Source organism: Megalopta genalis, chromosome 1 (assembly GCF_051020955.1).
Source record: "Megalopta genalis isolate 19385.01 chromosome 1, iyMegGena1_principal, whole genome shotgun sequence".
In the NCBI taxonomy this organism is placed as follows: Eukaryota; Metazoa; Arthropoda; class Insecta; order Hymenoptera; family Halictidae; genus Megalopta; species Megalopta genalis.
The window spans coordinates 41,259,167-41,767,377 of NC_135013.1; the positions used below are offsets into that span (position 1 = coordinate 41,259,167).

General features: G+C 33.9%; 12 protein-coding genes, 3 long non-coding RNA genes and 2 other non-coding genes across 53 annotated transcripts; 7 read left to right on the forward strand and 10 right to left on the reverse strand.

Moving 5' to 3' along the window:
- Positions 1–1,426: 1,426 nt before the first annotated feature.
- LOC117218700 (cysteine-rich venom protein kaouthin-2) lies at positions 1,427–235,907 on the reverse strand. 7 transcript variants are annotated; one of them, XM_076527918.1, is made up of 9 exons: positions 235,761–235,907; positions 235,033–235,094; positions 170,672–170,728; positions 130,603–130,670; positions 64,834–64,931; positions 48,919–49,055; positions 31,821–31,966; positions 22,493–22,699; positions 1,427–7,661 (listed from the first exon to the last, which is right to left on the reverse strand). In XM_076527918.1, the coding sequence occupies exons 5-9, from the start codon at positions 64,913–64,915 to the stop codon at positions 7,406–7,408; spliced, it is 828 nt and encodes a 275-aa protein (XP_076384033.1). In that variant the 5' UTR covers positions 64,916–64,931; positions 130,603–130,670; positions 170,672–170,728; positions 235,033–235,094; positions 235,761–235,907; the 3' UTR covers positions 1,427–7,405. The 7 variants fall into 7 exon arrangements, with proteins under 7 accessions (XP_076384033.1, XP_076384028.1, XP_076384035.1 ...); XM_076527913.1 differs by having other exon boundaries at positions 170,668–170,728; XM_076527920.1 differs by lacking the exon at positions 235,033–235,094.
- LOC143259877 (uncharacterized) lies at positions 133,058–135,787 on the reverse strand. Its single transcript, XM_076524005.1, has 2 exons — positions 133,654–135,787; positions 133,058–133,575 (listed from the first exon to the last, which is right to left on the reverse strand). The coding sequence occupies exons 1-2, from the start codon at positions 135,785–135,787 to the stop codon at positions 133,058–133,060; spliced, it is 2,652 nt and encodes an 883-aa protein (XP_076380120.1).
- Positions 235,908–254,411: 18,504 nt separating the features above from the next.
- Positions 254,412–254,484, forward strand: TRNAT-UGU (transfer RNA threonine (anticodon UGU)). The gene has a single exon. It is a non-coding gene; the product is annotated as a tRNA-Thr (tRNA).
- A 12,762-nt stretch (positions 254,485–267,246) lies between these two features.
- Positions 267,247–267,319, forward strand: TRNAT-UGU (transfer RNA threonine (anticodon UGU)). The gene has a single exon. It is a non-coding gene; the product is annotated as a tRNA-Thr (tRNA).
- A 16,564-nt stretch (positions 267,320–283,883) lies between these two features.
- Dnaaf6 (Dynein axonemal assembly factor 6) lies at positions 283,884–294,449 on the reverse strand. Its single transcript, XM_033467288.2, has 4 exons — positions 294,133–294,449; positions 292,694–292,896; positions 285,378–285,505; positions 283,884–285,236 (listed from the first exon to the last, which is right to left on the reverse strand). The coding sequence occupies exons 1-4, from the start codon at positions 294,245–294,247 to the stop codon at positions 285,107–285,109; spliced, it is 576 nt and encodes a 191-aa protein (XP_033323179.2). The 5' UTR covers positions 294,248–294,449; the 3' UTR covers positions 283,884–285,106.
- A 58-nt stretch (positions 294,450–294,507) lies between these two features.
- Positions 294,508–297,447, forward strand: LysRS (Lysyl-tRNA synthetase). 3 transcript variants are annotated; one of them, XM_033467285.2, is made up of 9 exons: positions 294,541–294,620; positions 294,900–295,016; positions 295,095–295,239; positions 295,325–295,774; positions 295,857–296,102; positions 296,188–296,607; positions 296,696–296,889; positions 297,001–297,163; positions 297,237–297,447. In XM_033467285.2, exons 2-9 carry the CDS (start codon positions 294,910–294,912, stop codon positions 297,345–297,347), a joined length of 1,836 nt encoding a protein of 611 aa, XP_033323176.2. In that variant the 5' UTR covers positions 294,541–294,620; positions 294,900–294,909; the 3' UTR covers positions 297,348–297,447. The 3 variants fall into 3 exon arrangements, with proteins under 3 accessions (XP_033323178.2, XP_033323176.2, XP_033323177.2); XM_033467287.2 differs by lacking the exon at positions 294,900–295,016 and having other exon boundaries at positions 294,508–294,620; XM_033467286.2 differs by lacking the exon at positions 294,541–294,620 and having other exon boundaries at positions 294,762–295,016.
- A 163-nt stretch (positions 297,448–297,610) lies between these two features.
- LOC117218671 (deubiquitinase OTUD6B) lies at positions 297,611–299,446 on the reverse strand. Its single transcript, XM_033467218.2, has 4 exons — positions 299,222–299,446; positions 298,621–299,032; positions 298,335–298,554; positions 297,611–298,258 (listed from the first exon to the last, which is right to left on the reverse strand). The coding sequence occupies exons 1-4, from the start codon at positions 299,289–299,291 to the stop codon at positions 298,073–298,075; spliced, it is 888 nt and encodes a 295-aa protein (XP_033323109.1). The 5' UTR covers positions 299,292–299,446; the 3' UTR covers positions 297,611–298,072.
- A 1,357-nt stretch (positions 299,447–300,803) lies between these two features.
- MED15 (mediator complex subunit 15) lies at positions 300,804–308,186 on the forward strand. The gene is made up of 12 exons (XM_033467188.2): positions 300,804–301,009; positions 301,195–301,282; positions 301,454–301,505; positions 301,592–301,786; positions 305,786–306,045; positions 306,406–306,564; positions 306,637–306,755; positions 306,844–306,926; positions 307,005–307,166; positions 307,251–307,536; positions 307,614–307,716; positions 307,792–308,186. Exons 1-12 carry the CDS (start codon positions 300,948–300,950, stop codon positions 308,119–308,121), a joined length of 1,899 nt encoding a protein of 632 aa, XP_033323079.1. The 5' UTR covers positions 300,804–300,947; the 3' UTR covers positions 308,122–308,186.
- Positions 301,985–303,524, reverse strand: LOC117218644 (uncharacterized). Its single transcript, XR_013035617.1, has 2 exons — positions 303,143–303,524; positions 301,985–303,013 (listed from the first exon to the last, which is right to left on the reverse strand). It is a non-coding gene; the product is annotated as an uncharacterized LOC117218644 (long non-coding RNA).
- A 127-nt stretch (positions 308,187–308,313) lies between the features above and the next one.
- LOC117218641 (uncharacterized) lies at positions 308,314–350,690 on the reverse strand. Of its 2 annotated transcripts, XM_033467185.2 has the most exons (9): positions 349,703–350,690; positions 347,927–349,075; positions 312,575–313,061; positions 311,668–312,149; positions 311,051–311,244; positions 310,406–310,716; positions 310,250–310,324; positions 309,689–309,868; positions 308,314–309,579 (listed from the first exon to the last, which is right to left on the reverse strand). In XM_033467185.2, the coding sequence occupies exons 2-9, from the start codon at positions 348,865–348,867 to the stop codon at positions 309,538–309,540; spliced, it is 2,712 nt and encodes a 903-aa protein (XP_033323076.2). In that variant the 5' UTR covers positions 348,868–349,075; positions 349,703–350,690; the 3' UTR covers positions 308,314–309,537. The 2 variants fall into 2 exon arrangements, with proteins under 2 accessions (XP_033323076.2, XP_033323077.2); XM_033467186.2 differs by lacking the exons at positions 347,927–349,075; positions 349,703–350,690 and adding an exon at positions 327,210–329,376.
- LOC117218645 (uncharacterized) lies at positions 322,422–325,346 on the forward strand. Its single transcript, XR_004489805.2, has 2 exons — positions 322,422–324,469; positions 324,629–325,346. It is a non-coding gene; the product is annotated as an uncharacterized LOC117218645 (long non-coding RNA).
- A 965-nt stretch (positions 350,691–351,655) lies between the features above and the next one.
- On the reverse strand, positions 351,656–413,850 carry LOC117218764 (uncharacterized). 4 transcript variants are annotated; one of them, XR_013035641.1, is made up of 4 exons: positions 409,233–413,850; positions 374,361–374,521; positions 374,140–374,258; positions 359,588–359,726 (listed from the first exon to the last, which is right to left on the reverse strand). XR_013035641.1 is itself a non-coding variant. In XM_033467386.2 (2 exons), the coding sequence occupies exons 1-2, from the start codon at positions 412,595–412,597 to the stop codon at positions 359,414–359,416; spliced, it is 3,678 nt and encodes a 1,225-aa protein (XP_033323277.2). In that variant the 5' UTR covers positions 412,598–413,849; the 3' UTR covers positions 351,656–359,413. The 4 variants fall into 4 exon arrangements, 1 of the variants encoding a protein (XP_033323277.2); XR_013035643.1 differs by lacking the exon at positions 374,140–374,258 and having other exon boundaries at positions 359,587–359,726; XR_013035640.1 differs by lacking the exon at positions 359,588–359,726 and having other exon boundaries at positions 372,966–374,258.
- A 67-nt stretch (positions 413,851–413,917) lies between these two features.
- Positions 413,918–416,242, forward strand: LOC143261554 (uncharacterized). Its single transcript, XR_013035646.1, has 2 exons — positions 413,918–414,034; positions 415,619–416,242. It is a non-coding gene; the product is annotated as an uncharacterized LOC143261554 (long non-coding RNA).
- Positions 416,243–423,010: 6,768 nt separating this feature from the next.
- LOC117218763 (uncharacterized) lies at positions 423,011–437,885 on the reverse strand. Of its 21 annotated transcripts, none has more exons than XR_013035696.1 (7): positions 437,303–437,835; positions 436,048–436,177; positions 435,766–435,980; positions 433,876–434,685; positions 433,640–433,753; positions 430,775–430,880; positions 430,326–430,690 (listed from the first exon to the last, which is right to left on the reverse strand). XR_013035696.1 is itself a non-coding variant. In XM_076527935.1 (5 exons), the coding sequence occupies exons 3-5, from the start codon at positions 435,887–435,889 to the stop codon at positions 433,702–433,704; spliced, it is 261 nt and encodes an 86-aa protein (XP_076384050.1). In that variant the 5' UTR covers positions 435,890–435,980; positions 436,048–436,177; positions 437,303–437,885; the 3' UTR covers positions 430,326–433,701. The 21 variants fall into 21 exon arrangements, 3 of the variants coding, with proteins under 3 accessions (XP_076384050.1, XP_076384049.1, XP_076384051.1); XR_013035681.1 differs by having other exon boundaries at positions 430,326–430,522; positions 430,596–430,690; positions 430,775–433,753; XR_013035727.1 differs by lacking the exons at positions 430,326–430,690; positions 430,775–430,880 and adding an exon at positions 423,011–424,798 and having other exon boundaries at positions 433,869–433,953; positions 435,766–435,963; positions 437,303–437,846.
- A 5,032-nt stretch (positions 437,886–442,917) lies between these two features.
- Positions 442,918–458,044, forward strand: LOC117218682 (G-protein coupled receptor Mth2). Of its 2 annotated transcripts, XM_033467230.2 has the most exons (7): positions 442,918–443,305; positions 445,195–446,027; positions 449,810–450,051; positions 451,468–451,634; positions 451,714–451,947; positions 453,844–454,104; positions 455,173–458,044. In XM_033467230.2, the coding sequence occupies exons 2-7, from the start codon at positions 445,914–445,916 to the stop codon at positions 455,658–455,660; spliced, it is 1,506 nt and encodes a 501-aa protein (XP_033323121.2). In that variant the 5' UTR covers positions 442,918–443,305; positions 445,195–445,913; the 3' UTR covers positions 455,661–458,044. The 2 variants fall into 2 exon arrangements, with proteins under 2 accessions (XP_033323121.2, XP_033323122.2); XM_033467231.2 differs by lacking the exon at positions 442,918–443,305 and having other exon boundaries at positions 445,081–446,027.
- Positions 458,045–458,105: 61 nt separating this feature from the next.
- LOC117218684 (inositol polyphosphate 5-phosphatase K) lies at positions 458,106–461,547 on the reverse strand. The gene is made up of 9 exons (XM_033467233.2): positions 461,231–461,547; positions 460,859–460,975; positions 460,713–460,790; positions 460,448–460,595; positions 460,205–460,380; positions 459,900–460,127; positions 459,676–459,829; positions 459,410–459,599; positions 458,106–459,337 (listed from the first exon to the last, which is right to left on the reverse strand). The coding sequence occupies exons 1-9, from the start codon at positions 461,254–461,256 to the stop codon at positions 459,174–459,176; spliced, it is 1,281 nt and encodes a 426-aa protein (XP_033323124.2). The 5' UTR covers positions 461,257–461,547; the 3' UTR covers positions 458,106–459,173.
- LOC117218683 (uncharacterized) lies at positions 461,398–493,828 on the reverse strand. 4 transcript variants are annotated; one of them, XR_013035766.1, is made up of 9 exons: positions 493,411–493,828; positions 492,102–492,613; positions 484,624–484,857; positions 476,170–476,327; positions 474,009–474,409; positions 472,156–472,233; positions 464,980–465,350; positions 462,846–462,894; positions 461,411–461,535 (listed from the first exon to the last, which is right to left on the reverse strand). XR_013035766.1 is itself a non-coding variant. In XM_033467232.1 (7 exons), exons 2-7 carry the CDS (start codon positions 492,471–492,473, stop codon positions 465,208–465,210), a joined length of 1,386 nt encoding a protein of 461 aa, XP_033323123.1. In that variant the 5' UTR covers positions 492,474–492,613; positions 493,411–493,828; the 3' UTR covers positions 464,815–465,207. The 4 variants fall into 4 exon arrangements, 1 of the variants encoding a protein (XP_033323123.1); XR_004489820.2 differs by lacking the exon at positions 462,846–462,894 and having other exon boundaries at positions 461,398–461,535; XR_013035755.1 differs by lacking the exon at positions 462,846–462,894 and having other exon boundaries at positions 461,469–461,601.
- Positions 493,829–508,211: the final 14,383 nt, after the last annotated feature.

The following is a 508,211-nucleotide window of genomic DNA, read 5'->3' on the forward strand; positions in this document are numbered from 1 at the left end:
CCCGTAAAATTCCGTTTAATCCTTCCAACCTTTTCCTTTCCCGTATAAATAGCTGCGAACCATTAAGCACGTCACAAAGATTGCAGCTCCGGTATTAATTCCCAGCCGAACCTTCCATAACAGTAAATCTGATTTATTGATAAAGTTGCGCTTTCATGTGTGCCCTAATGTCTCGGTTCACCTACTCTTCCTCCGCGATAAGTTATTGTACCATAGGTACTAAACGAAATGTGAATTGTTTCAGAATACTTAACAGGTTTCGTACTCCGAATGAATCGATCTCTGGATATTTATGTTTTTACACTCGTAATTATACCATTTTACCTTTGCTTTTCCTTTTTCGAAATTTTTCCTTTCTGCAAATCAAATTCACCCTTTTGCGACCAAATTCATACCGATAGTTATTTAAACGATTTGTTTCAACTTTCAAATTTAATATCAATTTGTACGCTTATTTGCAACATAATACAAATTTTTTTTGCAAATAATTAATCTGCGGTAATTATTTATAGAACTGCGTTTAATTTTTTAAAATTTGATACGAATTTTATTATGAATAATTTTATTACAAATAAGTAATAAATTTGAAGTGCAAACAAATTGAAGTACAAAATCTGACTGCCAACAAACTGTCAAAAATGAACTTTTTGGAAGGTTTATCAGCTCTGATTATACAGGGTATTCCATAATTATATTAACATCTAGAAAGGGGTGATTTCTGAGATCATTTGAAGTAACTTTTTCCTCAGAAAAAATTCAGCTTTGTTTATAAGTTATTATCGAAACCTTTCCAGGTGTTAACATAATTATGGAACATCCTGTATATGTACAAATGGATTGTATATACAGAGTGCATGATTTGAACGAGTGTAAGATTCTACACTTAATATAAATTCAACAGGATACTAAAATATGTTGTTTTAACTAACCTGAACGATTTTAGTAGTTATAATTTCGTATTATACATATATAAGAACACGTCTTTTTCCCTAATTATTATACGATTTCTTATTTAAAACCAAGTAAAAAATAATCCTAGACTAGTTCTCAAGCCATCGAAAAAATATGTATTTCTTTCCCTCGACTCTGAGTGTATTTTTCACAAATTAAATATAAATAAATTCAATTAAATATTCAAACAATTAATGCAAATGCAAAGCCTAAATAATATGACATCGTTTAGAAATGATAACGACAAATCTCTCTGCTGAAGTAATAAATAATAATATTTAATACTAAAGTATTCAAATAGAATTATAACGAGAATATTACGCTAAAAAAAGAAAGTTTTCTAAAAATAACTTAACACGTGTTTAAAATTCGAACTGTTAAAGCGAAATTATTGTTACCTCCTAGAGAAACAAAATGAATATTTGAACACAAAAGGGCGAGCTATCAATCATACCGCACACATTGAAAACAATGATTAGTATTTACAGAATCTTTATTTCGGTAAGTGAACAAAGTACGACAGCTTACAACGTTTCACTTGAAGTTGCGCAACTTCACATTACATAGTTACGTGTAACATTAACCTCTTAGCTAGTACTTAACACGATTAAGTGTGTTCTATTATCCACAGGTTTACGTCTCGTCTTGCATATATTGTTCTGACTTAACAGCATCCGTTATATGTGTACCTTACGTGCTACTCTATTACACTGTACACGGTGAACAAGGTAAGTTGGTTAGCACTATTACATTCCCATATTTTGTGATAAACTGATCAAAGTTTTCTTGCCTATCAATGATACGAGTTTCAAAGATCTGCAAAGTTAAATAAGTCGCGAACCATCGTGCAATATCAAGAATTTAGAAACAAATTTCAAGAACACCAAATTATAAAGGATTTTACTGTGTTGAAAATAGTTAAACTATTTTTCTGAATTTTTTAAATAACAATCTTAGCTATTATTTTGCTTGTTATTTAGCAAACATTGAGGTAAATTCGTTTAACATCGTTAACAAACAGCTGCGTGTAAATTATAGTGTAAAAGCAACCGTTGACACATTATTATGATTTAATACTAGTTTATCGTTCATTATGAGAAAAGGTTCTTGCAAGTTGGAATTTAATGTGAAAATTAATTATCACTGCTCGAGGGTGACACGTATCATTTTATTTCCACTGCGAAAAATGATATAACACTCGTGTATATCAATATATAAGTCTAATACGATAATATAATATCAGTCGTTGAATTGACATAATTGCACAAATTACTAATGCAAAGTATTTATTCACAAAAATGTTCTTCCATCGCATCGTTCGATTAAGTAATAAAATGTTTTCCATCAATCTCATGCAACAATGGAAGTGTTGAATTTCCAACAAGTTTTGTTAGGTATCGTAAATAAAGAACATATACAAGATTGATATAAACAATAACAAAAATTATGTTTGGAATTGACTTAGAAGACAATATACGACGTTTCAGAAATGAGAAAAAAATTATAATGAACTGTAAATTATAATATCTATGATAGAAACAATTTCGATTGATTCACTGTGTGTGTAGTGATGAAAATAATATAATAAAAGTGTTCGCGTTACACTGTCCACCCTGTATAGTGCACACACCCTGTTCTCGCTCGTGATTCGACATCATCTCTATCCTTCCATTTCCATAATATGACTCTTAAAAGCCGAAAACTACTTGTTATTCCATTCACACTTTACACCGGCCACTGATTCGTGTCTCACATTTGCTCACACGGGTTACGATTACGAGTCGAAAACACCATAAAATGCGATGAAAAATATTACCTCTGAAACGCGTTGAATAGTAAATGAACCCTACGAGGATACAGAATACATTTCTGGGATTCGACGATATATTAATTACGATTTCGCGCTAGACGACGTTACAAACAATGTTTCGTTCGATAAACTCTATTTACTCGATCTCGCCGAGCACTTACGAATGCACTGACCAACTCCTGGAATTATTGTTCTCGTTTGCCAGTCCTTTTGACACCTTCTATTCCGTACAAATTCTAATGAACATTTTCAATTAACAGCGACTATTCTGCAGAAATAATAGTCCGCGTAATTAATAATTTGATAACATAAGTAATGCCGAAAAGAAGATGCTTGATACATTCTATAAATTCTCCGATTCTATGTACACACATTTGTTCAATATTTTATAAATTGCAAATTACTTTAGGCAGATAAATTAGCACGAATTGTTCAACAGCTATTAACAAGAAATACATTGCTTTTCAAATTAATGTATTTGCAACTTAATGGAGAGAAATGAAATTTCATTAAATTGTAACACAAAGCAATGACAGTGTAAGATTGCTTGCGTAAAATTAGGTGGATTTTATGTGTTTCAAGTAACAAATAAAATATCGTTTTCAATAGATTCAATTCTGCAAGATATTTTATATAATAAAAGAAACATATAAAAAATATATAATGAAATACAAGTGCTGTAATAGTGGCTATTTCATAGACAAAATAATGTTTGTTCGACAGCAAAACTATAATATAAAATAATAGCGTGAAGAATACAAATTTTATACTTTATTACAGCATTGCAAAATTTCCTATTTTTCAAAAACGCTCCGTTCAGATATGTAATACGTTCCGCGTGTATTCCTATTCTTCATCCTTTTACGATTTCTTAAATGTTCTCTCGTCATAGAAAACGAATTACTCTCCCTGCGCTCGCATTCAATATGCATGCATTCGTATGCACTCAAATAGTGACATCGCGGGGAAATCGTTCAGCGTCGTGACTTTTGTGCATACACTGACTATTGTAGAACTTACATCACTAGACACGTTTTAGATAGAGCTTCCTCTTTACGTTTATACAGTTTAGTCCCAAGTTTAGGCAACACGCGATACCGCCAATAAAATCTTTCATTTAAGATGATTTGTCTAAAAAATTCGAAAATCTGTCTTATTTCAACGTCGAATTATTCAAACACAATATCATTCAGAAGGAACAAAAAGATTTGTACATTTTGCATATTTGTGTACAGAATCATTAGCGTGAAATAGAACATTGATACATAAAGAATTCGCCTCAGAAATAAAAATAATTTTATTTTTAAAAATAAGATTCAACTATGAGAAGTGTCATTGAAATCAGAAACTGGTAAACAAAAGAACATAAGACGAGCACAACAAACAGAGTTCATTGCTCATCTTTGTAATAAAAATAATTTGTATTTATAAAAAGAAGGTTCAAGCAGAGCAAAAGTGTAACAAAAATCAGAAAATTGCTAAAACAAATTCAACAGTATAGAAGGAGTAAAACAAAATTTAAAAACAAGTGCAATATAAGAATCGATATTTGTCATAAATTGGATAAATTAATGAACAACCAATGGAGTTAATATCAATTTTTCAGAGGAAATAAAAATCATGGAAAGCTTAACGAAGATAATATCGATAATTCGATAATATCGAATGGAATCGTATTCGTTAACACTTATTTTTTATCCGTCATCCGAATAAAATGTTGCTCAACCCTGATTCGTTGGAAAAGAATTTTTATTGACGGTTCACGAGCGTCCAGAATGAAACGGTGATGAAATACAGCACCCAGAAACACTCCGTCTACATAGTACCTTCTCTTACTCATATGTATGTACACACTGCATGCACAGTTACATAGACACCCTTATCGTTTATAAATATCAAAAGGATTCGCCCAATATTTTCGAAGCGATGCTTCGTTACATTTTCCGAGCTCCTCGTGCAACCGCGGCGTTTTCTTTTTAACCACCGGGAACAGAGGTCGAAAGGCGAACCGCGAGAATGTTCGCAAAAAATAGAATCAATTTTCGGGGCGACGTTGTTGAAAACGATTACTGAGCAAAGGGAAATCGTCTTCCAGCCACTTGGTCGACCGCAATTACGCTGCGAGCATTTACACGAACTCGTACCTTCATATGGCGACGTTTAAGACCACGGAAATTCTCTTATGAGATTAGAATGTTTCATTGGGTACCGCCTGTGCCGAAATTCGATGGAAAATTATATTCCAAGTATTGGTTGCTGAAGGTTGCGATCGATTGAAAACTGTAGTCGTAAGCGCATACACTGACTTACGAAAGTGCTTGAACATTGATCGTAGAAAAGTTTTACGGATATGTGTTATACAAATTTCGTGAAAATATTATTGGTAATGCAGTTAGTAGACTGAATTGTATGAAAAATCAAAATTTTCTGTATCAATTGTAAGAAGAGAACAATGGATCACTTGTTTTTGTTAATAACTTAATTCCTTTAATTCCGATTAATTTAAATTCTTTTAATATTTTTAGCGTTTTGAATTTTACTTAAGCAGCTTTGTTACAAATACGTGAAAATCGTAATCAAGTAATTAGATTCGACTGCCACAATTATACGAGTAAGAATTATAAAGTATTTTTACTATAAGGATACGCTTCACGAACGGTACAAAAGTATTTAAACACTTTCGCAAATCTTTTTCTTGCTTTCCGTTAATTAATAGGCCATTTTTATGTACGAAACTCAAAACCGGAAGTTGCTTTGTTTTAACACCTTCAGCTTTTAAGGAGTCTAACTTAAAAGGAAATAAAATTGTCAAATATCAACATTTCTTTGCTTTATTGGGGAAATTTGTACGAATTTTAGCAAATTTATTGGACGTGTGCTTGAGTTGATTTTGACTTACCCTATACAATGGAACAAAACACTCGCGTACGATATATTCATAGAACTTCTTTAAGTGTTCCAATACTTTCGTGAATCAGTATACATTGCTGACAATTCAAACCAGTCATTATTTGCAAAATAATACAACTTACCAATTTTAATGACCTTAATGTATATTACAAATAATTTCCATTTCCGCGAACAAATTGTAACGATCTTGTACTTGTTATACTCGAGCTGCTTGATTCTGTCATTGATAAATTAAATTGATGTACTGAAACGGAAATCATTCATGACCGGGATGAATTAATAAACAAAAAGATTATAGAATTTTGCAATGAGATTATGCAGGTAATGCTTATGTATGCATCATCGTAAACAATGGAAGTAAACAAGTATTATAGATTACTTTAAACATTAACATTTACAACATATTCCGCAATCATTAGGACCGCCGAGACTAATCATGATATCTTTTAAAAAACTGTTCGTTGTACTTTCACTTTAATTCTGGTGAGGTCGTAATTTACCAAAAATTGTTGTATCACTGTATACCAGGAGGATACAGTTAAAAATTTGGAGGATACATTAAAATTGATAAAGTTTGTAATCGCTAATGAAAATATAAGTATTTGCTCACGACACAGTAAGATAAATATATGGTACACAAAAGAATCAAAAAGTACATGAAACACTCTGATTTCTTAATTAACGGATTTGGAAATGAACAGCATTGGAAATGTTCGACAATGATCGATCATTCTAGATGTAAAATCAAATGCATCTTTCTCACTTTTACTTATCTTTCATAAATTCTTATTCGCATAAAACACTTTGCTATTTATTATACCATATCTACATTTCATCTGCTTAGAAACATTTATAAAAAGATGTTACGTGTACCAGTATGAAATCAGCTACGGCCTCCGTAAGCTTAAGAAATCCCATCAAAGTGATTCTAAATCTTCTTCCTGAGATCTGCGCGAGACAGTATCTCATAAACTAACGAATCCGCGCAATTACTACGAACGCGTAACTTAATATCCCAAAGAACAAAGCCAAGTGAAACAAAGCCAAACTGTAATACTATTAGCTCGGTGGATATGAAATGTCGGATTTTCATTACGCGTAAATATTTGTCTCCTTGCTAACGTTGTCGTTTATGACGTAATCTCTTTCACAGTCTTATCGTGTATTCTCAGAGACGTCTCTTGTCAAAAAGAATTTCTTCAAAATTCTGTATTTCTGCCATTTAATTTGAGCTTCGTACGAGTACGAATTCGGCGTATATTCGTGTAGTTTTTTTTGTAAGCCGAGTTTATCCACTGAAAAGACCAGAACTTCTTTAGAAAAATGGCATTTAATACATTAAACCGAAGCAAATGAGTCATACGCTGATGAACTAAATATCTTCCGAAAAGAGATACGAAGTTTCATTCATATCAAAATCCGACATTTCATATGCATCAACCTAATAATAACATGCACAACCTAATAACAATAAATGTCTACATCGCAACGGCGTCTACCAGAGATAAAGACGTTTCCCTTTGTTCATCGATGGACCTACGAGATACGCGCTACGATAGGATAACGATCGGCGAGAACCAAGAAGTTTATTTCCACCGTGTCCGGCGCGATGTAATCTTTAAAAATGACTTCGTACCTTCGAGACACGCCGATGGTCTGCCGTGTACAGATCCCACGTAGTTGGTGACAGATCAACGAAGAGACCGCGGAACCGTCGACACTTATGGTCGTTCACTACCCGTGATGATAGTAGATCTTGTCCTGGCAGTTGCAGGTGGCGCCGCAGAACTTCCGTCGTTCCTGACCCTCTTTCGTTTTCGTATCACAGACCCAGGAACGAAACGTCCTGACCAGTTCGGCGCAGTTCGACCAATAATCGGTATGGTAGCAGGCGTTCGTGCAGAGCTGGTTGCGTGAGCAATGGTCCTTGCACATGCTGCACGGCTTTCCGGCCACGTACGGATGACCCATGCCACCCATGTAATTGCCGCTGCAAAAATTCGTTTACGATTCAGTGGCTTGGAAGCGATGCGCAGCCTGCCATGTATACGAGGGTCAGGCGATACGTATAAGTTACCCACCTACCCCCATGTAAAATACGATTAACCTCTTAGTTAAGCAGCATATATGAATAGCAACAGCTAGGTACAGTTACTCTTATTAATTTTCGGACAGAACGCTATTTCATTATACAGTAATTTCTCCCTAATTCGCGCTCAGATTGCGCACGAAAATTGACAATTTTGGAACAGGAGATACGATTGTTTGAGTCTCGCGGCTCATTTTTATAGTTACCGATTGTCAACAGCTATAAAAACGAGACGCAAGGCTCGAATAATCGTATCTCATCGCGAATTAGGGAGAGAATGTATGTATTCTACTTTATGTGAGGTGCGCGATGTATCACGTCACTTATTGTGCGAAACGATTTGTCATTTCTTACCGATTGAAAATACACAAATAATTCTTTTCGAGTTTGAAAATTGTCATATTTTCATGTCTCATTAATTGACCGCGGATGTTAATGCAAATGGATACGTTTATAGGAAAGAGATAAATTTATGGGACTTGGACAGAAATTTGTTTTATCAATGGAGGATTCTAAAAATATAATTTCTTCTTTGCGTATTATGCATATTGCATATTTTCTACATGTATCTGTCTTATTTCTGCATATTTCGTATATATTCGAGCAACTAAATTCTAATAGCTTGGGGAATATGGTTAGAGGCGGCAATGTTTTACGCAAGAAATGTGCATGCTACCAAAGAAGTAACCATCTTCCACATTGTTTTATTTAGATAATTACGATTAACAGCACCATTAATTCTATACGAGGTAATTAAGTTTACATTTATTTCTAGCTTGTCGAAACCTTGTGGAGTGCATTAAAGAAAAGATCAATTATAGTTAGATAACAGATAAAATTCATGGTATAGACTACAATTTAATATGGACGCGTCACATTTTTGGAATTTGTTAGAATGATTTCTTTCTTGTGGTCCATAAATTATTACTGCAACCGCGAAACCTAATAATAGCTGCGATTTCTTACTAATTTCTTATTTCTGTTGTCTGAAAGCCATAAACAATGTTATGATCTGCATAAGATCAGACTTTCTAATAACAAGCCTCATGGGTTTAGCAAGAGTAGAAATCAATAATGACGTTATGTCATTACTTGACAGAAATGATACGCGCAGTTACGATGATAAATAAGATATATTTCATTTTGTTACCTGTTAATAAGTAAATTTTCAAGTCATAATGAACTTTGTCCCATTTCTAGAAGGAATCGACCAGATACATCGAGTCCCGCCATCGTGATCACAATGCAATAGTATTAATTAACCGATATTCTTAGATCGCAGCGTCTGAATGCTTCGTTATTACACAGAGTCGACTAAATTAGTGCAAGCAGTAAAAGCTTGTCCCAGCCGGTACGGTATCTTCTGGCCAGCATAATGCCTCGCAATCAGAACAATGCGGCTCGTTACAAGGGCAACAAAAGCTACAGCTGATTCGTTGGTAACTATTCATTTAAGCAGAACTTGTTCCTAAATCCCTTACTAACAACCCCGTATTTATCTACTTCCGTTCGTTCTCAGCCGGGGCAATCTTCGCCCAATCTTCGAGACAAATAGATAAAAACGGCTCGGCCAACTTTCGCCGATCCTTACGGCCTGCCATTTTGACCATTTTTTTCTTCGGCCGTGTGGCCACGGTGCCTGGGAACGGTCTTAAGCCAATTTTCAAACGGAGCCGCGGCTGCAATTAATTTACATTTAGAGTATTTCCGGTAGAATCCACCATTGCGGCTGCAATCATCGCGCGGTGTTTTGAATTCAAATGGCCGCGGTCGTGTCCGTGAAATTAATTACGAGATCGCGCCCCCATCGCACGGAGGAAAAAATATATCTGCACACCGCCACGTGACGTGGTTTATTTATTACTCTCGGAGGAGGTGCAGCGATACGAATTAAGAAAATTAAACGGCCCGTGGTGGACAGAAGTCGTTCGAGACGGTGCTTGGATTATTTAACAGGTCATCCACCGACGATGATTTCATAATTTTTCAGAGCCTACAAATATCAACCCCAAAAGCTTCTGTTATATCGAAGTAATTTAGGTAATAAAACCGAAACTAGAATGTTATGACTCTATTATGATGATTCGGTTCGTTCGAATCTATTACAATGAAAATGAATTTTTAAATCTAATAGCTAACAATTAGTATCACCCAACGTATGTATTAAGAACTCTTCTTTAATGAATTGTTTGATGGAAATTGCAACTTCAGCCATCCCCATTAACGTGAACTAATCATTTCGATTGCGATTGTCTTATAGAAAAAGATTTTTCACCCTTAGCACTCAAAAGATTTTTCTGATTTTTTTTTATTTGATCAACAAAGTTGAATTGAAATAAAAATCATTATTTTTATAAGAATTAATAAATAAAAAGAATTCATTTTTGTTTATGCATCTTACATGCCTTTCTTACGGTACGAAAAACGAATAATAATTGAATATTATCGAATATGTAGTATCGTTATATCGGTGACAATCTCAAAAATTCCATAAAATTGAAGTATTTTATTTAATTGAATTAAATTTGCAAAGTAAAGTTGTATGACATTAATAGTCATTAATTACGTTTAGAACCCGATAGCTTTTGTGTTAATTAAATTAAAATTGCAATGCAAAATTGTATGACATGAATTACTTTTTCATCAATCTTACGTTTTGCGAATCTTAATAAACATTATGAAATTATCATAGATTTACGTAAAAGTGAATCTCCAAATCTGAGTCAACAAGACTAAGAGAATATTCTCAAGAGTTATTTCTTCATTTTTCTTGATCAATGCATTTCTTTTTGTGCTAGAATGTAATAAAAGCGGTGATTTTTGCGTAACGAGGCCAGGCTCCAATGAATAAAAATTCTGAATGAACGTCGCCACTGTTTGCATGTTAAATTAAAACGCGAATTTCATTGTTCCTGTGACACGAATTACTCTGTACAGAAATTATTTTGTGAACGGAATATTATTTAAATATGACAAGGAAACAATTGCAAGCTGTTCCATTTTTGCAGAATTTTTCGGTCGTTTTTATTTATGACAGGTTTTAAATGTTCTTACGAATTATTCATTGTTGTCGTAATTCATAAGTTATGGCTAAACAAACAGATATTTCGATGCAATTTACGAGTTGTATATTTTCCTACTTGGACGGTTTATTTAGAGTAACTATTTACTATTAATTTAATCTTGTACTCAATTTATTACACAAAAGCTACATATAATTTTATTTGTATTTAGATATTATATTTATTATATTGAAATATTTCTGGCAGACCGAAAAATACTAAAGAAATTGATTCTTCTTCGACATTGCCAAATTAGCACGTAAAACTGCCTATTAGCAAGTTTTAAAGTTGCCATCTAATATCGAAACCGCTATTTTTCATCTTCGTAAGGCAAGAACCAAGATATATACAATACAGTATACGGTTTCTATGAAAACCATTTCCATACTAACAGCAGTTCTCGTTGCTCGAAGCTGTGGGCAACTTTTTAATCGGAAAACTTCTTAATAAAGGTACAATTAAATCATCAATGGGCGGCAAGCCTTAGTTAAAGTAATACAAGTTCCTGGTAGCTTTCTGATTGGAAAAATGAAAGAAAGACTTTACATTGTCGAACTTCTGAAAGCGTCTTACAGAGATTAAACTAGCTTAAAATTTTGTTTGATTATTTTGGAAAATCCAAATGCGTTTTTAGATTCAAACACATAACACCAATGTATTATATAACTTTTATGTACACTACGTGTGTACATTGTTGGATAGTATTGAATTTCATGTACAAAATAGATAAAATGGTCACTTATACAATATATTGAATTTTTCTTTTATCATTGTGGCTCGTCTATAATTAATTATATAGTAGCATAAAAGCGTCAAAAAATTAATATCTACTTCAAAAAATTTTGCTATTTCTTACAGAAATAATGGTAACATGATTACAGTAAGCTATAAGTATTTTTATTAACTATAGTTACATTTAAATGCAGATATTATAGGTACATTAAACTTAGCTCTGTAATTAATTACATGACATAGCTCTGATTGTAACTAATTAAATGACTTAGAACTGATTATAATTAATTAAATGGCATAGCTCCGATTGCAATTGATTAATGACTTAGCTCTGATTACAATTAATTATACGTTGTTGTATTTGGATCGTCTCAGATTAAACTGTTTGCGTGTAAAACCTATTTAGGTAATGGCGATTTCAGATATCATAGATTCAGATAACTGAAGTTCTATAATATAAACAGAAAACAATTATCAGTTCTACTATAATCGCAAAACAATTTTTTTCATTATCGATAATAAATAGACTACAAATTTTACTCACTTATCGTAATAATAGGTTGGTGAAAAATTTAAGATTATCTCGATATTGTTAACATCTTACAAAAATTATTAAACAAAGAAAAAAATTTCTGTCTTGTTCCTGTTTGTTGCAATTTAAGAAGAAAGTTTTTATTTTGCATGAGGATCCGCAGTCTAATAATAAATAACTTTAATGTAAATAAATAGAGCTACATGTAATGTGATATCAGAATACAATTTGCTGCTGAAGTTTGAGAATCAATTTTTATTAAGATCTACGAACTGAATCAAACTTTGTTAGAGTCTATGAAATGTAAAGTAGTTACAAAAATCATTGTTGTGTCAATGATGTTGCTTTTTCTCTGTTTGTACATTGATAAATAATATTCTAATTTATTTCAAAGCAACTCACCAATTTATTTGATTATTATAAATCAAATTATTCTTATAATATATATATATTATTATATATTTAATAATATTGTATTATAATATAATATTTATATTATAAGATATATATTATAATTATATTATAATATTATATTATAAGATATATATTATAATTATATTATAATATTATAATATTATATTAAATATATTATTATAAAAAAGACAAAAGAAAATTGAGAAAATTTAATCGACAAACCAAACTAAGTGGGCAGAAAAGAAATAAAGTTTCAAAAGTAGGAGAAAAATAGTTACTAAAAATAAATGCGTTTAACTGAAACACATTATACGTCTATATGCACGAAGAATATATTGAAATGAAACGTAATATGTATATGTCGATATGAAAGAGAAGTGTTCCAGGCAGTAGCTTAAGTAGTACCATGTTATTCGTAAAAACCGTGGATGATGAAGAGGACTATCGGGGAGCAAGATTTCAAAGGAACAACGGAATAACGGTTTTATGAAGCGTTGAAAGAATATTGATGGTTTTAAAAATAAAATCTCGATAAAAAGGAACTGCGAAGGGAAGAAAATTTGAATGCGAAGAGAAGAGGCGTAATTAAAATCGCTCTGTATGTGTGTATGTGTGTGTGCGCGCGCGCGCGCGTGTGTGTGTGTGTGTGTGCGAGGGAGGATGAGAATGTTGTAATGAAATTGTGAGGATGAAACGATGATAAAGCATGCAAGTATGAACACGTTTTACAGTGCGAACAAATGGCAAAATCGTCGGCAAATATCTACATTTGGTTACTCATGTATATGTGTCAAAATTTATTCACAAAAAATGAAATTTAACAAAACAATTAACGAATTTTGAAGGATGTTAACAAGTTTTACAAAACCTTAAAAATTTGAATTAAAATAACTGACAAAAATACGAAATTAATGATAAATAAACTGCTCATAAAATTGACAATAATGAACTTCAAGAAATTAGAATGGAAACAAACTGACTCGTTGTCAGTGCTTCGTATATCATCTAGAATAACTGATTCTCATGATCGTTCTTGCAAATTTATTATTAAACAAATATCAATGTCATTAAAATCACTTGAAATTCATATGTTAAATCAGCCAGAATGTTTTACTTTCAAAATTGGTCCTAAATAAGAATTGATACTTATTAAAAATTCTATAAAATTAAGTATGGCTGTTAGTTGAAAAAAAACTAAAATTCTGAAACTATAACAAGTAATATATCTTAATATGTACTGGATATTTTGTTCCGTTTTTGAGATGTTACTTTGATTGAATGAATAAAACATTAGACCTTTATACAAAAAAGATCTGTTTTCAATAAATATATAAACAGTGCAAATGTCTTGATTAATATCTTATATATACATTATATAGAATTTTAGTAAATTCTATTATATAAATGTTGATATTGCTTTAATTTTATTACTGCTTTTCCGATAGGTATAAAACGTGCATTAAAAACAAATTCAGAATAGAAATTAATAATTTCATTATACATAAGAATTATGTATTTATTCCTAACAATTGTCGTTAAACATTTTTTTACAAAAATATGTATCTGATATCGTGATAGGCAAGACCGTTAAATTACACGTCATGTAAAAGATATCTCGTTGGCAAAAATATTTCTATAAATCGTGCTACCAAAAAAATTTGTTCACGAAATTGATCACACTAAAAAATTTCAGTGATATAGATCACCAATATCATTTAATACGGTATAGAGAAATAGAGTTAAACAAAAATAAGGTAAGCGAACAGCGATAAATTGGTGGAGCAAGTTGCTGGGATATCAGATTGGAAACACTGGATCTCCCAGTATGGATTTAATACTCGATCCGAGGGTGGACGATCGCCGGTCTCGTAAAATCGTATAGTCGGCGCCATGAATCGCGGCACTCGTACGTCAAATGTATTTCGTGGGGAATTTTCAGGCGTTACGCGATCTTCTCCCGTGTACTTCCGGGGTCAATGTTGATATATCGCGAGCCTTAATCGCGTGAGAGAGTTCGCAAAGTTTGCAGAAGTTCTTATGAGATAAAAATAAAAGGCCGAAATGTCTTTAGGCTTTTGGACTTGACTGATAATATTCCACCACAGTATTATCACTCGCTTGTTCTGACATCACTCTCTCAGGAGTATTCTTGTCTTTTTTCAGCAAATTTCGTGAACTTCATAAGCGTATAGCATATGTATACACGCACAAAAGTTAAACACTCCTTAAAATGTGATAAATTTTCTAAATCTCGACTATATAGCTTGAATTCTCTTTAACGTTAGAGGAATGAGAAAATTTAAAACATGCGTTTTGTAGATCTTGGTAACTTATATGAATGCCAAAAATTTCATCGAAATTATGAAGTCTAGGAAGTGACTTTTTGTAAAATGAATATGTAACATAATATATTATAACATAGTATATGAATTGTACTATATATATGTATATATATTATATCATAAAACAATATACTTATTATACTATATGTTATACTATAATTAATGAATATAATAAATTATATTATAATATGTAGAGCATAATTAGTATACCATATTATAATATTATAATAATACTATACTATATTATAAACATAATATATTATAATATAGTATATATTAGAATATATCAATAAAATACCATATTATAATATTATAATAATACTATACTATATTATAAACATAATATACTATAATATAGTATATATTAGAATATATTATTAGTATTCTATATTAAGCATGAATTATTAAATATTTCCATTATTTGTATATGCGTTAGAAATGCTGAAAACTAGATTACATACTTGAAGTACACTTTTGGATAGATACATGTTGACATCATCATTGAAACCTATTTTCTAATACTCTATAATTATAACAGTTCGATTATACTTCGAATTCTATGATCCCCATTAGAACATCTTATCTCATCACTAGACTGCGGATCCTTTATGTATTTATGCCATGTGCGGATTTTTTTAACGCAAGACGCCATATAAATTAAGAAGGTCTAACAGCATTTTTATTACATTTTAACAACCAGCAATTTTTTAATCGACGAACGAAATTCGTCTTCGTTTCTAATTTTTGTAAAATGACGTATGAAAATGAGAACTTGCAGAAAGATCTGCGATCTTCTCGTCACAGTATTATTTAAAATGAATAGTACTTTGGATTCGAGAACTTCGAAGGACTGTCGGAACAACAAATTTGTTCATTACATGAAACATAAAGAATTGTATTTGGCAACAAAGAGCGAGTTTCCAGACCGCTGTGGAATGTTAAAAACTGAAATGCCCGGACCAGGGGCGTTTTGTTTCTAGTTTTTAATAACGTGGGCGGAGTAAGCTGTAATAGGAGCATGGCCCCGAATAGGGACATCTACCTTACGCGCATCTAATATTTCCTGAGCACGATACCGTCGGGAAAAAAGACGGACGAAGGGAGTTTAAATTACGCGACCGCTTCCTCCTCTCTCTCTCTCTCTCTCTTTCGCTCGCTCTCTTTGCCGCGAGTTGAGTGTCGCCATAAATTTGTTTCTCCGCCACAATTTTCCGGATTATGCTTCTCCTGCGGCCTTCCGGCTCGGCCACGCGGATCCCGTGATTCGTGTAACAAACTTTTCGATTGCAATGATCCGCTTGTACATACAGTTCCGTTCACCGTAGAAAGGAACTTTTCAAGCGAGTGTACACCCGGCTGGCAATAATCACGTCGTTACTTCGAATGAACGGCTTAACGGTGTCCGGCCGGGAGAAATTGCGAGAGACACTTCGCCGGGAAGTGTGTCAAAGCGTCAATCAAAATTGATTGTGATCGTCCGAGCAGTTACTTTCTCAAGCAATCAACACTTATTATTAGACAGCAAATTTTATCCATTTATAGGAAAAATTGTCAGGCGAGATACGGAACAATGAAAATGATTGAAGAATTCCAAAACACTAATATACCATTTTCAATTTACTGAGTTTATTAATAGACAGGATGCATTTCTATTCTTCTTCTGTTTCCTATAATCGAGATAGAGAATGTTTCGTCTGCATAAAGATCCGCTGTCTATTGTCAAGCTGAAGATTGACGGCAGTGCATTGTTCCATAAACACTACGGTGGCTCTTATTTTCGACTTTTGAATTTTTGCGACATCTTCTAGAATGATTTCAAATAATAAAAAAGAAATCTGCGCAAAATTTGAGCTCTATTCGATTGCAGGAAAAAGTAACTCCGAGCCCTTAAACGTTAAATATAATTCACTAAGTGTTCATTAAATCGATATTGTCCATTATCTTTGACAAACGGAAACAAAACAAAATTTTAACCCCTTGCACTCGAATGGTGGTTCTGAGGCACCGCCTAAAAATTGTTATATAAAGTTTGAAAATAATTTTTACACTATCAAATCTGTTTATATCTGAAGTTTAACTATTGTATGAGTTATAAGACTCAATTTCATATGCATCCATTGCGCTAACAATAAGTCATGTAAAATGGAAATACTGTAGGTCACTGCAAAGGATTAATAAGCAATTTATTGTCTCTGCAATGAATATGTTATCATAATATTTTTATAAAAAAATATCGTTATAATAGTTCACAGAAATTTCACAGAAAAAACAGACCATTTCAAGAAAGATGTTTAATTTCTATGTATATAATAATCTGTTAGGATCAAAAATAGTACTAATAAGGAGGTAAAAACACACTTTACTTCTTCAAATTAAGAAATAAAATATTTATATTCTGGTAAATAAGAGCTCAAAAATTGTGTTAATTGTTAGATATTAATGCTAAATGCACACAAAATGAGTATTTCGATAACTTCGAATAAATATTAGGTTGACAAGAAAATAATTTCGGTTTGCACCAATAGATAGCGTAATGTTTGCACTGTCATTCTTTTGTTATGGTTATAATTGTTTTGTCTTCAGCTTTGGTAGTTGACATGTCTAGGTTACTATAGAAATAGATTCCGTGTAGTTTTGTTTACAACTGATAGTTTGCTGTCAATTTTAACATGGAGTGCAAAAATGAACATTTTCGACACATTTTACTTTTTTATTTTCATAAAGGCAAAAAAGCGGCCGAGGCTCACGAAAAGATATATGAAGATTATGGCGTCGATTGCTTAACAGAACGCACGTTTCGGAATTGCTTTAAAAAATTTCGTTCTGAAGATTTTTTACTTAAAGATGACTAACGTTCTGGTCGACCTTCTGAAGTTGATGATGACAAAATCAAAACCATGATTGAATCGAATCGTCATATAACTGTATGAGAGATTGCGAAAAGGTTAAATGTATCGCACACAACAATTGAATATTACATAAGATGTCTTGGACTTATTAAGAAGCTCGACGTTTGGATTCTGCATGAATTGAAAGAAATTTACTTAACACAACGAATCAGTATATGCGATACGTATTTTATCAATCGATTTTAGCAATCGACTCTTTTTGAAACGAATTATCACTGGTGATGAAAAATGGATCGATTACAATAACATTAATCGAAAAATGTCATGGCTCAAGCGTGATGAACCAGCATAAACCATATTGAAAACTGAATTGCATCAGAAAAAGATCATGCTGTCAATTTGGTGGGACTATAAAGGTGTTGTGTATTTTGAACTGCTTCCAAGCAATCAAACGATCAACTCAGATGTTCACTGCCAACAACTTAAGAAATTTGAGGAAGCAATGAAAGTGAAAAGTCCAGGATATATACAGGGTGTCCCAGGTTTTAATGTTCAAACTTTGTTAGTGTATTCTATGGCACAAAGTAAGAAAAAAATGTTATGTAAACATAAGTCATATAGAGCTTTATTAAGAAGTTATAACAAAAATTCAGAATAGGAATAGTAATCAACTTGCTGTTACTGCGAGCATTGGCTTGAATAGATCAGCACATGCCATGTGTTTATGTAAGCTGTGTTTATTAATACATTTCGAAATGTATTAATTTTTATTTATTTTTTTTTAGCCCCGATCTTGCACCATCGGATTATCACTTTTTAAATGGTAAAAATTTCAATAAAAACGATAGCCTCAAATCGCACTTGATTAAGTTTTTTAGTGATAAGGATCAGAAATTTTATGTGCACGGAATCATGAAGTTATCAGAAAGATGGCGAAAGATCATCGAACAGAATGGAAAATATTTGACTAATTAAAGTTCATTTCTTGCATAGAAAAAATTTAGTTTTATTTCACGTTGAAATACCGAAATTACTTCCCTGACAATCCAATATATTGGCATTCGTAGGTCCTTTGATTCTTCTGTCATCTTATACTGCTTCCACCCAATTTTATCAATCGAGTATAAGAAATGCATAATTTGTACACTCTGTAGAACACTGATTCGACAGAGTTGATACATTTTACTTTATATTGCTTGATCAGACTTTAAATTGTATAATTTCTGTTGTTTTCTCAGGTAAGGTTATTAAACCAACAAAATTTTACAAAGACATTGATTATACATACATAATTATATATTGACTTATTATATTATAATTGTCAACAATTTATTTGTATTTAATTAGTAAGACGATTCATATACAATTATATTTATTGTATAAATCAGTAAATATTTAATCTAGCACTGTAATTAATCTTTCTATTATCTGACCGCTTATATTCTTTTAATTAGTTCAGATAAACGAAGTTCCTATTTAATCTCGTTGGATCATCGTTGCATCATAGCAAAAATCGCCAGAAATGTGAATAAACGCATGTGACTTTTACAAATTAATATAAACGAACCGCCTTTAAGACTCAATAAGACTAAACAAAAATTATGTTCAAAGTTAAAAACACAAGATTGTGTTATGTTACAACCTCGTATTTATTTTAATTACCACTTTGACTGCCATATCACACACATACGAGTAACGGAATTATTTGCTCAGATTTGCAAATTAATTTGCACGCTAACCTATTATATTTTCCGAATTTTATTGGAACTTGCAAAACGTAAGTATGACGAAAATGTAATTCATATCATTCAGCTGAACTTTACAGTTTTAATTTGGCATGATGGTTGAAGTATCGATTAGTAAGGATAACATTTTTAAAATGTTCCGTATTCGGTTAATTTTCTCTCGCACGATATTTGCCAATTATCCATAATTTCGCGCACGTCTAACATTTGAAGACATCCACTGCGTTCGTGTTGAAAGTGAGCCAAATTAAACGAGCGTTCGCGGCGTCCGTAAACAAAATAAAACCAGTCGGGCCCCGTCTAGATGTTTCTAAAATAACTAAACCACGGAAACCACGGAAAATAACAGAAATTCCGAAATGAGAGTGCAGGATACATGCGTGGTAGCAACGAAGGGAACGCGGACATGGTGCACCAACTCATAGACGAGTGTATTATTGCCGTCCTACATTGTATTGCGCTTGCTTTACTGGTCCGCTTTGTGCAATCTGTTTGTTCCCTGACAAGTGGTCTTTTCACGGTTTGCTGTTGCATTACACCCTTTATCATTGGAACAAATGTTTCGAAAATCACGCAACTTTTTTATCATCTGGAACCAGCGGGAACGAATGGTTCCTACAATAAAGCAGGTAACATACCTTTCAAGATCTAGTGCACGCGTGATTTTTTGGTCAAAACAAGCTTAAAATATTAAACGATGCAGTAAAATCGAGAATAAAGTGTAGGCGAAGATATTTTGTGCTAATAACGGACTTATCCTAATCGGACTGCAGATCTTCTGCGTTTAATATAAGATTTATATACTATAGTATAATTACTTATTATAATGTAATAAAATTTAATACAACTACATATATGTGTATGTGTGATATAAAAAAAAATATTATTATATTATATACATTAATTATATATAATATAATATAATAATATTTTTTTATATTATAATAGTATTATATATAATTATACATTATAATATTATATTATATTATATATATATTAATTATATATAATATTATATACAATTAATGTATATAATATAATAATTTTTTTTTTATATCACACATACACATATATGTAGTTGTATTAAATACATATATATATATATATATATATATATATATATATATATATATATGTAATAATTATATGTATTATAAAAAATATGTCTAAATAATATATATTTATATTGTTTGTATAATTAGTTTTGTATGTATAGTTGTGTAAAATTGTATTACATTATAGTATATGGATTAGTCTTGTACATTTACATTTGCTTAAAAATTACACGAGATAGGGTCACTAAACTTAGAATACATCTCGCAAGGAATCTGTTCAAATCTGTTGAACAAAGGAATAATCGAATTGATACAATCCCCAGCCACCCATCATTCTCTCCTCGTACACAAAGCCACATTTGAATCTATGGCCGCGAATTCCGAAGCAAAAATCCGAAAAGCATTCTAAAACGTCAAGGATGGGAAAAGTGCTCGGCGGGAGATTAAAGCTGCACGGAATACCAGATCCCGCTGCCAGAACGCTGCCGACCGTTCAAAGCATGCTGAGCATTCACCGTTGTATCTTTCAATAGCGGGGTAATCTTATAAAAGCTCGCATCGCGATTGTTATTCTCCCAGCGAGCTACTTCCCCCCCCCCCTCCCATCGTCCAGAAGATCTCGCTTAACCGTCATAAAATGAGGTTCCCGCCGTGGGAAAACAAACTGCGATATAACGATGCGAAGCGAACAACGAGATAGAGACTGGTTCTTGTTCTGTAGATGCTAACCTGTCCAGCGAATGAACACGTTCGACCCACGTACGCTAAACTTTAGTATTCACGGGTCTTTGTTTACTATGTTTACCGTTACTATATTTTTGCGCAATATGCTCTAGCCATGGTAACTGGATTTTCGTCATTCAACCATTTCCATTCGGAGAATTTTCTCAGATATAAAGTATTTATTCGCGAATTAGTGCTAACGATTCGAAGAAAATTTAAAGTGATATGACGTTGGATTTAAATAGAATTTAATAGATAGATCAATAGATCATAATCAAGGTTGAATTAATATAAATTATATGGTTAAGTGTGATCATCTAAATATGATTATGTAAGTATGATCATCCAAATGAGATCACTTAAATAAGGTGATATAAATATGATCATCTAAATATAATCATCTACATATGATCATCTATACATGATTATCTCTAAACGTCATCATCGAAATATTATTATCTAAATATGATCATCCAAATATGGTCACCTAAACATGATTATCTAAATATAATGAACTTAATATGGTCAGCTGAATATAATTATTTAAGTTAAATAATCCAAATGAGATCATCTAAATATGATCATCAAAACAGGATTATTTAAACATGATCATCTAAACATGATCATCCAATATGGTCACCTAAATATGATCATCAACTTTACACTGCTGTGAAAGATACCGTAGTGTAAGGGATTTCTATTATACAGGGTGTCCCAGGTTTTAATGTTCAAACTTTGTCAGTATATTCTATGGCACAAAGTAGGAAAAAAATGTTACGTAAACATAGGTCATATAGAGCTTTATTAAGAAGTTATAACAAAAATTCGTTCAATGAAATGAAAGAGAATAGAAACGAAATTCGCACGGTCATAAATTCGATCTTCGATCGATGTCAATCATGTATTGTCAACAACGGTAGACATTTCGAAATGTATTAATAAGCACAGCTTACATAAACACACGGCATGTGCTGATCTATTCAAGCCAATGCTCGCAGTAACAGCAAGTTGATTACTATTACTATTCTGAATTTCTGTTATAACTTCTTAATAAAGCTCTGTATGACCTATGTTTACATAACTTTTTTTTCTTACTTTGTGCCAGAGAATACACTGACAAAGTTTGAACATTAAAACCTGGGACACCCTGTATAAACAGCAACGTGGAAAGACCCTAAGAGATATCAATGTTTTATTTCAATTCGCTGTTGTCACATGTTCATTCATTGGACAGGTGAACTTTCGGAAGATCGTGATATTGTTTTCTGGTGTACTCACGCTGGTGCATAGTTGCAGACGTACATGTAGAAGTCCTTGCCGAGCGGACCCTTGCCACCTGTGCAATGGCTGACTCCACAACCGACCAGATGCGTCGAAGCCCACACGATTTGGGTATAATGGCCTACTGCGTGAAAATCGTTCCCTTGATCGTCACCGTAATTGTAGTCTTTGTACTCCATGAACCACATTCTGATGGGGAAGTTCCTGGAAATTCAACGCATCGATTGAATTACTATACTGCTTTATTCGACATATGTATAGACGGTTTATTTTATCCTGCACATAAAAATATCTTCTGTTATTTTTGCTGATATAAAAAAGTTTGTCTGAATAACTCTATTTAATTCAGAGCTATGAATATTCTGATTCATGTTTCTTTTTCTCTCGATGCCATTTTGTTCAAGTATTGAAAGTCATCATTAGTTTCTGCACATGCACCCCTATTTTCTGAAGGTCGTAGTATCAGTGATCATTGAATTTGTAATAAAATAACCTCGGAGCTGCGTTATAAACAATATTGATGGTTAATGAGGAAGAAATAGCGATGATCTTCTCTTCAATACTGGAAAAAATGCCCTTGAGAGAAAAAAGGCATGGATCACAATATTCTTAGCATTCAACTAAACGAAGTTGTCCCGACACATTTTTCCATAGCAACAAAAATAACGAAGATATTTTAATGTGCAAGATAAAATAAACACCTTATATAGAGGCTGGACAAAACAGAACCAATTGCTTTCTTTTTTAAAGGACTAATAACGTTTTCGTAAGAGAACAAAATTATCTATCGAAAAAATCTGTTGTTACATACACTGAGTCTCATTCAATTTTGGAAGACCTTTTAAAACAAATTAACTTTGTTAAAAGCCGATCAATTGACTTCTATCTTTTCGAGGTGTTCAAGAAACTAGTTTACTAGGCAATATTTGCAAACTTCTATTTAAAAATTGCATTTGTTTGGAGTGGAAAAATTAACAATCTCGAGTTTTTTAACTTTTTTAACCGAGCCTGAAACGAAAATTTAACGTAGCATTCAAGTCAAGAACTCACTCAGTGTCAGCCAATACAATCATAATATTCTGTCGATAACTCCAATTTCAACGAAACCATAGTCGATCGCCATGAAAATATCAGTTTCAAAATATATTGAACGTTTAATGTGCAATTATTGCATTTCACTGTATCATTATTTCCGTGTGGCTCTTATAACATGATTTCGGTACAGGGGATAATACCATCAGCATGATAATTGAACGACACAGCATTCACGAAATCTATGTTTTTGTTCATTAAACGCTTCACATATTTTGTCAGTTTCGTGACAATATGGTATTATTCGTGAAGTACTGCTTTCCGATACAAATCCTATTGAAACTTGTACACGGATTTTATGAATACTTGCAGCCATCCTCCGTTTCACGTAGATTCGTTTTAAGTAGAGACTGGAAGTATGAAAGACAAAATACTGAAAACAAAAGTAGGTATAAAAAAAAATTATGACATTTCAGAAAATGAAAGTAAATTTTATTCGGTGTCACTATCGGTACTATAATTCAAAACAATCAATCTTTTCTTTTTAATTAGCATAAACTCATTATCTTCGTTGCTTGAAATATTTGGAAGCTCGACTTTATTTTCATCGTCAAAGAAAACCTTTTCGCATGTTTTATTCTCAATATTTTATTTTACAATACCATGTTTTCATAAATTTGCTGATATTCGTTGCAACATTTCATTAAATTTTGTTTAATGTTTGGATCAATATCTGTGATGGCACTGTCGCATTTTCTTGGCTAATTCGAAAACATTACAAAGATTTACTGGCTGTGTAAATTCAGATCACGTAAATTGATATCGCGTATAACAAATACCGAGTAGATAGTGTACTACTATAATTAGACTGCAGTTTTAGCATTTGGAGTAAAACTGAGTAGTTACAACTTAAATGTTGCAATTATTATTTTTCATCTATTAACCTTTAAGTGATGCCCACTGTTTTAATGTTGCTAGTGGTAACGTGACGTCAAATTGATTTCGTATCAATAATAGTGACTTAACGTCAATACTAGTATTAAAATTATCTACTCTACAGCTAAAACTATTAATTGAAAATAGGTCCTTCTATTCCATTTCTATTGCTTGAAAATGATGCAGGCAATTTCTGTCCTGCATAAAAATCCGCTGTCTATTTATAATTTTCCGTGTAAAAAATAGACTCGTGTAAATTGAGGGACGGATGTGCCCGCAGAATTTTATGTTCAGTGAAATAAATGAAATGAATCTTTTCAATCTTGAATTATTTTCCTTCTTTATTCTACGAAATATGCAATCTCGAAGAGATAATTTGTAAACGCTTAAAGTACTTTTTGAGGAGAATGTAGGCTGGTCTAATCTTTTCCATGTGCAATTCTTTTTCCAGCTATCCTATAAAGTGCACAATTTCAGGAATTGAATCGCTTTATGAAAAATAAAAATTTGTATCTTTTGGGAATACCGTGGAATTCAGATTTGAACCTCCTACTTTCGTTCTCATCTATTCTACAAAATGTGTAAGCTCGAAGATCTAATAATTTCGAATTTGAGACAAACTTTCCTGAAATGCGGACAATTTATGGGGAGTCGTAAACCTGCTCTTGTGGAAAATATCAGACTCTCAGGGGAGCTCGACCTAGACTCGAAGTGTTAAATAATCCAGCAGATATGTGGGCGAGTATTGTTGAGCCTTGCAGCGAAGGAGAATAAATTCTGATGATGCTTACGGTGAAATCGAACTTCTTGGCAACAAAGTTGATATTCGAATCATGTAATATTTAGTAGCTACATTGAATTGGAAACTACCTTTGTTCGTAACGCTGAATAATTTTCAAGTTTGTTAATTGATCATTATACAATAAGTGGATGCCAATTGGTACAGCATTCATGTGGTACATTATTGATGTATAATAGGGAAACAGATGATGCAACTGCATTTTTATACCTTACGTCTACTGCGTTATCATAAATCATTTTCTTTGAAAGTGTTTTGATTAAATTGTTCTTCAACTGCTATTAAAAAATTAATTATAATTGAATTTTCAGATGATTTTGAAATTTTATCATAAATTTATTTATTTTTATTTATTTCCTTATTGGTATTTAGTATTCTATACTTCAGTATAATATCACAGAACAATTGAATAAATATTTTTTAATATTTTGAGTTTAATATTTTAATATGAGACATGAAGTATCTGTGTGTAATAGTAACTTTAACGCATGCGTTGCAAGTTAATATTATAATAGTAACAAAAACGTTGTTAAAATAATAGTAACAACAAATACGTGATTTTTATTATATTTAGCCTCCTAATTGGAAATGTAAAAATTTACGAATTTAATGTTCATGTCCTTATTCATTTTACAACCGAGCTATTCGAGGTTCCATCGATCAAAATACAGCTAACTGAAACAAATTTGCATGAAATATGCCTCTGTGCGATTCAAATCGCAATATTGCACGTAGATTGATAGGCGCTGTTATATGATGGACGGGAAACTGATTGTGTTATGATACTGATAACGCTACATACTGATAACATGAAAAATGCATAATTCCAAAAAGCTACAATAATTTAATCTGTATTATCTGAGCATTGCTCATGCTTCCGATTAATTTTCTTATGGAGTAATAAAAATAATCAACCTCAATAGATTTAATATCAAAATATGAAATTTGAGGTTGTAGCTTCTTCAATATAATTTAGTAAATATTAATAAGTAATATATTAATTTTTCATTAATGTCAATGAATTAATGTTGTATATTAATGATTCTGCAACGTCAAGAGAGTAGTCATTTTCTTTTTGTATTTAAAGAAAATATGTAATCAACCCATTAAATCTTATGCTTATAATTATAATGGTTAAATTTTTCTCCTCATTTTACTACTAAATCGTGTCGATTTCTTTGTTCTCTAATTTGACAACTTGTTCTTCTTTCCATAATATACTAACACAAAATTTATAGTTACTAGACTGCATATTTTATGCATCTATAAGAAAAATGAATAGTCTAATGCAAAAAAGAAAAGATATTTAAAGAATGTATAAACACTACTATATTTCTATCAACTCATTAAAATTATTAATATAAAAAATGAATGTATACGTAACTATTATATCTTGCAATGAATGCAGACAGTTTTATATTGTATAAAAATCCGCAGTCTAATCATTACTTTATTGTTTAATTGTATCCGTTTCATGTAACAATACATTACTCTTTCCACAAAGTAATAAAATATGTAGCAAGAAAGAAACGTTAACTTAATAATTTAACAAAATTAATTTGTTTCTCTTTATACGAAATACAAAAGCATGGAATGTTTAATGTACAATTAATGTACATAAATGTTGTAATAAAACATAAATTTTCATAAACAAGTTTGCAAGAACTGACATAAAATGAAGCACCAATTCGATCGCAGTGCTAGAAATTCTTTTATGTTTTAAATAAAGTGAGAACAATATATGAGTGTTTCTGAAATTGTTTAACAGTTCTACTATTATACCATGTTATATGCTATAGATAGATAAAATTTATGGTGTAATAATTTCCTGGCAACAATCCAAGCTCTATTCTCTTTTTAGTATTGCAATTTGCATGTAACAAAATTGTCTGTAGCATTGTTGCAATATATTGAATTAGCAAATTGGTATTATTTAAGGTTTATCGGTTTTGGAGAGATCGATGTCCAAACAATCGTTCGGGAAACGAAAGGATCGCGTAGTACGCGTTAAAAACGGAACGCGGTTGCTTTTACAGCTCCATCGGCATTGTTTTCGCCGCAAGAAGACATGAAAGTGACATCCGCGACAATTGTTCAATGATCATCAACAGGTGGCTCCCAAAGGAGAGCAACGTACCTGAAAGCAACTTATCGTTACGCAGAAATAGAACAATAGGCCAGAATTCTGACTTCAGGTCAGACAGAACTTTCCGTGTCTGAACAATGCCAGTTTTTTCTACTTGTCTAGGGAAACAACCGACACACAAACACGGATATTGATGAAACATCTAAAAAGATATCTAATTATAGGAAAAATATTTGCCAAGCAGTGAAAACAATGTTATAGCTGAGTTGTTTTAATAAGTGATTAAATGTTAATTTGTGTATACAGTCCAGCAGTATTAATTTATTTTACTTCGCAATGATAATTATTGAATACATTCTTTTCTTCCGTTTCATGCAATAGAAACAGAGAGAAGTCATTTATTTATTGAAGATTGATTAATAACGCCTTTAACGAGGCCGATTAAAAATGTCAGAGATCATGTTCTATTACTTAATGATTATTCCTAACAACGTCGAAATTAAGTCAAGAGTGTCCAGGGTAGTAAAATGTACTTTAAAGAAGAAATTCTAAAATTAATACAAAATTTTCTTTAACGTGGAGATCGGAGTAAAATAGAAACTATAAGATTAAATTGAAAATCTTCTATAACAATTTATCACTTTCATATCTTCACTACATTTTTACTCGCAGAGTGACTCCTAATTATTCAGTATACACAATAGCATCCAACTCTTAAGGAATGAAATGAAATTTTATTTAGTTAAATAGTATATTTAGCGATCTAAATAACATAATACCTAATGCTCTGAAAATAACAACTTAACAACATCATAAAATTAATTTAATAAATAAAATTAATTAAATTAATTAATTAATTTAATAAATAAAATTTTAGACAATAAATGCTAAAAAGATTTTAGTATATATTATTGTATCCAATATCAGTATTATCAACATATTGCTGCACATTAAAATTATTTATGAAAGAATAAAATTCTATTCCACTTTAGTCTCTTGCAATCTACTAATTTTACTAATTCTGGCTATCAGTTGTATTTGATATTTAATTCACTGATATGACCGATATTAAAATTTTCTTTTAAAAATGTAAATTCACAGTCTAAGAAATCTAGAAGTCTCTTCACGCAGTCTATTCATCACCTGCGGATGTCGCTGGTGCAGCAGGGAGCTATACGGAGTCGAAGAACCCGTAACATTCAATAACACAATTACTGGAAATGTCTGGAATGTTTAATATGAGAATATTTCCAGTGAACTTGTTTTGCAAATAACTGCGGCGCCGGGGAGAGATACGAAAAATTCGATTAATTGAAACATGATGCGGGATCAATTCGACAGAGATTCAGTTCCCGTCGGCATTCTCCGGTAGCAGGTAACCGGAATGCTACGGTACGAGGAAGCAGAATACCGTAGCCGAGCGAAGCACTGGAAAACAATCATCTCCGGCGAACGATGGGAACGGGGAGGGGGGGATGAATGTAATGCACGTGTATCGATACAAATAAGATCCCCGACACGAATTCAAATGTAACTTGATTATCGGACTGTGGTACAGGGTTATCCAAAAGTACCATTAGGATGTCATGTTTGTTTCTAGTTACTTTCTACTTCTTTCTAACCTACAATGATAGACAATGTTAACGACGGAGTCCTATACGATTGAAAAGCGTGTTAAAGTTATTGAAATATATTTTCAAAATCAGTGTCCGGTAAAAAATTTCGTTAAAGAATTTTATGAAACTGGATCTGTTCATGATAAAACAAAGTCTGGCAGACCAAAAACAGCTCGTTCGAATGAAAACATTGCTGCCGTTCGTGAAAGTGCTGTTAATGAGCCATCAACATCAATTCCACGTCGTTCTCAAGAATTAAACATCTCTTGTGGCAGTTTGTGACGAAATTTGCATGAAGATATGCATTTGCATGCTTATAAAATTCAATTTATACAAGAATTGAAAGAACATGATCATTTGCAATACAGAAATTTCGCTGATTGGTTGTTAGAACATCGTTCAATCGATGCATTGATTTCACACAACATCAACTTCAGCAATAAAGCTCATTTCACATTGGATGGACACGTCAATAAAACACTTCATCTAAAAAAGGTTATTGTTTCGTATGGATTTTGGTCGAAAAAGGTCGAAAGGTCAAAAGTTTCTTTTTCAAAAACGAGAATGCAGATGCAGTTACAGTGAATGATGTACGTTATATTGAAATGATTATTGATTATTTATGGCTGAAATTAAATGGAATCGACATAAGAAATGTTTATTTTCAATAAGACGGAGCTACGCCACATACAAAGTGTGAAAACGTCACTTTATTGCGATCGAAATTCAATGGTTGATTAATTTCAAGAAATGGTGATGTGAATTATCCAACTGGATCGTGTGATTTGACCCCATTGGACTTGTTTCTTCGGGGTTATATGAAAAGCAAAGTTTATACCAACAAACCAACAACAATTTATGACCTTCAAAATAACATTAGAAATGAAACTCGTGTATTAAGCGAACAAATATGCTAAAACGTCATCGAAAATTTTGATATTCGAATTGATGTTTGTAAACGTGGTCGTGGTAAATAATTGTCATAGATGACACTTGATAATTAAATTTAAACAAAAACAATAAATTCATAATAGTTTGTTTTTTATTTAAAAAAAGCTTCATACAGTCTATTTTGAATAACCCTGTATGAAGAAGAGCATCGGAGCGAATGCATCGTTCGCTCTGGGAGTTCGTTCGTATAGTTCGTGATCGATACTGGTCGATCTTAAGTTTTAAGCTATCACGGTTGCACAGTTGGTATGCGATAAGGGAGAAAATGCAGGAAGTATAATGTAGTAAGTATTCATGAACAAGAAAAGTTGGTCGATTTCATCTTCAATTTCATTTTTATTTCAGGAGAATCCAAATGTTTTGCATAGTTTAATGTATTTGAAATATTTATATTTAGATCTTGACGCTTTCTACGTCACAAATGGATGTTAGTATAAAATTGATTACATGATGGAGTGAAAAATTATAGGAATAGAAAATGCAGGAAATTTAATACAATAGTATGAACAAGACAACTTGGTCAATTGCATTTGCAATTTCATTTTCATTTCAGAAGGATCCAAATTTTTGCAGAGTTCAATGCACTTGACTTATTCAAATTTAGATCTTGTTGTTTTAGATTGATTTAGAATGGGGAATTATAGACAGTGAAGGATGCATTAAATATAACGCAGAGTTATGAACAACAAAATTTGGTTATCTTGGTTGCATTATATCATTATATTTGAAATGTTCATATCTGGATCTTGATGCCTTCTTGTATGACAAATGAAAGCAGTGCAAAATTGTTTATATACTAAAATAAGAAATTATAGGAACTGTTTTTTTACAATTTTATATAAAAGAATGTGAAATTATTTTCTTAAAACAAGAGACTAGACCAAAGGTTGTATTGTTTCCATTTCTCACGGATTTCCAATAATTCACATAAATTATCAATCTGTTCATAAATGCTTACGATCTTAAGCAGAAAACTATAATAAATCATATAAATATAATTCCGCGTGATAAGTACTACAAATATAAATGTTCAACTTCGTAAATCAACACGTGATCGACGTCGTTCAGCATGGATTACACGGCATTTGCGTAAATCAGGAGAATAAATAAAAGAATTTTATTTTACACATTTGTTTAATCAAGAATTGGAGTTTCAAATATAATACTGATGATATTATTCGTTGAATTATTACGGAATTTTGTCAATAATTAACTAGACAGCAATTTCGTTCTTGTGAATTAATATAATTAGAGGAGTATATTCCCATAAGTATAAAACCTAATATTTACATAATAATATTTTACTTAATTTTTATTTTATTTAGTATTTTTTTATTTTATCTTCGTAAGTCGGTTTTTGCAATACGTATATGTCAAAAATGTTACAAAAACTTCTACATACGTAATAAGTAGATCACGAATCTTTATGCAAAATAAAAAATGTAATTAATTATAGAAGGCAGAAGTTATTCATTAATCATTAATCATTCCTAAATTCTTCTAATGTCTTCATTTTTTCGTATTGATCGTAATCAATTTTAGTATAAATCCATTAACATAAAACATAAAAATTAGTTATATCAATTACAACAAACGAAAGTTAAACAAAAATGTGTATTTCTTCTTTTAATAATTTCAATAAATTGGGAAGAATGTTTTTACATTCTTCGATTCTTCTAATGTCATCATTTTTTGTTATTTAATATAAAATCAATTTTAGCATAAATGCATAAAAACCGTAGTCTAGTAATACGTACATCGTTTCGAAACTTAAGTGTATTGTGTCATTCAGAGCGAAGGTACATATGTACATATGTGTTTTGTATATGGAACGATTAAGGCAAATTGGATGCATTATGAATTTCGAAACGGGCGACGGATAAATTAATTTTCTCATTTACTCACCAGAGTGTTCGTCGTGTCGTAATGAAGATGTTCTGTCCACTCCCGCCTAAACCATCTAAATATAGACCTGTCGCGTTATCATGAACCAAACCGAGACATTGATTGGCCCATCTCTGCGCTGCTTTGCCCAATCCAGAGTGCCATTTCTGAAACCACAATTATGTTCGAATTAGTTCACTTACCGTAATCACATAACACGATAATTGTGAATACGATTGGACTCTACCGAAAGCTGGAAATGTTCGCGAAAGGATAACGGTAGTTGCGTTAATATTATCATTTGTCAAAAGTTTCAAATGTTAAGGAAAACTAGTAATATTATGAATTGTTTATAAAATTGTGAAAATATGAAAAGCAAACAATCGATTTATTTTCAATATGTTAATCTATTTATTTATTCTATGTTATGCATCGATTTATGCACGTTTATTTGTAAATACAATTGTCATAATTTTATATATACATGTACATATGTGTATGAAGAAATAATTTAATCATAATTGCAGCTATATTTTCTTAAACGTTATGCGTTTGCATTATTTTCCACACAATTTTTCTCATAAAAATGTATAACTTCCTATGACTCGAAGTAATATTGTATTTCATCGAAACAAATTAAAATTTTCATATAATCATGTCTAACTTTTAATGCAAAAGTACTAATGTATCAGCAACCATAAATGCAATTAAAAAGTGCTACAGTGTTGTTTAACCTCTCAGAATTTACTCGAGATTTGAATAGAATCTAAGTATCGATGTTATTAATTTATGTCAAATCAGAACAATAATCTAATTTTCTATTATACCAATTTAAACATCGAAGTATACGTGAACATGCAATAAACATGAATTTACTTCTTCTTTTAAAAAATAGTGGAAACATGAACAAAAATCGTAGAGTCATCTTTAAGAGTTTCGCAAAAGTCTCAAGGTATAATTGTTAAGTAGTTAATCATTTCTTCAAAGAGAGAGAGAGAGAGATCGATCAATAATTTCGGTGATTCTAAAATAGTAGGAAACTAGAAATTCTAGAAGAGTAGAAATCAAATCGTCTCTGACGGTGTGTTGGTCGAAGCGTTAAATCAAATAGAGTTTTCTATGATTATTTTTTGTTCAGCTTCGCTTAAATCGGCATAGCTCGGCTCTGTCGATAGAATATACGTTTTTTGTCAGAATTATCTTTTTTTCATTTACTATTGTCCGTCTGTCGTATCCTTTTTATACTGGCAGATTCAATTTAGGAGTTTCAAACTAGAAAATTCCTGCTGCGTGAAATAAAACGGCAGATATATATTCTTCGCACAAATCGAAGAATAGATTGTTTACTACTGAGAACGCTGTTCGAGAAATATTCTATTGTATATTAATTAATTCAGCCGAAATCCCGTCGATCGTTCACAATTAATATAACGTACATACAATTAGATGGTTCCGCATATTATTTAATATTATTTAATAACACAAATATTTGAATACATAAAATAATACTCCGTAAAGTTTTAAAAATAAGTTGCATGTAAATATCGATTCGATTTTATTAAATTTAGTATTAGATCTGTTAGTATACATTATATATTGTGCTACAGCTTGAAGCACTGTAAAATAAATGATCTGGAACTATTTATTTGAATCGGTCCAGTACAACTAATGTTAATTTAAAGATAAATAGTCCATTCATAAAAATTTGTTGCATCTTAAAAATTTTGATAGATACGAAACAGTTCATAAAATGTTACAAACGGCAGTGTAAAATTTATTTAATTCGTGTTACACTCTTTAAAAGTCATTCACAATTAATGAATTAATCGTTTCCGAATCTTGAAGAGACTCCTAAAAATAAAATTGATAACTAAACTACAGATTTTTATGCAAAATTAAAATTGTCTGCGCCACTTGTAAGCTACAGAAGATGCATAGACGCATTACGTTTGTTAACAATTGTAATAAATAGAGCATGATCCAAAAATCTTTCTAAATTCTTTAAATATTTTTATTCTTTTCTATTCGATCATGTATGCGATCATTTTTATCATAAATGGAGAAAATCCGCAGTCCATCAGCAAATAAATGAAAAATAGACATTTACAGTTTTTCGAGTATTGAAACGTAACTAAAAGAAACAACATTTCAATGCATTCTTATTTCTTGACAGTTAATCAATGAAACGTATCAATAATCGATTGCAGGCACAGAATCCTCGCAAGCGCTTTCAACAACCTCGGCGAACGTAATCACATCAGTTGATTAACGACGGGAAAGAATTGTTTAAAACGTGTTCGAAAAGAAGACTGAATTCGTCGAAGCGGGAAACGGGCTCTTAACTGGATGCAATTAGTCTAATTGTCTCGAGGTCGTTTAACTGAAATAATTACATCGTATTGCGAGCAGAACGCGTTAACGGAAACACCGGTGCGATTAATAATCCGCGGAGAAATCTAATTCTGCTGCGAAATAGTCCACTTAGTCGGTATTAAGCAGAAATTTCGGACAGAAGTTCCATTAAAGTCGACTTCGTCCGTCGTCACGAATATTACTCGCAATTTCACTTTCATCGTTATGATCGTCTATAGGAGGGGCGGGGAACAAAGGGGTGGAAGCAATGGAAAGGCGCGAGTAAAGGTACAAACGAAGTAGAAACGACTGAAAAAGAAAGAAAAACAGACGGTAAAAGGTTGAGACGTGAAAAGGAAGCCGGAAAAATCAGCAAGAAAGTTTTGAATTTAAACTCTTAGCTGAGGAAACTTTTTCTCTTTAAAATATACAAAATATCATCGCTTAAGTGCGAACGGAATTTTCGGATATCTTGTGGACGAGACGAAACGAAAATTACATTTCGCGAAACTTTCGGCGTTTCGTATAATATCAAGTTATTTTCGTGATCTTTTCGAAGTAGGAAGTGTAGAACTTGATTTCTTTAACATCGTTTTCATTGCCTTTGAACCATAACCTGGCCATAATTTGGTGTTTAAAAATCAATAACAAACTGAATTATTCAAGAAATTCTTGCCACTTATACTTTCTAAAATTATATTAGAATTAATTACATTTTCTAAAAAGATCATGAACGGAAAAATTTGCTTAAGGAAATCTGAATTCATGAATTACGAACACGATGCCGAATTACAAAAATAATGATTATTAGAGAAATTCTTGTCACTTTCGTTTTCTAATAATATATTAGATTTTAATTATATTTCCGAAAAGATCACAAACAAACGTACTCGGCTAATGAAATCTGTTTTTTTTTTAGATATAGTAGAAACGGTGAAGAATTGGCATGTTTCATGCATTATGGACGGCACTGTTCAGTTACAATCACTCAGAAAAAATGATGCAACAGTGAGGCACGGTATTTCAAACTTTTCATTGGCTTTTTCTCGGCGAGCCCGGGGATATTTATCCTCGAAGACGAAGGTGAAGGCGACGGTTTGACATAAACGTTATTTACACAATGTCGCACAGCAGAAAATACAAATTTAACCAGCTTCGATAGCGGAGGCGGCAAGTTGCATTTTAAACGGTCTCATAAAAATGTATTCACGTATCGCCGAGTGCACACAGAATCCATCCATTAAATTCATCCCCTGTGGAGACCTACTCTCGCGTCGAAATTTCGTAACCCCCGAAAAGCGGAGGGTGAAATTATACTGGCGCCAAATATTCAGGCGGGTACCTTCGAAAGGTGCAACATCCGCGACGACAAAAATTTCAACGAGACCTGGAAATATTTTGGAAAGTGGTGCAACCGACACGTGCTATTTACGCGGAAGTGCGGTGCACATTTCGGTCAACTTGTTCAAACAGATTCTGAAATACATTAATGTATTCCTTTTTTAAAAACAGGAAAATCGTTATATTGGATACGTTTTTTCAATGTGTAAGGTAGTTGGATAATGTAATATTTCATTGATCACAAAAATGAGGAGATTATTATTTTATTATCAATAATAAAGTTATAAATAAATGACAAACTAAAACTTTAACTAGCACGATGATTTTCACAGAAGTGACTAGTATAATGGGATCATGATAAACGCCACATAAAAAATACAAAATATATGCTAATCTACTTTTAAAAATCGGTGCATATATTTTCTTCTCAGCTTGTGTATGAAATAATAAAAACATGAAGAAATGAACTTTTACGATGAACTAAATGGGAATACAATGTTAGGGTCATTCAGGATTAAAGGTTAATACTACAATTTATTACAGTATTAATTTCCATTAATTATAGTATTCAATATAATTTATTACAGTAATAATTTACATTAATTATAATATTAATTATGATTTATTCATGCAATAATTTCCAATAATTGTAGTATTAGTTTAATTTATTACAGTATTAATTTACATTAACATAGTATTAGACATAATTTATTAATACTATAATGATACTAATAATTAACATTAACTTGTCAGATTTTAACACTAAGTAATATGTTATTATTGATTGTGCAACGGTAAAAGTGTTCAATAATACACATTATGGAAAGAAATGAATGTTTCCATTATTTTAACGAATATTTTGTTTGGCTATAAAGGATTAGTTTATTTTTCTGTAGAATTTCTGACCTCGCTCATATTTCATTGTATAAACGGAAGAATTTTCTTATTCTATGGAAACATCTTTCTACACATTCATAATACAATGCGAAAGTCATATATTTTATTGTACAAATAGAAGGATCCTCTTATTCAACAGAAATCTGTGCACATTTCAATGCGCTCATCATACAAAACCAAAATTATGTCCAAAAAATGAAGAGCGAGAATCCCTCGAGGGTTGACTTTATGTTTTTAGCGTGTATTTCCGCCGAAAAAGGAAGTTCTTCGTTTTGTAGCGCAACATACAGTACAATCTCGCAAAGTTTCATCAAAATTGGTCTCGGGTTGGGAGTTTTCCATGTGTGTGTAATACTGAAAGGCTCGCGTAGTGCAAAAGGATCCAACGCAGATTTACTCGAAAATGATGACAAACGTACAAAAATGTTTTTATTTACACTTGATGCATAAAAATGAGTCTTTTATGTATTTCCACTGTGTGAGTTTTGTTGGATTTTCTAGTCAATTAAATGATCTTTTGACTTCTTCTATCACTTTACTAATCAAGTATATGTACAGTCATAAATAGACTACAGACTTTTATGAGAAAAATTAATAAGAGAAATATAGAATAATCGGGTCATCACAAAAATTTAAGGATACTGTTACATTATTTTCAATTTATAAAAACTATTAAAAGGTATCATACATTTTTATTTTCCTTCAGTTTTATACAATTATTACAGATAATTTTATCTTGCATAAAATTTCGAAGTCCTGTCAAATATCACTATTTTTAGTATAACAATCTGCTGGCATTAAAATGTGTCAAATGTCTATAATTAATTGTAATTTTAAATTGATCCTTCCGTTCTTATTATTTAACATCGGTTCGTTGAACAGGCTCGTTCAAAAAAAGGAATTACTGAAATACTAAAACTTAGTAAAATAATAAAGCATCTATTTTTGTTCATATCTCTGTACCAAAGCGTTAATTCGCAAACTTTGCATACCAACATATGAGCCGTTTATTTTGAAAGTGGCATAAGTCACTTTTTTTTTTTTAAATGAAAAGATACCATTCAATTGTAATTAGTGTTACCATTAACTCGATTTTTTTGAAAAAGTGACTTATGCCACTTTCAAAATAAACGGCTCATATCTTCTTTTCTTCTGGCCCCTAATTTAAGCTCTCGCAGTTCGGCGGAAAAATTCCGGGATACGTAAAAGGAGTAATATATTTGGATTCTGAAATTCTATCATGTTATCATTTTGAAGCAAATCAAAATTTCTCTAAATACAGCAGATCAAAAATTGGATTTTTGCCACAGGATCCAGCTTCCTCGTCCACTGTGCAATGAAACAAATTAAAATTTGGTAGAAATATTTTGAACTAACGTTGCCATTCTCCTTACTTCTCGCGTCAGTAACCCAATATTTACAGCTTCCGTTTCAATTTCATGTTCGATGAAAACATGTTCCATATTAATTTCCACGTGCGTTCTAAAAATTCAGGTGAAAAATTCGTCGAACACGAAATATCAATTTATTGGGGATCGCAAAACATTTTGGTAATCGACGCGAGGGTTAAACTGGTTTTCAACTTGAATTTCATACTGTCCGGAAATTCTCCACGTGTAACGGCAGTCGAATAAATTTACCACAATAGTTTCACCGATAACGAGCACCTGCATATCCGTCAGTTAGTTTGAATCGTATCCGCGGAATGCTGGCTGCCACTGCCAGATTCCGCGGAACATTGCTGCGGATAACAAACTCCTACGCATTTTTGCCGTTTAATTTTAATTAAAGCCAGATTTGTCGGGCACGCGGCAATAAGAAAAGTTTTTCGAGTTGTCGGATTCAATGCGCATTACTCTGTTGGACGGCGACCGAAAAATCAAATTATGTTGTTTTTACGGGTTGCCATAACCAGATTTGTATTCATGCTTTCCTGGCTTTTCCTGGCGACTCTGGAGTCGCGTGTAGCAACTGACACATTGGTCGCTGGAGAGCTGGTTTATTTGTTTGAAGTAGAGTTTCAAAATGCAGAAATTAGGAAACATATTGCAGAAGAATATGAGAATGGAAGATGACGAAGGAAAATGAGTCGTATAACAGTTTCTAAATGAATTGCTACTCACGATTATATTATTTTGCTTTCTATTAACTCGTATTAATTAATTCATTGTTATAAGAGAGTACATAATTATTGGGAGTTTGCAATTTATAATTACAAAGTTCATGATAAATTGTTCAATGGTAAGAATAATTTCAATCATATACCACTACAGAAGATGAGCTAACAATTTCATTTGAGATTATTATGCAGAAAAAAAGTTTTAATATTCCTCTTTAACATAACAATTAAACATTCTATTAGCAGATTCTATCAACAGTTAAATTTTTCAAAATTCTGTCTGTAACATTATAACAATGGGTAAATGTAAAACTATGTTTTGCAGACTGCCTGACACAATCTCCATTATTGTATGTCCGATTACGTTCAAAGAAAAAAATATCTTTCATAAAATATCCTATAATGATGAATCTCGGCTTAAAAAATTAATCCCATACCTTTTTCAATATTGTATTATATTAGCTACATAATGTTGAAACGGTAGAAACATTTATTAATTTGATGAAGCAAGGTTTAATGAATAAGCCACATGATGGACAATTTTCCAGTTTACAGAACAGATGACACACAATTTGTATGGGTTCTGCAGAATTTTTCTATAATTGCAATATAATTATAATTGTACTATAATTAGATTGTGTACTTACATGAAAAGTAAAAATTGTCTTTATTAATTGCATGATACTGGATTTACGTAGACATATATTTATTTCCTTAATATTTCTAATGAGTTGGAAATATTGCAATCTTTAAATTTTTCAAATGGTTTTATTGTTTACATTTGATTTACTCATTCTTGTCATAAATGCATAAAATCCGTAAACTATTTACAAGAAGACTGCGGATTTTATGTATTTGTGTCAGAAATGAGTAGATCAAATGTAAAAATATTGTTCAACTGCCATTTGAAATAGTACAATAATTAAAGAATTTAAAAGCATTATAGTATCATCTTTAATCTACCGAAATTATTTAAAAAAAGCAGTGATATTTATTACTTTAAATAGATGCAACAAATTTGGATCTTGCATAAAAATCTACACTCTACTTATAAATATTAAAATATCTAATCCCTTATGAAGAGTAAAATATGCTGAACTTATAAAGATGTAAATCAAATGTCATCGAACTATATTTAATTAACAGACACTGACACCATACATTCCAAACGCAATTACCAAAATGAATAATCCGTCCACATTCAACTATCTTCTTTCTCTCGCATCACAAACTATATTCTCACCAAATGTTCTATCGCACTTATTAATCTATGCGAGTCGTTGTAATTACTCATGTAAATATAAATTTTAATAATCTAGAACATAAGTCTTTATGTATAATTGTTATGATTGTAAACCATGTTACGACTGCGCTAAAATAAATAAGCTTATGATAATATTAATTTAAAAGATATTCTAAAATCTCAAAATGGTGAAGAAATATTTTAATTTCCTTTCCCAGAATAAATAAAAAACAGATGGAGAACTCCACTGAAAAAGAACGCCATAAAGAAAATTTGCCAGTCAGAAATTCTATTGTCCAAGCGTGCAATGAACGTATGGAAAAGCCTCGGCACTCCGGAAGCATGAGTGAGTCGATTAGAGCTACCAATGGATCGAGCGAAATACGATTATTGTTGCACTTAGCGAGAGCCTCTAAGTCGGGATCGCTAGCCCCGAGCGGAACGATTGGATGGGGTTCGAAACGGATCGTTGGTCGTTTGAGCGAGTGAAAATATTTGTAACGCGGGGACACCTAATGACGGTGTCCTCTTCAGCAGGCAAATTTCCTCTCAGCGAAGCAATGAGCCGCACACGGCCCGGCTCGTCACCCTAAAAAACAAACCGACCAGTTGCTTTTGTCGCACCAGCTAACGAACCGCAGGAAAGATACAAAGGAAATACAGTTCTACTGAGTTAACACTTTATTTGATAACGTCACTGTCCCGAGAACATCATTCCGGCGCGGTTTAATTGGAAATTCCGTGCCGACTAGCATCCCTATCTCGTCTCTTCGGTGTTTCTCGTTTTCTTCGCCCTTTCAACTTCGCCCTTTCGATTTTTACAGAGGTCCTGCCGAGGAAATGAAAACTACAGTGGACTTCCGTATAACGCGATAACGCGTTAGTTCAATGAATTTAGTAGCTATTCGAAAGAAGGCCCTATGTGCCAAAACCTTGTTTTGAGATACGGTAGAATTCCATTTATATATAAGCCGAGCGAGAGACAATCACCTGCGGATATTCGTGTAATTTACATACAAGCCGACTTTATTCGTTCAAAAGACCAGAACTTCTTTAAAAAAAAGAATGTTTCGAAGAGAAAGGTATGAAGTATTTCCTAATCATTTAAATATCCGACATTTCATATAGAGACCACAATACCTATGATAAGATTTTTGGGGTAAATGCAGAGCTTTATAAAATAATAATGTTCAGTATAATATATTATACATGAAAATGTAGACAGGAAATCGATCATGTAAAGGACATCTTTACATCAAAAAATATAAAGATCGAAACATAACTAATGTCATGCCACGACACGTGAAATCACGTGAAATTGTAGAAAAAATAATAACGTGAAATCCGTACGTACGTGTACGTCCATAAAAACACGTTGCGCCGATTACCTTCCATCAACCCATTAGAAAATTTCTTATGGTAAAAATAAGATAATATCAATGGTAAACTGCAGATCTTTATGCAATATAAAAATTGTCCGCATCGGTTTTAAGCAGCAAAAGTTAAACTCATTCCTGCGCGCTTGATCACTTTTATACAATCAAACCAATATAACAGTGTTCTGAACATTCTCTTATGACTTCATCATTTTGATGAAACAGATTGATACATGAATTTTATATTAATAATTATTAATATGCTCGTGATTCGACAGTTAACAAATGTGCAAATACCATGAATGCACAAAGATCCGCTGTCTAGCAATCGTTAACGTAAACAGGAATGTCTATGTTTGCAGCATTGTAGATATCGATATTCTTCTGATACAATATAATTATTTTTACTATTTTTCATTTTTACTGAATTACGATTTACTATAGTTTTTATAAATTGTTAGCAAAATTGTACTCGTCCGCCGTCGCTCGATGTTTACACTATTCATCGTTTTCATTTTACTACATCAAATATCTTTAATTGCACTGCGAAGTTTTTATCATAAATAATATTTTGTATCATATATTATGCCATGATTACATATGTGCCCATAATTATGAAAGTGGTCTAAGTCATATATTTCTTGTTTCGAGATATTTAATGAATCGCATTTGAATAAATTAAAAAATATTTTTACATTATGCGACATTTTAATTTATAATTTTATTAGTCTTAATTAATGGAAATTTATTATAGATATGAAATTTTGTGTGAATTTCATAGGAAAATGTTTTTAAAGCTTGAATTGACTTAGACCATTTTCCAAATTAACTGAATGTCCTATAATTGACTTAAAGTAATAAAAAAATTGTGATTTTTATTTGAGCCGTTTATTTTGAAAGTGGTGTAAGTCCAATGTCATCGGAAGAAATTGTAAGTGGCGTTGCGTGGGGTATTTAGACAATACAAGCTCAGATTCGGCATTTTGAATTTCTTTAAAAAAAAGAACTTATACCACTTTCAAAATAAACGGTCCATTTGAAACAACAACTTTAACGAAATAATTCATAAACATTTATTGATCATTTTTAAAAAGTAATCCATTTTTATCATAATTTCGAGTTTTTAAGATTTTTAAAATGTTCCTGAAAAACTGGAGGGATGTATGGTAGTAAACACATAAGTTCTTTATGTTTTTCTTCCGTTACTGGTCTAGTGGTGTTGTATAATGGAAGTAATTCAATATTTTCGTATATTTTTGGTCTTCCTCTTTTAGGTGAAAGATCCAAAACTTGGAATTCAGAATCATCTAAAGAAGCCTTATAAAACATTTTATAAGGTTCATTTTTCAAGAATCTCATGCATTGAATTTTTAGCCAGGAGACAGATTCGCCCGCGGTATTTTTTACTCTCCTTGTTATTGATTTTTCAAGTGATTTCGTTGAAATAAAATCCGGCTGCGACATTCGTTTGATCGAAAATGTATTTCTTTTTCTACAATTTTCGACCAATTCATAGTAATGTTGACTTAGACCACTTTCATAATTAACACTAAATGAATTCCGTATAACGTTGTAATTACAACTACTATCTAAAGGTTCATTTTTGACGATATCGTAAAAAATTACATTGAATAAATTTAGTTTAAAATCATGTCGTGCGAAATAAGTGATAAATTCATTTTTTTTTTAATTTTGACTTAGGCCACTTTCATAATTCTGGGCGCATATATTATAGGTAAATATTTCACCGACAAATGATTCCGATAAAGCATTCCCTCGGATAAACAATTATATATTACGAAAGAAAGATTCTGTCAAAATTCAGTTTATTTATCATAGAAAAGTAAGAGAAAAGAAACGTAAAAGATCGAAATGCGTCAGCAAGATTAATCCATAGAAGAAACAATCGAGGCAGAGAATTCTGATAAATTTACGGCCATGTACCTCCGAAAGCGTACATATGTCGTCTGATAAATGGTTGAAGAAATGAGGTGCATATGAAAGGAGAAACTCGGAAATTTGGGCGAATGGAAGCTGGAGATGGAGAGCCGGAATTCGGAACGTGTGTGATAGAAGTTGGATGAGGGATGTACGTAGTTGCGATGTATTAGATCACGTAGAGCTAAGAATAGGAACATGATGCGAGGGTTTTATACATTAAGTAACACAAGTGAAGGATCCATCTTCGAGACGTGTGAAGCCATCCGAATTCGGCGGGGAGTAATGCGATCGCAGTCCCGCAAAGTAATGGATATAGAGCATACAACTTTTGGATATAAGTGAGTTGCACACGACTGCACCACTCGAGGGACATGTGAACAGTATTGCGAGCATCATACTGGGAAACATGGTCAAATAATGTTGGAAATGTTGTGAATAATGGAGTTATAATACTGTTACGTTCGCGACGTGTTCGCCGTGCGCGCGCCTCTTCGGACTGCCAGCGATTCACTATGGAAATAAAATGTAAGATATTAAAATTCAAATAGGCAATTAGTAGACAGCGGATCTTTATGCAAAATAATAATTGTCTATCTTAATTGCAATAAATAGAAGTCGAATGAAAATATAATTCCTCTGTAAATAAATTTAGTAAGCATATAAGCGGAAAATAATATAACAGTATTCTTAAAATCTACAACCATTTTCATTGTTCTGTGTTTCATCTGTTAATAATAATGATTAGTGTGGTTGTAGCTCTCGAACGTTAATGTCGATAATAAGATCGATATCAGATTACTTGTAGGTGGTTTGGTACAGTTTTAATGACAAAAGAATTGAAATACAATTGGAATCAATATTTATATATTCTGTGACAAAACAGGACACAGTGAAATAAAAAACGTGAATATCAGGATAAACATATAGCAAACAATAAATATACTCACAGTTATAAATAGAATCTACTTATACTTATAATAAAAATATCATCTTGTCTGATACTAAAAGATCGCCATTGTTAATGTAACACTGACTAATCTTCAATTTTTATAGAATTCCAATAATCATTATTATGTTTTTTGTATTATGTAAAATACATTGTTACCCTTCTTGTAATTTTTTAACGCAGTTTCGAAAAAATTTGTTATCTTTTATAAATATAAATTCATCTTGTCCACAAACATGTTTATTATATTGTTATAGGACATATGTAGGTCAAATTTGTTTTTTTGACATGGGATGAGCTAATTTTTTATTCACATTCTGATATAGCCTTTCAAGACGAATACAATGACTTATAAATGATAATCATCCAGGTTCACAACATATGAACTATAATGAATAACAAATTCTTCCAAGACACGTTGTTGTTAATATGTTCCTTTCATTATTACTATTATAGGTCATAGAACATAAACGTAAACACATTGAATCACATTGTACTGGTATCTCTATCTACGGATCCTTCGACTAAATTGCGACTGTGCATTAACATTTGGTTTTAAAAAATGCGTTGTACAAATACAGATAAAGTAAATGTGATTTTCATTTATATGGCAAATGTCGTAAAGTTAGAGGGGAAGCAGTGCGTATCTATGGTGAAAGATTTCCTGATTGTATCAGATCTTCATTACCAATGTTGTCACATATCGTAAAAAAGTTTCAAGAAACGGAAAGTGTGATAAACAAAACACCCAATCGAGTTAAATGAGACTATTCGTCTTGAAAAGCTCTATTAGAATGGAATAAAAAGTTAGGTCATCCTATTTAAAAACAAACATGTTTGACTTTGGTATGTCCTCTACGTCTCCATCTATAAAAGAATTATTCACATCATTTAATGTGTCCCTCGAAATCAAACAACATTCGTCTGACACTTTCTTTTCTATTGTCAAAAACATGCGAGTTATTCGGGTGTATCGTTTCAAATGCACCACCCTGTATGCACGTTTTCTTATATTATACATATAAACAGACGCTATAAATGCATAAAGAACCGCCGTCCACTGATTACGTTAGCCAAGAATTATTCGAGAAAATGCGGAACCCTCGGTTTCTGTCTAAAACAGATGACGCCGAAGATACTGAGCAGAACTTCCATTGCATTACCGAAACTGAGCCATAAAATCGAGAGGTGAAGGACATTGTTTATAGAGAAAGTAGTTCCGGAACCCTGATTATGTAAACTGCAGTTCGTGCGTAAAGTTTAATGCAGCTTTTACTGGGATAAACATGATCCGAAAGTAATTTCCATTCTCGCGATAAAACTCACCGGCTGCTCGGTTCTTTTTGTCGAAAGGCTCCTTGAAATCGTGCAACTAATAGCACTCTTTGCACGGACTCATTCTAAACACGCTGAGGTCGTTAATGGAGATTGGGAATACTTTCTCGAGATTAATATTGGTGGAGTAACAAATAAAAGAATACAGTGTACCCCGGGAGCAAAACGTTTACTGGAACGATCGAGCATTGCATGTAATTAAAGTGAAGACTAGTCGATTATAGTACGATTTTATAAACAGCAAATTATTAAGTTAGTGCAAAAGTAATCATAAATGATTTCGCTTCGTCTTTTCCTCGCGTGAATAATTTTGTGCTTAGAAATTTTAATTCATATTATTAATCAGTAATTTATTAATAATTAATTAATTAGTAATCTATAGACTGCGGGATTTTATAAGAAATCAGAATTGTTTGAGTTAGTTGTAAGAACTGTAAATTCGATGAAATTGCCTTTCTTTTAGTTAGTTAAAAATGAAGTAACTATACATATACTTAAATGTTTTCACAAATTTGTATTTTATCTATTTATTTTTGTCAGGAATGCACAAAATCCGAAGCCTAGTAATTATTATAATATGGATTTCTTGTTAAAAAATTGTCTAAGTTAGTTATAAGGAACACAAGTTAGATGAATGTTATGTAGTAATACCTTAAAATTCTTCTAATGTGTTTACAAATTTGTATTGGACACATTCATTTTTGTCAAAAATAAATAAAATCCGCAACCTGGTAATTAATTTATCTTAAAATAATATTTCTAAAATTGTTCAGTTTGGCTGATTTTTAGTGTTTCAAATTTGCTGTTTAAAATCGGCCATTATATATATATATAAATAAAATCCTTGTTGAAGATTATATTAGGTTTGTACAAATATATATATTTGTACAAACCTAATATAATCTTCAACAAGGATTTTATGAAATTCCTCACTTGTCAATCTGTTCACTTTTTTAATTTGTTTATTGTAATCGTAACTGTACGAAGTATCGTTTTAATGATTTTTAAGATGATTCCCTAAAGAAATTTGTGAAATGAGATATTTGTATGAAAATCCGTACTTGTCAATTATTTGTATCGATTTCATCATTGTTGCGAAGTACCAATAATGATAGGCATGCTTTATTCAAACTTATTCATTTATCAAACAAATAAAACGTTAACGTTACGATGCTTTAGAAATGTATAAATAGATGACGTAATGCGATTGCGGATGACTAATTAGCGATGCACAGAGCGAATTGCAAGTACTGCATTCACGTTTTGAGTCATTAATAAATCCTGTACAAACGTGATGCATTTAGATTACAATGTCCTGCTCGGCCCAGATTAATGCCAATAATGGATACGCGTAGAAGTCCTTTGTGTATATAGAGGACTTTGACTTTTTGATACAGCAATCTTTTAAATAGATTTGTCCTTTGGTCGGTTATTAAAGCGTACGCGTCAATTCACTCTTCTATCCAGTTGAAATTTACGCTATTTGATTTTATTCAGTACTTTGAATCGTTCTGCAATGAACTTCTTTTTGAAGAAATATCACGATTGAACTGCGGAATTTATATGTACACCTATGGCGAAAATGTCTAAATAAAATGCAAAACCGCGAAATCATCGGAAAAGAACTCAAAATATATAATGTTACATTACTTGCAATTTATTAAAAGTATTATAAATAGAAATATATTTTTATTTAAATACTGTTTTGTACAATTCTTTCAGAAAATTTTTAGAGTGCACAAAGATCCGGAATCCAGTGATAATATTTTGAGTTACCCAACTAATATTATTGATCAGACAATTATCAAAATTTACCAAAATTACCAACAATGATCAAATAAGTCAAATCGATCAACTCCACAAAACAAAAAATAGAGAGAAACGCTAGAACAAAATAATAAAGTTAAAAAAAAATTAAAATATAAAGTCTCATAAACCTGCTACTGTTACTGTCGTAGCTTTAATTTGCCGACAAATATTACAATATATGTGTTCAAAAACAAATTGTCTAACATACACATATGATATATACGTAATAATAAATCCACTATTATTATATGATCAAACAAATTTTTGTTATTTCCTAGTGTTAAGTCCAGCATTAAAGAAATTTATTTTAAGTATGAAAATTCAAGATGCAATCAAGTACGTTAACAGTAAAAAAAAATTTAAATCTTAGTTTCTAATATTTTAAAACCTTCAAAATCGTAATATGTTGTTAAAATCATAACAACACATTCTGCACCAAAAACATGATAACATTTTAAGTGAACTATCAATTCAATTTTCGATCAACTCCCAAATAAATAAATTCTTCCGACGTTTTCAGAATTTTATATTTCGGCTCCTCGTTTCTGGCATAAAGGTATAAAATCTGTAGTTTAATAATCACTTACCGCAGCACGTCTGCTTATCTAAACTAAGCACGATCGTTTAGTTAATCATTCACCAACAATTCCATCCCGTCGAAAAATACCTCGCGCCGCGGTACATTCGACGGAATAAAAATCTCCCGTGAAAACCGATCACGTTAAATGCAGTCGAACGTAATTTCCATAGAAAGTAAGTCCAAGACCAAAGAGTCTGGATCCGACGGAGACGATTCCATCTGGAGGAGTGCTCGAAAATTACCGACGGTATCTGCGTCCCGGGATTTCGTTGAGGAATCCAGTAAAGTCCATGGGACTTCAAAGCGAGTGAAAAAGGTTCGAGTAAAGGTTGAACCGGCGCGGTCCACGAACGATCCCGCATCATCCACCTTTCAGGGTTATGAACCCGTGACACATTCACGGCACGCGAACCGATCGGAGGACTATTTTCTCAACACGGAAGGTCATGTTCGATTTTTTCGCGATCGTAACATGGATCGACGAACCTCGACCCCAGAATACGATTTCTCGGTGACATTGAATCTCTGCGAGAATCAGTCAAAAGTTATCCGCACTGTGTAGAATTTGTTTGAACAATTTGCTTGTCATGTCGGTCGTATGGTGACACGATTTTTGAATCGTAGGGTGACCGATCCAACAGGGTTGGGCATATTTTATTCGAAACGCTAGTCGAATAAAATTTCATTTGCAAAATTTATTCGAAGGATACATTCGAAATGATATTCGAATAGAATTTTATTCAATGAAAAATTGTATTCGTTATTAAGAATTGTTATCATTTTCTTTTCACGTCAAGGTCATCCGAAGATCATACCATAATAGGTCGTTGAATTCGTGTTGACACTCAGCTCCAATAATAGAAAATAGAAAATATACCATGCAATTTAAAAAAAATGAACATGACCTCGATTTTTTGAAATAAAACGTTTTCTCTCAAACGTTATACATTGCAATCTATTGCAGATTAACTTTCGTTAGGAACATTTTTTTGTCAGACGGTCGGAAGTGCTTGAAACATCGCGACGAAAATTACGTGGAACGCCCTGCATAAGTGGAATTATCGTAAAGACACAGTAACCAGGGCTAACAACAACATTGTTTGAAATGCTATTTTAAATAATAAATATTATTATTAAATGTGCCCAGATCTGGCTACAAGAGGGATCATTAAACACTTACCATCTCAAGCATGTTGGCGGCAGGCGGTTCGACAATTGTGCGAAAGTAATTGTGGGTATCGACGATCTTCTGGCGGATCTTGTTGGTACTCGTACTGATTAGGTGGATAGGCACCAGGTCGCCGTAGATCCGCGGCGCTGAAAGCAAAGGCAAACGTTCCTCTGAACAACGTCTCGATAACCGATATTCGTTGTCAATAAAAGCCCTTCTCTCTCTACGCGTTGCTCCATTTTCTTCCCTTTCTTGTCGGGACAAGTGGCCGCTTTAAACGAGAATATCGACTGCGCCGCTACGTCCAAACGGGCAATAACATTCTATTTTCATACCCTTTACCCTCCCCATCGTCTCGGAGATCAAAAGGAGGGAGAAGAGAAGAGAAAGGGAGGGAGAGAGGGAGAGAGAGAGAGAGAGTCAGAGAGCCAGAGGGAATCCTAAGCTCGAACACTCCGTCGGGAAAATGTGTTTTCCTTAATCTCGTATGCGGAAGCGTTTCGGGTCACGGAGATTCCGTTTCTTTCGATGCCACGAATGAAAGGGAATGCGTAAAACCGAGATGCTCCAACTGGCCCCATTACGAGATTTCCCGGGGAAATTATCTTTTTACTTGCATTTTTCTCCCGTGCGTGTACAGAGAGATCGGAATATAAATTGCTGAGCATAAGATGTGGTACTGATCCTGTTGCCAGATGTACTCGACTGTACAAATTAAGCTTCTGTTGTTTATAATTGTATATTTGAGCCGCTCGTTTGCCGGATCAGTTAACTCCGTGAAATGAAAAACAGAATTCCATGGTAAAATAGTACTTGCAAAATTCTCTTTGATCCTTAACCGCGGACATGCAAATTTGTGGCAACTACTCGCTAAAATATATTGTTTATAATATGAATATAATATGAATTTTTACATATAAATTAAATATAACGTGTATTGCACATGTTGGGTGTGACAAGGAGAGGGAAAGGTGCTGAAATTAATGACTTCTAAGAAGAAAAATAAATGTTTACGTAGGTCCTGCATCTTGTAATTAAAAAACACAATTTTTACTTTGCGCTAAGATCCACAGTCTACTTGTCACAAATGAAGAAAATTGGAATGTACGACCGAATATGCTTCTTTCTTCATAAGGAAAAGAATGAGATAATTTGTCAATTATTTGAGAAAAGATTAAAGGGGGGATTGAATTCCCCAAGCGTTCTAGACATCTTTTTTTATCGAACCATATTGTCATCCTCATCGTTCGAAGTATTAAAAAATATTGTGATGTTACCATAATTTTTTTAAATATCAATATCATGTTTTTGTTCAAATGTTTCTTGCAGAAATTAATTTTACGGACTGCCCCAAATACACCAATATTTATATTCTTGCTGTAATACATAAATATTTAAATACGATCAATTGTCTCAATTTAATTTCAATTTTATTTCATTATTAAAAACTCCATCGGAGACTCAACTTTATTGCTTTTCATGCACCGAACACTTGCATAATTATACCTATACCTTTGCAAAGAAAAAGTTGAAAACATTGAATTGAATATACACTCCATAAATACATTCTTGTCAAATTGCATTTCTCCGAAATAAGTATGAAAGTTTATGTATCTAATTCATTAATTTTTCATAAATTTTCCATGCATCATAGAAGTAGTATTTTTCTATAGAGACCGGATATTGTTGCTAATGTTCGACTATTTTCCTGAATAAAATTTTTGATATATACATCGTCCATAAATAATATGAATTAATTTGTATACAGATCGCATAAGATCTGACGTCCGACTGTCTTGACATTTCATTTCCCGGACTCAGCACAGTCTTCGTACTTTGCATACTATGCTATGGTAATCTACCAGCAATCTCTATTAGGGGTTTGAACCATTGTTAGCGAATTCTCAGTGGCCGCAAATTGAACATCTAATCGCAATGTCTTAACGGAGAATTTACCACCCACCGAGCTCACAAAGCAGCTTCGATTGCTTAAGCATTTGCTAAGTGATCTTAGTTTTAAGTCATTCTTTAAAAAAAAACTCTAACTGCAAGATGTTCCCTTAAATGTAACCGACTATCAATAACAAAATTACAAATATTGAAAACATTGAAACTCCAAATAAGTTTTAAAGTTACGTGAGAAATGCTAAAGTAATTGTAAGGTTGTAGCCAATATCTCTATAATTAACGAGGTTATAGTTACTACAGCAAATTTATAAATTTATTTATAAATTCTAATAAGAAAATTCACAATCGGGTATTGTAATATTTATTACTTAAGTGAGAAACATTCCTGTTGCATCAATTTGATTAAAATTAATAAGTATAGTAGTAGGTATAGTAGTTTGTAATGCTTCCATATTTGGTCATAATTTTAATTATACAATGTTGTACGAATTAAAGGAAGAAGTAAATTTGTTATTCGAAATAATGCGAGTTGATTTTAAGAAGAGTAATATTCAGTTGAAAATAATCTTGAAACCAGTATTTGGTTCCTATAATTAATCTCTATCAATTATTTACTGGAACAATTATATCAAATATTTACTAAAATATAGATACTTTAAAATTTGAAATGTTTGAAATGTGTACTTTAAAAATATGGAGGTTAAAAGATTTCTCCTACAATTCCACAAGAACAAGCATCAGGAATCGAGTTTCACGGAATACATAATGCCACGGAATACGTCTCGAAAGTTACAAATGTGCCAGAGACGTAAATAAAAACTAAACTGGACCCTTAAAAAATCAATATTGCCGAAAAGAATGAATAATGTCATCGATATTTCTACCGAATGGGGGTAGAAATTTATCGCGGAACCTGTGCCAGCGACTTGTTGCGAAATTACAGCAGAACGAGTTTACTACATGTCGGATATAACTCGAGAAATTTAATAATTTTTAGCGCCGGTCTGTAAAGTTTTTAAACAGCATAAATAACAAACGAACAATCTGTTGAAAAGCTCGCAGTACACCGAGTTCCGAGCCCTTCAGATTCCGGAGCTGAATCTTGTATTCTTAAGTACATACGTGTATGTACGTACGCGTTAGGAAACTTTTGGGATCTCGACCTGAATCCGACAGGGATCCTCGGTTCTAGACTCGATAGTTTTGGGTACCCGCATATCCCGATGATCTAGATTTCTTATGTGAAGTCACCTGTTTGCTTTCAAATCTTCTCTCAGCTCTCGTCTCCTTCCTCTCGTCCTCAATCTCCATTACTCTCTACATTTTTAGTTTCTGCTCCTGCAACTCTTGATCCACTACTCCACATGCTCCACAGGTCAAAAGAGAGAGAGTAGTATACAGACTTTTGTTCGCTTTTTATAAACAGTCGTTTACACGTTGCACGGGAGAAGATTTTTCTGCAATTTTGTCCCAGGAATTTATGCTTTCGTGACAGGAACGAGTGGGTCGAATAAGAAACAATAGGACGATTTTAAATTTAAAGAAATCGAAATTACTGCTCTATTCAAAATTAGAATCAATAACGAAACTGTCTTTTTAAATGAAATTTATTTGGAGATTGAATTTAGATTTTCATAACACATTTTATATTTGTACTTTAATGAAGTATAAACTGTATATTGGCGCATGAATTGATTAAATTGTGAAATTACTAGAACTTAATTTTGATTTTATGTCACTTGTAAATCATTTAATAAGCTGTATAGATATAACTATATTTTAATTATTTAAATTAAATATTAATTTAATTTTTATAGATTAACTATACATAGTTAAATTTTGATTAAGAACGATAATTCTATTCCAATACAACTTTATCAAACCTTGTTCTGAGTTAAACGCAAGTATTCTTTGATATTTTATTGTGTGTGTGTGTGTGTGATGCCTGCTTTTAAAATTAAATGTTCTTCAAACCATTTCATTTTAGAGATAGGTAAAAATTTTTAACATCAAACAATCAAAGCGAATGAAAATATTATGAGATATATAATTGTTATTATTACAAATAGTTAATTATGAATAAAATTAATTGCTAAAAAATAACGTCGGTCGTAATTCTATGAAATAGCATACAAAGGCATAAAAGAAGTTTTGTTTATCAGAGAAAATACAGGCAAATGGTATTTTAAGATGTTTTACACGTGAGAACAATTTTACATTTAAGGTAAGAACCACTAACAAATAATTCAAACAAAATGCTAAATTGAAGATCTTATTCAAGAACGTTAAAATTAAGATACTAGGTTCTGAAGTCACTTTCGTGGAAGACTCGTAATGTTGGAATGCTATTGCATGGAAACGCCAGTTTTGAAGATATGAAAATGAAAGGGAGGTACTTTGAAGTTCGTATATATGTAATAAGAGATTGCTGGATTCGTGCATATGTCGAACAAGAAGAGCGAGCAGAGACGTAGAAGTCTGCTGCGACTTTAGAAGAGTTTGCAACAGGTAGTGAATTAATTATTATTTTCAATGCATTCAAAATTTTAAGATCGTTGTGAAATTACAATTTATTGAAGACATTTTTATTTATAATCTACATTCGTTGTTTTTGATTACACGCTGTCGCATTCATCTCATTATAATGATCAATACATATAACGTATAATACTTAAATAATATTAGTATCAATATTTAACTGGAGATTAACAAGAGAACTGATCATGACTATCTATCATTTTTGTTTAGAAAATTATAACATGAAATATTCCACTCGAATTTTGGAATTATAGTAGAAAAAGAAGAGTAAATGTTGCGTTTAGTGTTTAGTATTTCCTTGACCTTGAAATCTGTTGTCAAGGTTACCATCCTGAACAACTAACGTACTTATAGATATATAACTGTTTTTGCAAATATTTCGGGAACAGAGACCAAGCGACGATCTGTAGAGAAAAGTTGTTCAGAATGATAACCGTGACACAACATGTTTGATAGCCGAGGTCATCCAAGTTGCCTCCCCCAAACGCAACATTCACGAAAAGAAAGTCTAAAGTTTGTTTATTAAAAACATAAATTGACTAAGACTTCTTATTACAATATTCTTTTGACGAATGAAAATTTTTTCTCCGATCATTTCCCTGTACGTTTACAATTATTGTATTTGACGCTCGGCTGATTAAATTATCTGAAACTTGCATATTATATAAAATATAATTTGCAAATATTATTTCTCAAATGTGCAATTGTAAATATGTTTCTGAAAACAAATTACTAATGCAGTGTCCGCAATGATTATATCTAGCAATAAATAGTATAAATTGAGATCATTTCAGAGCATGATCTGTCACCTCTTAATAACTGAAGAATTTATTTTTTGTAACTTGCAAAATTGATTCAACTAAAATCACATTTTATACTTGTTGTTTACATTTGAAAAAAAATCTGATTATAACGCCTTACTCATACAAATATAGCAACAAAAAGATACTCAATAATATCTTTGAATATTCTTTGTACACCATTGACGATTTAAAATATCTGAAACAGTCTGTTAATCAATATCTTAACACAATGGAACCTCGACCTCACGCTCAATTGTGATACATCAGTGTCGCGAAACCCCAACCAAAATTCTTACGAAATGATAATCCAATTTCGCCTAATGGAACTGCAATTTCCGCGACACCGAAAAAACCACGGAGGACGTGCACGCGTCTATTTATAACCAGCGAGAATTCGATGTAAACCAGGCCTCATAATTTCCTACGAATTTTTTTGCCCGTGAACCCCGACGGATTCGCAGAGAAGTTCGCCCGTACATTCGCCGAAAAATGTTCCTACGTTGTCCGGAAAAAAAGAGGATCTGTCGTTCATTTCGCTCGGCGACGAATTTCTCGACGCGTCGCACCTCGTCGGCGCGGCACTCGACGAATTCGTTGTGGAACGAGAAATTCGCGATTCATATTTACTTAAACGCGGGGTTAGCTAACTACGAACATCGCGGCGATAAAGTAAATTCGCAGCGAGTTCGCGATACACAACTGAGATTCTGTTACATTCGCGGCATGTAACGAATCCTTCTGAAATCAACATGAATCTTTACTGCTGAGGCGTACGCAATACCTGAAGCATTAGGATATGTGTGTATGTACCAACACCAACAACCTTCGAAATATTCCACTGACAGTCTACTAAAACTTTGTGGGTATAATAAAGTCTTTAATACATACAAATAAATCATTAAAATTCTCACAAAGTCGAATTTAATTAATTGAATCGAAACTAGAAAGTTGAAATTTATCACAGTGGATCAGTATTCGAATATACAGGGTTCCTGAGGTCAACTGAAGTAACTTTTTCATCAGCGAGAATGCAATACGCGGCTTTGTTTAGGAGTTATTAACAAAAAACAGTGATAACCTTGACATAACCATGATATAACTGTGAAATAATCGTAACGTAACCCGCAGATACGGTTAAGTATGGTGCAAATAAAAGGCAAACATATTTTATCGCCAGTGCTATTTTTAAATAATATTAACATTAAACCTACCGAACTCCAAAAGTATCTGACGTGTGTTGTTTTACAAAAATGTCAAGACCGAATTTATTGAAACCTTTCGGCATTTTCATTACAGTATGTGCTCGAAATGAGAAATTTATTCAATCGTTTCGTAATAGTCTTTACAATTTTAACAATTTTAAAACAAACAATATGAAGCCAGTCATTTTGGCCGGCACAGCACGTTCAGTGTTAATAACGATTACACTGCGGATCTGTATGCAAAATACTGGTGGTGGCATCGATTGTAAGAGACGGGTGCCAAATACAAATTTAATTTTTCCTTTAATTTAATTTTAACGAGCCTACAATATTACATCGACATTCTTCGTTTATTTTAATTTGCCCACTAATTTACTTAATTACTCGTTTTCATCGCAAATGCATCAAATCCGCAGTCCAATAATATGTAATCATAATAACCCAATCTTTATTCACATTCGCGCATGCTTCACTTCATGGTGCTCACGAAAATCTCCGCATTAGTTTAAGGGAACTGTCCTTGTTAGTAGAAGATAAACGTAGCCGAGCAATGAGTAATTCCTGAAACTTTGTTTCGATCCCTAAGCAGGATCAACCATTTGACCCCAACTTGAGAGCGGAGCTATTCACTTTAGCTCGAAGCGGAGCCGAGACGGTTCAAATGTTAAATTAGGGTTAGGGATTGTTCGCGCCGAGATTTTATCAAGATACAAGTGGATAACATCTGATCCCAGGAATTCGTAGGGTCCGCCAATAAATTAGGGTCGCAAGTAATTTACAGGGAGATCAAGTTATCGTTGCTTACGCCCGACCGCTTAACCACTGGTTGATAATGCAGATGCGTTGATTCGTAGATGGTTTGAACAACAGATAATTTCTGGTTTCCGGCAAACCGCTGTAACCAGCTCTCTGGAATCAAATTGCTGTTTACACCCTATAAAACTGTTCCATAGAATTCGGACGGCGAAATCATCAACGATGAAGCTCGATCTTTTATGGAAATTGCGGAGCTGCGTTTCTAGTGCAAAGATAAGAACTCCATTTTATTATACCATTTTGTATACGCTGATTGGATGTAATATATTCGTAAATGCATTTTTTAGTTTTCCAGGTTTTTCTTAGACAGTCGAATTAACCAGTCAGCTGTTTTTGACGAATATACTCGTCGTAACAGAAGATGTTGCCATTCCCTCGTGACGAGCACACTCGTCGAAAACAGATTGCTGATTAAGAAGTACTATCAATTGTAAAAAATAGTCCCCCTAAAAATAGTTCCCCCTAACACTGTTTCTACCGATCTTTTGTATGCACCTATTTTTATCAAATTGTTCTTGTAATCTTTATAGAAGTTGAACTTCGAAATTAATTGAAAATTAAAATTTTATAAGATGTCAGTAAAAATAATGTCAATAATCCCAATGCGACGAGTGTAATACATCGATACTCTTAAACTTTTTAAATTCTTTTACTGTTTTAAATTACACTTAGACATTTTTATCATTAAATGCAACAGTCATTAGTATATAAATCATCACGGTTTTAATATAAATGAAATTAATATAACACGAAAACACATAGTATATCTATTTTCTACAAGTTTAATTACAGTCAATCTTTCTTGGAAAGATGTGAAATCAGTATGCAATACAACGGATCGTTGTATGATTAATAATTAATAATTTCGTTGATAAAACGAGACAATTTTTCTTTTTAGTATGTTTTCATTTACACTCATTCTTAGATTTAAACGACGCAGAATCAAATTTCGTTTCGATTTAGAAGAAACGATTAAGAAACGATCAAAAATTATGTCACGTACGGAAATAATTTTATTAATCAAATTTGTTCACATTTGAAGAACTGTTAAAAGAATAGCTGTTGCATCAGTCACAAAATTCAATGCATTAGGTCACATCAAATGGAAATACAGTGGGTAGGAAAAACTATATTAAATTCTGCGTTAATTTGGCTTCGAATGCAAAGGGTTAACATTCGTACTCGATAGATTATGTATGAAATATTCACTACGAGTTCGACTCGTTGTTACAGTACAAAGGTGTTAACAATATTTGAATCAATAAAATACCATCGGGAAAATATATATTATTGGAAAATGGATAAATTTTGACCCGAGGTACGTACGAGGGTTAATGGCTGTCAGAACAGACTCGTTGCAAGTGCTCACCCGTTACCTGACGTCTCTATTATAGTAGTTTAGTAAACGAGAAATGGTTGGTCGAAGAGGTTTAAGCAACACGCGGTGATCGAATTTCTCGCTGCAAAAGGCGTTGCTTCGAACACTTTCGGGGCCACCGCACCCCACCGATTTCAAACCAATACAGAGTTCGAAAGAACTGTGGGAAACTGTTCAACAACAAGTTTCCGAAACTTGTCCATTGTTGGGTCGAATGTGCTGCGAAGGGACGCGACCATGCACGAAAATAAATACAGCGAATAATGCAGCAAGCAATAAACATAATCTCTGCTGTTTTATTCATTACTTTTCAAGAAGTTACGCAGCTGTTTCTAGTTTCTGTTGGCGACTCATTTCTCCGAAACGGTTAATATGCAAGTTGTTCTTGAAAGATTTAATCGTGACATTTATAACACGAGAACTTTTCCAACAGTGACATAGTTCATATTAATTATAGAATAATTGTATTTATTAAATATTGCACACACACACACACACATACACACACACACACACATGTGATAATAATTTTTGTCTTATGAAAAAAACAATGTACCTACAGCGTTTCATACTTTAACGACATCGAGTCTTTTTTAACATATTTGCTCTATCCACAATTATTAACACTTGAGCATATATAATTTTACGATCATTTATAATTTTATTTAATAATTTCTTTCGACATACCTTTTGAGGTACTTCTAAGCACGTTAGTTTGTCTATAGGCTTCAATGAAACATGTGAAAACTTTAATTAATTATCAGGAACTAGTCAAATAATCGTACTTATGCTTATGCTTATGGAAAAACGTTTCTAAGTTATGTTATATGTTATAATAATTTTGGAGTACCCAAGTAATAGTAAACTAGTAGTAAACAATGCATGCAAAATGATAATTTGCAATATGAAGAATTACAAAATAGAATAGTATATATTCTGGATTATTGATTCTGAAATCATCTTATACGAATAACAGCTGTTTAAATCGCATTCCGTATAAAGTACCGCCAGCAACGCTTCAAAACCACTTTCATGAATACATATGTTAGCTATGTGAAGCATCAGTCGAGGCATAAAATTCTACATCATTCGCCAAAGGTGGAAACAAATCAGCTAAACTGGAATAGTGTAAATGTAGCATTGCAAGAGATATATTTGCGATAAGTTTTTGACGTCGTTGAAAACACGTTTAGCCGCATAAATTCGGCTCGCTATCACAGATTATGGAATTTTCGAAGTTCCCCGCGCAGAAGTTCGGGCATTGTTTACAGGAACTTTATATCAGAGTACTTTTTCTCGGTACCAAAATTAAAGGCGATGAAGTTTAGGGACTCAGTAGCAGCTGCGCGTAATGAATGTTTCTGCAAGCGAAGAAACCTATTCCAGCGTTCTTGTCGTTTTCGCTTAAAAAGACAAAAACCATTACACTTTTTCATGTTCGTAGGAAATCGGATTGGTTGAATATATAAACACTGTTACGAATCTGCAGTTTTCGATACTTTCATGAGTGATTTAGGACATCTAATTTACACCTGGGACTACCAAATCAGTCAAAATGACAGGTCTCTGACTTTTTCATTACAAGTTCTAATATTACAGAAATGTTTCTATGTGATATTTTGAGATTTTTTTCCTCCGATTAAATATTATATGACAATCTACTGAGAATTTATATTCAAAATTTGTTGCCACCAAAATAGGCCCCATTTAAGGCAATAGACACACAGTCACACAGTGTAAAAAGATTAATTAATTAATTAATTAATTAATAATAATAACAGGCCTAATTAATTAGGCCTGTTTTGGATGTTATAACGATTTATAAATTGTATTAGTAATTATATTAGTTATATAATAATAAAATAAATAATATATAATATAACTAACATATTATACTTTAGAGTACTTAGTAATTTGTAGGCATGCTGAAAATTGTATCGTATTCGGGTGATGTTGTTATGACATGTTAACGTTCAAAGTTCATGAAAATTGCAGTTTTTCATTTCAATCTATCTTGTCATTGTTATAAATTATAAAATAATATGCATTAGTCGCGTTTAAAACTCGGTAATTCTATTATTAAACATCTATAATATACGAAAGAATTTACCACTAATAGCTTCACATTATTTTCCGGAGTATACAACTAGCTTTAATATAGAAAATTTTGGTTAGTCTATTTCAACCAGAGCAGAGCAAAAAAATTTAATTTGGATAACTGATAAAAGATAAAGATTAACGAATAGAATTTTATTCGACACTGTCCAGTTGGATCAAAATTTATCTAGATAAAAATTGAATTAGTTTGACTCGACACTGTTGAATTAAATATTCAATCGAATAAAAATTTATCCGAATAAAATTGTATTCGAATAAGAATTCGTTCAAACGAGATTCTATTCGAATAAAAATTTATTCGTACAGGAATTCATACGGAAAATAATTGATTTGAATAAAACTGATAGAATATGAAGCGTTTATTCATAGGTTATCAATTTATTTCTCCCATATTACCTTTTATAATTTTTTTTATTTGAATAAAGAATCATTCAAATAAAGAATTATTCGAATAAATAGATAGATAGATAGATAGAGAGAGAGAGAGAGAGAGAGAGAGAGAGAGAGAATAATTGACGAAAAATAATGAATTATTCGAATAAAATATTTGACTACAAGGAATTCATTAAAATAATTATCTCAAATAAATATTTATTCGAAACAATCAGAATAATGCCCAACTCTAATTACAACAGGAAGTAAATATTAGACTGCAGAGTTTATATGCATTTACGATAAAATTGAGGTAGTGAAATTTAAAATAGTGATAAGAGACTGAAACAATTTGAGAATGTCAATATATTTTCGATCTATTATAATTATCGAAGCAAGAAACAACTTCCAATCAGGTTTCTATTTTTTGCTGTTTACGCATACAATTTTCAGTTTGCATAAAAGTCCGCAGTCGAATAATTGTGTATGAAAGACAATATCGGCCAGATGGTTTCGAAATACAAAAACAGGATTATATTTCAAAGCAGGAATTTTAATTGCTTCCGAAGATCGGTGCCAGTGTGGTATGTTACGAACGATGTTGAAATAAACGTACGTGACAACAAATAGTCATTATCTACAAAATGAAAACGCTGCGAGAAACAATGGTACCGCAACGAGCGCGTAAATAAACCATTTCTATCTCGCACAATCACCGACAACGATGACGATTAAATTTTTCCTGATAAATCGTTGTATGGAATGGTAATTACTTTATGTACCTATAAATACTATCGTGATCGTATCAAAAATGTTTTATAGATACACTATACTGTAACTTTAGGTGCAATTTTTTAGCTATTGGGTATTTTAAAATTTCACTTTTTGTAATTTCATTACTAGTAATTCTTAGCTATTCTAATAATATATATCTAAATAATCTAATAATATAATGATAATAATAATTGTATTTTGTATAATAACTATAAAATATTATGATTCACATAATGTTTCTAAACAAACGAAATATTAATAATTTTTATTATTAAGTTGTATTAAACTGTACCTGGTTTAAACAAAAAGTGCATGTTTCAGTTTCTAAATTTAACTTTTTTTTGTCTGCGAAGGTTTTATACCATTTTTAATGCGCCACATTAACTATAAACATCCATAAATCATAAACACATATCGGACAAATATGTATTTCACAAAAATATTTCTTTCACTTTGTACACTATATTTTGTATACGTGGAAATTGTTTACGAAGCCTTCGATTTGATCATTTCCGGAGTATCGAGTTTCTATAAAAAAAATTGTTTCCGTGTTTTTTGTTTAGCAACAACTACGTAGTTTTCATTTTAACATTCTTGTTTTCCAACACCTACAATAATTTATCTTCATCAAGATCATACGAAAAACTATTTCAAGCCAGCATTTGAATAAATAAAGTCTTTGATCTTGCATTAGAAGGTAAAATGAGAGTATCAAGGCCTGCCCACAATACCTGCCCACAATACAGTCCTTAATACATGCTGTGCACGTGTACTTAACAGCGTTCTATTCAACTACATATACTTGTTTAGCATTACATTAATTTAATAAAACGCCATACTTCGTATATGGTTACCCTGGAATCGATTTCATATTAATGAAACGAGTAACCCATTACTAACACGCAAAATAAAAAACGCTTAACATAATAGTTTTCATATTCAACGCGAAACATAGCTCTGGCACTTATTAGAAGACTTATGAAAATACATCGATATATAAATATATAGTTTTACTGAGTAATCGATAAAAAAAAATAGGTGGAATTTAATGTGCTTGATATGTTTAACATGTGTTTTATCAAACACATGAAATTTCATCTGTTTTATTTTATCTATTACTTAGTAAAACCATAAATTTATATATCTATGTATGTTCATAAATGTTCTAATATGTGTCGGAGCTATGTTTCGCATTGATTATGAAAACTATTGCGTTAAGCATTTTTTGTTTCGCGTTTTATATATTGTGTTCACGTATTCAGCTACTAAGCACTAAATGAGTCTGACATATACTGCTTTATAATAACAACAAAATTGTATTTACAGTAAATTACAAACGCTCAGATCGTATACGAAATTTGACAATTTGGGTAGAGGAGATACGATTATTCGAGCATTATGGCTCGTTTTTATAGTTACCGATTGTCAACAACTATAATAACGAACCGCAAGGTTATTTTAATCGTATCTCCACCTTCTAAATTGTTCATTTTTGTGCACAATCTCAACACCAATTAGGCAGAATTTACTATACTCCGATTTCATGCAATTTTTATTATACGTGTCTTGATAAAGAAGTTCATTAACACTCGGACGACTCGGGTCCATTTGCAGATTTAATGAAAGGATGTAACGACAGTGTATTATCCTATGTGTAGGATTATATTCTGATACAATCTAAAGCATAAATATGCTTATTGTAGTGTTTGACAATTGATTCAAATTTTCATATGTGTCATTACGGTTTATAGGAAAGCTAACGTGTCTAGACGGAGTACCTTAAAAAATACGTTGGACACAAGTAATAAGTAAAATAATAAATGACCGTAATCATGCTCGGTTATATTTTTGTCAAAAAAGTTAGATGTTCGAATGTTAAAACATTTCTCATGAAATCATTTTTATGGTTTCAATAATCATAAAAGGAAAAGTTAATAACAACTTTCATTCGTTCGATGGTCACAATGTTAAATTAACCAGGAAGCAGAAAGATAACTAACTTCTGTTTTAAAAATTATAACACACGACTTTATTGTTAAATGAACTAACAAACAATAAATATAACTAAATTGTATTTTAGAAATTACGACTTTATTGTTAAATGATCTACTAAACGATAAAAATAACTAACTTCTTTCTTAAAAATTATAACACGCGACTTTATTGCTGAATAAACTAGCAAACATTAAAAATAACAAATTTTTACTTGAAAATTTACAGCACACGACTTTATAATATTTCGTGTGATTTCTGATGCGTGTTAATGAATTGATATTGATTTAATCTTCTTGGAATTGAACGTACTAATTTCGACTTTAGCATATCAGAACTTGAATCTTACGGCTGTGTCGGCTACTTCGTTCGCACAAAGAAGTGTCGGCAGTGGACAATCTCATTGATTTCTAAAACAGTACGCATTCGACCAGCAAGTTCACGCGAACGTTAGCTTGCAGCATTGCTAAATTTATTACCTCTGCACTTTCAGCGAGATTTCCCGCGTCTCATCACTTCTTCGTTTGCTATTTATCTTTCTCATTTTTCACTGTTCTCGTTTTCTCTCCCCGGAATTCTCACACAAACTTTTGCGAACGATCCGTCATCGGTCTTGAACGCTTCACGGTGTTCTATACATATGGATACACATGCACGCGCACGATACTCTTGCTATGTATTTATTGGTCTATAAGCTGAGCGAAACGAATCTGCTTCGATCATGCGCACCTCGCGCTGAATTTTTACGCAGAGAACGGATGTTTTGTTTTATTCAGCAATTTCTATCGGAGATTGAATGGATTATATGGAACTTTTAAGGGAACTTTCAAGTTCTCTTTAAGACGTGGAACTTCTTTCGGAGGCGTTCTCACATTTTAACTTCTGGAGGGATCGGATAAAGAGAAGTTCTCGAAAGTAAAGGTTTTAGCTCGGATAAGAACCTGTATTAGAAGATGCAGAAATAAAAATTTGTCCATGGCAAGAACAGATATTTTGTTCATTAATATTAAAAAAGCTTTTGTTCATGGAAGTTGTACTATTATTAATCCGTTAACCGGGCATGAGAAAATATTACGTCATACCACGAAGACAACTCTAACGAGCACGACGATCTTTTTCGTCATGAGGAATTTTAAAAGTAATATTTGTTACATTTTATGTCGTTCTCACCAATTAGAACCTTGAAAACCCATGGAAACCTAGCGTGACCGTATAGTACCACTTCGAGTTTGCACATCACTTCAATGTTTTTTATATGTTGTAGATTTTCGTGACATAGTTTTCATTAATATATTCTGGCACCCAGAGTTTACTACGTATAAAAAACGTCGGAATGGTGTTTGAAACTGAACTGAACAAATTCGAAGTGTTACGATATGGTCCCGCTAGATTTCCATGGGTAACAAATAATTTGACAAAATATTAGATGAATATATAAATGTATAAATCAAATATTTCCAATGTACAAAGACTTAAAACAAAGTGAAATCATTATTTTGTTATATTTTGTAAAAATGTCATGTATAATGTATATAAATATATACAATAGTAATAATATAATATAAATAATATATAATATATATTGTATATATATATTGTAATAATTATTTTATTTTGTATTAATTCTTTGTACATTGGAAATATTTCATTCATATATGTTCTAAATCTATCACAAAATATTTTGTCAAAATGAATAATTAACGAGTGAAAAACAATTATATTTTATCATTTTAGAAAATTGCGAGTCAATTCAATATCTAATGCAAAGTTCACTATCAAACGGTGCCATATAATTGTTGCTCACGTAAACTAAGATCTGAATCTAGAAACAGCATAATTGAGAACATAAAGAGTTTAAAGATGTCCGATACTGTCACGTAAATCGATTACTCGAGTCCAGCAGAAGAACGTACAAATAAATGTATCGACTACTTAATTAATCTGCGTAGCTACTGTAAAGCCCCTTGAAAAAAGGGGGAAAGAAAATGGGAGCCGCGAGTAATTAAAACAAATGATACTTTACAGGGTTTGCTGCGATGCGTCTTCCTTGGCACGGCCGCCGGCAGCGCCAATGCTATCAGCACGATAATCCACAGCCACCTCATAATTCCCGATTACGACCTGCAACACGCCAACGAACATGTTATTCCATAAAGAACGCCATAAGAAAATTTAAAAGTTTGAGAGAGCCGTGAAATCTTCGTCTAATCAAACATCACCTTCGAATGTGATACATCTATGTACAGTGACTCGCATTAATATTCGGACACGATATTATTAAAAAAATTATTGCTCCTTTTTATTGTTTATGATAGTATTAGTGAATCAATTGTTTTCTCATATAATAAAGCACTTCTTAAAGTAAGTAGAAACATAAATTTTGTTAATTTATTGCACATGTTCTTTTGTATAATAAGCGATAAACAAGATTGTGACAAAATTTAACGTCGCAAAAATATTCGGACAGTGAATGAATTACATTAATTTTATATAAAATAAGAATCTTTTTAATCATGTTATAATAATATTAATATTTTGTCGGCTGACCCTTTTATTTTATTACTTCATGCAATCGCTTGGGCATGTTACAGATGATTTTATTTAAATATTCCGGCGAAATCCATTTCCATTGGTCTAACAAACGTTGCCTTAACGTTGTTGTCCTTGTAGGGGTTGTATCAATTTTGCAGTCTAATTGATCCCATGAATTTTCAATCGAATTTAAATCAGGCAATTGAGGAGGAGAATGCACAGTACTTTTGGACAATTGTATGATAAATATTCCTGTACAATTCTGGCCTTGTGTTTACGATCATTGTCCTGATAAAACTTAAAACTGTTACGTATACCCATATTTATGGCACTTGTAATTAAATATTTTTTTAAATGTCTAAATACTTCATTTTGTCCATAACACCATCGATAAAAACTAGATCACCTACACCTACAGACGAGATACAACCCCACACTATTCCACTCCCATCACCGTGTTTCACTGTCGGTCTTAAATTTAAAATGTTTAATTCTGTATTTACTTTACGCCACATTATTTTTCGACTGTCGAATCCGTAAAGATTATATTTGCTTTCATCCGAAAATATTACATCATTCCACCACGAGTTGTCTTTATAAAAATATTAATTCCTTTGTTAATTTTGTAGCACTTTGTCCAGAATTTTTCTTATTATCTTGCGTTGGTCGCGAGAGTCTAATAATTTTGGACGACCTTTCTGAGGGATTAAATCGATTTAATCCTCACGAATGTACCGACGTGTAATATCTGCCACACTACTCGTGCTTATATTTGATAATTTGACTATAACTCTGTATGATTTTCCCTTTTCCTTGTGATAAATAACCAATTGTCGAATTTCAAAAGACGTATTTCTTCCTTTTCGTCCCATTTTCACAAGTAAAGCGTCTGATATTACCAATAATTTCTGTGGTACCGAATTCTCGCAACGAATTTTTATTTGTTTATAAAATTTGTTCATAAACAAGGGGTTGCAAGGGGTTTTATTGATAGGGTTGTAATTTGCAAGGGGTTGTATTTGATTTTTGAAAAAAAGGTGAATATGACCAGTAAAAGGATGATTTAATTTTAAAAAATGTTGAATATAACCTGCAAAAGGAAGAATTTCATTTTCTTAGAATTGGATACACAAAAGGATGATCTTTAAGTGCATAAACTGTAAAAAAGAGATTTATTCTATGATGAACTACAAAATTTACAATCTACAAAAGAAGAGAACATCTAAAGCCTCCCAGATTAGTACCGATAACAGAGGTCTCGCTGTAACCCAAACTCTTTCAAACTCTTCAACGTTCCACATTTCATACCCTAATCTCTGTCACAAACGCATAAACCCAGCAATCCCTGCACAATCCACTAAAACCGTCCTCGTATTTGTATTTTTCTTTTAAAAAGAATTAGTTCCTCTTTGTAACAACTCTTGCCGCAGGAACGCGGCCCGCCAGAAATGTCGCGTCGTTTAAATATGGTAACCCGACGTTCGTCACTGGTCGAAACACAAATACAACAACGGGAAAAAAAGCGAGCAGCGAAAAAAAAGAAACGCAGGAATAACTCGATCAGAACGACTTCGCGAGCGAAACAATCCCATTCGTTTAACAGATCGACGAGCGTCAAATGAATCGCAATCACGCGCCGCAAAAGCTCAATTTGTTCCGTTATTATTTAACAGGAAAAACGTGGGCGTCCTCATTTCGACGAGCAAATCCGGTCGAGACATTTCGAGCCCGATTTAAATTCAAAACACAGAGCGAGCGATCGGTGTTTCGACGCGGCGCGACGCGACGGCACCGTGTCCCGAACGATATTTCCCGTGTCCAACAAGATGCGAGATTCTCGCGAGAACGAGAGAGATAGCAGGGAGTTTCACGTTTCGGCCCGTGATGTCGAGCCCCGGGAAAATTTTTTATCCACGGTGAAATCGGTGTACCGAGAGTCCATTTGGAGCTTTTGTTATCGGCCGGGTCAACGCGCAGAGTCTACAGTATCTGGCTCTGGCGACTACCCCTAAAATGTTTGCGTATGGGCCTGCGGGGGATCCATGACCTCATAAACAAGATCTCCAGGTTTTTTTAAAAAGGGAACGGAATGCCAAGAAGGAATCTGTTCGCTTTAGCATTAACACTGCGGTTACTTGTTTTAGGCCAACTTGTCGAACGATTTTTCCAGTCCCATCGTTTCTACGGTAGTTTGTGCAATGTTCGGAGCTGGATAAAATGATATTTTAAATGGCAAATAGCGGACAGATGTTTCATTTTAGATCATGCATGTATTTTTGAAAATTAAATATCTTATTTGCTCGAAAGAATTTACTTTTAAAAATAAAATACTTTAGTCGTCGTAGAAACTGTTTAAGATAATAATTGAAATAGTATTTTATTTACAGTAAAGATATGTGTGTCATAGTTCGGGATATTTTATTTATTCAAATCATTATCATAAAATATTCTTATTTTACTAAATCGTAGTGTAAAATATAATTATTCTGGTAATCTGAAACGAACGAAGCACTTTTCCTCTGCATTATAAACATATATTCAATATAGTTCTTCAATGAATACTACTGAAAACAATACATTTCATTTGCAAAAGTTATCATTTCTTACACTGTCTCGTTTTACGTTGTGTTAATTATTTTCACAATTTATTTTCAGATTCAGATATGTGGGAACTATTCCATTTTATTTATGTAGTTAGTAAAATCAAAAATAATTCATTTTACGTTTTACATTATCGAAACAAAATATTTATTTCATGCTTCAACTGTGGATTCTGAAAATAAGCTGTTTATCTATGAAAAGCCAAAAACTTTAATGTGGAAGTATCGTTTAATATAAAATTATTGTTATGAATTGTACAAGTATGATAGCAAAGTTATTAATATTTATTAATAGTTAGTTATTAATATTTATAAAAAATATTAATAAGAGAACAATTGCTCTTGAAGTTTTGGCAAGTATTAAATAATATTCTGTGTGACATTATGAGAATATTATAAGAAATTTAGGTAACATGGCAAAGTATTAGTGTTAATATTATAATAGGGATTGCAAACAATTCCACGACGTTTAGAAATGATTGAATTCATCCTCAAATAATCGTTAATGAAAAGAATTTGAAGAAGATAGCGATTGTACCTATCAAAAGATACTATCCATCGATATTAACAATATTTATTTGGTAGTTATTTGTGGAAAACAAAATTTTTTTCGAAATACATCATTTATATAATTTTGTTTCCATAAAATATCTATAAGTATGAACTGATTTTTGTCTCGTTTTGCCATAAATCAAGTTTGATATCACGAAGCAAAACGAATATCTGCGATCAATAATGTTAATATTAACAGTATTTATTACGTAACAAAGAAAATTCATATTTACTTTTTTAATTTAACTAACTTAAGTTCTTAACTCTTATTTATATATTGGATGACTTTAATAAAAGACATTTAATCAATTCCAATAAATAACGATAGAATCTTAATTAAAGAACACAGGCAGTTACCAACATATTATTTCCAATAAATTGCTTTTCTTGTACTCGACATTAAGGAGTCCCTGCTTGATACAATATATTCTAGTGTTGTAAAAAGTTTTCTAAGCGAGATACGTATCCCGAAAAAAGGTGAAGCGACTCTCAGAACGTAGGAAAGAGAAAAATGAAAGTGGGACTCCGACCTACGAAGTGCACTCGAGCGTCACTAGTCTCCAATGTAAAAGCTGCCGCTTTTTTAAACATTTTCTGTCCGATATCGTACCACAAACGGAAATGGAGATTTCATCCAGAAAAAAAGAGAAAAATTCAAGATTTATTCAAGCATCAATTTACTGGACAAATCATCGCGACAATTTCACAGAATCAACATAAAACATCCACCGTTCCTAAAATCTGTAGATTCGGAAATTTGTTCGAAATCGTTCACAAAAATCGAAGCAGAGTAAAAATGTTGTATATCTTAAGTTTAATTTTTACAACAGTGACATGAAATTTATTTTATAAATTTTGAACGATCGTAATATTTCCAAATAAGTCCAATTCTGTATCAACTGCTGATTAAATAATGATTGATGAATATGACGTATTACTGATTTTATTAGAAATATCTAGTAATTGTAAAACTGAAAAATATATAAATAAGTCATACTAATAATTTCAGTTTCGGTATAAGGTCAATATACATTTTTTTTAAAAATATAGAATCATCGTAAAAATGTAAGATGTAATGTAAAATGTAAAATGTAAAATGTAAAATATAAAATTTCAATTTTTCAATCGATATATGATACAAAAATTTCATTAAAATACTGATGAAAAATTACATCCGAGTTTGATACATTCTCGAAACTCAATATTTAATAGCATAGTCACTTTAATTGTTAATTGTACAAACAGCACCGCATGCGAGTATTTTTAATCAACTTTTATACAACCATCAAGTCGCGCATTTCATTTCCTTTTACTGAAGCAAATACAGAAATAAACATATAAAACCGCGATAAAAAGGATTCGAAAATGCATAAAAGTAAAAAAGAGATACGAAAACGTTATTTTGATCAAATTAAAAAGAAATACGAAAACGAGAATGTTCATAAATATTGTCACGATAACACTGAGATTCATCAGGAGTATATTTTGAAATCAAACGACGGTTTTACACGATGTAAGATCATGTAACGTAGACTAATATTGCCTTTACATTCTTCCACGGCGAAAATCAAAGCATTCTACCGTGGCAAAATGGAGGGTTCGATGCGGCATAGTATCCAAAAGGGACGGTACAAGAGCAGCATAAATAATAATTTATCTTCCGTCGCATCTATACGTCGAGAGGGTGGAAGAGGAAAACGGGATGGGTTGTTCAATAGAGAGAGCTATCTGAAAGAGCGTGGAAGGTTCACCGCGGGAGTATTCGATTTTTATCGAGAAAGCGATCGAGCAATTACATCGAGATCCCTCCGTCTTTCCCTCGGATCGCTTCTTTAGCGCCGCCGTCGCCCGTAGGTCTCCTATATTTTCATTTCCTGCTCTTTTCTGGCAGACTGCTTTACTTTTCGTCTCAGACATTCCGTTTTCCCGCACGTACGGCCCGCCTATCTGAAACGGATACGAGCACGCGACGTCGCGTCGCGTCGTTTCGTCGCGAAAAGAGTGGAGATAAGAAGCCCCGGTAAGAGGCTTTCTTTAATGAATACTTCGCCACTCACGAAAATATAAGCTCACTTACACGAAATGGTTCGTCGCGAGCGCTGCCCGTGAATAAGGCACCGAAAACTTTAATCTAATTTAGATAACTGAGAATTCACTGCTGTTATTAAATACTATTATTAAATACGAATTGCAATGTTACTTTCGCGTCCCTATAACCCAGTTGATATAACGAACACGAATCCGAAATTCGTTTTCCTCCATCGTTCTGAGCTTCTGAAAACTGTCCAATTTTTAACTGTTGGGTTTTTATTGAATGACGTAATTATAATAACAGTGTAAACTGTATTTTAACAATCTGATCGCACACCAAACGTTGAAAACCAGAACGAACGGAATAACGAAACGATAAGTAACAACTGAAATTCGTGCGCTCGAAATATAGTTATGGATATTATATGATAGCAGATTGCCAAATGCCTTTATATTTGCAGCATCAATATTCAGAATTTGTTTCGGTTCGTTGAATTCATTCAGTGAAAAGTAGAGTAATTGATATTTATGAAACGTTTTTGTGCCGATTTTTATGAAGATTATTTCAGAAATTATTAAAGCTAGAAAGACAATGTAATTATTAAAAGTATATTTTTCAATCGAGCAGTTCAAGCACATGAAGCTTATTCGAAGTATTAAAACTATACATATACAAAGCACTCATAGATTGAAATTTCATTTATGGATCATAAAGAAGTTATATTTTTAAGTTAAATTAATTACAGTTGAATATTTGTTGCTCTTACTGCAAGATATAGTTTTGCAGTGCACATATTAAAGTCTGTACAACATTATGAAAATTTATATTTCGCTTTTATTATTATTATCGTACTTGTATTATCCAAACATTTGTAATGTTGTTTGTATTAATGTTCCTTACGTTTCGTCCACTACTAATTACACTTTGCCATTATATTAAAATAATTCAAGAACATTTATTAGACATACGAGGTTATCTATTATTTGCAATTCACTAAAATTATTTAATACGGATATTTGACTCTTTGATATAATTCTTATTTTCCATAAGAATCCACATTCTACTTACTCCACTACCATAAACTCTGTAAGTGATACGTTCATCTATGTCACACACACACACACACACACACACACACACACACACACACACACACACACACACACACACACACACACACACACACACACACACACAGAAATATTTATTTTATTATGTTTCATTCAATCATGCATAGAAGTTGTCTATTACATTACTATATGTTTTTCTCTGATATTCTGGACCAATTGAAGATGGTATTTGCACTGCGTCGAAAATTATGCGATGATCGTATGGACGTTGTGTGTGAAGATGTTAGTTAATTAGATGTCTCTGTTGAATTTTGTACACCTTTTACAAAAAAAAAAAAATGTAGCATACAATAAATTATATATTATATTATATTCACCTGTTAGATTCTTTTAATATTTTGTAAAAGAAAATACAAGATGTAGCATACAATAAATACAATTTCTCTGTTAAATTCTTTGAATATTGTATAAAAGTAATATGATGAATAGAATAAAATACGATAGCTGCAAACGCTTTGAAATGCAGCATTGGTAACTTCATTTACTTTTAGGGAACTGCGAAACTGAGTGTGTGCGAGCGTGAAGGGTGTGAAGGCGTTTGCTCCTTTGAAAAGAAGCAGTGCGGAGGAAGTCGCGCGAGGGAAAACTGACCTGTGAGGTACAGTCAAAGAGAATCATATTTTGCGAGCACGTTTCATTCTTTTCTTATTTAGAGCCTTCCGGGTTAAACGTATTACCAACAATTTCATAATTGAAATTGTTCCACGAATTCCTCTGTTTTTAGTGACCCTGAAATAACGTTTGTTGTCGATTCATTAGTGCGCTAATTCCATGTTTTTTCATAAACTCTATTATTATCGTAAGAAATAAAAAACTTTGTTATATTTTTAAGCTATTGCAATTTTAGTTACATGTATTACCAGAAATGTAATTTTCGAGGAGAGAGAGGAAATTATATTATTGGCGCTTACATTGTTTCCCACAAACACGCCTAATTACACGCCGTGTAATTTAAATATTTTCAGAATTTCGATATATATATATTATTATATTATTATATATATATATATATATATATATATATATTAATTGACTACTAATGAATAAATTATGCATTATGGAGATATCTTTTAAAACTGACTTTGTTCCGCTTTTTCTATCGAAACCGACCACTGTGCACCGTCTGAAATTTTCGACATAAGAAATACCTTTTATATATATATATATATATATATATATATATGCATAATTTATTCATTAGTAGTCAATTAATCACGTGGCTTATTATTTATTATGATCTTTTTTACCATTTGTTCATTTTGGACACGACTACATGGCTTCAAAGTAGCTCATCTTGAAATCATCCTGTTATATCATCGTTTATAATTATTTTGTTCTTTGAAAATAAATAATTTTTGCAGAATTTAATATACTTAGTATGTACTTAAATTATGTCACAGGACACTTTTTTATCTCTCACATGTTTTGAGTTATGTTCAATTGAATATGTTGAATTTTCATTTTATTCTTTAATTATGAGTTCGATGGAGTTCAGTGTGCGCTGTGATCGCATTTTGAAGAGCAATGCCTTACATCAATAACACAGTAAAAATTGGCTGCTATTAGCTGCTATTGGAGAAATCATCTACTAATAATGCCAAAATGGTACATGCCAGGAAGCATACCGTGATACCTATGGGCTACCGAGTTACGCGAGATGTTTTGAATAGGTTGAGTTAAGTATCAATGTTTCAACTGTTCGCACTCTGTTGAAACTAATGAAAATAATTATAAATTATCTTTTTTGGATTATAAGCAGACTTTTGCTGGCATCCGATCCGTTCATATAAAATATGAGGAAAAGAACGATCAAGAAATCGAAACCATTTCTCAAAGAAACGATCGAACTACTGGTTTCTGAACAATGTTCGTAACATGAAAATGGAAAGGATGCTCAATTGAATTGAATTGGATTGAAAACAAAAATTGTATTTTTAAAAAATTTGTTTGTAAATAATTAAAACACTGTAGTTTGTTTTCGTTATCCTATCCCAACAGAAACCCAAATATATGTACTAGTAATATAAAACGAAAAAGTAAGGCATAAATATATAATTTTAGTTGTTATATGTTTTTTCCGCTTTTTGTATGGAAGCCGACCACTCTGCGCCGCATTAATGAGCACAGTAATTGGACACGCGTATCCTAGCGCAGTCATTAAAATTGTTATTAGTAGACATTCGATAGCTTTACTGTTAACGTTCCTGAAACACGGAAATGTGCCACGATCATTTTCACAGCAGATTCTGCCGAAGTGTGGGCGCCGAAGGTTATCGAATCCATTAGAAGAGAAGACAGACTAATCGATGGCAGCTCGTATTCATAATCAGCTCGTTTTCCACGCGGGTTGGCGAGGTGTCCGCGCGCGAGGAACGGCTGCCGTTGGAAAATTCGATTTGCCTGGTCGCCAGAGCCGTGCTCTCCCGATTACGCTTAACACAATCTGTCTTCGTTTGTGCCATTCGCCTTTGATACTATTTCGCAGCCATTGACGACGACGCTGCCATTGCGGCGGCGGACATACCCGGGCCGCGTTCGAGAAATAATGAAATTTGCTGGTGAAGCGGAGAATTGTGATTAATGAGACATGAGCTGGTCCGTGAAAACCCGGGACGGCCAGCAGGCGCACGCACGCACGCAATTTTCTGCGCCAACGCGCTCGGTCAACTCGGATTCCATCGCTACGCGAGATTCTTCGGTTCACGGACACGTCTGTTTAACCTTTTCTGCCAGGTCCCTACTTTTCCGCGTTGTTGAGTACTCGATGTGCACTTGCACTTCGAAAGTATAGAGCGATCTGACGAATGAACGAACACCCTCCAACGCGTACAGTGGTCTGGCGAAGCAGCGATCCTTGGCCAATATTATTTTAGCATTATTTCAAGGTTTAAGGATAGAGTGCAGTAAGTCGTTGAATTCGACTCGACACCAGCCAAAATATTATCGAGTCAAAAATATGTATTGTTGTCTTAAAAATCGAGGTGACTAACAGTTTTTATAAAAAGAACTTTCTTCCGCAAGCTTTTATGTTTTAACTTGTAGAAGAGTGAATACTGATCCACTTTTGTTGGAAACATTTTTCTGGCGGATCATCGGAAATGTCTGAAAAATTATGGTTTGTTTCGGAACTGAATGCGAGCGTTGAGTGACGAGCTCGCTTACGTTTGACTGATTACCCAGGCGTCGAAATTCACCTCCAGCTTTATTTTTCAAACACCGTAGAGCCGCGGAATGCGAGCAGATGCACTTGAGTACCTTCGATAACAATTGAATCAGCTTTATATTTATACATACTATAATATTTTTTTTCGTCTTGAAACAAACAAAATATACTGACAAAGATAGGCGCTTTGATTTAAATCTGGGACATCTGGTCTATTTCAAAATTGTAACTAAGATAGTATATGGAAGATAGTACAAAAGGTAATTTATATAGAATGTTATCATTATACTATTTTACTCGTTTCTCTTATTATTTCGCAAGGCATCAACCTGTACTCATTTGTACGTATTAAAACACGTAATGTACAAAGAAATATAAATACATAAAACATCAAAAATTAATGTACGAACCATCACTAACAAATCTACATAATAAAGCTCGTTTATAATTTGCTGAGAAGTATGTTGAATAATGGAAGAAATTTTATATCAGATAAATCTGATGATTATATTTACTTCTTTTTTGATTATACTTCTTTATTGCATCTCCGTTCCACTAGGATAATAATTATTCTGTAACCTATTTACTGAAATTCGGAACTGTCAAGAAATTAGCATCAAAAGTGTGAATAACATGTCTGACGTATATAAACCAGAGTTAGAAATACAAAAAATGATGAAGGAGGTATTTAAGAAGCACAATTACAGCATACGCTATACATACCGCGAGTCTTGCGAATATCGATTCGGTATTTCTTCAGACAAGAATAGAACATCTATCTACTTAACCCTGGAACGACACCCAAGGGTTGCCAGCGACACCATGAAATTTTAATCTTGTCTACAGACGAAGACTTATTTATCATGCATTTCAATGTAACTTCACAAACTTCCTATCTTCGCTGTCTTAACAGAAATCCCAACCGTGCGATTATAATTTCTCAAGAGGTCCAAAGAAGAATGAAAATATAATTAGAAAATGTGAAAAAGCATTACAAAGAATTACAGCCGTCCTGGCGTTAAAATATTTCCAAAGTTTTTGAAATCTGAGGAAAAAGTACATGATGAATATTTCTCCGAGCACTATGCATCATACTAAAAGCGCATCAAAATCAACATGTCACTCCCTGACAGGGTCCCGAGGTCGAAAACCCTTTATTCAAAACCATGTCACTTTCATAAATCTGTCGGACACGAAATGGCGCCGGGTTATCTGTCTTTGACTGTTGAAAAGCAAGCAGTCGTTGGCGAACTAATAAAGCGAAGACAATAAACGATGATTATTATATAGTAATTGTTCTTGCTGATGCTAAATGTGCTAGATGTATAAATAATTTATGAAAGTCTAAATACGTATGTCCCGTTTTAAAAATTAGAAACGAAGATTTTGAACATTTTATGATACAATTTTTAAACAACCATAAATTGAGAGAAATTTAAAATCCAATTTAATGGTAGATTTTGAGAAAATGGTTTTTACGTTTGTTTAACTAATTACACAGAGAGGTTAAATATGTAAAGTTTTGAAATTTACTATACTCGGTTTGCAACTAGTTAATGCATACTGCAATTTACCAACTTAATTTTTACGGGTCCTATCGCTGTCATGATAACAAATATTATGTACTTTTATATTTAATATTTTAATCAATTTTATAATTAAACATAACACAACTATCACAAAATATGTAAAACCATCGCTTCTCGATTTCAAATAATTAAAATTCGATAGACGTGTGTCGACTTTTTTTGTGATCATCCAAGTATCGTCTATTTATTTCCACATTTTACTGTTGTAATTTCAAGTCACAGATTTGCTACAAATTATTTTCATCGAATCATTCTGAATAAATGAAAAAATTTTTTATTTTATGATTTTACTGCTATTATGATTGCAATAATGGTGGAAAGTACATTTCCTTTTAGTATACACCCATACAAATTATTTATACTACGGCAAAACTTCAAGCTTTAAATCGGAATTATTAGCAAGTTTAAAATAGAGAAATTATTGAAACACAAAAATGCCATAGTATGCAACTGATTCAAGTAGTCATGGATGCAAAGAGTTAATACATTCGAAAAACTGCCAAGAACTTAATTAACATTAAAATCATGATAATAAATATAACAACAAACCCTTTGGTTAATTACATCCTCGATCAAACCTCCGCCAAGTATTACCTTTAGAGCGACAGTAACGTGATCACAAACTGTAGGCATCCCGTTGTTAAATGTCGCAAACATAAACGTTTGAATGGTTCCTGAGGCGACTCTATGCAAAGCGAAAACAGCCATGGGGCTCCCATTCCCCCAAAAACATCAACTGAGATCCCAGCCCGATCAGTCAATACACGGCTTCGATGTTGTGCTTTACCAGTTCCAGACTGCTTATTCAGCTAACGAAACTCCCATGTTCTTGTGAGTGTTCACCGTGAAATAGGAGGTGCGGGCGTTGTAGCTGAGGGATTGGAATTCCGGCAAATGTTCGTCGCTGAAGGTAGGGCAGATGTATCGGTTGCGGCCAATGCTTTGCTTCCGCCCATCCGTATTACCATTCATATTTTCTTATTTTAGAGTTGGCTAATAGTAAAAAAACGACAACAAACTAGTAAATGGATTTGCGGTTACAAAAAGGAACACCGCATGTCAATGATTTCACTTTCGAGATAGTACAGTAATATCTCCTTAAATTGCGCTCAGATTGCGCACAAAAATCGACAATTTGGAAAGAAGAGATACGAATATTTGAGCCTTGCGTCTCGTTAATATAGTTGTTGACAATCGGCAACTATAAAAACGAGCTGCACGGCTCGAATTATCGTATCTCCTCTTCCCAAATTGTCCATATTTGTGCGCAATCTGAGCGCGAATTAGGGAGAAACATTACTGTGTATAGATATTGAAAGTATAATATTTGGAGAACGCTTCGTACTTATAAAACCAAGATTTTCAACCACCACAAACTAAAATATAGTAAAGCGAAATTTTTTAAAAATTATGCTACATTCTAATCACTTACATCCTTCCTTGTTAGAAAATGATACGTGTAACATAAAATCTTTGAGGTGGCCAGAAATGGTACCAAACCTGGTCAGATCTAGTGTACAAATGACTACAAACGGTGAAAAATGGGTATTTTACTACCTTTGTATACTGTAACAATTCTTTGATGATTTATAACACAACGAAAGGTATTAGATAATCTATTAGAACTAGCACATTTCTTATGTGATGCAAGACTTTACGAATATTTGTGTCAAAATTCGTATACGGTCGAGGACAAATGGACACCCTTTAGAAGGGTATATTTAAAATTGGACTAAAATGAGGGTATATTTTAAAATTAAAGTGTATATTTAAAATTGGACTAAATGACTATAATTTTGTTTGCAATGACTAAAATGCTTTTTTAATTCTGCTATTACTTGGAATGGCAAAAAAATAAAAAACTCTCGTTTTTTAACTGCTGAGTCTGCATTTTGTAGATCTTTCATCGAAATTAGTTGACGTTATGTGTTACAAACAATTAATGATCGCGAAGATCATATTTTTGTTTCCTTTTTTTACACTTTCGACCAATAACTGTCACAATCTGCAGATTTTAAATCTTTCATCCCTTGCATCTTGACTCTGCGTTAACCAAACTCGATGAAACATACGAAACGCAGTATTTAAATTTTCGTAATGAGCTCAGATAAAAAAGTTGAAAAACATGGGTTTTTTACTCGTTTTCTCATTCCAAGTAATAGCAAAATTTAAAAAAAAACTATATTATAGCCATTGTGTAATTGATTGGTCCTTCTGTCATGCAAGAAAAAATTCGAGTCGTTTAGTCTAGTAATAAAGAGGTTATACCATTTTAAAGAGTGTCCACATATATTTGTATCAGACTGTAGATCCATGACGTGGCCACGAACGGTATATCTACTCTTCTGTTACGCATTCAGACTCGATACCCGAGCAAGTGGTTCATGAGTCGGTATCTTGTCACAATTTCAGGCCCGAGTGATCAGAGGCAGGTAAGAACCCGCTTGAAAACGGCACGGATGGCTCGCGTACGCGAATATCCGTTCTATGTTTTAAACCACTTTGCATGCAGCCGTCCCGTTCGATTCGCGAAAGGTCAAATTCCGCCTCGGGCCGAATAAAAAGCGGAAGACATAAAAGCGTCTGCACGGTCGACGGGGCAGGAGCGCGGAGACGAAAAATATCTTTGACGTTCGATTCCGAGGCAGCTCCCCGACCAGCGAACTTTATTGCGACGAGGATTTCATATATGCATGGAGGACCCAGCCGAAGGAAACCGTCAGCCTGAAATTGGACGGCGCGGGCGTTTACTTGTCGAACGAACAAAAGCGCCTTTGTTCCCACCTCGATCTCCCACCACCCCCTTCTTTGTCTCGTGAACTTTTTACATAGCCGATGCAACGTCGCGTCCCGCCCTGTCGGTCACTCGTAATTGCACGCGGATGAATTTAGACCGCAGATGCGAGGGGACTTGCCACTTCCTAGATGGGGACGGTTTTGTCGGGACCACGGTGAATAGGAAATATCGTACAAAAGTAACAAGAATGGAACGTTTTCTGGTTAAGTCAACACAACCATTCTGCGAGGAATAAGAAAAGCAAACGAGAACGGCCGGCGCAGCCAAAGGAGAAAAGCAATTAGAAGTAACTAGATTGGTAGGGAAATGCATCGAGAATGTGTACGATTTCTGCGCACAGTTTGATGGAGACGCGAGAGGTAGTTCTTGGGAGATCGTTGATTGTTCCCGGTGACAAAATGTCCTTGTTGAAGGAGCAAAATCTCGTTAATATTTTTGAGACTAATGAAGGAAGGAGAATTTTGTTTTAGTCGTGGAAGTGTACTTTCATTTCGTTTAAAAATATGCACTGGAATGTGTTCTCCCTGTGAACGTTGTGAGATCGAGATTAATATCGAACGCTACAATAATTATGCTGATGCAAGGGAAGGGTTGAAAGTACCCGTCTGTGTCGACACAGTGTTTTAAACTTTGTGAAAGACATGTGGACATTCTGTAGCAGCAGATAATCAACAGGATTTTATTTATTTCAAATAAGTAATTTTGTAAGAAAGTGTTGTTTTATTCTCAGTTTCGTAAGATTATTATGTAAGAGTTTTGTTATAATGTTACTGGATTTACAGCGGTGTGCATGATTACAGGTTCGAAGTAACTTTTACATAGCAGAAAAAAATCAAGGAATTTAACTATCTCTTGAGTCACATATCGAATAAATAAAATATAGAATAAAATTGTATTGATACTATTTTATTGATACTAAATTTTACAATAAGCATTTATGTATACTTTAATTGAATAATAATGTACGAACACGAAACAGTTACGAAAAAGGAAATCAAATATATAAATCTAATACGCGGAACAACAAGTTCAATTTCCATAAAATCTGCAGCGGATTTCGCAGCCACGTCTAACTTATTTCCGAATAGATCATAAATACTGCAATACTTCCAGGAATAAAGAAACCATTTGTTTCATCCTTTTAAAATTTATTTCAAGGATACTCGAATAATAACTATTTGAAATAAACCGAGGTACGCGTAAAAGCAATATTGACGTTGGAATGCAAATTCTTAATGCGAGATCATTGTACATCGTGATATGCAAAAAGTTACCGGTGCAGCGAGCAATAACTCAGACGAAAATTAATTTCGCCGCGCGTTCCGAACGTCGAGGCGCGGCGCGGCGTCGCGCACCGTTCCCTTTTTCCCCATAAAATAAATGCACACACATCCAGCCGCGTTTCACTTTGATGCCTTCATATCCGTGGATTATTTACCCGCATCTATCCAATTAGAGGAACGAGGCAACGATGAATTACACGGGGTTACCGGTGAAAATTGTCGGGATCAGACGGAACGCGGAAACAGCGATATTATTCATAAACTCGTGACGATGCTTACTGCGAACTCGGTTAAACCGCGACGATTTTAAAGTGAAAAGTATACGACAGCCTCGTCAATCTGTGCTTAAACCAGCTCCAAATCTGACAGAAAATTTCGAGTCATAGAACATGACAATTATAAATACGTTTTTGACACTTTGTCTGCCGAACGAAGAACCTTAAAAATATTGTAAAGTTAAAGCTCTTTGTTTAATCAGATTAAAATTTAAAATTTAAATGGTGTAACATCAATTATTACTACTTCAACATTTTATGCGGAACATATTTGCGGATCCTAAACAAATTAGGAAGGCAATGAGTGGACTAGAATTATAGTGGCGTAGGAGATATTTTCAAAAATTTTGACTTATATATTGCAGTATATTGTATATGCCAAAATGATAAAATGACAAGTGAAATAAATTTTGAAGTTACTATGAATTAACATAATCCTAAATTATCTTAACAATAAATCTGGTGAGTAAACAATACATATGTTAATAAATAATAACAAATATGGATAATATATACAGTATATATAGTTTACAATAAATGTTAATTATTATTTAGTAATGGCTTTTCCTTATGCTAAATATACAATAAGAATTTACGAAGGTCTAAATACACACATACCGTTGAAAAAATTGGAAACGAAGATTTCCAACATTTTATAGTTGTTGGTTTTTAAATTGTGGGAAATTTAAATTCTAATTAATAGTAGATTTTGAGAGACTGTTCTCTACGTTTGTTTAACTAAACACACAAATATATTAGAAATCTATGAAACATTTACAGCATCAATTGTTACTTCATAAAAACACAATACACCTGCGGATAGGTAAGGTTATATTGTCTCGTATTGCAAGCGCAGCGCATCTGCACACGGAAAGAAGAAACTTTTATCCCTTGAAGTCCTTCTGACCAAGTAAAAATAGTCATCTTGGACATGTTTTACTAGAAAGTTTGCCAAAGTTTGGTCAAGTTTTTCTCTCATTTGGAACGTGGTGAAACATGCTGTACTACGCCCAGAAAATGCATTCGCATACGTGGAAGAAAAATACACGAGGAGTACGTATAAATACAGAAGATAGTTTTTCTACTTACATCGCTCTTATTTCATAGTCTGTTTAAATTTGAAATCATAGCAAAGTCTCTTCTATGTTTCGAAACATTGGAAAACACTGATATGAGCTTTTACAGTGATTTAGATGCGAGTAATTTTCTGTTTATTGCAAAAATTAATCGAGTGATGTTAGCTGAAGTATGTAATCCAATAATCGATGTACACAATGTAATATGAGTATTATTATTTCCCTGGGATTTTATACATTTATCGCAAAAATTAATGGATGAAATATAACAGGATACTGAAAAGATTGAAAGAAATTAAGAATGTTGCTGTATTAATTTCAACTTATTAAAATTATTTAAGAAAGAACAAAAATTCTGCTTGGCTGCAATGACCTGCAATTAATGCATATATTTTTTATTTTGTATAAAGATTCGCAGTCTAATTATAATAAATTGGATAATATAAAGTATGTTGTATAAAATCTGCAGTCTAATAATCAACTAATGGTGAAAACAGAGTAATCAAAATAAATTAATGAACAAGCTGGCAGATGTTTGGTGAATGTTTTATAAGACGCTCGATACTTTGCTTTATGCTCCGACGACGACGTCGAACATGGTTTATACGGTTGAAGCTGCGGTTATGTGCTGCAGCGCTAGTAGTTAAAACAGAATAAGGTCGGCCAGGTCTGATCAAACCACATCTTCGTTACTGGGGTTGCCAACGTATCCAGTTAATGACATAGTACGGCTACGGTATAAGAATAGATATGACACCTTGTGGTTTTCGCGACATGGGATTGACGTCGTTACCTATTCGATATTTTATGATTTACTGCCGAGTATTCTGTTCTCAAACAACGTTTTATTAGGAAACTATTCGCCGAAGTAGAATCGAATAATAAAGTGACTGTATGAGTGCATACGGTCGTGAAATAAACATTTTCAAAATATTTTCAAAATTCTCCCTAATATGACCCTCAGCTTGTACACAAGAATGGACAATTTAGGAAGAGGAGATACAATTATTCGAGCCTTGCGGCTCGTTTTTATAGTTCGGTAATTATAAATCTATATATCTATATATAATAAAAATATAAAAAGTAATCGGTAATTATAAAAACGAGCTGCATGGCTCGAATAATCGTATCTCCCCCCAAATTGTTCGTTTATGTGTACAAGTTGAGGATCGATTAAGGAGAATTTACTGTATTCGTGTTTGAAAAGTTGCTCGGTGTTATTTTATAGAAAAATTTTAGTTTCATTTTGTGAAAATAAGACAAAAACAAAAATTTACCTTGTTCAGTATAATCTCTTATCTGTGACTTTAATATAAAAATTATAAAAAGAAAATAAAAATAAGAAAATAAAAACAATAAAAATTATTAAACCTATAAACCTATGTCAATTCTTCAGTTCCTATTGCTTCACTTGACACCGAATATACTGAATACTAAAACTGCATTTCTTTAAAAGAATGACAAGACTGAATTCATTGAAATCTTTCCTCATTTTTATTACAATGTACGCTCGAATTAACAAATGTATTCAATCATTTCCAATGAAAGAACCTTTACAATTCCAGCAATTTAAAAATGTAAGATATGAAATCAGTCATTCGCGCAACATATTTTGAACCGAAATTGTATAAGTATTGTTTCAAAAACCAACGTCTCTTCACTGAAATAACTGTGTAATTAATTTTTCTACCTAAAATAAAGAATTTTCTCTCGATAAGCATTACAAAGAATCCGGTTGAAAGAAGTTTCTGATCCTTGTCCTCGGCAAGAAATAGTTCAGTAAAGCGTTCCCCGAAGTAGTTCTCCATAGTATTTCGTTGTCATTGATAAAAACCGTTCGCTATAGGTAGACGCCGCTGTAATTTCGTCGTTGTTTTTATCAACTTCCATTAGACCGGTCGTATCGCGGGCGTTATTTCCATCGATGCTTAAATCGCCGTACCAAAGAGGAGGCAGCGCTTTGCCGGAAGTTCTTCCGACAGTCCTATCCGGAAAAATATTAAAGTGGATATTTAATTACGCTATTGTGCTCGATTCGTCGGCGCGGCCCGGAGAGTCGACTTTGTGGCCGGCTTACTGTCAAAGGCTCGCGTAATTAAGAGAATCGCGAGTTCACCGGCAAAGCCCCGTCGGTAGCTCGAAAATTCTCCGATCGAACGGCACCAATGGGATCTCTGATTGCTCCTGTCCGCGCGAACGTGTGTGGCTTCGGCAAATTACAGAATCCGTGTGTAATGCGAAACGGAGATCTGTTTCGCGGAACGCAACCGCGACATTCTCGATCAGGTTGAATATCGGCGCGACTGCAGGCAGCTTCATTTACGGAATGGAATGAAAATATTTACCAGACTCGCGCGTTCAGCTTCGCTGCACGGAAATTCTACGCGAAAATATTTATCGCTTCGCGAATACTGCGCGACGATCAATGGTTTCGCCGTCCTCGCTATTATGAGTTTTTGTTATTGATTATTTATTACACTGCCGGGTGTTAACATGGGTCAGCTTTAATAACAGCGCTTGCCGCACAACGAACCTTGCAATTGCGGAAGCTTTGGTTTTGTTTTCACGCAATATTTTAACCCAGAGTACGATATTATTCGAATTGTTTCGATTAAATGTTTATCTATTATAATAATCCGAGTGAATACCTTTTGGTCGAATATTTTATTCGACTAATGGTTACTTATTATTCGTCCTAAATTATTCTGTTTATGCGAACAAAGAATTATTCGAGAAGCAGTCAGCAATTACTCGCATTATATTATTCGAATAATTTTGCAATTTCTATTCGAATAACTTATTCGAATAAATAAATAAAATAATTCTTTATTCGAATAAATAGACTGAATAATTCCTTATTCGAATAAATAAATAAAATAATTCTCTATTCGAATAAATAGACTGAGTAATTCCTTATTCGAATAAATAAATAAAATAATTCTTTATTCGAATAAATAGACTGAATAATTCCTTATTCGAATAAATAGGTAGAATAATATAAGATATTCGAATAATAACTGTTCGCATAATTCTTTATTCCTTTATCCAAATATGTCGAATGATATCAAGAATAAAGGAATAAATAATTTTTACAGCTAGATTAAATAAAAGATGGAGCTATTATTAAAGTCATCGAAATTAAGTATATAATATTTCATTATAAATAGCCCATTGTAACATGTTCATAAGTATTTATATTAATGACAAATTTAATTGACAGAGAAATGATTGTAAACATGAAAATCGGTACAGAAATACCGGAACAAAATATAATAATATTTATATTATTATACAATATAATAATCAAATGTGTATGAATAATTAATATCTCCAACAAACAGTATACCAATTAAAATGGAAAAAAAACAGTATAATAATCAAATATGTATAAATAATTAATATTCAACAAGCAATACAATAATCAAAGGTGCTTTGGTACATGAACGACACAAATTGTTGATCTCAATTTTCTCGAAAAATGAACTATATTAAATGCTTTACTAACTTCCGTATTTAACATATTTTTCTATTCAGTTGCACTACCACAATACCACTTGAAATCCACAAATTACAATAAAAAAAAGTTCCTCGCGATCATGTTATCGAAACGCTTTATGGTTCGTCATATTGGCAGAACTCTCTTTCTCTTTCTCTCTCTCTCTCTCTCTCTCTCTCTCTCTCTCTCTCTCTCTCTCTCTCTCTCTTTTAAGAGATTGCAGAAATCCTTTCTGCAATTTGCGTTAAGCTGTTGCAAGGGTTATATAATCATCCTTCACGAAATTCAATATTACGAAGCTGTTTTCTGCTGACTTTCACTAAGATTGTTGAGCACTCGATGTTCGAAGATATAGCTTTAACGAATGTTACGTACTAATGCTACCGTTGTAGCGATTGCACTATCTCTAGTGGCGGGACCAATTCAATGACATACTCATTAATATTAATATCTAGCAATTCCCTAGCGTAATGCTATAGTATCAAACAGGTATCGAAATAACGCGTTATTGGTGTTGGTAAATGCTTTCGATATCATTTGGTGTATGTATATATGTATAACATCGTCACAATGGTATTTCGAGGTATTGTGCTAAACACTTTTACTGTCATTGCAAAATCATTAAAATCAATTCAAGAAATTGTTGGTAATCGAGACACATAAGAGAGAAATTTCTTTCATCAACTAAAACATTTCTCGTGATGCAACAAAACCAAAATATTATTATTATAAGTAAATAAATATAAATAATATAAACTTATAAACGTTATAAATTTCCTCAATATACATGATTTTTCATATTTTAGAAAGTACATGATGTAAATGTGTAAAAATCCGCAGTTTAGGCATGCTATCACGAGTGATCGAATATTAAATGACAATGATAAGAGTATATGTATACTCCGAGACAAAAGTTAGTCCGCTTTAAAATTAACGCAATTTTTATTTATTTAAAATTCGTTTCTAATAAATAATATGAGACTCGATAGCTATGAGTAAGAATTTGAATTTATTTATCGCATGAATGTTTTCCTTAGGAATGAAATTATTGTCAGAAGGATTGTTTGATCGATAATTGCGATTAGATGTGTCACTGGTCCGAATCTCTGACAAAATGTTATAATCGAGTATGTCACTGTCTTGGTCTGTTGACCGACGGAATGTCGTGACCAACCCTTTGAATCTGCTGACAGAGTGTCGTGACTAATCCTCTGAATCGAAATTTAAATCAGTGCGATCTGTTATGAGAATAATGATAATACTATATAGATGCGATATATTCTTTCATATAATTTGAAGGAAACGTAATAAAGTGTTCAATTATCTCTAGATATTGAGGAAATTGTTCGACAACTTTTGTTATCTCATTGTTCAATAATATCAATAAATGTTCGAACACTTTCTTGCACTTCTGAACACTAGAACAACCAAGCCAGACAAGATTTTGTTCTACGATTTCTACTATAGAAATGTTTCTAAGGGAAATTTTTAGATAAACTTCCTTATTCGAGCACATATTATACTTAAGACTGCGGATCTTCATGCAAAATAAAACTGGTCTAATTGAATTATAAGAAACAGAAATTAAAGAGAAGTGTATTTCCTCTTTTAATAATTTTGATAAGATGTAGAGAAGATAGCAAAGTTCTGAAATTTATCGAATGTGTTTATACTTTGGTATTTCCTCTACTCATTTTTACTCGAAATGTATAAAATTCGCAATCGAATTACAATAGAAAACGTTTGTTTCTTTCTAGTCGTTATTATAAGTGTCAATATCTTTTTGCAATTCTCAAAACAAGTAGTATCAATATTACTAGTATCAATATCATTTTGCAATTTTCACATATTGGTGAACAATACATTATTTGATATATTTTAAAATAACATAAAAAGTTAACTTAAATTAACTTTAAAAGCATTCATCATTATCTTAATATTGTTTTTAAAGTATCGTCAACTTATCCGTTCTATTTCTGTAAGAAACATTCTAATTTAGATATCACACTCGCGATTCCTTCAAATCATTTTTGCCACGTATAGTGCACCTGCAATTATAATCGCCATAAATACGTGACGCTGATGATGTTAGCGATCGTGTCAACGCATTCTCAACTGAGCGAACTTTATAAATATATTCACAAAATGGAATTTATGCACAATGGAATTTTTATTATCATAACTCTAATAAATTTCATTTAAACGGTTTCAATGTTTGTTACATGGTGTTATAAGATTGTCAACTCGTCACGGGATAAACATAGCAATTCTGGATACGAGAAATGATACAACAAATAAAATAACAACATGTCATGGTCGTTGCGATGGTCAGCCCAGTTTTTGTTTGAAATAAATAAACTATACCGTAGAATTCGATTTTGGTAACGCATTATTTTTATCCACTATTGTCATTTGGTTATTTATTCGCATTGTTCAGAAGTTTTTATTTGATAGCGCAGATTTTATTTTATTCATTTAAAAAAATGTAGTATCAACCGTTGTCGGTTATACGCACAGTATGATGCATCGTGGATCAATCATATACGGAGAGAATTAGAAATGGGCGTTTTTTATCATCTATCAGTGCAATACAGTCGAATTAATTTTTGTTTCGTAATTAATGGACATATATCGAGCTATTTATATTTAAACGCATCGGACTAATTATGATTTTTGGTCGCACATTACACTTTTATTCCCTGATGGTTGTAAATATGAAAAGTTCTCCCTGATAAATATTTAATACCAACGTAAAACCTTTAATAGACAATCATTATAGAAATTATGCAATTAATAATGTATATTTATCATGCAGTCAAATACTGTTTCGTACCATTATTTTCATAATTATTCTAAGTTTGCACCGATTCTACATCAAAGAATAAATTGTATTCATTCAAGGTTCCGTTTTTTCGAGAAATCTGCGGTTGAAAGATAACACTACAGAATAGGAATCAAGTGGCACGTCTGACCCTGACACGCCGATTTTACCTCTCGTCATACTGCAGCCCACGCGGACTTGACGCATCTTCCGGTTTTCTCGAAAACAAGCCCTTAAATGAAAAAATGTTATCCTTTTTCTTCGACTTGTTTCTTGACGTAGAATCAGCCCATAACGAATTCTACCACCAATTACACGACACCCTGTACAAAACCTAAATTCGCAGTAACATGTGCAACAATTAGTACATGACTTTCTTTTGCCCGTAGTAATTCACAGAAAATGTCAAGGTTATGTCAAGTGTTCGATTAATATACTTTTCATATTTTAAAATAAATAATTGTTAATGGAAAACTATTCAAGAGTCGTTTCTTCGAAAGAAATAATGTAAGAAAAGTAAAGGAAAGTGTAACTAAAGCTTGTCACCTTTACCCTACCGAGGAGAAAGGGGGAAAGTAGAAGCATAACGATCGCGAAGCGAACGGGAACTGGGAGAGGAACAATGAAAGAGACCGAGACACTCGTTGACGGTTTCCCTTTGCCGGTGTTTCGGGGTCCGAAACCGGGCCACCTAAACTTTTTCCAATGCGCGTTCATTCGAGTAAAATATCGGCGGAATAACGTCCCTGGCAGCAAATGGCCATTAATTCGTAGGGAGAGAGGTTGCTACCGACCAGTCCGAGGAACTTCTCCTGTTTTCCGATACCGGCCTCTGGTAACGCGGTCATCGTCTCTTTCTCCTCTCTATCGACTCCGTAGCTCTCTCTGCCAACGGTTCCACGGTGTCCACTCTATACGAACACCGAACTTCTGTCCACCGAAGTCGATCGAACGAATACCCTGACCGCTATGAATATGGAAGGGGCGAAATATCGTCGGGACTCGAATGGCCCTGGATTCGAACGCTTTACACGGCACGCCGCCGACATCAAACCCCGCTATCCTTCCTACAAATGTATTAATCTTTCAAGGCACGGATCCCTGACGATGACTTGTTTGCTGACTAGAGGCAAAAATTGAATTCGCAAACTGTCCGGTTGGAGCGCGGTCCACACTGGCTCGCGAAACTATTCGAAAAAGCTTTTCAAAACGGAACAACGCTTTTTACGACATTCATATACTATATGTCATTCATATGTCATTCATGTACTATTACGTTTGTATTTCCTCGCTTTTATGTTTCAAGCTGTAGGATTCCTTTTGAAACGGCGGGACTAGTGTGCTAGACAATGCGCAAAAAAATTTTTGCAAAAGTTTCAGTTAGTTGCAATGGCACAAAAAATTACTTTCTTCAATTTTATATTATTCGAACGTTTTGTTCCGTTTGTCATTCCAATCAGTTGCAAAATCTTTTTATACCAATAAACTCCTACGTCTATAAAAAAGTTCACGTCATTTCGTGCGATTTTCTTAGTTTTTAAACTAGTTGTTAAAATAGCAGTTTTCGATTTCAACTGTAAGACGTTATAACAAATTATATTGTCGGATGTCATATCTTCGTATGTTGACTATATGATAAAAATATCTCGTTCATTTACAAATACATTTGTATTTCGTCGCTTTTATATTTATATTAATTCTATTAATATTATATTATATATCATACTATTGTAACTAATCTACTGTATGATATTATTAATTTATATTAGTATGTTATTAACAATACCTTCACATTTGTCATAAATGCACAAAAACCACAGTTAACTTATAAATACAAAACACTGTACAATAGTTACAATAGTATGAGACAAAAGAATTAGTTTTATCATTTCTGCCATCGAACAATTGAATTGTTATTATAGTAATTAATATTATATCAATTGTATTAGTATTATAATTATTATAATATCACACACTGACAGTCGCTTTCGTTTGATAAAAAATACAGACACACACACATATCTGAATGTCTACAAGTATTTATTTACACATACACAATACTGAAAATCCATAATTCATAAATGTTTTAAAAAGATGAAATCGTGAAATTGAAAGCTTCTAAATGTCCATAATTAATAAATACATAAAGTCCAACAATATAAAGATGCGAGAAATATTCGATGAAATCGTTATTTAATTTTTAACTGAATAGCCTTTTCAGTAAACGCAACAATTCTTCCACTTAACTATACTTTCCGAATATATTGGTAAAGAGGTGGAATTGTATTGTAGCGTACTACGTGTACCAACATGTGTTTTGTTGTTGCGTAATTCATAGAAATGTCGGTTTCGGTATTCCTGCAGCTTCGAAAACGTCGAGCATAGTTTGTACTAGACAGGATTAATAAACTTCACGTTGCGATGGAGAATCAGCAGGTGCAATGGAATGGCAAATGTACAGAACTGTTCAGAATTACTAGATTCCATGCGTTGCGAAACGGGGAAATTAGATTTCCAACAAAAATATAGTAAAAATGGAAGTTTGGTATAGATTGAAGTACTGAAGACCAACTTTAATTTAGAGGTCGTTGACTAGCGGTGAATCGATTTTAGCATGAATTAGATCAGTGAACCTATAAAATTTACGATTCGAGTGACGACAAATTATTTGCAATCTTGGAACTTGAAAAATGTCTTTCATTAAGTGTTTCGTTAACATAAGACCTGCATTTTCAAAAACTGTAAGAAATCTGCAGATTTTTAAAATCTTTCAACGCCTGTAACTTGACTCTGGGTTAACCGATTTCGATCGAATTGTCAGCATGCCTATACATATTACCGAAATCTAGAAAATGCATTTTTTAAATTTTCATTGCAGCTCAGATGAAGAAGTTAGAAAACAAGAGTTTTCTTATTTTTCTGTCATTTCAAGTAATAGTAGAATTTAAAAGAAAAAAGCATTTTGGTTATTGTCTAGTTCCCCTATTATCTAAAAAAAATTGAAGTCATTTAGTCAAGTTTGAAAGAAGTTATTGCGTGTTAAATGGAACCGTACTCGTTAAACATTTAGAAGTCACACTAATGATGTAACAGTTATACTAAATCACTGTTTTCATATTTAGGGCTCCATAAAATTTTTATTCGAAAAGTATATGTTTCTATCCAATACTTGTTGTTTTTTTTTTTAAATAATTCTTCCACAAAAACGCGCATTTGCATTAAAATATGCATATATACGCATTTTTGGCAATAAAAATGTTGAAAAATTTAACATTACCATATTGCCTGCAAATTTTAAAAATGTATACTGATCAAAAATGAATCAACGTTCACTGCACACAGTTGGCTGAAGCAAATGCTCGTAAAGCATGACTGAACTTTTAGACCTAAAGTCTTCCTCTATCGTAATTATAATCTTTAAAGCTTGCATTACTGTATAAACATTTATGGGACTATAATGATGAAACGACAAAGGCACTATGCAATTTCATGTCACGTTTTAAATGCAAGTCGCAAAAGTTTTGCCAAAATTTCGACGAAGTTTTACGAGCACGTACCATTTCAGATAAACGTGACGTCGGTATTTAATATCCACTGAAATATCCACTGAGAAAACTGGGTATATAGTAAATAAACTGCGGACGCGAACACGCAAATTTATAATTTTAGAGATCAATCAATTGTAAATACGATGAACTGAAGTAAATTAAAAATAAAGGGGAAGCATACTTTTTATTGCTGTGCTTCATCTATTAATAAACCAGGTATTTCATCATTAATTACTGACATACCATTGGAATTTAGAATAAAATATTACTTGTTAACATATTTTGAAATTCGACGTAAATTTTAATTCTCTAGATTGCACGGTCAGAAAACTTTTTATGCATCAAACGAAATAAATGCTTAAGATTTATTACAATATAATTTATTCTTTTGGCATAATTTTCAAGGGATCCCTTTTAGACACCTTAGTTATTCTATAAACCTTATATAAAACACATACAATTTTTAATTAGTTATTACAAACTAATTAGATAAATAAGAACAAATAAGAACGTTTATACTCTCGGTCTAAATGATATCTAATGAAATATAAAATATTCGCACTCCGCTTAAATAGTCGTTCTAATTATTAGTACACTATGAACTTTCATTTGATCTTTGTTAGGTACTTATTACAAAATATTCCTTCAATAACTTCCCATCAAAAGACATTGTTTTATGAACTACTATTTTTTAGAAACAGAAATATGATTTTGAACTGACAATATACAAAAAACATAATATACAACGCATTAATAATTAAGTAGATTAAAATCATATTGGCGTAAGTCATATTTTCGAAAATTTTGACTCGTGTCTTAAAATGTTATCTATAGATGCATGGCGAAATGTTAGAAAGACGAGTGAATTAAATAAGGAAGTTACTATAAATTAACTTAACTCTAAATTATCTTAATAACAAATTTGGTCAGTAAACAATACACATGTTAACAAACAATAACACTCCTTGTTTCTCACAGTGAGGAAAATGTGACTGACATTACTATGGAAGCCTATCCTATTGGTAATATTTCATTATCGATACACTGCTGTTACATTACGATCAAATTACTATAGAGAATTAGCTTTAATACGAATAATAGGACACCGAAGGGAAACAACGGCGAACGAAAACGGTTTTTCTCCTATCAAGTCAAAGCGCCGTATTTCATTTCGGATTACAATGCTTAAGAGAACTAAAATGAGAAACGCAGACTCCGTTTCGTAGTTCGGGCCCGGCACATAAATCTTTCGGAAGAAACACGACTGCGTGTTCGTTCGTTCCAAAAAGCCGTGGAGCTGCGAACAACCAGTCAGCGAACATTTTATGTTTCTTCCCGACAATAATTTCATAAAGTGTGCCGACCACGAAGTCGACAGAGCAAAACCGTTCCGAAATTATACGAACACACGTCGTGGATTCTGTTCTTAATTTTTCTGACCTATATGTCTACGATGCTGAACCATATTTCGTCTTTTCATGGCCCACAAAGGAGATGCGCGCCGAATTAAGTGCGCACGATGTAAACGCTTGTGTCTTGTGCGGCTCAACGTTTATACAAATTCGTCCACGTTTCGGTCAGTTTGCGTTTCGATAATGCAGAAGTGAACTTAAAGATATACTAACTTCGAAAGTGGATAATCACATTGCAACATAGTCTGTATAATTTACATGTTGTTATCGATAGCTGTTCTTGATCAAAAATTTGGATCATTAAGATTGCAAGTATAATATTATATTAAATACTAATTATATAATATATAAAATACTGATTATATATATATAATGATTATTTAGTAAGTTTTCGAAAATTAATGATCAAGAACTAATGTGGTACAATGTTATCCAAAAATTTCGTTAGAGATTGTTTAAGGGAAATTGTTAATTTAATTTATTAAGTATTCGATGCAACCAAAATATTTTATAGTATTTTATTTCATTGTTTGTGCGATATAAAGTATTTAAGAAATTATGTTTTTATGATGAAATAAATATAAGCGGAAAAATTGATTTTTGTTTGTGTTAATTAAAAAGGATATAATGTATAATATTAGTACATTGATATAAATATTGTATAGTGCTTAATATTGTATTAGTACTTCGATATAGATTACTATTAGATTACTATTTTGGTATGGAACAAAATGGAACATATTGTTTAAAATATTCGACGTCTACATTTTCTTTCCATTTCGATTTCCCTCGCGAAGATACGTGCATATTTTATTTTTATTTTTAACTTAAACAGAAAACCTATTCTTTAATTGCATAGCACAAATCCATCTTTGCAAGGCATGGTAAATAACCTGCGCATGTAGTAAATTAATATTAAGAAGTAAATACCACGTACAGATTAAATCCGTTATAATGGATTAAAATCACTTTAAAAGATGAAATTATGCACATTTGCGGAACGAATGAAAATTACTTTATAAATTCAACGTATTCCAAAGGAAACAACCCATAAAAGTGAGAATCCTCTTTTGTTCTTTCTACATTAAAAAATACAGCAGCTTTGCTTTTCAGTAAATTGTACGTTTATAAAATTACGTAATATGTCAAAATGATAGTTAGCATAGACAAAATGTTAGTTTATATAATACTTATATAATATATATAATATATAAGTAATATATATAACTTATATAATACTTATATAAACTAACATTTTGCCTATGCTAATTACCATTATATATATTTATTACCAGTTTACCATTATATATATCATTTTGACATATTACGTAATTTTATAAACGTACAATCTACTGAATATATATGTATGTATGTATAATAATATAACAAGTATCAACCAGAAAAAAGGATGAAAACATTAAGATAATTTATAGCCTTTAAAAATACAGTAGTAATCATCATTAATGAAATGAACAATTTGGTGTTCGAGTATTTGCGGACCAGTTCACGTATGCACTTAAGTGAGCGACCACAAATCATTAAGAAGGGCAGACTGTTAGCTTTATCGATCACTATAGCAAACAAACTTTATGATATAGTGCACCGAATCACCCTCGTGTATGATCTGTATTGCACGTAATCTATCGCTATAGCAACAATGGCACAATTCGGAGGCGTTGATCTAGTTCTCTGTGAGAAGTTATTTAACGGAGCAACTTTCGGCCATAAATTTGACTACAACTTTTGGTTTCTTGGTCGGAATGTAACTGTCGGCCTCGAAGTTTCGATGGCAACTATTGGTTTCTTGGTTTAATCGCAACCAACTGTGATGTGAATAATTGTTCCACGTGAAACTTAGCTCGGAAATTATCCTACTCGGGATCGATCCGTGGGTCGTGAGAAATTAGGGATTTCGCTGTGTCACAAGCTGTATCAATTACTACAATCAAAAATATACGAAAATATAATATACAAAACTGATAAATATGATATACAATATTTGCATCTAAAACATTTTTTGACACAATTCTGAATATATTCGTGATATCAATTTTAAATACTCATGTATAAATATTGAATAGATTGCATGTGAGTATAACGTTACTATGAATGATGCAGTATAATTAATTCTGTTCCTTTTTGATGTATAATAATGATTAAAAGTTGTTGAAACTCGAGACAATTTTTCTAGTAATAAGAGCAGAAATAAACATAGTGATATAAAAATTAGTTGTAATCGCATCATTTTCATTTTTATAGTAGTTCTAGTTTTACATGTACTTATTAATGAGCCTATGCGTTCAAGTACATCAAATATTTCGTACAAAAATGTAGTGAAAGAAACAAAAATTAAATTAACCTGTGGTATCCATCTCTTAAGCGTCTAGTTATGTGATAATAGTTCATTTCGAATCACTACAGAATATATGATGTTCCAACTCTAAGTTATAGTTGTGTCATCGAGGTAGTATTATGGCACTTATGTATGTAAATATCAATAATGATAATGTTAGACTCTTTACGAAGAAAATAAAATTAGGATTTGTCAGTAATTACAAGACCTTTATAAGAAAATAAATATAATTTGAACACAGATGAATGTACAGAAGTGAGAAGCTGAGAGAGAGTAACAGAAAAATAGAATGAACAGAAAGGATATATATAGGAGAGTGAGTACAATACTAAAATGAGTAACAGAAAAAGTGGCATAAATAGTAGAACCAGTAACAGGAAAGTAAAATGAGTAAAAGAAAAAGTAGAATAAATAGTTGAACCAGTAACAGGAAAGAAGAATGATTAAAATAGAAAGTGGAATAAATATTAGAAATAGTAACAGGAAAATAGAATAAGTAACAGAAAAATGGAATAAATAGTGGAACATAACACAGACAAAATAGAATGAATACTAAAATAAGTGAGACGAAAGGTAAAATGAATAATACAATGAGTGACAGAGAAAGCGCAGTGGATGGTAGAATGAACAATAAAAACAATAGAACGAATAGCAGAGCAAGTATCAGAAAAGTAGAAACTATAGGATGACTAACAGAAAAGTGGAATAAATAGTCGAACGTAAAAGAAAAAAAGGAGAAAAAGTAGAAAAATAAGAGGACCACTAACGGGAAAGTAGAGCGAATAGAACGGATAACAGAAAATGTAAATAGAAAGAATGGTAGAACCATTAACAGAAATAATGGAAAGGAATCCACAGAGAAGTTCTAAAGTAAATAAAACGGGATAAAGGTGAACATTTCCATATTTCGAATTCGATTCTTTTACAGTGACTTAGATTCGACCCTCTTCTATACGGACGCAAATTCGATTTTACGAACCGCTGCACAAAGGGAAACCATTAATATCCAAAAAATTTCTCTTCGTGCATAACCTGCTGCCGGTTTGCGAGTAATTTATGGGCAATATTATGGGGCAGAATATTAAATGTATTCCATTCGTGTCTGTGAAAAAAGTTTGCGGGACACTTTCGTGAGCTTCGTTCCGCATAAATAACGTCGAAAAGTAAACGAAGTACGTGTCACGGTCTTTTGCATTCGATCGACACCTTTTGAAAGTTAATGATCAGCCGCGTTCCCGATTCCCTGCATTGTTATACCAGGTTAAGGGACTCCTCTGCTTGACAGTTTTGTCTCATTTCAGGCAGCACCGGTGCCTCGGAATAGCAAAGCCTGCATCGGCAATCAATTGCATCCGTCCACTGTGCAAAGGGTGTGTCTCGAAATAAGTGATTCACACTATTTCCACATATCAGGTGCAAAAATGGCGATTCGCGTCACTGCATACGATTCGTCTACCATATAAATCGAAAAATATTATTGCATAAGAAAACCATGATCCTTAGCATTAATTCACCGCTGACTAAGAAGTAGCCAAGTTAAAGCTAAATTTTGATTTTTTCATAACTAGACTGCGAATGATACGCAGTTATTGTAGAGTTATTTTTATTAATGTAACTAGAATAAGTAAATAAGGTAAGGCAATCGAGATTGTTATTTATGCGTGCCAAAATTACATGCGTGAAATTGAGATTTATTTTCATGTTTTAATTTTATATTTAATATTATTAATAAAAATATTAATGTCATCAACAGAATTTAAGAATGTCAACGTATTAAATTGATTCTGTTTCTTGAAATTGATGGAAACAATTTTATTTTGCATAAAGATCTGCAGTCTATTCATAACTTCTAGTACAACTTTTATCTTTTTATTTCGAAATGATATAATCATTCGGTTAAAGTATCGTTTGCATGTAAATTAGAGACTGGTATAAGTGCCATAGAATTTCGATAGACTCATAATAATAAGAAATAATAATACCTTGTTTACTAATTTCTTTCACAACTATGCCCATTGGAGCTAATTTATTAAATTTACTAGATGGAGGAACGATTTCGTATTTATTGCAGAAGAGCCTTTAAACAAAATAAAAATTGCCTACATTAATCGCAACAAATATCAGAAATTTATTACTTTGTTGAACAATTTTAGTAAATTGGTAATAATGTAATGAATTTTTCAACTCGTTTTAGGTACCGTAAAAATTGTACGGACCGATTTTTGTCGTAAATGCATAAAATCTGTTTTATGAGCAGTTACATTTCAGAATTTGTTCGAGCGTAAAATTACATTCTGTCAAGTACTTGTTAATATTATTAAAAAGCGCATCGCTTGAATCGTAACTTTTTAAAATTTGATTGGAGAATATTTTAAATTCATAAATGCAAAACGTTTTAAACGAAACGTGGTTTCTAAAAAAAAAGTTGTTCGCAATACCAGAAATATATTTCTGTCAATTTTTACGTGAATAAAAACAGGCAGACTGCGATTTGAAAGGATTGGATGGTATTTGACAAGGTCAGTTTTTTTCATTTCCAACTTTTCGTAAAACCGCAGTCATTTTAACTGAAACATATGATGCTTGGCATTTGAACCGTTCTGTTTTCATTCCACATGGACTATGAATCATAGAATAAAAATTTTGTAATAAACACTATAGATAAATCTATTACAAATTGCTACTTAAAATCTCCTGTAAATCGATTCATTAATACTAAGTTTATATTTTTTATTAGTTAAAATTGCTTGAATTATTTGAATTGCTATGCAATAACAATGTATCTACAAGGCAAATACAATGCAGTTCATTCAATTGCATTCAATTGCTGATTTTTCCCATTTTTCACCAATATATGGAAATGATAAATATGTAAGTGGACCAAAAATGCATTCTAACGTCACAAATTTCTTCAGATGCATTAACAAATTAAGATAACACATGTCTTATATATGTCTTATATATTATCCATCCCCATAAAATGGCTTCGGTCATACAAGTTGCAACAAAAGAAATGCATACAATAAACAAATCATAAAATCGTGTAAAATAGTGATATAAAACGACATTAATCATAAATGAATAATCATTTTAAAAATGTCAAACTTCTTGAAACATATTATTAAACAATAGAGATATCAAACTAGTAATAAAAACTTAAAAGAAATTTATTTTTGTAACTTTTCAACTTAATTTTATAAGGCATTCGAATACTTATTTGACGTGAAAAATCGATGTCTTTTTCATTTTTTTAATTATGTAGGCAACGTTTTATACTAAATCGAAAGTTTTTGATATTTTTAAATTTATATATATTATACTTTAATATACCGTAAAATATTTTTCCCATCAATGTATATTTATTTAAATAACTTAAGTCAAACATATTAGTGTTCGAATACTTTTATGTATTAGTATAGGTACACTACATAAAATGTTACAACAGAAAGCCAAGGAAAAAGAAAACTACTTCACATAATTGATTATTTACATATTTTAGAAGAAATCATATAAAATTTTAGGAAACAGAACGCACCAAAAATGAGTGATGATTTTCACTCTCCTTGGCAGTTCTAGCGTAAAAATCAAGCGAACCAATCGTGGCGAGAAGTGACGAAGACCAGGTCAAGCGGTTGCGTGTGTCGAAAGTTTGCACGGCGTTCAATTTTCGCGTTCATCACAAAACACCGAAGCGCTGTCCACCACCTCCCTCTAACAGCGTTTTCGGAGTGTAATAAAAGGAAGAGCCGTATGTACACCAAGTACCCAAAACATTGTGATAGCTGACCGATTGTAAAAGCTCTCTCTCTTTCTCTCTCTCTCTCTTTCTCTCTCTCTCTCTTTCTCTCTCTCTCTTTCTCTCTCTCTTTCTCTCTCTCTCTCTCTCTCTCTCTCTCTCTCTCTCATATCGGCCACTTGCTAGACAACTTTTTGCCGTGTTCGTCACTCGCGGATAAATAGAGTAAAACTAACATTTACGAAACTGTTATCACCGAAACCAGGTAGTCAAAACTTACCATCTACACTTTAGAGTGACTCAAATATCCGTTTGAGTTCCAAGCAGCGCAATCGCGCTGTTTAAATTTTGTATAGAAAAGACCCAAGATATTTAAACGCTATGGAGAACTGACGGTGCACTCACAGACTGTCGAAGCACAGTAAATTTTCCCTAATTGACGCTAAGATTATTGTTTTTATTTGTTTTTTATAATTTTTATGTTAGAGTCACAAATAAAATTATACTGAACAAGGTCAACTTTTGTTTTTGTTTTATTTTCGTAAGGTGAAACTAATCTAACTAACTAAAATATCGCTTTGCGATGTACGCGCGCCATCGCAGCAAAATTGACCGCGCTACAATAAATTCTCCCGAATTTACGCTCAGATTGTACACAAAAATGGACAATTTGTGAACAGGAGACACTATTATTCGAGCCTTGTGGCTCGTTTTTATATAGTTACCAATTAGATAAGATACTATTAGATAGATATTAGAGATAGATACCATTTTTTATAGTTGTCAACAATTATAAAAACGAGATGCAAGGCTCGTATAATCGTATCTCCTATTCCCAAATTGTCCATTTTTGTGTACAATCTGAGCATCAATTAGGGAGAATTTATTGTAGTACGCTCAATTTTACTGCGATGACGCGCGTACATCGTAAAGTGATATTTTAATGTAAATAATACAACTAACGCATTCTGCATTTCATTGTTATTGTCTGAATAATTTTTATTAAACAAAACTTGAAATATTTATAAACTAGTAGTGCGCATATTGAGACCAAGCGCTATCCTACTACAGGATACTAAATAATACAACTAACACATTCTGCATTTCATTGTTATCGACTGAATAATTTTTATTGAACAAAACTTGAAATATGTAGAAACTAGCAGTGCACATATTGAGACCAAGCGCTATCCTACTACAGGATACTAAATAATACAACTAACACATTCTGCATTTCATTGTTATCGACTGAATAATTTTTATTGAACAAAACTTGAAATATGTAGAAACTAGCAGTGCACATATTGAGACCAAGCGCTATCCTACTACAGGATACTAAATAATACAACTAACACATTCTGCATCTCATTGTTATCGTCTGAATAATTTTTATTGAACAAAACTTGAAATATGTAGAAACTAGCAGTGCGCATATTGAGACCAAGCGCTACAGGGTGGTTCTATGTAACCTCAAATCTCAAATCATCACTTTCACAATTTTAAAGAGAAGAAATGCGAATAAAAAATTTTGTTGAAGCAGACATCTCTAATGCAAGCTTTCAAACGTGTTAACATGATATTACCCTTGTTGCAGTCTCCGATCGACTACAATATTTTCAAAACAATTGACATCCGTGTCAAGAGGTTCGATTCGTCTGGAACTCGAGCCGCACTTCAACGAACGCGACGCGACGAGACCAAGAAACGAGTTGGTCGTTGGTATGTATGTACTTCCAGAAAGTTAATATTTTCCGAACTGTCGTCGGCGCTCGATAGTAATACCTAAGACGGTGCTGCGCGAATACGAGGTACACCAGTTCCCCTCTACCCCTTTGTTTCACCTTCGCCTTTTCCTCCGCCCACACTTCCGTCCCCGGTTACCGCGTTAGGGAAGCGTAATACCTCATCCCCTTTACGTTACTGCGGCGAACCCACGGGATTTTGGTGTTGTATATGGGGCTTAGGGGAGCCTCCTTCAACGGCGGTTCCACGTGCGTGCTGCTCGGGGAACATCATTTAAGCGACTGCATCTCTGCTCGCAGATGGAACTTCCCCTATCCTCTTTCCTCCTCTTTAAGTTCGCAGCATTTTGCTATAGACTATAGACGAAACGCGATCTAATAAGTCGAGATAGACCGAAAACTCGCGAGTCACATCCGAATTTATGCGGGTGCCGCCGTCTCCGCACTTCCCTCGCCCCTATCCAGAGATCGTCGGGTTTAAATCTTCCCCCGGTTCCGCTTGTTTGCCCGCGTTTTAAGCCGTTAATGCAGGTCTTCCGGTAAACAAAGGCGTGCCGTAAATAGATCTCCCGCATTTTTCTTGTTAACGAACGTCTAATGGAAATCTGTAAACGTCAAATCTGTTTTCTTGTGCTTGAACTTGATTTTCAGCCAGGTTTTTCAGAGTTTTGTCATTGCAGACAGTCGGAAATTAAACATTAGAAGATTGTGAACAACGTAATTGCATGTAATAGATTAATTTTATTTTTTGCTTGTTGAGAAAATGAATTTTTCTGGTCCGTTGCGCAGATTGTTTTTGATTTCTATAATACTTCACTGTATTAATGTTATCTATACAAAACGAAGGTTCCATTTTCTCTGTATTATCGTTAGAAAACAAAGATTTTATCTTGTCTGTATTATTGTTACTCGTTCTTCTTGACATTTGAACAAAAATTTTCCTGTAATTAATAACTTCGCAGTAGTAAAAAGTTTGACACACTTATTCATTAATGTTCATCTTTCGAAACGAACGTATCAATTTTTTAATTTTCTTTGCAAATTATCTGAGGCATAATGATAGCGTGTCATATTCTTTCTTCAAGTTGTTAATGTTTCGCTATAATTTCGCGAAATACAGTAATTTCTCCCAGAAATGTTTGGAGGTCGGAATTGAAACCGACAGATTTGCGAATACTAAGTATTACTACTAAGTATAGTAGGAATAATATAGTAGTATAGTAGTAGTAATACTAAATCGCGATTCTTCAGGCCTCGCGGCTCGATTTTATAGAAACTCGGGACAGTCGGCAAAAAAGGAAGCGGCCAGCATGTCGGCGTACATTGATATGAATACATAACAAAAAGGCTACATGTCACGATTTGAAGGCAATTCGGAGGCCATATAACACGATTCGAAGGCAATTCGAAGGCTACACGACACAATTCGAAAACAATTCGGAGGTCACATGACACGATTCTAAGGCAATTCGGAGGTCATATGCCGCGATTCAACGATCACGTACCTAGTACATCGAATAATCGTATCTCCTCTTCCAAGATTGTCCATTTTTGTGCGCAATCTGATCGCGAATTAGGGAGAAATTACAGTACCTACCACGTAGCTTGTAGCTCTGCGGTTTTCTCACCTGACTCACACCCAAATATCGACACCGTTAGCATCGACGTAGCAATAAATTACATAAGCGTAGGACTGTACAGCGAAATTCACAGCAACCCGAAATATGGCATTTTCGGGAAAAATTACTGTATAAACACATTCTCTAGAGATGCTAGAAATTTTAACATCTCGGAAAATATTGCAGAATTTTCTTACGATTGAATCCACCATGGATTTGAAGATTGAAGCGTTCCCTTTACAAGTACCTTTCAAATCTTCATATACGGTTCTCTTTCGGTCGTTTTATTCTGCTTCGAATGAAAAGCGAATTTCCAACTTTACAATAATGTGGTGTACGTCACGAGGATTTTGCACGACCGTGCCTCATTTCTGTTCCATGAAACGGGAAAAAAGTCGTACGTCGAATTTTAGGAGTCCATTGTGTGAGGGAAGCCATAATCTTCCATTTCATGGTAAACTCGGTCGGAGAAAAAATTTCTCATTGTATTTAGAATTATTTTAATCCGTAGAATTTTCGAGGAAAATCCGTTATATCATGCGGAAATATTTTAGAAAATAATGAACAATGGTGTGCGAATATAGAAGCGCCAAGCTATGAAACGAATCCAGTTTCATTATTGTAATAGTAATATTAATAATAGTTTATGTATCGATAATTTTTTGAAAATCGTATAATAATTAGTTCCCTCGTGTTCTCAGTTAGGTTTAATTAAGAAAACAGATTTCTGTACTTTGTGTGAGCTTTCAAGATCAGATCCTTTTGCTATCCTTTCGCTAATTATACTGAAGTATTTGGGATGTAAAATGATTCACAGAATTTTGTTATCATTGTAGCAGCTAAATTTTGTTGTGGTAAAGATGGATATCATTTAATAATTCAGTGCAACGTAAGTAAATCTCGCGTTACAATATTTAATTTCGCCTTTTTCTTTGTAAAGTTCGCTTTCCTGGTCGCGAAATTTGCATACAACGTGCTGTCGCGACGAAAATCCAAAGGACGAAAGTCGCGTCACGTATTTCCAGCACCTGGTGTAGCCGCATTTTTTAATTTTCATTGAACACGTAACTGCCACCTCATCATCACGCATTACTAATGTTTTAATGAAATGCGAACTTTATGAGAAATGGTTTCATTGATGTAGAATTAGAAATTGTTGGGTCTTGTTTAGTAACTGTAATTCAGACTGGTATATAACATTCATTTTCAAGATGCAAAAAGAAATGAAACAATAAATAGAGATTAATATTTAATTTCGGATCAATAATCAACATTTTTTTCTAATATGAAAATTAATTTCATTCGTCTGAATCTTAGTTCGTATTTTATGCATACAGTATTTTCGATAAAGTAGCTATTAAAATAAATGCTGAAAGAATGATACAAGTACTTGGATAAACTGTTAATATAAAAATAAATGTGCCTGTCTACTTAGCGGATAATAATTTTATATATATATATATATACAATTATTATCCGCTAAGTAGACAGGCACATTTATTTTTATATTAACAGTTTATCCAAGTACTTGTATCATTACTTAGTACTCATTAGTACTTGTATCATATATATATAATTATGGTACTTCCAGGAAATGAGAGGTTCCTGAAGTTATTCGAAGTAACTTTGCAACATATACATATATGTATATATTATACCGATTATATTTAGCTGTATATTTACCAGACTGTGACAAACAAGATTCCATTTGATACTATACTTTTGACAAACATCGAGATGTATCGTTGCAAATTAATGATTGCGTATACAGATTCGTTGCTTAATAATTTCGGTATTAATAACTTCGAAAAATTGTAAAAACGAATGAGTTTCCAAGAAAACATTGAAGGTTTCATCTCATTTATAGCTGAAAACTTTCAGAAATTTTTAACGTATAAAATATGGTAATCTATTCATTGCACATGTTTTAATGTGAAGGCTGTGACCATAAATAACAGTACATGCTACGAAGCTTTCTAACTTATTAATAGCAACGTACGATCAGAGAGAAGTTTTCTGATAAACTTTGCATTACTTTCTAGCTACTAGGAGTAATTTTATCAGTGTTGCCATGAAGAACGAACTTTTTCCTCGTGAGCATTATATTGTGTTAAAGCTATCGATAATGGACGACAGTTTCTTCCAAAACAAATTTATTCTAAGAACAAATTATGTATAATACGATAACGTCAAAAGACAAATCTCCTTAGTATTAATTTTAAAACACAAGTCTAATTAGTTATGATTATTGTACCGAATTACACTCTGAGCATAGCATCTCGTACAGTTATGCATAAATAAACTGGATTAATATATTATAAGAAGTATTTTTTATTATACTGTTAAAAAATATATTAGTTAATGGAATTAATATGGTCCAAGGAGTATTTTTATTACACTATTAATAAATAAATTAAATTAATATATACCTTGCAGTATTTTTGATTATAATATATTAATAAATTCACTAATTAATAAATAAATTAGAGGAATATATTTCAAGCAGCATTCTTTATGTATTAATAAATGCACTAACTAGTAAATAAATCAAAGTATCATATTCCACGTAGTATTTTTTATTTTCGTTCAAATGGTTTTTAATAATTCTTCAAAGGCACTCGTTGCATCGTCCAATTCAAACAATACAATCGGAAAATAATGAAACGGTAATTTTGAATTTACCATTTGATATGAAAGAATAAATACGAACAACGAATCGAAACGTGGACAGCAGAAGCGTCCTTAATAACATCCTTATTTCACATATTCATTAACATATATTAACATATATTTATTAATTTAAATAATGTTTATATTTAATTAGCCAAAGTCACTCATTCAGTTTGCACAATTTAATGAATATAAAAACTCGCGGAATTTCGTGTTTCAAAACTATCTATTTTAACACAAGAATGTTGAATGCAATCGATAACTCGAGGCATGCAAAGAAAACTCAACCTCGCAGTGATTTGAGTCGCATGTACGAGCACACCGAATCACAGTAAATAAGCCACAGGAATTGAAACAGAAAATAAAACTTCAAATAAATAATCACTATTTCGTTTTTCCATAATTTTAATACGTTTGACCCATACAATTAACATTCTGATAACTTACCTAGAACGATCTATTTCACTTTCCACAAGTTTGACAAAAAATTGAAATACTTTTTGCGGTATTTTAAGAACTTCCGTCTTTTATGTGTTTAATTTGATGAAATATATATTAATTGAATTTAAATAAAAACATTTAATATACTCGATAAATATACAGTTAATTCTGCTTGAGAATAAACTGAAGGCACAGTAATTGGCTAACACACAGTAACTGGCACCGCTAACTTTATATCACAGTTTGTCCCGACTATGGTACACGGTGTAAACCAAATCGGACAAAATATTTACGTAAACGGAACGACGATCGGCCGCGACAAACCGGAGTTGAAATATTTCCATCGGGATATTTTCATTTAACGTCGGCAAATGTTCTCGCAAGCTTTGAAACGATTTCACCGCGGGTCGGGCCGGCTCGGACCGGGCGGTATTTAATTCGACCCAGAGCTTTGTGAGCCCCGTCGATCGCAAAATTTCCATGCAAACGGAAAGGAACGAGCACGATAGTTTAAACGGCCGGCTCAAATGCAAATGCATTTTTGCCCGATCGGACTGGCTAAACGGAAGTGTCTTCGCACGGACCACAATTTTCAGCAGTCAAAGCGTGAACGAGTCACGGAGCGGTTTTATCGGTACACCTGAAATTATGATCGGCCAGCCGGATCGATTTATGAACCTGCGTAGAATCAAATCCGGCTTGCATCCGTATGTATCGCAGCCATTTGACACGACTGCGAATTTTTGTGCGAAACTATATTCTCCGGATATACAGCGACCGGCGAAAGTATTTGAACTCTCTTTCAAGTGGAATATCTTTTTGAAAAGTTGACCAAACTGAAATTTGTGACCTGAATTTTTGTGAGATATTAGAGCGTCTAGTTCACTACACAACGACTAAAAGAAATTTTTGCAAAAGTTGCAATTGATAAGAGCGACAAAGAAAGATAAAGAAATTATGTTTTATAAAATGTGTTTTAGTACACAAAATACAGAAATTGTATTTTCTAACATGTATTTTACTACAAGATATACAAAAATTGTGTTTTATAAAATGCATTTTAATACTAAAAATAGAAAAATTGTTTTATGTAATGTGTTTTGGTACACAAAACACAAAAGCTGTGTTTTATAAAATTTATATTAGTACCAAAAATATAAAAATTATGTTTCATAAAATCTGTTTTAATACCAAAAATTTTTAAATTGTTTCTATAGAATGTATTTTAATATAAAAAATATAAAAATTGTGTTTTATAAATCCAAACATGACAAGGACATCTTATGCACATCCTACATACCTTAATAAAAAAAATTTAGAAATCGTGTATAAAATGTCTTTTAATACAGAAGAATGCAAAAATTGTGCTTTTTCTCAAAAACATTGATTTACATGCATATTAACAATTTCGTCGACAAAAAATAAACAATTAAAGACTGCGAAAGAAAACGGTTAAGAACACAATCTTTTAATTTTTTTGTCATTCTATGGTGATATATTTTGATATATAAGAATTGATTTTATTTATTTGGATTAAATGGTTATGTCCGCAGTGATGTTCCCTAGTCTTTCCAAAGATAATATAAGTAAGATCATTTAACTGCGGATTTTTCTGCGAAATAAAAATATTCTGCATCAATTGCAAGAGATAGGTGGCAGATATAAATTAAATTATTTCTTTATTAATTTTAATTGATTGAAAAATAATGTACCTATACTCTTCAATTATCCTCATTTGTCCATCGCCTTAAATTGCTCCATAAAATCCGCAGTCTAATGATCATTCCTAAGTCAGCGTTCGGAAGTTTCATCGATCTTCTCGCAAACACATTTCGAGTTGGCGCATCTCCGCTGATAAAGCGCCTTTGAGTGCAACGGGTTAAACCGCAAATAGCGGAAACTTTTCGTTTCGAGATTATGAGGAGACGTGGTGTAACATTACTAGAACTCACGACGAATCTGCAGCCTGATTGGATATCAGCGTGCGGTCTCGGACGTTGCTATTTCAACTGATTGCAGACGGTGGCACAGTGATACTGAGAAAAAGTGATCAAAGAAAAACTGCTTCTCTGTGACTGATCCTGAACATGGCAGAACTGTGCCGCATGCAATAGTTAACCTGGCCATAAAAGTTCTTTATTGCTGCAATCAGTGTTGCAAGAATCTTTCATAAAATGTTTATATCACGTGCGATATATTGAAATTCTTCGCGAAGAAAATTAGTTTCTACTTCGTATGGAACTAAGGAAGTTTGTTTTTGAAAGACCATCATATATTCGTGAAATGAAATAGACGAGATAGTTTATTTCAACTATTTTAATACAAAGTTATATATACTAAGTTTAATACAACTATTGAAATTGCAATTTCCGTACTGTCATTTCTGTGTAAATTATTAAAAAAATATTTCGGTGTCTAAGAAACTTTTTGTTAGGTGTGCATGCTACACATTGTCACAAACTTGTTATTTATTTTGGAATAATCTGTGTATATTCTGGTCATAAAAATAATCTATGGCACACTTAATATTTCACACTTTATTTTACTGTTTCATGCAATTTAATTAATTGAAGTTGAAAAATGAGGTTGAATTGCGAAAATATAGTCAGAATTGTATGTTTAAAAGAAGTGATAGTTAATAAGCTATCATACTTTTCCTAGCAGAAAAATTAGGCTTTCGATTCGTCTGTTTAATAAGAAAACAATAAATAGTGCTGCATTTTACTGTATAATATTAAACATATTTTATTATAAATAATATATAGTGCTGCATATTTCTTGTATAATTCTGCACACATTTTGTTACAAATAACAAATAGTGCTAGATATCACTGCACAATGGTGCACATATTTTATTACAAATAATAAATATTATATTTTATTAGCATATATTTTATTGGTGTGTATCTTTTACGTGCAAACATACGATACGCCCGGACACTTAGGAACGATAGCGTATCTCGTTTCACTTGCATACAACCATTAAATAATTCGCGTTCCACGCAGAGAAGTATGTTCGCCTCTTGCTATTTACAAAACTGTTACAGGAAAAATCATGTATTTATCAACGATCGTAAATAGCTGCCGTGACGGAAGTCTGTTAAAAATATCGGAGCTTCCAGCGCAGCGGGAGTAAAAGGAAGAGAATGGCGAGGGTGGAGGCAAGTTTATCTTCTGAAACATGCACGACGAAATGTATGCTGCAGGATATTTATGGATTGTCGAAATCCTATTCTTCGCGAGGATTTGTTTTGATTTATTCCATTTTTGGTATCAGTTGCCCCTTTGGAGTTCATAAACGCTTTAGAAACTGTGAACACGTTTTGTTTGCTTTGACGGAATGATTGCGAAAAAACCTCCAAACTCTATCACCTTGATTTCCTGCTGTGCTCAAAATAAAATAACTATCAAACATTAAATTTCTCTTCCGTTCGATTCGTTTGTTTTATTACGATTTGATCGAACTAATATACATATGCAAAACACATGATCAGAGTTTGGCATATTTTATCCGAATAATGAATAACGAATAAAATTTCATTTTCATTATTCGAATAAAACTTCATTCGAATTAAAATTTTGTTCGAAAAATTTATTTGAAATGTTTTTCGTATAACGCCCAATTCTGTCTGATAATAATATGCGAAAGGACACATATTCAAATATTAATCCTCGAATTTTCAGATTTACTTATTCGATTTTTCGAAACGCGTTATCGAAGATATTTCTTGTACACCTATTGATCTTTCTGTTATCCCTAGCGTAACAGTAATTTATTTAATTGAGTAATTGTAATTGTAATATTTTAATTAAGCAAATTGATTAATTAGATGACAATTTATACACGCTGGGTCAACATGACCGGGCAAACGCAGTCCGAAGGTTAAATTCCGAGAATTCTGTTTCGCACATTGTTGTTTTATTCAATCTATAATGGCTTCAACATTAATAGGGTTTGAAAGACAACCAATCAATCCGAAATTACTATGTTAGCTAAAGCATATCAAATTGTATGACATCTGTTAAATCAGGATATTAGGTCGTTAATAATCCATGCTGCTGATTGTTGTGACGTGGAATAATTACATTCTATTACCACTCGGATGACGAGGTCCATTCGGGCTCCGGGTATGAATACTATTATTTGATTCTCTAGTTTTTGACAATTACACACGTTTTATTAAGTTTTGTTAAAAATAATACTAATAAAAACTATTTTGTTGCTATTAATTTTATTTTTATTATTTTTCACATGTATTGGATTGGCAACTAAGTAATTGCCGATTTCAGTTATAGATGTCTCTCACTCCCATTTTTATGATATCCGTAAATGTTATATTATAAAATTATTATTATTATTGTTATTATTATGTTATTTTTTATTATCCGTGAATGTTAGCAACTGGACAAATTTAATGCAGCGGTCAAGGAAAAGCGACCAGAATTGGTCAATCGTAAAGGTGTCATTTTCTATCAGGACAATGCTAGGCCGCACACGTCTTTGTCCACTCGGCAAAAATTGATGGATATTGGTTGGGAATTGATGTTACAGCCACCATATAGCCCTGATCTCGCGCCATCGGATTACCACTTATTTCGATCCCTGGACAACTCCCTTCGTGGTAAAAGTTTTAATGATGATGACGCTGTAAAATCTCACTTAACTCAGTTTTTGGCCGAAAAGGATCAGACTTTCTACGAGCGTGGAATTTTCAAGTTGTCAGAGAGATGGCAAAAGGTCATCGAACAAAATGGAAAATACATTACAGATTACAAACTTCATTCCAAGTAAAAAAAAATTTTTTATATTATATAAAAAAATATTTTGCGATATCAATTTACAGTAGATAGTTTTATCCTTGAAACCGAAATGTGTACAGACCAACAAAGTTTTATCGAAAATGAATTTGAATTTGAATTTGTTGGACATCCAATTATTTATAGGTATTTGTAACTAGAAGAAGATACGCTTTCGAGATAAGATCGCTCCTACGCAATGCAGGGATTTATGTAGAAGGGAAATTTATGAAGTTGCCGTTTTCCAACGAATCAGAAAATGAATCATTGTGAACGAATGAGCTAGCAGATAATACCCGACAGAAAAAAAGGGAGCATGAAAGTTGCTGCTCCATCGACGAGTCCGTAATTCATCCTCCGATTTATCAAAATTACCTTGTACCTCGACCGTCGTTCTTAAGGTCGTTACCATGGCTTTACATACTTTTTCTCATTTTTCAACTTCCCATAAAGAGTAAGTTTCAATAGAAATTCCAATTACATACTGTGCTCGAACAATGTACGTACAGGAATTGTTACAGAAACCGAGAAAGTTAAACGTTAAAGTGAATTTAATTAGCAAAGTAATATTTGGCAATTATATCATGTTAATAATTTTTCCAATATCATGGAATAAAAGATAAATAATCAATATTATGGTGTACAAAATTCATAACCGATATCACGATATAAGATGATATAAAAAATGTTTCAACAACGTCATACTATTTAATCATCTTTTGCAATTTTCAATTGTTTAACATAATTTACCACACTAATAAGTTCGTATAATTTTCTTTGATAAGAGAATGGAAGTATTTATGGAATTTATCAGCTCGTTATTATTTTCTATAAACATCGTCAATTTTCCTACTGAACCTTTTCGATTAGTATCTCAGCTTTGACGACTTTAAAAAGTTGAATCTCGCTTTGCATTTTCTTTGCTGTTTTGAATCTTCGAAATCTACTCTCTATGTATATCGTAGATGTCAATACAATACAATATTATAAATAAATTAGGTGCTGTAAAATTGTATAATTGTAAATAATACTATAAATATATTTGTACCATGTATAGTAATAGTGAAAGATTGACAATGCTGCAGACAACTAAAATGAAAGGCTTCGTATATACTTTATAACTGTATTATATGTATATAATATGGTAAGGGAAATAAACATTTTCCTCAAAATGGTGTTTTAACTTCTTTTTAACAGCATACCTAACATGGTTTTATGACAAATATGAAACTATACATCAAACTCACAAGGAGTGGTGCCGTGACACTCGCTTTTTGATGAGATTTTGCACAGTAGTAGAACTCGTAAAATTAAATCTAATGATACCGATTTTGGATGCAGACGGCTTATAGCTTTTGAAATATTTAATGTTAAAGTTGTTAATATCAAAGCCAGAAAGATCACTGGTTTAGAAGATATTTTAATTTTAATAATACATATTGTTAGCGCTGACCCATCTAAAGTTGACGTTCAAAAATACGAGCTTCAGTCTGAAAGCAAAGATTTACTCTTGTCTCTAAAAAAAAAAGACACTAAAATTCAAATATCTTCTAAACCATATATAATACCTTTTAAACCTTTTCGCAACAAATGCCTTGGTATTTTTATGAACAGAATGACGGGCTGATTCGACTGATATAATAAAAAATATATGATTCCATTAAAAAAAAATAAAGTTAGCCTTCGTATGTCGTCGACACGTTCACCTAGATAAATCTTACCCTGTATAATTTTGATACATGATGTGCATTAGTACCTTTTAAAAAAAATTCGACAAATCAGAAGATCGCGAACAAGTTAAGCGATTACCACGAGCTTGAAGAAAACATTTTCTCGCAGAGGTAGTAAGTGCTCGAAGACGATAGCGTTCGCCGCGCCACTAAATTCCTGTGTTCAACCAATCTTTGAACAATTACGAAACAGGTTTAAAAGCTGAGCAGCTACACGTATTTTCTGAAGCATGCGGGTATCGCATTCCGCCATGTCGGCGTTCCGTCGCGATCGCGCGATAAACAAATTCAAAATACCAAACGCGGCGAGATAACTGAAGCAAGCCGGTAAAGTTCGTTTAATGTAAGAGACAGAAGCGCGGAAGTCGGGGCTGCTACGTTCTTCCGGGCATTCTTCGACAAAGCGAACCGCGCGCGACATCTCAGAACGAAGGACATTCCTCGGGGGCAACACCAGCACAAAGGATCTTGAAATTCATAGGAATCTTCTCCTCTTACGTTTCCGACGATCCGCGTCGTTAATTAAATTAACAAATTCCATTGGATGCTGTTTTTCCCCGTCCGCGTTTCGCGAACCCCGCGGTCCTCAGCGGATATCATCATACTTTCTCCTCTCGCGCGGCGCACTATAAGCTAACCAGCTACTCTAATGAAACATCAACAATTCAATGTTTCTAGAATGGAGATCTTGGTGTCATCAAATAATGGCTTGGTGTTCTGGTAAATGTACGCGGTAATTTATTATACCGCACACGCCTCTATTCGTTCATGCGCCTTTTTGTATTTTCCCTTTTCTCCTTTTACCATCTTTACAGTAGTCTATTTGTACAGCTGATATTACTAATTGAAAATTTCTACTCAAATTTCTATGAAAAATCCATTGTAATTTAAATTTTCATGAAAAATTGATTACAACTTAAAATTTCTATTTAAAACATAATTGAAAATTCATTACGTCGATTCTTTCAATTAATACAGAGAATTTTCATTTTGCATGAAGATCTGCAGTCTAGCATTCTATAGAAAAGTATGGTAATATACAGGGTGTCATGTAACTGGTGATACAACCGGATGAATGCTGATTATACGTTAAAAAAATAAGTCGGAGAAAAAGAATAACAGTTTTTCACTTAAAACTCTTAATATTGTAGCGGCGTGCCACTGTACTTGTTCGTTTGCGTACAACCTAGCGGTTTCAATCCTTGTCTGAATCACAAAAACGAAGATTTTTATTATCCTACATAAAATTCTATCGTCGATGAACTAACAAGATTACGAAGAAAGTGAAAACTCGAAAAAATATGACGATTTCAAGAAACAATTACGATTTTTAAAACTAATCCACTAATTTATGCAAAAAAAACTTAGAACTTAATATTTTTATGAATGTTCTTAACTCATCGACGATGGTTAAGTATCAGCTAACCGAAGAATAGTCGGCGAAGTCAATTGATACAGTTTTTTTTTCTCTATCGTGTACGCAAACTCTGAAAACATGGTTTCGAGGAAAACGCGTTTAAAGCTTTCGGTACAAATAAGTTACAGTTATTGGAAACTAGCTTCGAATTTCACTATGACGGTTTATAGATTTATGCAAAAAAAGAAAAATCGTAAATTTTAAGTTTGTAATCCAGTTTCGACTGTTAACGAAGGTCGCTGTCGGGTCGACAGCGTCGCGCGTGCTCGCGAAACCATTATCAAGAGAGACAGACTGGAGGGAGACCGTTTTTCCCCGTTGCTTTGCATCGCGTACCCGTTGCGATCTGCCATTCAACTGGGTACCACTATTTGCCGAATTGTTCGGTGAATACGTGTGCGGCCTCGGCTGCAACCTGATTGGGTGCATGTGCAATTCCATCAACCACTAGCGGAGCCGAAGACGCGACCGAATCCAGTCTCGTTCCCCGATGCGAATCCTACTGGATGCTTCTCCTCAACCGAGACGACGAACAGGAAATATCGCTACGCGACGAACTTCGCTAAGAAATTAGCCACTTCTAGCGGCGGAAACATGCTCACGCGCAAACTTACGGAAGATGCTTATGCGAGTATGTAGCCGTAACAATGCGGCGCGTTAATAAGACGATACGGAGGTTAGTATCGCGATACTACTTGCTTCATCTGTTCTGTTGTAGCGCTTATACTGATTTGCGGCAGTTTTAGACATTTTCGATCTTATATCGAGCCGGAGTCGACATTGAATTTTCATTTCACTGACAAGAGGAGGGCACCGTGGTTTATCACCGATTTTATTCGAGGAAATAATATTTAGGAAAGTATACTGCGGATCTTCATCTTCGAATCTCATTTTCGAATATTCTTTTGTAACAATTAAAGTATAAGAACGAATGCTTGTTGTTCTTTTAATAAAAATTTCTTTTGATAAAGTTCGAATGAAAATAGCGTCGGCGTATGTAATAAAATTGATATTATACTCTATGGTATTGTACACTTCAATTTCAATTTTAGACGAAGTTTAGAGTCATCTATATACAGTATGATCTGTTTTATCCGTACTTCATTCTTAAAAATAAAATACGAACAAAATTATATGATTAAGTTTATATGATCGAATTTAAATAATTAAGTTTTTACGATCAAAATATGATTAAGTTTATACGATTAGGTTCAAAATTAACAAGTTAGTCCATACCTAAGAATATGTACGATCATTACTTATTACCATAAAAAAGAGTTTTCAATCACCTCTAATGTTTGAAAATTTTTCAATATAAACCTGAATCGATAAACATGCACGCTCTAGCTGCGAAAAAGAAATTTAAGCAAGCAACGACGCCAATTGGCAAACATTCGTGACTCGACAACACCAAATGGCGTCATCCGTAACCGAAACTGTTGACCCGGATGCACACGCATCGGGGTGAAAATTACCCCACACGTTTTTATAACACTGTCGCATGAAAATGGATATTGTCAAGCTTATCCACTTTTCGATGCCCCCGAATGATTGCCTAACACATATTGACAATACGTATCAGTCACATATTTTAATATTTTCATCGTATGTAACGAGTGTTTTGTTGTTTAAAATGAAATAATAAATATACTTCATTCTAGCATTGCTGTACGTTTAATATTTCATTGTTCAGCAGATCCACTAACATAAACATCAAAAATATATTTTATATTACATAAAATATTCGATGACTCATTCCCTTTTTCCGTTTTTGTAAAACATTTTTCATCGACAAGATCGTCAATATGAATTGTTATAATGTAAATAACATCCACCAATCGTTTATTGTGTTAGGTCGACGCACGAAAAATGTCAGATTTTGTTTATTCATAAAAATTACTTCTACCAGTTTCGTTAGTCTTTTATTTGTTCTATAATCTTTTTAATAGTAAGGCTATCTGTAATTTTTTCGTATAATTTTCTTATATGAATACAAATTCTACAGCAATGCTGCAGAAACCAATGCTGCAACCATAAACAGAGCCTTTGACAACAGTAGTGTGAACGAAAGGAAAGTGTGGCGTTGCTTTGCAAAGTTCCGTTTCGGAGATTTTTCTTTGAAAAATCAGCCGCGCGCTAGACCGGAAACGGTTGTGGATAATGACGTCTTGAAAGAACATGAGGAGAATGATCCGCGTCAAACATCGAAGGATTTTGCTTTGCGTATGGATATCTGTTAATTCATTTTAATTTTTAATTGTCAAACACTAGCGTTTGCGCTCAGTTTTACTTTTAATACGAACACTCTTTATTCTCTGTTGACAGTACAACAGCTATGCATTCAGAGATGTGAATAATTATAAAAAAAAAACTGATTTTTACATTTTTAGTGATATTTAAATAAAAACTTAGAATAGAAATATATATGTTTTCTTTTGGTTTTTGATTAAATATAAGTAAAAATGTAAAAGTTACTTTGATTCTATAATTATGCATACCAATCTAGATGGCCTCCTTTAGCTGAGACATACTATATATACAAAAAAAACTTAACCAAACATTGTATTTGTATATTTCTACTTTGAGTTTATAATTATGCACATCACTGTATTCTGTGTCTGTGTCTATGAATAACGCGACAAACAAACAAATAATCACTTAAATGGCAGGACAATAGATAACGCAAGCATACAAAAGGCATGATTTACATTTGTTTCTAACAATATTAATCGACAGCCAAAAGATGGCTAAATGGACACAAAAGTTCTTATTATTGTTAGAAAAGATCCATGATATACACATCATGATATACATATAATTATATATATTATCCTTTCACAATAAACTAAAGTATAATTACACTGTAGGTACGAGAGTAATTCCTATCAAAAGTGAAAAACAGTCCTGAATGTTTTCGTTTCTAGAAAATGAGATTCAACATGTGAGGTGATTGTCGTCCTGATCCCAGTTAACCGCTTGCACTATAGCGAGTCAGACTCGTGATGAAGATATCGCACATAATCCACTAACTAAAAACGTTGTTCATTTCCTCTAGATCGAAGCAAAATTTCATTCTTCTCTTATCAAACTCTAGGAATGAAAATAAATGAACACGTACAAGAAACCAAAATAGTATCGTTCTGTTAGGGAAATGGTTGAGAACGAACAACTGCTAAACAACTTAGGTATGAAAGAAATCGTAATCAAAGGGTTAATGTTGAAGAGAATAATTGAATTGAACAAAAATCATATTATTGATCAGCTTGAACGAAAATGATATAGAAGTCAAACTTTTCGCTTGAATTTAATGTCAGTTCTAACCCATAACAATTTGGGAAACCTAGCACGTTCGTCTTTACCTATTTTTAACATTTCCTCGCACACGATCTACTAGATACAAATGTTATTCGTCTCATTTAAATCAAAATGATTCTTCTGTAATGAAAATTTAAGAATTGGTTCAGAACGATGAACTGTCAATCGTCGCAGTTGCGAAAGAAATCATATTGCAAGGTTTTAACCCTTTGCATTCGAGGTCTTTTTCTTTCGAGCGAACCATCAACTCGAGATTGAATTTCCTACAGATAATTAAAAATGCTTTTATACACAAATTAACATATAAAATTACATAAAATATTAAAATATAATTCTATGTATCTCTTTATATATCAAGGAAGGGAATTTGTTAAACATTAAGCTTTATATCGTTGCTTTCTATGATATTTTATAAAACAGTCTCCAAGATAAATCCTCGGCTTGTCGGGATAAGTATCGCATAAATACGTGGTTTGGTGTCGTTCGCCAGGCTTATTCCGTTGAGAGCAATCCTTGCAATCCTTCCTCACTCCTGTTAGCATAACATGTAGTTTTCCCAATCAATCGGACTTCATCAAAATTGCAGGTTGCAGTAGAAACTCGATGTCGTGTCTGACGAAAATCTCCTCTCAATTGGTCAACCAAAGCTTTTGCATACCGCAAATGAGTAAGTAGCCGTTCGTTTCTCTGCTTCTTCATTGATTTATAAAGGATATAAGAATCGATAGAACAGATCTCTAAACCCTAAAAAATAGCTTTCGCCACATTCACTCTCTATTACCCTGATTTTTGTGCGTGTGCGTGTGCGTGCGTGCGTCTCTCTCTGCCTCTCTCTCTCTCCCTCTCTCTCTATCTCCCTCTCTCTCTCCCTCTCTCTCCCTCTCTCCCTCTCTCCCTCTCTCCCTCTCTCCCTCTCCCTATCTCTCTCTCTCTCTCTCTCTCTCTCTCTCTCTCTCTCTCTCTGTGTGTGTGTGTGTGTGTGTGTGTGTGTGTGTGAACTAACTAACATATTGTAATGATATTGGACTTATATGAATTGGCTGAAATCGAGAAATTTGCAAAAAAATCAATATTTTATTGTTTATAATTTTGTTATGGTTTGTTTTATAATTTTGTTTTGTTGTAATCGCTATCTATGCGAACTCTTTCTCTAGTCGCCTTGTTGCTTGGACGATATCACTATCACTGCTATCAAAACGATAGACTAACTGTAGAAGAAAACCTTCTACAGTTAGAGTCTTTCTAACATATCTGTATAAACGTCTACCTGGAGCTCATCTTCACTACTACTTGTGTCATGAGACTCATTCGTGTTTGAACGTTTTGCCATTGTTCTAATAAAAAATATGAATAAATACATAGGTTGAAAATTTCTAATTGTTATTACTAACTCACAAGATGATATTTACCAAAAAAACTTTTACCAAACAATTTATTTACCAAGAGAAGAATCACTTTTCCGATTTTCTCACTCGTTAGATCTATCTATACCGCTCGACGCTTCAAACCAGACTGAGTTCAGCTTTGAAAATCTTTTCCTCCAGATTTTATGATTATAAATCTCACTATACAGTGCGTGCTATGTTCGCATACCGATCTTTCTTCTACAATCTTGCCTTATCGCTCTTTTCAAGTGGCGTTTTTGAAGTGCTCGGACCGTCGTGAGCACGCCTCTCACATTCTCGTTAAAACCCGCTGATATTTCTTGTATATATCTTAGTAATTTTACTATATTTTTATTTGATTTCTTGTGCCATTTCAAGAGAAAACTTCAGGGAAACATGCATGTCTCAAAAAGTTGCGCTGAAATAACTCAATTCCTCGTAATCACTAATAAACTTTAATGTTCCACGAAAGGGGACATCCGAGTGATATGCTAGAATTACGATGTCCCACGAGAGGGGACAGCGAAGTGCAAAGGGTTAAAGTTATTTTTTCCTTAGCGAAAATGCACCAATGAGAGTTGATATTTATACATATATTATTGGCGACCGAGCCAATAAGTGGTCAAGGCACAGTTCTGTTGATTGACTCGGCCGCCTAGCGCTAGGCGAGCTCGTCTCTCATTGGTCACTGTATTTCGTTAATAACCCGTAAACGAAGCCGCGGATTGCATTTTCGCTACAGAAAAAGTTACTTCAAATGACCTCATTTTCCGCTTGTACAATAATTTTGAGACACCCTGTATACAAAGCCATAATCAGCATCGAAAAATCAAACTCAGCCTTACTTGAATTAATTTCATTACCACATTCCATGCTTATAGAGCTCAAAAACTTTGAGAATAATATTCCTATTGCTACGATTGTCAAGTCCGAACCGCAATCACGGACTAATTTGAGATAAACGTTCGACTCTCCATAAGATTATACACAAAGAACTTAGAATTGCACCTTATGATGCGATAGTGTCAGACCATGCTTCGGGTCCCAAAGAAACCAAATCCAAATAAACATCGTCGCCGTTCGAGTCACCGAACCAAGCCAAGTGGTGTGACTGAGATTCACCGCTAGAGTGCAAAAGATGAATAGAAGGTCAATGGAAAAAAACAATGGTTGTGTCAGAAACGAGTCGAAATCGTCACTCAGCCGTTGTAAAATGTTACCGAACACGGGATCGAAGTTGTCTACGAACTGCAGTAACCGGAACGACAGTAAACAGTTGTAGATAGAGTTATACTCGATGATGGGATCCGGGTGGGAACATCTTCGGCGAGGTTCCAACGGCGGTATCGATTGCGGAACTCAGCCGAACTACTTAAAAGTTTCCCTGCGGTACTCTTTTACGCGACTCGACTCGTTTACAGTTACACCGAGAGACCCCCGCGGCCCCTTTCACACAATCGCGCGCCCGGTAAGTTACAGACTGTAACTCGACCAGTGCCGAATCTTTTTTTCCCCGAGGCGTATTCGTGGACACGGATTACGATCCGCCTCGAATTCTTTTCTCGTTAGCCGGGACTTAAGCTCCCTTAAATCCGGGCGCGCCGAGTCCGCGTAATAAAACACTAATGAAACGGCAATTAAACGGCGTCTCGGACTCGATGAAAAGACGCGAAATGGAACGCCGCGGCCTCCGCTTTGGTAATTGCTGGCTCGTCGCGTTAATTAGCTCGCGGAACCGAATATGTCCGACGAAACAGATCAAATGCGACCACTTTAACGAAAGATCAACACTCCTTTAATAGTCACTGAAGATCATGGGGACCGTTCGCGGACGGTTAAGACTGTTTGGATAGTTTTCAAGAAGCATGAAAGACTTTCCAGGACTTTCGCGAACAATGGTGGAAAACTGCCGACGCAAGACAGGGGATGACAGAAACGAGCGTATTTAACTCCTTAACGACCTTGCCGTGCATGTCACGGGTACACTACATTAACAAAGACCAGCTTTGAATCGTAAAATCTTTATTAGAGAAACGATATTTCGTTTTCTGGGCATGAGCGGGAGCTTCTATCGCGATGCGATCGAAATACATCAATTTTCTTTTGACAATCGGGTGAGAACGAGTTTAAACATTCATTTACAGTTCTGGAATGATATCGAACTATAGAGAAGCCTACGTAAGTATGTAGAAATATGTATAACTAGGTATAACTATACAATACTACATAAAACTATATACAAGTGTGCAGAACTATATACAGTTATAGTAGAACTCAATATATTTATGTAAAAGTATGTACAACTATATAGAACTGTACAGAACAACATAGAATTATGTGCAGCTATATAGAACTATACAGAACTTTTCTTTTCTCTTTTTTAATTTAATTTATTTAATGTCGTATTTGCTTAATAGCAATTAGCGACCACTTGTGGGGTAACATTTGTAGGGTTACATGTAGTGTAATATATACAATGGTTTTGCATTACATTTTTTACATTATTTTCTTAATCTAAGCTTCTTAAGTTACTATATAATTTCGCTAAACGATTTGGTTTCTTCTAAGTATGACGTAACATTTGCTGTTTGTTTGTAGTTGTCCAGACATTCTTTGATGATATTGGGCATTTTTACCTTTTTTCTGATATTGTTCTATACAGGACATTCTATTAGGATGTGCTTAACAGTAAGCTCATTGTTACAGTTGTTACAAAATGATTTATCTGTTTTAGACGGGTTCTGTGTACTGATGTACACAAAACTATGTAAATGAAATTATGTAAAATTATATGAAAGTATATAAAACTATGTTCAACTATATATGAGCCATTTATTTTGAAAGTGCCATAAGTCAATTTACCGTAATGAAAAGTGGTGATTTTTTTAATGTTTATACGAAATCATTTATACCGAGAAAAATATCAGTATCCTGAGATAACAAATACAAGTAAATCTTCTCGAAAGTTAGCATCCATATTTTTAAACGTGTTAAAACGCAAACCCTTAAATATATCGACTTAAAAACAAAGTGACTTATGCCACTTTCAAAATAAACGGATCATATGTGAAAGTATATAGTAAAAGTAAAAAGTATATATTTTAAAAGTAAAGTATATATTATAAAAGTAAAGTACATATTATAAGTATACAATATAAAAGTAAAAAGTGTATAAAACTATGTTCAACTGTGTAGAACTATATATTAACTATGTATACCATACGACTAGATTTACCTAGATGAAAATATTTGTGCATTTATGGGATGAACGCGTTCTACTACCATCTGCTTCGATAACAATCTTGAAATATTTAATCGAAACGAACAGTTTATTTACTACGTTGGAAATCTAATAACTGTTGAAGTTTTCCTTGTCGTTTTCTTTTATTTTTATGGTATATTACTCGACATCTTTGGAAATACTAGATTAATTCCATAAGTCGTGCAGCTTTGAACGGTAACTCCAGTATCGTTTTTCATGACATTCTCAAATCTATACGTCAACCTTTTGATACCATTTTCAAAACATTTTTCGAGTTTCGAATGGAAAAACTTCTATCCGAGTTCGTGCTTTTAATCCTTCGCTATGAAATGTTGTTGGTCACTCAATCTCGGTTTATTGGAAAGGTAAAACCTTCCATTTTGGAATTCGGGGAACCTGGTTCGGCACTTTCTTGCGCTCGAAACACGTTCTTCTTGTACATTGTAAATTGTTATTTAACAGTGTTTCGTTGTTTGATTATTATTACTTCTTTAAACTTGTACAATGTACGACGCACAAAACAGGATTTTGTTGGCATTCATTCTTTGAAAGACATTCGGACAAATTTTTACAAGAATACGGCTTAAACAAAATTCGGACATTTGGATGCATGAAGTATAATAACGATCCAATAGAAAATATTTTTCTGTTTAAAAACTTGATACTTCTGGAAATCTGCAGAAGATTAACGACACAGCTTTGCCTTCAGAGCTACGTTGCATGTGTTTAGAATTAAAAAATCAAGCAGTTTTGTACTCCTAATGAAATTGCGCAGTATTTGAACCTAATTGCAGAAAGAAAGTTATGATAAAAGATTGAAATTTATACCAAACGTCTTCGTTTTATTTTTGTAAAAATAACTATTGAAGTTTTTGAGTCATTTTGCATCTACATCATAAAGTGGTTTCTAGAAAAACGCGACTCTAGAAAAACAAGATTCTATGCTGAAAAAATTCTTTAATTAATTCGGGGATATAATTTTTCAGATGATTTGTTAGATATGTTCTCGTTCTATTCAATGCCTTTGCTACGCTTAAATTTATCATTGTGGAAGTTTTGAAAATATTCTCCCATAGTATTTATTTGTGCTACGTATTCAATCGAAGATAGAACTAACAATAAGCCACCACATGGTAAACTACTTTTGATTGCAAATTATCTTTACTAACTGAATATGCAAAACAAATTATATACATCCATTTAAAAAACTAAGTTGATCTTCATAACTCCGAATGAACAAAAAATAAAAAAATAATAATTTATGTGCAGCTTGTAGCTAACTTAAAACTGTACACCTTGCTGAAAAATTTCATATGTTACACACAAGGTGTCATGCACACTAGAAAATTAAAACGGCCGTCACGGTTAAATTACTTACTATTTCGGGTCCGAAAAATTAGTAAATATTCTTCAGACGTTCTAAAGTAAAGGTGAACAGCGTTTTTCTTAAAAATATCACTGTTACATAGTAAAAAAAATCCGGGAAGTTCTCGCTTCGTGATTTGTTCAATACTTCGAATGCGGTTCGAGTCCGTCCCGACCATCTGTCAAAGCCTCGTGCTGCGGGCTCTCGAACTTCGCGCCGTTACCTCTCATTGGTCAGTGTTTTCCGTTAATAACTTGTAAACAAAGCCGCAGATCGCATTTTCGCAAAGGGAAAAGTGACTTCAAATGATCTCAGCTACCCCTCATTTTCGGCTGTTAAAATAATTGTGGAACACCCTGTATATTTCTACGATATATGAAAATGGTATTTACAATGACGGGAATCCTCGCGTTGGGGAGGACATAACCGTTAGGAAGTTTTTCAACTATTTTTGCTCCTTCATATTAAATCTACTCACTGTGGTTAAAAATGAACTGTTACCAAATGTTTGTTACGATTGAATTTATGAAATTTGAAACAATAGAAAGAATATCTATTATTCCCAATCACTAATCTATGTATCTATTATTCCCAACTCACTAAAATTATTAGATAAAGAGGGAAATATTAATCTGGCTCTCGTTTGTTGCAATTGGCAAAGAGAATATTTACATTTTGCATGAAGATGTTTATAGCGACAACGAAACATCTATTTATGCAAGTAACGGATACCAAGGAGAACATCAATATTTTCAACAATATCGCTTGAACAATTTCGCATGGCAAACCTTCGCTGATCCATGCTGCAGTTCTGAAACTCGGGTTTCATCTTGAAATTGCATCCCATTTCGACACAATACCTCAACCGCAAGTTCCAGGAACGCGGAACTTTAACAGGAAATAGAATTCTTCAAACCTTTTTCAATATCAATCACTACTTGCCCCAATTCAATCGACGGCATTTCAACTATTCCTCGCTTTTCTATATTGATCAACGAAATGTTCAAGTAGGTCTTGATATACATCAATATACATCAAATCTGCATATATAACGATTCAATCACGAAATTCGTATAAGCTCCGGCGCAAGTTGCATGCAAAACATACAGCGGAAACATTGCATTATGGAAACTATGCAAACTCTCTCTCCCCTAGAGACTAGAAAAATTTGCTACCGAAATATGTTTCAAATATAAACATGGAAATGCGTCCAATTTAAAAATTAAAATGCTTAACTTTTGTACGGCGGATATTTTTGAGCATTTACAGCAGCCACGGCTAGATTTGTATATTACTGAAACCTCTTTGTGAGACGAAAATTAATCCATTTATTACTTTAAATAGTAATAGTTAATAATTACATATGACCGCCACAAAATTAGAATTTAGATGGAATGTTTCTAACTCCGGGTCCAAATGGACCCGACACCCGCCATGTATATCGGAGAGTTAATATTAATATTATTTTTCTAAATTATTTAGTAATTTCGCGAAGTTCAATATTTTCGACGCTGTAAGTAAAAATCACATAATTTTCACAAAGCATACAATTATTTTACATTTCGTTGCTTTCATCTTCAGTTACAGCTTTATTATGTTAACTTAAATAACTCAATTAACCACGGACTACTTATTAAAGTAGTTCTCGCATATTATTATCACAATATTCGTCCAAGTGAACTTATTGGGTATTATTTCAGAGAATTTAGCTTCCTTCGTTACATCGTCAGTGACTACATTATTGCTGCTTTTACTTACGCGAGATAATTTATGCGAATAGCCTTGTCATATTCCTTCTGTTTACTCATTGTTCCAAATACTTCATAATATTAATTCCCAATTCATCAATTACTTCTCAACAAGAAGAACAATGAAAATTACATTTCGTATCGCACCCTTAATTTTCAAAATAAATTGAAAAACATCCTCTAAAATTGATACATTAATGAAGTATGTATTAGAAATCGTATTGAGAAACAATGTATCTTGTCTTATCTAAAAGAACAGATTATGTTTACTCAGAATAAAAAAGAACTGCGAAGATCGCGTTTTCCGTGGATAGATCGTCTGTTTTGCTTTAACTAATTGAAAATAGAGATGAACCATGCATTACTAAATTGTTATAATTTCATTTCATTGTATTTTACGTGGAATTTCTGTGTAATAAAGTGTTCTACTCTGTTGATTCTATAGTTACGAAACAAGGATAAATTAGTTTTCTTCTGTTTTTCCCTCTTTTTACTGAATAAAATTTATCCCGTTTTAGAACAATATCGTTTTCCGGTACAACCTCGATTGTGACATACTTCATTCATTATTACATTAGCGACAATGAGAAAACTTCGTTCGTTATAATTATGTTACAGAAAATCCATAAACAAGTATTTCATTCGCCTTTTCCGATTGCAAACTTAAACTGGATTGTTTTTGCATCCAATACCTCATTTACCGACTATAGAAATGCAAAATTTATGTTCAACGGCGTAACTATTTAAAACCAACAATTGTTGGACAATATGTAAAATCGTCTGATGAAGGATTTCTATTTTTCTTGTGAAACGCTGTTTCATCTCGGCCTCGCTGTAAGTCAAGTAACGGGTATCGGGCGTGCCCGAAACTCTTGTGTCCGATGCGAGTCACGCTCACTATTCTGCATCGCGATTAGGCTACGAACAACGGGGTACACAGAAGGTCCGTCTTGTCACCGGAGTGCAGCGAAACAACGGGCGGTCGGTGTTGAACTATGAAACACCTCTGTCGGTCCGCGCCCTTTGGCGCAAGGAATTCACTTGGAATGGATAAAATCTCTTATAAAATCCCGCTCGGCGTGTCCCAAGGCATGCATACATGTATGAAAGTGGTTGCCCCTCGGCCAACAGGCGTACTCGCGAACATCAGAATGTGAGCACAGCGTCGGGCTGTGAGATACCGCTTCAAATTGCTCGCGCGCCGCATCTCAAACGAGCCTGCGGCTCCGTGAATCTCCGGGGAATAAACGTTTTCGTTTCCTTCATTTGTGCGAAAATATATCCAGCCGCTACTGGATCCCGGGCTCTCGGCCCGTAGCGAACAACCGCTCCTACGTGAACAATTTTTGCCCGAATTTTTCATGGCCCCGTCGCCGAGAACGACCCTCCATCTTCTTACCGCGCGGACATCACCGCCACCGCCGCCGCCACCGCGACGGTAGTTGTATTGTTTCGCGCAGAATGAAGTCGCAGAAATGCCTCGGACAAACCCTTCGGGTATATAAAAGTTTCCAAGGAAGATACGTGGAACGTTCGATGCCGGAAAGTTTCGAGAGCGGACGCGCGGAACGTTCGCCGCTCTGCTTCACGAACTACCGAGTCCTTTCAACTTACGGTAATAAAACACGATGTAATAGTTTTCATAATTTCTCGAACTTACTTTGCGGCTCTTGCCGTTCATTTTCTTCTGGTGTTAACTGTGTCTAGAGTTAGAAACAATTTGATTTTCTGAGAACAGTTTGTAGTTGGACAGTAATGGACAGATGTACAGTGCTGTACAAAATTACAGACTCGAAGTAACTTGTACATTGTTACTGATATCTAAACGAACACCAAGAAAAAAACTATATTTTCTAATCTCTAACTACCTTCCTATTTTCTATTATTTTTTATATAGAAATGTACAAATATGGTGTATTAAATTTTTGTTGAAATACCACCACTGTATATATGGATACCATTTAAAATGGAATAACTTTTCTGAAGTTGAACGAAACGATTTGAATTTTTCTGAGGTGCCAGAAGGGCTAGTTTGTCACTTAATGCATAACGAATTTTTTTGCAAACATTTCAATTGGGTGGAATGATAAAAAAAATAAAAAAATCACGTTTCTCAACTTTTTGATCTTGATTTTTTATTATTGTTTGTTATTCCATCCGATTACTACTTTTACAAAAATTTTGTTACACATTATCTGGCAAACAAGTTCTAATATCTCAAAAAAATTCATCAGGTTGGATACAATTTTAAAAATGTTACTGGTTTCAAAAGGTGTCGACATTTATTTTTTTGTCCACGACTGTATATATATTTAGTCACTTAGGGATTTATTTTCATTTTTAATCCAGCTCTTTTATCTTATAATTTACCACAAAACAGAAGAGAATTTTAAACCGTGACAGTGCTTTCAGAATGACTTTATGTTATTACTATAAAAATACGTTTCAAGTATTTGAAACTGTATCATGTTCTCAATTGCAAGTGTAATGTAATTCTAATTGCAATCACATTTTCATTTCATTCACCGTGAAAACGAGATAATAATATATACAATTAATATAAATATTGATAGTGAATATACTATATGGACGAGTATACTCGTTAAATGTTTATTATACATAATTGAGATAACAGAGCCATATTTATCAGTTTGTTTTATCTCGCGTTACCTTTCTAATAAATATGAAAACGCGTTGCACAATATTAACAATTATTAAATGAAACATTTGTCGAGTACATAATTTCCTCGTAACTATAATAACTGTTTCCGTTATTTCCTTTCAATGTTAAATGCACTCTCTATATTAATGAATTGCATTTTTAGCTATTTCGTCACAGTAACTTATTAACAAATTAAACAATGTCCTAAAAAGAAACGTATTTGATAAAGTCTATTTCAGTGAATAATATGAAAGCTTGAAGGTTCATTTAAGACTCACATTATTTTAGAAATTAAAGGTAAGATTGTCATGGAATGAAAAGTAGAACGTACATTTGGAGCATGCAGTAATTAAATGCATTTAATTAACGCGAATTCGCATGTCATAATTTGAAAAGTAAAATATTTCCAGAAGATTTTATCCACTTTCAGCATTGTAATCCTATGTGACGTTTTAAACAAAAAAAAACTGCCCAGTTGTCCTCCACGAGTTAAATCTTTTTAAAACGCAGTCGAAATTCTTGTTTCAGCGAAAACTCTTTTGTTCGTAAATGCACGTTGTACTCGATTTATATTCAAATGAGGATATTTATTAAAGTACAAAATTTTCATCAGCGTGGTACCTATTAAACCAACAGTCTTTCGATCATTTTATTAAATTTTAATGAAAATAGCTGCCATATAAGCACGCCTGTTTCAAAGCACCCGATATTATTCTCAAGAATCCAATATTGAATTTCTACGTGGAAAAAATATATTAAAGCCTTTGCCAGTAATCATAATTGATTGAAGATTCTTTTTAATATTGCATTACGTAATTTCTTATCTAAACTTTCAATAATAAATATATTATATGATTAAATTGAAATTACCGGTTTCAATTGTGATTTGACTATCGATCTGTGTATCTATTTATGACGTATACAAATTTTTAAAATACAGAAAACGTGTACATTCTTGAAAGTTAATAATATCGATATTTTATTGTTACTACATGGGAACTGTCCGCGAATGAAAGAATTTTTTCCTCATGTCAGTTTCCAAAAATTTAAGTAATTTACATAAATATCTGCAGACTGATTATGTTAATAATTTTTAATTTAATATTTCTCCATCCAGAAATGATCTTATATCGTTAACAAATATAGATTGTTTTTAATGAATTAGTGGCAGTAACAAATTTATTAAATTTAAGGCGACATGTATGTTACGAAGATTCATAAGATTTTTATTTTATTTTTAAGATTTATTTGTATAAAATTATGTATCTTATATAATATCTTATAATATTACATTAAAATTTTTACTCTTTATACGTACATACCTCTTTACATACATAACCTTCTAGTTGACAATAGAAATATTTTATTTGAAAAATAGAAATAGGAATCGGGATATTAGTATAAGATACATAGAGTTTAAGAAACATAAATCTTGAGTCTACTAACAAGTACATGTAGTCGAGAAAGAAAAATTGATTTTTTAATACCAATGAACATTTAATCAATCAAGATATGTACCATTTACCTGATCTTATTTTGATCAATGTGCAATAAAACAATGTACAATCTTGCGAAAAAGTCGCGATAATATACAACTAATCGAACATTGGAAAGATCATTTGCCAATAATAATTTTACATTAAACGACTTAATTTCGTCTACTAAACCCTTCACCAACGAGAAACGGCCTTAATATCTCGCCGAAATCATTTATAAAGCTCTCTCAGTATACGTACAATGAAAACACATTTTATTGGAATATCTTGTGTATACTCGTAATTCTTCATAATTAGATTACGGATCTTTATGTAAATTCTTACTTTCATACGTTATATTCCAAAAATCGAACTTAAAGGAAAGCTTCCTTCGTCAACTAAACAATTACCGATTATAAGAAGAGAATGAAAATGCTACTAGACCGTGTTAATACATACATTTTCATGCAGTTTAAAAATCTTTAAAAATCTCTTAAAAATCTATTTTTAATCGAAATTCACTCCCATGTAAAACCGCGCTTGTTAGACAATTGTGCACAACTCCGTTTAATGAACAAAGGAGAAGCATTTAAAGCGTTACGGTTATTTTGCAATTAAATCGAGCATTATTGCATCTCCGTTCCATCCTCGGATCAAAGCAGAGTCACTTTGGAACGTGACGCGTGCTATCTTTCCGTTGCAGGCGGATCATTGTCGAAATGTAATACCGCTGAAAACGGCCGCTGTAAACATTGCGTTTCTTGCGTCCGAGCACGGTGCTCCGCATAATCATAAAACCTTTCATCGTTTCGCCGTTGTTTCCAGACAATCCTACGCGCGGCCCATTATTCTCGCACGCGAGGGATAATTCAAATATGCAATCGCCATTGCCCCCGGATACACGGATGAATTCAAAAGCGTTTCCCAGATAGAATCCGTCGCGACGGTGCGGAACGCTCACAGGTAGCTTTAATCTCCGGAGTGCGATGCCGCGGGATCACGATTCTCGTTATTGACGAGTAAACAACGAAAAATAAACGGTTTCCGCTGCCACATAAAATATTCGCAATTAACCAGTTGCCGAGGATTCGCAAGCACCGTGCCAGGCAGACGAAAGTAACATTCTGAATAATTTTAAATTTATTGTAGCTGCCATTACAAATGGACATTACCCCTGGCAAAAACTATAGAATACCTTTCGAAACGCTATAACTTTTTTAAAACTTGGCTAAACGACTTGTATTTTGTTTTAACGTTAAGGGGACTGGTTTACCGTGCGATCGCTGAAATACATTTTTTAATTTTGCTGTAGTAGTAGAAATTCAAATTGTTACTATCGACCTCGGCTCCCATATTCAACCCCGTTTAACCATTATTTGGACTGCCAATTACTGCCAGTTATTGTTACAGTGAATATTGGATATTTCCAAATTAGTAAGTGCAAATTTTACGTTGATATATTGAGAACTTTTGATGTTCATCTCAATAATAAATTTATCTGCTAGAAACGTTTATTAAATAATATAAAAATTTTTAAAATGTTGTTATAGATACCGTAAAAATAAAGATTCCATTCTTAACGGAGAGATCAATTTCATTGAGTTTGATGTTTACTTGATGAAACTTGATTTTACAAATAGTGAAGTTTGAAATAATTGCATTAACGTATATTGATGACGGCATGTTTAAAGATCCGTGGGACCGCACTGACCACCATGATCCAGTTAAGAGTTAAGAATGTACGCAGAAGACACAAGACGGAACTTACCGGTAAATTGTCAAACGCAACCGATTCGTTTCCTGTTGCTCTCGCGCCGGAAATTCGCAGGTTTGATCCTGAAACAGAAATGGACAGGTGAAAGGTCAGTAAAAGATTCACCTGATCCGAAACTAGTTTCACGCATGCGGTTGTTACGAGACAGTGTACGATGCAGTACGTTCCATTTGTGAACGAACGACAATTGAAGTAAGAGTTACTATGAAATAAATCCTTGTTCGCTTAGGAATATAATTTCATAACCAGTTATTTTGATAAAGAAAGAACTTTTCATCTAATTTTCAATTGAGAAGTACTACAATAAATATATTACGTGTGCTTAAATTGCTCACTCCACAAATTTGACTGAAAAGCCTGTAATAGCTATACACAGACAAGAATAAAATGTATGTATATATATATATATATATATATATATATATATATATATATATTGCTTAAAAATAAACACAAATCATTTTCTAAGTTTTTTGTGATTCTTGACAAATACTTTATGAAACATCATCTTTATATATTTTATATGTTTATAATAAGAGGCAAACATCTTTTGAGTACACAAAATACACTAAACACAAAAAGGTAATTACAAAACTTGTCAAATATAAAGAATAAAAATGAACATGTGTCTGCTCTTTTTTAGGAGACACAACTAAAGACTAAAGATATCGTTTCAAACAACCTCAATTTTTGTATAATTTATATAATTATTTATATATTAGGTGAAAAGAAAAAATAACATAACAACTCCTCTCACAAGAATATTATTAAATTTATATTTATCTAATATACATATATAATAGTATTCTTCATTTTAAATAGATATATGCCCGAATAATTCTTTCAGCAATCACATTAATGATTTTGAGACAGTATTCTATAATTCTCATATAATTATAATAATATTATAATATTTATATATTAAATTGCTATTTTAATAAAATGTTATCTCATTACTCAATATTCGCTCCTCTGCAAGCGGATGCGAACAAAAGTTTGTCAGCACACACCGTGCTTCTCAGGTGTGTAACAAATTGTCATGCGACGTTAATTAAATCTTGAGAATGTCGGGGAACTAATTACGGTAAACGGCATTAATTGCTTTGTGCGCGTCTAGCTGGCGTCCACGAGCAAGTATGTAAACAGCTGTATTATGTATTGACATCGGTGCAGGATTCGACAGACACGAGTTCCCGACTCGAACTTGCTGTAATTAATTAGTGGAGTAATTATAACGCGTAATGAAGCCGCGCGAACGAATTCGGATACGCGACACGCGCGGAATTGGCCGCCCGTGATTCTGATACTAATGCGAATGACGATCATGCCACCGAAACGACCCTTGAGTAATAGTTCTCTCTGGTGTTTATAAATGTAGTCAAAATCTTTAAATTAGATATATTTTTTTACATTAAATTCGAATTCATATTATTTGTAATCGAGATTTATAAATTTCCAAGTCGTATCTTTCTTCGTTTTACCAAATATATGTGCATTTTCACGTTACATGAAAGCGCAGATACAGACTATAATAAGGTAGATGTTTCCATTGTTCCTGCAACGATTTAAGCAGCAACTTCTCCGTTACAAATGTATTTCTGTTGAGGACTCATCAGATGGATGACGGAGATCCTCTGAATATTGCACTTGGTGCCGACTACCTCGAAGGACCACCCACTGTAGTGGGACTATTTGTAACGCGCAACCTAACCGTTACGCGATCTCACTATGTCTGTACTTTCTAAGAATGTTCTGTCTATACTTCTGAGGCTGTTCTGTCTATCTGCTGAGAATGTTCTGTCTGTCTGTACTCTCTGTCTGTTCTGTCTATCGCTCTAAGACTGTTCTGTCTGTCTGTACTCTCTGTATGTTCTGAAGTTGTTCTGTCTATCGCTCTAAGACTGTTCTGTCTGTCTGAAGTTGTATTCTGTGCTCTAGAGGACCGGAGTCATGTCTCATATCACCTCGGTCCTCCCTACTTCTCTTAACCTAGGGTGGGCGGCAAGGAATTACGGTCCAATCACTGCAATCCCAAATCCAGGAGACTGCCCCAAAACGGTGGGCCGGGAGTTAGGAGGGAGAGTGACAAAATAACTCCTGCGAGACATCCCGCGCTGATGGGCCTACGTGCCCGAACAATGCCAGACCCAACCGTCATTGACTGGACCGTAATCAAGGACCAGGAGACGTTATGCCGATGCCACATGTGCCCGGGAACGGCCCGGGACAGACCCATACCGTCCGGGTACCCAAGCACATGGCCCCTGCCATAAATCAGGGCCCCTTGGCCCTAACATACCGCCCACCTTGAACATGCATCGCATGTTCAACTATGTCTATATTTGATAACCCATATAAGTGTAAGCTTATGATATGATTACAATCTACGTATTCTGTGCGAATATTACAATATTTACAATGATCGAGATTTACACTATACATAGTTGCGCTACACCTCGTGTGACATTTCTAAGTGATCTAACGGTATTATACACAATTTTGTCACGGGTCGTTTAATTGTTCCGGTTGAGGTTCTGACTGTTGCAACACGAATCACTCCATCTGTACCAGGGTGTACCTGAACGATTCTTCCCATGCTCCACTGTAACGGGGGTAGATTGTCCTCCTTGATGATGACCAAGGAATCCACGGCTAATTTCGACGTGGTGGAATGCTGCCATTTGTGTCGTTGCTGCAACTGTTGTATACATTCCCGCTGCCACCTTTGCCAGAAATGCTGGACCATTTGCTGGATTAGCTGGTATCTGTTAAGTCGAGTGACCTTGATATCTCGTAGGTCATGAGATGGCAGTGTTGTAAGGGCAGTACCAATTAAAAAATGCCCAGGAGTCAAAGGGTTTAGGTCTGTGGGATCTGAGGATAATGGTGAAAGTGGACGTGAATTTAAACAGGATTCTATTTGCGTCAGTAACGTATATAGCTCTTCGAACGTGAGCCTCTGATCTCCTATAACGCGTGTGAGGTGGTATTTAGTAGGCGGATTGCTCGTGTGTACCTTCTACAATGCGCGACATATGCCCTAACGTCTCATATTCTGACATGAATTCTGTATACTGCTGTCTTTTGGTCGTAGTCTATGGGTGCGTTGGATAGTCTTCCGCCCACCCTGAGTAGTCCGCCATTGTCCAGAAATACATTTAGGGACCGTAGCGCACTGGAATTTGGAAGTGCTTGTTGCGTTTGTACTAATCTGATCTCTGTCGAAAATGCCTCCTTTTGCGCAAGTAATTCCAAACGTGTTCTCGCTGCATTGATTTCTATTGTTTGGGGTTAGTTCCTCTATGTCCCGAAACCTCTCTAATTGAGATTGCAGGTCATTGAGTGTGGCTAAACAACACATATTGTTTTGTGGGAATTTCTTATCTGCCCAGGTAGGAGTGCCTCCCAAAACCCAACCGAGTTGGGTCCTTTGCAAGAGCAGGTTGGGAGTTGATTTGTGTTGACCGACACATAGCAATGTCCAAAATAGACCTGCTCCAATGAGCATATCTATTGGCCGTTGTAAATGGAATTCTGGATCGGCTAGCTCTATGTGACTTGGAATTTCTATTTTTTCTCTATGTATCTGAAAATTGGGCATGTCTGACGTGATGGTTTCTATGGATAGGCATTGTACCGTGTGTTGAGATTTATTATATCGCGAATGAATTGTTAATGTTGCTCTACCTTCTATGGAATTTACTGCCCTTCCTAATCCTGTCACTGTTGAACTGATTGCAGTCGGTTTGATGCCGAGTCGTTGGCAAAATGCCGTGGTTATAAAATTTGCTTGAGATCCCGAATCTAATAATACCCTGCATTTATGTGACTGACCACCCTTGTCCTTGACATAAACTATTGCTGTCGATAATACGGCATGCCCTATTGTATTTGCTACGTTAGCTGTGAGTACTGGGGGTTCTCGCGAATCTGATTCTCCTGTATCCGCGTAGCCTTCTTCTGCGCGTTTGAATTCGGGATTATGTAATAAGGAATGATGCTTCCTTCCACACTGTTTGCAATGACTCCGTGTACACGCCCGTACCCGATGTCCCGATGACAAACAATTGAAGCACAGCCGGGCTTCTTGCACTATCTTTGTTTTTGTATTTAAATCGCTGTTCTTAAATTTCTCACAGTTATATATCGCGTGATTGGCCTTACATGCGGGGCACCCGGCTGAGTTAACTACATGCGAAGCTATGTAGTTGTAACGAGGGGTATTGTTTGTTCCTCGAGGTCGCTGGTCGACCCTGGGTGCAGCTACCTGAACACTGACCGCGATATTTGCTAAATATTTGGAACGTTCTTCTATAAACGCAGAGAATTGACCAAATGTAGGCATTTCCGAATGAGATATTATTCTCCTTTCCCATTCTCTCATGGACACTTGACCTAACTTTCTGGACAATAATGGAACTAACATGGTATCCCAAGTTTCAACCGATTCACCCAAAGACATTAACGCTATTCTATGATTTGTAGCTTCGTCCAGAAATTCCCGCAATGTGATGTCTGATTCCCTTTGAATGGATTTTAAATCAAGTAATGAATTTACATGGTGCCGCTTGAGACTTGTAGAGTCTTCATATCGCGACTTGAGTAATTCCCATGCATGTCTGTAATTTGTTCCGGACACGCCTAACGCTTGAATCACACGAGCCGCTACCCCCTTGAGTGAGGTGTTTAAATAATGGAACCGTTGTATGTCTGTTAATGAATTATTCTCGTGAATCACTGATGTAAATGTGTCTTTAAATTTCACCCAATCACTGTAATTGCCATCAAAGGAAGGCAGTTGCAGTGTCGGTAATCTAATGTTTATTGCGGTATCTGCAGTCTGCGCGGATATCGGGCTGTTCGTGGTTATCCTACTCTGTTCCGGAGTGGCACGGGCAATGACTATTTCAACTTGATCTATCAGATCAAAATACGCCGTCTCGAATTCTTCGCGCTCGATCGCGTGCGCTGCTTCGGCGTCCGTTCCAGCTACGAGTATTTCGATTCTCGTTTGAATTCTATTAAAATTGTCAAGGAGACATACATTTGCTTCTAACCGTTTCTTAAGAGAGCCCACCGAAGTCGTGGTCGCGAATTTGCAAATAAATGTCTTAAACCGCGTGAGTGCAGCCTTGACCGTTCCGCGCTCGATCATCAACGGTTTGAGATCTTCCGCCATAGTGATTTACTGACGCAAATGGGACTATAAAGGTACTTATCACTTGGGCTGGGATACTTGGTACTGCTGTCGATGCCTGTTGGCTGCACTGGGATGCTGTGTTGTTCTGCAATGATGTTGAGCTGCTGCGTGATTGTCCTGCTGTGGTGCTGGACTTCTGTGGTGTTGCACTGCTCTGAAGCTATATGCACTGCCTTCTCTGGATGCTGTAGCCTCCGGAAGAAACTTCTCGTCACTGAGCTCCTGAGATTCCTGATTGAAGCCCGGTGTTGGTGTTCTCGTGATACACTGTGCTGCGTGGCTGTAGCCTCTGATGATCTTTCACTTCGTCTGTGCGTTCTTAGATCCGGCTCGAAGGACCAAATGTTGCGTGGCTGTAGCCTCCGATGATCTGTCACTTCGTCTGTGCGTTCTTGTATCCGGCTCGAAGGACCAAATGTTGCGTGGCTGTAGCCTCCGATGATCTGTCACTTCGTCTGTGCGTTCTTGTATCCGGCTCGAAGGACCAAATGTTGAGGACTCATCAGATGGATGACGGAGATCCTCTGAATATTGCACTTGGTGCCGACTACCTCGAAGGACCACCCACTGTAGTGGGACTATTTGTAACGCGCAACCTAACCGTTACGCGATCTCACTATGTCTGTACTTTCTAAGAATGTTCTGTCTATACTTCTGAGGCTGTTCTGTCTATCTGCTGAGAATGTTCTGTCTGTCTGTACTCTCTGTCTGTTCTGTCTATCGCTCTAAGACTGTTCTGTCTGTCTGTACTCTCTGTATGTTCTGAAGTTGTTCTGTCTATCGCTCTAAGACTGTTCTGTCTGTCTGAAGTTGTATTCTGTGCTCTAGAGGACCGGAGTCATGTCTCATATCACCTCGGTCCTCCCTACTTCTCTTAACCTAGGGTGGGCGGCAAGGAATTACGGTCCAATCACTGCAATCCCAAATCCAGGAGACTGCCCCAAAACGGTGGGCCGGGAGTTAGGAGGGAGAGTGACAAAATAACTCCTGCGAGACATCCCGCGCTGATGGGCCTACGTGCCCGAACAATGCCAGACCCAACCGTCATTGACTGGACCGTAATCAAGGACCAGGAGACGTTATGCCGATGCCACATGTGCCCGGGAACGGCCCGGGACAGACCCATACCGTCCGGGTACCCAAGCACATGGCCCCTGCCATAAATCAGGGCCCCTTGGCCCTAACAATTTCAAACTCGGTTTCATTGTTTTAAATGTCAGCAACAATGTTCTCTCCTTGTAGCTATCTGGTGGAAACTATCTAAAACACAACACCGCTTAAAGTTATTTGTGCTTTAAACATTCGGGAGATAAAATGTTAAGGCTTATGTGCTATTCTTATTTGCAAAGTCTAAATGCTTACAACAAATAATCTCAAGACTACAACTTGAACAGCATAAAAGCGATTCCCAGGAGAATTGTTTATTATACCATTTCCTTCTATGCTAATCTATTCTAATTTCCAAATTTTATAAAAAAATCGCAAAATATAAGAATGTTGAAAAAGTACTTAATGTCGTACAATTTTATTAATTAATTATTAGTCAATCCAGTAAGATACTTTAATTTCATGAAGTTTTCGAGATTGTTTGCTTGACAGCCAAAGTATTAATTCAATTATCACACATATACGTCAGTATTTTAGAATGAACAATTTTTGAAAAATATATTAATTTTTCCCAAAAATTGCAAATTCGTTGTTGACTTATGTCTAAAGATTGTTGAGAATTCTTTAAAAAATTGTCCAAAAATGGCAGCAATTTCTATCATAATTAAAAAAATTATTTTATTTCATATAATGTAACAACTTCTATTAATAGGCTTCGGACAAGTAAAATGTTAACATAAATTTGAAATCAATTAATCTAAGCTTTTATTAAAAATGTACCATAATTTAAAATTTCCAGTTAAATTGCTACTAAAAATATAGTTAAATTTAAATTTCTATTAAAAATCTATCAGATTTAAAATTTATAGATTTTTTATTAAAAATGTACTAAAATTTAAATATCTACCAAAAATCTATTATAATTAAAAATTTCTAATTAAATTTCCATCAATAATGTACTAAAATTTGTATTTCTATTAAAAATCTATTATAATTCAAATTTAGAATAAGAATTCATTTTTCATTATTACTAAAACAAATAAATTACTAGCAAAAAGAATTAATAAAATAAAGAAGTTGACATCAAATAAACTATCTAAATAAGCAAATAAATGTTCCCATCATTGTTATTCCACAAGTGGAATCACAATGTCATAAATTCTGTCATAAATCTATATTCTGGCTATAAATTTATTGCCGAAGGGTTGGCATTTTATTAGAAGAATCTTTATCGGCTCCGCCAGCAGGAAAAAAAAGACGATGAGAAGTTAGGGTAGTGGGTTATCGTGGCTCGAGCGACGTCCGAAGTGCCCGGCTCTTCAGTTTCCTAACATTGACGAGGGTTGTTTGCATTCTCCGTTCTCGAGTTTCAATAAGAATTATACGGTTGTTAATCTCTGAAACTTACGAGCGCATATTTTGGCCAGTTTATCAACCGGCCGAGAAACAAGAGCGCGGAAAATATGAACGAACCAATCTGCAGCTTAATTAGAAAGCATTAATATGGATAAACTCGGCGGTTCGCTCCCACGGATTTGCATATTGGCCAGTTGCCGATGAAGACACCCTCGGATTTCGAGCCGTTTTCCCTTCCTTTTCGACGAGCCCCGGATTTGCCTTAAGACCCCGCGGATTATGGACCAGGAACCCGGGATTTCTGGATACACATATTGCCTGCCAATGAGAACATTGAGGTGCAAAGACGACCGTTTCGTCGCCAAAATCGTTGTCGATCGGAGGTACCATTGGATTTCGATTATTGTGAACTGATCACAGCTTTCGGGCAGAAGGGGACCGGATTGTCGGTCCTTTTGATCAACGGGACCAGCTAACCGTGAAAGATTCCTTATTGTGGCCTTCCATCTTGATTACCGAATCCTCATAATACCAGGATTACTCTAATATAGGTTGTTCCAAAAGTATGTCTCGCAATCATTTGCTGAACTTTGACGAATCTGACTCGTGATGGAGATTTATAGTAACGACTTGCAACGCACTGTTCTATTACGGATCTATCAGTTTCTTAATTTCATTACTTTTTTTCTTTGTCTTGAGTTTAAGGATCACATCAGCAGCTGTCTCATTAGTGACAGATTTGATTTATTCGAATTGTTTCGAATAAATATTTATCTAACTTAATTATTCGAATAAATTCTTTTTAATCGAATATTTCATTCGAATAACAATTATTCATTATTCGTAACAAATTATTCTATCTAATTATTCGAACCATTCTTCATTTATTATTCGAATAAATTATTCGAGGAGAGATCGAAAAATATTCGAATAAGAATACGAATAATCGTTGACCATTCTTTTTTAAATGATTATTTAAAATATATATATAATAAGGCATCCAAACATTTTTGGGAATGAACATATATTTGTACATATACATAAATGAAAAATTATTCTCTGTGGTAAACTTTCATACAGGTTTTTTATATAACTTTGATCCGCAGTCTGGTCGTAGTACAAGATATTGTCATTTCTTAATGACGAATATACTCGTCAAAAACAGCTAACTGGTTGAAAAGGATATAGGACTTTGATTTTTCCATTCAATTATATGTTTTATAGAAGCGTTGCATCCGAACAAAATCTGAAGAAAATCAAACAATTACTATATAAACCGCGGATCTTCATGCAAAATAAAAATTATCTTCGACAATTGCAACAAAAAGGAGCCACATAGAAATTTATTTCTTTTATTAAATGAGTTGAGAATAAAACATAGACGTCCTTAAGTTCTTTTAATATTTCTATCGTTTTCAATTTTAATTACCCATTTTTGCCCTAAATGCATCAAATCCGCACTCTAAATAATTACAGTTATTTATACACTTTTAAAAGAGATTGTAACAGTTAACCGGTGAAACGTTTTTAGCGTGTCGCAGTTCATGCACTCGTTTTTCTCATAAATGAATAAAATCCACAGTTTATTAATAACGCATCGTTTCCTACTGCATACGAATACATTTTTCAAATTTTCAAGTTATTGTAATGTATTCTGACATCTCTTACGTAAAATGTACAATACAAGCTTGAATCCGTAACATTTCTGACCCGTTTCTGTATGACAATTTATTTCCTTCGCCAATGCCTCGAATAATGTCGTATTCTTTTTATAAATGTCGTAATGAACGTCGTCCTGATTAATTTATAGCTGAACCTGATTGAAAGATGCATTTTCAACGGAATCTCAACTCCAGCCAATTTCTCTCAAAGCCGCCTAGTACAATGATTCAAAGGGGATCAGAATTATACTTATTAAAGCTCGCGCAGCCACTGCGAACACCTGAGACAGCAGCCATGCCGATATCTCAAGAAAATCGATTGTTCCAGATTCTCTCGATCGGCCGATACTACCTTCAGGTGCAGTTCCACTCACATCCAGGTGACGTCTAATTGATCTCAAGGGAACGAAGCCGGAACGTAGACGCATCTAGGCTACGATCTACGTAGCCAATTAACTAGCAGTCGTCGAACTTCCCCTGCTGTAAATACGTACAAATGGCCTGCAGTGATTGAACGTCAAATTCATAGTGAACGAGCAGTCAGAATTTCTCTACACCTCCGTGGCTCATCAGCTACTGGCGACAATTTCAACAATTGGAATAGCCGTCGGAATATTCTGCTTGACGTATCAGATGAGAATGGAAAACTGACGTGCTTTACGGCGATAGGAAACGTTCGACATTCGATCGCGAGTCCTGCCGTTAAACCGACTTCAATTTTCCGACCACGTATTTTTATACGGTCTATTCACATTCGTTGACAAACGCCGCGGTGTTTAGGAATTTTTATCAATAAACTGCCAAAACTCACGATTTCTTTTTTATTTATTTATTTATTGCTGTATCGACTTAAGCGTGAAACTTCAAGTAAACCGGTTAAAATAACGATGACTTTCGACAACATTTTTGTAACGTAACACGTTGATGAAACTTGTTGCCATTTTTCAGACATATTCATTGACGTTTCAAGATACATAAACTTTCTTTCCGTTACATTTTGTCGACGTTTACTGAAATAAGAAATCTTGTTTTCCATAAAAAGATTCTTCTATTGAATTTCTAACATTATTGACAGTTGTGAATATACAGATTGTACCAAATATGATACGCTAACATTAGATACAATGTAAATTAATTTCTCCCAGAAATGTTTGGTAGTCGGAATCGAAACCGGCAGCTATGAGAATACTAAGTCGCAATTCTTGGAGCCTTGCGGTTCGTTTTTATAGAAACTTGGGACAGTCGGTAAAAGAAGGCAGCGGTCAGCAGCATGTCGGTGTGCATTAATATGTATTCATATTAATATGAATACATATTAATATGAATTAATATGAATTAATATGAATACATATTAATATGAATTAATATGAATTAATATGAATTAATATGAATACATATTAATATGAATTAATATGAATACATATTAATGCTAGTCTAAACACGATGACTTAACCTTTTTCTTTCTAATTTTTTGCCACGATTTGAAGGCAATCGGACGCCACATGTCACGATTCGACGGTTACGTAACTAATACAATTTCTCCCTAATTTGCGCTCAGATTGCGCACAAAAATGGACAATTTGGGAAGAGGAGATACAATTATTCAAGCCTTGCAGCTGGTTTTTATAGTTGTTGACAAACCACGTAGCTTGTAGCTCTGCGATTTTTCTTACTTGACTCCGACGACACTTAGCATCGACGTAGTAATAAATTACATAGACGTAGGACTAGCGCAGGGAAATTCACAGTAACCCGGAATTTGGCATTTCCGGGAAAAATTACTGTATTCGTAGAAACAAACAAATATAGGAATAAAAGTGACTATTTTGTGATCTCACATAATTTTTATTCCAGTCATGAAGTGTCACGATGAAATGAATGAACCATTAATCAAACACCAAAACTTTATATACATTGTATATACGATTAATTTCCATCGCGACTACGACATATATAATTATTGTTATGTTTTACTAGGTTAAATAACGTACAAACTGTAGTTCAATCTTGATTAAGGATTTTGCTATAATAATTATATACGCCAATAATGAATTTAACTTATCCTGTTGTTCCAGCACTTTTACTAGGTTAAATATCGTACAAACTGTAGTTCAACCTGGATTAAGGATTTTACTATAATAATTATATACGCCAATAATGAATTTAACTTATTCTGTTGTTCCAACACTGTTTAAGTATATCGAATTTAGAACCGATCGGTATTATGACCAGTATAACACGAATATAACTGTACTGTAATCTATGCCTAATTCAGTCATAATTCAACGCTAAACGAAACTTAAATTAACCCTAATATCTGCCATAAATTCAGCTCAATCGTATTATATGCAGAACCATTGCAAATATGGCCTAACATAACTCATGTCCAATTCAATTCGAATATTCGTCTGATATATTTGAAATGATATTTCCTCTTTTGACAATGATCGATAGACTGCAGACATTTATGCAAAATAGAAATTGTTTGCACTTATATTCCAAAAGATTGGAGTACACTTGGAAGTTTCATTTCTTCTTTAAAAATTTTAATAAGTCGCGTGAAAAATGGAACGTTGTGATTGATTCTTAAATGATATATTCTTCAGCGATTAGACTTGGATTCATAATACCACTGCTAAAGTCTGAGTTTCATCCACATTCAGACTTGTTTGCATTAACATCATCTGCAATTAAAAATTATATAATATTCCCAACATTTCCCAAATGTGTGTATCATATTAATGTAATAAATTCTCTTTAATGTGAAATTCGAAGGATGTACCTTCACTTTAAAAAATTATATTAAAATAAACGTACTTTCTTCTGCTTGTATGTAATAATTTATAATTTTTCATCTCTACTGTCAAGGTTATGTCAATTTGTTAAAATTTGTCAAAAATTAAATAGAGCATACCAGGTGAACCGTCACTAGCGCAATTGTATAAACGATATTCAACAAAATAATTCATAAGCGTTGAAAATTTATTTTATACGTAGACGATGTTAATATTTAAACATTGAAAATTTTATATATAGTCATAATACAAATACTATTCATGTTAAATGTTATATATAATGTATATATAACATGTAATATGTAATATGTAATATATATATATAACATTTAACATGAATGATATTTGTATTATGACTATATATAAAATTTTCAATGTTTAAATATTAACATCGTCTACATAGAAAATAAATTTATATATAATATATATATGTATGTAAATGTATGTAAATATATATATATATATATATATATATATATATATATGTAAACCTTTATGCAAATACTCACGAATTAAACAATATTTCGCATTATAAAAAGGAAATAAGAATGCTATTGCACCCTGGTTAATTAATACCTTCTGTTGCATTTTAAAAATCTGCACCTGCCGTAAAAGCATACAGTTCCGCAACTTAATTATTACAAGTAATCTGTTCTAAATTACGCAAACTAGAATTATTCAGAAAGTTCACTATAACAAAAATTCCACCACGTTCCAACTGCAGCAAAAACTCTATTAACATTTCCCAACGCACAGATGTAATTATCAGTATCAAAGTTCTCAAAAATACGAGTAACATAAAAAACCACGTTTCAGGTGCAATTTCTCTCGACGATAACTGTTTCGAATGATCGAAACAAAATTTCTTTTCTTGATAACTACTATGAGTAGACTGAGAATTTTTGTGCGAAATAAAAATATTCCATCTGAATTTTAACAAACAAAGGTGACATAAAAATCTATCTCCCATTTTATCTCTAATGTGGGGTAGTGAAGCTGTTTACTATGGGGTGATCAATTGCTGTACCTTCGCTTTGTTCCCGGATATTATTAACTCCATATTTATCGAATAAAACATAATAAAATTTTATATTAAAAAATAAACAAAGTAAAAGAATACAAAAATGTAACATGTCTTATTCAATAAATATAACCCCACAATAACCGGTTCCACTACACTATTCACTGTTTTACATTTCACTTATTCATGTTTACTATATTATAACTTTAATGTAGAATCAGAAGAGAATTCCTTCTTTTTAATGGTTTAATTTATTAATGACTTAAACAAGATGTTTTATTTAGCTAATACAGGGTTGTTACGTGTGCATATGTTCGATATTACAGTAAATTCTCCCTAATTGACCCTCAGTTTGTATACAAAAATGGACAATTTGGGAGGAGGAGATACGATTATACGAGCCTTGTAGTTCGTTTTTATAGTTATTGACAATCGCTAACCATAAAATAAATAAAATAATATATAAAATATAATAATAAAAATAAAATGATCGTATCTCCTCTTCTCCCAACTTGTCTATTTTTATGTACAAGAAAAGGGTCAATTAGGGAGAATTTACTGTACTCACTACTGGTTTAGGAAAATTATAAATTATTCTTAGTCCTTCTATATCTATATACTGTATATCTTATTACATAAGAAGAAACTAATGCAAAGCGTAAAGTAGTACTTGTTATAGTTTACAAGCATCACCCTTAAGATAACAAATAAACGAGCTGTCGTTACTCATTTTTCCCACCTAGATTTTTCGTTATTTTCGTTCCCGGCAAAATTCCGATGGAAATCCAATTTTTATAATGCAAGCTATCCGACGATACAACCTCGAATGATACCGAATTCAGTGGAGATCGGTGTTCCATTCCAGTCGGGCATTGCGAAAGTTAAAGAAACTGCAGGTTGGTAACGGGCTCGGTTATCGGCGGACATTGGACCATCAAAAACATTGTGCCACGCTTTAATGTTACATTCGCCTCGATTGCAGCTGATAAAAGAGCACGATACCGGCGCCGGCTAAGAAACAGCGCGGTGCGGAGGGTCGGACCGGCAGCGATTGGTTCCGGCTTGGAATCGATATGACACCGAGGGCTGCTTTCGAATTGATCGGAAGAGCCGGTCCGACGAAGACAAGCGAACCGATAACGACAAATCGACGAGCCTGGAGATAACAACGCTCGGTCGGAGGATCTCGATGGGCTCGCCTAATGATTGGCCCTGGTGGCTTCCCTTCCGTTCCACCCCGAACCAGCTGCATCTTATTCAGCCTGCATCTCATTCGCCAAGGTGCAACGAAGAAACAGGAAAAAATCTCGAGCGCGCGCCCAAGATCGCGGCCGGTCAATCGAATTGGCTCACTTCTGGCACTTTGTACAATCACGCGGCAACGAGCCCGTCCCTTTTGCATCTGGCCAGTCTATCCCCATCGGTGGCGCTCCTTTGTGCTAAAGAGGAATTTTTGATTGACAAATGCGGCAAAGTGAACTAGCGATGGCAAGATGGCGAATTGGTTTTACCAGCTCCGAGCACCGACTCGCTCACGTCACCCACTCAAAGTGACTGGCAAGTGGACGGCGGTTTACCGAGCTTCGATTTTAATATACGAGCTCCGAGCGATTTATAGGCGTTGCTTTTGTGTGTTAGAAGTCGAATAGAATTAACGAAGTGAGTATATACTTTCCGATGCGGATTTTTATGCGAAATAAAAATGTTCTGCGAGACTGTTGCAAAACAGACGAGCCAATTAGGAACGATTTCCTTTCTTTGATCATTTTATTAGAACGAAAGTAACCTATTGATACTCTCTAATACTTACAATCTTTTTATTTTTTAAAATTACGCTTACTTATTTTTGTCACGCATTTATGTCAAATGCATAAAATTAATATATTAGCACATTTTTTCAATCATTCTCAGATGTCTCAACTGTCCCGAATATTTTACCGTTGTTCACTCATTTGTTATTTAAAACTAAAGTTCTCTTATATTAGATTGTAGAAAAATGCAAATAAGCGAAACATACCACTATATAAAAATCTATATACAAATACTGTATTATATACTACAGATACTCTATTATATTGCGCATACAATAATTGCAATCGATTAATTCGTATCATAAAATTGCATACTCTTTAATATGGTCTCTTGTAAATGCGCAATATTCTGAATGATTTTATACAATTATTTCATAAAGATTTCATATTTTATGATTGTTTAAAACTAAAGTAACTGCTGTGAAATAATCGAAATTCTGCATTTTTCTGAGATAATACAAAATTCACCGATGTCTGTAGATTTTTGCGACCGACTGTACGTGAAGCACTATATATATACACGGTAGCTCCATAATTTTCGAGATAGAAACAATTAAAGTTATGGACACACTAGGTGTAGTGCGGACGTAAATGGAAATTAACGAGGATGCGTTAGCAAAGTGAAATGGTGTGTGACTGATAAAGCGAAGGTCCAGAATTTCGATTCCCGTTGACCTCGATTACTTTTTTTATTTCACAATGTTGCTACGGTTACGTTGCGTGCACGATGTTCGATGGTGATTGTCGAACATAAAGCAACGATACGAAATTTAGACAGCATGAACAAACGTTTATTTGTTGGCGGAAAGAGCACGTTGATTTACATCGTGAAATATTTCAGAATAGTGCAGAAACAACTTAATAATTTAGGTTTGGAATCGAAAAAAGATGAATGAAATGCTTATTTATTGACTTCATATGACATAATTAAAGCGAACGAAGTTTCCTAATATAATGATCGAATGTTTATATGTAATGTAATATTTTATAATATAATATAACATAATATAAGTTTATAATATAATAATCAAGTTTATAATATACAATAAAATTTTGTTATACATCACAATAAGTTTATAATGTAATAATCAAATGTTTTTTATTACTTGACTATAAATTACAATTAAAATGCAGTCATTTGAAATAGTCACTGCCGTTAAATATCAGAAAATGCATAAACAGATTTACGTTGTTTTAGCGATAATCGGATATGCTTGTTGAGGAATGAAGTAAAATTGTGTAAAAATGTTTGTGACATTTTTTGATGCAACATCAACCGATGCACTTAAATTGTTTTCCAACTGTTTTATTTTTATATTCAATATAGCTTCTACTTTACGTACAATTTCTTTTTCTTCTATTTCTTTCCTATTTATCAGTTCTAATCGATCGTTTTTTGCCTTTATTGAGATTCATATTAAAAACCTTCTATCACAATATGCACACCAAATAAATAAAATATGCTTTAATAACACGATTATGGTAGTACGCGTTATTTGTTCCAATGACAATGCGAAAGAAATGCAGTATGATGCGCCTGACGCAACACTGTTCGGCAAACATCGAAAATTTACAATCAAACCGTGAACGCATATTCTAGAATTTCATATACAAGGTATCTCAAAATTATTATACAAGCGAAAAATGAGGGGTTCCTGTGGTCATTTGAAGTAGCTTTTTCCTTAACGAAATTGCAATTCGCGGCTTCGTTTACAACTTATTAACGAAAAACAGTGACCAATGAGAGACGAGATCAGCTGGCGCGTAGCGGCCTAGCCAACGAGCGGTCGAAGCCCAGTTTCACTCATAGGCTCAGCCGCCTCACACCAACTAATCTCGCCTTTCATTGGTCACTGTTTTTCGTTAATAACTCGTAAACGAAGCCGCGGTTTACATTTTCGCTAAGGAAAAAGTTACTTCAAATCACCTTAGAAATCCCTCATTTCCCACTTGTAGAATGATTTTGGGACATCCTGTATTTAGACATAATTGTATTCGAAGAATACAATTCTGCAAAAACAGTTTAACACTAAACCAGCCGACCTGTAATGATGATTAGCGTGCATTGACTCATAAGAGTGAAAAGATAGAATTCACTTGGATTTTGTAAAGTTTTACTTATGAGACTTGTTTCAATAATATAATTTATTCAATCATTTTCCACAAAGAAGTCTCCAAAGTTTGTAGTATCGTAAAATAAAAAATCGGTCAGTTTGACCGTGGTAGGTTTAGTGTTAATTCGAATTCAGATGTTTTTGCACTCATTGCATAAATTTCGAAAGCATGGTTACTTATTTCAGTATTCTTGAATAAACCAGCGCTTGGGAAAGAGAAATCTCCATCTTCTTCTCACCAGTTACGCTCTGCTTCACATTGCCAATGCAATTTCAATAGCTTCAATTTACCACAGCTTTGATAGCTTGTATCTCGCAATAATCGAGTATCATTGTTAATGGTAACCCGGTCTTTTACGAATCAATAAAGGCCTTTCACAAATCTGGCTAGAATATTTAACTGTAATATTAAAGCTAAATATAAAAGCTGTAACAAAAATAACAAATCTGAGATCTTTAAAGTCATCGAAGTAAGTAGAGTCTCTAAAATAAAAATTGAAAAAATAATCTTAAGAGATATTCGTGTGAACTCTTTTATAAGTTGTAAGGAATCTGAATCTGGCGAATGATTGACTCATTGATTCGAATAAAGAATCATTTCTGAGAAGTAATGGAATAATTCAACTGTAATATTTTTGTTGACATTTCTTTAAACGAAATATTATTACAATTTTATCAAGTAGGGTCTTATACTATAATTTTTTTTTAAACATCTGATAAATAATGGAATTAAAGAGAATTACATTACAATATTGATGCTATAAAATAGAATATTAGTACATTTTCTTTTTCTTCTAAACAATGATTACAATCGAAGAACTTCTAATTGCTATAAGTGTGAAGAAAATGGTGCTGCAAGGGAATAAATCGCTTTTTCCAATTCAGTTTCAATAATTTTTCATCTTAAAATACTGACGTATTTGTGTAATAATTAAAATGAGTATTCGGCGTCACATTTAATCCAAGTAAAAATCGAAATTTCAAATTTTAAATTCCGATTTTGAATGACTACAGGGACAAAAGACGTTAAAAATATATCAAAGAAATAAACATCGAAGGAAATGATATAATGAACAAAATATGAATACAATTTTATCCGCGCCTTATGAACCAGAATTAAAGAAAATACGCGTAAAATGTACTTTCGCAATGGGTCAAATAGACCCGGCAACCGTGCGCGCTGTTCAAGTACCCGCAGTAGCCCGAGGGTTGATGATCGATAATGAAAATCAAACCTTGGGAACCTTCTAGCAGCCTGTGAAATCACGTGAAACCGAAACGGATCGTTTATTAAATTCTACATCGGCAATCTGCGCGGCTCGGCGGTAACACTGCAAATCCATTTAACAATTAACTCTGTCTAATTGCCTCGCCTTGTTTCCACGAGCGATTTGTCTATATCCAGCGCGACGAACATCGAACCGTAAACGAGAAAAAATAGTGAACAATCATCGGGACCGGGCAAATAAAACGAAGCTGGCAAAAGCGTGTCAATCAATCACGCCTCTGTTTAAGTTACTTTTTTCCCCTTTACCAGCCGATCCCGGAGCGAAAATCGTGCGCTCTGTCAGCCGCATTTCAATATCGGCCGAGCATGAAACGTTCCTCTTAAGCGGTTGCAATCTTATAAATCATCAGAATGCATCACCATTCGCCGTCCACCCACACGTTCTACTTGCTACCGTCGTCGACGGATTCCGTTCTCCTTGTTACTTTCGAGGAAATATGGTTATCGAACGTCGAACGGCACATGAACATGCCGAGTGTTTCCGAATGGATATCGTTGTCCGCGAATGTCTCGCGAAATATATGATCGAGAAACAAAAATTCAATTATCGATTTCGCTGGTTTCTTCACTTAAATCGAAATTTCTTAAATCCTGAAGTAGTAGATAAATTTTACGACCAGATTTGAAATCAGCGTGTCAAAATCTACTGGAAATGATGAATAATGTGTCATTTAAAAAATCCAACTATACATGGTATTGGATACGTCACGATTTTGTTGAAATTATTGCAAGTTTAATTGATATAGATGCGTGGGATTTTCGAGATTTCTGTTATAATATTTTGAGCTCGTTGAAATGATTAGAAAATAAATAAATCTCTATACAGTTCCAGTATCTAGGAGTCAATGCATACAAATTTTATTGTGTATAAACGTATTTTTTACTTAATTGAAAGAAAAGAACATGTGAAAATACTAAGGATAATAACCACGATGTCAATTAATGCAACGAACATAGACACAATTAGTAGAAGTATATAATAACAATTAATATGAATATATATTAATTAGACTGCAGATTTTATGAATTTATAGAAAAAGTGGGTGAGTGGAAACAGAAACAGTGAAGAGATTAAATGAAACTAATCATAATTTATTAAAATTGTTGAAGGAAAAAAATTATACTAGACTCATCTGTTTTGAAATCAACGCAGACAATTTGTATTTCACAAAAATATCCGTAGTCTAACAATATGATCACGAACACACACTGATGTTCCCTTCGATGTAACAAAAATCACCTAAAAGTCTAGTTTCATTCCAGCTATCATTCAATAAAAGTGCAAACTGACCAATTCACCTCTCGAAGTCGCTAATTATATCGACGAAACCGAACGCGTTTCCATGTCTCAGGAAGTATGCTGCATGATGGAATGAAACACTATGCTTTTGTCGGTTTCTGCGAGCGGAATCAAGCACGGTGGGATAAGCGTCTAAATTGGACCGATGTACCTGAGACTGGTCAATAAATCGAACACGCCCGCGTGCTTTCCGCGCGCGGTTTATTAAAAATAATGACCCCATGAGAAATTGGTACTTTGCATCAACTCGACCGAATCAGAAATCACGGTCTGCCGAGGCTCGAGAGACGCTCCGAGAACTGCCAATCAGTCCCAAACTGATTTTTATGGAAGTTACCAGGTTTTGCGATGCGACCGATATCGAGGCGGGACATTTATTGATTTTCGTTACGATCTCGTGGCTTTGGAACGGTGCACTGGAGAATTGCAGAAAGAGATGCAATCTCGATTCGTATTTTTAAAAGCCGGAATTGTTAACTTTATGTTGCCTGTGTAATTTCCTTATTTCATTTAGATGGATAATTAGACAATTACTATTTATGTCAGGCCGTACTGCCGTCGAAAACTAAAAATTCCATTAGTGGAATTGTTTGTAAATATAAATATATAAATTATGTAATATAAACATAAATATAATATAATTTATATATTAAATATAAATGTAATATAATATAATATATTTTATATATTATATAAATATAAATTTAATATAATATAATTATATTTATAATCATTTCGACTAAAGGAACTTTTAGTTACCATATGATGGCAGTACATCCTGACATGAATAGTAATTATTTTACTTGTTAGATTGTGTACGTATACAATATTATATGAGCTTATGTTCGTCACTAAAAAGTGTTTTGAATTCTCGTGTTACGAATGGAGGACATTTTTGATAAAAAAATGATTGAGTATACCGAAAATCCTTTACAATTTTATTCATCAATTTTCGTCAACGTATTCTTTAAGTTGCTCTTAATTAACACGACATTAAATTCAAACTAAACCTACCGAACATTCAAAGTAACTAATTTGCATTGCATTGTAAGATAGAAAATACTGAATTTATTTAGACATTTCATTCTTTTTATTACAACGTATAGCGCAACTATGATATTCTTTGAATTATGTTGTATCAAGGAGTCTTTAGAGTATTAACAATTATAAAATATAGATTAACGATTATCTAAAGAATCGGCTATTTTGACTGGCGCAGTTTTATTCCTTCATTGATAATACCCAGAAAAGAATTTTGTAGAACATCTACGTATACTTTTATTAATAACACTCCACAATCCAACAATGAAATTTGCGCGAACGTTGGACCAATCTAATTTAACTCACCGTGAAAGCGATTTGTTCGAATGCTTTTCCGACTTTCAGAATTTCGTCAGAGGGATCAAAGTGCAGTTAGATGATCAGGATCTCGTAGAAAAACTCTGCGGGACAAGCATAATCATACCAATCAATCAGATTGCCTCTTTGTACAATCAAGACACGCTCGGGTCTTGCCTGTCGCCCTGCACCCCCTTTTGGTATCTCTTTCCCTTTCCATCTGCACGAAGATCGGAGAATCTTGTTGAAGGTTCCGAGATCCGAGTTCTCGACTGTCGGATCGCAGTGGGCGACGCACAATGATCAAATTTGCCAAAAAGTTGGTTGTTCCCTATTGTTCCCAGCATGATGCAATTTTTTAAAGCAAATAACTTAAAATGATATGCAGAAAAAATTGGCTGCACTTTCCCGCTCACTTCAAAATATTTATAATTAATAGAAAGTCTTGCGACTGATATTCTTAATAGTGATAAATAATAATGAAGAAGTATATTTCTTATTTCTTAAGTATATTTCTTTCTCTCTCTTGAAGAAGTATATTTTTATCTAACTTCTATTTTTCTTACAGTTGACATAGAAACATTTTATTTTGCATAAAGAATTTGTTCACATTGCCGCAGCCATTTTGTTTGGCCAAATCGACGGAAATAATTTTTGCCCTCGCTTAATAAATTTTAATATGACCTTACACATGAGTTATTAAAAATAATTTTGTTTTGTACTTAATTTGTTTTCTTATATTATAAATAACCTTAGAAAGCGAAAAAATATGCGTCCGAATTTTGTAAAATTTAAGATCGTGAATTCACGCGGGCGTTAAACTGCTTCATTCACTATTAAGGAACAACAATCTTTGTTCTCTAGTTTGCGTCAATCAAAAAGTAATTAACCCCCTTTTCGAAACGTTCGCAGTCCACCTTGTTACGCGGAGTTTTAAAATCAAAACTTCCTAAGTGAATTTGTCAGACACAGAAATTACGTAAAAATGTACTGATTATTTCAGTGATTTAAATAAGTCAAAATTGCTAGAACAGTTTTGTTGCTTCAAAGTTTGCTATTTTACGTATTCATTTTTATCGTAAATGCATAAAATACGCAATCTATAAATAACGCAAGATACTTTTACACCCCGTACAACTTTTAAATTATGCGTCTAATTAAAAAGTGTTAAATACGAATGTTGTAGAGTTTTAAGGGAAAGGTTGGCAATGACGTATTCACCTTTTTTTTAAATAATGTAGTTTTCGAAATATCAAGGTCAACTTTCTATTTTTTAAATGAATGAGTACATCATATGACTCACCCTGTATATTTCATTATGTTATAAAATGCATATTAGGTATAATCCACAGTGCATTAAACAGAAACAGGATAGACTAGACATAGTGCATGAAACTGCATAAAATAACTGCTTTCTATAGACTTATGTCTAAATGCTAAATCTCTCTCTCTCTCTCTCTCTCTCTCTCTCTCTCTCTCTCTCTCTCTCTCTCTCTCTCTCTCTCTATGGAGTAATATCGTTGCATTCCAACAATATACATGCAAATATTCAAACAAGGCTAACACATCGTATAAAGGCGCGATTTAAACATGTTTAACAATTAAAAAGGACTTAACGAGATGATAATATCTTTTCTTTTTCAGTGATAACTCAATGTGGTAGACAGATCTCGTAAACAATAATCGCGGAGATTGTTCGCGCTTCTGTTTCAAATCGCTTCCGTCCCGCGATCCATTTCATTTGTTTGATCGTTTGAGCGCTGAACGTGACGCGCGCAGCCGGCACAAACACATGGCGCGAGCGTTGTTAAAAAATTAGAAACAGGCCGAACCGTAGCGAGCCTGTCGGAATCAAACGATTTTTACAAAATTTCGGATAAATCGATTCTTCTCGATTCATCCGTGCTCTTTTTTTTCTAACGCAAAACTCATGGCGGTGAGCCAGAGTGCTCGCTTGACAATCGTTACGAAGAAATAAAGGTACAATCACGTTCATAGATAGTGGCAGGCTTACGATATTTAATCGTGGATGTTTGTCGCCTGCTAAAACACGTAGAACATATTGCTAATAAATAAGTAGTATCGGAGATCTTGTGACAAAGTGAGAACTTCTCGCTTCCTGTTTGATGAAGGAAAATTTTTCAAAATAAGAGAAAATATTTCAAAAGTTAATGTATAATTAAGGCTATAACAGAAATAAAATATGGAATGTATTTCTCGTTTGCACAGTTTCAATAAATTGAAAGTAATGCAACAATTTCCTTGAATTCTTCTATGACGTATTTCTCTTACATACTTTTGCCACAAATGCATTGTAGCCGGATAATTAGATTGCTGACCTTTATGTAAATCGTTATTTTCGCAGGTCACTGTTCAGAAACTAGAATTACCACTAATTACCATGCCAGTCCAAATTACCTATTTTATTCTCAAATGACTGAGAATAGAATAAAAATAAAATTATTATAATAAAAATGGTGAAGAGTTTAAATAAATTCAGTTTTTTTAGTCTTCTAATGTTACGAATCTGACTTGTGATGGAGATTTCTAGTACTGAACTGTTGAGTATGAATATTATTCCGTTCATTCAAGTCAAAATAAAATTCTGTTCTCTAGTTATCAATATTTAAGCATTCAGATATACGTACATTATATTTCTTCTAGGAAATGAATACAATCGAAAGAGTTGTGAAGAAATTGGTACGATAAAGGATTAATCAACTAAAAGACGATTTACTTATCGTAAAAATAAAATAAAAATTCTATTAGGCGCTGTTAATTTGTACGTTTCCATTTTAAAAATCTGCACTAGCCATAAATGCATTAAAACTCACAGTCTATTCATAATCCATAAATAAATGAATAAATAAGCAAATAAAAATATCACATATAAATAAATAAGCATTTTGGAGAAAGACCAAAACTTCCGCGCACATCTAACACCTAGAAACATGAAGCATAAAATCGTATTCCCACGGAACTATAACTGACCCAATTGAATACAGACAAATTCCACCACCGCGAAATCGCGTAAAATGAATGAAGAGTAATACCAGGGCGTTGCCGGGCGTTCTACCTGCGATTGGTCTCTCGATTGAATTCGACTGGTGTTGAGCGCAATCCCGCACGTTACGTTCCAATTAAAAATCGTTGAAAATAATTTGGTAGCCGACCGTCGTCCCAATTAGAAACGGTCGAAAATTATTTCGAAATAATCGGGGAATCGCGCCACCCGTCCCTCTCTCACGCCTGTCCCCCTATCCCTGAATTTATCGGGACCGTCTAACGAAAAGGATCAAGAACATTTAATTACTAGGCCGCCGCGCCGGCTCGACGTTTCGCCGTGGTCGAGGCTGGCCGTGAGAGCAGGACGGAAAGAAACGAGGGAAGTGTTATTAAAATCTTCATCGTCCAGCTACATCGATAGAATTTCATTAACGAGTTTCAAAGCAGACACCGCCAAGTGGATTAATTCCGGCGGGCGCCGGAAACTTTCACCGTCCCTCGCAGTGATATTAAAGATAGAGAGAGAGAGAGAGAGAGAGAGAGAGAGAGAGAGAAGCAAGAGATGGAGTGAAAGAAAAAACGAGGGAGATGAAAAGATAAATATGAGAGAGAGAGAGAGAGAGAGAAGCAAGAGATAGAATGAAGAAAAAAAGAGGAAGAGGAAAGATAAATAAAAGAAAGAGAGAGAAGCAAGAGAGGAAGAGAAAAAGATAAATAAGAGAAAGAGAGGGAAAGAGAAAAACACTCACAATGTCGCATCTTAGTATTATTTTTATTATTATTTTAACATTGTTATATTGTCGCGATTTATCATTAGACTGCGAATTTTATGCATTTATGGCAAAATTGAGCAATAGCAAGTTGAATTAGTAAAAATGTTGAAAGAATCTTTAAATATCAATGAATTATTGTTAATCTATTAGAATTATTAAAGAAAGAAAGAAAGAATGTTCTATTTAACTTCTATTCTTTGTAAACGATCCAGACTATTTTGCATTTAAATCCGCATCCTATTGATCGTTATTGTTATTGATCGCGTTACTTGTATATTCAACATAAGTACACCCCCGTTCATAAGTTTTCGGACACTTACTTATTTGCGAATATGTCAAATATATTACAAATATGGTTTATTTTATGAAATAATTATGTTGCCCCACAAACTTAATGTTATTCTTGGACGGTATGAGCAATATTTATTAGCAAACGATAATGTTTTAATTTTTAAAGCCAATCAGCGTAACTGGGCTTCGATCGCTCATTAGCTCGGCCGCCTAGCGCTAGGCGAGTTCGCCTCTCATTGGTCAATGTTTTTTAATAACTTATTTTATTTTTAATAACTTATAAACAAAACTGCGGATTGCATTTTCGCTAAGGAAAAAGTTACTTCAAATGACCTCAGGAATCACCCCTTTCCCTGTGTTAACACAATTATGGAACACCCTGCTTACGTGTAGTACTTATGAATCACAAAATACGTATAAATAAAAGTAAATATCAAAACGAAAACTAGATTATATCATTTTCTTCTTCTTCAGCGTTCTGTAATAGAAATCGGTTGTCCGAACAATTCGATTATCCGAACAGTAGGTTCATGTCTTGCATCCGATAATCAAAGTTCTACCGTCTTCCATCTTGCACGTGTAGAATAAATTTAAAAAATGGGAGAACTTAGGACCAATATCAGTTTTGTAAACTTCTCCGATTGGGACAAGAACCATTACATTTTGGGAAACTCTCCCATTCTTTTATGGCAACATAACATCGCGTGAGAGAGAAAGTGAGAAACAGAGTGAGATAAGGCAAAGGGCGAGAGAAAAGGAGAGATAAAGAGTGAGTGAAGGAGAAGGGCGGGAGGTAAGGGAAACAGAAGAAGGAGCAAGTGCGGCGGACGGATCGATGTGAATACAAATTGACGTTTCGATGCAAATTCCGGTTTGATATTATTATAATGAGCTCCCGAGGTGCTGGCGGCTCTTTTGCTAGCCGCGTTGGGACGAAGCAAATAATAATAATAATAATGGAAATAAAGCACGGCTCGGACGATAATGACTTTGAAGCCGCAAAGAATATCGTGTCGCGAACACTGCGAAAACTCGACCAGGATGGAAAAAAGCGTGGAAGAACGAAAAGAGGAGAGACGAATCCGACGCGACGGTCTAACACTGCTTTAATTGTCATTATTCACATTCAGATAGCTGCAACTCGACGCTGTGAAACAACGGACGTTGCGAGGAAAGAACGAGAACAGGTCGCGGGTTGATGATCTCGATGTTACGCGGATAGCTTTGTTTCTATTTCTTCTCTTTTTTTTATGGGGAAAGACAGGCGCCATGCATTTCCATGCAGTTCCAGCATGCTGTAATAGCGTTTGATACAGATTTTTTCGTAACTGCGATCGTTTGAAAGGGAGCGAGCAACCTTTGATGTTGAGAAGGAGGAATGTATTTAATCTCGATCACAATTTTTATCATTTTTTTTTAGATTTTTGGAAAAGAACTGTAACTCATATTTGTATCACATATCAGAATTGTTTATATTTTTCGCCTATATTTAAAGAGTAGTTGAATGTTTTATGCTGCTTTAATACAGCCTAACACATTGAAAGTGCTTCCACGGTTGTCACGATTCCAGTCGTTCTTCTGATCTGAACTGAACAAATAAAATTTTACTATTCAATATGAACGTGGCTATGTTCAGAACCAGGATTGTGCGGAAATATTGAAAATTACAAATAATTTGGCAACACATTAATGTTCAATTCATTTTTAAAGAGAATAGAAAAAAATCGATAATCGAACTCAAGTGGTTTAAAAGAGAATGATCATAGCAAAATGCTGTGTATCGAACTATATATTTTGTAAGAGATAAATCGTTATTAAATATACTTGTAGAAAAATAGTGTGTCTTAAGGATACGTTCATTTGATGTTTTCGCGGATTTTTCTTTCAAATGTTTGGATATTTTAATGAATCCTTTCTCAATGTAATTTGGAATTATACATGTAGAATTGTGTATTATTGTATGCGAAATGTACCGACATTTTAGACTTGATAACTAAGTTGCTGATTTCTATGCTACATAAAACTGTTTCACATGAATTGCAAGAATAAGGGATTTCAGCTTTTAATAAAAGGTTCTGAAATTTTTCTGATGTTTTCAATATTTCATTTTGTACTTAATCCATGCTCTATTGGCAACTATGTTGAAGTTGCTATTGCGAAAACAGTTGTATTCCATTTTTAAAATGTTTTTGATCAATCTGTGTTTAGATTTCTTAACAATTAATCATTGATGATCATCATAGTAATCATAGTAATCATCACAGATTATTACGAGTATAAAAATATACCTATAAAATATTTCTTCAGGATTAATAAATCATATAAATAATCTAACTATCTTCTTAGTAGACTCGTTTGTTCACTCTCGTTCCTTAATTTAATTCTTAAGAAAGAAAACTATTCAATGATTTTCTAATATATTTTCCAATATAAACTTCTAGAAAATTTGAGTTTCTAACGCAACAGTAAAACATTTGAGACATTCAGAGCTATTAGAAAAATAGTTTTAATAAATTCTACATTTGCAAACCATAATCATAGTATTGTAAATTAATTGGACAAGTATAAAAATTAAAATTGCACGTGAAAAAGATGAAATCAATGCAGAAGATTTTATCTAACATATCAGTTTAAGTATATAATTGTATAATCGATGTATGCATATTAATTATGCATATTATTCAGTGTTAACATGTTTTACAGTTTCTTTGCATGTTAGTAAAAAGGAAATAAGTTAAGTTGGACATGAAAAGATTAATGTAAAAAGTAGTTGTAACAGGAAGTCATCCTAGGCCGAAAGGCAGTAAATATAGTAAAACAGTAACAATAATACAACAGTTAAACAATATTTCAGTAGGCACTAATATCGATCAACGTTGATGATGCTATTCTTAAGCGATAGTATACTCAAGAGAGACCGCTTCTATGTTCCCGTAATGTTATGAAGTAGCACTCAAATCAATATTACTTAAGGAATGAAACGAATCGCACAGACTTCGAGAAGACAGTAGCAGAGAAACTGGTCAACCAATAACATCGCCGATAGTTCGACTAGTCCTCCACTCGAAACAATCAATAGACCAATATGGTTAACCGGGCAGTAAAGTTAATCGAATCGGTCAAGGTGCTAATATCCCGTTACCGAAACTACAAGGTGAGTTATCACGCCATTGACAATACGCGATGAAAATTTTAATTGTAGCAAAACCTCTATCGTATTAACGCGTAGCATATGGTGACAATCCAATGACAGAGATTTCATGATATAAGTAAACTTATTTTCGAATATTTGAGCCGTCTATTTTGAAAGTGATATAAGTCACTTTGTTTTTAAGTCGATATATTTAAGGGTTTGCGTTTTAACACGTTTAAAAATATGGATGCTAACTTTCGAGAAGATTTACTTGTATTTGTTATCTCAGGATACTGATATTTTTCTCAGTATAAATAATTTCGTATAAACATTAAAAATCACCACTTCTCATTACGGTAAAGTGACTTATGCTACTATCAAAATAAACGGCTCATTTGTACCATAACTTTAATAATATTAAACGTATAGAGTATGCACAATTTTTGTACCATTTTGTCGGATATATAAAGGCGTGTCATTTATACCTATGTATGTTTCGAGGGCATGAATCTTTTGTTATTTATCGAAATTATATCGTGTCCATTTTGATATTGCACGTTTAGTGTGTTATTATAATAAAGTTTACATTATTACTATAATCACGCTAATTAATACAAAAAAATAATACATTTCATTTGATTTATGCCCATTTTCCAACATTTCCGATTTTAGAACAATCGTTATTTTATGTTACATGTCGTTCAGATCTAGAGTTACAAACAGTACATGATGTGATGAAAAATAACATTCGTGCCAAGAAAACCAAATGTGTGACGTCGAAATACGCCACGTTGATAAACTGTGTTGGGTTTGCGCAGTAAATGAAAATTCTCGGTCGTAGATCATTGTTTGAAAATTTTATTAAAACATATGTTTGTTAGAACAATGAATATATGTATTTTTAATCGTAAGTTCACGTTAAGTAATTCGTTCATTTATATATTTTAGTGAAAAACGTTTCACGTTATAATGAACTGTTGCAAAGTTCAATAAATTTTTAAAATACTGTTACAAATTCTAGTAAATTCTATGAAAATTTACTTGCTATTAACACTTTAATTACCGGCAGTTTTTAAGAGATCTTTTAAAATTGAAGCTCAACAGTTAAGAATTTGTTTAACAATTGTTCAAAAATTATAATAACCTCATCTATGATCCGTAAAATTATTTAGATTATTATCATGTAACAAAATGTATCGCAATTATTATGTAAAAGAAGATTATCGAACTTATTATGGACAATTGAGCCATTCAAAAAACCTAATAAAAAGCTTCCGGTAAATAAAGTATTAACTGTGTTTAATTTGAAGTTTGTGTTATCTGTGACTTTTGCATGTTATAAGTAGACTGCGGGTTTTCCGCATTTATAATGAACTGATAAAAAGAAAAAGAAAATGCTAAAAATATAAGGAGAATGTAAAAATAATATCCCATTCTTGCTAACTTATCCAAATTATTAACAAAAGAAGTATATCTCTATTTCATTGCCTTTCCTAGAAATTAAGTAACAACTATCTTATTTTGCATTAAGATCCGTAGTCTAGTTAACCTTTACACAACACAGTATTTCTACATTAACAATTTGATCGACATATCTGTCATTGCATTATTCCCACAATTTTTTTATCAAATCTGTAAATCAATTTTTACTACAATTTGCTGAAGTAAACCAAAGTTCGTTAAAATTTATGAGCTTTATTAAGAGTAAGGAGATTAACAAAGTAATTACTACAATAAAACCTGCGTTTTTAAATCTTACATTATGAAATAAGTTGTTTTAATTTAGTGCGATTTTGACTACCATTGTTATAGTAGTAAACCGGGTACGTCACTGACTTCGCCGAGAAAGAAGCACAAGATACGAGGAAAAATTTCACGAAAATAGGTCGGGGCATATTACAAAAATTATAAAGATTAGGGACAAGCAAACAAGCAAAGAATTTTTGATAAAAGTGGCGCATGGAAATAAAGATGCTGCAACGGAGAACGCAAGATATTTATTTAGCAGGAAGGTAAACGGTCCCGTTTAATGAGCTCAGCAGTGGTAAAGATAAGAATAATTAGCGAATATTATATTTAGCATTCTACACATTTTTTACAGTTATTAAAGCAAAGTAGTCTGACTATTACTTTTTCGAGTTTAACATTGTTTTTCTGCTACTTTCGAATATTTTACAACGCACATTCGCACTACACGATTTCGAGAAACATAATTGTTGTGTTGCATTAAGAATTACCTGCGCTATCGTTTTCTTTTACTTGTTCATTTTTTATTGTTATTTACTGCCAAAGAGCGCACCAAAAATAAAAACCTGGTATCCATTGGACGAGGTTTGAAAACAATAAATTATTTAAAATAACACAGTGATATGTGTGTGTGTGTTCCGAACAATATTTTACATTCAAGCGTAATTTGTTTCGTTTATTGAAAGTTATACCATTCAGCTCGGACAAAAGACTTTATCCTCACGTAAAACATTAGTTTGATCCAATTTTATTAAGTTCATTTATATTTTAGCTTTTGTATAAAAAAGATATGAAATTCTTCTAATTCATGAATTCAATTACTTAAATTCAGTTCATTATCAGTTCATTCAGTTCATTAAAGTTAGGGGACGAATATCATCTTTACTTCTCCGGGGATATCTTCCGATAATATAGCAAGCTTATTATCAGACCATTAAAATCATTCTTGCGTTTGGTGAATAATCTCTATTGTCCTCTTTCAATATCAATCTTAAATGTATGAAAGACTTATTGTATTATTGTAAATACGTACCGATGATAATTGTATTTCCATGTGTTTATCCTGACATCCACGTTTTAATTACATTGTATTTCGTTTTATGCTAGAATATATTAATATCGTTTTCAAACATATTTAAATTCTCTTATCATTGAAACTGTTTCAAGCCTCCCATAATTATTCTAACATCGATCTTACGAATGGGGCCTGTAACGGGCCTAACGTAATTTCGAACCTATCATATAAATATAAATTATTCCTCCCGCCTGTTTCTTTGCTGTTCGTTCGTCGCGCATTGCTTTATAATAGTGTAATGCTCGATCTCTAACCACACTAGACATTATCTATTCGAATCTCAGTATCTTACGTTTTACTTGCATAATGAATTGGTAGCAGTCCGAACAAACACGCACGAGCCGAACCCATCGCAAATATAACACAGGAGATTTATATTAACGGGCATCTTTTATAATTAACTTATACATTTTATCGTTATACTTTTCATCGTTAAGGTAACATTTAAATATGAATATTTACACGAGGGGTTGACAATGTAAATAAACAACGTTCATTGGAACAAACAATGCGTATAATTAAAAGTACCATAAGGATCAGTGTTAACTATTTTATAATTATTAAGAACGTAAATATTGTCCGAAATGATTAAACGAATTAATGCTGTGCATACACGAACTATGACGAAAGTAAATCGGAATTTTCGTAAATGTATGCATGTATTGCGTGTAATAAATACACAAACCATCGCATCGAATGCTCAGTGTTACAATGGACAGACGGCCGTGTCTGACAAATGACTGGCTAAATTTGTCTTTCTGCTCAGTCTTCGTTACGACACCGAGTTAGCAGTTTTCTTTCTTGCGACCGACAATGTATAATGTGCAAATATTATCTTAATGAATGCATGGAAAATGCTCATCCATCACTCCCTATGAAACCCCGTTCCACACATGCTTTAACTATCTCGGTCGACAGATACTCGAAAACTTGACTCCAGAGACACGAGAAAGACCGATCAATAAGGTCCTCGATGGTTTCGGTCGGACGTTTAATATACTAAACGGCTTTTGCTTACCTTTTATTGAAACAAACTTCCAGCAAACGTAGTTGTTTTGTTCATTGGCAAAGATAGAGTATACGTGTAAGTTTATAAGTTACAGGAAAACCTAACGTAGAAAAATTAACTATGTTATAAATCTTAATGCAAAATAAAAATTAATTCTTCATTAATTGCAAGATTCAGGGACTACGTAGACATCGATTTCATTTCTTAATCATTTTAATGAGTTGGTAGTAATACAATAGTATTTGTCTAACAGAAGCGATTATTTAAATGCGTCTGCTATTTTGATTTGAACTACTTACCTTTGTCATTGTTACGTTCGCGATGATTTCAGTCCGAACTGCTACCAAATTATTATGGAAGTAGAATATAAGATATCGAGATTCGAATAGATAATAAGTAGTATGCATATACAGGGTGTCCAATAATTATGTTAACACCCGGAAATTGGGGATTCCTGAGTTCCTGAGGTCATTTGGAGTAACTTTTTCCTTAGCGAAAATGCAATCCGCGGCATTGTTTATAAGTTATTAACGAAAAGCAGTGACCAGAGAGGCGAGATCAGCTAGCGCAAGGCAGTCGAGCCAATGAGCAGAACTGGGCTTCGACCGCTCGTTGACTTAGCCGCCTTGGGTCGGTCACCTTGCGAGAGCTCACCTCTCATTGGTCACTGTTTTTTCATTAATAATTCGTAAACGAAGCCGCGGATTGCATTTTTGCTAAGGAAAAAGTTACTTCAAATGATCTCAGAAATCGCCCCTGTCCGAGTTAATTATGGGACACCCTGTAGATTATAGGTCGAGCCTTAATATTCTAAAGCGATGCAGGACGAACGAACAGCAAAGAACAATGAAATAATATGAACTGCAATGACGATAGAACTAATTTAAGACGTGTCAAGTCGTTCGTTTCAATTATAATTAATTATGTGTCACATCGTCGTAATGAGTAATTAGTTGATGGACGCAGAGATTCAAATGCGTTAGTAAGCTTCGAATAAAATTATTTCATATCTGTAATAATCTTGACGGTATCAATGTCTAAATATTCGTTGATCAATTTCAATGACAGATATTTGCAGAATAATTAATTTATCATCAAACGCATGATTTCAGAATCGGCGAATGTGTGAAAGCGTTCAATGGATTTTGCGATTCTATCATAGATAGAAATAAATAGAAAGCGATATAAATTTGAATGCAACAGTGGCATTCTTAAAGTACTAATATAATATTGATATTAATATTTCATTCATTCATATTACGATATTCGAAATTATGTTTACGCTATTGTTTGTTAAAGAACACCTAGCGAACTGCTGTTATGATTACTATAACATATATAGCATAATCGAAAGAGCAACGTCACTTTTAAGATAAAATGTGTATTATTCAATCACTTCGTACAACATCATAAAAAGAAGAAATATTTCTTTATTCTTTTATTCGAGTAAAAGTTCGAAAAATTTTAACCAACGATTTAAAAATGTTATTTCACAACGACAGATTTATACAAAACTAAATAACAAGCATTTTTTTTAAATTTATTTTGTTTCAGAAAATTTCAGTTAGAGAGCTTTTAAATTTTATTTTATTTTAGGAAGTTTTATTCATTAATTCAGAAAACTTGTTATCTCTTTTAAATTTATTTCATAAATTTAAAAAATTTCAATTATTTTCTAAAATTCTATTTACAAATTTGATAAGCTTCAGTCATTTTTTAAGATTCGTTTTATAAATCCAGGAAATTGCAGTTATCTTCTAAAATTCTATTTATAAATTTAGAGAGCTCCAGTTATTTTTTAAAAATCATTTTATGAATTCAGAACATTTCAATCATTTTTGAAATTCATTTTATAACTTTAGACAGCTTCTGTCATTTTTCAACATTCATTTCTTCGAAGTTAATAACTTGTATCATTATAAAATCCCAATTCGTCATTAACGCGCGTTTGCGAATATAATAACGTTAATGAAATGGAAAACATCAACGTCAAATATTGTATTTAACGTCAAGCAAACAAATCGTCGGAGATTTTCTGTTTCATTTCCACCTATCGTATACGAGTATAAAATGTCAGATAGTAGGAATTTTCAGAAAATCATGCATCCTTTGTAGCATCGGTTTCTACTCGAGCTCTTTGCTTATATCACAGAAGATATTCTCGAGAAAACAGGTCTGGCCTGAGAAATCTCTTGGCAGTCTCCTTTGTAGCGTGCAGATTATTAATTAAATTAGCCGCCTTTCTGAATTAACTTTCCAGTGCGTGTTTGAGGAAACAATTTTGGGATGAACTGCGGAAGGTCGACAGCGAATCTGGGTTACCAGAACGCCTAAACGCATAATAATTAAATGTGACCTAAAATATTAAACGTAGTCAAGCCACTGAACAACATCATAGATACAATTTATGTTAATAACAACCATTCTTTGTCCGTTGATCACAAAATAAAAATTTTCGAAGTCGTAACGAACAGAAATTTAAAAAAAAAAAGTAAGTCGTTTCTTTTAATAATTTTGCTAAGTTAAAAATAGTGTAACAATATCATTACATTTTTCTTATGTCTTCACAATTTTATGTGTCAGCTACTCATTTTTGCCATAAATTCTTAAAATCTGCAATCTACTAAACATGGTCGACCGTCGACTATAAAAGATTTATCAGTAAGGAAATTCCAATAAAAAACATTACTAGCTGCGTTGATATTAATTTTCTATTGTTCAAAGGTTGAACTACAGGATCCTATACAGGGAAAGTCATTTAATCCTTTCATATTAACTTTTCTTGTACGCTACATATTGCATAAAAAAATGTTTCGAACAAAAGTTATTTGGTATAAAGAGGAGCATACACGCATACAATTTATTTTTTTGCAACTTTCCTTTGTTATCAAACTGTGGAAGCCGCCTCGAACTTTTTAACTATAATATGCAACATGTAACCGTGTCATTCGAAAGTATATCGAATACAGAATAAAAAGTTATTTATTAATTAATTATAAAATAAAATTAAAAATTAACGAAAATATATCTCAATGAATATTAATTTCTGAACCCTTGGACCTTAATAATCTTTTATTCTGACTCTAATAAACTTTCGCGAATAACGTGTTCAAATGTTGTACATTATAATTAAAAACCTGAAGGTTTGCCACATATTTTGATAAAAGCGAAAAATAGCAAGAAATTAATTGTTGAAACATCTTTTTATAGAGGACATCTTCTTCGTTAGAAGAAAAATTAAAGCGATCATAATGGTCATAAAAAAGGGTAGTAATTCTTCTACCGGTGCAATTAAGAATCGTAATTACTCCCCTCATTTTTCATCTTCACCAGGACAATTGTAATTGTTATTAACCAGGGCAGAACTAATATTGTTAAACATTGCGGATTAAACGGTCACGCTAGCAGAGATAATACATACATAACAAGATGAAAGTACGGTCACTCAAATGGCCTCGAAACTACGTTGGAGATAAAACAGAGAGATTACAGCTTTACATAAACGATTTAACACCTCGAACAGAAAAGTACATCATTTCCCGCAAGAAGTAATTAGTTCTCAAGCAAAAAAGAAAAAGAAGAAGCTTTTCTTTACCAGGAAAGGAACACAGATTCTTGAAAAGTAGATAACAACGATACTGATTACATTTTCTGTAGTCACCTAACTCCAAGAGGCTGAATTAGGTGCTCAGAATGATAAAAAAATAAGTTTGAGCTCTTGGTATATGTCCCCGAAAGTGAAAACAATGACAAACTTTGCTTGTGCTTCGTCGCATCTTATCTTGAAACATTTATGACGCAATCGATATTATAAAAAAACTGATTTTATAAAACTAATGTTATTGGCATAATATTGTTTTATATTAAATTACTTTCTTCAGTGTTGGAAAACATGATTGATCAGTAGATTGCAGATTTTATACATTTATGAGAAAAATGAGTAATTTAAATGCAAAAGAGTAAGGACAATTTAAAGAATTTACAAACTCTGTTATGTTCTTATCAACTCGTTAATATTATTAAAAATAAATGAATGTGTATGTAGCTGCTGTGTCTTGCAACTAATGCAGTTTTTATTTCGCATAAAAATCTGCACTCTACTTATCAGATTTATATTGCATGTAACGTTACATTGCACGCTGTGCTCAAAACAATATCATCTAATGAGAATTAAGAGATTAAGTTATGTAGTTGTGTTATCCGAAATTTTTAAGAACTCTCGTTGAGTATAGTTTACAATAGTAATTCATTGAAATTTTGTCTGTTCTTCCAATTGAAAAATATTGGGTTGTTTCAAAAGTAATTTCGGTTTTTTGTAAGGTATCTATTTGACAAACCGTAATTATTTTTGCAGCAACCCAATAAATGGGATAAAACGAATAGTATAAATAACACTATCATCTAACTTTTTTGAACTAAAGAATTATGTTGTATCAAAAATAATTCTTGTTTTTATTTGGCAACGAAGCAGAATATTTAATAATTAACATTCGTCGAGTTCACGTTCTTTAAATTCTTACTTCACAAATGCTATTCTATCTTATCACTGTTATCACTAGACTGCATATCTTTACACAAATTCTTCTTCAATTCTTCAATTTTTTACAAAAATTAAAATTAAAGAAAAGTTTCCTTCGTGAACTAAAAAATTACTCGTTAAAATAAAACTCCATGAAAATAAAATTAAAATGCAATTAGGCCTTGTTAATTTATGCGTTTTCTTGCATTTGAAAGATCTAATCATTCAATAATTTTTTCATTCCTGCCGCGTAAATTATTTATGCGACATCACAATATGTAAAACTCGATCTACTCCTGCTGTGGCAAAGAATTTTTCTCTCAGCCCTTTTTTCAGCTAAATGGATTATCCAAATCCATCGGCAGCACTTCCACATCGTTTGTGGCTTATAGTCTAAATTGGAAAAAGTTACTATAAACTTCTGTACGGTGGACCATCTCCATTCGAAGAACTCGCTGGAATTGCGTGGGAATTGTGTATTCATAGACGTAATTCTGAAGTAATAAAGTTTTCCGATAAAACTGCAAGCGAATTTACATTCGATTTCTTCTCTTCATAGGGAGACTGCGGATTTTCGCATTTATGACAACAATGATCAGAGGAAACCCAAGACCATAGAAACATTCGATAAATCTGAATGTATTGTTATATTATTTTCAACATATTGAAAATATAATAAATATCTATTTCGCTCCAGTTTGTTGCAATTTAGGTAAATTGTTTTCATTTTACATAAAGATCGAAATTTAGTTTGGTGGTTTTTTTCGCAGTATGGCTTTTTCCTTGTTTAATTATTTGACAAAATTTGTCGTAAACTGTTCAATAGCGTTGACTGTTAACGAATAATGTTAATTATACGCTTTGCTAATCTCTACGCGGCCATTTTGTGAAACACACTGTGCAAAAACACTATAATATTTTTATTATCCACAATTTCCTAGAATTTTATTATCCACAATTTCCTAGTATTTTTATTATCCACAAGTAGCCAGTATGACAAAAAAAATAATAATCACTAGATGAATAAATATGTAAAATATGTAAAATATGTAAAATACAAGAAAACGTTTACATTAACCAAGAATCATCTAATTGTCGAAAGAATTTTTTTCTTTGCTACATTTATTATGTTACGGACAATAAATGGAAAGTTACATAAAAATTTACAGTCCGATAATTACACTGGATTCAATTCTTTTTCGAGGGAAGTAACTGCTCTCGTGACTTCAAATCAAACGCGACGTAACTTCAATAGCGAACTCAAAGTTCGAAACTTTGATTACGCTCGGTCAGGTTTTTTAACAATCTAAGTTACTGTTGAAGTATAGCGAAGTTCAAAGACTAAAGATTTTAAAGGACTTCTACACAATACATACGTGGAAATGAACGGGATAAAATCTCTAGTGGAAGAGAAATGTATCTGAACGCAGTGATTCTATAAAAGTCAGCAGTGTAATTACATTGATGAAAGCATGATCACTAATAAATCAATATTTTAAGTTCATTGTTACATACATGCAATACGATTTTGAATTCCAAAATAACGAATTTACATTGGATCTTATTTTTATTGCAATTATTTAACACTTTGACTGCCGCGTCGGTCATACACATGGTAGTAAAATCTTATTTTCAACTACTTTCTATAATTCATTTTTATTATAATATTATTTTGCTAAGATATTCAGAATACAGAAGAGTTAAAATACCACTCACAATGATCAATTTTAACTCTCTAATTTCAGTTCCATTAATCAAATTACATACTTAGATTTTGTGGGAGTTTCTAGCATCGATTTTCGGCAGTTAACGTGTTACAAAAACAAAGTAGAACTTAATTTGCAAAAGGGCAAATTTATTCATGAAAGAGAAAATTTAGTTTTCAAAAGGATGTATTTAATTTGGAAGAAAGTGAATTTAATTTGAAAAAAGAAAATGAATTTAATTTGGAAGAAAGTGAATTTAATTTGAAAAAAGATAAATTTAATTTGAAAGAAAGTGAATTTAATTTAAATAAAGATGATGAATTTCATTTGAGAATAAGTGAAATTGTTTTGAAAAATGAATGAATGATATGAAATATGAATTTGATGTGAAAATAGGAGAATATGATTTGAAAAAGGGTGAATATAATTTATAAAAGGATGAATTTACAGCGCACAACCTGCATCATAAACACAAAGTAAAATCCTTAACGCCAGGTGCGGTACGTCATGGTATCATGTAACTTTTCCTGTGAGAGTTGTGGAAAATACTTTAACGACTGTATGTATAGTTCAAGGAAAGTAGTAACACGTTCTAGGTCACGAAAATATTAACAACTAACCATGAAAGTATGCTATCAAGTTTTATTCTTTTCATTATAAGTTTATGCGATTTACGATACGGTGAGTTATACGAGGTGACCGGGCGAGCAGTCAATAAACCTACACTGGTATGGTGCTCATACATAGAAGAGAGGACGTTGGGTCACACGTGACTCACGTGTTAACTGTATTTTATGTTGCAGTTTAGGCTGTCCGGTTGTGCTGCTTGATGGGGCTCAACAGGCTTGTAAAACTGTACAGAATGTTGTACATATTTGCGGCGGAGGCAATAGTAAATATTGAGTTGGCCCGTAACATCGTTTGCTATGATGCTATCTGGTAGCTATTATCAACGCAGATACTTCTGTTAACACACTGATGACCGGCTTATGTTTAACTATTTAGTTTAACTATTACGCAAATATATAACTATTACTAAAAAATGTCACAACATAGAAATATTTTATTTAATCAAACATTACAACTTAACTTTTCAATATGAAATTTATTTAATCAGATTAATAAAATTTGATTTATGAATTCTTTCAAACATGTTTTTCAAAATACTATTGACAAATAATACTATTCAAAATACTATAATTGTCAAGCATTCTGCGGTCAAATTATAACAATTTTGATATCCTGGGTCCAAATAGATCCGAGCCATGTCGTTCGAGAGTTAGTAGAAAACAGGAGGTGGCATCTGCACTTAATGGCAAAAATTAAGAAACATATTACACAGATGCAGATTCATGGGTGTATTGTGTCAACGAAAATAATTTTATTTTCTTATAATTTAATTTTTAATTTTTATTTTATTTTCTTATTTTTCTTATCTTTTTTATTTATTTTATTTATCGTATATTACATAAAACAATATTGCAATATAAACAATGTAATGTATATTTTTCACTTAAGAGAAGACAGATATTTGTTAAAATATCAAAACTCAAATATTAACGGTATGCAAAATTTCTTAATCTTTGTCGAGATAAATGTGCACACTTAATACAGCATTAGATACTTTGAAGCAGTTAATAAAAAATTTCCGCGGAATATATGAGTAAATAAAAATTAAGAATTTAGTGAATAGAAAGGAGAAATACAGATTCAAGAATGAGTAAGAAAATAAAAACTGAATTAAAAGGAAAGCAGTATCATGAGCAATGACAATAAAGTAAATAATATTATATAAAAATGGTTTACGTACCTACATAAAATAAAAAGAAGAGGACGAATGCAAACCAAGCTGAAATTTCTTAGCAGTCAAGCTGAAACAAAAGAATATATTGTTATTACTATATATGCTTACTGCGTTATTATAATATCTCATCTGACTTTAAATCCAAATGGTTAGCTGTACAAATCTAGGTTTATAAATCCCTTTCTTATAAACCACTACAGTATGTGGGAACTGGCAAGTCCCTCCGATGGGTTCGGATAATCCATTCAGCCAAGAAACGCCCAAGAGGAAAGTTCCTTCCTACCAGAACAGTCAAACCTTCTTTCCTTAAAATCCTGATTTTACGGGAACTCGTGGCTGCGAGTGCTATTTTCGGTGGTGTGATAAATTCGCACTCAACATCTGGAGGTTCGAGCGAAAACCTCGATATTTCAGTGGCTGAGTACATGTTTAATTTGTTCCTCTGGTCAAGATAAATGAAAAGGAATTTAGAAAATCAAGAAATTTCGAAACTGTACAAGTGGAGCGTATTGCCTATAATGCAAACATTCCTTTCCAATTGACAGTTTTATGGTCACGTTAACACCTAGGGTATTAGCAACGTTGAACAGTAACTAAAAGTAACTAATCCATTAAATTTTGTTTATCAACTCTATTCTTGTTAGCGCCATAATTTTGTATGGAGCAATGAAATCATTCCGTAAACGTTAACGTAGTAATTCTGATTATAGTCACTGTTGAATATTCAGAGTGGATCAATGTGTGGTTAAGTAGGTATGAATGAATCTGTGAATCGATATGTGAAGTATGCAGTGCTTAGTCCTACATTGTATTTCCATACTTATTCAAACAAATCCAATAAACATAAATTGCAAATAATCAACGAAAAGAAAGATTATGAATGAAATAATACAGCCGGCCTGTCATGATTTAGAGAAAGTGAAACGATAGAAGAATTGATAAAGTCTATTAATTACCTGATTAGAGTCTAAATAAAATAAAAATAAGATTAAAATTCAGTGAATTTTTATATATACCGAATGACAAAATATTTTTTGTACTTTAATTTCTGCTCTACTAATTCATAAACTCTATTTACAAAACGCGGAAGTATAATCAAAGATGTAAGTATGTTAGAATGTCGAAGAAGGAACAGTGACCAAAAAAGGAAGGAAAAAACTTCAATTAAGGGTTAATTACAAGAGCAACATGTGGGAAAGTCGAGAAGAGAAATCGGTACCGGTTAGAAGAGGGAAACGAAGATTCGTTCAAGTAGAAACACTGAAATCCACTATGGTACTCTAATCAGATAGACGCGGAAGAATTAAGAGAGGAAAAAGTAGTACGATGCACGATAAAGGAAACAGCAATAAAGTAGCTGAGTAAAATGAAACGGTGTAAAGTTATAAGAGGCGAACAGAACCGAAATAGAAATATGGAATATTTCGAATATTTACAAATGCTGAAAAATTAAGTACGTCTGCATATTTAGGGATAAGAGTAATCATAAGTAGTGTAGGTAAAGGTTTCTTTCTATGAACGAATGCACGCTTTCTCTTCAAGATGTAACGAATGTCGATGCGCGGCTGAACGAACGTTTTATTGCAACGAGAATCTTTATTTCCAGAAACAAAATTCAATTCCCGATTGAAGCTGTAAACGTGATGCGTGCCTTTTTTTATAGCACCATCCGGTGAGAAATATCCTACTTTAAAGAAAGACTTTTCGATATAATGGAAACCTGCTCCCTCACACACACACACACACACACACACACACACACACACAGAGAGAGAGAGAGAGAGAGAGAGAGAGAGAGAGAGAGAGAGAGAGAGAGACAGCAGACTGTGAAATTTCTTGCAGAATTTAATTGTTAGTCCAGAACTGATCTTGTAGAATGAGATAAAATATTCTTACACTGCCTGTATTATTCCCTTGCGAACATCGTTACCGACTTGTACATAACAAGAATCATAAATTATCGTGTTAAAAAATTACAACACATTTAATTCAGGATATCTCTATATATGTCGCTATGATAAAAATTAAGAAATTACACATTTTGACTACTCCATGCTTCCAGTATTAAGTAATACATAAATCCAACATTTGTCTAAGAATTTCCTTAACTTCGTAACCTTGGTTGAACCGAAATCGCAAGAAGAGAACACGGTTTTATACCTTCACGATTGTACGATTTTTTTCCCTGTCAGCGGAGAATGTCAAGGAAACGATTTCGACGTGAGAGCTGCCATTACAGGAAGAGATTTCCAAACGTCGAGTGCGAGTAATGCACGCTTGAGTAGAAACGGAAGAATTTTCGTATGACCTTTTCGAGTGGATATCGGGTGATTGCAATTCGAAGAATGCACTGAACCCGTGGGAGCAAGGAACGCGAGCATTCGAATGAGTTTCACGCGTGCGAATGGATATAAGGATAAAATTGCATAGTCTAAAGTTAGCTGCCGGTAGTACTCGTTAGCATCGTGTCATTAGTTGCTAGACATCGTCGCGTGTTGCTGTTATTGCGTCCCCGTATTCTCGCATTAACGTTAAATATGGTTCAATTACATTTCAATTAAATCAGCATTCAGATTACATTCTCGTTCTACTAAGTCTTTTTTCAGTTTTTCTTTTCACGAATATACGAATATGCGGAAAAGATACTTACAATTTAGCGCATTTCGCTTTGTTTATTCGAAAATGGTCAATTTGAAACAGTGTAATCCCTTAAATGGCAATTCACAAAGGCATACATATATATTTATATAAAATGTGTAGAAGATAAGTGGTACTTTTATTGGCTGGCTTGTGAATATAGCTGTTTTACAATAAACGTCTTTTAATGAAATATACTCATTTTTTTATGACGAATCTAGAATAATTATATCTGTGTTCAATGTGTGTTTTAATGATTTTTTTGTACAAACTGCAATTTGTTCAATTGATATAAATGTTCAAATAATAATATCCTGGGGTTTTTCATAACTAACATTTTCTATAGATTTTTGTCACTTTATTGTGAAATGTTTTCAAATATAATATTCCTATATCTTTTATATCTTTGACAACGAATAATTTAGAATATAATTTGATGGTGCGCTTCAATTGCAACACCCTGTGTACCTAAAAGTATCGTTTAGAAAATAGAGAAGTTTTACAAATATCGCTGTGTGACATTTTCACAGAGTACTAATCCAGGGTTAAACTAGATCATTGTATTAAGTTATTGATTAAATCTTTCTCGTTAATATATTACGATTTCATGATTTCATCATTTCTGTCTTAGAGTGTGAAGAACTTCCAATTATATTTGATATATCATTCTAATAGGATTATGTAATGAGGATGATGTATAAATATCGTTAATAGTATAATATTTGTATTCTTTTAATTAAGAAATATAATCTACTTAATGGACAAATGAAATATTTTGATAACACCTGCTGTATAAATATATGTATAAATATATTCATATGATAGTTCATAATAAGTTAATTAACAATTAATATATTTTATAATATTACTGTTAATAATACTATACTTAGTAATGTAATTAATAATATTTGAAATTTTTTCAGACTAAATAAAGAACTGATTGCTAATAAGAATGTTGTTCTGAATGGAACATATTTTGTGGCCATTTGTCAAGCTGAGCTGCGTAAATGGGATCACATAAATATCTTCTGTATTTTTATAGCCATGTAAAAAATACATATATACTCACTTATTCATATATCATTTGATACAAGAAAAAAGTATTCTTCATATTCCCCTAAATGCCGGAGATATTTATGTGATCCCATTTACGGGATCCACTTTATAAAAATATGAAAACGAGAGCATAAAACCATTTGATTACATGCGTATCTATAATGTCATACATTCCTCTGGTATATATATACAATATTATCTGTCGCAAGTATATAATTTTAAGATCATTTTCAAGTAGTAAATCTAATTTGGCATTAATCCAAATTACGAGTTGTCTACTTTTGATCTCTCAGTCAAAAGGACTTCGAACTAATTAATTCGAATTAATTTATTCAGATCAATTCAGCCTATTAATTTAAATATAATAAAATAAATAAAATAAATAATAAAATAAAATAAAATAATAATACTAATGTTTACTCTACTAATAATTAAAATAAAATAATAATACTAATAATAAATACAATAAAAACTAAATCTAAAAATTGATGGATTAAATTACTATATATGATTTATTGTTTTATAATTACAATTCATAATTATAATATGTTTTAATTTTTACTTTTACGCGCTTGCATATAAAAAAATAATAAAAGACGTTTCCCTTTACTACATAAAAGAATTCATTGAAAAATGCATTACATAAATTACATATTAATTCTCAAGTGTAGAAGCTGATTAAACAAGTCGATTAGGTGATGTCTTCATCTATAATACAATAGATAATGTGCGCTTAATAATTCAAAGCAAACCGGAGATGTTAAAAAATTAGTTAATCATTCAAATATCAAATAAATACAAGAAAATTGTCACTACCACTAGTTTTCTAGAAGAATCGAAGATATAATTACAAAACATGCAGAATAGTGAAAAAGGTAGTACTATTTTATATACAAGTTTTTGAACAAAACTAAAAATAAAAAAAAATAAGCTACCACCTTTACTTGTTTTCTAGTAAGATAAAAATTACGAGTACTGAATGATACCGAACGATAAAATAAGTGATACTATTACAATTTTTCTAACAGAATCAAAAATATAATAACAGAATACAGTAAATTCTCCCCAATTTTTCTTCAGCTTGTAAACAACAATGGACAATTTGGGAAGAAGAGATACGATTATTTGACTCTCACGACTTATTTTTATGGTTGCCTATTATCAACAATTATAGAAACAAGGTGTGTAGTTTGAATAGTAGTATCTCCTCTTCCCAAATTAAATTAAAAATACGAATACAGAGTGTACGTAAAAATAAAAAAGTAGCAGTATTAATAGTTTCCAAACACAATAGAAAACATGAAAACAGACTATAACACTATTACTTATTTTCTAAAAGAATAAATAATACGAATATAGGATGCGGGTAAAAATAAAAAGAATAACACTATTATTAATTTGTTAACAACATCAAAAATATGAAAACAGACCATAAAATAACACTACAACTCGTTTTCTAATAAATTCGAAAATACGAACAGAAAATGTGCGTAAAAATGAAAACAAGTAATGCTATTACCATATTTTTAATAAAATTAAGAATAAAAAAAAAGACTATAAGGTAACACTATTACTCGTTTTCTAGAAAAATGCAAAATACAAATACAGAATCTGCGTAAAAATGAGGAAAATAACACTATCAAAAACACCAAAGTAAAATACACTCTTTCATACGAGCTTTAACAAAGTGTATCTGTAACAGTACCCAATGTAACAGATAGAAATAAAAGTAAGTAGTTTCTCTTTAGCAAAAACGCCACTTGAAGAAAATGTCATTACAGGAAGCTGAAATAACGAATCCCTTTTAATTACAGTCTGCCCGTTACGAAAAGAAATTAACTCCCCGTACAATCAGTTCCGCAGACTGCCCTCTTCGACTGTCCTTTAAGGACGACTAACAGCAAGAAGACAACGAGAAAAGGGTTCGGAATATCGGGAAATTAGATACGGAATCGACTCCCCGTAGACCGCCATGAAGCTTGCGCGTCACGTCGCGTCGCACAGTTTTTTACAAAATAAGACTAAAATGAAAAAAAATGTTTTTTAAGTGAAAAATTGTTATGTAGTTTGATTCGTTATTGTTTAATACGAATAATTGGTAGGTTTTATATGTTTAGTTGTACTAATAACTGAAAGAATTGAAACACACACAATTGAAAATTATTTAATGAATTAAAATAATTGGAAATTATTAAAAGAATTGAAATAACTGAAAATCATTAAAAGAATTGAAGTAACTGAAAATTGTTTAAAGAATTTAAATCAAGGATTAATAAGGTAACAGATGAAATTCGTGATATAACCTAAAATTGAGTATTGATATGAGACTTTTTTTATTACTGCAACAAGAAAGTTAGAAACAATATTATTTATCGATTTGCCTGAACATTTTAACGCACGTAAAACTTAACATTAAAAAACATTCTGTTTTGTATAACATTAGACTTTCAAATAACAAGTCTCATGGGTTCACCAATAAAAAATGCAGAAATCAATAGTGATGTTATGTCGTTACTTGACATAAATGATACTTGCATTTACGAAGAATAAATAAGTTTCGTTGTATTATCCGTCAATAAAGCAAGTTTTTAAGTCGTAATGTTTTTTGTGCCGTTTTCAGGAGGAATCGACCACTGTGCGCCGTTCCGACGAGAATCCACGGAAACGAATTAAAAGTAATGGCCAGGTAAAAAATCAAGAAGTACGTGTCTCAATCACTGTCGATAGACTTAGGGGCGAGCATCTCGGTATTTGTTTGCGCGGACATTAAAGTACGAGGCTTCCGATGCCTTTAATTAAAAGTGCATTCCTTGAAAGGCCAAACTCCGTCGAACGAACGTCTCGAACTCGATCCAAGGGACCTCGGACTTCGCAGGCAAGCCTTTCCTGTTTGCAATTTCTTTTCTATCACCACTTCAACTACTTGGCCTCCTGTAATTAGAATTCTTGTTGGAAAAGTACGTATAATTCTCTTTTCGGAGACAAAACCTAGTTGAGCACCGGGAAATGGAAAACAGCTAATTTCGTGGCTTGTTTAATATTTGTACATCGATAAATATTTAAGTTTTTTACATTAATTCCATTTTGCACAAAATTGTACAAAGTTTATCCAGTTTAGTAACATTACCAATCAATTCGACATGACGTGGATCTTTATGTATTTATATTATGAATTAGTTTATAGGATCAAAAACATTAAAAACATATTTTCTTATACATTGAATATCAATGCACGATATCAATATTCTAAATACAAACTATTGTAAAAACCAATTAAATCACAGATAAAATAATACCCTCATTCTCCTCTTCATAGACTAACATTAAAGCAAATAAACAATTATTTTAATAAATCGCTTCATAAAAATTGTTCGTTAAATTATCCAATATTATTCATTAAGAGAAAAATAATAGTTTAACTACGTATTCGTATCTCAGTAGAACAAATAGTAAATTACCAACTGTCGCAACGGAACATTTAAATGAAAACAGCTAGATCATTTGCAACTTCTCCAATTTTTAACGTTGTCGGAGCGAAAAAATTGGCTGGGTACTAAATACTAAATAGCTTGTCGTGGAAATACATTTGAATATTCACGAGTTAATTACACGATGCGCCTTAATGCCTTGAAAACGTCGAAGTTTAAGGAACGCAAGTTGCGAGGTAACAGGAGAAAATCCTTTAAAGAACCGATTCGACTACGTGTAAGTGTGTTAACGACGGTAAGGAACGGTGGCGTGGAATAGCCGGAGAAACGAGGCACGTTTTTCCGTAACGAACCGACCGGTCCAGAATTTAATTTTGAAAGGACTCGCTGCTAAAAGACTCCCCCTCCGCCCTGCTTTATATAATCTGCGTTGTTGTACGCCAGAATTCAGAAGTTTAGGTATTTGGCGAACGATAAGGGAATCGGTTTATTACAAGTACGATTTCTATCTGTAACGCCTTCGTCCGGAAAATTCTCGATTTTCAAACAGCTTTATAAACGAGCGTTGTTCCAGGAATTGTATGTGCTTTAAGAATTACTAATATATAAAATTCATTTGTAATCAGTTTTATATTTAGTGGTATATGAACTATAATATTATGGGAATTTAAATCAACGAATTTTCAAAGTGCCAAGCACCGTCACTTTCACACAGATGTCTGAAATTGTTTGCAAGAAATTAAAAACTTCGTATTTTCATTTTTCTTGCAATTATTCTGACCTTTCGGTTTATTCGACATGCTATATTTTGTTTTCATATTTCTTGAAATATTTCAGTCTTTTTAAATATGTTCTCGATCAAACCCACAATAAAATTGGATTTATTTAATGATTAATATCTATATTTGATGTGTATGCCAATGTTGTACGATAAATGAATTTTTAAATCATAATAAGTTACAAAGTAGCTTTCATTGTAGAGTTGCAAAGGTACTAAGTAACAATAAAATAGAAATGAAAGTAATAATGAAACACATACTTTGTAATATGTTTGTCTATTAAAATTACAATATATTGTATTATAAAGTATGTTTCATTAGTACTTTCATTTTTATTTTATTACTTTGTTACTTCGTAACACATTATCATTGTAAAAGTCATTTATCGTAAAACATCAAATATAGACATTAATAATTAAATATCTCTAATTACATTATACTTATACATTATACTTTACAACATACTTAAAAAGAACTGAAACATTTTAAATTACATTATCTTATTCTTGTACAGTTAAAGTACAGCATATTGTTGTCTACAACATTGTCTTTCTTGTACAGTTAAGTATTGTACACTGTATTACGTTAATAAATATTTTGCATATATGTATTATAGTATATATCTAGTGAATATACATCTGGTTTATATAAGGACTTAAATTATATCTAACAATAATATAAAAAATTGCTACAAAGCGTCTACTGTCTTATCACATTTTTCTATCTCATGAAACAACTTCGTCATCATGTTAACAACTCTTTATCCCACAAACAAGAACCTACCACGCCCAATTTAATACTCCTCATCTGCGGAGAATTGAACAAACATGACCAGACATAATTCCTCGACCTAATTAAACCATAATTCTGCAGATTTTCCAACATTGTGGAATTACCATCGTACAGACCATAAGATATAAGGCTAATTTAAATCAGGGATCCTGCGAGACTATTTTTGCATCACACGTAATCCTTGCAATTTTGTTTTCAAACAGCAGCAGTACGAGAGAAAGGAGAGAAAATGTGTGAGAAAAAGAAATGAATCGCGGATTAGTCAAGGATGCGCGTTGTGGAACAACGAGACGGCCAGGGAATTATAAAAATCACGGTGCAAGATCGTGATAATCAGGGGAGGCGTAATCTAAGATAGGCTATCTAGGACAGCAGTTCGGTGATCCCGCTATGATGACTCGAAAGCCGCGGATGTGCGAAGACGATCCTCGCCGCGGAATTAAATTTCAGGCTTCCTCACTTGTCGTATTCTACAATCCTTTCTCTCTGCCATTTTCTTCGTGATCCCTTCGACTTATACCTCGTCTTATTTTGCGAAAGAGTAAACTGTACTTTCCTTTAACCCAAGATAACTAAACTTACGTGGAAATGTAGGTCACAACTTTTAGCGTTGAATTGTTCATGCAAATGTTGGTCTCGACGCATAACGCAACTTCTCAATTTTGCTTATTCTGTTTGTGTGTAAGGTAGCGTATTCGGTATATATCTATCAGACCTGGACAAATTTGATTTGAAATGAAACCTATTTGAAATAATTCATTTCAGACCGTTAGTTTCTGTGCTGTTATTTAAAAATAAAAATAATATCGATTCATTCGAGGTAAAGCGATTTCAAATAAATATATTATTTCGTTATTTCTATATTTCGAATTGGCCAAAAGAAATAACGCTGGAAATAATAATGAACGAGGAAATTTTATTTTTTAAAATTATATTTTATTTCATTTTATAAAATCTCCACAACAACTTGTTTGAAGCAAAAAAAGTTGTAATCCAGCCTGAAATAATAAAAACCTTATAATTATATCAAAGAATTATTTCAAATAATTACAAAATAAAATAACATGTTATTTGAAATAGTATTAATAAATTCGTAAGAAATGTTCTTGTTAGATTATGTTATTGTCCGGATACTAGTGAACAAAAGTGCAATTTATACTCATACTATTAAAAGTCATTGAAAATAAATTCTTTCCATGGAATATTAAAACTAGACGTTGTCTTATTATTAAGTCTACATATCTTTTCAAAGAGACTCTTCCTTTAAATTCTCTATTTAAAAAATCGATAGAATGAAATCACAAGCACAACTGATCGTTTGCAAACTAAAACATTTTCAATTCCAATTAATTCATTGGAAATCACGTTATTTTCCCCTAATTTCTCTGTTAAAAAAGATCATAAAATGAAGCGGTTTTAGAAGCTAAAACATTTTCAATTTTGATGGCCTTAGTAGAAATCACGTTACTTTTTCCTAATTTCTCTACAAAAGAGTCCACAGAACGAAGTCGCAAACACAGGAGCTGTTTTACAGGCTAAAACATTTTCAGTTTTGATGGACACAGTCGAAATCGCGTTACCGTCGAAACAAGCGATCAAATCGTCCCGATCCAGTATGCCGTTGCAAAACTCCAAACAATACTGCTTATCATCTAGCGTTCCACGACAGAAAACTTGGCAGTTTCATCGGCGTTACACGTCCTAAGGAACACGCGCCGCGCGATGGATGCGAAGAGGTACAACCGTGAGAATAATGTACGAATACACTTCAACCGTCGTTACAAATGTATTTCTCTATTTTTTTACGGCCAGCTGTTCCGCGAGCACGCGAGTACGCGAGTACACAACGACTCAACGGGTGTAAACTTTTCGTCGTTTATAACGTTTTCGTTATAACGCTCTCTCGTTCGCCGCTGGTTTGGAATAACGCCGGTTCTAAAATAAATACCGTCACGCCGGTTTTTTTCTTAGACACAGAAAGCATTCGAAGTGCTTCGCGGTAGAGATCACGATTTTCAACCTGTATTGAGAACACACGTGCATACACGTGTACACGTGTAATATATCCGCGCTTTAATATATCCGTGTTTTAATCCGAATAACTTCTTCGTACACAGTAAGCACAAGTAGGCACTGCTGTACCACCGTTCTTAGTTAAACGTCTTAATTTACAACTTTGCAGGATATTTCAAAATATTTGGAACATTGCGTGCCTTTTACCTTTTAAGCAAAGCTAGAATATTCTACAGGGTATCCAAAAAATGTCTCGCAATTCAAAAGTGGCGGGTTCTTCAGGTCATTTGAAGCAACTTCTTCCTTCACAAAAATTTTCTCCGAGGCACCGTTAACGAGTTATTAACGAAAAACGGTGACCAATATGAGGCAAGCTCAGCTGGCGCGAGGCGACCGAGCCAATGAGCAGAACTGAGCTTCGTGCGCTGGTTGGCTGGGCCGCCTCACGTCAGCGTCCTCGATTCTTATTGGTCACTGTTTTTCGTTAATAACTCGTTAATGGTGCCTCGGAGAAAATTTTTGTAAAGGAAAAAGTTGCTTCAAATGATCTGAGGAACCTGCCATTTCCAGATTGCGAGACATTTTTGGGATACCCTGTATATAGGTCATGTAACCGGTCATGTAATCGGCGGTATAATCAGATAGGAGTTGATTCTACCTCAAAAAATAAGGCGAAGAGAAAGAACAACATTTTTTCGTTTAAGGCTTTGTTTTCGAGAAAACCGAGTTGGAAGATGCGTCATGTTCGCGTGACTTGGAAACGGGAAGTAGAATCGGCATATTATGGTCAGACGCGTCACTTAATTCCTATTCAACAGTACATTACTTTCCAAGCTGCTTGTTCTCGAAAACGGAACCTCGAATATGTTACATCACACCCTGCATACTTCATAGAGTTCTCTCTCCAAATATAATTCCATTTATTTGTTTTCGCTTGCTTAAACATAATTTTATTAACTTAAAGCTGAATTTTTTGAACGGTCAGAAATGGGATGTTAGGACAATTTCAGACCCATCCACCATTGTGTTTACAACAGCTGCTCGTGTCAGCCGATCTCAAGTGTGTTCTGCGATTTTTACAATGGAAAAAGCTGTCATTAATTTTCAAGATATTTTTATTCAGAAATTTTTGATAATTTATCTCAGTTCCTTTTTTACTGAAAGGATTATTTCTTTTTATAAAATATTAAAATGTGATATTAACGAAAATGCAAAGAAGATTTATGTAATTTAAGATTACTATATAATATTGTACATACTTACAACGAATGAAAGAACAGTACTTGCAAGATTAGTCGCAATATTACTTTATTTTGTTATACTGTTCCAATCGATGCAACCAATTCATGAGTGGGAAAAATGCACTTTTTAAAAAAATTAAAAAAGCACGGCAAGCAGAAGGGAGGAACTCAATCACTTGCATTATGCATTCTTATAGGAAAAAAACTGATCTTTCGAATACTTCGAACTAGAATTAGATAAATAAAAGTGTCTCATTCGTGGCAGTTCTCCCCTAATATAATACGTTTTACATAGTGCACACTAATTGCACGCGTACACGCGTGTTTAAAGAACTCGAGAAACCGGTAGCATGTAACTCCGCGGTCTCGCACAGCCGCGCCGAGAAATTCTAATCCCTTTGCCAAAGCTCCGGCGACGTCCGGCGACAACGGCCGGTAATCTTCGATAATCGGGATGATAAATGAAGCTGCAAGCTCTCCCAGTAATTTTTTCCACGTCCAATAACTGTCTGCAACAAACGCCAAGTATCGGGAAACTTTGATCGCGTTACTGCAAAAAGCGATACGCATCGGATTACTTCCGTTACTTAGCTCGCTGGCAAAATTCAATTCTGTCGGCCGACGTATGTAATTACGTTTCGCGCGTAGTTTTCTGCGTAAAATTCGATTCTCCAAGAGCGAAGCAGCCGTTCTCGCAGTTTATAAAGTAATTACGTTAGGCGAGCACGGCCTGTCTCGGTTATAATACATTTCGAAATCATTCCGGATGGCGCGGCGTACGGACTAAGAAAAGACACTTGCTGGCCGGCCCGGGTCGACCGATTTCGGTATCTCCGCGCGATTTTCGTTAACATTTTACAACGAAGTCGAGCGACGTGTAACGTCGGACACGTATTCTTTTTATCGGGTATCGTTCGTGCTGCAGAAACTTTACTCGAACTTACGATGGGAAATATTTTTCGTCGAGCGTGTTCGTACAGTGCACAGGTAAATGTAGAGTAAAAATTGCGGAAGTGGCTGGTTTTGAGAGAAACATTTACCAAACGAAACACTTTTTCAAGAAATATATTTATCTCAATATACAGGAGAAATTAATACGCTTTTTCTTATTTTTATAGCCGAACGTCTATCGATTTTCGAGTGTATTCATATTTTTTTGGAAGCACGAACTTTAGTTCGAATTTTTTAATGCATCGATCATTAGCAGGTTGGTATAATAAAGCAAAATAAAAATTATCTAAGTCAATTATAAGTAACGGGAATTATATGTATCTTCCCTTTCAATAAATTGAACAAAAATGACAAGAATATATCAGCGAATTCTTGTAATGTCTTTACGTTATTATATTTGACCTCTTCATTTTTCTCATAATTATTATTCGTTAATTATTTTATTAATTATATTTCGTTCACATAATAATAAAAATTCGTACATATGTAGATGTGCAATTGCTGTTGAAAACTATGAACTGCGCAAAATGTACCACCTAATTCCAACTTTCACATAACGTGAAATTTATGTATGATGATTATGCATCATAAAATTCATGCATTTCTATGATGTGATATCCCAGAGGAAATGATGTTTCAACTTTTTTATACGCACAGACATTTCCCGAGAATAATATTAATTATGAAATCGTGCTGGCGAAAGTTTGATTTCAGATGGTCTGATAGGAAACTTGAAGTCACTTCTGCGACAATAACGTTTCATCTCGCCAAATTTCAGATACCGCATTCGGGTCGGTACTTGGCAGTATTTTCTCTGGGACAAGTGGAACATCCTGAAAGCTAATTAACTTCTCGCATGTGCTGAAACAACATCTGCACAGACAGCGAAAGAAGTTTAAAGATTTATGTGGCACAATGTCGCATACATATTGCGCGTAGCAGCGAAAATCTTTTGTGACACATTATTGCTGATAATTCTTTAACTTTGCATAAGGAAATATGTTCGTATCAGGTGAATCATTGCTTTAAAAGATGTCATCCACGTTAATAAGTCTTGTTAGAATACAATTCTTTCTTTACTTTATTCGTCTACAAATTCTTTATTTGCTTCTAATGCCATTTCTTTAAATTTTAATGCTTCATATGCACACCTCTGTCTCTATAATATATAGAAATAATTAATATTCGTTAAATACTAAATAAATATATTTGTTATATAAAATTTAACTGATTTTTGTTATTATTAGTGAAATATTAAATACGTTATCGGTAAAATATATTCTCAAATATAGCACAAAGCAAATATACAAAAATCATGATATTATTCATTAATGATTTCACAACTATTATTTAGATAACTATCTAACTATTTTGACTGTTTATTTTGAACATGGTACAAGTCCATTTTTTGTTGTTTCGAGAAAATTAAAGGTTAGCATATCAATTAATTATGTCAAGTCTGGCAATGTTTCTACTAATTTATCAATATGTAATTTGATTATATACAAATTTTTTTAGCGAATTTAACTGAAATAATATATATTAACAGGCTGTAAATGGACTTAGACCATTTTCATAATTAATCAATTCTAAAAATCATTTAATTTCAATTATAAAATACTAAATAAAACATATTTTGTATTAATCCAATTTTGTTCATAAATAATAACAAGAAATAAAATAGGTGTAATATTTCTTATTTTGAATGTTAAGTATATTTAGATATTGTTAAACTCAACATAAGTTATTGATATTATTTATTTATATTCTTTATGTGGTAGTGTTTTGATATATTCATGATATACGGGAGGTATACAAGGTAATAACTGTTCCATGTGTTTATATTTTTCGTATGTAATAGGTCTGGCATCGTTATACAAAGATGCCAGGACGATTCTTTCCAATTTTGGCGGTCTTCCCCGACATGTATATGATAAATCTAACGCCTTAAATTCTGTGTCCTCCATCGATGTTTCATATTAAATAGTATACGATGCACTTTTTCAAAACCTCATCCAACACATTTTCATCCAGTTTCTCCGTTATTTCTTTGCCTTACCTGTTTCTGAATTGAATTTTGTAGATTTCTTGTTGAAACGAAATTCTCTCGTTTCATTTCGTGTAAAATAAATGTATTATTTTTTCTACACGGTTTTATAACATCATAATAATTCTATGGTGTGTACAAGAAATATCTTTTACGTGCCCCCGTCACCTACGTCTATGGAAATTGGACGTACACCACTTTCAAAATAAACGATCCATTTTATGAATTCATTTTATGAATCAACTGAGCCGTCAGCGTAACAGAAATTAAAGCTCAGCAACATTCGCTCCGGAAAAGTATTAATATTTGTCGAAGTAAAATTTGCTCTACAAAGCACACTAATATCTGCACGAGCACGGAACAGAGTGACTATACATTTCCATGTGTATTTAAAAATGGTGCAGCAGACAGGTCGTCCGCGAATTCCTGTCCCAAAAGCAACAGACCAAAGCTGCCCTTGTGGGTGACGGGAATTGTAAACCGTCGTGCGGTAACAATATTCATAAAATTCAATGGACCCACATGCAAGCATGCTGCGACCAATTTACAGGATCACAAAATAGAGGAAGAAAGCCGGAAATGCGGCCCGAACATGGGCTGCCACGTATCCCAACAATAGGATTATTGCAATTGCAACAAGAATGGAAATACGTATAAAAACAGGAGAATAATTCTACCGCAGTGAAAGTATATTCGAAAGCATTACTGGCACATTAATCGCCTAAAACAGGTTAAGTATTTCTCGAATGTTTGAAAACAGTTTTGTGCATTTGCAAACATAAAGCTTTTCTGTAAGTGCATTTCCAGATATAATGCTTTTGTAAGCGCGTTTCCAAACATAAAGCTTTTGTAAAGTGCATTTCCAAATACAAAGTGCAGTTTCAGATGCACTTTTTTCATTACATTTTCTGATGAAGTCTTTCTTGAGACTTGCTTTAGTCGATTTCATTTTTCAGTGACCCTACGAAATGGTTCTTTATGATTTAACATGATAAATTGGTCTAAGCTGCAGTATACAAGTGAAATATAGGAAATATAACGTTCTTTTTGTTTCTAGATTCTATTAAAGCATTCATAAAAAATAAAATACACTTCTTTCTCTATTGTATAAAATTGAACTATCTTTGTACAATATTTTTTACCAATATATTCCCTCATATCCAACAATATAGCGAAAACATATTCTTCGAACATTAATAAAAAGTGAACCACCACTAAATGTCCACAAACAAATACTAAGAAATTAAATAACTTGCACAATCCTAACATTATACTGATCGAAGATTGGACATACATCAGCTGACATTTTGTTTTTACATTCAGGTTTTCATTCTAAGGTGAAAGAGTTCAATGACTCATCATGTATTATACAAAAACGTGTTCTAAGAAAATGAACAATGCATAGCATAAGTATAATCTTCGAGCTTTAAAATTAGTTGATATTTATTGTGTGATTCCTATTTGCGAAATTATAACAGCTCAAATATTGAAAGTGTGTCGAAAATTGGAAATTTATTGTACTTCTTGCAGCTAATGTATAGTCGAGGAAAAAGATAAGTGAACAGGCAGAGAGAAAAGATATGAATGTAATTTAAACGAATTTATATTATTATTATAAACTTAACATTTATCTATTCATTTAATGAAAAATTCAAATTAGTATTTACACTTTTGTGTACGTAATTAACATTTTACGAAATAATCAGTTATTTGTCGAAAAACAAAAATAAGTAGACATCTGGCAACAACGTTATCGCAAGGCAAGAAAAGTAAATAATCTTGACGAAAATGTTGGCCATTATCATTGGATGTTCTCTCAAGTCCTGGCTTGAAATCAATGGAAGACCTATGGAATTTATGTACCACTGGACAAGAAAATCAATGAAACCGAATTTTTCAGAAATTTGCAGTCAGAATCTGGAAATATTGTAAAAGTGTCAATTGAAAATCTAATAACCAGCATTCCTAGCCAACTAGATGTCACAATCCAAGCAAAAGGTGACAACACAAAATATTAACTTATTTATTATATAAGTTATTATATGTGCACTTATTTTTGTCCGTCGACAAATAACCAATTATTTTGTTAATTGTGAATTGCGTCCGTAAAAAATGTAAATATTTGTTTGAATTTTTCACTAAATAATCTATGTATTATGAGGATATCGAATATGTAGGGTGTCCACAAAGATTGGGATAAAACTTATGTCAGCAGGGTTATTTCAAAAACATAAGTATGCGAAATTTATATAAACAATGGTTCATCAAAATACGACAGAAACAGAAGATCAATTTTGAGAATGTACTCGATATGCATTTCCTATTATTTCTAACTCTGATGGACTATTTGATTTGCACTCTCGCAGTGGGAAGAATTTTCGAACATTTCTTATAAGTGCTACGATAAATCATAAATATGTTCAAAAGCTAATATCTTTTCGATAAAGCATTTTCCTCGGTATCTATTTGACCTCGGTAACACGTAGTCTAAGTTTGGTCCCAACTTTCCTGGATACCTCGTATAACAATTAGCTTTATAACAGTTAATGCAAATTAGATCAAGTTTCGTTGATACCTATTCGCCTTGCCTGCCCACTTATTTTTGTCCCCGACTGTATTTATGATGGTTGCACCGATGGTGGAGAAATCAAAGGCACGTTCAAAACGTACGTGGAAAACCGCGGCTAATAAAAGCGTGACGCTTATTACTATAGCGAGCAAACGCACGCGTGGAAACATTATAGTCCCGAGTGAGCAGGCTGGTTGATTCTCGAGCGAGCACGAACACAGCTCCGAAGAAATTTATCGGTGGAGCATCGCGTAACGTTCCCAAACCCGCGATCTAATCCTCTCCTAAACGTGTCCGCTTTAAAGCCGATACAAACGAATAAAAATTTAACGGCCGGTTTTAAACCGACACCCGACGAAGCTGTCGGTGCATCGCCACGCACTTTTTCCGAGCGTTCGCCGCGGATTTAATGTGGATTTAAACGAGCTGGAACATTGCTTCGTTGAAATTTCGGCCCTTAGCCGTTTGAAATTCTCATCTTTATACTCTTTTAATTGGAGCCGAGCTCTTCGCGTTTCCGACCGGATGCTAGTCAATTCCGGCGAACCTAATATAACACGAAACATCGTTTAACAAGCTACAGAAGGTTTAGGAACTTGTAACCAACCCCCACCGCCCTGAATGCGTCTTATCGAGAACTTGCGCAGGCTGCGTGCAATAAGTAGCAAATAAGCAACCGTTTGCTTAAACAGTAGCTGCGATGGTAGTCTCGTGTGGGTTCCTGCTCATAATGTGCATTTATGGCGACGAAGAAATAGAGTATCTCACTGAAAAGGATACAACCCCATTGCAGACGAATAATATGCATTTACATTCACGTGGATGAGAAATAGTTGCTTAAACACTCGCTGCGTTGCTAGTTTCGCGTGAATCTTGGTTCATAATGTGCATTCATGGCAACGAAGAAGCAGATTCTCATACTGCAAAATACAACGTTACTGCATCCAAATAATACTACGGATGTTGACGTCATTTTCTATTCTTACGGTTCATTTTTTAAACATTCGATTCAGAGAAAATTTCTATTCGCTGATCGGGGGATTTATTGCAGCAAAACTAAACCGAAAATACTATTTATTTATCTATTATTTATTTATCAATTTCTTGATAATATAAACCCTTTCTTGTACTTCATAGTTTTTCACATGGCATAAATGTATCAAGAGCCGCAGTCTAGTTATAACACTATTAGACAGTATATGAAATCATGCAAATCTGTATTATGAACAAGAATTTCTTTTTTCTGTATATAAAGTCATGTTATGGTAAGTAAACTATCATTTACAGCTGGAGAAATTGTAACATTGAAAGTTAACAACGAAAAATTATAAAACGTGTGGAGGTTTCTGCAGAAACTAAAAACCTGAATTGTCCAAACTAACTATGAAGACATATTATATATAAATGTTCATTGATGCAGTAGAACAGATGCTTAGATGCAATGTCAAATTATATCCTTAATAATCTTACTTATCCACTTACTTTTACTAATCAAAGTAAGAAATGATCTTAATAATCTTAACAAAAATAATCTTAATAATCCTATTAAAAATAACCCCAGTATATAATTTTAATAAATATAATCTTAATAATTTTAATAAAAAATAGTCTTAATATAATCGAGATGATAGCATATACGGTCACCTCTGTTTTGAAAAGCTCTGAGTTTTTATAATCTAAATTTATGCTAACTTTTAATTGTATTCTAAACTCATCCACTGTAAAAGAGAGCTAAAAAATTCATGAAAGTATTTGATAAATATGTAAAGAGCAATATAAAAATTAATTAGAAAAGAAAACTGCAATGTATATACAGGGTGTCTCAAAAATGTCTCGCGATCCGGAAATGGGGGATTCCTGACGTCATTTCCGGATTGCAAGATTGCGATTTTTGGGACACCCTGTATCCTATCGTCTACTGTGTGCGCAACTACTGCCAACATTGCAAACTTCTGAATCAATATGATTAACTATATGAAATTACGAAAACGTGTTTCCCTCCAAATTTGATTGTCATACGTATAAAATACTAATATTGATTTCATCAAATGTATAGTTAAAGTTTAATGTGTTAGTTCTGTCGAAATAACTACGATATTATAGTATTAAACAAGATATCCTACGAATTTCCTTTATAAAGCTAGTACTTTGTACAAAGAAACTATTATCACAGTACTCAACGAGATTCTCGAGACCATAAAACCCTGGAACATGAACTTTTCTTCCATTCACGAGGAGAGTAAAGATATGTCGAGTGCACCGAGTTAATGGCACTCTATGCATAGTATTTCATTTGCTTCAACCCTTTGCACTCAAGGCCACTTTAGTACTAAAATCTCGATAATTACATAAAATCTTGAAATAATTTAATCGCTTTCAATTTTCGTTATTTTGCCGGACGACTTTCGGATATCATTGACAGTTTCGTCGAAACATGTTCAGTAACATTGTGATTATTAATTTCACAGTTGAGTCAAACTGCAGGAGAAAGAAATTAATTAAAAATTAATTTTTTTCTATTAATAATTTCAATAAGTCAACAATAGTGTAACAGTAATATTAAATTTTTCCAATATACTCACGGTCTGATATTGCACCTATTCAAATAAAATAACTCTATTCTAATTCTATTGTCCATTCAATATACCTAAAAATTTGTAATTTGCTTATATACAATGATCGTACAATTGACAATATTTGAAAGTTCGTCAAATACAAACTATTATAATAATGTTAAGATTGTTTCAAGTTTTAAAATTGTATAATAATCATTAACGGTATTGCACTGTTTGGGTACAAAGAAAGGTGTCAACCAAATATTCAAAGAGCACAGATTAAAAAATAAATTAAAAATTAAAACTTCAAGCGATATCGTAACAAATCAGATCCTTCGAAAAATTGTTTTTAGAAATTACGAATTGCATAAACTTATCTTTTTAAAAGCATTACGTAGCAATTATATATGGTTAATTAAGTCGTTCATTTGCAAAATCGGTTAACTCCATTTTCAGTAATTTTTAATATTTCAACTGAAATCGCAACAATTCCAGACCTGGGCACATTTGAAATTACGTTAATTAAAATGTCATTTCATATAACATTTTACATTATTTTATAATCATTTAAAATAATTCTGTAGTTAAAGATGATTGTTGTGAAATTGTTGTGAAGATTTCATGGAATAAAATCATTTTCTTAATTATATTACTTTCAGCATTATTTCTTTGATCAATTTGAAACAGTAAAATAATTTAATATTTGAAATCGCTTTATCTTAAATGAATCGATATTATTTTTATTTCCAAATAACGGTCAGCAATAAATTATTTCAAATAATTATTCTTTACTCTACTTTAACAACAATTTAGGTCTGAGTAATACCAACAATTGCTCCAAGAATATACTATCTCGACCTCGAATCTCTCTGAGAAAAATATAACCAAGTAGCATTAATAGTAGCATTTATAATTTTATTTATCAATTTGTTTAACATATTTTTTTAAGGTATTTCTTCTGAATGATTCTATTCTTCCATAGGTCTTAATGAGACACGAAAAAATTTAAATTGCTTGTAGGAAACTTAATATTAAAATAACAATTCTCTGGATGCTAATGGACTCGGGCTCCGTCGTCCGAGTGTTAATAGAATTATTAAATAAAACTAATGAAAGAATATTAAAGAGAATTTAAAAACAAAAACAATGCGTAGCGCTCCAGCAGTTTACCCTACTTTTTGTTTCGCAAAGTTAACCGATTTGTCAAACGATTGTCTCAATTATCGTTCCCCTATCGTTCGATGCGACGTGCGGATTGTCTCGAGTGCACGCGATCAGAAAAAAAACGCAATAATAATAATATTATTAATTACGATATCGGAGAAACGTGGAATGTCAGCAGCGGATTAATTTCGGCGGAACCGCGGACACTCGGCTCGCATTGGCATTTTCCCCCGAAAGTCAATAAAGACGCGTACGAACACGGCGTGGAAACCAGTCCAGAAGAGTACGAGGATGGAGGTACCGGGTGTAGCTGGAGGTCCTTTCACAGCCCCTAACACGAAACCGCACTCCGGCGGCATTTGCGTTTTAACGCGCAACGCTTTTACTCCGTCCAAATCGGCCCCTTTCTCGTTCCGTTCCGCCATTGCCGGCTGATCCTCCGACTATTCGATTTATTTCAACTTGTTTTCAACTGGTTACCACCTCCGCTCGCCCTTTCACCGACAAAACGCAACATCAAACAGCCACTCGTTACGTCCGTCGAACGTGAAGCTTCGAAAAAAACCAGCGTTTAACCCGTTCAAAGTGAACACTCCTCATTCGGACGTAAGTGTCGCGTAAACGCGTTTGAAAGTCGCCCTCCAGACCTAAACGGTTTCCGTTGAAAGGACCATCTTTGTACGCGGGAAAATAAAAAGGCGCATGGAGTGTTGAGGAAAATAGTACATACATGGTACCTTTAACCTTTAAACCGCTGCCATGGTTCTGTACGGAGTCACCAATATCGTACCGTATTTTGGAGAATAGGTAGTTTTCTTGCATCTGACTCGATTTGTGAGAAAAATTATTTATGGTGTCGTCTACACCATCCAACAACGTATTAGGCAGAGTTATGCAGAATTAAAATTGAATTACACAAAGAATTATAATTACAAAGCAATTCGATTACATTGTAATACGTAATTCAGATTACCATTAAATTAAGTTACAATGTAATTCGTAATTCAATAGGGGTGAAATTACAAAATACTAAGTAATTCAATTACAATAATTACGAATTACAATGTAGTTAATAAATAAATTAAATTATTATTGATAATTTCAATGTAATTGAAATAGTATACATAAATGAGAAATAAACTTTATTGTCTTAAATAATTTATTTAGATCTATATAAATAATATAAGTAATTACTTTTGTCTTCCATTTAAACTTCCAAATAACTACCTTTGTATTTAAATAGTCACTTAAATTATGTCCAATTCTGTATATCCGGATAGTAAAAGTTCTAATATAAACAGGAAACAAGGGTAAATAAAAAAATATAGACGTAAGATAGGCTCGCGTACTATGAATGACGACCAGCAGAAAATACGCAGATGGGACAAAAAATGTAATTTGATTTAAATTGTATTTGAATTATACATTGTATTTTAATTACACGCGTGATTAAAATTATTAGTAATTGAATTAACTGAAAGATTTTAATTAAGTAATTGAATTACACTGTAGCTGAATTATGTAATTAAATTATAATGTACTTAAATTACAATGTAATTCAATTATATAATAATTGTATTTTATGCACGTATGGCAAAATTGGGTTAAAAGTAATTGAAAGATTAAAAAAGATGTTCAAATATCAGTGTGTTATTTTTCATGAATTCAAATTATTAAAGATAAAGCTGTCCAGGATTATATTTTTGTCCAGTGTTCAAGTGTTAATACACTTTTCTATATGAACGACAAAAAGTAACAGTCACTGACATTCTCGTGCATTTAAAAATGGTGATATAAAGCTTCGAAATGTTTTTAATATGCATGTCATATGAATTTCATACAGTCCCCACGTTAATAGACAATGACAAAAATAACCATTAACATTCTCTTCCATTGAAAAGTGCCAGGAGTAATTTGAACTCGCTAACAACCTGCTTTAGTACGCTGCTGGAATTCGTCAACATTATCCAGCCTCGCGTTGTAAAGCCAAGACTTTAAACAACTGGTACAACACAAAAACTGCTGTAACTCGGAAACGAGGTCGGCCAGGACAAACGTTTAATGAACTTCTCTTTTTTCATTATTTTTGTATGCGGAACTTGCTACTGAAATCCTGCTCGTCCATTATACTACACCCTGTATAATGAAGAGGATCATTACACAAAAGTATTATCTTTTACGGTTAAATAATTAATCCGATTGGAGTGCTGCTCAGGTAGCCAGCTGCGTATTCAAGTAACGAAAAATGCGTAAGCAATATCTTTTGTTTTATATATATACGAGACTGTTCGTCTAAAATCTTGATAATGAATTTTTGCTGATTTGTTAACGTCTGCACAAGATCCGTGATAATGAAATCGTGTAAATTGTAATTTTATGTAAAGAAAAATTATCAAGATTATTAGTAGCGTGCAAAATCAGACTAATGTTACTTTGTAAATTATACAATATTACATAGTTTTCATTGTTTCACAACTTACCATTTAATGATCGGAATAAGAATTAATTTTATCTTGTATTAATAAATAAAATATGATATAAATAAACAAATAAGTTGCATAAAACATATTGTGTATACTACTTACTTTCCAGATTTATAAAGAAAAACCAAATTTAATGTAACCCTCGAACTATGTAAGGACGGCCTCCTATGCCGGAGTCATTCACACTGATTCACACTGATTTTCTACTAACGCATATTTGCGGTCCTTACCACTCTCGCTTGCCATGACTCCGGCACAGTAGACATAGGGTTAATAGATCAAATGAATTAGATATTAAACTTTCTGACATGATTTGTTGAGAATCAGATAAACAGAACTATTAAACTGCAAATCTTTATGCAAAGTAGGAAATGTCTAACTTTTTTAATTGTACGAAACATAATTTAGAGTTTAAATGAAGATTACCACCCCCTTTTAATAATCGTAATAATTCATATAACGAAATCAAGTTCAAAATTTGCTGACTACGAATCATTCAGATTAATAGAGATTATAATTCAATTACATAAATCACAATCAAGAAAACATTGCAACAAAAATTCTTACAATTTCTGTAACATTTATTACCGGGTTCATACAACCACAAAGAAAAGTTTTAAAAAGTTTAAAAAATTTAAACTCTTCGTAAAGAACGAATTAAGAAATAAATTTGAATTTAAAACTGTAATCGATAAAGCAAAATCTCTGAAAATTTTCCAATGGCTGTTGAAAGTCGCATAAACTCACATAGTTAAAAAAAGTTTCACACTGCACCAACAATGAATGTAGCAAGCATACATGAGTAATGCAATTGTTCGTCAGAAAATCTGTTGCCCAATATTTCCGGGGAGACGAAAATAAATTATCCGGCTCATTCAGCGAACATCGCAACCAGCACCGGAATGACTAACAAGAAATAGTGAGTCGCGATGAATTCAATGTTTCTCCGCTGTATTTCCATAGGACAGGTGCTGGCGAGTTATAAAGACTTAAATAAAAATAAAGGAGACGCGTAACACGGCAGGTTTTATTCGCCTAGGCAACTCTTATAACAGAAAATACTGCAAAATTCGAGAGAATTTAAAGAAGGTCGCGACGTCTCCCTACGAGGCGAGAAATAATTTTCCAGCGAATCTCCTCTGTCACGGTCATGCTTTCCGATGCAAACATGCTCGTTTGCAATTATTCATAAACGCCTGACTGAAACGTGTGCATGTTAACATGCCACGTCTACAATTAGAAATAAATCCATTGCCTTAATGATACTAATATAAAATCTGCAAGTTGTTTCATATTTAGAATGTACGTTAAAATTAACGCTTGCCTTCATTAATCACTACTTTATTACTTACGTCAACTGCGAGTGTTAATCGATATCCTTGCTAGTAATTATAAAAGTTAAATATAGAATGATGTAGAATAATGTAGAATGTAAAATAATGTAGAATGATACAAAATAATGTAGAGCGACGTAAAGTAATGTAAAATGGTGTAGAATAATATGGAATAATATAAAATGATATGGAAAATATAGAAAGTAGAAAAAATTAGAGAAAATAGGGTAAATAGGGAAAGGAAAAATAGGGAAAATAGGGAAAATAGGGAAAATAGGGAAAATAGAGGAAATAGAGAAAATAGAGAAAATAGAGAAAATAAAGAAAATAGGAAAATAGGGAAAAAATAGAGAAAATAGAGAAAATAAAAAAATAGAGAAAACAGGGAAAATAGAGAAACTAGGGAAAATAGAGAAAATATGGAAAATAGGGAAAATAAGGAAAATAGAGAAAGTAGAGTATACAGGAAAGATAGAGAAAATAGAAAAAATTTAGAAATATAGGAAGTATAAAAAATTCATTTAAAACGAATTAAATAATAGTAAAGTTAATTCAATTCGAATCACGCAATCTTTTGTAACGCGAAATAAACGACTCGGGGCGTATAATCGACTTTGCAAGTAACAAGGAAATGCTCCTAGTTCAAAGAATCTGATATTAATGATACTTTCTTGGACTGTAAAGCACGTTGAACACTGCAAGAAACGATACTTCCTTTCAGCGATAATTCACTCTGAAAGGGTAAAATCAACCCCTAAAATTAATAGCGTCGTTAGTGTGATCGTTGCCATGCTAGGAGTGGCACGTGCACAAGAAACGAAGTTTTCTACCTTCATATAACAAAGAAGAAACTTATGCAAGTGTTGTAAATTTTGGTAAAGGATCCGGAGAATGTTAGTTCGAAGATAATGAAAATACAATGATATTTTGATAAACCGTTCAATTTTGCGACATGTGTAATAACAGTCAACAGGTTCGTACATTCTACATCAATAATTTAACTGACGGAAGCAATGGCTGTTTCAATAAAAGCCAATTAAATTGGAACTGATTTTTCGTTGCTCATTGTTTGGACTACAAGCATGTTAAACGTCTAAACAGGCTTACAATGTGGGGGAAATACGGAAACTTTAATTAATTGTATAAGTGATGTATTCGCAACGAAATAAACTGTAAAAAAGAAATAACGATAGAATTAAAAACTTTTTGTTCTTTTTACTGACTTTGCAAAATATGTCTGTCCTTTTTCATAGTCAACTAACAAATAAACAGCATGCATTACGAAAATAAAAACATGATTATTACAAAAAAGTTATATTAAGCTATCGTAAATGTTCAGAGCTAAATATTAACAATTATCATAACTATTTGTTATCGCATAATGTACAGTTTTGTATTTGTTTTCTGTACACTCATTCGATTAATTTTCTATGAACACACTTTCACCCTTCTTATTTCTTTCCATTTTTGTATAGTATTTTACATAGTATTAATAAGTGCAAAATACTTTTACACAGCAATATTCATTTGAAAGTTTCGTTTGTTACAAGTTGTGTACGATCAGATTGCTGCCATATAACCAGTTAACCGACGGATAATTAACTCGTCATTCGTGTTTCCTATTACTTCCCAGTAACTTTTTATTTCCTATTAAACTGATCTAGTAATTTGCCCATTTAGTAGTATGTATCTCTGTTACCATAACCTAAGTTACGCTCACGTTGATCACAGCTATAATACTTTTTTTTAGTTTAGCGTTTAAGGTAACATCAACTCTCCTTGGTCATTAATAAATTGCGGATTATACGCAGTTACATAAAAAATGAGCAGATGAAATACAAAATTGTAGAGTCACAATAGACAAATTGAAGAATTAAAAATTGTTATACTATTTTCGGCTGATTCACACTACTAAATTAAAAATATAGATATTTATTTAATTTCAATTTCTTACAAGTGACTAAGTAATCAAAATTGGACCTGTTGGATCACAAAAAAATCTCAAAAAAGCTAAAAAAATATCGCTCACGCTAGAATAACCTTTTAAAAGTCTAAAAACGTTTAGCGATATATAATTTATTACTAGACTGCGAATTTTTATGCAAAATAGAAATTATCGAACTTAATTGCAGGAAACCTAAGTCAGATAAAAATGTCTTCTTTTAATAACATCAATATGTTGTTTTTAACATAAAAATATTCTCAAATTTCTCTGGTGTCTTTGTTTTCGACTCAGTCATTTTTGTTAGAAATGCATAAAATCCGAGATCTATTTGTTACTTTCTGCTATAACGCATTTCAGCCTGCCGACATTTTGACTATTTTTTAAGCTCGCGATCGAAAGGTTCGAATCAGGGACTCAAATCAATTTCGAAATCAGTTTCGTAATCCCGCATTATTGGGAAAGGAAATTCCGCTCGGAACGTCTTGAAGAGAACGGAAAAGGTGGTAATCCGTCGGAGCAAGGTCTAGCGAGCAGCGGAAGATGCTGGAGAACCTACCATCCGAGATATTGAAGGACCATTTTTGTTAAGTTTGCTATATGTGCTGGAGCGTTGCCGGAGATGTGCTCGTTTTTATTCGCTCGGGACTCCATAGTTTCGGCGAACGGTTTATTGTTGCTAACCGGATGAGAAAACTTCCGAAACAATTCTGATAAGGAAAAACAGAAGCCATCGAACAGTGTAGTACAGCGTGCCTAGAAAGCACGGCGAAGTCTCTAACATACCCCTGACGGAAAAACTCTGGGAAAGTCGGAAAGGTCTGGCACCACGATGTAATTTAGGTACCAACATTTTTACTAATTATTCGGCCTTTGTAAAGACTACGTTTTTCATGCTGCTCTAAAATAATTACACAAAGGACAACCAAATTACACGTTCCCATTTTCTCTTTATACTCTAACTGAACAAAATTCAGTATCTCGTGTGTTAAATAAGCATTCAGGTGGTGCACAGGTCGCTTATGTTTTGTGATTGATTATTTAGAAAATTAACCTTTATGATTAGATTGCGAATTTTATGCAACATAACAATTCTTTTCTTTAACAATCCTTTTCCTCCTGCATTTAATGTTTTGTACCCGACCTACTCACTTTTGTCACAAATGCACAAAATCCGCAGTCTATTTATGACAACAAATTCCAAATCAATTACGATAGTATAAACATTTAAAAGTTCAAAAATTCAAAAATTGTATTGTTTTTAACTCTTTCGAATGATTAAATACGCGATACAGATACATATGTAGCTCCTGTATCTTCCAATTAGTACAGACAACTTTATCTTGCAAAAACTCCGCAGTCTACTTATGACGAATCTTTATACATTTCTATCTTACTCCTAAACGTATCTTAAATGTTTTTACTAGCGAAAAATATTTTTTGCATCAGGATCGAGCAATTCGCCGAGCTTCAGTTTCACTTTACTTGAGGATTTCAAGCAGCGGAAACTGTCAAAAACGTGTGGGCTTTAGGTCACCGTGGTACTCTAATTTTCAACGCTACTTCAACCCCTGACGATTCAGAAAAAGTATACTCCTTCCGTTGTATTTTCTCCGAGTTTCAATCTGTATACAACATGAAAATAAGAAATGTGTAACATAAAAATTGCACAGCATTATAGGATGTTAAGAAAGAACCCTATTTCTTCTGAAGAGACAGAAAATATTGTTACCACAAGACTGCGGATTTTTATTTTAATTTACTGAAAATATTGCAACAGTATTTCCAAATTCGCTAAATGTTTTTGCTGTTTTGTATTTGATCAGCGAATTTTTGTTACGAATGCATGAAGGATCTATCAAGGATTTGATGAATTTATGACGAAAATGTGTAGCTGAAATATAAAATTGTGAATTCTTATTCAATTCCTATTTCTTACAACCGTGTCCGGAAAGTCTTTATTTTGCATAAAGATCCGCAATCTGGTTATTACTGATCGAAGTTTGTGGTACCGAATTCCGATGTATGTATTTATGATTCAATTTTCCGCGTATCTGTCAGATCAGCCGCGACTTCGACAAGGTTGAGAGCGTGTGCTAAATTCGCGACACGTACACCGAAGGAGTTTTCACGTGCACACGGTTGAAGGGACGAAAAATATCGATCGAAGCTGCTGCAAGGTACATGAAAAAGATAAGAACATTTGTAAGCAAGTGAGCGAAGCGATACAAAGACACCGAAACCGTCGCGTCGTTGTCCCTCGATAACGTGTCGCGACTCGAGAAACCATCGGATAAGGAGGATAAACGGATCGTGAATATGATTTCAACAAATCCACGACCGACGCGGTTACGTGGCATCGGATGAAATCCAAATTGTCGAAAAAAAAAAGAACGATATAGATTTATTTTTACGGGAGCGTTCCCGTTCGTTTACGTTTCTCCCAATATCGAATTCCGTGGACCAATAAAGAATCCTTTACTCTGTGAAAGGTACATTGGGAATTTTCGTCAGAGGAAAATGTCGCCTGGAATTGGAACAACGTAATCTTTCTCTGATGACACAAAGAAGTTCCCGAGTAGAAATTAATATCGATAACGCTCCGTCGACTTCGTCCTTTTTAATGAATCGCGGAATACCCTGGAAATGTGCATCTTTTGAAGTGCTTTTTCAAAAAAAAAAAGAATTTCAGACCGCGGCGTTGTTCAATTCGATCGCAACCAATACAATAAGGTACCAATAAGATTTGCTGCCACGGTCGATATTTTGCAAAAGAAATAGCCGAACTAGATACTTTTCGACGCTTTTAACGATTCCAAATATTAAAACACCTTCGTTTCTGAATGAAATGGAAAATAAAATTGAAACAATTAATTCGTACATAGGCATCTTTGTGTTTTCAAATCGGTGAACAATAAGGCTCGGTTTGAAAAATTCAAAACATCGTCAATTTTAATAAAAATGAATAGTGTTTTTTATTCATAGAAAGTATCTTCCTTATCTTAATTTTTATCAAACGAATGAAAAATATGAGTTTCATGAACATGATTTTTGCAGAACTTTTATAATTTTAACATGAAAAGCTTTTAGAAAATCCTTGAAAGAAATTCATTATTGTATGCAACATGAAAGTCAAATGAAAGTATTAGCCTAACACCTATCCCGATTAGGTCTGTAATGATAAATTGCTGAATGTATCGCGGGCTGATTAATTGACGCGTTGCACCCTTAAAAGGTGTTAGGCCGTGCACACAACAGCACCAACCACGTTAAATAGCCTGAAACAACGTATAACACAAAAGGTCGGAAACATGCTGCAGGATATGTTACAGAGCCGTGTTGAGCATTCGAAACCAGTTCCGGCGGAGTGAACAACATTGTAACAGAGACCCAGTGAAAGATAGAATTTTTTCAGTGAAACCAAAAACTTTAGGAAACACATATTTCACATTGCATCAGATTTTCTTTCTTCGCTGGAGATTAATTAGAATTTATCGTTATTGTTTGTATACTATGCCGAACATTGTTTACATTTGAATTCTATAAATTAAATTCAATCGGTGGTATTATTCGATTAAAAGAAGCAACGTTTCTGCAACTCGATTTTAATATGTTTTCATACTATTTAATTTTAATGTTACGAGATTAAACTGTTTCCATTATAAAAAACGAAAATCCAGTTTTGCATTACACTGATTCACGAGAATCGTAATGCGATTGATTTGAACTGATGCCTTTTTACTTGAGTATGTGAACATAATCGTTTGAATAATTCCAAGGAAAGCAATCAATTTATTTGCAGTAGTGTACACAGAAAGACAAGCATTTGAAAAGTTCATTTTCTCATTTTCTCTTATCCAAGAATTATAATAAATGAATCCATAAAAATCAGAACAGCTTGTGATTTTTTCATAGATCTTTCAACACTCATTTCTACAAAAAAACGTAGCAGATTAAATTAGATTATATTGTACACAAGCATGACTAAAAAAAATAATTCTACTAAGAAAAGCATAAATAAACAAACTTTTCAACATTATATATTATTATGTATTTTATATATCATCTATATACTATTTCAACTCGAATATAACTTTAAGGCACACACTACTGCAAAAAATTGATGTATTTAAAAAAAATACACGTGCTCCAACGAAAAAGAAATTGCATCCGCATTTTCCGCGTTGTATTTACGGCGAAAAGTTGATATAGTAAAAAAAATAGGCGTTCCTCGACCATTTAACCTATTTATTTACAATTTGTCGTGCTAGCTAAACTCATACTGTGACCTGGATTCCAAATGCATGACTCTTCCCGCATAAATCGTGTTTCTAACTCACAATCACGGACTATTCTATTATTCCCGATCTTTGTTCGACTGTGTACCGAACTTCCTTCATTGTTCGCGCCGGCATTTAATCGGCAAGGAGAGGAAAGAATGGGAAAAAAAAACGACGGAATGAATGGAGGCCTGTTTTCCGCGGCAGTTTAAATGAATTCTAATCAGTCACGGCACGCGCGGCCTACGAACCATGACCGGACGGTTCCCGCCATATTTCACGCGCGCGAGCTGCTTCGCTTTTGTCGCCGCGAACGGGATCCTTCGTTAAAGCTCTCGGGCTGATGCGTTGCTTAATTTATTGGACGAGAATCGAATAGAACCAACTGGTCATCGATGGAAATAGATATGCATTTGTCGAGCGTTTTATACGTTTTATGCGTCATCTATATATCGCTAAACGAGAAACAATTATAGTGATTTACAGCAGCGATCTATAAAGCTTGCAATCTAGAAAATCGTACGACCGGTTCGATTTATTACATTATCTTCACTATGACGTGTCACACTGAATATCGATCGTATGCGATCTTTAGGATTTGTTTTTTATTTACGCTAAATGGGTTAACATCTAATTATTCTATCGATTATCTTATCTAATGATTGCATTATCAACTTATGATTATATTATCTAATTATGATTATATTATATAATTCTTTTATTATACTTCATATTACGTAATTGGACATTTTCATTATGTTTTATCTACAGGAGCTGTATTTACAATTATCGCGATGGATTAATTCATTGATTCTCAATCTTAACAGGATTATCATCAAATAAAAAATGATTAAATTTTCAATTTCTTATAATACTTATTTCAGTTAATTTAACCTTTTTTCCTCAACATTTTTTAGGAATATATTTTGTTACGAGAGTGAGGGAATGAGCGGAAATGGCTTCAGAACGCTGAATATATATATGTCAGACGTGAACAGAAGTTTTTTAGTAATTTTCTCTATTTACATATGATGTGTGTATTATTAACACTAAACCGTGGTGATAAAAATGACTGTTCCACATTTTTATTTGAAAATTGTTGTAAAGAAGCTTAAAAATTTCTCCTAAAAACACTTTTATAGTACAGTGTACTTTAAAAGAAAAAAATCGCAACCAGTCATTTTCGCTGGTGTGGTAGTTCTATTATTAATACTGTTAATGGATTGCGAATCTTTATGTAATTTCTTATTTGCATACCTAATTTTACAAACACGAATGAACATCGATGACGGTGATTTGAAACGAAGAAAAGTTTCCTCTGCCAAATAAAAATGCTATTAGACCTTGTTTTTTTCTACCTACTAGTAACTTGAATATATTTATTCGCGAAGTTATTTAAATCACACAAATATAGAATTATATACAACTAGAAATAATAGCTATTGAATGATAGATATTTAGAATTTGGTATAATTATTAATATTGAATTTGGTATAAAATTGCATTGATACTGTGAAATAAAAATTGTTTGTCTTGACATTATCATAGTTAATTGCAGTCATGTTGCGTCTCTGAGAAGGGACATCCGAGTGCAAAGGATTTATCTATACATTTGCTTGCATTTTAAAAGTCTACACTCGATCTGCAAAGTCTTTTACCAATAGCATTCATTTACACGTCACAACAAGAAGTGTTAATTAACTTAGCTGTGAAATAAATCTTGTTGCAAAGGATAATATTGAAAAGAATAATAGAAATTAATAAACATGATATTGATCGGTTCGTAAACAAATAATATGAAGATAGAACTTTTCACTTGAATTTAACGTTATTTATAAAGCAAAACTTTTCAGAGTACCTAGCGCGTTTGTATTTTCTGTTTTGGACATTTCATCATGCATGATCTAGTACATACGAATTTCACTCATTTCTTCTAAATCGAAACAAGATTGGATTCGTCTGTCATCACAATTTAAAAACGTAAATAAATGAAGACATAAAAGGAAGAAAAACTGTTTCGCTCTGTAGGGAAATTATTAAGAACGAGGAAGTGCCAATCAACAAAGCTGGTAAAGAAATCATATTGCAAAAGGATAACATTGAAAAGAATAATAGAAATTAACAAACACGATACGGACATTGCAGTCTAGTCTTCTCGTCTGCAAAGATCAAAGTTGTTGATGTCCACAAATGTGCGTGCGGCTGATACTGTCAAGAGACATTGTTCATATACTGTGACAGTGTCCCACTAACGACATACAAAAGTCGAAATTTATTCAACAATTAAGATTACGTAAATATTTTCTTCCATTATCTTGTAACGTAATACTTACAAAGCCTACTATGATGATATGTTTGATTTTATATTCTTTCCTTAAAGAATGTGGGTTGAAAATACAATGTTAAATAGTGTTAAACTTAACAATAAATATCATTATGTCAAAATCTCATGGTACATATGTATTAAGACTGTAGCTACTACATTATATGTATATACAGTAAGTTCTCCCTAATTGACGCTCAGATTCTACGCAAAAATGGACAATTTGGGAAGAGTAGATACGATTATTCGAGCCTTACGGCTCGTTTTTATTGTTTTTGAAAATCGGTAACTATAAAAACGAGTCGCAAAAAAAAAATGCTCGAAGAATCGTATCTCCTCTTCCTATACAATCTGAGCGTCAATTAGGAAGAATTTACTGTATTCGGATTTGAACAATAACCTCTTTATAAAGGTTAAAATTGCTTAAATATAAAGAAGAAAACACGATAGTGTTTATTAGCGTGTACACAAACAATGTAGAGAGAGAGAACTTTTCGCTTGAATGTAATGTCGATTGTAAAACAAAACAGTTCGGAACATACCTAGCGCGTTTGTATTTTCCCGTTTTGGACGTTTCTCAGTACACTCTCGTGGCACGTTTGGGAATATTAGTTCGACGGCGCAGTAAACTACACAGAGGGAACAAAATATTGCGGACTTTATCGAAGAATTTTCATGGGCGACGCGTTACAACCTAGTCGTATACCTGTAGCACGTATTTATAAGTTTCAGGAATGGTTGCAGTGCGCCACGTCATTAGACGGAATCGGGGATCGTAATCTTCGCAACTTTCGAAAAACGATTTTAATCGCACCACTCTGAAATAGGATCGCGCGCCGCGCAGTTTTACGTTTATTTGTGTTCGTTTGATAGCTTTCAAGTCACGGAAAAATTCTCCGGCGCCGTAAGAGGCCGTCGAGGAAACTGTTAAATTTGTTCCGTGACTGCGAAACACGCTGGTCCACTTTTTCTCCCGAATAAAAATATTGTCGAGGTCCCCTCTGCCATTAGTGCCGGAAAACTTCGAGCGTGGTGACACAAATTATCACCTGAGATTTTTGCACCTGGGATTTCTGCAGTCGCGATTACGTCCTGGGCCCGCTCGCGCGATGAAACACAAGCTCGTAATGTTAGCGAAATGAAATGTAAATTAAATGCATAAATAAAACACAAACGCATAATATTCGTAAATGCATATTTTATATTAGCGAACTGGAGTTCGCCAATATCGTGCTTTCCGATTTTATTGAACGAGAGATTAATATACGAATTTACGAATATTATGCGTTTGCATGTTATTGTACAAGGAATTACAATGTGGATTTATTAATTTGATTTGTTTTATTGTGGCTACATGCTGATTACTTTGACTAAAGTGTTTCATTATTTACTCATTTATTTGTCATCGTATGCGTATCAGGAAAGATTTCATAGTCACAACTAATTATAAGTACGCTTATGGTTATAAATATTTGAATAACTGAATACAATTTTCGATTATTTTTCTGGCTAAATAAATTTTTGCTTCTTCGTATGCAAATGAAGAAAAAATCTATAGTCACAATTAAGTGAACTTATAATTATAATCACTTGAATATTTGAATAAAATGTGCAATTATTTTTCAAGATAAATAAAGTGTCACTTCATCTTTTTCAAATTAATAAAGATTCTATAGTCACAATTAAATGAACTTATGGTTATAAAAATTTTAGTTGTATATTTAAAAATTTCTGCCTGCGATAATACAGTATTTTATCCAATGCTTTCAGATAAAAAAGATATAAGAGGTATAAAAAAAGAGTATAAAATATGTCGTCTAATCAAAAATAAAATTTTCGGACTTTCTGAAACGCCAGATGCTAAAATTCTGAAATCTGCGATCGGATTACAGAACATCAAAGCGGCGTGTTATACGAATGTATTTGCCTAGTTTTATTAAGTTTCCGTGAAACTTTTAGCAATCAGTCTTGACGCAGTTTTAAGCTGTAAATGAGACTACACTAAAAAAATATGCAGTCCTTCAACTGAAATTATAATTTCAAAGTAACTTGGTCAGCTGTCAGACTGGTTTGTAAATTTTTTTACTTGCGCGAGTAACTTGAATTAATTAGAAGACAGCAATGATAAAATACAATATGCGTATTTGTATTAATAATATAATTTCACAAAATTCATCTAGTTTTCAGAAATCAATATTAATATTATCAATATTAAATATTTTTGCATAAAATAGCTAGGCAATATGAAGTTAAAATTGCAGTTTTAATGTAGCCTACTTTCCGTGAATAACCGTAAGCTTTTACTTTAGTTTTGATATTTTCAGAATGACCTATCACAATTGGGGATTGCTAATATTGCTTCGCACAGTTTTGACATGACGTATTTGGTCCAGAATTCGACGTGTCGAATGAAACATATTTGGATGAAAAATTAATACGTTCGATTGCCATATCTGTGTAAATAGAATGGGCAGAGAAGGATTGGAATATGTACCGAATGTGCATGTTTTTTCCAGATGACCTATTTCTTAAAAACGTTCGTAACTTAAATAGATTGAAAATATTTTACACACCAATTAAAATAACATTCATGTATTGATGAATTTCGATGAATACCAAATTGTAACACGGGAGAAAGATGAATGACGCTCTAACGAAGGAAAATTCAAATGGACGAATTATCGTCGACCAAATCCTACGTTAAAAGCGCTTGCAATTTTATCTCGTAAATGATACAGTTACGAGCGCAAAGGAATTCGAATGATTTTACATTAACACTTTGTCCGATCAGCATTGATAGAATATTCATTGAGAACCGAAACGTTTTTCCAATCAACTATAAATCGTTAAAATCCAACGTCTTTTCAATGTTTAAATATGGCTGATGTCAATTATAATGAATTTTTATTATAAATTTGAATTATAATAGATTTTCATAATAAAAATTAATATTATATTTATATATATATTTACAGTTAGTACTCATATGAATTATTAATTATAATGAATTTATATTAGAATTTTAAATTATAATAGATCTTTAATAGCCTTCTATCATAATTTAAATTTATAAAAAAATTTCAATGGACAGTAGACATTATAATTATAGTTAGTAACTAATTACTTAATCTTTACATATTAAATTTCAGCTTCACAGATTGCTTGATTCATCTCAGATTGTAAAAAAACTCAAATAGTCCAAGAGAGAAGCTAAATTCCAATAAAATTTATGCAAAATCCACGAAATAATTTACAGACAGGTATAGACTTGAGTAAAAATATTTGAAAAAGCATTGGAAATAGTTAATGAAATACTGTTGTTTGTATAAAATAATATTTCATAATGTACTTGACTGCATAAACTAAGTATACGTATTGAAAAAAGTTATTTACGTTGTGCTAAAGAAAATTATTAATTGAAATAGTATTTTCTTAAGACTTACTGGAAATAATTATTTGAAATAGTATTTCATAACCACATTTCTACTAATTATTCGAAATTTTGTTTCTTACGATTAATATTTATGATAGAAGATAAACCTACAGAAAATGTACAAACACACATTGTTTTGAAAAATGAGCTTTTCTATATTTCTTTTAAGTAATTAATGTAACTGGAACATTTAACATATGTAGTTGCTTGATGGACAAAATTTCATAAAAATAATATTCTAGTGATTCATTTCACGCATAATAACGAATAATAAACATATTTCAAATAAGTATTTCAGGTTCATGTAATAATAAATAACATACTATTTCGAAATAAATGACTATTTCAAACAGAGCAGATGTAACACTGTAGATAAAAAATAATATTTGCATATATCTGTAGTTTTTAACTGAAATATTTTTACCCAGGCCTGAACAGGTACACTAAATTTCCCGGAAGTTCAAAATAATCGTATCGCGATTTCAAAGATACTGATTCAGTTCCAAGTCGAACACATCTTTTCCATACAGTTCAAATGATCGTTAAAACGTTGATCGCAGGATAAAGCACGAACGATATAATTTAGGCATGATGCAGTGTGCACAGATAAATTTTACACGTGATATGAGAAGAAACAGACATATCTACATGCGTCTTTCGCGCATATAAATGTGAATGCAGATGCGAACGCGGTTTCCAGCAAACCATAGTCGCCCGATTTCAACACCAGATGCAGGTCATAGACTCTCAGTCAGTAGTTAGCTACTGAATTGCAATTGCAGCTTTTTACATTTGACCCGAATCGAGCCTGGCATACAGATACGAACGGCGAACGTAATATTTTCATTTAATACGAGTTACTGCAAGTAAGTTATACCCTCTGCTTTTTATATTATCATATTGCTGTTTATGTAGTATATTGTTTCCATTGTCGCTCAACCCCCTTCTGCAACCATGACCACAACGAAGGACTTTTTGTAAGAATATTAGCTACTGCTGATAAGACATGATAGTAAATGGCTGTTCTCGTTTTGGGGAATCTTTGAAATAAAACTAATTTGAATACGCGAATGTGGCCCTGTATAAGTACATTCATCAATCTCTAAATAATATTAAATAACTTTTGTGTAACAAAATAGTAATAACATCAGATATTAGAAAATAAAGTCATAGAGTTCTCAAAGACAGGAAGGTAACAAATATTTTTAGTATGAATAAATATAGATGTAGGATAGATTAAAAATATACTGATTTTGAATAATTAATTTAGTCTTAAATCGGACGAGAATGGCTCTCTATTTTTAGTCTCCAGAGATGCCAGTTTTAGCTGGTTATAATATATTAATTATAATATTATTCTGGAACTTAAAATGTATTTGTAATTATTATTTTGGAACGTGAAGTGTTGTAATTGTAATTATAACTGTGAAAAATAAGATGCAATTGTAATTATTACTTTGTAACGCAAAATGTAATTGTAATTATAACTATGAGGTATAAGATGCAATTGTAATTATTACTTTGGAACACAAAATGCAATTGTAATTATAACTGTGAAATATAAGATGCAATTGTAATTATTACTTTGGAACGCAAAATGTAATTGTGATTATAACTGTGAGATATAAGGTGTATAATTATAATTATTACTTTGAAACGCAAAATTTAATTGTAATTATAACTGTGAAACATAAATAGTAATGATAATGTAAAACCGCATGGAAATCCAAAAAGTTCCACATTTTGAAACCATCAAAGCAGAAAGATCTTTTAATCTTGCGCAGGGTGTAATATGTTTCAAAGGCACACAGAGGTAATTTAGAATCTCTGCAACAGGAATGTCTAATCCTATTTAAGTGCGCACGATTTATAATTATCAAACACGATACACATAAATACTTCTTTGTAGTAGAATAAATGTAAAGTGCAAGATGAATGAAACGTATGTTTGACTTCTCTCAAATAAATCGCTCGCGATATCCATCGTAAATAATACCACGTATTAAGTATTGTACCGACGAAAGCTACTACGCAATATTTGTGGAACTGTTTTGAGAGACAACTGTTTCTGTACATGCATAACAAAATAGATTGTCGAGTATCTTCTTATTACCGTCAGTTGATTCAATTATTATTTATATCACTACTAAGTAAGATTATCTATAGGGAATCCAGCGTAACGATCGTCATAAATTTCTAATTTACGCTTCCATGAAGACCCATACGAACCGCGAACGTGATTTTCTAACAAATTAGTGAACAAATGAGCTTCGTCTTATATGCATTACTGAATATATGACAATGTTGACTAATATATCGTGTAGAAAAGATCATGTACAGAAATGAAAGAGATTTCGGCTTTAAGTTAAGTATTTTTGCAATTTACTGACTTACTAATTTTAATAAATTGTCGATACATCGATACTCGTAAATTCTTTCAACCTTTTTACCGTTTCATACTTCATCTGCTAATTTTAACGATGCAGTTTAATTGCACTTATGTCAGCTGTTCTTTGTCGACCGATTCAATATCATATTTATTTAAAACACGTGTAAAAAGATTTTGCAAAATCTTGATCACAAGATTTATTACAAAATATATAAATATATATAAATATATATATATGTTTATATCTATATATGTATTTATTTATATATTTTTTATATTTATTTAATAAATCGTGTGATCAAGATTTATTACAAAATATATAAATATATAAATATAATAAATAGTATAATATATATATATATATATATATATATATATATATATATATATGTATGTATGTATATATATATGTATATTTACATAAACATTTCGATATAATGAAGTAATGTTAAAAATTCCGAAGAAGTTTATAATTGGAAAATAAAATTTTTTGTTATTCGTGAAGTAGAATTGAACTATGGAATATCTATTAGCTACACGAAGGTTCCGCGAAATCAGTGAAATCACTAAAAAAGAGGTCAAAAACAGAAATATTGAAATTATGAAATAATTAAAAGATGCAACGATTTCTGCAGCCAGTGATTACATGTTGACGATGTTTGCAAATAAATATGTGAGTCAGAATACAAAATGTAAATACGATATTGATATAAAATGCATTCGCTATTCACTTTATACAGCTCACTCATAAACTCTATCAGTGCATATCCAATGGAAATTGTGTTTGTTGCGGATATCGATATTGACCGGTCCGTTTGAATTAAGTTATTCTTATTATTCCCGGCAGTCGAAATATTTAACATTGACACATAATATTTTACTTTCATAAATACGTCACGAAAACGAACGTATTTTATTCCGTGCATAAACAGTCCTATGCAGATCGAAGGGGATTGGCGCTCGCTTCTCTCAAATATACAGTGGTGAAATAATTATTCTTAACCTTTAAATTGCCAGGATGGATTCGAATGTGCCTCAATTTATTCGTTTGCACAGTAAAATTGAATATTGATAAATAAAATTAACGTTTAATCGGTTCTCAATTTAATTTGCTTTCTGCATCGTATCTTCGAGACACGAACGTTTAGTAAATGCGAATTCCTTAAACAATATTGAAGAAAACATCATTCATATAGTGAACGATACAGTTTAAAATATTATATATGCATCTTTGTGCTTCTGTAATATAAACGTTATTCATATTGAATATCGATGTAAATCAAAGCGAACTTTATGCAAAATAATTTACGAACCTGGAAACATTTATTTCGCTATTCGCATATCAAACATGTTATCGCTCGCAATTCTCGTACCATTAATATTCTGAAGTTAATTTCAACCGATATTTATTCAATAAATTTGTAACTAACCATCTTGGCCAAGATATTTTGCATACGAATCATTCTACCGATTATATTCTCGTGAAAAGTGTACGACGAAATGATGTTAATGAAGTGCCCATTAAATGCCGCTCGATTCTTTTCAACTGATTAAAAATGTGAAGAATGAAAATAAATTTTGATTTGACTCCTATTCGTTGCAATCGAGGTAAAGAATTTTTATTTTGCATTAAGATCCGCTGTCTAGTTAGAAACAAATATAAATACCTTAACCTCGGAATACTTTTTTTTATTTTCACAGAAAAATTTAGATCTTCCCATCCGAATTGCGACTTTTATTCCAACAAAACGAAATTGTTTGTATGATTCGTGTTTACAGTTAATATCAACGGATGAGAAAAGTAAATACCGATAGCTTTAAAACAATTTTGTATGCAAACATTCTCACCACGTGACAGATCCGTATGTCCATGTACCGACCCAAAATCGAAACTAACAATTCTATTTTTACCTTAGCAATCGTGAAAATGTAGGAAACGAGCAATTATAGAGCATGACGCAAACGCTTTTATAATATTTCGACGAAAAATTAATTTATAAATTTCGATGAAATTAACGAGCAATTTTATTAAAAATATATTCGAACAGAATGAAAGTCAGATATCTAATTTCATCTCGTTATAAATGCTTTAACAACAAAAGAAAAACTACGCGAATAAAGCTTGAATTTTCCGAATGCATTAATTGAACACCGTAAAATATGCAAAAAGCACGATGGATAATTATACTGTTTCGTACCAAACTTTTCCTTCGCATGTCAAGTTTTCCTCATTCTCTTAATTTCAGAAAAATTATTTAATTTCCAGGTCGAGCGTGCTACGGTTGTGGAAATATTGCGAATTTGATACATTTACTCCGCGTACGAATGTTTAAACATACCAGTGCGCAAATTAATTAGCAGAAAATAAAAGTCACGTTTCGTTCGGAAGCTAAATTAGGTAAATCTTGACCTGTTCCAGCAATATTAATTAAATGTTATGTAACTGCTTATGAAAAAGGATTTTAAAAAAAAGAGTATATACGAGATAGTACATTTAAAGTTAATTTCATTGTGCTCAATTCGTTATATAAAGCATATAAAATTTATTTTATAACTTTCTGTTTATTCTCAGTATTCGTTTATACGAGACCATACTTTTCAATATTGAGTGTTTGCATCCCAAATATTTTAAAATAATTCACTTTTAATTCGATGTATACGAAAAAGGTATTACAAACCCCACGGAAATTATTATCTGCTGATATTTGTGTTACGAATTTCGAATAATAGCCAGTAAAATTAGAAAATGATTTATCATCGCTAGAAACAGAAATTGAATACAGATAAATTCTTTCTTTTAATAAGAATCATGCGTAACTCTTCTTATGTCTTCACAATTTTATATTTCAGCAACCCAAACGCATAAAATCCGCAGTCTGATCATCACTGCAGTTTACATTTTATCATGCAGTTAAATTTCCCCTTTATCTCCGACGTTACAACGTTTAATTTATACGAATTCTATGCAAAATTATACAGGGGCAAAAGGAAGTAGAAAGGCACGCGAGAATTACTCGAAACATGCGATTCCAACGAAGAATTCGATTCCAAAAACCGTGCAAATACAACATGGTCGACCTTCGCCGTCTCGTTAACACTCGTTCGAAGTCTCATTTGCGATTCTATTTGATCACATTCATTGGCGAGAACGCAATAGAGTGGACAAACACGTTAATACATCACGGTCCGCGTGAAAATAATATTTTCCCGTCACACTGGTCACGCATGGAGAGCGACTCACCGTAATCCCCGTGGAAATCGTCGAAACCTGACTGACAGCCGCAAAACCAGGTGGTCGAAGTCAATAATTAGGAACAATCGTCGCGGCTTTCGGACAATTACTATTTAGCCGCGCATTAACCTGTCCGATCGCATGGTCGCCAATTCGAAACTGTTTTCTGTCAGCACAATGCCCGACTCGGTTTTCACATTAGCCGAACACGGATTCCCGGGGCATCCGTCTTAGTCAACAGTCCTGCAGCCAGGCTAAACGTTTACGAACAACCACAATCTCGTACACCAAACGACCGGTCCCGATCCGTGCACTTCACTCGAAATCGAATCCCATCGTAGGTGAGTCAAACTGCAGCACAAATTCCGCACGGGAAACCTCGTAATATTGCGGTCCCGGTTTCATAGAAGCAACATCTGTAGTGTCTTAGCGAGCCTAGAAACACTTCGAAGACCGAGAGAGCGTCGAAGCAGAGACGGGCGATGCTAATTCATGGGTACCCATGAACCCGAACTAACACTAAAACGGAGCAAATAAAACGGCGTAACCAGCACAAGTCCGAAGACGCGAATTCAGCCGGACTTTATCACGGAACACACAAAATCCTCATTGCTCCGATGCGTCTCTCCCGACACTGAACAATTTCAAGGACACCATCGAGAGTATCTCTAAATAATGACTTTTCGAGACCGGTTGGTCTTGACGAAATCGAGAGAAAAAAAAATCGTGCACTGAGTCGTACTCACTCGTTAATCATTTCGAGGACCGTTCGGACGCGCACCACGGTTTTCGGATCGATTTGTCGATGCGATCGCGTTCAGATCGATCGTCGGCGGCGTGCTCTCGGCGAACGATCGGTCATGACGAGCCACCACGGAGATGATTCTTCTTCGATCAGTTGAACGAAACTGGCACCGGGTGCTCGCGTGCCACCACGAAAAGGGTCACCTGGCCCGAGGAGAGTTCCGTTCCGTGGCGCGTCGCGTCGCGGCGCGCGTCTCTCTGTGCGACGCACACTAAACTGGCGCAAGCTCCTCCGCCGACGCGACGACGCGACGGGGAGAAAACTACGCGGACGTACCCTCGTGCTGTCGTGAGCGCGCGAAAACCGACGCGCGAGGAGTCGCCAGTCTCACCTGCCGGACCCGGTTCAAAGGGAACGCCGGCGACCGACGACCGCGAACAGCTTTCTTCGACTACGCTTCGACTGACCGCCAGAGGCACGTTCGCCGACGAATTGCCGAAAAAGCGATCCCACAAACTCAATCCTGTAGTTTCAGAGAAGAACGCCGCATGCTTTCACTTCCAAGATATTGTCGCTTCAAGTTCTGATCATTTTATCGCCGCTTCAAGTTTTGATTACAATAGTGTTTCAAATTGCATAGTTTTTCTTTGAGTCTATAGAATTAGTTTCAGCGATACTTCTTCTGATAAATACGTGAATCCTATATGCTACAGTTCGATTAATGCAGTAACCTAAATTTTTTGAAATTGCAACATGCGGCGTTTTCCCTTGCAGCTACAGAAATGGCTGTAAAACCTCGAATAATCAAAGTAATCATGGAAATACAATTCAGGCATTTCGAGAAAATCAATTTCAAAGTTTTCATTAAAGCATTATTTAAGGAAAAGTAATACGATAATTAGGATCTAACTTTTTTCAGATATACGCACTTATATGTTCTGAAAAAGAAGGTCATAATTTGTTGTTGATACGTGTTTTCTTATGACGTTTACAAAATTGGTTTGTGTAGACTTTTTTCGTAACAATCATAAAAAGAAGTCATATTTTGTACTCACTAAATTTGTTTGCCAATTTATTACAAATAAATTGAGACATTGTGGTTGATTTATCAATGTTTAGAACTCCTTGTTCTATGTACAGCTATGCTTTAAAAATGCATACAACAGTTGCTAAATGATTATCCATTTTAATCATAAGCAAATGTCTTCGCATCACAGCGTATTTTATTTTTTATTTCATGATAGATGTTTCCCCAATTCATATACCATCATCTTTGATCAATTATCTGTTATAGTACCTTTGAAACATGTGTGAGTTACCGTAATTATACTGTATATGTTTGATTTTCTCCATATGATGTCTAAATACAACACTTTTATAGAATATACGATTTAATAAAGAATATCAAAGTATATATTTAACTGGTTAACTGTTTTTGGCGAGTATACTCATCACGAAGAAATGGAAACAACTTGTGTTATAACGAGTTATACACTCGTCAAGAACAGCTAACTGCTTAAAATTGTAACTTACATTGTCATTCAAACAGAAAAGCAAATAGAGAAATAGAGCATTGTAGAAAACTTCAACATAGAAAAATTGAAAATCTAAGAAATCACTAAATCAAACAAGAAACATTATTTGTCGATACAACATAATTATCCGTACGGTTGTCAAGAGAATTCTGAATTTTCGGAACGGGAGACATAGTTTCTAACCAATCACTACAATATACATATATATGTATGTATACATATGTATGAAAACTCGAAGAAGAACGTACGACAGCCATGTGTATTCGTTTCCTGAGCCTCTATTCAGAAATCCAATTACAGTTACACGGAGAAGTTTTGACTTCAATCTAAATGGAACATATGCATCATCTTGTGCACAATATCAAGGATCGCGGATTCGATTCGAGCCGTATCGTAATCCATAAAAATGAAATTACAAAGATATACAGCAAGCGAGGGCCAGTTATGCCATGAGATTCGACTTCGCACTATACCACGTGATAAATCTTGTCTGAACTAGCAAAACGACTTGCCGTTAAAACCGTTGAATAAGACATGACGATTTAATTATGATTCACATATTATAATCCTCTTACAGGTGCAACATAAATTTTCCTTAAGTGCAGTACATAAATATTTTTCTCGGAACACGAGAACATGTTCATCCTTAACTACTATTACCGGTCTGTGAAACCGTTACTAATTATTTATTCATTTATATTCAGAATTCTTATTCAGAATTGTAAGAAAAATTGTATAACAAAAAAAACGTTTTTAATATACTTGCTTCTACTGAATCGAACTTGGACCTCTTCATTATTAATGTGGAAAGTAAAAACTATCGATTTTTATTTTTTATTTAACACTTTTATGTCAATAATAACGAAATAAGTGTTAACGATCAATCAGACCACTAATTAAAAATACTGAACGAATGAAGATCAGTATTTAGTAAAATAAATCGTTCTAGCTAAGATATCACAATGTTAATTGCATTGGTAAAACGTATTAAGATTGTAGAAAAACAAAACAGTGCTTATTTATTTGAATTTTTGTTTTCAATTTCAATTACTGTAGTTTTGTTACTGTACACAGTATGTGAATCTTTTCATCGCTCAATACGTTAGTCCCTGTGCCTCTTACCACAGGATAAGCCTACATAACCTCAAATCTTGAATGATCTCCGATATATTTTTACAGAGAACAAATGTAAATATGAAATTTTATTAAAACAGTCATCTCTAATACGAACTTTTAAATGACTTATCATGATGTTACATTTTCTTATAGGAAATAAAAATTAAATTATGTTAAATATCAAATTTGTATTGTGCACAGTTATTCAAGGAGAGAGTACAGTAACTGGAGCACAGTATTCAGGGAGAGTATACAGTAATTGAAGCAAAGTAACTGATTTTTTTAGATTATGAGCACATGGTAACTGGCCCCAGAACCTTTTCTCTTTTCTTTCTCCTAATAATCAAAGAAGATTTGTTATCTGTTTCATGGGAAAATTTGCATCGATAAAAGAAACTTTGAAATTACCTTCAACTTCTTAAGAAACGTCGATTAAATGGCAAAAGTTGTTTTTAACAGCGAAAACTCCTGAATTCCGCAAACACTGACACCCTGTATAATGGCGCATCGCGAAAGCCAGAGAAGTGGAAACGCAGGTTCCACTGGAGTGCGTTTTCCAGTGAAAATTGTCTCTGTTTGTTATTTTAAAAAAGTTTAGTTATTTTTGCGGCAGGCCATGTGCACGGAAGAATACGTAAGTCCGAAAGAGGAAGTTGCGACCGCGCGAGCAAATGAAGTTGCGCTATCAAACTGTGCCCAAAGTGAAATAAAATTATCTGCGAATATACAGTGTACAAGGTGTCCGCGTAACAGGAAACAGTACCGAAACAGCAGTTTCAGAAGCAACTTGGACAGGAATAAATTGAAAGAGGTGCATCGCGCAAAAGATAAGGACTTCGACTGTGGCGCTTTTAAACTTTCGCCACCTAACCGCACGGGAACTCCTAAATGATCGTTTACATCACGATGTTTGCTGGAACGTTTATGCGAATGAAATGGAACACGTCCTTCTGGGTGTTTCAAACATCGTTCTATGAAACGCTCAGTTGTTTCGCAGTAGAAGCGCTTGTTTCTGTATTCCATCGATGGAACTTCAGAATGTTTTACACATTAATTCGGTAATATATTATAATAGTTCGGAAAAAATAATTTTCTTTCATTTAATAATTTAATTATTAAGTAATTTCTACTTTCTAGGTGTAACGGGAAATATGATTTGTGTCTGACAGAATTGCACGATGAATAAATAATTCATACTTAATTAAATACTTAATACTTAATGTAATAATTCATACTTAATGAAATAACTTTAACTTTACTGAAAGTATAATAATGTTATCCTTAAACCATGAATACGTACATACATTTCTTTAAAACTGTCTATCTAACAGGGTAAGTGTAAGTATTATTGCGTTTTCTCAATAAAGGCGAACTTTGACAGAGAAAATAAAACCTTTTACACCAATAAATTGACAACTTGCGCCACACCTATTATTCTTTAACTTGAATATTTATTTTTCTCAAAACATTGGATCTCTAAAAGCACAAATTTAATTAAAAAGCGTAATGTAAAGAAACCATACGTGTGCATATATTACTGCGGTTATGTATCTATTACTGCGAGTCAAATACTGTGGACGTTCCGATTACTGCGTGTCAAGGTTGACATAACCTATTTTCTTTTAAATATACACACAGCTACAATTTCTAGAAACAAGATATTCTCGCTGTAGCATTTTACAAATTAGATTTAGGTGCTCTATAACCAAGCTTGATCGCATCGGCTCATCGAGAACTGCATAGGTTAAGAAACGCAGTTCAGTAAAGCACCGCAGTGTGACACCAAATACTGTGTTAGAAAATAATATTTAAGGATAGATGATAGTGATAGTGTATGTCGATTTTTTTATCAAAGTAATGATTACTTTATATAAAAATAACGCTAAAATGAATAGTTTACTATTAATTACCAAATATAAATGCATTTCGAATTAGCGTTCACAGCTGCCATCATGAATCTTAACGTTTTCATAAACTTCCGAATATTAGAAGACAATAAATGAATTAAAACTGCAATTGCTGTCACTTATATGTCGTAAATTATCAATATTAAACATAAAAAATAATGAGATTCATTTTCAGAAGATTACACACTATAAAATGTTAGATTTTGTTACTTTTATAAAATATTGCAGTATTTGGGGCGTCCGCAGTAATACCCACACTTACCCTAGTCCATTAAAATTAATTTACATTAAACTGCATAGCTACATAACGAGTGCAATATAAATCGTTTTATTTCAAGCAACATTTTTATTTTAATGTTTCCGGTGTTTTCATACATACTTTATTAACAATAACTGTTTCAAAAAGAAAATAACAAAACAAAATCTACATTAAAAAAAAAATTTATATTATTATTTTATTTCTTTATATTATCTCAACAAATGTTGTAATCAATTAAATCTTTACTTACATAATACAAAGAATATTAACTTAACTCAATCAAGACGATGCAAACATATAACAAGTAGTGTCTACAATTAAATATTTTTCCCATTTGTAACTAATTTTGTAAAATTAGAAAACAGCATGTTTGTATTACCGATATGCATTTAAAAATTTCAAAAGGAGATATTAAGAAGAAAATACTGCTTATGACACGTTCATTCTGCAATTTTTATATTTAACGTTGTTCCCTATCAATATTATTGCCTAAAATATTTTATAAAACTGATTTTACATCGTCCATTTTGGGGGCTATTTGCTTTCCGTATGTATGAAATCCAAAGCCATAAAAATATGTGTTGAATATTTTTCGATGTAGAAAAATTTTCTGTATTCAATTTCATCACAATCGATACACACGAATTGATTGACGTTTCTTGTTAAAAACTAAATATGTTACGGCCATTTCCAGTGTTAATATTTTATAACAATATCAATCCGCGTCAATATTTTATAACAATATCAATATATTATAACAATATCAATCACAATCCGCGAAATTACTTGATTGCTCGATTCATGGTCAATCAATATAGATCTTTAAGTGAAGAAAAATCTGTTTTTGCAAGGAAGAACGAACATGCCACGTGTCTCCACTTTCAAGATATAGCAAATTCTCCCTAATTGACCCTCAGTTTAGAAATAAAAATGGTCAATTTGGGAAGAGGAGGTACGATTGTTGAGCATTGCAGCTCATTTCTATAATTGTTGGCAATCAGTTACTATAAAAATGAGTTGCAAGGCTCGAATAATTGTATCTTCTCTTCCCAAATTGTCCATTTTTGTATACAAGCTGATGGTCAATTAGAGAGAATTTACTGTATTATCATTTGAGGATCTTAACACGAATTCTTTCCAGTCTCAAGATATTCTACATTCGTATAAATAATCTTAAGAATAATGGTTGCAATACTAAAACATTTAATATATTTTAGGCAAAATTATTGAAATAAACATACAACATGCAATTTTTATTATGTTAGTTTATACAAAATAAGTTATGCTACATCGGATTAATAAAAATTGAAAATAAAAAACAAACTTTTTGATCTTATATTATGTTAGCTCGCAAATTAAATCTTAGCTTGCGTGCAAATTAAATATTAAATTTTAATTGAGTTGCGTGACTTTCCCAAATTCGTACAATTTGTTTTCATGTATTTTTCTGACAAATACATAAATCTTATACTCCACGTTTCAATCAATGCATAAATTCAAACTTTTTGAAATTGTGACGGACTGTAGTTTTCGTTGCAGATATGTATACATATATACAGTAGCGGACGAAAAGATTAAAACGAAACGGAAGAAAGAAAGAAATTGATAAAATCCACTGTGGTTGTAAATTTTCTCCAAAACGACATCTCACGTATTGCAATCTATCATAAGAAGTACGATTGAACTTCGTTTCGTCCAAGAACGTGGTTTTCGTGTTCTTAATTAAAATTATCACAACTACCTTCTAACTATTCCAACATTGATTTGTATATTATTGTTTAACTAATTACTTGTTTTTCACGAGTATACTCGTCATGAAGAAATGGCAACATTTTGTGTTATGACTAATATACTCGTCAAAAACAGTTAACTGGTTAAGTTAAATAAAGAAATAAATGTTAGTAATAAAATTAAAAAATAAAACATCCATTCCATTATAATTTAATACTATTTTATAACAGCTAGCTGGTTAAATTAATTTCAGCAGTAATATCAGTCGCACAAGTAGTAAATTCCGTGCTTTACCCGTACTTTTAAGCTCGGTAAATGAATTTAAATCAATCAAAGCCACGCTAAACACGGATTTTGATATTTGTATTTTATAATACAATATAAATTAACAACTGAATATATATATATATATACATATATTCAGTTGTTAATTTATATTGTATTATGAAATACAAATATCAAAATCCGTGCTTAGCGTGGCTTTATATATAATATATAATACATATAATTTATAAATACAGGGTGTTCCACAATTATTTTAACAGCCGAAAATGAGGGGTAGCTGAGGTTATTTGAAGTAATTTTTTCCTTTGCGAAAATGCGATCTGCGGCTTTGTTTACGAGTTATTAACGGAAAACACTGACCAATGAGAGGTGACGGCGCGAAGTTCGAGAGCCCGCAGCACGAGGCTTTGACAGATGGTCGGGACGGACTCGAGCCGCGTTCGAAGTATTGAACAAATCACGAAGCAAGAACTTTCCGGATTTTTTTTTACTACGTAACAGTGATAATTTTAAGAAAAACGCTGTTCACCTTTACTTTAGAACGTCTGAAGAATATTTACTAATTTTTCGGACCGGAAATAGTAAGTAATTTAACCGTGACGGCCGTTTTAACTTTCTAATGTGCATGACACCTTGTATGTAACATATGAAATTTTTAAGCAAGGTGTATAATGAAGGTTAACAAAGTACGTAAATGATATTTTAATTTAAATAATTCTGTGTCCGAACACAGTTCAACGAATGATTCGAAAAGCTAATTTAATAAATAATAATCGTGTTAAAGGACGTAAGGGATATGTTTGTTAGAGAAATATGAAGAATATTATCAATTACCTCCACATAACCTTGATATTGACCTTGGCATAACCTTGACGTAACCTTGACATGATCTTGACGTAACCTTGACATAACCTTGACATAACCTTGACATGACCTTGGCATAACCTTGGCATAACCTTGACATATCAAGGTTACGTCAAGGTCATGTGAAGGTTATATGAAGGTTAATAGCAAGGTTATGTCAAGGTTACGTCAAGGTCAACATATGAAATTTTTAAGTAAGGTATACAGTGAAGATTATCAAAGTACGTAAATGATATTTTAATTTGAATAATTCCGTGTCCGAACACAGTTCAACGAATGATTCGCAAAGCGAAATTTCATATGTTGACCTTGACATAACCATGACCTGACCTTGATATGTCAAGGTTATGCCAAGGTTATGCCAAGGTCATATCAAGGTTACGTCAAGGTCATGTCAAGGTTATGTCGAGGTTATATCAAGGTCATGTCAAGGTTACGTCAAGGTCATGTCAAGGTTATGTCAAGGTTACGTCAAGGTCAACATATGAAATTTTTAAGCAAAGTACGTAAATGATATTTTAATTTAAATAATTCCGTGTCCGAACACAGTTCAACGAATGATTCGCAAAACCAATTTAATAAATAATAATCGTGTTAAAGGACGTGAGGGATATGTTTGTTAGAGAAATATGAAGAATATTATCAATTACCTCCACATAACCTTGACATGACCTTGACGTAACCTTGACATATCAAGGTCATTAAATATTTGCATTAGTTGCAATTTGATCTAGTCATCTTTGACATAACTGCATAAAATCCCGTCGTAAACTAATATCCGCCGTTCGTAGAAGTTAAAAGACCAGAAACATAAGAACAATTGTCTTTTGCTTAAATTTCGCAGTCTTATGTTTGAGATTATCCCTTTGACTGTGACGTACTCTCGGTTCGAAGATGAAATAAGCATATCAGTCGCTATGACTGGCTGTCTCATATCATTACGAAGATAATCGTAACGAAAGAAATTCGATATTGATTGATAATGAATTGATAAATGGATAAAAATGATAAATAAATTAATGACATTAATCATGAATTATTACGTTATATTTACGTCTTTCGTACATATCGGTAGACTTCTGAGAGCCTGTCGTAATCAAGGGGTTAAGAAAGTGGAACATGCAGCTGGAGATTTCAAAACGAAACAAATTACATAAATAAGCAACAGTAATACAATTTACATATACATAACTGAAATGAAAATTCATCGTCTTGAATTTATGACCACTGCTGTACATTTGAAATCGTATGTAATTAATAGACTGCGGATTTTATGCATGTATGACAAAAAAATGAGCACTGCAAGCAATACAAAACGGTAAATGCCGAAGATAAAATTAACAAAACTGTTAGATTATTTCCAATCTCATTAAAAATGTTAAGAATGAATATAAATTTTTATATTACTCCTGTTTGGTGCAATCGAAATAGAGAATTTTCATTCTGCATAAAGATCCGCAATGTAGTAATTAAATACCTTTATATATATATATATACAAACTATGAATTCAATCAAATACTTTTTAACATAAATGTGTTAATTATCTGCAAAATTTTCCCACAGTACAGGAGTTGTTGCTTGGCATATCAGAAATCAATTCCATCGGCATTAAAATTGTACGAGGTCACACCGGGCGATGCAAAAGCAATTAAATACTGTACACTACACGTATATTCAGAACAGTGTTCAATTATCTTTCAATCGGCCTGCACGTCCGGATGACAAATCACCGAGCTTCAAAAAGCAGAATCCTCCGTCCGGTTGAATCCCTTAAAAATTGAACAGCGAGGCGTCAATTCTATTTTTCGCGTAATCCAGAAACGCGAATCGAATTATAAACACGACGAAGCGCCGAAGGCTGCTGATGTAAAACCGCGTTACAGACATGCAACTCTGGTTTTCGTTTCGTCTTCACGTTCCGAGTGTCGACAATATTTTCTTGCTTTTGTATCACGATGCATCGCACAGTGGCCTGGAAAGCCGGCTTTTGTGGACAAACTGATTTTAGCGTTGTTTCGAAGTTTAAAGTTACAGTATACACTGCCCGAAGTTTCCGTGAAGCAATCTGATATTTTGGTGAAATCTAATTATTTCATAGCAATGAAAAGGTAGTGCACGCATCGTATTTCAAGATTAATAAAAGAAAGGATTAATAAATTGTTATTTATAAAAACGTTATTTACATAAATCGCACGAGTACATACTGATTTATCACCTCGACGGCAGAGCCAATAACCTAAAAAATTTCATGAAATTAATGTATTTTATCCGATTAAATTAAAATTGCAAAGCAAAGTTATATGACATCAATCATTTTTTGTATCTTAATAAAATCGAATCTTAATAAAATGAAAAATTCATAATGGATTAGCGTAAAATTTATTTTTTGAAAATTAAATTTTAATTCATTATAATACACATTTTTAATACTGCGATTATAATAATTCATGCTTTATAATGAGTTCATATAACAAATTGATTTCAATTTCAATTTCTGAATTTTGTCTCCAAGTGTCATCAGCACACATAATTATCTAAAGTGTCTAATATTTTGGATCGTGTAACATGGAAGCGTTATCAGTCGTTGTGTACAAAAATTGTGCCAAAACGTGGGAACTTCAAGAATGTAATTTTAACCGCGGAAAAACAGGTTTCCAGCGCACCGTGCATCGCGAGAACATTCCGCACGCGAAAAAATCTCTGCTGATCGTAGCGAAACTTCGAAAATGACAGTCGTCAGTCCGCCGGCTGAACCAACACTACGCTGCGCTGCACGTATGGCACCGCTACAAGCCCGATATGCCCGGGAGGTACATACGACCGATATACCGAGGACGATCAACGTCATCGAATCACACGGACGTATTGCTCGCTTTTGAACCTCCTACCCTATCGCAATAGCGCAGTACTTTCGCGAGAAGGGTTTTCAATCGCACCCCTTTTATCGTTCGACTTAAATTATTCGTGTAATTCACGCCATGATAGGGTGCTCCAATAATTCCTGCGAGCTTCGAAATTTTATAGACGGAAGTCCTCGAATATAGATTTACAATATGCAATTTTGTTTTTTTTTTTGCATGCCATTTTTGTAAGACAAAGATTTTCATGGGTATTCAGTCACATATTTACGCTTCGGTTTAGCACTTTAACTGCCACGAAAGTTAACAAAAGCTACGAAAAGTTTCTTAAGATTAGAGCAATATATTTAATTAAATTGAAATTGGAAGGTTAAGTTGTACGACATCAATTACTTTTTCTACGTTCGTAAGTTCTATGATACGGCTTATGACGTCAGCGTGAAAATTAATTTTCCATTCTGGGCAAATAATTCCAATAATTTCCTTTCGGCAGTTAAATGTTAGAACAGCTTCAAATTTCTAACATTACAGACAATTGCCAATATTGAAGTAATTTTTGAAAATGGTAAATTGCACCATACAAGGCGTCCCATAATTATGTTAACACCTGGAAAAGGGTGATTCCTGAGGTCATTTGAAGTGACTTTCCCCTTAACGAAAATGCGGCTTCGTTTATGAGTTATTAACGAAAACTAGTAACCAATGAGAAGCGAGGCGGTTCGGCGCAAGGCGGCCGAACCAACGAGTGGACGAAGCTCAATTTCGCTTATTGGCTCCACCGCCTCGCGCCAGCTAATCTCGCCTCTCATTGGTCACTGTTTTTTGTTAATAACTCGTAAACAAAGCCACGGATTGTATTTTCGCTAAGGAAAAAGTTACTTCAAATGACCTCAAGAATCACCCCCTTCCGGGTGTTAACATAATTATGAGACACTCTGTATATGGAAGTGGTTCCTGAATATATAATAGAACACTGGTAATAGGTAGAATATTTTTAGAAGAAACCTATTCCATAATTGCCGACCTTTTTCTACTTGATACGTAATTTTAGAATTAAGTATTTGTCAAAAAGATTACATATAAATTTGAATTAAATTTTATAAAAATATAAAATTTATAAATGTATTTGTAGGAGAATTGAAGTTTATATATTCATAATAAATTTATGTACAAACCTAAAATTTATAAATTAGCTAGACATAAATACAACTTTGGTTTTGAAAATACGATTGGAAAATATCATTATATTACTGTTAACTCATTGAAATAATTAAAACAAGAACTAAATGTCAATGTAGTTCCTACATTTCCTATGTAAACAACAAAATATCAAAATTTCATTTTTCTCTCTCTTTCTCTTTCTAATCGGATAATAGATCAAATAGTGGGGCTTGTTATTCGAATACAGTAACACACTGAAAAACACGATGCAGTTTCAATATGCACTCCTCCTGTAGTCGAGCTACGAGAGGAATAGAAACAATACACAATAGCAATTGTACCTATTGTGTCAGTTACAAGCATCACATCATATGCGTTTGTGAACAACGTGAGAACATTGAATTGGCTATTGTGCGTGCATCCGCAAATGCAAGAAGCTTTCATATTCGATACAACAAGAACGCGTAGAAAATTTGAATACCGATACCAACGTTGCCAACGTTATCCAACTATATCCTATCTATCTAACTGACTAATAATTTATTTTTATTTCATTTCGGTTTCTTACAATCGTCTTTGCAAATGTCTATTTTGCATAAAAATCCGCGGTCAAATAATAACATAAATGCAACAGTGAAGTAAAATCGTAATAGTCTCATCCGTAAGTCAATACTTATTATTAATTTCATATGTTTCTCAAACATGATTGCGTAAAATCTCCTTCCATAATTTTCATCTATTTTTAGTTTACCCTTAAGTGTGTTATTCATAATTTCAAATTTGGAATAAATTCGTCAATCTACAACACAATCGTAGAAAAATGAAAAATTGTGTAGTGTCTAGAACAGAAAATTAGCATACTTTCAACAACAAGAACGAAGTAAAAATTAACAACTACAGAATTACAAGTAATGAAAGAAAATAAATTTGATCGATTTTTAATCGATTTAAACGATCTAGAATAGAATTTAAAAGATTGAGATAAAATATAAAATCAACAAGCATAACCTATTAAATTGTGAAACCTTTTGTAAACTTTCAACATTAGGCTGTACCTAAATTTTACCTGCATAGATAATGAGTGAATCTGGAATCATTAAGAAGCTTTTACCGCCTATTTGTCTCTGCTTCAAATCTGCTGGCGTTATTTGTACACACGTTCCAAGGAGCTCAATAAGCAAATCTTGAGGCGCTTGGTCTCGGGTCTAACAGAACTAAGCCAGCTACCTAATTAGCACAAATATATATTTGTATATAAAATATATACATATTCCAGACGCTCATTACTGAATAAGTACGTCTCGTCCCCGTATATCTGCCACGCGAAATGAATGTTTAAATCAAACAAACTCGTCGAAACTTCCACTCGTTCCTTTAATTGACGACCTTGACCGTTTTGATCAATATTAAAAAAGAATAAACATTCCGCTCGTACTTCTTTCGTTACGAAACTTTCCCAGTCGTTACCGTAGTAAGAGCTTTTGCTTTTATTGGTTTCAATTTCAGTTTATGGCAACCTGAATAATACTGTAATCAAAATTATATTGTTATAAGTGTTGGTTAATAAGCATTATTCAATGTAAGTATTGTATTTACAGTAACTTTTCTCCAATTATCCCTCAGCTTGTAAATAAAAATAAATAATTTGGGAAGAGGAGATACGATTATTGGAACCTTGCGGCTCGTTTTTATTGTCGCCGAATGTCAACAACTATAAAAGCGAGCCGCGAGGCTCGAATAATCGTATCTGCTCTTTCCAAATTGTCCATTTTTGTTTACAAGTTGAGGGACAATTGGAGAGAATTTACTGTACTTTGGACCGATCAATGTACAATATAAATGTATGCAGATCTGGTTAAAATGTTATTTCAAATAATAAATTATTTTATGTTTAATTTATCCTTAATCTGCTTACCTTTGACAGTCAAATATTTTACTTGTGAGAAAATATAGTTGTTCATTTTATAACTCAAAATTCGATTACGAAAAAATGGAGTAACATTAAAAAATTGTCAATATTACAAGAATATTATTTAAAATATGCCTACACATTTCGAACAAGTGATTCATCACATAGGACATCGAAGAGGATATTGAATTTTCGTATAACCTTAATTAAAATATGCAGAAAGTGGTAAAGTTTTGTAACGTCCGAATATTTTTACAATTCTATCGTTCTGTATAATATTAGTTAAGAAATAAAATAATGCAATTAGTCAACAACTATTCATGTATCTGTTATCTATAATAAATAAATGAACATAGCAAAAGCAAGTGAATTTTAATAATTCAGGAAGATATGAACCATTAAACTTATATATATATATATATATATAAAAGTATTGTAGTGTCCGAATATTAACCCTTAACGGTCCAATGCCGCCATATACATTTTTATAAAATTTTTATAAAATAAATCTTTTTTCATATATTTCATATATAAATCTTTAGTATATAATTTCTCTTCGTATGAAATATAACTTGGACTAACTACTTGAAACGTAGACTTGAAATACTTCTGGTCCGCTAATGGTTAAAGTAACTGTATTTAAAATGGTATTTTATTTCGAGGTATTTTATTTGCAAACATTAAGGTTCTTGCATTTTCTACTTGCTTTATACAACAGTGACTATCACTTAAAATCGTACACCTAGGAATTCAGCCGACTTTCACTTATAAAACGTGATAATTGCAAGAAATGACTAAAACGTGTATATTTGTGTAGACATGTAGTACAATGCTTCTTTATTTAACATATAACAAAACTTTCAATAATTATTGAGCATTTGAAAATAATATTTGTAACATTTCTCTTATTTACGCAGCACCGAATTCGTATCTATCTTACCATTTCATTTGCAATATAAACACACGGACGCTGGAAAATATTAAAGTGACAGTTAACCAAACATTAGTGGAGGTTTAACGGAGTGCAAAGCAACTGTGACTTTCATCTCGTGAACACGACGGATAATATAGGTCTCGCGTTTCAGAAGTTCCAATACTTTTTCACGCCTGTCGAAAAACTTTTCATTTCAAGAACTTTAAGTGTTTTCCGCACAACTTGCTTCCGCAGAGCATACACTCGAACGATTTGCATCTTCTGCACGTCGATTTTCAGAAGTCTAAATGCTTCCTTATGTGCGGAACGCTTCCTGTAACGGAGCATTAAATTTTTCGTTTTTAGATTCAACTTTTCGAGAAATTGTTAACGGAAATCCTGGAATCTTTATATCGTTTTTGCAATTATAGCGGATTTTTATGTAAAATAAGCATTGTCTGCATCAATTGTAAAAAGTAGTAGTGTTAGATGTTTCTATTTTCTTTCAACAATCTTAATAAGCTCAAAATAATGCATGCAAATTTCTTGAATATCGTTCTATATTTTCTTACTCAGTTTTAACACAGATGCATAAAATCCGCAGTCTAGTGATAGATTACTCAATGCCGTTTTTTATTACGTTCTAGTTATTATTTATTTCACAATGTTCAGAAGTTGTTTAAGAGCCCTTCAATTCATTCTCAGGTTTGCAACGGATAATTTATTCAGAGAGATGTATGCACGTGAAGTGCAGATGAATTTGTCAGGAACGATTTTATTACATGTGATAAGACTGTAGATATTTATGCGAAACTTATAGTAATATTTACTGATTAGAGCGCATTATATACAAATTATGAATAGAATGTATCGAAAAGTTTATAAGAAAACTAATGAAACAGCTAAAAGACTAAACATTATTCTGTTTTATATTTATTTATTTATGCTTTGAACCGGACGGTTTATTTAGCAAATACAGACTTGTCACATATACATATGTTCGATATTGTTTACTGCTGCTTTCTACATTCTCTCTCTTACGGAACATTTTTTAAAGAAATTATAAATTATTCGCAGTCCCTTTATATCAGCATTACATAATTGCTTTATTGAATTAAAATAGTCCATAGCAAATTATGTTTGCATAGTCATCCACAATTTAATTTTCCATCTTCAGCTACTATAACTGTATAATTTTAATTTACCTAGGAAATCATTTATAAAAAAGACAAATTTTCCAATTCTAAAGCTATATTTTCAGTTACTACCTTCATATTTTACTATGAAAAATTTCAAACAAAAAACGTGCTTCCTACATTTAGTTTCCGAGGTAAAATTACATGTTTCTTCTACGTGCTTATTGCGAAACAACGTACTCGTTGCCTGCGGATAATTTCTAACCACTGTTACGTTTTTCAAAAACAATTTGATACGATGCTGAGAATAACTATTTCAAATATTCTGCATAAGAGAAGTAACATACTTGCCATACTTTTTGACTACGAGGATTAAAAAGCTATTATTCATCAATACTAATTTTTGTGAAAACATTATGAAACATTACTCTCCATTATTATTATACTTATTACTATTATTAAAATATACAATGGAAAACCTATGGAATTTATCGCCCACCGAAGATACCATTGGATAAGAAAACCAACAAAACCAAATTTTTCAGAAATTTGCAGTTTGCTGTCCAAATTTAGTATCTTCCTGATAACTGGACTATAGATTTTTATACGAAATAAAAATTGTCTTCATTAATTACAAGATATAGATACTACACGGACATTTATCTTTTTTCTTAATCATTCTAACGTGTTGACAGTAATATAATAATATTTTCAAATTGTATAAACATTTTCGTTATTTTGAATTTGATCTATTCATTTTTGCCATAAATGCGTAAAATTCGCAGTATATTGATAACGAAATTGTAAACCCGAAACAGATATCGATAAGAAACGTATCAAATACGATCTGGTTGGATACTGAAATATTTTACCGGGAACAATATATATTTTGAAATGAATCTACAAAAGAGTATCCGGGTACTCGGCTATTGACATGAGGATTAAAACGAGAAAATAGAGGCGAATAGCCATGATCATAACGATACATGTTGCAATTCAGCTTGCGGGATGTCATACGAAGAAATTAACGTCGTATATTTTTCGAGTTCTCGCACGCCTCTAATCATTGTGTCCAATATATAGCGAATCTGCGCGGAAATTTGCGGCAGCATCCTTTTTTTCCTTGGTCCAAATTCGACAGAAACTCCATCAGTTGGCCTCGTCCGATTTAGAAGCGGTGTGGCACCCCCAGAGAGAACACTATACACATACAGTACGTTTTTGCACGCGATTCTTTGCGCTCTGATGTGCCGCGTCCTCTTCATCCTTCCGTACCACCTCGTTAAAACCATTTCCGGACGGGGACTGGCTTTCGAACTGGTCGTCCGGTTCCCATTAAAACCGGATGTCTACTTTTTTACCATTCCGATGGTCCAGCTCGGTATCTTACTGTATCGTTAATTTCATTGTAATTACAAAAAGGTTTTACGAGCTGGCGAACGCAATCGCGGCACTATTTCAATGAAAACCGCCCTTTGTGAAACATGAGGCAGTGGATGCGGTGAGAGCATACCCTCACTCGAAACGATGTCGTGCCGATGCAACAGCGTGGAAACATTTTTATTTCTGAGTACCGTGAATTAATCTTACTGCAAAAAAATACGCGTGAAGTGTTTTTAAGGAGGATACCATTCTTCGTGGAGTGCATTTTATGCTAATATACCGAACGATGTTGAATATGTCAAAATGTACAATTGATATTATAATATACGGTTCAGATATACGGGGTGAGTCATATAACTTGCACACCCCATATAACTTTTAAATTATGCGTCTAATTAAAAAGCGTTAAATACAAAAGCTGTGGAGTTTTAACGTATTCATCTTTCCTTTAAACAGTGCAGTTTTCGAAATCTCAAGGTCACCTTCCGCTTTTGAGGTGGAGTAGCTTATTTTGCTTATTATAGATCGAAGGAATATGAAATTTTTAACAAAAAAGTATAGACCTGTGTTCGCCCTAAAGTTAATGGTTCGCGAGATAAAAAGAGAGACGATAAATAGTGAAGAAATAGAGAATTGATTGGTAGATTGATATATTTAGCGAAAAGTAATAATATCTACGTTACCTAAAACGCGAGAAATGTAATTGTTGTAATGTCTTAGGTCTTATACGTTAATAAAATTAATTACGTTGTAATAGAAAATAATTAGCACAATATTGCATGCGTATGATCTGAAGAAGGTACATACTCCGAATATTTATAATAAGTTGCCCAGATCTTTTAAAATGAAGGAGTTCGTATTTTTGCATGCTAATTTTTGTCTTTCCATATTTCATGTGTACGCGTTATATTAATTTCATTGATATAAAAAATTCTACTACTTTGTCTTAAAAATCATATCACGGGACAAGTATAATTTCAGTCCATATAAATTTATAGATATGGTAATAAAATGGTATAATAAATAAATATAGTATAAAATGTATAAAGTAACAAGAACTAATAGCATTTTTATTTTCTTGTTACGATATATAATTGTTTAATCGACAGCGGAAATTTTTCTATAATTCTGATGTTTACGAAAGAACGTATGAAATTTGGAATTTGCATAAAGATCCGCAGTCTAATAATTGATCAAACTATATAACATTGGCATTATAAAATCGGAGATTTCATATCAGACAACTTAATACTATATTGTACTATTATCAAATAAATATTTCATTTTTTTAATGCGACAGCTTTATTATCTCGAATTAATGAAATTTATTTTTCAGTTTTTGTCTTCCAATATATATATATATATATATATATATATATATATATATATATATATATCTTTCAATTTTTTAATTTACCTTACTTATATGATATGGATTATCGTAATTCCTCTCCATTTATGTGTCTTATCTGTCCTTACTTACATGTTATAAACCATTTACTCTTTTTGCATCCAAGTGTTCTATATTTATTATAGAATATTTGCTGTATCTATTATTTTATATATTTTATCTATTATATATATAATATATATATATATATATATTTTATCTCCTCTACTTTTGAACAATTTTCTTCCAGTTATAAAGTGATCGTAGCTAAAGTGGACGATCTTTTAATGATCGTATCGGTCTTGGTATGATAATGTAATAAGAAGCTCGGAAAATAATTATACATTTTGAAGGTGTTCAACCAATTAATATGCAATTAAATGGAATTTAATTTATGAACATAGATGGTAAAGATTTTATTGAAATGTTGAAGTATTCAGATACGATACTGACAATTATGATTATATCACCGATGATTGCATTTGACAGTTATCCAACCTCGAACACCTTCACTTCCTTCTTACTTAACACAACTTCCTGAAATAAAACTACGTCTTTTCATAGATGACAACTTCTTCTCCGCTGTGCAAAATTGATGAACTTCCTAAACTAATAACTCGACTATGGTGGGTCATTAGGTAGAATAAAGATTTTCTAAATCGATCGTAAAAAAAACAGAAATTAAATAAAAATAAATTGTTTGCTTTATTAATTTTAACAAGTTGAAAATAGTGCAACAATATTATCAAATTTATCCTACGTCTTCATAATTTTGTATTTCAGCTACAATCATTTTTACCGTAAATGCATCGAATCCGCGCTCTAATAATAACTTTCTCTTCTAAATAAGTGGTATTGATTATCTATGGTGGTTCAAAATTATTAATTTAAAACTCTATTATTATTGCAACTATTATAATATAGAAGAATTATTCATAAGAAGGATCATCTATTTGCGAGAGTTGATTTAAACCTTATTTAACCGAAACATTACTTTGATCTATTTTGCATACCATTAGAATATATGAATTAAATCTGTATTTCTAGTTTACACATAATATTGCACATCTATAACATAATGCATATTGCTTTAATTGAATTATAACTCAACTTAGAATGTATTAAAATATAAAAATGTTTAAACAGTTGGCAAGAGCTGATAAAACACTTAATTATTAACATATTATATTGTTTACAGAGATTCCATACAATTTTCTTAAGTGACTCTATGTATTTTTATTATTATCAGTTTATTAGAAATTATGAGACACGAGCAACGATATCATTGGAATATAGCTCTCTCGCTAATTAAATCGAATACCTGTTCATATCCCGAAAGCTAAAAATATATGAATATTCTATTCTTTCTCACTAAATTATTTCTCTGAATTATAACTGCATTATTTATATATATTACTAGACTGCAGATTTTATACATTTATAACAAAAATGACTAAATATAATATAAGAATATTAGAATAAGATAATATATATATATATATTCTATTATTATATACATTATTAAATAATATATTCTATATATTATTTATATATATATATATATATATATATATATATATATATATATATATATATATATATATATATAATAATAATAGAAGAAATACATTTTTATTTTATTTCGGTTTCATAAAATGAAGTTAGAGCATTTTTATTTTGCATAAAGGCCCGCAGTTTAATTTTACGTTTGATACAATATTAAACATTATCAAATAGGATCAATGGCAAATGCCAACTCAGAACGCAGAAAAAGTGGAAACGACCTATGGCGGTATATGCTTTTGTTTCGTTGCGTGGTTGTACTTCGTAAAAGTGTGTTTACCTTAAGAAACAGAGCAGTTTACTCCTTACGAAGTTAAACAGAATTATATTCATGCACCAGTAACGATGCTGAGAAACAAAAGAATATCGACATAACTCGGAACCATTATTTTCCGGGAACCATACTCTCCGTACACAATGCTAAACGCGTTTTAGAGTGGTAATAAACCGGCAATAGTAAAGATAAACTGGAAAAAGAAATACCGGGAATTCTTTTAGAGAGCAATTCTACAAATCACAGTGAAACAAAAATAAAGAGACTTGTTTTAAAAATTAATATAAAAAGTTATTACATCTGCGAAAAATGTCTTTTTGACCGTGATATTAAACATTGTTGTTGAACAATGTTATTGAAACATTCGTTAATGTCGATTGTATTTACAAAAGAAAATATTGATTACGCTTGAAAAAGCGAATCATTTCATGATCGCTTAATATGAAAACTTTTCAATATTTCTCCATGTGCAATCGAAATCGAATGCACTTCGGTATTCATTAACATTTTGTACATTTAATAAACAATAAATGGAAATGCCCGAGATGGAATAACATTTTCGTAATGGCGTTTTAATTAAGTTTGAAAATGATTGTAAATATGTAGAATACAATTTCAGTAATTTATAATAACATGGATGAAATCGTTGTGAAGCACAAATAAAAAATTAAAATCAAATAATAATATATTTACCTAAGAAATGCAGACGATGACTATAGTACTTCGAATAAAAGAGAAATTAACAGAAACGAATCCTGTAAATAATAAAAATCTTATTTATATTTTTATTTCGATATGTTTTATTGCATTAAGCAAGATAATCGTTTGCTATAAACAAAAATAGTTGTTACTCTAAAAATTACTGTAAATGATTGTACCAAATATATCATTAAAAAGTAATTATATATTTTTGATAATCTAGATATGATGCACATGAATTGTTTAAATCTTGAAATTATTTAGGGTACGCAAGTCCACAATTGAGTAATAAGCTCTAAATTTAATAATATTAATAAATATGTAGAAATAATGTGGTTCGATTCCTTAACATGTTTTTATATAAATCAAAGTATCTTTAAGAATATTGTTAATTTTATCTTCAAAATAATTCTTTTTTACAAATATGAATTTAATTATTAATTTATACCAATGTTAAAAATTCGAAATTCTTAATAATAATTAGACTGCAAATATTTATGCAAATTCTCATTTTCATTACTTTTTTTCCAGACATCTGAAGAAGAAAAATATTTCTTACACTAACTAGACCATTCCTTGCGGTAAAGGTAGAGTAATAACATGAAATAAAAAATTGCATGAAAATGCATGAAGATCCACAGTCTAATAACAATGAATCGCAATGGAATCCAACAACAGTGAATTTATTTTCCGAAGTAATAGTTTAGTATCATTTTACTTACTCGTCACACTAAATAATTTTCACCAAATTCAATCTGCAATGTTTCAACGATACACAACGATCACAATGTTTTCACAATAAATACAGCACAGTCAATAAATGAACCATATATCGAATTTTAATGTATTGTACACATAGAAAATGATAACTGACCACTGACAATTCGCTGAGACTATCGTGTCTTTTATAGCCTACGGAAACGTTCGCGTTTCCCTCTACTGATGCTCAGCAATCAGTCAGGAACCTTGAGAAAAAGATATGGGGAAGAATATCGATAAGAAGAAAAGGATATCTTCTGGCGCAATCTACGACGTGCATAGCCGGATGTGCAGTAAAATAATATTTTCCTTCTTTTGAATTCGTTCTTGTTTCGTAGTACAGAAAACAAGTTCAAGTCGACATTTAAAATGAGAATTTGTTTGGCAATATTTTTATATAAATACATAATAAAGTACTTTTCATTCAAAAACTAGAAATTCTGTTAAAACAAGGAAGTAAACAACTGACAGTTTTTCACATTTATTATGTATTTAAAATAACCGAATAAGAAGTTTGTAATATGTAGATTGTGAACCTTTCTGCAAAATAAAAATTGTCTGCATTTGTTGTATAAAGCAGATTTAACTTCACCATTTTCATACCTTTTAGTATCGTTTAAGCTGGTCGTAAGAAGCACATTTTTGTCTACTGTTTCAAATCGCAATGCATGAAATCTGCAGTCAAGTAATGAGCTCTATTTTATAATAATTTTAAAAAATTTTAACGATTAATGGTACGATACATGAATACATGGCAAATAATATAACAAACAATAGAATACAATGAAACGTTAAATATATGAAACAATAAAATCATAATACAAGAAAATAATCAGTTTCGTCAGTTTTAATCGGTTCCTCTATTTCTATGGTTTTTTCTTAAAAAAATGTATTCCTGAAATATTGACAGAAGAAAACTTCCTTTTCATAAACAAATAAATTAGACAAACCAAACGTTAACAAATCTCGGCTACATTTTTATTACACATTTCCTAAAATGTCGGTTCAAATTTTGATTAAATATATAAAATATTTTATGGAATATTTATATTACAGATATATTAATCTATAATCTGGAGAATTTTATTCATCAATAATTACTACATTGAACGAAAAAAAAACGTGGAGAAATAAAAACTATATCTCCTTCTAGGTTCAGGTAATTAATGGAATCACAAACAACGACAGTTCTCACGCTTTACCATGTATTTTCAGACACGCGCGCATAGCTTGTTTCCATAGATAAAGAATTTGAATTTTCTATTGTTATCCAGAAGAGTCTAGTGGCTAGACGACGCACTATACAACGCGGAGATCGGTTAATTAAAAATGGTCGTTCCTTTACGCGGTCGTCATAAATTACGTGTAATTGGTTGATATTTCTCCTCTTCCCTTTCACGAGAAAACTATCGCCAGCTACACATCCTTGCAGACAAGTTTTATGAATTTTAATTTGTATCAAGTTCTTCGCAGCACCTTTCACGTAACATCATAATTGATTGACGAAGTAATCATGCTGACTACCGTGTCAACGTGAGTGTACTTAATTTTCTCGGTTTAAACATTGATTTCTATGCTGTGATATTGAATGTGTCAAAGACGTTCAGGAAGTGAATGAGGATTTGAAGACTGATCACTGGACAGCAAATGTTTATGCAATTTTAATTCGAGCTTGATATTAACCTTCGAACAACTGGTCCTTATTTATTTATCAATTTCTATTTATTAATTTTTTCTACACATTTTTTAATGTACTCTTTCTATATACAATTAGTTTTTCTATGGACGTAATAAGACCCAACATCTGAGCGTTAAGCAGAAACTTGTGACGAAGTCAAAATGATACTGGTACAACTAACTGTTTTTGATACAACTTTCTGTAAAAAATAGCACATTACTTTGGACCATTCAGAAGACAATCAGTGTAAGTTCACTTTGTCTTTAGAAATGAGTTACGCAGTGCAAACACATTTTTGTCGTAGGATCTTTCGGTCGATAAATCGATATAATTTCAATAAATTAAATGAATAAATCGATATATAATTCGATAAATAGATCGATATATTTTTATACATTAGGTGATGGATGCATCTCGAAATTCTCTATAAAAAAATTATGTGTCGAAAAATGATCAGTAAAGCAGATATTTTAACTTTAATTTTGTGGGCTTTTCACAGAGAACTGCATATTATATACATTAAGGTTTGCACAAATGGTAAATGTACATTCATCATTTTTCGACATACATATACATACACATACAAATGTAGAAAATGTCGAGCTGCATTAACAAATGTATACAAAACAATGAAATCCCCGAAAATTCTCGAGCTGCGAAAAAATTATTACACCATATTATAGGTCTCTCTGAACTGAACAACTTTCGTTAATAAAATTTAGCTGAGACACCCTGTACGCTAGTACATTTTTAGTAAAATACCTTCTAAAAAAATTAATTGGATTTAATCTGTTTTGTAATACCGGTAAGATTACGATAGTGTACTTCGATTGATTAAAATTGTTATTAAAAGTTACTTAATAAACTAGAGAATTTTATAAACTACATCTTACCGAACTAAAATAAACAACTATTGTTAACTGAATGATTTCTTGTGGTTAAAATAAATTATAAGTATTGCTCGTTTTTATTAATTCGCACGACTGTTTGTATTTCAGAAACTTGCATATCACCATAAATAATAGAGATATTTAGACGAGCTCCTTTGGCTGAGTCATCCTGTGTAAGTGTACAAAGTCTCAGCAAAATCCACTCTCCTTGTTAGCGTTAATCAGTTAATTGAATCCTAAATGACTGCTATATAACGTCACCGGTCATTTCGTTCGTCTGACCATAGTCGGATCGTTCCACTAATCGACGTCCGATTAAACGCTCGGCATCCAAGTTCTGTTCTAGTTAACAATTCGAAGTACTTAGTCGCATACCGCGGCAAATTCGAGTCCATTAATTTTCCGCGAACTAACGTTGAAACTTGTAAATACATCGTGGACACCGTCGACCCGGTGAACGTAGTTGTCAATTACAACCTTGTTCCCCGTCCACAAGACGGGGATGAAAAGACGGCGAGGAGAAAAACTATGGGAACGGGCTACACGTCCGGAGAAGCTGGGAAGCAGAAGGTCTCGATACCTGCTATCTTAACTAATCTTAACTTGCCGGAAACTTCGTAACCAATCCCATAGGAACTCGGAGCCCGACTTCGCTAACATAGGAACCGTTACCGGCCGGTACAGGACTTCAAATTCAATCAGTAATCAAACTACTGGCCAATACAATAATCTGCCGCACGATAAAGTGAACCAATGGAACGTGGCCTCGATTGAAATTCGAATTTGATCGTCCGCAGGTATTGATTATTTTTAGGTAAATTAAATTATCATTTCGATGATATAAAACATAAAATCGCGTTGCTACGACGACATAAGTTAATTGGGGGTGCTGTAGCGGAGCTATGCCGGCCGGGAAAGTTAAGCTAGGTGTGAACGATATCTAGTATACACGGTGGTTCGCGCGTCTAAACGCGCTTCCACCTAAGTATCTCTTCCTAAATGAATTTTTCATTTATCTCTAAAAGAATTCGGAAACTTTACACATTGAAATACACCTTGAGATGGTTTCCTCCCTTAATAGTACGAAAATTATACTGAATTAATTAATAATCAATTAATTCTATGAAAATTCTGCTTAATTAATTAATAATAGTTAACTAATATTATGAAAATTTTGCTTAATTAATTAATAATTAACTATTGGCATGAAAAATCTACTCAAGTAATTAATAGTTAACTGATATTATTAAAAATTCTGCTTAAGTAATTAATAGTTAACTATTACTTACTAACTTTAACTTTACTATTACTATGAAATATCTACTTGATTGATTAGTAGTTAACTAATAGTGTGAACACATTACACTGAACGAATTAAGAATTAACTAAACTATGCAAACTTTACTGAATTAATTAATAATTTAACTAATATTAAAAGTTCTACTTAATTAATAAATAGTTAACTAAGACTATGAACATTATCCTGAATTAATTAATAGTTAAGTAATAATATGAACATTATACTAAACAAAGTAAAAATTAACTAATATCATGAAAACTTCGCTGAATTAATTAATAATTAACTAATACTATGGAAATTCTTCCGAATCAGTTAATAATTAAATAACGGCATTAAATCAACGACGTCCGAAAAATTATGTTGCCATTCGCAATTGTTCGTACCGAGAACACTTTTATCGACGTTTAATGTAAAGCGACACGATGAAAATGTTCGACGTACAAAAATATCATAATTCAAGTAAATTTGTTGCAATTTGTTAGTTGACGTCGTACTATCGATCTTATTTCAGGCGAGCAATTATTCCGTGTACGTTCGAACTGGCCATTTGCTCGTTTACGCGCGTACATTTATCGCAAATACGAAGCTCGATAGAAATATATTTGGATCAACTCATCTGGGATACATAAATCAACGTGTACATTGGTTACATGCTCCAAAGCCGACTGGCAAAAGTTTGAAACACGAGCCAGACGGGTCCGGTGATATCGACTTTACGTCTTTGTGCATTTCTCGCCAAAAATATTCTGTTCTAAAGGATGACTGAGAAGCGTGCTCTTAAATGGTCTGCCTAATTAGTTCAGAAAAATAACAATATCGAAATATCTCCGCATTGTTTAGCCGTCAACGAGAGATATCTGAATTTAACACTGCATCTTGTGATGGTTTTAAAAAGATATGAGACTACGGATCAAAAAAATTAGATAGTTAAATAAATAGTTTAAAAAATCTGAAAAAATTCTGTTAATACTTATATGTTTCACTTAAGAGAATTCCTATCGAATTTCTAATTCTTATCATCAAGAATTCTTATAAAAGTGTTCTTATGGAACAAATATATTCTAGAATTTATATAATAAAAGTTCCCCGAAAACAAATTATTTTAGAACACTTATTAAAAAAAGTTTTACAATATAAATAGAATTACTCATGGAAAAGACAGGAAAATCGTAATTATAGGTACATCACGTGATTAATATGAACATAATAATTTGAACATAAATATGTGAATATTCTATTATTCAAAAAATTCTAAGTGGCCTTCAAATATCGATAAAAAAGTAATATCGAGAAAAATTAATTATATCAGCGTATGTCTCATTCCGTATACTTCAACTTTCGTTTCAAACATTTTTCTACAGAAGAAACGGTTTTCGAGTAATTTAGATGGCAAATCTTAGTTGACCACCCTCTATATTTATAGCTTAACAAATTAAATAGAGAATTAGAAATATCGTGGAGTTAATAAATATGCGACGAGAAGATCATCGAACAAATAAACTTACATCGTCAAAAACATGTCGTGTACAGATGAAGCAATAAATAAATAAAAAATGCTTCAACGATATTGAGATGAAAAATTTTAATCATAGTACAATATTTGATACTAGACCACAGATGTTTACTGGAAGAAAGTCAAATAAAGAATAATTTTGTTCACTATTACAATAAATTTCGTAGATAAAAGAAATCCTGCAAGTGTGTTGGTTTCTATTGAACATTGTGTTTTACTGGTTTTGGAAAGGTTTCATCGTGAATATAAAGAAGACATTTCACGATGTAAAGGTTTCAAAAACTACAGCAGATCCGGATAGTACCCACACAGTCGTCCATCGACGAATCACGTACGCGAGAAGGTGAAGTGCACATCCGACGAGGAGGTGAGTATGTAAATTGGAAATGGGCGTTACTCGGATCCATGTGAACGTGAGATGTATATAAATTCGTAATGCTTCAACGCCTACATATCTCACAGTGGAGCAACTAATTGCAGGATGGAAAAAAAGTTCTAGGATAAAATAGGTATAAGTTGGCAGAAGTGATCCGTAAGCGGAAACGAATAATTGAATACGAAACCTACTACGATCAAAGTAACTGGTTTCTTATTTTATAATTCCACAAGTTTTAAAGACTTTTCATCGGAAACGCCTGTGAATAGATTACATTACTACAGCAAGATTTTTAATAATTGCTTAACAAAATCTGAATGAATTCGAGATTATTTTATGAATTAATTCACACAGTTTAGTGTGAAGGGTTATGCATGAATTTTTAATAAATATAGACATTTCAATTGTTACTCGAAACAAATTATTACATAATTTTGTATTATATTAATGCATGTGTAAAGTGATTTTCAGAGAGCTGTCTCACTTTTTAATATTTTTGTAAGTGTAATATATAGAATTATAAAATTATAGTTGTAGAATTGCAGAATTATAGAATTATAGAATTAAAATATCGTATTACTTTTCTTTTATCAAAATATTGTATTATTTATTATTTTACTTGAAGATATATGTAGAATAACATTAACAAATTGTTTAAAAGAATTTGTTCACTGTTCACATCGATCAAGATTAGAATTCTGAGCCTAGATTTGATAAAATATATATAATTGTGTTTATATACTTGTATTATTCATTGCTATACTAGGACTTTTATTTAATATTATACAAAATTGTTCACACTTTTTATTTCAAACTACAACACCGACATAGGTATTTCTTTTTAACAACGCAATTGCCAAGGAGGTAATTGCATTCTCATTGTTTTTCAGTACGATCTGGACAGCATTCTACGTAAATAAAATACAACATGTTGTATTGTCTTGTCCAACTTGGTCAATTAATTCGACTGACTAACAACAACGACGCAACAGTTTAATTCCCCTTAGCATCGCAACACCACTGGCAGTTTTATATGGTTGATTACACTTGATAGTACGCCATAGTTACGTAAGAATCTCTTCAGCTTAACATAACAAAAGCGACAAGCGCGGCAGCATTACCTCGCCACGATAATTAAGTAATCAATATACCAGATGATTACTCCAGAAAGAAAAAAATGGCGAATCGATTGATTAATTGCACAGCACGCGCGAAACATACAAACACTACCCCAACATTCCATCGAATGCTATAAATAATAATTCTTCGCGTTATGCACGTGATTTAAGGTAATCCAACCGACAAACGATTTCAATTAAAACAGTACATCTCTTCGCTATTAATATTTATAGAATAATTAGTACGTCTGATGTACGTTTCATAAATCATAAAATTGAATACGATATTATATTATATTATACCATATGATATTCTACTGAGCAATCTTTAAAAGAAAGAAATATGTATACATAACATTTTAGTCAACAAATTTTGATTTCTTCGATTCTTAATTATTTACTTTAAAAAAACGTGCATACTTGCTCTCAAAAAGTAGAAACAGTGAATGACAACCAAGCCTAACATTTTTAAAAGTGAAACGTATTGTACAAGGTTTTATATATTATTGTCTAGTTATGTTATAATTTATGAAATATATATTCTGTATACATTAAAAAAGACAATTTTGTGTTTTCAATGCGTCTGTAAACTGTTCAGCTCGTAACATTTTCAAGGAGGTGCATGTGCAGTAATTATTCGAGCCTTGCGTCTCGTTTTTATAGTTGTTAACAATCGGTAATTATAAAAACGAGCCACAAGACTCGAATGATCGTATATCCTTTTCCTAAATTGTCCATTATTGTGCGCAATCTGAGCGCAAATTAGGAAGAAATTACTGTATTTCCTTCCCCACCTGCTGTATTATGAAAAAACATGTTACAACAACGATACATGGCAAAAGTGAGAGCTTCAAGCTTCAGAACGAGTTCCGGTTTATTGTTGTAATACTTTTTTTAACGTTATACGATTTTAATTAGAACCCACCCATTATGTACAATGAAGTTATTAATTCTAATTCGAATCGTAATTTATCTTGGTCAAATCGAAATTTTCATTTCAATTTCTATCGACATTATCATTTTATATTGCAGTAGTTATTTTGCAACATATGTTATTATTTCATACATTAGTTCTGTTTCGTTGCAGAAGTTACTTCGTAAAATATGTCATTATTTCATAAATTCATTCGTTCTTGTTGCAGTAATTATTTTACAAAATATGTTAATATTTCATACAACAACGGTTACTTTACAAAATGTTGATTTTGGATAAAAATCCAACATCTGATCACGCGGAAGTTGCTTCACAGTTATAAAGTAGACACAAAGCGAGATTTTAAAACAACATTTTGCCATTACTCGCATCCTCTGTCGAATAAAACGTCTCGAATCGACCCAAGGATCGTACGCGGGTTGAAATTACTCGAAAAAGAAAGAATATTTAAATTGCAAAGTGGCGCGGGAAGAGCGCCTCAATTTTCATTAGGCATTGTCGTTACGCGATTGGACGTGTCACGCGTGGCATCTTCGAGTCAGCTGAACCATTTCTGCATAGAAAGCGGTAACATGTTCCCACTGATCCATAGCCGACGCAGCCGCGGCGGTCTATCTGGGACGAAGATCGCGTGGAAGAAGCTGGAAGAATGGGACAGTGGTCCTAGATCACTTCTGGCGCACGGCACCATAGAAGAAGCCATCCGTTAAAGTTTATATTCCACACTCGACGCTTCCTACGCCACCGGAACTGCAGTGTTCTTGACGATATACGTACAGCTGCCGTAAGTCACGTGCCGCAAGGCACGACTACCATTTTCTGCCCGCCTTTCTGCGTATTTCAACGGCGCGGCGCGGCGCGGCGGCTGCCCACCCCCTTCATGCGAGAAACGAACCTAGTTAATATACATTAACCTCCCGCCCTGCCACCTTACGACAATTGTAAATTCTGTGATGTGTCACACGATTTCACTCTCGAGATATTATCACTTAAATCATCCGATCACCAATGTTTCATATTAATAACGTTTCGAATTTCATTATTTTTTCGAGCCAATCGAATTTGTTTTTTATGATTTGTTTCCTAATAAGTAGGTAAATCTTATATTCTACGGCTTAATTAATAAAAAAAACTCCTATTTTCTGAAATTGTGACCTGCGGCGTTTCTCCGAAACAGAATCGGTCATCCACCCTTGGACGAGCTATCGTTAGAACGCGGATTTTTATGGAAAATAAAAATGGTCTGCATTCGTTGCAAGCTGCGGGAGCAGTACAGATATTTGTTTCTTTTTAAATTCCTTAAATGTGTTTCCTGATATATATTTGATCTACTCGTTTTTGTCATAAGTGTATAATATCCGCAGTCTAGATATCGCATACCGGCACGATCAATTCCGGCCGATGATATTGTTAACGCGCGATTCTGCAGTGATGCAACAGGACGTGCTCCATGCTTATTTAATGTTGTCTTATAAATACACTGCAGATCCCAGTGCGAGATAAAACTTTCCTGCATCGATTGCAAGAGACAGGAACTGCATAATCAATGCTTTATTCCTGCCTTGAATCATTTTAACGAGTTGCAAATCGACTGCAATTTTATGCATTTTTGATCGAAATGACTGGGTGAAATATTAACGCGTTGAAGGAGTATTCTAGACTGAATCTTAGAAAAAATAGATTGCTTTATATCTTTTTTAAGAATATAGGTTTAAAAATTCGTCTACAAAACCTCTCTTATGCTCGAATTTCATAATATAAATATTACTAAATAAAACTTGAAATGTATCTCTCCCGTTCATTGCATTGTGTTCAGTGAAAATGTATACTGAGTTCTTGTAACGTGAGGAACACACTACAAAATGCATAGCACCGAATGGAATCAGAAATAATAGACAAATTAATAAAACGGATGCCGAAGTAATTAAAAAACGCAGTAAATATATAGTCGAAAAGAAAATTTAATTTTCTGTTATAAAATTGACGTTATTTTTATTAGAACGTAATATATGTATGTACTTGTTACAGTTTAATACAATTAACTTTAAAGTAAATGGAAGAAATTATAACAATTTCCTGCCGGTTTCTCAAATTTATTGAATTTTCTGTGAGTGTCCTAATACTTTTAGAGAGGAGTGTAAATCAGAAAAATCTTCCGAGTATGAAGGGTTAAAAAATGTATAAGTTTCTATTTCTTTAGTATCTTTTAATATATCTCTTAATATTTTTATAATTTCTATTTCTTTAAATAATAGATTATAACAATAATAACGTATGAAATATATTTTGATCATTATTTACTGTTAAAGTCGAGAGTGAAGGAATAAAGCACTCTCGTGATCTATTAAAATTCCTAGTTGCCTATAAGTGTTCTAAAGCTGTATAAGTTGGAAGGAACTTGCGAAGTTTAGGCAGCTAATGGAACACTCTGATTCACCTGCTCCATTTCCCGTTAAAGAACCCCTGCCAATGACGGCAAATGGACGTGGTTCTAAAACCACGGAACAGTTTAATTTAAATTACAGCATCAAAGGATGAGAATCCGGCCCCGTGTTCTTTCTGGCGACGGATAAGAAACAAGGAACTCGCCGGAGAAACATTCATACAGAAAAAGCAATTAGTATCTGTCCGATCTCTCTCTTTCTGCGTCCGACAACGGCTGCTCCGTGCACGCCGCGCGACTGAGTTATACAGACAAATTGCAATCGATATGAAGTCGTCGCTCGACAAGTACACCATGGAAGTGCTCTGCAAGCCACATCGTTCAGAGAAAGAAAATCTCCGTGAGCAACTTGCGGGTGACATCTATTTCAAACAATCACGACTTACGTTCGAATGATTTTAGCCTGTTTTTCAGAGAAGATCTGACATGGCGATAATCAATTAGACTGCGGCTTTTGTGACAGAGAATTGTACACTCGCCGCGTGAAGTATGTTGACGACGTTTCAAACGGTATAACTTTTTCAAAATTCGTCCAAATAACTTGAATTCTTTTTAGATGACAGAGAGACTAGTTTCCTAGACAATATAATATCTTTTCTAATAAGAAATATCAGTGAAATATCACTGTTACTTGGAATGCCAAAAAGAAATAAAAAAGCTCACGTTACTTAACTTTTTTTTATCCGAGCCTATAACGAAAATTTAAAAAATGCGATATAGGCAATCTAATGAAGAAACTATTGTATATATTACATCCACATGTAACCGTACAAAATGTAATCCCACAGATGATCGCTGATTGCTATTAAGCAGATGCGACAATAAATAGATTAACTAAAACAAAAAATTTCTAACCCACCCATGTGTCACATTCCATCTACTAACTTTAAGATGACCTATGTAGATCTATCTAAACTCTGTTCGCTCTAAAAGATAATTAACGACCGTGAATAAAACATGCCCGAGTGATCCACAAGTTCCACATCCGACGATGCGCCCGATTACGGTCGTTCCAAACGCCGCGTGCAGAGGATCGGTAGAAAAAGTTAATAAACGGTTGCGAAGTTCGGTGGAGGACGTTCGAGGTAAATCAGAATATCGCGATAGCTGTGAGAAAACATCGAAGCCTAGGTAGATCGCTGGTACCTCGATAATCTGAACAGGCGAAGTTACATGCACGAAATAGCTGGCCCGGCGGTCGGCAGGACAAGGAAATTCCCGCAGCAGTTCGTGTGCGGTGTCTCGACCGATAATTAGGTATCGATTTCCACGTGCCCGTAGAATGCCTGCAATAATCGACTTCGCACGTTCCACTATCTCTCCCCTGTTGACCGTGCTACTCGGAATCGAGCTATTTGCTGCGTTTTTCGATGCACTCCGGGGCCTGCCACTCATGGAACTCGCCCTATCCCCAACATCCATTAATCATGAAACACGGCCACGGGATTGGGGAGGATCACGGAAATGAGGCAAAAATACCGTGAAAGAGGCCGCGCATAATTCACCGCGTCGAATTCCCGTCCGGAAAATAACCTCCAAGGAAACGATTTGTAGCGCAATCACGGATTATCGCACGGCGTCCGACCGGACGTCGAATTAACACCGGTTTCTCGTAATTATCCCCGACGCACGCTGGTACGAATCAGCAATCTTGGTGGGAAAAGGTCATGTCAGGAAGTAGATTACATCTTCGATTAATTTTTGCTCGAAAATGTTTATCGAGTCAAGCATGAAAATCATTGCACAAAAACTTGGAATCGTAACATGATGAAATTATATGTTTGTTTGTATTATAAAGAACGTTGTATGAGAAAAACCAGTAATTGTTTTTGTACGTTTATTTATTATGAACTATATTGTGCATCAATATAAAAATTTGTTTATCGATGCATTTTACAAGGAGTTCCGGAGAGCTATGTAAAACTAATTTATGACACCATTTAGTTCACTTTAGAAATGAAGAAACAAAATTTAACTACTAATATCTGCTAACCTGCTCGTCGCAACATTTTATAGAGACCTTCGAGCCATGCCGCCACGATATACGCCACGATTAACTGATAGCGACTTCAAATTAATCCTTTGCACTGGAAGCCATTTTATAAATGTAAATATAAAATAATTTTTTTGACTTATGGTATTTCCATCTTATATGACATTTTGTATGCATATGATATGAAGTATTGTGACTCATACAACGGCTTCACTTTTAGTAATTTCTTCAATCTAAACTTCGATAATACAAATATGATCTTAGAACGTGATATAACAATTTCAGGGCCGCCACTCAAGTGCAAAGGTCTAAGTGTAAAATATAATTACAAGACAAGTATAATTTTATCATAGAAAGATTCACAATTGTTGTGATAATTGCAATATCCCATTCATGGCAGTTCTCCGCTATTCAGAATATCTCATTCTAAAGTTCCGCGGTCCATAGATTGCAATAGTTTTGTATAGGCAGCACTGCACTGAGTTATAGAGTTGAGCATTATTCGGATTGTTTCGAATAAATATTTATCTAAGATAATTAGCTGAATGAATTCTATCTAGCTGAATATTTTATTCCAATAACAATTGTTCATTATCCGTCATAAATAATTATAATACATCTTTTTATCCAAATAATTTTTTATGTAGAATATCACAATTTCATTTAAAAATTCCGTACTTCGAAAATGCTAAAATATTCGGACATCTTTTAAAACGAAATAATTCTTTCAAAATTGGATCAAATGTCTTGAACTTTGTCAAGATGTTGGAGGGACTAATTTATTAGACAGTGTCTAAACTTGCAGAAATTGTAATTGGTTGGAATAACAAAGAAAATAATGTTTTTGAATTTTTCAGCAGAACCTGGATCGAAAATTTAAACGATACATTTTATAGGTCTCTATTACTTATACAGGATATCCCAAAATTATTATACAAGCAAGGAATCAGCTGTTTCTAAAGGCATTTAGAGTAACTTTTTCCTTAGCGAAAATGTAAGCCGCGGCTTCGTTTACGAGTTATTAACGAAAAACAGTGACCAATGAGAGGCGAGATCAGCTGACGCGAGGCCAGACGAACGATCGGAACTAGCCCACTTCCGTTCATTAGCTCGACCGCTTCTGTTGAATTGATCTCGCTTCTCATTGGTCAGTGTTTTTCATTAATAACTCGTAAATGAAGCCGCAGATTGCATTTTCACTAAGGAAAAAGTTAATCCAAATGACCTCTGGAACCCCTCATTTCCCACTTGTACAATAATTTTGGAACGTCGAAATCAGAAACAACCAATTGCAATTTGTACAAAATATTATTCAGGAGTTGTTTAGTAAACTGATCTCCCCAACATCTCAAAAGAAAAAATTTTAATCATTTGGTTCAATTCTTAAAAAGATAGTTTAGTAATTGACTGTACGCAATTCAAAACTATAAAATACAATCGACAAAAGAAATTTAGAATGCCATATATTCAATTAGTTTGCAATACAATGACACGGATCACTGCACACGAAGCTTCGTTGCATCCTCGATCCATGAGGAAAATTGCCGTTCTAAACGTAATTTGGCTTTTGATCTGACAAGTAGAACAATTACTCCCGAAGACGTTTAACTCCTCGTATCTCAGCCGAAGGAAATGTGTGTACGTGCGTCGATAGTACATGTCGTTCCTTCCGTTACAAGCAGTCAATGATTCGCAATTATGTAACTCGCTACGCAGCTGTTAGGCACAATCCGGTGATCTGTTCCGTGAAGCTGCGAAACATGCTTGTTACGTATGTAACAGCAAACACACTTGACCATGCAATTAATCCAAACTGTTATTGTCATCCTCCACGTTGTATGACACATACCGATCCTCGCAGCGCCGATTATGGTCTTGCAATCGTGTAAACACATCGTACCGGAGGACGTATCAAGTTGACCATTTAATTTACTTTAGAACTAATTTGGCTATGGTTATAAAACCGAGCCCGAATACCACATCGAGGTTCAGGCTAGTTTTGTTCGAATCTATTTGAAAGCTCGAGTAAATAAAATAATTTATTAAAGTAATGGTATTCAACGAAGAAATGATAATTTTTGTTAGAAAATTGTTCTAAAGATGTACATACATGCATTGTTTGAACAATAGAGTAATTTTATTTTTGCAGGATTCGCACAGCGTAGAATATTTATGACAAAAGAAGTGTTATAAATAAGTTTAAAGCATCGTTTGCTTTAGTTGAGAGAAATTAATAATATAAAAGGAAATTAACTGTAATTGATCAAGCATATAAATTGTGAAAGTTTATGCAATTTTTCACTATTGAACGATGTTGTTTTCATAAATTGCCTTAAAATTAGCTTTGAATAAACTGGGAATAAAGAATTCTATTGAACTGTTTTTAAGCCGAGCAATCATTCAAAGATTTTCATGCATAAAAATAAATATAATAAATATAAATATAATCTAAATATAATAAATAATAGATATAGTACAGCTAATTTTTTTGCACACTAAATGTATTCAAAGTGTTTATGTCTTATTCTATTTCTATATATAGAATGTTTAGTAAATACTATTATTTCCTTATGTTTGTACAACTATATATTTCATCGAAAGTACTATGGAACACGATTCCTTGATAATTAAATAATTCCGTAATGAATGTGGACGTTGGAAAGAGAAACCGATACGAGATAGAACTAAATTCATGGATCAGTCAAGCAAGAAATTCTACAGCCACGTATAATAGACCGACCCGGGATGAATGAAATGCTAATTAGTCTGCGATCGAGCGTTCTACATGCAATATGAAAAAGCTTTTAAGGCGAAAGTGATAAAGCAAAAGGGGAGAAAATGGAAAAACTTGATGTTCAATCATTCTCTCCTTTCAAAAAATACCTACTTCCCTTATCGAGTTGCATATATGAAAAATTATTATTACTAAATTATTACTTGTATCGATTTCACTCGCACTACTTTTATCATATTTTAAAGACAATGAAACCCACGATTAGATACCTTTCGTATGTTATTCAAAAAATATAAGTTATAAAGTATTTTAAATAATCATTTGTTACCTTATCTTAGATAAGTAAAAGCTAGTTGCACTTTACAGAGAAATGTAAAACGATAGATATTACTACATTGTGGATTTCACGTATTTATTATATAAATTAATAGAAGAGAAACACAAAACAATAAAAATATTGGGAGTATTTGAAAATATTGTTATGTTGCTTTCAACCTATTGAATCTATTAATAGAGACAATAATTAAGAACTATGTCTAACCGTGGTGGGCAATTGTTATTTTGCATAGACCCGCAGTCTAGACATTGCTATAAAAATATGATAGGAAATTGTGACACCGTGAACAATATAAATTACCTTCTGCAACGTTTCTTATTTCTCCTTGATTTTTCTAGAATTTATTACTAAATTCTCATTTCCATACGTCAATTTACAAAAAATCGAATCAAAGTAAAGTTTATTTGGGAATAATGCAAACAATTAATTTTACTTTCGATTTGAAGATTTTCTGTTTAGAACATTATACCGACTCATAGTTATTTTAACAGTTATTCATTTTATTTAACTATTTATAATTATTTTAATAGCTATTTTAAAGCTTAGGTTCTGGTTTCGAAGTCAACAAAAATTTTCATTGCTATAAAATTACTGTGCACGGATTTCTGTGCACCGGAGAGATTATCAAACAGCCGGCCGCAATATTATCGGTCTCCTTTTTCGCAATTCGCTTTTAACTGGCGCAATTCAGTGGAGAACTTCACCGAATTCCTATTATTTATGCGGAAACTGCGAAACTTCTGTATCCTTAGCGCACCGGCCCGGCTAGAAACGTGAATTTACATTCGAAACATCTGCGGCTGGTTTTTCTGGAGATCGTTACAATTAACTTCTAATTGTAAGAGCAGGCAGCGGCAGATGTCTGTTCTTCGACGCGGAAGAAGCCAACCGGAGTTCGCAAATGCCGATTAGCACCAGAAATTTCGAGGAAAAGGGAGATCGTTTCACGCATAATTTCTTGGCGATATCGGCCCATGAAACCACGACTGTTCCACGAACCAATGCCACAGAAACCGGAATCACCCCGATAGTCGGTGGATTAAACGTTTGCCTAAATGCCGTGCTGAGTACCGCCATTTTGACTGATTTTTATTTTCTAACAGTACTGAGCGTTCGGCAAAAGTGCACTCCTAACTGGATATTAAAACCAGCGTAGAAACCATGATAATCTAAAGTTTTTTAATCTTTTCGAACCTTGTTATTGTCGTAATTTACAAATGAGAGCTGAATTTTATTCCTATTTTTGCAGAGCAAATTCATTAAAATCTCTAGAACATAGTAAATTGTTATATTTGCGATTATGCAGAATGTAGAGCATAAAAAAACATTCTTTCATTCTAATCACGAAATTGCAAATGTTTATGAAAAATAAAAATTTTTTACATCCATTATAAGAAATAGTAATTAAAAAATTATACACAATGTAACAATTTAGTCAAATTCTTCTGATATTTTGATTATTTCGTACTACACCTATTCATTTTTTTTTCCATAAATGCAGTGTACTAATCATCTTAGATAGGTATATAATTAGACAATTAGGTATTAATTATTAGACATTTATGATGTTTTTAAGTATGAAAAATTCAAGGAAATGTGCATACGAACAAAAGGTTATTGTGTTGTTATTCTATGGTCACTACAAAGAAATTTCTAAAATTTATCTGGCACTTAATTTGCAAATTACTAAAGTACCTTTGTGATTTCACCTGTGAAAGAAGCCAATTAAAACACAGAAATAATTACCTTTTTAACGTTTCAGCATTATTATAGATTTAGTTTCCGAATCTGTGAATTTAGAGATACATAACATTTATGGAAATGCAATAGAATGATGATTTTAATATAATATAATTAAATTGTATATTAAACCTATTAATCATTATGTTTGCAATCCCTGCATATGCAAACCTATGTATAGCACTGTAACTTGTTCAAATCAATTTAATTGGACTCGTTGCGGTATAATACTCGTGATGTTTCATGTATGTAGCCATCAGTTATAATGCTAACACGATATCGTATAGTAATTTCCGCTAGAACAGATTATTAAAGCAGTTTATCGACTGTTTTTAAAATATTCTTGTATACAACAAATTGTTAAATTAGAATATGTTCTATGGTACATTGTTCGATGAAGAATGGAATTATTTATTTCCGAGAAATTAACAATAACTGACTATCAAAAATATTGATTATAAACCCTTATTCATCCTCTATAAATCTAAACTCTTATCATAGTGATGATAATATTTGAGAATTTAACATTTCCTAAACACTGCGGATCACAAAATCAGAAACCTTTTGACCTTTCAATCGATTTCGATAAAATTTTCACAATGCATATAAATCACTGAGAACTTAAAAGACGCATTCTTCAAATTTTTGTTATAGGCTCATGTCAAATAAAAAAAGTGAATGAAACGTATGTCCCTTTATCTTTTTTTGTCACTCCAACTAATCGCAATTTTTGGAAAACAGTTTTAGACATTGTCTAAGAAACAGTGAACGAAAGTGAACGAATAATTTCGTGGCTGTACATAAACAAAGCGTGTTGGCTTGATTAGCTTGTATAAAACAGCTAGGGGTTTATATAAAACTTCGTCAGTTTTGCAAAATATGAAAATATCAACAGAAAGTATGGAAATTACCATTTACAATTCCTTATTCGTGACAGTGAGTTGGGGTGACGGACTGTTTTGCATAAAGAGTTCCTTTCATTATGCTTTTAGTGTCAGTAAAAGAATAATCCTCTTATTTCAAACATCATTTTTAAGCGACGTAATAAATGGAATGAGTTTAATAACTCCAGCATCCTAAAAAATCAGAAAAATTATAACAGTCGTAACTTTGAACGCAGAGGGAGAAATACTTGAATTTATCAAGTATAAAACAAATGTAATGAAAAATACACTATAAAAAGCGGAATAAATTATTTATGCTCACTGCTGTTGAAATATTCATCAGAAAAAAACGTGTTTCATTGAAACATTTCTATTATTCAAGGAAATAAATGGTTCATTATAATCAATAATTATTTGAAAAGAGGATATTTGATAAAATCGAACTGAAAAATATACACACAAATAATGACAAATGATAATTCAGAAAGCGATTTGGAGACAATTTGAGATCAAGAAAATTAGAAATAATTAATTTTTCTTTTGCAGAAATAATAATGCAACGTCGGAATATGAATTGTTGACAGTAGTTTTTAATTTTAAAAAGAGCATTTTTATGTGGAAAAAGTTAAGCAACGGATACATCTGGACCTGCAAAAGAAAAAAAAACCTCAATAGCCTCCATAGCTCAGGGGTTAGAGCACTGGTCTTGTAAACCGGGGGTCGAGAGTTCAAATCTCTCTGGAGGCAAATTTTTTTTCACGACCATCCCTTTTCGTACTTTTAATGATATGTACTCTCAACCAGATACGCCTCGTGATAAAGGAACGATAAAAACTGAAATTATTCATAAAATAATAAATAAAAATACGCCTCTCTGTGACGAGTCGTTCTCGTAAATTTTTAGTCATAGTATCTCTGATGTATAATTCCCAACGTTTATGCCAATTGTGCTCTTCGTGTCCCTAGCACTGAAACCAGCTGTCATTAGTATAATATGAATATATAACATATATATGACATTATATAAAATATGTATGTATATGATAAATATAATATAAAAATACAGATATAAAGTTTTAAGAGTTCTTTCATAGAAAATGCGATCTCTACCAAATATTTTACTGCATTTTAATTAGTTATATCGCTCATACAAATTTAATTCTTCTGTCGCTAAGCTTATAAATTTTATATTGTTGCATAATATCAAATAGGTTGATATAAAAATCCAATTTTTATTATAAATTTATATATGAAAGTATTTTTTATTACAAATTTATATATGAAACTAATCTTTATTTTTTATATATGAAACTAACTTTTATTATAAATTTATTTTATATTCTTAAATAATTACATATATAAAATTTTTATCAAATTTTATAAAAATTTAATTTCCTCATGAAGCTTACAAAAATCTTATATTTTTACATAATATTATATAAAATTATACAAAGTCCTAATTTTCATTATAAACTTATATAAAAATCAGTTTCATATGTAAATTTATAATTATAAATTATAGATTACTATAAATTAAATATAATAACTAATGAGTTATAATTGTTAATCATTAATCAAATTACTTTTTACCCAACTCTGTCCATCCGTAATCACTTACCGTGTTCCCAATAAACTTAAATTCTTAATAAACCTAGACCTAGATATTTCTTATTACATTATTCCATAAATTCCTTATAGAGTCAACAAACTTATTATTCGCATTGGCAATTTAAAATATAATAGAACAGATAACGTGACATGTAGAAAAAGCTCGATAGACGTGTAACAAAAGCTGCAGAAGTGGAATCGCAAGTCACTTTGGATAGCAAGTGGTTCAGCATTGTTAGAAGACTCTCGTCTGGGCACCGCTTGTTCGATGATATAAAGGCTCCTTACATTCACCGATACGTGGCAGAAATTATTGAGGATTTCGAAACACATTGTTCCGCTCAGGAAGGAGCGCAGGCTACCTCGCAGCGCGATCGCGTTATTACTATCTTGTAAATTTAACAAGGAATGATATATCCGCTTCCGTTCCACATCAAGCAGCATTCAGATAAATCCACTGATATACCGGTGATGTATTCGTAGGTAAGAACATTGTTATTTGTTAATGAAATGGGTTGTTAAGCATGCAAGCATTCACTATTCCATTTGACGTTAGACAATATATTGGGTAAATATAATTTGTGCGATTTCGACAAATGATAAAAACATTTCAGTTTTCCTTCTAATCTTTTCACCTATGCCTTTGATAAAAAAGATTCTCAGAAGAATCTCAGTTTGAAAAACGAAATCGCGTAGAACAATATTTAACCCTTGTATACTACATTAATTAATTAATACATTATATTATATTATATTAATTTTTGTATTAAATTTTAAAAATGTTTCCTTATCTAAATGTAAAATAAGGAGTTTCACAATTCTCAAACTAGTAATATTACAGAAATTATGAGTTTAATATGCAGGTTGTCCCAGGTCTTATTAAAAAGTTATAAGAAAAATAGAAAATAACAACAGATTGATTTTTGCTCGATGTAGGAATGTGTTAGTGGTATTTCTCTTATCTGCATTTACTTATCCAATCTGTGTTTACTTATGTGTTTACTTTACTGTGCATTTACATATCCAATTTTTCATAGACGTCAATGGATAAATATTTTCTATCAATCCGTTGTTATTTCTTATAATTTTTTAATATAATTATAATTTTTGAGCCTATACGTATATATGACATTTTATTTCTCCTTTTTGCTCGTAGAATAAGTTGGTACGTTTGGCCAAAAAAACTGAAACACCTGTATATAGTTTTCACTGAAACGTTTTATGTAGACAGACCATATGGACGTTCGTGAGAATAATCGTCAACGATTGAGATAATAATTAAATATTATTAATTCACATTAAATATGTTGTTTCGTTACGATTCACATGGGATGCGAGCACATATTTGTGTATGTAATTAATTCAGTTCCAATTCCACTGGTTTAAATATGAGACTCGGAATATAAACACATTAATAATATATTAACTTTCCTTCTCCCATGATAAGGATGTACACGGAAAATTAATATCAAGGCTCGTATTCACTACCGAAATAGTGAAACTCCTCTAATTCCAATATACATGCTACTATATTAGATGCTTATGAGGCCTGGAGTATTTACGGTTTAAATATCACTGGCGAATTCTGACTAACAGAAATTAATAACGCTATGATAATAATAATATTCGCTTCGTTGCCGCGCAATTAATATCTCAAGGGCGAAAGAGCTATATAAAACTATAATAAATATTATACATAAAAACATACTTTATAGTGTTTCTTAATTAACATTATAACTTCTATTTTCTATCGTAAGACATTCTTAAGATAAAAGGCTGAATATATACATAAATAAAAATAAACTACTTAAAATAAGTAATATTTCTTATAATTATTACAGACAGTGAAATTTTCGATAAATAGGTTTAAGAAATTAGAAATATAATGAAAGCTATATATACATATACATACAGAAATTCATCAACACTGAAAAACATTTCCACGAATTATATCAAGGAACAATATTATTTCTTGTTATTTATATGTGATTCGATATACAATTTTCAATAAAATTAAGATGTTATAATAATACTTAGCTCAAGAAATAGATAACAATCAAGCATAATAAACAATAGCGTAAATTGTAAATAATATCAGATTGTATTAATAATATTTTATATATCATTCTTAGAAAACAGTATAGTATGTACAATAACAAGGAAACCAAAACTCAATTGATGTAAAAAGTATTGCTCAATAAACTTTTATTTCTAAACTACAAGAAACATTTCTACAAGTTGCCCGTTCTAGGAGCATCAGACCAAAAAGAATTCACTTCAACGATTACGAAGTTTGTTAACACGAGAATTTTAATTAATGCATGTTGAAAGCTTTGTTTCATTTACACCCTTGCGTAAGCCATTATCGCTTAAAATCTGCAGTCTGAGGATTAGCTGAATATACAACTCATTACTTGCGGCTGGCTTTTAGTAAAATGAGCTTATGAAAACGCATCACAATATCGAGAAAAATTACAAATGGAATTTTCTGAACGAGAATGATAAATGGGTTTAAGGTTACATTTGTGAAACCAAGTTATCTTTCTGTAAGGCCACAAATAAAAAATTACTACAGTGAGTAATGATATCGTTCGGACACCTTTTAAAACATAATAATTCCTTTCTTAACCGAATGAGTTGTGGTTTTTTTACATATTAGAGTAACTTGTTTGATAGACGATGAGTGAAAATATTTTTGCAAAAATCGCAATTGGTTGCAATGAGAAAAATATAAGAAACTCAAGTTTCTCAACCTTTTTATTTGGGGATATAATGCAAATTTAGACAACAAGTTTCGTAGAAAGAAGGACTTGAAAGAGTGGAATTATTAAGAAATGAAAAGGGGAAAAGGAATTGAAAAAGCAAAAGGAGTTTATAACGTACTTAATTTAAAAAAAACAGCTTCGAACTAAATACAATAAATATTACCTAATTAAATTATTGTTAAAAGAATGCATTTAGGTATTTAGATGATAGATTATAATATTAGTTATGAAATGTGATATTACACTATACATAATGTTAAAATTAATAAAAAGTTTATGCATTAAAAATGTAAAAAATAAAGAAATTATTTGTTACTCTACTCAGGATTTATTTAAAGTTGGTAATATTCACAGACACGTAATTTGTTTCCGTAAGCTCGTATAATTTGAATTCTAATCCGCAGTAATGGGTACACAGTATGTGATACACGGCTCTTTTTCACCCGAAAAAATGTGTACAATATGTAATCGATTTTACTTTTCACTATTTTGTTACATGGTATTAGGTTTCGTGAGCCACCAATTTTGATTGTTATCCAGAACGCATCGTTCTTCGATAAAATGCTCAAACATATTATTACTTTAGGATAAACTAGGAGAGATATTAAAATAAACTAAGATCAAAGCTTGATACCACAATAGTCGGTTCATTTACCTTACTCGCCGCGTATCGAGGAAGATTCGTTCGAAATAAACTCGACCCATATCTGAGAAAAGGGTTTTCCGTGTCTTCGTTCGCGGGCGTAAGGGACACGAAAATGCTGGAACTGTTAGAGTTAATTTAATACGAAGTATGTAACACAGTTTGCAGAGAATCCAGCAGATTCGGTCCAGTTTCAGCAGCGAGCCACATGCCACGGTCTCTGATACGTGGTTAGAAATTAAAGTGAAATTCACATTAGTTTGCTTTCCACGCCGTCGAAAACGAAAGATTCCCTGGCTTCATCCCCCCTTGATATTAGTCTAACGAAGCTGTAGTCACCCAACTCGAGAATTCTCAGCGACGACATCTACCGAGGAAAACGACTGGCCGCGCGGTCCTCGGTGAACCACTTAATTCAGATTCCGAAAGTTTCTGCGAATTAATTAAATACGTATGTATGTTGAAACCATGACAAAAGTGCCACGTCCAACCGTCTTGTAATAATACAATAACTGTCGCCAGCGAGATCTTCACTACCTTCTCTGCTAGAAGAAAGTTTTGTTCGAGAAAGTAAACTAATTTTATTTAAAAAATTATTAGACCTGGATTGTTACATGCGAGATGAAGAAACATTAAACAAACATTATTTCTAGCATTATTCGAACTGTTTCGAATATATAAATAATTATCTAAAATAATTATTCGAATGAAATCTTCTTAGTCGAAGTTGTTCTAGAAATTACATTTATTAGTTGTTCATACACTTTATTCGTAGAATTGTTATCTCTATTTTTTAATTTTTCCGATCAACAACAAATTGTACGTTTATTCGCGTTATTATTATTATATCGTATTGTTATATTATTTATTTATTCTTTATTACCAATTGCTTATTTAATGTTTATTTTTTCATTCATACAAGAATACTCTACGAAAATAACGTTAATTGGTAGTGCAATAAATTCTATTTAAAAAAACACACACGGATTAAGTAAAGGAATAAAGAATTGAAAATTTCAGTGAAAATCTTCGATTTTAGGCTGACAGGAATAATTTATTTCCTGGTGAAAACAATTTATAACATCGGCATTATAAAATTGGACATTCAATATGTAACACTAATATTTTGTAGATAATGAAAGATCTCGATCAATAACAGTATTTTACGGAAAAGTGCTGCTTCATGGCAATTTAATTAATCAATTGTAATTTAGTTTAATTTTAATGTTCATATCATATCTAAAATTTCCATTGGTATGTGGCAAATTAAATTATACAATTATTTACGTGATAATTAGATAACGAATAAAGAATATTGGTAAACGATGGATTATAATGACGTAAATTAATTCAAGCAGATGTTAACGGAATTTGATTAACTTTTTGAAACTAAATGACCTGTTAAATCGTAAGAATAAAATATTAGGTTTTATGTGCTGATAAAAAACATTTATGTAGAAAATAATTTACCTTTATACAGATTGTAACATTTTATTAAAATAGTTTAAAATTTAGAACTTTTTCTAATTACCTGTACTGTATGATACTTAAGTTGAGGGTGTTGAACATGATAAAATACTTGCCAAACAATTTAAAGACCAGATTTTAATTGGAAAAGCAAACTGATAAAGTTAATTAAATCAAATGGTTTCCAATTATTTTATTTTGCATTGACGTGAAGAGAGATTTCAAATTCGAATGAACTGCTATATGAAATATAATGACGTATGTTATCAAAATAAAATGAAGTCAGGACAAATAAGATAACGTCTCATTCAACGTATAACTCTATTAGATAAACTGCGATAAGATAAACTATTCGAGTTAACTCTCGTGCTGTGTATGTGTGTGTTATCTCACGAACTAGTTACTTATGCTAACTAGCAGTATATAGCTTCAAAATTTCTGATTTTCTGAATACGTCTGTAAGTTCTCTTACAAATCAAATAATAATATGATAGTAGAAAGTAGAAAGCGACGAAATTTCTAAAATAATAATAAGAATTATTAAATCAGCAATTGTTGAGGACTCATCAGATGGATGACGGAGATCCTCTGAATATTGCACTTGGTGCCGACTACCTCGAAGGACCACCCACTGTAGTGGGACTATTTGTAACGCGCAACCTAACCGTTACGCGGATCTCACTATGTGTTCTGTTCTGTTCTGTACTCTAAGAATGTTCTGTCTGTCTGTACTCTCTGTATGTTCTGTCTATCTGCTGAGAATGTTCTGTCTGTCTGTACTCTCTGTATGTTCTGTGTGTCTAAGAGTGTTCTGTCTATCGCTCTAAGCCTGTTCTGTTCTTCTTCTGAGAGTGTTCTGTCGTTGTTCTGTCTTCTGTGCTTTCTGTCTATCTGTCTGTCTTCTAAGGTTGTTCTGTGCTCTAGAGGACCGGAGTCATGTCTCATATCACCTCGGTCCTCCCTACTTCTCTTAACCTAGGGTGGGCGGCAAGGAATTACGGTCCAATCACTGCAATCCCAAATCCAGCGAGACTGCCCCAAAACGGTGGGCCGGGAGTTAGGAGGGAGAGTGACAAAATCTGCTCCTGCGAGACATCCCGCGCTGATGGGCCTACGTGCCCGAACAATGCCAGACCCAACCGTCATTGACTGGACCGTAATCAAGGGCCAGGAGACGTTATGACGGTGCCACATGTGCCCGGGAACGGCCCGGGACAGACCCATACCGTCCGGGTACCCAAGCACATGGCCCCTGCCATAAATCCTGGCCACTTGGCCCTAACAGCAATATCAAGGAATATTTTAATTTCTAAAAACAACGTCCTCAAAATAATAGTCAACAAAATCTTCTTGTTTACGTTGAATAATTACAACCATTGATCATGAGCAATGCATTACATTTTTGTTATATTCATGTGCATTATTCGAATATTGTGTTTCGCAGATACGTAAAAAAACACTTCCTCTTAGATCAAACCTTTTGAACCGAAATCGGTAATTTCATTAACCTATTAGAATTAGGAGAGGAAAGATACTTTAACAGTTTGATTTTCGATCCAGCAAATTAAAAAATTGTATAAAATTGAAGTAATTTAGTTAATGAGTCTGCGTATTCTAATTAGTCTAATTGCTCTTTCTATCTGCTTGCATTTCACTAACCAAATTTGATACACCTAACATTTTAATGCAAAAGTCAGTTTTCTCTTCCTCAAAGACGTAACTATCAAACTGTTAATAAAATACTAAACCTAAAAGAATATAATAAATTTTATGCTGTATACGATTGACAACTACATTTATAGCAGCAAGTATTTTCGTTTAAGTAATGCATAGTAGAAAGGACTGTGCAAACAAATACAGGCAATATTGAATTTCCTTTAAGACAGAAATTCCAATATTCATTCAATAAAACGGATATAGGGCGATCTATACAATAATTGAGAATTTTCCGCATGAAAAAGTAATGTTTATTATATCTTCACATTAATATTTATACAGTATTTGCATTATATACTTACAAGTGTCTCGCAGACGTAATTTTGTCTTTGCCTATAATTTGTTTCGCATTTTACTTGATCAATTAACAGTAGTCTTAATAATTTCCCATGCGTTTAAAGTCAGTAATGATATCTTGTGAACCTAAACCCTATTTAAAAAATGCAAAAAAAAAATGATTGATACGCGGCTCTGAAATTTTTGTTGAAATAAAAATTTTATGTAAAAATCACTTTTATACTTTCAGAGCCGCGCATTATCATTCTCTTTGCATTTTTTAAAATGCAGGATTCAGATTCATACGACGCGTAGTTCTATTAAGGAAAAAGACTCCGCTTTAGTTCTTACTCAAGATTGAAGGAGAAGAATGTTAAACTGCACGCCGATCAACGTCGATGATCGAAAGGTTCACGGAAGACAGGATTTATTATTGCTGTAAACGTCGTAAAAAGTAACGGAAGAAAAATGTATGTATCTTGAAGTGTCAAAGAACATGTATGAAAAGTGGCGAAAAGTTTCATCAATGTGTTACGTTGTAAAAAAATTGCAGAAAATCATCGTTACCGAAAGTCAACCCAAAAAATGTCCACAAAATATAAGTACATAATTTGATGAATGAAACCGAAACTAGAAGTTTAAAATTTGCTATACTGGATGTTAATTTAAATCTTTTGCAAGCTGAACAGTCTGTTAAAATTCAATTTGCTCGAATATATTACAATAAAAATTAATTTCGAGAACTAGTCAAAAATTAATGTTACACATTTGTCACCGACGCGGCACTCAACGTGACAACTAAAGATTTGTGAATGATCATCTTAACAAACATGCAGCTTAAGTGTGGACAGATCACCCAACACACGACTAATTCTTCCACCCTTATTCGAGGCTCTCCATCCTAATAAAGAACCGGTGAGCCCATAATCTAGAGGCCCACAGCAAACTCTGTCAAACAGAAATGTCCTGAAACTTGATTACCAAACGATCGCTGGTCCCTCGTCAAAATCACCTAAAATCCGGATTTTTCCGGCGCCAAACAAACCCCCTATCGCGCGACAAAACCGCAGAGAGAAATGAACACACCTCGTGTTCTTGGCCACATCGAGACAATGTCCCCAGACGCTATATTGTCGAGGGTAGATCGCGTTGGGGTGCGCAAAACGATTTCCATCGTTCGACGGATTAGGACCGAACCGGAACGGTTTGTTGATTTCCCCCCCTCGTCGAAAACGACGACGATTTGTCCGCAAACATTTGGCTTCGGAGGCTATGGCACTCCACAGATCCGTCTGTTCCCATTTTTCCTTTCGAGCTGCGCCCAATCCTCCCTAGCCAGGTAGTGTAGGGTTCGTGGCGATTTTCAAGGGGGAAGTTCGTCGAACATGTGTAGTTAACTTTGCTTACTTACTTAACTTTTGCTTACGAGTAGAACCCAATCTTTATAAAAATATCTATGCATTTTATTTCATCTTTATGAAATAACTTCATCTGTTGTAAGCGGATCGCCGACCTTTATGCATTTATGGTATGCGCAATTTTCCTCAAATGCATCGAATATATTCTTCGGAAAATTATATAAATATCCGAATAGTATTTTGAATATAGAAAAATGTTCGAACAAAGCTTTATTCGGATAACTTTTCGAATGTATTAAACCAATGAAACTTTATTTACATATATGGTTATATTATATTATATTTATTATATTTACGGTTAAGGTTATATTTATTATATTTACTAAATATTATAATATACTTACATTTAAAAAAGAGAAAAGATAAAAATGGAAAAATAAAATTCATGTATTTGATACACAATACAAATTTTTATCCTTTGTTAAGAGTGAAACAAAATTAGATGAGCTTCCCATAAATGTTGCCTTGCAATTTGAATAACCGTAGATTAAAAAATTTAAGGCGTGTCAAAATGACGAGTTGTTCCGTGAACCTAGTGTTAAACACGAGGAAAAATGGAGCACGGGGGTGCGCTTCGAGACCTTTCCGATTTACAGACATTGCGCAACATACCGGCTGTTTGCACGGAAACCAGCACTTATTTCCTACCAGCACAGCGTGGCCCCCATACATTTCTCAGATTAAAGATTCACGGCCCACAACCACCGCAGCTCCCTTCGTTCTTTCTTCTTGAAAAATCGCCCGTTTAACGCGGCCTTGCTCTCCCTTTTCCAAGAAGTAATTGAATTACGGAGCGCGGAACACGTGACTTGTTCTATTTATCATAGGGTTCCTTGTCATTTCCAGCGATTGGTATGCGGCAGGGTGGAGTTAACAATCTTGATTTATAAACCTGTGTAAATAATAATTAGACTGTGTAACTTCGTGCAAATTTGTATTTTTATAGTTAACTTTATGAAGACTAAAATAAGAGATTTCTTTCATTCATTAAAAGATGTCTTATGGCGTAAATAAAGTAAAAATATTATCAATTCTTATCCGTTGTACAGGACTTGTTGTACTTTCAAAATTTCAAATGCCAAAAGTGCATACATATTCGCAGTCTGGTAATAATAATCTTTTATCGTCTATAAACTGTAACTTTTATTTAATCTGTTATTATTAGACTGCTGATTTTTATGCAGAATAAAAATTGTCTAAATTATTTATAAGAAACATAAATCTTGTGAAAATATCTTTTCTCGTTTAATCATTTTAATAAGTTGTACATAATATGAAAATATTTACGAATTTTTCTGTCTTTATAGTTTTGTATTCGATCTAGTTACTTTTTGTCTACTAATATTATTAGTGTTATAATAATATTGCTACTACTTACATATCAAGTTTCTTAATTGATATCGTTATTTAAAGCGACTTAGAATCTGTGTAAATCCCTGATAACTGAGAAAATGAAGAGTTAGTAACATTAATTGCAAACAAATATCAATGCATCTGAAGAACAGTATATATATTGACAAACAACATACAAATAAAATATTGTCTATCAATTGAAGGTATTGACAACAAAGAATTTCTCAAACTGCAAACTCTATACGTATATTAGATCATATAACAGAATAAACAAATATTTGTGGTTTACTGACAAACGTGAACAATAATTCCTTGACTAATAAAATTTATTTCAAATTGCGAACAACTCTGAATATCAAGAAAAGATTTCTTTTTTATTCGTACATTAAAACATCAATGAAGTTTTTTATTGTAACCATTTTTAAAAATAAGATTTGGTGCCGTTAATTTATCGAAATTAATAATAAGAACATTTCTCGCTATAATAATAGTACTTCTGTCTATTAATTTTTATCTTCTTTATGCTTTAAAACGCGATGCCACTTCAGATCCTCACGCGAAAATAACAAATAACGTACTCCATAAAATTTCAAACGATGTAAATGCTTATTTACTTTATCTTTGTTTCTTTGAAAATACGTGATATTTAACAAAGAGCTACGAATGAAACTGTGTCGAATATTTCTCCAAATGTCATCTGCACGCAGGAAAGACTCATTAAAACCAACGTACCAATATCAGATGTGGTTTGTTTGATCAATAATCCTCCATTGTGTAAGGAATTCTTACATTATCTTTTTACGTCGTTTTAAAAATTCTATAAATCTGTTTTAACACTGTGAATGCAATAATTATTAGGTGCAATAGTAAATAAATGTTAATATTGAAACATTTACGATTTTAACTGTAATATGACAAATAATTGACGATTTATTTTAAACTGTATATTTAGAGAGAAATGTATAAAGAAATCGTTTCATAAAAATTGTAAATGTTTCTCAAATAACAATAATTACATCGAAAAAAACACGTCTTAAAGTATGTAGTGAAACATTGTATTTCATTATAATCAAAGAGAAAAGATGGAAAAGAAATATTCTTTTAATTTCGTACGCTAAGGAAGACCAGTGTCAGGCAAATATTTGGTAGGAAAACGTAAAGATTGCCTTCTCGGTTCTTTTTTCCTTTGAATGTTGCACGAGGAAAGTAAAGAGCGTCATAATTGATTTCCTGCCGCGCCGGAGACTGAAATTTCGAAAAATCTAGCAGAGGAAATCGTGAATAACGGCCAGTGTGTGCATAATAAATTATACACGACCGCGACGTCGGAATTTGCTTAGATAACATTATCTTCGCCGAGCGCTGCTAGTAATTACTGTGTTATAATGTAATTAGGTAATCTCTAACAAGATCGATGCACGATTTACCAATCACGATTTCCATCAATCTAACTCACAAATGAACTATTACGAATTGTCGGTGCGTTCGCGGAACAGCGGTAAAATAACTTAATCTGTCTTTCCTATAATAATTTATGAAAGTGACGACAACCGTAACTTCATAATGGAATAAGCAATGATAGAATTAAATAACGTAATGTATCAATATCGTTATTATTGTAAAAAAAATATAGAACTCAGTCTGCGTTTACTATTATACAATGATGTTCCAGTGATCGCAACGATAACTTTATAATACGCTATACACTAAACTAATAGACTAAAATACTTCGTCGTATTAATATTATTAATACTGTACATATATAAATAAATGAATTATTTAAACATCAGAGAGTGTTTCGTTAGAAAAGAAACGAAACGTCACAAAACAATGAATAAAATTATTTGTATTCGAGATATAAGCCATTTGCCATTTGTCATAATAAACCAGATGATTTAATAAAAACTAATGATTCAATCGAGTAACTACAAACTGACATACATTGCAAAGTCTTGTGATAGTGGTAAATATTATTATGAAATAAACGTATTAATAAATTCTTCACTACATCCTTGAAATAATACAAGTATTGGTTACTAAATGATAAAACCAAAGCTGTGCTGCACAAAGATGGTTGACTAATATCAGTGAAAACTACGTATCGACTGTTTTAGTAACAATTTTCGCAGATTAAGAGTTATATAATTGATAAGAAACGGTAGGCTTACATAAGCAACACTTTTTGGAATAATTAATGTGGAACCGAATGTGAGAGAATATTCTCCAGACCCTTGCACCATCTCAAGTGAGAGGAGAACCGTGAGCCTCCATAGCTCAGGGGTTAGAGCATTGGTCTTGTAAACCAGGGGTCGAGAGTTCGAATCTCTCTGGGGGCAACCTTTTTTTCTAGCTAATTATTTTGTCGAACTTACGCGACTCATCCGGACGAGACATATTCTATGAAACAGGCAACAAATTGGCATGATTTTACACCGAGAAATTAAACGATTTTACAACGATAACGTAAAACTTGCGAACAAATTCATTCCAGCGTCAGCAGCCCCGTATTTAACGAAGCTCTACAGCGTTCTTTGCGAAACAATAAACAAACGTTGAAGCCCGAATTAATGCACGTAACTTATTAAATTGAAATTCTACTCGCCAGCATATCTGGTCGTTATAACAGCGAGTTCGAAACTAAATGTAATTCAGAGAAGTTCATACCCCGTGATTTCGTATGCAATTAACGTTTCTCCTGCGTAAGGACAATCCTGTGTGCAAATATTGGCGATGTATTACTGAATTTTTCACCGTTCCCGCAGAAATTCTTCTGCCCGAATCAGCCGTGCCGAGCTATCGATCACTCGGATAAAACGTGGTCCAATCCATGTGCGAGCAATACTTTTTCCGACGTGGCCGATTCACCTTCGCCATAAATGCAGGAAGGAAATGGATACACAGGTGGGGAAATATTTGTCGCTCTTTGACGAAGCAAGAGCAAGACATTTCACAGTGGAGACGTTCCGTAATTCGCGAACAAAATACATATGTATTTTTCGAAACTTTCGCGTACCTGAATGGTTTAAGAATTATCCATATTTAAATCGATATCTGCGAAAGACACCCCACTTGTGCACAGGAAACGCCGTGAGAATAGTGACAAATTTTGCTGAACTTTTAAATAAGTATGTATTAATGCTACGTGCACTATATGTATTTTATGTACTGAATCTATTGTTGTTAGGTAAATATATAATAATGTTATAATCGATGCACGCTGCTATCTAATCGCACCGTTGTTTATAAATTGTTATCTGTACGTCGTTTTCGTTGTCTATATTGTCGTCATTTATTATATTATGTTTGTACTACTTATCTTTCTCGCTCTGTTGCATTAAATATATTTAATTATACTGCGCGAATTCTGTCAGTTGTATGTATGTACTTGTATGTGAATAAATGGATAATAACGTTGGCTGATATAATATAAAAATGATGTGTGTGTAAATAAAATCATTAAACAATAACATGTATAGAAAAATTTTACTACGATCTGATTCGTTTCTGCAAATCATTTCGATTAAAAGGGTATAACTTTTATTGTTGCAAAGATGTTGCGAATATGTTGTGTGCCTTTTAAATTGCTCGTTTTGTTTCATCTAGTATAAAATAGTCTTTAATTAAAAATTAGTCTTCAAAAATTTAAATAAATTTAATTAAAAATTTAGTCTTCATTTAAAAATTAATTGTCCAACGTTTAAGAATGATTTCCTTTTCTTCACCCACATAGTACTCCACTCGACAGTGCCACTTTAAATACAATACAAAAATGAGAATTAATTAGGTGACCAAATTATGTTATAAATAACGCAATATATTAATGTCAACAAAGTCAATAACGAAAAGTGAAAATCCGTGACACACAGTACTCTTAAATTTCACTCTTGAATCTAAAATAATTTCTTCTAAAAAATGTTCTGTCATTTTCTCTTCACAGAAATTTTTATTTGACCGAATGAATGTTTCAGCGACAAGTTCTTGTCGAGTTCCGCATTTGTCGTGCCAGCGGAACAAACAAAATGAAATTTCATAAGCACTTGCCGCTGAATTATTCGAAGCTGTTCGTGCTTTGTCTTCTGTTGTACGTGATTTAGTTACCGTACGCTTCCCTCGCTCCGTTCTTTCGATCGTCAACTGTCGGTCGGCAAAAGCAAGCCGACATAAATCACAGGACTAATTTTTTAGAGCTATCCAGTTGTTCCGTCTCCAGTTGGAAAGCGCACCGCGACTCGTTTCAAAGCGTCCGCTCGAGGGACTATGTGCCAGTGCACCGTCCAGTTTAAAAGTTCACCAAGGCAATGCACTTCCATAAATCTAAATAAACGCCGACAAGAAACTGGGACGTTTAAACGCAACGAAATTGACGCATCGCATCGTCGTCGCGACACTGTTTTCGCTAAAACGCGATTTTAACTGAGCAAAATGATTTTTGCCATTAGATTTCACTCTGCGCGAATTGATCTTTGTCGTTTTTGTTGATATAAAAAAGTGTGTCGGGACAGCTTTGTTTAGCTCCAAGCTATGAATATTCTGATTCATGTTTTTTCTTTCTCTAAGGTCATTTTTTTCTAAGTATTGAAGGTTGTCGCTACTTTTTGCTAAGCAAAGCCCTTCCCAAGCCAACTCGTAACTCTCCCCCACCGCCACCGCTACCCGTCACGTGGTGTTCGGTATTGTGCCTAACATCACACGTGTCCACATTTTTCAAACATATGTTACGCAAAAACATTATTAACTGCAGATTTGAATGTGTCTAATGCTGACCGATTAATTTATTATTTTTCAATTCGTAATTGTAGTTAAATTACATCGTAACTCGTAATTTCAATTCAATTGCATTGTAATTCGTAATTTTAATTAAATTGCATCGTAATTCGTAATTTCGATTCAACTGCATTGTAATTCGTAATTTTAATTAAATTGCATCGTAATTCGTAATTTCGATTCAACTGCATTGTAATTCGTAATTTTAATTAAATTACATCGTAATTCGTAATTTCGATTCAACTGCATTGTAATTCGTAATTTCGATTCAACTGCATTGTAATTCGTAATTTCGATTCAACTGCATTGTAATTCGTAATTTCGATTCAACTGCATTGTAATTCGTAATTTTAATTAAATTTTAAGATCAATTTTGTAAGCATTTTAACCTAAATCGTAGAAGTATATTTGTTGTAAGATGTAAAATTGCTTATGATGTGCATACCACGTCGTCCGCAGCTAAGAGTCTAATTACTTATCATTTTTCAATTGTACTCCAATTGTAATTGCGAGTTACATTGTAATTGAATTGGATAGAGATCTGAATTACGAATTACAATGCGATTGAACTATAATGTAATTGAATAACATTATAATTATAATTTCTTGAGTAATTCAATTGAAATTCTGCGTCACTCTGATACATCGCCACAATTGACGCATAAATTATGCTGACCAAATATAAGATGACACTGGGTTACTTCAGTGCAAAGGTTAAGCGAATGATGGAGAAAATAGACCAGAAGCGACACGGATCCTGCGGCGCATGCATCACCGACCATCCATCGATGAACCCAACGTTTGATCTCTCTATCCGTTATATCTCCATGATGTCATCGAATGCTCTAAAAGATTTCTACTATTTGATCAAACAAGTGTTCTGTTACTGATCCACTTTTTAAATGGATGTTTTGCACTCTGTTTAACAATGATTTAACGTCGTGTGCAGCGAGGTCAAATATGAAGATACTGCAATTTTATTGTAGTTGAAAATTCATTGGCTACAAGGTAAAAAGGAACTTAGCCACTTGTTGCCAATAAAAAGATAATTCTTCTGCGAGTCATTAGGTTTGACGACATATTGCTTAACACTAGTTTTACATTGTTTTACAGCAACGACAAGATGGGATTTAGTTAAGCTTTGTACAACTTCTATTATAATATGTGGTTGAATAAATAAGTTTATTTGAAAATTTCTCATAGAGATACTTTCATAATACCAGGAATTTGGTAATATTAGTGTTAATGAAACTATAATGAAATTATTTTCTCTTTAGTTTAGAGGTGACATGAACAAAATGTTGAAATCTAATACTTAAACAAAATTTGAATTCACATAAATATTTTATTCAATACATAAGCCGAAAGAATATCGAAAGGACGTGTCGAAAATATTCATTTCTCAATCTTATGATTTCAGCTCTTTCATCTTAAAATAACATTTCGAATAATTTCATCGAATAAAACTTTACTCGAAGAATTTAATCGAAATAAGATTTTATATCGAAATGTTGTTCGAATAAAATTATACTCGAATAATGCCCAATACTGCATACGAGACTGTAACATATTTTAATCAATTGAATTTCATCAGGACTTCAGGATCTGAAATGATACTGCAACCGTGCAATTACAATTAGAATTTATTCGAGTTAAATACAAAGTTTTCGAAGCCCGTTTCGTAGCTCAGAAATTGTTTCAAATATAATGCCCACTTCATAGAATAAAAATTCAATGAGTATAAATTTACATTTTCCAAACATTGCGATTTCATATCGAAGAAATCGTGAGAATTAGCAAAGGACAGTTTAAATATCAAATGCATACAGCAAAATAACTCGAACGAATTATGCTAATGTTTCCATCGTACATGCGTAGTATAAAATTTCATTGTCAAACGATGCTGATTCAAAGATAGTAATCGTACAAAGTTGACAGGGGATTAACATAGATAAATTACTGACCAGGAACAACGAATGGAGTTGACGAACAACGCTAGCACGCGTTACGTCTGTCCGTGTGCATTATCTGCCGGTTAATTTATCGATTTGGAGCACACAGGAGGCTCCCGGCAAATGATAGGAAATGTGTCAAAGCAATTTCAGAATATCCCACGCGGCTGTCCGACAATTTATCGAAACGTTCAGTCGTGAATTGATCATACCTGCCGTTGATTTATCTTTCACCGATCTAAACGCACCGTTCCAGCGATTCGACGTTGAAACAGTAATTATCGTGCGCAAATAAGAACTGTTTAGCTGTTCAATTAAGCGTTCAGGGCTTCGTTTTCCTGTCAGACGCACTAACACGAAGAAAACAATGTGAGCACCTCATTACCAATGTTAAATAAGCTTACTGAGTGGCAGGTTTTCATTTGCTTACACTTGGCTCACAAAAATTACAGTAATTAATTAATACAGTAATTACAGAATTGAAAACTATCTTTTTAAAAAGTTGATATTGTTTTACAGACAAGATTTTATTCGAATAATTTATCCGAAACGTCGTTCGGATCAAATTTTATTTGAAGAATTTATTCGAAACGTTATTTGAATAGAATTTTATTCGAAAGATTAGTCGAATAGAATTTTATTCGAAAAATTTATTCAAAGAATATATTCGAACTATTATCCGAATACAATTTTATTCGAAAAATATATTCGGAGGATATAATTCGAATAGAATTTTATTCAAAGAAAAATGATTTGTCATTAGGAGCACTTTTTGATTTTACATTTATTCAAATCCAATGTTATTCATTATAATTTACTATATTCGAAATGCTAATCGGATACAATTTTCCGAGAAATGTATTCGAATCGTTATTGGAATGAAATTTTATTCGATGAATGTATTTGATGTATATTCTTCGAATAGAATTTTATTCGAAAAGTTTATTTGAAAAATTTATTCGAAATATTATTAGAATATATAATTTTATTCAAAGAAAAATTATTTCTTATTAGGAATCATATTTTGATTTGTACATTTATTCAGAACCAATATTATTCATTATAATTTACTATATTCGAAATGCTATTCGGATACAATTTTATCCGAAGAATTTATTCGAATTGTTATTCGAACAAAACTTTATTCGTGAATTTATTCGATAGATATTAGTCGAATAAAGTTTGATTCGAAAAATTTATCTCGAAAGTTGTCCAGAATGCCTAACGCTATTTTTTTACTTAAATTTAGTACACATTATTGCCAATCTCAAATACAGATCATTGCTGATAATTAACATTCAAAGAACAAATCTGGTATCATTAAAAAACCAGTGCTTACTGATATCCTTCACAAAACTCAACAATGACTGCAGCGATTGACTGCACAATAAACTAAGGAATTCGAAAGCTTTCGACAGGCTCCATTGATTTGTAATCTAGGTAATAACATCTCCAATAGAATCAATAAATCATTCTATTTCTACTAACATAAACGATTCTACTAAACGGTAAACTTCTATATGCGTCCGTGGGGTAACAGTATGTTAGTGCACATAGTGTATTAAACATTACTCGGTGGGATACATCAATTAGGTCTTCCGTTACGTCGCAATATGCAAAAAGATGAATATTTAATTTGTAACGATGCCTGGTAAAGCCACGCTGAGAGCCTTCATTAAAAGGCAACCGCGACATTATTAATTTCCCAAGACAAGTTGCCGCGACTGGCGTCGTTTAATTTGTTGTCACAACTTCCTCAGTTCTCTTACGCGGGGCCAGTTTCTACGCTCATAACAAGACTTATAATTACGCGACTGTCACGCATCGTTGCGCATTATCGGCGCGCATCAAACACGATCGTCGACTAAGAATTGTCAGTTAAACGCTGTCGCGAGCAACATCGCGTTATCAAACATGTTATCGCTGCAACGATCGTCGCAGTGATCGCCGTTTAATGGCGAAGACAACAGGCTATCGTTAAAAGCATGTTCAATTATTGTGCATTAGAGTGTCGTCTATCTTGAAATTTCCCTGCTACTGTCCCTGACAGAAAATGATCAATAATCGTGGATATAATTGTTGAACAAATGATAAGTTATTTTGTACATTAAAAGTTGTAGTGTTAAGTGTTATGTTGTCACAACACAACGCGAGAGTTTCCCAAGAAATGTGGGGGTTCTTGTTCTCCGATCGGAGAATTTAGCAAGACTCGTTCTGGTTTAAACTCCTTTTATTATTTAATAATGATTTCTGAGCATGTTGATGATACGAATAAATCTGAGTAGGCGCACGTTTTAAAGCAATTTGAACTGGTGGACGTTTCAAAAGAATCTAAGTAGGCGCACGTTTAGTTAATTGATAAAAAATTGATGTATACAAGGTGTCTCAAAAGTGTCTCGCAATCCGAAAATGGGGGTTCCTGAGGTCATTTGAAGTAACTTTTTCCTTAGCGAAAATGCAATTCGCGGCTTCGTTTATGAGTTATTAACGAAAAACAACGACCAATGAGAGGCCAGATTAGCTGGCGCGAGACGACCGAGCCAATGAGCGGAACTGGGCTTCGTGCGCTCGTTGGTTAGTATGTTTCGTTAATGACTCGTAAACAAAGCCGCGGATTGCATTTTTGCTAAGGAAACAGTTACTTTAAATGACCTCAGGAATCCTCCATTTTCGTATTACGAGACATTTTTGGGACACCCTGCATATGTAGGTTCTTACTTGAGTGGTGAGGGTTTAAGAAATTATAAGGCTCAGTATAGTAAGGTCAGAATTTATAAAATGACGTGGCGAGGCAAAGGTTCAGGTATGATGCGGCAAGAATAGAGGTCGAGGATGAGACCGAGTTTGAGGATGAGTCAAGGGTGAAATAATGGCTTGCAGAAGATTTTGGAATGTGCGATAAGAAGATAATGGAATGATAAGTGATGATCATGGAATGACGTTGATATAATATAACATTAACAACAATAATAGTAACAATAATAACAGTAATAATAATAATAATAATAATAATAATGCTAATTAGTTTAATTAGTTTAATATTCATTCTATGGTAAGTTGTGAATATGGTGGTGAATGTGATAACAGGGCATTGTAAAATGAAAAATAGTATTGCGTATAGAATGGCTTGCAACAATATTTAGACACCCTTTAAACACCACAATTTTTTTAATAATTGGATCCAATGAATTGAATTTTCGTTATATAGAGAAGGACTTACTAGACAAATTATCTAAACAAATTTCTGCAAAAATTGCAATTAGTTGTAATGATGAAAAAAGTAAGCAACACACGTTTTTCTTTGTGGACTCGGATAAAAAAGTTAAAAAGTGTGAGTCCTTTATTTATTTCTTATTGAAATAATATTACTGACTGCAATTTTCGAAAAAAAATTTTTTAACACGTTCTAGTAAACTGGTCTCTAACATCTCGGAAAAATTCAAGTGGTTTGGTCCAATTTTTAAATTTAGTTTCTGAACACTTTTTAAAACTAAATTTAAAAATTGGACGAAATCACATGAATTTTTCCGAGATGTTAAAGAGACCAGTTTACTAGGATGCGAATAACCAGTTTACTAGAATTACTAGACTGCTGATTTTCATACAAAATAAAATGTCTGCGTTAATTAGAAGAAATAGAAACTAATTAGCAAGTTCATTCATTGTTTAGTTGTTTTAATAGATTAAGATATTTTCCAATTCATTCAATCCTTCTAATATTTTAAATCGCGTTTACCCAATTTTGCGATAAATGTATAAAATACGAAGTTTTATTACTGTTCAAAATTAAAATTTTAATTATTCGAAAATCCTTTTATTCATTTAGCAGACATTTCACATAGAATGGCTTATGGAAAAACAAGAGGAATTTCAATTGTAATTTTACAACCGGTGAAATTACAATTGCTCACTTTGATTAGTTGAAACTGTCATTAAAAGTTGCTTCATAAAGGATCGCTAGACTGCGAATAATTATGCGAATTTTCATGCTCGTGCTTAATTATATAGAATCGAAAATGAAGGATAAGTTTCTCTGTTTGATATAATTTTTGATAAAAATAAAACAAAATCGCTATTAATTTTGAAGAATAGAAACGCTCGATTAATTTTTAACATTTTAACAAACAAAAATTAATTATTTTTTAAAATATTTTAAGTTTTAACAAAATAAATATATAAGTTTGTTAAAATATTTTAACAAACAAAAATTATATTACAAATTAAGCCTCTTTTTGTTCTTTTTAAATATTTGTCTAAAGTACGGATTATAATAGTTAAAATTATAGTGGTGTCCGAATATTTTCGTGACCGACTGTATATGTAATTGACCAATTAACGCGGTTAAAACCTGCGAAACAAAAAACTGAAAAGTATACTAGCTTACATCGATCTACCTGGGTGTCTTTGTTCTTTTCAAACATTTCCATTCGTGTGCTATGGATCTGAAGACTCTTCAGACGTCGTATTGCAACTTTGCCTGACGTATTACAGAGATGCATTCTAAAAGCTGTCTGTCCAATTATTTTCGTGCCTCCAACAACTACAACTACGATCTTTTCTCTAATCCAGGCTCACGTGTATTCTTTTCCCTTTCCTATCTCCCTTCATCTCCCTTTCACGTGGATATCATTCAGGAAATGGGAAAACCATAATGGCTCCTGAAATGCTGTCTCAGAAAATTTCAACGGCTACGTGTCCTCGTACGGCTACACTCGTATCGCCGACCCTCAGTGAGATCGAAATCGGAAAATCCACGAACCTTTTGAATGTAATAGGTGATACAAATGGCTCGAGGCTCTGAACATTTCTACCGAAGTATTCTTATAATTAAATTCGCTCGTACACTCGCCGACAAAAACCAAAAAATAGCCAAGAATAATGTAATTGATAGACTAAGTATTTTATGCATTTATGACGGAAACGAATAGGTCTAATGCAAAACTAAAAAGAAATTAGAAGAATTTAAGGATGTTATTACATTGTGTTCAACTTATCAGGATTGTTAAAAAAGGAAAGATATTTTCATCTAATTTATATTTTTCACAATTGCTTTAAATAATTTCATTTTGCATAAATTTGCGATCTAATAATTAATGTAACGTATTTTTTGTTATTAGTAGTATTCGAAATTCCTCTAATAAAATCCACGAAACCAGCATCTATAACACATTTTGCAAGGAGAAAATGTACAAAATTACTTTGTATCGATTAACATTGAATTACCCCGAGTCCTGAATTTATTTAAACTCCGGTTGATTTCTATTATAATATATGCGTGACTAATGAATTTTATTTAAAAGTACCTCATACAAACATTTTTATAATGTAATTTATATATAAATTGCCTTACTGCAAACAGTAAAGAATTTGATTGATACAAACAATTGAATCAACTTAATCGTTGAATTTGTATACCCTGGTACTTTTTCTTCAAATCATGAGTGTCGTGGATAGCTAGAGTTAAACATTTCATAGCCAGCATGATGTACAGACACCCACAAAAGTGTTCGTATCCCTTCTAAAACGTAATTACTTTTTTAAGACACAATTAAATGACTTGAATTTTTTTTAGATAATAGAGAGACTAGTCTACCAGACGATAACTAAAATGCCTTTTTTAAATTTTGCTACTACTTGGAATGACAAAAAGAAATAAAAAACTCTCGTTTTTTAACTTTTTTATCTGAGTCTATAACAAAAATTTAAAAAATGCTTTTCGTAGATCTCGGTAACTTACATGTGTGTTAAAAAATTGATCGAAATCGGTTAACCCAGCGTCGATCTACAGGCGTTGAAAGATTTAAAAAACTACAGATTTCTTCCAGTTTTTGGTCAAAATTGCGATAAAACTGCGATTTTTGCCATCTTTAATTCGTTATAACTCATAACAACGTCAACTGATTTCGATAAAATTTTCAGCATGCATACAAATTATCAAGACCTACGAGAGACATTTTTTAAATAAAAAACATAAAAAAGAAGAGTTTTTATTTCTTTTTTCATCATTATAAATAATAGCAAAATTTAAGAAAAGCATTTTGGTCATCGTCTAGAAGATTAGTCCCGCTATCATCTAAAAAAAATTCAAGTCACTTAGTCCAATCTCAAAAAAGTTATTGCGTTTTAAGAAGTGTACGAACACTTTTGTGGGCTACTGTATACAAAAATGAGTAATGACGAGAAGCGCTTGTACGAATCATAAACTGTAATTTTAAATTACCAAATGAATATAGTTTTTATGATTATCGTAAAAGTAGAAACATCGGATTTAGCAGAACAATGTGCGAACAAAGGCAAAAAGAACTTAATTTCCTGAAATAGTCAAACTGGATCTCATATTAGGAACTCTATTTTTTAGATCTGTGAATTTACGTTCTTAGTACAAAGAAGCGGAATATTTTCTTCTGTATTTTTCCAGTAGATTGTAAAAGAATACATGGTTTTTTTAGCTTTTAAATATGTATCTACTTGTAATAAAAATGTTTTTTTTTTATCGAAAATTATATTTTAAAAGAAAAGTGGATCTCATATAACAAAATAAAAATCTATACTAGAGATCGATGATGAAATTGACGCGTTACAGTTCTCACTAATTTTCGTTAATCCGAAGTAGATGGAATGTCGGGGAATGCACGCCGAAGCACGAACTTGAATTTTCGAATGCAGTTTCTGCGATCGATTCGCGCGGAAGAATCGGTTTTCCTGCATCGAGAACATCGGCCATCCCTGCAGTGTTGTGCATCTCTCTTCATGCATCGCAATGTGTTGCTGGACTGCATTACGCAATATGTCACCGTCGGATCATTCGGGTCGACACGCCGTGGGAGGTCTCTACCGAAGTTCCCGAAACGTTCAAATTTCCGGGGGAAATTGACTGGACGCGCGATGGACGTCCCGGTTTCCACGGCTAACAATTACGCTAACGAACGAAAGCTTAAAACCCGATCGGTTTCGCTTCGCTTATAATGCGGATAAATAATAGAAAAACGAAGCCGAATCACAGACGCGTTGCTCGGACCCCTCGTTAAACAATGAAATATCGCATGCGAAAATATTGCTCGAAATGCGCCGAGCGTTGCTACGAAATTATGGAGATATGAATGCAGAATTATTCATAAAATGGAAATGCTTTAATAAAATGGAATAACTTTTTAAGAATTGAACCAAATGTGTCTTGAATCTTTTTGGCATGTTGGACCGACTAAGTTTTTAAATAGAAAAAATTTGAAAAAAAATTGGAATCATAAAAAAGATTTTAAATGATGTTTTATTATCTGAGCCAGTGAGAAAAATTGAAAAACTGTATTGTGTAGCTTTCGGTAACTTACAGTCGGTCCCGAAAATATTCAGACATCTTTTGTAATTGGAATCGGCAACTTGAATTTTTTGTAGACGATATGGGAACGAATTTTCGTAAAAATTTGCAGTTGGTTCGAATAATAAAAGAAATTAAACAATAGTGTCTCTAAACTTTTTTGTCCGTGCTTGTAACGAAAATTTTGTAGATATTGGTAACTCGTATACATCCGGAAAATTTCATCGAAATCGGTTAACGCTTGAAAGTAGTCCGATTAACATCTCAAAAAAATTCAAGTTATAATGACCAATTTCGAAAAAGTTATTCTATTTCAAAAAGCGTCAAATTACTTTTCAGTATAATGAAAAGCATTGAAGCAATGTAACTTTTGAAACGGATTGTAATTAGCTTTTTCATTTAGCACTTGTTGAAGAGCATAACGATTTGTGTATGCATGTATAATTTGTGCATATTTATTATGGAAATATTAATTCAATGTTTTCACGAACTGTACACGATAAAAGATCAGTATCCAATTCTAATCTAACCCTGGCCTGTGTATGTCGGAAAATGATTAGTTTAGCAGATATTTTAACTTTAATCTTGTGGATTGTTAATGTAGATATTGCGGTGCCCAAAAGAGCATATTATGTACATTAAGGTTTTCACAATTGGTAAATGTACATTCATCGAAAACTAATACTAAATATTTGCTAAACTAATCATTTTTCGACACACATAGATCATTATCGTATTATAAAAAATGTCGAGCTGTGTCAACTAATAAAAAATATATGATTATGGTTAAGAAAGTGAAGCTGGCCTTAGAATCTCCGAAAATTTTCCAGCTGCAAAAAAATGATTACCGCCATATTGTAGATTGATTATTGATAATAAAATTTTACAATATCTCGGAAAATAATAGGGATATTTAGGTGGCCTCCTTTTGCTTGTACACTACAGGGTATTCCATAATTATGTTAGCATCTGGAAAGGGGTGATTCTTGAGATCATTTGAAGTAACTTTTTCCTTAGCGAAAATGCAATCCGCAGCTTTATTTACGAATTATTAACGAAAAATAGTGACAAATGAGAAACGAGATCAGCCGGCACGAAGCAGCCAAACCAACGAGTGCACGAAGCCCTGTTCCGCTCATTGGCTCGGTCGTCTCGCGCCAGCTAATCTGGCCTCTCATTGGTCGTTGTTTTTCGTTAATAACTCATAAACGAAGCCGCGAATTGCATTTTCGCTAAGGAAAAAGTTACTTCAAATGACCTCAGCAATCGCTTCTTTCCGAGTGTTAACATAATTATGGAACACCTTGTAGTGTTTTTTTTATATGTTTATATGAAATCAAAATATTTTTCTTTGAGAAATACAGAATATCCAATTGATATATATATATATACAGGGTGTTCCACAATTACTTTAACAGCCGAAAATGAGGGGTAGCTGAGGTCATTTGAAGTAACATTTCCTTTGCGAAAATGCAATCCGCGGCTTTGTTTACGAGTTATTAACGAAAAACACTGGCCAATGAGAGGTGACGGTGCGAGAGAGAGAGAGTCCGCGAGAGAGTCCGCAGCACGAGGCTTTGACAGATGGTCGGGACGGACTCGAGCCGCGTTCGAAGTATTGAACAAATCACGAAGCGAGAACTTTCCGAATTTTTTTTACATTGTAACAGTGATATTTTTAAGAAAAACACAGTTCACTTTTACTTTAGAACGTCTGAAGAATATTTACTAATTTTTCGGACCCGAAATAATAAGTAATTTAACCGTGACGGCCGTTTTAATTTTCTAGTGTGCATGACACCTCGTGTGTAACATATGAAATTTTTAAGCAAGGTGTACAGTGAAGATTAACAAAGTACGTAAATGATATTTTACGTTAATGATATTTTATTTAAATAATTCCGTGTCCAAACACAGTTCAACGAATGATTCGCAAAGCTAATTTAATAAATAATAATCGTGGTAAAGGACGTAAGGGATATGTTTGTTAGAGAAATATGAAGAATATTATCAATAAGAAACTCACCCATTTAGTTGTAAAATCCACTTCATGTATCCGACGGCGACGAACAGAAGGATGTCTCCGGGCAGGCAATTTCAACGTTTACTTTCACTGCATTATTACTAAACACTAATCACTTATCAATAATATTTATGGACCAACTTTCCTGGGTTAATATGTATAGCTCTGAAAAGAACCGATTTTTTAATGCAACGCGTTCGCGGTTCTCACTGTTAACGACACGTATGTACCACGTTGTCGAGACGAACTGCAGAAGACTGGCACGATGGCCGACATTGTTTCGTTTTCCTACGAGCGAATTTCAACTGTTTCCCATCGAACGCGAACATTGTCAGCCATCGTGCTAGTCTTCCGCAGTTTATCCCGTCAACGCGGTATGTTTTCTTAACGATATGAACTTCGAACGCGTCGCATAAAACAATCGGCTCTTTTCAGGGCCATACATATTAACCCAGGAAAGTTGGTCCATAAATATTATTGATAAGTGATCAGTGTTTAGTGATAATACAGTGAAAGTAAACGTTGAAATTGCTTGCCCGGAGATATCCTTCTGTTCGTCGCTGTCGGATAGAGATCAGCTGTGCAGTTCATCATACATTGTACGAGGTCCATGCACTATCCTCCTGCACACATTTCCGTGCATGAAGTGGATTTACAACTAAATGGATGAGTTTCTTATTGATAATATTCTTCATATTTCTCTAACAAACATATCCCTTATGTCCTTTAACGCGATTATTATTTATTAAATTAGCTTTGCGCATCGTTCGTTGAATTCTGTTCGGACACGGAATTATTTAAATTCAAATATCATTTATGTACTTCGACTGGGTTACTTATTGTTAATCTTCACTGTACATATCGCATACAAATTTCATACGGTACACGTGAGAAAATTAAAACGGTTGTCACGGTTAAACTACATATTATTTCGGGACCGAAAATTTAGTAAACATTCTTCAGACATTCTGAAATAAGGATGAATAGCGTTTTTCTTGAAATTATCACTGTCGCGTGGTAAAAAAAAATATCAAAAGTTCATGCTCCGTGACTTGTTCATTGATTCGGACGCCGCACACAGACCCTCCTTCAACTGTCAAACTCAGCGGTAAACGCACGTGCCGCTCGGCCGATCGATAACCATATGGTTCGCGCCAATTCGTCTCATTGGCCAGTGTTTTTCGTTAATAACTTGCAAACGAAGCCGCGGATTGCATTTTCGCAAAGGAAAAAGTTACTTCAAATGACCTCAGCTACCCCTCATTTTCGGCTGTTAAAATAATTGTGGGACACCCTGTGTATATATATATATATATATATATATATATATATATATATATATATATATATATAAACACACCTGCTCGTTAGAATTCCTATTTTTTGACCAAACATAACTTACCGCTAAAATAGTGAAATAGCGACGCTGGAAAATGGTTCGCGAAATGTTTGCGGCAGGCTATCGCGGAGATAACATTATGTTACGGTCAGTAACTTGTTTTCAACCCCGAAACAAATTATCGGAACTTTATTTACCGAGCAACGGGTACACGTCGATACCGAAAATCTCGAAATACAGTCGGCGTATCTAGACTCCGCTAAGGGATGATCGATGGTGGAAGAGTAAAACCTCGAGACTCGACTTCTAGCCCTTATTCTCCACGGTTTTCGTGGGGTACGATTGCCAATTGACTCGATCCGTCGAGAATCAGGCAATTTGGTGAAGTGTATGCCGAAAGCACGTGCGCGTTTCCAAACTGTTTGAACGGCCTGCATTCGTTACTTTCTTTCTCTCCTATCCGCGTCGTCTCCGTCCCTTGATGCGCATTCTGACGAAGGGATACTACTTCTGGTTTCACCGCACGAACCAATCATACGGGTGCAACCGATCTGGATCGTTTCGCGTCAACACAATGGACGATATTCTTGCAGATTTCTCGAAGTGATTCGGGTCTCTAGTAGAACTGTCTAACGCAGCTAAAATTTATAATAGAATGAAAACGTGGTGAATTGCATCGACACGTTCAAGAAAAGTAAAAATTTGAATGAGCTGCAGAAATAGACAGGTGATTTATTCTTAAACTAATTTCTGTGACATCCAAACTTTGATGAGTCACATCTTGTCCGAGTGCTTGAAATATCACATTTTAATTGTTATATTTTAATACACAAAGAAAGGACAAAATAAAATTAAAATACTCTATGAATCGATTAACTATCATATTAAATATAATTAATTATGTATTATTATTAATAATGTAGCTTTTTTATAAATTTGAATGTTATAGCATTCGCAGTAATTTTATATCGCAATGAAGATGAATATGTTGAGGGTGTTAAGAGCGGATCCTCGTGTAACAAGTAAAAACTGATTTGATTTTCATGTCTCAAAAAATAACGACGATACTAAAAACTAAGACATATTTTCCGAATAGGTGTACGCTGTAACTAAAAAAATAATTGACCAATTGACTATGGCTTATTGTTTTTCATATACCTTTCTCCAAGTACTGTACTTAACATTTATTTTATTTTCCATTTAGACAACTTTTAGGATACATTTTAAGCTACAGTTTTATATCAGGAAAACATTTTTATTCAGAATATCATAGATTTTTAAATTTCCATACTTTTTGTTGAAAAATGGAAACTACCGGAAATCAACTAGCTTTAAAACAATTTTTGTGATTGATGTCTTTAATAAATCTGTGTAACCCGACTGTAATTTGGAATGGCATCAATAAGGAACTAGAGGATTTGAATTAGTACGCGTCTTATTTTAAAAAGAAATGATTAAGGTTTTTATTCAAATATGTGAAGAAATGAATAATACCTAGCAACGATGATTTTCAACTCAAAGGAAAAGGATTTTATTCTTAGATACATCATAAAACTTTGCTAAAATTAGTCTCAGGTCTGACAAGCATTAATTATATGTGAGCAATTTAATTTATTTTTATGACGACGATTTAATTGAATCATGCTTCATTACACTAACTTACTTCTATTCTATGCAGTATGTATAAATTATCTCTATTTTATTGTGTGACTTAGTAGTTCAATATTTCACGTATTACTTGAATAATTAATTTCTTATAAAATTTACGTAGTTCTAGTCATAAGCGTGTAAAATATAAAAAGATTAAAGACTACAGTTTGATGCTTCGGAGATCAGATTTTCATAATAACTTTCGAATAATTTTATACATTTATATACCGGTATGTCGAATATTTTAAATTGTTTTGTGATTTAATATTCTTTTGCATTTTTTAATACAAAATAAGTTGTGTGTTTTAAAATAATTCATACATACTGAGTCCGATTTATTAATAATATTTAAATCGTGAACGAATTTACTAGGAGAAAATATGCTCATTAATGTCCAGAGCACTTTAAAATATTTTTATTTTCACACTGAACGTACCACCGCCAATCAAATGATCGATTTCATATTTGCTATTTTATAATTACTATGGAAATCATAAAGCTGGTTTCATTGGAAACCGTCGAATATATTTCTACATTCAGACACATACTATCACAAAAATTGTGAAAATATTTAATAAAATTCAATCTTATAATTTGTATGAGGCAGCGCATACCAATCACTTCTAGACCTCGGTACGTTTAATGTTAAAATGCTTTTGAACGTAAATATCCTGCACAATTTACCATGTCGAGCTCATTGCTATCACACTAAGAATATTTCAAATTCTTTGAGTGATATTGCAGTTTTTGACTACATTTTGTGCAATCAGCTTTATGCAATTACTAATTGGCAGACCTCCCAATGTCGTTCATGCTTCGAATACAATGGACGAAACATGAAGATTGATTCTCCTTAACTACTTAGGTGCAACGTAAGGTGTTCCACGGCACGAAATACAGCGCTCGTCCGAGATCATCCGTCATCCGTGGTTTAAAGTATAACAAAGAAGCTAAAAGGTTGACAAATCGTCCTCGATTTACGCAAACGCTGATTCGTACTTCCCGCGAACATAAAAACGCACCCTCCTCGCTAAGGATACTCGTGCGGTGTACCCGCGGGACGGTCGGCGGAACAGTCGATTAAAAATTTACGTCGTCCAGTTCGCGCACAAGTTTCAGCGTAACTTCTAAGGTAGAAGTGTCGGTGTGCCATTTGGCGGACGAGGCGCAAGGATCAACCGGATGCGGCGTCGCAAGGTGCAGCCGATATCTGGAAAATCGTGACTGGCTTTACGCCCCGGCAGATTTACAGCCTCGTAAAATTGTCAAAGAAATTCCGGTCTGTCCCGAAGTCAAAGCAATGAAACTTGGCGGGATCGCCGATAAATTCTCGCCTCCGTGGTTCTCTCACCTTGGACTGCGCACGTCGATCGCATCGGACAACACGGCCAGATCAACTTTGTCCCTCGACTCCTGCGGCATCTTCACAAACACGGACAGCCACTCGCAGGATGCAGTTCCCGGTGTTTTGAAGCCGATCTAATTCAATATGTCGCCAAATTAGGACCCGTTGGGCCACTTTTTCACACGGCAATAGGGGCGAACCACCATAAACGGAGCATTATCTCAAACATTATAAGTCTTTCTATAATAAAACTTACTTGTTTCGTAACTATACAGGGTATGCCAAAATTATTGTACAAGTGGGACGTAAAGGGTTCCTGCGGTCATTTGAAGTAACTTTTTCCTTAGCGAAAATGCAATCCGCGGCTTCGTTTATGAGTTATTAACGAAAAACAGTGACCAATGAGGGACGAGATCAACTGACGCGTGGCGGCCGAGCCAATGAGCGGAACTGAGCTTCGTCTGCTCATTGGCTCGATCGCCTAGCGCTAGGCGAGCTGGCCTCTTTCTCATTGATCACAGTTTTTTTCTTTTTTAATAACTCGTAAACGAAGCCGCGGATCGCATTTTCGCTAAGGTAAAAGCTACTTCAAATGACCTCAGGTACCCCCCATTTCTCGCTTGTACAATAATTTTGGGACACCCTGTATTATGCTTATCTAATCGCATTTAATTCGAAGCCGCTACCAGTTAAATACATAAATATGTCAGACAATCAATCTTTTTTATGCTTAACACTATTTTTACGATATTTTGTATTGTACAATTTAACGAATTAATTTTGCAATGACTATAGCAAAGATATAGATAGAAATAGAAATAGAGAAGTGATTACATGGAAAACATAGAACATAGGAAATCATTTTTATTGAAAATTATTCAAAGATTTTGGTTAAAATAGTGTTAAATAGAAACACTATTTCTAAAGGAATAAGTATTAAAAGCAATATTTTTTCCCGTAACGTTGTACGAAGTTCTGAGTTGTTCATAATTTCTTTCAACTTTTTGTAGCTTCTGTGGCAACAGATCAAGCGGAAAATCGAACAAACAACTTGAATATAGGAAGGAATTCGCATGAATGCGGATGAACGAAACGCATGCAGTATAACCACATTCGTTTGATTTAAAGCGATTGATTTGTTCGTCTGTAAATGAACGCTTAATCGGAAAGCAAAAGAAATCGAAGCAAGTTAAGGTGTTTGTTGGTTCTAATTATTGCAAATGTAACTTTTAATAGTGAATAAGATAAAACGGACAATGATAATCCAGTAGTTTCTACATTTAATATAGTCCAACAAAAAAATATATGTATAAAGTAGATCACATTATTTCAGTAAATATTTCAAATATTTCAAATAAAAGTTTATTTGAATATTTCGACTAAAAATGTATGGAAAATTGCAATTGTATGAAGACATTAGAATAAAGGAAGATTTTTATTAACTGACCGAACAATTCTGAATAAATATAATTGAATATATATATATACCTTCCTTTATATATATATATTTATATATATATATATATATATATATATATATATATATATATTGTATATATAATTTAATATAATATTATTGAATAAATAACATTATCGTTATATTTTATAGAACTTTAAATTAAAATTTATAGAATACTAAAAGCTGTTAATTCTAAATGTGAATTAATTTGTATATTGTTAACTAATTTGCCTCGTTTGCAATTTGCTTCACGCAACGACTGCACAAAAATCGATCGAAATGGGTAAAGAAATATAATAATGCACATATTCAAAAAAATATTAAAACCACAAATTCTTCTACCTTCGAACGACGCGCTGTAAAATCAAATTAATTTTAAATGTAGGTTCCCACGTACGTCTCCGGACGATTTTAAAAATCAACACGAACATTTTCCTTCCGTTGCGAAGAATTGAAACAATTCAATAACAGGTGCTAATGAACACGCGCGCACACTCTGACATGCTATTAAAACTTGTGCAAACACCTTCTTAAATCTCGTTCTGCTTGAACTATGCACATCCACTTTGTAAAAAATTTCCCTGTGTCAACTCGCCTTTGGTCGTTTCTCATTTCTCACGTACTTTCTGAGTTCATTCTTTCAATGAACATTTCATATTTCAAAATTATTTCCAAGCTTCTGCTGGGCATGGAAAATATAATGGATACGGTACGTGGAAAAACATCATTAGCGAACCGTAAATGAGTACTGTTCTATATTTAGCCATATGGTCTCGATTCTCGAAACTGATATACGAAATTGCTATAGATTCATAATTCTCAAACGTTTGTTTTTGCATAAGTGTATTCTGAATAAGAATTAATAAAGGTCACACGGCAGCAAAGTGAAACGATAACAAAGATATAATCAAATACTTACTATCATTATTTCATATAGTGAAATTATACTTTTCATGATCTCAATAACCATATTTAACTACAGTGAAAAGCGAAAATGACCACACACCTTCTAAAAGGTATAACTTTTTTTAAACTGGTTTAAATGACTGGGCTTTCTTTATAAATGTTAGAGGAACTATTTCACTGTACAATGGCTACAATACTGTTTTTTCTAATTTTGCTATCATTTGGAATAAAACAGTGTACAAAAACTCGTTTTTTCATTTTTATATCTGAACCTATATAAGAATTTAAAAAATGCGGTCAAGCTACAGCCACTGAAACATGTAAAAATTACCTATTTCTGGTTGAAATTCGCGAGATACTGCGATTTTCGTAATCATTAAGTATTCGTAGCTTATATCAAGATGAACAGATTTCAATGAAATTTTCAGCACGCATATAAGTTACTGAGAAATACCAAATGCATTTTTAAAATTTTCATTATAAGCTCAGATAAAAAAGTAAAAAAACGAGAGTTTTCTTACATTTTTTTATTACAAATAATATCAAAATTAGGAGAGAAGTATTTTAGTCATTGTACAATGAACTAGTTCCTATAACATTTATAAAAAAAAGTCAAGTCATTTAGATCAGTTTTAAAGAAGTTATACCGTTTTAAAACGTATGTGGTCACTTTTGCTCCTCACTGTACATATTGTAGCTACGTATCGAAATAAATAAGAAATTGAAAGATCACGGAAAAACTACATAGAAATAAACTTGTTATTGATCAGAGTTGAGCATTATTCTTTACATTATTTCAGTAAATATTTCAAATATTTCAAATAAAATTTTATTCGAATATTTCGAATAAAAGTAAAATTTTATTCGAATAATGCCCAACTCTGCTATTGATACCCATTGTGTTTATTTAAGCATATTCTTAGCATTTACAGTTGATATAAAATATCTAAAGATATTTTTTAATAATCATTGCAATGCCAGCATTAGATTTAAAATACTAAGTATTGAAGACAACTTCCTTGATTTAAAACGCAAGTCTGAGTCAACTTCGAATTGAGAATTTCCTTCGAATTTCATAGGTAATGTGGAAGTATGTGACTCATTAATCGCATGAAGCAAAAATAATAGCTAATTGCCGGTAATCGAAGGAAGACTGGTGTATACGGAATTGAAACTGCGAAGAATCAAGGCAACATTACAGCAATCGATTAATAATAAGCCGTGCATAATCGCTGGATATTAGAAAACAGTGAATAATACTCTGTACTGTATCGTGTCATACATAACGCTGCATTCCGATTGCTAATGACCTGCGAACATCTAACGACATTAATCACGCCGATTCATTACCAAAGCCAGAGTTTAAATACCGTTGTTAATATAATGAATTCCGTCTATTATAATACGTGCAGTTACTGAATCGTTGCTGCATCAATTATTCATTCAATTATCTCGAGTAAATATCTACAAATACGTTTTGATTGCATTTAACTTTCGAATGTTCCATTCATACTTCCTGCACAAGCGTATTTAAATTTAAACCACATAAAATGAAATTTAATCATTTATAATCAAATTAAAACACATCAAAATCGTATTAAATTTAAACGTTTTTGTGAAACAAAGGCAACGAAAATTTAAATAGCCATTTTACGTCACTCTTGATCGCTTAAAATTGATTTAAAAATGTCAGTAAAAAGGATTGAAATATCTGTTTTATGTCACACCGCACCAGTACGTATCATATTAAAACAAATCAAGAGTGCATTTTTATTTTAAAATATAAGATAAGCAGAAGAAACGATGAAATATGCATTTTACGTTTCACTGACAAAAAATTATGTTGGAACAAATCAAAATCAAATTAGATTTATTTTAAAATGTAAGGTAAGCAGAAGAAACGATGAAATATGCATTTTACGTTTCACTGATAAAAAATTATGTTAAAACAAATCAAAATCAAATTAAATTTATTTACAAATGTAAATGAATATGTTGCACTGATACAAGGAGTGCACTAAAGCGAAGCGTTTACATAATAGCAATCTAACGTGCAATTGGAAAATAATACAATATTAGCATTAATAGCTCAACAACTTTCGCTTGCATCTCTGTTTAAATAATAGGATACATATTCTTGACGGAATAAATACAGTGACTTTGGAAAATATAGCAATGTTCCAGACATCGGAGGTCATTAATGTTATATGTTAATGCCGCAAAACATGGATCATTCTGTTGCTGAGAAGCGATATAAATAAACGACTAACACATTAGATAACACTATCAACGGCTGAAAACCACTTGTAGTAACAGTTTATTGCACGTTTTTGTGCAAAATAAAAATTGTATGCATTTAAAACAAGGGACAGGAATTAATTATGAATGTGTTCTTTCTCTTAATAAATTTAGTCAGCTGAACATAACGGTAGCAGTTAATCGAAAGCGTTTAAATGTTTACGGTATTTGCATTTAACTTACTAATTCTTGCAATAAATGCATAAGTCTATTTATTAAAATTTTAACATACCTTGCGTCTGTTCTGCATATTCACAGTTTTCAACGACTTCAATGACAATTTTATATTAATTATATTATTTAATCGTTATGGTTGAACTAGGTAATTAGTAATATTAATTTAATAATATACATTGAGATACAAAAAGAAATGTATTTTATAGGTTTAGTAAACCGGAAGTCATCTTATCCAGAAAAGCAAGGATTACGATGGAAAATAATATTAAAATAATATTAATTACATTATTAACACGATCAATTATGTGTCACACTATCGAATGATTAAAATCATCAAAGATGCGATCGAAACGCAATCCAGTTTTTACTAGAAAGGAATCGACGTTGCAATGCAAAGGAGAATAGAACCGTATTTTCCCATGTACTTTGTTTCTTTTAACGATTCAGAAAATGGCATCAGTTCTAGCTTATATTTCCCCATAATCATTTCACGAAAAGAATGCCATGTTCGTGCCTACACTGTATAACAGTTGCAGCTGCAACATCCAACGATTCCAATCTATGTAAAAGCAGTACAAGAATCGATACAAAAACAATTTTAAACCGATTTAGAACCCATATGGAACAGGTTCGAAACTAACGTGAAGCCAATATAAAAAAAAACTCTGTCGAATCGTAACTGAAACCTATATAAACCGAAAGCCTTTTTTATCTCTAATAGTTATTAACATCATTTCGTTTCGCCATGTCTGTTACGATTGGAATATTTGTGCAACAGTTATTAACAATTATTTTCGAGATCATTTCAACCACTGAAAGATCTTTATTGGAAGAAATGTACACAATTAACGGACCTCGAAAACTGTTCGGAACATGAAAACAATTATTTATGAAAATGAGACGATGTAATGGAAGAAACTTCAACTACGACGAACTATTTTATGAAAAGGAAACAAAATTCGACTCTCTTATTTCTCGGATTAATAGCTTAACAAATATCGGTTCCACTAACAAATTTGCAATCTATGCGTGCATTGCATTGTGCTTCTATAAATAATATATATTACAAAATTCTTTGATGTTTATGACATCTGTTGATAAAAAACGAAAAGAAAAAAGTAACTGAACTATAATGATCTGTATTTAGTTCTTTGTCTAACCAAAGAAATTTCATTAAAACTGGTAGAACCAATCATGTAGTATCGAGGTGATTAACCTGTACTTTCAACTTAAACTGAACGAGTCAACTCCATTGACGCTTTTTAATTACATGATTTCGTTAATTGTTAAGACGCTTGAAACTTTCCTCAACTTTTTCGCCTGTGAAGAATTTTTCTATTGGCCGTTTATTTGCTAAATAGATTATCTGCGCCCATCAGCGAGGATTACTCTTTCAGCCCCCTTATAATGGAATGTAGTGCATGGGGTCAAGAAGACTCCTGCTTGAGTTCAGTATATCTCTTACAGCATCATTATACTCGTTGCAAGATGGGCTAAATGACTTCATTATGTGCCAACAGTTTAATAAATGAATGAATAACCTACTACAGCAGTTGCTAGGACCCCGAGAAAATTAGTATATATGGTCCACCGAGAATACAAACAGATTTCTACGAGAAAGTGCAGAATACAGTAGCTGCATATCCAAGACTACAGAGAAAAAAATTGAACAATGAAATGACTGGAAGCCAACAAATTGTTGACAAAAATTATTGTATAATAAATTGCATAATAAAAGGATTTAATCAACGCAGAAGCAAAAAAAAAAAAGTTGGGGATGTAGAGAAAATTTTGAACAATATTTTAGGGAGATCAAATGAAATTAAAATGAACGAATAAACACAAAACAAAAATATTTACAGGATATTGTAAATTGATTTGATCAACGCTGATGTAGAGAAAAATTCGAACAACATTCTAGATTCTAAAGAGCTCAAGTGAAATTAAGAAGAATTAACACGTTGGCTGCCGTGGGGGTCACCGGTGACCGGCACTCGACTTGACTACAGCGCCGTGGGGGCCACCGGTGACCGGCGACGCGACGAATAGTTAAAATACGTAATTAGGGTAAACATCGATACGCATAAATTTTTAAATAATATAATATTATAATAATTGTAATTTATTACAATGCGCCACGAAAAATGCATAAAATAAGTTTATACAACTAAACTTATCTGCTGTAAATAATATTTCAACATAATATGCATCGCATAATGAAAAATTCATGTTGGCGCCTTGGGCAAGTCACGTAAAATTCGCGCGGCAGCCAACGTGTTAATAAACTTAAAATCAAATAAAATAATCGGAAATCATAAAATTGTTGAGAAAAATAATTGAAGGATATAATAAAAAGATTTAGTCAACGCTGTAACAAAATCAAACAAAAGAGAAGAAAGTATTCTGATAATCTTGTTAAGCGATTGAATATTATTCTAGCAATGGTGCATGTCGTTGTATTGATAATAATAAGAATACTAACGCCTAAGAATACATCCTCCGGCGTTACCGCCTGCTTAAATTTCATCTCATATTCCGGCACCTCCCTCGGATCATGGATTTCGGAATTCTGTATGGCGTCTACCTCAGACGGATGCCAAATATCATCAGTCTTTCCTTTCAGCGGTGCATGTGGCCCGACGTGTTGCTTGGACGCAGTATTTTGAGCTCCAATATCGCCAGGTCCTTAAAAACGTCTACCATCCGTTACACATACTTGTACCATCTATTTTACACGCATGAAATCTGACGATATCAAAATGAACAGTGAATAGAACATATCATCACATCAGAAAAATCTGCTCAATCATTAACCTTCGGGGAAAAAAAAGAAGAAAAAAGATTCCAGAAAGTCTCAATACCGTGATTTTCTGATTTTCAACAAATTGTCGATATTTAAATTGTTATAATTTCGTAAAAAAGAGTCATGCAATAATAAATCTGGACGTATTTTAAAGCTTAACGCTTCTACTTTTGTTATGCATCGTTTGTTTTTTTGTAACATGTTAATGCGTAATGTAGCAGATGGGAAACTGGGGATATAAATCATCTTTTTCTGATTGCACTTACAATTTTATTTTACTTCATTGCATTTATTAAAACAATGTACTAACTCCTACATAAAACTAAGTCAGGGATTGCAGTAAATAGTATACTTTCCAAAATACCTTTCTTATAAAATGTTGAAACTGTTTACTTCTTTTTTATGTATTTATCCTCTATACTGTTTTTTAAATAAATGATTTTTGTAAAGCTAATACGTATCTTGTGAACTCGGAACCATTGCAGAAAAAATTATAATGTTAATTGATTTAATTGATTTTCGTTTACTAATATTTATCTGAATACCTTATCGTAGTAGTAGACCCTAAATAGTAAACCCTGTATGGTTTACTATTCAAAAATAAGCCGGAAATTCAAAACCAACAAACTTTCGGGTTAGGTTTTATTTTCCAAATTCACTTTTTAAAAAAATCTAAAATTTTCAAAACTAACAATAAGATTTTAATAACAAGTTGTTGTTTTAATAACAAAAGGATGTTTTGAATATCAAAGGGGTTTCTTTCAAATATATAACAAGATTAATAAAAGTAAATTTTTAAAAAGAAATTAATACCCGTTCCGACACTAGTATGTTAATTAAAAGCTACTTTATTTTTCATTTACTTTGTAAAAATATCATATTTGATTATATCATTAATAATTGACCAGATCCTGTATATGCAAATGTATGGTGACACACATACATAATGTACACGTCAATCGAATACATGGAAAAAACGGTTACGAGTGAAACAATTCTACCTAAAATATCGAAACTAGAATACTTAAATAATGATAACTATTCGACTAAATGTAACATGGTTTACAGCTGCCTAATTTAGGTCATAACACTTGCTGTTTTGAACATTTTCAACTCACCGAGTTTTCGTGCACCAGCTTGCGGTAAATCATCTTCGTCATCCGAGTTGTCTTGTGGAGGAGTAATTAAATCTTGCAGCGCTTTTAAGTCATGATACCCCAAGCAGCCATCCATTTTTCTTCAAAAACTAATGAAATAACTTTGATCGGAGTAATTGACTTCAACAGCACGTATCAACAGTTGTGGTTGCTACGATACCACATTTTAAATGTTGCTTGTAACAACAACAAACAACTGAAGAAGAAATCATTATTTTTGTATATACATAGTTCATGATATTTTGCACGCGATAATCGAACCAATAAAGCTGTGGATATCGACATTATAGTCTGACAAGAAATTTAAAACTAAAATGTCGCGCGAAGGAAGAAGTGGCTGTGTAACATGAGAATACATTACAAGTTTGCCAACTGTATAACAGAGGGGAATCATTTCTACAGAAGTTTAGCAATATGGCGGATACGGCAGGTGTAGTATTATCAAAAAAGTGAGTAAAATAATGTCAATGAGAACAAATTGAATTCACGTATTTTCTATTTTAAGTCTACGCCGTATTATTTCTTATTGGTATCCATAGTTGTAACATAACCTATGTAGGATAATGACCGATGTCACGAATTAATCACCCACGTTGTTTCATGGACATCTGTTTACGTTGATATATAGTTTTTAAATCCAAAGTAAAGATATCTTATGTAAACCTATGATTGCGATCGATTACTATACATGTATAAATTTTATATTGGTTGTAATGGGCAAAATATAGATAATTAACTATGCTGCGTAACATAACCAAAACATTTGTTGGCATGGTACAGCCGGTACTGAATAATGCAAAGCCAACAAAATTACATCAGATAACTATACGCTGCTTTTATACGAAGTGCGTACAATTTAAGCAGGATTAGTTTTTTATTCAATTTAATACGAATACATTCGCATATTACTACCATGATTACAGTGAATTGAAGAGACAGTTGAAGGCACAACAAAAATTAAAGGAAAAAGCAGAAGGAAAGGCCAAGGCAACTGCTGCAGCAGCCACAGTAGGCAAAGCTAAATCCCGAGTGACTAGTGACATTAATGAAGAGGAAATTAGTCCAAATGTATGTAACTAATAATTATAAAATAAAAGAATGTACAGTGACATTATTTTCACTTTAAGTTATACTTGTAATATTTATTTTATAGGAATACATTAAATTAAGAACTAACGCAATTGACCACCTCAAAAATACTGATGACAATCCATATCCACACAAATTTCATGTATCAATGTCATTGGAAAATTTTATTGAAAAGTTTGGTGATATCTTGAAAGATGGAGAAGTATTGGAAAATGAGGTGCACAGCGTTGCTGGACGTGTATTTGCAATTAGAGAATCTGGTACTAAACTGATCTTTTATGACATCAGAGGAGAGGGAGTTAAAATACAAGTTATGGCCAATGCAAAACATTATAATAATGAAGAGCAATTTATGAAAGATATTTCTAAAATTAAAAGAGGTGATATTGTTGGTGTTATTGGTAATCCTGGTAAAACTAAGAAGGGTGAATTCTCTATCATGCCACATAGCATTACACTTTTAAGTCCGTGTTTACATATGTTGCCAGACCCTTACTTTGGATTGAAAGATAAAGTACATATAACTAATAAAATTTTCACTCGAACATGTATACATTATCAAACAAACAATAATTGCGCAATTTTTCCATAATTAGGAAACGAGATTTCGACAACGCTATTTAGATATGATATTAAATAACAAAGTAAGAGAAACATTTCATATACGAGCAAAAATCCTCGCATACGTTCGTAAATATCTTGACGAACATGGATTTTTAGAAGTTGAAACGCCAATGATGAATATGATAGCTGGTGGGGCCACAGCAAAACCATTTGTTACTCATCACAATGAATTAAATATGGATCTGTACATGCGTATTGCTCCGGAACTATATCTTAAAGTATAATAAATATTTTCATATAATCATAATTATATAGAATTATCTGCTGGATATTATAACTATAAAGTATGATCTTTGCTTTTAGATGTTAGTTGTTGGCGGATTTGATAGAGTATATGAAATTGGAAGACAATTCAGAAATGAAGGAATAGATTTAACGCATAATCCAGAATTTACTACTTGTGAATTTTATATGGCTTATGCAGATTATAACGACCTAATGTCTATTACAGAAGATATGATATCTGGAATGGTGAAAAGCATACATGGTAGCTATAAAATAATATACCACCCAGAAGGGCCAGAAGGAGAAGCAGTAGAAATTGACTTTACTCCACCTTTTAAACGTGTCTCTATGATGAAGACTTTAGAAGAAGTATTAAAAGTTAAACTACCTCCTTCAGAACTTGGTACTCCAGAAACAAATCAATTGCTTAGTGAACTCTGCATCAAACATGAAATTGAATGTCCTGCACCCAGAACAACTGCCAGATTGTTGGATAAGGTATACCTCTAAATCTTGAAAATTATGGATATAAGTAATTATGTCTATATATGTATTCATATTTACTAAAGCAATATATTATTTATAGCTTGTGGGTGAATTTATAGAAGAAACTTGTATCAACCCCACATTTATTTTAGATCATCCACAAATTATGTCACCATTAGCGAAATGGCATCGTTCTGAGAAAGGTCTAACAGAGCGATTTGAATTATTTGTCATGAAGAAAGAAATTTGTAACGCGTACACAGAATTAAATGACCCTATGGTGCAAAGAGAAAGGTAAGTGCAATTAAGTTGTGATCGTTTAAATTAGCATTTTTAATTATTATTATTGTAATTTTATATAATTATAATCTTTGAAACAAACCGAATTCTGTTATATATATACAGATTTGAAGAACAAGCCAAGGACAAAGCAGCTGGAGATGACGAAGTCCAATTAATTGATGAAAACTTTTGTACTGCCTTAGAATATGGATTACCACCAACTGCTGGCTGGGGATTAGGCATTGATAGACTTACTATGTTCTTTACTGATACTAATAATATCAAGGTAAGGACTTGTACAGGACTAAATAAAAATGAGAAAGACTATAGTAATATATCTATATATAACGTAATTTCAGGAAGTGCTACTCTTTCCACAAATGAAACCGGATGATCCAAATAAGAATAAAGATGTTCAGAAAGATGATAAAACGACAAATGAAAATGAAGAAACTAACGTAGATAAATGAAATAAATAAGATCTTATACTTGTAATCTTAATTTATGTATCAGTCATTTAATTTTGAATATGAACACGAGAATATAAATGAATTATACTTCTAGAGATTAGTCACGTCTGTGTTTTACAGTCTTTATTTCATACTTCGTATATATTAATTACTATCAAAATAGTATAAATCTATTAAGAACACACATGAAAAATATTAGTACATATTCATACATACAATCTTCCAGCTATAATAAGTTATCTTAAAATATTTAATTACTAAAGTTCGGTGAAAAATAACATTTATTATAAAATATGTAAGCCATAATTAAAAATCAATACATATTTACAGTAGAACTTTGAAAACAACAAGTACTGAACATTATGTACTTGCAGTTCACTGGCAGCTTCTTTATATTGTCAAATATTTAAGTAATAAATAAATAGAATTTTTATAAGGTTGATATAAACATTTACAAGGAAAACTCAAAGGAAGACCTATGATATTAAATTACCTTAATAAATATTATTTACTGTAATAGTTGCTACTAATTTCTAAAATAATAGTCAATATTTAAGTTACCAGAGAAACGTTGAAATATTAATTCGACTTTGATATGTTTCCTGGACACTTGAATTGTGGCAGCTCTTTAAATATTTTGTACATATTATCTTGTTAAAATGTATTATGAAAGTATATACTTGAATTTCTCATTACAGACAGTAATAAAGAAGCTCTTATCTTCATCAGCTTTCTTCTTCTTGAACATATTTTGTAACAGAATTGTAATGTGCACCCAATTCATACATGTGACGGTGAAAAGTAACTGTTATTTTTTTGCCATTAGTGTAACTTTCTCCAACAACATATGGTGCACCCGATGCTTGGATTACTTCAATTGGACATTTCAATACATGTGAAAGAACTTGTAACTATTTTACACAAAAGTGATTATGTCAGTATTAATCCTAAGAACTTTACTATATGTGTCTATATATACCAACCAACCTCAACTGCACCACCCCACGCACTTGTATCAGCCACATCATTACAATATCTTTCATATTGTTCTGGTGAAAGAAGATCATCAGACTCTGGATTAGAAATGAATGGTAAAAATTCATTCATATTTTTTCTCAAATATATAGCAGTTTTTAGTCTTAACTCATGAAAACTCAATGGTGCTTCTCCCACAATCTTTAGTTGATGTGCAATAGCATTGTACAAACTATAATAATATAAAATCATTAGTATTTAGAACTAAAGAAAGATCAGTTACAAGCAAATGTCTTACCAGTGGCCATCACTTGGGATTTCATAGATCATTAGACTCCGCTCATAAAGGATTTTCTTTATGGTTTGTAATTCTGTATTTCTTTTACCAAATACATTCAGAGCTTCCTGTTCTATTATTCTTTGATTACGTTCTTTTTCTGCATTTGCTTTTTTATCTCTTCTTTTCTGTGCCTTTGAGATTCTGTGTGTTGATTGCTCACTATGTTTCTCATCTATTTCTCGGTTACTATTATTTTCTGTTTCTTCATCTCCTGTATTATTAATATTCAGATGCGTCACTTTCCATCTAATTAATTCGTCTTCTTGCTTTTTTTCTAAAGCTCCTTCCAATTGACTTATTTCCTCAGTGATCTCTTTCTTCTTCTTTTTATCACCCTTACAAATTGATTTTTTCAAATTTTGTATTTGTGCTAAGATTTAAAATGTCAACATTAAATAAGTTTATATCGCTAAAGATGTGTTATGTACAACTTATATATAATAGAACACTGGTAAAAGCAAATTATGTATAAAAGCAATATTGGGAGCAATATATTTTATAAATGCAGCAACATAAATTAAATTAAAGATACAAGAGTCAAAAACTATTTCATAATTACCTTGCAGTTCTTTCCGTTCTTTTTTGTGTTTTTGTGTAATTTCTTCTTGCGTTAACATTAACTCAGTCATTTTGAGTTTAGAGATTACTTAAGCAGACATTTATTTTAAGGTTAAGAATAAGGGTATCGGGCATGATGGTCAGCGAGTAATGTTCCACTGCATTTTCATGAATCAATTCCCACTTTCGATGTGATATAGTACACAGTACTGCCTCCTCATCGCAAATAATTTCTACCTCTTCTTTCCGAGCGCTCTTATCCCCACTATTTTAATGCGCATCAGTTCCGCGCAGTTCGTTTAGAAAGAGAATGGGAGATGATAGAGAGAGAGACAGAACGAAACCAGCGGATTCTATGTGTAGTGTCCCCACGGACAACAAATCTAGGCCGTCTCTCTTTACCGTGCTTGCGGTCTCACTCTTTTCGCGCATCCGTACTCCTAACGCTTCATTTAAAACACTTAGCGCGATATTCGACTTATACTTTTCGCCCGATAGGATTCTTAACCACACAGTCCAGCGTATTTGCAAACGTTTTGAAACGGCGACCATTTCTACTAGACGTTTTGGAATTGTTTCACATAGTTTTTTAATCTTTTTTGGCGGTAAATTGTTCCAATCTTCAATAATTCTTAACTCATTCTCCAAAACTCTGAGTTTGAGAATTTTTTGTAGATAATTACTAAATTAAACATGTAGTCTTTCTAAAAGAGTTTTTCAAATTTTTAAAAGTAAAAATCGTATAAAATTGCGAAATTATTCGTTGCTCCTTCTCATAAAGTAGAATATTGATTGCTGTCTGTCACAATTGGCAAGTATTGGGATGGCAAAATTTAACAAAATTTTGTAAAAGTAAAAAGTATTTATAATAGCAGAAAGTATTATCTATAATGTAGCTTACGGGTTTTCGAAAATTTTAATAATTGTAGAAACGGTCGTCGTTTCAAGACGTTCGCAAATACGCAATATACACATCGAGAATCCTACGGGGCGAAAAGTACAAGTCGAATATAACCACAAGTGTTTCAAATGAAGCACCAAGCAAACGGATGCGCAAATAGAGTGAGATCGCAAGTATGATAAAATGAGACAAGCTATATTGGTCGTCGGTGTGATTTGTTTCGCTTGTGTTGTGCTCATGTCGTGCTCTCTTGATCACTCGCCATTTTCTCTCTTTGTCTAAGGACAAACTGCTTACCTGTGAAGCGTTAACCAATCAGAGAAAAGCAGTATCTGTACCTACCCTCATATTTCTGGACGCTTTGCCCGTGACACCGCTTACACAACTTAGAATGCCGAGGCAGCACTGTATTAGTCTCTACTTATGACTAAAGCCGAATATCTAAGAATTATTGACTGTTTCTTAAAAAACGGTTACATTATTTTAATGTATATAAAATTGATGAACTAAATATTCTGAACATTTTCAGTTTGTCTTTCATATCTTTATAGAATGTATCTGATTACATAATTATCTGAAACGATTATTGTATTCTGAACGATGCATGTAGATGGAATAATGTAGCTATCGATCTCATAGAAACGTGATTAAAGAGGCTATTCATCATTACATACATACGCTTTACATGTATCTACGTCGCCTCGAAAATCGCACTTATTGTATGTGTTTATGTAACTTACTATATAGACATTTAGTCGTAAAGTGCTCTGACAACAGCAAGTTTAGTGAATGTTTTAATTGCTTACTTAATTATTAAATAATAAAAATGGCAACAGATGAAAATTCTTGGAGAACCCAAAGTTTTCGACAAAGTGTAATAGCAAAAATGTAAGTTCAGTTCGATTCGGAACTCTTAAACGATGAAATATCTTGATTAACATGATTCTAATAGTGTGTGATAAAGAATAGAGAAAGAAATAAGTTCTACAGCGTACGATTTTTCTACGTAATCAAGAATCGTATATATGCAGAAATAAACAAATTCATATCTTTACTAAATATTTTCTACACAGAGATGAAGCAGTACAGATGTCTGGGATGCCCATTTCAAGAAATAGTATTGATATAGAAAATCATGTTTTTCAAAAGGCAAAAATCAAGGTTTGTTATAATTTTCTAACCTTTTTCAAACATCATTAAATTGTTAATATTTCATTTAGTTTTGTGCATATAATTACTCATAACTACTGCATAGTGACAAGTGCAAAATTTGTATCTTCAATTTATTTGAAACATTAAAATAATTAATTATTGTACAATTTTTGATTGCAGGAAGAATATTTAGGTTTTATAGACAAGCTGATTCTACATGTCAGAGAACTAAGTAAGATATATACATATATACACACACATATATATATGTATGAAATATATGAAATTTATTTAACATATTACTATTATTTTTATTAGATTCTAAGAAGGGCGCAGGAGCTACGGCACCAGGTGCAGCAGGTTCTGGAAATCAAGGAATGCCAGATCCAATTGGAGCATTGCAAACATTAGCACGTCAAGGTACTGGTAATAATCAAATGATGAACATTAGTGGACCAGGACCTAATCCTCAAGGAATAATTCCACAACCACCTGCAAATACAGCTACAAACTGTGAGTATACGCAATGTAGAAACATATATATATAGACTTTTTAGTATTCTTTTACTAGTTAAGTTGTTTGATAGGTAGAAAAATGATATTTATGACAGACTATACAATCTTACAACTTATACTCGCGTCGTATTTATGTTGACATGTAAGACTCTATTATGAATGATTAAAAATAAAGTTAATGACAAGTGTAAGAGCTTATTTATTATGTAGCTGTGTTTATTGAAGTTTAACAAATAGATGAAGAAGTTTAACAAACTAATTCCTGTTCAATACAGATACAAAATTTTGTAAAGAAGTAAAATATTTAATATAATATACATGTTTAATAGTGTAAATATTTAATACAATATAATATAGATGGAAAGTATGTTGTATATTACATAAGTATGCAATACTATATGTATAAGTGTATATATTATACTTCTAAAAGGCAACTTGGCATACTTCTAATTAATTTTTTCAGCATAGTAGCATTTCTTCAATGCTTCTATAAATTTTTATTTTGTGTATCTTTCAGTTACAGTTATTCAATTATCTAATTTCTTTCACAAATGCTCGATTAGGTTCAGATTGAGGCTTTGAGATGGTCATGGAAGCAAAAAAAAATTCTTTTGTAATCCTTAATGTATGCTTCTGGTCGTTATCTTGCTGAAAGACGAATGACCTATTTTTTTCAATTTTATGCATCGATCGTTATTAAAACAGCTCTATGTCATAATGGGGCATCCTCCATACATATTATCTTCTTTTACTTAATTTCATTTCAAATTTGGATTCATCAACTCCAAATAATTGTTTCCCAGAACGAAATTGGTTTTTTATAATATTCTTCAGCAAATCTTAAACGCTTTGCAGCATCGACTTTTGAAATATATGGCCTTTTTCGCGATATACATATATAATTCTAATGGGCAAATATAAATTTTCTTTCAATTTTCTGGTATTAGGAATGGATGAAGGATGGAAGGAATGGATTTTTTTAACTTCTCAAACTATTTGTCTATCTTGATGATTGGTTGGCTTCCTACTTCCTATAGTTCTAGTTAAATTTTCTAGTCTTCCAGTAATATTTATTTTTTGAAATATCTTTCTTACACCTTCTCTTGAAATGCTGAAGTCTATAGCAATTTTTTTCAAAGATTCGCCACTTGCTCGACAATTATAAATTTGTACTCGTTCTGCCGCACTCAATTTTCTAACTTTTGGCATTTTGTAAGAAATTGCCTATTATAATACAAAGTTTATACACAAAATATATCATTTAGATTTGTTTACATATGAAAACATACAAATAACTAACTACAAATCTAATATTCTAATAAAAAAAATAAAATTTAATATATGTCAACTTACTTTCTGATGGCAGGACAATTCAAGAATTACACTTTTAATTAAAAAATCTAGAGTAATATGAACAGTTTCATTTTTCCTTCAATAGTGATGCATTGTCGATATGAGAAACAATAAACGACAAAATGCAGACACCAAACTTAAAACAAAAGGTGTCAACATAAATACAGATACATATGTGCATATAATGTACAGGATCCCTAACCTTAATTTTTGCACACAATTTTCTCTGGAACTATTTGTTATATAGTATATAGTACATTGTTATGAATAACATGTTATATAGTGTATAGTACATGTTATTCATTTGATGATATTCTTAATAGTTATCTTGTCTTACCCATCGACATGATTTTTATATATCGTTTTTAACATCGTTTTTTTTGTAAAGTTAAAAAAAAACTTCGCGCAAAATTGACCTTGACATCAAGATCAAATTTGTTGTTGTCCCTCTTGACGAACAACAACAAATTTGATCTTGATGTCAAGGTCAATTTTGCGCGAAGTTTTTTTTTAACAGATTTCCACCGATCCACAGGTGATTCAAATGTAATAAAGAAGTAAAAAAAATATCGATTATTTGATTATACCTTTTTTCAATTGTTTAAACAATTAACAAATCGCATACCTTATTATAGATTTGGATAAAAGAAGTAATTTTTGTTTGTAAGATTTTATATTAAATAAAATAAAATAACCGAAATATAAAATTAATATAAAATTAAATAACCGAAATTTATAGAGTAAATTTCCACCCCTTATAGTGTATTTACGCAAAAAAAATTGCGTAATACATACTTAAAAATTCTCTTCTTATTCCCCATGTTTCAGAATTTTTGTACTTTCCGGGTTGGGGATAATCCCTCGTCAATGACGAATTAAATACATACTTGCAAGGAATATTCGTACATGTATTTATTTTGATTTGTATTTTTGGGTAGGTCACCGATGTTATTCGCCACAGTCGGCGTGAGATAGTACAAATAGAAATACGATGCTATAACGAATGGACTATACTGTACAAATTATCTTTAATTTTTGTAATAGAGATGTAACAAAATTGATTAAAATGAAAAGATTAACAACTATGTATTACGCACAGTATGCCAGTTTCACAGAAAGTGAGCCTAATTACGATTCTGATAACTCAGATACATATAAAAAATTACAGCAATCACCATCACATGTTGAATTTCTAAGTTTCATTCAACACCGAAGAGATGAAAAATTATTACATAAATGCTGGAAGCAAAAATTACGTGAAAACACAAATTTTGCAAATCAGGTTAAAGAACAATGTGGCATGACAGTTGATCTGAGAGCTAACAGAGTATGTTATATTTATAAACCTGTCACTAAAAATACCTCCATCGAAGGCATCAAATTTAAAATAACAATTGTGTATGTAGAATTATTACGTAAATGGTATATTAGTTTAGCACGTAGTAGAGTGCCAAAAGTGATAATTCTCCAAAATAAAATAAAAAACGGTACTTATCAACCAACTGGAGAAAAAATTCTTAAACTAGTGCGCGAATGGAAAAATTTATTGGAAATATACACAGGAAAACTATTATACATATATCAATGGATTGATGATATGAAAGGAACATACAAAGATATTGATTTTCAATTAACTGAATCTTGTACTAATCTAAAAATAATGTTAAAAGGAAAAGGATGGCCTGTAGGTGTGATAAAAATAGACCATGACGATGTTATAATTTTAGAATTGGTATTAAATGACAATCTAAATGTTGTCGATCTTACGTATAAGTATAAATGTAGACAAAATATGTCAAGAGAAGTAGAGACTATACACCGAAGAAAACTGCAAGAAAAATGTGAAAAGTTCATTAATTTTGATTTATTAAAAGCATTTGATATGTTTATGAAAGAGAAAGATTTTTCCTATATGTAGTTTAATGAAATAATAAAATCATAATATAATTAAGTTACATCAAAAAGTTAAAGATATACATATATTAGACGTTTCTGTACTGTTACTTTAAGTTTATAGCTGGTTATTATTAGACTCCAGATTTTATGCATTTATGGCAAAAATAAGTAAATATAATTTAAAACAGTGGAAAGAGTAAAGGAATCTAAAAATGTGATGTATTATTTTGACCATATTAAAAAAAAAGAACTTGTGTTTGGCTCTTACGCTTTGCAGGTGGTAGAGACAAATTTTATTTTGCATAAAGATCCGCTGTCTAGTTACGTTAAAATATGCTTAATACTTTATGTTGTATTGCTAATTTATATTTTTCTTGTACACTTATTATGATTTAAAATATTATGTAGATTTAAATAATGTAGCAAATAATGTAGCAAATATATTTTTTATTACACATACCTTCATACACTGCTCAAAAACAATTGCATCAAATTTCCTAGGGTAATACTTCATTTACTTTTACTTTACACAAATACCTTTAAATATCTGGCAGCATCTTAATTAATTATACCAGACGTGACAGATGTGAGGAAAATTGGGTTTAAATACTTTTTTCCATCCTTGTACGTATAAGAGTTAACATAAACTTATAATATTTAAATATATAAAAGTGTTTTATATAAGTAAATTTCAAAAGATATTACTTTGAATTTATCTACAATAATTTCGTTTCCTTTCTTTGTTAGTATTACAAAGCTTAAATCAACGTCCTGGGCAGCCGATGGCCATGCAAAGTATGCAAAGTAAAATGCCAGGTATGAGTATGATGTCTGCCCAAGCCAATGGTCCAATGAGTCATATGGGTCCAATCCAAACAATGCAGAATAATTCAATGTTGATTCAAATGAATCCAATGGGACAAGGAAACATGCCCCAACAAATGAATCAAGTTGTGACTAATCAAATGGGTCCAATTACTAGTGGACAGATGCAACAAAATATGCAAGTATGTAAATGTTTTAATGAAGAATGTACAATATTTTACAATATGTGGGACTTACTACAGCAGTTGAATAGCAGATACAAAAATTGGAAAATATCAAAACATATTTCCTACTTATTTTTATTTTAGAGTTATAATCGTTTCTATATTTCAGTATTGAGTATACTTATTTTCGTAGTAAAGTATGTAGTATGAAAATTCAGACTTTATAGTTGCATATAAGCATTTCTATTATGTGTTTACTAAATACGAAATGACTACAATTTTGTCATCATGGAAGTAAATCCCACAAGTTATAAAACACCTTGTGCATCTTTATTTTATAGAATAAATATACGTATAAGCAATGAAATTCGTTTTTAGACGCAAATGCAAAATCAATTATCTAATCAAATTGGGAATCAGATTGGTGGATCTATAAGTGGAATTCAAACTAGTATGTCACAACAGATGAATCAAATTGCTCCAGGACAATTGGGACCTGGTCAAATGCAGCAACAACTAAATCACATGCAAAGAAAGGTATGTAAATAAAAATAAACAATTTATTATATGATGAAATTATTTGAGATATTTTTGTTTTATTATTTTTAGCCTGCTGAAATGATAAACACTGGATTTCCAGGCCCTAGAAACGTTGCAGCAAATCAATTTTTACGGCAAAGTCCGTCTCCATCAGCTCCAAGTCCAGCTGGTTTAGGTGCACCATCAAGGTTATTATTCTGAAACACTTATTACACGTATATTAAAAAATTCATACATCTTTTAAAATATTAATCAATAAAAAATACATGTTAATAGCAATCAGATGGTGGCATCTCCAGCATTAGTTCCATCACCAAATCCTCAACATGCCATAATGGCAGGTCAGAATAGATCTGTCGGTACGTTAGATTAATGTTTTGGAATTAAATTTACAATTACAAACGAATGAATAAGAATAATTAGTAGTGGTATTTTAGGTATGGCGCCATCACCTAGCAGTTCTTTGAATACTCCTGGAGGTGTAGGTGCTACTCCAAGTCCGCAACAGGAAGATCAAGCATATAGGGATAAAGTTAGACAATTGAGTAAATATATTGAACCTTTACGAAGAATGATTGCTCGAATGGGTAGCGAAGGAAGTAAGTATTTTCAATGTTATATTGATAACATAAAATTGTTGATTGGTATATGCATATTTTGAACCATGTGAATCTACTTTACAGATGTCGATAAATTGAGTAAGATGAAGAAACTATTAGAGATTCTATCAAATCCTAGCAAACGGATGCCAATGGATACACTGCTAAAGTGCGAGGCTGTTCTTGAAAAAGTGGATTTTAAACGTAGCGATGCAAGCGTTGGGCCACCTCCAGCGGCGCTTAAAGAACATCATTTTTTCAGCCCACTTTTGGAGGCAGTAAGCACTCATCTTCAAAGTCCAGTGATAAATCATACGCTACAACGAACCTTTGGTCCGTGTTTAGAAGCTTTATTTAGCCCAGAAATAAAGTAAGTAATATTTAAATTGTAATCTATGTCATCTTCTTTTGAGATGATGTTAATTAAATCAATTTTTATGAAAACAGAAATCTACCACCGCCATTGAAGAAACAAAAAATTGAAGAGTCTCCTAGTGAAATACCAGATGTATTACAAGGAGAAATAGCTCGGCTTGACCAGCGATTTAAGGTAGTTTTCTACTAGCACATCTTATTATCTAATTCAATGACTATACTTATATTACGTATTTGAAAATGCATCTAGGTAAGCCTTGATCCAGCACAACAAAACGGATCTAAATGTATTCAGTTAATATGTTGGCTGGACGATCGTCATCTACCATGTGTACCGCCAGTATCGGTTACAGTTCCCGCAGATTACCCCCTAACGCCACCACGCTGTGTGATGGCGCCTCACGAATACGCTACATCATTCCTTTGTGCTGTACAGAAGGCTTTGAACGCACACATAACGAAACTCCCTCGCCGTTTTTCTGTATCTCAATTATTAGACACTTGGGAGATGAGTGTAAGACAAGCTAGCGCACCTTCACAAACACCCGTTAGTGCCAGCACTGTACTAATGGGTTTATAGTATACTCTATGTGTAAATTATTTTATAAATATAAATGTATTATAAAGGATCATATTGGCACTGCATTCATTATTGTTTATTTAATTCTTCCTTAAAGAAAGAAGATTAGAAGTGAGTGACAGGAAATTTTCTTCTTCTATTTCACTTACTGACAAATCACGTGGTAGCAGGGATAATAAGTAGATCCAAATATGCGCTTAAAAACTTTATTTTATTTTGGTTTGCATCGTAATTGGGAAAAATATATATAATGTTGCGTTTACCTGTAGGAACTTTGGACTACAGATTATGTCTGGGACAATTGTCGTTTGGGTAACATGCTAATTTAAAAAAAAAAAGGAGAAAGTGAACTTAAATCGTGTCAATACGTTACCAACGAACAAGTGAAAGAGCTGAAGGGAAAAGAAATAGCTTAAATCTACACTAAGGCTAACGTTTCGTTAATTCTAGATTTATACGTTGGTAACAAATATGGTATAAAATATGGTATTAGGTACGTATTTTATGTACCCATCTTGAATGAACGACAAAAATACATGAAGGTTGAGTGTCCCTATGTACCTCGCACTGTGATCGTCAAATGCGACGTCGTTTTACTATAATGCATACATGCTTTGCTTAGAATTAGAAATAAAAGAGAGAAACGAAATGATGTGACAGGATTATAAAGACACTCAAGTAACCTATATCTTAGATCTTTCTCAGAATGCAAAGCTGACCATGAAACGAATCTTACGCATGGCACACGATTAATTAATTTTCATTTAAAGTCAGATGCTGAACAACCCTGCTAATATGTATAAAATTTTGTACAGCATTGCGAGATATAGCTTCCTTCCTTCTTTACTTCCCTTGAAAAAAGTTGAAAATCCTCAACATTGTACGTCATACATTTGTTAAAATGTAACAAAAAAGCATCCGATACATAAAGTTCTCACGTGTGTTTACATTTAACGCGAATTATAATTAGGAATTTCTGGAACAATTTACTTTTTGGAAGATACACATTAAATGCTTAACTTTAGCAGGGTTAATACTCTCTTGATCTCGGTAAAGATCCTCGATCGTTTGATAACGATATCGAATAAAAGCAACGCGCGGTGATTACAATGAAGCAACGACCGTTTCAACTCAAACTTCGATCTTCTCGCCGGATTGTTCGAAGTTCGATGCGTTATCATTCTTTACTTGTTGATCCATCTTTAATGAAATAGAACTTATTTCTTTACAGATTAAACATATCTGAGGATCCTTAAAAATATACACTGTTTTCTTAACGTCATTCCCTTCGACCTATCGTACTCAATATACGCGTATATTCTTGGCCATTCTTTTTTGACTAGATTTATTCTTAGTTGAATAGGTATTTTACTCGTTGCTGCGAGTACGAGGTTTTGGATCGATATACGCCATTATTTAGCCAGAACAAACTTCTGAGTGTTCGTCCCATGCAGCAACCTGAAATTAATAATTGTATTAATAACATTCAGACAAATTATGTATTAGTAAATAATAATGAATTGACAATCTAGTAAACACAGAATACATTTTTAATTGAATTTCTTACTTGGCATTCACGGCTGCAGTACCACTGATTTCCGCAGCCAGCGCACACAAATTGTGCTGCACGTTCATGACACCCTTGGCATCGCGGAGGACTGTCTCTGTCCTCCCTTGCATCCCTTCCACCCGAAGAAATGCGCGTTTCTCTATCTTCGATTACTGCTGATTCCTCTTCAACGTCGTCCTGAACATAAAATTATAAATAAATAAGAGTGAAAATAATTATAATTCATTTTATACATATTCGCTGCCATATCACTGAGTAATCGCCTTTAACAAATATGTGTATTTTCACAATTCTCATATACGGAGAACGTGTATGTTAATCTTTTAATGTCTCAATTTCTTGCTTTATTCTATAAATTTACATGGCTTAATAAAATCAAATTGGTACATTATACGTTTTTAAATAATGTATAATAAATGTGAATATGCATGAAATGTCTGTAGAATAATTGAAGACCACTCAAAATGGAAAATATGCTAAAACACTGCAGATATTTTATATATGTCACATTCATTGCAGATGGCATTAAGAAAACAAGTATATTGATATCTTCCTTACCACGTGAATTAAATTATTTGAATGAGATTGTACCGGGGTATTGACTACAGGTGTTATGGTTATTTCAGTTCGAGCCTGGAAACAAGAACAATAAAGATTAATAATATTGAAACTATCATTAATTTATAATTTTCATTTTATGGAACGGCAAAGCACCTTGGAAGAAGACAGAAGGTCGCTGATGGAAACCGGATTAGAGCCTTGATATGCCTGCAAAAGGTGCTGGGTTGCCGCATTTTGCTGTGGCATGGACGCGGCTGTCGGTGCATTCCTTTCTCTTTCAGGTGCGGTGAGTAATCTAGCTAAAGTAGGTGAAAAAGTTGTAGGTCTTGGAGATTGTGATTTCGTGAGAATTCCATGGAGCAATGAACAGCTTTGCTGAGGTGGTGTATTTTGTGGTGCTGGAGACGGCGCCACGGGGTGTAGTGTCACATCCGGATAATTTTGAGGTGTTTTCACGGGTTCACCTGTAAACAATACGAAAATTTTCAAGATTATTATTGCTAAATTCTTATAATGTAATGTAATTTTTCTTCGTATTTATCATAATCTTGCAGTTTCCTCTCAATTTAATTAGTCAATTAATGAAATACTAGAGAACTACTTAAGTGAAATAATATTTTCTTTATTCGAATTACGGGAAGACATGTTCACGATGAAATTATTCGATACGATCTATACTTTATTTATTATTATTTGGGACAAATTTGGATATTCAATTTTAAATAGCATTTCTATAATTTCACCCTTTAAAGTTACGTGAAAAGTTACAAAATTGTAATAATATTAATTGTTATATACCTTGTTGTTGACTCAGTTTAGCAAATTGTACAAGCACATCCTTAAAGCTCATGGAATTATTGGGATCAGACATGTTCGGATTGCTTTTACAAGAGTCCGTACTAGATGGCCTCGAGTCAACATTGTGTCCTGTTTCTACCATAGCACCGCCAGCTCCAAGGCCAACGTTCACCGAATTTCTCATTCTGCGACCCCTGCAGCATTAAAATATACGATAAATTAAATGTATATCTTTATATAATTTATGTTTATTTTTACATTTTATAAGCTATGCATCTTATGTTAAATTATTCTATTATTTTTATTGTCATCCGAATAAATAAAATTATTAAATTATCATGAATTCAAAAATTTGCAATCATTTTGATTGGTTCGGTAATTCCAATGTTAACTTGATTACGATTCAAGTATGAGCAGAAAAACAATTACAAAGAAACAAGGGAAACTCGATTCATGAGAGCTTATCTACTCGATGATAAAATGTGAGAAAGATTTGATAAAACGAGTATGTGTTTATTTAATCATAGCAAGAAGGTGGTTGTTCACGACATAAACGTATAGAAAAGAAAAGCTTACATCCTTCAAAAACTGATCTAAAGAACACAAATAATAATTACCTTCGCGGTACTATCTCAGGATGTCTCAGTCTGTAATCAGCGATAATGGATCTAACGTCGACGATGGCTCCTTGCCGGCCCTCGCCGATCTGCCTATTTTCTGGGCTGAGGGCTTCAGCCTGTTTCCGGCCATTTTCTCCACCCTGTTTGGGAGGCGTCGATTGTCGTTGAGACGTTTGTTTACCGGTTTTCTCTTTTTTGAAAGCCGGCGAGTCCCGAGAACTTTCCTCGGGCAGGTCCTCTTTCGAGCCGAAATTTAGTTTTTCTTTGGATACGGGTGTCGTGTTACCGCTGCTCTCCCATTCGGGACCAAGCGATAAGCTAGCCGGAGGTAACGTCTCCGCTAACTGACCATTACCTTCCATGAATCCCATCACCTGTCGCCTTCTTTCGATTCTCAGGTACGCCTCCTCCTTCAGTTTCCTCATGCTTAGAATCTCGTTCCATTCCATTTCTTTGGCACGTGCTAACTCGTCCAAGGCCTGCGTTCAACAGAAAGGAAATCTCATTGTTATCACACTTCAAATAAATAGGTAGCCTATATATTATTTCAAATGTGCTTAAACTTTTTCATTGTCTCTCTCTGTCGTGCTTGTTAATTTCAAACAATTACTCTAAAAAGAAATAAACGCAATTTCAAGTTTTCAGTAGCTATATCTAATTGCACTGTTCCAGGTATTGTATCTACACAGCTGCTTTTTAAATTTCTATCTGAATACTCTCTTCCACATAAATACTACTTTTTAATAGCATTTATGGTCAGTGATATTACTGCTCTAGAAACGATGACCACATTGTGGTCATAGTGATTCGCAGTTGAGCATTTTGGTCCCAACCAAGCAGTAAGAGGGCACAGCTCGTTATTTCGGCCGGGTAGGTCAAGGGCTATCGAGGAAATCATATTTACCTGTACTTCGGCACGAAGTTGATCAGCCCTCGCAGCAAGTTCTTCCGCGGTAACTTTCTCACAGCCGACCAGAGACGATATATACTGTTCCCTTTGTTCGAGACAGGATTTCTTCGGCGCCGAGTTCCCGTTCGAGGACAACTGTCCATCGGCGGCCTTTCGCTTCCTACCGTTTCCTTCCGTTTCGGATTTCGCGCAGCGAGACGCGACAGGCTTCTGCTGCGCCGTGTCCACCGCCGATAGGGTGGTCTTGGTTGTCGTCTCTGACTCTGAATCACAGAGGGGTTCCTTCTTTATGGACGTCGAACGAAGGCATTCGACCGTACCCGGGGCCGCGGCGGTCTCCTCCGGCAGTGCGGCCCCATTCTGCTGGCTCTGGGGAACTTTCGGCGAGGCTCTCGACGAATCGTCCTCCCTCGTCTTCTCGGCCGAGTCCACCTTCTTCCCATTACCAGCGGCACCTTCCATCGCGTGCATCTTGTTCAAACTGCAAGCAAACAACAAATATTTCTGCCGTGAGTAAGCGCTTCCTGTGCCCTTCGGGTGCTGTATGCTGCTGTCCTTGATCTACTCTTACGATTCATGTTGCAAAATGCCAACGGGATTAATGGAAAAAGGTAACCGGTGATTATGATTAACAGTTGTTTAAAGTGGAGTCTCTGATAGTGCGAATGATACTGTATTAATAATCCTATAAAAATAGTGTTTTTTTTATATTTATTATCTTATTCTTACTCCGTTCATACATTCCTCAGGGTGGTAATTCACCCATTCTACTTTCTTAAATACTATGGAAACCTGTGATTTTTATAAAATGTGATAGAATGGATGAAACATAACTTGAAGATTTCAAAGGTAAAAATAAAAACGAAGAGGAAATGTTCATCTTTGGATCTTTCGTGTGACTATCACTAAGGAGATACATTGATCAGTTGAATACAGTGCTTGCAGGACACACAATGAAAATTGTTATACTAAAATATTTAATCAACAATATAAACGCTACAATTCTTGCAGTTTGGATCATGTTAGGAATCAAGATACAACGAACCTTAATCAAATCATTCTTTATTATTTCCGATCCGAAAGAATTTATCGCTGATATTTCTAAATATTTAGCTTGCGCAAATTTTAAATCAATTACATTATTGTTAATTTTATTACTATCCAGTGTTCTGCGTATATTTAAATATGACATTGGCCAAGATCGGTGACGATCAGCATTTGAAAACTCAACGTGGGAACCTCATGAAAATTGAAAAGTTATGATATTGCGTATCGCTTGATAGAAAAATTCATCGTAAAGCATTCTCTAACGACGATGACATTGATATGATTGTAAGTTTCCTTTAACCTTGCATAGAAAATAAATATCATTGAGCTGGAGGACGTTTAATAGAAACCGTCTGGTATGCGTTTCTATGATCGTTTTCATAATGATGTATACACAAATGTTTATATCGCAAGTCGTAGCGATGGGCTCTGCAATTAGACGGATTGCATAAACAACTCTGAACCCTGTATGACAGTCACCCGGTTTTCATGTTACATGGTAGCTTCGATTTCGTAGCAGAGATACCTGGCGGAAAAATGTCAGTTTAATTACTTAGTTTTGTGCGTTATATGATAGGGTTGCTACGACCTTTATATACATATAAAGATGATTTTTGAAGATTTCTTGATCAAGATTTTGATCATCTACTTCTAACGCTAGAACCATGAGTCGAAGTCGTGATATTCCATACAAAATTTGTCAAAACATTTTAGGCTGATAAATATACTTTGAACACCGTGGATTAGTATGAATACAGTATGGATTACTGTTGTAGAGAGCGCGCGACATTGTTTTGATGAATCAGAAATCATCGATACCGTGTTTGACGGTCAGCAACGTTTTTACCGATAACAACGTTCTGTCACTGTGTGGCAATTGTTTTTGCAAGTTGATATACAAAAGAAAAAATTTGCATAATCCCACACTGCCGATTATTGCATAATGACGTCACATTTACTTGTCTATTTCAACACGGAAATAATGAAGTATGAAATTAATGGGACAAATCTAAGAAAAAGAAATCGGTGCGACCTTCGTGATCGATGTCACGTAAAGAAAGCCATGATCTTTATACAAATGCAGATTTATAACGATCGTTAATTAGGAACAGAAGCAGAAAAATATCATCCGTATTGCAAACACATTTTTATGACCATTTCACACAACATGCCAATACAAATGGATAAGACAAATAAGCAAGTGTTAATGAAAATTAGCGAAGCTTATAGCACGAGGTGTGAATTTTTAAATTGTATACTTTTTGAAAACGAACATTTCCTACACGTATGAATGTATGTCATATTATCTAATATTTTTAATTATCTTATATTTAAAAATAATAATACAGCGCAGAAACAGATCGGCCATATATATTTGATCTGTTTTCATAACCTGAACTTGCTACTTGAGAATTTTACCACTTACTAATTAAACCACTTACTAAAGCGAATGATGAATGATGAAATCAAGAAGAAATTCACGTTTCAACTTTCTCATTTACTAAATTTTTCCTTAATTAAGGGAAATTAACAATATTATTCAATTTTTCTTATGTCTTCACAGTATTATATTTTATGTACCCATTTATACCATAAATGCATAATATCCGCAGTCTACTAATTATAATAAACATTATTGCAATTGTGTGCAAGTATTAGCACGTCCTTACTGTTTCTACCAATTGTTCGCTTTATAGTTTCAAATATAAAAGTGAAGTTGAAGATAAAAGTTATAAGTAACAACAATTTCACCAATCTGTTGTCAAGAATTTTTAAAAAATCTCAAATCCTATTATCAATGCATATTAAATTGCTAATAAAAGTGAAAATACTCCAGCGATGAGGATAACGTAGGGTAGTATTGGCAATGCGTGCACGTCCGCCGTTCTGCGTTTACCCTCAGCAAGAGGTACGCTATACTCGCACTAGAATAGAAGGTGACCACACGGTGGGGTTAATGCTTTCGTAGCGGAAGACCTTTGCAGACGCAAAACTGAGGCCCTTTTCGAAATCAATTTACAGTATACATCTCTAGAAAATCACAGTGCTGCCAATTATATTAACTATTCCGGGTCTAGCTGTTTTTAAACAATAATCACTAAAAAGAAGATCGCTATAAGATTACTGAAATTTGCAGCATTAAAATTAGGATAGTTTCCCGATACATATTTTCAGTAACGGAAGAAGATTAAATTAGGAACTCCCCAAAAGATAAACGGTCATAATGAACAAAATTATTAAAATGACAATTTGACAAATGAAAAAATCCTTAAATGTTATTTGATGATAATTGTTAAAGAAATTATACATATAATTGTCACGTATTTATAATTTTTGAGACTTTCTTTTTAAGACTATTTTTTTATAATTTTTGAGACTTTCATTTCCCTTTCGTTGAGCGACTGATAGACAATAATGGGAACCTACTTTTACAAAAACTCGGCAAATTATACTTCAAGGACTCTTAATTTGGGACATCATATTATAAATTCCGTTTCTGCAAGGTCTCGATTAGGTGTCTGTTCTTACATAAAAAAGGATTGGTATTTGCATAATTCGTTTTCAGATATGTTCAGGAAACGTTTACCTAAATTTAAATCTTCGTGACGTTTCTTGTTCTCCATGTCTGCTCTTCTTTTATTGTAACCTTTAAAGGTTACCTCGCGACATTCGGGTCATCGATTTATCGCAAATTTTGTGCAGGTTACCTAACTGTACATTCTGTTGTATAGAAACAAAGATAATGCAATTTGGAAATTATATAAAATCAGGAAATGCACGGCCATATTTTATAGAAATTATGAAGTTTTTAGTATTTATTTGATAAAAAGTTATTTAATTCAATGTCCTTTGATATCTAATTGTCCTGATATGATTACGTTAATTATACTTTATAATTCATTCAGAAACAAGACAGCATAAGTAGTGCAAATTGAACGTCCATCATAATTCTACACTTTTGTTCAACAGTTCCTTTCTTAGAATCGCGGATAAATAGTTTTCCTTTCTCTTTTACTTAGAAATCTACATGTGACTAAGAGATACTTAGGATAATGGAAAATTTCACGAAAGAAATAAAAATACAATTGCTAGCAGAACCAAAGCAAACTACAATTTCGTAGTTCCAAGAAAGTAACCATAAAACTAATTCCTGTTTACCTACACGACCACAAGAATTTAAATAACTCGGTCTCCAGAATATTGGCAAACGGCAAAGTAAACACTAATGTATAGCTGATTATGGTTTTGCTTCATTATTTCTCAGTCTAGTAATTATGAAAGAATACTTTAATAAAAAAAATATCAACAATTGCAAAAAATGTTTTAGAATCGGTTTGAAGTACGAACACACTATGGCGATTACATGAACTATTTACAAAAACGATTACCAACAATATAAATTTATGTGAGATTACTGATTTCTGGTCCAAACATATTAATCATAGAAATTAAGATGTAAAACCAACGTTCCGCAAAATATTTATCCATAAATTGCAAGAAATTCTATAACAATAAATTGTCCCTGCAATTATCGTAACAAGTAACCATGCTTGCGGATAAGCGAACACTTTCAATCAGCAATACACCAATGTATTTCTGCGATGTTCAAACACCTGGCCGCGCAACAATGCAACACAAAATTGATTACTTCTAGTTTTCCGTTCGAAAGAATAGTAAAAAAAAAATACCGCGCCAAAGAAACAGTTGCGACGCGAGCGAGAATCACTTTCGAGCGAACAATAATAATAATTCGACCGTTTATTACCGAGGCGAACTTGTTCGACGTTGGCAATTTCTTCCATTGCTCGGCATTTAAATATCAGCATTTAAAGTCGCAATTGGCTCGGCGAATGAAATGTAAACACAGCGAAAGCAAACGGAAAGCGTGTCCGCCAAAGCGGCCGAAATTTGCGGCTACGCCTGTTCGCCTCGTTTGCCACGAGAGACGCGACGATGCGAACGCGCTCGTCCGCAAGCAGGGAAGAGGCTGGTAGGAGGAGAGGGGGGAGTCGCGCGCGCGGGAGGGAGATCGCGTTGGAGAGAGAAAAACCAAGAGGCGTAGGTGGGGGAACTAAGTTCGTTGCACCCGCTCGCGTTCACTGCACTTTATAGACGCGGATATAGGTTTCGCGGTACCAATTCTAAAAAGCCCTCGAACTCTTCCCCGCGTCTTTGAGGCTTTCGGTCCGAACACAAGGATTACCATGAACGCCGATTCCTTTTAATCGACCTTGTGCTTTTCTTGTTTGATATTTCTCTCGGGAATGTTTAGTCTCTACTACACCGTGTAAATTTACACTTTTGTAAACTACAACATGAAAATGGAAAGTATATACGAAATATGTTCCTTCCTTCGAAGCTAAAAACAAAATAAAACTTTGATAACATTTGTTTCACATAATCGCATTTGTTCTACAAGAAAACAGAAACTCCCTTGCTTTCAACTTTCGTCTAATTTATTATTGTGATTATTTATGCATTATTTATTGTTATGTGTGTATTTTATTGTTCTAATATTCTTGCTGGGCCAGTTTCAGACAGACAGTAATAATTGTTGAAATATTTCTGTTATCGTTGTAACATTTAAAGAGATACGTTTCTGCCACTCTGGTACAGTAATGTCTCTCCAATTGACGCTCAGATTGTCCATAAAAATGGACAATTTTAGAAGAGGAGATACGATTGTTCGAGCCTTGCGGCTCGTTTTTTTTATGTTTATCGATTATCAACGACTATAAAAACGAGTTGCAAGTCTCGAATAATCGTATCTCCTCTTTCCAAATTGTCCATTTTTTTTTCTCAGATTTCACATTTGGATATTCATAGATTTACTGATAATGAAATTTTAATTAAACTAGAATTGTTTATCATGCCTACTGCTTTCGCTTACCCCTTAATTTCACTTTCATTCTCGTATGACTTAAAACGAAGTAAATCTTGAGACAGAAACATTTAACCCTTTGCACTCGAATGGCGACTCTGAGGCGCCATTAAAAATTGGTATACTATTTTTCAAAATCATTCTGAGAACATCGGACTCGTTTATATATTTAAAAAACTTAAAATTGCATTGTACTTGCTGCAATAGGCTCAATTTCATATGCATAAATCGCAATAAATTATATAAAATAGAAATACTGTAGAACAGAAATCATGTTTTGGATTTCGAATTCAAACAACTTCGACTGCAAAGGGTTAAATGACATTGTTTCCATTTCTCGGTGCTTATTATTAACAATATTGTTTATATTGATTTACCGGAGAATGATACTTGACCATCGAAAATAATATAAAAATGTTTGGAAAAATGACACGATATGTATGACGTCCTCGATATGGTACAGTATATAGTACAGAACCCATATTTCATCAGAGTATTATACCTTTCACACTTTCCACGGACGCATGAAGTAGTAACAGAGCGTACCAACTGTTTAGCTGGAGCGATAGCGAAAGCGAAGGAGAAAGCGAAACCGGCTGGCAAACGGTAACTGAAATCTTCTGGATGAACGAGCACACGTAAAAGAATAAATGAAAACGGATCCGTTATTAGAAACCAAATATCAAAGATTCGATTAGGAGACCGATTCTCGTTGGATGCACGCGCGAAGTAGCGGTATATGGCGTAGGGTTGATGTCCTCCCTGCCTTCATTCGCGCAAAATTAATAAAGGTCGCTGTTAGAAGATAATCGGCTTTATACAAAAGTATTAAACATAAAAATCTTAGAATTCCATTTAACCGTATTTCATTCAAAGTACGTTACCAACGATACACATGGTTGCCGAAGATGCAATAAATTGGATGATGTTTTCATTAGAGAGCTGTGGCGCGCGTCGCGAAGGAATAGCAAAATTTTCTTTAAATAACCGCACGCCGCCAACATTTTCCGCGAACCAGTGCAATGGTCACTGTCACGAAACAAGATGAAACATGAGATGCAGTAACTGGATTCTAATGCCGGCCACCGGATAGGGACATTCACCGTCATCTCATTTAAAAGAGACAATATTTCATATTTTTTCTCACTTGGCGCGCAGCAGCGCCATCTGTTGAACACGTTAATTTTACCCCTTCAAGAATTTGAAAGAACCGTATCGATAGTGGGTTGTGTACAATGACTGTCAGTAAAGGTTACAACGTACGTACAATACATTCCACATGTATAACACGAAACTGCAGAGCGGTAGACTGTTACATCTTTCTAAAAGTATTCCTCCGTGTGAAGAGGAAGCTTTACGAGTAATCGAGCACGGTGCACCAGCGAAAAAAAAGGCGAGCTCTCGCCACGAGAAAAACCGTTGACACAGGGGGACGAGTGGCATGAACACGCGTCGCATGCACTGTTCACACTCCACTTGCACTTTTCAACGAACGTGGTTGCTCGCCGGTCATGACGATCCTTTCTATCTGCGGTCCCACACTGCCACGGAGATAGCCGGACGTAGACGATCGAAGCCGATCGCGTGCAATCGGCCGTACTCCGCGCGTCTTCTTCGGCCAAGACACTCCGACACTGAACGAACTCTCAGCACTCTTACTTGGTCGGCGGACTCTTTTCAAACAGGTGGTGAAAACGACAAAGGTCAAGAAAGGTCGTTCATCTATCGAGAAAGAAAGGTTTTCGCACGGGAGATAGGCAAACTGGCTCGAAGTGGACACAGAGCCTGAGTACGGTTAGCGCGGTCGGTACGCCGGCGACTGGAATCGCGTAACCCTTCTTCTCATCGCTTTCTCCGAGCGGAGGCAGCTCTAGTGCCACCACACGTTTCACGGACGAGAGTTCTATGACCGGTGCGAGAACCGCTAGAGTCGCGTATATGCCCGGTTCTTGAACACGGAGCCAGTTTTCGCGCATTTACGGTTAGGACGAAGGATGTGTCTGACCGACTACGAGGCGTGCGAATACAGTGGATACCGCTGTCGAGTACGAGCAAAAGTCGGCGAGACAGAGACAGGTCGTAGTAGAAACGTACAGATATAGCGAAGAAGAGAGAGAGAGAGAGAGAGAGAGAGAGAGAGAGAGAGAGAGAGAGAGAGAGAGAGAGAGAGAGAGGCGGTTAGAGGGAGAGAGCGGAGTGCAGCAGGTCGACCAGCATAGGTGGGGTTGCCGCGGTTAATGCGGTGACTCCAAGGGGTCGGAGGGGACAAAAGGGGAACAGATAGAAGCGCGCGCGCGTGTGCGTCCGCGCCTAGATTGGGCTAGGTTAGGTTAGGTTAAACGCTTGCCAGGGAACCTTGTAGCGGCGTCCTACTTCTTCGCCTAGCGAGCGCGCGCTTTCGTCCTCCGCGTCTCCTACTGTCCTCTGCTACCACCTCCTCCTCTTGTAGCCGAGGTCGTTGTTATTGTTATTGTCCTATTCCAACTTTGTAACGTTTGCACCGCTTCCGTTAGAGATAACATTTTCTATCTTGCTCTCCTTGCTGAACATTGAAACTATACTAAGTCAAATGTAACAAATTCGGAGAAATGTGCTATTTATGGTAACCATCTCTATGTTTGCACACCTTGGAATATTTCGCCAAAATCGTCGTGCTGAACAACGTTTTCTTAAAACTATAACAGGCGAAGTCTTCTCGCTTTTAAAATATTCGGGGGAAACTGTTGATACCATTAGCACTGGATTCTTAATTACAATGATAGTTATGCATATGGCGATTTTAACAGGCAAGGAACATTCCACTTTTGTGTTAACGAATAGATGCTTTGAATAAAATAGCAACAGTGTAATAGTTTGGATTAGGTGCCGAATGCGAGAAACGATCTTAAACATCCCTTTTAGGTTCAATTTCTATTATATTAAGTTTCTATTACATTGAATTCCTGATCTGATCGTATCTTCATCTTCTTCACTTTTTTTGCACTAAACGAAAGGAGAGCGCTTATTATATCTATAGGAAACAGTTGTTCAGAAGGATGAACTGGACAATATATTTCAAGGTCATTGAAATCGGAGATGATACTTCAAAGTGGTCATTTCTCGAAATTCGGTACGTCTACAAAAAAGACCCATATTTATCAGTGATAATAATAAGTGCATATAAATAACTCTAACTATGGTATCAATGTTCGCCTATCAAAACGTACTAACAAAAATTCTCTATGTCAAATAAAAAGACATCAGTTTCACCCTCACGGTAGAACAACATGGATGGAAAATATTTCAGATCATCGAGAAATGATTTACTGTATATATTTAACAGTTTACTTTAAAGACTTCATGAAACTGTATAATTGATAATATTGAACATTGCAGCTTTCTTAACGAGTTCAATGAACCAAGGAAGATAAGGTGGCAACAGCAAGAAATGCGAAGTGGTAACGTTGAAAATGGTAAACTTAACTCCTTGCCTCTGAAGTACACGTAACTCCTTGCCTCCGAAGTAAACGTAACTGCTTGCCTCTAAAAGTATTTGGCTGTGTCACGTGTGATAAAGAACTATTTACTTAGTTTTAAAAAGAGAGTTCATTTGCAAACATTTGTACGACTGGTTGCAACGATAGCACCAGTTCTTGTTGTCGCGCGGAAGACCGATTACGGGCAATACGAGGGAAAAGAAATAGTTAGAAATGAGTTCACCGAAGTCAGCGACCTGCCTCCAACCGTGACAAATACAACATAAACTTTAACCCGTATCTTAAATCTCCTTCTATTCCGGCCATTACATTAATAACCAAAATTTGTCACGTGGTATAATTAATTTGAGGTGCCTATATCTCAAATTTACAGGGTACATTTATAAGTTCAACTAGATAGACATAAGGGATAATTCAAGTAAAATAAGATCAAGAGTAAAAAGTGGATCAGCAGTCACAATAGCTAGCCACTCTACAATTCCTAGTATTGTTATCCTGAAGTAACTACTGTATGGTGGACAGAGAACGTAAATTATATCGCTTAGTTAGACAAAGAGACTATAATAATCTGAATCTGAAAACCATTAAAATTCATAATTCCCATTAAAAATCGTGTTCTTGCTCTACATAGATAATGCACATAGTTTCTAATAGCAATCGAAAGACGCGAAAACGAAATATACTGCAAAAGTGAGAATGGGAACAATAATGGCGGCGCAGAGGTCAACATAAGCATCACAGTCCACGGAAAGTCGCGCTGGAAAGGTCGACTCCGCGACGCAGGTGGGGGAAGAACGCGAAGAAGAAAACCTCTGCGCGCGGTCGAAGTCGAGCTATTATTATTGACATCGAACAGTTACGGGTGAAACTTTTCTTTCTGGCTCGAACACGCCAAAAAGCTTTACACAAAGAGAAAGAAAGAAAGAAAGAACCGATCGAAAAAAGTAAACGTTCACCGTTATACATTGTGCGTAGAAGACGGGATTCAGCCTAAGCTAACAACCGTTTGTTTATTGACGTATTTAAAGGTACGAAGAGACGCAGACCTTCGAAGGAATTTCAACTTTCACGACAAACTTCATAAACCCGTACCATATAAACTCTGATAACGGACAATCTTTCACGAACCAAGGAATGCTTCTAGCTTATCGTGGCGATCGAAACTCACGCAAACAGGGCGTTTACCATAAACTTTACCATCCATCCAAGTTGGAGACTATGTGTGTACCACAGCAATAATCCGAATCGCGACAATTTTAACCAAAGCTATTTCGAAAGTGAACCAGATTAGCCGCGGAAACCCAATGAAATTGATTCGCATTTCCGGGAAACCGAGCCATCAAACGGAGGAATATCAAATGCCGGCAGGGTTAAAAAGGGAAGAAGGAAACTCTATGCGAGCGAGACTCGCGCTATTATTATTGACATCGAATGGTTACGAGAGACCATGCCCTGCCGCCCCTCTCGCGTTCCTCTCGACCTAATTCGTGGACGCTGACGATCGGAGGAGCGTTCTCGCCTGCTCGAGGTGTCCCTGAGCGCCAAGGACGTTCTCGAGCGCGTTGGTGAACCGCACAAAGGTTACGCCGAAGTTTCCTTGGGACGAACTCGGTCTCGGACCTCTTCCCTTAGAAGGATCATCGTTGCCCTTAAAAGAAGCTTGCCCCGTGTCTTCTTTTTGCGACTAATGAGTTGCTATTTTTGGGTAACTGATACAACATCGAGGGAACGGACACGTTGGAAATGGAACACCGCCATTGAATTCTCTACGAAATTAAGATCGGTATCCAGACAAATATCTACAAGGACACTGATACTTTAGATTCGACTTCGGCGATAGTTACGGCGGGCTGAGAAACGTACGCAACGGCTCGAATTTCATGAGATAAAAGACAAGGACGGGTTGAATTGCCAGATACCAGCCGGTCGCTTTGTCCGTGACCGCGAAAGCCTTTCTCGAACATGTCGCATCGCCCAGAGCTTGAATTAGGTTAACAAAACGATCGTTGGCATATTGCGGTTTGTTTAATTTCGATCGTTCCTTACCGCGTGTCTATGTGCGAACAAACAAACGCGGTAGCAAAATGTTAGCGTCGCGTCTCGCTGGCCTTGGAGATTTGCGATAAATCGATAACTTCCAGCAAAAATGACCGATCGTAGATGCTACTCCGAGTCAAGAATGTCTTAAAACATGTCGTAATGTACTGCGTCTGTGTGCGCGTCGCAAATGTAATGCATGCGCGGGCGAGCCTACGTGTAACACGCGTTACATCGCGAACCGTGCGAAGAGGAATGCAGTTAGTCGAATTTCCGACATTCGGTCGGTTTGATCGGTCGATTTTTTTTCAAATTCCATCGGACCCGCCTCGTACAATCGGGCAGAAGGAAAACGTTCGGAACGTGTACGCAGGCGCTCGAGAACAGAGGCGTGCAACGTTATCCAGGCCCGAAAATAAATCGTCAGCACTTTCGAACGATAATAAGGTGAACGTACTTGCATGTCTTCGAGAATGCGCTTAGGCAATGATCGACCCTTGGCACCTCGGATACCACGGAACGTCGAAAATACGGCCGCCCGACCTGGTCGTGGGGTCGCTCGGATATTTAAGACGTTGGTCCGCAATAAAAATTGTTTGCCCGCAGCTGGAATTCCCGAAAACCAGTCACGTGTTTTCTTGGAGGACCACGATGCAAATGGTGGTTCTCCAGGGGATCCTTGGACGACCAAGGACGCGCGCGGATGAACCGGCGAGGATGTCTGTGAAACTCGTCCCGGTTCTGCGCCTTTTTCCACATAAGATCACGCGGCGCTCTACGAGAAACTTCGGTATATCACGAGGTGGAATGACGAAAGGAGGACGGTCGATTCTCGGTCCGAGGTCGCCCGTAGGTCAAATCGCTGTCGCGGAGACGACCCTGGGTCTGGCTGTTTGTACACCAAAGATGGTCGGTTGTCCACGATCGTTCGCACGTACTTTTTAGCCGAACAATTTTCGACACGTAACGCTGCAATTTCGTTGGGTCATCCTGCAAATAATGACCTTAATCTCCGTTAAGACCAAACCGCGTGGGTTGTACGGTGAAAAACTTCTGCGATTAAAGGATCCCGTTAATTTTGTAATCCAATTTATCTAATTTAGGGATAACTATTGGAAGATGACGAGTATGGAAAACTATACTTCAGCTCTTAGTAGCCTGTATTTTGAATAGAAATAGCAAATCGATCTTTAGGTTTCTTTTCAATGTTCAAATTATCTGCGCTTTGAGTGTAGACACTGTTTGGTACGAGTGAATGAACAAAAGTTTGTAATACCGTCGTAAGGTTTATGGTATAATAAAACAATCATCGCACGAAACGTAAGCATGTCGCATATCAAATATTTTCAGATCCAAATGATAACAACTTTTAAAATCGATAACAAAACGATCGTTCCGTTGTTTCCTAAAGCATTGTTGCTTTTCTTATCTTCCTTTGAATATAGCGAGCGCTTCGACCCAGAAGGGATCCTTCCAACCTTGCAAAATCTATTAACCGACTAGACTACTCCGTATCAGTCTTGTACAATCTATTTCAGAATTAAAACCTTATTGTATCCGAAGCGAAGAGATTCACAAGACAATGTGTATGAAAAGTATCAAGCACAGTATTCTGAAGAAATATGAATAGGAATAGCGTGTAGTGGATGGCGGACGTACTACTCAAGAGGAGCAATAAATTACTATTTTTTATCATCTTTTTGAACTTACAATATCGTTCGGGATGTTCTCAGGATCTGAACTAATTAGTTAATTTTATAACCAACCGTTATCTTGCTTCCAAAATGAAGAAGTTTAAAAAGAAGAGTGGCGAACGCTTGGCGAACGGTTGCCGAGCAGATATCCATTATCTTCTTGTGAAAATAAAATTACCTTTATCAATGGCTTGTTACAATGTCAAAAGTTATATTCCCTAACGACTACAAGGCGAGGCCGAGCTGGAAGGGGGCAAGATGTGTTCGAAAAGCGATTCGAACGAAAATGAACGTTGAAAAATCATTATCTGCACGTGCGTCGCCAGCAAGATAAAGCTGCAAGGTCTCATTGGTCGAACCATCACGGTGGACTATTCTCAGAAAGACGTTCCTTCCGCCTCGGCGACGCGTTCTCCAACTCGGGAGCGCGTCTCACTTACCCACGCAAATTTTATTTCGCAAGTCGACGAAACGACACGTACTTCGCTCTTGATTTTCCTTCGGGTAAATGCAGCGAGAGTTCGAGACAACCTAATTCCCCCTTAACGTCAAACGCAAAAGCATTCAGACGAAATAGTACGTCATGGTTAAACAAAATATCATCGTTTCGCGAAAGGTCGAGAAGTATAATTTTTCATTGTTCTTCTCGCATCCGCGAGAACAAATATATCAAAATCACCTGAACCGGAGTTAAAAAGCGTGTATTAGCGCCGACTCATTCGCTGAAAATAAGTCGTGGCGTATCATTGAAACTGGAATTGAAATTCCTAGTTATTTGTACATTATTCCATAATGTGTCGTCAAACGACACGTTAATAGACACCTATTGTCTCCATTCGCTATCGTGTTAAGGCCTCCCGATTCGTTACGAGGCCGAACTATCGCGTGACCTTGAGACGTAACCGCAGTGACCTTGGGCCTAAAGACTCGTAGAAAAACCGTGAAAATATAAGCCGCCATCGAGTTTCACCGCGATACCAGTTTCCGTTGCACGCGGCCGAAGAGAAACTAGCTCCAACAGACTTTCGAATGATCTGCGATTGTGGATCAATGCGCCGTTTCCCAGAGGACGCGCGAAAGGTCTTCGTGGTTGCCGCGTCGTCGGGCGTCGCAATCGCGGCGGTATTATCGTTCCAAAGAATCGTATTCCTTGGCGCATAAAAACAGCGATCAACTTGTTGCAGTATTGTTCAAGTAGCGAAGGAAAAGGATCTCTCCGAGAGATCGATGACGAATTCGAAGACCTTGTATCTCGGCATACGCGGTACCAAACGTTCGCGAATCGACTAGAAAAGGATCCAATAGGGTCTCTCTTTGTTTAGCAACAATCGTGTGGCATCATAATACAGCAATCGCGGCCGAAACGAAACGTCTCGTTAGATAACGCGCGGGACGTATCGAGAACTCGTTATCGTTTCCGGTACCAAATGGATCTCTCCGAATTCCGTCTGGAGAACGTAATCGTTTCTCGGACGCGAGCGAAAGCGACTCACCGTGGCGCGGGTTTGAGTCCGAGGGCAAGCAGCACGTCGATGCCCGCCATCTTTTGCTCCTGGTTCACTTGATTGCCGCTCTTGGCACGTTGTTGGTGTTGGTGGTGCTGGTGCTGCTGCCGCCTTTCCGCGGCTGGCTGATGGTGCTGCTGCTTACTGTCGGCCAGACCGTTCTTGCCGGTCACTTTCTGGCCGGTCAGCATTTTCGCATGGGTGACCTTGAGGAGGGAGCGCTTCGCGTCCTCGACCAGCATCTTGGTGACCGGCTGCACGTTCACCGGCACGCCGATCGTCGGTACAGCGCCACGACGCAGCCTACTGCGCACAGGAAGACCGAGCACAAGGTGCTCCATATCCTTCTCGTAGGAATCGTTCGTGAAGTGGAGGGAACATATACGCGCAGTTTGTATGTTGAACGGTATCTCGCCGTTCGAGAGGGGCACGCGACCGCACGCGCGCACCCATCGCGAGCGCACTTCCGGTATCTGGGGGAATCGATGGTAGCGGATACGACGTCCGCGGGTCCGACGATGACTGTTGCGGCACGTAGCCACGGCGCACTGCGGCATCCTAACCTCTTCTTAATCCGTCTTCTCCTTCCAAACTAGTATTACACGCCACACGCACACGTTCACGCACACCAAGAAGACCGACACGCGATAACGTCTCTCTGCGGCATCCTCGGCGATACTACAGCTGCTCCCGAGGTCTCCTATCGGCTATGATCCATCTTCGCGACGCCTCCGTTTCTCTGACCGATCCTCGTAATCGGCGATTTGTTGAACACTGGTACACGCGTGACTTTGCGACTCGCGCAGAATCCTGAATTAAAACGGACGCTGTCCCAGGTGCGCGTTACACCACTTCACGATAAATGACACTTGACGGTTGTTTCTCTCTGGTGCTCCGCGATGGAAGGTCGCGGCACTCTGGCACGAGCCTTGGTTTACTTTGGTAGCGAGAGTATGACTAGATGCGTTTCACCGGCAGCGTCTCTTTTCGGTCCGCTAGGATCACCGTGTGACACTCTGGATACTGGAAACGGGCGCACGTGGGTGTCCACGGATGCATACAGTCGCGCGCAGCAAGAACTGGAAACTATAAATCCGCCGGTCGTTCGATCGTCTTCTTGCGGGTTTCCTCGATCCTTTTTTCGGGACGAGACACGTGCGCGCGGTGCTATCGAGGAAGAGAGAGAGCGAGAGGGAGGCGGAGACAGAGACGAATCCTCAAAGGACGAGCATCGAGGACAGAAGAGCCTCGACTGAAAATATTGTAACGTCGCGGAACGTGAGAATCAACGGCGAGACGGCCGCGCGCGACGGAAGCACTCTTGCGTACTCTCGATGACCGCGGGAGGTCGAAAGGGCATCGGTACCGCCCTGCGTGCGACGCCCTGCGAACTGTGGGTAGCGTCGTAGAAGGGGACCGGAGACCGAAGAGCGACAGAGACGAAATGACAAGGGACGCGGCTGGAGGGAGAAGGGAAGCACAGACGGCGGAGTGCTGAAAAACGGTGTGTGCGTGGGCCTGCCGACAGACGCCACCACTTTCTCAGAGAAAATTCAAAATGTCACACGCACACGCGGTCACCAGTCTCGAGTAAATCGACCGTTCGCTATACGGTCGCAGAAGAACGGGGGATGGTGGGGTGAGATTGTTGATAATTTAGGGAAAGAACAACGACGGCGAGAACGACGTTAAAAACGCGTGGTATGTCGCGCACGTCTTTTTCCGCAACACGTGTGAGGGACAGGTCCGCGCCGTCGGCGAAAGGTGTCGCCTCGTGTACCTTTCTCCGTTCCGTGACGATCGTGACGTTGATTGGTAGGCGGACCGTCAAGATGGCGACGGATGACGGTGCCCGACGACGATCGTCAACGAGCGTACACGAGAATCGCCGAACGGTGTACGCACGGACTCGTGGTGTGGTAGTCACGATAGAGCACCAAGGGGCAGTCGCGTCGTCTCACGCAACCAAACGGAAGAACGGAAACCCGCGGTGGGATCTACCGGAAGGTGACTTCGAACGGATGAAATGAACAGGGAAGCACCGTGTACGCGCGCCGATTGTAATGAAGAACCGTGTGGATGTATCACGCGTGACAGACAGCGTGCTAACTACTGCACGCGCGCTGCTTCTTCTCCGGACTGACCGATCGGGTCCGGCCGTGGAACAAGAGACAGCCAGTGGCAGCTGCGTGTGCCTCCTCGTGTCTGCGTGAAACCGGTGAACCAATGATCGTGCTCCGGTGCCGACGCGGCAGGGATGACGAGCGCCGTGGAGGGGGCAGGGTTGGAAAGGAAGAGAGACCAGGGAGACAGGGAAAAAGAGGGAGGAGGTCACCGCTACCGACTAGGGTCCTTCAGGGGTTCGCCACCCCTCGAACCACGCGGTCCTCCTCGCGTCTGTTATCCGGTATAACCAACCGCTACCGATCTCCTCTCTCTTTCTCTCACTTTCTCCTCTCCTCGCCGGCCCTCGCGCACCCCTAGTTCTTCTCTTCTTTAGCCACGTTGCGCTTCCTCGACCTGGTCCTCGGCAGGGCGTTAGGTTACGCGCTCTTTTTCTCTTCATCCCCACGAACGATTCGCTTTGTCTGCGAATACGATGCTGAACCCGCTGACGACCATTGTGCCGCGTCGGGCAAACACGCGTTAAGAGAATTGTCGCAGTTCTTGCCTTTGTATCGCGACTATCCCCGGGTACGCGGACGAAATGTTCTCGCCAATATCGACTATGAAATTTCGAATTACTCGATCTCGATGCGACCCTGCCATGCGCTAGAAAATTGCGCGACGCTTTCCCGGGTCGTGGTATCTTAGAGAGTGTTTCTAAAAATAGGCAAACCGGAGACGTTCGATCGCGGTAATGACGATTCAAGATGGAGTCGTCGATCGAATTCTTCGGAGGTGTCAGAACCGCTCCAGATCTACTCACGCGTACCTGTGCATCGCATACATTTTTCATGCATTTTCCAGATGACAAAGTCGTCGTAACTCTGTTAGAGTTTAGACTAAATAATGAAAGACTACGTAAATTAATAAATACTATACAAATTAATATATACCATATAAGTATAATATAAAATAATTTCAGTACTGATTTATATTTGTAACGATAGTATCAAAGATAGCGCTTTTTACGACACTTCTGAAGTTTTTGATGCAAATTTGAACGTACAAGAAAGTTAGCAATTAACAAATTGCGAAGGTAAAATATTTAATGTAATTCTACGTGAAACAGAGGAATAAGAAACGCCCTGGCGAACATGACGGAAGTCGCCGTGTCGTGACCAAATGGCGTCAGCGGAGAACAAAGAGTCTCGCATGCATTACGGTACTTGGAACCAAACGCAAATGGCACACAACATATTATCAACATAGTAGAGCATATTCTAAATACATATTGTTAATATTTCAATACAATCCCCCCAAAAGTTCTAAATAATTCTCACGGAATTCAGTCTATGTATAATACTTAATGAACTTAATGCACTTAATTTACTTTTCATAAGAGAAAACGATGATCTTTATAAATGAAAACATCTTTCTCGAAGTAATTGCTAATTAATAACTTGTATTCAGCTAGCGCAAGAATCGAAGTACATATTGACACTAGAAATGTGGGTTCTACAAAATGCTCTGAACAATCTTCGATAATGATTACACGATCTTTCGGCTTCCATTAGAAAATGTTGATAACATTGACGACTCAAGATTGTGTTCTACGCGATAGCTGACGGCATCTAGACAGGATTCTATTGTCTCGTCGGAGACATTACTATTTCTCCCCTATTGCCGCTAATCAGGTTCTCATGGCATCTTATGTGGCACAAAGGAAGGAGAACTTGACCCCGTTCGATCGTAACCGAACTGAAACTGTATTACTATACACGATCAATAAGTCAAGCTAATTTGTCTGAATATAAGAAAACACCGTGAATTGACCACCGATCACGTGAGACCGGTGTGCTTCATCATACAATCGTTCTGATCGATGCGGATCTTTCTCCGATCCCGAAAGGCAACGCACGAACGACGAAAGAAAGCTGGACTGGCGCATTTCAGAAAACTGCGAGAAGATTTCGGAGGCGTGTTTGTTTAAGACGACAGTAGTGTTGCTACGGTGGCAGTCTTTCATATGAAAAAACCGTACCGAAGTGGGGGAGATCCGGCGATGAGCAAGGAGTCTCCAGGGATGTTGGCGTACAACTACCCTCATCATCCGCAATACCTTAAATACTTCATCCGACACTCTGTTCCTCCGGAAATTACTCATGCTGTTGCCTCCATTAACGGTATATTTTAGTATCGCGCGGTGACGAACGTATCTATACCACCGAATAAATGGAGCGACTCTTTCTCAGCCATTGAAGATTGGAAAATTGATTTCTAAGTGAACGTTCGGTACACAGACTTTTAAAAGTACCAACGTTACATGCGTGAGATATTTTTCGGCGAATTGCGAACGCAACTAAATTCCAATGCTCGAAGAACATGTTGAAAAATACATTTTATACCGGGTGTTGGGGCAATTCATTACTTTGTCTCTCAATAGGAGCATCTATTGTTCTTCGTGTTATTATAAAATCTCGTTGTTGAACGTTGTTTAGCGACCGATTTGGAATTATATATGGAAAATATGGAATTTCTATTTGTGTAAATATCGCAAGTACATACTTCTTATTTGATTTTACTGAGACGGGAAACAAACTGGCAATTGTGTACCCAAAATTCGTCCCAACGAACGAATAATGAGTACACGCGAAAATGAGACGGTACAGTAATAATAACTGAAATATCCAATTATAAATTATCAAATCGAAATGGAGAACACGCGTAAGTCGTGCACCATGGGTTTCGCATAAAATCGTACACTTTACGTGCAAACTGTGTATATGCAAAGACTATCGACCTGACAATGGTTCCAAGAGCCTTAAACCACTCGCGCAACTTTACGTCATTTAGTCGTTCTTCGCCAAGCATTTAAGCGTATGGAGAATCTTTTGAAGTGCATGCGAGTTCGATCGTAAAAAATATAGATATCCACGATAGATTATACAATATCGCTCTGACAAGGAACTGGTCTGAGGAGAATCCTCAAGGGCGAGTGTAACAAATTAACAGTCTGTTATAGCGATACTCGGTTCACCAGGCCGGCCATTTTGGTTTGATAATGAAGACACGCGTACCAGATAATAAACGTTCCTTCGTGTATTAGTGGGATTAATGGTTTGGTGTTGTTCTATTAGCAGCCTGCTCTGTGTACGATAGGCAGATCTCCTTAGTCAGATAAAGTATAAGCAAATGTTCGACGGTCGATATCGTGTGTTTGCATTGGCTCATGCTTCTTCGATGTTAACGCCACCCGTTACCTTCGATCTCACGAATTGCGTCTGTTCGACTGATATTGACTGGTACCACATTGGCACGTCCGCTACCATCATTTGTTCCGTTATCGGACTCTTTAGGAAACGCGAAAATAATTTCACAAAGAGGAACCACAGCCTCTTCGAGTATCAAACCATTATCATTTAAAAAGCATTACTAGTTACCGCAGGTACAAAATGCATTGCATCCCGTATATATTGTGAATAGACTTCGGATCTTTATTACGGTATTAACGATGTTAATACAGTGAAAGTAATACAGCAATATTTCCAATTCCTTTTTGTGTCTTCATTGCTTCGTTTCGATATATTGGTTTTTTAAAAAATAAATTTGCAATTTAATTATAATTACAAGAAAAAAACAACGACGAAATAAATCGTAAACGTGTAACGACTGGAAACGGAGTGTAATATAGAAAAGAAAATCTGAAACTGACAAGTAGGTACCTGTCGTCACTTTTACCACGCCATAAAAATAATCCCCTATTTCACCGGCGAACGCAATAACAAAAGGTCTTTAATAAGGTACGGTGTAGATGCTCCAGTTCCAAAGTAAACGCTCTGTAACGCAACAGCTTCCCATCGGTCCACGCCGAGGATCTTCTCCCCCTTCGTGGTATCGTATAACCATTGCAACGAGCAAGTATCTCCCCCACGTTTTCGACGCTCTTTCTCGCAGCCGGGCTGACGAAAATGTTTTCTCGGGAATGGTTCTGCAGAAACGGCGGACATCCTGGTACCAAAAGCCGCGGCGGCCAACGGAAACATCTTCGCGGTGGTTATCGAGAGTTTTTGCGCCGGTGCGTGCCGCAACGCGTCCCTTTTTCAACCGTGTAGAGCCAAAGCGAAGCCATCGAAAAGAGGAGAAGCGGGCAGGCAGGCAGGCAGGCAGGCAGACCAGCAAAGCAAAGCGAGGCAAGCAAGGAAGCAAGCAAGCAAGCAAGCAAGGAAGCAGGCAAGCAAGCAAGCAATCCAGCCAGCCAGCAAGCAAGCAGGCACGAAAGACCAGCCAGGCTTCGATGTGGTTCACGCGGGCTCTCGAATAAGGACAGACCGATTTCCGGTGGTCTCACTCCCCCCACCGAACCTCTGCAGCAACCTGACCCCACTATGAACCGATCGGGGTTGTCTCTCTTGCTCCGTCCCTCTCCCACCTCTTTCCCTCTTCTTTCCTTGGTCCAACGTGACGGAGAGAGCGAGAGCGAGAAGGAGATCCGCGTCTCTGTCTCCCGTCCGACAATACAGAATCGTTCGTCTCTATCCGTCTTGGTTACTAGAGCACGTTTCGCCCCTAACGCTCTGCCTCTCTCTTTCTCGAAGGCTAGAACGGCCGACCCGTCCTTCTTCTGCCGGCAGAGGTGTCCGTAAGTCCGTCCCGTTCCTTTGTCCATCCTCGTCGTCGACGCTCGTCTGAACAGGGCAGCCTGTGTGCGGGCGCGCTCCGCACAGCTGGCACAGGAGGGAAATAAGCCGAGGCGTCTCCGACTCGGGGCCATCAGACACGGCTGCCTGGAGAACGACCAAGAAGGATGCGCAGCTGCGACGACTCTCCGTTGCCTGTTTTACACGGTAACTCAGCCACAGGTCGAAAAATCTCTCCTTCGTGGGACGAACGAAACCTGGCCTCGTGGGCCGGCCAACATCCGAGGCTTCCCGCGACTTCAACGCTTTTTCTTTTAATCTGCGGCCCCGTTATCTGCTAGACGGAAATACACGACGATAGGTCCGTGGCGCGGCACTCGTCCACACTGTGTATCAGCACGATGCTGTTTCTCTACGAGCGACTCCATTGTCGAATTAACGTGTCTGCGTTCCACAGTCAATTGATACTGATACGAGGTTATTGTGTCGGTGGAAAACGTATTGATAAACGCGATAAAGGGACCGTTGTTTATCGGTGCTATCGAATAGATTGTTTTTAGAGAAAATTGTTTTGCGAACTGCCCATTTGCGATACTAATATTATTGCTTTTTTTTGTCAAGATTCGAGGTTTTTCATTTAATTGGTGAATAAGAGATAATAAAAAGTGCGTTATAATTTAAAGGTCGCTGGAAAAGATATTAACGAATGTAATACTATTAAATAGATCATTCTTAGAAAAAATAGTTTCAAATAACTCGCTTGCACAATTATATTATTGTTTAAATTCACGATCCCGTATTTAATAAAATACGGTTACAATAAATGTTTTTAGCGGAAATGGTTATTCATGCCCACATTTATATGCATCTGCAATTATAATATTGTTTAAAATCGGGTTTCAATATTTCTCATTCAATTGGTTAACAAAAAATGGTAAAGGTATACTCTATACCTTTCTACGTGTTGTATAGAGAGTGTATAATGTTAAATTATAATACTGTAGCTATGATTACAGTACCAAATTTGAAAGATAATATATGAATAATTAATAATAAATTAACATAATATAGTTGCTACCAGGGGGTACCAATAATCGCAAGATCATTGAAAATGCGTTCAACACGCCAGAATCCATAATCGGAGCTCAATGTGCTCGGTGCTAATGTATCTTCACGTGCAAGACCCTGAGCATGGACGGAGCATGCGTAGTTCAGCTGCCTCCATGAGCACGCGGAAGATCGAATTGCGCTCCTTCCTGAAGCCGACTACGAAAATGGTACCAATGCTTATCTCTCTATCTTCCTGCTCCCGAGTAATCTCAATTGCTTCTGATATCGTATGAGCCGCGTTGAAGATGTTGACCTTAGCGGTCCGTTTGTGAAACGATCCTATCCACCCGCGTCGATAATATCACGTGTCCTGGAACTCGCGTGCGACAGAAAGGTAAGTCTCGTTATGAAATAATCGGCGCTCAAAGAAAATGATTTTCAAAGAACACTGCTGCAGAAGCACGCTCATTTAATCCTGTTTACTTATGATCAGCGGAGCATGCGGGCGTAGCAGGCGAGGAAGTACGTCAATGGAGAAAGTGACTCACTGCTCGAGGTATTCGCACGCAAGAAAATGTATCTGCGTTACCATAGATAAAACCATGACGTCACCGATCCCTTACTAACCATTCTAAGATCCATCGTCGTCGATCGTGATTGTTCCCCGTGCACGTGGCATCGAAAAGAGAAGAAGACGGGCAGGATAGTGGAATCGATTACTGCGGGGTGATCAATTGCTGTGCCTTTGACTTGTTTCGGGTATAATTAACTTTAACTTCATCGAATAAGACAGATGAAATTTTTAAAAATCAGAAATATACAAAATGAAAGAATAGAAAAATTTAATATGTCTTATTCGTTGAACACGAAACAAACCAAAAGCACAGCAATCGAACACCTAGCAGTAATCGGTTTCACTGACGCTATTCTGTCGCAGAATACGATCGGGACAGGTAAATTTTCGGTGAGACCAGCGTGGAAGCAAACGGAAACCGTGATCCGTGCCGGGTACGTGGTGGAAGAGACGCGTCGCGTTGGTTCTCCAGGCGGTCGGTCGGGATAGAGGGGCAGAAGAAAAGAAGGATCGACGTGACGGAATATTGACGACGGAAACGGCGGAAAGGTGGCTTCGATGGGCTCACCTGGCTTCTCGAGATTTTCCATCGTCTCCAGGTCGCCCCTCGGCTTGTTTTCCGGCCACTTCGGCCGCTTATTACAGCGGCCTAAGGGATGGTATCTTTGGTACACGGCGCGCTCTAGGTGGTTCACCCCTCTCTCTTAAGGGGCAACCACCCCACTCACGTGGTTCTTCCTATCTTCGTCTCGCTTTAACACTGGCTGACAGTTGGGCTCAAGCGAGAGGGGACGAGAGAGAAGGGGAGACACCCTTCATCCTTGAGGCGGGGTCCCGGCTACCCCGCTGCTAGGTTCGCTAGGATCAATACCCGCCATCCGAACCGAAGTCCAAACCACCCTCTCTTTGCCTGCGCTGCTTGCCTCTGACTGTGCCTGACTGCCTGCCTGCCAAAACCTGCCCCGGTCCGTCCACCCAAGTCTCCGGAGAATTCGAGTGGCTTCCCGAATCCGTCACGACGGATGCTTTCGAGTCGCTGCAGAGACGGCCGGTGTCTCGCGGACAGCGCGATAGCCCGGCCTGACTTCAACAGACCCATTGATGAGCCGAATCGATCTCGACGCCTGCACGGATTAGAGACGCCTAACTCGAGGCTACGACGCAGTAGATCGCTCCTTTCGTTTACGCTTTGATAGTTGAAATTTAGATCGTGTTCGCCAGCTGGCTTTTTGATCTCGAGAAAGAAGAACTTTGAACCATTTGTAGTCGAGTGGCGGCGACTCTAACGCTTCATTAAAAATCGTTATGCCAGCTTAGAAAATAATTTTAACGTTATCAAATTTGTTTGTACTTAGAAATCTATAAAAAGCGTAACAAAATTCAATTTCATATGTATAAAATGCACTAGGTTATATAAAATGGACATACACTAGGTCAGAAAAGCTATTTTGGATTTCGAATTTAAATGGCTCCGACTGCAAAGGGTTAATTTTTAGCTGGTACAATGTGTTTACAAAGTGTCGTACTCGAGCTTTTCTAAAAATTTTGTTGAATTTTACCGAAGCATTCTTAGAAATATAATTTAGCGCTACCCATATCAATAACATCGATATGCAGAAATTTTTTTTAGGGTCAGGTGAGATGGTATTAGTTCATCAAGTTAAAAATAGATATTTCAAGACACTGTTGTGTTATAATCGTCATATTAACATTATTAAAAAAAGAAATAAATGTAGCTCTTGCATCGTGACAATTTTTATTTTGTACTCTGCACGAATTTCTATTTCGCGAACAATTAAAAAAATAGTATAATCGTGCAAAAGTTTCTTATAAGCAACAAAAATAGTTGTTGCTAATATCTGTGTTTTTTATATTTTACATATCCATAATCCGTGATTTACTAATTAATTATTAAACTGCTTCAGAATGCAACGGAAGATACCATTTGTATACGTACCGCGAAATCACTATTCATTTATATTCGAAGAATTATTATGTGTACACTAATCTTCTTTTCCAATGTCTTAAGTTTAATGAGTCAATAAAATCAACATAATATCCGATTAAATCCGACCAGCTGTTGCTTCAACTGAACATTGGTAGTTGAAAGATACAGCGTAAGGACGTTCTTTGCTGTACTGTTTAACTGTGTGCGCATCAGTGAATGATTAAACGTTAACTTATTTGCTTGTTGTCAGTTTACAGAAAAAGAAGCCAGTAAGATGTGTTACGTTTACGCCAAGGAAGAACTGGACGAATGGCATCGCCGTGTAGTTACGTCGTTAGTAATGTATAAAGTATGACCACTCGATCGGCTGTACGAAGTTATGTTTAATTCATCCTTTCTTTGTCCCCGTTATCGGTTACAAAGCCGAGGTTTCCATCGCGTCAAAGAGACACTGTTGGAACCAGAGACTTGTGTACCAAAACGCAACGCGGGATATTTGCATACGATTTTTAGAAAATTTCTAACACGCATGCCTGGAATTGTAAAATTACAAAATTTTGTAGAAAATAATTATATATGAGGATAGGAGAAAGTTCTGAAAAAATTGTTTACAATTTTGCAAAAATAGAATTAATTAATTCAATTGAAAATTTTAAATGTACGATATTATATCTAGTGAAAAGATAGTTTGAAATCCTTCCTAAATGAATTTATCGGGACAATAACATAGTAACTTATATGTAACTGTTGAAACTCAGTATATGTTCACTTTAACTTCAAAAGATCGTTAAGTAATGTTATTATTGTTTGCTAGCCAAATTCTATTTTCCAAGAATAAAGTGTCAACTGATAACAAGTATAGCTGTGGATAATAATCAATTACAAATTTTGAATATTATACGATCTATTCCAAAAATTCATACTCGCGTTTAAACGAAAAAAGTAATTTTTACGAGTACGAAATTGATATGTTAGGATCAAAAGGTAATTTTTTTTCTAGTCGTCCATGTTGTCAAAACTTGTCGCATCACGTTCGGAAGAATTTAACCCTGCGCCTTGTTAAATAGAGTACCACCTGATGAGGTCTGGTTTCGTATTCAAGCGCAGCTAGTATAGGGGTATTCAAAATGGCGGCCGACACTGTTGTGGAACAGCGTGCCCAAAACCCGGCGAAGTTCTATACGAAAAAGTATAATACAGACCAACATATTTTCAGATCGCTTTAATTTTCAAGTTTTTACTACTTTTTTTATTATTTTCATCTAGAATATTATTCGCAACAGAAAACGTTGATGTGTTCTCCATTAGCAAATTGTATAATATGTATAACATATACAAAGTTCTATGAAGTTTTTATAGAGTTTTATACATAGTTATGTATAGTTCTACATAGTTTTATACAGTTATGGTTAGTTATTTATTTTTAGATAGTTAGAGATAGTTTTATACGGTTATGTTTAGCATTATATAATAAATGGTTACATATAGTTCCATATACTTTTACATACGGTGATTCTCGGTAACTTACGCGCATGCTGAAAATTCATCGAAATCTTTTGACCTTGATATGAGCTGTAAAGAGAATTAAAAATTATAAAAATCTCAGATCTGCCCTGATTTTTGACACTTTTGATCAATAACTGTAAGAAATCTGCAGTTTTTAAAAATCTGTTAACTTGACTCTGCGTTAACCGATTTCGATGAGATTTTTACCGAGACCTAAAAATGCATTTTTAAACTTTTCCATATAGGCCCAGATGGTCCCAGGGTCTTTCTTTGGCATTCCAAGCAATAGTAAAATTAAGAAAAAGCATTTTAGTCATTGTCTAGTAGATTAGTCCCTCTATAATCTAAAAAAAAAAAAAAAAAAAAATCGTCATTTAGTCCAGTTTGGAAAAAGTTATTCCGATTTAAAAGGTGTGCGAATATTAATCGTAGCAATCATCGTAGTTCTATGCAGTTCCGTACAGTTTCAGCATTGAAATGGCAACCGTTGCTGGAGAACAGTTATCAAATTGTAGGTACGATGCCAGTTCGATCACGGTCATTGGATCGCTTACGACCAGCGAGCTTCTGGCGACGACCTCTATCTTTTCCACTGTCGAAGGGAAAGGGTTGGAAGGGACTGTCGTACGCTTCGGAGGATGGAACCCGATGCGTCTCGCAGCGGCGTTGGGGACGTGCCGTTCTTTGCTCTCGTTATTGCTACAAACGCGATAGCGCAAGAGGGGTCAGAGCCCGTTTGGAGGGCGAAATCGCGAGGGGGATTTCCAGGAGGGGGATGACCGTGGTGGTGCGACACACAGGGGCTGGAAGGCACGCCTGAGGGTGGTGGTATTGCACGATGAGAACGGATGGTAACCGACCGGGCTTGGATCACTGGATGACGTCATTCCTGCGTTACCAGGATACCAAAGATCAAAGACCAATGAAAACGTCACCTTCTACCGGAGTACCCCTGAGGTCGAAGTCGACCCAACAATAGTTATTTTTTCCTCGTGTTTGTCCGGTGAATCGTCGACGCGACTCGTTGTGCTTATGGTAATAATACCTCCTGTTGTCTTCGTTCTTGATCTCTATCTAGCCGCACAGGTCGGACGTAGTGACGCTCCGCGAGGATCTCGCCGCTATTACGTGACTTCGATCACTAATATTTTATTTATACCCTGCGCCAGATATCGGAACAAGGATACCGATACCAGGAGACGCGCACGTTTGTCGGAACGAATAATTTATGGTAATTATTCGTTAGATCGTCCTGCTTTATTGAATCGTGGGTCTAACCTTCGACCCCTTTCGGCTCCCGAGGCGTTTCTCCGATCTCTTTCAGAAACTTATTTCTCGGTACCGTAGTCAATGCGGCGACATTTTGTATTTACGATTTTCTCTCTAGTCGTCCCTGGTTCTCGCCGGTCTTTCGACGAACTCGAGAAGGTACCGAGGTTATTAGTTTTGTATAGGCCTACCGTAAATATTTATGGCCCGACAGGGCTATAATGAAAGTATGTACCGACGACCGGCTGCATATGCCGGCTCTCAGACCGCTGACCTTCTATTTAAAGAATGTTATACGAATAATTAATACCGCTTTCCGCGCGCGTGATTCTGCGCGACAAGTTAATTCCCGATGAAAATACCGATTGCATCGGTCACGCTACCGCTAATCTTAATTCGCTCTGGTATTTCGACGAGTTCCAGGAAACCGAAATGGCCGGACAGAGCCAATGGATTCCAGCAGATCCACGAATTTCGCGGCCTACGCAGCTTCACTTCGATCTTCCTACATCCGCGCGGATCGAGATTGAGGTCACCCGGCCGGATGAGACCGTGGCTCTCCAGTTTCGATCGAGTTCCGAAGAATCGACAGAACGGAAGATGGATTTTATCGTAAATAAGGGAAAGATGCCGTTAGAATGGTACCGTTGGAAGTCTTATGCGACTTTGCGGTAATAAATTAAACTTCGCCGGGTACCATTAAAACCGAACCCAAATTAGCAACGTGAATAGGCTGTATTCCTCCAGAGCAATTTCGGGTTTCTTCGTAGGAAATCCGCGCGAAGGATTTATAGGGAAAGTGACCGTTATTATTCTTGCAAGTAAAATGTCAGGAAAGCATTAGGCATTGAAAACTCTGTTAATGGGCCGGAGTTGACCGCGGGGCCGTCCTTATCCCCCCAAGACAAAGCATTCCTATGGATCCAGGTACCAAAATCCTCAAGGTCGCCCCGAGAACCGCCTAAAACGGCGAACTTCGGACCTAAGAATTTCCAAGAAACTGCCGTTATACCATTGAAGAAGGGTCCTTGAGGATGCTAAATACCAGTGAAAGAGAGTCCCTTCTAGGTAAGCGCGGTTTCCTATCCATCGGCAAACTGGTACCACCACGCACGCTCGAAAAATCTTGAAGAGCCGGCTGCCACGAACAAACGCCATATACATGCGCTTATGAAATAATATTCACGGGAAACGCGATCCCCATCGCGTGTTGCTTTAATTGAATATCCAAATAAAATTATAGAGCTTTCCTTGTTTCCATAGGATTTGTGCGCTTCGACGCTGAAATAACTAGACTTGCGGGTCTTTGTGCATTTATGGTATATGCGAGTTTGTAGAATGCAAGTAAACATGCATTTTAATCAAAATTAACTGCATTATTATTCTATGTTCGCCACAAGGATGAATAAGAATTTCCGTAAAGATCCGCATGTACTACCAATAAAATTATTTTCACACCTTATTTGCAGAGGATTTGTTCGCTTGAACACTGTAATACGTAAACCGTGGATTTTATTGATTTATAGTATATGCGGATTTGCAAAATGCAAGAAAATGTATAAATTAATAATAAATGAACAATTAACGATCTTTTAGATAGCGAATTCTAGATCTGCAGTTTAATAATTAATTTATTAATCATTCTGTTATCATTTTTAAAGGTATCTATATTGTATATTGAAAATTATCGGTACAATTTGCATCGAAATAATTAATATTGTAGAACGCTGTAGAAAGCAAAGAGTTTTAATGAATTTTAAGAAACCATTTTTCTGATCAGAAGAGAACAGCCCCTAAACATTTGAGGCATTTGAAGCAGCAAATGTTTCCAATTCATAGAAAATAATTTCACAGAAATATCATGGCTAGTCTCACGAGAATCACAATATTTGTTACTACTACTAATTACAAGAATTATTATATTTATTACCAATGTTTCTTAGTTATAAAATTGATATCAATAATATTTTTAAAAAATAATCTTCATTTTGACCTACCTATGGAAGTTATTTTCTCAGTAAAAGCAAAAATGTGATTTCATGAGATAAGTCACGTTGTGTAAAAGAAACGATTGAGTATAGAGGTAGTATCATGCGGGAGTGTGCGACAGCATCTTGTGCTGGTACCACAGCAGAGGAGAGAAGACAATACTAAATCAATACACACACATATCTCGAGACATATTTGGCAAGACCATGTAGTGTAGAAATTGTTAAGAACTTATCAGTACCTCAAGTATTATCTTCCAACATACTAACAAAATTTGTTGAAAATAATCACTGTGATCTATCAGCACCCTTCAATTATCCAAACATCACCAAAATTTCGAAAAAAGGAAATATAAAATAAAAAAAAATATTATTAGAATTTAATAAAAAGCGACTTCAGAATTCCAGTTCCGTCTAGTGTAAAACAGACTCCGAATTTCAATTACAACAAAATATATTGATACCGCCTGAAACATCTGAATTATGTTTTCTGTTATGATTATTTATTCTACAAGAGAATAAACAATAATTTCTAAAAGAAATATCATCCCCAATTCGGACATTTCCTCACTGTGCTCTTGCACCATAAATTGCTGCTATGATTTCAATATAATAACAGATAGGAACAAAAATGAATAAATATTTCACACATTTTCTTCAAGGAAATTACTATATTCGAAGAAATTCGAACCGTTGCAACTGCGAGGAAAATGGCAAGTGGTAAAACAACAAATATGCATTCTGAAAACCAACGCTTGGCAAGTCGTCGAAGTCCCCGCGACGTCACGGGGGCTGCGGAATAGGTAAAAGTACAGAGGGTTGGTCATAAAAGAGAAAAAGCTAATTGAGGTACAAGACTTTCGTACCGTCCATTCTCATTAATTTCCCTGTCCCCCAAAGTTCGGGCCAAGTTTTATTGCACACCCTAAGAGACCGAGCGAGCATCGAACGGCCTCGGCAATATAACCTCGGCCTCGTCCGCTGGCGGAGGAGCGTCTCTCCGGTAGTCGCCGGCCAGGAATTCGTGAGCAAAGGAACCAACTTGTACACGGTCACCAAAAATACCCATGAAGGATACGCAATACCCGTGAGCGTGCATCGGCGACGAGACGCGACGCGTGCGTACGCCTACATCGGGGACACGGTGGTGTACAGCACACCATCGTACACCGATAAGGAAGCGTACGCGCGAGAGCGTCGACGCAGTCGCAAGGATCGTCAGCCGACATCTGGCTGCGGTCCTTTGCCCGAGGGACCAAGGGACAAAGAAGACCTTCCCCTTTTCTTAGGAGGGGGCCTTGGACTGGATTATATCGTAGGTTCTTGCTCGAACGAACGCACGCAGGCACGAACGAACGAACGCGAACGCACGCACGCTCGCTCGCACGCACGCACGCACGCATGCACGGACGCACACCGGCGAGTATCTGGTGGTACCGGAGCAGCCCGGAGTGGTTGCTCGACGCCGGTCTGCAGGCACACGTAACGATCCCACCGGTACCGTTTCTATGGTACCGTTCGCAGGGATTAACGCCCCTCCCGCTCTCGCAGACCGCTCCACTTTCATCCGGGCTGCGGGGTGAGACCAGCCTTGGCCTGGGACCAGACCTCGGTGCCGCGCTCTTTCAAACGCTGGATAAGCAAACGGACGCTTTAAATAATTAATGGAATTAGGACGACCTATAATTATGGTAGTTTTCGCGAAGCCTATGGGAATGCCACCCGGAGACCCGATGCGCCGGTGTCGCAAACCTATCCGGTGCACGAGATGCCAATGCTGGTCCCGGACGCGGCGAAGATACAATCGATTTCGAGAACTAGAATGAAAATTCGCTGCGTAAACAGCCGGCGGACCGGCTTTGTACCGCGGACCGTATAATGTCGCGTAATTGGATAGTTACTTTGTAATTGCGGCAAATGAGCTGCGGACCGATTGACTATGTATTTGTGGGAAGCGCGCGACGAACACGTGGTTGCGACGGAGGATCGTTCGATTTGGTGAGACGAATAAGGGGGATTTTTTGGTGATCATTGTTTTGCGAGCATCGATATTAAGTGTTTTTGAGGATGCTTCGATTTCAACCCTTGCGGACAAGGAATTTCTAGAGCGTTAACATTATTTTCTTCAGAAAGCTAGATTATGTGTCAGAAAGTTGGACAATGGGAAACTGAACAATGTTTTCTGGTCTTTTGTTATAAACTGCGGGTTTTTATGCAAAATAAAAATATTTTGCCTCAATTCCAAGTAAAAGAAATTAAATAGAAGATGTTTTGTGTTTCATTCGCATATATTTGTTGTAAACGCATAAAATCCACGATCTAATTATACATATATTATACATAATAAAATTACAATTTTAGTAATACTCTTTAGACATTGTTTGATAAACGATTCCTTCTAGCATCACAAAAAGATTCAAGACATTTGGACCGATTTTTAAAAAGTTATTCTTTTTAAAATGGTGTACGAATATTCATGGTAGACACTGCAGGTTTACATTTGTTGGAGTCAAATGCAACAATCCTAATGCTGTCACAGGGATAGAGATAATTTATAGTATTTTTTAAAATGTCTTAAAAATTATTGATAGTTAAACATTTGTAGAACTAGCGAATTAAAAACAGTAGAACAATGACTCCCGAATGCCTTCTGATTGTTTGTGAAAACTATCAATTTTACTTATTTACGATAAAAATGAATAGATGTAATTTGTAACGAAATTAAAAGAATTGATTAATTACATCCATTTTTTTTTTAAATCATTAATGAAAGATCAAAATTTCTGTTTGATTACTGTTCCTTACAGATCATTCTTATTTTGCATAAAGATCCAGAATCTATTATTCCATACTTATTATACACCCCAAAATTTTACTAAACTCGTATAAAATAAATTGTTATCTTTTCAATTTTATACTGCTAAATATTGCAAGTTTATTAAAAAAAAATTGTTGTTGTGATTTCGATGAGGTGAAAATGAAATTCTAAAAAAATTTAGATGCCGTCAGTAATTCCATGACCACCCTGTACAAGCCGCCTTCGTACTCATGAAAGAAGACTACTCTTGCGCGGTATACAGAATCACTCAATGGCCGCTGAACGCGTCGACAAGGCTATGGAATCTTTTGTGCAACCAGAATTCGTCTTCTGGGTGGCTGCTGGGTGACTGGATGATGCTTCCAGAAAGTTTCTCGTCGTGATTTAAAATAAACTTCGGCCGACAATTGTCGGAGCTTATAGCAGCAGCTTATGAAAGTATTGAAAGTATGGCACAAATATTTGATAATTAAATGTCATATAAAATAAGATATTAATGAAGCAGTTTTCCAAAAATTATACGTTCAAGAATTTGTTAGAAGCTAATCATTCATTTTTCAATGGTCCACTCGAGAGATTAATCTTGTATGCAAAATTTAATTGAAAATAAAAAATGTGTATGCACGGTGCTGCAAGAAATAAATTTTAAAAACATGATATTGATTTTCAACAGTACGCGTGTAGTAACTGTAATTAAAATTGAATTTCCAAGAAAAATGTTGTTCCACGCTTTTTGTTTAATTAATGTTTTTAATAAATTTTCTACGGAAAACCAACCGTATCTACCTTTTTTTCTTATTTAAAATTACAACGTTCAGTTTTCTTGTATTGGGTTCATTAATGCAGCGGTAATGGATATTCCGTTGCATCGTTTCGCTACAAGAACAAAACGCGAATTGTGTTACTACCCTTAATATCATGAGTATTATCGATGGTGCTAACGCAAGTATAGTGAATAGAAATAATAACGCGAGATTGTAATGACTGGTGTCATGACCTTCATATTAGTCTCGTTTAACCTTTATGTATAACGCAGATAACTTGGACATCTATAGCGGATCCGATAATTTAATAAATTTCATGTATCCTGAAAAATTTGATTGCTTCACAATTTTTTGATATAGTCACAACAAAAATTAATAGAACGTTTGCTTATTTGTTGCGAGTAATTTTCAAATATAAAATGAACACATGCGTGTTGGTACTCCAACAAATTGGAACATGTAACGTTTGCATTAATTTCCAAATTAGTTGTAATATTCCTGATGCACGTTAATCCACTGTAATTTGCTCATTTATTAATTATAACGTGAAAGCAAATGCCAACTGGCGATATAAAGACTTAAAAATTAAACACAGTAAATGCATGTAATTTGAAGCCGAAGAGAACTTAGTATTCTGTCATAAATGTAAAATCTCTTTGTAATCCCATACATTTTTAAATCACACTAACAAAAATTACTTTTTACCGTTAAATTAATTTCGAACATTAAATTCGACTGTAGAAGTAACGCCTATGCGTCATAAAAATCGTAGATCAGTAGATCATCGTAGATAATTAAGTAGACCATATCAAAGTTCAAATATATCATACTGGAATAATATTTAAATAAATACGTGGTCGGATCATTTAGAAACCAAGAGTCGGATGGCGTTCGAGTTCGAAGCGCAAGATTTCCGAGTAACCAATCAATTCAAGGAAGTACAATTCCAAGCGGCAAAGGGTTAACGACCAAACTCGATTGTCGCTCTTGTTGCATTTCCTGCCACGGCGATACCAAACAACGCTCGTGTACCGATCGGTATTATCTTGCAGATAACCAGATGCCACGTGTTTGTTCAAGAATGAAGTAACGGACGGGAAAGAAAATGGGAAGGTCGGAAAAGGAGAAGGAAACAGAGAGGATGTACTTCTGTGCGTCGTGGAGAGTAGGTAAAGCGGGAGGAAGGAGACGACGATGGCAGAAATAGTCATCCTGTTATCGACACTACCGCGTTGCTTATCGTTCTACGGTCAATATTTCTCTCCCCGTTTTTTTCCTTCCTCTCCCACTTTCCTGATTCCACGTCGTTAGAGCGCGTTTGCGCGCTCGTCAGTGCTCCTCTCTTATCCCGACTTTATCGGCCGATAACACCAATCTCGAACAGGATCGACGATTACGACGAAAAAAGGAAGAAGACCGACGGTGTTGATGTGCATTTTCGCGATCGAATTTGTCAGTACCCGGGGAGCAACCGTTCTCCAACCGGAGAACACGGCCGAAAACGATTGCAGCACCGTAGCGAAAGTGACACGAATGTCTCGATTTTTGGTTACAGCCACTTATTTTGCAGTACCAACAGTGGGAATTTGCGGAAGCTGGTCGAAATATCGTCTTTCGAAAAATTATTTGGTCATTATTAATCGCGAGAATATAAGTAATATAAGATAATATAAGAGTAATTATTTTTATATTTGCAATTTTCATGTACCCTACCTGTTGTATTTCTCTTCTGCAAATTTCAAATATTATTGTGACTAGGAAAGAAGCAAAAACGTTTTAATTTGTTTGTTATAATTTTCTATAGTTGGTATCCCTCAAATCAGAAGAAACAGATGTCAGATAAACAAAAACATATTTAGCCATAGATATTCATTTTAGTATTTTAACTTCGAAGAGATCTGAATGACGTGAAATTACAGTTCCGCATAATAAAATGATCGAATCTCAGATATTTTTGTAGCTAGTAAAAATCCTACGCAAATATTGATAGTTTTAAATACGAGTTTGCATAAAAATTAGTATAAAAAGTTATAAGTGTTACTTACCATTTAATACTCTTTTTGATGATGTTGCTAACAATTCTCTGGGATTTTCTAGTGGGTAAGGCAAGTATGTCATTATTCTTCTTCTTTCTGGTCCTCTTCCCTCTAACATTTTTTTTCTCTTCTTCAACATGCTGAACAGAAGTTTCTTCCTCATCCACTGCTACTAATTCTCGAACCCACTCAGCAACATGATCTTGAACTTTTGAATCAGTCGATAATGCAGATTCTGCTCTCAGTTCTTCTTCATGAATAAGTTCACTAACGGTTGTGGGTGGTCCTACAATTCCACACTCTGCATGTTCTACTTCTTCTATATTCTGTTTGACTTCTGTTTCTACAGGAACATTTACATTCTCACTAGGTGTCTCCTTTACAGCATTTTCAGTTTTTGATTCTTCGTCTGTCTTCTGTTTGCTTTCATCAACAATGTTATCGTCTCCTTCCTGTATATCTTTAGACTTTGTAAGAGGACTGGAAACGTCTTCTGTGTTCAAGCCCTCATGCACCACTTTTGATATTTCATTTAATGTCTTTTCTTCTTCTGAGACGGTATTTGCAGACTGCAAATCATTAACTTTTCTGATTGTGTCATTAGGGTTGGGTTTTTCTGCTTTCTGATCTGTTTCTTTGTGCTCCACACTCAACATTTCTTCTTCTTTAGTATAAGTTCCAGACTTATTTTCATTTTTAGATGCCACATTTTCGGTCTTTGAATCATCAACACCAATTTCTTTGTTAGATTCCTTCATATCAACATCATTAATCAACTCAGACTTCTTTTCAAATGAGTCATTTACTTCTACTTTATTTTCACTGGGAACACCCTCCATATGTTTTTTAATTTCTTCAACATTATCTTTAGAAGTAGTTAAATCATTTAATGTATCTGCAGCATTGGTTGCTTTTTTCAAATCTGTATTCTCTGTTTTAGTATCCGCCATTATTATGTTCCTTTTTTTCAAAGATATTTCAGTAGTAATTTAACATGTACAAACATTTTAAGAAATGAAGCTTGATGATATTGTGACTTTCATGTGATCATGTTATCATGTGAGCAGTTATCCACAGATCTCATAATACGAAGTTATTTATTCTTCATTTTAAGAAAATATATTAGTCATTACTAACATATATTCTTCATTTTTTATTCTGAAAAATAAAAAACAGTAGATTAGAATAATAAACAATATGTTGTTATACATAATATATCGAATAATTTCGGATAAAAAAATGGAATCAACAGACAGTCGGTAAAAGCGGTCACGCATATGCGGAGTTACCCATTGTTTTTAGGTTAGACTCATTTCATGATGTAAAAAGTAATATATTGTAAGTATAAACCAAAATGTATTGAATGTATATTGATTTCAAATATCTATACTATTCATTTTTTATATTTAATATAAATTTGATGTAATTTTGTGTACTCGGTGACATTAGTTGCCAATTGGGGCAATACAATTTGCAACATTAACTGAATAATGCATGCAGCTTGTGACATTAACATCGAATATATAATAATTAAGTAAGTTGGTATTTCATAAAAAAGAGATCTGCATCAATGATGTCCCAACATTCATATCACCATAATTATTTGCAGAAATATTATTTTATAATTATTTTCATAAGAAAATGAAATTGCTTGATTAAAATTTGATAACTTATCTAAGAAAATATATATTCATGTAAAATGTTTATCATACGTTTGCATTAAAAGCGAATACTTAACAAAAGGTTAGGATAATTGCGTTGTACGTTTTACAAATACCGAATTACCTTGAATTATACGTTGTCACCGTATAGCGAAGGGTGCACTTCGTATTACAATATCAATTGCACTTTCGATAAAACTGTGACATTTGTTTGACTTGCGAGTTACTTAATGACACCATCGAAGTATAACATTATTGGCCGACACGTTCATAACCTCACTTATCCTCCCTTTGACAATTTGGTTACGACAGTGAAACGAGAGATCGTAGGAACGAAACGATAATGACCATCGGTACCGTTAAACAGAGGTAATTGTCGTTTTAAAGAATTATTGAATCGATTGTACATAAAATACTGCGCACTGGGAAGAGTTTATAAAACCACAGGGACGTGTCAATCAACTCTGTTGTCTCTTTTCTTTTCTATCGCCTTCTCTCTCTGTCCCTTCGCCCCTCTTGCGTTCTCAAAGTGTGCTCTTATTTTTGCATTATGGCTGACGGTCACGGAAACAATCCGATCAGGACAATAATGTGGTATGCTTAAAAGAAGTTTCCACGGTACGTAGGTAAAACGAGAACACGACCCTGTGGTGCGTAAGGCTAGTGACCTCTACTACTTTGAAGTGTGCGTTTATGTGTGCATGCTTGTGTTCCCTGTGCGTCATGCATTATAGTACTCCGACGTGCTGAGTCTGGTTCATTCGATTGTAGACATCCTCGATATTCACGGTTCAAATATTATTGGAATCCGTATTTTTTATGAGAAACAATATTAAAAACACGATCAAACCAGTCGTAGCGCTCACTGTTGCATTTATTCTGTATTATGTGGCATTTCATGTAGTCAGTACCTTCGCGGATTTTTTTGTTTCGACCAATCAAACGCGTTCACACGTTTCTTTGACAGCGACGCCTTTCGTAAGCTATCAGCACGATATTCACTGTCGAGGAACTTTGACCAAAGATTATGACACAATCCACGTAAAAAAACCGGCCCAGAAGATTCCCACGATTGAAAAATTCTACGTACTCACGGCACTGTAGCACACTGACTATTTTTTGTTTGTGGCCAAGCCGCGCGCGCGTGTTTTCAACAAAATGGCTGCTGTCGAAATGTACGCTTACAATTTGTTGGCGGCTGATTTTTCTGTCGAAAGATTTTACTGGTTTTCAATAATTTTAATAAGTCTGTATTCGTATGTGTTTACGTGTTTAGTATCTATTTACTAATTAATGTTTGTTTATTTATTAAAAGCATTAGGAATTACCGAAGACCAATAATCGATCTCGTGGTAACTTTCCATAAAGGCGCGAATTTTAAATTTATCTTCAAAAATGTTTCATGTATCATTCTTTTTTCTAAACGAATAATACATTGATCTAAATATTGATTTTTAATATTATTGACACTTTATTTTACATACTTGTACAGTAATTGAATAAATACATAATCGTATTCTCGAAAGTGGGAAAATAAATTCAAAATTTTATATAAATGCAATATTTATAAAATAAACTGATTGAACTAGAACAATTTTTTATATATTTTCTCAATCTTCAAATATAATATTTTTTACGATATAAACTAATTATTTAATTCTTTTTATTTGAACTCGTTACTAGCATATTTTTTTGCTTTGTATTTCGTTATTCTTATCCATTTTCTTACATGCATCATTAAGTTCTACATCTTCTCGATTTTTCCTTTTAGTTATTTTACATATTTTACATTATATGTTATGTAGAATTTTTAAGAAATGAATCTTTATAAAGGTTCATACAATAATGTTCAAAAGGAAATATTTTGTTTTGATTGTTATCAAAGAATTTATAACAAAACGGAACGGTTTTAGACGACGAAAAGTTTTTATGATTATTTCCAGATTAAATAAACTGATAAATGTAATAATAATTTGTACATTCGAAGAGAAAACAGATGTTAAACACTTCTGTTTAACTCGTCTTGATTTAATATTATAAGGATTTTACGGATGCTCATCCAGAAAAATAAACAACGTTGCGTTGGTCTCATATATTTACAGATTATTCATGATTTATAATCAATAATGTCATACAATATATATATCAACAAAATAATGCTTTAGTCGTTCTTATGTAGCTAATAAAATCTAAAGGCTAAACAGTCAAGGATGATCTAAAAGTTGCGATCCTCCTCGTGCCACGACTCTTTTATTCGTGGCTTCATTTTCATTCTTTTTTTTGTGTTCGCTACCTAACAATAAATAAACAAACAAGTACAAATCTATACATTCCACGTGTTACTTGGTAGTGAGGGTAGTGATAATAATTAATATTTTGAACCACGATCGCAGTGAACACGATGTCGAGCAGTCTCTTGTCAGTCTATCTAAATGCTTCTTAAGTATAATTAGTTTGAATAAAAATATACAAGGCATGTTATTATCTTTTTATTAATGAGATCCGTTCAGTTGCACAATGGACGCCTAAATAACTTGTTTTTCACAGATCTCGACATTTTTTACGAGAAACATTTGTATCCCTTACGTTATTAGAAAATGACCATTGCCTTAGCTTTTCACTTTTCTTTCCAGATGGATGGAGTACTGAATCGTAGATTCGAGGAATTAAAAATGTATTTGTCATATAATTTGTAATAAAGAGCATTTTTCAGTTTTTGATGATGAAAATTAAATATTCAAGATATTAGTGTGTGACGAATGAGGTCTTCCTCTTGGATGTTATACTCATTATGAGTCCAACTAATAGTATAATACAGAGAGTCATTCTTATTCGCTCTTTTTTATAAATTTTATACAGTTATCTATTTCTACGTTTTTTAAGTAAGTAATGAATGTTAAACTTACCCAGGGACTGCTATCACTGGGTAATTCAGTTATTACCAAACTTATATTTTTATAGTAAAAAACGATAGATCTCTTATACAATATCAGTACACATAATGAATGAATTTTCAGTACAAAACAATCTTTACATCCTCTGGATAATTGAGTGATTAAATTCATTGAGATTGCAAGGCTCACGGTATGCTGAGTTGTTTAACACGTCCACCTATCTTTTGCATTATACAGGATATCTTTTCTTTTTTTTTTTTTGATCAAATCTACTATGAATCTCCGGAGAACAACGATATTACACGGCAACTTGTTAACTGCAAATCGGGAACTATATTCGGACATCGAATGTACGTATCATCTATTTTTATACGCGCGTTAATAGTATACAATTCCGTTACAAAACCTCGTCTGGTACAAATGTCGGAGGTGTCCATCTGTTATTATCATCGCAATCGAGCAAATCGTAGTCTGTTTAATAACAATCGACTTTCTCGGTGTTTGTTTCCATGATATTTGCGAACTCGATACGAAAAAGTTCACGAATAATATTCAAAATATTCATGAGATTTGTTCTCAATCGTTCGCATCTCAATATCGAAATTATTATCATCTATTTTCAGCTGATTTAATTAGCAAATCGAGTTCGCCAATTAATTGGACACGGAAAAGTATGATCGAAACTCCGAATTTTTATTTGAACAAGAAATACGGAACTTAATAAAGTATAATATTTCGTCAGGTGTTTGGAAAGTGAAAGCGATGTCGTAATTGATTTTTGTCATTAATGTTCAGTTACTATGTTGAATAATCACTAACAATATTACAGAAAAGAAACACGATATAACCATTCAAGTACTTTTTCTGCCATGAATGATTAATAGATATCGTGTCATGATGCTCATATTACATCTTTCGTCATTAAAACCTGACATTGTGAAAGTTATGAGTATCTCTAAACCAATTAAATTATATGTGAGAGCGTGTGTTTGAAATTGCGTTATATAATACGAAAGATTACTCTCGATTTTGTCTAAATTTCAAGACATACCAATGTTATGGTAAAATTCTCTTCATATTTGTTTAACACCTTTGCAGATGTTAATTAGATTTCCATTTTACTTCATCAATTATTCCTCAGGTGAAAGATCGTAATTAAATTCTCTTACATGCACAGTAGTGTTACAATGTTACTATCGCATTGTTCGAAGATTACAGGATGGCAAAATTAGAATTTCGATTTCATGTTACTTTTAAATACTGTAAATGTAAGATACTTACGATTTTGATCTGACTTATTAATTACAGCGGTAAATAAATGAATCGAATAATAATTATAGAAATACAATTTTTATATTTTTTAAAAACTGTACGAAACAAGTTAAAATTCATCGAATTTCATCGAATTATAATTGAACGTATGTGTACGATTATAAATCGACATTTGTCCGCAAATGATTAACAACCACCGAGAAACGTTATTTAGAAGTCCTCTTTAATAGGTGCACTTTAATTGTGCATACATTGTTACGCGGTACAATCTGTGTGTCCTATGTATACAATATGTAAAATATTTTCTACCTAAAAGATCTACCTATACGCTTTTCCCGTGCCTTTTGTTCATCGAAATACATTTTTTGTTTTCGTTCCCATTTAACTATCGAATAGCACCTATTTTCGTCGTTTCAGACGCACATAGTCACACATTTTTTCCCGTTTCCTCAACGCACGGTCGTGCAATAGATCGTGTCTGAAATAGTCTGAATCACTTCGATCACACTTGTCGGAGTCGAGTTTACAAGCAATACAACGAACAGACGAATAATTCACTCTCTCAGGAAATTAAAGAGTGTTTTGAACTCTTCCGATCCAAACGTACGGATGTTTGGCATATTTATGTATGTACGCATGTATGTATATCGCGTGTGCAAAAAGTGACTAATCTTGTTTGCGTAACATATATTCGTTCAAGCGCTTACGAAGACTAAAAGGTATCGAAAATAATTTATTTAACAATCGCGGCTACTTGCAAATCTGACGAAACGAAATATGATTCCGTTACCATTTTCACCTATTGTTTACACGTACTTTTGTAGCACACACAGGGGGACTCTTTATAATATAATAAAAAATGGTAATTATTTACACTATATAGGTATGATATGTTTCGTAATGAATGATTGGAAATGAAGCTACTTGGTATGTATACGCCAAGAAAATGATGTTTCTTGTTCGTTATTATTGTTAAATTGGAAACTCTTAAAACTGACGTAGGTCGCGTTAAATTAAGCATTCGATCGACGTGTGGGCTTTTTGTTGCGGACTTATGTCTACAGATCGGAGTACATTAAATCACATTACGTATTCGGTAAATCGATAACTAATATCAAAGACAACATTTCATGCGTGCTCCTTCGTACGAAACAGCCCGGCGAAGTTCTAGTTTTTTTATTGCTGTCTCGGTTTATTGGTCGTTAAAAGCCTCGCGCGATTAATTGCGCGATTAATGTCGCCGGCATTCGTGTCATCTTTTGCCGATGCTCAACAGATGGGCGTTTGCGTGATCAATATATATATGCGTACATGTCGAACTCGTTCTTTAACCTTCGATGGAAATACATTTCTGCGACATACAGTTGAAACTTTTGTTAACGAACGAGCACACGGGTCAACTGAAACCTCGGCGGATTTAGGTTATAAAAAATTGATTTGACCCAATTAACGACGGCTATATTAAGTTCTTCGTGACAAGCGATACGAGAGGCTCCATCGATTTCGAGGCACGACGAAGATTTTCGAATGAAATCTGTCCGATGGATTACGCGAAACGTTTAAGTCGGCTATCATTATGCTCCAGTGTTTGCACGGATTGTTGTATCAATGATCTCCGCGGTAATTTTATGCTTTAAAACTTGTGCAGCTTCGTCATTAATACACGCAAATTATTAGGTTAATACTTTTTCATGTAAACTCGACTTGCTAGATGCAAGGATGCAAATTGCTGATCTGTCTCGACAGTGACTCCTTTAGTCCTGGATACGCGAGTAATATGTATCCTTGTATTTTTTATTTCGGAGTTAAGTCATTGTGTTGCAACGAAGCAGCGAAACATATTTAATTTTTATATTTCATGGATGCTTGCCCCGATCGGACAGCAAGGATTTCTCGTGAAAAGTTCACATGAAAAGGTTATTGCACGTTGGTTTACTTAAATGTACGGTTTGTTCGTCGGATACTCGACATGAAAGTTATTTATACTATGAACAGAGTACAACAGTGGTCGAGTAACAATAATGTTGCTTGTTCAAAGAGAACGCAAGAACAAAGCATTAAATGAAACTTAATGGAAAACGTAACTCTCGAATTAAATTAATCAATGGGGAACATTCGGTTCGTTTCAAACATATCTCGTACCTATAATAGAAATAATATTTCGTTGCTAACTGCAACAATCGTTCATTTTCACTACGCAATTAAAGATTCAGCGAAGATTAGAAGTGCTTATTCGAACGTGTATGCTTGACGCGTTTCGTGCTGCATGAACAGTCCGGTCGAAAGCGATATTTAGTTTCTAACGTTATCTTAGAAGGGTGACTGGTACCATTTACAATTAAACTTACTATTTTACAGTTAACTATTATAAGTCGTTTTTTGATTAATTCTTGTTGCCTGGAATTTCATTTTGCGCGAAACACGTTACGTCGGTAAATACTTGTTAGTACGCACTTGCAGTTTTTGTCTTCAATTCAGGTACTGTTTTCGAAAGAAATGTTTATTCTGAAATAACGAAAGAAATCGTTATGAAAATACGTTTCATGGAATTATGTCACTACCAGTTTTTAAACAAAAGTAACATACTTCGTTGGAATAGTATTCTCAATTTTTATCTGTGCTGGTCTTATTAGTTGTGTGAGATGTTTTGTGAACCACCGATGGTCCACGTGGAATCTCTCGATTTAATCGTTGAGAATCTTTAACATCGATGCAAAATTAATAAGAATTCTCAACCGGGTTTTCCAAAAAATACTGATCAATGCATCAGAATTCTTTTTAACAATTTCTTTTACATTTATTTAAAAACTAATTTTAAAAATTGCAAAGCTAGACACTAAAATTGTAGAACTGATTATGTAAATTGTAAAACTAGAGTTTAAATGATTCGAAACTTTTATGGTTGTTTTGGGATCACGTCAACGGAAAAAATTAAATAATTCTATTTAAAATATTGAAAAGGGGCAATCCAGTTCGGACAGTTATGTTTTACAATAAACAAAAGGACTTTACCAGAAAAATAGGAAGATATGAAGACTAATTTTAGACAAACAACTGTAGAAATTTTCTGCAATGTTATCATTAAAAGATATTACTAAATAATCGTTTTAGATTTTTGTGACATCAATCGATCATCTCAAAACACTCATATTTATTGTAATGATGCATTTATACGTGCTGCAATTGCTCGTTGACAAAATTGACGTTTCTATTATAAAGATTATACTACATCTTTTCGAACTGACGGCAATGTTTCAAAACTATTGAATTAAATTTTCAAGCGCGTACTGGGTTCCGAAGTAAAGATCAAATGCATTGTCGTTTACAAGGTCAAGACTCCCTTCTCGTAAAACACCTTACCAGTACGTTACAATCTCGACACTCTGTAGACGATGTCTAATTAATCTTGTGAACGGTAGCAAAATGATCTACTTGAAAATACTGTTATTAAGTTGTAGCATATAAAATATATACTATATACTTTCCGTTCTTGTAATTCCAATTATCCGGGGGTAGTATTAACCTTGTAGATGCCAGCGATACTTGTTCTAATACTCTTAGAATATTGAGATCCTAATTCGTAAAAGGATCGTGCAGTTCAACAAAAATTATATAAAATACAACGGTCTCACTGTGTGTTCGGGAAATAACTTATACCATTGTATCGTTCGTCTACGGTTGCCCGCCGCAAAGTTGCATCGGGTATCAATGAAAACGCATCCATTTATGATAAATTGCACTACGCACAGCACGAGAAATACGTGATTTTTATTTACACCCTGCTCGGAATTCACGCTTTATCTTAACCAGAGTTTTAGCACTCTATTTGTCTGCGGGTAAATACCTTTTGCTACTCACTACGCTGGATTGTTCTACTTCTTCTAAAAGGAACGAGTGAGTCACATCTCTCAGCAACCTGCGCAAGCTGATCGTTCTTCTAGTTTTTACTCGATTAATATGAATTCGCAGAATTTCGATCTCCAAATTCGTGTGCTTTTTATTCAATGTCAACGAGACGTTTCTTCATCGTTAGACCGCGGATTTTCGTGCAAAATGAAGATGTGCGTTTCTCGTAAGAAACATGAGTCACTTAGAAATTATTGATAACGTCAGCGAGTCGATACGCATCAGTTCTTCTAATGTTCCGACTACTTTAAATTGCAACTGTGAATTTCTTTCTCATGAATGCATAAAATCCGCAGTCTGTTCGTTACACGTAATTTTGCCTTTTTTGCCAGCTTTATCGTTCGAACGTTCACTCCGGCATTGCATTACGTCCGCAGGTGTAAAACCATGTTCAACAAAATATCGACCACCGGCAAAAATGACCGCCTATTGCACCGAAGTCATAATCTTTCATTCCTGTAGATTCAAAACATGAAAATAAAGGATAACGTATTGTCTATAAAATTATTCTCTCGACTAATAATTCGCAGAATTATGCACCAACTCATAGGCAAACTTAATAACATTGGAATAATGTTTGAAGAACAAATTTCTATATGCAGTAATAAACGAAACTTAAACGTATCCGAACGGATTTCTTACGGAGTCTTTATGTTAATATATTATCTATCACTGTTCCTACATTACGAAATCTACGCGTTGATCGTTGTTGAATATTTCAACATATCATTTGCCCGCGTCGCAAGTCACACCGTTAAAATCAAAATTCGGCTGTGAACATCGGTAAATTAATATAAATAACAAGAGTGAGATGTTCTTGAGATTCGGTGTCGATGATTACTAGACTGCGGATCTTTATGCGACATAAAAATGTTGTACATCCGTTGCGAGAAACAGGAACTGCATGAACGTTTAGTTATGTTTTCAATCATTTTAACGAGTTATGATATAATGGAATTATTAAATTTTTGTAATAGCGTCAGTGTTCTGTGCCTGATCTACTCATTTCTGCCATGAATGCATAAAATCCGCAGTCTATAATGATTACAAAGTCTTAGAAATACGGGGGTTCTTAGCGTCTACGACGAAATACTACAATAGTTTTTTCCGTTCACACGTTGATCGCTCTTTGCAATTTCCCCGGGTTCCAACCTCGTCGAAATTGTATGACCCGTTTATAAAGCAACTAACCTGATTTGCAACGGATTTAAAGTGAGCCAGATTTTACGGGATCGTTTATGAATCGAACGGCGCAGTAACAGCGAAGCAAATGACTATGCGATCGAAGCGTTAAACAACAAAATGGCTGGGCCCTTTTACCGGTGAGACAGAGTGACGAAAATTCGGCGATAAAAGTTCTCCAAGGTTCGAAAGAGCCTCGCAGCATCGAGCAACAAGGGGGGGACTCGATAAACGGACTCGCGATAGAAACTTCTCAGAGAAGAAATTACGAAGAGTGCAGAATCACTCGACAGAGTGTCCACGGTGCACAGAGGAACCTATGCGTCAAAGATGATCAAAGGGACGAGCTCTGACGAAGAGAATCACGGGGAAGCCGGCGAAATAGATGCTCGGCGTGTGTTGAAACACTGGTTGCAGGCTCGTACCGCGTTCCCTTCGTCGCGATAGCACTTTTAGGATTCTTTTCGAGGCGGGACCGCAAAAGGAATCTCGCCGATACGTATTCTTGGCTAGTGGAAATCCTTTCTCCATGTACAGCACGACTAATACTTGGCTTGTGGTCAGGGTCAAGGTTACCGTGGTCAGGATGCTAAAGTGGTCCTGTGCCAGGAGGCATGCTGGTGCTGATGTTGATGTTGATGTTGATGCTGATGTTGGTGCTGATGTTGGCGTTGATGCGCATGTGGTTGTGGATGTGGACGCGGATGTTGATTTTGATTGTGGCCCTGATGCTGATCTTGGTACTGATGTTGAAGCTGATTTTGATGATGATGCTGATGCTGACGCTGATTTTGACGCTGTTGCTGATGAAGGTGCTGCTGTTGCTGCTGCTGTTGTTGTTGTTGTTGTTGCTGCTGCTGTTGGTGGTGATACTGTTGTTGTTGCCTCTTTTGACTGAAAATCAAGAACAAGATCGTACGATTACTTTCACAGCGTTTGTTGGATCGCGACTTATGTATTTGCCTCGCGTGGGCGTTCGACAACCATGATTTCAGTTGCGGGTTTTAAATATACCATATGGGAATTGATGGTGGAACATGACCTTAATTATTCTGCGGGAGGGCTGACTGTTACGAACGTGTATTGGCGAGGGGAAGTCGGGTTTAAATATTCTTGTGGATTATAAAGAACGGAAGAGAGAATGAATCATGCGATATGATTATTATTGTTCCGATAATTACTGGACGTGAAAAGAAATTTTATCTGCTTCTTTTAGGCTCGAGACGGGCAATAATTGAGAAAATTAAAAATTAACGATTTTGTTTTAAACGAAGTATACTCGTTTCTATTCTCTAGATTTTTACAAATAACTTTTGGCTGCTTATGTAAATTAATGTGAATATACCATGAACTTTTGGAATTGCGAAGCGAGATGACTTTTATGTGCAAAATGTATCATTTTTATTGATGTCTTTAAATTATGTAAACTGTGTGGTAAATTATCCTTTATCAGCATCACAGTACCATGAAATATTTATCTATTTATATTGTAGAGTTTTTTGATAATATGCTACTCAAAATTATGTTTATATATTAGGTGCATGTTAATTACTTCGTACTTATAATCATGTTGAAATTTTTTATGGTTAATGCTTTATTTGGGATTTGGATTAAAATGTATCTGAATACATAATTTACTTTTAAAATTCTGTTTCGATAATTTTCAATTTTCACTATAAAATTTGTATTATTTTTGCCTGTATACAAAGTAAAGTATAAATTCAAGAACGTATAGAAGCAAAATTATACGATTTGGTTTGAAAACTCAAGACTTTAACGTGATTTGAAACAGTAATAAAGGATTTTGAAATCAACCGTTTAGATTGAAATTCTAACAGAACGAACATGATTTGAAATTACCCTAAACTTATTTTAAATAGTGCAAATTATTATAAATAATAAATAATAATAAATTTCATGGTTTCACATGTTGGCAACGGGACAATTTGATGTAATTGGTTTTGAACAAAAGCAAAACAAAGGAAATAATTTCTCCATTAACGATTCTACAACTTCTAAGTCATTGTACCAAACGTGTTACATACATTTCGTACTTCTCGACGGCTGAAGTACCGAAGTGAAAGGAATACTAAATATCATAAAAATCACGTCAGGTTTATTGATGATTAGCAATATGATTTTGCGCGCGGAAAAAAAGTCTTCCGAATAACTGCATTTGTATCTAAAGATTAGAAATTAATGTAGTGGCACTAAAAACAATTATATCAATTTTTTGCTATAGACCTCTATTTCGATACTTGTATTCCAATGCTTCGTACATGCATACTATCTATATTTAATGCAAATGTCTATGTAGAGCGTTTAACTTGCGTCTAACAAGCTAACTATGCAGCAATATAATTTTCAATATGTAACCAATTATACAGTCACAATATTATTTACAACACTGTTTTGTAGTATGATCCGAAACAGACTCCTTAATGGAAGGATAATATATTATTGCATCAACTATAGTGAAAAGTTCGTTATTTTAAGTGATTTGAAATAGTGGAACTGTTAATAATACTTTTTTTATATATACTACAACAAATACCATGCAATCTACTTTTGTATTAACACTTTGACTGTCACGTTATCCATTTCCACTAATCTATTACATCTGCCTAATTTTATTTAGTTCCATAAAATGCAAGAACGTCGAAGGCGTAATTGATCTGAAATAACCTTTCAGTTTTAATTTGTTTAAATAAAACTTTCTAATTTTATGAAATTCTTGAGATTGCTGACGCGGCAGTCGAAGTGTTAAACATTTTTATTCCTAAGTTATTTCCATATTTATTGACTAAGTAGAATTGGCACACCAAGCAGTTATTTGCAACTAATTACACGCGTATAAAATATTATGATTTTAGCGATGTTAAGCAATTATTTAAACAAGGACGCAGCAACTGAAAATTTCGTTGTCGTTGAAATCGAAACGGTCCCAGCGTCCAGCAACGTCGTAAAACAGTGACACGAGTGAGCGGAGAATTAATATTCATTACACAAGACATCGCATACGTGTGCAAGCTACAAGAATGACATTTCGCGAGCTTTCGCGAGCCATAATAATCGACGTAAATGAGATTACGCTGTTGAATGGTAATTGCATCGAAATGCAAATCAACCCCGTCCCCGCAGTACCCGGTAATTACGTGTCTCCGTGATTCGCCGATCCGATTCGGAGTTTTTCATTTCCACGGTGTGCACCGTGGCTAACGAGATCATGGTGTTCATTTTGTCGAGGATTAAAGCCGCTATTTTTCGCCACTGCTAAACGACTGATAAATCTGTCATCCTGTCTACGTCTCTTCCTCTGTTCCTATTAACCGAATTATTTTCATACGCCGCGCCGCGCCGGCCATGGGGGCTGATGCAACGAGAAAAGAACTGGATCATGTTGTTTTTCATCTCGCAACCGTGTCACTTTAATTGAAACAAGGACAAGGTTTCGTCTTGCGAATGCGACGCTCGTTCATCTTTTCAAGAAAATAATATTCCGGATTTTCGGAGACGGAATCGGTGCATACAATAAACAAGTTGTTTTCTAACTGAGATGAATGTTAGGTACGTACGGTGGTGTGAATAATTCTAGACTCAAAGTAACTTCTACAGTTTTAGTGATATTAAAACATTAACTTAACGAAACACCGCATTTGTGTATTTCTATATTAGAAATAATATAAGAATACATTCTGCAAAAATGTAATCCACTCCTATACCTAAGCGGTCGATCAACTATAAACTAGTTGCATCTAATATTGTAACAGCCAATAATATCTTGACAAATTATTATAGGCTGGTGTCTGAAGAACAATTAAATAAATAAATAAATAAATAATAATAATAATATTAGAAATAATAGAAAATAGAAATGTACAAATATAGTTTTTTTTTGTTTTGGTTTAAATATCGGTAAAAATGTAAAAGTTACTTTGAGTCTATAATTATGCACACTGTGTTATATGTTCTTCATTTTATCAGTCACTTAAGTTGCTTCTATATGGATTTTATGTATATAGGACATAAATATAATATCTACATAATTTCTACATAATTTCTGCATGCTGCTCCAAGTAATCGTAAATACGGATAATTGAAATTATTTGCAGAAGTTTAAAATAGAGATATCTAGTATTTGTAACAATAAGTTAGCCGAAATATTGATTAGAAAACAAGGAATGCAACAAATATAATATAGTGTAAAACATTATTTGAATAAATTTGCGAATACATGCGTACATTTCTTCGATTCATTTCTTCATCAGTATACTTCGAATATATGTATAAAGTAATTTGGTTGCGAAAAAGAACCCGCACGATAATTAAATTCTCCACCAACGTATTTTGCGAAATCATTATCAAGTTAATATAATTTTTAGTAAAATATTCAATCGATAGCATTGCGAATCTTGTGGTAGGTGTGAAACCAGTTTACAAGTTTGCATATCTTCCCGATCTCCCTGTTTTAAAATAGTCGGGAAATTTCTTGTCGTAAACTTTACGGTCGAATAATTCTCGATGAAGGTAACATTACCGATTAATTAGTTTGAACAAGAAATACACATTTAAAAGCTACGCACGTATGATTCACTCGTACACTTTTCTGTATGAGGTATTTACAGAAATTGCATTTTTGTGTTGGGTGTTAAATTAGTCTTCAGATAAAATCAAAACTGAAGTAAGCTCGGTTGAACTTTTTGAAATGTATAAAATGCGGCGTTATTGTTACACAAATATTCAATATTAAACTGAAACTGACATAAATCTGAGTGGTTATATTAGCTCTATATGCTCATGTGAAAATGTGTGTGTACTACAATCTCCAAATCTTAAAAACAGTGAAGAATTTTTCTATATGATCGCAAATCAAACATAGTTTGACACATACATATTACGTGTATGTAATACATCTACAAACTGCGCTCTAATGGATATCTTGGAGAGCAAGAAACTAATTTAGATAAAGGTATAGCGATTTGCAATACCATTAATTATCACAGGGTGTTTGGGACAACCACCAGGAATTGTTTTTCTTGTATTGCAATCAACCAATTTATAGGAAGATGCAGTGATCTCTGATACAATTACAGTAAATTCTCCCTAATTAACACTCAGATTGTGCGTAAAAATCAATATATTCTGCATTCGTATAAATAATCTTAAGAATAATGGTTACAATACTAAAACTTTTAATATATTTTAGGCAAAATTAATGAAATAAACATATAACATGCAATTTTGGTCATGTTAGTTTGTACAAAGCAAGTTATGGTATGATCGGATTAATAAAAATTGAAAATAAAAAGCAAACTTTCTGATCTTATATTATCTTAGCTCGCAAATGAAATCTTAGCGATTGTCAACAACTATAAAAACGAATCGCAAGGCTCGAATAATCGTATCTCCTCTTCTCAAATTGTCCATTTTTATGTACAATCTGAGCGTGTCAATTAGGAAGAATTTACTGTACGTAGAAACTATCACAGGATCTTTATGCGAATCGCTAGGAATTGGTTTTCTTAGAGAGCAATGGACCAATTTAAAGTTTCAGTGACTTCAGATACGATTATGTACAAAATGATCGTAAGGTCTTTGTGCGAACCGCTAAGAATTGATTTTCTTAGAGAGCAATGGATCAATTTAGATAAAGTCCTGGAGACTTATGACATATGTAATTATTATCAAAATGATCATACGATTTTTGTAACAAGCACCAGCGATTGGTTTCCTTAGGAAGCAATGAACCAATTTAGACGAAGGTACATCGACTTCCGATACAATTATATAGAAATCATCAGATTTTTCTGCGCTATCCTCCAAAAATGTGTTTTCCACTAATAAGAAGGAGCAAGTGATTCGAAGGTGTAAAATTCTCAATTTGCTTTGATCATCTCTAGATGCATGTAACCCTTTAAGCACCCTAATTGACTGAAATTACAGGTTGCATGTGAACTGGTCGTAAAAAACGTATAGAAGTAGAACGCCGCGAGGCGCGATAAAAGCTCGCGATGTCTACCGACGATTTCGTCCGGTTTCAGAACCATAACGACGAACCATCTCGTCGGTTACCTAACCGCTGTCGTTGCCACTGTCTCCACGCCTGGAACGAGTTCGCCAAGTAACCAGATTTGTCGCGACGCTGTATTGCGAACGAAGGTTAAGAGAAGCGCCGATACCTTTCATTACGTGACACACATGTGGTATTAGGCGGAGTGCAAAGCTTCTTGCGGTTTTAAAGCAATAAAGATGTAACAACATATCGAGTTCAAGTGCCGCCGCCCTGACCGTACCTTGCTCATCTCTTATGTGCTAGCGCGTTGAACATACATTATGTAAAAAGAGTATCTGGAATTTCTCATATTCTATCTATTGTCCCGGGGTGCATATATTCGAACAATTTTTTTGCAGTACGTTTTATATATTCTAGACGATTCCTTCGATCTTTTCTGCAGTTTCACGTTTATTTCGTTGAATTATGGCGATCGAATATAATATTTGATGATAAATAATATTTAATGAATGGATTTCCATAATTACAGCTTCTTCGCTCGTTACGACACAACGCGAGGTCACTATGTAATTAAAAATGTTATACGATGGATACATTAAAGTATTGGGTTGCTCGGACATAAATTATAGTTTTGTCTCATTATATAATGAAGTGGTTTTGGTTGAAATTAATTTATATCTGGTCGAGGTAATTTTCATTGCATCGTATCAATGCGAGATCTTTTGTTTCATGACTGTTTTACTATTCGTACCTTCAAGATTCATCGCAAGACCAATTATTTCATGCAGTGTTCATTGTTGCACGTTATATATTTTGTATGAAAGTATTGCACGAATTTGCTTCCTCTTTTTTTTGGAATCTTTCGGATCAAATAAACGCAGAATATGAAAACGTAGTTCATGACAGTGACACAATGAGACATTAAATGGTAGTATGACATTTAAAATGGCTAGTTGCATAATTGGACTGCGTATTTTATACATTCGTGATAAAGCTGATGTAGTAAAATTGAATACAGTGTAAAGATTGGAAGATAATAAGAATGTCGACATACATATGTAGAGAGAGAGAGAAACTTGTGTTCTTTTAATTTTTGTTTTGGATAAAGTTTTTAGCCTACTGGTAATAAACACAAATTAAATAGAGTTAAACATATGTCAAACAAAGCTAAACTTTTTACTTAACCGTTTCTTATTTCGGTGTAACTTTGACGTTACTTTTAGACTTGTCAGATTTATTGATCGAATTTAATTTTTAGCAACAATATGGCTAACGAATCTTCTTGCAATCAAGAACGTTATGAAATCGCAATTTTCAACTTTAACTTCACAAATCGGGATAAACTAAATTTTTTGTTGTAACATCGTGAATTCGTTATTAACTCGCATCTCGAGATCAATATTCGCTGGTTTCGAATTACATAAATTTTGTATAGCCATTTAAAGAATTTGGAGCATCGAGGATTAAACTAACAATAAGTATATTTCTAGACAACCTGTTAATAATGTCGCATAAAATAAATAAAAAATTTCTTCTATTTTGTTCATTTACATGGTTTCCCATTTTCTTAGACTTTACAAGCACTGCGGGTATATGAAAAACTGTACTGCGCCAATGAGAAATGAACTTAAAATCATGTTCGAGGAAAAAAAAAGTTTCTCATCGTTTTATACGACGAATCGAACGAACAATCGATTTCGCATTGAATTGGTAATCGTCATTGGTAATTTATGAAACCGACGAAGAAATACGCACGTACGTTTCTACTTGAAACAAAGGACAGCGATGTTTCCCATGGCAACTGATGCCATTATTCTTTTTCGCTTTCAGACAAACACATCGATTGTAAAATATGAATAATCGATCAAAGGCTCGCCGGAACCCGGGGTTTTTCATTCAACGTGAATGACTCCCTGTTGATTCGGTCGCGAGTAGCCACCGTTCCGGAGCCGAACAATATTTTGCTTGTTGTGCGATACTCCCCTTTGCTTCGTTAGACGCATCGTGTCTCATTAAATCGGCAATAAATCAATACCGATATTCAACGGATTTCAAGGTTCCCCGTTTTTCCGACGATGAAAATTAAAAACTTGTACTCGGCACTGGCTATAATTCTTCGCTTTTATGATTTATTACCTCCCCCGATTGTATTCTTTGTCTTTCCATTATTTTCGAGCTCGATTGTGCGTACGCGCCGTGGAAATCGAAAGGAATGAGACTCTCAATGCTCGAAACCCTGAACTTAGTCTTTATTTGTGCTTTTCTTAATCATAATGTCGTAACAAAAATTCATTCAAAATTAAGTAGTCCATTGAAAATTAACCCGGCCGAACACATACATGAATTCCTGAAACAAAACGTTTATTGATAATAATATATGAATATCTGTGTATGTTTTATGTCTCTTTACTAAAATTAGTATAATATAATAATATAATATAGTTGATATAACATAAATTAAATAATTCATTTAGAATTAAGTAATTTCTTCAAAATTCAATAATTCGTTCAAAATTAAGTAATTCATTTATTTTTGATATTTTTTTGGAAAAGTATCTTTACAATGGTCGAGTATCATGGATATAATAATTGACACACTGGACTGGATGATTTATTCAGAGAATTTGTAGCACTCGGCTCTAATAAATATTCAATTATGAATAAAGCCTCTTATACTGCTTTGAAATTTATGCATCGTGAATTGTAGATTCAATGAGTCATTTTGCGATAAACACGCAATGCGGATCAAAATTAATCACCTGCGTAGGCAAAGTGTTAAGGATTTATAGTACGCATTGTTGTTCTTCTTCGATAGAAAGAAAAATATTTCTTAAGACGAAATAACATTCCATTAAAGTTCATTACGTATAAACTGATAATCTCGATTTATTCGACGTCCGTATAAAAAAATTTCTTTGAATTTCTAATTTAATGCCATCGTGATCTTATTTTCTGATGCTTTCGTATATTTATGAAGGGAATGAGGCGAGTTATAAATCTGCATAATAAAACTCATTAGAATCTGACTTGAAATTTACAAGATTGCTTATCGATAAATCGATTAACTGTCGGTTAATATTAAGGCAACGATTTTAATCAAAATCTTGCGAAGTTGGAATAAATGCAGTCTACTTCCGGTGTTAAAATTTTACGTTATAATAATATTGTCAAAGAATCATACAATTATGATTTACGTTACGAATGGCAATTACGACCATTATATCGAGGATATAAGCATTTTCCTTTTGAGGAAATCAATGTTTATTACCGCTTATTTGCACTGCTAAAGATCTGTATGACACTGAACATTGATCTTGTGAACGTACCATTAAAATGTTTGTTATAATATTTAGAAATAGAGTTTTGTTAATTGTCTACATCCAAATGTATTGCGTTAACTATCGATTTTGGAAACCCTACATGTGCACGTATTTATTAACTTTAACTTTTCGTACAATTACTATCATTTCCTATCAATTGTACAATTGTGAATTTCTACGATATAATTTCTCGACAATAATTTTTTTGTACAATTATCAACATTTTCTATTAATTGTTCAATTGTGAATCTCAACGATACAAATTCTCGACAATTAGCAATCATTCTGTACAACATCGACGAAACGTCGCTTCGAAAGGAGATAATAGAAGGTAAACGAAACTCGATGATGTCAACAATGAATTTTTCTCTCGAAACCAGTTGAAAGATCCATTATCTTCTGACAAAGGGTTTTCTAAATCTTTTTTCTAAACAGGGATAAATTTTATTCAGTAAAAAACGGAGAAACAAAAGGGAACTAATTTATTCTTGTTTCCTAACCATAGAATCAATAGAATAGTACATTTTATTACACAAAAATTCAACGCAAAATACAATAAAATGAGATTATAACGATAATTTAATAATGCGTGGGTCCACCTCTATTTTCAATGACTTCAAATATTCAATATAATTAGACCTCGTCGTATTGTTTCTTGTAACTATCCACGAAAAACTACCTTTACAGGCTTGGTTTTACTATAATTATGAAAACACCGACGAATCAGTGTTCGGCTGCTTTTTGTGCTTCAGAGTAAATATAATCTGCCCTTCTAAAAAGATACATTGTTTCTCTATACGATTTCGAACTTCATTCATAATAATAATATATTCATAATAATATCCGCATGTCACATCTTTTCATTTTTCTTTTCACTGTCGCTTAAAGTTCTGATCACTAATATTCGTATTAGATGTGTTTCAAATTGCATAACATTTTCTCCCGATAAATACGTAAATGCTGTAATTCATTTAATGCATTAACTTGAATTCTTTGAAATTGTGACATGCGGCGTTGTTCCTCACAGCGACAGATGTTATCACCTATATGGGTAAACTGCAAATTTTTGTGCGTTTTTATAGTCATGAGAGGGAGAGGGTAGATTCGATTATCTCGGGTATCGCGGCCTCCAATAATATCAGCTAATTCTCCACTACGCCCGCGCAACAATACGACAAAGAGAACGAAAAGGAAAGGAGGAACACGTTGCTTAATATCTGTAAAAGATAATAAAAGGTGAGGAATACGGCGCGACGTTAACAGCCGGTTTTCCCGCAAGCCTCGGTTAAAAGGTTCAATATTCTCTAATAAAGGGTCTGCCATCGGGAGTGGATGCGATCATTCGATTACCCGAGCATCGCGGCCCCCAATAACTTCGGATAATTCCAGCGTATTCTCCAGGCGGCAGTCAGGTGGAAGAATTGAAACGGGCTGCCGAATCCGAGAGGCCGGGTCGTCGCCGGGGCGATACTTAGTGACGAAAGAGTGCCATTAAAAGGAGTGTTTCTTTAGTTTCGTATGGCTGAAAATTTTCGAGTAGCGCACTATGGCCGGTCTGACAGTGCGCGGCTGTTAGTATATGCCAACTCGTAGAGTACCGGTACTCGGCTCGTAACGACTCTTCGGAACGTGGAGGATCGATCGAGGTGCCGGTGGTCCGCACGTGCGCAGAACCGAGCTTCCAGCACTCCTCCACCGCTTCACCCCTTTCCCAACCGCCGACTTTTCTCGTTCTCCTTTCCCTATCTTTATCATCGCTACATCCCCCTCGCCACTTCGTTTACCCCGTTCCCGTATCTCTTTTTTTCTCCCGCATCTATTTACGATTACCCTCTTCTTCTGTTTTCCCACGGTATTACCTATTCCCTTTCGCGTTCTCTCCTCGGCCCACCCCCGCAGTCTCGTTCCGCCGCATCGAGGTGAACCCACCCTTCGCTTACGTGCCGCCACCCACGCGACTATATGGAGGCATATACGAACCACTCAGGCGAACGATTCCCGTATGCACTATTGGCCGAAAGTACTAGACCACCCGCGATATTGTTGCTCATCGTGCCAATAATCGCGACTTTCGATCGGCGGAAAGCGATTCTTGATGCTCGAAATGCGAGATTTTTGTGAAATATTGGATCGCTCGTAGTGATTTTTCGCGACTTTGTTGCTTCTCGGGATGACAATCGCCCATTTATCTCATAACTGGATTACGATGGCGGCATACTGTGCTTTAAAACGAGAGCCCGACTGCAAGAAAGTTTTTAATTTTGATGATTTTCTATTAGGTAACTTTTAATGTTATTATGTTTTTAAATCCCCGAGGATCGTAAATTTTCATATTATTTATTCATGAAATAGAATAACGTATACATTGAAGTCAACAGTTTCTTCTGTTATGAAAAATACCAGTAAGCAGTCTATATTTTCTTTTCTCGTAATAGGTGATGCTCGCAATGAATCATTATCAGAGATTTATAAAATAGTCAAATTTCTAATGATTATTGTTATTGTTTTTTGTTTGGAGTTGATGCGGATTGGTCAAGCTGTTCATTTTATCACGTAATGCGAGCCTAGTTCTTTAAATTCTTTAAAAAAACAAGGGTTAGTTTTTACAATATTTTGTGTAATTTAATTTTAAAGTTGGCGGATCCTTCGCAAACGCTCTATAAAATCTTACCGTCGCGTCAGTCACTTATTAAAATTAATTGTTTTAGATATTTTTATGTTAACAAGCACGAATTTTATATTGTTCAATTCAAAGAGTTTCGTTTTAAGAAAGTGCGTTATTTTGTTTAAATGTATGGAGGCGGTTAATAATTTTATGCGTTAATAATTTATCTATATATTACAGTCAATACTGATCTTATTGCATTGACATTAACAGAGGTAATCAATTTTAAAGGAACGCGTTAGTCGAGAGAGTTTCAATCATAAAAATCTCAACTGTAAAAGAAAACGTTATCGAAGTTAAAACATGAAAAGTTTTTATGAACAAAATTTTGCTTCACGGTTAATTAATTCGACATGAAGAGTCCTTCACGATTGCGCCATGAATGATGTGCCACCCTATGTAGCGGCATGTAAAAGTATCGGGCCATAACAGACTTTTCTAATCTATTTTAATAAATATTTATTACGCCGTTGTAAGAAATTAATTATCCTTATACACTAGTGCATCGTTATTAAGCGTCGTCCGTGCGCTAGTAATAGCACACTTAAATGAAAATTAATTGTCCATTAGACTTGCGGAACCTTCGGCCATACTTCATGAAAGAAATTAAATTGGAACAGAATAGTACGTGCACGAAGTTGGTCAAAAGAAAGTTGAAAATATGTGCGTGACATACATTGTATATCATTTTTACGTCGAGTGATATGAAAACACAATGTGCTCTTGATTTATCAAGTTTCCAATTTGTAACATAGTTTAATAGTTTTCCAAAAATTCTGTAGCCCAGCATGTTAATTTTCTATAGCACCGTTGATGATCTTACATCCATTAAAACAATTTCACCTACTTTTTTACAATTTCATAATAAAGCATTCTTTATTTTCTTTAAAATTGAATTTCACGTATAGAATCATTGTGGAATTATTTGAAGTAGGTAATTTTGAATACTAATAATTTTCTTTATATATTGATTATTTTTTTATTTTTATCATTCCAGCGTACAATTTTATGATGATTTCCATCTGTTCTCATCATTAACATTAGAAATATTGCTTACAAATGGAAATTGAATATCTAATAAACAAACAAAAATTCCGATAACAGTTTCAAAGGAGAATTATATATTTAATATTATACATTCCGGTCTCAATCCGTGTCCATGGTTAAATAGTATTTAATTAATCTGCTTGTTCGAGTTGATATTACCTTTGCACGTTCATTTACCCTGCTAAGTAAACTTCTGGTAATTAACGTGTCGGTCTGTAGATGCGGGAACATGGTTGATTCGTCGTAAACAGGCATTAACTCTTTTATTATTTGCTCGCAGTTCTATCAAATGGAATTACTTTGCAATTACTTTAGAACAGCAAATGATTGCTTCGCCGAGGCGGTAGTGTTCAATATTACATGAACACGCGTATCATAGAATCACAAATTATCTGGACACTTCGAAAATATTAAACGCGTACCAAACTCTATAATATTCTTTTGTCGTAAAGTATAATTATATAGCATATAATTGCTTATATGCTTAGTTTATCGTCATAAAATTACGGTGTAAATAACGAAAACTAATCACCGAATGTGTTTAATAGGTTTCCATACATAAATACTATACCAAAACATGTTTATAAAGAAAATTAAATGAATTTTCTGCATCATAGCGATATCGAGTAAATAATTCAACCGTTCGTTCACTTTACACTGTTTGCACGTAAAATGATTCAACCAATCGATCTCTGTGAGAAAACAGTAGGTCGATGGTCATTTGGTAAATGCACCGACACACACTCGTGAAAATAACCGTGTCATAGGATGATCGACCTCGCCAGACCATGCAAAATATTCCTCTATAAATTTTCTTCGAACTTTATATCGGACTGTGGTATAGCACCTGGCCCAGTTGCTGGAATCACGCTTCGTAATACATGCATACGTGATGCACATAAATTACATATTTCTAAGCGCGCTGTGTTTTAATGATTTCTTTTACACGTAACTAGATGGCTTGTGCTCCGAATACCGTGAAGTATCGGAGTATGTAGTATGTTCTCCTACAGACCTGATCATTATCCGAATATCGAGTCTATACTTATAGTGTAGTATACGTGCACGTGGTAATAAGGAATTCGATATAGGTCGGTAAATTGAAGATTTATTTTCCGAAAAATTCAAAGGATCTACAGACTTGACGATACTCTTAAAAATGAAGTCGCGAAAAAGTTTGTGAAGTGCAAAGAACAGAAATCAAACACTTCTCTTTGCTTATTTTAATACAGGTTGAAATCATTGCATAGATATGCTTCGGTTGTTTTAATATTTCTACTATAAATTTCAATTACTTATTTTTACTATAATTGTATATAAAATTCACTAGAATTGTATAAAGTTTACTATAATTGTATAAAGTTCATTACAATTCTATAAAGTATGTAATTGCGTTGGATGAATTATGTAACAGAATGTGTCAGTTCGTGAAGTATGAATTTTAAGTAATAGTAACAATTCAAGTCCATAATTTATTCGAACATGAATTTCTACTTTGTTCTTTCTTAAAACATGCTCAACCAAATGTGCCAAATCTATGTGATACTATTTGTACAGTTCATGTATTTCTCTATTTACATTTTCATAATTTTTATTTATTGTTCACATCACTGTTCAAGTAATGGTTGTCTATATAATTCTATATTTGGCAATCCTAAATAAATTATATTCGACGCGATCGAGGATTCAAAAGAATCCATTATGTGAAGCAGTACCGTTTTAAGTAGAGCGTGATGTACGGTCTGAAATAAACGCGAAGAAGCAGATAAAAGCAATACGAATATAGAAACATGCAAAATAATCACAAGAAAGATTCAAATTGCTCGAAATAAAATAAAACATAGAAACTAATTTATAGTTGCTATGGAGTCAGAGAAGAGCGCTAGAGCGACACAATTTTTCACGACTAATATAATATCTTACATTAGAGCAGTAATCTTCTATTTTGCTCACTAATGCCGCAATTTTATGATCGTTTAAGCAAACAACTAATGATGCAAGGTAGCACTGGAAAAAAGGCAATTAATACTGGTAACAGGGAATCGAAGGACGCAAGGATTCTTAATGGAATAGATTGCAACATTTATTCGTCTTCTAGCCCTACACAATTCTGCAGGAAATGAACGTTTATTTCATGTACACGTTTCCTTAAAATAATCTCTCGTTGCTAGCCGAGACAAGAGAAAACAACTCGCTGCTACGAAGTTTCGCGTGTAACTGAAAAAACGGCTAAAAAGCACCAAGTTATCGACAGAAGCGTACACGAAGAAGGAGATTCGTTACGGCCCAGAATTGTATCGAGACATCGAGGTTTTAAGGAAAGAAAGAGAATCGGTAGAAGATGGCGAACGAAGCGGTCGTCCTCCCTCCACGGCTCAAGTCTGCGAAAAAGTTGAAGCAAGTACTTATTCATCGTGAACATGGACTGGGTTAAATTAGGAACAATACATTCTACAATAGTATTGTGATAAACCGACACTTGCCTCGTATCACTCGAATCCGGCCGGAATTAACAAACTCCGACGACAGGTTCCTACTGCACATTAATCTGTTCTCTCGCGCGTCCTTTATAGTCGTTCAATATTGGACAGACAGTTGGGCAGGTGTCTCGTGTCATCTACGTTATTCCCGAGATCTCTCACCCCTGAAGATCAAAATTCACTTGTAGGATCGTCTTTTCTTTGCCAGCACAAAGGGAATGCGGGGGACAACGAACATTTTTTCAATCGAATGGAATATCTTGTTCAGGATGTCAGGTAAATTTAGAATTTGCGAGTGGAAAGCTTTGTGGAAAAGTTACAATTTTCTGTGTGCCGTCTTAAATCAGAGTTAGGCAAAAATTTATTCGGATTACGAATAAGAGAGAAAGACTGACGAATAAAATTTTATTCGAGACCATCGGATAAAGGTTCAATCGAATAAAAATTTATCCAGATAAGAATTCATTTGAATAAGATTTTATTCGAATAAGAACTCGTTTGAATGAAATTTTATTCGAACGTTTTATTAAAATTTACTCGCACAGAAATTCATACGGAAAATAATCGATTTGAATAAAAAATGATAGAATATACAGTGTTTTTATCATAGTTTATCGATTTGTATCTTCTATATTCCTTCCTTCAAATGTTACGTCAGAGATTGGTGCATAATTAAATGATCTTCTTTCGAATAATTTTACAATTATGCAAATTTATGGGAATAATTTATTCGAGTAACTAGACAGAATAATTTATGACGAATAATGATTACCTTACATAAATTAATATTAATTACGATAATTACCTTACATAAATATTAATTCCAAACAATACGAATAATGCTCAACTCTGACAAAAATATTTATCTATTAGGTGTGCAAACTAATTCGAGCCCTTACAGTTACTTGTAACTTTTATTTTACGTTCGCATACATAATCTACTAAATATGGATATTATTCAATTCTTGTAAATCGAAACAAAATGTAATTCTTCCGTTATTAAAATCTAAAAATACAAGTAAACGAAGACATGGAAGAAACAAAAGTTCTCTTGTTCTATCAGGGAAATTATTAAGAAATAACAAGTGCTAATCGGCGCAGTTATCAAATAAATCAGTCAATCGTTGGTCAAATCTTTTATCTGCCACATTAGGCATTGACACAGTGAGAACTCTCAAAATGATAAAACGTATATATTCGAACGTACCCGAAGCATATCAAACACTATTCATTACGATATCGATACATCGGATAGTATATTAATTTTGCATCACAATTGGAAAATATCGTCTCTAGGTCAAGACAATGACTTATCGTTTCAAGAATCGAAAGTGAACTTGCCAAACAACTTTTAATCAGTAGATAGCGGGTCTTTATGTAAAATAAAAATTGTTTGCATCCGTTGCACGAAACAGTTAAATAAAAATTGATTTCCTCTTTTAATAATCTTAATAGATTTCAATTTTATTAAACAATATACCAGTGATCTTAAATTCCTCTGACGTTTCTGTTTCGCATTTTACTTGCTCACTTTTTACACAAATGCTTAAAATCCGCAGTCTAATGATTACGTACAATTTCTTTTGTAACAAGAGGGAGATTAGGTACAAAATGCAAGGAGGGGAATTAATTGCTATACCTAGTAACACGAGTATTCAATAATTCCTTAATTGTTAATCGTCCAAAAAAAAAAACAACAGGGTTGCAAATAAACTGTAAGCATTCTAAATGGGACACAGAGGACAGTAACGAGAAGAAGATTTTCGCTAAGAAGTATCTAAAAATGTTTTTCAATCGTTTTATACACCTAGCCTCATGTAATTGCCTTTACGGTTGTATGCCAACAGAATAAATAGACCAGTGCCTTGTACAATTGCCAGTGGCTCTTATTTATGCGTATTAAATATATTTCATGAAATGCTAGTTTTGTTTTACGGTTGATGCTTCAAGACCTGAACTATTTCTGCACCAAACTATACTTTGGAAAACTGCTTCTAAAACTCAATCATTAACGTTCACGTTTTTATTCGATTAACACCACATTCGCACATCATATCTTTAATCACGTAGTTAGCCTGTTAGCTAGTTTTTCATAGTTACATTTGCGTCCTGTGTAAATATTGTATAATGCAAGCAAATAAACGTTTATAAAAGAAAAAGGAAAGTTCTTGTTTCTTTCAGGTATTAACTTGGTCGCTAATAGGAACGTAGCCGCGAATAGGGACGTTTACCTTATGCTCACCGTTCACATTTACTTAGCGCGTGTCTGTTCTTCGAGTGCATGCGGGTACCAGATCGACAAGTGAATGTCTTCGATGTGTTACAGTCGAGATTTGCGACTCGCGAATCCGCGAAGGTGAAATCAAATAACTCGCACGATGGCCATCGTGCACGTGTATCGCGTTCGTTGACCCTCGTCGAGAAACACTCGATTGTTCAATGAGTTCCTGTTGTCTTCTTACGAAGATTACGTTCGACTCGACGTGAAGATATTTGATAACTGAATTACGAAACATTCGACTTTACATTTTCGCGGAAGGATTTTACACCGGAACTGCCAAACTAGCCAAAATGACTGGTTCTCGACCTTTTCTTTTACAGTTACCGAAATTATAAAAATCCTTCCACGAGAATTTTCTTGATAAATTCCTTTATTTGAGCATATATTATCATCGAAATCGTATGAGGTTTGAATAAATGCAACCTTGTCGTTGTTACGAAATAATATACATTAGTCGCGTTTAGGATTCGATGGTTAAACAAATGAAATTCATGTACTACGATTGTCTTTGTTAGAGTTTCTAGTAATTCAAAATTAAGATGACGTTATTTTACATTAGTTAAGCAATTATTTCGATATTTCGATTATTTACAATTGATGATGTTTAAACGTTATGTTTGAGAAATTCGATTGTGTTTTGTTCAAATTCATTTTGGTGTAACAATTATAGTTTTGCATTATTAAAAGATATCTTTATATATTATTATGCATCTTTCAGTTAGCATCTTTTCAGTTTTAGAAAATGAAAAATATAGTAGATTGTTGGAGCAAGTATGCTGAAAATCTGCTATTAAAAACTTTGAGAATTCACCTTATTTAATGTATTAATTATGTATATGAGACTGCCACAATTTTGTTCGAAAGTTGTATTGTTATTAACATATACCAGAAAGTACATAAAACAATTCTGACCTGGACAAACGGAAGCTATTGAGCAACCTAACATATTATGTGTAAGAATGAGTATCTTTCAGAAACATTTTCTTTAAAAAAATAAAAATAAGATCAACTATTAAAATATTAACCCTTTTAAGAAAGAATTTAGTTAACTTCTATCGTAATAAAAATTTACTCGAATTGATGATTTTATTTGACTAAAAATGTCACTTTTCACTTATATTGTTGCTATTGTTCGCGCTAGTGGATCAAATAATGTATTCTTTTCCCTAGACGATTTGTATTATTTTCAACTTCAAAAAAGACCCTGTGAAAAAACACTACTTCAGATGTAAATGATTAAGTAACTTAAAATAATACAATGATGTCATATCCTCCTCGCCCATTCTCAGTCTATTGCACTCGTCGCAAAGAATGAAGCCAAGTAAAATGGCGCTCGCTCCGTTTCGTTACAGTGAACCGCTTGTCCACCGTACTTCTTACTTACAACGGGACAACACGGTATACATGAAAATGTAAAGACTGACATTATTATTGAAATGATTTTTTAATCGCTTAATTATGTTCCTCAGACTCGAAACTATTCATGTCACTTTTCGTATACCGGTTTCGAACCGGTTAATGTCTATCTTTCTGCTTTCAAAGCATTGCTCGAATATAATTTGTGAATTTATGATACAATGACTTGGTAAATTTATGGTAATGTTGCAATATTAAGCTTGTGTTAAGTAATATTATTACATAAGAGTAAGCGATATTGTGATAAAGTCATCGATACAACAAGTGATCGAGTAATGAAAAGATATCCCCGGCAGTTAAAACTTAAAAACATGAGAACACGGCCATTCGGTCTTTTACGTGTCATTCATTTCCAGTAGCAGTGACATAACTCAAACATCACGATCTTAAGGAAAACGAGTTTGAACATTCTGAACTTTTATAATCTTATAACAACGTTACATTAAAATAGAAACAATTACATAATAATTTTCATTCGGTGTTAAAAGAATTTATTTGCTCTTGACCAAAAAAACCACCCCTATTTTGATGTACGACGCTGTTGAAGTGAAATTTATTTTCTAATTAAAAGCTATTTAAAATAATGCTCAACCGTGTTAATTATTTGATCAATAACGTTAGAAGTCCAAATAATGTATTAATGATTAGACTGCGCAGCAAAACAATAATTGTTTATATCAATTGCAAGAAACTGAAATCAAATAGTAATTTCTCTCCGCCCTTAATAATTTTAATAAACTGAAACTAATACTAATTGTTATTCGTAAACACTTTTGATTTGTCTGCTGCTACAAATGGCGCCTATCCATTTTTATCACGAATATGTAGAAATGTGCAATTACTTTCACAGCAATATCGCAACAATTTTGTTAAAAGTGTCACATGTATGACACTTTTATTGTGTACTTATATTTCAAATTTAAATATGTAATTAAGATGTTTCTTTTAATTTAATTTATTTAATGTCGCATCTGTAACATTATGCATTATGCATCTGTATTAGCGACCACTTGTGTGATAACAGTTGTAGGGTTACACGTAGTGTAATATATACAATAGCTTTGCATTAAATTTTTACATTATTTTCTTAATCTAGGCTTCTTAAGTTACTATGTAATTTCGTTAAACAATTTGGTTTCTTCTAAGTGTGATATAACTTTTGCTGTTTGTTTAGAGTTGTCCAAACATTCTTTGATAGTATTGGGAATTTTTATTTTCTTTTTCTGATATTGTTGTACACTGCATTAGAATGTGCTTAACTGTAATTAAGATGTATCAGTGTTACAATTATTCAACAGTGTGAAAATGGACGACAATTTCGGATACAAAACTAGTGACCGCGGTTACGTTTTTGTAAAATTGTGCCCTCCATAAATTCGGCAGCGCATTCTTATCACTGTGACATAACATTAAAAAAAATTGTGAATCGTTTTAAGGAGCGTATTCTAGGAATACTGTCCCGAGCATACGGTAGTCACAGGAAGATAATTTAGAAGAATTATGAGCAGTAAACAGTGAAAGGCGACATTGTTCGAAACGACCGAAATAGCGACGGAACGTCCCAGTGTTCCAAGTGATTTCGAAGACCGTAAAACTAAAAGCCCCGAATTCTTTCGTACACCTAACGTATTATAACATACATTTTATTGGGATACTAAATCCCCGCGAGTATGGCAACCGCGTTAAGAGCAGTGACGTCAGAACATATTCGTATTTCGCAAGTCATTCGACCTTCGCGCGCACGTGTCCTCCCTTGGACATTGAACTTTCCTTTGGTTGGATATCCCTTCAGATTCAGCTTCGATAAGGGAACAGAGAATTTCATAAATTCTGCGAAAAGCTCGTTTGTTCGTTCGTTCTTATTGTAGTCGCGATTGAAAAATTATGGTGATTCCATGGAGGGCGCCTGTGCCGGACGAGGCGGAGACCGTGGAAGGTCAATTCGTCGTTAGCAGTGCCGAGATTAAATGTATCGTGGCCGTGGCTTCTACTGGAATGTAAGGTGACGACAAAATCTTTGAACCTTGGGCAAGTGCTTTGAAGAATAATAATTGTGGTCGCGAGTGTCGCTGAAGATGCCAAAACATTTCACCAGCTGGAAGATAGCAACGCACGGTGAAACCTCGATTAACCCTCGGACCGTGATTACAGAGTTGTTTTGACCAAGTGCGTTTTTATCGCCACCTAATTATTCAATTTTCCTAATCGAATTAAATAAACTGCTGTAAAGACTCGTAACTATAAAACCATAAACAAATTTTCAGTTTTCATACATAGAAGTTAATATTGACTAAATAGTCAACTTTTGGACGTGTTAATTTTTCCACAGACTTCAATGGTACATGTGAAGATTTCAGTTATTTATCAGAAATAGATAAATAGATAATTATAAAACCATAAAAACTGAAAAGTTCTTCGATAGATAATTATAAAACCATAAAAACTGAAAAGTTCTTCGATAGATAACTATAAAACCATAGAAAAATGTTCAGTCAATATTAACTCCTATCTATAAAAACTGAAATTTTTTTATCGTTTTATAGTTATCTATCTATTACTAGATAGTTTCTGATAATTGATTGAAATTTTCACATGTATCATCGAAGTCTGTAGAAAAATTAACACGTCTAAAAGATGTATCTTAACGAATGTATTGAAAAGAATTGTTAAATAAAAGTATAAATGATCCTAAGCATGCTGAGATATGCTTCTGTCAGGCAAATCCGCCGTTCGAGTGTTAAATGAGCTTAAATCTTGGCAATTTTATTGAAACCTTTTAAAAAATGTTCACGAATGTGTGGCATTAAGATGACATACATTTTACTCGAGTTTTAGCTGTTGATTTAACAGCTTTTGGGGATAATCGTTTCGTAACAATTCTGTTGAAGTATTTTACTCGACTGTATCGTGTCCAATCGAAAGTCTATGTATGGGAACTTGTGTGTTTTAGAAATCGGCGGTGTTGATCGAACATCCCCTTTTCTCGTACAACGAATTGCGATAGAGGGGAGAGAAACATTCGTGAAGAGTGTGCCACGTGGCGACACCGGCGACATATGCTTTGTATTCCCTGACCTTCGTGCGATTGTATCGGAATGAAAAGGGAAACATGTAGAAAATTAGCTTGAGTCCTGCTGTTCGCGAATTTGTGGAGGGCGAAGCTACTTCTTAACATTGGAAACGGTACATTTTTATCACTGTATGAACATTCTATTCGAACTTTATTTGGAGCAATTCGGTTACAAATATTATTAATAGGCTGCGGATCTTTGTGCAAAATAAAAAGCTTTTTAATGAAGTCTAAAGAAGAGTTAACTAAAAATGTATTTCTCCGTTTTAATAATTTCAGTAAATTAAGAAGAATGTAAGAACATTCTTAAATTCTTCTAGTGTCTCCATTGTTTGATACTTCGCCTAATCAACTGTAAAATAAATGCACAAAATCTGCAGTCTAATTATTAAATTCTTTCAATGCCTTTTGAATCTTGTATTTTTCTGTTTATTTCTGTCATAAATGTATAAAAAATAAAAACCGTTGTCTAGGTTTCAAAGACCATCGTGGTAAATACGCATTAAATAACAAAATTCGATTATACTTGCTTCAAGTGAACTATTCATCTACAATGAACCAGAAGGTAGGATTTTTTACTTAACAAGAATGATTGGATCAACTGTGATTACGCCATTTCGTATGACGCACACGCATTTATTGCACGAAAGCTATATTCATACATTCTTGCAGAAAAGTTTTTTTTAGTCAATTAAAAGATTACTTGTAAAAGTAAGAATAAAAACGCTACTAGACCTTATTAATTTATGTCTTCTTGCTTTATAACACTAACAGAACTATCAAACCAGGCAAAATATCTGGTCGCTAATATTTTCTTCTACAATTTCTGATATTATGAACTTGTTCCTATTTGGAACGTTTAGATGAATCTCTTTATTCACACATTATATCATAATCAGACTGCGGAGCTTTATACAAAATAAAAATTGTCTGCATCGACTACAGGAAATAGAATCCAAAAAATAAGTTTCTTCTTTCTGCAATAATTTTAATAGATATATTGTTTTATAATGATAAGATTTTATAATAAGATTTTATACACATTATACATTATGTACATTATATGTAAGAATAAGATTTTATAATACATTGACATCTTTACATTTCTTCTATCTTTCTACCATTTTTAATCTAAATTACTTAATTTTGCTATAAATGCATAAAATTCGCGATCTAATTGTAATAGAAATCGCGTGAAGTATGTGTAAATCAAATATTGTCATTGCTATAAAACAATATAGATTTGCGTTTACAATAGAATACCGTATTTAGGGCTCGGCAGTTTTTGTGTTAAAAAATACATGAAGATCTGCAATCTAGATGTGAGATCACGCTTGAATTATAAAAAGCATGGGGACATTTTGGACCGCAAAGGGTTGAAAGAAAAGGTTTGACAAGATTCGAAGTAGAGTGGATCGTTGATCGAGGTCTATGAACCGAGCATACCGAGCAGAATCCTCTCAGCTAGCTACAGCGAACATATTGTCTGTGAAGCTAGTATATCATACGAATATCGATCCGTGAGAACAGTCTCGTGGTCTCTCAACGGAGAGTACAAATCTCCGCGCCCCAAAGTGACTGCCGCGCGTTACAGCATGTCTGTTTCCCTGAATCCTCCGATGCTGGTATGTTGTACAAATACGACGGAATTTAATCCCATTCGTCAAGATGTGAGTCAGATCAATTACGGCTAATCGCGTTGAGAAATTACAGATATATCAAAGGAATCGTGCCGGTCCTTATACGAAAGTTAACGGTCTTTTAATGGACGGCAATTAAGATAATTAAACTACGGGGCGTCTAATGAACAGACATTTTCATTCAACGACATTTGAATAACTTTATTACAAGTTAGGGACCGGTATTGGAAACGTGTACTAACCGGAATGAGTTCATTGTCCGGAATTGTTCGTAAGTGGACTAAATCGTGTTCGTTTAACCTTTTAAGTGTTAACTGAAATGAGAAAGTATAGCAGAAAAAATATCTACTTTTTATATCAGTTTTGCGAGTTTATATTGTGTTCGTATTACATGAATGTCGTTCGTATTAGATTATCTATATTTATACTGCATCTGTATTGTAAAACGTATGAAAATCATGGTGGGCTAAATTTTTCATAAACATCGGAAGTTAACTACTTGGAGTGTTAATTTCGAGTCAGAATTATTAGAATGGATTACGGTTACGACTCTGTATGGATACAGGAAAAGCAAGTGTTTTGTTTTCCCTTAATTTTTCTTTGTTTTTGTTCATAGGCGAAACTCTTGGAAGAAGTGGTGGAAATGTATTCTAACGCTTGGTCATTAAAATGATACCGTTTAGAGTGTTTAGATTTACATAGAGTAAAACTGAAATGTACTCCAAATAAAGGTAAAAATAGAATCCATGGTTAAATATTTACTAAAAAATCCTGTAATCGGAAAAGTATTAATTTATATAACTGTATATTTAACAGAAGTTTTAAAAGAAGCAATAAAGCAAATGTTGCAATTTTATTCTCTCACATTAAATAATTTAAAAAGACTATATGTAGTAAAATCATAAAAATAATTTGAAGTATTTCAAGACGAAGAGACAATCAATTTCAAAGCAATCGAGTTTGATCAACTTTATATGTCAGTGTCCTCAAATTTTTTAAAAACAAAATTTGTTACTAATAAAACTGCAATGCATTAAACTGTATGATTAATAAGTTGTTTGCATTCCATCTACTCCCTTTTCTCATAAATGTACAGAAAGCTTAGTCCACAATGATTAATAGACTGCGGATATTTATGTAAAATACAAATTTTTTATGTCAGTTGCAATAGCTGCTCGGTTGTAAAAGTTCGGTGTAGAACGATGTTCTTCGATATTCTTCAATTATTTTCATTTATCCACTGTTTCGGATCACGTCCAATCGGTTTTCTTATAAGTGCATAAAATCCGCAGTCTAGTGATTAATGTTAATCCGATGATTAAGCGAGTCGTTATCAATACATCCTGTTCCACCGAGAAAAGCATTAATCACGCAATTTCTACATTATCAGCAACATGCTCATTCCTGCTAATCACCACAGGAAATCAATATCGTTTCGGGTAATAGAATTTCCCAACACTTCCGTTTGTTCCGGAATCCGAGGCTTATCTTCTGTAGATCCGCTTGATAACATAGATAGAATCGAATGGACTGCAACGACGGAAAGACCAAACCAAGGTTTGCAAAGATTCCGAAAATAAGCATTTCAAACAGCTGTACATACATCGATTCTGACTGAAACAATTATTAAGAACTGAAAAAATTTCACAATGGTTCCAAAGTATATCGGTTTTGGTTTTGGTTCTTCAGAACTGATATTATATCGAATCTATAACTGTTATTTTTCAGTTCTGGGTTTCGTTTTCGCATTTCGGTTCTAGTTCTATTTTACATAATACATTCTATACAGGGTGTTCCAAAAGTCATTCGCAATTGGGAAATCGGTTCCTGAGATCATTTGAAGTAACTTTTTCCTTGTCGCAAATGCAATCCACGGCTTTGTTTACGACCAATTGCTGTGCCTTTGTTTTGTTTCTGGGCATAATTAACTTTATATTCATCGAGTAGGACATATTGAATTTTTTTTATTCAAAAAGGCTGTTTCATGAGTTACTGGTAATCGGGAAATGAAGGGTTCCTGAGGCCATTTGAAGTAACTTTTTCCTTAGCGGAAATGCAATCCGCGGCATTGTTTACGAGTTATTAACGAAAAACAGTGACCAATGAGAGACGAGATCAGTCGGCGCGTGGCGGCGGAGCTAACGAGCGCACGAAGCCCAGTTCCGCTCAATGGCTTGGTCGCCTCGCGCCAGCCGAGCTCGCCTCTCATTGGTCACTGTTTTTCGTTAATAACTCGTAAAGAAAGCCGCGGATTGCATTTGCGTCAAGGAAAAAGTTACTTCAAATGACCTCAGGAACCCTTCATTTCCCGATTACGAGTGACTTTTGAATACAAAAATTCAATATGTCCTACTCGATGGATATAAAGTTAATTATGCCCGGAAACGAAACAAAGGCACAGCAATTGGTCAGCCCACAGTAACCGGCTCCATTACCCCTAAACCTTATAATGGTTATGAGATTTTTTCGGTTTTCCATAACTGCTTCAAGAACTGAAACCAATGCCATAAGGTAAACGTGCCTAATATAGAGAACGCTTTTCAGGGGGCACGAGGTTATCATCGATTTTGTTACAATTTAAAAGTGTCGTTGTTCAATATTTATACTATTGTTCGATAGATCGGTGTTTCTAGACGACGCAATAAACTGTCAAATATTAATTTAAACAAAAGGGACGCCGGATAAGTTGATAATTTCATAAAAGCGTCGTTAAGTAACGGCTCCATAAATAGATCCGAGTGTTCTGAATGCCAATGGCGTCATTAAAACTAGATCGTGCGCTTTCCTGCGACCACTGACCGAGATTCGTGCTCCCACATCCCGCGGCTTCTGTAATTCGAGTGTCTTCTCGTAATCCGCGCGTTTTTCAACCGACTTCAGGTGTACCCCGCGCCTGTTCCGTGTCCTCGAGACCGGGTATCTCGAGTATCGACAAGTATCTCACGTGTCTCACGTAACACGAGTATCGCCTCTCTTCCTCCGCTCTTTGTAGGGTTCGCTCTGGCTCAATACTACAACGATGCCCGTTCAAGTAGCCCAGACATCCAACCGCTACCCAGCCAACCTCTGTCGGGAGGAGCAACACACTCCGAACCGTATTCGAGTACGCGTAAATACATTCATGCGAACGCCAGCCACTGTCGCCTTGACATCTTTCTCTTCCTTTAATTTAATTCGCGGCCGGGTCGCGGGGATCCGCGGGCCGACGATATCGTATCAAGTACGACCTGTTGAGTGAGACTCTCCTTTAATCACGTAATGACAGTATAAGCAATTTGGCGGTTCTGCTGCCGCCGCCGCCGCCGCCGTCGCAGTGCTCGCTTATTTTGCTTGCGTGCGATGCATTCTATGTGGCAGCATAAAACGTCCCCCTAATGAGTAGACTGCGGATTTTATGACGTTAAGAGAGAAATGATAACGCGGGACATGAAACGGCGACGATATCTGACGAATAAGCAGATTTTAATTAATTAAGATCATTGGAAGGAGAGATACAACTTCATTCAGTTTAATTAGATTTGATCGAGTGAAAATAGATGTTGGAAATATAGATAATCTGGTCTCAATGCGTCGTTCATTGATGCAAATTAAAAATTTTATGCATCGATTGCGGGAAATAGAAAGTGCATGGACATTTATTACTGACTTAAGTAATTTCAATGAGTTGTGAATAATATTTGTTCATTATTATTATACACGGAATTGGCTCTGTTTATTTATCCGAGTTATAAATGATATAACTAAAATGCTGAACGGTGTCACCGTTTTGTGTGTCATCTACTCACTTCTGACATAAATGTATATAAAACCCGGAATCTAGTCATTAGCAATAACTAGACCGCGGATGTTTATGCAAAATAAGAATTTTGTTCAGTAAACGCATCAAACAAGAGTCAAATGAAAACGTGTATTTCTACTTTAAATAGTTTTAATCTATTGGAAGCAATGTAACGATATTCTTAAATTCCTGAAATATTTGCATCATTCTGTATTTCTCTTATAAATTTATGCAATAAATGCATAAATCCAGTAATAACTAAGACTGCGACTCTTTATTCATTTAGTGTCCAAATTTCCAAACTACATGAAATCATGCATGTGAATAGAAATGAATAATATTTCAAATTTATTTTCAGCGTAGGAAATGTTTTAGTCAACGAAAGAAATTTTTTCCTTATTATAGTCATGCAGATTCAGTATTTTTCTCTTTAAAGAAATTGGTACTCTTTCGTATTGAGTTTTTGCACACTAATATTTGGAATATACAATATGTTGTTTTCGAGCCAAAACACTTGAAATTGTGCATGACTCTGTAATGCCGTATTAGCGAGTGCTGTATTACGTAATTCATGTTTTCCTGATAAGAGTAATAAATTTCTTGTTAGGACTTTGTAATCGCGTTTTAAGGCCTTGTTCTATGTAATCAATCATGAGAGCAATTGATTATCAATTTTCTTTCGTAATTTAAGCAACCACGGGCAAAAACTGGTACCGTAAATAACGTGGCCTGTAATTCATTATAACGTAGATGTAATTTCGAAATATTCATGGGAAAAATGTATTTTGATATCATAAAAGCGTGTTTTACGTCGGCAATTTCTGCACCGTTGTATTAATTTCAAGTCGAAGTAGATTACATAGTGTGATCATGTTGATTACAGTACGTTGACGGAAAATACAATTGAGATCGATATCGTGCTACCAATTTAGTAATCGGGAGGCTTTATTATCCAAAACGGTCGATTAAGGCTGGCAGAGTTGTGCATTTTTTGTAGTTATTAAACTTACGAAGTTCTATCTGCAATTATACATGTATAAAATGTGATGATAGTATGCCAAGAAATCGCGCTTTGTGGAATTTATTTTCTCCCTCATAGAAGGAACATGTGTTTCACAATTTAAAGCGGTATTCGAGATAGGAAATGTGTACCAAGAATGTTATTAAAATTATCGAGCTACACTAAGCGAAGAAAGTCTCATTATTAGGCTGAGGATGGGTGAAATATTTCTTTCGCTAATTAGAGGATTGCTTGAAAGAAAATAAATTAAAGATGTTAATACCTTTGACCTTTGCACACATTTAATTGTATTTGCACAAAGATTTATAGTTACAATATTATATAATTACTAGGCTGCAAATTTTATGCATATTTGACACAAAAGATTAGGTAAAATGCAAAACCGTAAAGACATTAAATGAATTGGACAATATTTGTTGCTATTATATATGAAATTTATTAAAATGATTAAAAAAGAGAAAACAGAGATTTGTTAGAATTACGTTTCTTACAATTAACTTGGACAATTTTCGCATAAAGTTTCGTAGTCCTTGGTCATAATGACTAATGTTAACTTAAGAACAGGTTAATACGTGCTTTTAGTTGGCCTATTAAAGATTTTGATAATAGATCATAATACTAAAACTATTGTTTAGCATTGGGAAATTTAATGTTGCATTCATAACATCTGCTCCTAGCCACTAGAAACTTTCGAAAAGTGAAAGAAAAATTGTATAGCATTATACTGAAACCGTATAATCTAATTAACATTAATGATGCAGCTTCACATTTAACTGAAATGTTAAAAAAAAGTATCAGTCCCTGCGACTACTACTTTTCACATTTATATTTGAAATTAACTCATTTATTATCCTATTCATTAATTTTTCATTGTTCTGTTTTAGATTCATTTTACATTAGAAATCATTAAAAATTGAATGGAAACCTCGAATAAGGGTTCATGTTATATGAGTTTTAAATATAACATAGACTTTCATCCGTGGTTTTTATTCCATTTAGATTATATGTAATAGTTTGACGGTTCTCCTCGATCTCATCAATATCGTACTATAAAAAAAGAACACGTGCACAGATGCAAAAATGTCGATAACCTGGGAATAATACTAGAATGACCTTTGTGAAAGGAGTTTTCTCCTCATTGTCATATGCAGCACCCTAGAACCGTATAATTCCGCCTTAGTTATTCTTTCTTGCATTTAATAGCAGTGGAAATAATTTAGGTTATAGTTTCCCAACGTGAACGTTGCATACTGGTGAACATTTCAGAATCTAACAAAGCAGCAATTTCATTTTTCAGTTACTTCATATTTTTTTCTACAATTTGGTATTTTAAGATTTTTTAATTAGAGACAATTGTAACAAGAAATATTTTACTTAAAATTATAAATATTGAAATTTATTAGGAAATTACAAAATTATATTATGAATTATAAAATATTGCAAAAGTAGCTGTGGATCCAAGTTGTATTATACGATTTTATATATTCTATAGAAGTATATATATATATATATATATATATATATATATAGAGAGAGAGAGAGAGATTTGTAAATGTTTATTTTTATGTATATACAACTTTATTGTAGAAATTACGTACAATAACTTTATTGCCATAAATAATAGAATAAATGTTAAAAATATAATCAATGAAACATACATATGTTAAACTTTTAATTGCTTGCAAATATTTTGCATCTTTATAGACTTATTTTCTTCTGAGTATTATTGCACGTATCTTCACTAGTTACTCCTGTTTCACCTAAATTTTCATTTTCTGTAATTGTTACTTTTTAAATTCGCATATGATTTTGGTGAGAAGAAGAAAAATAAGCAAATATTGCTCACAGTGGCCATGATGTGAATTACGCAATCTTCTGCTTTGCTTCTTTATTGTCCTACACCGAGTCAAGAATTTCCATGATTTTCTCAGCAACGCTGGGTTGAGAGTTCTCGCTAATAATACGAATTCTACGAATCCTATTTACGCATGTCGTCCTACGTACCAAGGAAAAGAATTTTATTCTAGTCGAAGCGTTATTATCGATCGATAAATGAATATAATTACTTTTTGTTTGGACGAACGAATCGCAAACGTGTACTTAACAATTTCATAGAACAAAGAGAAAACCTTGGATTTCATCGATCGAAGAAGCTCACGAGACTCTTTTAAACTGATTCTTCTTCCTTTGATTTGAGACGACTATGTCGCTCGTATTTATCGATTCGTTCCTAAAGGGGCGTTCACATTGACAATGCTCTTGTAACGAAATCAAAAAGAATGACACTTTTTCCATAAAAAATCCAAAGTAAACAACTGCATGCGTATAAACATTTATAGAATGTCATCGTCATGAATAATCGCGAGATTTCTATTAATTTTGAAAATTAATTTTGTATTTTTCGGTCATGTAGCCTTTGATTATAATAAAAGCCACCTTCGTATGAATTGTATAAAATTCAACAGTTACTTTATCGAATTGAAAATGTCAGAAAATTATTAGAAAACTGAATTTTTGTATTTACACGTTAAATAATTATTACAAAATCAATGACATTAATTTGGCTAACATATAAAAACAGCAGTTTTATTTTCGACGTTTATTATAAAATATATACTATAATAGTTTGATTACAGAAGGTATATCTAATGAACTTAATGTTTTATAAAAGTTATATAACAGTTTTATAAAAGTTATAAGTATCTACTCATTCTGCAAATAACATCATCGTTCATCATAGTTCAAGTAAGTAAAAATAGTAAAGTGATCTTTGAAAGAGCAAAGAGATATATAAAAATGAAGTATGCTTCTGGCAAAGAATTCTCATTTATTGATTTATGTTTGAAATTAATTAAATGAAATTGAACAAAGGCATTAATTGTCTTTAGAAAAACGTAATAAATACTAAAAATGAGGAAAGTAGATATTTGTTATATGCATATTATATGCTTAATGCATTGTTCTAAAAAACAACAAGCTCTGAACAGAGTTTCAATCCAATGGAAAATAAAAATGAACTATGAATAAACCTTATTACACGACTATGTCTGTTTATAATAAAAAGACTAATAAGAACATAATTTACCGATATAATCAATTTCCATAAGCTTTGATACACCTGTGATATTTATAGTTTTACGAGAGTCTCGTATTAACCCTGCAAACAGGGTTAATTATAACGTATTCTTGGTAACATAATGTGTAATTCAATTGTAACATAAGCAGTTATGAAAATAACAAATTTTCTATAATAAAAACTGACACTTTGTTCATTGATGCTAAAAAAGATCTTAGGCATTATCACTTAGGCGTATTCACTAAATGATAACGCAACAACACTAAATAATATCCTGCATTCGTAATTTAAATCATTCAGAATGCAAAGCTTGCTGGCATTTGTTTTATGACACCTTTTTCGATACACATTCTGAAATAGCTTGTTCTAATAAAACTTTTATTATATTATATTTTTATATTTATATTTAGCTCGTAGGTTATATTTATTTAACAGTATTCAACAATCGAAACTTGGTTTAAAAGAATTGTACTTGGTTTACATTCATGGATAAATTAAATAGTTGCAATTCAGAAAAGTAAAAGGATTAAAAGAATTTTGAAATGTCAAAAGTTATTTCTAATCTATTAAAAATATTCAATAAAGAAAGAAACAACTTGCTATTTAGTTTTTATTTTTTGCAAATAACACTGACAATTTTTATTCTGCATAAAAATCAGCAGTCTATTAGTTACTAACACAATCACTGTGTTCATTCATCCGTTTCCCCAAAATATCCGACGGGAACCTTTTAAAAAATGTTCCTAAGGGTAACGTATCTCCTCACAAAAACTCCACAGTTTCACAGTAAGTGAAATACAAAACAGTAAATTTATTTGAAAAATTTAACAATGTTATTACATTATTTTCAACCTACTAAAATGTTCAAGAACGAAAACAGATGTCTAGTTTGGTTCAGCATGTTCCAATTAGGACAGAGAACTTCTATTTTGCATAAAAATCCGCAATTTAGTTCTGACAAAAACGAGCAGGTGAAATACAAAATAATCAATGCAGCGAAGTGCTGTCGAATTATTTTCAACCTTTCAACAACGTTAGAAATTCAAATAAATTTTTATTGAACTCCAGTTCGTTACGATCGGAGTGCAGAATTTTTATTTACAGCGCATAAACATCCGCTGTTCATCGATAACAATTTATTGATCGCTGATAATACCGACGGATCAAGCTTTCCCGCGGAGCAAAGAGCGTAATGAGATTTTTCGATGGCCTGCAGCGAGAATAAAGAGAGAAAATAGCGGCACGGTGAAGAAGGAAAAAACCAATTAGAAGTATATGTATATGGAAAAACGAAAACGAGAGAGAGAGAGAGAGAGCGAGAGAGAAGAGAGAGTCACGGCAAGATTGAAGCGGGGCGGGGTAAAAAAAAAGGAAGAATTTAAAGAGGCTCGGATAAACGGAAAGAGAATATACGGTTGGTGGGACGAGGGTGGAATACAGAGATCCAGATGAGGAGAGAGTGAGATAGAGACAAGTTTTTGCTGTCTTTTACTTTTTCTACGCCCGTCTCTCTCGGTTTCTGCGGTGGAAACGTGGGCGTGGACGTAGGCGAGGTAAGCCTTCAGGGCCGACGAGCATCGACCGATCCAACTGGACGCATCGTAAATCGCGACCAACCTCGTGATTCTCGGCTATCTTTGATAGACACATCGATACGATTTTTCACTGTGGGCCGCCTGAAATTCTGGCGCGACTTTGCCCCCGAAAAACAGGGCTCGTTTCTTGCCAAACCGAAATGGCTACGGTCTCGCGAAACTGGTTCTTTGGTAAGAAACTCGGCGCGAGGTTCACCAATAAATGATCTACTATTTCTTACCGTCGCGCTTACTAGCCTTGGCAAGAAACGCTGGATTGTACCGGCTGAAAATATTTGATAGCTAGTGATTTAGTTATTAGACGCGGGACACGGAACGGAGTTAACAGCGGGACAGGTGAAATGAAAACGTTGTCTGCATTTAGAAACGTTGTTAGGAGCTGCAAATAATTGAAGATTGCGAAAATCTCAGCGTTCAACGCTAAACCCATAGTGACCGTCAAAATGACCGGCTGCACGATTTTTATTTTAAAACTTTTAAAATTATAAGTTAATACGGGGGAATGATTGAATAAAGTTCATTCAAACGACGTCTGACATGTGTTGCTATGTAATAACTACGCGACTGAATTTATTTAAACGCGATCAGCTGTTCTTATTTGAAATCATTTATAAATATTAAACAATCAAACATTATAATCACTTTATTCAATCACTTGTAGGTCATTACATTATGTCTACTTCTATTAATGTTGAATTAAAAACCTTACCAACAATTACATATTTTCTATGGCTATAATAAATCATATACCTAATATAGTCGTAAATCCAGGTTTCAGCTGTTACACTAAATGAGCCGTACAGTCTATTCATCTCCAACAGAATTCTATTATTTCTAACAAAAGTAAACGTTTTTTAGGTTTTCTTTTACTGAACTCTTTATTTCTTTTTATCGGAACGTATAAGGCGAGAATGAGTTTCAAAACATTTCTACAGTTCACGTTCCAAATAAATAGAGACCCGTTAAAAAGTTTCAACAACTTTTCCGATCCTCCGTGCATTCTTCGCGATTACTTTGTCAATGCGTAAAGCACCGGCGACAAATGCGTCTCGCTTCCGGAGCATATAAAAAGCTAATTGAACAATTGCCGCGAACGGTGGAACGAACGTGTGGAGAAAAAGAAAACCGTTTGTCACCTCTATCTCGATTGCGAGCGGCGAGGACGACAAAAAAAAAAGAAAAAAAAGCAGAAGGAAGATCGGGGACGATTTATTGAGAACGCGGTTTAATCCGCGGAATATATTTTACCGCGAGGTAAAATAGGGGTCGGGATAGCCGTAATTTCGTCCCATCGACACGGAAACAATTCCATCGTTTGGGTACGAGAACGAGAACCACCGTCACCGGCAAAGCGTTCAACGAGCTCTGATTTTAATTTCCTACACTCCCCTGTCGGGTCGCCTGTGGATTTCGAATTCTCGTGTCGGCGTGGCACGATCGATGGTCGCTCGTGTCGTCACATGAGAACCCTCCTTTAATACCTCTCCCTCTCATTAAAGCCGTCCGCTCATCGCGAACGCGGAGTGTAGCATCCTAATGCTATTTACACAAGTGCTCCGTCGGAGCGAAAGGGCGTTCGAAACAGTGCCTCGCATCGCGACGATGTACCACAATCGCCACAATAAAATATCCATTTGCTGTACGTCCCGTCTAACCACCATGAAATGCAAACATGTTTTCGATCGGTTCGGTTCGGTTCGGTTCGACTCGTTTCTTTCGCATCGCGCACAGGAACAGAAGCCCGTATGATCCTCTCAGCTACCACAATTTACGCTTCTTCATACACGAATACTAAAATAATGTTACAATACTAATATTAAATCTACTGAGCACTAAAAATGACTGACATGTGTAGCATAATAGATTTAATATATTTCATTGTCTGTCCAAGATGTCTTGCTACAGTAAATTCTCTCCAATTGTTCCTCAGCTTGTAAACAAAAATGAACAATTTGAAAAGCGGAGATACGATTATTCGAGCCTCGCGGCTCGTTTTTATAGTTGTTAACTACCGGCTATTATAATGTGTATTTGAATCATAAAATTTATTCGACCATCTCTATGAAAGATTCTTTATAATTTCAACGATTTTGAAGTGACCAATGTAGAACCGATTATTTTGACCGCCATAGTGGATTTAGGTTAATAATATTAACATTGTGATATTAGTTTTATAATACATATAATACATATATAGTATAATACGTATATAATGTATATACAATCGTGGAAAAACATATGTGAACATCTAAAATGGAATAACTTTTCTAAAATTGGATTATATGATTTGAATTTTTCTTTTAGATGATAGAAGGACTAGTTGGCTAAAAAGAGCATAACAAAATTTTTGCCGACATCGCAGTTGAGTGAAACGACATAAAAAAAGTAAAAAAAATCATATTTTTAATTCTTTTATCGGAGCATACAACGAAAATTCAAACAATGCATTTTTTAGGTCTCGATGACTTAAACACAAGCAGAGAATTTCATCGTTTTTTGATATTTTTTGTCATTCCACACAATTGCCATTTTTGCAAAAATTTGTTTACACATTGTATAACAAAAGTGTCCTTCTAACATCTAAAAAAGATTCAACTCGTTTGGTTTAATCTTCAAAAAATTATCCTGTTTTAAAAGACGTCCACACAAAGTTATTCGTCGCTGTATATATGAATAAATTGTGACAAGGTATTATTTATTATTACAAGGTGTTAAGAGGCTAACAAACAGTGTGTACTATTTTTGTAGGCGTATCTCAAGATGTCTCTGCTAAAATATTTCTTTTCAAGGTCGCTTTTTGGAGTCTCCGAGGTGAGTGATGTTTTTCTGCTCACAGTTATGTACATATTCTTTTTTTACATCGTGTAGCTAATTTGAAACAAGTTCGGACATCTGTGATAAGTATACTGCGGATTCTATGCATTTATGAGAAAAGTGTATATAAGTGCAATTTTCAATCAATATTACGTGAAACACATTCGAAGAATGGAGGGCTATCGATAAATTATTTTCATTTCACTAAATATATTACAAATAAGAAATGATTTCAATTTTTGTATTTTTGAAATTTTTATTTTGCATGAACATTCATAATCTAGTGATAATATGACCTCGAAATGACCTTAAATATACGTACAACATGAGAAAAACATGAAATTTTTAAGCCGTGAGGATTCCTAATTAACCATTGATAGCTGTTTTTCAAATCAGCGAGATAATAATAATAATAATGTCTGTTTAATATTATTGCATAACTGTATTAACGGTATAATAGACCGATAGCAAAAAATTTCGAAATAACTACGTTCTCTAATTATACCAAAAGTTCCACAATCTAAACGACGGTTGTAAACTGATTCGAGTTTTATACAACCATTGTTTCACGATTCTACGTTTCGAACGTAACGTTTGCTGTCAACGCTAGCAACATTTCTTTTTACGACCAAGTCACTAATAACATCCCAAGGACGCAAACTAATTGTTAGTTCCTATCGAGTTTTCATATCGTGTCCTCCGCGTAGCGTGCAAATTCGAAATAAAAGTTCTTGCCGGCTATGAATCGCATTATTTCATTGCCGACAATGAAGGTAAGTTTAATGAGTATGATATAATAAGACGTAATGAGGACAATAGCAGAGAATTCAGGGAGGCAACGACTTACGTTGGAACGCAGGTAGCGACTTTTCCATAGAAACGAAGGAAAACTTGGGAACTCCAAAATTATTTTCATTACGGTTTAATTAAGAACGCGCCCGCGTCCTGGTAACTCAAGGATAATGTCTCATTCATAAGTAAAGTGTATTTTTCACCGAGTTCCTTTCCATCTGTTTACTAATGATGCAGTTTCATCGTAATTTCATCTTAAATGGTGCCTTTATGTTTCTGAGTATTTTACTGAGAATATTGTTTACAATACCATTATATTAAGATATTCTTTTTCGCTGAAAATAATTATTGCTAATTATTTTTTATGGGTTATATCTATTATACGATATTGAAATATTTCAAAATACATAAGGAGATAAATTTTCTACAAATTATCTTAATTCTTGTTGTTTTAGATTATAATTGAAGTGCACACAAATAAAAAGTAAATATGAATTCATTATTTTGTGGTAATAGATTTTCAATTTTGAATTGTATTGTTTTCGTTATTGCAATTTTTCTTTCTCAGGTAAGCACAAATCATTCGTACAGGTGCTTTTAAACTTTTCACGAAGATCAAAATTGTTATGAAAAATAGTAGTATTCATTAAAAAATTCATTAAAAAATATGCTTGTCGTTCTAGACCCTTATTTCATAGCTGTTGTTAAATCATCTGGTATAAAAAACTTTCCTTTTATCTAGTTCTTTGCACAAGATCTTAACTGAACTCTTGACAAATTCTTTTCAAACAATCAAATTATATTTATCAAATATAATTAGATAAAAATTAAGTGTAGTTATAATTTAATTTCTTCTCGAGTTTTGAGAACTCGAAACATTCTGAGTTTTGAGGATTTTCGAGGATTCGAGTGCCCCATCTCCAATTTCTAGTGATATTTAGATAAAAACTTAAAGAAAATACTATATTTGTATATTTCTATATTAGAAATAATAGAAAATTATGATACATCGTTATGTTTTCGTTTAGATGCCACTAAAAATATAAAAGTTACTTTGAGCCTACAATTATGCACTACAATTATGTAGATCTATAAATTGAAATAATATAAAATAGAAAAATATGATACGTCGTTGAGTTTTTGTTTAGATGTCACTAAAAATATAAAAGTTACTTTGAGCCTACAATTATGAATTTTCTCTATAAATTGAAACAGGGGATTCAGTGAAAACCATTGAGCCAGGTATAATTTGATAAGGTTTGAGAAAACAAGTTACAAAATCTTTGTAAAAAGGAATGATTACAAAATTCATAAAAGAGGCACTCTCACGAATAGAAGTTTTATTTATTAAAATTATTCAGAAAGCAATCTTCTCTAAAATCTTGCCAACAACCATATTTCGTTGTTCGTCACTGTGTAGGTTAATCAATGCAATTAACAGAGACACGATTTTCGTTTCTTTCGAAAGAGCAACAACGCGCGCGGCAAGGACGGCTTTATCAATCTCTGGTAGGAAGCCGACGACTATGAATTTGAAATATCTGCTTGCGCAACAGCGTCGTCGCTAACCGTAGACAACGGAACGTAGGGCGAAACGCGGAGTCACGACCCACTTTCGTGTCGTGCCAATTGCTGATCGTGGAACACGCAGTCCTAATTAGAGAAGTCTCGATCACCAATTAGAAGCCGTGTGTTACAAGATCGCTCATCAGAATTCGACCACCTCGTGAGAAGAACGCGGCGGACAACCTGATACACGATTTCTGGGGCGGTTCGGCGCGGCCGCTGATAACGCACGAGCTACGAACACCTACGAATTCTATTCCAGTCGCATGAAATTGTAGATCGTCGACATTAATAAGGCGGACGTTCATCGCCGTCTTCGAATAAATCACAGCGGGACACAACTGCTCGATCTACTTCGGTCTCGATATTCTAGCGAGGATTAACTCCTAGAAAGTTCAGGAATTCGGGCTCCTCGTCTTGGAACGAATGTACCGATCTGCGGGATCGAAGCATTTCCCTTCACCAATTATTGTATCGAGCTGGTCAAGTAGGTTTTATTATCGGTGCACCGAATTGGAAATGGACGTGTATTTCGTTGGTGCGTTTTCAGCGCGCGAAGAACAGAACGCGACGGAGCAGATTTTATGTTGCATCGCACGAATGTAAACAGCGCGGCAATTGTGTGCTCGAGGTAATTTGTATTTAACAGCGAAAAAAGTTATGGCGAATTTACGGCTGAAAATTTTACTGCTCGGGGCGAGTTAGAGCTAATTAACCATTAGGGAATCTCGTAGATCTTACCGTTTTATAATGCCAATTTTAAGTGTAGAATGTTCTCAACTTTTTTTTCACTTTTAATCCTCCTTGCGTTAACAATCGTTTCGAATCGACGTCAAATTTTCTGATTTGTTTTCTAAAACATTTTTGGGGATTTTAAGTGTCGAGAGGCTTCTGTCTCAATTTGAATGGTTTCATATCAAAAGTTATTGGTTGACCTTGGCTAATAAGCCAAGGTAACATGTCATAATTTGAATAAGCACCTTTAACAATTTCTTGTAGTTAAATCCTATTCCCCGTATTCGTTATTAATGTTTTTAATGACAAATTAACACTCTTTTTTAGCCATTTTCTATTTAACACGTTCCGTGCCACGTGTACCATAAATGGTACACGTTAAACTTGACCATCAGGCCACGTGTACCATAAATGGTACACGCGGACATATTTATTTAAAGCGCTGAAGACATACATTTTGTGACAAATTTGATTGTATAAAATATATTTCCACCAAAAGGATGAGAGGCATTGTAAAAAATGCTGTATAGAATAAAGCACATAAATTTGTTTAATCGTTATATACACAATAACTATTAATTACAATGTTTGACTTTTTTAAAGCAAGAGCTGCATAAAAACGGTTGATTCGGGCAATCACTACTTATCTACTGATGATATAATGAAATATTATGTGATAATGTATCAATCTTTAGTCAAAACATCAAATGGCCTGAACGACAAGTTAAGCAAAAATGGCTTGGCACGGAACGTGTTAACCTAGATATTTCACGAAATATTATAGCTGAACTTTTTCAATAAACGGCTACTGTAATTATGTTAAATCGTCATGTAATTCTAAACGTTCTGTCAGGGATACACATTGTTATCTATCTTTATCTGAAATACTATTTAACAGGAGTATAATCTCTGAACGATTAATCTTTGTCTATTTAAACAATATCAACGAGGAGTTAAGTAAAGTTAACTGTTCAAAAATTTACGATAGGGATAATAGGACCTTTCGATGTTAACTGATATATCGTGCATGCTATTGAATAATGAGAGGTTAACACGCGAAAACACATGGAAGGATTGCAACTAACTAAGGATACCCAAGTGTAATACGTGCTTTTAAGTGAAATTTATGTCTCTGTCAGTTTGTGGAAGAATATTTGGCATGTATTTTTTGTATCTATAATAGTTCATATCTGGGTGGTAAAAACAGCCTTCAAGATAAATATGTTTAAAAACTGTTTGCACAGTTGGTTATATTATTTAAAAAAACGTTCACATCTAATTTTTGAAGGCTGTTTTTGCCCTCCATGTTTAAATTATTGCAGCTAAAAAATTGTTGAATTATTTTTCCATAAGCTTGGTCGTATTTACATTTCATTAACTCTTGGCTGATGATGTCAAGGACTCTGTGGATACAACATTGCAGAGACATCAAAGGATCTATTCAGCTCTTTATCATTATACTAGAAACTGTTCCATCGGAAATAACATTAATTCATCTTATAAATGTGCGGTCTGTTTCGCTAAATCGTAGACGCGATGTCTCTGTGAAAATAAACTTTTTCCATGAAAAGTTTAATCTCTACAATCAACGACTACTAAAACGAGCTTTAGACATAACGTTTAACTAACTTTTCGATGTATGAGGTGTATTTTTTTAAATACCTACGAACCAGAACTTCGCACATTAGTTTCTTCATATCATTCACTCATTAGCATTCACTGATTAACAGATTCCATAAGACTTATGCAAGTGTCTTGTTGCATATCTAATCTTATTTCAAATTTATGATTCGGTCATTAGAAAAATGTTTACTGTTTCCAGATACGTTTCAATTTCTACTATTTTTTCAAATGACTATAACTGCAATCTCCCACTCACTATATCGCATACAAATATCCTATTAGAAAGTGAATGATGGACAGCAAAACAGATTTAAAGCTTTAAAATGAGCACCAGCTTTGTCGTTGTATAATTCTTTTTTACTGAATTAGTAAGGTTCAAGATGGCGGAGTTTAGATGGTTTATTTCAGGTTCATTGAGATTAAATCGTCTTTAAGTAAAGATGTTTTTGAGAATAATTACTGGATACATCTATTCAGGCACAATTTGTAATAAAGATTGAGTACTATCTCGATAATTGCTTTTAAAAGATGACAGAATTCCGAATTGCACACTATTTTAAATAAAATTTTATTTGTACAATGTAATGCTTAGATCGCAGAACTTCATACAAAATAACAAATTTTCAAAAGCGTATTTTAACAAAGTGGACCAAAAGCGTATTTCTTATTTGAATGATTTCATGTACGAGAATTCTTAGTTTCTTCTAACGTTTTCATTATTTAGTATTTCACCTAGTCAATTTAAACATAATAATCACAACAAAAACAAAAATCAAAACAAAATAATTTAAACACAAAATCATAATATCCTCAGTGTAGTAATAATGAATTAATATCGAGAACAAGTCTTGTAATAATTGCAACGCATGATTTATGAGAACACGCATGACAAACATCTTCTTTACTGTTTTTCGCGCCGTTGTTACATATTACACAAATAGACTGAGGATCTTTCTGTAAAATAAAAAATTATCTGTTCCAATCGCAACGAACATGACTCAAATAGAAATATCTTTCCTTAACACACTGACTGTCACGTCAGTCATATTGATGTAACATGATTATTTACTCAGATTTGAATATTAATTTTTGAGCAAATTTATTACATCTTCATAACTTTATTGGAAACCACAAAATGCAACGATAGTTGCAGTTTTAATCTCTCTTGAGATTATTTTGCATCATATCGCATGTACGAAAAGTTATCAAGAAACTACAATATTTGTAGTGGGTTTACAAAGTATAGCGTTTTATGACAATGGAAGAGAGTAGTTCATTTCCTGTTCATTTTCGATCTTAATTTGATTCAGCAAAATGCTCCAATTTTATTCAGTTTTTTGCGATTGTTAACGTGCCAGTCAAAGTGTTAATAAATTTCAGTGAGTTGCAAATAATATATAGATTATTCTGAAATTATATGAATTTTCCAATTGTTTTACGTCTCACGTATCCAATTTTATAATGAACGCATAAAACTGCAGTCTAGTGAATATGAAAATTTCAACAAAAAAAGCAATATGTATATCTATTGTATTAAAAAAAACAAAACAGAACCACCAATTTGCAACACTTGTAACGATCCAATATCGACAGCCCATCTACTCTACAAATGCAAAAGATTTAATCTACAGAGATGAAAACACGTACTTCAGCAAAAATCACCTCTGGCCTCTGAAAACCATGTTATAGGCACTTTGAATTATCTGAAAGAAACCCAACTATACGACAAAATTTAACAATAAAACCTAAAAACACAGAACCTGTCGCTAATGGGGTTGCGCAGTCGATGCGACATTAAACCCAAAAGAAAAAACAAGAACAATATGTAAAAAGTAGTGCTGTGTCTGGTGCTCGGATGTTCTACCGTCGAGCGTCCGAATCGCCCGAAAATCGGAAATTTCGAAGACATTCGCAGCAAACGAGCGTGTCGCGGTAAACGACACGTGGGAATCCTCGAATTTCAACGGACCCTGCTAATTGGCACCGCGAGGAAGAGGCTTGATGGTCACGGTCCGCTCGCTCTCGGCGCAGGAGGTAGCGGAGGAGCAGTTTACGGCATCCGATCTCGTTTAAATATTTAACGGCGGTCGTGTATGTAGATCGATCGGCTCGTTATAAGCGGAGTGACAGCGCCGAGGCGGAGTCTGCGAGATACAGCGCGTTATCGCGGGCTACCAGTATTAAAATGCAAATGATCGCACTATCACCGGCCGTGTTGTCCGTATCAACGAGCTACCTCTGTCGCCGCGGACTCGCAAAACACCCTGACACCATCTCTCTCGTCTTTTCCCGTTCTGTATGCATGAAGCATCACCGCACCGTGCACGTTTCCATGCACGCATCAATCCCGATAGAAATTTAATTGTCCGAGGATGCCGGTTTCGAGTGGGTGGATCGAAATTTAATTGTCCTTCCAATCGCGATTGAAAAATGAATATGGTTTGGGGAACTAGGCGGTTCTCCGGCAGGGTGGGCCTCATTTTTCGACTTCCTCCGCTAAACTGCGTCACTTGGCCAGGCAATCTTGTGCGCGCAATTTCGAAGCAATCGAACAGTGGGAACCGGTCCCACGATTCACGTTAAAGTTCAAAAATGTTTCTCGTCAGCATGCAAAATTGTATTTCGTTGTTTTAGAAGTACAGTAAATTCTCCCTAACTGACGCTCAAATTTTACACAAAACTGGACAATTTTACAGCAACCGATTGTCGATAACTATAAAAACGAGCCGCGAGGCTCGAATAATCGTATCTCCTCTTTCCAAATTGTCCATTTTTGTGCACAATCTAAGCAACAATTAGGGTGACTTTACTGTATTGGATTGGATTCATTTAAACTTCGTACAATTTCTATGTTAATTAGACTGCCGATTTTATGCATTTATGGTAAAATTGTGTGGTAGCAATTTGAAATATTAGGAAGGTAAAAAGAATTGAACAGTAATGACCGTTTTCGTATTTTCTATTTTGAAATTGTTTGAAATTATGATTTGTCACATAATAATGTCATCATGTATTGATGACGGAATTATATGAACGACTAACTTGGTTGAAAATGTCCTTTTGTGCTAATATACAGTGGCCTGCAAAAGTGTTCGTACACCTTTTACAACACAATAAATTTGTCAAAACTGAACTAAAAGGCTTGAATTTTTTTTAGATGATAGAGAGACTAATCTAATTGGACGATGGCTAAAAAGCTGTTTTTAAATTTTGTTATTACTTGGAATGAAAAGAAAGAATTAAAAACCCTTGTTTTTTAACTTTTTTATCCGAGCCTATAACAAAGATTTAAAAAATGCCTTTGAAGGATTTTAAAAACTGCAGATTTCTTACAGTTTCTGGTCAAAATCGTGATAAAACTGCCATTTGTTGTAACTCATAACAACATGAACTGTTTTCGATAAAATTTTCAACATGCATATAAGCTACCGAGATCTACGAAAGATATTTTTAAAATTTTTGTTACAGGCTCAAATAAAAAAGTTAAAAACGAAAGATTTTTATTTTTTTGTCATACCAAGTAAGAGCAAAATTAAAAAGAAAAGCATTTCTGTCATCGTCTAGTAGACTAGTCTCTCTATCATCCAAAGAGAAATTCAAGTCGTTTAGTTTAATTTTAAAATAGTTATTGCGTTTTAAAAGGTGTAGCACTTTTGTGGGCCACTGTATTTAGTGTGCAGAGTTTGGTTACTACAGCATTTTCTCTCACATTGTTCCTCAGCTTGTGAACGAAAATGGACAATTTGGAAAGAGGAGATACGATTATTCGAGCGTTGCGGTTCGCTTGTATAGTTGCCAATTATCAACAACCATCAAAGCGAGCCGCGAGACTCGAATGATCGTATCTCCTCTTCCCAAGTTGTCCATTTTCGCTTCCAAGCTGGGAAACAATGTGAGAGAAATTACTGTATCTGCAATATGCATGAAGGTTCGAAGTGTAGAATTTAGTATCGTGCAGCTCAACTTTGTAGTTGTCAAGTCATGAAATACGTAGCTTTCATTTGATGGAATTTTCGAGGCTGCCGGATCGACAGTCGAAGCATTAAAAGCGGCGAATTGCTAAACCGCACGCGTTGCAACACAGCGCAAGGGAAAAATGTATATTAAGATTTTCTTTCGACTGAATCAGAAATGATTTCCGCTCGCGTTCTTTTAATCTTGCTCGAAATTAATGCCGGCGCAATGTAGATTTCTCATTATTACCCGGCTGGCAGTGTTTATGGAAGATTTATGTCCGTGTGTTGGGGGCTGTTACGTAGAAAACGTTAGACTTTACGATGCCAATGTTAGCAAACGTTTCGATCATGTTCGGAATCGAATGTTTAAGGTCCAATCTTATCATTTTATCGACGTAATTAATCTTAGCTTTAAAAAGACTTTAGCTTATTATTACTTGTCGACGTAGAAAGATAATGATCTTATAAATGATGAAAATAGATTTTAGATTTATAGATATTTTTAAAGTTGTCAAAATTTGAACATATCCAATATGAAGTATGATTCTTGTTTTCTAATTAGTTTTCAACATATTGAAAATATTGCAACAGAGAACTAAATTAGGTTTTAATTAAAAAATGTAATTATTTTCTAATATTATAACGATTAATATTTTAAACATCTCCATGCAAAATAGAAACTTCTTGCTATAATTTCCAAAAAAAAGAATAGAAATTAAATAGATTCCTTTTCGTAATAACTTGTATTTAATTGGAAATTATATAACTGCGTCCTTAAATTGTTCTAATATTTTTAGCATTTAATATTTCTGTCACTTATTGTTATCATACATACATTGAATCCGTACTCTGGGTTACGTCCTTTAGTTATATCCATAGTCTACTTATCAACGCAATGAAATATGTGAAAGCTTCGTTATATTTCAAAAATTGTCAGAGAACGCGTAATCTAAATTCAATAGATATTGTGATCGATAAAATTACAATACACCGAGTATCTGCGTGTGCAGATAATTAAGAGTTTTTACAATGAGTATATGTAATAACACGCGGAATTTGCATAGCCGCGTATGCTGAATATTTCGTCATTGATTGAGAGATGCCTATCTGACAAGGCGTTCACATTTAATTATTGATTGCAACAATGTCTTGTAAATGCAATTCATAATTACTGTTGACACTGACGACTGGCTTCTTCTCGTAGAATGTCCAGCCCGTTCCTAGGATATACATATATGAAAGCAGCGTATAATTTTCTTTCGAGTTTAATTGCTATTGCACTTTTACCGCCGCGTTCAAAAGGTCGTCGAACAGAAAAGAAATGACTATTTTCTCAAGAATGTGTCATTCTAAAATCATGAAAAGAAACTTAGTACAGCGTTAGCAACGCAATACAATTTGTAGCGCGTGTTGCTAAAATGTTGCAAACGAAAAATGTTACATCTGATTTTAACTTAATTTATTGTCGCGCGTTCAGCCTTCTGACATGTCTTGAAATTAGAATTTCTAATATGTTGAAGATCTAGTCGTAATAATCGTCGTCCGAATACACGTGGATTTTGTGCAGTTACAATTATTAACACACGAATCAAATACCAATGCAATTTCTTATATTTTGCAATTCGTGCAAAAAGCTTTATGCATATGAATGTTACGAAACTAAGTGACTTTTAAGAAATTTTGTCTCGAAACTGTTGACAATATGCAAACAAATTTTTTCAGAATATATTAATTCATCGTTAAGCTACGAGAAAACATATGTGTTTATTTATTTATTGTGCAGTGTGAAATTTTGTTGAACTACGAGAACATGCAGAAGTGGACGACTTCTGACGTTTAAAAGAAGAATGATATTTCTTCGTCGGAAAAATTGACATTGTATTGTTAAAAAAAATATCATAAACAGAAAGCAATGTTAATATCATCGATATAATACCGTAATAAATGTATAAATTTACTACCTCTCCGAGCTCCACCGCAAAAATTTAAAGATCACAATTTTGAAACGTACTTTTGATTTACACAGAGAATCGGTTTTCTGAACCTGTGGCATGAAAATTCCCCGGAAAATTAATCACAACTTCTTCGAAACTTCGTCATTTCACCAAGGAGTGTACTGTACATTCGTACAGATTCAGGCTAATCCTTCTTGCACGCATTATTAAAATTCTCATTGGTCGCAGAGTAGAACTCTCAAAATCCGTCGGAAAATATTCTCTTCGATCGAATATTTCGTTTGAATGTTTCACTGCGTCTCAAATACTAATAGTCGTTGAACCGTTGAATGAAAAGACTTTCAGCGGACATACAATGGTTTCGAGTGTCCCTAGCTTAGCTCGAACATCTTCCTTTTAACTGGCAACGTTGCGTCTGCAAGTTAATTCTGCTTCTAGATGCAGATTGCAGATGCAGAGGAAGAGAGAAACAGAGATAGAGACAGGAAGAGGAAAAGAGACAAAGATGGAGATAGATAGATAGATAGATAGACAGATAGGTAGAGAGTGAGAGAAAAAGAGAGGGGGAGTGTGAGAGAGAGAGAGAGAGAAAGAGAGAGAGAGGGAGAGGAGAGAGAGAGAAAGAGAGAGAGAGAGAGAGAGCGAGGTTAAACCATGGACTCTCAATTTGATATGCTTTTCATGATGGCGTTTTTTTCCCTTTTTCGTTCTTCCCTCCGCATCCCTCGCTTTCGCATTAATTACAGTCGTCGTCGCACAGAACCAGACGTATTTCATTCCAACATATTTCATACGATATTTTCTTCTCTTCGTTTGCATACCAGAAGGTAAATAAAATAACCGTGCATAATTATCTTTATCGAATAACGTCCCCGGGGGAGAAAGAATGTAGTTGAAAAGCGCGTTCCGTTTCGTTTCGTTTCGTTCCGTTCCGTTCCCTTCCGTTTCGCCTCGCCCGCGAATACGTAAGACAATGCGAGCACTCCTACGCTTTGGACCCATTCAAATTATTGCCCGTCTGTGTTCACCGCCATATACTTAACGCGGTTTTCAAAGTTCGAATGCGGGCTCACGTAGGCACACATTCGAAAGACGCCACGCCAGGCCACGCCACGCCGTGCCGCGCCGCGTGCCACGCCGCGGCCGGGGAAACTCTAGGACAAAGCGTTCGACGGGAGAAAAGCGACCGGCAGTGGTTCACTACACCACGCAGGTCAATGTTTCCGATGCGTACTGTTCTTTTCCGTCTTGAATAAAATAAACGACACTCGACTCGGTAACATGTTGCACCGCGGATCCTCCATGGCGGAATATAGCCTCGCGTCGCCGATGTAAGTCACGTTTTATATTAATACCGTGCCCGTCAAGATGTCGCGAAACTTCGTGTCCTTCGTATAAATTACGTATTTCCTTTTTGCAGGTATCAGTACTACGCATTACGAATTTAAGCATGGGAACGCGTTGGGAGCTATTTCCAGTACTTCCCGAGCTACTTGCCGGGGTCATAATTCATTCATACAACCGATTTCTGTAGAAATAGGGTAATAATGGATCTGTAGCTCTCTCTTTTAACGCTCGAACAGCGGACCTTTTCTTTTATGAAAATACAAACGCGCTGGATCGATTATCGTTCCGTTTGGCAATTTGTTTCATCGTAGCTTTTTTTACTGGATACGTTAGTTATTTTTTTTTTCTTTGTAAACCGTAACCAGACCGCGGAACTTTGTGCAAACGAGCCAAAAGTACAACAAATAATTTTAATAAGTCGAAATTGGGGTGTCAACATTCTTGATTTCATTTCATCTTTTCGCTAGTTTAACTTTCGCCACTCCATTTTTACCGCAAATCTGCATAAAATCCGCGGTCTATCGATGACGAAAAAACAGAATTCTAGCCGGACTTGAAAGAACAGAATCACATTTATACTTGGTTTAAAGAAAGATTGTGAAAAATTAAGTTAACTGTGAGACACTAAATCGAAGAAACTAGTCAAATAACAATATTTACACTCTGGGTTCAAATGGACCCGAACTTCGCTGTCCGAGTGTCGAATAATGAAGATCATTCTCACATTCCTGTTGCCAGCAATGTCCATTTCAGTATCACGCAATTTGGTTGCATAACTTTGTTGCATTAAAAACTTCAGAAAATGATTGACGTTGCGAAATTATGTGCGCACGTGTAATGGATTATCAAGATTCGCGAAAAAAAGAAAGTTTTCTCAAATCCTGTTTCATGTCACTTGCTTTTCTTATGAAGCAGTATAAATAAAAAGCCATTGAGAAATACGAATTAAAAGTAGCACTATTACTATTTAATAGCATCATGACATTAGTATCATTATAAACGCAAATATGTGCCTGATTATAATTGTTAATATGTATCGTAGAGAAAAGGACTTATTGATTTTCGGTATTGACAGCGATTAAACGTATTTCCTGCCTTACTTTTTATCCAGTGTAACTAAAATGTAGCGAAAGGCTTTGTTCGTTTGTAATGGACATGTTCAGTTTTTTTAAAATAAAGTGAAGTACTAACATAATCATGTTGACGAAAACTTGTGAAGATAATACTACATAATGGGAAGCACAATGGAGCGAGTCTTACATGATGGAATATATGATTATATGATGAAATCAATCAATTATTTTATATAACAATGCTTCTTCTTTTATTATAATTTAATTTAATATAATGAAATAGCTTCTTCTTTTATTATAATTCAAAATAAAATATATTTAAAGTAAAGAAACGAATGATCATACAAAATAACTGATTGAACCAATGAAACAAAATACCAGGGACCATAACTTTTATAATCGTAAAGTAAATCCCTTAATCATTATCGATGACGGAAATTTGTTCGAGTTGGTCTTAACGAGACTACTAATGTTTATGCAAAATAACAACTGTTTACATCGATTGTAAGGAACAAGAAAATGAAAATGAGCAACAAAAACACTGCTTTGGTATGGATACTGGTATTACACAAAATTTCATTTTATCTATAACTTTTACGAACAATTAAAGTAAATATTCCTCATCGATAACTGTTATTATTGATCAAAATAAAATTTTCATTCTTAATGACTACAGTGAATAACTGAATTTAATTCGCCTTAACAAACTTATTAATAGAATTTTTTAATAGAATTTTAATTTAGTAGAATCTTTTAACAGAGTTTTAGTTTAACAGAATTTTTCAATAGAATTTCAATTACACTGATTCGAATAGAACTAATATAATTTCCGTCATCAATGATCAACAACAAAAAGGATTTTCGGTTATTATAAATGTTTCTTGCAGCCAAAAGATCGAAGTCTTTTAATCGCTAGCTTTTTTGAACAATTCCTTTCAAATTTCACAATTAACAGCTTGAATTTGAATACTAAACACGACGTTATTACAGATCTTTCTTGCGAAAATGTCTGAAATAACTGTTACTTCGGGTCCCTGGAAAATACGTTTCTCTAGGAAATTATCAGACCACAAACATACGCATGCAACGAACCAATCATTCTTATAGTCGACTAAGCCAAAGAAAGGTAAGAATTACCTGCCGAATAGAGGATGCCAGAGTTGCGAGTCATCGGGCGAATTAGCCGTGGAGCTCACTTCCGGTTCCTGCTTGAGTAATCCGCTTCGCACCCTGAGCAACGGCGGATAGGGACTGGTTCGTCGGCTGCTGGACAGATCGATCGGCGCCGGCATGAGCGTGCCGATCGGTTTACAGCTGAGTTTCGGTCTGGCCAACGAGGCGTTTCTCGGTCCGGTGCTCGCGTGGCCGGACCCTTTGTTAGTACCGTTGTTGATTCTCGGATGATGGGACGACCGCGATCTGGCGACTGGTCCCTCGCCGTGGTCGAGGACGTGTTGAAGATGCGCCAGGGATATCACCAATAAATCTGGGTCCCTGACGAGGTCCGGCCTGTCGAGCGCCTCCGGCAGTCTGAGCTCCGGCCTGGACGCCAGCAATTTCGGGATTTCGGTAGCTGGAGCCGCGGCGAGGCCTGGCAAGTAATCCCTGGGCACTAAGAGAGGCTCCGGTATCAGGTGCCCGGACGTCTCGATTAGCTCCCTGAGCTGACTAGCAGGGTCCAGAAGCTTGTCCGTGCTGCTGGACGTGGCGCAAGCCTCCTCCAAAGTCGGCGCTCGATGCTTCCCAGAGAACTTTTGATAAGGACTCGGCTGATTCCTCTGCCTGCCGACCGTCCATTCAGCGGACATCGGCCTCTTCGCGATGCCGCGATCAGCCGCGAGATACGTGCTGTGGATATCGCCGCTGGACAACGGTCTGCCGGAGCTGCGGATCTCCTGGCTGTGCACGGACGTCCGCTCTTGGAGGTTCCTGCTCCTCTTCCGCAAGCTAGTCCTTTCGATGTCCATCAGTTGGTCCGGCCGCACAACGTGATGCTCACTAGGTACTTGATCACAGCGATTCGAGTTCTCCTTCTGCTTCTCGTACTCCCTGGCCTCCAATTGGTTCGGCGACGACAGGATACCCTTCAGAGTGATATCGTTCTTCGCGTCTTCCGAACAGGACACCGAACAAGGAGGACTAGGCAGCAGCCTCTCGAGGTAGGCGGACGAGGGCCTCCTGGAAGCTGGGGAACACGGAATTCCACTCGGCTGCGGCGACACAACCGTGCCACGGGTTCGGAGTTCCTCGAGCACCTGCTCGTCAAAATGTTCTACATCCTGATATTTGCATTTCGCTTGAGCCTCGCTGTTCCTGCTCGAACTGATCCAGTGGGCCTGGTTTTTCGTGTTCTCTAAAGGTGTCTTTCGATCGTCCGAGTTCCCCGTGTTCTGCCGGTGGAAGTAATCCCTGTCGGACTCGTAGGCTAACGAGTCCGCTTTCTGCCGCCTCAGATCTTCCAGCACTTGGGAGTCGCAGTCGTCCTCGTCCTCCTCCATGTCTCTTTCATCGTGCTCCTCCTCGTGCGGGAAACCGTCCAATTTCGACTCGTCCGGGTACGATTCGGTTTTCGCGAAGTTCACAGTGCTCTCCGGAGACTCGACGCGCGCTTTCATGTTCGGCGAGATCGAATGCGTCGCCGACACGTGAGGATTTCTATAGCGGTAGCTCGGTATGATGATGGACAAGCCGGGAAGGTTTTTCGAAGAGGAGGCGGTCCTTTGTGTCTCCGTCGCTGAATCCGCGGTTTTCAACATCCTCTCGACGCACTCCGCTTGCGAATCCGGCGATCTGCTCGACGACGACGCTTTCGAGGCTGGCCTCGCCGACGGGGCCGCGTTGTTGCTCTTCGAACCCTCCGACGCGTGGGTCCTCGTTATAGACACCGAGAGACCCGGAGTATTCCTGAGCGCGTTCAGAATCTTCGAACTGTCGTTATAGTCTAGTTTGATCGGTTCTCCAGGCTCGTCCGGCCGCTCCTCCTCCACTTCCAGAGGCGTGTCGTCGTACATCGACACCCTGTTTTGATACTTAACGCGAGAGTTTGATCGACACTTTGATCTGCTTTCGAGACCACCGTCCGCCTCCGCGACCTTGCACATCTTCGTGTCCGAGTTCTTTATCGAGACGATGATCACGTCCTCCTTCAGCTGACGGTTCTTCTCCTCCTCGCTCTCTCCGTAGCTTCCCAAAATCTTCTCCTCGTGTATCTCTATTTTATCATCCGCGAGATTCTCGTCGAGCTTGTCGGCGTCCTTGCGGTGATATCCGGAGATCACGTTCGTTCTCGACTGACGATCGTTCGTCTTGTTCGCCAACTCCATCAAGATCGAGTTCGAGTCGCCGATTTTACTATCCGACGATTTCACGTGGAGATTCTCGTTGAGAACCTCGTACGTTTTCGTGGAGTCGACCGGTAGATCGGCGCTAGGAGTGTCGGCAGCTAGAACCGGCGAGGCAGTCGCGTCTATCATGTTCAGTATGTCCTGAATGCCCGGCTTGTTCATGTGCCGTCGTTTTTCACAATCCACCGCCGTCTTCTTTTCAGCGGCGATAACATCATCCTCGTTCTGCCCCTTCTCGTCGTTTCCTTGACTCTGAAGGATATTCTGATGAACGCCCTCGGGCAATTGAGAGAAGTGTAGCTGCTCCAGCACCACTCGCGGCTGCAGCAGCTTGTCCTTCTGCAGCCTTTCGAGCTTACTTCTCCCACGTCCAACCGCCGACTCTTTCTCGAATCTATTCTCCTCCTCCGCCTCGTCCTCGTCTTCCTCCTCGTCATCGTCCTCTTCGTCATCCTCGTCGTCCTCTTCGTCGTCCTCTTCGTCCTCCTCCTCCTCGTCGTCCTCGTCGTCGTCTTCCTTCTCGTCGTCATCGGAGCATAGCACCCTCCGACGCTTCTCGTCCCACGCTGCACCGACTCTCGCATTATTCCGCAAATTATTCAACTGGAACCCGTAATCTCGCCGATGCTCGCCGTTCCGATTAATTTCATCGTAACTCCTCTTCCTGCCGGCAGCGTTCGCCGCAACCACGCCGTTTGGCCGTCCGTTCGACAGCTCTTTCGCGGAGATATGTTGAAGATTGATCGCCACGTGCTCCGACTGTTTCGCGGCCCCTTTTCCGTCGCTTGTGTCGGACGTGTTCGAAGGGCTCGAGCCGGCTGTTTTCTGGAAGGAACCACCTAACCGTGTCGAGTACATGTTCGAAGCTGTCCTCGGTATCGAACGCCATCCCTGCGCCGTCTTCGTCAGCTTGATACGGTTCCTCTTGTCGTAGTCCTCGCATCTTACCTCCACGATCCTTTGCTCGCGTTGAGAGGCCCACAGGAAGATCGGATTCACTTTCGGCCGTTTCTCCTCCGCCTGGTCCTCGGACTCCTCCTCCCGCGGCTGCTGCTTCTGGTGTTTCTGATGATGATGGTGGTGATGGTGGTGGTGGTGGTGATGATGATGACGTCTTTGACGACGGGGCGCTGTGCCCCGTGCAGGGGCCCCGCTCATCACTCCATCCAACGAGTTGTTATTATTCTGCCACTCGTCCACCGAGACGACTCTTCTTCTACCAACGATTTCCACCCCTCCAACCGCGTAGAATATTCGCTCCAGCCAGTCGATGAACCGACACCGTGCCTTCGGCCGCTATCGTCTCAACTATTCCCCGTACATAAAGAATCGACGCTACGTGGCTCGCAATAGACAGTCCTCTCGATCGCGATTACATTCTCCGAACGTTCGTCCGGCGATATCCTCGTGGCGCACGGCTTCATCGACTAAGTAATTAGCTGGAAGCAGTACCGGGCTCACCCCGAACTCAATTTCTCACCGTCCATTAACAAACTGGTCGGTTTCGAGCAAGCAACGATCGATCTTAGGGGCATTGACATTGTTGACCCAGCACTTCCGCGAGCTAGCCGCACCGGACACACACGGGGACCACACGCTGTTCTATTCTTTGCGGACGCTCCCGTCGTTGCCGACGACGTCTTCGTTGTCACCTCTGCTCTACCTGGCCACCGGCTCTTATCTGACCCGGCGATGGGAGAGCAGAACCCCGCACACGTGTTCCAAGAGTTCGTCGACACCGGTCGCAGCGGGGCTCGTGGTTCCGGCGGAGATAGTTCCGCTGGTGGTCGCCAAGGTGGTTCGTCGATACCGGAGGTCGTCGACGCTCATCCGGCTATCGAACCGTGACACGATACTGGCGGCGGGAGCAGCGGAAGATCACCACCGACTGTCGATTTCCATCGGGGCATCTACAACGTCGATTTGCATCGAGCTTGCGGCGTCGACTCCGTCGAGCTTACGGCTGGCAGCACTGAGTATGTTCGACCCATCGAGCTTCTCTCGAACCATCCGCTTCTCTCTCCACCGTGGTCTCTCCACTGTCCCTCCCTCTTTCAACTGGTGCGGTGGTTGCGACGTTCCTGCCGTATCCCGGCACCTCTCTTATCCGACAAATTCTTCTCCACTTTCGACCACCTCCGCTCCGGGTGCTCGCGCTGATACTTCGGGCGGCTGCTTTTTTATCCGGTGGTTCGCGCAGATTTTTTGGTGGCTTGGTTTTTTTTCTAGGGCAAGGGAGGGGGGGGGGGGGGATTTCGATTTTTCAGGTTGAACAACACTGTTATCCTTGACCCTGCGGCGATTGTTGTTGCTCCGCTACCGAGTGTCCAGGGATTGTCACCGATGACATAACACTGCGAGCTCTATCCACCGGTTACATGTCCGTTACGCGCGGAGTCACTGTCTGGGAGCTACTGTCGGTGCCTCCTAGTTGCCTTCCACTTCGTCGCCGCCGCCCCCGCTCCGCGGAACCGCGAGCCAGGGTCGAAACTATGCGCGGCGCCCCTGTTCCAATTGCTCCGACACGGCCGCTTCGGCTGATTCTGAAGAATTGCTTTCTTTTTCACGTCTTTCGGTCGTCTCTGCTTGCTTGGGGTACGTTACTGTTCCATTGTTAGACAACGGATTTTTCTGTGAAAAGGAAAGTTTATCGTATCGATCGCGATAAACAAAAGCCAAATTGAAATTTTGTTCACGCTGATCTTATCGCACAAATCAAAATAACCGATTTCACACTTTTTCTGTTTAAAATTGTTGAAGTTGTGATGATAATTTCGCAAGAAATAAATTTCTCAATTCAAGCATACATTTTAATAAAAACGGCTAGAGCATTAAATAAATTCGGTCTTGATATTCTTGTAAAGAAGTATACGTCGGTATATGTATACAGTTCTGGTGCTCGGTTGGTTTAGTATTAATAATTTTATTGAGTTGATAATAATATATAGATATTCTTGAATTCTTTTAATCCTTCTATTGTTTTACATTTCGTCTACTCAACTCTGTCGGATGTGTATGAAATCTGCTACAATTGTATATTTGTTACAAACATATACACCGATGTTTAATTTGAACACTTTCCTAATTGCAATCGTATGAATTACAATCGACAATTACAACTTTCTGCATTATATTTTTCACATTTTTAAAGACTACACTTTATCGATAATTGAATCAAATATTTCTTCAATGAGAGTGAAAAGTTATAGACTAAATTATATACCACTTTTTAACCGCTATTTTATAACATAGTATTTTTACATTTGTATCAATTTTCAATTATTTATGAATTAAATGTAATGCCACCAATAATAAATTGTCCAGATACTTTCGATTGGTACACGATAGATGTGTAACCAGGCTAGATAAAATCGTATAAAAATTTATTTACAATAAATTATAACTTTAAATTGTTACGAACTATTCAAAAAGCAATTTAAGAAATAGTATATTTTTTCTTGCAAATCGTTTTCTTCCTATTGACACAAAATCATTTCTTCACGTATCGGAAAATCGTATTACTATGAATACAATGCGTTTGAAAAACCGTATAAACGTGAGTCGAGTGAGATGAAATCCTGGTGAACAATAAAGCAAAGGTGTATTATGTACGATATGAAGAAAAATGCTGAATTCCCTCAATAGAATTATGCTACGTTGCCTGTAAATTATACTCGACTCATTATTCGTTGTTTAGTTATCGTTTGTCACTATGAAAATAATTCATACAAGTAGCATATATTATTGAATTGTTTAGTTTAATACTACTTGTACATTTAATTACACGATTCAGTATCAAATTGTAGCACCCTGTTACGCTTATTTAATACTGTTACAAAATTATTATACTCTGATAATTAAACGACCTTAAAGTCGATCAATAAAGTTCTTTTTCTGCGTAATACGTAATTTATGTCGAATGAGTTAGAACGTTTTCAGTGCAGTTAACTCCAATCAAAAGTATAAAATTTAGTAAGTGTGTTAGTTGTTGCGTATTTCCACTCAAATTTTGCATTTTTATTTATTTCATTTATTGAGATTTGAAACAAATATACGTACACTAAAATAAATGTATTATACTAAACTCTGCAAAATAGTGTTCGTAACGATAATATTGCCTAGTTCCGATATGAAAATTATACGTATGTTCATATGAAAGTTTATGAATATAAATTACAGAACAGTGCGCAAAGGAAGTACGCTATTTTCCGCTGAAAGTAATGTCCTGGATGAACGTCATCCGCTACACACGTAAAATCCAAGCGGCCCGACAATTAAAGAATAAGATTTAATGGAAGTGTATGTACAGCTTTAATAACCAACGAAACATTAATTAATTAATGCTTTTTCATTGCGCTCGCTCAAGTATGCTTCCATAATCCATGGAAAAACCAATATACTTTTACTACATTTCTATATTAATAAAGCATTACTCGCTTAACAACGAATTCCTTCTAATTAATTCTGCAAATAAATACAAACATTAAGAAAAATTGTACACCATAATTGGATATGAAAATTCTTTCCTGGGAAAATATCTGTCCACGTACAGTTAACGAAAGCTTTTATAACAATTTCTTTGTTCCACACATTCATACATACATTCATATTCAGAAGTTAAAATACGTATTAAATTCATTTGTTAACAGTCTAACAAGAGACACTCGATAATAAATTTGATTTGGTATTCAGTTCTTTCAAGTAAATCGAGCGCGGTAATGAATATTGTAATTTCATGCTTTGTAACTGCATTGTATACCAACTTATTTATACATACAGAATATATAAGTGCGTCCCGAGTTATTTATAAAGTCTGTTTCTACGTTTTCGTGGTTATAGATACGGTCTTCAGACTCTATATAAAAACGTAGAAAACTACTCTAATCGCCTCAATATTGATCTAACTAATTATTGATTAACACATAAACGACGAAACATCTTGGTTAAAATAGAACTGACTGTACTGATAATTATTTATTATTTCATTTAGCAATTTTTTTAAGACATTTTTTCTTCATTTTGACAGAAATCTTGTTCGAACTTACGTGTTTCGTTTAAGAATATATCTGATACTATGGAATTTTTATAAAAATAAATGTTACCTTGAAACTTATTTGAAAAATGGAATGTGAAAAACTTTATAATCTGTATAATTATTGTTAATATCTTTACATCTGTCTTATACCTATGAAATTTGCACATGGTTTACAATAGAATCTGTATAATAACAATTTCTTCGCAATAAGCTATCTTAAAATGTTTATTAAGGGAGGTCCTCTAAAAGAAACACAAACAACCCTTGAACACAAATTTGTTTGCGTAAATATTACAAATATGTAATATATTAAGAATATCTCTTCCACACACACACACACACACACACACACACACACACACACACACACACACACACACACACACACACACACACACACACACACAGTATAATATAATGATTTAATATTATTTGATAATGTTCAACATTTGCTACAATAATGAACACATTTTCCATTTAAAAATTTCTCTCCTAACGAAACTTTCACTTTCAAGAACTTTATCTATTCTTAGTGTTCACGACGTGAGGACCTTATGAAAACATGTTGTACGAATCACATTTTAACCCTTAACTGATGTAACGATTTTCACAAAAACGATTGTTATACCGAGGTCATAAAAAGTGCATGAGTCAATCTAATTCCAGGTAAACGTACCTGCGTATTTTATTCTCGGCTAACGTATAAAATAATAAGTAAATGGAACACTAAACTCATTACAAAATGAAATAGAAATACAATGTTAGGATCACTCACGACCCCAGCATGTCAATTAAGGGTTAAATAGAACCTGTTAACACGTTGAGTGCTGAATATCAACTCCAAAAATTCCTACAATATCCGAGACATTTAATTAGCAAAACCGAAACTACAAAGTTAAAATTTAACGTAGGGAATGTCAGTTTAACTCTTTCGTATTCCAAAAATCCTAGTAACATTTAGTTCGTTCAAAATATGTTACAATAAAAATTAACGTGAAAACCCAGTTAAAAGTTAGTGTATTAAAAAGTATTAAAATACGTCAGCACTCGACGTATGAAAAAGTTACGTAACTTTTTCGAGCCCCCGTTAAAAGTATACAGTGTCATCTCCATGGAAAATGTTCGCAATTCCGGAACGATAGATCGGACACGGGGCGACGAATAGGTTCGCGCCGGCACTGTCGGGTTCTTACCCCTCACCCCGAGATAGCCAGCTCGCGACCGGAGCACCGACCATCGAAAAAGACAAACCGAACGACGGACGAGGACGGATAGAGAGGAAGAGAATGGGATAACCTGTGTGTATATACCGGTATACAGAGTGTACCGAAGGTAACTTCGATTGCAATGGTATCAACGACTTCGCCAGCATTAAAACGAAGCTAATTCGACCGATTTAGCCGCGCCTTATTAACGACCTTTCGTTCGTCGGAGAGCTCGTGACTCCGGAAAACTTGCCCGCTGCACTCGAAATTCACCGATCCCGGAATCCTCGATTCTCTCTCTTTCCCCGTCTTCGTCGTTTTCTCCGTTCACGAAAATATTTCCCGAAGTCGCGCGGAAGTTATCGCCAACTATTTCAGAGGCATCGAATCGATAAACCGTCGATTCGACGCGACGTCACGGAATTATTTATATGTTAACGTCCGCCGGGTTTCCATGCGGGTATTAAAAATTTCTTCCTTCCGTGCGGTGGCCGCGAGCACGCAGGACAAAAAAAAAAGGAAAGGGATGACGGTATTTTCTGGACGAGAGATTTACCCGTGTCCCCGACGGGGAACTAGTTTTCGATAAACGAGCACCTCCTCGTTAAGTGGCTCCGCGAAGGGGGCCGAAATCGTAGTCACCCTATATTCCCCCGGTGCGAGCGACAGAGAACCTGGATCAGGGTGTGACTGGGAAGATCGACCGCCATGAGGGAGCGGTGAAACAGAGAGAGAGAAATATTTTTATTAAAAGGAGGGAGACGACTTAATGGAGGGAAAGAGAGAGATCAGGAGAGGGAGAGTGACAAAGAGAGAGAGAGAGAGAGAGAGAGAGAGAGAGAAATACACGGCGCAGTACACCGTGTCGGATGCTGATGCTGCATTAAGCCCCGTTTGCACTTCCGCCCTTCCATCCGCGAGTTTCGATCCTTCAGTCCCTGCCTGGCTCCCTTTTGCTGTGTTGCGAATTGTTTCAAACAATTTCGATGCCTTATCTAGCCAATTTGCGAGATCTTACGTGCCATTTCAAAGACTCTTGTCGAACAGCGTTTCGACGTTCAGCTTTCTTCAGAATCGGTGATCAAATTAGTGTGATTTCCTCCAAATAGATCATAATTCGTTAGACGAAATAAAAATTGTCTGCAATTATCGCGAGAAGCAAGAGCCACTTAGGAATGTTTCTCTTTCTTTAATCATTATAGAAGCCTTTTATAGTGGTGCGAATAATTATGGATCTAATGCAACTTTCACATTTTTACTGATATTTAAACAAAAAGCTAACGAAACATCATATTTGTATATATTTCTATACTAGAAATAATAGAAAATGGAAATATATAAATATAATCTGTGTTTTGTTTTTGCTTGAATATCAGTGAAAATGTAAAAGTTACTTTGAGTTTATAATTATTCACAACACTATAGGTGGCCTCTTTCAACTTCCACTGCCGAAGCACAGATCGTGTGAATCGTTGATCAATAAAAATTTAACGATGTATTTTCTCAATTGTACTTAGCACAGGTTATACCTAGAAATACTTAAACTTTGGAGTTCATATGTACAGTGATGTGAATAATTATAGACTCGAAGTAATTTTTATATTTTTAGTGATATTTAAACAAGAATATTTAAACAGAAATAATAAAAAACAGAAATATACAAATATAGTTCGATTTTGGTTTTTGCTTAAATATCAGTCAAAATGTAAAAGTTACTTTGAATTTATAATTATTCATAACACTATAGATGGTCATCTAGCATATTTGAAAAAAAAACTTGGCGGAGTACCATATTTGTGTATTTTTATATTAGAATTAATGGAATATAGGACTGTACGAATGTGGTATTTTGTTAAATTCTGGTATTTTGTTTCAATATCAGTATATCATATTTACTTTGAATCTATAATTGTGCATACCACTGTATTCTTTTTTTTGTTTAAAATTGCCGCTATTCATTTTTATCGTAAATAGACTGCGAGATTTTATGCAAAATAAAAACTGTTTCCACTGATCATAAGATAGAGGAGCTACGTAGACATTGATTTCGTTCTTGAATAATTTGGAAATAATGCATTAATTTGTGTAATAAATGCAGAAAATCCACAATCTAATCATAAATGATTAAAATTCGCTTCTGCATTTTTGACAAAATACGCTGACGCGTATTGTTCTACAACAATAGGGTTTTATAAGAATATATAAATGGAGAGATTAGATTTATTTAAACATCGTACACAATTTTATAATATCGGAAATGGTGAAAGAAAAAATCAGGAACTAGTTATTTTGGCAGGTTTGCTAGTTCTAGTGTTAAGTAAATGAATCTTAAAGTAAAACGAAGATTAAAAGAATTTGAGAATGAGAATACATCATTTTCAATGTACCAAAATTATTAACACTTGAATGACTGAATATGTTTAGGATCATTTATAATTTTATTTATCAACTTTGTTCAACATATTTTTTAAGATACTTCTTTTAGATAAGAAAATACAGTAAAGTTTGAGAATCTTAAGAAAACATGTAAAAATCGAAACTGATAGTCAGAATCTAGATAATCAAAAAAGAATATTTATACTTCCGTTGGAAATCCGAATTTCGCCGTCCGAGTGTTAAAGGAAGAACGAATTTTGTATTTTGATTCTGTTTTGCTTGCAATTAATCCGGGAAATATATATTTTGTATAAAGATTTGATTGATCGAGGATGGAGTTGAAAATACTTTTGTAATATTATCTTCTGATAAAGTTTATTGATAAATATATTTATGTACATGGTAGGCAAATGGATGTATGTGTATAGATCAGAATTATTAGATTATAATTAAAGTGTAATGTAAGATTAGGTGTTTGATAAAATATGGTAAAACGTGATAACTAGACTGCGGATTTTTATGTAAATTCTCATTATCACACGTCATTTTACAACAATTAGGATTAGAGAGAAGTTCCCTACGTCGAGTAGAAATTGAAACAAAAGTAAAGATGCGATTAGAAATTAATAATTTATATATTTTCTTGCATTTTAAAAGTTTGCACGTGCCATAAATGCATTAGAGTTCGTAATCTAGTGATAACATACAGCTTCGTCCGATTAGACTTGTAATGTTACATCATATTCGATATAGAAATACTTCTTTATAAGTTAAAACGATAACTTATGTTATTTTAGCCAGTATTCGATGTATTCTCTTACGTTAGCAAATCTTATATGAAAAAGAAATCTTGTATGTTAATATTTGGTTATATAATTCTAGTATTTATAGCTGCATTTAAATTTAAGATTGTCAACGTGAAGTGTAATGATGTAGGCTGAGTATCTCTAAAAATACCAAAAACTGTAATGTAGAAGATTAACACAGAATCATTATTTTAGTTATCCGAACCAGTAAGACGAATATGAACCTTCGAATAGTAGCACAATTATTTATTTATTTTACTAAATCCTTATCAATTTATACAATAAATTAATAAATGTTTAAATAGTTGAGATTTTACTGTAAACATAAGAAAACCCAAGGGAAGAATCCTGTCAAATTGATTTTAACGTTATATCGATGCAATGAATTATAATTAATAACAAAATACGATAATGTACGATAAATATACCATGCTCATTCAAAAATTGTTACTTATCTAATTTTTACTACTACAATTTTGATAAATTCCTTTGTACGTATTTTTAAAATTATTATTTCGCTACCTCAATTGATAAATATATTAATTATCACTACATTTTTCTTGCAATCTTCGGCACAATGCTGTGATCATTCATCCTCAATAATCCTCAATGAATCTTTTTATTTATACACATATTACATCCAATAAACATCGGAAAAATATTCAGACAACATCTTTATATATTTTCATAATTTCCCAACATACGTACATTTTTCATTAGTTTAAGGTAATTTCTGTCAATTTTGTATAATGTAATGTTATGATATCCTAATGTTAGAATACTTTTATTATTTATCGAGCATATTGTTTCTGCCATAAAGAATATTTCTGTTTCGAATGCATTACAATACATATTATTATTTCAACATTTAATTAATGATGCTTCGTTGAATATCAAACAGAGCCGAAAAATATCAAGATAACGATATGTAAACGCATCTTACTTCCCTATTTTTTTTTTTTTAAATCTTGCACGATTATTATCTTACGCAAATGATTCTATAAAAATCAAACCGGAACCAAAATTGATTTACTGTTAATATATTTATTTTCGTAACAAAACTAAATCGAACATGTTTCCTTATTTTACCTCTGCACGTCATAAATCCATAAAAATCTGCAGTCTAATATTTACTAATTGCATTCTGTCTCCCATTAATTGTAACGAACTGTAATAAATGTAAATCGTAATAAAAGAAGCAACCGAAACGGATGCCTCAGCTGACGTGATCGGCTAACAATACATTGTGCTCTGTTGAGGCGTACCTATCTGCTTCGAATGCACAAAATTCATTGTTCGATCGTAACTGTCACGAACAATAGATTAAAAACGCGTATAGAGTTCCGTGCTTAGAAAGATAATTTTTTCTATCTCTGACCCGCTATTCTAGGCGATGATGCAATGCGTTCATTTAAGTTTGCCAGACCAGTTTCGAGAGCATTCGAATCGCAGTTTTTGAAAAAAAATTGCCTATCACCATTATTGGAAGATATCCCAAAACCGCCACGGAAATCGGTTACATAATAGTGACAATGTGTAAAGTGTGTAGTAAAACTGTTTGTAGCCGCGCAATATACACAGTCCGAACGTTAAGAACGATTGGTATGCAGTCCGCACTTCTTTATTTTCATTGTTTTAATACGACAATGGCCACGTACTTTACTTTATGATGTGGAAGAGACATTTCAATCGAACGGCTTGAATCAGATGATAACTTTTTTTATATCTGAATTGCTTCAAAACCGAAGATACATAGCGGAACTGTAATAACTCGACTGCAGATTTTAACGCTAGATTTCCGCATTAAAATGTACTAACATTAACGCACTAAAAACAGCTGTTTTATGTCAGTTTATAAAGGGAACATAATAAATTTATTCTGATTTTTAACTAGTGTCACTGAAATATAATAATAATAATAATAATAATATAAAATATATATAATATAATATAATTAATATATATGTGTGTCTGTGTGTGTAATATATAGAATATATAATGTAATATATATATATATATATATATATATATATATATATAATAGAAAATATATAATAATACTAATAATAATAATCATATATATATAAATATATTTTCACTACCTAAATAATTCTGAATTAAGGATATGTTAATGCATATAATACCAAGAAAAGCTGCTAGTATTTTTATTCTACTTTTACATTTTAAAATCATTTATGAAAATATATTGTCTGGAAATCATAGCGTATTTTTTAATGAAAAACACAACACATATTCTTACCGTATAATCATTACTGCTAATTTTTATCAACATTCTACGTTTCGATGGAAAATTTTAATTATTAACATATGATTTCGTCTTCACTCATTAGTTATAATAAAATATGCAATTCTCAATGTGCAACAGTACAGCTGTTATGTAGCAAACTGAGAACATCGAGACACGTAAAGAAAAATCGAACAGCTTTTGGTTACGTATGCAGCAGATGAAAAACTACATCTGCGATTACAAAAGAAGCCCTGTTAGGCTAATTGTGTAATAGACATTTAATGATGAATGCGCATCCCACTTGCAGAATGAAGGTTTCATCCTCCTTTCTCTATCTTTTTCAAAGTGTTGCACTTTTCATGGAGATTTGCATATTTAACTGTTCAAATAAATACAGGATGTACCAAAATTATCGTATTTTCGGGAAATTGGGAGGGGGGGGATCTGAGTTATTTGAAGTAGTTTCTTTTTCCTTTTTCTTTTTCCTTAGCGAAAATGCAATCCGCGACCTTTTTTACGATAATTTTTGCACACCCTGTATATATATATATATATGGGTTACTCACTTATTAAATTATGAATATTTATTATGCATTTCCAACATATGATGTTAATCTATATAAAAATAAATTGATTACAATTTTATTCTTTGCTGTAAGAATTTCGTTGTATTAATATAATACTAATGTTTATGCGATGTTAAACTATAGTGAAATGATTATTTTGGTTTCTATTGTAAGTCAAGAGACTTTACGAATGCATATATATTCGTAGCTTGTTTATATTGTAGTCGTTGTTTTGTATATTTATATAAATTGTTACTAATGCATCATTTTTATACGAGGAACTCCTCTTGGAACTGCAAAAGTGAGCTAAATAGCTTTCTACATAGTTAGAGGTTTTGAAGTTCGTGCCAGCTAGCGAACATTTACACTGACCTGAAAAGATAAAAATCTGACGAGGGCACGTCAAAAGAGTACGGCAGTAATCCTTTCCATAAATGCAGCAAACGTTCTCCATTATATCCGCTGAACTATTTTCTGTTCAAATTCGCGTAGCACAATGCGTCGAAAATGTTCTTTAAATATTATCCATGTCCAATTCTCTATGATCATTCCTGAACATTTATGATATTATTTAAAAATATAAATAGATACAATTAAAAAGATATACAAGGAGAAATTAAGAATTGTTTAAATAAATTGCTATTGTTATATTAAATATTTTGTTTTAAAGTGCATTATAAATGTGTTATTGCAAAAGTAAGAAGCAAAGTAAGGAACTGGGTCTTTAAAAATTGTTACAGACATTTCAAATGTTCTGATGTTTAAACTTTAAATGTATTATTTCATAAAAAATTGTATTTATAAATATTAATAACCTTTCATTACATTCATATAATTGCTACATTGTTGTAGCTTCTATAAAACTGTGTTCAAATAAAAATGTAATTTGGAAAGCTAAAAATGATAATATTTACTTAATTATTGTACTTTTATAGTTTCTGTAAAACCGTATTCAAAATAAAAACGTAGAATAATATCTTTAATCCTTTTTCGAATTACACTAACAACAAATTACTTTGAAAAGTATGCGAAAAATAATTCTTTTCCGCTTTCAAATCTTTTTCTTGTGTGTCATCGAAGTAGTGTTTTGACAAAAGTTGTTTTGCATCTGAGAAGACACCAGCTGCAATAAACAATATTGAATAATTATCTTCAATTGAAAAATCGTACAAGCAGATAATAGGAAGGTGACGCAAAGACTTTCAAAGCTTTCGGGAAGATAACACTCGAAAATTTTCCAGGAAAGTAAATATATATTATACATATAACGAATATTATTATAACAAATAATATATATTATATCATCATTACGCCGATGAAAACACCAGTTATAATCAACGAAGATATTAAATTGGAATAATAATATATTCGTCTAACAACTAAAAATTATACAACCCATCTAACAATTATACAATAGTGATATAACAAATATCTCGAAAGAAATGAAATTTGTTGATGAGATATCTCGCAATAGTGATTTTTGCCGTCGAAATGATGAAAATCGATCACTGTGTGCCGCACGGTGGGGTATTGGGACTTAAAAACTGGTCTATTGATTTAAAAAATCTTTAGTAAGTTATTATAGAAAGTAGTATCTCAATACCTTTTTTTTATTCGATTCACTCATGAAACTTTATGCTTCGTTAAAAGTAAAGCGTTTTTCAGATACTGTTCATTCACTAATTGATTTTGTATGTCACAATGTCGTAAAGAGATCATGCCAACCTCTTTCTTTGCAGATATCATTTAGGTTAGTCTGTACTTTACTTTCCATTAAAAATAATCTGTTCAACATTATCTTTGTTTTAGTGATTAGTGATGTTAAAAAATTGCCAATAATTCAGTGAAGTGCATTACATTTCAGCCAAAACATATAGAATTTTTATGCATTTATGGCATGTGGAAATTTTTTAAATGTAGGAGAACGTCTAAACATTAACATATTCTAAAAGCATTTTTATTTTCATTTTGCAATGAGTAATCGTTTAGTTGACGAAGAAAATTTTTTGCTTAATTCCGATTTATGTAAAATAGTATATGAAAATGAGAAACTGCATAAAGATCCGCAGTCTAGATATTATAGGTACATATTTCCAAGTGAGTCCCAATGCTTGTTTTGATGTCATTACAGCCATTTTCTGTTTACGATACGAAAAGAATTACTACTCAATTGAGAGTTTATAAACGTATTCAATTAAATATAAATTTAGAGGAGCATGAACTAAAGAACACTGGAGACGACTCAGTAATAGATGAATTTGACGAAGAATGAGACTAGCTCATTTAAATACAAAATTACAAAAGAAAATTTGTATTCAAGTAAAATAGTATAAACAAACATATAATAATTAGAAACGGTAATAAATTTATTTGTAAAGTTTCTATCATCCGCATTTTTTTGCGAATCCGTGATAAATCGTGGCATTATTTCATTCCCAAGTACTTTTGTTTTTCACAAAAACGAGTAAAATCATTTTGGCCAGCTTTCGAGACGAAATACAGTGGTGTGAATAATTATAGTAGCTCTTAGATTTTTAGTGATATTTAAACAATAACTTAACAAAGCAACATATTTGTGTATTTTTATATTTGAAATAATAGAAAATAGAAATACAAAAATGTAGACTTTTTTTATTTTTATTTAAATATCAGTAAAAATGTGGAAGTTGCTTCGAGTTTATAATTATTCACAGCACTGCAAGTGGCCTCTTTCAAACATCCTATTTATTGAAGAAAAACTTAATAAAACATTATGTTCGTATATTTTTCTATTAGAAATAATACAAAATAGAAGTATACAAATACGATATTTTCTTGAGTTTTCGTTTGGATGTCGTTTCGAGTCTATAATTATGCACACCATTGTACTTCACTATGCGGCAGTGTACAGTGGAACGAAACACCTATTTTCTTGGACATCATCGATCAATTGTTGAAATTTCGCAGTATAACCTTTATAAATCGCAACATAAGAAAATACAATAAAATAAAAGGAGATACAAAAATTAAGAAATAGAAAAATTCGTTGCTAATAGTTGCAATTAATAAAATAAATTTAATATACATATATTATATTATATTATATTATATTATATTATATTATATTATATTATATTATATTATATTATATTATATTATATTATATTATATTATATTATATTATATTATATTATATTATATATTATATTATATTATATATACACATATATTAAAAATTTAATATATGTGATATATCAAATAAATATTTCATTAATCGCATCCTACTTTCTAAAACCTTACCACTAAAGGTGTGAATTTAGGCATTTTAGACCTTGGGCAATTTTGTGCAAAACTTTGTTGAATTATGATAGTATCGAATGCGATAAATTTTATATGTTTTTTATACAGTTGCTGAAAGATGAAATTCAAATTAAGTCAGAATGTTATTTCGTAGAAAATCATTGCTGATAAGATGCCCAATAATATGTAAAATATTAAGAACTTACAAACTAATAGGATTTAGGCAATAATTATTTAAAATGGAGTAACTGCAAGACAAAAAGGCCGGAGTCTCCGTAACAGTCAAATTCGCGTGCATTTGGATAAGACGTGAAGCGAATGTGAAGTCCATTTCTTTGCGTTTTCTTAGGCGACGATCACTTGTCAAAGATTTAATGAGGCTGTAGAGCAAAATTTCGGCAATAAATTTTCGCCGACGATGTCCATGAAATTAAATGTTCGGTTCCACTGTGCGGCGCGGTGTGAACAGCGTTAACTACGGGCTGCTTTTTATTAAGAGCTGCAGCGTTCTCGGTGTGTACTCGCGACTTAAGGCAAACACGAGGTATACCAGCAAGGTCACATGGTGGACTTCGTCCAGGACGAGACGAGGGAACGTACATAGAAGGGAGACGTCACTGACCGTGGACGCATGCGAGACTCGCGACAATTTTGTCCACGACACGCCGGTAAGTCCATGCATCGGCAGATGCAGGGGAAGAATGCGGACTCGGTGAACTTTGATTCGAGGAAGGCACACCTCTTACCGCTTCTTAATCAACTTTTCTTCTGCGAGAACGGCTAGGGCGCAGGATCAATCACGGTCGAGTAATTGCACAAAGCTTATCTCGCTCTCGGGGAAACGTACCAGCGGCAAAGGAGGCACCGGGACACCTGAGAATCCTGTTTCGAATGAAGCTTTTAATATACAGCCAACCACCGTACGGCACGGCATTCCTCAGACACGATTTCACAGCAATAGGGTTATTCAGAATTGGGGAGGTCCTTGGTCTATCACAGAGTTTTTTTACGAAAGGAACTCCGGGGCCGAGGGAGAGCTTCGCAGAACTCTGCGCCATTTTATTTTACAAAGGTTTCTCTATAAAAAGTCGAGCAGCGAAGATGACGGACTTCTCGAAGATAGCGGAGTATACATAGAAATGAAGATGCTGAGGACAGCAGCTCGAGATGGATATTTTCTGATAATAAAATTGCTCCACTTTATGGAAGAATGACGATGAGAGTGCTTGCCATCTACTGTCTAAAGTTAATGTATTACTTGTTGCAACAGTGTGTTGTTTTTTCAAATAAACAGGTTTCTTATAATTAGATCGTAGGTCTTTCTGCAAAATAAACATTGTCTGCATTGATTGCAAGGAGTGGGTAATGCACAGAAATTGATTTCTTCTTCTATTGATATTAAAACAAGTTTCCAAGAGTATAACACTAATCTTCTAAACCTTTGACTGTTGTATATTTGATGTATCCATTTTTGTCATAAATAAATAAAAAACCGCGGTCTTTTTATAATTATGAAAATATAATAGGTTCTTTTAAACTTGAGTTTATTGTTTTACAAGTTCAGAATTTTCTGTAATAAAATAATAATTTCGTAACAATATAATAGATTCATTCAAACTCGTATTTATTGTTTTACAAGTTTTTAAATTTCTGTAATAAAATAATAATTTTGTAATAATAAAATTCTCCTAATTATGTAAAATGTATTTTGAGCACAAACGTATCTAATGTTGCATGTTAAAACAAATGTCAAGTGATTCCTTTATCAATTATGTAACAACAGAATTATTCAGATTATTCTAACAATTTATGTATTATTCCGTGAACGAGAAAAAATTAAAAATCAATAATGCATATGCAGTATGCGACTTAATCAGTAGATGCGGCAAATAATGACAAGACATATCGTCTTACAGTTGTACTTATACTTCACTAAGTACATCGATAAGTACATATTGTTTATGTACTTATTGTATTTACTTTTCAATGAATTATATCAAATAAAGCTTGCAATAACAATTGACACCATAATTAAAAATAATTTGCTTTTAAGTCAAATTGTTGCAAATAATGCTATGGTATCAACAGCATGCATACACGGTCCAAATTCTCTTTGTAACGAACTTTTAAAACATAAAACTCTACGTTACGTGTTCAGTAGAAAGTCTAGAGCGAAAAGTAAAAGTGAAAAAGTACTGTAATTGGAATCTATAGAACCCGTTTTTGTAACTGCATTCGATACGTCGCAATAATGTGATACATGTGTTCGGTGTAGATGTCGTCGGAGATGAGTCTATCTCTGAGCGAAGTTATCTGTGGTAGAACGGCTTTTAAAACTGGTGGGGAATGTTGATTCTTTATTGGTCGAAGGGCGTTGCTTAATTACCATAGTGGAAATGGTACACGGGGTGATCGGGGAGAGAGAGAGAGAGAGAGAGAGAGAGAGAGAGAGAGAGAGAGAGAGTGAGTGAGTGAGAGAGAGAGAGAGAGAGAGAGAGAGAGGAAGAGAGAGAGAAAGAGAGCAACCTTATAGGCAAACAGAGCGTGTTAAGAAAATAGAGGTATTACTGCAGATGTTGAAAATAACATGGCACTCGAACCGATGGAACACCCTCGAGTTATTAACACTTTGACTGCACGTCACCCATATCGGAGTGGCAGAATTATTTGCCTAGATTTGAAAATTAATAATTTTTTGTCGAACTATTATATCTTCCTAATTTTACTAGGGTCTACAAAATACAAAAGGATGTTGTCAAAGTAATTGATTTTTTATGCATTTATGAAAAAAATGGATACATCAAATAGACAACAGTCAAAGAGGTTTAGAAGATTAGTGTTACACTCTTGGCAACTTGTTAAAATCAATAGAAGAAGAAATCAATTTCTGTGCAATATTCTCTCCTTGCAATCAATGCAGACAATGTTTATTTTGCAGAAAAACCCACGATCTAATTACAAGAAACCTATTTGTTTAAAAAAAAACAACCTACTATTGCAGTAAATAATACATTAATGTTAGACAACAGATTGATGTCATAGAACTTAACTTTTCAATTTTAATCTGGTGAAGTAAAATACTTTAATATTATACAATTTTCAGGTCGCTGGCGTGACAACGAAAGTGTCAATTCTTCGCAGAGAACTTTTGAAAATTTTAAGAATATATATTTTTCTTAAACAACTAGATCACGCATCAGAGAGTTAAATTAAATAATGGAGGAAATGTACAATGTATTTTGATAATTTGTTACGCATGTAATCGAATTACATGCTTACAATTTCTGGGATAAGAGGTCAACATTCGTCCCGAAAAGATAAAGTTTCTTGCAATCATGACAAATAAAATTGGAAATGTTTACTCTTTGCAGTCAAAGTTCAAAATGTGCTCAGAATGCTATATTTACTGTTGAAAACAATATAAAATTACAAACGTGTAGAAAGTGATACTTCATTTAACTAAAATATATGTAGTTTGACACTCAAACGGTGCACCTTAAGAATGCATAGAATGATTGATGATTTTATTTTTTTAAAGTACTCCTCGTGGACACGTTTTTCTATAAACCTTGATGAAACAGACACAAATTTTAAATAAATGTTCAGAAACTAGATAGTCAAATAACAAGATTTATACTCACAATCACAGTCCAAATGGATCCGAGCCACGAAGCACCGTTTGATTGTTAATAACATCCACGTATTTTTTAGGTATTAATTGATTGAACGCGTGTCCCTTGTGAGGGGGGGGGGGAGATATAATTATAAGTAATAAAAGACAAACGCTGTAAAATAATTTGTCAACAAAGAGTTAATGTACCATCCATTATTTAGATCAATTTAGGATGTCAACGTACGAATGATCGATGGTTCTCACTACACGTTATAAAATTTAACTCACAGATGAAGTCCTTTAACTTGATCACCTGAAATATTTTATTTAATTATCTATTATTTCTTTAGTTACCTATTACAGAAATCGAATATCAAAATTTGAATATTGTATATTCTATGTGGATCACATATTACTACTCTATCCAATAATCCTTCTATTAAGATCATTTTCTAACTTTCTAAATGGGTTACCCTACTTTTCAATTTACAGTTTGTAAGAATTGCACATTCTGAATAATTATAACGGCAAGTATTGTGATCTATGATAAGTAGTTATTGAGAAATCAACGAATCTGGTTTCGTTTGAAATCACACTGTATTTACGTTGTAGCAGAGAATCGGACTGTTCATCAATTCAAAGTTCACCGACACAGCTGCATTCATTAAGTCACTGGCTAATGTAATTTTAACGTTTAAATACACTTAAAGTTGATGGTCAAAGTGCCGTCCATTAGCGTTAGCACATAATTAGCTGTCTAACCGCGACTAAAATGCGCTGCCGCTAACATGTTATACTAAATCAATTAGTTGGTTACTGGAATAACTTCGAATGCCCAACAGTAACTGTGTTTACAACCATGAACCTGATGAATGCAACTAATCCTTACAAAAATCAATTATAAGGATGTAAATCGAATAAAATTCAAACGAAACTTATCGATTTCTCAGTACTTCGAAGGAATTTGGAATTGAAAAAAAGAAAAGTTGTTCAATACTCTTATAACTTTCTATTCAGTATTCGGTGCCCTCTTAAATTGAGAAATAAAACGTGAGATACTTCATTTAATCCTTTGCAATTGACGCCATTTTAACTCGAAATCCAAAATAGTTTTTCTGACCAATAGTATTTCCCATTTGCATTTTATATATATAAAATTGAATTTTGTGACTCATGCAACAATTGCGCTTTTAACAATTTTTGCGATATAAACAAATTTGATAACGTTAAAATTATTTTGAAATGTGATATAACCATTTTTAATGCCGCCTTAGAGTCGCCAGTCAAGTACAAATGGTTAAAGAACTGAATACATATATGAATCGCACGTTCTCGCGATAGCAACGAAACTTTTGCATGAAACATACTTACTATTTTTTTTTTAATTTATGTTGTCTGTGCAACGTAAGGATAAATACAGCACGTTATCATACTTTAACATACTACAACATAACGTTTTCACGTTATCATACTTTTTGTTATTAATTTACAAGTTTGATATTAAACTTGTAGATGTTGTAATAATTATACTTCGGATCTTTATGCAAACTAAAAAAAAACTGTTTACAACAATGAGAAGAAACAGAGCTTCGTTAAAAATGTGTCCCTTCTCTTAATGATTTTAATTAATTGAAAGCGAGATAACAGTGTTCGTCAATTGTTCCAACGTTTTCACTGTTTCGTACTTTACCCAATGATTTTTGTTGTAAAAATACGCAGTCTAATAATAATCTTCCTTAAGTCACTTGTTGACAATATTTATCACTTTGGTTGATTATGAAGTTATTTTGAGCAGTTTTCTTGTGTCAATTTGGTCAAACCATCTATCGAATTCGTTTCAATCGAGGAGGACGTTTATTTTGAGAAGAGAATACAATTTTTGGTACTTTCTAACGATCCTCGCGTTGCCATTGTAGCGAACGCGATATATTATAAAATACTTTGATATGATTCATCGTTCATTATATTTTTAGTTTGTTCAGAAAAATCAATAATTCCACCCTTGAGCATCAGTAATGATGGTTGGTAATAATCGAATCACACGAGTGATTTTTCGTTGGGCAATCCGAGAAAGTTCATTTATCAGTTAATATCCTCGTACAGTTCAGTATCTTCATTTTCAACATGTATGCTTAAATATTAAATTTTATTTCACTTAATAATTCTCCAATAGACATTAAAAAAAGTATGCACTTTATTATTTATAATATGTAGCTTGCAATCATAAAATGATTGTATGTAAATGTTATAATACTTAAATGTACTCACAAACATGCAATAAAATATAATTTGAAGCATGCGACAAAATCCATTAGTTATGTAAAATAAAAAATATTCACTCTTTAATTAGATTTAATTATACTCTCTTCATGCGAATAAAAATGTTTTGTATTTCTATTTCTATTACTTTTAGCCAATGCTGTAAACTTAATATGCAGGGATCTATATTATCGACTGATATTTGTAGTTTGTTGTATTTCTTACTAGAAAGCACGATAATTTATAATAATTTCGAACTTTTAGACAGAATTTGGATATGTTGGATATATTAAAGACAATATATATTGATATTGTTAAACGCTTTAAATGCTTCTAATATTTTAAATGTTACTTATTTAATTTGATTGTAAATGTATAAAAGTTCGCAGTACATTTATAATGTATCTGAAAATAAGTTGCTTAAGTGGAGAAATTAGAATTATCAGTCATTAGTATTTGCACACCTTCCAAATGATAAACAGTGCCCTCAATTACATTTTCTAAATTATTTTCGTATTTCGTAATCTCTGATGTAACTCCATTTTCTTCGCAGATTATGAATACTTACATACATACTTTAGTAATGATACATAGAAAAATATTATTTACATAAATTTTTATCTTCATTGAAAACTAATGTATAAAATATTAAAATTAACCAACAGACAGTTTTATTAGTTTTTAATGAAAAATAATCTATGTATGTGTTGAAAAAAATTATTTCGTAACTAAGGGCACTTAAAATATCAAAACTGAAAAAATTACAAATGGAGTAAATAAGTGTAACAACATCATTAGAAAACATATTTTTACCGATTCCTATATTCCCTCTGATGCGATGTGTGAGTAGAGTCCAACAAATCCAATTTTAAATCTTAAAAGCTTCCGATTCGAAAGTTACTGTCGTTTAGAAAAAAACGCATATTCCTGAAACAAAAATAGTTTTATTAGTCCATCAAAAACGCATTCCTGCCGCATTGCATTAACTAGTGCAATCGAGTCATAGGATCAAGACGATAAGATTGACATCACAAATATTTACAGTCTACCTGCAAAGTCACTATTATGAAACTGTTTCTCCCTCCTGTCCAATCCTTTGCTAGTTGCCATTTTTTTGTCGGTTTCGTCTGCAATGAAACAATTAAAAATCTAACGCAATGTAAAACTGAATCATACTTCAAGCTTCAAATTGGTATTTCTCGATACCATTCGTGAAGTAGGATCAGATAACAATATTTCATTTCTTAACAATTTCTATTATACTGACGTATGTTTTATAAGAAACATTCATATGGAAAAATTCTCAATTTAACACCAATAGAGCAAATTAAATATTAATATAGCGAAGAAATCTGTATTGGTATAAAAAAGTAGCCAAAAATAATTATTTTATAGTCGAATTTTAAGTGATACTATCTGCAACCGGTTCTTGCCGGAAGGCATCTGAGATATAGCCAAATTATTATTATTTACTATTGCATTATTTATCAGTATTATTAATTAGACTCAAAGGATGAGTTTATGCAATATAAAACAGCAAAGATATTAAAGGAATTCAAGAACATCAAAGTACTATTTTCAACTTGTTAAAATTATTGAAAAAAAGAAACATCGACGTAGCTATCGCATAATTATCCTTATACTTATCTAGTCATAATTGTCCACTCCACCACATTGCAATTCTAATCTAGGAACAGGATAAATATCTATTACGACTATAAACATTCCAGATCATTTTCGTCATTCCAATCTTTCTGTACATTACTGTTTGCTGTTCTTTCCACCATTGACTATTCAAATATTATAACGTTTTATCCTCGTGAAGTGACGTCTTAAACCCAAATCCGGAAATTATTGTTCTGTTGATAAATTTTAAATTAAACTGTTTACAACCTTTTATTAAAAATATGTCTGAAAAATAGCCATAATTAGACTGCGTATTTTACTCATATAATTTATAATAATATATATAAATATATTATAATATGTAATATATATAATATAATATATATAATATATGTATATAATATTTATAAATATACTTATACAATTTAAAACAGTCCAAAAATTAAGAGTTCAAGACAGTTGAAATAATATTTCTATCCTGTTAAGATTATGACTGAAAGAAAAAAACTTCTGCAGTCGGTGTAAAAAATATGCGTCCTCCTTTTAAAACGGAATAACTTTTTCATAATTAGGCCAAGCGATCTAAATGTTTCGGAATGTTAGAGTAATTAGTTTGTTGGGCAATTATTTTCAAAAATAATTTTATTTTTGAATAATTTTATCAATTTAATTTATTTTCAATAATGATTTATTATGCAATTATTTTCAAAAATTGCAACTGGTCGAGATGATAAAAAAATCAACTTGTTTATCTGTGAGCCCATGTTAAAAATTTAAAAAATGCATACCGAAAATTTCATTGAAATCGATGCATGTTGTTGTGAATTGTTAGCGTTTGAAGTGAAAATAGCAGTTTTTCACGAATTTCGACCAAACACGCATCAACCGATTTCAATGAAATTGCCAACGTGTGTAATATAAGCTACCGAGATCTACAAAATGCATCTTTCAAATTGTACAGGCTCGGATAAAAAAGTTGATTTTCTTATCATCCCAACCAATTGCAATTTTAGGAAACAATTTTTTAGGATTTACCCAATAATTAGTCACTCTATTAGTTCAACAAAATTCAAACTTCTTGAAATAATTTAAAAAATGTTATTCCATTTTAAAAGATGTATGTATATGGCTATTACATAGATATCCAGAGACTATTCGTAATTGTGCACTCCACGACATTGCAGTTCTGAACTAGATACAGAATAAACAGCTGTTGCGATTATAAACACATTTCAGATCATTTCCGTCACAAAATCCCAAACCCTCAGCACATTGCGTTGAACTTCCAATCTTTTCCTATTTGCTGTACTTACCACCACTCAAATAACCATTCCAATGACGTATACATTTTGTGCTCGTCACATGAAGACTTGAAACTAATGCCAAGAATTCCAAAAATTTCCGGGATCCCCGCCGTACACAACTCTCCACGTACATTCCGGGTCAGGGTCCCGATTATTATCGAAACGAAGATAAAAAAATAACGATCTCGTCCTACAGCCTTAGAGTTCCTGCGGACAATGCAAAACTGGAATCGATTATACACGTACACAAAACCGTTTATCCCGGACGCAAAAAAAAAACAATGTAGTCACCGATCCGGCATTTCGTTGATACTTCCTGCTCGCTACAGGTGGTCTGGCGAAATCCCCTTCTGTGACGCCCACACGTTCGAAGACGTCATTGGATTTTCTCTGGTTCGAGTCTTCTGTTGGGCATCGGAACCTGTTGACGCCAACGCAAATCAGTTAACCGCCCGTGGGTACGGAAACGTTCATTGCGTCAATGGCTAAATTTGAGAGATCGCTCCTCGAAATTCGGGAAAGTCAAAACTCTCGGAACCTGCCGGTTCCAGATACCGATCGATAGATCGCCGTCAAAAGTCAACCAAAACGGATTCAATCAATCGTGCGTACACAGTAAACTGCAGAGCACACGAGCTAGAATCACAGTGTGACGGAAGCGAGGAAAAGTTTACTTTCAAATTTATTTTCAAGTTTATTTTCGAATTTATTTCCAAATCTATTTTCGAATTTATTTCTAAATTTATTTTTGAAATCACTTCGAATTTATTGTTCAAGTTACATTTGAATTCATGTTCTAGTACTGTAATCCGAGAACGATGTCCTTCTATTTTTTGGCATGGGTGGCAATGTGGGATTGTTTATTGTGGCGTTGTAATATACAGAGTTTCCGGAAAATCGTGGTGCAGCCGGCAAGGAAGTAATTCCTCGCATAAACCTGAACCGAAAGTACACAATACAATTTTTGCATACAGGGCTTCATTCCCGAGAAAATCGAGTTTGAGAATTCGTTAGGTAGGCGGTCACTCAGATATAATTGAGTTTGACTGGCCGGACAAACGAAGTAAACTGTGTCTGAGTGCATGGGTAACTAACGAAGTTTCATACTCGATTTTCCTGGAAAATGAAGCCCTGTATGAAACTATTTTATTCTACACCGTCAGCTCCGTTTTATGCGAGGATATATATATATATATATATTTCACAAATTAAAAATTTTGTGGGCTCGCGATAATTCTATGGTGTCGTTCCGGAGTTAAATATATATATTTAACCTCGGAACGACACCCTGGAGTTATCGCGAGCCCACAAAAAATTTTTGATTTGTGAAATATTATTTATTCTATATTATATATTATACATCTATGTTAGATTACTTAATATGCAACCTCAATATTTCAGTATCTATTTACGCTTTGGGGACAAATAAAAAATGTTGTGGGCTCGCGATAACTCCAGGGTGTCGTTCCGGGATTAAACTTGTTTCTAAAATCTTGTCCGTTTTACTCGGAACATTTGTGAACTGTTCTCGCTGGAAGCTACTTACGGGCACACTAGACGAGAAAATCTTGGCGTATAACATTGGCGAGGGTGAAATCTGTCCGTGTCAAGCGTTAGCGCCTGTTTATTCCAATTTCTGGTTTCGGATGCTTCCGTGGTCATTTCACTTCGTGTTTCAGCGCACGGTTTGGTAGAAGGAGTTATGTCACGTTACAGTATTACGTGATACGTCCATTGGTAATTTTATCACCGCAAGACGTTATTCAGTTTCATTCTGAGCGTAGTGACATTGACGTCATACGACGTTTTCACGGCCACCATCGGACAGGTTGCTCGGGAATTTCGCAGCATTATGCGACGTCCATCGTCTACGACGGTCGAACGATAACTGTCAAAGTCAAGCACTGTTCGGCCGATCACGTTTTTAAGCTTCGCACGCATTACCGTATGGAATCGGCAGTTCCTCAAGAATTCTTCTCTACTGGCCAATTATTTTCCCTGTGCACCCCATTCATAAATTTGTTGACGTTGGTACTTACGAGGAAGATGAAAATTTGTGTTGAAGGTAGAATTTTATGCAACCGTTTCATCTTTTTTCGTTGGCACACGATTGTGACTACAGCAACATTGTTTACACTTTGCGTGCAACAATAATAACTGTTTTAAATAAAGCAATTTTCACTATTCCGAATGTTAAAGGAGATGATTCTATAATGTATTTGAAAGAATTCACCATTTTATAAACAATCATTGCAGCAATAAATTTTGAAAATTTTGAAATCCTCCAATTTTGAAAAGTTCTTAAATTATTGATTTTTAAAAAGTTTTTAAAATAAATTGAACGAATAAAATCATTAGGTAAATGTCAAGAGGGAGAGAAAACTAATTATATTTATTATAATCATAGAATAAATGTCAAAACGAAAGGAAAATTGGCTATAAAAATCGAAAGAAATGGATTTTATACATGGTCGGCGTTTTAAGGAAATGGCAGGTGCATACTAATTGTCGTTATCGGTTTTCGTTAAATTATCGAACAAGATGAATATTGATTTATCGAAACGTGTATATAACAGTTTTCTCTTGTTACATCGATTTTGTAAATAAATTTGGCGTGCTGTTTGATGATTGCAAAGTGAGATAATTTAATGAAACGAGAAATTTAGCATTGCTAATGCACTTGCTATTTACATTATTGTGACACCATAGCATATTTCTCAAGATTTCAGCATTCAAACGACTTACAGGTTAATTAAAAAAAACACAAAACGTCTACTATGTATGCGAACATTTTAAAATTGTTAAATTTAAATTCGCGTCAATCTACTTAAAATAAATTATTTCAAATAATTGATTGTTTTTCAATTCAATTACAAATTACCATTGGATCTATCGATCTATCGGTCTATGGTAAAAATTATACATTTCAGATTTTGTATTCTATAATTCCTTAAATTTTAAAATGCATCTACAGAAAATTCTCGTATAGTTTTTACCGGTATATCCACGTAATCATAATGAGAATTAAGTGAAATGTAACTAAACATTAAACAAGACTAAACTAGACTTTAAGCAAATAAGGTTCTTCCAGTGTGTCGGAGCAACAGCTCTATTGGTCATGGGTTTCTAAACAGATTATACTGGTGCTTTATTTATAGACGCGGTAAAATCAATACAGTTAAATCCAGTACGAGCGAATGATAAATCATTTTCGATTTTAGCTAGTGTATCATAACGAGGCGGCCCGTATTAGCATTTGTCAAAATAGACACGACTGTTTTTAAACTTCTAGACAGTTTTGACGGTGATCCCGGGGATAATAATTCTGTGCTTGCGGTACTCCCTAAATTTATCTTGGATGATTAATCTTTGGTTTTGCAACGTAAACTACGAAAATCACGCCCAGATCGAGTTACGTGCTTAACCTGGAATGTTCAGGCGCAAGATGTAATTAATACTGGCGGACGATCGAAATGCATAGAACACAATTTCAACAAGACAAGGACGAGACCATCCAATGAAACTTGATATTACTGAGAATTTGCGTTCTCTTGTTTTTCGGACAATCAACGTTTGCGAGTACACCCAGGAAGGTTTGAACAACGGAACGGGTTAACGAACCGTAACGGAAAATCAATATTCCGTAGAATGTTGAAGTAATTAAAGCGCTACAAACATTTTCATTAAACTGTTCTGAACGCCATGATGAATTTTCTATTTGCGAAGTTGAATTATTACGAACGGAGGGAAAAAATTACGTAGTTTCATATTTTCGATATCATGATTTGGGAATATGGGTTATCGAATTTCTGTGACCTGGGAAGTTCGAATTCGATGTTCAATCTGTGAAGATTATCAAAATTAATAGATATGATAAATAGTAAATAATAGCTGATAGAGAAAATTATATCAGTGCATCATCATGAACCATAAATACAAGAGAACTATTAAAATAATATTGAAAGTAAGCAGAAACGTTTCAAAATTACATTTTCCATTTGTAAAATAGCTTAAATCGTCGTTATAAATTAATCATTTTGTCATTGTTAATGGACATTGGACGAGGGAAGAGTAATATTTTAATCTGATCAGTTATTGCATTTAATTGCAACGGTAACATATTGGAGTTCTATTAAAAACGACCATTAATTTAATTAAGTCTCATTAATTGAGCCGTAGAATTTACATGGTTTTTAGGGAAAAAACGTGGAAACAAACTCGATAGACTTCAAAATTTTGATCACAAAAATATTTATTCAATTGTTTTCTATAAAATTATTTTTATAATCTCGTTAATTGTAAAATAAAACGTAAAGAACCGGTCATTCGATCGGAATTTGTGGATTTAGCGTGAAACAACGATATTTCGAAAGTGAAAACATGTGACACGCGGTGTTTTTCCTTGCAACCACAGATTTATTGCTTTGGTTCTTCATCGCGATTTTACGATGCTCCATGTTACCTGGATTCGTCCGAGTGGAAAGCGATTCAGTGGCTCGCAAATAAGGATATCGAACAGCCAACAACCGAGCCGACTCTATTTCTGCTTTTGTTCGAATTAGAGGCGAGCTTTTGTTTGCATTCGCAGTTGCAACCGCGGGCTTCTGCGAGCTGCCAATATCGCGTAAATCACCGAATAAGATACGTACGGTAGTTTCCCCGTCGATCGGGTGAACAACGAATTCGCAGAAACGGCCGATGAAACTTACGATTCGTCGAAAAGGTATTTGTATCAGAGTTCAAGACTCGAGTTCCTTTTTCGTCACGTGTGTTACTATATCCGTTGTCCGAGTCACGCCCACGTCGTATCAGCGTCGATAATAGAAAAATTTCTTCGATGTTACGTCACACCACCGATAACAATTAAAGGTATTTTCAATGAGGACGGTGGACAGGGAAGCTGACCGATTCCGCGAACATCGCCGGCTTTCCGCTTTCCGAAACGTTTCGCGAAAACGTTCGTTTCGCGCTTGCGTACTCGCATTCCGCAAATTTTCATCGTACAATGAACAATTGCGTCGGTTTGTTTATCCATTGATCGGTTTGCGTACTACCAGATCGACTGCTTTCTAGAAATATCCTCGGAAATTAAACTGTGAAATCATTGGTTACTTCTGTTGCATTCTATAAAATATAACGAAATGAAACATTGCAATTTCCCATTAGTTTATGCTTGAACGCTTTGACCATCGTGTCACGCTTTTTTTTATGACCGAATTAATTGTTACTCTAATCTAGTATGTCTTCTCGGTTTGCTTGGGACCCGCAAAACGTAAGGATATTGCAAAAGTAATTGATGCCATGCAACTTAATTTTACAATTTTAATTTAATTAAATGAAATGCTTCGATTCTATGAAACTCTATAATTTTGTGAAATTTTGAGGTTGTGGCGTAACAGTCAAAGTGTTCACGAGCAAAATTCTTATTGAAGAAATGAACTATGTAAGTAAGAGTTAATGGTGCAAATTAATTGACGATAATGCGAGCCCGTGAAAGTTTTTAATTTTAATTGGAAACTCTGTATTTGCTGCTATATACATAGGTAGCCGTAAGATCTATAAAAAGTGAGAGTCGATCTATAAAAAGCACGATGAACGATTGAGAGTGTACCGTAGAAATTACAGTTTTCTATGTATGTATGCTGGTCATTTTATCGAATTTATTGAAACGATTAAAAGAATCATTAACTTCGGGGAACAATAATTAACTTCTACCGCATATAATGAGTCAATCTAAAAATATATAAAGTGTATTTAAACGATAATAACGTGTGGTATAGCGAGTATCATAATGTAATAAAAATGTGATCACGAATTTGTAACAAATAGATAAATGTAAATTAAAAGCGAATAAAATTCTTTATGTTAACGTTGCCTGCAAGGAAATTATATCTCCTAATTATTTTCTAATGTACGTAATTATTTACTGCTTTCTTAACTTTTTATAAGGCTTCCTGGCTTATAAATTAATGTTTTAATATATCAATTCATATCGGAATTTGTGACTTTGTTATTATAGATTATTATGTAGAGTAACTTCTTATATACTCTAGTTTTTTAACATCTATATTCTTAAAAAATACAGTTGGGGGGGGGGGTGAGAAGGAATACGTGTACATTGATAATTATATTAAAATTAGTTAATGTTAAAAAAAAGCAATATTAAAAAAAAATAATAAGCAATATTTTTCTTTCAACTGTAACGAGAATAAATTAATTACTTTGATAACCGTTCTACAGTATAAGTGAATTATTACATATATTAATACATAAGAAATAGCATCAAAATTAAATTATTTTAATATTTAGTTTCATACGTATTCAAACATTTTCAAACTGCATTAATATTTTACACTATACAATAATTCATTAAAGCTAAATTAAAACATATTTAATATTTTTATTAAAACATATTTTCCGAAAAATAAGAAATCCATTTTTAGCGAAAATCATATTCATTTCCATGAAACAAATCAGTTTGTACAGAGATCCTAGCTCATTTTTAATTTACAGCTTGCGCATGTTTACAATACATTTATGTGTTAGAAACATGTAAATAACGTATAAAATAGTACAAATATTGAGTGGGGAATATTGACACATTATCATTGAGTTATTATACTTAGTTAAACGAAGAAGTAATTGTTTACTAGAGCGTTGTTCCTCGCAATTGCTGCAGAGAATTTTTACCTTGCAAAAAGATCAGCAGTCTAATTTTACAAGTATATAAGTCACAAGTCTAATAATAAATAGGCTTTCGAATTTCCGATCAAAATTATTAAAGGAAACACAAAAACGTGAAGACGAAAGAATTGGAGAACATCTTTCTATCGTGTATAACTGATTAAAATAACTAACTTTTCATCGGACCTACGTATCAGTGTGAACGTAGACGATCTTAATTTTGCTAAAAAATCCGCAGTTCAGTAATAACCGATGTCGCTACAATTTCGTATTTTTAGTAGTATCCTTCTCAGAATCTTTTCCCGTGCACGTATCATTCTTTTCGAAGCTCAGTTCAAGGTATTATAACTCACCGTAAAGACCTGCAATTACGGCACCGGTCTACTGAATCTTTGATGATGTGTGCATCTTACGAGAAATCGTGCACCGATAGATAAAGACTCGTGCCTCGGAGGCTACGGTCAGTGTGTTCCGGAACGTCGATCGGTGAACCACGTGAATTTCTTTTAGACTCTGTCTCTCTCTCCGTCCCGATGAGCCGGCGTGTCTGATCCCTTTCAGATAGTGCAATTAAAGTTACATTCCTGGGTGAAACCAGTTCGAGGGAATTCCAACGGCCGAAATCGTCTACCCAGATTACAGCGAAAAATCGTTTCTTATCTTCGAAATTCCGTGATTGCGGGTGTTTGTAGTTTGCCCCGGATTCTGTGATAATAAACGCCGCGGCAGGCAGAAGCCATCGTTTTCGATCCAGACGATCGCTTCGATCTCGACAGGTCGAAAGTCTACGGACCTTGAATTTACACGATTCACCTGTGCCGATCTCTTCGGCTGGATATCGAACGAATCGGAGAAAATGAAATAAGTAAGTGTATCGACGGACAGTTCTGTCGGTTTCTGTCGTTTCTTGTTAATCACGCGTGCCGGCAGCATTATTCTGTCGTCACGGTTGCGCGACAGTAACCGGTATGGTTAATAGCCGGTGCGAGAATCCGGGGAACAATGTTCGATGCAGCACGATCGTGGTTTCAGCGTGCACATCTAGTCGCGAGTTTTGCCAACGAAATAGCGGGAAACGTAGGTCAACGACCATTCATTCATCAGACTCGCTGTCGTTTCGAGATGACGTTAAACATTTTTTCCGAAAGTTCTCTTATCGATCGGCTATCGTCTAATCAGAATGACTCGATCGATTTAGCGCTCTTATCGGTTTAGTAATAGTTCGCTGAGGTGGATTAATTTCGATCGTTATGAAACTATCAATCATTTTGTGGAAATCGTTTTTCATGCGGTGATCTTCCTAGATAACGGATATTTGCAAAATAGTTGTCGCTATCTCAATCGGAGTTTGCGTAGAAAGTGAGTTTATGTTCAGGGTTATTGTTTTAAAACATCGAAGGGCATAAGTTTCGTTTAATTTAAACATTTTTATCGGTAAGAATGTATGAACCGGAAAATAGAACAAAAATTACTAATGCAATTAATATTAGAACTACGAAACCGGTCCAAAATGATATAAAAATGTTTCTATAAGCAATTCTTTTGATAAACTTCCTCACTCAAACATAGTCGGCCACGAAAGTTTCTTAAAACTGAACTAAATAACTTGAATAATTTTAGACGATGTCTAGAATGATAAAATACTTTTTTTTAAATTTTGCTATTACTTGGAATGATAAAAAAGTAATTAACTCGCGTTTTTTAACATTTTCATCTGAGCTTAAAATTTCAACGAAACCGGTTAATCCAGAGTCAAGCTGGACGTGTTGAAAGATTAAAAAAAAACGAGATTTCTACAGTTCCTGATCGAAAGTGTCAAAAGTCGTGTCGAAATTGATTTACGAAAGGCATTTTTTAAATCGTCGTTATAGGCTCATATAAAAAACTTAAAAACGAGAATGTTTTTGTTTGTTTTTGTCATTCCAAGTAAATAGCAAATTTGAAAATAGCATTTTCGTCATTGTGTTTATCATCTAAGAAAAAATTCAAGTTCTTCAGTCCAGTTCGAAACAAATTATTACGTTTTAAAAGATATGCGAACACTTTCGTGACTGATTGTATATACATATATTGTAATGGAAACCGTACGAAGTTTAAATAAATCTCGTCATTGCTTAGAACGATTAAACATTGAATAAAACATTGCGTATGACATGGTGTAGTGTCGTTGCTCTAGTAAAGTACATTTAATCAAGTAAGATGTAAAAAAACAATTTCTTTAAGTTAATATTCACGAATTTATGCTAAAACTGTATAAGTATTTTGCAAGTACCAACGTTCAAGGAGGCTTACCGTACCATTTTATTGATACAAGAATAACATAAAGTGATTCAATTGATTGCAACAATTTCGGGGTCCTCATTTGCAAAAGAGAGTTCCATATATAGTAATTTCTCTCTAAATCGCGCTCAGATTGCGCACAAAAGTGGACAATTTGGGAAGAAGATATACGATTATTCGAGCTTTGTGTCTCGTTTTTATAGTTGTTGACAATCGGTAACTGTTAAAACGAGCCGTAAGGCTCGAATAATCATATCTCTTCTCAATTGTCTATTTTTGTGCGCAATTTGAGCGCGAATTATGGAGAAATATAGCAATAGTACAAGTATAATAGTATAATAGTACAAATATAATATAATAGTAGAAGTATAGTAATAGTACAAGTGGCTAACAATAACAGATCGCTGTCACCGATAATAAATGAAACAGTAACAGAGAGCGATCATCGAATAACGTAACTATCACATGTTTCAGGGTTTAGAAAGCTGCATCCAAATTCGGAATCGATCATAATCGTCTTTGATCGACCACCGACTGAATCCAGCTTGTGCGTTACGCTAAGTCGCTGGAAAACGCGCGGACCTGGGAGAATCGTATTTTATTATATCGATTACGATACTCGTGTCCGGCGAGCAGATTGCTATTATCTCGGTGATCGTTGGGTCTTCAATCGATAACAACGTGACAATAATCAGTGAAGAATTTCTGGATCGATAGTGCTCGGAGGTCTCAAGGAAGTATATCTATTAATACGTTGAATCTCAAACGAGGAGCACCGAGGAGACTTCTTGATTCATGTAGTTCGGGTCACTCGTAAAACGGGCGCGTGTGCCGATCAAATAAACTTGATCAGATACCCGGAACAGTTCGCCATAAATCTAGGAGAAGAGATTTCGCGTATCCGACGACTGTGCCAAGTATACAAACCTCGGTCGGATAATCGAGAGGATCGCACACGGGAGATTATGACGGATCGAAGATGTTGCTGACGTATCGGAAGCTCCAAATTTTCTCGCTGTCCGTGTTCTTCGACACTTGACGACCAAGCCAGAAATTTTGATCGACGAAGCGAAGAGAGAAAGCATAAAAGTTAAACATCGGTGGTGGAACTGGTTCGCGCGCATCCGTGAAACGTTGTAAAAGTTTTACAGTGCGTGTCGGCAGAGCCAGAGCGCAAAAGCTTTCGAAGAACAATGCCTGGAAATACGAAATCATTGTTAGTGTTGATGCACATTCTTCTCTGGGACCTGGCCGTTTGCTATGATCGCGTGAAAGATGAAACGCCGACGATATACTGGATTCCTCGGGTGGGTAGATTTAACCTTTTACGGTCCGAATTTTCTCACTTTATCCATCAGCAGTTTTAAGATCGATAGATCGACGATCGACAGATGGGAATTTCTTAACAAATATCTCGGAAGGAACAGCAATTTTATTGATACATCGATAAATTATCTGGATTTGCACTCGCGCCGGAAAGTATGTTGACACCTTTCAAAACGTAATAACATTCTGAAAACTGGGTCAAGTGACTTGAATTTTTTTTTAGAAGATAGAGGGAACAGTATACTAGACAATGATTAAAGTAATTTTGTTTCTAATTTTGCTATTCTATTAAATTCTATTAATTCTAAGCTCTATTCTCTAAATTCTATTAAATTTTATTAAATTCTGTTAAATTCCATTAAATTCCATTACTACTTGAAATGGTAAAAACAAGTACAAACACACTCGTTTTGTAACATTTTTATCCGAGCCTATAATGAAAATTTAAACAGTGTCTTTCGTAGATCTCGGTAACTTATATGCATGCTGAAAATTTTATTGGAATCGGTTGACGTTCAGTTTTAAACAAATTATTGCATTTTAAAACATGTCAACATACTATCCGGTATATTGTGCGATAACTTCTCCTGTGAAATTGTTATTTAAAAGAAAATTATTGAGCTTCTCTTACGTACATAACGATAACTGAAAAGCCTGGTATTAATAGGCTGGCGGCAGGTAAAGCGTTAATACGGGTATACAGAAATTTGTGCAACTCGAAACCAGGAAATATTAATAGCTAGATATAATTCACCGTTGATTTTACAATTTTTAACGTTAAACCTACCAGGCAGTAAAAGTGAATTGCGTTCTTTCATAACGGTGGCAAAAATGCGTTTATCTTGATTTCCCGCTATATTTATCGGAACGTGTGCTTGTGGATTAAGAAAATAATTCTGTCAGTTCCTGCGGAGAGATAATTATAATTTTAACGATTCTAAAATAAGAGATGTGAAATTAGCCACTTTGACCGGCTCGGTGGATTTAGTGATAAAAGAATTGAATTTACCTTGATATGTGAATACAGAGTTGGATGTCACGACGTAGGACTTCTTTGATGGCGTATAAAAAAACAGGAGAAAGAAATACCTGTGTGGCTAAAACTGAAATTAGATTTGAAGACACGGTAAATCGGAACGCGACCTCATAAGTATACTGACCTAGACAGAGTTAATTAAGTAGAGTTATCGGAGTACGGTAGAAGAAGAATTTTGATATTTTAGAACCGAATACTGAAATTTGCAAGCGTTTCCCAAAATTGTTCGAGCAAATTTTGGAAACGCGTTCTTATACTCTTAGCCTTAGTAATCATTATGTAATAATTAGTAGAGTCTGAGTCTCTAAAGAAATTTTGACGGATTTGGAAGCTCTCCGTGGAGAAAGTGAAATGACATAATCAATTTCGAAATTTTGCTTGAAGAAAAAATGTAGAGTACAAATTAATTTCAACGTTCTCGCTATCTGTGTAGATTATTGAATTAAATTCACTTGCTTAACAAGATACATTCAACTGCTAAGAAATATATTTCTTAGATCACAACTACAGTGATTTTGGAAATTTACGTCTAAGTGGTCAATTATCATTACTTCGCAGAAGTACAAATATGCGTGTCAAGCATATAATAACAGTGGCACACAGTCGCTTTCGGATTTACTGCAATTCTACTAACGAAAAAGTGCACGAAGCAGTGTTTACTGTTGTTTTGTTTAATTTATTTTGCTTCGTTTATTATTTGCTTTGTAGACATTTTTAGTTTGTTAACTCTTTGCACTTGAATGAGAATTTTAAGATGTTATTAAAAATAGTCATATTATAAATAAAAACAATTTTTACATTACAAAATATGCTTGCACTCAATAAATTGCTAAATGGAAATATTAGAATGGAAATATTCTAAATCAGAAGAAATAAATGTTTAAATTATGAATCTTTATTAATATTTCATATTTTTGTACGTAAAGAATAAAAAGTTTCAATTGTGCATCTTTATATAAACATACATTTTTTCTGCATTATGTTACAAACGCGAGAATTCCTCGGAAATTTATGTTGTACATTAGTAAATTCAAAAAATTCGATAAATATCGTTATTTTCACTGGAAATATCTTTTTTGTTATTTGAGTAACATTATTAATCAATATGATGTTTTATTATGCATTAGAATTCTGAGAGTTCTTATGTTACTTATTTTGAAGCATCTTTGAAACGAAGAAATTTCGTCTTCATTAATCGTCTGTATTAACATACAACTGGTGGCATACGTCAATTTGACGTCTTATCACTTTGCGAAACAAGCCATACAAAATTTGGTCAACACTAGAAGGTTAAACTTATACTTTGTGTTTTTTACAACAAACTCACTTAAAAAAAACTCAAAATAAAGAATGGTTATTATTTATATTTTCGATAGAAATTTCTTTAAATAAAAGGTAAATATTATTCTTATGTAATAAATTATTCTTGATATTCATAAGAACTAATGTAAACGTATTTATTTATGAATCCTAGCAAGTTGTTAATTTTACTTAATTTAGTTTAAACATTCTAAACACCAGAGAAAAAGATCACGACTTAATTATCATATACTCAAATTAACTCTTCATTCTCTGAAAATTATTTTATGACATCGACAACTTTAACTTTCCTAGCAAAACCCTTGAAAACCAAACCTGACTTCTATGAAAAGATATGCTTCACTCTAATGTAAATGAAATAGAATTTCTGATATATATATATATTGCTAGGAAGCAACAGATTATGAATATCGCCACAGCGGCGCCAACGAAGTGCAAAGGGTTAACTGCTGTGACACGAGTTGTTCCGTTAGAAGTTAATAAAACACGAAAATTGAAATGCTTGCAGCTTTTTATAGCTTGACACGTCGAGTATCGCGTCAGTCTCATAAGAGTGACCCCAAATTTTGACTAGATTTCAAAATTCATTTTTACTGTAATATATCCAAGCAAATAATTAGGAATAATTAGAATGCAAAAGAATTCAAATATCATCCACTACGATAAATCTTAACTTCCTAGTTTCAATTTCGTTAATTAAATCACTTTGATCTCGTAGGAATTTCTGGGGTTAAATTTTACCAATTATTCGGTTAATTAATTCGTCTCGAGCTGACACATATTTATTAAATGAAAAGAATATGTTTCCAAGAAAATTATAATGACTTCAATGAATATTCATGCTAAATGACACACGTTTTACGGCATCGTATGTATTTTCGTGATTACTTACTTCAGTCGAAAATTTGGTAAATACTTTACTGAAAGCGCTATGCAATACTCGCAAGATTCTGGTTTCTATTCTCTTTAGCATGCAAGTCAACGTGCAATGGGTAATTACGTCAAAATATACGAAATTTTTCTTTATGAAAAATCATGCAGATTGGTTAACATTCAAGTATCTACGTACACTTGAATAGATAATTCAATGTCAAGATTAATATAGTGTGCATAAACATGAAAAATTAATTACGTTGTGTAGGAAATCGTCGTACGGAGACCGTCGCAATTCACAGTATTTATTTAATTCATTGAAAAATTCCGGAACTTATAAGTTCTGTTCACTTGATAAATATTATCTATTTCTCGTGAATTGATTTTCTTGGAATGATTCTTCGTCTTGTATCTTTTTCAATACTCATAGATTGTAATATATTGCGTGTACTCGTACACAATTCATGAATGAAACTGACAACTGATAATGATAACGGTAATTAACAACGAGGCTTTTTTATTTTCGTTTTATAGGAAAATGGGACCGCAATACCAGAAGAATATACAAATTTACCATTGGTTTCAAAGTGCTGTCCGGATGGCGAAGTTTTCATAAAAAATGGAACCAATACCGCGGTCTGCGGTGTAATCCATTCCACAGCCGAGTACAATTTCTCTCCGATATTTTATAATTTCAACAAAAGCGGCTACGAGATTCCCGGCGACGAACACAGCACGTTTGTCGCGATCACTGGAGATCCTTGTAAATACAAAAGGTGAGTCTTGACGCGTAACATTCTTCGCGACCATTAGACATCGTTAAATGTTCAAGTAATTTGAGAGACTTGATTAAACGTATTTCAGTCATTATGCTTTATGTATACCGAGTATACAAAAACCGTTGTCACATATTCGACAACGTTTACCTAGTCTCCTTTTATTTAATATAGTTTTATTTAACGCAGCTTTATTTAACTAGTTTCCTTTTCAATGGCAAAACAAATCAGACAGATTTATTGGATATCCACTTTTGAGAATATACGATGAATAATTCAGTTTCACTTTATCTACTAGACAGTCAACTGCAATACTATTTCAATGATAATTATCAATGTTTACCGATTCGAATGTAAATTATAAACGGGTATTAAAAAGTCACCTTAACCGGTAAACGCTTTCGCAATATACATACGATTCTGATAACAATGCTTTGGGCAATTATACAATTTAAAATATTGTGATCGATTTAATGAAATCCAATTGTTTTGCAATTATATAAAAAAATGAATAGTTTTCCAAAGTGTTTGATTTGTACATATTTTAACAAGTTATTAGTAATTTTACATAAAAACCAGAAATAAATAGATTGTTTAAACGTTTCGGACAGTGAAAAATGAAATTTTAGTAGTTTCATCGATCATTTGCAAGCACGCGAATGAAACGTATCTGTCACAATGAAATAGTGAATGCATGTATCTGCATCTATAATGTATTCGTATTCAAATGAATAAAACATAGTAAAACGAATGTCTCAATTAAACATTCATCGTATTTTTAATCTAAAAAATGGTTAGAAACGCTTCCTCAATGAGCGAACGCGTGCACTTGCATTTACAACGAATTCAAACGAATAAAACAATAAAATGAAGTTTTATTAACTAACACGTCGCAGTTTCATCACTAAAAAGTTATTAGAAATACTTCCTGAAAGAATGAATGCACGCGTTTGCGATTGCAACGACGCCGAACGAATAAAACAGTAAAATGAAGTTTTATAAACTATACGTTGTAGTTTAGTTTCAAATAAATTATAAGCATTTTTCACACAATTGAAGCCAGAATACTAAATTGTCAACCTGCACTGGATACATTCCAGTAAACAATGATTCATATAAGAGTAAAATTATACAAATACCCATGTCAACCAATTACATGTCAATCAATTACAAAATATGCGATAATTAAACTTTGATTGCGTAAAAAGGGAAACAGAAAGTTGAGTATTAACAATTTCGTACTGAATTAAAATTACAATTTGAAAAAAAGAACATGTAGAACTGTTTTACAATTTGTAATTCCGCGAGCAAGCAGGAAATTCCGTATCGGATGCAGGTTTTCCCGTTAATAATTCACAGAACTCTCCCGCCGCATGGTAATTGTACCTTTGTTACTTATAAATACTTTTGTTTCAGATATATGCTGGACCCAGACGAAACCAGCGATGACAATAGTTATTTATTGGTGAACGGCTCCGTGTTTGCGCCGCATCATGAACCATCGATGTTGATGCCTGCCGTCGATTACTGCATGGAGATCGTCCCGGAGATCGGATTAAAAACTTTCGTATGCTTTCCGGAGGGTAAGGGATCAGTGGTATCATTTAAATAAAATATGTTTCCATTGATTCTCCACGGTAAGATTAACATCGATGATTCCAGAACGTTTAATAGTTGCCGCGGATTCCCGGTACACCTTCTACACCTGCGGCCTCTTAATATCGGTGCCGTTTTTAATTCTCACTATCGCCGCGTACACCATCACGCCGCAATTAAGGGACGTCTATGGAAAAGCACTGTGCCGTTACTGCGGTTGTTTAGCACTCGCTTTTTCTACGCTGGCGATAACGCAGCTGGGAAGTGCGCATTTATCGGATCAAGCCTGCACCAGTATAGGTAAGAGTACCATGAAATGCACCTTTTGATATACCATTTACCAATCCGACTGAATGGAATCGCTTCGACACGTTCACTTCCATTGAATTCTTTCATGAACCACACGAGAAGTTTACCGTTATCGCAGTGCTATTATTTTGAGTTCTTACTAGACTGCGGATTTTATGCATTTATGAGAACGATTAGGTGCAATTTAAAACAGTGGCAACATTTAAACGGTCGAAGGATAACAATGTTGTAAAATGTTTTATGTTGAAAATTTGGGCATGCCTTATATTCATAAAATTACTAGACTATAAAAATGAATAAATGATATAAATATAAAACTGTGCAGACATTTGACGAATTCTAAAGTACTTTTGTATTATTTTCATCTGAACAAAATTATTGAAGAAACATAAAAATCCTTAAGCGCCTCCTGTTTTCAACAACATACGCGAACAATTTTTATTTTGCATAAAGATCCAGTTTTCGTTATTATTGATGATTTCTATTCTGCAAGAAACAGTAAAATAAAATTTTTTTCACGCAGTTTTACGTGACACATTTGTACGCAGAATAAAATTCTTGATACTGCAGTACTGTATTACGAAGTCGCATAGTACATCCGCATTCTAGTTATGAAACACTATTACTAGACTGAGGACTTTTATGGAAAATACAAATTTTCTGCATCAGTTCCGAGTAACGTAAATGAGATAGAAAATCGTTTCAACTTGTAATTGTTTTGGTACGTTGAAAATAACGCAACAAGGTTCGCAAACATTTCTAGTATTTTCGTTGTCCGTTTTGTCTACAAATTTTTGTTACAAATACATAAAATCGTTGGTGCATTTTCAAGAACAAAAAGTCGTGCTTATTTCATGAAACTCTGAATCGGAATTTTAACACTATATCGGCTTTACATCAATCATGTTGTGAGTCACTAATCTGATATTTCTTAATCCATCGACTGCAGATAAACGTATGTTGTCATTGGCTGTTATCCTTCTTGATAAAATTAAATTATTTATAATACGTGTGCCTCGTATCATTATGATTTCGCGGGCCATAAATTGAATTTTCTGTGAGAACTAAGGTTGTGAATTTTATCTCCGTCAGGAGGAGGTTATCGCTGTCACGTTCGTTTTTTTTTTCGATGATTATCTTACGGCTATTAGTCTTTTGATCTTGTAATGGAGTATGTACATTGCACGCGATTCAATCCGATAGTACTTCCTGTAGTCTTTAAGTTTACATATTTACGTTTGTATCAGTTTTATACACATAGGCACTTCAAGCATATTAAAGTTATCGTACTTTATTCAAAAACGATGGATTTTTATTGTCCCATATGTCGAAGCGATTTTTAACGGCTCGATATTGTTCAAACTTTCCAAGTTAGAAACGTCGAGAAATTTTCAAAAAATTGTAACTCGAGCAGTATTATAGAAATCAACATGAATATATAATAATGAATAACAATACATAAAACTTGAAATTTAATTTACAAAATGGTACTTCAAGCAACGTAGCTTCTAAATTGTTAGAAGCGTCTAATGAAAGAAGCGTCTTCTTTCATTACCCGCGAGTTTTCGTGACGTAACACTTACAATTACTGAAGCTACAAGCTTTTTATTTCTCCAACGCGTGTATAAACCTAATTTCTTATAAAATATGAGCCTCTGGTAGCAAAAACGAATGAAACAAACATAATCGTAAAGTGCAAACCGCAGAACAAACCGACGACGATCATTCGACCATTAAAAAATACTGTTCCCACATCGCATCACATTTCTTCACTGTACATTGCGTGATCGATAGAATATTAAACTTAAAATGATGTAACAAGTAATTCCATCGGGGGATTGATCGGTGCTCATTGGGGAGCAATTAAGAAACAATTGACTTTTTCAGCGTTTGTTATCCAGTTCTCCTTCGTTGCCTGCTTCTTTTGGCTAAATGCGATGTGCATCGAAATGTGGTCACTGGTACGCAGCCACGTGAAACGCGAAACCAACAGGATGAAGGCAGAAACGTTGTTCTTTTGGTACTCGTTATGGTGTTGGGGTCCCCCGGTGATACTTATTCTCGTCTCGATGATCATGGATCTTAGCCCAACGATACCTGCCACTTACGTGAAGCCAAAGATCAGCAAGGAAAGTTGCTGGTTCGAATGTAAGTTCCATCGAATGTTTTAAATCTAATTTGTCCTTGCTAGATTCGATTTCGCTAAATATAGAACGTAGAGCTGCATAGAATACATAGGCTACAATATATGTAGAACGCAAAGCAAGGTAATATATACGACAATAATATGATATTAAAGCAACGCATTCGCGTTGGTATCGATGCATTATTACAATTTGCTACGCACACGGTATTATTGCAGTCGATAAATTGACTGGATAAATTCAATTACATAATTTAACTATCGAAAAAGCAAAGTAAACTGACGTTTAAACACGCTATAAATTGTGCAAGCTAATTTACAACAAGGTAATTGTCCATTTGGTAAACAATAGTCGGCATTTTTTACGTACAGCCTACTGCTTCGTTGATTTTACTTTACTTCACATCATTTCATGTATTTCGTAATGTGCAATAGTATCGTATCTACGTAATCACTGGATAAGCATACAACTTTGAAGAAGATAATAGAACTAACACTACAGAAACGTGTTACGCCATTATCAATATTTACAGATGCAAGGAAATGATCGTCTATTGAGATATGCTTTGCATCAAGACATAGTCAAGCGTATAACCAAGGCTTTTCGAACTCGATTTTCACAAAATATTATGTGACTTTCATTTCACTTATACATATATATAATATATAAAATGAACCTCAAACCTGCGAACATATTCGCTTTTTAGCAAATAGTATTGTTATCTTTCAATTAGTAATTATTAAACAAAATAAAAATTGTTTGTGCTCGCTGCAAGTAACAGCAATCAAGTAATCCGTTCTTTATTTAATAACACCTATAAGTTGAAAATAATACGTCTACATTCTTAAATTTTTAAAATTTTCATAAAGCTTTAAATTTTACTTATTTTCTGTCAATACTGCAACATGTAACCACGAATAGAAAAATTATTGTACAGTTAAAATATTTAATTACAACTATCAGTCGGTGTATCTAAATGTACTTGAAAAATATTTGAATTCACTTCGATGATTTAACTAAAACATTGCAAATTGCAATTGCTTGACTTTTATTTTTCCTATTTGTTTCACAGCAAGCGATGAAGCAATGCCGTACTTCTATGTGCCGGTTGGATTGCTGCTTCTCGGAAACGTGACTCTTTTCATTCTGACATTCATTAAACTATCGAAGTATCAGAAGGATCTCGACTTGAGACGCTTAGCAAGGAACGAGGAAACGGATCGTCAAGATCGAAGCCTCCTCCGACGTTACACCAGGATGGCTATCGTCAGTTTGATCATTTTCTTCCTGATAGGTCTGAACTGGACAATGGAGCTGATATCCTGGTTCATCGACGCAGACTCGTTCGACTGGTCCATGTTGGACCTGGTGAACGCTCTTCAAGGTGTTCTTGTGTTCGGTTTGTTCGTGATACGAAGACCACAAAGAGACTTCGTCTGGCACAGGATACAACAGCTTCGTGGTATAGACACGACACCACCGCAAGCTGGAAGCATGGAATTGTATCTGCTTCCGATGTTAAACGGCGATACTGTGCCTAGACAAACGATCATTCCGTGAGCATAATTGCAACTTCTACCCAGTGCACGCTACGATCGTTGTAACTCTACTGCCACGAATTGTGTTAAAGTTCCTGCGAAGAGACATTGTAGTGCCTTCTCACCTAAAGTTTAAGAACCGTCGAAAATCTGACGAAATCGATGAGCTCCTCAGGTTTTCTTGATCAACCATGAAAAGCGAGTAATTTATTTTACATTAGGCTGTTTTTCATGTACAGTGAATAACGAAAATATTCAAATTAAGGAGATACTTCAAGAGAATTGGGTGTTTAATACGATAGTCGATTTTTCCAAAATTTTATTGAAACGTTTGTGAAAATTTTGTGCAAGTGTTTCACAAAATAGTATTTTCAAAATAGTGCCAAGAATAGCTTTTCTTTAAAATAAAAGACAAGTGACATTGATAATCGCATATTCTGTTGTAAATAACTGCTACTTTCCAAAATAAAATTTCAGAAACGTAGCAAAAAGTATTTACTAGTGCTTACTTTAGAAAAATATTATTCTTATTCCGACAAAATTGACAAAGAACTTCTGGTACTATAGACATCATTTTTCCATCACATTTTTACATTTTTCAATGAAATTTTCAAAAACTACTGTCAAGTTCGTATGCTCTGAAATGACAATAGTAATGAAACATGTTTTTATACATGAAAAAGATTCTGAAACAATTTTGTTCGATGTACGTAACTCCTTATTTGTTCTTAACGAAGTAACATGTATATAAAGTGTACAAGATTTATTTAAACGATGTTCGAATATATTCTTTAATTACTGTACATGAAATTTTATGCAGTGTTATATCTTGGTAGAAATGTTTATAATTTATTGTACAGTAAGGGCGACAGTGATTTATTAATAATATATAAGTACACAGCTTCTTCGAAAGTTGAACGTATGCGAACGAAAGCCCAATTTTTAATTTATGAGTTTGCATTTCAGCAAAACATGACTTTACGTGTATATTATTATTCTTAATTTCACCCGGTGCGTCATGCACATTTTGTATAAACATTGATAAAAAAAACTCTTAAATTATATTTTCAGGGACTGTGAAAACGAACTTGATCTTCAATTGCAATTTCATAATTTTCCGTGGATTTTGAAACTGCGTTCAAAATAAATTCAAGTTCGTGTTTTTGGATGAAAATAACATGTTTCTGAGGAATGTCTGGTTATATAAAAACGTCTGCAACTCGTTTTACAATACATATGCAAGTTGTGATATTCGTAGGCTCATTGCATAACTATGAGAAACGAGATAAGCTGCATTCGGACCTTACATTATACATTCACGCTTTTGGAAGCCAATATAACAATGTTGAAGCGTCTTTCAGTATTTCAAGATACATAATTGTTTTTCATGTTGCATGATATAAAATCAAACACCAACAATAGCCAGTGAGTAAACCTACAATTAGTACTGATAGTTTCATGCAAACTCATCAAATCACCTGGAAAACAATACAGTATTCTGGGATCAAATGCAAAGTAATAATATATTGTTTGAGAAATATTATGTTCAAATTAAACATAACAAGCGTGTAAGAATATATGCGTAGATGAGGTTGATGAAATTATTACAAGAAATATTTGTTATAATGTTTCAGCTGTATTGCTCAAAAATACTATGTTGTCATAAGGACGCTTGCCAAAACAGTGCCTATTAAAAGCAACTTCTAGTCCTACTGTGTGTCTATTTTCTCTGTTTATTACAACCCTAAAGTGTTCGGGGTTTTGGAAAGTATTGCGTCGTCGAGATGTACATGATCTACTCTCGACATTCCTTTGTTCGAATTTTCTGATAAATACTTACTGAACATGACTTGTAAAAAACAAAGAATATGCGAACATACATGTTTGTACAGTATACCAAATGTTATGGGTGAGTCATCTAAGATAAAAACTTAAAAATATTTTCCTCTCATGGCCATACTGTTTTCCAAAGTTTCAAAGCTGTTCATATATTTCTAAAAGTAGTTGATAAAAGTCACACTTTTCGAAATTATTACAAGTTCTACTTAATAAAATATATGTATTTTTTATCAACTACAATGTAGAAATAGAAATTATTATTGAAATTATGAAAAGTACGACCTCGAGGAAAAAGTAAAGTAAACTGAAAGTGTTTTTCCTTATAATTCCTTTTGTATTAACAAAAGTATCAAAAGTACTTTCAGTTTTAATCATAGATGATTCATCCTATGTATTGCAACAATTCCACATTATTTATCTACATTCTTTATATTTTACTTCACTATTACAAAGATTTTGTATCTTAGGTTTCGTAATTGTAGTACCAAATGAATTTATATATTTTAATGTAAAGCTCCTAAGTTATTTGCTTACTTTTAATTTATGAAATAAATGTTTTATTTTAAATATTGCTACTTTTTTTCTCTAATTCTAATTCTACATAGGATAAAATAATCAGCTTGGCAAGTAAAAAATATTGTTCTTTATTTGCATCCCCATTTATACCATAATGTATGTTTGTTCGTCTCCATGCGTTTCTACGCACTATAAAAATAAAATACGCAGGTTTGTACAACCAAACCGTTGTAACAATTTTTCCAACCCAGTCGAAAAATGTGTTCAACTAATATTCAAATGTTATGCACGCGTGCACAAGCGATAAGTGCTCAAAAACACGTCGGCAAATTCATCTAAGCTCTAAAGCGTAAAACATTTAAGTAATAATGCTTCCGGGCTATAACCCAAAAAGCAAAAATCAGGTACCAAATTCTGAGTACATATAGCTTTCTACATAACTCTATACCGTCACAAATATTTCCGTATTATTCAACAGATACTGCGCCCTTCAGAATTCTGGAATGCAAGTATGTTTATAGTTTCATAAAACACTATCGACTAATAGAACTAATTAAAAAACTGTTAAAAAATATAAATATATTGCACACAACATTTACTAGCGGTAATCTGAGAAACACGCAATATTAGTAAATAATACAGTAACGTGAAAATATTTTTCTCCATTTAATAGCTATAATTTCTAAGTAAACTGTATTCACTCTTTAAATTTTGTTAAAGCGATATTATGTGACATCACAGTGCATTTGAACCTTCAATCGTCCGATTACGTGCATACGCAGAATTTAATCCCGAAACATGCCCACAGTAAAGTTGGCTATTATTAAAGTGAATAGTTTCCTTTTACGGTCAGCCCAAAACAGTCCATCTGTGAGTATGCCTCTAAATAAATTTCGCGTATGTATATCGCACATTTTGAATGCAATGGATTTTTTGTATGATCCAGATTAAAAAATATAGACACATTGTTACTTCAATATTTTGTAAAGGAATACAAAATATTGAACTTCAAAGAGTTACAAAATTTAAATAAAATGATTCATATTCACAATAAAAACATCTAATTCTTATGTGAAATTGGTCACTGGATACGATAGATGTGCACACAGTTATTGTATGTGCTTCTGCATATACACAAGTTGTAATTGTATGCAGCCAAATATTGTGTTCAACCGTTGTTCTATGGTCTGCGGTGACCTGGAAACGGTGGACTAACGCCTAAAATTCCAAGTAGATTCCCACTTTGAGCAACATAAACCAATTGGTACATTCCCGGTGAACGTAGCGCTGTATCGCTGAAGTAAATTCGTTCTGTAATTGCATGACGTTCAAAAGGCGCTTTACCTAAAGAAAAATTTTTGTAAATTCACAAAAATATATAAATATATAAAATTATATAAAAAGATATAATTTTACCTCTGCCTACGTATTCGTAGACAATGTAATCGTCTAAACTAGAAAAATCATTATGGAAGAGACCAACCCAATCACAACTGGTAGGTCTAGAATCTCCCAACAGTCTATATGATACAGAATTTTCTTCATCAATGAACCATTGTGTTACAGGTTGGAACTCTACACCGTGATCTGGCACTATGGGTCTGACCTATAAATTGAATTTTATTATGCAACGATTGAATTATTTCCTTTCACCTATTTCTACATCACAAAAGATATCTTACAACAATATCAAATTCCCCTGTGACCGGTTTGTGATCTGATTGTATGTAACTGGAATGACTTTTGTAACTATGCTGAGTTGCACTAAGTTTTACATCATCATATACATCAGCATTCACTTTGTATAAAATTCTATCAGTCCAAGATGGTCTACGTCTATATAACAAACTTTAGTTAAGAAAATTAACGTTGGAAAATTATCAATAGAAAATGGAATTCGTCTTACTTGAGATCAAATTCTTGAGAAGCAAATTCATATTTGTATGTAGGTGGAAATGTAATAACATTTTCATTCAATTCCGCAAAAGCTTCTCCACTTGCCATTACCCTTTTTAGTTGATCTCTATCTAATAAGCATTTTAGTTGATCTTTTTTAACCCTCATGTTAATATCTGTAGCTGTTAAGTCTTCTCCATACAGTCGGAAATTTAGGTCACCGATCCAAAATATATAGCTACATAAAAGACAATATTATTAGGATCATCATCTTTATTAGGATGGTCATCTTGTAAAAAAATTATATATACATACTCATGATATAATATCTTTGATGTGTCTGCGCAACTAAAAGTATGGTTTGCGAGTATTGTATTATAATCTGATATTCTGTCTGCCAATAAATGATCATGAGCTGTCAAGTGTGTATTCACAACACACATACTGATGCCATATATATTTAATCTGATACTGACTGCCCCCTTGTTACCCTGAATAACAAATACTTATTAAAGGTGTTTTAATGAAGATCTATGTAATCAGGAAGATTCTTCTTACCCACATGCCCCCAAAACCAGTTCGCGTATACTGAGCTTCCATTAATCTTAAATGAGTGATATGTTTTCGCAAACAGAATGCAATTAATACTATACCCTGTAAGCGTTGTGTACATACTTTCACATAGCCATATTTTTTTAATACATCCCTGAGAAATATAATTAATGTATATTTAAAATTACGTTGTCTTCAAAAAAGAAATTTTAAATTTATGAAAGCAATTCGATTTTTAACTATTATCTTTCAAATACTTTAAAGTGCTTACCTAAAAGCTTTAGTCCATGGGTCATCAAACATCATATTTAATAACATATTTTGTGGTTGTGCTTTCACTTCCTGCAACCTAATTTGTTTTGTTAGCTTCATTATTTCATATGCGATAATAATTTATATATTATATTTTATATTCACCCAACAAAATATAAATCTGGCATTGTTTTTGGAGGAATATTATGGTTAACATCAAGAAGCTGATATAAGTCTTCTTCGGGATACTTTGTTGCCACATTCCATGTGACAAAGTATATCCTAAAATATGTAGCAGATATTAAGTATTTAATTTACTTGCAATTGATTGCAAAACACAAACAATGAATAAAATAAAAATCTCGTACAATAAATAAAAATATTTAGACTTGTCATTTAAAATTTAATTCATCATTTTGAGTCACAACATAAAATACCAATTGCTCGACGAAAGTCAATTTGGAATTATGGAAAAATTTATAGATTAAGATAAGATACGCGACCGTGGCAAAGGAACGTACATTTATTTTTACATACCTGAGACGTTCCAGCTTGTCGGCCATTTTTGTGACAACAATGTATAAGATTTACGAAAATAACACTAAAAATTTGCGAAGCTCTGATAGTATTCGGGTTATAGTACAGTGACTTTGCAGAGTGCATACCAGCACATTTATAGGTTAAGAAAGTTTCTTCATTCAGCTGGCAGCGTATAGCTGAATGAGTTGACCGACGTGAATTGTCATTGAAAAATTAATTTGCGACGATCGAATTATCGTTCCACTGGATCTGCGCGTATTTTTCCTCACACCGTGCATCAGAAACTGCTCCACAGAACCATACTGTTGACAACCACAACGAAATTCAATCATCCCCTCTAAGTCTGCCATGTGACGTCAAGAATCAACCTGTCGTGTATAGTACTCTATAGTCATTGTCTCTGTCATTGGACTACGCAGGTACATATGGGAATGATTATCTTTGGTCAATGATATAGAAATCGTAAACAATAAACTTTTGTTTGTACACTGTTTCATGTAAATATTGTCTATTTAATAAAAATAAGATTATGGATGACACTTTATGACACGTTATGAGTGTAATATATTGGATCCTTCTGAAGGCTTCTCTATTCCTCTTTTACATTACATTAAATATTTACATAATTTACATACATTAGATAATTCAACATCAGGAAATGCAAATTTAATTGCATTACGCGCTTTCTTATAACTGGAAAATTGTGTATGATTTACAGACGAGCTAGTAACTGAACAAAGTTTCTCCATTCTCCCTGATTTTCTAACATATTCAATTTCTGTTTAATTAATTATTTTAAGGTTAACTTAAAATTTGTGTAAGCTTCTTAAACATCTTTAGTATTAAATATTATTAAATATCTTGTTAAATAATAGAAAAGAATGGAAAGTACTTGAGCATAGCTGTTTGTAATTCTTTATACACTTTTAACTATTTAAATAAATTGCTGGATTTAAAAGAATTCATCTTATAATAATTTTTAAAAAGTAACAAGAAAAATAATTATTATTAAAGCATTTGGGTTAGTTTCTATACACAAGAAACTTTCTTCAAATACTAGTGGTTTCACTACATATACAGGGTGATCCAAATTTTTCTCTTCAAACAATCATAATATTCTACGATTAAAAGTGGAAGAAACTGCTGTGCAAACGAAATTTTATAAATTCTTGATTAAAATAAAAACAAAATGTCAACATTTATCTGACCTATTTACATAAGTAGTATTTACTGCTAGAGATCATCGCAGACTGTTTGCTCGTTACCGTATTGCAGGAAAAAGTTTACTAAGCAAAGACTAAGATGTGATAAATATGAATACAAAAAGATAACACGGTCACTGAAACAAAAGAGACGCAAAAACAAAAATTTTCGAATGAAATAAATTAAATATTTTGTAAATGCTAATTTTGCAATTACAACAATAGAAAACATTTCGAATAAGTTCTGAATTATTGAAAAATGCTTCATTCAATTAAAAATTACGATCATGTAATTTTTTTTTACATATTTTTGATTTTGTGATGTAGCAATTTGTTTTCATTTTGCGCTTTTTATCGAATATTTTAACAAAACTTTTATAAATTTACGTTTATATGATATTTTTTCTTACTTGCAAAATATGCTGGCACTTTGACAGGAAAACTTAGCACACACCCTGCCTGTATATTAATCTTGATGTATTTTCACGTTAATACTGAATCCGATTTATAGTGTTAACAATGGTATTTGTGCGCAACATAGTAAAGTCTAGACCTCGTTGCACCTTAACAGGAATGCACTGAGACATTTCTGATCAGTCGTCAATGATTCACTGACAGATAAAAGTACAATAGTAGGAAAACTTTTCAATGAGTTCCTTGAAACGTTTTTATCATATCTTTTTATGAAGGGCACGATTAATCTCAGTATTTTGTTGAAACTAGTTTTTAGTAATCTCACAAACATTTAGCGATTAATTGTTTGAAAAACTTCATATATTTGTCTTAATAACCAAGGTTATTTCATTGGAATATACTTGCACTATACAGGGTAATCCGTTTAACTGGATTTGGATTTTGTGAGGGTTTACACTGTTTCTGTTTTCCTTTTCTGGTTTTTTCTGTTTCTTTTCGTGATTTCTTGACTTACTGAAGACACTTCTCAGACTGACTGTAGGGTAAGAAACTAAAAGCACGAGCCTAAGAAACCTAAGAAGGGAGTGAAGAGGTTCGAGATAGGACACAGTCGAATTGGCATTATTCGATACGGCTAGCTGGATCACATATTTATATATCTCTCTCTCATTTTACTACTTGGAATAATATCACGTCGTAGATCATTGTATTCATCTCAACAAACGCCGCTATATTATGGATAAAAAGATACAGGGTTCCATTTAAAAATATTAATTTGACTTCAATATCCCCCCATCACCATATCTGTGGAAACATTGTTTGTACCATCTAACGTCCCCCTCTATACCAAGCAACTTTTATGAAAACAAGTTTTTAATAACTTCAATCCCTCGCGAAATATTCCATCCAGTCCAATTAAACGGATTACCTTGCATTTTATTACCAAGGTTAATAATTTGCGAATTAATTACGTGTTCGATTCTCTTCTGGAAACTTATGTTCTGTATAATTACGAATTTTGAGATAAACACAGTTGTGTAACACGGAGGATAAAATCGAAAGAAATCATTCAAGGATCTTGTAGTATCTCGTGGTATCTCGTAGATATATATTTAATCGTTCAGCTAGAATTGCTAATCATTTACGAGACGGTACATCCAGCTGATTCCGATGACCTTCAAATGTATTGTTAAAGTCAATTGTTCTAGTGTCCTCTCTTATATGTGTAATCACCATTCAGATAATTAAAATTTGAAACGGATTTGAAGCATGTTTTTGATCCTGACTTAGAGGAGTTATTTTTTGTTTCAGTTGGGTTTGGATAAGAAACAGAAAAGGTAATTTATAGATTATAATATAGATTATAATATTAGATTCATATTTAAATTTACCTTATATTACCATTAATGGAAATGATGTCAAAAGATGCAATTATTCTTAAGTCTGCTCTATGGTATAGTTAGATTTTTCCTAAAGTCCTCAATTTTCAAAATAAATTAAGAAATGACGCGTCTAAAACATTTCGCTGTCTTTAAACATTGTTTGAACATGTTTCAGTGATCACACTGTTGTAAAAAGGTGTTCACAAAAGCTTTGCGTAAGAATCATTCACGTGACTTTTATGACAAATGCAGAAAAAATTGTTAAATCTGAAGTTCGACTTTCGTTCAAAATCAAATCTCAAAAACTGTACACCGGAGAGCCTATAAAAATCGTCTACTCGTTATCGAAATGGAAGATTAGTGTTCGACTGCACATTTTTCCACAAAATAAAAATTGTTCAAGTTAATTATAAGAAACTTAAGTCAGATAAAAATGCCTATCTTCTGTCAATAATTTCACCAAATTGTACATAATATAAAAATATTTTAAAATTCCTTAGTCTTCCCTGTATTGTTGAGTTCATATCCGAAGGTCATCGAAGTTGATGAGATATGCCTCCGCATATAAATAATCACTCGTAAGTTATATTAAGATCCAGTCTTTAATCTTACGTGCTACAAAGATATTTTACATCGACATGCTGAATATAATAAAATAATTGAAACAGGCATTCGTGAAAATCTTATACAATATATGATATGTAAGTGATGGAGAAAAAAAGACATTACGAAAGAAGGTATATCGTACCTTTATTACATTTTTTCGTGAAAGTCGCTTCCAGCGGACTCTCGTTTGATTCGTTATTGAAATAATCGAGCACCGTCACTGCAAAATGAACACCAAAGTCTCAGATGATACTCGCGCATAATGTGAATGACAATAACAAGCCGAACGCCGGAAACCGTAGTCTGTTTCTTCGCGGCTATCTAATCTAAGAAACCAAGCGTTCTTTTATCACATACACAGAACTGTCAATTAATACATCATTCCTGGATGAGCCGCTCGCTGGAAAAACACATTCGGATTCGCCGATAGGGTAGTGTATAAGTTTCCAGCCTCTTCTGGCCTCAAGTACATCCCAGGTGGCAAAACGAATGTTTCCATCGGCCCGTGAACATCTGCGAACACAAGTGTTTCCTTCTTAAAATTGTCCCTGTTGATATCATTGTCAACATTACATTTTATATTCATTAACCTCCTGTCTTACGATTTTCTTCCCAGCGGATGTGCTTATCAGAGCTGTTCTATTGTTAATAATTTACTATGTTTATTTAAAGATTAAACAATGGTAAGAAAAAAGTAATATTTGTTTCCGATTGCAAGATACTATGCAACGTTTGTGTTCGTTGCATTCATTACATTAACATACATTTGTAATTTGTTCAACTTTAACACAGTTGATTGTAAATTAGTAGAAACTATTATAAAAGTGCTAAATTCTTTTTCTAATTTCTATTTTTCCACAAAAAAATGTCTTAACTAGTCAAATATTCTATACGTTGCTTATTTCGATATATTTCACAAGTGTTTTGACTAAGCTTATGCATGTCAAATTTTATTGTACTTCACAGATGTTCTGATTAATACAACAAAGGGCAGGTGAAATGTTAACTGCGTTTACAAATTTAGATTGGACATGTGATACAGGAGATAGGAGATCATGATATATGATATATCCTATTAGTCGACAATCGAAAAGATAAAAGTCGATGGCTTTGTCAACAATGGAAGCTGAATATGTACACGACAATGTCAGAAATAACGTAATTAAGTATGAAATGCATACTTTACTCTATAATTAATAAGATCTATGCATTTCATACTTAATGACTTAATATAATTAAAAGACTATATATTGTGACTGAAAAAGATGATAAAAAATTTATGAAAAAAAAGATTAGATGAAATACCATGAGATGTGAACACATTAGAAAAATATGAGTATCGTTATCTTCTCTTAAAAAAGGAAATACATTTTTATTTAATTTCGGTTTCTTAGAATTGAGTTAGAAAATTTCTATTTTGCACAAAGATCCGCAGTCTTGTGATGATAAAGCAGAATTTTTAAAAAACTAATTAACGATTGCTGAGCTGTGTGCTAACCAAAGCTTTAGCGAAAGCATGTGAATTGTTGTAATTTATTATGTCTTATATAGTAATGTTTGTATCAATATAATTAATAGCGTTGTACGAATAGGGTGAGTGGTAGAAAATAATTGGCACAACGTGTATGTGTACGTTTGAATGTACGGTGTAAAAGAGAGTGAGTGTACCAAATGTTGTGTTCAGTTGTTGTTCATTTTTCTAGCGTCCGTTCTGTTATCTCTCGAATTCCTGTTTATATTTTTGCACATTATATTACACTAAAACTAAATCTGTCGGGTCCTAAAAGTATCTGATGTGCGTTACTTTATAACGATGAAAAAGACTGTATTTATTTAGACCATTCGTCATTTTTATTATAATGTATAGTTGGATTAATAAATTTATTCAATTATTTTTCATGAAAAGGTCTTCATAATTGCAGCGACTTTAGAACAAAAAGATGCGAATTTTAACCAGATCAGTAGGTTTAGCGTTAAATATTATTTATAAAACTCTGCACTTGTTACACCTTATGATATTGAAACAAAACCTTGCCAATTACGGTAAGCAACGACATCTAAGTCAATTCACTTAACATTGCAAACATCTTAAACGTACAATGACAGGAGTGAATTATTATCAAGCAAACACATATTAAATTAAGAACTTGGTCATGGTTCGTGATTTGCTATTGATGTCTTACCAAATCTTGATATCGTGTTCGAGCAGTGGTGAAAGTATATGATCTATTACATTTATCGCATATTGTATCGTTTATGGTATAGACTATAGACCATGACGGTTCCCAACGGTAAGCATACAATTCTAACTATCAATCAGTGTTTCAATTCCTATTAAGTAAGCTATTAAGTAAGCTCAATAGATTTACTTATGGTATAACTTTCCAGACATTTCGTTACCAGAAAATCAAATAGAAGTAGTATTGTAAAGTCACTCTTGAGATTATTATTTAATTACACTGCAGGTTCTCATGCAGCGATAGTTGTATCTGTGCATAATACAGTCGCATGTCACACAGTGCCTATAGTAATTACTTTATCTACGGTACTCTATCATTCTTCTGTGTAGCGTTATGAGCAAACCAGTTTCATTAACGTTATTCATAAACTTCGCAAAACGCCGAAATGGACACGCATTTAAACGGTGGCCCGATTACTTGGCAAACGTAACCGCGATTTCAAGTGGGTCACATCTGTCATACTTTTTACAACCGTGTAATTATTCGAAAGTTTCTTGCAACGGACGAGTAATTTATTGTCACTGAAATCGAATCACTTCGAAGAAGTAATAAAAACAGGATGAAACGGACTGATAACTTCGTGGAAGAGGAAACTGCTCCGCAACACGAACAGTAAAATGAATAGGAAGTCTAAATTGGAGTAATGTAAGTGACCGTGAATTTTATATTGCAATTAAGATGACCACGAAATTATCAGAATGCACGAACGAGATGGAAAAAGAAATTAGTTAGCAAAGCTTTTTTTAAAACAACTGTTGTGAATCTTGTATATGAATCTTGAGAATTGACAGATTATAATATTTATTACTACGAAATTTATTGAATATATAGCTTATTATTATTGCAAAATGCAGTGAGAAGCTAAAGAGTAACAAAGAGGAATTAAGGGTAACAAAACGTCTGAGTTCGAAGCTGCTGAACTAAATTTTGGAATTATTAGACTGCAAATAAAAGAAAAATGTTTCGCATTGATTGCAAAGAATCAAAAGTTCAATAACAAATTATTTTATCTTTTTATAATTTTAATAAGTTTGACATAATATCTATAACAGTGGTCTTAAAATCTTCTAATGTTTTCACTGGTTTGCATTATACATTAACTTCTCATTGTTATCATGAATGCATACAATATGAAGTTTGATGATAATCATTATTAATGTCATAAACGAGCGGATACTGTAGACTTTACAGGTTAGTGAACTCTGTCTTACAATTTATTGAATATTTCATGCCCTACTCGCAATACAGCGCTAAACCAGTCATGTATTTCGAATGTTTAACGTTCAAAAGTCTGCGATGTAAAGAGAAACTAATTATTTAAAAATAAACGTTGGATGTTTGTTTTAATTGTAATTATTATCCCTTTTAGAAAATTTTGGGGTCGGTCAGTTTAACATTGTGACTACAAAAATAATTAATAAGCACATAGGAGCTAGAAAAAATTATTATACTTGTCTGTATAGATTTTTCTTTTTATAAGTATAAATTTTGCCTTCTACTTTCAATTATGTAGCAAATACGAAGATATGCAAAAAGATATTAAATATTATATATGAAGAAATTAATATTTTAATATATTTTTATGCTTAATAAATGTGTTAATGTAATGTTTACCGAAGTGTGTTGTCTTAATCAGAGAACTCGGTCTAAAGTAATGGTAATATGTATGGTCAGGAACTGAAGTATGGATTATTCATCCTAGTTTCACTTTCTTATTTGCTGTTACAAAGTCAAAGTATGCTACAGTGAGTGCTCAAGTTATTATGAGGAGATGGAAAGATTATCATGATAGTGTGGTATTAGAATAAAAAATAAATACAAAGATATTATCTTAAAGTAATAGTGAAATACAGTAACCTCTCCCTAATTTGCGCTCAGATTGCGCACAAAAATGGACAATTTGGGAAGAGGAGATACGATTATTCGAAACTCGCGTCTCGTTTTTATAGTGTTTTGACAATCGGTAACTACAAAAACGAGTCGCAAGAATCAAATAATCGTGTCCATATACATTTTCTTTCGTTTTTCATGTATAGACAAAATTTTTATTACGAGTATGTTTTATATTATTTTAAAATTCTACTTTTCTCTTTTCATTTTTTTTTTTTTTTTTTTTTTACTGTGGTTAGAAGTCAATCAAAAGTCAAATCAATGCTTTCCGAACATGTTCTTTTATATCAATAGTATCTAGGAGTTAACACAGCATTGAACATGAAGAATGGTGAAAAAGAATCATTTTTATGTACAACACAACTGTCTTTAACTACTTAATTAAACCCACACAGAATAACATGTCGAAAATATTCGTGTTTTTGATACTGTATAATTTTGAACCTGAAACACAACAGAAACTTCTAACCAAATTAAAAAATTCAAGATATGTTCGAATTTTTCAAACTTTGAAGTAATAAAAATGAGACTGTGACATACTTGAGAAAAATTTATTTTGGAGATAATATTGCGATAGAAATACTGTGGCTCGAGAAAGTTTCCGTACACTAAATCGATTTTCGACAAATTGTCGACGTTCGAACTGTCACAATTTTGTAAATCCTGTCAGACAACAATAAACCTAGACTCATTTTAAAGCTTAGAGCTTTTAGTTTTGCTATGCACTGTTCATTTTCTTGTTACATGTTTTTGCGTAATTCAACAGATACAAAACTGGAGACATGTTCTTTCTTAAGAATATTACGGATTCAAATGCATGTAAATACATCGAAACAATTTTTTCGTGATTAATGACAACATAGATTTAAAGATTGTAGACTCCCCTTTACAACGATACCTTAGGCTTTGATGTACGATTTTTTTCAGTGACTTTATTGAGCTCTGAATGAAAAGTGTGCTATCTGTTTTACGATAAAAAAAGGTACGCGAAGGTTTTACACGACGAACGCGTTTCCCGCTTCTGTTGTGTAAAATGACTAAAAAAATCATACACCAAGTTTCGAGAAACCGTTGTAAAATGAAAAAATGATCTTTAAACCTATTCTAAGTTCATTCGTGAAAAAAGCTTTTTAATGCTTTCGAAGATATTATAATATATATATATATTATAATAATATATAATATATATAATAAATAAATATTATATAATATATATAATAATAATATATATTATAATATATATATAAATCTTTGTCTTCGGGTTAAGATTGAACGATATGAAGCGAAAGTAGAAGCTTCGAGCTTTAAAATGAGTCGAGGTTTATTGCTGTACAACTCGTTTATATAAAATTACAATAGTTCAGAGTGAAAAATCAAAAATATTAAAAATGAAATTTACGTAATATCTTGCAAAATTCATCCTCGCGACGAATAGACTAAAAAATATAATGAAAACAAATTTTTGCGATTTTTAACCTAGAATCTTCAAGGGCTAAGTTTCGGGTCAGGGTGATTTTTGTGGCAAGTTACTTATGTCAATATCTATCGAATAGAAATTATAGAATCACATTACGACAACAAATAATTTTGTGACACCCAGTACATTGGTGATCGCAAAATGGAAACCGCACAGTGAGCGTGTTCCATAAACGAGAAAAATGTCATGTTTGTCTATGTGAAAAAAAAGCTTGATCATTCACCAGTAACAAGACACCGATTAACTAGCGTCGTCTGATCTAACGGGATCCATTTCCCCTTCCAGTTTAATTCTCGTAGAAGCGCTTGACCTCCGCCTCGAAACTTTCTCCCTCTCCACCTTTCCAGCACGAGATGTTTCCTCCCTTTCGTTCGTTACTCGAGGTGAAGGTCGCCAGAGGCAATGCCGTAACGGAGGAAAAGTCTCGGAGGGGAATATACGTACATCAAAGGAACGAGCCCGGAAATTTCCTGAACGATTCTTTCTGCCATTGTTCGAAAATTACTCGAAGAGAGAGATGATGGACGACAATCGTTAACTGAGAACTTCGAGCCGTTACCCTGCTTCTGTTGGGCTAAGTTCCGCACTTATGGTTCTAAGGGAAATTTTATCTTGGAAACAAATTCTCATGCGTGCGTTTTGCAGTATTTTTGAGTTTCACTCTTTGTCTTTCAAATACATTTTGAATCGTTTGCTATAGTTGTAAAGAACTTTTGTTTTAGATTGCGTTTTGCGTCATTTTCAAGCTTTACTCTTCCTCTATCAAACACATTTTGAATCATTTAATTTAGTGTGGAACAGTCTTTTTGTTTCGTGTTAAAAGCTATGCAGTGTAAAAATAATGAAATTGTACGCTTTCCAACATTTAATACTGTGGGTCGAAATTCTTGAAATAGGGAAACCATCATTTAAAAGTTATACTAATTTTTAACAATAGTTTAACCCTTTGAGTACATGGAAACAAAAGTACACGTTAGAAATGCTCGGTTTCTCTTAAATTTTACTCTGCACGGTTTCTAATTTGAAACAAAGGAAACGTTTGACAAAATTATAAAATTCGACGCATAAGATTATTATTAGACCGTGAATTTTATGCATTTGTAACAAAAGTGCCTAGATAAAACACAGGACAGCGAAAACATTAGAAAGATTTGTAAATCTTGTTACATTACTTTCAACATACCAAAGTGATTGCAAGCTAAAATGATTTCCTATTTCATTTCCGTGATATTATATAGAATGGTAAACGTCGATTGCAAATTTTATGCACGTTTATAGCAATTGAATATTCGAAAACACAGTAAAATGCGTCGAATGAATTATTTTATTAATGCAACCGGCACGTAAATATTCTTCATTCGTAAGATACTGCAAGAAATAACCCGTTGCAGTCTAACAATAAATAATGAATGAAATAACCGCAACAAAACTTTAAATAGAAGCTACGCGATAATAAGCAATATTTTATTGAATTGTCGTTTAAATAATTCTTTATCTTCACCACGTTCTACGTAGAATGTTGAAGGTAGACCACTGCCTGTGGTTCTGTCATTAAATAAATCAAGGCCTACAAAGCATTTCATTGAAATTTCATGAGAGGTCCGAGAAAAGCTAAGCCTCGCGTGACTGTAAACAGTTCGACATGCTTCCTAAGTTATTGTAATCGATAATACCGGCATCTAATAACTAGCTGATTTCTGAAAAGCCTTACCTTCGGAGTATATGGGACTTCCACCGTGCCTGCAGGCAGTGCATCCAGGTAAAGCGGATGAAACTAATGCTACACGATCTACAATTCAAAGTACATTAATGAGATATAGTTACGGAGACATTATAATATATGGTAATCGTTAAACCATTATCAAACAAAGAAAAGTAAACTTACAAATCTAGTAATACAGAAATAATGAACAAGTAAAAGGCTATATCAAAAAGAAGTATTTAAAAAAACAATCATTGACGTGTTCCATAATGAATTGTTTAAAAATATCATTTTTGAATAAACGCTGCTTCAATTTCATTTTACCTGAGAAGATACTATTATAATAATATTTCAATGTTTAATTATAAACACCTTATGGCAGTTTATTATATGTGTTAATTTCATCGTAGTTGAATAAACATTTGTAGTTTCGTTAGAATTTCTCAATAAAATTTCAAAGAACCCACGTTCGTTTAATATTTTTTTCTCATTTCTATTTGAACTAATGTATTGGCGAAGTTTCGCCGAATATTGTGAACAAGCGAAAAGTACAGCTAACAACGTAAAGTTTTATTGTCAATTTCACTATACTCGTATTAAGACATCTTATTTAATGCTCTTATTTTTTCAAGTATCCGATGTGCGCTGTACGTGCTGTCTCATTAAATTAATTGGAGTTTAATGAACTCGTTAGTTTTAGTGTACAATAAAAGTGGATGATTTTGATTCCATTATGAAAGAAATATGACGAACCCGTTAATGTCGTATCGAATGAGCGAAACGGAACGGGGATCACGAATACTGGGAGAAACATAATGGTTCGTGCGTGCACGAAAACACGGGCGAAACTCATTTCTTCGACAGAAAAAAAAGTACAGTGAAATCGCCATTGCGTGTAGCTCGGTTTCAGGCCTTAAAAATGATCTTTTTCAGAAACGTTAATTGTGACAACGACGGCAAGCCTGCAAACGTACAAAATAATGATACTCGTTTTTGTATCGTGTAAAAGAAGTGATAGTAAATTTCTTAAAATGTGTATGAATATCAATACTTATAAATACGTACGTTGCTGTAATTTTTTTATCTTAACAGATTTCTATGCTTCATTTAGCAGCTTTCGTCAAAAATACAATTTTTAATAAATTTTACTTGACATTGTATTGGAGTTTTTGTTGTATGTTAAACAATAAATTAGTTCTACTGATTATGTAGAGTACGAATTTTATATATTCATCAGAAGAAATGAATAGAAGAAACACAAAAAAGTAAAAAAAATCAGGAGAATTATAAAATATTGATTCATTATTTTCAGTCTATTAAGAAAATAAACTGACTCTACCCTAGTTATAATTAGACTGCACATTTTTATATTCTTTATGCAATCTTCTATTTATACGGTTCATTTAAGAAAAAAATGTCTATTCGCTGATTGGGAGATTGCAGCCAAATTAAACCAAAAATGCTATAATTTATTCATAATATAAATGCTTTTTTGTATGTCACAAATTCTCACATGGCATAAATGTATAAATATCCGCAATCTAATTATAATCAAGGGCAACAATCTTTATTCTGCATAAATCACTCTAATCATTAACACTTTGACGGCCTGAAAATTAATCTTGTACTAATCTATTATCATATCTCCATAATTTTGTTAAGATTCAAAACATAAAGTTCAAAACATAAGAGTGTTGAAGAAGTAATTGGTGTTGTAAAACTTAACTTTTCAATTTCAATTTGACTAAATAAAATGCTTTAATCTTTGAAAATTTTGAGTTTGCTGTCGTGCCAGTCAAAGTGTTAAAAAACTGTTAAAAACTGTTCCGACAATCTGACAAATGAAAATATTGTGAATATACCAGCACTGTGATAATGCAGCTTTCTCTTCAAGGAAGCCTCGGCCGGCTTAAAGTGGAAGAAGGAAGGCGAGTAACCGCTGCCAGGAAGCGAGCTCAAGGCGTCGTCGCGATCACGAATCACTGTATCAGGAGCTTCACGACCAAGCGCAGCCAGCTGCCGACCCTTCGGCAGGAACATCGTCAGGAACACCAGTAGGGAAGTAGTTAACAGTCCATAGGCCAGCCAGGCCTCTCTGTCGCTTTCCGAGGACGCTGCCACCGAGCCGATCGCGCTCGATATCCAAATCGGAAGTGATAAACCAACCGCGAGGCCGATAAACGCCGCTTCCCGGTTGTTGTCTCGCACACCTCGTGCTCGGACTGCTAAACATGCCACGGCCACGAGAAGAGCCCCAGGATACCTGAAAACGAACCATCGAAATTCTGAGCGTACCGTGTCTGCAATACATGTACGAGGTGCGATCATAAACTTCCCGGAAGTTTTATAAGATATAACCGGATAAAATGATCAAACGTTACCAAGTTAACCGAAATGAATTTTGTTTAGACCATTCAATAGACCACTTATGGAAAACCCTTTGAGCCCAGTTTCAAGTTGCTACTCCCTCCACAAGGGTTGTTAGAGTTTTTAATTAAATTAATAGATTATGCTGTATTTATCCTGTTTTTGTCAATGGAAGATTATGAAAAACGTTATAAATCTTCTAATTAATGGGGTACAATACCCTGAATTTTTTCAGAATTTTTAGTTGCAAAATCAATTGTTTGGATAATAAGGGAACTTGAAAATGCTGACTTTATATTGGCACTGACAAGGTTCATAAATAGATCTTTTATTTTTTCATTAGGATTGCAGTTTCAAAAAAATGTAGAAACATTAATTACAATGCTTAAGATGACATCTCACTATAAAATTAGACTATTAGATTACTATAAAATTATAATTATATATCTTACTACAACAATTGCATTTTTTCAAATTTTACGCGGTTTTAAATTTTTTGATCTAGTACTCTCCAAAAAGTCTGAAAACAATTCACATTAATAACCGAGATAAGACTGTACAAATATAAGTGATCTGATTAGATAGCTTAAATATGAACTCAGCATTTCTAAGTTTCTGTATTCTTTAAAAAGTTGGGTTTATAACAAAAACATTCTGAAGAAAATCAGAGTATTGTGTTTCATTAGTTAGAAGACTCATGCCTTTTTTTTATAATTTTCGATTGACGAAAACGGAAAGAATACAGCATAATCTACTAATTCGATTTAACCCTGTAACTATTCTTGTAACATATACTCCTGCTAGATACGTTCACTTTTCTACAGGGTGATCCACGCAATTGTCTCAGATCATACTTCCGTTATTCGTGGATTTACGAAAAAATGACAAAGATGAAAGATAAATGGCTCGAAGAGCACTGCATCTGTAGGCCCTTAGTTCTTTTTTAAATGTATCTCAGTGCATACAATTAACAATTGCATAATTCCTTTAAATGAAAATGCATGTATGTTTGATTACGCAGATCGATTCCTGTGTTCATTATTCAAATTATTCAATAAAGATATTTTTTTTTAAATATCTCGAAAATTACTAATTTTTTTGCTATGATATCCTGATAATTTTGTTCGTAGAATGAACGGAGGAATCGATCTATATAAGATGTAAGGAATCGATCTATATATTCATTAAAAAATCTGATGTAACTGTTAATTGCACATGCACTGTTGCAATAAAAAAAATGTCTAAAAAATCTAATTAATTGTCAAAACCTATACAATCAAATAACAGTATTTATATTGTGTCTTCAAATAGAACCGAGATCCGTCTGAGTGTTAAGGTCCTTTAAAAATAATTTAATCGCCAACTATTTGCAAAAAGAATTGTTTTCATGTATATGAATATATTCAAAGATAAATGCAACTGTTAAAGGAGATTTTTCCGATTTTCATTTATTATCTGTGGGTCATAGGTAAATAGGTGTTAGAACGTAGTAGAATTTACATCCAACAGTCATCTGCATATGTATTTGTTTCGATGCTGATAACTGTCATCGTGTCATGTACCCACTGCGTCAACGTGACAATTATCATTTGCAATGCCAATTCGCAAGAACCGAAAGAACAGTGTCGCTGAAAGGTTTACATTTCAAAAGTTTACCCGAGGGAGGCCACAATCTGTCCGAGAGGAGTTTTGCAACAGGATGTCGGAGAGATTGATCCTGTATTGTGTACCTGAACAACGGCTGGCGGTTCACCGTAAAACCATTGTCCAATGATAGCTACCTGCACCAGCACTGCGAAGCCCAATACTAATGCCTGCAACAAGAAGATGAATTCAATGCATTTTAACCCTCGTACACCGAGGTGGGATTTCAGAGACACCGTACGACTACCGATGATACTTTAATTATATTTACTATGCACACCGCATTGGCTTGAACATGAAAATTAGAAATTTCGACCGTCATGCCAACCATCTTAAAAATGTCATAAAATCGCAGTATCTTATTGAATTAATTTAAAATTGAGAAGTTAAGTTGCACGGCATTAATTACATTCTCTCTCAGTATTCTTACGTTTTGCAGGTCATAATAAAACTAAGAAGATACAATAGAATACTGTAGAAATTAATTTTTAAATCTGAACAAATAATTCCGTCAACCAGATATGGGTGACATGGCAGTCAACGTGTTAAGGGATCCCAGTTTCATTCTTGTCGTTCGTGGAACAAATTTATTCGAACGTGTATATTAACGAGAACGCAGAAGCGCGTGAACGTAGTAATATATCTAACGTGAATCGAAATGTAAAGCAATATAGTATATGATGTAATGCAATTGCCCGGAATGAATCGCAAGAAAAGATCAACACAATCGCACAGACTATTCAAGTATCGACATCAATGCACAGTCCGTTAGAGCAATTAGCTCGATGAGATGTTGTTCGATGCATTGAACGTTACGTTAACTGCATGTAGATCAAAGATTTTTTTCTACGCAACTGAATATTAACAGATATTGTAACATTTAATGTGAAATAAGTCAGCTTTTATTGGGCGAAAACTAGGAAGTTTAGAAAAGTAAAAACTGTAACGTGTAACGTTGGATTAGACTATACTATAGATGTACTATACATATGGTATAGTATAGTTGTACCATACATATGTATACTATATTTTTAGTATATACATATATATATATATATATATTGTATTAAAATTATATATTATACACATATTATACTACAATCGGATTATACTAGTTAGCACACTAGCTTTGTAAAAACTTTACACCCTAATGTTTACTGTGCACACGATACATATGATGTAACACGATATAATAAAATACATATAACTGCACTACCATACATGCCAATCGATATTATCGAAATTATGTAACTCGCTGTAATATATTTGTGTGTTTTTCCGTGGTCGTTAATGACCTAGCAGTTGATGCAACCTTGATAAATAAATAAATTAAAAAAGGAAAAAGAAAAAATATCTGAGAAAAGATCAAATGTTCTAACATTTCTGAAGAATGGGACTATAAACATCTCCTGGCTGGTAGATCATAAAGCACGTTTTAACGACCGACCCGAAGATGTCCATTCAATGGTAACTTATAGAAATAAATTGTCCATTCAATGGTAATTTATTGTTGCTTCACTCATAATATATTGTAATTACTCTATTAGAACATTCTAGGTTGATAAAATATTTTGAATGTACATCAATACTTGCACACGCCCGCGACATAACTGTAAGTCAAAGAAGTTCATTTCTCCAATTAGAATATCAAGTGATGCATGACGAATGAATGCTTCATTTATAGGAACTAATTTATATATCAGTAACATTTATGACCTGGACTATTAAATAAATATTTTTTCTTGGGTATAATTAAATATTCTAGAGTAATATTAACATTTTTGGCTTATTGAAAAGTATTCATTCTTTATTTTACTGCAGTAATATTTATTTATATATGTATAATTGTATATAATAATAATATGTATAATATTACTGCAGTAAAATAAAGAATGAATACTTTTCAATAAGCCGAAAATGTTAATATATATATTATATATATTATATTATAATAATATATATATATATGTATATACACATATAGTGTCTAGCGTGTCTCTGTCTATATAACGGTAAACTATAAAAGGAACAAACGTACCATCAAATTTTTCGTGCTACAAGAATATTAATAAAAATAAAGAACTGTAAGAATATATTGTTTAGGAAGAAATTTATTGTTAACTTCGTTTGATTACTGCACTATTTTTTTGATTATACACTTATTTTTACTGAAGTGAATCAATTTGACTCATACAACAAAATTGAAGTTTTTTGCAATAGAATATAGTTCCAAATCAGTTTAAATATCAGTTGAAATACCATTTACAAATAAATATCAAAGTTACCTTGATGGACCAAATTTTTGTTGCAAAATATTGATTTTATAAATTTGTATTATTTTGCAAGAAATTCTCAGTTGACACGCGATATGATGAAAGATTCGTTTGGCCCCAGCTACCTAATAAATTGACAAGATTGAACACGAATGTTTACGCATCAGATATTTTTAGAATTCTGGTGCGAAGTTTCTTCACGTAAGTTATAAATTTCATATGTTTAAAGCGATTAATTGTTAAACCATTTTATGAATCAAATTGGCTCATAACCGTAAAGATAGGTATACCACATTGGACAATGTGAAATGAAAGGGTCGGCGATGGGGTGGAATTAATATTCACATATATTTCATCACGTAACTAAGAACCAACATATGTATTTAAGGAATAATATTTAAGTTTCATTAAAATTTGAAATAAGTCAAATCGGCTAAGTCCGTAAATTCCAGTGTTTAAACATTACTTTGGAACAGGTAATAAAAATTGAAACAAGCCAATACAGCATTAACCACCCGATAAAATTCAAAGACTTTGTTTAACACCGCATTAGCAAGATTCTGCACCGTAATCATTCTTCGAACATATCTGCAATGGCGATTCGTTTTTGCTCGATTGCTGCCTCTAATTAATAACGTATTCTTAACACCGGTCTTCCGTGTCGCCGTTTCTTTCGACGCTTCCTTAAGCAATAATTGCTTGAGGAAGATGTAATAATACGTTACGTCCGTCAATGGGATCAGAAAATATTGTTCCGAGCATAAGAAGAATGAGAACGGTCGATTTTTCCAATAAGATATTTCGCGAAACTGGTTTCCAATTGCTCCGATCGGCGATTTCTTTAATGCGTATAATCACACCTACTCGTTGACGAGTAACAAAACGATATACCCGTCAAATCCGTTACGCGGCCGGCAACAGAATATCGGAAATATTAACGTTATTCAATGTACAACGAGATGTACTTAACGACCACGACCAGCTGCACTTACTGCTATTACTACCGGGCGTTACTACTGAATTACTTTTCATTCAGGTCCCGTCCCGCGCGTACAAATAGTCGATCGAGATCGACATCCGGATCGCCGACACAACGAAATAAGAATAATCCAGCGCATCCTCCGTGAGAGCCGTTCTACGAGACGTTCTATAAAGCCACGTGCACACCTGCACGATCAGAACTTTCCAATAGTTTTCGATCGCTCAATTAACGGAACATACAATACCGTGCAAAAGTATCCGGACACGCATATACGATCAGTAACGATAATATTCGGACAGATTTTAAAACGCACCAATTCTTTTAGTATCGAAACCAATGACTCATATTTTGAAAAATCTGTACAAAAATTACAATTTTCTGGAGAGAGAAAAATAGAAAAATAATGTTTTTTCAATTATTTTATCGGAGCCTGCGACGAAGATTTAAACAATCCGTTTTATACATCACAATGACTTATATGCACGCTGAAAATTTAATCGAAATCGATTAATACTGATGCAGGTAATTTATAAAAAAATACTTATTAGCTAGTAAGCTAATCGGTATAACATCTCAAATCGAAGCCGTTTGGTTCAATGCTAAAAAGGTTATTTCGTTTTTTTATTGCATAAAGATCCACTGTCGATAAATTACAAAGTTATTATAGTGAATTTAAACTACTTGATCGCTTAGTTTGTTTTTTCTCCTCGTTACAATGGACTTCATATGGTAATTTTCTATTTTAATTAGATGGGTACGTTCATTTGAAAGAATTTGAGGCTCTCGAGATTGACAGTTTGTGAAGAAACAGTTGTGAAAACGATATAAACAAAATGCAGGTTATTACTTACAATAACGCTTGTCGTCTACGTGATAGTAAACTAATTTTATAGTAATAAATAATTGGTTTAATTTTGTAAAATGTTGTAATTCTACCAGTATTGGTACGCTATTCGTCTGTATTTGCTAGATACCCAGAAAATTATGGACGACAATGTACGCAGGAAAATATCTAACATCTTACCATATGAAAAATGTTGAGTTTAGGAATTTTATATATTTTTCTTTGAAAAGTAGATGTTAGAAGTAATTTGAAGTATAAGTACTAGAAGTTTGTTAGGTTCTAGTAAACTTGTCTGTATAGATTACATGAACCTAAATTTGGATTTTAATAATAACATTTTTAATAAAGAGCGCCAAAATATTTTTAATATGGCGCTTTTGATTATTATAGCAAACTGTAGAGCTATATTTATTGTTAGACGATGCATGGAATAAATAGTAACGAATTGATTTACGGTGCATGATTTAGGTGAGTACTACGCATATAACAACTTTCTTCTACCCTAGAAAGACCGAACATCGAACCTACACAAGTTATCCGTGTAGTAAACATTTTTTAATCGAAATCGATATTTCCTTTTTCAACCAATAAGACTGTGTCGATTGACTTCGTTATTAGCAACTATCTACAATCAGTCTCGAAAGTCTACATACGCTTGACTTTCTACTACCTAAGGCATGGAAACGAAGATTTCAAACAATTCACTTTATTACTTTATTAATCGAAATTAGGCAGATAAAATAAGTGAGGATATTTTCAAATTTCTTTGTTGAAATATATATATATATATATAGATTAACTGAAAAGTTTTCAGTGAAAATAGCAACACGTAAAAATCTGTGTTGACATTGATATACTAAAATAAATAAAATATTGTGTGTTTAATGGAGTGAATCAGTTATGTTAAACAATTTCCTAGTTATTCCGGTTCACAACAATTATTTATGGCTTGTTGAAATAGGACGCAACCAGGATGTCATTTAGATAGTCCTCGATGTTGTATTTTTAACTGTATTCGGTATGTGGCTTTCTAATTTTTTTTTGATTGATATCTTTAATACAGAACATTTCTTACTTAATTTTACTGCGAAAGGATTGCGAAAAACGATTCTTGTTTATTTTATACGTAATTCTTGATAGTAATCAAAAAGCACGAGCCACAATTAATAATTCTTTTGAAAGATTTTCGTCTAGTAGTTTTACCACTTTTTGCCATTAATTATTTGTAAGCAACATAAATAATACGCGTCTAATATTTCCTACGTGATCGACTCAAGAATTCCTCTTTTTGATCTTGGTAGCCTCAAGGATCATTGTATCAGAGAAAGCTTATATTACAAAGGATGATGAGTTGTGACTTTCATCGAGTGCTTCACTTACATATGTTTATGTAAACAAGTAATCCCAATTGAATTGATGTAACAGATTTCCTTTTTTTATGCAATAGAGAGTAGAATGAGTATTATAATAGTATTACGAAATCGTACAACATTACGCACAAAACTGTTCGTCTATGTAATATTAGAACGCAAAATATTTTTTTGATATAATAAACAGTCTACGAGGTGAATATTTATGCAAATTAATCAAGATTACTGAGCAGACCTTATTTTCGAAATTGAAGCTTCTACTTTATTTAGATTAATAATAGTCGTTAATATTTTTAATATTTCCAAACTACTGCAAGATGCAAAGTAAGGAACGTTTGAAGAATAATTTGATAGTACAAAAATACATATGTATCCTAAATTGTTTACACAAAAATTTGTAAGTTAAATATATGTATGAAATGTTCGTAACAATTCACAGAAATTTTAATCACAAGGAATTTACAATCATAAGGAAGTTAAAAATTTGAGTAGCCGTTTAAGATCAGTACCCTGTGCTAGGGTCATAAATGACCTTAACATTGTATTATTATTTCATTTTTTAGTAAAAGTATAATTTTCCCAATTTTTATCATTGCATACATTAGCCAAGAACAAAATAACAATGGAGTTTTTGTCTAGACTTAGAGCAATTTTTTTTCTTAAAGTATTTTTTATCTGGGATCTATCACATGAACCTAGTATGCCACTGATGTTTACTGAAATCATTATACCAGTAAACACTAAACCTACCGAGCATAAAAGGTGACAAATATTTCTTGCTCCATAGAAAAAACAACATTGAATTTATTTTTATTAGAAAAATAAATCTATAAAAAATATATCTATGAAAAAGTCTCTGTAATTTCAGCAGTTTTTAAATAAAAAGCATAAAACCGGTTTTTTGATCAGTACGGTAGGTTTAGTGGTAAGGGTTAAAGAAATAGAATTCTATAATATATAATATATATAAATTAACACTAGTAGTGTAATTAACAACCAAACCCTCAACGGGGCTAATGCATGTACATTGTTTTATGACAATGGCAAAATTGGATTTATTTAAATCACGTATGATTTTTATTATGATATACATACAGTGACTCGCATTAATATTCGGACACGATATTGTTAGAAGAATTATTGCTCCTTTTTATTGTTTATGATAGTATTATTGAATCAGTTGTTTTCTCATATAATAAAGCACTTCTTAAAGTAAGTAGAAACATAAATTTTGTTTATTTATTGCACATGTTCTTTTGTATAATAAGCGATAAACAAGATTGTGACAAAATTTAACGTCGCAAAAATATTCGGACTGTGAATGAATTACATTAATTTTACATAAAATGAAAATCTTTTTAATCATGTTATCATAATAATAATATTTTGTCGGTTGATCCTTTTATTTTATTACTTCATATAATCGCTTGGGCATGTTACAGATGATTTTATTTAAATAACTCATTCGTCTAACAAACGTTGTTTTATCTCTACTGTTGTCTTTGTTGGATTTAAATCAGGCGATTGAGGAGGAGGATGCAGTACTTTTGGACAATTGTATAATAAATATTCTGGCCTTGTGTTTACGATCATTGACCTGATAAAACTTAAAACTGTACGTATACCCATATTTATAACACTTGTAATTAAATTTAAAAAAAAATATGTCCAAATACTTAATTTCGTCCATAATACTATCGATAAAAACTAGTTCACCTATATCTACGGACGAGATACAACCCCACACTATTATACTCCTACCACCGTGTTTCACTGTAAGTCTTAAATTTGCAAAAGAATATTTTTACAAAGACAACTGGTGGTGGAATGATGTAATATTTTTGGATTAAAGCAAATTTAATCTTTATGGATCCGACAGGCAAAAAATGGTGTGGCGTAAAGTAAATACAGAATTAAACATTTCAAATTTAAGACCGATAATGAAACACGGTGGTAGGAATGTAATAGTGTGGGGTTGTATCTCGTCTGTAGGTGTATGTGAACTAGTTTTTATCGACGCTATTATGGACAAAATAAAGTATTTGGACACTTAAAAAAAAATTTAATTACAAGTGCTATAAATATGGGTATACGTACAGTTTTAAGTTTTATCAGGTCAATGATCCTAAACACAAGGCCAGAATTGTACAGGGATATTTATTATACAATTGTCCAAAAGTACTGCATCCTCCTCCTCAATCGCCTGATTTAAATCCAATTGAAAATTTATGGGATCAATTGGACCGCAAAATTCGTACAACACCTACAAAGACAACAACAGAGATAAAACAACGTTTGTTAGACGAATGGAAACGGATTTCGCCGCATTATTTAAATAAAATCATGTGTAACATGCCCAAGCGATTACATGAAGTAGTAAAACAAAGGGGTCAACCGACAAAATATTATTATTATGATAACATGATTAAAAAGATTTTCATTTTATATAAAATTAATGTAATTCGTTTACTGTCCGAATATTTTTGCGACGTTTAATTTTGTCACAATCTTGTTTATCGCTTATTATACAAAAGAACATGTGCAATAAATAAACAAAATTTATGTTTCTACTTACTTTCAGAAGTGCTTTATTATATGAGAAAACAATTGATTCAATAATACTATCATAAACAATAAAAAGGAGCAATAATTCTTCTAACAATATCGTGTCCGAATATTAATGCGAGTCACTGTATGTACACTTCGATAAGAAAGTTTTTATCTAAAGATTTCTCATCGAAACATTTTTATAACTTCAAGAATTTTAAGAGAAAGGGTCAGAAACGAGTTATTTTAACTGGTTTGGTAATTCTAGCGTTAATAATAACTTGGTAGATGCTCTTAATGCTTGAATATTACATGTCTTTGACGATGGATGTTACAGTTAAAAGAAAACTATAATGTTTATTAACCACTATATGTTTCATACTCGAAAAATTTCCTGGTGGTTTGGAAAATTTTATTATCGTTCTAGTGTTAAAGTATTAGTAAACTCACCTGATACGGTGCAGGTAGATAAATGCCACTGTTCAAAGAAAGTAAGAAGACGCATTTAACCAAGAGAGCCGCAAATACAAGAGTAGCGGGTAAACCAACTAGTCGAAAGGCGGCGCAGGATAGAGGATTTTGACTGAGAGACGCTGCTGCTGAGAGTCCTGCCAAGAGGAAGAGGCCTAAAAGGAGAGCTTGTCCCAAAAATAAATGTCGTCTATTTGGCGCGGTTACTCTTGCCTGAAAAATAATGAATTTTATTAGGGTTAATACATACATATATTATATATAATAAACGCTGGATGATTAAAAATATACTCTCGTTATTAGTCACAAACACACGCAAAATAGGATACAGAAGAAGATACATAAAACTTTTATCAGAGATTAATATATTCAGTTTATTTTTAAAACTTCTAAATTAACGTATTATTATTACCTGTAGAAAAAAACGTTTAACTTCACGTTCAAGATTTAACTTTAATATGAAAGCATACAAATATGACAAATAATTAAAAAGAAATTTAACAAGATACAAGTAAGGTAAATATCTAAAAAGAAATTAAAAAAGATATCAACAAGACAAACGACTGAAAAGAAATTTTTAAAAATACAAGTACAAAAAATAATTAAAAAGAAATTTAAAAAAAACACAATTACAACAAATAACTAAACAGTTGACAAAAATAAAAATACGATAAATACGAAATAGAAATTTCGAAAAATACGAATAAAATAAATAACATTCTAATATAAAAATTGTTTCATAATATACATAAGAAAAAATTTACTGTGAGTCTAAAAGTTGGAAAATCTGCCGTAATACGCGTGTAGATATTGGGTCGTTCGGAAAGTTGTTTCGTTTTTCATAAAAATTTCATTTTGTAAGGGTGTTAAAAAAACACTTGATTCAGTATTTTTCCAAATGTAAAACAATAAAATTTCAAAGTTACCAGAGAAATGTCGAAAAGTTTGCTTTTACTCGTAACATTAAAAAAATCGACTTTCATTTTCTCGCGAAAGAACGAAACAACTTTCGGAACGACCCAATATTTTGTTAAACAAATTCCAGGATAACGATACACGCGAGTTGATCAGTATGCTCCAATTTTTCTTCCTAGGAAAAGGTAGTCCATATACAGCAATGAGAAAGTATCTTTTTGCATATTTCATGGTCGACTCTCTACCTTGTTTATCCTTTTTTGTCTTAATCATACTTGACAAACCAGTCACGCGTAACGGAGATCATTGCACGTCGAACTATTAATATTATACATAGTTAACACATAATTCAAAGCAATGGTACGAATTAATTTCTGTAATTATAGTACTTACTGCTATGCTATATGGCTTGTAAACGATCTTTATGATGCAGTCCGTGATACGTGTTCCTTTTTCACGAAACATATAATACTCTAATAGCAGACTGATTTAATGTGATAAATGTATCATATATTGTTCTTGAATAGTTTACTGTTTTCATTACAGATATTTCTTCATAAAACGATGAAGTAAAGTCGTTAAATCAATTATACCTTAAATGATTATGTTTTTCTTAGAACGATAAGTACAAATTTACGCAAATCTATCGCGTTTATTCAAACCTTAAAATAAAATTCAAATATTCCTTTGAGAGAAATTCGAGAAACTGAATAATATACCATCAATATCATCGTTAATCTACGAACTTTATACATTCATGGCAAAACTGAGTAGATATAATGTAAAAATATAATGTATTTTGAACTTATTAAAAATATCAAAGAATAAAAGAAAATTGTGCTTGGCTCTTATGATCTTTTTTATTTTTTTATCATTCCAAGTAAATAGTAAAAATAAAAGAAAAGCATTTTAGTCATTATTCAGTGAACTAGTCCTTCCATCGTTTAAAAAAATATTCAAGCCTTTTAATCCAGATTTAAAAAGGTTGTTGAGTTTTAAATGGCGTTGGAATACTCTCGTGTCCCACTAGTCTACAAGCTGTAGACTATTACTACTATACTATATTAGCTCTATTATACTACTACTACTACTATATTAGCTCTATTATAGCTGTAGACTATATTAGAGCTGTTCTGTTATAGAGCTGTATGCTTTAAGCTGTATTATTATCTTATTTTATTTTATTCGTCTATATTGTAGCAATTTAAAAAATAGAACACAATTGTATTGTATATAAAATTTTCTTTTTTTCGTGAGTCTAAATACCTGTAATACCAGCAAAAATTTTAATGAAGTAAACGTATGGGCTGGATTAGAATTACGATTATCCTTAAAGCTGTGAAGGATCAAGCTCATTTTCCTTATCTGGGGCGAAATCAATCGTAAAAGTACTTTGCACATTCTAAAGACCGTAAGAATTTCGCTTCAAGTCGTTGGGTAATACATATAACGATAGACATTACGGGCAGCACGAATATCGAGTTTAGCATCGAAGACTTTCCTGGCTACTTCCGTTCAATGGAGTGTATCGATACGAGCAGACGACACGGGAAAAGAGAAATAGGCAATCGACATGCAAACTGGGCCTAGGTCTTGGCGAAATTGCGAGCGTGCTAGTTATTGGAGCTTGTCGAGATACGAACGAAAACAATTACCGCCGACTCCTGTTCACGCTGCCACGCCGCACCGCCACGTGCTGACGAACAAGCAAAAGAGAGAGAAAAAGAGAGAAAAAGACAGATAAAGAAAGACAGAGGGAGAGAGAGAGAGAGAGAGAGAGAGAGAGAGAGAAAGAAAGAAAATCTTTCTCTAAGCTCTATTTAACTCGCCGCTTCCTCAAATCCCTATTAACCGATGATTGTACGACCGCAAAAATCGGTCCCGTATCATTGAACGCGATCGACTCGGTCAGTTGTAGTTAAGTGCGATACTCCGTCTACTTTTTTCGAATCTACTTCGCAGAAATTTCGCGTTCCTCTTCCGGAGATGGACCAATCGACCGTATATCGAATTTTATAACGGTTGCGTTCTAAGGTAGTCCTGTTCGTAATATTTGTGTCGCGTATGTCGGTGAAATCTGGTACACACCGTGCGTCTTGGGTGTTGTATTTTGTAAATTCGCGATTATAACATCTGATAAGCATTAACTTTCTCATGAAAATAATACAGGCTGAAGTCGATGGTTTCACGTATCATTAGTCGCCGATATTGCGGAGCATGGAAGATAAGAATCATCCAGGTCTGCTGGAAATATATGAACTTTATGTCGATAGATTAATGGGTTCGAAGAATGTAGCAAATAATTGTCTGGAGAAAGCTCTTTGGAATGTGGAAATGTTTAGACACACTGGCTCACGAAATTGAAATGTAGGATAGAGGAGTTAATCACTGTGCCATGTTGACGGACTTCAGGAGTTTCCGCTGCTAAAAATAACTTTAGCAATTTAATTGACATTTCTTAAGTACTAAAAACAGGATTCTTCCTCTCATACAAATTTTCCTATGAAAGAAATATCAAACTTTCTTTTGACATTAGGAGAAATGAAGGAAAAAGTTCTGGCGCCAGTTACTGTGTGCCTATGATCTACAAAGATCAGTTACTGTGCCCCCTCCCTGAATACTGTGCTCCATTCACTATGCTCCCTCCCTGAATACTGAGTTTCAATTACTATGCATAATAAACTTTTAATATTTAACATCCGTTAATAAACTTTGTTTTTTATAAACAGAGTCATTGACAAGCTCACATTAAACATGACTGTTTTAATAAAATTGTGAATTACATATGGATTTGAGATTTGAGGTTATGTAGGCCTATCCTGTGGTAAGCGGTATAGTAACTAACGCATCGAGCGAAGAATAGGTTCAATTACTGCGTATAGTAAATAAACTACTGAAATTGAATCTAAAAACAAAAATTCGAATAAATAATCATTATTTTGTTTTTCCGTTTAAAAAGCAATACGTTTTACGTTTAACCAATATAGTTAACATTGTGATATCTTATCTAGTTCGATTTATTTTACTGAATATTAATCTTCATTCATTACATTCTTAGCTTCTTCATAAGCTTTACAGAAAATTTTGCGAATTCAGTATCCAAAAATTGAAATAATTTTTGCAATGTTATAAGAACTTCCATCTCTAACAAATAAATAATTAATTAAATTTAAATAAAACAATTTAATATGTCTTATTCGATAAATATGAAGTTAATTATGCCTGACAATAAACTAAAGGCACAGTAATTGGTCAGTCAACAGTAACTGGTTCCACTAGTTTATGTTTCCTATTATTTATGGGAACTTAGTACTTTTTTGAATGGGAGATTTAACGTTTTTTAATCCGATCTAGGGAAATAATTATATTCTGAATTTCATAGATTATTTTACAAAAATTAGATCTGACGAAACGTTCCTTTCGTCAACTAAAAAGATTACTCACTGTAAAAATAAAATAAAAATACGATTAGATCTCGTTAATTTATACGCTTTCATTTTATAAATTAGATACTATAAATAAATGCATTAATGTTCCGCAGGTTGATAATTATAATGTAGCTTCTAGATGCATAAAACTTCCAGGAATAATTATATGCTATGCCGCGAAATATTTAAATTCTCACGTTTCGATTATTCAATGGTATTACTAAGCTCTCACGATTTCGATTAAACAAATTTCTCCACCTTTTTTGTGTGATTCTATGAAATTTTCCATCGAAACACAATAGAAATGAATTTCACTTTCTCTCTAACTCTGCTTTAAATAAATACACTATAGTACGATAACTTTTCCATCGAACAAAGTGTACAAAATTACAGAAAGAAGATTATAATAAACTTGCTTTGCTGGATTGCAAAACTTAAATTGCATAAAAGTACTTGCTAAAAATAAGAAAAAACTTAAAATTTAGTCTATAGATCTTTATTTATTTATGAAAAATTTCATAAAATACAAGTGAGTGGCTGTATTAATCAAAAGTAATTATTTGATTAGATTGTATCTTCTCGCAGACAAAAATAATTTTTGACTCGTCATAGTTTTTATGAACTAATCTGTGAAAATGAAAATTTCCTAATGATGTACAGTTCAATTATAATACACTAACATTTTTATACTAGGGACAACTTTAATTAGGTGCAGTAAATTTTGAAAAGCAAAGGCTTTTTAATACATTTTCAGATACTGACAGCAAAATAATATAGCTATTTAGAAGAAACTTGTTAAATTTCTGTTAGATACAATACAATTATTAAATGATTAATGGGCTGCGGTACATTAAGTGATATGTAGTATTTCGCCATACTTACGACAATAAATTCGTATATATTGGGTGGATAATAAGTTCGTAGCGTTTTTATATTTTCTTTTATTCTACAACGATTTTTTGCTGTTTGACAAAGTGTATAATATTCATTCGGTAGAGCTCTTTCTGCTTTACAAAACTGTGTTAATCGTCTTTTTGAGTAATTTAAGTTTTTATTACTTTTGAGGCTTAGAAATGGAATATCCAGGCGGTAAAAAGCAACATTTTCGACACCTTCTCTTCTTCGCTTTTCATCGAGGCCAAAAAGCTGCTGAAGCAGCCGGGACATTTGCAACACATATATACGGAGAAGGTGTCATAGGCGAGTCTACAGCACGGAAATGGTTTGCGAAGTTCAAAAATGGCGATCAAACAGCAAAAAATCGTTGTAAAATAAAAGAAAATATAAAAACGCTACAAACTTATTCCCCAACCCAATAGTGTGAATTTATAACAGAATAACTTTTGTAAAATTATATTTGTCAGCGAAGTTTTGAATAGTGAATATTTAATTCATAGTTTATTTATAGTAATACATGTTATGGAAATATGCAATTTTTGCTATATCAACCACCTGTACCTCAAGGCACTGAACTGAACTTTTATATACGAGAAGTATTTTTTAAATTTTCTGCCTTTTCTAAAATTTCTTTTACGTGCCATGTAGTAACCCTTTCCACTGAGTATACTTATATTCAAACAATTAATACTACTATGACGGAAAGGAAATATCATTTAAAACTTTTTTGATTAAATTTTGCAATAATCGTCGAAATGTCAAAATTAGTCGAATAAAAGAAACATATTTTATAATAACTGTTTCCAATCAACCAATAGAAAAAATGTTCTTATTTCACGTCTACGAATTAAACACAATTTAATTCACATACAAATGATAAAAAAAATCACAACTAACTTTGTTCTTCCTCTAACACATCTTACTCAATCTTCCAGTCTATCAACAAAAATTACTAAGCGTCACTAGAAGGAATACATTAAAAAATATGTTGAACAAAATTAATAAATAAAAGTATAAACATACTCAGATATATTTTTGTCAAAAATGTTCGCCGTTCGATTGTTAAAAAACATAATATCACAAAATATAAATACATTTAAGCTAATTCCGTAAATATATTATGTAAATGAAATGTGGTCGCTATTTACGCTGATATTAAAGCAACCTTAAATAAAATAAATCAAAAAATAAGTAGAATTCCACGTTCATTATTAAACAACAAATTCTTTTCCGACGGTTCGGAATACTAATGCGATTCGGAATAATTCGGGCTCGTCATAAAACCATAGATTCACAAAATATAAATAAATTCAAATGTGTGCGGTTATATAAACACGTTATGTAAAAAAAACGTGGTCGCTAATGACTCTGTTGTAAAAGCGACCTTACATGGAATAAAGAAATAATAAATACGATTTCACATGAAAAAAGCCATTAAAAAGCAATTCGGTTCTAAAGGACGTGAATATTAACAGGAATTTACAGGACCCGTCAAAAAGACGGGTAACTGATTTTTTAATTTACGACTATCGAGATTGTAAAAATACATCTATGAGTTATTTATTCAATATATTTGTTACTTGCGGCGAATATTACAATAAGACTCGTTAAAAATCAGAATATCTTATCGTTACTTTTATAAAGAAATATAAAACAGTTGTTTTTAGTGCTCCGTAAATTTAGTATTAACAATAAACACACCGTGCCAGTCAAAATGATAGCTTTCATATTTTCTACTTTTAAATTGTCAAAACTATAAAGACTGTTTCTTAACACCTCGACAGTCACGCCAACATCCACAAAAATTGTATAAAATAAAATTATTTCGTTCGATCAGATTGGAATTGAAAAGTTAAATCGTACGATAGCAATTACTTTTTCAACACTCTCGCGTTTTGCGGATCTTAATATAGTTAAAAAGATACAATAGATTCATGTAAAAATAAATGTTCAAAGTGGACAAATAATTCCGACATCCACGTATGGGTAACGCGGTACTGAAAGTATTAAGGAGACGATCGAATAAATCCCTTCGTTCGAGCTTACGTTATAACAAAAACAGCGAGAAGCCCAAATAAATTTCAGTCTCGTCATTTTTCTTAAAGCAGCACACGTTGGTCGCTTTAACAGCTCGGTAGGTTCAGTGTTAATGCGATTCAGTGTAACTCGTTATAAAATCAGTTTGGAAAAGGCTGTCGTAAAGGTAAACGAACCGACCTTGAGCAGTACGAAAACCTCGAAGCCAGCCATGAGGAGCATCGTGGCCGCGCTAAGGGCCGCCAGAGGAAGAGCCCAGGGTCGTTGTCTGAGCAAGGACCTCGGGTACGGTTGAGTATCGGCCTCGATCTCCGGGCTCTTTTTTCCAGGAGGCAGCCTGAACACCGAAACGGTCCTGTTCGGCGCTGGAACGCTGATGACACTGGCCACGCTGGCCAAACCGTTCTTGTCCATCGCCGCGTCGCTAGGTACCAGGAAGAATTCCGTGGACAACTCGTAGTCCTTCGACGGCTGGGCCCGTATCGCCGTAGTTCCGGTTGGACCGAGCCAGCTCGCCGTGGCCCACGACAAGATAATAGGACTCAGTCTCATCGCGTCATCCGTGCTTCCGCGGTGATGATCGGCGTATGGCTTTTTTTCCAAGTCTCTGTAGCGTCACCGGGACATGCACCGCTTCCTGCGTAAGCGCATCCTTACGCGCCCGCTTCCCTTTGCTCCGAGGAACCGCGCACCTGCAATCACGATTCGTCTCGGTAATTAATCCTCCCCCGGTCCATTTCGTCGGGTCCAGTTCGCCAGGCGAGGCTGATCCTCCTCTGACATTGACACGCGACGAGGAGAGCCAACGTGACCCGAGGCTCCGCGGACGAATCCTCAGAAACCTGCACGATTCTCTGCTCGAACAGCTCGCTAAAATTATTCTGCATTCGTTGGAACTTTCGGAAAATTGAAAACGCTTATGGTCACGGGAATCGCAGTTTCTCTTATCATTTCTTTAAATGCAGCCCGGCTGTTTCTAATTGTATACGGACTTTCTCTCAATGACCGATTCGTGGAACGGAGTTCCATCACGGAATTTCTCGTGCGAGAATTGTCGAATCGATTGAACGGACTGCGTCCGGCGTGGAAACGTTACAGCAGAAACGAGAGGGAAACGTTTTTCGAAAATCTCAGCGCCGACGGGATCAAATGAACCACAGGCTATTCTATGCGAGAGCCAAGCATGACCAGTCCGCAGGCATTCATGGAGTCTAACATCATTAATTATTATGAACAGGGTCAGCCGTAAGTAGAGTGAAGCATGAACCGGGTAAAACCGGAGTAGAACTGTAAAGACAGGTATATCGCCATGAATAAACGTATCGCACGTATTTTATCGAAAGATGTGCATCAATATGTATGTATGTGTATGCATCAATATATATATATATATATATATATTGATGCATACACGTGCATATATACATATATATTGATATTAATATTAAATTATAGGACAGTTAATGGAATATTTAATTACGATAGCAACCTTCGAAACGTGGATCATCCTCTGCCTTCGATATCCCGACGACACTGCTTCCCCCACATTTCTTATCCGCGCGAAGTTGTCGAAATGCTTCAGGATTTCGACTTCTATCGTCCAATAAACACACTGCCCCGGCTATTGCAAAATGATCGCGAGGCACTGGTCGGAAATGGTCCTGGACGGTTTTTCTTGACTCTCGGGGAAACGTTTTCGACGCCGGATTATTCGAAGGGACGAAGGTCGACGAGCACCGCGCAGGATATTCGAAAATCTTCGACGGCGAAGACGATTTTCTGTCAATTTACGAGGCGGTTCTCTGTGATGCGGCGAGTTAATGGAGTGGCTGCGAAGCGCGTGTTAGGAGAGCCAAACTCCGACTAAGCCAACGAGCATTCTCCAGGGAGAAACTGGAAGCAGACTGGAGTTCCGTTCTGGAGGTGAAGCCTATCCGTTACGGAGGAGCCAGGGAGATGGTGATGACGATGCCGAGGTGGCAGTGGCATACATCAGGAGCGGATCCACGCGATTCTCCGAAGAGGATTTTCTTTTACGCCGAATTCGGAAAATTTCACGAATTAGCAGTCTTTGCAAATATTATTGTATCTTTCATTTTTCAGATTTCGTTATTTGGATTGATTTCATGTATTTAGAAAAATGTAGGGAAACGTCGAATAGTAATTCAATTGCAGATTTTTCTACGAATTGTAATTCATGCATAATTTTTCATTAAAAACCAAAATAAGGAGAATATAACGATAAAAACATATGACAGAAAGGAGTACCGATCAAGATTTGCTAGTTTGCTCGAAGTTACTTAGCCAATAAAATAACGAAAAAAATTTTCAATTTCTTTCTACCTTTCTTTTTATTAAATAACACTACATATGTTTGTATGCATTATCTTTTAATATCCACCATGACTTCATGGCTTAAAAAATTTTATAAAATATTTGTTGCTTTTTAATACGCTAACTTTATTTAATTTTCCCTGTCTTCGATTAAAATAGTACTTCTGCATTTTCTTTCATATCTACTATGATTTTGCAGCTACAAAAACTTTGTAAAATGTTCGTTACATTTCAATATATACATTTGATTTTTAAATTAAACATATGAAATTCAAATCATTTCTGATTATAAAACGAGACAACATTCAATAAATGTTGAATCTATGTATAAATACTTAAAATGGGATAATAATTATGAAAAAATTTACATTTTGCGTTTTTTGTGATTATAAAACAACGAAATATTCAGCAAATATTAAATCGATCTAAAAATATTAAAAAGAGGCATAACGTATTTCTGAAAAAGTTATATTTTGCACTTATTGCAATCGCGAGTTCGTAAAATTTATACACGATCGAGTTTAACATGTATTTCGAACGATGTATTTTCTGTGAATTCCAATGAATTTCTTAATTATTCCTCACGAGTCTATTTTATCGAGAGACGTTTCCGATCTGATCCGCCCCTGCCAAGATGAGAGAAGGAGCCGAGTGGAATAAAAGAGAAATAGAGAGTAGGATCGGAATGAAAGAAAGAAAAAGCTTGGAGCTGGTCCTCCGACATCGAAGACCGGACCCGGCGACGCATTTACATATCGTACGTGTAATAACATCGAAAAAGGTTTAACAATGGTCCGAGAGGTCCGCCTCGGCCGCGAAGAAGTGGTAAAAGGGAGAAAAGAAACCCGGAGGATGAGGATCGATTGAAGAAACGTTTAACAAGCTTCTTTGGACTTTGAGCAATGAGACATCGGAAACATCCTCGCAGAATTACTTTCTGTAGGTGGAATCGAATAACAATAACGAAAGAGACGAGATCCTGACGTCCGTGGAGAGACACATTGAATGAATAACTCCGGCCGAGTATAGTTTCCGATCGTCTAAAGATAGAACCAACAATCATTTGGATAAAATATTTCGAGATTGATTGTTCGCTGAAAATATTATCTTCTTCAATTATCAGCTACCTTGGAATATTTATTGCGTCCATTTATCTTGTATTTATGATTATAATGTCTTCTGAAATAATCGTGGAAACCTTTTTTCAGAAAAGAAAACAGAGAGCTCTGGTGCTTTCTGTGCACTCGCAACGAAATCAACCAGCGAACATCAATCTTATGGAGTTTAAAGATCCTATTCTATTCTTGGTATCATTTTTCACCGATACGAATATCTAACCTTCTTTCACAGAAATATTAATATCGAATCTATGTTCACATAATCTATTACTGCATCGTTACTTTTATTTCCTTTTCTTTTTTTATCAGAATTATTCAGACAAAATGCCAGACAAAATTCAGACAAGTGTCTTTCAAAAAACACAATTACGGACAATATAAATTATTACTTCCAAACAAAAATGAAATACAACATGTAAAACTCAAAATTATCTGCAATTAAAGTAATGAAATACCATAAACACATACGACGTTCATAGACACTCTATAAGCTTGTAGTCTATTTGTTGTATTCTGTTGTTTGCTTGATTCTGTTTGTTGCATGATTACAAATAGAAGCTTTTGGATATTTCGTTTGGAACTTTCGCCAATGTGAATTTCTAATTTGAAAAATCAAAGAAACATTCGTGGAGCCAAAGACGAAGCGCAACGACGAATAAATTAAAACATTAATTGAAATACAAAAAGTTCACTAGTAAAAGCACGCTAAAGCGTAAAACCTTCCTTGATCCAAAGTTGACACGATTTTTCCGTCGTCTTATTTAACACTAGGAAAACGGGGTTTGGGTCCATTTATACTCAGACATTAAAAATTATTATTTGACTATCTAGATTCTTTTAATTTAATTAAATTTTCATACGTTTTATTAAGGTCTATAGAAACATTGACGCGTTCAGAAGGAGTATCTTAAGAAATATGTCGAATAAAATTGATAAGTAGAATGAAAATTATCTTAAAGTATACTCAGTTACATTTTTGCTCGAGTGTTAACACAGTGAGTGTCGTGTTGGTGATATAGTATGGGTGACACTGCCTTTTAACTACTTATCAGAATTCATTTGTATTGTAATGTATTCGATTTGATGTTATATTTCATAAATTTCAACTTTCCAGTTTCAACTTCATTAAATCAAATTACATATACGTACTTCGTAGAAATTTTTGGGAATGATTTCCGACACTCAACCCCTCAACCACCCATATGCACATATGAGCGACACGGAATTATTTGTCCACATTTAAAAATTAATTTCTTCGCAAAACGTAAGAATGTTGTACTATCGTGCAACTTAACTTTTCGATTTTAATCTGATTAAATGAAATACTTTAATTTCATGAGATTTTGGAGGTTGTTGGCGTGGCAACCAAAGTGTCAACGTGTTAAATAGGAGCACGCAGAGTCTAGTTTTTTCGCGAGACTTCGTCTGGACTAGCGGGAGAGGTAGAAATTATGCACCTTGACCCAGAAATCTCTTATAAAATCATTCCCGCCGGTGAAAGTGATAACAGCTGAGGTGTTTCATTTCTACGTCTAATTACGAGGAGTACGTCTTATTCGACGCCTAGAGTTCGAACTAGATAATATGTAGGCAGCGGCGCGTCACAGATCAATGATCGTTTGCGCACGTACGACACGTTCGGTAGCCGTATGGGATCGATCCCTTGCAACCAAGGTTCAATGAACTCTCTACCTCGAAAACCGGACAAACCGTTTGCACGTTCAGTTCGGGAATTCAGCTTCCTCGATCGCGAGTACGGGCATGCCTCACATTTTTTAATCCTCTTGTAACATTGTTTCCGTTGACAAAAACTAAGAGAATAGAAAGCATCGAATTCAGATAGATCAGTAACCATGAACCCTTGCTGGACGAATTATTCACGCTTTCTCGAAAGGTTCTTCGACACAAAGCCTCCACTATGTATAGCTTCTCTCACAATTTTAACAAATTAGTATCAATGCATTCATTGGATTGCAGAATACATGATTTATTTATTTAATTATGCTTCGAATAAATGGGTTATATTTATACATGTTGTTCTCAGAAGGAAACGCAGACGATCTAAATTTACTGGCTCAAAAAGTAATACAGTTTAACCTTAGCGCGAATTTTAATTCGCATTTTAAATTTAGAAGTCGTTTGGTTGAATTTAATTAATAAATTTCATTCATATGATTAAAAAAATTGTTTAAATTTAAAAGTAACATTATAGTATAAATATTAGAATAGAACTATTAAAGTATAATGAGGTAAGTACACATTACACGAGAGCAGTAGATTTTACATATATATATATATGCAGCAGAAAATTCATAGGATCCTTACACTGCATTTTAGGGTGGTAGAATAAAACAAGTCTTGATTGACTGGAATAGAATATTTATTAGAATATTTATTTTAATGTAATGAGTCAAATGTAATATTTTGATTTTTAATATATGAAGCTATTAAATGCGAAACATTCCAAATCTAATTACTAAACGCTTAAAAATGATATAAAGTGACTTCTACAATTCCAGAATTTTTAAACTCGTTAAACAAATTGCATACATCAAAGTTCTGCAATATATTGTCCCTTTCCAACTTCATGTGAAATTCTTTAAATGTTCTTACTGTTTTGTATTTGATCAACTATTTTTTGTCATAAACGCATAAAATCCACAGTCTAACCATTAAATTATTAAATAATTATTACCCAAATAATATTCGGTTTAATCGATAGAACAGATTTCCTTCCAAAAGTTTCGAATGCCACAATCTGTACAAGGATCTCCCGCAAAAAATTAGGTGCGGTCTTTGTCAACCGAATATGGCTGCAACGGTAAATAAAGAAACAGTTAAAAAGTTCCGTGCGAACGCATTGAATATCAATTTATTTAAAAAAAAAAAAAAACTCGGTTTGCCTTTAAGCAAGCGTTGTTTATGTTGCGCCCTTATGCAACTTTGTGCATATATGTATACGTGAATGAATCGATTTTTTTGCATCTCATTGAAATTTTTTCGGCGGAGTATACTGTACACGTCGCAGGGTTTTTTCGCGTATTCCGTAACAACGTTGCCGACAAACAGGCTCGGGAGCAGGAAACATAAATATTTAGCTTACCGAATTTGGGACGAATGTTCGCAGCGTTCTTTGCGAAGGCAAGAAGGGCTTTTTTATTGTCTCTTCGCGTACGTGGATATGCTCCGACATATCCTCCTCGTTATCTGAAGCCCAGATCGTTGAAGTCAACGACGCCATGACGGTGCAGTTATCTACTGAAAAAGAAGATTGAATTTATTCGACGGTGCATAATCATTTATCATAATTTGATTTATGTTTTTTAATTACATACCACGATGTTATATTTGTATCACGCATTTGTATTAATTTATTCCCGAGCACACATTATGGAAAAGAAGACACACAGACGGTGCTGTAATATAATTCCGGACAATGTAGAATATTTGTAATCGATACGGGCCGAGATTAACGTCTTACTGAGCGTAAAGTATAAACGTGGAAGATTAGCATCTTAATCTTCTTCTGGTATCTATTATTAATTACTATTATTTACGCGTTTCTTGCCGACACTAGTGTAACGACGTGGGTTGTAAATAAAGGTAATTAGAAATTGATGTATGAGACGACGTACAAAATTAATTAAACATTTACACATCACAAGGGGAAAGAACTTGCAGGGATTGTAATAAACGTGAGGGAAGAAACATCTGGTATTTCGTTTAGTTTTATATTACAATCATTTATGCAACACAAATTATTGCAAATGGAAAGTCTTATTTATCGTAACATAAATTGTATTAACTAGACTGCGATTCTTTATACAAATTCACAATTTTATACTTAATTTTATGAAGACTAAAATATGAGAAATATTATATATAATATAAATATACATAATATGAATAAACATCTTTATTCATTTTTTTATTATATTATTTATTATATTATTTATATTATTATTTTTTTGTATATTATAATAGAAATCCTTCGAAGTCCAATCTTGTGATTGTCATGATTTTCGCATTTATTTGATTTTCGTATCTACAATATCAAAGAATTATAGAATTTTTGGTTTAGTTTTACTTTAATGTATCTTCCAATTTTCAACTTGGAAATATATTATCGTATATTCCATGCAAGCATGTCAATATTGTAATGAATTGTATAATATAAATAATTATTATAATATTACAAAATTATGTAGATATTATAATGCAGATAACTGTTACTGATCCTGTCTTCGTTATAAACTATATACGTTTATTGTTTCACCTCAACGTTTATATCATTCATAGTTTTATTCTGTTATATTAACACCAGAACTACCAAACCAGTCGAAATAACTGGTTTCGTAATTATTGGTTTGGCAGGAAAGTAATTTCGGTATTTCAATGTGAAATAAAACTCAATTTTTTCTATACAAGAAATGAACTTTAATCAGTCAAATATTTTCCATTCTCTTCGATGACCTTTTGCCATCTTTCTGGTAACTTCATGATTCCGCGCTAATAAAACTTCTGATCCTTATCAGTAAAATACTCAATCAAGTGCGATTTGAGGCTATCGTTATTATTAAAATTTTAACCATTTAAAAAGTTTTGTAAACTTTGAAATAAATGATAATCCGATGGTGCAAGGTCGGGGCTATGTGGAGGATACGACATCACACCCCAGTCAAGCTCCAATAATTTTGTACGTGTTGCTAAAGATGTGTGAGGCCTCGCATTGTCGTGGTGGAACACGATTCTTTTGCAATTTGCCAATTCTGGCCTTTTCACTTTGATCGCTTCCTCCAATTTCATAAGTTGTTGGCAGTAAACATCTGAGTTGATCGTTTGGAAGCAGCTCAAAATACACAAGACTTATAGTCCCACCAAATTGACAGCATGATCTTTTTTTGATGCATTTCGACTTTCGATATGGTTTGTGCTGGTTCATCACACTTGGACCATGACCTTTTTCAATTAATGTTATCGTAAACGATCCATCTTTCATCACCAGTGATAATTCGTTTCAAAAAAGGGTCGATTGCATTACGTTTAAAATGCGTATCGTAAATACTGATTCGTTGTGTTAAGAGAATTTCTTTCAATTCATACGGAATCCAAACATCGAGCTTTTTGGCATCTTATGTAATATTCAATTGTTGTGTGCGATACATTTAACCTTTTCGCAATCTCTTGTACAGTTATATGACGATTCGATTTAATCATGGCTTTGATTTTGTTATCATCAATTTCAGAAGGTCGACCAGAACGTTGGTCATCTGTAAGTGAAAAATCTTTCGAACGAAATTTTTTGAACCAATTCTGATACGTGCGTTCTGTTAAGCAATCGGTCACATATTTCTTTGTGAGTCTTGGCCGCTTTCTTGCCTTTATGAAAATAAAAAAGTAAAATGTGTCGAATGTTTTTATTGGTGAAAACCAATAGATACTTTCTTGCCAACCTAATACAATATAGTTTAAATAAATCACAGAAAACGGACGAAGTAAGAAAGGAAGAACGTAAGAGAATAGAAAATTGCATAAAAATCCACGGTCTGGTTGCGAAAAAATATACATTGATCGCATTTAGGTCTCGGTGATTCAAGTATTAATAACAAGCTTTGCCTAATGATTTGAACGATGCACACGTGTACAAGTTGGACATCGTGAAATCGTTGCTACCAGTCAACGTTCGGATATCCGGGCGAAGGAAGAATTCGCAGAACAATAGACGTTGTCAAAAGCTGAGAACATCGAAAATTCTTTCCTGTAAGTCAGTGTACACAAGCGCATTATACAATGTACAATGTCTCGCAATGGCCACACCCGACCACTTTCTCCGCTAAAGCCAAAGTCATTCTTGTACTGTAAGTTACGCTTAAATGACGTAAGCTGCCCACGCTCGAATCTAACGCGAACCACGGTGAACCGCTTTCCTTCTCGTGGATCGACCAACGATGGAATTTAAATTGCGACCTGGACAACGTATGGAGAAAAAAGTGAAAAAAGCAAACAAGAAAGAGGCTAATTATGACAGGACTGCTTAACAGCAAGAAGCGGAAGATCGGGTCGAATAATGGCCCTGACCGAATTTCTTTGAACTTGAAGATGGACCTCCGATGATTCAAACTCGAACATTCGCGAACGGTATAATTAAATATCTCTTATTCGTAGTGGATCGTTGACATGCCACGGTCGTAGCTCCTGCGAGCTAACGTGGTATCTTACTTGGTTTCCTATTCTACATAACTGTTTTCGTCTGTTGCAAAATATATGTGAGACTTATTATATGATCTTTTAAAAGTTAATTGTGTGCATCATTTAGAATTCTTACTGAATTTTTACCGAAATTTCACATTGAGTTTTTCAAACAACAATCATGGGATTTGTCTCTTACATATTCTTCTCTTTCTCACTCTCCGCAGTTAAAACCTGAAGCCTAACGCTTATTATATGTATTATATTGGAATATATCCTATTATATAGTATTATATTATGTTACATTGATATATAATAGTTATCATTTATATAATAATTATATAATATTATATATAAATTGTATAACTAATATAATATAATTATATAATACATACATAAGTTATATAATTAATATAATTACATATATATAATATTTATCATTTTTGTATAAAGAAATTTTTGTATCTAGAAAAATAATTTTGTCAAAATATTCGTAAAGCAGAGACATAATGTTTGAAGCATATGTTAACAAAATAATATTAAACCCACTTTTTATTATAAAAATTCCTAAGTTCATGGTTTCTACAAAGAAAAAAAATGTTTTAAAAATTAAAAAATTATAAAGAAAATTGTTTTCTAATCTCAACTTTACCATTAAAACTGCATACACATGTATAAAATAATAAAAGAAAAATTCTTCCCACCAAATAAAACATTATTGTTTTAAATTTATTGAAATAATCCTAGAAGAGACTTGTATACAAATATGTGCATATGTTATATTCAAATGCGTCATATTTTTTTAGAAAAGAGGAGACGTGTATACAAGCAGTAATGTTAATTTATGATAAAAATAAAGTAGAATTATCATAAAAAATTGCCAATATAAATAGTTTTTGTATTTTACAAATTTTTAACAAACATTAATGCACAAAAATCTTAACTATAACTGTAATATTGGATTCTAATTAGATATTCGACGATTCAGTAGTATTAACTGAAAAACCCAGAGCAGATCACGGTATTATATTGAATTGTTACGAAGTCTCCGTACCAAGGATTATTTCAACGCCAAAGAAGCTGCGGAGCATGGTGAACGCGAAATTCCTTCCTCCACCCGAGGAACCCTAAATGATGCGGTGTACTGAACTCTTGGTGTTGCAGTAAGAGAGAAGAGACGTCGCTTGCAACCGGTTTCGACAAACTAAAGCTAAATAAAGTCATGTACCGGCGTGAACGAAGGAAATCGTTCTGCCGATAATTACGCCTTTGAAAAACTTTCGGACCTTGCCCGCGAAAAGGTCATTATTCACCACCTAATATTTAAAAACAGTAATCATCGTTTTCAACCATGTATTTGCGTAATTGAACCACTCGTCCGTGATACATGATTTTATGATGCTCGATGCCTACAGTATTTTTTCATTAAGACACACTCGTAACAGCTAAAGAGCAAATCGATTGCCTCAACACTGTTCAGAGTATTTTGTATTTCACGAATAATGCGCAAGAAAATATAAAAATTTTTCTGAAGGTTCATTTTCGTACTATAGTTATACCAAAACATTCTATTATCTAGAAATTGCATTAAAGTTCTCTACTAAGTGATAATATATCTAAATAATACACAATGATTATATAATATATAGAACGCTTTTGGATGCCAGAATATTGTATTCGAATAATTTTGACATGAGCTTCATTCAATATGAAACTTTGGTGTTGTTAAGAACATCTGAAACGTCTTGATTTTTATTGTGTTATTGTATAAAATTTATAATTATTTTATAAATTCATATTAATTTGATACTGCAATGTTTGTAATGCTATGCATGTGTGTATATGCTTTTTATTTTAGAAGAAAGGTAAAGACAGCACGCGAAAGCTCAGGAAAGTATAAAACTTTTCGTACAGATAGAATCATTCATAATATCTATCTCTTGTTCACACCATAGGATGTTTTTAAGGGATGGGGTCATCCCTTGAAAAGATCGCACGGTGTTTTCTTTCTGGGAACAACTCGAGAATAGTAGAACTTATTAACCTCAAATAAATTTGAATAAAAATAGCTATTTTTCTATATTTACGAAATACGTTCGTAAATAAATACGAAATATTTACGACATAAAAATAATTTTCAAAGAACCTCTATATTTTAAATTATTTCCACCACTAGTACTTGAGATTTAATCAATTAAAAATTAAAAATTCGTTTTAACAGCCTTCACTAGTAAATATTATTATTTAATAAATTCCTCTTTTTAAACAATTGTTCATAGAATTGTATTTAATAAAACAGTCCTACGATACAAACAAAAAATAGATTCATATTACTTTACATTCTCTTTCATAAATAATGAAAATTAATAATATTAATCCTTTCAACCATTCTTTCGACAACAATGCAGTAAGAATTGTATAATTGAAAAAAAATTAAAAGTAAAATTTCTATAAATCCTTTAGAGATTACTGCTTCTCTCGAGCACTGTGAAAAAGTCCGCCCCGACCATTAAATTCCACAGATTCTTAGACTCCGATAACGACTTAATCAATACATGATTTAACGACACGAAGTGATGAATGACCGATGAATCGGTTGTGTTCACCGTTGAAAGTGTGATTACCGAGCTGCGTGTTTCTATTCCGCGCTCAAGAATTAATTATTAAGGAACAAGTTGTCGAGGAAATTAATAAGAATTCTCTGGAACGATAGCTGCGATCGATCAAGAAGCTAACATTCTTTCGCGACTCATCCCTCGTCTATCCTTCGCTTCGTCGGGTTTGATACGTTGATAAGTCGACCCTTCCACGACGATTCATTTGAATATAAATCCGGCTGTATACACACGCTGAAAGTCCCTCACGAACGGACGAAGGTAGAAGAGAATGGAAGATCGAACGAAGGATTGAAAGAACCGGCGGACAGAAGGATAAAGAAGGACGAAACGAAGAATTCTTTTTTCGTTGCACATTGTAACCGCAAACCGCGGTGGTCGGCCATGTAGGATATTTTTTACTTCTCTTGTTTTGGGCTCCTCTCCATGCTTCATTTTTTTACCTTGTTTTTGCAGCTTCTCCGAGACCTACCCTTCCAGGAAAACATTACTATAAATTCAAAGGACCCGGGTCGCTAGGAATGTTTCGTCATATTATTGCATTTTACATAACTATTCATTGGTGATAAAATGTCTTTGAATACATCATGGGGAAATAGAAGAAATTTTTTCTTTTACGTTAGCTGCTAGAAGGTAGGAAATGACAATGTATAATAGTTATCAGCTACCAGTTTTAATTAATAATGTTTTCAGTGTAGTATTATTGTATTATTTACGGAAAATATCTTTCACGGGATTTTCATAAATATGATAATTACGCATAAGCATTTATTTCATACATAATTGTTTTATACTATATATCAATATAAGATTTTCATATTGATATATAATTTTGTTAATAAAATCTCATGCATGTAGTCATTGTATATGATTAATTATTTCATACATTATTATTTTATTTCTCACTGTACAGATATCAATATAAAATTTTACATTGATACACAATTTTGTTAACAAAATTTCATGCATGTAATCGTTATATGCGAACAATTATTTCGTACATGATTATTTTATTCCTCACTGTGCACACATAAATATACGTTTTTATATTGATATATAATTGTGTTAATAAAGTTTCATATATCAATGTAAATTTAAATTTTATTTTTGAAAATTTGTCGATACACACATATTGTCATGGTTTTTGTAATCTACAGAAGGATATATGTATATTTTCAATTACACAGAATGACATCCATCACTATCTTTCATCAAGTCGACCTAAACTAAACAAGAAGAACAAGTTTGAGGGAAATACTTGAAAACTGAGCATCCTATAAATTCTCATTCATGTTTCATTCAGGTGTCGTTGAGACTGACTCAAGGACACAATACTAATCGGTAAGTTCAATAACCTGAAGCATGAAAGATCTCTAAAATCTATTCTATATTTTAATTATTCTATTGAAATAGAATTAATTATTCATATAAACATTTATTAAACACATATTCGTAAAAACAGTAAAAATATTAGAGGAGTTTCAGATTGTTATACAATATTATTTTCAATTTATTAAAATACTTGAGAAATGAAATTAATTTTTATTTAACTCTTGTTTCTTGTAACTGCTGCAGCAAATTTTTATTTTGCATACAGATTCATAATCCAGTTACTGGAATAGTCCAGAATGTCAAAAATTCTGGTACATACAGCTTATTACATGATTAATATTTAATATTCGTAGCGAACAAAATATTTGTACCAAAACATGCAGTTTAAATAAATTCAGAACATAGGAATACTATGCGTTTTCAAATATCTATATGACATACATTATTACATGATTAACATCTAAAATTCAATATAAATAATGCATCGGTTCCAAAATGTGCAGTTTAAATAAATTCAGAAGCTTGCTTATGGTCCTAGTCCAGCATAAACCGCGATTATTAGTCCAACAATAAATTCTCTTAATTCAGTAAAATTCTCCTTCAGAATCAAACGAGGCGAAGCCACTATCGAATGAATGATCATACAAATTTAAAGCGGTATAACATGATAAAACTAATGACACTTGCAATACAATCTTCAATAGAACTCAAAGAATTGAAAAGATTCCAAAAAGAACGTAAAGGCAAACCGAATGAGAGTCTCTCGTGATCTGCATATTGAAAAACCGCCGACATATTCACAGTGCCCAGCGAAGGGTTGAGGAAGAGTACCAAAAGGGCAACTATTATTTTATTCTACACGCGAGCGCATTGTTAAAGGAAACTTTTATTACCTCCACCAAGGACGAAAGCTCACCACATAATATCAGGGAAAGTTCGTATGGAGTCGTGAAACGTTTAAATCCTTAGGCACATATTACACGAGGAAGAGCGCGTCCGTTTCTGTGTGCGTGTTAAACCACCGCGAGCGTGTTTGCGTGTGCTCACGATGGAGTAACGATATTTATTATATGTCTGCTATGAATTATGGGCCGTTAACTCTGCCTTCGTGACGCGGCCCTTCGTTCCGCGACCGACCAGCCTACGAATCGCCACTACACCTGCAGAAAAATAGGTGCATGCCTAGTGGACGTGTCCTTTGACCAATAGAAGTGTACCTTCCAGCCTAATCGAGTGGATCGTTTCTAGAAATGCATTTTGAACTTTCTCGGCCGACAACTTTCCTGCGAAACAAAAGTGACTTCTTTAACACCTTGCACTATGATTTCTTTCGCAGCTACGTCGATTAGCACCTCTTCGTCCTTACACATTATTTAACGACGACGATCTTATGATTTGTAAAAGTTTATAATTTATAGTTAAAAATTTCTTAATGAATCGTCTAGTGGCACTAATTTTTTCAATCGTGTACCAACAAATCGCCCCACTGACATTATCCAATAATTTCGTTTGAAATTATCATGCAGAAAAGATTGTTTAGTGTAGCACAATAATTGAAGATTATTGATTTTTAATTAATTAAATAATTTTTGTTTCATGTATATCTTCAGTCATTTTCATTCCCAGCTAAATAACAGAAAAATTAGATTTTGTATCGATTCAGAAGAAATTAATAACATTCGTATTTAGTAGATTATAAAAAGAAAAGGCGTTTTTTTTGTTATTTCAAGTAAAAGCAAAATTTTAAAAAAGTATTTTAGTCATTGTCTAGCGAACTAATAAATCATTCTACTATCTGAAAAAAGTTGAAGTCATTTAGTCGAGTTTTAAAAATGTCTTTACGTTTTAATAGGTGTACGAACACTTTTGTGAGCCACTGTATAACTTACTTTCATTCCTAGCTTTTGAGAACAGAAAAATCAAAGTTCATTTCGATTTAGAAGCAACGAATAACATTCATATTTAATAGATGTATGAAATATTCATAAGGAAACCGACTCGTTGTCAGAGGTGCATGAGGTTAAAAAGATCGGTTAGAGAAGTACGCTGCTTGCTCCTTTTTTCGGTATGCGTACACGTTTGCGACTTCATTAACCCCGCGGAGTCCCATTCGGGAAATTAAAGTTTTTAATATGCCGTGCGTGGGAAAGGGGCGGCGCAAACGTAACACTTAAGCAGATTTAACGGTAAACTGGCAAGGCTCTCGATAAAAAGCGCGACGCTAAATGCTCGTTAGCGTTATACCGAGGAAACGAATGCTCGTGTAACCTACCCGACGGGATCAATTTTCAATTTAGTCGTTTTAGAACCGCTCTGTCCGCAAGCGGAGCCCTCGAAGTATTCTCCACAGCAATCTTTATCATGTCTATGACGAACCGTCTGCAAGTAGTTTCCCTTCGATCTGGTTCTCGCGTCTCCATTGAATTAATGAGGCTCCGATACTCATCATCGTGGCGGATGATGACAAAATCTCGCATAATTGTACCGAGATATCCTAAAATATGTGCACGCGAACTTTTTATGACACTATAGGTTAATTTCTACGGCGTATTCGATTTTTCTACGGAATATACCGCAACTTCGCAAACGGCTCGAAAAAAGACGTATAATAAATGATATTCTTTTTGCTCATAAGGTACTCGATGGCTTCATTGTCTGTCCGGTATTACTGGCTTCATTTTGTTTAGCGTCTATTAAATCGA

Excerpts from the sequence above, each read along its gene's own strand:
- LOC117218683 (XM_033467232.1), bottom strand. The coding sequence starts at position 492,473 with ATGAGACTGAGTCCTATTATCTTGTCGTGGGCCACGGCGAGCTGGCTC. Across the intron at positions 476,328-484,623 it reads ATCTACCTGCACCGTATCAG|GCATTAGTATTGGGCTTCGC; the intron begins GTGAGTTTACTA and ends TTCTTGTTGCAG. Across the intron at positions 472,234-474,008 it reads GCTGCATTATCACAGTGCTG|ATCGTGTAGCATTAGTTTCA; the intron begins GTATATTCACAA and ends TTTGAATTGTAG.
- LOC117218682 (XM_033467230.2), top strand. The coding sequence starts at position 445,914 with ATGCCTGGAAATACGAAATCATTGTTAGTGTTGATGCACATTCTTCTC. Across the intron at positions 446,028-449,809 it reads CGATATACTGGATTCCTCGG|GAAAATGGGACCGCAATACC; the intron begins GTGGGTAGATTT and ends TTCGTTTTATAG. Across the intron at positions 451,948-453,843 it reads TCAAGCCTGCACCAGTATAG|CGTTTGTTATCCAGTTCTCC; the intron begins GTAAGAGTACCA and ends TGACTTTTTCAG.
- LysRS (XM_033467285.2), top strand. The coding sequence starts at position 294,910 with ATGCTGCGTAACATAACCAAAACATTTGTTGGCATGGTACAGCCGGTA. Across the intron at positions 296,608-296,695 it reads CTGCCAGATTGTTGGATAAG|CTTGTGGGTGAATTTATAGA; the intron begins GTATACCTCTAA and ends TATTATTTATAG. Across the intron at positions 297,164-297,236 it reads CTGATACTAATAATATCAAG|GAAGTGCTACTCTTTCCACA; the intron begins GTAAGGACTTGT and ends ACGTAATTTCAG.
- LOC117218641 (XM_033467185.2), bottom strand. The coding sequence starts at position 348,867 with ATGGCGGATACTAAAACAGAGAATACAGATTTGAAAAAAGCAACCAAT. Across the intron at positions 312,150-312,574 it reads AACTTCGTGCCGAAGTACAG|GCCTTGGACGAGTTAGCACG; the intron begins GTAAATATGATT and ends TGTTGAACGCAG. Across the intron at positions 309,869-310,249 it reads CAAATAATTTAATTCACGTG|GACGACGTTGAAGAGGAATC; the intron begins GTAAGGAAGATA and ends TTTTATGTTCAG.
- LOC117218671 (XM_033467218.2), bottom strand. The coding sequence starts at position 299,291 with ATGACTGAGTTAATGTTAACGCAAGAAGAAATTACACAAAAACACAAA. Across the intron at positions 299,033-299,221 it reads AGAACGGAAAGAACTGCAAG|CACAAATACAAAATTTGAAA; the intron begins GTAATTATGAAA and ends TTTAAATCTTAG. Across the intron at positions 298,259-298,334 it reads CGTGGGGTGGTGCAGTTGAG|TTACAAGTTCTTTCACATGT; the intron begins GTTGGTTGGTAT and ends TGTGTAAAATAG.
- LOC117218684 (XM_033467233.2), bottom strand. The coding sequence starts at position 461,256 with ATGGCCGACAAGCTGGAACGTCTCAG. Across the intron at positions 460,381-460,447 it reads CTGGTTTTGGGGGCATGTGG|GGTAACAAGGGGGCAGTCAG; the intron begins GTAAGAAGAATC and ends TTTGTTATTCAG. Across the intron at positions 459,338-459,409 it reads CTACGAATACGTAGGCAGAG|GTAAAGCGCCTTTTGAACGT; the intron begins GTAAAATTATAT and ends ATTTTTCTTTAG.
- MED15 (XM_033467188.2), top strand. The coding sequence starts at position 300,948 with ATGGCAACAGATGAAAATTCTTGGAGAACCCAAAGTTTTCGACAAAGT. Across the intron at positions 301,506-301,591 it reads TCTACATGTCAGAGAACTAA|ATTCTAAGAAGGGCGCAGGA; the intron begins GTAAGATATATA and ends TATTTTTATTAG. Across the intron at positions 307,167-307,250 it reads TCGAATGGGTAGCGAAGGAA|ATGTCGATAAATTGAGTAAG; the intron begins GTAAGTATTTTC and ends TCTACTTTACAG.
- LOC117218764 (XM_033467386.2), bottom strand. The coding sequence starts at position 412,597 with ATGAGCGGGGCCCCTGCACGGGGCACAGCGCCCCGTCGTCAAAGACGT. Across the intron at positions 359,727-409,232 it reads TGGCATCCTCTATTCGGCAG|TCAAAAGAGGCAACAACAAC; the intron begins GTAATTCTTACC and ends CTTGATTTTCAG.
- LOC143259877 (XM_076524005.1), bottom strand. The coding sequence starts at position 135,787 with ATGGCGGAAGATCTCAAACCGTTGATGATCGAGCGCGGAACGGTCAAG. Across the intron at positions 133,576-133,653 it reads TTCATGTCAGAATATGAGAC|GAGATCAGAGGCTCACGTTC; the intron begins GTTAGGGCATAT and ends CACGCGTTATAG.
- Dnaaf6 (XM_033467288.2), bottom strand. The coding sequence starts at position 294,247 with ATGGATGGCTGCTTGGGGTATCATGACTTAAAAGCGCTGCAAGATTTA. Across the intron at positions 292,897-294,132 it reads AGCTGGTGCACGAAAACTCG|GACCTGGCGATATTGGAGCT; the intron begins GTGAGTTGAAAA and ends GACGTTTTTAAG. Across the intron at positions 285,506-292,693 it reads CGGAGGATGTATTCTTAGGC|ATCGGCTTCAAAACACCGGG; the intron begins GTTAGTATTCTT and ends ATATTGAATTAG.
- LOC117218700 (XM_076527920.1), bottom strand. The coding sequence starts at position 64,915 with ATGAGGTGGCTGTGGATTATCGTGCTGATAGCATTGGCGCTGCCGGCG. Across the intron at positions 22,700-31,820 it reads ACGACACGACGAACACTCTG|GAACTTCCCCATCAGAATGT; the intron begins GTGAGTAAATGA and ends TTGAATTTCCAG. Across the intron at positions 7,662-22,492 it reads GTCTGCAACTATGCACCAGC|CGGCAATTACATGGGTGGCA; the intron begins GTGAGTACACCA and ends GAATTTTTGCAG.
- LOC117218763 (XM_076527935.1), bottom strand. The coding sequence starts at position 435,889 with ATGTACGTGGAGAGTTGTGTACGGCGGGGATCCCGGAAATTTTTGGAA. Across the intron at positions 433,954-435,765 it reads GAATGGTTATTTGAGTGGTG|ACGAAACCGACAAAAAAATG; the intron begins GTAAGTACAGCA and ends GTTTCATTGCAG. Across the intron at positions 433,754-433,868 it reads AGTGACTTTGCAGGTAGACT|GAATATGCGTTTTTTTCTAA; the intron begins GTAAATATTTGT and ends TTTTTGTTTCAG.